This window comes from Vulpes vulpes, chromosome 2 (genome assembly GCF_048418805.1).
Source record: "Vulpes vulpes isolate BD-2025 chromosome 2, VulVul3, whole genome shotgun sequence".
NCBI lineage: Eukaryota > Metazoa > Chordata > Mammalia > Carnivora > Canidae > Vulpes > Vulpes vulpes.
In genome coordinates, this window is record NC_132781.1 from 7,606,992 (window position 1) to 8,109,300 (window position 502,309).

The window sequence follows — 502,309 nt, forward strand, 5'->3', positions numbered from 1 at the left end:
GCTTTTTCGAGTTTCCTCCCGGCCAGGAAAGCGGCGCCCTTCTCTCCAACACCCCCTTTCTCATCCTCTGAATCAGTATGGGACCCGGTCAGCTGTCCTGAGTATTCTTTACGTCCTAAGACAGCCCTGGCCATTTCAGTCTCTGAAATGCTACCAACAAGCACCCCCTGTTTCTCCCTGACCCCGACCAAGCAAACTCCTCTCCCCATATACAGGAGGCCTGGCTCAAACCAGGGGGTCCCCACCTCCAGCTCTGGCCCACTCATAGGCTTTTCCTGTAGAAATACACGGTTGGGCCAAAAGCCTTGCCTTCAGTCTGGGGGCCCCCAGTCCCCCCCTAGATCCAGGTTAAGCACCGCTGCTCTTGTGAATAAGTTTAGGGCCCGTTTTTCAGGTCCAAGTGGTTCTGCTCTTGGGAAGCCGGGAAGCCAGGAGGGGCCGGGCAGGGAGGGACTGCCCTGCACCTCGCACCTCATTTGTCTTGTCAGCCCTGGACGATGGGGTGAGAGGGAAGCCAGCTCATTGCTCACTCTTTGCACATCGCTCTGTGCAGCCAGGATGGAGCCCCCTCCTTGGGTCCTGCCCCCAAAGCGGTTTGGGCCGCAGTAACGCTCCTCTGGCTCTGGTGAGGGGGTCACACAGCAGAGCAAGTCACTGGCCCCGGCGAGGGAAGGGCTATTTACAAAGAACCCCATCCCGGCTTCCCTCCCTTTCTATCAGAGTCGGCCACGCAGGAGGCTGGTCCTGCTCAGAGCTTAGGAACCGGGGCGTCCTTCCTGCCGTTGGCAGTGCCCCAGTATAGGAAGATAACAGAGAGTTACAGACATTTCCACTTCTTTCTAAGTTGTTTCAAAGCTGGCTCTCGGGTCAGCACCTTAGGTCTTGGGACTCAGGAAATACAACCTCTGGGGGAGTTTTTAAGACCTGGTTTGAAGAGGCCCTTAGGGAGCACGATGTGCCAGGGACCGTGCTGGAGGGAGGGAGCTGGAAGCATGGCTCTGCTCCCTGGCGGGGGGCGGGAGGGGCACCCCGAACCTGGGGGCTGTCCTGACCCCCGGGGCGTCCTGGGGTTTGAGAGGGGCGAGGGCAGGCCAGACAGAGAGCAAGGCTGGGCAAAGTTGCGGTGGTGGGAACAGCCACCTGTCAGGACTACGGGGCGTCCTCCGTGTCACCCTCCATGCCACCTCTGCCTGCACCCCCCCGCTGTTCCAGCTTCCACGGGGGGAGGGGTGTCAGGGGATGGGACGGGGTTGTGGGGGTGCAGCTGGGGTCTGAGCCCCAGGCCTCTCCTGGGGAATTCCTCCCGGGGGTGCTCTGGGTCCGGGCTGTGGGCTGGGGGGGGGGCCTCCCAGCTGGGTGCTCTGGGTCCCCAGGGAAGCTCTGCCCATTCCGGCACAACCAGGGGGAGAAGATGGTGGTGTGTAAGCACTGGCTCGGGGGCCTGTGTAAGAAGGGCGACCAGCGCAGTTTCTTGCACCAGTACGATGTCACCAGGATGCCCGAGTGCTACTTCTACTCAAAGTTTGGTAAAGCCCCTTCCTGGCTCGGCCCTTCCCCTGGAGGTTGGTGGTGGCGGCTGGGAGGTGGGTGGAAGTTGTGACAGCGGCGCTCAGAGGAGGCCGTGTGTGCCTCGGCGACAGACCAGGCCGCTCGAGCCTCAGGCCTGCTTCTCCAGCCCCTGAGACACAGGAGAGCCAGTTTCACTGCCCTGCAGGCTGGGTGCACACCTGCGGCCCCCCCAACCCCACCCCTGCAGCCCCAAGGGAAGGGGAGGGTGTGGCTGGCATCAAAGGCTGAATTGTTTCCCTCTGCAGTCCTGGTTTAATCACATACCCCGACTGTCCAGAAACAGGCCTGGATTGGGCCATCTCTCTGCCCCAGGGGGGTCCAGGCCAAGGGTCCCCAAACAGCAGCACTTGGAAGCCACTTTCACGATGCTTGTGAAACACACAGAGCACCTGTGCCATTGACCAGTATCATTGTCTACTCTTTCTCTGGTCTTGCTATTATTAAGTCTTATTTTAAAAAATATATTTTATTTGGGACACCTGGGTGGCTCAGCGGTTGAGCTGAGCGTTTTGCCTTTGGCTCAGGATGTGATCCCCGGGTCTGGGATCGAGTCCTGCATCGGGCTCCCCGCGGGGAGCCTGCTTCTCCCTCTGCCTGTGTCTCTGCCTCTCTCTCTGTGTGTCTCACGAATAAATAAATGAAATCTTAAAAAAATAAAATAAGATATTTTATTTGAGAGACAGAGAGGGAGCAGGAGGAGGGAGAGGGAGAAGCAGACTCCCGCTGAGCAGGGAGCCTGACTTGGGGTTCAATCCGGGGACTCTGGGATCATGATCTGAACCGAAGGCTGATGCCCAACTGACTGAGCCCCTCAGGTGCCCCTATTAAGTTTTATTTATTTATTTATTTATTTATTTATTTATTTATTTATTTATTTATATTTATTTTTAAGTCTTATTTTAGAAGAAAACTTTACATTGCTTCCATAAGTGGAAAACTAGCCTCTCTTGTTGGCAACACAACATAACTGTAAACATGCAGTCCTGAGGTCCAGAAGCCATAGCCTCTAAAATTATCTTGTGTGGTCAGGTCTGGACCAGTGTCCTCCTTCCCTTGACCTCAAGACCTCCTTCTGTCGTCAACAGGGCTGCAGAGGGGGAAGCTGGGCCACTTGCCACCTCATTTAAAAATGGTCTGTGAATGTGTTTCAGATCTCATAAGGTATCTTCCCAATAAAATTCTTCAGCTCTGTTCCTTCCAGAGCTGGAAGGAGCCCTAAGGATTATCTAGTCCAGTGCTTTTTAAACTGTTCCAAAAGAGTGACCTGGAGGGAGAGAGCTGGCACAGTCTCCAGGGACCTCTTGAGACAGCTCCAGGGGTGGCTGTTCCTCATTAGAGCCCATGGCGGGGTGGGGGGGGGTGTGGGGGCAGTAGGGGCAGGCCTGGGTATGCGGGAAGAAAGCAAAGCATCCTCAAAAAGCTCCTCCCAGGCCAATGCTCTGTGTCCTGCCTGCTTGGAGTTGAAGGTCAGCTACCCGCATGTGTTCTTTGGAAGGAAGGACAAAGTTTACCCTGAGCCCTGCTCCCCCGGTCACCGCCTAAACCTCTTTCATTTAAAAATGCTACTTACTAATTCCTTCAGTGAAACTTGGTTGGGTTTTCTTTTGGGACTCAGACACTGTGCTGGGAATGTAGGACCAGGTTCCCTTCTGCCCTCAAATGCGTCTCACCACGAGGGGGGTACATGCAAATCCCTGATGGTAGCGGGTAACCTCTGTTGCTGCTCTTGGAGTAAATGAGGGAATAGCTCTAAGGTCCTATCAAAGTAATTGTCGCTCGCCTTCGAAGTAAATTGCTTTGTTTGGGACGTTCCAGTGCTTCTGAAAGGGACCTGGGTGGCTCTGCAGGGCTGAGTGCAGGGTGAGGTGCGGGGGCCACCTGCTGGCCGGCAGAGGAAGGCGGAGACGTGCACCCAGGCCAGGCCAGAAAGGGAGCCTTGCACAGGTGACTTCCCACCACCTGGCCTGGCCAATGCTCACCAGTCTTGGGGGTGGTGGGGGTATGGTGGTGGTGGTGGTGGCGGCGGCAGGGATGTCACTTCCATTCCTCTGAGGCCAGGCCAGCACTTAAGCCCCTCGTCAATGTGAGGAGGCTGGGTGAATGTGGACATGGGATTTCCCCTGTCTGAGCCCTGGGGTCCTCGTTCGAGAGGTGGGAGGGCCGGGAGGGAATGATGGCTTAAAACCCTTCGGCATCCAGGGCACTCTTGTCCCGGGGAAACCTGCTTTGCAGAAGCACAATGTATAGAATAGACTCCGGAGCAGTTTGAAAACCAATGGGGTGAACACCGTGAAGTTCCTTTTGGTTCTGAGAAGTACCGAGTTGCAGATTTTTAAGGAGGATGAGACGGGAAGCAGTCACTGGTTCTCTACTTCAAATGAGGTGAAAAATGAGCTGAATCTTCCCCGTGGGCTCCTTCAAAGCCCCTGGGCCCCTAAGAGAAATCCAGGAGGGTTCTTGTCACAATTCTCAAGTGGTTTGGCTCCTTCTAGGGGACCTGAGTCCTAGTCCGACCCACAGACAGACTACAGTGCTGGGATACTACAGGGGTCCCTCTGTGTCTCGCCTAGCATCACCCCGGTGCCAACTTTGGAGCCCTGGGCACTGCTCTTGGCATTTCCGCCAAAAGGACTGTGCCCCGATTCTGGGCGAATCGTCGGTCTCGTGGTGATGAAGCAGGGAGGGCTTTCATCATGATGCGTCCACGATGTGTCTTCTTGGATCTGTAGCTGCTCGCTCTCTGGGTCTTCCCTCCCCACGTCTCCTCTCATTCTTTCCTCTCTGGTGGCCTCCAAATGCCTCCCGTTCCCATCCCTCCTCGGGCCCAGCCTCAACTCTTCCAGATGTGCTTATTCCTGCCCACGCCCTGCTTAGCCAGTAGTCTTGGGGTCCATCCTCCTTAGATTGCAGGGCAGATTAGAAAAAACCTTGATGTCTTGGAGAAGCGGCCGATGACAGAAGGCAGGCCGGTGGCTTCTAAGGAAGGGCCAAGGTCAGTCCTGTTTGGGGCGGGCAGAAGTGACAATAAAGACTTCAAGAATGCTCTTTAAGAATGCCGGACTTTTCAGGTGATTGCAACAGCAAGGAATGTCCCTTCCTCCACGTGACTCCACCTTTCAAGACCCGGGACTGTCCTGGGACCCGGGACTGGTATGACCAAGGTTTCTGCAAGGATGGTGAGGCCCCAGTGGTAGGGAGCATTAGGTGATCAGGATGGGGCGGGGGGCAGGTCCCCAGCAGGGGAGGGAGGCATATTCCTGATGAGGCCCCGTGGGGCCTTCCCAACAAGCTCTTTCCCCTAGTTCCGCCCAGGGCCCGCTCTGCGACCTTCCAGCATTCAGCCTGGTGTGGCACGGGGCTGGCTTCCCGCAGCGGACTTCAGAATGTATCACCTGTGTGACTGGAACAAACTGCTGAACTCATTTCCTCACTTATGAAAAGGGGAAATGCCTCCCTCGGAGGGTTGTAGAGCCGCTCAGCTATAGGACCCCATGGGAATCTTGGCGCAGGGGCTGACCCACAGGAGACCTTCTAGTGCATTCTCTTACCTGCGTACCTGGGGCTATGCTGCCACTGAAGCTTGCTCCACCCACCCCAGGAAGAGGCAGGTTCCCCCCATCAGAGTCCCTGCTCTGAGTACCATGTGCTTGATCTTCCTTTGTCTTCAGGCACATTGTTCTGAGGTCTCAGTGGTGTTGGTTTTGGGGGATTTTAGGGGAAGATAAGTAAGCTGCAGGGTTAGCCTTTCTTCAGTCGTACCTTCTGGAGCTAAGACAGCAGATGACCGTCTACAGCCCTGTAGATCCTCCAAGACAGTGTATTAGGGACACTTCCAACCCCGCTGCCCAGGACTGGCCAGCTGACCCCCACCCCAACATATTCCGAGGTCACCTTTCCCCTCCCGGTCACATGGCTAGGAAGCAGCTGATTGGGGCAGTCTGGAAGGTTCAGGGAGACTTATACACCCCTGATGTGGAGAGCCTATGACTGCCATAGCCTCCCCGTGAGCTTTGTCATGTGTTTCTGGCTGTGCTTTGCCTGGCAGGGCCCCTGTGTAAGCAGCACCACGTCCCTAAGATCATGTGCGTTAACTACTAAGTGGGCTTCTGCCCCAAGGGACCTCACTGCCAATTTGCACAGTAAGTATGACCCCTGCACCAGCAACTCCTGCCTAGTATGGGGCCCGTTCCCTGGCTTCTGGATCTAGATCTTTCCATACCTTCACTGGCCCGAGGTGGGAATTGAAGTGTCTGGCGAGCATCTGCCCAGGGGTCTCCTTGCTGGCTTACCCTGTGCACACACAGCCCCGTCCCCCGCCTGGTGCTGCACTAACTCCACCCCAGGCTGCTGATGTGTGTTCGTGCTGGGCGCGGGCATAGAGCTCTTCACAGACTGTTCTAGAAATGACTAGAAACACTGAAGACCCACCCCAACCCTCTGCAGTTCTCCTGCATCCCCTGGCTGGGGTATGGGCTCCTTCCCCACAGGGCTCAGGAACAGGAAATCTGCAGCCGGCTGGTGCGGAGCATGCTAATGAGCAGGTGATGGGGGGCGGGGGGCTGGAGCCAGGCTGTAATCGGCTCTCTCTGTACTTCCCTCAGTCCCAAGATGAATCTTTTATTCAACTCGAGCTACACGAAGGTGAGTGCAGGCAGGGAGGGGCAGGTGTGTCTCGCTCCCTTTACTGCACATGCTCCCTGGGGAGCTCTCTCACTCTGGCACCGCACTATGCACAGCCCTCACTCTCACACGATCTGCTCCAAGTACCCCTCGTGGGAAAGGCACACGCCACCACCCAAACCCCCTCCAACCTCTGTAACCTCTGCTTCAGTCCTGTTGGCCCCTGAGGCTTTCCTTCTCCTTGGCTGGATAGCGTGCATGCCTGTGTGTGTGTTTGTGTGCGTGTGTGTGTGTGTGTGTGTGTAAGTAATCTGTATTCCCAACATGGGATTTGAACTCACGACCCCGAGATTAAGAGTGGCGTGTTCTACCAACTGAGCCAACCAGGTGCCCAATGTGTGTGGTTTTTAAATAAAGAACAAGGGGGGATCCCTGGGTGGCGCAGTGGTTTGGCGCTTGCCTTTGGCCCAGGGCGCGATCCTGGAGACCCGGGATCGAATCCCACATCAGGCTCCCGGTGCATGGAGCCTGCTTCTCCCTCTGCCTATGTCTCTGCCTCTCTCTCTCTCTGTGTGACTATCATAAATAAATAAAAATTAAAAAAAAAAAAAAAAAGAACAAGGGGCCCAGCCCTGGATTTGTGTTATCTTGAATCAGGGCCTTCCTGGTTGTGCCCAGTCCCTGTGGGAACATACCTGCTTCTCCCCGAGCGCCTCCCTACAAGGGGGGCCAGCCGACTACAGCCTGCAGGCCAAATCTGGCCACAGCCTGTTTTTGTACAGCCTGGCGCCTAAGAATGATTTTTAAAATAAGATCGTGGGGGAGTTAAAAAAAAAAAAAAAAGCAAACAAAAGAATATATTGTAACATAGGAAAATGAAACTGTCAGTTCTCGTAGCTTTACTGGATCAGGGCAAAACCCATCGTTTCCGTATCAGCCACAGCCCGCCTCACGCCTATGACAGCCCTGGCAGGGCCGAGGGGCTGCGACGGAGGCCCGCGGGCCTGCAGAGCCACAGATCTTTAGGATCTGGTCTTCTACCGAAAGGCTCCATGCCCCTTGATCTGGATGACTGAGTGTCGGGCTGCGGATGAGTCCGACCGAGGTCGACCGGGGCGTGGGAACAGGGCTCGGCTCAGGCCCTGTTGATCAGTGCGGTCCCACATCCGGTCCAGCGGCCGCAGGGAAGGCGGCGCGGGCTTGGGGAGGGTGCCCCCTACTGCTCCTGCCTGGGATCTCTGCCAGAGGGTGGGAAGCCTCTTCAGCGCCGGTGGGGCAGTTGGCAAACCTGACTCTACTTCTCATCAGGAGGCATGCCTTTGGCAGCTAAAACTGTAAATAAAGGCCTCTGGAAACCTGGTTTCCGCCTAAACCCCTGGCCAGGGCCTCCGCCCTCGGTATAAAGTCACCACATCTGCACAGAGGGAATGTCTGCAGCGTTTCCTCCTGACCTTAGCAGCAGCTTGTCCACTGGCCACGGGGCTCAGCACCTGCTGCTTCTGCCTGGGAGCCTCGCAAGCCCCCTTCCCTGACGGCCTGCCTGCTTCCCCACCCTCAGAGGAGGCCCCAGGAGCACCGGGTCTCCTACCACTTGGGGCTCAGGACACAGGAGCAGGGCCCGTGCTACAGGGTGGGTAGCTGCGGACAGACCTTGCTACTGCCACGTGTGTGGGCGTGGGGGGTGGGGAGGATGGGGTGAGCAGCTGCAGCGTGTGACTCCCTTTCGGTTGGGTAAGAACACACTGGGGTGTAGGACTGAATGAGGGGAGTTGGGGGGGCACCAGTAACCCAAAGTTCCTGCTAGGTCTCTACAACCTCATCTGACTCACATCCCTGGCCAGACTTTGTCTTTCTTTAAAAGCTCTAAGTTAAACAGCTTTTACCTTATTCTTTGTTTCCTACAAATTCTGAGTTCATATATACTATCCTCAAGATCTGAGGGGTGGGCAGGGTTTGGTGAGGAAAGGAATGCAGCACCTTGTTTTTCTGGTTTTGTTGTGGATGGTTTTTTTTTTTTTTTTTTTTTGCTATTTTCTGATTATCAGGAAGAAAAACATAACTTCATGAGATCATGTCTTCATTGTCCTGTGCTCCTGACTTCTCTATGCTGTAAGAGAAAGCTCCATCAGGAAAGGGAAGGGAGCAGAGCTCTTGCCTTTCTCATGCATTTGATGGTGGGGCCTTTGAACATCCAGAGCCCTGTTCCCTGGGAAAGTGATGCTGGTTTGACTCTCCAAGTCTTTCGGGCCTGAAATGGAAGTTCCTTTAAGAGAGAATCCTCCAAATTCCTTAGAATGACAGCTAATTAGCTTTTATGGTTCCCTAGACAGTTTTGGGTATTTCTCTGGGGATTTGATTTACAAAATGTCACTCTATTAATCTTTCTCTTTTAATGTCGAAAAATGGGCCATTATGCCAGCCAGTGCAGTAAGACTCCAACAGGTAGGAGTTACCAAAAAATAACCCCTGGTCTGTGCAGTAACTGAAGACCTCCCAGTGAAGATACCCAATGGTCATCCTGTGGGATCCTCTGTTCCCAATGTCCCAGTGAGCCCTATTGTCGTCCTGAACAGGGTGTGAGATGCGGAAGTAGTAGCCTGCTGCACACAGGCTTATTTCCTCTAATCTTACAATGAACGAGCTGCTAAAAATACGACAAGCCTGGAGGCAGATGGACTGTGGTAGGACGAGGTATCCATAAAATGGGGGAGAATGTATGTACACCCCAAACTCAGGTCTGTGGGAAATGCAAGCATTACACTTTGCACAGCTCCTGTACACTTTGCCACAGACAAGCCGGGGCTGCATGCAGCAATTCTTGTGCATATGGCCTCACCTGCTGCTATAAACTAGTGATTAAATCCAACGGTTTTCTTTAGCATGACAGCTGCTTCCCTGTATGGCTTACTTAAATTTAAGGCTATATTCTGTGCATGCCTTATGTGAGGAGTTTTGGGGAGAGAGCTGGTACAAACAAGGCTTTTCTTGGGGGAGGCGAGGGAGTGACATAGACCATTTAATGCCATACTATCTATGCTGATGCCTAAGTCAGATGGCAATGCGATTTAATCCACTGGGAGAGGAGTGGGGAGGCTAAGTCGAGCCTTTTGGGGAAGCAGAGAAAATAGTAGGTGTGTGGTAGGACTGGCACCGGCCCCCTCCACCTTTGGCAGATGGAGACAGCTGCCCGGCCCACCCAGAGATGGAGGGTAAGGGGACAGAGCAGTCTAAAAGAATGTTGGCCTACAGCAAGGCAGCTCCTGAGACAAATGTCACAAAACAATGGAGGCAGACCACTTAATCTCAATCCTCAGCTTCTTCCTGTGAAAAATGAGCATGGCACCTGCCTCACGGGATGGTCAGAAGGATAAAATGAGAGCATGCAGGTAAAGAACTTTGCACAGCGCTTAGCTTTGACAGAGGCGGGCACCCAAATGGCAGCCAGACTTTAGTGTGGGTTGTGGTGGGGTCTTCCTCGCTTGGCTCACGTTTAGAATCTGATGCCACAGAAGTTGCAGGAGAGCTGTTATAATTTAATTCCTGCTGTATGTCAGCCTTAGCTGGAATTCACTGACACAGGACTTCTCATCTCACCAAATCTCTGCCAGGTAGGTATGACCATCCTCACTGTACAGTTCAGACCATCCAAAGAGGCTTCAGTAAGCTACGTAACTTGCCCAAGGCCACACCCACCCATCTCAAAGGTGAGGGTCTGGAAGAGGCAAATAGTAAGAGGGGGATTAAAAATACATATTTAAATTTTTTTTTGTTGTTGTTATGAAGAGTGGTAGTAATCACATGTAGGAGGAACACAGGGAGCAGGGTAATTAGGATGATCTATAAATCAAGATAAAAAGGACTAAGAACAGTGGCAGCAAATAGGGTTTTCCATAAGGAGTAAAATACCCCACTGCTAACATAACCATTGATTCTAACAGCCAAATCTTTTAATGTGCATTAGAAAAAAGTACTTTCTCTAGTACACTCTATTTCAGATATTCTCATTCAGGCTTAAATTCGGTAGCTAACACTGGGGATAACCCACCCTACACAGACCATAAGAGTATAGCCAGGGCTTTCGGGCCTGCCTACAAGTATTTCCAACCTTCCAGAATGGGTCCCCCCGCCGCCCCCCCCCCCTTGCGAGTCTTCTCCAAGGTGGACAGGAAGGTGCATGTGGATTGTTCGTATGGGTTCTCTGCATGCTGCTGGAAGACTTGTCTGGGAACTCAAGCTGCTGCCGTGGAAGCAGAACCTAAGCACTGTTCTGACCTAAAGGGAGCCCCTGCTGGTGCCGTAGAAGACATGTAGCAGCATTTTGGGAGACAAAATTGAGGCTGTTTAACCTGGTACATCAAATCAAGAGCATTCCTGACTTTTCTTGGCTTTGTGAAGAGATGAGCAGTTACTCCTGCCTCTAGTCTGCGGGCACTGGCTTCTGCAGGTCAGGCTCACTCATCTATAATTCCAGTTTTGAAAAGGATATCTAGTTTTTCTGGATGAAGCCTTGCACCCGCAAGACCACATACGTGACTGGGACTGGCTGTACAAATGAACTTCTCTTGGAGGGATATTTGCATACATAAACCAGGTTTATGTTACGACTGCAAGCTGGTGCTATGGAGTATAATCCCTTGATCGTGTAGTTTGTCTGGATCTGAATCCAGGAAAAGAATCAACGGTTATCAGCTGACCTTAACAACTCAGATTATTTGGAACTTTATAAAGACATCCTTAAAAGATGGGATGAAAGGTCTTCAAGCATCCTCCCATCCCAGATGGCAGCAGCAAGTGGACAGGTACTCTCCCTCTCTGGCTGTGGGCGTTACCGAGGAATCCGAGACCCTGCCAATGGCTACCTCAGAGTCCCCTGGACCATTTAAGAATCCACGCTCGGTTATCAAGTTCAAAGGCCTCAGTTAAGACTTTTTCTTCGTTTTCTTCTTTCCTGCTACATGGGAGTTAGGATTCTTGGTATGGACCATGTCAGATTAAACATTCTGAGTGTGGGATCCCGCCTTTGTCTTAAATTTGGCAAAAAACAGCAGCTATCCTTTTAGGACCAGTGGGATCATGATTACGTAGTTCACTCTTCTCATTAAGGAACTTATCTTCAGGAATGAAAAATATTTTTCATAAATGAAACCGTTACATTGGTCTAGCATTTTTTTAAAAAGACTTTATTTATTTATTTACGAGAGAGAGAGAGAGAGAGAGAGCGGGGGGAGAGGCAGAGACACAGGCTCCCCACAGGGAGACTGATGTGGATCTTGATCAGGATCCCGGGATCACGCCCTGAGCCGAAGGCAGGCACTCAACTGCTGAGCCACTCAGGCATCCCACTGGCCTAGCATTTTTTAAAAGATCTTATTTATTTATTCATGAGAGACACAGAGAAAGAGAGAGAGAGAGAGAGAGAGAGAGGCAGAGACACAGGCAGAGGGAGAAGCAGGTTCCATGCAGGGAGCCTGATGTGGGACTCGATCTGGGTCTCCTGGATCAGGCTAAACCACTGAGCCACCCGGGCTGCCCTAGCATTCTGATTCTGACAAGAGTCTACAGTGGTGCTAAGTGTTCTTGATAGCAAGTCAGTCTTGGGGCATCTCCGAGCTGCCCCTCAGAGCCACCACCGCACTTCTGTTGTGGGCAGCACCAGGACACTCAAGGTTCTAACTCAAGAAAGGTTTTGATTTTATTTATTTGACAGAGTGAGCACAGCGGGGGGGTGGGGGGGGTGGGGGGGGGCGGGCAGCAGGAGAGGGAAAAGCAGGCTTCCTGAGCTGGGAGCCCGATGAGGGGCTCGATCCTTGGACCCCGAGATTATCACCTGAGCCAAAGGCAGACACTTAACCGACTGAGCCATCCAAGGTATCCCCTCAAGAAAAGGGTCTACTACTGGGCAGCCCGGGTGGCTCAGTGGTTTAGCACCGCCTTCGGCCCAGGGTGTGATCCTGGAGATCTGGGATTGAGTCACACGTTGGGCTCCCTGCATGGAGCCTGCTTCTCCCTCTGCCTGTCTCTAGTGGATAAATAAATAAAATCTAAAAAAAAGAAAGGTGTTTACTTAAATGTGTTTCCTAACCTGAAACATTTTAGAGCAGTGATTCCCAAGTTGCCGTCAACACTCCAAAGGAGGCTACTGGGAGGGTCCCACCCCTCTAGGGCAGGGGCCACACATGGTCATACCTGATTCAACTTTGCAAACCCCTTGGTCTCTGTCACAACTACTCAGCTCTGCCACTGTAGGCAACACCTAACCAAAGGAGCAGGGCTGAGCTTCAGGGAAACTTTATTTACAAAACAGGAGTGGCCTGGACCCTGCCACAGGCCATTGTAGCCTGCTGAGGCCTGCTTGAGGGGTCTGGGGAAGTGGGCGTAAGGCTATCTGGTGTTCTCCGCCACCTTGACAGCTGGAAGGGTTTCAGACCTAGACTGAGAACAAAGGGGGAAGTGGAGGGAGCATCCCTCCCCAGGTACCGCTCTTAAAGGGCATTTGCAAAGGATGGACACAAAGCCCTTTCAAAATGAAAGCTACAGTTTTGGGGAAGCCTGTATGGTTCAGGGCATGATGCCACAGTTCCTGGGTTGAGTCTCCTTGCAGGGAGCCTGTTTGTCTATCTGCCTGTGTCTCTCACAAATAAATAAAATCTTAAAAAAACAAACAAACTAGTTTTTGGAATTTCAATGAACTTCGTAATATTAGACTAAGATAACCAAAAGTAGCACTCTTTTCCTCAACCATGAATTTTTCCTTATGGAGAAGTCTAGTATACCTTTCCCCCAACCATGAGAAATTGATGCAGAATTAAATTACTCCCATTGGGGATAATTAGAGAGAGCCCAGGGACTGGGAATAGAAAAGTTAGATAAAGCAGAAGATAGAGCCAGAATTCAAGTTTTGAGGGGAGAGAGATGTGCAAATACATGCTGGCCTTACAGGAGCACACCCACTTACTTATAGTTTTGAAGGAGCTGGGACCAAACAGGGATGGGTGTCCTGTATTTGGCAAGAGGATATTACAAGCAAAGCTACTATGTTGTGTGTAAAACAGACGGATAGATGTAAACGTATCTATGATCGATAAAATCACCCCCGTGATGGAAAAGGGCCTGGAGCAACAGTTACCCACCCGTGCTATCTAGATCATGCTTCCTCAAAACCTTTTCTAGCTAGTAACTAGATCTATCCTTTTCTATCTATCTATCTTATCTTGATAGATCTATCTTTTTTGTCAAGTTACTGTCCAGGGGCCAAAGCAGAAGCCTTCAAATTAGAAAAAACACTGAACATTTTGATGGGGGAAAGAGACACAGAAAACTCACCAGCCAAAAACAACCCTAACAAAGTAAAAGGAATGTCGGGAGTATTTCACTGAAATTCTTAGGAAGTGATGGGGTGGGATTCTGAAAGTTTCCAGGAAGAGATGAGAAACAGAAACCATTTGCTCATTATTATACTCACTTAAGATGTATAAAAAGTGATTTAAAATTCTGTTCAGCGTGCCATTTCATTTTAATCAGCTTAAGGACATACTAAGGATTTTTTCATAGGCTCACCTGCAACTCTGAATCCACCCGTACTCTTTAGGTTTCTCATGCCTGCCAAGATCTAGTCAAGGACCCCAAAGACCCTGATGCAAGCCCATTTTCTGCCACTCCACATATTATTCTGTATCAGTACATATGTAGCCTGGTATCCCATGTGGATGAATAGGAAAATGCCAAAGCTTAGAGAATAATTATAGGGAAAAAGAGTTAAAAGATTCAATATTTCCTGAGAATTAAGAAATACTTAAAAAATTTTAGTGACCTCTATTTAATCTTCATGCCTCCCTGAACACCAGCAGCCTTTAAGAGCAAACAAAGTCTTTTCAGTAACTGTGCCACTCCTGAGAGCCAGCTGAAGAAATGTCCGCACAGAACGAGACCTGTCCATGTGGGAAGAACTGACTTCGTATAGAACTGTTTTAGATCCCAATAATTTTATTCTTTTCACTCCTTCCCCAACCCCCAAACCATTTTACATTGTTAAACATGCACCGCAGCTGCCTCTACCGCACGCTCCCTGCAGCCTCCGAGCTTCCTTACGTGGTGTCCACGTCGTCACTTGCGCCAGCGCTGCAGCTCTTTGGATAAACAGAGAAGTGTAAGGATCCAAGGGGCCACTCCTAAGGACTGTTTCTGCCTTTTGTCTGTATAGATCATTCTGGGTCCCTTCTGTTTTCTAGGTTTAGAAATAAAGTCTTTGGTGCAACCAGAAATGTCTGCTTCCCTTTCTTCAAAGATGTGAAAAACCACCTCTGGTATCAACCAAGTTGAGCCCTTTCAGACAGCTAAGCTTTTAAGGGGAAGCCTTTTCCCTGGGAAAGAAGTCAGTTGAGGTTTTAGGAGTCTCTGTTCATGCTGGACTGATTGGAAAGGAACCCCTCTTTGTCACAAACGGACAGGTGTGTCACATGATACCTAGCAGGTGCCCAGCAGTCCTATTTCTGCTGCTTGACCTGCTTTCCCACTTACTAGATATCCAATCAGTCCAAAAATCCAGTTAGTCATGTCTTATTTTTTCATTTAAAAAAATTAGTATTTTAGGTAGGCCTCATGCCCAACATGAGGCTTGAACTCATGGCCTTGGGATCGAGAGTCATGTGCTTCACCGACTGAGCCAGCCGGGAACCCCAAGTCCTGGCATTCCAGAAATCCTATTAACCATTTATAAATTTTATTGGTACTAATGGTTATCTTGTACTTTCACACTGCAAGTTTTCAGAAAGCATCTGGACTTTTTTTACCTGAAAAAAATACTAGGCTTTTTTGATATTCTGCTATATACAACAGCATATTTTTTATAAGGCAATACTTAAAAAAAAATGAGAAAAGTTTTCTTGAACTAAAAGAGAAATGAAGTCCAGATAGTTTTCCTCCTGGTAAGACCTGACTCAAGCTGAAGCTCCTAACTAGAAGGGTGTTATTGTGTTTTAGATGGTGAAAGTAATGTTAATGAAGACTTCTGTGACCCTTAGACACATGAGTGACAGCTGTATTGTTTCTCCCCCCTCTCTTGGGATATAAAGCTGTTTGGTTTCAATGTTAAAAAGTTCTAAGGCAGGAATTAAGAAGAGTGCTGATCTGGCAGGCAAACTACTTTAAGGAGAAAGCAGAAGACCACCAGATCTCCAGTGACAACCTCACGCAGAGCAGAGGAGCAATTATGTAAACCGTAGTCAAGTCTTATAAAAGTCATTATAGCCAAAACCTCTAATAAGAAACCCCAGAGCCTCAGGCAGTGCCTCATTCACTGGGCATGTCAGATAATGCCATGCTATAATATAAAAAGCAATTCAGAGAATCCCCCGGAAGTCCCTGTAATGGGATGTGACCTGCGATATAGATTAAAAATATCAAAAAGGCTTATTACTCAGATGCCGGAAACTCCAGCCGCACCACAGGACGAAGTACCCCGTGAAGAGCATGGTGACGCCCCCAACTCCACTCCTCACGGTGGTGCTGCACCTGATCCAGCCTGTTTAAAAAGAAACATATCTGGTTGCTATGGTGAACTGTAACCAGGAGCCGTGACCTGCCAGTTACTCAGGTTCTCCTAGTTAGCCTGGGTGGTGGGTTTGTAATGCACAGAACGTACCACCTACCACCACATAGGTAATTTTTAAACAGATGAACAAGCTCAAATCTGGAAGACCTCAATTTTAATAAATTTAGTTACTCTTGTTTTGAGAGTTTGGCTGAAATCCTAAGTGGGAAGGAGACTAATACAACTGTGTAGAGTCCTCCTGGCTTTGGGAGGATCGAGGTGGGCAAGGGAGAGGGGAGGGTAGGTGGCAGGGGGCATATTACAGAAATGAATTCTGTTCCGTAAGTGGCAGCTGCTGTTCTCCTAGCTTTAGTGTTCTCAACTACATCACATTCCAGGGTAAAAAAAGAGAAGAGAAGGAAGACTCTACACTCGTCTCTTTTCCTTAGCCTTGCTGTCACAGCCATGGCTAAAGTAAGAGAAACTTTTCCAAATGCTCGGAACCAGCAACACAACCCAACAGTCCGTGACTCCAGCTCACCTTTCTGGACAGCTCCCAAGAGCCTCATCAGAAACAAGTTGGAGGTTGTAAGTCTGGTCGGGGGTTCCAAACTCTTGAGAGCAGTCGAGCTTCTTTCCAACAAAGGAACTACGGTTCCAAACAGAAGGCACTGTGATGGTTCATCTAGAGTCAGTCTCTTTCCCGACACTTCGTGCCTGCAGTCCCCAGGGCCAGGCTGCAGGAAGTGTATCTAAACATCTGGGTTACTGGCTCTGCGGAGCTGCAGCTAGCAAGGCGCGGAGTCAAAGCAGTTGATTCCCAGTCAAAAAGAGGTTCCTCAAAAGGTTGAAGGAGCCCCTGGGGATCAGGACCTGGATACGTTTTTGATCTGATGAATATAGTGCACAGATGATCCAGGTGTACATGTTTAATGAAATGAACTGCCTGTGTTCTCTCCAATTGGCTAAACATACTACCAGAAGGTGTGATTTTCTATTATAGTACCTACTGCTACTTGTCACTACACGTACCAGAGTCAACATGTGTGCCCTGTTAGTCCACTGCTATTACTGACCAGCCAACATTTCTTATTTATGTTCGACATGTAACAAACTTAGAGCCAGGAAGGAGGGCTTATGCTATTTATTTATAGCCTTCCTATGCCTTTTTTTCTGTTTTAATGACAGGTAGAGAATCTCTACTGTTGCTGTTCTCTGGTCTTGTTTGGCTTCATCAAGATAAAGGATAAAATAAGGCAAGTATTTATGACAGGTTCAGCAGATGAAATAAAAGTTGCTATGGATATAAAAATGCTACCCAAATGATCATCACATTGAGTAACAATGAGAAAACCCATACTGGTTTCCAAGAAATTACACAGAAGATAATTATTTTGCAAAGTGAAGATTAAGCTCTCTAAAAAAAGCATGGCATAGTCCATTCTCGGAAAAAAATGGAAAAAGGTGGTAAGAGACACTTGTGGAAACTACAGTTGTAGAACCACTTCCCCTGCCATGCTAGAAACGGGGTGGTCCCTCCCTCAACTCTGTTCCTGCTTCTGCCAGCAGCCTCCTTCACTAAGGGTTCAGACTTGACTAAATGACATCAGTTCCGGCCCTGAGATGGGATTAAAAGCCCGAGGCCCAGGAGAGGCCAGCCCAGAATCCATAGAAATTCTTTGAGTGTCTCCAGTGTCATCCTTCCTGCTACTCAGGGACCCTGGGTTCTGACCTACAACCCTTTCTGCCTGGCTGTGGGCTCAGCTAACACCCACTGTCATCTCATTTAGACGTTATCCTTGACCTGCCAGTGTTGACGTCCTTGCATCCCTAATCTAGTGACAATGGCTTCACTGATAGGAACCCTGGAACTGTCCCTACCTTTATACCTCTAACATTGCCTGTCACCCTTCTGGCCTCACTGCAATTCCAGTCAGGGGATTTGACTCACCCCTCATGTCTCTGGCTGTTGTCACAGGCTCTTTTATTTAAAACATCCCCTTTCATGACCTCCTTAGCTACTAGCAGACCCCACCCTGGCTTGTCATACTTCAGTTTTGCTCCAATCCCAACTATTCTGAGCCTCTTCCCCATGTGTGCTGTCTCAAACATCTCACCAGGGTAGCTTATTGATGGAAATGCTGTTTGATGATGAGAGCAAGGCCTTTAAAAACCCACGATCGGGGCACCTGTGTAGCACGGTTAAGTGCCCAAGTCTTGGTTTCAGCTCAGGCTGTGAGCTCAGGGTTGTGGGATCAAGCTTTGTGTGGGGCTCTGTGCTTAGTGGGAAGTCTTTCTTCCTCACCCTTCCCCTCCCGCTTGAATTCTAAAATAAATAAATAAATAATCTTAAAAAAAACCCAAAACAAACCCAACCAAACCCATGACCCTATAAAGGTTTCTTCACTTTGTTCTCCTAGTCCCACCAGCCAACTTTTGCATTCTGTAGTTCTATGAACTGTGTTTTCCAAACCTTTCTACCCCCATTTGTTTGCCAACACCTTTATCCTGGGTCTGAGGCCCCCACCTCCAGTGGCCTCCCCAACACCAGCTGTACTCTAACTTGGCTCCTCTGCAGAAACACTTAAGAAACGTTTGAAGACAGGATTATTAGGGATGCTGGGTGGCTCAGTGGTTGAGCATTTGCCTTCGGCATGATCCCGGGGTCCTGGGATCGAGTCTCACATCCCTCTGCCTCTCTCATGAATAAATACCATCTTAAACCAAACCAAACCAAACCAAACCAAAAAACAACCACCTAGGATTAGACCTTTGCTTCAGGATCAGTCTTTGGAAATGAGGTCCAGGAATCTTTCATCTATGTGAAACTGTCAATTGTCCAGGTTTGGGATCCAAGGACCTAGATCTCTTCAACTGGAGTCCCAAAAGCCAAGGCACCTGAATTTGGCCAATACTCAGCCAAGTGCCCCCAGCTAGGTGCTCACAAGGCTTTTTCTGAAGAAAGGAAACCAATTTTTATTGCTGAGGACCCTTCTGACACTAGTACTTGCTGAGTCTCTAGTAATTTAAATCTTGAACTTCTAAAAATCTATTTTTGTTGATGCTGGGAAAACTACTTTTTTTGGGTAGTAAGGACATGAAAATCCTTCTCCCTAAACCTCACACGATGGCTCCTAATGCTGCCAAGTTCCATAAGCCTAATTCTCGTTCCTGACTTACTGAAACCCAACTCTGTGGTGTCCTCAAAACTATCAGTCTGCCAAATTACTCAGAGTACTGCAGACTGTAACCGATAAGAGGACAGAACAGCTTTGAACCTGGGGTGCCTGATTCGGACTTAGAGTGTGTGGAGCCTACTCAAGATTATCTGACCACTTACTGTGTGAATGTGGGCAAGTCGCTTAACACGTCTGAGGCTCAGATTCTTCGCCTGTAAAGAGGGCAAGACTGTGACTTCAGTGACAGTCACCTGAGTTGCCAGGAGGGTTGAATGAGGTAATAATGCAACACACCTAGCAGTGGCTGATATTGTCATCATCTGACCGTTAGTCTCCTCCCCTTTTCTTCTGAAATGAAAAGCTTGTGTGTCAGAGACACTCCCCAGCACTATTAAAGACAGTACAGGAAATAAGAAAGTTCCACTTGCCAGAAAGATTTGCCACGGGCCACTGCAAACCAAGAGGTACACAGATATAACCACCACCTGTGTTTCTAGTTATGGCACACTTTTTGCTATATGGTCTAATAGAAAGGATGAAATGTGGTCTGGAGAGACCGTGCTCTACCTACAGCCCTACCACCTACTGGCAACATGACCTTGAACCAACCACTTATCCTCTCTGTGCCTGTTTAATCAAACTTGCAAAGCAGAGATAAAAATCACTGCCTACCTCTCAGAGTGGCAAGGTCGAAATAAGAAAATGGAAGCATTCTCAAAACAGAAGAGCAACACAAATGTCAGTGTAATTCTATGTCAACACGGAGAAGGGGTTTGAAAGCCCAACTCTGACCTTGAAACAGATTATAACTTCATAAAGAGGGCCTAGATGTTAGGTCTGTTTGGAGCAAAACTGGCAATCACTGCAGCACGTGAGGAAAATGTAGCTTTAGATAGCAATATTCTTCACTTACATTTGTTTTGAAATCTTTTCTTTTTTCTTTTAAAGATTTTATTTATTCATGAGAGACTCGGAGAGGCAGACACAGGCAGAGGGAGAAGCAGGCTCCATGCAGGGAGCCCGACGTGGGACTTGATCCCAGAAATCTGGGATCACACCCGGAGCCAAAGGCAGATGCTCAACTGCAGAGCCACCCAGGCTTCTCTGTTTTGAAATCTTTTAAAAGAAAATGCTTTTCAGACCAGATGACTTGTGATTTAGTGAATATGTAATAATTCACAAGATCTACTGGAGAGGAAATATATATCCCTATAAGAAATATTAAGTAGTTCTTCAGGTGTGATGCTTTTCTGAGCTGCTACGGGTCTCCTGTTGAAGCTAAACTAAAAGCACTAGTGAATGCTACATACACAAGAGATGAGTGCTGCATTACCTGTGCTTTCAGAAAACCTCTTTTAATAAAAGGTTTTTAAGAAAAACCCTAAAGCTTCCTGGTGAGGAAAATGAAGAAACTTCATGTACTCTAGCTACAGAGGCAGTCCAATATCCAAAGGTAAGGTCCCGCAGGAAAAAGTGAAAGTCCCTGAAATGGAAGGAACTTCTGGTTCTGTGGGGCCACTTAACCCATTCCAGAACTGCCAAGGAGCCACCAGACACCTTCTGAGGCGACTCAGTCTGTCCCATCTCTTTCCTCGACTCCTTACCGAAATCTCTCAAGACAGCCTGAATACTTGCCCTATGGCCAAGCCTCCTCCTGATGCGGAAACTCAAGTGATCAATGTCACCGGCCGACCTGGCCTAGTCCAGCCTTCAATGGTGCGTGCAGGGGAAGGGAGCGTGATAAATCACTGATACTAATTCTGGAGCAAGAATTAATGTTTTCAGAACAATTTTAAGTCTGGTTTACTGGAATGCCTAGGTAAAATCAAGCTAAATAAACAAAAGCAGGAGTATTCTGAACCTTATTAATTCAAAAGGCACAGAGCTGTCTGGATGGGTGGGATGGCCCTTGTAAATGAGCATGTTTACCTTGTGACAGTCTCTCTCCCTGGGGATTGGTGAGGTGAGGCTTCTGGGCCATTGCATTCCAATACTGGGGCTTCCCTGGCAACACTCCTAGTCCAAGATAACCAGGATAGAGCTCTGGAAACCACTCCAGCCCCAGGGTGCTTGAAAGGGTCTTCCTATCAGCAACGCCCATCTGACTGAAGGGGCTGGAGGAGGCGTGAGGCAGGACTGAATGTAAGGTTTGCTGGCACCCATGGTGTGATACTTGGGGCCCACAGCCAGATCTGTGCTGCACAGAAGCTCGTTCACTGTTCTCTGTTAATGCCTTCACATTGAGGACTTGGTTAGGACTGCAGGCTTCTGCTTTTTCTTCTTGAAAAAATCTGACAGCTAGAGAGGCAAGGCTTTGATTATGGGACTGTGATGCAGAAAGCAGCTCACTGCAGGCTGTCTCCCTTGGAGTGAACAAATGCAAACCCGGACCTTCATCTTGACATTTCTTCTCTGTGGCTGAATCACCACTACTAAAGTTCTCTGCACCACCGTTCATAGAAGCCCATTCCTGCATTTCTAGCACAGATACGCTTTTCTCTCTCTTTCCTTTGTTCCCACGTGTGTCTATTCCAAGCTTCTGTCCTTTATCTTGGGTCTCCTTGACTTGGATGGCATCCACTGGGCTAACTTTAAAATTTATTTGTGATTCCATGTTTTCTTGAGTCTTGGAGTCTCTAACATCAGTAGAGACTTCTGAGAGGTGGCCCCTGGCCTTGGACACACTCTCATTGCTTGACAATGACGTTGTTCTTTCAACCCCGTAACTGAGATTCACGGGAGAACTGTGATAATCACCAATAGGCATATCTAATAAATCTACTAGAAGCTTCTGTCTTGGGGAATCAATTTTGTCCAACCTTAAATTAGTAGAAGTGGTCGGTACATCATTGGGTAAGGCTGAAGAATATTTTCTATCTTGATTTGACAAAGAAGGTTCAACTGGGCCAAGAAGTAAAGATGTTTCAGTTTCTGAAAGATTACTTCTACTTTCTCCTGATGCAGGCAAATCTTTGGCAAGTTCTGTTTTAGGAGTGGTGTTCTCTGATGCATAAAACTGAGCCTTTGTTTCTCCCTGGAAAGTAATCTTTGGCTTAGTATTTTTTAGCTTTTTGATGGAGCACTGAACTGTATTCTTAATGTCTTTAACTGCCTTTGTATTACTTTCCAAACCAACAGCCAGTAGTGGAAAAGAGTTCACTGCCTGTTCTGGTTTGTATTTTACCGAGTCAGTATTTCTCTTCTTACTCTCCGTCTCTAACTCTCTGTCTTTAGTGTTCTTGATGTCTGTTATTTTTTTCATTTTTTTAGTGTGTGGGCGTGTAGCTGGCTTGGACTGATCAGCAGGTACAGTTAGTCCTATCATCTTACAGTATGGCAAGTGGGATTTTAATCGTTTGAATGGCTTCTTACAGTAAGGACACACTTCCATCCTGGGTGAGTATCACTTTCCTATTCCTGAAAAAGGTAAATGCAAGATTATGAGGGGCACATAATTGGAAAATACTAACATTTCTTTTTTATGTGTATCTTTCATTTGGAAGAAACTTAAAGTTTTAAAAAATTTGTTGTGACTTACTTTTTCTTACAGGGATAGAAAACAGAAAACACAGTTGGTTTTAAGATAAATATTCTTGTCTCTACTTCCGTTTGGCATTTTACATTTCTTAAAGTCTTCCAAGAATCAATCAATAGTAAAAAACAACCAAAAGAGTTTTATCGATATCCCTAACTAGTAGATGAACAAAGCCAAAAGACCTAAGTCTAAGAAATTAATGGCTAGTGGAAGGAAAAGTTGTCCAAAATACGAGTTAGGGAGTGCCTAGGGGGTTGTTGGTTACGCATCTGTCTTCAGCATAGGTCATAATGCTCAGGTCCTAGGATCCAGCCCCTAGTAGGATTTCCTGTTCAATGGGGTCTACTTCTTCTCCCCCTGCTAGCTCACTCTCCTCAAATAAATAAGTAAATAAGTACACCATTAAATCTTCAAAATACCAGATTAAAATGTTTGCTCTTTAAGATTACAGCAAGTCAACTAGTTACTGCCTGAGGATAAAGAAACTGTTAAAAGTCCTAAACACATCAACTAAGAATGGTGAACAGTAAAAACTCAGGCCAGGACCTGAAGGCTGTTGCTCAGAGTCACGGTTTTCTTTTTTTTTTTATTTAAAAAAAATTTTTTTTTTATTTATTTATGAGAGAGAGAGAGAGAGAGAGAGGCAGAGACACAGGCAGATGGAGAAGCAGGCTCCATGCCCCGGGAGCCCGACGTGGGATTCGATCCCGGGTCTCCAGGATCACACCCTGGGCCAAAGGCAGGCGCTAAACCGCTGAGCCACCCAGGGATCCCAGAGTCACGGTTTTCAAAGCGGTACATGGGAGATCCACTACACTGTAGTACAAGAGACTATTAGACCTTCCATCATTTCTGCATGAGAAATGAAGCTCTAACACCGTACGAGTAACGTGTTATGGGTTTATGTGTTATGGGTTAACATGTAAAAGGGTTTATGATGGGGATCCCTGGGTGGCACAGCGGTTTGGTGCCTGCCTTTGGCCCAGGGTGCAATCCTGGAGACCGGGGATCGAGTCCCGCGTCGGGCTCCCGGTGCATGGAGCCTGCTTCTCCCTCTGCCTATGTCTCTGCCTCTCTCGTTCTCTCTCACTGCCTATCATAAATAAATAAAAATTATAAAAAAAAAAAAGGGTTTATGATGCACAAATGATAACATCCACGGAGGGGAACACAGTGCTCTACTTTTTTCTTTACAGTTTGCAGTGCAGTAGACCCCCGGGGCAAATTCGTTTGGTTTGAAACCTTTGTGATATTCATACCATGCAAAAACATGAAAAAATAATGAATACCCTGTACCACTTGTCCCTCTTCGAGCACTGAGCCTGGCACAGGACAGCGGTGGAATGATTCCTTCTCTAGATACAAACATGCAGACGCTATCACCACAGAGGACTATGCCTGTGAATACATTTTGATCACTAAATAGGGGAAGAAGTGAGATGGAAACCACTTAGAAACAAAATAGACAATCCTGGCCAATCCATTTAGGATCCTCTATGAACTTGGGCAAAACAAGGCTGTTCCCCGCCAAAACAAAAACAAAAACAACCTTGTAATTATTCTTCCTTTGGAAGTACCCCCCTCTACGATATAATCAACGGGCCCGCTGACTTAAAAAATGTGCACAACTGAAGCCTACTTGAAAGGTCCTGCACCCTCACGTGGTAGCGTCTTACCGTGGGGGACGGACCACTTTCCTACTGGAGCTTCTGCACAAGAATGCTAATTCTGTGGTCGTTTCTCTAGGATCTGCATGCCTCACGGTCGCAGCTCCCCAGTCGGGCAGGACTGGGTTTCAACGATCGGCCCTGCACAAGACACCATCAGAAAAGTGACTCGACTGCACAGCAGCGAAGGGATGCGGCGCGGCGCGGCATCGGTGCTCCGGGACGCAAACAGTTAAAGCCGCGCCCGCCTGCCTGGAGCAGGGCCCGGAGGACTCCCGCCAGCCGCCCCTCCCACGACCGCGCCTCGGGCTCCCCATCCCCGCCCCCAGCCGTGGTCCCCCGCCCCCTCCCCATCCCCGCCCCCCGCATCCCTGGTCCCCGCCCCCTCCCCCCCAGCCGCGGTACCTGGCTCGCCCCTCCCCATCCCCGCCCCCTCACCTAGCGGCGGGCTCCCCAACCCCGCCCCCCTCCACAACCCCGCCCCCCGCAGCCGTGGTCCCCGGCCCGCCCTGCGGCCCGCCCTGCTCCCCGCCCCACTCCCCATCCCAGCACTCGCGGTCCCAGCCCCGCCCTGCTCCCCCCTGCCCCCCGCCGCGGTCCCCGCCCCGCCCCGCTCCCCGGCTCCCCATCCCAGCCCCGCCCCGCTCCCCCGCTGCCCCGCCCCCCCACCCTCCCCATCCCCGCCCCCCCGCCGCGGTCCCCGCCCCGCCCCGCTCCCCGGCTCCACATCCCAGCCCCGCCCCGCTCCCCCTCCCGACCCCCCCGCCGCGGTCCCCGCCCCGCCCCGCCCCCCGCTCCCTCACCGTTTCCGGAAGCCGAGCCGCCGCTTCCCCCGAGGGGGCGGGGACCGCCGGAGCCGCACGGACGCCGGAGAGGAGGCTCGCCCGCCCCCCGACCGAGTCCCCGTCCCCCGGGAAGCACCCCGCCCCCGCCCCCACCCCGACACGGGCCGTGGGCCGCAGGACACAGCCCGACCGCCGCGCCCCGCCCCGCCCCGAGCGGCGTCCTCACCTGGCCAGGTGCGGCGTTCCGGAAGCCCCCGCGCCCCGCCGGCCCCCGGCCCCAGGCCCCAGCCGCTGCCCCAGCCGGGCAGGCCCCCGCCGCGGGCCGCCCGCGTCACTGCCTGACGCTTCCCAGCCGCGCTTTCAAAGGCCCCGTCCGCGCACACGGGCCTACCTCGGGCCCCCGCGCCGTCCTGTGAGGACACAATTTAGTCCGGTTTGCGCCTGGGCTGACTGCGCGGCGCGCCCGCTCGGCTGCGAACAGGCGAAAGCCGAGGCCGCCTCTGCCGAGGCCCGCCCCGCCCCCGCCCCGCAGGAGCTCCGGGTCGCCCCGCCCCGCTCGGGGCCCGCCTCTTCCTGGGGGCGGGGCTACCGGTCGGCGCGGCCGGGCTCGCGCCAGTGCGCAGGCGCGGGGGGGCGGTACCACGGCGGCCGCGACATGGGGGGGCGCGGAGCGGACGCCGGAAGTCGCGGCGGTACGGGTCCCACCGAGGGGTACTCGCCGCCGGCAGCGTCCACCCGCGCCGCGGCCAGAGCCAAGGCCCGAGGGGGTGGGCGTGGCGGCCGCCGCAGCACAGCCCCGTCGGTTCCCTCCGCTCGCGGCGCGGCCCCGCGTCGCTCCCCTCCACCGGCTGCCATGAGCGAGCGCCTCCGCCCCAGGTGAGACCGCGGGGGACCCCTTCCTCCCCGGGCCTGGGCGGGGGGCTGAGCCGAGGGGGCGCGCGGAGCGGGGGGCTCCGAGCAGGCCTGGGCGCTGCGACGGTGCCTCCGGGTGCCGTGCGGCCCGGGGAGGGGGCGGGGAGCGGGAGCCGGAGCAGGAGGCGGAGGAGGGATGCGCCGGGACCTGGGCCCCTGGGCCCCGGGGTGCGGAGGGGTCACTCGCCGGCCCCCCCCCCCGGGCCCTCCCTGCTCGGAGCGCGGCCTGAAGGGCCCCGGGGGAGAGGCAGCGGCCCTAAAGCTCCCCCGTCCTAAATATAGGAGGTGGGGGGATGGGAGGACGGAGCCCCCACAGGGCGTCCTGGCGGGGCCGGGGCGCGAGGCTGCCGCGTCCCCAAGGTCAGACGGGAGGGTTGGCTGTGACCCTGCAGCGGGGAGGGATGGGGAGGGCAGGTGCCCAGAGCGGCCCGCCTGGGCTCAGCAGGCGGGTTCTAAACTGTTGGGACGCGGAGCCGTTTGCCTCCGAGGGCGGGAGGGGAGGTAGGGCCGCGCCGCGCTGCTGCCCCGGTGTCCCCGTGCCCCCGTGCACCTGTGCCCCCGTGCACCTGTGCCCCCAGCCTGGCCTGGACCCCGGCCTCCCCCGGACCGACGGCGGCTGCCTCTGCTCGGCGCGCGCGGGTTTCTGGCTCATCCGCTGCCTTCTCCCTTGTAAGAAGGTAGGTGCGGGCGCCCCAGGTGAAGAGGAGCACCTCCACCTCCGCTTAGAGGAACCCCCTCGTCGTCGTGGGATCCCACGTCCCAACACCGCCCTTGTTCTGAGGAGGAACCCGAGTCCCCCTGGTCCGCGCCCGTCTTCCCAGGTTGCCCGCTCGTCTCCGTAAAGCCCGAGCGAGTCCAGGAGGGTCGCCTCCGCTAGGTTCTGCTGGTCTCCTCCTGGTGCTCCGTGTTGATTCATTGGCTCCGAATGTAGTTGGCAGAGTCTTCGCCCGGAGATCCTTCGCCGACCCCGGAGGATGGTTAATTCAGGGATGAGGATCCTGGGGAACATCCTGAGGTTTTATTTGGTCCAGTAGGGGAAAAACCTAGGGTCGCCCGTACTAATGCACTGGGTTATTGGATGATGGAGTCTCGGGTACGTAGTGAGTGGGGGCATGAAGGAGCCCGCTTGTTGGAGAAAAGAGCGGCCTAAATTTGAAATGAGAGGCCCAGTTAGGGACCTGGCGTTGGAATTAGGAACAGGAACCTTTGGCAGAGTGAGCCAGATGTACCTGCCGTTGTTTTCCTTCCCAAACCTGGTTGATCCTTCTGATAGTTTCCTGTGATGTCTCTGTATCTGAAAAAGCCTACAGATTTCCTGCAGAAAGATTTCTTTTACCCGCGGCTGGATAAGCAAATCTGAATGTGCTTTTTTATACCGGTAGCAGATGCCTTTTATCTAGCACACAAATAACCCCAGCGTGTTTATACTGGTAACATCATTGCTATAAAAGAAACCATGTGATTTGGACTGGGGCTTCTCACCTACTTTTTCACCCAGTGTTTCATGGAATATGACGGACCAGCTCTGCCAGCTGCGGCTGTCATCATATCTCCAAGTCAGTTCAGTTTTCTAGATCTGTTTTCTCGATTTTAAGATAAGGGGTTGATCTGAGATGGTGATTTTTCAGACTGTTCCAAAATATACTGGGATGGCCATAGAAGGGAAGATGTATGTCAAAGAAACCCCTACTTTAACCAAAAGAAGTTCTTTGTTTCTTTTATATATGAGTGTATATACATATATATGTGTGTGTGTGTATATATACATATATATATGTAATGTATATAAAAGAGTGTATACACGTCTATATATGTGTGTATATATGCATATACGTATATGTATACATATATACGTGTTGAGGGATTACCCCCCCCCCAGAAAAAGAAAGGGCTCTGTTGCTTTTTTTTTTTAAAGTTTGAAAAACACTAATGTGGATACTTTTAAAGATTTTTTCTATGCTTAGTTTCTAGGAGATGACAGGAAGATTGGAAAGAAATGAAATGATGGGTAGTGATGTAATCAGCCATCCTTAGAAGTAGCAGATGCTAAACAACAATCTGTAACTAGATGCCTGGGGAGAATATAATCAATTATATGGTGGCTGCTAAAATTATAACCTGGTCTGTTGCGTTAATATGGAAGGCTGTAATCTGACTTTGTGAGTAGGGTTGAACCTGCTATAATCTTGGCAGCTACTAACAATACTGTTGAAAGAATATTTCAAGGATGGAATCTGCAAAGAGCCTAGAAAAGGAGAGAGAACAGGAGGGCTCATTCTTAATCGAGTACTATCCAAAGGAGAGGGCCCCTGACAAGAGCTAATTTGGGTGCCCTGAGAAAGCAGCTGGGTATGAGGCAGGGGTATTTCATGGTACTTTCCCAGAAAGTTAGTTGGAATCTGAAAAACCAGCCCATCCTTTTTGTTCTTACACTTTGCCTGAGAACCTTCTTGACATTCCTTTTCTTGTCATTGGGAAGATATAGCCTGGATTATAAATGAGGACATTGGAAACTTTGGGTCAGGCTCATAAGCGGTTAGAGTAGCTCAGCAGCCCAGAGCACAGTCAGCTGCTGGCATATTGATAAGAGTTTGGAGGCCAGCATTCAGCGAGTTTCCCTGGGGTGTCAACTGGCCTCCTGTTGGACCTTGCTGTGTCACTGCTGCTCATCTCCAAAACAATTCTCTGGTCATATTATGATGAAAGTAGTAATTCCTTGGTTCAAATCTGTGGTAGTAGCACATCCATTTAAATGAGTATCAAACCTGCTTTTCACCTAGTTTTGAACCTCCAAATACTTCAAAGTAACGTGCAGTTAAGATCTAAAACCCTGGGAGAAAGGTTACAGAGCAGAAATGATGGTCCTAGAAACAGCCGAGTCTTAGAACGAGGCCAGTGGTATACCCTTTTGCAGCTTGGTTAATGCTTTATCAGAACCACACACTCCCAATTTATCACTCCAAGCCTCAACTGGATCTATACTCATTAATAAAGTTAGATGTATTCAGATTTCAGGAGTATTGCAGAATACAGGGAATTGAGCTCAGGGTGAGAACTTAAATTTTCTCTGGTATCAAGACTTTAACTCAGAACCTTAGGATCATGCACCTGCCGTAGTATGCCACACTGCTCCCAAAGAAAATGTACAGTTGTATAGATGATACTGTGCTCAAATTCAGCACTTTCCCCAAAGCTGTTTTTTCCTCTTGCTATAGAAATTTGAATCTTTTAAGGGTTTTCATTATAACAGGTTATGCTGCTTTGTATAAACTGGCCTCTTGCCAGTGCTATCCAGTGGCATTTTCTGCAGAGATGGGAATGCCCTGTATCTGTGCTGTCCAGTACAGTTGCCACTAGCTACCTGTGGCCTTTGAACACTGAAAATGTAGCTAGTGTGACTAAGGAACTGGATATTAAATTAAATGTAAATAAATAAGCTCACGTGGCTAGTGGCTACCATACTGGACAGCACAGTTGCAGGCAGCTTGCCTTCAAATGATGCCTTCTCTAGTTTATTTCTATTTTCTAGAGTCTTCTAGGGGCTTAGAAGTCCTTCAAGGAGCACTTTTTTTTTTTTTTTAAGATTTTATTTATTTATTCATGAGAGACAGAGAGAGAGAGAGAGGCAGAGACACAGGCAGAGGGAGAAGCGGGCTCCATGCAGGGAGCCTGACGTGAGACTCGATCCCAGGCCTCCAGGATCACACCCTGGGCTGAAGGCGGCGCTAAACCACTGAGCCACCGGGGCTGCCCCTTCAAGGAGCACTTCATTCTTGAATCAAGTATATACAGATTGTGTCTGTTGTCCATCTGTGGTAAATGTGTGGTTCTGTGGTAAATGTGTGGTTTTTCCTTAGACCTGAAGATTTTGAGCAGTGTGTGCTGTAAACTCAAAGTAACAATCTGGTGAAATGACATACAATACGTGCGTGCATGGTGACGGTGTAGAGTAACAAGAGTTAATGTGTCCCCAGAGCAGCCTTTCCAATGATGGAAGAGTGATCTAATACGTGAGAGGGCATTGAGCTTTTGTTGCATGTAGTAATTGGGGGAAAATCAGGGATGAAAGAAAACTGCAGATTAGAGACCCCTGGACCTCTGATGATACTGCTGGGGTACCTGGGCAGAGGCAGCCACTCCTGTCTTACATACTGTCATATGGAAGGCGGTCAGATGAAATAACCTGAAATTGTGATTTCAGGAAATGCAGAGGGAAGATAACCTTAATGAGGTGGAATTTGGAAGCTTAGTCATTAGCATCACCCTGTACTTATTTATTCCCAGTAGGCATTTAAAGTTGCCAAGCTTCTTTTTAGAAGTCAGTTGTACTAATTTAAGCTCGCCCCTACTGCTGCTATTTTATATTTTCAGTCTTTGTGGCCAGCGATGCTGTACTTCCAACTTTTTACCTATTGGGATAGCATATGATGAGTTGTGTTTTATCAGGCAAGAGGGCAAATTTGTTGTTATGATTTACAATTTCAGGTGTCCAGAGGATCAATTATTGGATTTTTTCTTCTTCTTGTGATTTAATTTCAGGAAAAGGAGAAGGAATGGCAATGAAGAAGACCACCATCTTCCCCCGCAGACCAAAAGGAGTAGTAGAAACCCTGTCTTTCATGATTCCTGGGATACAGAGGTAGGAAGTGTGGTCAGAGTCTCTGTTGTTTTCATTGACTTGAGCTAAATAACCCAGTTTCTTTGTGTACTTAAAATTATTCTTCGAATAAATGAAACTGATCTTACTTGATTGCAGTGGTTTTAACTTTTTTTTGAGTCATGGCCCCTTTGAGGAAGCTGTGTACCTTTTCCCCAGCGAAGCGGTATATCTCTGCACATATTAGTACATACACACAGCCCAGAATTTGTTAGAAGTTTGATGGACTTTGGGAAGTTCATCTTTGAGCTGTCTAGTTGAATTTCAGAAACCCAGCTATTTTCTAATAGTTTATGAGCCATTAATTATTCTTAAGACAAGTATATTTTGTTGCTTTCATTTATATGTCTTTTATGAGAAGCTACATAAATGTTCAGAATAGATTATGTATACACAAAATCCTATTTTTTTTAAGCGTTACTACTTTTTTATCATGTTGTTCTAACATGTTGCAGGGTGGAGGGGAGCTAGTAGGGAGAGGGGGAAACAGCTCCTGATATTTTGGCTTCCTGAAAAGAGAGCTTTGGCAGAGTTTCTGTGCCCGCTCTAGGGACTGCCCTACAGAGGAAGGAGGCTAACATTTAAATGACACCTCCGATCATTTACATACCGGAAAATTGTGACCCTTAACACCTTGTCACCCCGACTGAGAAGCTCCTCGCTGGCAGAGATCCCTGAGCCATATAATTTAAAGCAGAACTCTGTGTATCACAGAAACTCAGCATATCACAGTTTTTGCACAACCAAAATAATTTGTATTTTAATTAATTCTTGGTAATAGGATTTGACCTATATCCAGTCTTTACCGGAAATCCAAAGTTACCCTCCCCCCCCCACAAGGGGGAAGAAATCCGTTAACTCTCACATAGGTCATACTCATGAATCTGTTATGTGGGACGGTTAATGAACAAGCACAGATTCGATCCTTCTGTGTGGAGACTTGAGTTTCTGTAACTCCTATCCCCCTTTTAACAATCGCAGGGAAAAACAAGGCTTTTTCCCTTTTTCTTGTGTTGTAAAAATGATTAATAGAAAAGCAATTGAGCTTTTGTTTAATGTGACAATTGGAGGATGAAAGAAAAGCAGAGATTAGAGGCTTCCATGAGCATCCAGTGATGAAACTGTGACAGTAATTGAGTTTCCATTATTCTTTTAGATTATAAGTCTATTAGAAGAGCGTTCAGTGATTATTTTCTCTGTATCAGTATTTCTTTACTTGTGTCTGCAAATCCTGCTAAGTGATGTTTATATTAGTTCAGAGGTACAGCCGGTCTAACTTTTTGTATTGATCATTCACCCTCTGTTTATGTCGTGATGCCTGGGAACAGGATTATAAATTGTCATTTAAAAAAAATTAGACACTTCTGATATCTTATTTTCAGTAAGACTCTTAGTAGTTTTGTTTTAATTGCCGTTTATAGAAAATGATCTTTACTCCCTTTCTAAAACCTGTGCATTGGTATCACAGAAGCAAACAATGTATTGTTAACTTCTTGGTTCATGTGTCTTGTTCTTACTTGTTCAAAGAAATGGAGTGGCTAAACCACTCTGTAATCATTAGTCTGAAAGATGGACTAGCTTGCCTTTGTTATACTTAACAGGCAGTGCAGGCACTTTTTATTTGTCTTGGTAATCTGAATTTACTGGTAGACCCCGCCTGGATGGTTATGACCATCCCATTCAGCCCTGCTGACTGACTGGTTACCAGCGCTCTGAATGTGTGGCCTCTTGTGCTCTGCTTCTCCAGGGGTGGAGTTAACAAGTAATGAGGCCAGGTCAACCGAGGGCGGGCTAGGGAAGCAAAAAGCAGAGGAAAAACTTTTAAAATGGGAAGTTAAGCCCTTAGTAATTGAATCCTCACCACTGGAATAGGTTGTCATGTTTATAGCACAAAACTATTAAGTTTAGGGGGCAGTTGACTGCTTTTTGACAATTGGGTATGAAAAGGAAAATAATAAAATGACTCATGGCAGTCATGTAATTTATGTAATCGAATGTTAATTTATGTAATCGAATGTTAATGAAAATGTTATTTTTTAATTCTAAATTAGGGCCAATGAGGTGAGTTTCCTAAAGCCTAACTCAGTGAAGAGAAACTGTTTCTTGTGTCTTTCCTGAAATACTTAAGTCATTTTAGAATTCTTTTGCATGTGCCTTGAAGAACTTTTGTTCGGGAGAAGTTTGCTTTAAATCTGAGATAATTAAGGTTGCCTTTTTTTTTTTTTTTTTTTATAATTTCCAAAAGTTATATTTTTCTCCTAACTGTAATAATACTGCCACATACCAGGAAATTAAGTGTGTAAGGTGTTTGAATTATGTATGCCACAAGTAAATCACAATTATCTATAAAATGGAAATAGTAAATATCTCTTCCTAGATACCACGAAGGTGAAGAATATGAACTGACTTGGCAGATGAGTTATATAAAGAGAAACTTTTAATCTACTTGTGCATTTTCTTCCTGTTATTTTTGTAGGTGGTACTATCTCTCCTTTTCAGGTGGGAAAACTGGAGCATAGAAAAGTAAAGTGGTTTGCCTAAAGATGCACAACTAATTAGAGGCAGGGTTGGTGAGCCCAGAGCTTGGCTGGTGAGCTCTCTGCTCTTGACCATGGTATGTGCCGTCTCCCAGAATACAGGCCGGAAGTTCTGAGAGATTTTGCTAAATATATCCAGAGGCAGCCAGGTCCTAGACTTCTCTCAAATCATAGGAGCAGAGAAAAAGAATTTTCTTGCTCCTGTAGCTGGAAAATATTTTTTCCAAATAAATGCTATGATACAGTATTAGCTTGAAAGCAATTTTAGATCTCCAGCTAGAAAAAGGGAAGAAATTGGGGTCTAAGGTTATTTTCAAAACTTTAATTGGTGTTTGAAACAAAGGCCTTAAATTTTAACTCCAATGACTTAGATTTAATGATTTGTGAGCCTTAGGATACTATTTTAAAGTTGAGATATAATTTACTGGTATGGGAACAAACTTTTTTGTAACACCAGGCTAGATGAATCGTGGTAGTTAACAGGTAAGTCAGGCTCATTTTTCTCTTCATTGAGCAAAAAGTGAAATCATTTATCAATCTGTGTCTTCCTATTGGGTCTTGCACAAAGGCACATTCCTGATCTTGGACAGTTATTTGGACGGGTAAAAACTAGCTGGATTTAACTTTAATTTGTTCTCTAGGGGTGGCCTTATTGGTTTGAATTTTATCTCAATTTGTAGTAGAGGAATGCTCTTTGCTTTAAGCTTTAATATTTTTATTTTTAATTTTATTGGTTCATGAGACACAGAGAAGCAGAGACATAGGCAGAGGGAGAAGCAGGCTCCATGCAGGGAGCCCGATGTGGGACTTGATCTGGGTCTCTGGGATCACACCCTGAGCCAAAGGCAGAGCCACCCAGGCGTCCCTCAGCTTTAATATTTTAATCTACAAATTACCTTAGATGTTTCCACGGAAATGTGGCTTTGGTTACATAGGTGAATGCCTTAAAAAAGGTGCTGCTACCTGGGTAAATAAAAGCAGAACATTTTTTAAATGCAGAGGCCTCAGTTTGGAGGGTTGTTTTTGAAAGATACTTAACCTACCAAGACCATTAAAATTTTTCAGATCACTACAAAGTAACAAGGAAAGAGAAAACACAGAGAACAAACAAGTGGCTTGACCTTAGCAGCCTCTGCCCTTTATTCCCCCCCTCCTCTTTTGGGTCTCTACTGGAAGGGGAAAGTTTTCATGTTTAACCCCAAAATCTTAAGGGGGTATTCTTAGTGTGAGTGCAGAGACCTGACTGAAAAATAACAACCAGGGGGACCCATGTGTCATTACAATCAGGGTTCTCTAGACCCATTTGTCTTAACTGATAAGAATTAGCTGAATATTAGGTGGTTTTTTTTAATAGTGTGGATTTAGATGACAATGGGAATGGTTAATATAATTTTTCTAAAAGTATCTTAAGGCTCTTAGTTTTTGCCCTTTCTCATCTTCAGTCTGTTGGGAGGGTAGGAGGTACATCCCAAGGGACAGAAGTGTTTTTGGTGAAACTGTTAGGGTGTGTGTTGTGTTTAAAAACCTTGTAGCAAATGAACTCTGAAATTAACTTCTAAAACAGTCTGTTCAAAGTAGAGGAACGGGCCTTTCCAAAATTAGTCTGATTTTTAGCATACGTTTTAAGAAACTTTGCTCGGGCGTAAGTCCCTGAAGTGTGAGTAATACATTGCTTCAGCCCACAGCATAAAAAGCTGCACCAGGCAGTTTCTTACTGACACTGAATGTTAAGTTTGTTAAGTAACGAGTATATGTACACACGTGTTTTTCTACAGGTTAGGACTATTTTTGGCCTGTTGAAATTTAAATAAAATGAAGGGATAGTAGAGCAGTCTAGGTAGGAAGGAACTTAACATTGTGTGGTCCTACTTCATCTTGTAAGGGAAACTGAGACACCGAAAGGATAGGCTCTTTACTCAGGGATGCAGAAGAGCAACCACCTGCACTGTCTTTCCTTGCACAGTTAGAAAGTGGTTTTAATTAGCCCACGGAATTCATTTGGAATCTTACCGCCTCGCTGATAATAGCAGACTTGGAGCTTTCTTAAATCATTGGGCACTTTGGAAGCACAGAACTTTCCGTTAGATGCTCTGACAGACTTGGCAGGGATCATCTCTTGCACGTACTCCAAACTCTACAGTGGACTTAGAAGGCACTTCATCATGACCCCAGGAAGGGCGTGTGTGCGATGAGCCAGAGTTGTTTGGTCTCTTGAGGCTCATGTAAATGGAAAAGCACCAGTGAATGGGGGAGATGGAGGCGATGAGAAGCTGGGATTTTAAAGAAAATCAAATACGCTGCCAGTCTGCTTTTCCAATTAAGAAGAGAAAGTGTGCAGCCCTAGGTAATAAATAGACACATATTCTGGTTCTCCTTTTATGAAGCAGAGGGACTCCGTAATTAATATTCCTGCCTGGAGGGCCTTCTAAAGATCATTAGCATGAGTGGTCTTTAGAGTTGTTTTGTTTCTACCATGGGCATCACATCCCGGGCTGTCTCTTAAACTGACTTCGCCCCCTGGGAAGATGGAGCTGGGTGGAGGGGAGGCCGAGCTGAGGGGCCGAGAGTTCTTGACCTCTGCTCTAGAATTTCGGTCCTGTGGGGACGGAGAACCTGAGCTCCCTAGCATGCCTTGCCTCAGGGTCAGGATTTATATAACACACGCTCTTCCTTCTGCTGCGGGAGGTGCCCCTCTGCCTTCTGTGTCGGCTCTATTTCCTGGCGAGGCCCCTCAGCGCCCCCCCAGTATGCCTCCCTTCTCTCTCCACCCTGCCCGTGCTCCGGCTTTCTTCCTCTTCCCCAGTGGCTGGATGGCGCTGTTCCATCTGTCTTCCCTCCTCCGCTCCTTCCCTCTGGACCCCAGTTTCCTTCCCAACACCCCTGAACCGTTCCTCAAGGCTCACCGGTGCTCTTTGCATTCAGCAGACGCGTACTGAGCACCTAGTACTTTGCCAGCTCGGTTGTCTCCCCTTGGCCTGTGATGCACCCCTTTGATCGACATTGCCTGCCGCAGGCCTCCCGCGGGCCTGCTCTCCTGCTCGAGGCGCAGAACCCTCTTCCTGCGTGGAGATCTGAGCAGGTCTTCTGTGCAGACTTCAGGGCACTTGGTCATCGAGCCATACCCGCTCATGGATAGTTCATCTGACCGACTGCTGGAGTGGCCCGCCACGGCCCGCCCTTAGCTTTACCTCCCCAAACACTCCTTCCTCCTGGTTTTGCTCTCCTTGTGCTCCCAGTTTGTCACATCCCGCTTGCTGAAACTCTTCCTCAATCTTCTAGGCCCAGTTCAAGCACATTTCATCTTAAGGGAGGCTCTCCTAGTTCTTTGAGCTCCTGGTGCTAGCTTCCTGTCACCAGAGTAGCAGTGATGGCATGATCGTGATCCGTGGCTGTATCGCCACCATATTCTTGGCCAAGCCCCCAGCACATTCTCGTTGAATTCATCCTAGTCAAGATGCCATCTTGTACACAGCAGGCACATGAGCATTTGTGTGGACAGAATAATCTGCGTACTCGGGCCAGGTTTTCCAGAGCCATCTGGGGCACTGGCATGTGCACTTTTTAAAAAAAAAAGCCCACAGGTGATTCCTGAATAGACTGACCTGTGGTGGTTCTCGGTCCTGCCCTGACATCTGCGCTTGGAGACTTCATAAGCGCTTAAGCTAACCAGGTGTCCTCGTTTTGCACGCACTTCTCCCCTGGGTTGTGATTTGCCTTGCCTTGGCTTGTCTAGAGGGATCCTGTTGGTCGGAATCGGCATAAATGTAACTTTATTGTGCTTGTACACATGGATGTGCGAGGGGTTTTTATTTCATGGAGCGTGACCTTATCTCTTTTGGTTTGTAATATAAATCTGTCCTGCAAGTACCTGGTTCGGATGTCAGCACGAAGCCTAAACTGAAAATTCAGAGGAAAGAGGTAGAGCTCTGCAACTGCCCACTGGGACAGTGTGTGCTGAGTGGTCTCCTGAGGTGCAGGGGATGGGGTTTGAGGACTCTTTCTTAGTCCCAAAGTCTGATAAAGGAATTCTTAAGAACGATATTAGTAACAAGGTAAAACTTGTCTTAGTTTAGCAGTTGTAATTTTGAAACTGTACTGTAAAGGAGCGCCCTCTCCCAAGCAGTTTGGCTCCACGGAGTGGGGAAAATACGATTTCTTTTTTTATCTCAGGTTTTTTGGTTTTACTCATAAAACGATTGTCTTCTGTGCAGATCTTAAAACGTTGACAGAGACTTATTTCTTAGTCTTAGGGTTGGGAGGAAATAATGGTTTTCCTTTGTCCTATAAAGTAGACCTGGGTGACAGTGTTCATATCTAGTACAGTAACTTCCCCATTTTTTTTGACCCTGTCCCATAGAAATGTTTTGTGACCCAGCACATACCAAATGTATTCATGAGCAATAAAACAAGGTTCTCAGTACAGTTACCCTTTTCAGTGTTCTGCTGTTGTTTTTTTTTTTTTTTTTAATGCTGGCTGCTGATGGGTTTCCCCTTCAGTTTCAAAACCCCTGGTTCATCCCTAGAGGGTGAGATACTCCTGAAAGCCTCCCTGGTGGTGAGAAGACTTTGTTGCAGGTGGCAGAAGATAGAAACCAAAACATCTTTGAAAGGTGTTTTGCTTTTACCTTTGAGGACAGCAGTACGTAGGTAATAACATTTTGTAAATGTGAAAAGAAGAGATGAGGCGTGTTTACCCTGATTCCTGGATTCTAGATAGACTCTTTTTATTAGTTTATAGGTAGCATTGGTCTGCTCAATGCAAGTAAATGTAACTGTGAAGGAGTTTCAGAGGCTGTTACAGGAGGCAAATAGTTTTCTGCAGATCCCACTGACAGTATCAATATGGTTTTTAAGTCTCGGTCTTGAGGTCAGAAGTACCTGAAGATCTCTCACTGTTTGGTAGCAATGTTCTTTATTCTCTTAATTGTGAAGCAGTTTTCTTTCCACAGAAATCTTTTTTTTGTGGAAGCTAATGGAAGGTCCAAATTCTAAATATTCTGGCACATATATCCTTCTAGACTGTTTTTGGCGTACATATATGTCTGTCTACACTAAAGAAAAACATTTAAAAAAAGCAGCTGGCATACTGTACATGTAGTTTTGTAACCTGTAAAAAAATGTTGAAGACTTCTTTCTCGGTGTGTATATATGCATTATCATTATTGTTAGTAGCTGAGTAGAATTTCATTGTTAACAATTATAATTCACAGAGTCTAGTTTATATACACGTTACGATAGAACTCGTTTCCCTATTGTTAGATATGTAGGTGGCTCACACTTATTTTGCTGTTAAAAACAAAGCCACATTAAACATTCGTGGACCTGTCTTTATAAAGTTGGTATAAACCACGTCTTTACATGAGGTTTTTAAAATGAACTAGAAATCACAGATGTCTTTTCACGGTATTGTACAGAAATCTCTTCAAACCTGTTTATTTTGAAGAACTTTAACCTTTTCTCAGAATAGTGTCACCTTTGCTATTATAGTGTGAAATAAAATTTGAGATGGAAACTTGACTTCCTAGAAACTGATTCTAGTTCTTGCCTTAATTTTCAGACAGTACCTGTAACGAAAAACAGTACAGAAAACAGACTAAGAGGAAACAAAGTGTTCTGCGCGGTGGGTTTCTTACCTAGTGTAGTAGCTGACTCATTAACTATTCACATTACTGGGTGCAGGAGAGCTGCACATCTGGGCTGTTACCTTCTAGGTTACAAGAGGCTTTTGTGGAGAAGTTTTTGGTTTTGAGTTATATTTGACTTAAGTCTTTAAGTACTTTTTTTTTTTTTTTTTAAGATTATTTATTTACCTGAGAGAGAATGAGCCTGGGGGAGGGGAGTGGGAGAGGAAAAGGGAGAAGCAGACTCCCCATTGAGCAGGCTAGATCCCAGGACTCTGGGATCAGGACCTGAGCCAAAGGCAGCCGCTTAACTGACTGAGCCATCCAGGTGCCCCAGTCTTTGCTGCTGCAGCTAACTCTGCCATCTGACTCCATTCAGCCCGTTATAATGCTTTTCATGTTTGTGGGGGTTTTTTTTGCAGAAAGACAGATTGTCTCTTACCGTCTGTGGGCAATGGGATATGTGACCTGTTAAGTAGCTCCAGATGACATATGGACCATGATGATCCTTCCTTTAAGTCTTATTAAGAATGGATATCCTTCATGGACATTGCTTTCTTGGCTGTTTGTTATGTTTCTGTACATATCATTAGGTACAACTTTTGATCAAAAATGGATAAGCTAGTATTTTAAAAATCACTTTTAAATGATCTATCTGGAAACATTAATACATTTATTTTTATTTTTTAAAGATTTTATTTATTCATGAGAGACAGAGAGAGAGGGAGGGAGGGAGGGAAGGAGGGAGGCAGAGACACAGGCAGAGGGAGAAGCAGGCTCCACGCAGGGAACCTGATGTGGGACTCGATCCTGGGACTCCAGGATCACACCCTGAGCCAAAAGCAGACACTTAACCGCTGAGCTACCCAGGTGTCCCTATATATTTATTTTTATAGCAAAAATACAGAATAACCACATTGCAAGAATGTTCTAGTGTAGGGTAGGAAAAAAAAAAAAGAAGCAACTGTAATCCCTCCATTTTAACACGACTACTATGGCTAGTTCTTTTCCAGTCTTTTTTTCTTACATGTAATTTTACGTCGTTGTATGCAGACTTTCCAAAACCAATGTCTTTGTGTAAGGAAGGGTGTGTGAATTAGATAGATCCAAGGGCTAAGTTAAGAAAAGTGTACGCCAGATCATCAATTACTAGAACTTTAACTTTTCTCATGGATTGATTCTTTGTACGGTATTGGATTGAGTTGTGAATGGAGGAAGGGTACTGCTAATCATGTATTTGAAATACAATACTTAAATGGTAAAATACCAAAATTCTTAAATAAGATTCTTACCATTGCCTTCCCTTTTGGGAACCCTAGTTCTTAGGGATTTCTGCGTAGCTTCTTAAGACAACTAAGACACCAAATCATATTTGTTACATTAAAAAAATTAGGCACACACATTTATCAAACTGTAAAATTGCTAGTGTAACTTTATAAGAAGTATGTTGTAGTCTTTCAAGATAAGTGTTCTGCATTCAGAGAATACCATTTTGTGTCCATGAGATAACGAAATTGTCAGACTTTTTAAAACTTTTGCCCAAGAAGCTGTTTTATCTGTTTTTTTTTTTTAAAGATTTTATTTATGAGACACGCACAGAGAGAGAGAGAGAGGCAGAGACTCAGGGACACAGGCAGAGAAGCAGGCTCCATGCAGGAAGCCCGATGTGGGACTCGATCCCCGGTCTCCAGGATGAGGCCCTGGGTTGAAGGCAGCGCTAAACCACTGAGCCACCTGGGCTGCCCCTGTTTTATGTGTTAATGACACTTATGCCCTATACCAGGGATGAATACTTTCCCTTGGAGGCTGAGAACTTCCTCCTTGATTAGTTGGAGATTATTGGGATGAATGATGAAAGCAGGTAGAGAAGATGTGGAAAGGAATGAAGATGTAGTTGAGGGGCTTTGGGGTCAGGCCTGCACTTGATATGGACCCTGCCGCTTCCTGGGGATGTGATGGGGATCATAATCCCATGCAACCTCACTTGGCAGTCAGGACAGAACGAAATACCTTAGGTGAAAGCTCCACTGTATGTTTTGATGCTGGTACTCCTCAATCCAAATAGGAAGAATGCTCTTACATGGGGTATTATGAATGAGACCACAGCGACGTTCTTAAGAAACCCAGCAGCCTAACGGTGGTCCTGTTTTGTTTTTCCTTCCAGTCTTCAAGCAGTGATAGTGGTGGGAGCAGCAGCAGCAGCAGCAGCAGCATCAACAGCCCGGACAGGGCAGGCGGGCCGGAGAGCAGCTTGAACCACATGGCTGCTGGGTCCGGCCCTCACACCCCTCAGCCTGTTCCCGAGCAGTCCGCACTGTGCCAAGGCCCTTACTTCCACATCAACCAGACCCTGAAGGAGGCCCACTTTCATAGCCTACAGCACCGAGGACGGCCTCCAACATGATGTGCCGGCAGTTTCTTGCCTTCTGTGAAGGGACAGCGCTGTGCAGATTTGATATTTCAACTTATGATGTTTTAAAAAATTGCACAAAAATATGCCTGTTGGCTTTTCAGTCTATATTTGAAATAACAGGTTAACAGGCAGTTGTTTACTTGTGGTTTTGCTGCACTATTGCAATTTCAAAGGGGCTTTGAAGCAATTTTTTATAGGATTCTTTTGAGGGTGGGTATCGAATCCATGTCAAGGTAATGGTATGAGGAAATCTCATCTGCGTGTTGAATCCATAGTTTGTCCAGTTCAGATTGATTTCCAAATCTGTCAATTAGAAATTCTACTTTATGTATAAAAAGGCCTTTTAAAAATGCGGGATCTTCAATTTTTTAAATTCAATAAACTAGTGAAGAGTATCTAGTTTCCATGAAAAAAACCTAAGTTGTTTTCCAAAATATAGAAAGCTTGATTCAGTCTTGCACTGAACTTAATTGCCATACTACCTCTTAGTATGTAGATGTCCTGTTGAAAGTACTCTCTCCTCCGTAACAGGAGAACAATCAGATCCAAGTTAGACTGTGTCAGTGAAGCAGCCTTGCTAATAACCGTCTTCTCTCTTTGTTATATATTTGTATCTCCAGAGAGAATGTCTTTCAGACTTGTATACCCAGCTCACTTCCGCTACCGTTATTCCTCCAAAGCCTCCATCTCAGACTTAGGAAACACGGCACAGTTCTGACAGTCAAGTACGTAATGACCTTTTGTCTCACTCACAGACTTGTTTTACCAGCAGCTTCCGAAATCTCGCTGGGAACCCACCTTGGGGTTCAAGAATTAAGGCGCTGAGGAATGCTGACTGTGAGCTATCTGAACTGCTGTCTCACATCACAAGTATTGTGAAACTGTTGGACAAGGATTCACTGTATACTTAAAGTAGTCCCTGACAGTAATGGGTGGGGGGGGGTGGGGGGAGCCATGTTTCCACTGCTGCAACTGGAAAGACTGGTGTGGGTTAGAAACAAACAAGCAGAGACACCGGTAGAAGAAATGACGTAGTATTTATTTAGAGAGAGACGGATACGTTCCCATGTTATTTAGTCATACTAGAGAGCCAACCTAGCTTGAATAATGAAGGCGTAGATGCGTCTTCTTCCTCACTGACCAGCTGTCTGAACAAGGAGCCAGGATGCGTTGGGTCACCTGCTCGGGAGAGTGCCGGGGGGACAACCTGCCATGCATGTAGAGGAAAGTGCCTTAGAGTCTACCCAAATCCTCCTGCCTGCTCACACCCTCCACTCCACTTGGAGTCCACACAGCACACACAAGCAGATCTGAGAAGCACGGATAGCTCTAGTCAGGGGACTTTGCTCTGTGGAGACCAGCAAAGGATCTAGGGGACAAAATGAGATCTGATGTGATAGAACTAACATCTGAAGATAAGGACTATCGTAGGAAAAGGGTAAACACAGGGACCTCCTTTCCGTGGTCTGAGCCTTTACTATAGACAGAACTTACAGGTTGGTTACTTGTAGGAGATCGAGAGTTCTGGGGCAAGTGCCAGCTCAGGTCCCAGCTTTCAGAGGGGAGGGCTTGGGCTTTTCACTACCGCCTCCCAAGTGTTAACAGCCAGATGTTTAAGGAGAATTTTGGTCTTACTGGGTTTGATGGCACGGAAGGTGGAAAGGACACGTTGCTAATATTTTTGTCCAGCAAGAAAGCAACAGAACTAAATGCCAGAAGAAGACAAGCTGTTTGGGCTCAAACACACGTGTACACAACACAATTCAGAAATACCCAGGAGGACTCCTGCGGGCTTAATGGATGGCAGTCTACTGAAACAAAATGTGTATTAAGAAGAAAATGTCAAACTTGAGAAGCAAATTCCCTTTTATTTCCCACCCCAACTGCAAGAAATGGAAGATGAAACCACCACCAGAACAAAAGTTCTTTCCAAATAAGTACAGTCGTAGTACTACTGGGTTAGCGGTTAACTTCTTTCACCCTACAAACAAATCATCTCCATCCTGTCCTGCTTTGTTTTCTACAGCGTTGGCAGCCTGAGATGACGTTTCTATTATGAGGCTATTAATAACGTAAATGGGCATCTTTTAAAACTTCTCGCAGCTCAAGCTAGTGAAACCTTGTACTTCTATATTGCGCCGCCATTAAAAGCAGCATTAGTGCATTTTGTCATTCAGTTCTTTATCGATTATTTGAAGGGGAGTGAATCAGGTGGTTTGGCGGGAGACGGGGATAGGATCGATGGGGGTGAACCCCCGGCTCTCTGCACTAACCTGGGCTTTTGTTTCCATACTTCTGCTGGTTGATTTGGCCTTTCGGGTACTTGTCATGCTCAGTGGAAGAAGTCCAAACCTCCAAGACAAGATGCAGAATTTCAGGGGCATGAACAGGAAGTATCAGATAGGCCTCAGCAAAAGCATTTTGGTATCATTACCTGATCTGACTCGATGCCAGGGGCAGTATATTATGGGGTTCTTGGGAGTTGAATGTGCAGCTCCTGGGAGTGAAATGATTCTCTGTCCCAGTGACCAATCCAAATAGAACCTGACAGACAGGAAATGGGGGACAGTAACAGGCTAGGTTTGTCCCTGTCTAGCGAAAAGAGAAAATCACTTCTCTTGCTAGTAATCAAGCTCTACTTTATTTCTCACCATCCTTTTGGGGAATGTTGCTTGCAGTGTGTTCATGCTTCAAAATTTCCTTTGTCATTGCCCCCAGGTCAGAATCTGAGTCACATCACTTTTATTTTATTCCCGAGGCCTTGATAAAACCTTAGTAATCCTTATCTACAACTGTAGAGGGGTGAGATCACGGTTGCCTCTGCAGTGAGACTTTATCTAATCCTCTTTCAGCCCTTACTACTATGGTGAGCTATTTATGTCCCCCCTGCTCCTGACACTGCCCCCAGGATTACCAAGTGCTGGAGCCTATAGCTCTGCACACAAACTGAGCATGTTTCTCACGTGACTTACAGAAGTTCGTTGCACTAGGCGATTAAGGTTGCTGTTGAGGTGTGGTGTGAAAACATCCAGGTCAAACGGGTCAATGAGTGCTTCCAGATAGTCAGCCACTTTCTCAATTCTGAAAAGAGGATTATGATTAGTCTCCACGCTTTTTAGGTCAAAAACCAACCTTACGGCATTTCAGTGCTAAAGAAACTCCGTATTTGGATTTATTCTTAATTCCTGGCTTGGTACCACTTGTCACTGCCCATCGTGCTTAAGTAATCAAGAGCTTTAGCCTGCTAAGATGTCGGAGTGAAGTCCATTCCTTCCTCATGTTGTTAGGGACAGTGCCAGAGGCTCAAATTATACCCAGGAGTTGGTAGGCTGACTCACAAGAGAGAGGATTGAGATTCCACCTACCACACTCCACCACGGCATTTATCCAGCAGGTGGCCACTATTGATCGAGCTGGTAATATGAGCACTTCCTGGTTAAAGCTAACCGCTAACACACAAGGAGAGGCTGTTTTGTGGCTTTCTGGAAGAGGGGCTGTGTGTGCTTGGGGGAGGCAGCACGGGGCAGAGCCTAGGTGGGTTGAGCATACCTGGAGTCCTGTTTGCTGCGGCCACTTTTCACCTCCTCAGTCCTGGCTGTCAGAACAATGTTGAGATAACGCAGATCATAAAGCAGTTGCAGGGCCCGATTCTGGGTCATCGGGAAGGCACCTTCTTTCTGTAAATGAATTTCCCATCCACACCCTTGAAGGGAGGTGATTTGTAACAGGAACAAAATCAACAACTTTATGCTCTGAGTTACAGCTTGTTGCTTCAGAAGCAGCAGCTTTGTATACTCATGAAGGGCGGTTTGATGTCACAATGACAAAAAGATCGGGTTATACTCAAAACTTTGTCTTAAACCAAACTTAAAAACCTTACAATAGAGGCCTCGGGTGCTAGACTGCCCTTTTTAGAAGAAAAAAGCTCAAGTGAAGGAGAGGCATTCTGAGCAGCTCAGGAGAGGAGACTTCCTCTAATTCTTTCCCAAATCCAGAGTTGGTTCCCATCTTAAAGATGTCACTAATGAAACGGGAACATCCAAGGGCAGAACACTTTGGGAAAGGGGTGAGGGGAGTGGAGGGCTGGGAGGCAGGAGCTCCCTTAGGTAAGTGCCTGTGTGCCACACACTGCACTGGGCATGGTCCACCCCCCACCCCGCCCAAGCAGTTCTCCAAGTGACCACACTTGACCCTGGAGAAACTGAGACAGCTTCACGTTATGCCCAAAGCCACAGCATGCTCGTGGTAGTGCTGGGGTGGGACACCAGGCCTTCTCCCCTTCCCGTGCAACTGCCTTTTAGTGCAGACCTACTCGATCCTTGAGAAGGGGCAGGATGACCTCGCAGGGCGGGAAGCCTACCGATTAGCCTGCACTGAGTATAGACACTTGGAATCCTCTATGGGAACTGCCCAAACCCAAGGGAAAAAAACTCAGGTTTTTCTGTTTTTAGTGGGGAAAAAATTCAAACACCTACCTTCACATGTTTTTCTTCTGCAAGTTTCTCATAGGCAGCCACCACTTGGACCATACAGCTTTTCAGCATTTCTTGCAGTGTCACTTTTGGCAAAGCGTGACCTCCAACCCGATTAATTTCCTGGCAAAGGCTAAACAGGAAGGACTGGACGTACCAGGATGGCTAAAAGAACAAAGGAAGGTTGAGTCACCAACTTGTGCCAGTTGAATGAGACGTTGTAAAAGTGGGTCCACTTCTCCTTACTAGGCTCATGCACCAGGACCTGGACCTCCCCAGGCAGGCCCCCACAGCAGTCCAGTTAACAGAAGTGACCACTGCCATCACTGGTTCAGTGGCTGGGGGTGACCTGGCAGGTGACACTGTGCTCTATGCTTTTGTCACTTTGGGGTGAGCAACTCTCCAGTGAGCAGAGGCCGGGTTACACAAGGCAATAATCACTAGCTGACTTCTTGAACAGTCCACTACCTACTTGGCCCTGTGTCTACTCTACCCCCACGGTAGAAAATCATGAATTTGGCTTTTGGCTCTTCCTCAGAAGCTGTGTATTGGCTGATTTTCTCACCTCTTTCCTCTCTGCAGTGGGCTATCTGGTCTGGTCCAGCCCCTGGGCACTCTGATGGGTGCATCTGCTCACCTGTATAGGGAGTCGGATTGTGGATGTGACGCTGCTGCCAGACTCCGCTTCCTCTTGAATTTCTAGTTCATCCCAGCTGGTGGCTGTGGCCAGGACTGAGCCAGCATCATCTAAAAGTAACGACTGGGTGAATCCATGAGCCAAAACCTGGTAATAAAAGGCAAATATCCAGTAGGCCACTTAGCTTCTTTATAGAGGGTTTCAAACTGCCTGAGTAATCTTGAGCCAAGATTCTGCTGCGTGGGTCATGTGCGGGGTAGCAAGTGGAAATGTCATCTTCCTGGACCAATGACATACGTCAGCAATGGGACTTTTGTGGTCACTACCTTATAATGTCAGGGCCACCCCTAAAGGCACCGGGGGAGACCATAGGGAATATGCCATTCAGGTGGAAGAGCAGGAAAGCTAGACCCCTGTCCAGGGAGGTCTTTCATTCTTATCTGGTGGAAGGACAAAACCCCAGAGTTTCTGTCTGTAAGATCTAGGCTAAACCTTTGAATGGAAAAATTTTTACATTTGTGCTATCTCCTTATCACAGAAAAATGAAGGTAATTGCACGAAATAAGAACTGTTATTCCCTTACTATGAAAAGACCTCCCTGAGGTTGGCCAGCCTGGAACATGGCAGAAGGGAGACAGAACGGGGACTGCCCCGTGAGCTCGGGAAGACCACGTGTACTGTCCCTCACCTTCACAACTGCTGAGCTCCAGACGCGGTAGCCCATCACGCTCTGCTGGAGGAGGAGCTCCTTAACTTCCTGCCACTTGGCCTGCATAGGAATTACTTCCCGCGTTTTCCCCTTTCCCTGTTTTTTCAGAGCCCTAGGATCCCTTGCTGGTTTCTCAGAGCTCCCTGACCTTCCCAAGATGCACTGCTTCAGATGGGGACATAGTTCTCCCAGTGACTGGCAGAGTCTGGCCATGAAAAGGACCGCATGCAACTTGACACCGTTGAGGACATCCTGCTGCCCTTGCACAACCTGTTCGATGCTTTGCAGCTCTGCCTGGATGCAGTCTGTGATGTACTTGATGCACACCATGGAGTGAGTCTGCAGCATCTCCTGCACTGTCCCGGCATCTGCGTACCTGTCAAAGGCACAGCTCTTGGCCTGCCCGGGGAAGACATCTTTGGGCAGGGGTGAGTCATCAGAGGGAAGGTAAGCCAGGAGATCATCCAGTTTCACCTTCAGTTTAGAATCGAGGGCAGAGCAGAAGTTCTGGACACAAGGGCTAATGGCCTGTGCTTTCATGGAGAGCCCACTGCTGGCAAACTGCCCCCGGTGCGCTACGCTAACCCAGGCAGCATCAGGAGGCAGGTCGTGGGGGCTCTCGGACCAGAGGAAGAGAGACATGTTGTGCTCAAAGTGGATGTGCTTATTTGAAGTGGAGTTGCTGGTGGTGTTCTCAAGCTCCTGCAGGGCTGAAATGAGGAGTTCCTTGGAGCTAGTGGAGATGGAGTCAAAGCCTTCTTTTGTCAGAGTCTGAAAGAAAGCAAGAGAAGAATTCCAGTCACGACTCCTGTCAGGAAGTCTCAAGGCAACAGCACCCAGTGGCAGTCCACCCTAGCACTCTGCACGTTTTGCAGCATGCTCAAGAAGTTGACAGAGAACAGAGTCATCACTGATGGCCAGGGACACGTTCCTGACCACCTGACAGAGACCTGGTCTCTTTCTGCATCAGAGCCAGGATCTCTGTTCATGTCTATGGCTTGCTATCCCGAAAAGCCATCCCTGAGTCTGTGAGCTGAGAGAGTACACTCAGGAAGGAACAGAAGTCCATCCAGTCAAAAGATCATACCAGGATTGGCCAGAAAACAACTGGACTATGTGATCTCCTCACCTGTAATCGGTCAAGGAACAGCTGCTGCATCAAATCCTCCCAGAACAAGAGCGGCTTCTCTAGAAGCCGCTGACATATCACATCCCAGCTGTGATTGGTGGATTCATTGGTAAGTAATTCCCACATAGCATCTCGGATACCTGCAAGACCTTTCATGCTCTTCACATACAAAAGCAGGTTGGTGATCCCATTTTTAATGTCTTCATTACACCTGCAAAAAAATCATTTTTCTTAGGCCTTATTAAAATTCATGGTTTTCACATGTTTATTAGGAAAAACAGTAGGACTCCATATGAAAAACTCTTACCTGGGTCCCAATATAAACATTTATCTCTCTGAGTGTTTTTTTTTTTAAGATTTTATTTATTCATCAAAGATAGAGAGAGGCAGAGACATAGGCAGAGGGAAAAGCAGGCTCCCTGAGGGGGGCCTGATGCAGGACTTGATCCTAGGACCTTGAGATCATGACCTGAACCGAAGGCAGACGCTCAGCCACTGAGCCACCCAGGTGCCCCATCTCAGTATGTATAAATATATATAAACACAGCATTTCTGCCTAGATTTGGGGGCGGGGTCCCTACCCTTACCTCCCTGAAGGAACTATTTGGAAGGAAGTTTAGAGTCTCCTAAAACGGCTTCAAAACCCACCGGTTTAAATAAAAGTTTAGGAGTGACAAAACTCTTACATAGAATTTTAAATCCCATAGGTTATATTTAAAAGGCAATTCCCTCTTGGTTCTCCCACAATGGGGGCTACCCACCACGAAGGCAGTGACCAGTGGCTGAAGGAATGACTAGCATGACCCAGCAGGCAGCAGGCAGAGCATTATCCAGAAGATCAGGCCTCTCCCTCATTCCTCAGTGGCCTCATTGGCCCTTGTGTGGCTACACAGGTGGTCCCTGCCAGCCTCAGGAAAGTTCTGGCTACTTACATGTGGATCCATTTCTGCAGGGTGTCTTTCAGGTATTCCTGGCTGATGGGCTGCGCGAGTGTTCGGAGAGCTGGCTGGAACTGGACGATGGATGCTGGCAGGTATTTGAACCAGCTGCAGAGCTTCATCTCCTCTTGTAGAACGCCAGCGCCCTTTCCTAAGAGAAGGCCAAGTGACAAGTAATTGGGGCCATCCTTTGGATGTCATATTAAAAAGGACTGAGAGACAACTTCCAAAAATCATCTCGTATTCTCCTAGGCAGGTCAGACTGGACATCTGAAGTAGAGGGAAAAGGAAAGTAGAGGATGTACGCTCATCTGGGTGCTGGCAGCTTCCTGCCAACTCTGGGCACCATATTGGTTGAGAAGGTGAAAGACAGGGAGGGAGAGGATGGGGCGGGGCAGGGGGAGAAAGTATTACTAAGCACCGTGCTGCTCTTCAGGCTGTAAAAGCGGAACTTAAATTGTCACAAAGAGAAGATGATAGTTTCCCTTTCTTCACCATCCTCTGACCAACAGCTAAGGAACAGCTGTTCCAACCTGGAACAGCTAAGGAAACAATGGAAGACCACTCATCCTAATCGGTGAGTTGTAGCTCTTCAGAGGTGACTTCCCAAGGACACAGGCATCTGTGGGGTGACTCGGGGGAAGCCCCTGCATGGTATTCTGTGCGTGAACCCTCCAGAGCTTGAAACACAGGGGTCTTTCTAAGGTCCCTTGTACTTGTTGTTCAGAGTCACAACAAATGAGCCCGTACTCACCTTTCATAAAGGGGGTAAAGCATTAAGTGGAAGCACCTAGAGGGAAGCCAGGGCATAAGGAAGAGGCACCCTAGTTGGAAGATAAAGTAACACCAAGAAAGACTACGTAACACACACACACCTTCTCTGAAAATGACCACGTGGCTGTCCCCACATTCTTCTTGTTTCCCTTCTATCTTTGGCTGTGTCGCCTCCACCCGACCTAAGTCCTGGCGTCCTCTGTTATCCTCTCTCCTTCCTGATGACATCACCCATCCCCACAGCTTGACACAATAGCCCTATGCACAGATGTGAGTCCAGCCAGCCCTCTTACTCCTCTGTTCTGGAACCACAGTCACCTGCCCACTCCACATTCCCGTTCCAAGGGCTCAATCGTCTCCAAAGCAATATTTTCAAGAGTGAACTCACTGTCAGCCCTTTCAAACCAGTTCATTTTCTAGTAAACTTGGACACCCTCTTTCCACACTCTCCACAGCCAATCCACCAAATCCCCTGCTAAACAGATGTCCAAGTTGTCCAATTAGTCCCCATCGTCTGCCACCTAAGTCATGATGACAGCCTTCCCAGTGAGCTCTCAGCATCCATTCCAGACTCCGTGGAGATCCACTGCCACATAAAAGCAAACTGCATTTAATTCCAGTTAGAATAAATGCTATCAAATAAAAGTATGGGAACACATAACAGAAGGAGGAACAGGCCTGCAAGGTCCTAGAAGGCTATCCATTGTAGTCTGGATAAAGTCCAAACTCCCTAGCCTGGTCCACAGAGCTCTGCATCATATGGTCCCATCTAACAGACTGGCCACATCTCTTCTCATGCAGTTCTTCCCCCCACCCAATCCCCCTTGGCCTCACCTGCTTACTTTTAGTTCCTCAAATATATTAACATCTTCCTTGCCTCAGGACCCTTGTACGTCCCACCCCCTTTGCCTGGAACTCTTCCTTCCCTTCTTCACCTAACTCTTTTTTTTCTTTTTTTTTACTTTATTTATTTATTCATGAAAGTTGCAGAGGGAGAAGCAGGCTCCATGCAGGAAGCCGGACACGGGACTCAATCCCGAGACTCCAGGATCACGCCCAGGCCAAAGGCAGATGCTTAACCACTGAGCCACCCAGGCATCCCATTTCACCTAACTCTTAACCAAACTTTTGGGTTTTGAATTAAATATTCTCCAGGGAAAGCATCACTGGTGAGGTCCCTCCTTTGAATGCTCCTAAGTCAGTTTGTACTATGCCTTTATGGTAGTGGCCACTACTGTTACTCAATGGATAGGTGCATATTTCTGAGTTTAGTATTTGCCTCTACCACTAGACTGTGCCCTCTGCAAAGACAGGGGTCCTAATTTGTCCAGTGTACTGCTATACCCCCAGAGCCCAGCTCAGTAGCAGGCAGATAGTAGGTGCTCAGTAAATAAGTTGGAAAACCTGAAAATAAAAAAGCTTGGCTAAGCTCACCAGTAGGATGCTGGCCTGTGATGGTCTCCAGAGTTGAGAAGAGCAAGCCACATGGCAGGGATGGATCTGGCAGCTGGCCTTCTGGTAAAGTGTAGAAAAGAGCATGAGCTTGGTTCAGAGTGTTGGCCAACAGCTCCACTAATGAGCAAATCTGGGCCTTGATGCTGGCACCTATGAGAAGAAACCATCCTCCCGTAAACAACTTCCTTTAGTAAAGTCAGAACCAGAGTACACTCTAGGTGCCTCAGTTTCCCTCAGCTCCTCCTCCATTCCCTTGTTTAAGGATCACATTTTGGAAAGAAGCCAAACCCACCATGGTGTGGCTGGTTGAGAAGTTTCTGTATAGCTGCCTTTCTGGCCAATAGGAAGTCTGTTAGGGCTTGGCGTGGAGAACTCTCTTCTAAGAGCATTATAGCACACAGGGCCTCAGCTACAGCTTGGTCAGACACGGCCTGGCATTTGAGCAGCATCTTACTTTCATGCAGAATAGTTGACCTAGAAAGATGATGACAAAGGTCAACAGGGAATTTTTTACATCTTGGGAAGAAGAACCTTGGTACATCCAGATGGAAGACACATTCCATAAGCCAGTTGTGGTGAAGTGTGGCCATCCTCAGAGCAGATCTTTATGCTGGACCCACTTACCGGAAATGGCTGGCTGCTGCTACCTGACGGATGAGTATAGGGAATCGTGAGAGGACAGGGCTATATCGGGAAGTAGAAGAATCCAGCTGGAGCAGGTTGTGAAGGTGGCAGCAAAGCAAATAGAGCTGTGTGGCGTGAAGATATTGAGAGGCCTCCATCGAGCTCCAGATCTTCTCGGGAATTTCTAAGAGCAGCTTGATCTGGGCAGCCATGCTGTAGAACTTCTCCTGGGACGGCTGCTGTGGCTGCAGGGAAAGGCACAGAATGAAGGAAGAAGAGCAGACCAGTGCAAGACCAGTGTTTGGCAGGCTTGGGGAGAAATGTGCGGGTACTGTAAGGTACAAAGCTTTTCTTAAGCCCAATTCCATGCCACATGGCAAGCTCTCAAAGTTTAGTGTAGTAGAATTACTGGAGTCAGGAGTGCTGTAAAATCCCGCTGGATTTTGCTCCCAGTGGGTGCACCTGTGCTCAGTCTCATGGAGACACACAGTTCACCTGGTCATCTCAGTCTGGTTATCAGCGACCCTCCATATGTCTCCACAGCACGGAGCCCTATGGACCACTACTCAAGTGAGCTTTCTCCTTCCCTGTTCTGATGTGCAGCCTCCCTACATTTGCTCCTGCTTCTTTGAGTGCATGATGGACTTCTTTATTACTTGTCCATCAACTCTTCATCTGGTGCAGTCCACCCTCCTACTCCAGGACTATCATCCACCACTACCACGTCTCATTTTTAGTCCTCGCCTCTCCCAAGTCCCAGTGGAGGCTTTTCTGCTGCTGCCCTGCTAAGTTTCTCTGCCATTCCATCATCAGTATGTTCAAAACTAAATTCATCTCCCTACCAAAAATTTTAGTCATCTGACCTCCGTAAGTACCTTGGCATACCACCACTCTGCTCCCATGTTCCAAGGAGATTCATATCCTCCCGACGGTTCTGTTACCACTTCCAGGAGTCTAATGCAAGTCCTTAACATCTCACACTAAGATTAATCCAAAAACATTCTCTACCCCTTCCAATCTATCCTTTCCCCTTTGCCTTCAGATTAACCTTCCTCAAATGGCATTTAGATTAAAAAAAAAAAAGGGCATTTAGATCATATCTTTGCTCAGTTCTAAAAAGCTCCTCAGTTTGGTATCTTGGCCTGGTGGTCACAAATTTCCTGTCTGTCCAGTACTTTCTTCCAGGGGCCCTTCAATCCATTTGTTCTCATGTGTAGGAGAGGGGAAGAATTTCATCCCCTAGAGCAATATCTGGAGACATTTCTGATTATCGGCACGGGGAAAAGGGGTTGATACTACTGGTGTCTGGTGGGTCGAGGTCTAGAGGGATGCTTATAAACATCCTGCAACTCACAGGACAGTCTCTACGACAAAGAATGATCCAGCCCCAAATGTCAAAAGCACCAAGGTCGAAAACTCCTGCTTTAATCAAGTTGAATACCTGCTTTTCATACTCCAGACATGTATTCCAAATCTCATGTCATGAAGGCCCCTCCCTAGTGAGGAGGACTCAAACCTCAAGTGACTTCCTTTGGAAATCTTATGGTAAATGTCCATAATTATTTTGGAATTACACATTATCCTAAAATACTTTCTACTGTTACTCTGAATTGTTGCCACGGACTGAAATTCCTGGACTGGATTGTAAGCTCCTTCAGAGCAGGAACTAGGGGGCTTCTGTTTCTTGGTGCCTGAACGCAGAGGGCACTCAAACTTTTGTGGGTCTGCCTGAGAATAAATCAGATAAAACAACTATAGAAAAATAATTTTTAAAAGTCAGGCACAGCCCAAGTTAGCTTTTAACTAAACCGTGAAGCGTGACTCCGTTACAGGAAAGGCTGGCCACCTAAGAGGAGGCCTGTACAAATGCACAGCTTCCAGGGGAGCAGGATGGAGGAGGCCTCTCGTTGCAAAAACTGTGTTGTGTGAGCCCTGCCTACTGACCCAGATTCTCCCCTAAAACACATGTTGTATTAAAAAGTTTCAAACCGGGGCAGCCCTGGTGGCTCGGCCGTTTAGCACCACCTTCAGCCCAGGGCCTGATCCCGGAGTCCCGGGATGGAGTCCCGCATCCAGCTCCCTGCGTGGAGCCTGCTTCTCCCTCCGCCTATCTTTCTGCCTCTTATGAATAAATAAATAAAATCTTAAAAAAGAAAAATAAGATAAAAAGTCCCAAACCGGAGCTAAATTGTACTTTTGCAAGTTCTTCCCCCAGGTGGTGAAGAGCGGATTCCAAACCTTTCCAAACCTTTCTGCCTCCAGGGACCCTTCCACTCGGGTCATCCCTAAGTCAACAGTCTTCAGAAATAATGCAAAATGCTGCTCCAGTATTGGGATGTACTTAGGGCCGAATCCTTCCACACCAGGTCTAATTAATCATTAGGAGAAAAAAAAAAAAAAAAGGCAAGCTAAGTCAACAGTCTTTAGAAATGCAAAAATGCAAAGTGATGCTCCAGTACTGGGATGTACTTAGGGCTGTACTTAGGGCTGAATCCTTCCACACCAGGTGTAATTAATCATTAGGAAAAAAAAAAAAAAAGCAAGCAAGCACTCGGGATAACTCGGCTAGGACGCCCTTGGTTGCCCCCAAAGGAGCATGTTGGCGGCTTGATGACACCCAACAGCTGCCCCCAGAGGAGAGCAGGTCTTTGGGATCGTGGAGGTTGTTCCTGGGAATGGGTGGGACGAGCTGCACGAGGGGACGTCGTCGGCACCGGGGGAAGGTGTTGGGAGAAGTCGGGGACGTTAGGCGGGGGGAGGGGAGGGGAGGGGGCGGGGTGGGGGAGGGGAGGGGCGGGGGGGGAGGCGCCCCCAGGTCCCGCTGCAGGGAGCCCGCGGCCCGGAAGTCCGGCGGGAGCCGCGCGCTGCGGGTGAGCGGCCGGCGGGGCGGGGCGGGGCGGGGCGGGGCGGGGCGGGGGCTGACCTGCGGGTCCCGCGGCGGCCGGGGCGCGGCCGGGCCCGCCAGGCGCAGGCGGAGGCGGGCGCAGTACTGGTCCGTGGCCTTCACGGCGTCCACCAGCCCCTCGGCGCAGCGGCGCATCTGCCCGATGGTGTCGGCCGCCTCGATCAGGTCGCGGTACCGCTCGCCCACCATCTGCCGCAGCTCCTCCTTCTTGTGCTCGATCTCGGCCCGAACCTGGCGCTCCAGCCCGCGGATCTCCTCCGCTCCATGCGTCTCGAAAAGCGCCCCGGGGTCGCGCAGGTCCAGCCGCTTGAGCGCGGGGGAGGCGGCCGCGGCCGCCATGATGGCCCCGTCGGCGTCCTGACGGGTCACTTCCGCCCGGAGGCCCCGCCCGGCGGCCATGTTGGATGGGGGCGGAAGCGCTTCCGCCCCGCTGCCGGCCATGCTTGTTGGGGGCACGTCGGTCCGCGGGTGTGTCTCCCAGCCTCCCGACCGCGCCCAGGGGCTCGTGGAGCTCCAGCAGCCGAGCAGCAAGAGCGCCCTGGCCCGGGGCGTGCAGCCTCCCGGGGCGTCGTTGTGCCCGCGGCCCCGGGCTGCAGTCGGGGTGCCTTGGGGTCCGGGGGCGGGGTCCGGCGGGTCCTTGTGTGCAGCCCGTGCCTGGGCGCGAAGGATGCTCAGATGCTCGGCGCCCGCGGGGGCGCGGGGCGGGGACGCGGGGGCCTGGTTCTTACCAGGACTCCAAGACCCTTTTTTTTAAAACTTAATTTTATTTATTTATTCATGAAGCACCCAGAGAGAGAGGCAGAGACACAGGCAGAGGGAGAAGCAGGCTCCATGCAGGGAGCCCGACGTGGGACCCGATCGCAGGTCTCCAGGATCACGCCCAGGGCTGCAGGCGGCCCTAAACCGCTGAGCCACGCGGGCTGCACCTGCCTCTGTACTTTTAGGCAGATCCCAGACTGCAAAGATCCCCCCCTCCCCCCGCCCCTAAATGAAAACATTCATGCCATATCTCACACCAGCCCCACAACGTACTGGAATATCCTCATTTTACAGCTGGCTAACCTGGAACCCCCCCACCACCCCACCACCAGCAAAAGGATTTAGTCGGGACCACCGTTAACTTTCAAAGCCCGCCCACAAAGTCAACTGAACGTGGTAGGCACATCAGTCTTGCAAAGGAGGTAGAGATATATCCAGTCCGTGCACAGTCCCTGCAAAACGCCAGCTTATGTGCCCACCCGAGTTGCATATGGCTAATAAGGGATGGGGATCCCATCAAGATTTTTCAGTTCCCGGCTTGTGCCTTTTCTGCTTTGTGGCACAGCTTCCTGCAGATTCCCACCAAGCACTCCAGGTGCCAGGTCTGCAATTTACCGTCAGGTCAGCTGCATGCTGTAGGGGACGTTGTGTTGGCGTTAGGCTGCCCAGCCTCTGTGGAATGCCTTTTCTGCATTTGGGGACATCACCTCTGTGTGGCAAGACCTTTTCCAGGGGCCCCTTACAGCCCTGTCGGGAGCCTGTGGACCAGCGATTGACTCATTAGACAACCGCTTGGGACTTGAAACAGAGAGCCCGTGATGTCAAGAGGCAGCAGGGAAAGTGGGGATTTCTTCCTGGTGGTGGTAGAGGTGACCTCTTGCAACATTCACACCCCGGGGGCAGCAGGGGCATCAAACCCAACTGGAGCTCCCAGGTGCGCAGGCTGCTGGTGGCAGCTTTGGGGCGCCCACAGTGAGGCCCTGCCTCAGAATTGATGGCCCAGTGGCATGCTTTGGTTGGGTTCTGAATGCTTTCACTTTCCTTTGTTCCTGTTTGTCCCTTGAGCCTGGTTCTCCAGCTTTCCCAGAGATTGCATGAGCATCTTACTGATAAATTCATGTCTTTGAGAATCAAAATTGGTTTTGGTTGCTTGCCCTCCCGAGTCCCTAACTGACATTTCCTTCTGAGTTACAAGCTCCATAAGAGTTTGGCCGACGTCCGTCTAACAGCCAAGAAGGAGGCAGGTGGAGGCATCGGTGGTGGTGGTGGTGGGGGGTGCCTGGGGGTTTGTATGAGGTGGCTTGCGCTGTGCACACACCTGTCCTCTCAGGTAGAGAAAAGGCCTGCTGGCCGCAGACATCGCCACTTCGGAGTGTGTTCCTAAAGCAGAGCTTCTCCTCCTCTGCTTCCCCAGCCACGTTCTTCTGGCCGCCCTGAAGATGCCACTGTTGCTCTTCCGCCTGCAGAACTGAGTGCCCAACAGAGGCCGTTACCAAACCGTCTTGCGCTGGAAAGGCTCCAGGGGTGGAGGTAATGTGTCCTTGATGCTTTACTCTCTGTCTCCTTCTCCTTTCCCTTTGGCATCAAGGTCCCACGTGCCCCTCCTTCTCTGCATTGTTGTTGTTGTTTGTTTGTTTTGCTCTCTGGCCCTCTGGAGACCAGGGTGGGGGCCAAGAGCTGAGCTTCAGCAGCTGGACAAAGCAAGTGCTGGGGACTGAGGGCTGGGGATGAGAAACTAGTCCTTTCTGGAGAAACTAGTCCTCTTCTCAAGGAGGTGCAAGGAGGTCTCAAAGGGCATTTCGGAGTTTCATTGCCATCATTTTATTTTGGTTCAGGGAGGAGGGTGTGCTATGCGTGGGGTGGGAGGGTGCCGGGAGGGTTTCTTGGTGTCATTTTCTTCTTTTTACCTTAAATCTTTAGAAATAGAAGATATTTAGTGTTTACATTTGAAGAGCTTATGTTTAGATCATCCTGGTTACATTCATCCCTATCTTTCCTCCTCCCTCTGTTAATCTGCTGTTGGTGCCTCTCTTTTTTTCTCTCTCTCCTTTTCTGTCTCTTCTAGTGCAGCCACAGTGGAATTTATTTTGAGCCCCACCTAGGCACTTTGCATATGTTACCTTTAATCCTAACAATAATCCTACAACATAGGTGGTCTCACACTCATTTGTTAGACAAAGCCAGGTTCAGCAGAACCAAGGCACCTGCCTGGGATTACACAGTTAGTCAGCAGCCAAGCCTCCCTACCCATCCTGGTCAGCCTGACTCTAAAGTCCTTGATCTTTCTATTTTGTCACGTTATTAGCTTCAGAGAAAATTTCAGAACATCAAGAGATGGATGGGTCAAACAATTCTGAGCCACATTCAGATGGTGCCTACACTGCTTCCTACACTCTGCTATTGTTTAGGCAGTTTGGAACCCGAGCTGGAGCGTGATTTGGGGGCAGGTGGCACACAGGGTGGTCAGGCCTCGTGGCCAAGCATCTGTGTGCTAGAGGGCTCGCTTTCAAAACCTACATTTGTCCTGACGTGTTTGCTTTCTCTGGCCCCATTGGCATTCTGATTTCGCTCAGTCTGTTGAGGGGACAGGTTTGTCCTTACTTTTTAAATAGAAATACAGAAAGCAAGACAGCATAATGCCTAAAATAGAAGGGTTCTTAAATGGTCTTTGCAGATACCACACGGTCTCCTTCCCTTATGCACTGTGTGGTCTGGCATCTGGAAAGGGTCCGGGACACCATGGCTCACTCCCAGGCAGAATCAGTAAATATTTGCACGAGTGAATAATGTCAGGCATGTCAGTGTTCAGTGTGAAGAGCAAACCTGCAGGACACCCACCCCAGGGCCCCCGATGATGTCAGAGGAAGGGACATCCTCCCACAGAGTTAGGAGCTGGGCAAACCCAGAGAAGAGAGGACGAGTGGAAGAAGCAGGCTTAACCTGGGAATGTTAAAATAAGTTCAACTCCGGCTGCACTAGAAGAGACAGGAAAGGAGAGAGGAAAAAAAAAAGAAAGAAAGAAAGAAAAGGAGAGGCACCACCCACAGATGAATGGAGAGAGGGAGGAAAGATAGGGGAATCTGATCCAGCAAAGGACAGACCAGGTCCGTAAAAGGGACAGGAGGCCGGACTCCACATCGCCGCCTGGTGGGATTTGGACTTTGGCTGTCAGCTCGGGGCTGAGATGCCAGTGCCATAAAGGGCCCGATGCAGTCGTCTTGACGTCTTATCTTAAGAGCCACGTTCATCAGCTGTGTCTGCCGGGGCTGACATTTGTAGTGGAAGGGGTGGTTGTTTGACTTCACTGTTTGCAGATTCCTGAGACTCTGCCTTCGACAAATAGCCAGGCAGGCATCACCCCCGATGAAGGAGCCTGGACGTCTGGGCTACACACATTCTCAATACCTTGACCGAACAAAAAAAGAAAAGGTGGTGGAAAGGGGGTGGAAACTGCATGCGGCACGTGTGATGTGCTTAATTAGCGTGTCATTGGATGCTCCCTACGTTCACTGGCCCCGTGCTGGATGAATAGGGAGGGCCCAAAAGATACTTGATTAACAGTTGGTGACTCTGTAACAGGCTCAGACTTCTTTTCAAGTCCCGTATGTTGTCTTTTCCCTTCCCCACCTTCTACCCTAGCTGATGAGCCTCTCTGGGCTCTGTAATGGTGTGAATGTCCTCTTATTAGATCCGCTGAATCTACCAGCCTGAATGTATACTTAGACCTTCCACCTGTTGTCTTGTTACAAAGAAACAGTGTTCCTGCTCCCTTGACTTCTGGATCTCGCTTCTCACCTCTCAAAGGCTTCACTTCCTTCTCTCTGCTGTATCATTTCCCCCCAGTTCAGCTGGATCTTCCCATCACAGGCATCCCCTGCTTTTCAAAAGTTCACATCAGGCCCCTTTGCTTTTAGGAAAGGTAAGCACTGGGTGTTAGATTATATGTTGGCAAATTGAATTTAAATAAAATTAAAAATTAGAAAAAAAAAGCAGACTTCCATTAGTACCTATTTTCATTAACAGAAAGAAACCTGAAGAGGATTTTCACTTTTATGAAAAAAAAAAAAAAAAACAGGTGAAAAGCGCAAACAGGGGCGCCTGGGTAGCTCAGTCGTTTAAGCATCTACCTTCAGCTCAGGTCATGATCCCAGGGTCCCGGGATTGAGCCTCACGCTGGGCTCCCCACTCAGCGGGGGTCTGCTTCTCCTTCTCCCTCTGCCTCTCCCCATTCTCTGTCAAAAAAATAAATAAAATCTTTAAGGAAAAAAAAAAAAAAAGCACAAACAGAATCTAAAGCCGGGTCCCAATAGAGGCAGTGCACTGGAGCAGTGAGAGGGGTGCCCAGCCCCTTCCCCAGAGCACACCCCGCATCCCAGCATCCAGCCGCCGCAGCTTTGAACTGCGTCTGGGAGCATCCAGGCTGTACCTCCACCGGCTTTGTGTGTCTGTTACCAAGATGTGTCCTAAAGTATCAGAAAAGACTAAGGTGATTTTTGGGGTGTGAAAGTGCTCAAAATTTTTTCCATGTGAAGTAATGGTAATTGCTTCTTTTGCTAATGAGAGGTTCTGTGGAACACTAGACTTTCAGATGGTGGGGAAAACCCGGATCTTAAAAACATTCTCTGATGTCTCCCATCTTATAAACATGCTCTGTCGTCTGCACGCCTCTTTTCAGCCCCTGTCCATCTCTCCTCTCACATCAAGACTTCATGACTCTGGTCCCCTCCGGTTCTCTTCCTCAGCTCCACCTGTCGGGGCTTCTCACATCACCACCCCGTCCAGTAAAAGCGAGGAAGGCCACCTTGCCAGCTTTAGCAGCTTCCCAGTTTCTGGGCCTTTCAGCATGGCTGACCCACCCCTGTGGACACTGTTTCCCTCTTGGCTTCTGCGACATGCCCCCCAGGGCCTTCCCTCCTCCCTCACAAGGCACTTCTCGATCATTTTTGCTGGCTCTTCTTCCTGTCCTTGACTGCTGGTGCTGGATGGGCCCAGGCTTGAGCCTTAGCACCAGTCTCTTCTTGGTCCGCGTTCCTTGTCTGGGTGATCCCCTTCTGCCCCCAGGTCCTAAGAGTTAGAGGGTCATTAGGGCCGTGGAAATGGAGAGCAAGGAACAATGTCTGCAGGTGACTCCTGCATTTGTGACTCCGGCCTGAGCTCCTGCTACATCCCAGGCTGCCTCCTTTAGAATCACCACGTGGTCATCTAAGAGACATCTCAAACTTAATGTGTCCAAAATAATGACTCTCTGCCTGCCACCCATCCTACACCCTCCCCTAGTGCATCCCCAGTTCAGGAAATGGCATTCGTGGCTAAGGGACTCAGAACCATCCTAGACCCAACTCTCTCTCACCCTCCACACCCCAATCTAATTACAGGTCCTTCAGACTCTTCTTCCTCCCAAATAGGGGTTGATGAACTTTTGCTAGAAAGAACCAGAGTCAATGGGCTTTGCATGCTCCACAGTCTCTGTTACTATTCAACATGGCCACTGTAGTAAGGACTCAAGACTAGACAGGATGTAAATGAATGGTCATGGCCGCGTGCCAATGACACTTTATTTATAAAAGCAGGCAGAGTGGCCATCTTCAGTCCATGGACCATAGCTTGCTGATCCCTGATCTACAAGAGATCCTTGTCCTTCACCTCCACCGTCCATCCTAGTGCATCTCCTGCTTCAAACCTCTGATGGCTTCCTGCCCTTTGGGGACAGAAGCAGACTCCCATCAAAGACCACCCAAGTCCCTGCATGGCCTCTCCACTCCCAACCATCTACTCCTACCTCACCCATCTTCCTTCTGTTTCATAGACAAGGTGTTGCTAACTTCTCCCTAAGAGCTCCACTCCGGCTGTTTCTTTTCTTTTCTTCTTCTTCTTATCATTATTATTATTATTTTTAGAGAAAGAGAGAGCATGGGAAAGGGGGGAGGGGCAGAGGGAGAGTGAGAGAGAGAATCTCAAGGAGGATCCACTTGGAGCTCCATCTCACCACCCTGAGATCATGACCTGAGCCGAAATCAAGAGTTGGACATTCAACCCACTGAGCTGCCCAGGCACCTCCTCTGGCTCTTCCTTTTACCAGATCTTCACATGGGGGTCACCCCCTCTGAGAAGCCCACCTGGACCACCCCATCTAAAGTAGGAAGAGCTAACATTTTTCAGGGGCTCAGTGAATGTCAGCCACTGATACAGACTCTGAATATGAACTACCTACCTTATTTCATACTCACAGTTTGACAAATTCACAAATCCCTCCAAAATAGATCCTGTTCCTATTTTTACTTTTATCGAAGAGGGAATTGGGGCCGAGGGAGATTATATAATTTGCCCCAAGTCACCCAGGAAGTAGCAGAGCTGAGATGTAAATCAGACTGTCTGGCTCTGGGGCCTGTGTGCTGAACCACCTGTCCTTACTGTCCATGTATTTTCATCAGAGCATCTGTCACCATATTGAGACTTGGTGTTCTTTTATTTGTTGTATTTGTTTGTAGAGTGTCTGCCCTACAGCAAGGAGGGGGAGACTTGGTCTGTCTTTAAACTCACTGAATTCCCAGCTTCCAGAACAAGCATCTGGTAACACGATAGATGCTCACTATGTTTTTAGTGCACGGATGACAGTTTAACTTCGTAATAGGTTAATTTACTGATATGCTGACAAGCCAATAAGTATTCAAAGATCAGTAGCCCCCGGGCACGCACAGCTGCCACCTGAGACGATTCTGCTGCCCTGATATAGTTTGGTGGGACGTTTCCCTCTGGGATACGACACAACTGGAGGAATATTGGGAGGAAGCATTTCCAAGTCTGCCAGGATCATCGTGCCCTGTCTTGGGATTCACACAACCTGAAATTCTAAGTATCAGTGGACGTCAGCTTTAGGACATTGCAATTTCAGGGATTTGGGCCCGACTTCTACGGCTGCAGAGCCATAGAAGGAGCTGTGCTTGCAGGAAGCTGTGCTAGGCTCTGGCTCTCCTGGGTTGGGATGCTTGTTTGCTCGTGTGGTGTCTTGTTTAAGTTCTGCCAGGTAAAGAGACAGACTGAGACTGTCGGCTCAAGACTGGATGAGAGAAGACTCTGGGTCTTTAGACACAAGACAATGTGAAGTTGGGTAGTTACAAAGATAATTTGGGAGCACATGCAAATAATGGGTTAAAATGTATTGAATGGCTGGTTTTTTGATATGCTTTTGGCGTAGGTAGAGGTAGTAAAAGAGTAGCCTACGTGACCTTTACATTTGAGAAGTCGTGCACAAGAATTGGTGTATGTATATACATATATATATTTTTAAAGATTGTATTTGTTTATTTATTCGAGAGAAAGAGAGAGAGGACAAGCAGGGGGAGAGGCAGAGGGAGAAGCAGAACTGCGGGGCTTGATCCCAGGACCTCGGGATCACAACCTGAGCTGAAGGCAGACGCTTAACCGACTGAGCCACCCAGGCGCCCCAAATCAATATCTTACAAAGAGAGACCATAAAATTATATTCTGAAGTGTGAGTGCCCCAGGCAGTTAAATCTTTGGGAGTTAACCACCCAGAGTACTATGTGGTTGGAACTCGAACCCTGGACCACTTTTGTACCACCTAAGCCATCCGATGCACACAACCTGAAATTCTAAGTATCATTTTCAGATACTGAAACCTCCACTGAAAATGGAGGTTTCTGAAAATCCAGTTTATCCTCTTAGGAATTAGAGAGTGAAGGGCAACCCCCCAGGGCCCTTCAGCTCCCCCACCCCCCATACTTAATGTGGAAATTCTCCTGAGCTCCCTCCAGCTGTGCCAGCAGACTGTAGGCAGCTTTGAGGGTGCTGGGGTCCCGACATGGGGGCTGGTCTGTGCATTGACATGCTGGTAATTCTCCACGTGCCTCCTCCCCGCCACCCTGTCCACATTCTGTGCCTTAAGGCGGACCTTTATGGGCTGTCTCACTGGGCCCTCTGCCCCTCTGGCCCTGGCCGAGTTACCTTACAGCTATAGCTCCCAGGGAGTCCCACCTTCCCCATGGCTGCGGCTCTTGCTGGGCTCTAGAACATCATCTCCTCCCTCGGCCCTTGAGCTCCAGGGCTGCTAAAGGCTTGCACCTGCATGGAGCGTCCGGGCGCCTCATCCATCTCTGGCTGATGCCCTTACGCCCACCCACACCTCTGTGCACAGTTCCTTCATTACATTCATTTCAGTTAAACCCCTTTGAGTGTGCCATCTGTTTCTGGCTGGACCAAGAGTGATACAGATGGTTACACACCGAGGATTAGTGGCACGATCCCCTCCTTCTGGTTAGCACCAGGCCCCAGGCCACCCATGGTCTCACACTGGGGGCAAAATGAAGGACTAACTCAGCAATTTCTAACATGTCACAAACTGCTAAGCTTCTAGAATGTTTCGGCAGTATGAGGCTCTGTTTAGGGAGGCGGGAAGTGGTATCCCAGGTCCGTTCTGGAGGAGACCAAAGTTTAGTTAGGCTTGGCAGGGAAGGAAAGCCCCTTCTCCATAAAGGAACACTCCGTGTAGACAGAAGGCGTGTACACCTTATCGGCAGACACACATAATGCATTTACTTTTCTGCTCTGGACCGGCTTTCATCTTGCATCACGTGGCTGGTGGTGGTAGTGCCAGCTAAGCTCTCTACTAATGGCAGGATTAGAAGCTACAGTTTAATATTAGCTAATTAGAAAATGGTCAGTTGTTTAACAACCAAGAAGTTTCTGGTCTTTTTTTTTTTTTTTTTTTTTTTGCTGTGATTGAAGGTGAGGGAAACCTGCTATTTACTGGGTTACCTCTGTGTGCCTGATAACGTGATAAATTATTTAAGATATTTCCTTTGATCCAGACTCTTATGCAACCCTGTGAGGTTCGTGCTGCTATCCCTGGTTTGCAGACGAGGAAGCGTGGGCTCGAGACCGTCAGGTGGAAGTGTGCTGTGGCAGAGTGGTTCAGAGCGCAGGTTCTGGTCGAGTGATGCAAGTTTGCCACACTTCGGTTTCCTCGCCTGTGGAGTGGGTGTTAGCACCTGTGGGAACTGAATGAATGACACCTGTAAAGTGCCCAGCACAGAGATTGGTCCATTTTGAGCACTCCAAATATTAGCTCACTTTTCTTTTCTGGTTTCAGCGGTCTGATTTGTAACTAAGACCCTGTTTTAAGCAGCGAGACATTTTCATTAGGTTTTGATTTTGAATGTCTGGAACGAAGATGAGAGGGTGATAAAAAAAAAAAAGTTATTTATTTATTTTTTTTTACCTAATTCTAAAGCACTTGATATTTCCCTGTAATCACTTCTGCCATCAGCGGGACCTGGCACATCCGTATGGCACTCTGGGAGCTCCCCCTTCACCGTGTGCTTTGCCGTGACTCAGCCGTGCTCTTTAAACTCGGCCCCAGAATCTGGAGGCCATCATATTGGGTCATTAAGGATCAGTCTATGGACCAAATGGCACTCAGCAGTGGTTGTCTATTTTAAAATGTTGTTTTTCTCTTGCTACCAAATGATTGCTAAGATATCTAGAAAACGTTTTTGTCGGTTTTTCTTTGGGCTTAGCATTAAAAAAAAAATTCTAAAGCTTCTAGTTCAGAGTGTCAGGAAATCTGGAAAGTGTGGGTTATCTCGTGACCTAGGACCATCGCCCATCGTCCTGAATGTGTAGAGTCTCTTTCAGGGGTAGGTGGGAGCAGAGGGGCGCTCACATAGGTGGCCTAGTGAACAAACTTCAGTCTGGGTCCCTTCGATGGATAGTATGATTTCATGTGAAGGTAGTTTATAGTACGGTACACTTGCAAATAAAAAAGAAAGAAAGTCACTAAAAAGCAGTGTTTGCTTCTTGCTTTCTGGTATAGACAGGCAATTACAGCAGCAAAGATAGAGGCCAATTTATCTGACATACAGAGGAACGTACACATTCACAAAGACAGAGCTTATTTGAAGGCAAAGGCAGTTTTAGCAATTTCATCTCAATACTGGACATGCAGGAATTACACGTTAAGAAGAATAACCACATTCAAAATACCACAGGAATAATAAAAATAGCTTGCGTGCATACCTATTCCTGACATATTAAAAACATCAATCACATCACGTCACTGACAGTGTTTTTGCAGTCGGGGCTGCTGAAGGCTTTTCTGGATGTCCCCAGTTTCCTTGTCAGGATCATGGAAGGAGAAAGAAAACTCAGTAAAGCCTTCCTGGGAGGGTAGGAGGGGGCCCAAAGGTTCGGATTTCCTGGCGCCCCCCCCCCGCCCACCGTCCAGGAGGAGGATGCAAACCATGTCAGTGCTGCTCAGAAGAACAGAGAGGGGTGACGGGCGGTGTGAGTGCCCGTGTAGGACGGGCTTTCAATCTCCCACGATAGTGATTGATGTACTATTTGTAGAAACCCACTGTCGTTCCCTGGTGAGTGACAGCCAGGGAGTGATGGACAGATTACGGAGTAAGTATACTAGGAAAGACGCCACACGCGTTAAACTATCACCGAACATGTTGTCAGAGTCAACCCCGTACTGTTCTTTCTTGCTGACATGATTCTCAGGCTGTTGGAAGGTGGAATGGAGATATTTATTTATTTATTTATTCCTGGATAAATGGCTTCCAAATCATTCCGGAGAGTCGGATTGTCTGCTTTGGGTTTGCCATCGGATAGGGTGAGCGTGGAGGCCGCTCACAGCATGTGGTTGTGTTGGCCGGGCTGGTGGATTCTCTCCTCCTCCAAACCGATGGGAAAGCAACCTCCATTAGCTGGTTGCTCTTATTAGGAACCGTTTTCTTCCATTCAGCTGTGCCGTAGCCCGCTCCTGTCTGAGGCCACACCACTAGCAGAAGCTGGGGGGGAAGGAAGGGGGCAGGAATGAGGCCTGGCTCTGCATCATCCACCAGGGGGATGGATGCCTCTGCTGACTATTTCCTTCAGAATTGGTTCCTACTTTCTCATTTTGTGAAAACTAAGGTGTGCCTTTCTATTGTTTAAAGGTGGGCATTGTGGACTTCTCAAGAGAAGCCATTTAAAAAATTTCAATGTAGGTATATGTTTCCATAAACCTTAGAGAACACTGTTTTGAAAGACGGGTGGACGAGATGGCTAAAGGACATGAACTCATCTAGATGAGCTAGATTTTTAGAATGTGAGACTCCCTGCTCACAGGTGCCCTGTCTCCTCTCTTGACGTTACCCGAGGACCTCTGGAGCTCAGCGGACTTGGCATTCCTGAAGGCCGCCTCTGACATTAGGCTTCACGGCTGACACAGTCTGTCACTTCAATGCCTTGCTTTGGCGCTTCTCCAGCAATGAGGGTTGACTTCATTGATCCTGGAGGCAGTTAAGGAGGCCCTTGAAATCCCAAATCCTCTGAAAACCCATTTCCACGTTGACCCAACAGCCCAGAACCATGTTGCTGATGGCAAACCAGATTTTGTATCTGCTCCATTGGACCAGAAATACTCTGTTTGAGGTTGAGGAGGGATGGGTTTCCCCGGCTGCAAAGACCGCCCCCAGCAGCAGCCACATGCAGCATGGTTGAGGATGTTGTCACCTCTCAGCCCACAGGCCCTTTAGAGTGAGGAGAATGCAAAAGAAGGTCATGTGAAGGTGCAGAGGAAAGGAAAAATGAACCGTCTGTGGTTAGTTGCCTCCCAGAGCAAGCCTGTGGTAAATACTATAGTGCCTAGCCACCTGGGAGTTTGGAAGATTCAGGAGACTATTTTAAGCTGCTAAAAAGCATTTCAGCTGAAGCCAAACAAAGTGAGTCTTTATCCAATCTGAGTCTTTGCTCCAGAAGTATCTGGATTGCAGATGGGCAGCACAGCTCTCTTCCCCATCGCATACTGGCAGGTACTTAAAAAGCACACAAAAGGAGTTGATGTAGATATCCTGAACCATGGAAATGCATTGTAGCGGGATGATGGACAAGGGGAAGACTTCTTTTATGGTGGAGAGCCTCTTTGTGGAGGTGTGCTCATGCCTGAGGAAGAGAACTGCAGTTCATTTTCTTGGTGGCCAAGCATCTCCACTTCCCCCAAAGTGTTCAACCTCAGATTTATATTAAGAATCATGGAGGCACAAAGCTATACTAATCAAAATAGTATGGTATTGGCATAAAAACAGACCAATAGATCAGCGGAGCAGCATAGAGCGCCCACAGATAAACCCACATATACATGGTCAGCTATGACAAAAGAGCCAAGAACAGACAATGGGGAAAGGACAGTCTCTTCAATACATGGTGTTGAGAAAACTGGACAGCCACATGCGAAAAAAATTAGACCTCTTACACCACAGACAAAAATCAACTCAAAATGGATTAGAGACCTAAAAGTAAGACCAGAAACCATAAAACTCCTAGAAGAAAACATAGTAAGCTCCTTGACATTGGACTTGGCAATGATTTTTTTTTTAAAGATTTTTATTTATTTATTTGGAGAGGGAGAAAGAGAGAGAGTGAATACAAGGGGGAGGGAGAAGCAGGCTCCCCACTGAGCAAGGAGCCCAATGCAGGGCTCAATCCCGGGACTCTGGGATCATGACCTGAGCCGAAGGCAGACACTTAACTGACTGAGCCCCCAAGTGCCCCTTGGCAATGATTTTTTGTATTTGATACCCAAAGCAAAGGCAAAAAAAGCAAAAATAAATGAGTGGGACTACGTGAAGTTAAAAAGCTGCTACAAGGCAAAGAACAGAATGAAACAGCAGCCCACTGACTGGGAGAAAACATTTGCAAATCATATCTTTGATAAGGGGTTAGCATCCAAAATATATAATGAACTCATAAAACTTAATAACAACAAACATTTGATTAACAAGTGGGCAGAGGATCTGAGTAGATATTTTTCCAAAGAAGACATACAGATAGCTATCAGGTACATGAAAAGATGCTCAGCATCACTCATCATTAGGGAAATGCAAATCAGAGCCACAACGAGATACCATCTCACATTTGTCAGAAGAGCAATTATCCAGAAGACAAGAAAGAGATATTGGCGAGGATGTGAAGAGAGAACCCTTCTGCACTGTTGGTAGGAATGTCAGTTGGTGCAGTCCCTTGAAAAACATTATGGAGGTTCCTCAAAAAATTAAAAGTAGAACTACCCTATGGTCCAACCGTCTCACTTCTGGGTATTTATCCATCCAAAGGAAATGAAAACAGGCTCTCAAAGAGGTATCTGCACCCCCATATTCATTGCAGCACTATTTATGATAGCCAAGACCTAGAAACAATGGACGAATGGATAAAGAAAATGAGATATACATATATATCTCACGTATATCTCATATATAATATATATGTGATATATATATAAAATGTGATATATATGTGATATATAGACACACACGCTAGAATATTCAGCTATAAAAAAAAGAATGAAATCTTGCCATTTGCGACAACATGAATAGATCTTGAGGGCATTATGCTAAGTGAAATAAGTCAGAGAAAGATAAATATGATATGATTTCACTTATGTGTGGCATCTAAAACAAAAGAACCCACCAAACCAAGCTCATGGATACAGGTGACAGACTGGTGGCTTCCAGAGGCAGGAAGTGGGGTGGGGGTGAAATGCATGAAGACGCTCAAAAAAATAGATTTCCAGCTATAAAATACGTAAGTCAAGGGGATATAAGGTACAGCATGGCTGCTATAGTTAATAATACTGTATTGCCTATTTGGAAGTTCCTGACAGTAAATCTTAAAAGTTCTCATCACAAGAAACAAAGAATTCTGGAACTGGGTATGGTGATGGATGGTCATACCACTTGGACTTGCTGTGGTGCTCATTTGCATTTGTGTGCAAATATCAAGTCGTTATGTTGTATAGTATACCTGAAACAAATATAATGTCTGTCAATTATACCTCAATGGAAAAAAAAAAGCAGCACAGTGGGGAAGAAATGTCTGTTAGGATCTGTCTTCTGTGGGTATCCATTTGAAAATTATATTGAGTGATTTTTCTGCAAAGAAATTGTGTGTTTTTTCTTGTGCAGAACTATTGCCGTTAGCAGAACATGTGCTTCCAGTTGGTTGACTAGTGGGGATGATTTGTAATTTTGCCAACTTTACTTTTTTTTAAAAAATTGAAGTGGCCTGCTATTTGCAGGGACAGCAGGGTGGGGCAGGAATGCAGTCGATGACCTGGCACGGAGTCTTTGCGTGAAAAATTGGCTTATACACGACATCCCCTCCCATTAAAAAAAATAAAAAAAAAAGGAAAGAGTGTATATCCCTAGACTTTAAATGAGTTAGTCAAATTATAGTTCTGTCCCTCCATTGAAAGCCTTGGAGAATCCCTGCATTGGAAGTCTTGCCTACAAGATGTAGAAGGCGGATTGTGTGTGAGTACGTGTGCATCACGTGTGTGTGCCACACGTGGGCTCCACTGCGTCACCTGTGTGCACTGGTGCACTGCATCACCGGGGTACCTGTGCCTGAGAGCACAAAGTGTGGTGTGCACACTGTGAGCACAACCAGGCCTTGGTTATGTCGTCAGAGAACCACTTGGGTTTCTTGTTGAAAATAATACCCATGGGGGAAAATATCTGCCCTCTCAGTGATGGTCACCACAATCCCTCACTTGGGGACAGGAACCTCCATGGGAACTGGTACCCCAACCATCAGCGAGGAAGGGGGAGCACCCCAGGAGTGGCATTGCTGCTCCTTCGAGGTACCTGGTGCATGGACAGGGAGCCCTGGAGAGCAGACGTGGTGAGCTTGCAGGTCGTCCGGTAGAGCTGACCGTGGGTCATCCTCTTTTGAGACTAGCAATTTCCCTCAGGGACCCTGTTCTGGTCACTTTGCAATCTGATCTTTGTAAGATCCTGGGACAACTGTGTCTCCTGTGTTTAGGGTTATGACTGTCTGATTTGGTAAACCACAGCTCAGCTGCCTTTCTTCCTTCCATGACTGCCCTGCAAGGGACCTGCTCTGTTGCTTAAGCAATCGGAGGCCCCAGTCACCGAATAATGGGAGAGGGCCAGGCTGTGGCACGCCATTTCAGATTTCTCTTGGAGTAGATCTTGCGTTAGGCTCCTCAACAGGCTTTCCTAGCAAGGACAGGGCCATTTTATGTCTGACCAGTGCTGGTAGGCCCAGGGGCAGATGTGAGCCACCTCTCCTCACCAGACACCAGTATCCTGGCAAAGGGGTCTTCTCTCCCTCTTCCGTCCTCTCAGTAATACCAGGGAAGAGGAGGGATGAAAAGCTAAAGCATCTCTCCCTTCCTCTCCCAAACACCTGAAGTTGGGTCTGTGTGATCCATCTCCTGCTGAAAATCTCCGTCCGACAGGAGGCAGATGCCCACTGAACCCAGGGAGCAAGCGACAGCGTTTCACTTGTCATACTCACTTTTAATCCCAGGGGAATCAATAGTTTTATATTCAGCTTGCTCAAGTCTTGGCTAATGTTTAACTCTGTTTTGAAGCAACAGCCCAGATACATGCAACCTGACACATCCAAGGGAGAAAACGAGCTGATCAGCCTGTGCCCGGTCGCTGAGGAGTTAACGGAGGCACAGTGGCCAGTAGGGGTGGGGGACATGAACACTTGTCCCGCAGTTGCTATTCCCAACCCTAACCGGTCTGCTGACTCAGGTAATAGACCCACGAAAGCTTTTTGGCTGTGAAGTAAAATATAATCCCCGGTGCCTGCTTTCCAGATGAGCTGCTAGGAAAAAAAAATGAGACTCGGCCTGTGGGACTGTTCCAAGAAATCCACATATTAGAAGGAGAATAACCAGTGAGGTGAAGATTTGCTCTGATAGGATATTTGATAGAGAACTTGATGTTTTTGAACCTGGTAGAAATGGGGATCAGACAAGTGACCAAATATAAATTATTACTTACAAAGCTCAAATGCTTGGCTTGCCACCTGTGGTGATTTTTACGATGCCACATGGTCCAGAAACACTAATGGGACCTTCCCAACCATATATGGAGCCTTTCGATGATTCTCTTGCCACCTTCCTTCAACTAGGCAGGAGTTCATTTCTGCCTTCCCTCCTCACTTAGCTGTCTTGATTGAACAGTCACACTTGGAGCTGAAGAGGAACATGCATCCCCACAGACATTCCTTCCTACCTCTCTCAATGACCAGACTGTACACTTGCCCGGCACGGTGCTCCTATCTGGCAATCAACGCTTGCATGCTGCCGTGGGGAGGAGGTTAAATCTGTGTAAGCAAATAGACTCCAGTTCATTGCCAGCTCTGGAAGTCTCACTCACCAGCCCACATTTTCTTCTCTGCATAGCATTTGTGATAGATAAGTGAATCCATGCAAAAAATAATAAAAAAAGAGGTATAGTTTAAAAATGAGACTGCGGGAAAAGCTGCTACCCGCAGTGCGTGCAGTCAAATCCCACCATATAACTTAAGGAGAGGTCAGCTACAGGTTCTGCTCAGCACTTGCTAGCAGCCTCAGCTAATCGAGAGTAAGGATTCCTCTTCTTCCTCTTCCCCTGCTGCCTCCTGCCTCCTCCTCTTTCTTCTTCCAAAAACAAAGGAAGGAAATGCAGTGTCCTCTATCCCCCAGTGGCCTTCTCCTTGTCCACCCAGACTGTCCCAAGCTATGGCACGAACTCCACGTTCGATAGTCCTCCACCCTCTGTGTTACCGAAACACAAACCAGCACCATTCAACACAGGCCACAGTGTCACATTCTCTCTCCTGATAGCTCTCTCACCAGATCCACTGAGGTTTAACCAGCTCTTAATTACCCATGTTCATGGGTAGGTTAAATAGTAGCTCGCATGATCCAAATGATCAGCTGCCCTCACATCAATGGAGTGGCATTACTTTTTGTTCTCTCCCAGCATCCAGCAGATTTATGTTCATAATTAAATGTTGAGTTGAGGCTAAGCTTACATATTGGAATTAAAATCGTATTAACATTTAAATTGAAACGCTTATTTCCTCTTTCGGAAGAACGAAAACCACCAGAAAGCAAGTTATCCTTGAAAGAGGTATTTCAAGAAGTAGAGGATTCCTTTTCATAGAGAAGCAACCTGCCTGCTGATTTGGACAGAATTATAGCTTCAGCCTTAAAGGCCCATTAGAATGATCATCGTGCTGATGAGCACCGACTGTATACCTGGAAATGCATTTTGTTTGAAGACTTTAGATGGCTGCTGTGGGCCGTGGCCTCCTTGGAGGCAGTGTCTGATTGCAGGGGCCTGAATGCTACAGAGTGAGTCTGTCTTCCCTGAAATTATTTCCACCAGTTCTTGGTCCCTTGGAATCACTTCCCTAAGTAAAAACAAACAAACAAACAAAAAATCAGCATTTATTCAAAGGCCCTGGGACATCTCATATTATTAGTCATGGTAAAGTTGGGTTTAAAACATTTCCTTCCAAATCTCTGCTTGTTTTTATGGCAGAGGAGGGGGAGGAGGAGGAGTCACCCTCTATCAGTTGTGGCTGCTAGGAAGTCCTGAGCGGAACTTGTAGCCAACCTTTCCCTCGGTGATGGCCAGAGATTTTACTATGTGCACTTCTGGGTCACAGCTTTCCTTAGGGTTTCATCTTATAATTGTACCTCTTTTAACTTTTGCACGGATTTACTTATCTATCGTAAATATTACTGAACACACTTATCTAGGCTGCAGAAGTGCTCCAGGGAATGAGGCGGCATGAATAATATAGACAGAATGAAGGCAGCACATTACCAGCGAGAGCCACAGGTAGAGAGTTCTTACTCATCCTGTCAAACAGCCCTTGCTCAGGGAGCCAGGAGAGGAAAGCTCATTTTTACGATAAAATCTATATGTGAGACACTAAGAGGGAGGCTTTCATAGAAACCCAGAGATGATGGCATCGTTGCAAACACCTGAGTGTGTGTTTCTTCCTACCCTGGAAATGGTGATCAGTGAAAGGGGCACCATCTCTTTTCTTAGCGTTTGTACGTGAGCCCATCTACCATTTCAGGGACAGAAAAATGTCACTGACGGTGTGAAGTGCCTGTCTGTGATGACCGTGCTTGAGGAATAGCTCAGAGCATCTGTAGCATTAAAGGTGGATGTCTAATGCGTCTACCCTGGGCGAGGAAGGTGGCACAGGTGTACCTGAGAGGCACGGGACTCCCTCCGACACTCCTATCTGTGCACCTGCTCTGGGCTACATATTGTGGGGCTGGTGGACATGTTCATGTTTTAGGGACTGGGTCCTCCGGTCTTTAGGGCATTTTTTTTTTTTTTTTTTTTTTTTAGTGCCTAGCTTTGTTTCAACTCCTTAAAAAAGAAAAAAAAAAACCATAGAGGAGTCATTGAACTGTACGTAGTTCCATCTTCTTTCATTAGGAAGCCATGTCTGGCATTTTTTAAAAAAAGAATGTCACGGTTTCTCGTAAAGGTGTAATTTTGCTTTATTCTTATTCATTTATTTTCATGGTGGGAAAAATAAATTGCTTTCCCCTCGAGAATCGAGAATCGTGGTCCATTTTTTGCCTTTCGTATTGGTGATTTCCTCCACTCTCCCCTTCCATGGCTCCCTAAGAAAGACTAAAGCAAATTAAGAAAAAAATGCAATCTTATTACAAAGCAGGCTTTGTCTTGGTAAATACAACAATGGATGACCCCAACCATTTAAGTCCTTTTGGATAAATGTATAATTCTTTGATTATATCTTAAGAAGAGAAAACACATGAATTTATGTTCTGGGTCCTCAAATATCTTCTTGATCTAACTTGCCTGATATTAGTAAAGCTAATACCCAGGATGGGGTGGGGGGGGGCAGAGAGGGGTTTGAGATACTGGGAGCTTTAAGGAGACCTCCTTAAGAAAAAAAATACAAAAGTATCTTACTTTTACGATTTTTTACAAAAACATGTGATCATGTGAAAATACTGGCCAAGCATGAGAGATCCCTGAAGCTTAAACTTTATTGGCTTCATGGCAAGTCCATTTCTGCGGGTACCATATTGTAATAAACGTCCACCTATACTAGGCACACTTCAATCTGCTACTCGTGTACTTTTGAACACAGGAAACATAGGTAATGACTACACAGGGACTAGAGAAGAGTAGAATAGATAAGTATAAATATAAGACCACAAGATTACATATTAGGTTTTAAACACGCAGATAGACTTTTCTATTTTTGTTGAGCTTCACCATTTCTACAGATCAGACCCAAGCGTGATCTCTTCTTCTCCTGACCTGGAATTGTCTGCCTGCATTTAAATGTTCACTTTAAGTGGGGGGAGGGGTGTCATCAATTTAATACATTATCATTCACTCAGACACTGTTCTCTGATTGGACTCATGCTGAGCAATTTCCTATTCTAGAAGCCAGGTGTGATGGGTGGGAGGAAGGAAAGGGGGCAGGGGGGAGGGAGCACTTGCCACTTGGCAGAGCTTGGCGTTTTATTTATTTATTTTTCAGGCAGTTCAGATACTGGTCTGGAGGTCTCCATTGAGGAGGGTCCTCTGGGTCTCCGTGGTCTCATTCAGCCGGGATTTGTCCTGCTTACTGTCACTCCGTTCCCCGTCATCTGGGCCGCTCACCTTGACCAAGCAGAGGACATTCTGGAAGCTCTTCTTGAAGTTGTCAGACAAGAAGGCATACAGGATAGGGTTGGCACAGCTGTTGGCATAGGTGAGGACCACCACAAAGTCGAACATGCCTTTAAGGGCTGGTGTGGGACTGATGGCCACAGAGACAGAGGAGACATTGAATATATAGAAGGGAAGCCAGCAGAAAATGAACACAGCCACCACTATGGACACCATCCGGGTGACCTTCTTCTCAGACTTTTTCCTCTTGGAGGAACCCACGCGGATCCCAGAGGACTTCACCTTGATGATAATGAACAGGTAGCAAAGACAAATGATGGTGAGGGGCACCAGGAACCCCAAGATGAAGGTGTAGATGATGAACCCTGTGTACCACGCCCCAGATTCACCTGGCCAGTTGATGGTACAGCTGCTTCTCCCCCATTGGTTGCTCCGAAGCCCAGCGTATATCATGATAGGCAAGATGACCAGCAGGGAGACTCCCCACACGGCCACATTGACCATCTTGGCCGTTCGGGGTCTCCTCCACTTGGCCGACTTGATGGGGTGGACCACAGCCAGGTATCGATCGATGCTCATGACCGTCAAGCAGAAAATGCTGGTGAACTGATTGATGCCATCCACAGTCATGACCACCCGGCAAATGGCCTTGCCAAAGGGCCAGTGGACCAGAGCCACCTGCATGGCCAGGAAGGGCAGACCCAGCATGAAGAGCTCATCTGCGATGGCCAGGTTGAGGATGTAAATGTTGGTGATGGTCTTCATCTTGGCATAGCGGAGGATGACATAAATGACAAGTGTGTTGCCACACAATCCAATGATGCAGACCACAAAATATATGAATGTGAGGACTGCATTGCTGGTCAGGTCATAGTATGGCTCTGTCTGGTTTGAGCTGTTGGCCGCCACCACAGAGCCATCAAGGTCAAAAGGAGGGGAAACCCAAGTGTGGCTCTCATTGAGTAGCTCATACTCCATATCCATGGCTGCCTTACACTCTTAGGCTAGTTCCAGCCAGCCAGAGATCGTATTCTCACCTTAATGTGTCCTGAAGGCAAAGGATCCGGTGTGACATCTGCAAGGAAAACAGGAAGATGGGCCCATCAGTCAGAGGCTACGTAGGCTTTCACCAGCCTTCCATGTTTCTGATTTACTCTCTCAGACTCTTCAGTTGAGAAGTGTGTTATCTGTCTACCTCAACATTAGAGCGACCAGCCCATTCTCCTCAGGATGCTGACTTTCTGAGTTGTTTTTCCAATGGGGGGAGGGGGAAGGGTTTGGGTTAAGTCATCATAGTTCATCTTGTCATCTCTGGTGACGCACATGTGGGAGATGGCTGTGGCTGCAAAACACACACATACACACACAAAAAACAAACAAACAAAAAAAAACAAAACAACAACCCGTACTTTGATTCCTAAGAAGTTGACTGGTCCAGACAGTAAAAAGGCAGAGTGTGAAGTCCAGCCCCTGACTCAGAGGGATCTGACACCGGCATTCTTGGCCTGCTCTCGGTGAGGACATCTCCGCTGACTTGCTGACTGCTTTGGAGTCTTTCCATTCTGAAAGCCCCAGAATGGAAAAATCCCGGACTTTAGAGGTAAAACAAACCAGGGTTCCACCACGAAGCCTATGTGACCTCGTGTCCGGCGCGTAACCACTGAGTCTCGTTGGTTAATGCGCACGTCAGGAAGGTTAAGGGATGAAATGTGTGTGGAAATGCCTAGCGTTGTGCTAGGCTCATAGTCAGGACTCAAAAAACCTCATCTTTCCCCCTTTTGTCCTCTGCCGTCTCATTTATCTGTAATTTACCAAAAGCTGCCCACATAATGAACAAGTTTATGGTCTTAAATATTAAAAATAAAAATCTGGCTGGCTTTTCTATTTCAAACGCATGATTTAGTTTATTTTGTTTCTTCTGTTTTCGTTCCTCCAATACCCAGTGCTTGACCTCCACATGCTTCAGAGAGTCCCTCAGGGGGATACTGCTCCAGAATGCTCATCTTCTAACACTCAGGCGGATTTGCCTGGGATCCCACCAATTAAGGAGGAAAATAGGAGCCAGGCCTGAAGGAAGCAGGCTCATTCACAGAAGTGAATTCCAAACAGGACCGTTGCTCATTTACACTCATTAGCCCTTTGATCTTCCCACCCGTCCTATGAAGTAACCATCCCCATTTTACAGATGAGAAACCGAGGCTTAGGGAATTGAAGCAATTTGCTCCCAGTCCCTATATATAACTGGTGGAACTGAGATTTAAACACGGGACACCCGACCCTGCTGCACTTTTCACAGCATCCTATCTGCTGCTCAGTGGGCTGGAAAACGAGTGGCAGATAATTAGACTTCGGTTTAAAACAGCTGGCTCCTGTTTGACCATCATGCTGGGAAAGTAACTGTAACACTACCGGCTTGGCCTAAGATCTAAAACAGTCGCTCATCACATAAGTAAATTATCTACTGTCATGCAAAAATCAGCGCCGGTGGGGCGGGGAGGTGGGGGGCTTCTTTTTCTGCACTCCAGGGATACAGGAATGAACAGGACAGGGCTGGTGCTCTCCAAGAGGTGACAATTTAGGAGGGGAGACAGGCGAGGAAGCCAGCTCATCTAGGGTGTGAATTGTGTGGAGAAGTGAACGCAGGGTTCAAGAATGCCTTCCTTGGGGCTCCCTGGTGGCTCAGTCATTAAGCGTCTGCCTTGGGCACAGGTCATGATTCTGGAGTCCTGGGATCGAGCCCCCCCTCTACGGGTTCCTTGTTCAATGGGGAATCTGCTTCTCCCTCTCCCTCTGCCCCTCCCACACTCATGTTCTCTTTCTCTCTCAAATAAATAAATAAAACAGAATGCTTCCTCTTCTGGAGGATTCGGAGGAGGCTTCATAACAGTAATATTTGGGCCGAGTCTTGAATATATGAAGAGTGAAGCAGGAAGGGCAGGAAGGAGGTCATTCTGGGAAGAGAGAAGATGGTAAAGGCATAGTGTGCCCAGCATACAGTGATTCCCAATTCACTTGGCAGACACATTTCTCCGGGGCAGGGCACTTTCCCTGGTGCCTGAGTGAAGATTGGAGATTGCTCCTTTATGCTTGGAGAGATTGCTAATGAGCTAGGGGGGACTTCACCGGCAACAAGTACTCCACGATCCTTGGCCACCTTTGCCTCTGATTCATTCTGCACTGCCAGGCGCCTTGTTTATCCTCTCCATACTAATTTCCTTACCAGACTGGTCTGGGCTTTGTGGCTGACCTTTCTGCTAAGTACTTTGGGGACCCTGGTTTAATGTCTGCATTGGTTGAAAAGCATAAGCTGGCAGCCATTAAAAACAAACGTTAGGGCACCAGGGTGGCTCAGCAGCTGAGCGTCTGCCTTTGGCTCAGGTCATGATCCCGGGGTCCTGGAGTCCTGGGATCGAGTCAAGCATCAAGTCAGGCTCCCTGTGGGGCGCCTACTTCTCCCTTTGCCTGTGTCTCTGCCTCTCTCTCTGTGTCTCTCATGAGTAAATAAATAAAGTATTTTTTGAAAAGTTATAAAGAAACCATTTTGGGTATTCCTGGGTTAATTTGGGTTGTTTCCACTATTTTTCTAACTGTCTTATCGGTACTTTAATTCTACAGACCCAGAATCCTATTGAAGCCGCCTGCACTAGAGCATACATTAATCACTAGCATTTTTCAGGGGCCCATCTGTGTACTAGGCAAGGTCACACTCCAATGTCTGGGTGAGTCTGAGGACCGGTGAGGGGCAAAAGCTCTGCCTAGAGCTTTGGGGATAGGGATGATGATGGTGCAGGTGAGTGAGGGAAGGCCAACGCTGACCTCCAGCCCTAACTCTGCCTTTTTCGCTAGAGTCTCACTCAGTGGGATGGACTTGCACCTGGGGTCACTGTTTTTCTAAATAGGCTAAGAAGCAGTAATAGCGTGCAGAGCTTTGTGAAAGGGGCAGAGGGGGTAAGCTGGGCAGCCAGTCCAGAGTGGGGAGGCTCCTCCAAGGAAGAAATGAGTTTAAATCACAGTGACTCTGATTGCATTAACAATGAAGTCTGCTGCCCCAGGTCTCCGAGGGACTTCTGCTTCATTTGGGCCCCGGGGAAAGTGGAGCCCAATGCCAGGCAATCAATACTTGTTGGATTGCAGTTCGATTACACGCACAAGGAAGTTTGGTTTTCTGTTTGCTTTATTTTTCCAGCCTAAGACTTCCAGACACTGGAAATGGCTGGTTGTCGGTTTCCTCTGAGTCTGAGTCTGGGCTGTGTTGGAGAGGAGGGGGAGAGTGGTCTGGCGCATCCCTTCCTCGTCCCAGAGCCTAAGAATTAAGCGTGGGGATGGGGTCTGAGCATCAGGAGCGGTGCTAAATCTTGTTGGCCTCCAGCCTTTCCTTTCTCACCTGCAGTCCACCCCCGCGCTCCCCCCTCCCCATTCATTCCCCACAGCCACCTCTCCAGTGACCTGCTAAATGGGGAAGGTTTCCGGGGAGCCAGAGCTGAGCCCCAGTAGGGGAGGGAGAGACAATAGCCAGGTGCGGGCCACCGCGGCGCTAGAGCGCCTAAGAGAAGCCGAGGCGACGCTGGCCGAAGGGCCCGGGGAGAGGTGAAGGCTCAGGACAGTCCATCCACTTCCCGGCGCTGGCACAGATCAGCCTCACCACCCAACTCCAAGGCTCGCAGATCCAAGGGTTTCCTAAAGAATTCCCTGCTCTTTCCAGGTGACGATGGGGGGAGATTAAAGACTGCTGTGCCAGCACCTCAGTTTCTAAATGCAGACTGGGGGGTGGCGAGGCACCAGGGACGGCTGGGAGCCGGCCACAGCTGCTTGGGGACTTGGCCAGTGCCTCGCGGGCGCAGGCCACTGAGCGATTCGGTCTTTCCAAACATAGGCAAACTGCCCTCTGCTTCTGGGCTCCGGGGGAGCGGACCCTAGACCGTTCGGATTCTGTCCCCCAGCGGGGAAAGGAAGAATGGGGAAGCGCTCCCTTTGCCCCGCTGCCAGCTGCTGCCAGCTCGGATCTGGGGATGGACGCCTGCAGGGGCCCTCAGCAGGGCTCGCTGGACGCCCCCTCCCACCCCAGCGGCCTGGCTCTCCTCGCGTGGTGGCTCTTCTGCAGGTGGCTGGGAGAGAAGTTGTCCCCGTCGCAGCCACCACCTAGACGAGTGGGCTGGGGGACGAGGACTGGACGAGGGCGCATGCCACGCACACCGGCATGCGGTGGCGCGGCCGCATCTGTTCCCGCACACACGACCCGCAGCCCCCACTCACGCCGGGACACCTGCGGCCGTTCATTGCCACCAGAATCACCGTCCCCCAGGAGGGAGAACGGCGCACCGGGACCTACTCTCCAGCACACGGAGGTGCGCACCACCACGCAGCGCAGATGCACCCAGGTGCCCAAGTGCGTCTCTCTCTCTCTCCCTCCCTCTCTCTCTCTCTCTCTCTCTCTCGATCTGTGTCTCTCACACACACACACGCACGCACGCCTCACCTTTGCTTTTCCGCTGCAATCCGCTAGCTCGGCTCGCCGGCACCCAGCGACTGTCCCCAACCCAGCCGGGCGCCCAGGCGCGCAGCAGCTCGGCCGGCACCTGGCGCCTGGCGCTCGGCGTCCTGCGCTGCCGGCTGCTCCAGCCCCTCGCGCCGCCCAGAGCCAGGGCCCCGCGGACCCCCGGACCCCGCGGACCCCCCGGACCCCGGCGCCGAGCGCGCACTGGGGCTCGGGGCGCGCGTGGCGGGGCGAGCGCGTGCGCGCCCGGGTGGCTGCGTCGCCGGGACTGGCCCCGCGGAGCCCGGGCCCCTCTGCACATTTCCCCGCGCCCCCCCTCCCCCGGGTTACGTCACAGCAGCTTCGCTCCGCCCGCTGGTCCGTAGGAGGACCGGGCTGGGCCGCGCGGAGAATCCGCCGGGGGCTGCGGGTGGAGCTCACGGGCGGCGGGGGCGGCAGGGGGCGGCGATCCCGGGCCCCCGGGCGCTCCCACTCGTGGCAGGCTCACGCGCTGCAGTCCCTCGTACCGCGTTCACGGAATCGGGTGTGTCTCACCCAGCGCACGGCTGCTGGGGTGGCGGCCCAGGTGGCCCAGACTCGCCTGGGACCCTGTGCCATCACCTGGGTCGGGCAGGTTGGCAAAGCCGCGGGTCATCCCAGGGCGCAGGGCTGGGGGGAGAGCTCCTCGTGCGGGGGGCCGGCTCCCCTCCCTTCCAGCCCATCCAGCCGAACCAGAATTCGGTTCAGGGAGCCGCCAGGGCTCAGCAGAGCAGCACTCCTGCCCCCTCCCAGCTGTGCACGCCCAGAGGTACAGGCCATGCGGCAGGTCTCCGGGCTTTGTGGGCACCTGCTGGTGCGACTCAGCTCGCTCCCCGGCCACCTAACATGTTCCCGCTGTGTGCCAGCCGAGGGGGACACGTAGGAAGTGGGAGCTGAATCGCCCCAGTTGAAGCGATTTCGTTTCTGACTGCGATGATTCAGCCTCTGTTCCAATAGATTAATAAGTCACAATCCCGCAGCCTCTCCTTCCCCGTCCTCCTCCAGGTACAGACAGGCACTCACCATCCCGCGGCCAGTTTTAGCAGGTAGGGAAGGGAGACAGCAAACACCCGCGACAGCGTTCTCCATGGGCTGCGCTGCCCGCCTTGCACTGGCCGTTCTGTTGTCTGACTTCCAAATCCACCCGTTAAAAGTTCAAGTCCAGAGGCTGTTTGGCAGGTAGGGTGAGCCCTAGGGATAGGTGAGTGACCCAGGAAAGAAACCACCAGCGGAGGTAGCGGTCAGCTGCAGGTTTCCATCTGGGCTACACTGTGTCTTGGGGTACCTGCTGCCGGGGTGGGGATCAGGACTTTTCGTTGGATTCGTCTCTTTCTGAGATGTTGGTTATGATGGGGCTTGCATCCCTCATGCGGGAGCTTGGGAGCTAGACAGCATTTTAGCCAGCGGTCGCCTTATGTTCCAAGCCATCTGGGAGCCAGCTTCTCTTTAGACTCCTGTGTGTAGGGTGGAGGGGCTGGGGCAGGTAGCTCACTAGCAGGGGGACGCCCCTGCTGGTGGGTGGCTGGGAGAGGTGGAGTGGTGAGAGTCCCGGGAGGGCAGAGTGGTGATGAGCCAGTATGGGAGGTATGCTCAAGGCGCACAGTTACTGCAGCAATACCTGTTGTCATCTCCAGTTTAAAACCGGTGACCCGGCTGGTTTCTGGGAAAAGGAAGATTGACAGAGTGCCCACTCCACACTCTGATTTCTTCCCTTGTGATCATGTTATCTTTTCGAAGGTGTTGAACGTGTGCGTGTGTGTTTTAAAAGGCATCAGTTTTGTAACCTACACAAGAAATGGACTGCTGGCTTCGATGCCCTGATCCCCCCCCCCGCCCCCCGACAGTGACCCCAATGGCATGATGCTTGCTTTGGTTTTATTCCTATTTTAGTATGAGTACGATACCAGCAGAAGCAGACTGCTCCCGGAAGATGAGGATCATCGCTTCCTTCAAGGCAGCTTGGGTGGTTAGTTGGCACCCCTCTGTGTGGTTGCTGGTTTGCAACCTCGGGAGTGCCCGGGGTGACCTCTGAAACTGGCCCCTGTACACAGAGGGCAAAGAAGGATTGAAGAAATTGGGAGGCCACTGGTGGGCAGGTGGCGGTTTTAGGAAGCAAGAGAATTTACCTAGGAGGCCTGTCTTAGGCACTGCAAGACGAGGACGTCTCTGCACCCATGGCCAAAATCTTAAAAGTTTCTACAGAGGCTTTAAAGGCCAGATGGGCTCAGTAATACATTATTCTCTCAAGGCTGCATCCTTGAAGTGGCTCCTAGTATGGGAACAATGGGTGGAGCGTACATTCCAAGGACAGCGGAGGAAGGTCAGGGGCCTTCAGTCGCCAGAGGCCACCTTGCAGGTCAACCCGACGGTAGTAACCTCCTCTCGGTGACCCACCTCCTCCAACAATGTTCTTTATCTCAGAGATGGAATGCAGTGAAATGCCCCTTCCTGTCCTTTTCTTGTGACGTCTCCTCTCTCTTGCCTAAGTCAGGTTGGGTCCTGGAAAAAATACTGGCCCGATCCACTTCAGGCGCACCTGTCTCTTCTGCAGGGCCCAGTGAATGGGGACTGAATAGCATTGACCTTGACAGCAGAAAACGTGTAATCAAGAATGATTGTTGATTTTGTCTAGATAATGTACGCCTCCCCCTCCCTGCTTTGAATGCCTCGAAAGACCTGTTTGGCTTTGCTGCCACCTGTACTCAGCAGCCACCCTGGAGGCTCTGGTTCCCTGTTTGACTCCTCATGGCTATTCTTTTGACTCTCCACCCCCCCCCCCCCCCCCCCCCCGCCCCACACACACACTTGCTGGATGAAGTCTGCCCTGCCACACCTGGGGCTGCCTCTACTTCTCTGCCACGCTCGGTTAGTAACTAAGTAACCCAACCTTGAGCCAGAAAAATAGAGGCGGTAGGGAGGAGATAACCCTGGCACTGGCTTGTTTGATATCTTTAAAGCAATTAAATAATAGCCTTCCCTCTGTCAGCACTTATCAGAGAGACAATAGACAACAGGAAATAAGAACAGAAGCAGGACAAAGGGTCAGCCGGGTGCTCAGCCTGTAGTTGGGGAGATGCTACTCCGTTTGCTGTTCGGGTGAGAAGTTTATGGCATATGAATATGACCCAAGTAGGTCACTTATGCCTCTTAGTGGCTTTAGTAAGTTAAATGGTGGTGGTGGGGGCGGAGGATTGTCCCTCTGCAATCATTTTAGTGGACGGATTTGTCTCGCTATGAAGCCTGAAGGGGAGGTGGGATCCCTGAGACAAGACTTGGACCTCGCTGGGAGTGGTGGATGCCAATCCAAGCATACGGTATGGTTTTTATTATCTCCGTGGGAATGCCCGAGGATGCAGCTTGCCATTTCCACCGATGTAGAGGGATCAACGCTCCTGTTGTGTGGCACACACCGATGTGCAGAGGAGGAGGAGGAGGAGGTCCTGGGCGTGATGATCCTATTATCCCGACTCCCAGGAGAGACCCTCCTGTTTTCAGCTGTTTCTGTCCCTTGTCCCCCCTAAGCAACTGCATTTTTCCCCCAAAACTGAAATGACAGCTTCCGCATCCTGTCTCTGAGATGGCAACTTCTACCTGGCGGCACAGAAAGTCCCTTCCAACATCATGGTCCTGACATTTAGTTTGTGGAAGATACAGAAGGTGGTCACCAGGTTTCTTCAAAAAAAAAAAAAAATCTGGCCATTTGGTAGAGTGCGTTTAGGGGTACAGATACGGAAGGGGTTAGCTTGAGGACCAGTCTTCATTTCTCTCTCCCCCACCCCTTGATGGGTATGGCCTGGCTTGACACGTCACCCTTTTTCTTTATTAACATCCTCAATCCACACGGAATACAGCACCTGAGTGAGTGAGCAGGTGTTAGAACCTGGGTGGAAAACACTGCAAATAAGCGTAGAATCAGGGATCGTGGTTAGAAGCGACCACGACTTAGACATTCTTTTTCCCTCCATCTCTCCTGTTTTGACAGAAATGTACCCAAACAGAATCCTGGACCCAGAAGGGAGTTTAGAAATTCTCAAGTTTCTAGCCCACCTCCCATCAGTATACAGGGGAAGACACTGGGCCCCGAGAGGCTCAGTGACTTGTCCGGGCTCACCCTGCTAGACAGTGGCCAAGCCAAGATGCAAATTAGCTCTTCTGGGTCACAGACCCACACCCCTTCCACAGGCACGCCACCCTGCAGGGCGTGTGGGAGCTGGAGGAGACGGTTCCCCAGCCCTTCCCTTCCCATCAGGCCGTTATCCCTGCTGCTCTTGCCCTGCCCAGCCTCCTCTTTTCCAGTCCCTTGGCAACAGGGTTGGAAGACATGTGGCCACCCTGCTCTGTGATTTTTTTTTTTTTTCCAGAATGTTTCCTAGAGCACTGATTCTGTTCAATCCTCTGTAGGAAAAAGAGAGCACAAGTCTGGAAAATGCTTCTCCTTCTCTTAAAGACCCACCATGCTTATTAATAACACTCATAGGGAACATTTCTTAAGTACTCATTATGTGCATGGGGGGGCTGAGGGTCTCGTACATTCTTTATCTCATTTAATCCTCTCAGCTTTTGAGGTACCTAACATCATCATCATTATTAACACTGTTATTTTGGGAAGCTTTGCAGTGAAGGAGGCTATTTGTCTTAAACTCAGTGTTTCCTTGAGTAATGCAGCCGTGAGAACTTGCCGTGGGAATAGTTTTTAACACTAACTCAGTGTTCACTGTGTGCCAGGCACTGTACTTTGACACCTTGTACTTACTCATTTATCCTCACTGAAACCCTATGAAGCACATCGCCATTATTACTATCCCCGTTGGTGAACAGAGCATCCGAGGTCCGGAGAGGTTAAGCAACGTGCCCGAGGCCACACAGCTCCCGAGGGACAGAGCTTAACCATCTGCCCCCCGGCCCCCAGGTAGCAGTGCTGAGGCATGATTACGCAGAGCCACACATGTTGGAGAAGGGGCTCCTTCCCATCTGTAATCACCCTCAGAGGCTAAGGTGAGAGAGGGATTTCTTCTCCCCCCATGAATAGCCTTGTTTTAAGCTCTTTGTCCCTTCAGTGTGCCCCTGAACCTCACGATGGGTGTTGGTGAGTTCTGGACTGCATCCGAGTTCTCTGAGGCCCTGACAAGCATCCAGCCCTCCCAGAACCCCTTCTTCCTCCCCCTTCCAGACACAGCCAGCTGCCAACACGTATCCGGCCCTCTCCTGCTGCATGACGTGCCTCTCCATGCTGAACTGCCCCATCAGGCTGCTCCCTGGGCAGGTCTTTCCCTGCAAAGAGGAGCTGCCTTTAGGGTTGGATTTATTGACTCACAGAAGCCCGGTGGCCTCAGGGAACACCTAGTTCAGGGCTTCACAACCCGGCTGCACACCAGAGTCACCCGGGGAGTCTTAAAAACTAAAGACACCCTGGCTTCATCTGATTTAATGGAGCTGGGAAGGGGTCCAGATCATTTTTCAAGGTTCCCTAGGTGATTTTAATGTCAGCTAGAGCTGAGGACTATCTGTGGATAGTACAACCTTCTCATTTCACAGGTTAGAAGAACTTTGGATGATCAGGGGTGGGGCGTGGAAAGTCTGTCCTGGGTCAGACAACACCCCACTCAGTCTCTTTATTCCAGGGCCACTGTGGACTCACAGCCCACCCCACAAGCCCAGGATCCCTGTTATGTGTCTAGAGGGAGCGCTGGGCAGGGCCTGTGCAGGCTGGGGCCTGGGAGCCTCTGCCCTACTGGCAGATGGGACCGCAGCTGTCCCTCTCATAAGGAAAAGCCCTATTGGGTGGCAAATGCCCTCATCTCAGAGGAGATATTGGAGTGAGATGGGGGGGCAGCACCTCAGTTCCCTTTGGCAAACGTCCATTTGCAGACGCACCATCTCTTGTAGTGATGGGCATTTCGCAGCTATGAGAGGCGGGCAGCAATTTCATAAATGGGCCAGAACCAGCCACTGGGTCTCAGTGGTTTCGTTTTTCTTAAGAGCAGGGGAGATCGGAGCCAGATTTCATCCTGGCCACGGTGCTAGAATCACTGCACTGAATCACACTGTTCTTTCTGGCATGTTCTTTCCCGGGGTCTGTGCACCTGTGAGCCCCCAGGGACCTTGCTGGAGAATCCCGTTGGGTCCTTTCTCCACGGGTCACTCTCGCCAGCCCCAGCCCCGGACATTCTCTTTTGTCCTTTCCTCCTTGCTCTTGTGGCTAAAATGATAGTTCATCCTGCATGGGACATAGAGTATTTGCATTTGAAAAGGATTTTGGGGGGGTGGGGCTCCGGTCCACAGGAGAGGCTCTCCGAGTGGAGACACTGGCCTGATGTTGGCAGAGGAGTCTTCGCTGCTAGTGTCTCTGATGGCAGAGCCCTAGCTCCCTCTCCTAAGCTCAGGGATTTCTGCTGCCCAAGGACCCCTGTTCCCTAAGAAGCAAGAACCACTGCGGGAGTTAATCCAGTAAGTGCAGTTAATAGAGTTACATCGTTTCCAGAAAGGCTGCAGTTCCTCTGCTGGCCTCAGGGTGGGGTGAGCGCACAGAAGTCACCTCCCCATCTGGTCTTGGCAGCCCGCAGGCACCAGGCCTTGCAGGATGGGGCCCCAAAGCCCACCCCCCCACTTTTCTTTGCCCTCCCACCTGCCCCACTCCTCCCATCCCCCCCCACCGTCTCCAATCCGGGGATGGGATGCAGCCTGTGGGGTGGCCACAGCTTCTTGCAGCCTTGGGTGGGCTTTCGGGAGGAGGAGGCAGTGAGGGCCAAGGCAGGCTGTGCACGGGGAATTAAAGCCAAATGGGTTTGGGAAAGGATCTTGAAGAGCTGTCTCGGGAGCTCAGTGCCTGTTCTTGGGCTGCGTGCGGGAGCCCCAGATGAGGCTGTCACTGAGCGACACAAAAGTTTCTGCAAGGCAAAAAAGGCAGATTTTCCTTCCTTTCCGCAGGCAGTGTCTCCATAATGACCCATGGGCATTGACAGGGGTCTCAGCTGCAAGGGCGCGAGGGGTTGTGCTGAGCCAGGTGAGGCCCCAGTGATGAGACTTGGCCACTTTCCAGAAGTTGAGAGTTGACCGAGGGCTTCTCCCCTGTGTGGGGGAGCCGGCCTGTTGGTTGTGTTTGCTGATCCCACCGGCTGCCAGTCCCAAGCGTCGTGGTGCCTGTCTGCCCATCAGAGCAGAGCAGATGGCTGGACTGGAGAGGGGGACCGGGGGTTCCCATGTCCCCACACGACATCGTGTGTACCACCCCCCTTCGCTCCCACAGCCCCCAGAGGCTGCTTCTGCCCCCCTCTCTCTCCCTCCCCCCCCTTCCCTCTTCCACCCCACTCTCCTTCTGCAGCCAGATCTCTCCTCTGACAGATTGTCCCTGTGGCTGCCGCCAAAAACTAATTTCTCAGTGCCACTTCAGACACTCAATCTTTTTCCCTGGCAAGACCCTTTTATTAGAAGTTGTGAAGCGTGACAGTTCCTGGGTTTTGTTTCTAGCCTGCTGGAACATGGAACCCTTTTGAGTAACTGGAGTCAGAGTTCAGGAGGTGTCTTCGCCGCTGGTAGAGTTGGGCAAGCACATGGGGCGGGAGAGCCCGAGCCCAGCCAGACCCAGCTGATGACAGGGGACATAGGATTTGGGCTCACCTCAGGATGCTACAGAAGGACTCACTTTAGGGTTCTTTCCATAATGAATTCACTTAAACAGAACTTCAGGATTTTTTCCCCCCCATACAACTCTTCTATGTATACACGATGTACACAAATTTTAAGTTACTTATCAAAATAGGGCTGGTTGCAAATATCAGGTCATCCCTAAAAAAATAAATAAATAAATAAATGATGATTTGGCATCAGCGAGTCTATTCTAAACGTTGTGCTTTGAGCTCCAAAGTGAATTTCCAAAGAAGAGTTCCAAAAATGACTTGGCAGTGGTGATACTGAGTGCGTTATCTAGTTTTCCAAGAGGGGCACCTCTCAGGGCTGTCAGATTGTCAGACTGTTCAGGAATAGCCAATACTCACTTTGGTGTTCGGCTCTGATGTGGTTGGCAAAAGAAACAAACCCATAATATGAAAAGGCGCTGGTAATGTGATCGTGCTCCTGAAGATCGTATCTGTCCGAGAACGTCCTACACAGATACACACCTTCATTCACTTGTTCATCCGTCCGTCCATCCATCCAATAAACAAGAGAGCTGGTCAGAGGAAAGGGGAGAAAGAGGGTTTTCCCAGCTCTGTGATGGGACTTCTGACTGTGTCCTCTATGCTCAGGGACCTCAGAAGCCCCCACCTAAGGCCCTAACTCCTTAGCAAGCGCTCAGAAAGCATGCAGGGCAATAATTGCATGTGAGGCGCCTCTGTGGGCCTTTTGGAAATCAGATATTTTTTTCATGGTTTCTTATATCCCACACAGGAGAGGGGCTAAAAGGGTTGTCATCTCAAAAACCGTCTTTGTCTCCGTTCTTGGCGTGTTGCCACGAAGCTGGCAGTCCATCAAAAAGCAATTAGTGGTGCATGACTTAACGAGCATCTGATGCATTTCTTCAGTGGGGTAGGAGGGCAGCGCCGCAGCCCTGAGTAGCAGAGGCTGCCTAGTGGGCTGGAGTTACTCATCCTGGGTAATTTCTTCCAAAATGATATCATTGCCTATAATTTGAGGTCCAGAGAGGAAAAGAGACGCTGACAAAATATGCTGATCCTTAGTTCCAGCTGATAGAAGGGTTTGTTCGGCCAGTAAAATCTTTTTATTTTAAATTTAATTTTTATCGGGGATCCCTGGGTGGCTCAGCGGTTGAGCGTCTGCCTTTAGCTCGGGGCGTGACCCTGGAGTCCCGGGATCAAGTCCCACGTCGGGCTCCCTGCATGGAGCCTGCTTCTCCCTCTGCCTGTGTCTCTGCCTCTCTCTCTCTCTGTGTCTCTCATGAATAAATAAATAAAATCTTTAAAAAAAATAAATTTAATTTTTATCAAGTTCTATATGTACGTGGTCATCAAGTCAAATAGTGGGAGGAAGCTTCTAGAATGGAATAGCAGATCGCTGCTCCATCCTTTTCCATTTCTGATACACTGCCTAAGGGCGAACACTGTCAATCAATCTTTTTTTTTTTTTCTAGTTATTTACCTCCATGTTTATAAATGACACATTCACACTTCTATTTCTTGATTTCTCTGTTTTAGATTTTTTTGGCCTCCTACGAGGAAAGACCCCCAACCCAACCACTTATACAATGAATTTCCCTCCCCACGCTCCTCTTGGTATAGTTACCATCCTTTTGGTCAAATCAGTGGCCAGTGTTTGCATGGTTATAACTATGTAAATATTACTTAAAGCTGATCCAAGCACTATTCTCTGCTGGTCTCTTCTGTCTTGTAGAGCCTGTGTTTTCCTTGGAGTTAATGATTACCTCTTGAAAAAAAAAAAAAAGATGAAAAGAAAAAAAAACGCGCTTAATTTTCCATGTTACTGTCCGTAACTCATCCTCAGATTCTGGCAGAAGCGGAAGTCTTCTCTCAACGTATCCAGCCTGTTGGTTTCATTTTTGGCTTGGAGGCATCCTTCCTGGATCTCTTGGTCCTTCTGCTCTGTCTGGACCAATTGTCCTCCACATCGACCGCGTGGTTCACATGTGGGGACTTCTCTTCCCCATCATCCTGAGGCTCTTCCTTCTTGCTTTCCAGCGTTAGTTCTTTGTTCCCTCTTGCTCACTCTGTGTCTGGATTGCATCTTTGTTATACTGGAGCAGCTCCTCCAGGAGCTGCTGCTTCTTTTTTTTTTTTTTTTTCTTTTTTCAAAGATTTTATTTATTTATTTATTTATTTATTTATTTATTTATTTATTCATGAGAGACACAGAAAGAGAGAGGCAGGGACACAGGCAGAGGGAGAAGCAGGCTCCATGCAGGGAGCCTGACGTGGGACTCGATCCCAGAACTCCAGGATCATGCCCTGAGCCAAAGGCAGATGCCCAACCGCTGAGCCACCCAGGGGTCCCCATCCTCTAGGAGCTTCTTGAGAAAAAGCATGTGGTATCCACCCTCTAAGACAACCCCCAAGAATCCACATCTCCTGGTCCCCTCCCACGTTGTACTACGATTGGTCTCTGTGACCAACAGACTATGACAAAAGTGACGACATGCTACTCCAGAGGTTGGGGGGTGGGGTACAAGACACTGTGGCTTCTGTCTTGATGACTGGCTTGCCTTCCCCTCCTCTCCTTCATTCCTCTCCACTCCTCCTCCTTCCTCTTTTCTTCCTCTTCCTCTGCTCGTTCTTTCTGAGGAAACCCAGTTACCGTGTCACGAGCTGTCCTTTGTGATGAGTGAGCTTGGATGTGTACCTTCCAGCTCCAGTCAAGCCTCAGATGACCGTGGCTTCCCTGATACCTTCAATGCCCCCTCATGGGAACCCCCCCCCCCCGCCCCCAGTACCACCCATTCAGTACTAAGCCACTCTCAAATTCTTGACTTGCAGAAAGTATGTGACAATAAATGTGTGTCATTCTGAGCCACTAAAATTTGGGTGATTTGTTTTGTGGCAGTAGATAGGACAGTGGCAAATTTTTTGGATACGCTGATTATCTAAAAACGTCCTAATTTTGCCCTCACTTTCAATGGATGATCTGACTGTGTGTAGAATTCTGTTCTACGGTTGGAAGTCCCCTTCTCTTAGAATTTTGAAGGCAGTCACATACTGTGTCCTGGCTTCCAGGGTGGATGCTGATGTGCCCAGCTTTTCCCCAAATCTGGTTTGTATCGTCTCTTCATTACAGGTGTTCTGACATCTCATGAGGTTATGCTTTGGTGTAAACCACGTCTGTTCTTTCCATTTGTTGGGTCTGGCCTCAATTCAGCGGGCCTCTTTAATCTGAAAGCTCATGCTCCTTGTTTTTGAAAAATGCTGTTACATTCATTGTTTGGGAAAATATTCCACTTCTGTTGTCACTGGTCTCCCTTTCTGGAGCTTCTATTTTACAGATAGACTATTTCTCCAATTCCCTTGGTATTTCTCTATTTCCCATCCCTTGCTGTTTTCGTTTTCTGACTGATCTTTTATCTTCTAACCCTCCTGCTGAATCTTTTATTTCAACTATTATATTTTTAATTTCTAGGAACTGGTCCTGTTCTCTAAACATGCTCTCTTTCATAGGTTCATGGGTGCAATATTTTGCCCTCAAGTTTCTGAGGATTTTATTTATTTTTAGTTTTTTTTCTACTTCTAGCTTATTTGTTTCACTCACATGCTTTTCCTTACTTGTTATTATCTGTGTTTCAGGGCTTTCTGTTTTATATTTTGAGTGAAACATTAAAATGCCTGTTGAAGGCGCTTTGTGCACAGGGCTGTCAAGTGGTGGATTTCCTTAGAATTCTCGGGTGGAGGAGACAAGGTCACCTGGCTGAGGAACACACCTAATCTGTAGATTGTTTGTTAGCCTGTCAGCTTTCTGGAAAGATCTCAAGCTGGATCTTAAGGGCTTTATAAGCCTGGCTACCAAGGTCTTAGAGCCATGCAGGAGAAGATGGTTGAGGATTTCACTAAGCATTCAGACATTCGTTTAGTTTCCCTGTTGGCAGTATATTGTACCACAATCCTGACCTTTCCGTGGGGCCTGCATCCCCAAATCCAGAGCCTGGCTCTTTCAGCCACTTCCCAGAGTAAATGTCATCATTTTTTTTTTTTTTTAAACTGGGATAGAGGAAGCTGTAGAGTCATGGGGAAAGGACCAAAGGTTCCGAGCACTTTTTAAAAAAATTGAGCTGTAATTGACATAACATTGCATTAGTTTCAGGTGTACAATATGATGATTCACTGTCTGGAGATATTGCAAAATCACCACCACCATAAGTTGAGCTAACATCCATCACATACATAGCTACAACGAAATGTGTTTTTTTTTTTTTTTTTTGTGATGTCTAAACACTTCTTATAAAGTCATTCAACCATTCTCTTTCTAACTCTGCCTGGATCCTCCATTTCCTGGCCTTTCTGGATATCGACAGCTTGAATTGGCTTTCTTCCTGGTCAGCTTTACCCATTCAAGGTCACAGTTCATTTTCTCTATCCTAGAGAGTCAGTTACCTCCCTGGTCCCTTTCCAACTTCCTTTTTTTTTTTTTTTTTGTATTTTCTTGTGTATTGTCATTTCTGCTGTGTTTCTCTTTACAAACGTTTGCTTTTTAAAATTTCTTTACCGTCACTTTAGAGCAATCCAGAAAGGAAGGGGAAAACTGCATGTGTTTAATCTGCCATATTTGACCAGATGCCTTTACCGGTAGTTTGCACTAGAGTTTTGTTCATTTGCTTGTTTGGTTTTATTTTGTTTATCTATGTGAATGTTTTTCGTTTTTGCTTGTTTGATTTTTTTTTTTTTTAAACCAGCTAAGTATCAGTGACTTGGTTAGCTTCAGACTTGGTTATCTATGTGGTTCACTGAATGTTACTGATCATGGATCAACTCACTGCTTGGTCCTCAGGCATTGGGATGACTTGCTGCCCACTCCATTCTGCATTCATTCATCTGGTAGTAGTAGGGATGGTGGCCAATAAAGCCTCCAGCCTGGAGAGGAACTATTTTGGTGTCCATGGTGATTTTTCCCTCTGGACTGACTTAGCTTCTGATGGACATATCCTTTGCTGGCGTTGATTGGGACTATGACTAGCAAAGTGGGGCGGCTCCCTCAGATTTGAGAAAATATAACTTTTTTCTAGTTACATTCTTTTTCTAGTTACATTTTTTTCTGCCTCCACATGGCAGGCAGTTGTCAACTGGTCTTCAGGGCCAAAGGGTATAATTGACCACTGCCTACTTCTTGAATTCTTTTCCTTGAACTGTCCTTCAAGCTAGCTACCTTTTCCTGTTTCCTTTCTCCTGACTCTCTGATCCTCATCTGCCCATCTATTCATTCAACCAATACTTTTGAGCATGTGCTATGTGTCAGGTCCTGTCTAAATAAGACACAAACACTGGCATGATGTCGTTTTCACAGAGGCAATGGTGCCTATGCTATGCATGTCATGCTTAGGAGTTTGCATTTTATGCTGAAGGAAATGGGGGTTGTTGGGGATTCTATGAGGAGTGTAATGTCATCATTTTCTCCTTTCATGGAGACAATTGGGCTGGGTATGGAAGAGTGGATCAAAGGTTGATGACACTAGTTGGGGGAGAGGGTACCAGAAAAGTCTATTGGGGGGATTCAGGACAGAGCTGTTGAGGGCTTGAACTATAGGGAATGATGTGAAACCAGGGCTACAGAGGAGAGAGTTAAGAGGGAAGACTTTAGAGAGGTAGAGACTTATGGGGTTTAGGGAATGAGGGAGCAGAGGTGGGGGTGCAGTGGGGAGATGAGGATCCCAGGTTTCTGGTTTCAGATGGTGGTGGTATTAGCTACTCTAAGAGGAAGAGAGGAGGAGAGCACAGTGGGGATGATGAAAGTGAGTTCCACTTTGGTTGTATTCAGTTTGAGATGCCTGTGGGACACCTGGAGGAAGTGCACAGTGAATAGTTTGATCTGTGAGTCTAGATACCTTGGGAGAAAGAAACTGAGCTAGATATTTAATTTGAGAGTTAATCTCTAAGGTGATAGTCAGAAGTGGTGGAGTAAATGAGGTCAACCAGAGAGAATATAGGGATGAGAAGAGAAGAGAATGGGGAATGCCAATGTTTAAGAGACAAGTCCTTCAGGAGAAAGGGAGGGAAGGAGGAATGGAGGGAGGGAGAGAGAGAGGGCAGGAATGAAGAGAGAGAAAAGCAGGAAATGAGCCTGATCATTGTCTTGGATGGCAAGAAGAGAGAATCTCCCAGGTAGGGAGGGCTAAGGAAGTACAGTTACGAAGAGGAGAATTGAAAGATGAATGTTGGATTGAACCCCAGGAAGTCATTGGTGCCTTTGGAGGTGGTGTGGGCAGAAGGCAGATGACAGCTTGTTGAGGAGGGAGGAGACATGGATGGAAAGGTGGTAGAGATGGCAGGTGCATTCAGTTATTTCAGCACCTTAGTTGGGAAGAGGAAAGCATCTGGCTGAAACAAATGTTGTTGTTGTTTTTAAAAGGTGTTAAATGTTATTAGATGTAACAGGAGAGAGAGGGAGAGGGAGACTGAAGAGATGGGAGGAAGGATGGATCCAAATAGTAAATGGGACTTCTCTTGCATTGTGTTTGGAGAAGCTCATACATACAGAAGTGACTGCAGGCATTAGAGGTATGTGGGTGTGAGTGTGGATGCAGGGTGCATACGGAAGAAGCAGAAAGAATATGAGAGAGGTTTATTTTTCTTTTTGTCCAAGAATCATCCGTATAACGTTTTTTGGAGTATTTTCTGAGTCCCAGACACTGTATTTCTTACTGGAGATAAGGAAATGAAAAACACATTAGGGAGCCGTCTAGTGGGGCAGACTCATGTCAACAGACAAGTGTGCAAGATGCTGGGGGAATCTCACCTCTGGAGTGGGGTGGGAGTCGGGAAGCCTGTACCAGGTGACTGTGGTGCCTACCCTGGAGCGGGGTCTGAAAGCATGAGAATTTTCCAAGTGGACAAATGGGGGAAGCACATGCCCCTTGGCCATGCAGTTTAACCATAAATATTTATTAAGCACCTGTACATATTATGCACCACATGTGGCACACTGGACGTAAAGGCAGATGAGATGCTACTCCCACTGAGCAGTGTACCGCATCTGGTGGAGGAGATATACAGATGGTTTCCATGTAATGTGCTAAATGTTCGGGCAGTAGAGTGGGTGTCCTTTGGGGAGACAGAATGTCGTTTGGTGTAGAAGGGACATAGAGTATGGGAGAGGAAAGGCAGGCAGGGCTAAGGTCAGGTTTGGAAGGCTTAAAGGGTCTTAGGTACTATCATATAGTGGATTGGCTCCTTGGACTGACTGTAGATTGTGGGTCAGAGTCCTCTTTTTATATATGGTCTGGCCATTGTCTATTTGCCTATTCAGTCTCTCACATGTGAAGATGAGGTCCTCAGGGTGAGTCCTAAATTCAGTATGACCTGTGTCCTTATGAGAAGAGACACAGACATACAGGGAGAAGGGAGACGGTGGAGGCAGAGATTGGGGTGATGCATCTTACAAGCCAAGGAACGCCAAGATAGCGGGCCACACCAGGAGCTGGAAGAGACAAGGAAGGATCGTTCCCTAGGGCCTTTGGAGGGATCATGTTCCTGCCAGCACCTTAATTTCAGACTTACAGCCTCCAGAACCACGAGAAAATACATTTCTTTGGCTTTAAGCCACCAGTTTGTGGTACTTGTGAATGGCAGCCCTAGGAAGCTGATATGGGTATCCAAGGGCACGTTACCTGGGGAGAGTCAGAGTCTCTCGTGCGTGTGGTCTGTGGGCCACCTGCTTCAGACTTAACCAGGGGGCTTCCTGAGGATGTTGATTCCAGGCCCTTTGCACATACCTTTGGAACCGGAATCTCTGGAGAGAAGGCTGGAGAACCTGGATTGTAGCAAGATTCCCGGGTGCTTCTGATGCTCACTGAAGTTCTAGACCGTGTTCACGGGACATCAGGAAAGGGCTTGGGGGAAGGGAGAAACACCGTCAGACTGTGCCCAAGAAAGCTCATCTATCTTACAGGACAAACAATCTGTTTCAACAAATATCCTACAAGGAATACAAGAGCAAGATGGAGGGGGAATCTGTAGATTAAAAATGTCTGAGAAGATCTACCGACGAATTTAGTGGTTAGTAAGTGACAGAACCAGGCCGGGCTGTCCCTGAAGCACCCACACCAGTCCTCCGAGAAGCCTCTCTGACCTGTCAGGACAGAAATGCTCTCCTTCTGTGTGCGGAGCAAGGGTTGCTCCTGGGTCCTTCTCAACAGGCTGTTTCTTGGGTCTTTGTCCATCTGCTAGTCCTCAAACATCAGTGTGTGCGAGAACGGCCTAGGACGCTGGCCCAGACCTAACTGAGTGGATGGGGAGGGGCCCAAGAATCTGCATTTAAATCATCTCCCCAAGTGATTTCTCTGAGGTCGGCCAGTTCCTGGTCTCTAGTAAGCAGTGGGCACTGGGTGGGGGAGCCATGCTTGCATCGGTTCCCATCTGTGGGTGAGGTGCAAGCCGCCTTTCCACCCAGTCCTGCTTCCATAGCTTGCCACCTGTCTGAGTTGTAAGAAAGCACCACAGCGTGTGTGTGTGTGTGTGTGTGTGTGGCGGGGGGGGGGGGTCACTTAAACAACAGACATTTATTGTCTCACAGCTCTGGAGGCTGGAAAGTCAAAGATCAATGTGTTGGTAGGTTTGGTGTCTGGTGAGGACTCTTCAGGCTCCATACAGACAGCGGCCTTCTTGCCGTGTCGTCAGAAAGAGGGAATGAGAGAGAGAGAGAGAGAGAGCCCATCTTTCTTGTGTGTCTTCTTATTCTTTTAAAAAATATTTTATTTATTTATTCAGGAGAGACACACACACAGAGAGAGAGAGAGGCAGAGACACAGGCAGAGGGAGAAGCAAGCTCCACGCAGGGAGCCCGATGCAGGACTCAATCTCAGGACCTTGGGATCATGCCCTGGTTCAAAGGCAGGCACCAAACCACGGAGTCACCCAAGCGTCCCTTGTGTGTCTTCTTATAAGGGCACTGGTCCCATTCCCAATCACCTCCCAAACACCCTACCTCCTAATACCATCATGCTGGCGGTTAGGAGTTCAATGTAGATTTGAGGGACACACAACATTGAGTCCCTAGTACCATTCCAGGTGGGAATGAAGCTTTGGGCCATTTTTTGGGGGTGGAGTGGGTTGGGAGAGGTGGTGGGAAAAACCAGTCCTATATATATATGTTCGAAGGAGCCCTTACTTGCCCTCCTTCCTAGCCCCGCCTCCTGCTCATACTCACTTCCCTGTTTCCTCACAGGAGCACATATCTTCTTGGAAAAAAAAAAAAAAATCAAATTACTATTATTTTTTAAATATAAAAGAATTGTGTGTTCAATGAAAATGCAGAAAAGCAGAGTAAAAAAAACTCAAGCAGAAAAAAAAAAAAAACAAAAAAAAAAACCCCTAGCTATCCTCTTATCCAGACCCAGCCTCTGCAGAAATGCCGCGTGTGGCCTTCCAGTCTTTTCTGTACGTGGTGTGGCTTCACAGAAACACACCCTCTTCTTCCAAGCGCCTCCAGCAGCTCGGTTTCCCCAGCCTCCCCACTCTCCTCAGCACCCCACTCGCTTCTCCAGAATTCAGACCCATCTGTGCCACCCGCCGGCAGCCTGCTCCCCCGCTTGTTCGCTCCTTCCCCAGGAATCACTGTCTTTGGGGGACGCGTTGCAAGCTGATAATGCCAAGTGCTTTGCCGACAGCACCTAATACACCATCTTCCCTTCTCCTGTCCTCCTCCTCGGGGCCCATGGACTAAGGAGGAGGAGAGAGGACATCTCCTCCACTAATACTTAAAATTTTGTCATAGGTCTAAGACCCAAATATTCCCTCTGCTAATTGAGAATTAAGGATCTCTGCAAGGGGTTTCCCTCTCTCTCTCTCTCTCTCTTTTTAGGGCACAGATGTCCTCTTGAAGTCTGTAGACAGGCTGTGTCCAATCTCTTGTTGAAAGCACAGAGGCTGGCCCTCACCCCCTGCAGTCTTCGTGTCTCACGTTGCCAAGAGTCACCAGATCACAGTGACTGGAGAGAGTTATGGTTTTATTTGGGGGTAATAAACACGAGCTGCTTCGGAACCGAATCCTGTTTCCATGCAAATGTAGTTTGTAATAAAAACCTGCCAGGACAGAAGTATGAGGGCTGCTCTTCCCAGCAAATTGCTCCCTTTGACGGAACATTCTTCAAAGTTATCCCGGGAGTGATCACAGCGGCTGTCGAAAAGTTTCCCATCTCAAGGGTTTGGGTGTTAGGCCACTGCTGGTGAATTATGAAGTGTGGGGAGGCAGGAAGCTGGCCGGGGCCGGTAGGGATTACAGAATGAAAGGCAGACTCCTGGCCCTATTGCTTTCTCGCCATTGTCTGCAAAGCCATATTTTATTTTATTTATTTATTTTTAAAGATTTTATTTACTTATTCATGAGAGAGAGAGAGAGAGAGGCAGAAACGCAGGCAGAGGGAGGAACAGGCTCCATGCAGGGAGCCTGATGCGGGACTCGATCCCAGGTTTCCAGGATCAGGCCCTGGGCCCAAGGCAGGCACTAAACCTCTGAGCCACCCAGCCACCCAGGGATCCCAAAGCCATATTTTAAAGTTGGATTTATATTCCTACGTTTCAGAGTCCTTCCAGAACTTGCACAATGAGTGCTTTACAGACCCTCCAAAGTGAAGTGCACAGAGACTGGGGGCAGGAGGAGAGGATGCAAATTCTGCTTCGTCCCCTCCGCACCTCCTCCAGTGATGTTGCTTTAGGCGCAGAAGCCCAGCGGATCCTCAAAGCAACACGGGGACTCTCCCCGAGGGACAAGAAGGCCCCGTCCTGCTCCTGAGAGGTCAGTGCCTGCCTTCGGGTCTCCCGGCTGACTACGCTGCCATCAGAGCCAACAGCTCTCTTCCCATGCTTCTGCTCACTTCTGATCCTAATAGACGGAGCCCAGAGAGAGAGAGAGAGAGAGAGAGAGTCAAGGTTATCCCAGAGGTACAGAGAGGATGTTCTTCTCTCAAAGCAAGGGCCCCAGCTCGAGCTGGCACCAGATGAGCGTTTTCAGGAAGCAGAGTAGACAGCGGACAAGACCCCCTCAAGGGCTCTGAGAGGTCAGAGGTGCTCCTGGAGGAGGGCAGTGCCCAGGAAGAGGGGGACAGAGCCTGGTGGGGTGACGGCAAACAGATGGCCCAGACGTCACTTCAACATCATCTTCCTGACCAGCTGTCACTAGGAAAATGCGCCCCAGGCTGGAAAGAGACCAAATGAGGAGAGGAGAGAAATTCAACATCCAGAACTTATTTGTTTTTACTTCTTCCCCCACCCCCACTGCCGGGTGATGGTGGTCTTCATGGGGTGTAGACAGAGGCAAGAGAATTCCAAGTGGAGCAGGTGTTGGCTTGCTGGGCTCTGGGGGTTGGGTCTCCAGTTGGGGGTTCGCCTGCCCCCACCCCTCCCCGCCGCACTCACTGTGGGGTCATCGCCCCTGGTCCATGGTGCTAGGCTGCTGTTTGTATATGCAAGCGCTGGCCACGTGTCCAGCCAGCAGATGACTGCAGGACCCGAAGGGTCACAATAGCATTGCCAGGCAACACTTGAGGACTTTCCCACAGATCTGAATTCAGCTGTTAAGCTCCTTGCAAAGCCCCATCTCTGCCCAGCCTGCTGCACGCCAGTGTCTGTGCCAGGTCAGACACAGTGCCTCCCCCGCTCCCTGCACTGATCACAGGGGATGTAGTCAGAAGCACTTTGACTGACAGGGTGATTATTGTCGTCGAGTACCGTGTGTGATATATGTGGTACGTGTTCGAATCAATAATTTTGGTGGACCATGATCACAAGTTCAGAATATTTTTACAAACTTTTTTGAAAAAGATTTTGTCTTTGGACTTTTAAAAAATTTAATTAATCAAAAAAAATAAAAAATTTAATTAATCAATTAATTAATTTTCATAGATTTTATTGATTTATTCATGAAAGACACAGAGAGAGAGAGAGGGAGAGAGAGAGAGACAGAGACACAGGCAGAGGGAGAAGCAGACTCCCTGCGGGGAGCTTGATGTAGGACTTGATCCCAGGACCCTGGGATCACGACCTGAGCCAAAGGCAGATGCTCAACCATTGAGCCACCTAGGGGTCCCTTGACTTTAAAAAAAAAAAAATTTCCTTCCTATTTAAAAATTTCTGATTAAAAATAATTTTTTTTGGCAAATAATTTCTGCTCTGTGCTATTGGTATTTATATTTGGAGACCCTTAGGTGTTCAGTAATGGAGGCTTGATGAAATGTGCCATTTTTATAAAAATAACTACATCCAAAAAAAAAAAAAAAACTACATCCATGCATGAACAAAACTCTGAAATAACAGCCAGGGTCTTGGAAGCTTATTTTATGCCAGGTGCCTGCTCAGGATTTGGTGGGTCTTATTTCATTTAATACATACAAATCTTGTGAGGGAAGGGACATTAATATTCTCTTTTAATAATAAATGGGAAATGGAGGGCACGGAAGTTAAGGGACTTACCTAAGTTTGTGGGGGTTTTAGTTCAGACAGTTGAAACCTAGAGTGTGGGCTTGAAGCCACTGTCTTCGAGCTCATGCTACTTACTTGTCACTGGGCTGTGAGATTGGAGACATTTTTACATTTGTCTTGTTGTCTTCATTTTCTTAGTTTTAGCATGCACACATTTTTCCCTTCCACTATAGGGAAAAATACCCCCAAATACATATAAATATTTTAAAAAAGAGTCTGGGGGCACCTGGGTGGCTCAGTTGGTTAAGCATCGGACTCTTTTTTTAATTAATTTTTTAATTTTTTAAATTAATTAATTTATTTTTTAAATTTTTATTATGTTTTTAAGATCGGACTCTTGATCTCAGCTCAGATCTTCATCTCTGGCTTGTGAGTTCAAGTCCCACCTTGGACTCCACACTGGATGTGGAGCCTACACAAGAAAAAAGTCTGAAGTTTTCGGGCCTTGTGGAGTTTAAAAATTTCCAACCCACTTTCATCCAGTTATTCATACTTAATTGTTTTGGTAGTGCTTCATCAGTTTTAAAAATTTGCCAAGTTGTTGCAATAACCAAGTATGTTTTTATATCTTACCGTGGTATGCATCTCACTTTGTCATATACCCTGATTTATTTTAAGGAACTGATGGACATTAGTCTTTTTGTGACTTTTTGCTCTTCTGTGTACAGAGCTGGAAATAATGGACTGGAAATAGATTAGAAGCAAAAAACCACAAAGTGAGAAAAATGGAAGTATCGAAGAAAATGAAATGTCATAAAGTATCATAAAACTACTCCAAGGTGTTCTAGAATTGCTAATACTGGGGAAGACATTGGGCAGTAATTTGCGTAAGATCGTTATCCTGAAAAAAATTATATTCGTATATATCCAAATCACATTGAAATGGATACTTGTTTTTGTGGTTGCCCAACATGGGAACTGTCTTGTGTATGGGGACTTTCCCACTTTATAAGACAGAGCTCGCCTCTGGAATAACCAGATTTGGGACTTCGTTGGGACTGGGGCATGCGTGCCATGATATGGGAAATGCTAATCATATGCATCTACACGTGGCTTTGGATGAGAAGTCAGTAATTGAAACAAACAGGGACCATGCTGAATCCATTCTTGTTAGGGTGGTAGCAACAACAGCGATTATGTCCAGGTTCTAGAATGTTCTGGAAATGGTTCCAGGGGTCTTCTGGTGATATAGATGGCAGTGTCCAACCCCTGGGGGTTGCACTGTGGCTGTCCTCACTGGGTCAGTTCTATAATGTAATTATTTGATTGTATCTGTCTGTTTAATCTTTGTTCCTCCTGAGGATTTTGCCAACAACTCAAAAACCATTTAATAAAATTTATTTCTGTTTAAATAAATCAGAGTTAGTTTCTATTACATGCAAATAAAAACTCTGATGGATACACACATGCTACCATTTACTTCCATATATTTGCCACGTATACTTTAATCTAATTCTTTCTTTATACAATAAAATGATAGCAGGGCCAGGAAATACATTAAGGACCAAGGAGTTTTTCAGAATTTTGGAGCCTTAAAAATTAATACAAGATATTTGCATGATTTATAATTTTTGAGTGATTTAAGCTTAAGGTTTTATGGAAGTCACTGAAAACTATTCTAGAGGGATCTTGTTTCTTTTAGCTAATAAATTGGGTCATATATTGAAAGTTTCCAAGAGCCGTGAAGGTTGGAATGAAAACATTATTTATAATGAATCTCCTACTTCGTCATTTTCCCAAGTGGTGGTTCATTTACATAATAGTGGGAGTTTTGTGATGAAGTCTTTTGATTTTCTATGTTGTTGCAATGCCAGCTCATTTAGTCCAATACCATATTATTAATAACTCATCTTTGCACACCATTGAAATCTCAGTATCTGGGGGATATCCAAGAAAAAGAAAATATTCTTTTCCCAGCTATCCTTTCCTTCTCTGACAAAAGCATAAAATTACATTTAGATGTACTTAGGTCAAGGATTTTGTGAGGGGTTTTCTCTTTCTTTTCTTTTCTTTTTTTTCCTTTTCTTTCCCGTGATCTTATTGGGGTTTTACATGAGGTTACTCAGGGGAGGAAGTTCACGGGCTAGATCTGGAATGCAGAAAGTTGTTCATCTATGCAGCAAGCATCCTTTCAACAGACTTTCCCTGAGTCTTCCTCCGAGGCCTCAGCACCTCCCTGCTCTAGGTGCTCAGGTCAGGCATAACATGATTAAGTTCAACTCCAAGAAATAAAAACCCCAAAGGACAGTGGTTTCAATTAGGTAGAGAAAGGTCTCCAAGGAGTCCAGGGCTAATATTATGTCCCACAGTATTAGTGTCCCAGTCTTCTGTCTTATTGCTAAGCTCAGGGTGCTTTCATCCCCGAAGTCCCTTGCAATCCAAGAGAGTTGATACAGCGACGGCCATTGCATTGCATTTCCACCAGCAGGAAAGAGGAAACTTTCTCCTTTCAGGATTCTTCCAGGTTAGAGCATAGTCACATGAACTTGCATAGCTGCAAGGGATCCTGGGAAATGTAGTCTTTATCCCAGGTGGCCATGTTCCCAGCTAAGAATTGAGGGTTTTTTTGTTGTTGTTGGTTTTAAGATTTTATTTATTTATTTATTTATTTATTTATTTATTTATTTATTTATTTAAGAGGGTAGGGGCAGAGGGAGAGGGAGAGAGAGAATCCCAAGCAGGCTCCACGCTCAGCACAAAGCCCAGCAGGCTCAATCTCACGACCACAAGATCGTGACCTGAGCTGAAATCCAGAGTCCAACTCGTAACCGACTGAGCCATCCAGGTACCCCAGAATTGAGGTTTCTTTAACTGAGGATACAGAGGAGAAAGGATTCCTAGAATATAGCTAAACAATTCTAAAGAACAGGATAATTTTTTTTCCCCTGAGGAAGGAAATCAGCATGTCTACTTGTTGACTGCCATGCAATGTACTAAATGTGCTAATAGTGATGTAGTCAAAGGGCTATGGGAAGGCAGGAAGGGAGAGGAAGCATGGAATAGTGTAGAGGCCCATGGGACCTGATCTTCTGGGCCTAAATTTATTTTGACGTCTCCTAGCTGTGTGACCTCAGGCAAGTTCCTCACCCCCGACCCCTGCTTCCTAGCATTGCTACATAAAATACAAGACACCTGGTGTCCCAATACTTTGGATATGCTTATACTAAAAAAATTATTTGTCTGAAATTGAAAGTTTACTGGGAGTCCTGTATTTTTATTTGCTATATTTAGCCACCCCATTACCCCTTCCCTATCTGTAAAATAGAAGTTATTCAACTCTGTAAACAAATATATATTCCCTGGGAGTTTACTATATGCCGCATACTATTTTAGAAATGGTGATAAAACTGACATGATGGGGTCATTAGAGGATTAGACAAGAAAGCTCATGTAAAGATATGAGGTGACTTAGTTGGCAATTTCTCATCAACTGCTTTGGCACAGCTCTTTTATTTCTCTCTGTCTCTCTCTGCTCTGCATTGTTTGATGTTCTGTGCTCTCTCATCCTTATTTGCAAACCTCCCGAGTTCCAGGGCTGCAGAGCAGCCATGAGAAACAGCCCTTCCAAGTTCAATAGCAGCAGAGTGCCTTGGCATTTCCTAAGAGGTAGACCCTACCAATCTTTCAAGTCTTTGAATGAAGAGTAAGTTTTAAACCTCCCTTCTAAATCCTCACCACCATCACTCTCTCTCTCTCTCTCCCTCTCTCTGGCCATCCACTGAGAGATCCTGTAGAGCCTCCCCTGGTCTGACCATAGAACTGTCAGCCCACTGTATGGCTTTGCCAGGAATGACCTCAAAAGGTACCATGGTGGGCAGAGGGAGCAGAAGGAGGGAGAGAAGCCCTGCTTCAAGATACTTGGAATATTGGGTCTCTCCTTGACATTCCAATTGAAGAAAGGATTGCTTGACTGAATAAAAGGAAAACTTAAAGCCTCTGTTCTAGATGAAGGGTTAACGATCTGGTTGGTGTTTATGAATACATTTCAAGGCATCATGTATCTCCCAAATTTATATGCAAAATTGGGATGTTTATATATGTTTGCCCCGTTCTGGAGGGCGCATCCATAATTTCTGTCAGCTTTTCAAAGGAGTCTCTCTACCTAAAGAAGTTTAAGTGATCATTTTTAGGGAGACCTCCTACTTCTTATTTGCATTTCAAATTTTTCCGGGCCCTGTGGGTCGTGGCCCATTCCTTTGGAGCTCGGCTCCCTATAGATCATTTCTGAGTTCACCTCTGCCTCACTACTTTGCAGTCCATGGGGTGGTGGAGAGTGCTCTGGGAATGTGGATGCATCTTAACATCAGCCTGAGTCATGCTTGATTAGCAAGATAAATCTGCTTGGGGAATGCGGGGAGATGGGCGACTCCTATTGGCATCTGAAACCAATTATAAATCTTTTGCGTTAACTGCAGCTTGGGATTTTCTGGGCCATTGCGTGCACAGTTGGGAGTTGGCCGCCCTAGGAAGTGGAACAGCGGAGCAAACAAAAGGGAGCAGGGGACTTGTTGGTCTTGGAATAAGGAATGAAGCATATACCCTTTCCTACCATAGCACACTATTTTCTTTCCCTAGAGCAGAGGTCAGCCAGTTCTGTCAATGGTCAAAGAGTAAATGCGTTCAGCTTTGTGGGCCATGTTGTTGCAACTACTCCACTCTTATGCTGTTGCAGAAGTGGCCACAGAAAACATGTAGGTGACCATGGCTATGTTCCAGTAAGATTTTATTTAAAAGAACAGGTAGTGACCAGACTTGGCCTGTGACCTGTCATTTGCCCACCCTTGAACTAAAGTTTATGAGAGCCCCGTTTACCCTTGCTTCCTCCCTTCCTTTGGAAGTTTCAAATAGTGCGGGTTAGCATGCCACCATGGCTCCCACTCAGGTCCTCCTGGGTCCCTTTGCCCTCTAGGAGAGATCCATGTTGATTATCAATTGATCGTGACACTTTCTGGGTGGCGTTTTGTGCAGCCGAGTTCTTGGCAAAGAACGCTTTAGCTGACTTTTCTCATTAAAACTCTTGTTTCATAAGCCTGTTTGGATGGTCCCCTTGCAACTCTATCCAACTATTTAACGCTTTTCCAATCTGTGCGGATGGGTTCCTGGAGGCAGGAGATGGAGCTCGGGCCTCCTCAAGGGTGTTGCTGTCCAAAGCCTCACCAACCAGGGTGGTCTGCACTCAAAGCTAGGCAGCAGGGCTCTCGTAGGTGTAGCTGCTCCCTCCAAGGCCCACTTATGAAAAAAAGATTCATAAGTATACAGTCTTTCATGTGTGCATCTATAGCTTTTTAAAATTCTGGTAAAAAACATATAACATCAAATTTACCATCTGTGAAATAATAGAAAATATATATTTGGTATCTGTCCCCAGTTCCTGCTATAGAGCTCCAAAACCCCTTGTAGTCTCTTAAGTGATAAGAACACTAGGAGCATTTCTTATTCTCCTATTTATCTTTGGCCCTGTCTCTGACACAGGCTCCCTGAATCACTTGTGAATTCCTGAGTGCTAAGCCCTAGAAGCATCTTTTGTTCTAATGAAGTGACTCTGGGTGGGCTCTGCATGGCTTCTGGATGGGGCCTGGTCGCTAGAAAGACCAAGCCATGATCAAAAGCTTGGTATTTAAAAAAAAAAAAAAAAAAAAAAAAAGCTTGTTATTTCTAGCCCTGACTCTCACGACTCTAGAGAGGGGAGACAAGTTGGATGTGCAGTTAATGATCAGTCATGCCGATGTGAGGAAGTCCCCATAAAACCCCAATGGTACTGAGTTTGGAGAGCTTCCAGATGGGGGAACACATCCTCATACTGGGTCACACACACCCAACTCCACGGGAACAGAAGCTCCTGTGTTGGGGACCCTTCTAGGTCGTGCCCTAAGTGTCTCCTCACGTGGTTGTTCATCTGTATCCTTTCTTATATCCTTTAGTGAACTGGTAAATAAATGTTAAGCATTTCCCTGAGTTCTGTGAGCCACTCTAGTAAATTAAATGAACCCAAAGGTGATGGGAACCTCCAATTTGTAGACAAGTCAGACGGAGGTTGTGGGTAATCTGGGGACCCACTACTTGCAGTTGGCATCTGACATAGGATGGGGCGCGGTCTTGTGGGATGATGCTCTTAACCTGCGGGATCTCACCCTACCTCCAGGAAGACAGTGTCAGACTTGAGTTAAATTGGAGGATACCCAGCTGGTGTCGTGGAGAACCCCTTGGTGTGGGGAAAACCCACATGCCTTGAGTGACAGCAGTGTCAGAGGTAAAGTGTTCTGAGTGAGTCGTGAAGGAGACACTGAGTTTTTCCTTTACACCATTTTTAAGTGTGTAGCCCGGTAGTGTTACCTGTATGCTCGTTGTTGTAGGATAGAGTCTAGAACTTTTTTCTTCCTGCAAAACTGAAACTGTATCCCTGAAACAGCAGTCCTCCCCTCCCAGCCCATGGTAAGCATTCTACTTTCTGTTTCTAAGACTTTGACTTCTTTGGATCCCTCCTCTGAGTGCAATTGTAGAGTATTTGTCATTTTGTGACTGGCTTATTTCGCTTAGCATAATGTCCTCAAGGTTCGGCCATGCTGTAGCGTATGTCAGAATTTCCTTCGTGCAAAGGCCGAATAATAGTCCATTGTATGCATGTCCTGCATTTTCTTGACTCATTCATCCGTTGATGGACATTTAGGTTGCTTCCACCTCTTGGCTACTGTGAATAATGCTGCAATGAACATGGGTGTGCAAATATCTTTTTAAGACCCTGTTTTCAATTCCTTTGGACATATGCCCAGAAATGGGTATATGGGTTTGCTAGATCAAATGGTAATTCTATTTTTATGTTTTTGAGGGACTTCCATTCTGCTTTCCATAGCAGCTGCACCAGTTTACATTCCCAGCAACATATTTATAGCTTTTTTCTTTTCCAAAGGAAAAAAATGGAAGCAGAATAGTCTATATATTCATTTAAACGTACTTACTGAGTCTGCCCACAGCTAGGCCCTGGGGAACTCTATTAGACCAGGTAAATCCTTGCCTTCCTGGTGTTACAGTCTGGTTGTAGAGACAGTCAATAACCAGTAGACATATGCTGCCACTAGAGAAATAAAAGAAGAATTTAATTTAGCTATGTTTGTTAGTGGGGGAGTGGCACTGGGGCTTCCAGGATAGAAAGGGACTCACCACCCTTCCTTAGTCAAGTAAATGCATCTGCAGAAGCCTACAGTTGGAGCTTAACAATGGGGAACTTGCTTATCATAGATACTTTAAAAAATTGGAATGAAATTCATATAATAAAAAATTGACCATTTTAAGCAAAGAGTTCTGTGGCATTTAGTACATTCACGATGTTGTGCCACCCCCAGCTCTATGTGGTTCCAAAACATTTTCACCATTCCAGAGCAAGACTCTATACCCATTAAGTAGTTACTCTCCATTCCCCGACAACCACCAGTCTGCTCTCTGTATCTGTGGCTTTACCTGTTCTGCTGATTCCATATAAGTGGACTCGTACTGGGGTACCTGGGTGGCTCAGTTGTTTAAGTGACTGGCTCTTGATTTGGCTCAGGTTGTGATCTCAGGGTCATGGTTCCCAGCGCTCCATCGGGCTCCATGCTCAGCAGGGAGTCTGCTTGGGACTCTCTCTTTCTCTTTCCCTCTGCCCCTCCTGCTCGTGCTTTCTCTCTCTAAAATAAATAAATCTTTTTTACAAAAAGGACTCATACTACAAGTGGTCCTTAATGTCTGGCTTCTGTCACTAGCATCATATTTTGAATTTCATACACACTATAGGATGTATCAGTACTTCATTCCTTATAATGAGTGAATAACATTCCATTGTATAGATAGTCCCTTCTGGTTTATCCATTCATCCATTGATGGACACTTGGGTTCTTCCCATCTGTTTTTTTTTTTTTTAAGATTTTACTTATTTTTTTTTCATGAGATACAGAGAGAGAGAGAGAGAGAGAGGCAGAGACATAGGCAGAGGGAGAAGCAGGCTCACTGCAGGGAGCCTGATGTGGGACTCGATCCTGGACCTGGGATCACATCCTGAGCCAAAGGCAGACGCTCAACTGCTGATCCCACCCAGGGATCCCTCCTTCCCATCTTTGGGCTACTGTGGATAGTGCCACTGTGAACTTTTATGAACAAGGATTTGTCTGAGTGTCTGTTTTCATTTTGGGGAGAGGGATCGCAGATGTTTATGGCTTCATGATCACTCAGGTTCCATCCCATGATAGCAAGCAGAGCAATGTTGTGAGCCACCCCAGTGAGCTGGTGGGAAACCAGGAACCAGGCTGTATATGATGTTACTTCCATTCTTTTCTATCCTGTCTGGACCAGCGTTCAGTCTCTCCATCCTGTTTCAGATCTTGAAAAGTTCCTGTCCTCTTCACACAGTCCCCAACTTCCATAAGCCACCGTCACTCAAAGAGAAGACCAATCCACAGTCAGCCACTCTGGAGCTCCAGAAGCCTCTGCTCGCTCTGGCTCCCTGCCCCCCCCCCCCATCTGCAGCCTCTGCAGGGTCCTCTGGCAGGTGGATGTCTCCTGATACTCCAACTTCTCCCTATGGTTCCCGAGGGAGATGGAGGTAGGACCAGGCTGTTCTTGAAGATGGGAGTGGGCTCTGACTTCACATCTGCTCCGAGTAAGTCCTTCTGTGGGGCAGTGATAGATGTTATGGGCCAGGGGAGAAGATCAGGCATTGTTGTGGAAACCCCCTCCTTTCATGGGATGCTCCGGGTAGATTCCCCAGGACAGGAAAGAGATATTTGTCTTGAGATCGAAGTTCAGAAGATTCTAGGATTCTCTAATCAGGTGGCAGAGGAGGCCAAAGTCCTTGGTTCTGAGCTTCTCTTTTCAAATGCTTCTGTTTCAGGGGGAGTGATTTGTTAAATTCCAAGGATCACTGTTTGGTGATACCTGGGAGTGCCACCACTGGCAGGGTTAAGCATAAGCCAGAAAGAGGAAAATGGAGAGTAGAAGAGAGAAAAGAGCAGAGCATACACAGTAGGAGAAGACACACACCCAAGAGAAACATACCATGGTGAGCAGGGCCATTCCTCCATGGGGTCAGTGGCCCAGCTCTCTCCCTGTCTTTGGCCTTGAGGGGCTGACATTTCTCTCGTGTTTAAACCTCCCTAGCACTCAGCAAAAAGCCCAGTGTGTGGTAAATGCTCAGTAACAAGTCAATTACTCTAAATAAATGACGTCTTGTGCTGGAACGAGGCTAGGATGGGGCACGCAGAGCTCACCAACCTGCCACCTTGGTCCAGACCACTGGGATCTCCCCTCCCCAAGAGGGTAACTCACTCGTTGGGCAAGCAAGTAATGCAGTTACCTCTGCTCCAAACAGAATCAAAATGAAATGTCAACTAGCAGTCTGGGTTCAATTCTGGAAACAATAATGTTTCCTTCCCAGGTCAGCCTGCCTTCAGGTCCTCAACGGTCTGATTGACAAGAGTCGCGAGAACTCTGTATTCGCTTATTAGTCTAATGGACAGACTGGAAGGTGGCTTCCCAGGGCAGAGCTGCTTTTATGTTCCCCTGTTTTCCTTGGGCATCACTTACCACTGGGGAACATCTGCATTATCTAATTTATTGCTTTGAAGCATTTCATTTTTGTTGATTGCTGCTTAAAGGTCATTTCCAAGTAAACATGGAAGGAAAGGTCACTGCACCCAGTGGAAAAATCGGCTTTGGTCCTGTGCAATTCTAATGCAGACCTCCTCACTGGCAGAGCCTGTTCTTTTGGTTGTACGTGGCCTAATTGTATTGCCCTTTGCTTCTTGGCTCTGGGTTTGGGAGGGGGGGGTTAGGAGTTGGACAGCAACAGGTGCAAATCTCACTGCGAATCTTTTTTTATGGAAGTGTGGGCGACAGGGTGGGGGCAGGAAATGGGGATTAGATCATTTCCAGAAATCAGTAGGGAGTAATACAAGTTCTGGCTGGCATTCCTGACAACTGTGCTCCTGGCCCAGATGAATTGGATGCCCACAGACTTGTAGATGAAATCGTGGATTTGCTGAGCAGGATTTTGGGAGAAGACGAAGAGAGATGATGACAAAAGACCAGGGATGTTCACCTTTGTTCTGTTTTCCAAATGGTTAAAGAAGGAAAAGACTTCAAGGCTTGTTGATTCACTGCCAGTCCCAGGTGGTTTTTTTTTTTTTTTAATTTAAGATTTTACTTATTTTTTAGAGAGAGAGAGAGAGAGAGAGAACAAGCAGGGGGAGAGGGAGAGGGAGAAGCAAACTCTCTGGGAGCCCGATGCAAGGCTCAATTCCAGGACCCTGGGATCCTGACCTGAGCCTAAGGCAGCTGCTTCACCAGCAGAGCCACCCAGGCACCCCCTGGGGAGTGTTCTCAGAACAGATTAACTGCAGGTGGTTTGTGCATCCTGAGAGGAGAGACTTGAGCCACAAAGAGGAAGCGGCATTGATATTATCCATTTATTTTCTTGGTTGGCTTAGTTGGTAGATATGCTGTGGACCTGGGACCATGGTATATCACAGGGCTTTCATCACATGGGCATGAAGCCCGGGCAAGCTGGGTGGGCTCGAGAGCTGTCCACAGAGGCAACATCCCTTTGAAAACAAAGGGAAGGGCGTCAGCACGCAAAGCTGGGTTGGCAGGATAAGGAAAAGTATGTGTGGTCAGGGAGATCAAGAGGATTAAGGAGGAAGATAAAAAAGCAAAGAATGGTGGGACAATCAGTAGTGCAATTGGTGGCTGAGAGAGGTGAGAGAGAATAGTGGCTTACATGGAGCATGTCCAACCCCATACACCAGCTTCAATGTCAAGAGTGGGCCAAGGCTCTGTGCTGAGCGCTTTACCTGTGCAGTGTCCTGCACCACAGCAGCTCCAAATTCCCCCATTTTCTAGATGATGAACTAGAGGCACCAATGAGAGCTAGAGATGGGTGAGAATCCTGGTCAGGGCAAACCAGTGCTCATACCCTCCACCACTGGAGCCAGGCGGACGGCCTCACACGGTGGGTGCTGCAGTGATGTGCCATCATTGCCTATCGGATTTGGCAACCACAACAACAAAAGAATTCCCACTCGCTGGTGATGGAAGTGGAGTTTGGAGACCCCCTTCAGGAGTGTAGTTCAGCAGTATCTATCAAGATAAAGCACGCACATACCCTATGACCCGGCCCACTCCATATTGGATCTTACAGAAGTGTCCTCAGCAGCACTTAAGGATAAACACAGGAGAGGTATCGCCAGAGCATCGTCTATACCAGCAAAAGATTAGAAATATCCTGGAAGTTCTTCAGGAGGGACTGGCTAATTAAAATACAGTGCATCTCCTCAATGGAATTGCTGTACCAAAAAGAAGGAAGAGGTACAGTCATATGGGATGGGCTTGGGGAGAGGTCTTTGGTGAGAAAAACAAGTAGCAGGATGAGATATATATGATATCATACAGTAATATGATTCAATAATTCTGTAATTATTATATATTATATAAATGTATTTCTACTTATACATTTTTTGAGTAGGCTGCACGCCCACTGTTGAATCCAACGTGGGGCTTGAACCCACAACCCTGAGATCAAGACCTGAGCTGAGATCAAGAGTCAGTTGCTTAACTGACTGGGCCACCCATGTCTCTATACATTTTTTTATATAAGAAAATATACATAAATATACATAACATTATATAATTTGGAATTATATGTGTATATAGTTTGTATATATCTGTGTAAGTATATAGATATCTGAAAATACATATGTGGGTATATGTGTGTGTGTATACACACACACATATATGTGAACTTTTGGGAGATGATGTAGAGGATGCTTGTGCATTTTAACAACTCAATAGATGACCACTGATTTGGTTCAGCCACCGACTTATGTAAACTAAGGCGGTGGTTTTCACCATGTTTCTGTCCTGACACACTAATGGACTCCTGGCCCCTTTACCCCCAACAGTGTCCCCAGGGCAGTTATTCTCAATTACAGGATCTCACCATTTGAGATGTATCTCACACTCCGGTCATTAGTGTGGGGTCATGCCTTAGTCTCTGTAAAACGGGCATGGTACCAGTAAGTAGCTGCATGAGGCGGTCATGAAGATCAGGTGCATTGCAATAGGTAGAGTACTTAGAATGGCACTTTGTACATGGTCAAGTGTTGGCTATTGTATGTAATTTTTAAAAATTCCTGGGATGCCTGGGTGGCTCAGTGGTTGAGCATCTGCCTTCAGCTCAGGGCATGATCCCAAGTGCAGGGATTCAGTCCCACATCAGGCTCCCTGCAAGGAGCCTACTTCTCCCTCTGCCTATGTCTCTGCCTCTCTCTGTGTGTCTCTCATGAATAAATTAAATAAATAAATAAATAAATAAATAAATAAATAAATAATAAAAAAATAAAAAAATTCCTGAGATGGTCCTGCTATGTCTCCCTGCCCTCTCCAGCCCTATCTCAACCTGACCAGCTGAGAATCTCCAGTCTAAGCTAGAAGGAGGCCTTTGAACCAGTAGATTCATTGGTCAACTCAACAAGTTTATTTACTGAGCACCTGCTGTGCAAATTCATTGCCTTAGGTGCTGGTGGTACAAGGCTGAACAATATTGGTCTTGTTTGTGTGCTTGGAGCTTTTGTTCTCATAGGGAAGACACACACCAATCAGATACAACAACTGGCCCCCCTCACAATTGAAAACAGATCAAGTACGTGTTGCAAGTTATTTAAGTTTTCATATGCTGACCCCAAGACCCCCACCCTTATCCATGCTCCCTTCATTCAATGACTATGTCATGACCCCTTCTAAGTATTTAAAATCCACAGTGATGTGCAGTGCTATCTGCTGAGCCCCGACCCGTTGTGGATGACTCGGGTTCCTGAAGTCTGCCTTGTTGCTGAACATTCTAATTCCCTGATGCCCACCAAGAAGGAAGGGGGGGTTCCTCTCTCCGGGCCAGACTTGCTTCCAGAGGCCAGGCCAGCAGGCTTATCCCTCTGCTGCTCCTGGTGACAACATCAGCCACCAGGCTCATGCTCCAGTTCCCTCTAGGTTGTCTTGATCTGGCTGTAAAGCAATTATTTTAGCCTCTAGTCAATTCTTGTCACATCACCAAGGGACCTCAGAGCTCACACAGGCCCTATGAGGGAAATCTGGTGGAAAGGTTGGACAGCTGATAGCTGGCAGTGTAAATGTCATCTAGGACTGCTTATCATGCTGATGTGCTAAGTGCCCTCTCTGGTTTCATGACTCACTTGAGAACTCTGGGGCCCTGGGTCCTATAGAGAGGTTTGTTTCTGGTTCTCAGGCGTTCACAGATGCCCTAACTCAGCTCATCTTCAGGGGCGGAAGCCAGCCTCTGCCAGCAGCACCCAGCTGTGCTCCAGATGTCTAACTCACTCAACTTGGCAGCGCACTCCACTCTTTGTCATGGACCGTCTGTCATTGGAAGGGGCCTCGCTCTTTGGGGGGAATTCAGAGGAAAGCCACAGCAGTGCTGTGAGGATGGGGACAGAGGACTGATGCAGGGTTCAGAGGGAGAGCTCAGCAAGGTGAGATAAGGTAAAGGTAAAGGTGAGATAAGGCCCACTAATCATCTTTGAGAGTGGAACACGTCATCGCACAGAAGGTAGTAACTAACTGTGGTCCAGCCTTGCTGAAGGAAAGGATTAAGCTACATCACAAGAGATTTGGGTTGGACCGAGCAAAGTTAGACCACTTTTTGCTGAACCTGAGACTCTAGTTACCCCAGGATGTACTATTGTTTTGTGAACCAACAGGGGAGAAGAAGAAAAGCGTAAACAATATGACTTGCTTATACTGAGAAATTTTCAGCCTTACTTATTGAAAAATCTCTTTAGGGACACCTGGGTGGGTCAATAGTTGAACATCTGCCTTTGGCTCGGGTTGCGATCCTGGGGTCCTGGGGTCGAGTCCTGCATTGGGCTCCTGCAGGAAGCCTGCTTCTCCATCTGCCTATGTCTCTGCCTCTCTCTGTATCTCTCATGAATAAACCAAATCTTAAAAAACAAAAACAAAAACAAAAAGGACTCTTTGATGCTTAGGTTTATATTTATAAATACATGTAAAGGAAAATATACCTATATGCATTCATACACATAATATATATGCTATGGGTACATATAAAGGAATATAATTACAATTAATTTCCAGAATAATCACTTCTTGCAACTTCTTCATATTTAAGCCTGATGCTTCTCAGCCACTTTTCAAGTTATGTCTTTCCTCCCCCCTCATATAGAGTGTAGTCCCCATATAGAGCCCTGCCGATGTAGCATTTCTTAAATGAATCCATAAAGAAATAAAAGCCCCTGGGGCTGATCTCTTCATGTAAGCCAGCTTTGTGGAGTTAAGCCAGGTATGTGGAGGAGCGCTTGGGCATCAGCAGAATATCCTGAAGGGCTGGGAGAAACGCACATTTTTGGGCGCCACTCACAGAGATTCTGGCTCAGTAGGTTTGGCCTGGGGCCTGAGAATTTGTGTTTCTTGCAGGATCCCAGGTGATGCTCATACACTGGCCCAGGGACTGATGTAAGACTGGCCCACTCTGCTCCCTGGGGGAATGTTACTGAAGCCATCCAATTTCCCACCTCTGTGCCCCCTGACCGCCTATCTCCTAGGAGCCAGAGGGGTTCCCCTCGGCTTCTTCCCAACCTCAGAAGCCCTCCTGAGAGTTTTATGCTTCTGCTTCCAGTGTGGGAGCCTGATCAGGCTTTAACGGCTGCTTCCCACCTGCCACCTGGCTGCTGGCAAAATGAATCAGATATCCGAGATGCCAAATTGGGGGTGGTGCGGTGGTTCGCGCATCTTAGAATCAGCAGAAACACGGTATTTAACCTTGTCTACGTGCCTTGAGTGAGGGTGAGGCTCAAGCCAGCCTGGAGGTCGAGGTGGGAGTACCCCCCCCCCCCAGTCCCCAAGCCTTCCAGGACTACCCAAACAGAACATAGCACTGCCAGCAGTAGGGCACCCCTTATGTTACCAGGGCTGAGGATTAGGCCAGATGGTTTACCCTCGTGATTGTAACATAAACTACCCAGTCCTTTTTTTTTAACAGTGCTGTTAGAAACCATCCAATATCATTCAGCATGGCACTCCAATAAAAAGGCAAAAAGGCCTTCCTTGCACTCTGCCGGTTAAATAATAAAGAGCAGCTGTAAGCGGAGGGGCAGGCGGCATGAGCTTATGGCAGTGGGGCCGCTCGTCTTCATTAGTGTCATCTACAGAAAGCTTCGCCTTAGACACGAGTAGGCCCTTAGGCCACCCAGCTGGTTCTCCCCAGGAGCCTGCAGGGATCAGCTTGGCCTGGTTTTTGAGACTTTAACGAGCTCCCCAGCAGGCAGACCGTCTCTGTTCGCTTCTTGTTGCCCCAAGAATGCCTCTTCATTGTCTAAGACGGTGGTTCTCCACTGGGAGCTGGTTGATCCTTCAGGGGGACATTGAGCAATGACTGGTGACATTATTGGTTGTTACATTGGGAGGGGACACTACTGGTATCTAGTGGGTGGGTAGAGGCCAAGGATGCTGCTAAGCATCTGACCACGCACAGGACAGCTTCCCCCACCACCAAGAATGATGTGGCACAAAATGTCACCAGTGCCATGGTGGAAAAAAGTGCTTGCCTGATAAAGCAACCACTGAATCCGAGACGTTGTGCCAGACTGTTGCATTATGCTTCTTGAAATCTGGAGGGGAGAACGAAGAGAGGAAATAAAACAATTCTTTAGGCAGCATTGCTCTGCGGCTATCCTGCAGTGTGATGCTGTAATTGCTAATAAAAAGCTATAATTCACTTGGCACCACTTTTGGATGGTTTCCCCTGATACTCAAACAATAAAAGAAATGGCGCATGCACAGACTCACGGACCATTTAAGGAACACATTTTATGTAAAAATCTCATGCTCCTGACACTTGACTGTATATAGGAACATCCCAAATGTGGCAGGGTTGGGCGGGGGGGTTGCTGCTTAAACTGTTGGTTCTGGTTCATCAGGTCGAGATGGGGGCTGAGACTCCGTCTCCCTCCCAGGCTCACCACCTGCGAGCTGTTAGATGGGCCTATGCTGCAGGTGCAGGGTCACACGCAGAGTAGCAAGGCACCGACAGCCTTCAGCTGCCCTTCGCATGTGTGATGTAACGTGGAGGTACCCACTCATCCTGCTTTGCCCAGAATTGTTCTGAAGAAAACCCAAAATCCTATATCCGAGAAACACCCTCGGTTCTTTGAATCTAGGATGGTTGGTCATCCTAGGAGCCCCACCATATCCCCATGGGAAGGACAAGGTTAGACCATTCAAACTTCCTTTAATGAGGAAGATCTGAGTCCCATGCCGTGGGGACTCAAGGAAAGCTTTTTTATTTATTTCAGTTTCTCTCCCATCCTGGGATTAGAAGAGGGTATGACGTCAGGGAACCCAGCTGCTTGACATCGGGGCACATTTTTGGTGTCACCAGAACTGCGTTTCTCATCCTCGCCCCACGGATTGTGCTGCTCCTCGAAAGGTCCTTCAGCTTCCCATCTTTTCTTCTTTCCATCCCTGTTACCTTCTGCTTCCAGGTTCTTTCCCACCTCCTTTGAACAGGCCATTCCCCGTGCCAAACTTCCAGCATTTCCTGATGGGTAACGTTCTTGAGGATTTTGCCCTCAAGGAAGTAAGGTTTGTGTTGGGTAGAAAGTGTGAGATGTTTCCAAAGCCTTATGTAGTTTATATTCTCAATGGGTGACAGATACACATGGCTTATTTTTTATTTATTTATTTTTATTTTATTATTAATTTTAAAATAATTTTTTAAAGATTTATTTATTTATTCATGATAGACATAGAGAGAGAGAGAGAGAGAGAGAGAGGCAGTGACACAGGCAGAGGAAGAAGCAGGCTCCATGCCGGGAACCTGACGTGGGACTCGATCCTGGGTCTCCAGGATCATGCCCTGGGCCAAAGGCAGGTGCTAAACCTCTGAGTCACCCAGGGATCCCCATGACTTATTTTTTAAAAAGGTCCCAGATTGTATATAGTTGAGGGCTACCTTGTGGAATGGAGTGTAGGATCTGTGTTGATGTGGATTTGAAGATGAATTAGGGTAGACTCAGGAAGCACATCATCCAAACCCTCCCGCTATGGTTTGTCCAATTTCTGGGGAGTTGGCCAAACACTGGTTAATCTCTGCCTCTGGGCCTTTGCATAAACTGGTCTCCCCATCATGATTGTCCTTTCTTCTCCTCCTGTCTATTCACATCCCTCTCTGTCCTATGAGGATCTCGCCTTCACCATCCCCTCCACTCTCCCAACCCTTAAAGATCTCTGCTCTAGGACGTCCGGCATGTAATCATCAGTGTGGCACCCGTTTCCAACTGATAGTAACCACATTCCAGACCAATGAGGGTTCGAAGACGGGAAGACCTCCAAGAGAAGAGGATGGATTAGGTCTTACAGGGAGGGGATCATGGGAGAGTGAGCTCCCCCCCAAACCCCCTTTGTCTCCTCAAGCCCCATTGACCTCCTGGAGCAGCAGCCATACTTACTTCTTTGATTAATCTCGTGCTTGGGGGTTTTCATGAGGTCGTGTTCTGGGACTCTTGCCTGGGAGTGTGCACTGTAAAAATTAAGAGCCTTAAAAAATTGTAGGTCACCCCTCATTTATTTGACAAATATTTATTAAGTATCTTCTCTGTTCACCAGAGGGCTAGCACACATTCATTATAATTCCCTTTAGAATTGAAAGGCCTAATTAGTATATGTGTTAGAACAGCAGTGGACAAGGGTTGGGAGCTGCTCAAGTAGTGAACTGTTTTGCATCGAGATATTTACATTGTTCTCTTGGTTTCTGGAAGCCAGAAAACTGCGTGTTTCATTTATTCTTTACCCCCCGCAGCCGTGATTCCCAGCTTGGGGTTCCTGAGCTTGATGGAGCTGCCTAGTATCATGTTTATCAATTATTAATATTTCCAAAAGCCAAACGAGGCAAAGGCAAATTAAAATGTAATTTCTTTGCTTTGAGCTGGAATGACAGCCCCTCAGCTCTGTGGCTCTGGTATCTCATGTCGATCTGAAGCTCTGATTAGTAGTTACATCAGTGTGTCTTTAATGAATTAAAAAATAACTCTTGCTTAACATTATGTGTTTGATGCAATGCTATTAAACTGGTTTTGGGGGGATGGGGTTGGAGAAATAATCACAGGTGGCTTAGCATAGAGATGCTTACACACTAGACAATCGATGCTTATTAAAATGAACACAAAGTAGATTTTGGTATTAAAATGGACCAGAGAGTGCTTCCCCCCTATGGCTATAGAAGGTCCTGGAAGAACTCAGCACAGCCCTCTCAACCCCATATGGAGACATCCTGAAGTCCACCTGCCATGTGGCCCCCTGACAGCAGCTGGGTATGTGTCAGGGGCCCTGCAGGAAGCACCTCTTTTTGTACTTTTCGTGGAGCTGGAGGGAGGAGGACAGGAGTTTCAAGACTTGAACACTTTGCCCTGTGCTTGTGGGTACTTCCCTGGGAAGATCCAGGGAGCATTTGGGGTGGCCAGAGGAACAGGGTCTCTGGCGGGCAGTGGGAGCTCCCCCGTCTATGGGTGACTTGGGGGCTCAGATGTTGTCTGAGCCACAGCCCCGCCAACCATCTGTCTGTGAAACTGGAAGGCGAGAGTGTGACAGGCTCGCCTGGTGGTGACAGGTGGCCCCCAGGGGCTCCGGGAGGAGCAGTGTGCGTGTGGGAGGGAGGGAGGGACCTTCCTTGGGCCTTCGCTTCTCATCACTTAGAGACTATCTCATTCTGCAGCTGGCCCGTTGAAGAGCTAATGAGGGGAAGACGATTCTTGGGGATGATTGATTAAAATAAATCATGGAAAATTTCCAGGGAACCTGGCTTTCCAAAGAGCTGAGTGTTTTAAACATCCAGGTGGCTTTGGATACAAGCACAGAGTCTATTCTGTGGACTGACAGTCTTGTGCTGGACATGGTATCTCTACAGGCTTTACGTGTTAAGATTTACGCCCAGTGAGCCTTGTTTCCTGTATTCACCTTCTTTTAGGCCTTATTGAAATATTTTTAAATTATAAAAGGAACATCGCATTACGGAAAGGGGGAAAAGCTCTGCATTCCCGTCACCCAATGCCCCTGCTAATTTGTATGAATTCACTTAGTCTTACTAGCGTAGTTTTAAAAATAGCATCATCACAAAACGGCATATTTTTTTCTATTGCTTTTTTTCACAAAATATATTTCCTATGTTGGTGTGATATTTATCATTTTTACTAACCGCATAAAAGTCTACTGCATTTGTGTTCGGTAACTTAACTTTTTCTTGAGCATTAGGATGACCAATATCTTTTTCTCCCTATAATTTCAATAGCTTTATTAAGGGAGTTCCTAAGAAATCATACTGATGGGCCAACCCCATTAGCAGGAGCAGAGGGCACAGGGCAGTTTGCAGGGCTCCATCGTTCTGTTTAATTAGGCAAATGATTTATTCGAGTGCCTTTCGTGTGGAAGGGCTTTCTATCTCTATTATTCCTGCAGATCCCCGTTGAGGTTTCCTGAATGTGCAGCAAGATTGTAAAGCTTTGCCCATTATGATGACTGTAGACCAAAGGCCAGTGTGAATCTGTGTAAAGTTTCAATTATATCGTATTTTTAAAAATTTAATTAATTCTTTTAAAAAATATTTTATTTATTTATTTGAGAGGGAGAGAGAGAGCCTGCAGAGGGGAGGAGCAGAGGGAGAGGGAGAGAAATCCTCAAGCAGACTCCCCACTGAGCATGAACCTCTACTCGGGGCTCCATCTCAGGACCCTGAGATCTGACCTGAAATCAGGAGCCCGAGGCTTAACCAACTGTGCCACCCAGACGCTTCTCAATTACATAATATTTAAAAATAGTTTTAGAACTCTTACTAGGAAAATAACTACAGTATTCACACCTCTTGCTTTCGGGATGTGTTAAGACACGGAATGGGAATGTCAGTTGTTTGCAGTACGCCTGGCAAAAACCTGAAACATTTTTATTAGCTTTGATATCCTGACCCATGTCACTGTGGTTTTGCTTACAATAATCATTTTCATGGCTGAGCTGCGAGGCTGTGACTCGGACCCGACAGTCTAGGATGATTAAGGACTCACAAATGTGTGACACGTGGTGGGGGGGATGGGGCCAAGGGGAGATCTGGGGTCTAGCCCCAGCCCTGGCACAAACCTAGGGTTTGCACTGCCATCCGGGAAGGAAGGGGCTTGGACCAGAAGCTCTCGGAAGTGCTTCCCAGCGCGAAATATGGTGTAAACCACAGTGACCTTCCGCCCTGTGTTAGTTTGCTGGGACTGTCATAACAAAGCAGCACGGACGGAGTGGCTTCAACAACAGAAATGGGTCACCTCAGTTCGGGAGGCTGGAAGCCTGAAATCAAGGTGTGGGCAGGGTTGGCTCCTTCTGAGGGCCCCCAAGGGAAGGACCTGTCCAGGCCTCTCTCCTTGGCTTGCAGACGGCCGTCTTCTCCCTGTGGTTCTTCATGCCGTCTTTCCTTTATATGTGTCCCTGTGTTCAAATGTCCCCTTTTTATAAGGACACCAGACATATTGGATGGAGGCCCATCTTATAAGGATCTCACCTTGACTTGATCACCTCTATAAAGACCCCATCTCCAAATAAGGTCCTATTCTGAAGGCTTGGGGTTTGGGACTCCAACATGTGATTTCAGTGGCAGAGGCCAGGGGCACAGGACACAGTTCAACGGATAAGGAGCATGAGAGTGGAAGCTGAATTAGGAAGCCTGGTTACCTCCTGTTAGGTTGACAAAGTCCATTTTAGAACAAAGAGATGGCTTCCTTCCTCCCTCCTTTCTTCTTCCCCTTCTCTCTCTCTCTCTCTCTTACTTAAATTGGGACACAAAAGAGCCCCTCAGGTACACTTGGGTAAAGCCTTGGTCCCAGTCTGTGGTCTGGCACTGTCTTGCTTTGATGATTCGGAGAATCCACACTCAGCACAGGAGGCTTCCCCAGAGGTCGCCTGGTCCAGCTGTTACATTTTGCAGCTTCAGAGAGGGAAAGAAACCAGCCCAAGATTGCCCAGTGAGTTATTGGCATAAAGCCCTGCCCGCCCTCAAAAAAACCCAAAAAAACAAAATTGGAGCTTAAACAACAGCGTCCCGATGCCTTGGAAGGAGCCTCTGTGCTTCCTCCTTAATTGCTTCTGTCACTGCTGTGCCCTGGCAGGTCCTCAAGTCCAAGGGCACACCTGGCTTAAGTGATAAATACCTCCCTTCATGCCCACCTGGGCACTGTCATGCAAAAACCCACAGACCCAAAGGAGGGATTTCTGCACAAGAACCCAGGTGTCTGAGAAATGCTCTCTGGCTAGGAGGTATTTTACTCTTTTTATTCACCTTCCACAGACATTTTTTGGGAAGAATTTGACGTGATGTGTTTGAGGATGAATTAGGTTTCCCTACAGTGATTTGTCGTGGGTTCGGGGGGCATGGGTTGGGGGGCTGGAAGGGGAAGCCTCCCTTACTCCAATGCATGGAAGAGACAGGAATCTTGGCCCAGCTGGCAGAAAGGCTGGCAGGGAAATAGGACAAGAGTTCATTTAGGGATGGATCATTCAGGAAAATGGAGAGCCCAGTCAGATGTCTGGGGATCCGGCACCTGTCTGCTTACGCTGCCTGCTGATGGCAGAGGGATGGGGAGGGTGAGGTCACTGTGCATTTTGCTCAGGGCACTTCCTGGTGCTTGGGGGCTTCCCCACCTGCTTGTGGTAGCAATGATCGGAGTCACGGTGCATTTATTTCCCAGCAGCCATAACCAAATGCCATAGACTGGGGGGCCTGAAACAGCAGACAATGATTCCCTCATGGTTCTAGGCCAAAAAAATCAGAAAGTGAGATGTAGGCAGGGCTGCGCTCTCTGAAGGCTCTAGGGAAATGCTTCCTTGTCCCAGCCGGCTGGTGGTGGCTTCTGGCCCTCCTTGGCTATGGCCCTAGAGACTCTAGTCTCTGCCTCTCTTCACATGGCTTTCTCGTCCCCGTGTCCTGGCCTTCTCCCCTCTGTCTCTTGCAAGCACATGTGTCCCTGGTTTAGCACCACCTGGTTAATCCATGACGACATCCCCTCCAGATCTCTACATCTGCAAAGACTCTTTCTCCAAATAACATCACATTCAGGGGCACCAGGGTTAGGCTGTGAAGATATCGTTTTGGGGGGGGACCATTCAGTGCACTACATGGGGCTTCTCGGATGACCCCACACAGCACCCACACATCTCCAGTCCCAGCCTTGTTCCCACCCAGCCAGGTCTGATGGGGCCTTGGAGACACTTGGGGATCTCTTCCTCTCTTTGACAGTGGACGGCTGAGGGACCACCTCCCCACCTGCTTCCCTTCTGCACGTGAGGAGTGCTCCCTCCCCACCATCCCACCTTCTGTGGCTCTCACTTTGCTGGTGCTATTCCCTGGGGGGTTTGACAGAGGGAGATCACTGTCCTCCGTGGAAAGGTTCACCCACTCCTATCATCAGCCCCCCATGAACCTCAGCTGATGAGAGGACTTTTGTTTCTGCTCCCACTTGGAGAGAGGAATACAGTTTCTTGCAATCCTGCCTCCTTCCCCATTCCCTGGGGCCTCTTAGGATCTTTGCAGGCCCCTAAAGAACTCCTGTATTATTTTTTAAAAATATTTATTTTTTAGAGAGAGAGAGAGAGAGAGAGAGAGAGAGAGAGAGAGAGAGAGAATCTCAAAAACACTCTGTGCTCAGCAGTTGGATCCCACCACCCTGAGGATGCTTAACCGACAGCACCACCCAGGTGCCCCAAGGTCTCCTGCATTTTGAGATCTCACCAGGCACTTTAAAATGTTCCCACATTCCATATTAAGTTTCCCCATAAAATGATCAAGAAGATTTTTATAATTTTGCCTTTGAAATTATTTGGCTCTAAGCTTATTTAATTTACGATTGGCTGTGGTTCCTTGGCCATTATCGTGCATACTTAGGAATTCTCCTGAAGTGAGAAAGGCTGAGCGTCCGATTGTTTTTTTGAATGTCATTAAATTTTTATGAACACCTAAGTCAACAATGAACAGGTTTTATGGACATTTAGTTAAACACTTATTGATTTAAATTTCCAGGTGTTTTTTTTTTCTTATTGAGCCAATAATCCAGTATTGTTTTCAGGTCTTCACCAGGTCACAGGTCCCTGGAAAACATGGGGGCCCCACATAGTGGTTCACTAGCTTCCGATGGCCCAGACGAGCCTGCTTCTCCCCTCGCCTTGTCCTTCCTTCCCCCATGAATGGAAAGTCTCCTTCCCAGACCCCGGGTTCCCCCAGCAGGGTGTCCAGCCCCTCTTCCCAGTCTCCTGGGACTGCCTCTGTCTCCTCCCCAGGCTGGCTTGCTTACACCAGCACCTTTGGCTCTCACCTCCACTTTGCCTCCACCCTGAGCATCCTGGCTCCAAATCTCCCTGTGCACTTTTCATGCCGAATAACCAACCCTGGCCCGATTTCCTAGTTTTGACATTGTGGCCTCCTTCAGTCTGGCCCTGTCGTGCCAGTGCCTGTGACGGGGCCAGCTTCACAGACGCGATACCTGTGCAGGTGTGAGGGGTCCCTCGCGTGGAAAGGCTCTGTGCTTACTTTAATGCCCTGATGTCACCATCTTGAAGTTTCCTAATAATTTTATCTCTGAGCTTGGGGTTTTGTAAGCAACATCTAGTGGAACCCTGGAGTCCTCAGTGAGCAGAGAAAATTTGCAGAAGAAAAGAAGGGCTTTAGTAATTAGTATTTTAAAAAAAGATTTATTTATTTATTTTAGAGAAAGGGAGAGAGAGCATGGTGGAGATGGAGCTCAAAGTAGGACTCCATCTCACGACCATGAGAGCATGAGATGAGCTGAAATCAAGAGTCGGACGCCCAACCGACTGAGCCACCCAGGTGCCCTAGATAGTACTTTTGAGGGCATTTTTTTGCTGCCTTTTGAATGAGTCGCCTCCCATTTTCATTTTGTGCCAGGCCCCCACAAATTGTGTGGTCTGTCCTGCCTAGTCACGACCGTCGGTGGTCAGGGGCCGAGTGTGGGTCCTGGTGGTTCCTGGTGCCAAAGGTACCAGTGAAACTAGATGCTTCCAGGAAGACTTCTGGAAGTGTGTTCGTTTCCTTGGGCTGCTGAAACCTAGCTGCGTAAAGCACCACAAATGGGGCAGCCCGGGTAGCTCAGCGGTTTAGCACCACCTTCGGCCCAGGGCGTGATCCTGGAGACCTGGGATCAAGTCCCGCATCGGGCTCCCTGCATGGAGCCTGCTTCTCCCTCCTCCTGTGTCTCTGCCTCTCCCCCACCCCTGTGTCTCTCATGAATAGATAAATGAAATTTAAAAAATATGCTTTTTAAAAAAAACACCACGAGTATATCATCTTACAGTTCTGGATGTCAGAAGTGCTAAAATCAAGGTGTTGGCAGGGTTGTGCTCCTTCTGGAAGTTCTAAGGGAGAATCCATTTCCTTGCCTTTCCGGCTTCTAGATGCCACTGACATCCCTTGCTCTGACCTCTGCTCAGGTCCTCATGCTTCCTTCCCTCCTCTGACTTTGTTGCCTCCCTCTTTTCCCTGATGGGGACCCCTGTGATGACACTGGGCCCATGGATACACCCCAGGATTATCTCCCTATCTCCCCATCCTTCATTCCACCACAGCCACAAAGACCCTCTGTCTCTGTGGGGGGGTTTCTATTCCCAGGTGTCAAGGATGAGGACGTGGACATCTTCACGGGGTTCACTGTTCTGCCTACCAGACGAAGCTATTTGTTTTCCAGCTGAAATCTCTAAATATGCACCCAGGGCACATCAGGTTTTGTGGGTTCCAAAGTGTATGCACTTTTAAGAGGCCTCTTTAGGAAAAATATAGAAATTTTGGTATTAAAATGAATATTACTTTAGTATAAGGAAGAAATCACAAGACTTTAGATTGAGGTCCTTTTCTTCCGAGGCCTCTGGCAGTTATCAGCAATGACATGTGCCCGGGTCTCCTCCCCACCCAGAATACTCTCCACTCCCAGGGACCTAGGTGCTCAGTTGACCTTGGAGCACCAGGGTCCCACAGGGTGCCTGGCACAGAGGCTCATGAGCTAACCATCAAGTGAAGGCAGGCAGGCAGGAAGGAGAGAGGGCCATAGTCATTCAGGCTGCCTTGATGGGAGCCTGTTTGGGTGTTGGGGGCTCCGCTGGAGTCACTGTCTCAGGTTGGGGAGACTGAGGCTGGCAGGGGCTGGGGAATTTGTTCAAGGAAACTCTTATGCCAAGCTGAGATTCCTTCTAGGTTGTCAGGTTCCAAATCCTGTACTCAGCATCTGTAGGACCTCCGAAGAGATACCAAGATCTCAGACAAGGGTGGGAGAGAGGAGCGGGAGGGGGAGGGAGAGCGGAGAAAAGGGGAGAGAGGGAAAGATCCAGGTGCCAGTACCCCACCTCCACCCACCCCCAGGCTCCAAGGGGGAGGTGCTGCTAGCTTGCTTACCCAGATCAAGCCACAGTGACTCCCCTGGAAAGGGCCACCATTGCACTGCCCTGGGGTTCCTTTGCTGACTGTCACTATCAGTTAGTTTTATGGCCTTATGACACTTGGGAGGCAGCTGCCCTCCTTGCCTGCCTAACACCCTGCCACCGTTTCATTAGTGCCTGCTCTGGCCTGTTCTTGCACACCCTGTCCCTCCTCCCCTGCCCCATTTATGGAGGCTGCAGGGCACATTTGCTCTTTGGGGGAGAGACTAGGGAAGGGGGAGGTGGCTGGAGGTAACAGCCAGTGCACTTATCTTTAAGGAAACATTATTGAGCACTTCTTTTTTTTTTTTTTTTAAGATTTTATTTATTTATGCATGAGACTCAGAGACAGGCAGAGACAGGCAGAGACACAGGCAGAGAGAGAAACAGGCTCCATGCAGGGAGCCCCATGTGGGACTCGATCCCGGGTCTCCAGGATCACACCCCGGGCTGCAGGCGGCGCTAAACCGCCGCGCCACCGGGGCTGCCCTTGTTGAGCACTTCTTACCATGAGGGAATGGGAGAAAGACAGGCGGTTTGTACGTTTGGGTCAGTGGTGTGTGTATGTGTGTGCAGGGTGCATTGAGGGAAAGGAGGGAAATGGTGGGATTTGTCTCTTGGGGGTTGGCCACCAGCCTGAGGCCCACCCGAGGCTCTGCTGGCCAGGGTGTTCAGTCTCTCCTGTGAACGCTGTATGTCAATACAGAGCTTTCCTGTGACTCAGTCTCCTTATCTGTAACATGGAGTGTCTCAGCCCTTTGGGGCTGATGTAACAAAAGACCGCAGTCGGGGTGGCTCACACACAACAGATACGTATCAGTGGCAGTTCTGGAAGCTGGAAGTCCCAGATTAGGGTGTCAGCGTGGTAGGCTGAGGGGCCTCTTCTGAGTCGCAGACTTCTCATGTGTCCTCGCACGGTGGAAGGGGTGAGGGAGCTCTCAGGGGTCTCCTTGTAAGGACACCGGTCCCTCGAAGGAGAGCTCCACCCATGAAATTCATATGTTGAAGCCCTACTCACCACCCCTCCAGCCCCCATATGACTGCATTTGGAGATAGAGCTTTTTGGAGGTAATTAGGCTTAAATGAAGCCATGAGGGGTGGGGTCCTCATGCGGTAGGACTGGCGGCCCGATGAGAGAGAAGAGGGGAGAGAGATCTCTCTTTCTTCACATGGGGACAGCGAGAAGACAGCTGTCTGCAAGCCAGAAACCAAATGTGCACTTTCATCTTGGACCAATCCTGGACTTCCAGCTTCTAGAACTGTGCGGAAATAAATCTCTGCTGTGTAAGTCCCCTTGATCTGTGGTGCTTTCTTGAGTCAGACAGTTGGTCTGGGTGTCTTCTTGGTCTGCGAATCTCCTGAGGGCAGAGAGCACCCTCTAGTCATCGTGCCATCTTACTTCCCGGCACAGCGTGGGCGGCTGCCTTTTACTGGGCAGAAGAAGCCAGCTCCTGTTGGATCCTCTGCTCTTTGGCCACTGTGATGATGAACGGTTTTTCTGACCAGGCCACCCTCCGGTCGGTTCATGAGATCAAATATGAGACACCCAGTTCAATGAGGATTTCTGGTCGACAACAAATAGCAAATGTGTTTTTAGCCTAAGCGTGTCCCAAATATTGCACAGGACACACAAACACTATTTGTCGTTTATCTGGAATTCAAATTTGACTGGGCATCCTGTTTTCATTTGTGGCTAAATCTAGAAGTTCCACCCTCTGGTCTTTTTATAGAAAGCCCAGAGAGCAAAGCCCTTGACCTGCAGCAGTGGTTCTCAAAGAGCGGTCCAAGGACCCGAGAGAGAGCATCCGCAAATCCTAGGATTTTTAGCAAATCCTAGTTCGGAACAGAACATCTCGGTCTCCACCCAGGCTTCCAGAGCCAGAACCTGTGCGGGTGCCCACATTCCGCGTGTGGACCTGACTCCCGGTGGGTGATTCTCATGGGAGCTGTCATTTGAGGGCCACTGACCCTGACAGCGAGGGATGCTAATAGGAGTGAGGCTCCTGCACCCCGACCCCCACATGTCGGGCTCTGCGGCTCGCTCAGGGCCTGGGGCTCAGCTGCTAAGTGCAGCGACAGAAATGATGTCAGGGACGTTACCAGGCGATCCCACCAGGGTTTCTGTGGCTTCGCAGGAGTCCCGGCCTGCAGAAGGCGCTCCCGGTGGCCTCGGGGCTCCGCTCCACCCGCCCCACCCGTTCCCGAGCCCGCGGAGGGCTGTGAACCAGAGAATTTATTCTCGAGGCGGGCCCAGCCGCTGGCGGCCGGCCGGGGAGGGGCCTGGTGGCGGCAGGGACACGTGTGCGGGCGCCAAGCAGGAAGTGCCTTCGGGAGTGGAGCCGGCCGGGCGAGCCAGCGGCAGCGGGGCCCATGGAAGTGGAGAGGGGGCTTGAGAGGGCACCGTAGTGAGTCAGCCTTTTCTCCCTTCAGCGCCTCGGTTGGGCTGGAGGCCCGGGGTCTGGGGCCATCAGGAGAGCGTGGGACTTGGAAGGGCAACAGGGAGTTTGGAGGCGGGCACCCCGGGGGGAGCAGAGGGGCTCGGAGGGCGGCCGGGCAGGTGGCGAGGACGGGGAGGCTGCCCCGAGCCCCCTCCGGCCCTGCCCAGGGTCAGCAGGACGGTGTGGACCTGCCTTCCTTTGACACCGGCTCACCAAATCCTCTAGGTTCAGTGCATCCCCCCGGGGGGTGTGTGTGTAGGGGGGGCCCCCCTGGGGCCCCGGGGAGCAGAGGTGGCTGCAATTCCAGCCCATCCTCGTCCCCTCCCGCTCGTGCTGGGAGTGCACGGCCCCTTGGACTTGACTGGCGATCTGTCACCCTGCAGCAGGCCTGAGCCTGTGCATTGCTAACCCTCCCCCGGGGCAGTGGTCCGCGGACCGCACTTTGAGCAGCGAGGTGTTAGGGAACTTTCCCGCGGTCCCGTGGCTCAGACCCGAGTCCCAGTCCCGTTGCTGGATTCTCTGCATGGAGTCGGTGTGCGTGCGGGTGTGTGCAGGCTCCTTAGGTGCTCTTCCCCCCCCTGCAACATCACCAACATCTGGAGGCTGGCTCTCGGAAGCAGGGCAACAGGTTTGCGAGGGAGACAAGGGCAAGAAATCCTGTATCAGTGAGCGGCCCCTCCTGTGCTGCCGGAGCAGGATGTGCACACACGTGGGGTGGTGTTGGCATCTTTAAAGTTGGGGAGGGGCAGGGAATAATCCTGCCTCTTGCAAAATAATCAAGGTCTACGTGTGTTCACATCCGGCTCACAAGGAAGTCTGAGCCCCATCCCGGAAACTGATTTCGAGGTGCCACGACTGGCGCACCTGCCGTCAAGGTGCTCCTGGTCGACCTCTGGTAGAAAAGTTTCCCTCCTCTTGGGCCTCGGCGTCAGCCTGGCCAATCCCTCCCTCGCAGGGCAGGAGAACTCAGTCTCAAAGCTCTGGGTCTCGTACAGGTGTTCCAGTGCTTTCCGACCAATGTGCGTGAGAATCCCTCGTGGAAGGAACTTGAAAAAAGTGCAGATTCTAATTCAGTTAAGTCTGGGGTAGGACCTGAGATCCTGCATTTCTCACCGGCTCCCAAGGGGGACTGGGGCTCTGCGGGTTCGCAGACCACCCTTCCAGGAGTGAGGGTTTAAAATAGCAAGTGGAAGAAACTCCTCGCAGGGGCACCGGGCTGGCATTATCACTGATAAGTACTGTGATTCTCGGGATGGTCAGGATGTGTGTGGCCTTGCTGTTCCTTTTCCTTATGTCTCGGGTCCTCAGGTGTACGGAGACAGGCTAGAACAGGGCTTTCCCTCCCCCTGGCCCCCAGGAACACCCAGAGCTCTCTTGCTGGCTGGCCCACAAACCCCACGTTGACTTTGGCTTGTTGGCAAATGTAAATGGCTTCCTCTCTTCCGTAGCTGTCAAAAGGCACATTCCACACTGGGGGGGGGGGGGGGGGGGAAGTTGTCTTTTTTTGTTGTTGTTGTTATGACCTGTCTTGGATAAGTACTAAGAGGACGATCGCTATATGCCTTTCTTTGTAAGTTCTATTTCAGATTGCATCCACAAGCAGCTAGAAGTAGAAGGTTGGTGTAATGATCCAGATGTCTTGGTTTACAAATACACACAAACCACTCATTTTAGGGTGACTTAACAAGATGAAGTATGTAGATGGGTGGGTTTTAAATATATATATATATATATATAAAATTTCTTCTTTATTTGCTACAGTCACCGTCCTGAGTTTTATTTAGACACAGTCCAAATCCACAGATGCTGTTTCTCTTGGAGGCTTCCTGGCTTTCAGAGCTGAGCCTGGGCTCCTCTGGGCTCACCTGGGCTTGCTGAGACTCACAGCCTTACCAGGTTGGGATCCTAGCCATGCTGCCGAGCCCCTTGGCATAAGGGCCCCCTGTCCACCTTCTGCCACAGTTTCCTTATAGGATCAAACAGCATCAGCTTCTTTAGCTCTTGATCTGCAAGCCTGGCATTGCTGGCTGCTCACAGAGTGCTAGGACCTGGCAGGGCTGAGCCCACTGGGGTCGTGTCCAGCCCTGTGGGTGCTGGAAGACCTGTGGGCAGCTGAATGAGCCCTTTGAGATGAGGCTCTGAGGCCTGATGTTTGTATCCCAGAACACAGGGCTTTTCAACAAGTGGATTTCTCTGCCCTGTAACTTTCCACAGCAAGAGTCAGATTCCCTATCATTTCAGAGCTAGAGTTTAAAACGTGGTAAAGTCTAGAGGAGGTTCTCTGAGCACAACCAAGAGGGAATGGGACCTCCCTTTCTTCCCCTGGTGGGCAGTGGTATAAGTTCCATGTCAGCAATTGACGGGGAAATGCCACTTATGGCTCTGTCTCCTTGTCCTTGCTGAGTGTCCTATCCAGGTAAGTGGCCCCTTTTCAGTACAACAAGAATTCTTAATTTTTATTTATTTAATTTTTAAAAAGGATTTTATTTATTCATGAGAGGCCCACAGAGAGAGGCAGAGACACAGGCAGAGGGAGAAGCAGGCTCCCGGTGGAGGATGAGCCCGATGCGGGACTCGATCCCAGGACCCTGGGATCACACCCTGAGCCAAAGGCAGATGCTCAACCACTGAGCCACCCAGGCGCCCCACCAAGTATGCTTTAGATGCCAGGAAGCCCGATTTTATAGGGGTGCCAAGTGTGAAAGGGCGTCATCCCTGTTCTTCAACAAATGATCTATAAGACGAAGGAGGCAAGCCCCCCCCAAAGAAAGCACCGCAGATGTGCGCCGGGGCGGGAGAGGACGGGGGTGGTGTGGGGGAGGTCCGGCAAGCGTGGAGTCGAAGTTGGCATGAGGTGGGCAGCAGAATGTGCTCTGGCTCCTGCCTGGAGAGAGGTGGGGAGGAAGGCATTCTGGGGGGGGGGGGGGGGAACCAGGTGAAGGGTGACTTGGAGCCAGGGCCATTTGGGATTTGTTGATGGGGCCATAAATGACACACAGGGGGTAGCAGTTGAAGAGGCGATGGGGTAGTTGAATGGTGGCTGGTGGAGCATGCCCTTGGCAAGTCATGAGGGGGCTGCCCCACGCACCTCCATGGGGAGCCGTCAAAGGTCTGGTCAGCACTTAGGTGGGAGAGCTTAAGGGGCGGAGCACCCAGCCAGGTGATGATGGGCCAGCCCAGGTGGAGGGCGTTAGGGACACCTTCCTTAGCACGTGTGGGCGTCATTGGATGAGACTGGCTGTGGCTGACCCTCTCTCGCTCCTCTGCACGCAGCTGTATCCAGCATGCTCCAAGGCCACAGCGCTGTGCTCCAGGCGTTGCTGGGGACCTTCTTCACCTGGGGGCTGACGGCAGCCGGGGCGGCCCTCGTGTTCGTATTCTCTAGCGGACAGGTGAGTTGCTTTGCTCCGGTTCTGAGGTTTGGGGGTGGGGTGGGGGGGTTCTTAGCAAGCTCTGAAACCACAAGGCAGGGCTGCAGATTCCCTAATGCCACTCACTGGCCACACCTGCAGGTTGTAGGCGATGTTTGTTCTTCTCCGTTCTGTCTTTTCCTCCTCGTCTCCCCACCAGGCTGGGAGAGCCGGGGTCTGCAGCTGTTCCCCTCCCTGTGTGAAGGGAGTAGGAAGGGAGCCCAGTTAGTAAGGCTCCTGTAGCCCCTGCCTGGTTTCTAGCTTCTGGCTAGTGTCCGTGAGGCCTGGGGCAGGTGCCCAGTTTGGTTGTCTAACAGGCCTGCCCTGTGTCCTGGAGCTAGCCAGGGTGATAGCAAACCCCTGGGGGAAGGAAGGGCATCTGTTCCCCTTCTCATTTATCTCCTCTTTTCATTCCAATGCTCCCCGAATCCCTTTGGGATGAATACACACAGGCTCATCTTCCCATGCCCCTACAGATTACATATGCCCATCCCACCCCCCCACCCCTGCACTTCCTTTACCCATCCGCCCAGCACCCTCACTCGTCCTTGTGCCTGCATGCCCCACCCCCCACATGGCCCCTGTGCCCCTATATCTCATCCCCTCACATTCTCCCTCCCTCACGCCTTACACTCCCCCAAATACCCCCAAGTACTCCGATACTCCCCTCCCTCCATGTGCATACCCCATCCCTCCCAACCCCCAAACCCAACCCTCCATATGTCCCCCACCCTGTACATCCCATATACCCTCATGTACCCCATACACATACACCCCCCACCCGCATTCCCCACTCATCCCCCACAATACACGTCATGCCACCTACCCCACCCCACTGCTCCACAACCACCCACCCCCGCCTCCCTCCTCATCTGTCTGAGATTCCTTCCCTTTCTCCAGCCCTTGACCCCCTGGTCCATAGGTCTAGAGGGACCCATCCATATGTGTCTTGAGGAGCATAAAGTTCCTGCAATCGTGCAGCAGGCAGCCTTAGAGATTGCAGGAGTGGTAAGTGAGTGAGTGATTTAAGATCCATTTAAACATGCTGTGAGCCGGATCTAGAAACTAAAACATGGTCTAGGTAGTTGGCAAGCCAGACACTCTTGTGTTAGAGACCAGTAAGACAGGTATTTGATGACAGGTAAGATCTGACCTCCCCTCGCCCTCCCCCTCCTCTCCTGAGTGGGAGGTTTGGAGCCTCTCAGAGACACAGGACTCAGGGCACACAGCCTGATCCCAGCTTGCCGTTGACAGGTAATGAAAACCTTTCCAAACCTAGTCCCTGAGTGAGAAACACCCCGGGGGGAGAGGAGAGGGCACCAGGTCACCTAACTCTCTTTCTCCTTCACGACAGCCATGCCAGGTTTTCTGGGGTCCCATCCTTGTACCCTTCTGGGGAAGAGCGGCCCATGGTTTTATCTTCCCCAGTTGTTTTGCACTGAGATGAGGCCTGAGCTGCACTGGGGTGGGTTGCCCTGCGGAGGGGGTGCCCCCAAGCCCCATGTGGCCCTGGCCAACACTGTGGGGGCTCTTCGGGAGGGAAGAGGGGCCTTCCCTTCGCAGAGGCACCCTCATCCCCTTTGGAGCTTAGAGCCCCTCATTTGTCTCGTATTGGTGTAACCACTGAGATCAGCAGGAGAACTTGCTGAAAGCTTCTGTGGGGAGGCATAGTCCCCCAGCCCACCACCACTAGCACATTTGGTGATTCGCCAGAAGGATCCATGCCACTCAGCTTCTAGTTGCCCTCCTGGCTGAGGTTTCCCATTGAAAGGATCAGTGGGAGAAAGATACAGGCCGAGTCTGGGGAAATGTGTGCACAGGCTGCAGGTGCTCCCTCCCTCCTGTGAGGGACACACAGACAGTTCCCCTCCCCCCAGTCACAAAAATGCAGTAACGCAGGTGTGACCTGATGGCAGCCTGGGGCAACCTTCAGAGCCTCAAGGATTCTACTGGGGGCTGGTCCTGGAGGCCCTCTCTGCTGCTGAACAATTCGATACCTGGGAGAGGAAAGCAGGTGTCCTGTACCTTGTTTGGAAAACAGTGTAGACACACAGCCCCACCCCTGCCAGGGAATGGAGGGAGAGGTTCAAGTTCTGAGTCTCCATAAGCCGGCCAGGGACCAGCCAAGGTAGCTGACGTGGGCCTGCGTTGACCCTTTCTGCATAGGAAGTGTGCCTGAAGGGTGGGAAGAGGCTTGGCATTGGGAGACAGAGGTGGCCCAAGACAGGAGTCCACAGAGATGTGCTCTGGCGCCCTGAGCACACCTCACTTTTCATTCGGCTGAGGTGGGGGCTGCTGCGCCAATCACTTGGGATAGTAGACACGCGGACTCTGCCCTCCGCTGCTGCTCTCTAAAGTGGCTTCACTCAAAATTTGTGTTCTTGCTTTAAAATATATTTTAATTGTAGGAAGCTTGTAAAGGATGGAAAAGCTAAAGAAATAATAAAAAAAAGTGTCTTCTTCAATTTTTTAATTTTTTAATTTTTTTAAAGATTTTATTTTTTCATGAGAGAGAGAGAGAGAGAGAGAGAGAGAGAGGCAGAGACACAGGCAAAGGGAGAAGCTGTCTCCATGCAGGGAGCCTGACGTGGGACTCCATCCTGGGTCTCCAGGATCACGCCCTGGGCAGAAGGCAGCTGCTGAGCCACCCGGGCTGCCCTCTTCTTCAATTTTTAAAAAATTTATTGATTTTTAAAAATTAGTTTCAGAGGTAGAATTTAGTGATCCTTCAATGGCATATAAAACCCAGTGCTCATTACATCGTGTGCCCTCCTCAATGCCCATCACCCAGTTACCCCATCCTCCCCTCCAGCAACCCTCAGTTTGTTTTTCCTAGAGTTAAGAGTCTTTTAGCTGTGCCTCCCTTTCAATTTTCATCTTATTTTATTTTTTCTTCCCTCTCCTCTGTTGATGTTTTGTTTCTTAGATTCCACATATGAGTGAAATCCTACAATATTTGTCTTTCTCTGACTTATTTCACTTAGCATGATACCCTGTAGTTCCACCCACATTGTTGCAAATGGCAAGATTTTATTCTTTTTGGTGGCTGAGTAATATTTCATACTGTGTGTGTATGTATGTATATATATATATATATACTGATTTATATACCATATTTGTCTACCTGTATTCATCTTTCTCTCTATATATGTATATACATATATATGTACACACACACACACACACACACTCATCTTCTTTGTCCATTCATCTGTTGATAGACATATGGGCTTGTTCCATAGTTTGGCTATTGTGGACATTGCTGCTATAAACAATAAATAATAATAAAAAGTTTCTGATCCCACTTCTCAGAAAAAAAAAAAAAAAACCAAACCCTGAACCTATTTGTTCAGTTGTATTTGAGTATACACAAATGTATGCATATCTATTTCTTTACATGGTAGGGATCAAATTGTATGTAATGTTTTATAACTACTTTTCCTCACTTGATATAAGTGTTTTCCCTAAATCCCTAAATGGTTTTTTTGATTATTTTGATCACTTTGGTTACTTAACTGACTGTCATATTCTGCTGTAAGGATGCATTATACTTCAGCCATCCCTCAACTGTTAGACAACTAAGTTATGTCCTTTTTTCTTGATTTTTTTTTTTTAGGAATACCTTTATGATGAACATAAACCTTTGAGCATATATCTGATTAGTTCCTTGAAATAAATGTCTAAAAGTGGAATAAAGGCTTTAGTGACATTAAAAAAGTCTAATTTTTCTCCTTTCAGGATCCAGATGAATGCTAGTGGAAAAATTTTACCTGACTTCTTTATTAGATCTGTCTGGTTTAATTAAATTATTTGATTAGGCCAACTTTGCTTATGTCATGGCGTGCCTACAGAAGAATGTCATTTGTGTGGCTGCCTGGGGTCAAAACCTTCCATCCAGCCCGCAGCTCCTCAGAGGTGGGAGAGGGCTGAGCCACTGGTACTAGCTGCTCAGCTTTACTGGGAGTCTTGAGGGTCAGAGCAATCCACAGCTCAGCATGCCTGTAACATGTTCGTGTGGCTATAGATTATACCCCTATCTTAGACTGCAAAGTCAAACAAATATTTTTAAATTGAAATATAAAATGCATATAGAAAAGTGCATATTTTATGGCTTGATGGTTTTTCAAGGCCGTCTATGAAACTCAGATCAAGAAGTAGGACAGTACCACCACCCCCTCCAATCCCCACCCCCCCGCAGCCTTTCAGGCTCCTTTCTAGTCCCTGTCCCCCACCCCAAAACTCCACTGCAAGGCAGTCCCTCTCCCTGGTCTCTGACAGTAGAGGTTAGTTTTCTCTGTTTTTTTACATCATATAAATGGAGTAATCATATAGTAAGTGCTCTTCTGTGTCTGGCTGATTCCACTCTGTTTATTTTCCAGTTTATCCTTGCCCCTGCCTGATTATGGGCTTTCATTCCTACATATATTGTGTGTGCTCTCATTGCCATGTGGTATTCTGTGGTATGAATACCTCCTAATTGATGTATCCATTCTACTGTTGGTGGGCATTCGGGTAGTTTCTAGCTTTGGCTCGCTCAGGTACTGCTGCTGAGAGCTTTCTTATGCAAGTGTTTGGTGAATCCAAGTATGCATTCCTGGTGGGTGATGATTTCACTACTCAGGAGTGGCACAGGGTAGGCTTACGTTCACTTCCAGTGAATGCTGCCAGTTGGTTTTCCAGAGTGGTTTGTTCCATTTACCTGCAGTGTGGGAGTTTGGGTTGGTTCACATGGTTCTCACAAACACTTGTCAACTCCCATCTTTTAGGCCAGCTACTTACTAAGGGTTTATAGTTAGAAGTCACAGGAGAGCCAGGCAAAAGGCAACACATGGGCCAGTGGAAGCCAAGCGCCATTGAAAGAACACTCTGGTTGGCCATGGTATGGATATGGAAGGTTCGAACAAGTTATTTTTCCCCCTTGGTTCTTGGCCCGTTTTCATAAAGGCTCTGATCCAGGCCTACAGCCAGGTTGGCAAACTCGGGCATGGGCCAGTCTTTATTCATGCAGCTCTCTGAGGTCTTATGGTTTCCTCTCATCTCCAGAAACATCCCTTAGAATCTGAAACATCTTGTTTATATTTTCAGAGGCGGATCTTGGATGGAAGTCTTGGCTTTGCTGCAGGGGTAAGTAACATGTGGTAGGAGCGACGTAAATAGAGATGCGTGTATTCTGATATTTCTCTGCCAAGGGGGTTATTTCCAGGCTCTCCCCATGCAACCTAGGTGCATCTCTGTGGTCTCCAGGTGCTAATAGCCCCTTCTTATCTCTGTCCCTACATATTGCCCAGCTTATTGAATGCCCCTGCCTCTGAGACTGTAAGAGAGGCTTGCTGGTTGGGCAGCTGTCTCAGGGCTTGTGAAATAAGATGGTATTGAGGAAGGGCCTCACTCAGGTTCTCCTTGGTGCTAATTAAATATTCTCTTTCCCTTCTCCTGAGAAGCCCTTTTATTATTGACATGTAAAAAACATGTAAAACATGTAGAGAGAACATGTAAAAAAAGTAGAGAGAATCCCCAGTAGCCATCATTCAGCTTCAAGCATTACTGACTTGCTAATTTCATTTCTTCTGACTTGCTAATCTCATTTTTTTCTGACCTCCCCCAACCTTCCTGAGAGGTTGGAATATTTTGTAAAACCAAATCCAAGACATCATGTAATTTCACCTGCAAATTCAACCCTCCACATCCCTAACTGAATTTTTTTTTTTTTTTTTTTACAACATAATCATCTTATCACACTTACCCAAATTAGCAATTCCTCATTGTAACCTAACACCCGGTCCACATTCAGATTTCCTCCATTTTTTTTTTTTTCCAAAGTGGTCATTGAAGATTGTTTTGTTAGAATGGGCATCCGAACAAGATATTCATGTTGAATTTTTTGTTCTATCTCTTCATTGTCTTTTATTCTTGAACAATCCCATTTTTTTCCCTGCTTCAGTAATTTGTTGGAGAAATTGGGTTGTTTATACCCATAGAGTATTCCACATTGTGAATTTGGCTGATGGCTTCCTTGGGGGGGCTATAAACCTTTTTCCCCAGTCCCCCGATCTCCTGTGAGCTGGGCATTAGATCATGCAGTTTGGTGATCTCTGAGCCTGTCTCTGGGCGTGAATGTACCACGGTGGTGCTGTGTATTCCAATTGTGTCCGTCACACCAAAAGTCATGGTTTTCTGTCTCGGTTGATCAGGGTTTGACTCCTCTGTCCTGTGTTTACAGTCCTATGATTTGGGATCTCCCAGAGGTCACCTAAGTCAGTAGCCATCATACCGGGGTCCACATACCTTCCAGAGCATGCAGGGGCCTCGCAGGTGGTGCACAGGGGGCACGGATGCTTTTCACAAAATCAGTTTGTAGGTCCTCAGTGTTCACAGGCTCTCTTTCCTAAAACCACTCTGCCTGAGGATGCCCCTGGCTACCGGTTCTCCTTTCTCACACTCCCTTACACATTTGCCCTCTCCTGCTTTACAAAAGAAAGGCATACTCTTGCCTTATTACCTTGTCTCTGGGTGGCAAAAATGTCCATGTGTAAGGGAGACCCTTGGGATGTTGGTGCTGCTGCAGAAAAAGTGAAGCCTCTCATCACTGGGCATAAATGCTTTAGTGGTTCAGGCAGTCTTGTCCTTTGACTGTGGATCTAATCATATTGTTAGCAGAGGGATCCTTAAAAGTTGGGTTTTCCATGATGGACCACTCTGGGGTTTGGGGCCTGTAATTTAGATAAAAGTCAGAGGATAAAATGACAGTGTTGTAACAAAGTATCTATTTTTTCCCATCCTCTATGTGGACACATTTTTAGTTTGCTTACATTTAAAAAAGAAAAAAAAAAGAAAGAAAAGAAAAATAGAAATAAAATTAATTCCCAGATCTGTCTGATTCTAGCGATGACCACTTAATATTTGTCCATGGATATGTGAATGAATTGGAAAGAACAGGGAAAAGGCCTCATCCATGAAAATATGCATTTCCAAGAATATTTTACTTTTTAATGTGTAATAATCATAAAACAATGTATTATATTTTTGTTGTTAGAAATCTATTCTGTAATGGTAACTCAATCCAGGAAATTGTTACTTATGCAATTAGGGCCCTAAGCCCTAATGGATTTTCCTAAAAATTAAATTATATTGCAAAGAAATCAATAATAGACTTTCTAGTATAAAATATAAGTTGTTTTAGGATAAAATTCTGTGTGGAAATGGAATTGAAATACAAGTCTAGGAGAGAAAGGAATGATGTAAGTTTTTGGACTTTTGCACAAGTGGTTGCTTGTGCATTTTTGTGTGTTTTAGAATATAGCCTATAAGCAGAGAAGTACAGAGAGAACAACATGGCTTAGTTGCTTTTTTTTTTTTTTTAAGATTTTATTTATTTTTTTGAGAGAGAAAGAAAGAGCATGAGTGGGTGGGAGGGGCAGAGGCAGAGGGAGAAGCAGACTTCCTCCTGAGCAGGGAGCTGATGCAGGGCTTAGGCCCAGGACCCTGAGATCATGACCTGAGCTGAAGGCAGACACTTAACCGACTGAGCCATTTGGACGCCCCCATGAAGCTTGTTTATATATATTTTTAAATGGATAATAGAGGCAGGGAATAAAATCCCTATGCTATTTAGATACCAGTGGATACATTTAATTGACCAATGAAACAGTTTTATTTAAAGAAATCAATATTTATATGCCAGATATGACATCTTTTGCAACTCTTTAAACTCAAGATGAAAACATCTTTAAATGTCAATTTTAAAAGGAGTGAGGGGGGATCCCTGGGTGGTGCAGCGGTTTGGCGCCTGCCTTTGGACCAGGGCGCGATCCTGGAGACCCGGGATCGAATCCCACGTCGGGCTCTCGGTGCATGGAGCCTGCTTCTCCCTCCGCCTGTGTCTCTGCCTCTCTCTCTCTCTCTGTGACTATCATAAATAAAAAAAAAAAAAAAAAAAAAAAAAAAAACTTTTAAAAGGAGTGAGGGGGATCCCTGGGTGGCACAGCGGTTTGGCGCCTGCCTTTGGCCCAGGGCGCGGTCCTGGAGACCCAGGATCGAATCCCACGTCGGGCTCCTGGTGCATGGAGCCTGCTTGTGCCTCTGCCTCTCTCTCTCTCTCTCTCTCTCTCTCTGTGACTATCATAAACAAACAAACAAAAAAAAACCAAACAAACAAACAAAAAGGAGTGAGGGAGTACTTAATCTTTAAACATTCTAGTAGGGGTTCCATAGATGCAAAATTTGAAGAACTCTGTTCTGTGTTGTCTTTCTGCTTTTGGCTAGGCATCTGTGTCTCCTTTTCTAGTTCTTTTAGGGCCAAAAAACCTTTCATAAGGTTTGCATAGCAAAAACCAAAGTGAAATAAGGAAGGAAACAAGCAAAAGCAGAGGGTAATAGTCTTTGGGACATGTACGAATGAATTTTGGGAGCATGAAAGATGAACAATTAGAATGAAATCATCAGGCCAGTGTATTATGGTCGTTTAAGTATGGAGATCTAAAATAAAATAGTTTACTTCTGATTTTCAATGTAGTTGGTAAAAAAAAAAAAAGAGTTTCTAAAAATTATCTATATGTATTGTCGTCATCTCCTCCTTCTACTTTTTTAGAAAATAGCATTTACTTTTCTGAAATTGACCTTGAGCTAGTTCATTAGAGAAACCCCTGGAAGGTCACAAATACATGGAGAAAAGTAAAAGCATGATGTGGGAGACAGTGGAGGCTCAAACACCAAGTGGCCTTGGTGACTAGTAGTCATTTCTTACAAATCCTTTCCCAAACTAGGGAAAAAAGGCAGTAGAACCTCAGTGGCCTGAGCTGTAATAACTACTTATAGTAATTACAGGAGAATTTATATTGAATATAGCCACTCTGTTGGCTAGGACAGTAGTTCTCAACTGGGGGGTGATTTTTACCCCTCCAGGGGACATTTGGCATGTTTGGTTGTCAGAACTGATGTCTAGTGGCTAAGGGCTAGGGATGCATACCTAAACACCCTCCAATACCCAGGATGTCCCGCACCACAAAGAATTATCTGGACCAAAGTGTCAGTGGTGCCACACCAAGAAATCCCGGGCTAGAGTATTTTGATGTATCCTCTCTAGTCACAGAGTGCAATGTGTAAAATACAAGTGTATTTAAATTAAAAAAAAAAAAAGAAGAAGAAAATCATCCTATCTCTCCCCCAGGCTTCCCCAGGATCCCTACTATTAGCCCTGAGCAGATCCTTGGAGAACTTTTATTACACACATACGATGTATCTGGATAAACATGCCATAGTGCTTGGCATCCTTCAATACAGCTTTTGTGTTTATTCTTCAACACAGCTCTGAGATGCTTTGAAGAAGTATCTTGAAAAGGGAAACCTAGCAGGGACCCTGGGTGGCTTAGTCGGTTAAGGCTTTGCCTTTGGCTCAGGTCATGATCTTGGGGTCCTGGGATTGAGCCCTGTGTCAGGTTCTCTGCTCAGAGGGGGGTCTGCTTGTCCCTCTTCCTCTGCCTCTCTCCCCTCGCTTGTGCTCTATCTCTCAAATAAATAAATAAAATCTTAAAAAAAAAATAAAAAAAGAAAAAGGAAAGGGAAAAAGTAGCCATCAGTCAGTTGACCGGAGGAGTCCCATTGTACCTGGTACAGATGTAACATGTTTTCACGGGCAGCTGTGCATACATTTATGCATGTGTGTGTGCACTGAAATGTGTATCTGCTCTAATGCTGCCATGATGCATCTCTACAATATATAATTGTGCACTGAGAAAGGCGATTCCTGAGAGTAAGAACATGGTGTTTTAAATGTGCTTAGCAGGATATTTCACAGGTGTTTTTTTTCTCATTAGCAGGGCCTTGGAAGCATTAATCACTTCTCCTTAAATGACTCCTCTTAGAATCCGTTTGCCTTTTTTTCTTTTCCTCCTGACTCTTTAAATCACTCTTTAAGTCTTTAATAATCATTATCTTGTTATTCTCAGTACTCATGTCTGCCCTTGATTTTTGCCTGAGGTGTGAATTTCACGGGGAGAAATGTTACCATTGAAAAAAAGAAAAGGCAGAAAATGAAACCTAGAGTATTACAACGTTAAGGCTGGAAAAGATATTAGACAGTTATAATAGCTAATATTTATTACACCTTTATTTTTTACGAGGTGTTCTGCTGAGCACTTCCCGCAGACCATCTAATTTAATTTTTGTAATGGCTCTAGGAGGTATATGGCAGGTACTATTATATCCCCCCACTTTACAGATGAGGAATAGGCACAGGGAGTGTAAGTAAATCGTCCCGGATCCCGAGATGAACAGAGTCAGGATTTGAACCCACAGTCTGACTCTAGGGCTTCCCCTCTTAAATGACAGTGCCTCCCAGCTGAGGTCTGGTCCAGTTGCCTCCACTTGCAGGCAGGAAACAAATCCAGAGAGGGATTTATGAGCTATCCAGAGTCGAAAATTGCTAGGTAGGAGCAGAGCTAGGACCAAACTCAGACAAGAAGTCAGAGGTTGCTGGTGTGTAGCTGTGTGACCTTGGGCGAGCTCCTTAGTCTTCCTGGACCTCAGTTGACCGTGCTGAGAACTGATGCTGGGCTTGATGGTTCATTAAGGGCTTCTTCATTCTGCATGGTTCAAGGGGCGGGTTCCAGCACCTGTTAGCATGAGTCCTTTTCTTGGAAGGCATTATGAAGCATTGCTGTTAGGTTTGGTTCACCTACTCACCTCTTCAGTGGCAAATTTAAACCTGCAATTGAATATCTTTTTATCTGAGTGAGAAAGAAGTCATTGTCCCGAAAGATAAACGTTTAGATGAATCTGAAGAGGCGAAAACATCAAGGGTCACCATTTTAATTTTCTTTGCTCTGGTTCTGATGTCTCCTCTTGTTGAGGCTTGTATTAACTAGAAATCTCTGAGTCAGTGTCGATTCTCTCTCAAGGAAGGAACACTCATGTGGAATAAATAGGACCAGGAGGGCTACCTGGGTGGCTTAGTGGCTGAGAGTCTGCCTTTGGCTCAGGTCGTGACCCTGGGGTTCTGGGATTGAGTTCTGCATCGGACTCCCCACAGGGAGCCTGCTTCTCCCTCTGCCTATGTCTCTGCTTGTCTCTCGGTGTCTCTCATGAATAAATAAATAAAATTTAAATAAATAGGTAGATAGATAGATAGATAGATAGATAGAGCCAGGAACCTGCAGAAGGGAGAGGCAGCCTACCAATCAAAAATCAAAAAGCTCACTTGCAATCATGAAGAGGCAATTTCATATCTATTATTTAATCCCATAGGGAGCCAGGTTCTTACGAAAGACGTGATTCCCTTAAGGAGATTTTGGCTGAGTCTGTTTTTGCGCAGCACATGGTAAATAATATTTTTTCCAAATAACTGGCTCACTGTCAGAAGTTAATGACACTCTCCAGTGATGGCCTTGGAGTCTGGAGGGATAAGGGTGACCAGCTGTTGTCCATTCCCGTGGAGAAAACGGAGGTGCAGAATGGACTCACATTGTAGCATGAGAGATTCAGGGAGGAGATTTCAGGTAGATCGGCTGGAAAGGCTTATTCTAGAGAAAATAGTAGAGAGAGAAGAGCTGGATGTGGGGAGCAGCCATGGAATAGGGCTTTCAGAAATCTGAGCTTTTGTGCTACTGGCTTCATTGATCCCAGATTGGATGTCGTAATTGCTGATACCTTTCTCTGTCTTACTGCCTGAGAGGTAGGGAGCCCTGATATGTCCTAATGGAGATTTTCCAAAGTGAGGTCTTTTGGACAACCTTGAGACGGCCTGGGCCACAGCCAAAGTACCATAAGACAGCATGAGGGGAGCATGCGAACGGGCTCCGATGGGGCTCCTGCCAGGATCATTGTCCTGTGTCTCTCAGAACCATGATTTTCCTCTTTATGAGGCTGAGAAGAATGGTGGGCCCCAGGGTGACCCCCCGCTAAGGATGTTGAACACACTTGGACCTAGAGCAGACCCTGTCCCAGCATCACTTTGATTGGACAGACCACCTGGGAAGTATCAAGCAGCTGTCCAAAGTGGAGCTCCTCTCTCAAATGTGCTTTTTCAAGATTTTGGGGACTGAGGAGCCCTCAGGGCCTCCTACCTAGAGCCTGTTCTCTGCAAGTTGTTTGCACTGAGTTGCAATGACCGGGGAGGTGATATTTGTCTGTTTTAGGGCTAAGACCTCCCTTGACATTAGTCCTCAGCCAAATAGTGAGGAGGACTACTGGGTTGGCTTGAGGGGAATAGGAGCTGCCTGCCCTATTTGACCAGTTAAGTGTAGCATGGTGTGTGGAGAAAACATGGGGAAGGGCTCTTCTCTAGCCAGGACTATTCACAGCCTCCCTCCGGGGGCTTGTAACAGGCACCTGCCACTCCTGCCACCACTGCTTCTTGCCTAGCAAGGCTGCAAGACACCGATGCTGAAACTCATAGTCAAGGGGTTGGCACCCTTAAGGGTTATATGACAAGGCATTTTGTTATTTTATTATTTTTAGAGGGGGAATGGGGAACGGTGGAGGAAGAGGGCGAAATGATCTTAAGCAGGCTCCACACCCAGCACAGAGCCTGACGTGGGGCTTGATCTCACAACCCTGAGATCATGACCTGAGCCGAAATCAAGAGTCAGCTGCTTAACTGACTGAGCCACCCAGGTGTCCTGCGAAGCATTCTATTTTTAAAGGACTCAGATGGCCAGTTTACAGTGGGAAAACTTCTGAGTCCTCCATGCACCTTGCTGTGCACGGGCAGGAGACGCTGAACACACCACGGGGGACAGGCCTGACTTCTGACTCGGTGCTCCTGGACTCCAAATAGTGATGGTTCTTCTGGGCAACGAGGGCAGTGTGGTGGCAACTCTGTGCCCGGCCCTCCCCTCCTCTTGTGTAACACGTGTGGGCAGAATGAGGGCCTTCCTTCCTGCCACATCCTGACCCTAACTCCACTTGCCTCCACGTCTTGCTGCAGGCGGAGGGGTGGCCAGGGGAGGGAGGAAAAAGGAGAAAGGGAAGAAAAGCACTCAGGAAGGAGACAGACCATCATCACTGTTATTATTGTGATTTTTCTTTTCCATTTCATGCTTCAGATTTCCAGTGTCATTATAAACAGTGTGGAGGAGGAAATGATATACATTACCTTCTGTCTACGGTGATGGAAAGTAACTGCGTTTTTGTTGGTGGAGGAGGCCACGTGTGCTTTCCCGCCTGCTAAGCAGCTGGCCTGGGGGGCCCTGAGGCCTGCCCGGAGGCTCCTGGATGGTTGCATCGCTTCTTGCCTCTCCCATCCTCTCTCCCCACCTTCCCCAAGTGCATCCTGAGGCTGCCTCCACTCTCATGGCCGGGGAACCCCTGCTTCCCCCTTGTCCCTCTGCCTTTCCTTGCAGACTTGGGCCAACCCTCCATACAGGGCCAGGGCATCCTCCTTGGGGGAATACCCGTTCCTCCTTATTTGGGGCACCTTCTCTGTTCCCATGAAGGGGAAGGTGAGAGTGTATGGTAGTGACCAGCCAGTTAAAACGGGCTTTGGGATTCAGATGTGTGTGCTCCAAAGACAGTAACTCTTACACATCTCCCCTTAGAGCAGGCAAGTGTATAATAGATACTCCCTCAAGATGATTGACTCATTTTTCATTTATTTGTTCATTCATTCACTCATTCATTCATTCATTCATTCATTCATTCAGCATTTATGGAAGATTTATTATATTCCAAGGCACCGTGCCAAGTGCTCAGAATGTAAAGCGCTAGGAGACGGTCTCTGTCTTTAAGGAAGTTACGATCTGGTGGAGAGGTGGGCGCACTGCCTGTTTTTGTAAGTAGAGATTTATTGGAACCCAAACATGCCTGTTTGTTCACACATTGTCTGTGGTGGCTTGTGCATTATAATGGCAGAGTGAGAAAGCACAACGGGGCTAGATTGCCTGCAAAGCCTAAAGTATTTACAATCTGGCCCTTTACAGAAGTTTGCCCATCTCTGGGTTTTCTGAGGGCGGGTTGTAGGGCAAACAGTCTGAGCAGGTGTCCGCAGCTCTGTGCCATGCAGGGCCTGGGCTGGCAGTCTCAGAACATCAATGAGATGTCTGGTGTTCCTGAGCAGGTGATTTCCTGGGGGAGCCAGGTTTTGTGTGGGGAGGGGGACCTGACCTTGACTCATGAAATCGATGCCACTGCTGCCCCTTTGCTGGGGTGGGCTGTTCGAGGAATCTTCAGGAAGCAGCTTTGCAGGGAAGCAGGGTGAATTATGTGGACCATTTTGCTCTAATCTCCTTGTCACATAAAGCACACTGTATCAAGACAGATGGCCAGGGACAAAAGTGTGCAATTTGAGATTGTGAGCTAAAACTAGGTTTCCCAGCTCAAATCAACCTCAAGTTGGCAACTGTCCTCAGCATCCGTGGTCCAGCAGAATGAGCTAACTTGGCCTCACATGCTGGGCAGTTTGGTTCCAAGGAGCTCTTGCTCTGGCTTTGGAGTAACTCCCTTCATTCTGATGCAGTGGCTCTACTCGCACTGCATTATAGAACCATCTGGAAAGATTTTAAAAGCCCCGGGCCCCAGACATACGCTGGACTAAATACATCCTAGTCTCTGGGGGTAGAATGAGTCTTCAGTGGTTTCTCAAACTCCACTGGCGATTGCAGTGTGCAGCCAGCATCGAGGAGCCCTGTTCTAACAGGGACCACCGTGTAATGAAGGATGAACTGGTACTTGGAAGCTGTAGACTCCCTTCAGAGGCTCTAAGTAGCTATGGCACTAAGAGTCCAGGCAAGCCCATATATGGGGTTGGGGCAATGGTTAGAGGGGCACTGGGTATGGAGGAAGGGGCCTTGGACCCTGGAGGGGGAATCCCAGGGGGAAACTGTAGCCTCTGGTCCCCAGCTGCAGGCCTATGTGCCACAGGTTGCCGTGGTTGTCCACCCCGTGCTTGGCAGTTGTCTTGGCTCCTAAGGCGGGTTGGTTTTGATATCAGCCCGCGTTGGGAGGGGGCAGGTCTACTCTCAGGGGCATTTCCCAGTTGGTCAGGTGATACTGGGCAGCTGCCAACTGGGGACTCGGGCTCTTCCTCTGGGCTCCTTAGCATGTGCCAAAGAAAGACGAGAGGCGGGGTCTTTGCTGCTTGGAGAACTTGAGCGTGAGCTTAAATTCTCACTTGATGCACAGTCCTCATTAGATCTCACGCTGTGTCTGAAAAATCCCAGTACAGGCAGGGCCTTCTGGGAGTCATCTCAGGCATCGCTGTGCCACCAGACAGGGCAATGTTTCACCAAATCCAGACAGCTGGGGCGGGGGGAGGGGAGGGTGTAGCTTGTTCTCCAAGACTTTTATGAAGCAAGTCTCTACTTTTTTTTTTTTTGGTAACCCAATTGAGTGTTTAGCTAGCTTGTTAGAAACTCATCCAATCTAAATGTCTTCTGCTGCAATTTAAATAAGAGAGAGAAGCTGACATCATCTTTCATGGACATCTTCATACAAATCACATTACAGAGCATTTGCAGAGGGTCAGCTCTTTTGCAAGATACTCTGAGTGCAGCAGATCAAAGTTAATATTGGTTAAGTCTTGTCCTTTATAGCCTTTGCCTGCCAAGACCAAATCTCTACGCGTGTTATTAACACAAGTGTCTTGTGGAAAGCCGGCCGTGGGATTGCTCATGATTGCTTTTCAATGGTGGCTCACTCACAAGAGGGGAGAAGAGCCAGTCATCAAAGCTTTGTCAAGGGCCTGTGCAATTTGAGAGATGATCCAGACATGTGTTCTGTTTGCAGAATGAGCGTTAATTTTCTTCCTTGGGGAGTAGCTGCCCAGACTATGGGAGCAGGGAGTGGATTGTCTTAAGGCCAATCCATCCACCATTTACTGTGTGGAAGGCATTGTGAGGATATGTAAAGAGGCAAGACGTAGGGACGCCTGGGTGGCTCAGTGGTTGAGTGTCTGCCTTTGGCTCAGGTCGTGATCCCGGGGTCCTGGGATCGAGTCCCATATCAGGCTCCCCCTGCAGGGAGCCTGCTTCTCCCTCTGCCTATGTCTCTGCCTCTCTCTCTGTGTCTCATGAATAAATGAATGAAATCTTAAAAAAAAAAAAAAAAGTAGAAGCAGCAAGATGTAACCCCTCCCTTCAAGGGGCTAAGGTCAGCTGGGTTCCTGTCACCCTGAGACAGGTTGGCATGTAGTTGTGTGAAGGTAACATATACAAGGTGACAGGCAGCCTGGGGCAGAGAGGTTACTTCTAGTGAGGAATTAGGGAGGGACTTCTTCAGGGATGAAACTCAGACTAGAAGAGTAAGTAGAGCTTGGGGATGGGCCCGGAGCAGGGGAAGGAAATGAATTCTGGGCACAAAGAACAGGATATTGGAAGCATGGCCAGGGAAAACAGGAATGTTGAGGCATGGTGGTTGGTTTGGTTGGAAGGTGACAGCTGAAAGGCAGGTTGGGACCCAGCTCTAACCAACCTGGGGCCCCATGGATAGGACTCTGCACTCCATTCTCTAGATTGGTGGGGAGACCCTAGAGGTTTTTGAAGGGATGAGATGACCAGAGTTGTACTTTCAGAAAGTGCATTGTCTTGGTGGCAGACAGCCCAGCTGTTTGGGAGTGTGCAGGGAGAGGCCATGGTGGAGAGGCACATGGGAGGCTCTTGCATTACTTTATTTATTTATTTTTTAAAAATATTTTTTAATTTGTTCATTCATGAGAGGCACACAGAGAGAGAGAGAGATACAGGCAGAGGGAGAAGCAGGCTCCCCTCAGGGAGCCCGATGCGGGACTTGATCCCTGACCCTGGGATCACTCCCTGAGCCAAAGGCAGATAGATGCTCAACTGCTGAGCCCCAGGCATCCCAAAGAAATCATAGTCCTGTTTTTTTTTTTTTTTTTAAGATTTTATTTATTTGAGATAGAGAGAGTGAGAGAGAGAGCGAGCAAGCATGACCTTGGCTGGGGTGAGGCAGAAGCAGACTCCCCGCTGAGCAGGGAGCCTGACATGGGGCTTGATCCCAGGACTCTGGGATTGTGATCTGAACTGAAGGCAGATACTTAACCCACTGAGCCACCCAGGTGCCCCATCTGGCGTTACTTTAGATGATGCCTGGACTCCTGAGAGCCTTAAATTAGGCAGAGGCAGGGGAGTTGGGAAGGGCGAGAGCAAAGGATGGTCCTGCTAGAGAACCAAGAGGACCTGGGAACCCTCTGATTGGGAAAGTAACCAGAGGGGCTCAAGCCCTGGACAGCTACCGTGTTCCTGGGCTCCTGTCCTGGGGGCAGTTGGAGAATTCGCTTTTGCCTCCTGGCTTACAGGCTGCAGGAGGGGGACACCACCAGAAACAGGGACGTGGAGTTTACATCGGGCCTTTCTCTTTTGAGTGGGTTTGTACTTTGGAATCTGCGTGGTGGGGTGGTCTCCATGGCAACCAGACACCTACAGCTCGCCGCACCGATGGGGATGCTTCCTTCTGCTCACTCTGCTTTTGACTGAGAGTAACTGAGGCCCCCCTGACAAAGAGTGGCTTAAACAAGAAAGACTCCTCTTACTCAGAAGAAATCCAGAGACCATGGCTGGGAAAGTAGGTCCACAGCATCCCCAGGACCGTGCTTTGCCACAGAGGGAGGCTTTTGTCTTTCTGGCCCAAGGTAGCTGCTGGAGCTCAGGTCATCACGTCCACCTCCAGGCAGCAAGATGGGAAGCAGGAGCCTTGCCTCACAAGTCCACTTTCAGCTCATCAGCCAGAACTTATTAGAAGACCCCATCTAGCTGCAAGGAAGGCTGGGATACATGGGCTTTCAGCTGTGCTGCAGCGTGCCCAGATAAACAGTGGGATCCTGTTTCTGCACGAAGATGGGAGAGTGGAAACTGGAGTAGGCAATTAGCACTCTTGGCCACACAACCCATTGCGGAGAGAACTTTGAGCCCTAATGCTGTTATTGATTTACCTTCCCCGTGTACTTTTTGTGTATGTTGTTCTTCTAAATGAGCCGTGTCATTTCGTTCCTTAACTAGTTTCTTTCAGAGCAGAGGAGTAAAATATGAACTTGGCAGTAAAAGAATCCTTCCGTTTCTGTTATCAGCTAGGGCTTTAGAGGCCATGAATGATGGAAAATCTAGCTTGATTCTGCGTAGGACGAAAAGAAATGTATTGGCCCATGCATTTAAAATAACCAGGCGCAGACCCGGCCTCAGATACTCCTGCTAGACTCTGCAGATCCAAAGACGTCACTGCGGCCTGGGGTTTTCCCTGTGTGGCTCCCCTTCCGGGTACTCTGTTGACAACCCCTTAGTCTCACATCCACGGGAAGGAGTCTTCCTTCCCCAGCTTCAATGGCCTTGCAATTGACTTTCATGGGCTGGGAGTGACTTGGGTTGTGTGCTCATCCCTGCACACTAATCCCTGTTGCCATGGGGATGTGGCATGTTGATTGGCCAGACCTGGGCCACATGGCCACACCTACTGGCCTCCTCTTCTTCCTCCCTTAGATAAAAAGCAAAGACCAAAAAAAAAAAAAAAGATGAATAACGGTGGGATGGGGGTGGGGGGAGATGTTTCCTCTGAAGCAAAATTAAGGTGCCATTGCCAAAGTAGGTGTACTGGAGGTTGGGTAGTCAGCATACAGCCAACATGCCCACATTCTGCAAGATACCGCAGACCTCCCCCACACTCCCTGTGCCAGTCAGAAACCACTCCAAAACATAGTGGCTTACATCAACAACAATTTATTATTTCTCATGATTCTGATGGGCTGGGTTCAACTGGGTGGTTCTTCCGGTGTTGTGTGGGGTCACTCACAAGGTGTGGGCATCTGGTGGCTCAACTAGGCTGGAGGGTAGAGGAGGGTTTCACTTATAGTGGTGGGCACCTGGTGCTACCTGTCCTCTGGGTCTCTGACCCACCCCATGGCTCATGGGTCAGTAGGTGCAGGTGGAAACTAAGGCCTTGGAGGCCTAGACTCAGGAGCTTACACAAAATCTCTTGTTATGTTTTATTGGCCAAAGCAAGTTGTAAGGCCCACCCAGATTCAAGGGTTCTTGGTGGCAGGAGCCTGCAAACTATCCTGGCTCTGCTCTACCCTCTACCAGCCTCACTATGTAGAGGTGATGCCTATTGACAGTCTACCCTCCTAGGATCGAGATTCCTTTTCTGTTGCCATTTCTAGGAGTCCCTGGACCCCTATGCTGGGTCTCCCTTGGTCCTATTTTCTCCACCCTGCTTCTCAGCTTCCCTTTGGGTATCACTCCCACCCAGGGAAAGGAAATTCTCTTTCTAGGTTTTCATTCCATTTGCCAACAAACACCCAAGGAAGAAATCGGAAGACCCAGTGAAGCGGAATTCATGCTCTGTGGGTGGCAGAGAAGCAAAACCTTCACGGACCCAGATTGGTCACGAGTGTTCTGGTCTCCTGAGAGGAAAGTGGTTGGGCTTAAGTGCTCAGGACGAGGGCCACCCCATTCCGGAAGCAAGAATGAGCTACTGAGGTGACATCCTGTGGCTAGCAGCAATGTGATCTCCTTGGAATCTTCTCTTATGAGGGGACACGTGACCTTCTGAGAGCGGGTGTGTCCACATTGTGGAATTGGAGGGGCCTGGGAGAAATACCAGTTTTTACATTCCACGCTTCAGCATTGCTTGGTTTCCTTAACCTGTACGACTTTGATTTTTTGTTGTTGTTGTTGGTGGTGGTTTTTTTCTTTTTTAAATTAAGGCATCAGTCTTACTCCGTCTTTGCAGGGGAGTCTCTGCTTCATTTTGTGAACATAATTTCAGCACATTAAGAGCACGTTGCTGAGAGCAGGGCGGAGGTCCATCCTAGTGTTTCTCTGGCAGGTGTGTGAGCAGAGCAGCTGAACGGTGCTGAACTATGGATTTATGCCTCTCCTTGCCCTGCCGAGGGGGTGGTGGGTCCATGGACACCAGAGAAGCTATAATCAGAGGCTGAGGATCCTCACTGCTGCCTTCTCCCAGGGCCTGGACAGGTTTGTCAGTCTCAGGCCCTCCCTCCCCGATGCCTCCTACCCCAAGGAATGGGACCTCAGGAGTGCCTCTGACATCTCCGCTTTCCTGGATGAGAGAAGCCCTCTCGGGGCAGCCGAGGCCAGGAAGCAGAGCTCTGATCCTGCACAGTAATAAAGGGTGCTGGGCTCAGACAGGGAGTCAGGAACCCTGGGTTGCATTTCTCGCCGTGCTGTTTATAATCCCTGTGATTAGGAGCAAGTCCTGTAACCCCCGCAGATTCTCAGGGCTCCATTGAGACTGAAATCCTTCCCCTCCTACCATGTGCACGGAGTGGAAGAAAAAGTCAGGACATGACTGCTTTAATGCCTCTATGCCCTCCAGAGTGAAGTGAGAACAAACGACCAGGGAGGCAGGCGCCTTAATAGCTTGCTGGTGGATGCTGATCTTTGCTGTCAGGGTGCCCTGGCTTTTAATCCCACATTTGACTTTGGCTCCGGGCCATGATGAGCTGTTTCTCCAGACTTTGCCGAACGGCAATCAGAATAGAACCATCAGGCCTGATGGAGAATGAGCTCCCTGAGAATTGTGTATTTGACAAGTGTCTTCCTTCTTTCCTTTCTTTTTTTATTTTTTGGTAGTGTTTCTTTGGAAACCTCTCAGTTTCTGAAGCCCGGGTCTTCTTGTAAGAAATCAGCCGTGACAGCTCTGGGGCTAAGTGAGTTAGTTGTTCGGGTACGGGTAGAAAAAAAAAAAAAACATTTGTTAAAACCCATAAGCAAAGGGAAAATAGATTAGTATTGTATTTAAGGCAGGAGGAAGGGGCAAAGAATCATTGTGCATAAGCTCTAAGTAGATTACTCATCTGATTTGCGGAATACTCTGTAATTATGCATAAAGAGACTGTGGGGTGGGGTTTGTCCATGAGCTGACTGCAGGGAACACTTACCTATTATGGGCTCGTGAATCCCAAATATTACCCAAATATTATTATGTGACAATAGTTTATTACTTCATATTTTTCAAAGCATTTTCCCATCCATTACTTCGTCTGACCCTCATAATAATCCGGTAGCTGTAGGCCTTTTTTTTTTTTTTTTTTAAAGATTTATTTATTTATTTGACAGAGAGAAAGAGAGCGTACAAGCAGGGGAAGCAGCAGGCAGAGGGAGAGGGACAAATGGGCTCCCCACAGAGCAAGCAGCCCGACCAGGGGCTTGCTCCCAGGACCCTGGCAGGATCATGACTTGAGCCCAAGGCAGAGGTTCAACCATCTGAGCCACCCAGGCGCCCCTAGGCTTTCTTTTTTGCACATAATAGGTGAAAGTCCATCCCATGCTGGACTTCTTATGTGACCAGTCCTGGGACGTTTGAGGCAATTCAGAAAAGGGGAACTTCCAGTCCCCCTGAGCATCCCCAAGGTTGTGCCAAGCACTGGAGATAAACAATAAACAAAGCACCCCCAAAGTCCTGCTCTCATGGGACCGCTATTCTAGCAGAGAGAGTTGCATGATGCACTCTACACGAAAACATATGGTATGTCAGACAGAGATGAATGTGAATGAGGACAATAAAGAACGGAGGAGGATAGAGAGTACCCTGGCAGGGGTGGGAGTCATGACTGTTACAATCTTCAAAGGAATCAATCATTGAAGATGCTGGGGAAGTGGTCCTGACATATGGAAGGTTCTCTATAAAATTTTTTGATGTATTGAACAAATAAACAAATGCTCAAATAGATGGATGGATGGGTGGGTAGGCGGGCAGATGGATGGATGGGTAGATTGGTGGGTGGATGGATGAGTAGATGGATGGATGGATGGATGGATAGAAGAAGAAGGTGTCCTACCCACCCACCTTACTGTGCCTACATATTTTCATATTCCCTTGTTCCGTTTCTTTTTTTTTTTTTTCTTTAAAGATGTTATTTATTTATTTGACAGAGAGCACAAGCAGGTGGAGCAGCAGGCAGAGGGAGAAGCAGGCTCACCACCAAGCAGGGAGCCCCATGTGGGGCTCGATCCCAGGATCCTGAGATCATGACCTGGGCTAAAGACAGATGCTTAACCATTGAGCCACTGAGGTGCCCCTCCTTGCTCTGTTTCCTGAATCAGTCTCATCTCAGGTAGCCCCTGGAGATGGAGAGCCCCTCCCTGCTAGAAGGAGCCAAGATCCAGCTGGTTTGGAATAGGAATGCTCCTGGTTCTGTGCAGGTTGAATTGGGAGGTAAATTGTTGCTAACTGGTCAAGGAAGAATTTGCCTCTCATTTATTCCAACTCAGTCTTCTCATTATGGGCCTCATTTCGTAAATCCACATCTTGCCATTGAGATTTTGCTCCTTATTGGATTGGGCATCTCCTTTTCCCCTTCTTCATCTACTAGCCCCTGTCCAAGATGGGGTTTCCTTGTTAAGTATTTAAAACTCTCTGCTTATATAGTACTTCTCTCTAGATCCTAATTGCTTGTTCATTTCTCTTCCGTCCTTCCCAGACTGGAAGCACGTGGAAGGCAGGGGCTGTCTTTTTCACCGTTGCAACTTGGTCCCTAGTACAGGGACTCCCCCATAGTTGGCATTCAAAAATATTTTTAATATAAGCGTTGAGAGAGCGTGCTGAATGCATTAGAGGTTTTCCTTGGGGTTGGCTGCCCTTAGGCCCAGCCCATTTCTCCAGACCATCTGTGTGCACTGATGGACATTTCTGGAACATCAGGGTGAAATCTCAAAATAGGCAATGAGAAACCCTCTGAGTCTATAAGGAAATCCATCTTTCTGATTCTTCCAATGAAGGAAGGAATTAATTGAATGTAAACTCATTACATCTCTGAAGCACTTTGAAAATTTCCCCATGATTTAATTACGATGAACTTCTCAGGATGTAGTCATGCTAGGAAATGTCTCAAACTGTCAGGGGCATGGGGTGAGCCCAGGGCAGGGGGCATTGGGGACTCTGAAGTGGAGCCTTTTTTCTTGAGGGCATGGGCTTTGATATTATCATGAGCTCTAGAGTCACCTTGCTTGGTTTTGAGCCTGGTTTCCCTACTATTAGTTTTTTTTTTTTTTTCTAAAAAGCAAATATTTATTATTTTTATTTTTTTTAATAATAATTTTTTTATTGGTGTTCAATTTGCTGTCATAAAGAATAACACCCAGTGCTCATCCCGTCAAGTGCCCCCCTCAGTGCCCGTCACCCAGTCACCCCCACCCCCCGCCCTCTTCCCCTTCCACCACCCCTAGTTCGTTTCCCAGAGTTAGGAGTCTTCATGTTTTATCTCCCTTTCTGATATTTCCTGCCCCTTTCGTCTCCCTTCCCTACTATTAGTTGTATGAGCCCAGACTTTGTAAGCCTCAGTTTCCTTTTCTGTAAGACGGAGATAACAGTGCTGTCTCCTCTGTGGGGTTATCATGCACATGAAATGAGTCAAAATATCTGAAGCACTTAGCACAGTGATCGGCACGTAGGAAATGCCCAGTACGTCTCCATTACTATAACCTCCTGTCAAGGCAAATGGGTAGAGGACTCATGTGGAATTAGGAATTGTCCACCTGCAGCTGATTATCTTCCCTACACAGACTCCTTCCACCTTTCTTCTCAGCAGCACCATCTTGGATGCTTGGATAAATTTGGAACTTGAATACATTTCTTTGTTCATATATAACTTAAAAAGAAGGAAATCCTATCGTGTGCAACATTTAAAAACACGTTCTTTCACTTACCATTTCCCAAGTTTTTTCTTGTTGTCTTGGTGCTTGCATGGTACCCCGTCCCAAGAACCAACCATTTATAACTGAAATGCGCTCAACTGTGCGTGTAACCGGGGTACTTTAGGCTAATGACTTGTTGCTCATTTAAGTTGGACTTGAGTTTTTGAATCGTTGTTTACTTTTATCAAGATCATCAATGCACACGTCTAAAAAGAACAAATGTTAATAAAAGGCTTATAGAGAAAAAAATATTCCTCTCTCCTGCCTCCCATGGCCTTGTCTCTTCCTAAAAGTAACCGCTTTTGTCTGTTTCTTGAGAAATCCACCCCCCCCCCCCATATTTCTAAACAAATCTATTCTGCAATTTTTGACTTCAGTTCTGGTCAGTGTTATTTTTAGGTTTCTTTAATAGTTTCCCCCAGTAGCCCTCTGCTTGTCTCTCTATTAATCGTATTAGTTGGCTTTTGCGCTTCCTGGATGAGCCTCTCGTTTTCCTCCCTTCTCTCTTTATTTTATAATTTCTCTGCTGTTTTGTTCTGCATGGTGGCATGCAGAGTTCAACTCCCTAAAAAGAGCAAGTGTTTCTTTCTTTCTTTTTTTTTTTTTTTTTTTGATGTTTTCATAGTTTCAGTTTCTTGGAAACCTTATTCTCTCTGTGTTTTATTTTTCTCCTTAAGCACCCGTCCTTTTCCATGGATTTCTTTTCTTTTTTTCTTTTTTTTTTGTGGATTTATTTCATGCATTTGTACCTCTTTGATACCATGTTCTTCTCCTTATAAACGTTGTTTCCCTGAATTTTCCAAGTTCTAAGAGCCTTCTCTCTTCCTGTTTGTTTCCTGTGGTCCCTGTGGTAGGGTGTTGGGGACGTGCATTTAAAAACAGTTTCCAGGGGCATCTGGGCTAGCTCAGTCTGGAGAGGATGTGACTCTTGATCTTAGGGTCATGAGTTCGAGCCCCACGTTGGGCATAGAGCTTCCTTAAAAAAATAAATAAATAAAAAGGTAAAACCAGTTTCCAGCTGGGTAAAGAAATGGTGCTTTGCAGAGTGCCAGCCACCATTCTGAGTGCCTTGTATATGCCACGTATATGTGTTAGTCATTTAGTCCTCGCAACGAGTGAGGTAGGGGTTGCCAAACTGAACTGCTATTCAGTTTGCAGATGATTAAACTGAGGCTTATGGAGGGAACGGGATGTGCCCAGGCACTGTTGGGATTTGTCAGATCCCGAAGTCTGTGCCCTAAGCTCGGTGATGCACATTTCTCTGATTTTTCTTTGATTACAGGTGAGCTTAAACATCTTATTAGTTCCTTGGTACCCCTGGACATGTCTTTGGTGACGAGCTGGTGATTTACATCCTTTGCCCAGTTTATGTCTCTAAACCTTTATTTGTACCAGAGGCTTCCAAAATCAGCCTTGAGTTTCTCCCTGTCCCTCACCCTACGCCAGTCCCTTCTGCACCTGCCACCTGTATGCAGCTCTGGTCCCCAGCCCAAGCCAGCAGATGCCACTGTAGCCTCCTGACCATCTCCTTGACTGTTCCTTCTCCTGCAGCTCTCTAGCTGGCCGTCTGATGGACGCTGTCTTGCACTTGACAAGTTCAACCCAGGCCCCGAAACCGGGACGTCACCTTGATTCCCATCTGTGCTAGGTTGCATGGCGTTCCCTCCTCTGCCGGACTCCCAATTTCTGCTACTTAGAACCTGTTGATGTGATCTTATTAGAAAAATGGGTCTTTGCAGATGGAATCAAGTAAAGATGAGATTGTCCTGCTGAATGGCGAGCCCTAAATCCCATATGACTGGTGTCCTTATGGAAAGAGGGAAATTTGGACATGGACCTAGAGGCACACAGGGAGAATGGTCCCATGACAGACCTGATGTGTCTACGAGCCAAGGCACACCAAGGATGGCTTGCAGCCCTGGAGGCCAGAAGAGGCAAGGAAAGTTTCTTCTCTAGAGCCTCGAGAGGGACTGTGACCCTGCAGAGTCCTTGATTTTGGCCTTCCAGGCTCCACAATCATGAGATAATATATTTCCACTGTTTCAAAGCCCCCTGGCTTGTGGCGGGTGGCTAGGCTGCTGCAGGAGACTCCTCTACTCTCTCTTATGTGACTGCCTCATCCATTCCACCAACAAACTTGGTCTCTCCCTAAACATGACCCTCCTTCTTCACCCGTGCTGTCAGGTCTGGGCCACCGTGATCCCCCAGGTGTGCCAGAGATGGGCTCTCTGTGTCACTGCCCCCCTGCCCGCCCCCCGTCCGCACCCCTTCATCCACCGCAGCCAGAGTGAGCTTCTGTGAATGTGTGAATGCACATCAGCCCCATTGCCCCTGCCAGAGAATCGAGTTCCAACTCCCCCATGGTCCTTCTTTCTCTTCTCTGTACCCCTCCCCGCCATGGTCATCATCCTTCAACCATTGCCTTTTCTGTCTCGAGCTTGTTTTGACCTCAGGAATGTCTTTCCTTTACTTGGAACTGAGTATCACCCCTCTCATCATTCAGATCTCAGCTCAAATGTCACCTCCCCGGAGAAGCCTTCCCTGACTACTCATGCAAAGTAGCTCCTCACCATCAACTGTCCATCTCAGGACATTGTTTTTTATGTTTTTTTTAAATTTTTTTTTAATGATAGTCACAGAGAGAGGGAGAGAGGCAGAGACACAGACAGAGGGAGAAGCAGGCTCCATGCACCGGGAGCCCGACGTGGGATTCGATCCCGGGTCTCCAGGATCGCGCCCTGGGCCAAAGGCAGGCGCCAAACGGCTGCGCCACCCAGGGATCCCTCAGGACATTGTTTTATTTCCCTCCACTGCAGTCATTGTTCTTAGAATTTCTTAGTTGTTACCTTGTGTGTAGCCTGTCTGCTGTCACTACAGAGGAAGCTCCTCCTGGGCAGAGTCCGCCTGTCCTGTTAATTATTACAAGCCTCCATGCCTGACTCGTTAACCGTTTCCTGAATTAATTAGTGCTGCCCCCAGAATCATCTTCCTTAATCCTAGTTGAGACCCTTTCCCACGCTCCCTACCCCCCATGCCCCTTGAAGTTCTTCACGGCTCCCTGTTTCTGTACTGAGTAAAGTTTAAACATCTTGGCACAGTGTCCCCGACCTTCCTGGCTGGTTCCCATCTCCTTTCCGTGCTTCTCCTTATATGTGTGCTCTGTGTTGACCTTTGCTGTTCCTTGAACCTGTCCTGCCACTCCTGGAATGACGAGTTTCTGCAGCACAGCACTCTGCAAGTCTTTCCTGGATCCCTCCAGCCTGGACTTCTCCCTTGTGCAAAGCCTTCAGCCTCCTGGTGTGTCTCCTGCAGGCTTCTTGCCCTCTCTAAAATGGGCTGGGATCCCAGCTCCCTGCCAGCTGTCTCCACAATTGGGTGGCATGGTTCTTTGCACACATGGGCATGTGAGCACAAACCATCTATACATGTTATTGAAGTGGATTATAACTTAAGGGGTCCGTGACCTGGTGGTAGGGAGATTGAGAGTCCTTTGGCTGCTGGGACATCTCCCCCTTTGTCATGTGTTTTACATGTGGATCCACCCAGGTACAGCACATACTTCATGCTGACATGCATTTTATTATCCATTTGCAGACACGTGTATATACACAGGTGTCAGGATGGGTAAATGGGGCTTCCATGCCTAGGAACTCTCGTGTTTAGGTCATTAGGCTTTGATTTAAACTCTTCTCTCAAATCCTTTGCTCTAATAAGGGGAAAAAGAGACATATAATAAGCATTATAATATCTAGTATTTATCGAGTTGTGAGGCCTGTTTTTGTGCTAGGCATTTAACGTGCACTGTAGTATTAATCTGCACAGCTGTTGTAGGAGAGAAGCATCATTGTAGGGACAGTGTCATACTCGAGAGCCACACGGGCTGGATTTGAATCTTGGCTCTGCTGCTTACGAACCATAGGACCTTGTCAATTACTTAACCTCCCCATGCCTCAGTTTCCCCATATGTGGTGTAGAGACAATAATAGTATCTAACTTTTGACATTAGGAGGGTTCAGAAAGTTCCCAGCAGTTCCTTCCCTGGTCAGTCTATATATAAATGTTGTTATCATGATTAATTCCATTTTACTTATGAGCGCCACTATTCTACTATTGTTTCTGTTTTCCATGTGAAGAAATAGTAGCCCTGGAGAGATGACTTTCTTCCCCAAGGTCTCCCAGCTGGGAGCTAAGATTTGGATTAGGAAGTCCGACTCCAGAGTTGTGCCTTCTCTCCATTATGCTGCTCTGGGTTTCTTTCTTTTCTTTTCTTCTTTTTTTTCTTTTCTTTTCTTTTCTTTTTTGTCTTTTCTTTTTTTTCTTTTTTTTTCTTTCTTTCTTTCTTTCTTTCTTTCTTTCTTTCTTTCTTCCCTCTTTCTTTATTCTTTCTTTTTTCTTTTCTTTTCTTTCTTTCCTTTTTCTTTCTTTCTTTTTTTTTTTGCAGTGTTTCATAAAGAGGGAGAAAGAGGGGAAAAAATGGGCAGATGTGCCCCAGAATTGCAGGTGGGGTTAGCCAGGGTTGCCAGATAAAATACATGCTCCTGGTTAAATTTCAGATTAGCAAGAATTCTTTCATATAAGTGTGTCCCAAGTGAAAACAACTATTCACTGTTCATCTGCAACTCAGATCCAACTGGGCACCCTACATTATTCTTTGCTAAATCAGGCAACCCTAGGTGAGACAACGAGCCAGACCGCTTACTCCTCTGTCTTCTGAATGTTGGCAGGGGCTGCTTCCTTAGCAGCTAGATCTGGGGGTGTTGATGATGGGGTGGGAGAGGCTTGACTAACTGGTGGGATTGTCCACCAACAGGCCAAAGTGGAGAGGACGCTGGTGGCTTGGTGGCTGGGTGCCACAGAGATGCTTGCTTTGGGCAGCACCGTGTTCTTGCTGTCTGGCAATCAGCTGGTGGAGAAGTCCAATAAGGATGCCTTCCCCCTTTTTTAGTGTCCATGGCGTTAATGATTTTGGCACGCTGAAGGGTTCTGGGAGTCCTCCCTTACTTAGCTAGTCTGAATCTGCCTTGAAAGGACTGAAAGAATTAGTACACTCGTGCCTCTCCACTCACAGTAATGGGGCTGTAGAAGACAAATGGTGATCTCAAACCAAAAGTCTAACTATGATTTGACTTTGGAGCACCATGGTCTTTTTTACGGGCCGCCAGGATCATTGCCAGAAGATGTTCCAATGCAGGGGGCGGCACCTCACACCCATTGCTTGAGAAATGTTTGTTGAGTTGAGTTGCATTTGGAATGGGAACAGAAACTTAGGTTTGAAGCAGGACTGGGCTTGAGGGCCAACTTTGCCAGCTCTTTTCCCTCTGTTTTGGCAGAGCACTTTAGAATTGGGTTGTTCGTCAGTAAATTGGAAGCCCAGATGTGCCTTGGGTGATTTCTTTTTGCTTTGTCCTACAGTCTAGGGCCTCACCAGCAGAGACCTATGGTCACTGGGAATGCATGCTAAGAGGTCCTTTTGGGTATGATTAACATATTTGTCTAATACTGCTGGCACTTCGTGTTGAATGATGGCCTGTCAGCCCTCGGCGTAGGTGCAGACGCCCACCTGACTGAGCCACCCAAGCGTCCCTCTAAGAGTTTTCTAAAAAGGGATATAATTTGCATATGATAGCATGCCCAGATCTTACAGTGTCAGCCCCAGTGAGTTTTGACAATTGTATGTACTTGTATAACCGCCACCCAAAAGGAGGTTGAAAGTATTGTGTCACTCTAGGAAGAGCTTCTTTTACCTAAGTTACTTCTTCCTCTCTTCCCAGGTAACTACTTTACGATTTTTATCACCGTATGGTTTGCATATTCTTGTGCTTAAAAGATTGCATTTAAATTATTGTATTTCAATACAAGAATAAATAAATATATACATTTATTATATATGTATTTTTTATATATTTATTAAAATATATAAAATATATTTAGCGTTGTCGGGCTTCTTCACTCAACGTGATAATTTTGAGATTCATCCACGTGGCTGTGATATCAGCAGTTTTCCCCTTTTAATTGCTAAGGAATATTTCATTTTATAAATATAATACAGTGTGTTTGTCATTCTCATATTTATGGACATTTGGGTTCTTTCCAGGTTTGGGCTATGAATAAAGCTATTGTGAACATTCTTGTGTAAGTCTTTGTGTGGACATGTTTTCGTTTTTCTTGGGACAGCTAGCCAAGAGAGGAATTACTGGGTCATAAGGTTGATTTTTTTTTTTTAAACAGATATGTTCTTTTTTTTTTTTTAAGATTTATTTATTTGAGAGAACACACACACAGTTGTGGTGAGGGACAGAGGGAGAGGGAGAGAGAACATCTCAAGCAGACTCCCTATTGAGCACAGAGCCTGGATCCCACAACCCTGAGATCATGACCTGAGCCAAAATCAAGAGACATTTGCCTCACTGACTGCGCCGCCCAGGTGCCACTTAAACTCATGGCTCATATGTTCTTTCCTGGTTTGGAGCCTGCATGCAAACTTGTAGGCCAAGACCTTGCCCATCATTTTCACTGAGTGGGTGTAGCTAACCAGAGTTAGGTCATTCAAGCAGGTCTGCATCAATTAACGACTGTAATTGAAGCTAGATATAAATTATTATAATTTTGAGTTGTTATTTAGGTCTTTAAAATCATGTGAAGCAGGTCTATTATGAGAGCTTTTTGATAAAAGAAAATTAGGCACAGATATAGCCCCCATAGGAATTTGTTTCATGCTTGAGTCATGAGTAATAACTGGCAAGTTTGAAAGCTGGCTCACTGCAGATTACATGTGGCCACCCATCCTGGGTTTTGGTGGGTGGCTCAGTATTGAATGGACAGAGCCAACCTCATCCTGGAGGGTTGCATGCAGATTTCTCTCTTTTTCCCAGTCCCAGTGCCTCCATTCCAGTCAGGAATAACTCCACCTCCTAGTTTCCAATCTAGGCAAATCTGTTCCAGTAGATCATGAAGGGGCCTTGGGTTTTTTAGTTGAAAAATCCCGGGTGATTCTATTGTCCAACCAGAGTTGGAAACAACCTACCTGTGTCTTGAGTTCAAGCCATTCCACCTGGCTTCTCAATCATACCCAACTGTCTCTTGGGACCCCAACACATGCTGTCTCCTCCAGCTGGGCTGAGCACCTTGCAGTCCCCACAACATAAGCTGTAGCATGCTTGCCCCCCAGACTGCTAGAAGGTCCTAACCTTGTTTTCCTTCCCAAATCAGGTCCAACTTTCAAGAGCCCTTCACCACATTTCCTTTGATGTTTTACTTTTGTTTTTAAAATATTTCATTAATTTAGAGAGAGAGAGAGAGCATGTGCACACGTGCCTGGGAACAGGGCAGGGGGCAGAGGCAGAAAAGAGAGAGAGAGAGAGAGAGAGAGAGAGAGAGAGAGAAAGCGCAAATCTCAAGCAGATTCTGGACTGAGCACAGAGCCCAACATGGAGTTTGATCTCATGACCCTGAGATCATGACCTGAGCCGAAATCAAGAGTTGGACACTTAACCGATCGAGCTACCCAGGCATCCCTTGATGTTTTACTTTCTTTCTTTCTTTTTTTTTTTTTTAAGATTTTATTTATTTATTCCTAAGAGACAGAGACAGAGAGACAGAGAGAGGCAGAGACACAGGCAGAGGGAGAAGCAGGCTCCATGAAGGAAGCCTGATGTGGGACTCGATCCCCGGTCTCCAGGATCACACCCTGGGCTTAAGGCGGCGCTAAACCCCTGAGCCACCCGGGCTGCCTGATGTTTTACTTTCGAACAGTGTTGCCATCCTCCGTTCTTGGGATGAAGTCGAGGCATCCTTTGTTTATTGTTTCAGATGCCTTCTCTACTTATTTCAGATACCTTCCATAGCCTGTCTTATTTCCGTACACAGCCTGCTCCTCCAAGGCACGACTCAGATCAGCTTTTGTACCTTTCTTCCTCTCTCCTAGCCCCCTAGGGCCCAGCATAATGTTGGGCCTGTAATAGTCACTGATGAGGTACTTATTGATTGACTTTTAAAAATCAATTTCCTATCTGATTTGGGGACAGAAGTTAGAGACATTCCTTGTGTACTTTCAGAGTAATTATTGCCTTGACTTTTATGGATTGCAAGTTTTGTGCCCTACTTTTTTTTTTTTTAAGATTTTATTTATTTATTTGAGAATGAGAGAGAGAGAAAGAGAGAGAAAGAGCGCACGAACAGCGGGGAGGAGGAAGAGGGAGAGGGAGAAGCAGACTGCCTGCTGAGCAGGGAGTCCAATGTAGGGCTGGATCCCAAGACCCCAGGATCATGACCTGAGCCGAAGGCAGACACTTAACTGACTGAGCCATCCAGGCACCCCAAGTTTGTGCCTACTTCTTAATTCTACAGTGGCCTCAGAGGTTAGAATCCCCATCTGTTTGCCTCAACAAACATTTAAGTAGGACCTTCCCTGCAGCACAGCTTGAGGTGGGTGCTGTTATTTTGAACTCTGTTCTCCCAGTGCACTTTTTTTTTTTTTAAGATTTATTTATTTATGAGAGAGAGAGAGAGAGAGAGAGAGGCAGAGACGCAGGAGGAGGGAGAAGCAGGCTCCATGCCGGGAGCCCGGTGCGGGACTCGATCCCGGGACCCCAGGATTGCGCCCTGGGCTGAAGGCAGGCGCCAAACCGCTGAGCCACCCAGGGATCCCCCAGTGCACTTTCTATAGAGGTGTGCACGCTGAATAATTGATACTGATGATCAGTGCATTGTAAATGATCTAAGTAGAATGATTTCCTCCCCCCTTTTCATTAAGAGGGAAATTTTGTTCTATGACTTGGATTTTCTTCCAGTCTTTAAACTGTCTTTACTATCATAAAAGAAATGCTCAGCTGCACTCATCATACCAGTATGTTCTGATCCTTAGGGAACTCTTTGCAAATTCATTTATATTTCCAGAGCAGAAATTGTCTCAAAATGAGCACTGAAGCAGAAATGAAAAGATTTGCCTGCTGTGGGCAAGGCGTTTAGCTGATTGTTTTTGATTATTCTATGCTGGTACCTCTGACACCAGAGGGAAATTAATAGCATTATAAAGTATGGATCCCTGTGGCATTTTGCGTGATATTTTGCAGAAAGAAGCATGATGAGTTTTGGTAGGTTTTGGGAACTGCAGAAGGGAAATGGGGGATTTTAGTCTCTGGCAACATGAGAAAGAGCTTACAACTCTTTGCTGATTTTAAATGTCTCCTGTCCGGTCCCTTCAGCCTCTCAGTGTCAAGGCCATGATTTAGGGGAGGCTTTGGCAAAAACATGCCATCCAGGGAGCTGTCTCATTATCCTGCAGAAACATTTCTGGAAAGTCTTGCATGTAGGATCCTTTTCTCCCAATTGGCTTTTCATGGTGCAATCATGATTAATTATAATTAAAACATTCAAAAATTGTATTATATGCTTATTTGTAATAAATAAATATAAATATTATTTATAATATTTACTTATATATTTAAATTTTTTAAAAAGGTATTATCCATTTATTTTACGATTCTCCCCAAAGATATGTGCACACATAGTTTAAAAAGTCAAACTGTTCTTCTGGGTTGATAACAAAGCCAGTGGGCTGCTGACCTTCCCCGCCCCTGATTCCTATTCCTCAGGGTCGAGCACCAATAACTTTTGTCTATGTGCCTCCACATTTCTCAACTGCACGCCTCCTCTGCCATTGCCTGGGCTTTTTCAGGCTTAAACATAGCCAGTGACGTGCAGATGTGGAAGACGAGGACCTGGTTCTCTTCTCTCCACCTGCATCCTACACATTGAATAACGTTTTATTTTTTAGGCTAACTCAACAGTTACAGCCTAATAATGGAGTATTATTGAATGCAGTTGTGTCACCTGCTGCAAAGTGGATGTCCCTCAAAAGCATCATGCTCAATGAAATAATCCAGGCCCTAAGGGGCAAATAGTGTATGATCCCACTTACACGAAGCATCTAGAATGGGCAAAGTTGTAGGTACAGAAAGTAGAATGGAGGTTCTTGGAGGGCATAGGGGAGAGGGCAAGAGGATGGGGAGTTACTGCTCAATGGTGACAGAGTTTCTGTTTGGGGTGATGGGAAAGTTTTAGAAACAACGGTGATGGTTGCACAACACTGTAAATGTAATTCATGCCTCTGAATTGGATAGACTTTAACATGGCAACTTTTACATTATGTGTATTTTCTCATGATAATTAAGTATATTCCTTAATAAGTAAGAAATTAACTTACATGAAGATTGTAAATAATATTCAGGAATTTCCTTTCTTGTGCAATTGTGTTTTCTAGCATTAGTAAAGGTCTCATTTTCTGCCCTTTACTGGCCACCAGTCTCCGGCCTAGAGGTTTATAAATCTTTCCTCCAGACATTCACATCGACCAAGGGCCTTTACGATTTTGATCTTCCCAGGAGCCTCCCAGCCCCTCTTCTCCTCTGGGCTCTTGACCCAGCCTGCTGAACTTTAGTTTCCTGACAGCAGAAGGGTGCCAGGAGGTAGAGTCTTCAGCCTGCTTTCCCAGAAGCAGAGCCTGGCCTGGGGTCCCTGTACGGGGCATCTGGGGAGACAGTACCAGGGGGTTGGGGGGTGGCTGGGACTGGGGCAGCAGCTGGGCCCTCCTATTCAGCACACAGGCTTTTACTTTCTTCCCTTGTCAGTGTGGTGCCCAGTGAGGTGGGCCAGTTGCTTGGCCACATGAGGTAGGAGAAGAATCTGGGGCCTGATGGCTCCTTATCCACGTTATCCATCAGTCCTCTCTACCACCCCATCTGTACGCTCCTTTCCAAGGGCTCCCCTGCCTGCCCCCCACCCCTACCCCCACTGCCACCCGCTATCCCGGCTGATCTGGGTTCTGTGAGGTGAACTATCTCACTCTGAGTCAGGGGTCAACCTTCTCAGGGGACCTATCAGTCCTTACCTGCCCCTGCTCTCCTTCTCCTTTTGTTTTTGTGGTTGAGATCCTTCCCATCCCTATACTTTAAGTCCAGCAGGAGTTCTGCAGCCAGCAGCTTGTGGTCGATCGGCTGCATTTACCTATAAATTCCACAGCTTACAGTTCACAATATTCCAAAATGGGCTAGGACTCCCACATCAGTACAGTCAACATTGCTATTGCAAACATGGTTAACACTGACATTTAGGTTTAGGGAGAAATTGTTCTCTGGTTGGATGTGCTGAGTAGGTGACATTGTGACTGTTGTTGTTCCTGAGGAATTTTGGCTGTCTGAGAGATGGAATGGAGCTTTGGGATTATGAGCTTAGCTTGGGTTTTAGATCCCAGCTCTGTCACTTCCTGCTGGGTGTCCTTGGGTGACTTACTCAACCTCTCTGGGTCACAGGGAGGAGGCAGTGGCTTTCCTGGAGGTGAAGCTTGTGAGGCACTCAGTCCCCTCCACTCCCAACCCCCATGAGTAGTGACGCCCCAGCCAGTTACCCTGCTGACCCCACGAAGCAATCTGTGAGCACTCTTGACTTCAAGTCTTTGCTCGCAAAGTTCCATGTTCCTCAGCTGCAGGGATCTCCCTCAATCTTCTCCCAAGCCTATTCATTTTTAATAAACCCTGTTTGGAAATTTTTTAGGTTTTGAGCAAAGTTTCAAAAGCAGCACAGGGGATTTCTGCATACTCTTACCCAGTTTCCCCTACACATGTTACATAACCACAGCACATTTGTCAAAGCCAAGAAATTAACATTGGTACATTACTGTTCCCTAAACCCCAGATGCTAGTTGGATTTCACCGTTTTTTTCCCCCCCACTAATGTCCTTCTTCTGTTCTCAGGATCCAGTCCAGGACACATGTTGCATTTAGAGTGTTCTTGTTTTAAAGTGTAGTCTGCAGTAGAGGGAGGTGTGCCTTTCATTCAGAGCCCCACACTGAAAGCATAATATACGTAGATCTTGTTTGGAAACTGCCAGCTTGGGGGAAGAGAGAAGAATTGAGAAAGATGAGGGGTCCAGTCTGGGTCAGAGTTTGGGGAAGAAAGAGAAAAGAAAGCTTGAGACCCCTGCCTTGGATGAGATGTGGGAGAGATGGATGGGCAAAGAGGGTTTTTAGCAAGTGTGATGTGTATTTGGGATATAGCCCACTCTCTTTTGTTAGAACCTTCAGCCACATGAGGTAGGAGAAGAATCTGGGGCCTGATGGCTCCTTATCCACGTGATCCATCGGTCCTCTCTACCACCCCATCTCTATGCCCATTTCCAAGGGCTCCCCTGCCTGCCCCTACCCTGCCCCCACTGCCACCCCACTGTCCCTGGGCTGGCCTGGGTTCTGTGGGGTGAACCACATTTTTACATATTTTTAAAGAATTTGGAATTGGATTCATGTGTTTGGGGGGTGGGGCTAGTGAATTGAGATTGGTTCCAAAATAATCCGCTTATTTTTGCTTTGCATGTTCATTCAGTCAAATGTTTATTGAGCAACTGTTGAGTGCCCTATTCTGTGTGCACTTGGATGTATTGTTGAACAAGGCAGAATGAGGTGCTCTCCTGGAGCTTTATAATCTAGGTGTGTGTGTGTGTGTGTGTGTGTGTGCAGCTCAGGCACAGACTTGATAAAAAAAATGTATGACAATTTCAAGAATGATCGTGCTTTCAATAAAAAGGTAGAGAAAAGCAATACAGAGTGGCAGGATTCCGAGGCCTGCATTTTAGGGCTTCATAGAGCCCTGAAAGCCCATGGGTTTCAACACCCCAGATTCAGAATCCTTGGCCAAGATAATCTCTCAATGTCCCTTCTATCTAGAAACAAAACAAAACTGTAACTCATGGGACAGGTATGAGAGATGTAAAAGAGATAAAACCTCTAAATTCAATATAATGCGGAGATCTAGTTTATATTATTGATAAAGAGTTTGCAAAATAAAAATTAAAAAAAAAAAAAGGAAACTGCCAGCGTTAGCCATGCTGCCAAGGGGAAATTATCTTTTGAATTACAGAACTGCTTGTTTCTCTATCTCTAAGGCAGTCACGGGCTATGGGTTTTGGTTTCTAAGGCTTACTTAGGTTTGTAAGGTCTGATGAATCTCTCAGAGAAAAATGTTTAACAAGAGCATTTCTCCTGTTGATGAATTGCCAAATATTTCCTAGCGCTGGGTTTTCTAGGAGCAGCTTAGATCCCAATGGTGGGGAATGTCCATTGGATCGATTACATTTGATTATTGCTAAAGCGGACTCATCCCGGGGTTTGCCTGCTGATAAAGGAGGCATTAACTTCGACTTTGTCTTCACTCTGTAGCTCTTAGAATTTCTTAAAAGTATCAGGATTGGTGGAGCAGGGGGATGGACGGCAGGACCTTGATGTGAGGGTGGTGCAGGCAGCTTTGGACTGCATTAGCTTGCTCTGGGGCTCTGGGAAAGCCACCGGATCCGTTCGGGTCTCAGTTTTTCCACCTGCTAAATGAAGCATTTGGACTGGGCAGCCTCCTGAAACCCCGTTCAACTCCACCAGTAGATTCTCTTCCACAGATTATCCCTGACGCTCTGAAAATTCTGGACCACCTTCCTTCCACACCTAAGAAAAGCTCTGTTATGTTAAACAATGACTCATCCCGTATTTGTCAAAGGAGAGAAAGCATTTGAGTATGAGTCTTGGCTAGTACTTAATTTGGAAAGTAAAATCACTTTAAACTTTAGGTAGTAGACTAAAAAAAAAAAAAAAAAAGAATGTTGAATCACTTCCTGATTATGCCTTCTTTTGGTTGCTCCGCCCCCATTGCTCCCCTTCATTAGCAGAGATAACAGGGAATTCATTTAGGCAGCCAATAATGAAGAGCTGCTCTGTTCAGGACTACTCAGACCTGGGGTGCCAGGATACAGAGATGCTCATAGCATGGCCTTCATCCCAGTCCCTGGGGGAATATGGACACAAATAATGAATCCAGTGTGTTGGAAAGGGGCCACCTGGAGGAAGGGTAGGGAGCAAGATGGGGTGGAGGGTGGGAGCATGCTGAGTGCAGGCAGGCTCAGGGAAGAATCTAACACCAACCTGACACTTACGTCACTTAACTTCCTGCCAGGAACCAGTTTGGGGTGGTATGTGCATTGCCCCATACACGATTTTTAAGACAATCTTGTTATATAGTAGCATCGTCCCTAGGTTTAATTTGCTCAAAACTGAGCTGCAGATAGCTTAGGTTATTTCCCTGGGGCTACCTAACTAGTGAGTGGCAGAGCTAAGATGCACATTTGGACCTGATTCTAAATCCTGCATTTTCCCCTCCATTCTATATGTGTGTATATATGTGGTAAAGGGCTTTGGATGCTTCGAAGACAGGGCATGAGAGGCAGGTCTTGGTATTTTGGCATTTTTACAGGTAGAAAGAAGTGCTTGGGTTGAGGGATGGGGGCTGGAGGGTTCAGCGCGCAGTTGGGGGCAGGAGTGCAAGATCGGGTTCTAATGATTAGGGCAGGCTTAACTTTCATGTTTTTAAATTGAGGTAAAATTCACGTAACATTCACCATTTTATAGTGAACCGTTTAGTGCATTCACAGTGTTGTGCAGCAATCGCCTCTGTCTGGTTCCAGATATTTTCATCATCCCCAAGGAAGACCTTGCACCTGTTAGGCAGTTTCTCCCCCATTCCCTGCTCCCACCCATCCCTGTCAATCACTAATCTGTTTTGTGTCTAGGATTTACCTATTTGGATATTTTGTGTAAGTGGAATCATATTCTTTTATTTATGTTTAATTCTTTTTAGCTTTTATTGTTTTAATTTTATATTATTTAAATTCAATTAATTAGCATATAGTACGTTATTAGTTTCAGAGGTAGAATTCGGTGATTCATCATTTGCATGTAACACCCAAAGCTCCTTAATGCCCGGACCCAGTTGCCCCATCCCCCAACTCTCTTCCCCTCCCACAACCCTCAGTTTATTTCCTATAGTTGAGTCTCTTATGGTCTGTCTCCCTCTCTGATTTCATCTTGTTTTATTTTTCCTTCCCTTCCCCTATGCTCCTATGTTTTGTTTCTTAAATTCCACCTATGAGTGAAATCTTATGATAATTGTCTTTCTCTATTTGACTTATTTTGCTTAGTATTATACCCTCTGGTTCCATCTACGTCATCGCAAATAGTAAGATCTCACTTTTTTGATGCCTGAGTAATGTTCCATTACCTCTGTATATACCACATCTTCTTTAATTGGAATCATATTCTATATGACCTTTTGTGTCTGGCTTCTTCCACTTGGTGTAATTAATGTTTTTGAGGCTCACCTATATTATAGTATATAGCCAGTGCTCCATTCCTTTCGATGGCTGAAAAGTACTCCATCAAGTGGAATATTTTGTGTCTCCATTCACCTGTTAATGGACATTTGGTCTGTGCCCATCTTTTGTCAAATAAGATCAAAATGCATTTAAAAAAAAATTAACTCAGGTCATACATTCCTTCACTTGCCCCGCTGTAGGGATGGATGTTGAAGTTAGTATGGGGCCGAGACACCCTGGGCAGCACATCAAGAAGAGAGCTGGGGGTTGGAAGAGGATCAGCCTTGGTCATGGAAAGTGAAGAGTAGAAAGAGCTTCTCAAACATCAGCTTGCCTGGCAATCTGGGCCCTGCAGTAGACCTAATTAACCAGCCAGATGGAAGTGAGACATTCAGTCCTCCTTAAAAATATATATATATTTCCTCCATAGCTCTTTTTGCAGGAGTTGTCATTGTTATTGAAATGCTTACTCCCTTGAGCTTCTCCAATTATTTAGCAAAAAATTGGGCCGCTTTGGTCTTAGCAACATCTGGCTTGGAGGATGGCCTACACACAAGCTTTCCCATAGCGCATTTGATTGATTGGGCTTTATGTTTTATTTTTGGCAGTAAAGAGGCAAAAGAGGGTTTGGGGATGAGGCCCCTGCCATGTGCCTTAAATCCTAATTGTGCATTCTTCTTATACACAAAGATGGGAAGAGGAAGATGCCCATTATCTCCTCCTCATGCTTATATCTTATGTCTTCAGGGCTGGTGCTGCTAGACTAGTTTTTGCCTTTAGAAGCAGCGTTGTAGCAGTAGGAGGGCTTTTGATTCTGTCATCTGGGGTCATAAAGGGACTGGCTGGCAAGGACTTCCCTGTGGAGCCCATTACCTGAAGTCTTGGGCCGACTCCGCACCACCTTCTCCTTGGTAGCCTTCCCCCTCAAGGCCCTGCTTTTTTGGGGTAAATGAGGGTTAATCACATACACTCCTTTCTTCTGCTGTATCAGTTAGTTAATATCACCACATCCAGATTAAAAAATACCTACTATTTAAAGGAGCTTTGCCAGTATTGAGAGTTTCAGGCCCGCCACCTATGTGTGTGGGGGAATTATTAACTAAGGCTTACCATACAATCCAGCAATTGTACTCCTTGGTATTTACCTAAATGAACTGAAAAGTTATATCTACACAAAAACCTGCACACAGATGCTTATAGCAGCTTTATTCATTATTCATAATTGCCAAAACTTGGAGGCAATCAAGACGTCCTTCCGTAGGTGAATGGATAAACAAACCGAGGTTTATCCAGACAATGGAATATTATTGAGGGCTGAAAAGAAATGAGCTTTCAAGCCATGGAAAGATACAGAGGAATCTTAAAAGCTTATCACTAAGTGAAAGAAGCCAGTCTGAAAAGGCTACAGACCATGTGATTCCAACTGTATGACATTCTGGAAAAGGTAAAAGACTATGGAGACAGTAAAGAGATCAGTAGTTGTGAAGGGTCGGGAGGAGGGCAGCAGAGCACACAGGACTTTTAGGGCCGTGAAACTACCTTCTAGGATACTGTAATGGTGGATGCCTGTCTTTAAGTATTTATACAAACCCATAGGATGTGGGTTTGATCTCTAATGTAAACTATGAACTTCAGATGGTAATAGTCTATCAGTGTATTGTCACAAATATGCCACTGCGGTGTGGGATGCCCATCCTGGGAGTTTGTGCATGTGTGGGGCAGGGGACTTCTCTATTTTTTCTGCTCTATTTTGCTGTGAACCTATAACTGCTCTCAAAAAAAAAAAAAAATACATGTAGCAAGCACATGCCTTCAAATGCTATATTAGTTTCTTGTTGCCACTGCAAGAAAACACCACAAATGTAGCAGCTCAAAATGACACGCATATGCTACCCGAAAGTACTGGAGTTCAGAAATCCAAAATAGTTTTATCTGGATTATAGTCGAGATGTTGGCCGGGCTGCCTTCCTTCTGGAGGCTCTAGGGGACAATCTGTTTCCTTGCTCTTTCTGCTTTCTGGAGGTCACCTGCATTTCTTGGTTCATGGCCTTTTCTTCATCTTTAAGCCAGCCCGGCAGCATCTTTCATCTTCCAGCTCCTTACCTACTGTGACCTCTGCTCTTGTCATCACATCTTCTCTCTGACTCTGACTCTTCTTGTCTTCTCATACGAACCCTGGGGTCACATTGGTTCCGCCCAGATCACCCAGGATAACCTTCCCATCTCAAGATCCTTAACTTAATCACAGGTGCAGAGTCACTTTTGCCACATAAGGGGACATATTTTCAGGCTCTGGGGGTTAGGGCGTAGCCGTCTTTGGGGGAAAGTCATTATTTTGTCTACTACATAATGCCTTTTAAATAGCTTTTTTGTTGTTGTTGTTCCCCATTGTTGCTTTGGACAGGCGACCCAATTCTATTTCACGATTGTTCTTTGGTCATTTTTCCAATGTATGTGGGAGACGGGGAGTCTGGTGAGGAAAAGAAATGAAGAACATGAAAGACTCCTAACTCTGGGAAACGAACTAGGGGTGGTGGAAGGGGAGGTGGGTGGGGGGTGGGGGTGACTGGGTGACGGGCACTGAGGTGGGCACTTGACGGGATGAGCACTGGGTGTTATTCTATGCGTTGGCAAATTGAACACCAATAAAAAATAAATTTATATAAAAAAAAGAAAGAAATGAAGGAAATTCAGTTGGGTCCTGGATTTCCCTGGAAAGATAAAGAACGGTGATTCTTGAGGCGGGGTCCACCTGAATCATCCAGCATGCTTTTCTGTTTCAAGCATCACGGCATCCTGGGACCCCTCCCTTGAGAGGTGCATCTCTTCTCTACATCGTGTCACTTGTTCATGGGAATATTTTGCATTTCTCATCTGTAAGGGCAAGAAAGAAGTTGGCCTCCAGGGATGCAGAAGGATGGAAAGGGACTTGGGCAGAAGAGGTTCAACTTTGTGTGGAAGAGGTGAATGGGGAACCATGGCTGATGAATTGCGCGCCCCCCCTCCATGGCATCAACAAGGATGGGAGGCAGGGAGGGATTGGAGGATGCAATCAATGAGTGGCCTTCCTGGATGGTGTGGCCTTAGAGTTGCTGATGGTGGGGCTGTATGGAAGGTCCTGGAATGTGCAGAGAGGTAGCTGGACAGGTATGTGCAGGTCCGCCTCGCTGTGGAGTTTACCATGAACGGCAGCTACCCAAGGCTGTTGAACTCTAAAGCCAGTGAGACAACAGTCTGGGAAAGAGATAGGTTAGGCTGGGGCACAGGGAAGGAGCCCACAAGCTTCCTTGGGTGGTCTCATGGAGCTGAAATGATGAGACATTTTCTTCTCTCTGGGAGTTTCAGAGGCAGATACAATTTTTCTGTGGGTGGTACTAAGACTTTTTCTGGGAGAATTGGGCCCAGAGCAAGTGACTGTGTGTAGATGATGGTTGGCAGAAGGGAAATTACTTTCTGCATGGGTTTGTTCTTTATTGTTGCTTTTGTAATACCTGGTTCTGTCACTCCAAGTGTTATTTTGGAGATGGGTGATGCAGGTTTTTTTTTTTTTTTTTTTAAGGCAAGGCATAATGAAATCATTTTTAGAAACCCATTCAACATTTTCATGTCAGTGATGACTGTCATATGGTTACGATGGGTAGTGGGTGTATACTCTTACCAAGGAGATGTCACAGCAGCTATAAGAGTAAATGGCCATGGATGAGCGTTTAATGCAGTAAACACTGGAGAAGTTTTATCCAGTTGACCGCATTGAGATTTGTGTTCAGTGCTTCATGTTTCTCTTCCCTTTCATGGTTCTGCGCTTATTGAGGGGATTATGGTCCTGCTTGCTCAGGTCCCTGGATCTGCTGCTTATTGGTGATGTGCCCTCCTGCAAACTATCTTATTACGTCTAGGTTCAATTTCTTTATCTACCGATAGCAACAGAAAACAGCGTCTGACTCCTGGGGCTGTGGCAATGATAAAAGAAGGCATCAAAGATCTCTTTCCCTGAAAATAGCAAGTGATCAATAAATACTAGCTCCCTTCTTTCCTTTTGGAGATCACAAAGTTGCAAGACCAAGCTACTGACATTGATCAGCAGTTGTCTTCAAATATTTCAAAGGCTGCCACATATCCTAGAGGAAAGATACCTTCTTTGGTGCCCCAGAATGCAGACCTAGAGCTAACAGGTAAAAATTGAAGGGCCCTGGATATATGTGCGACACATATGCTGTGACAACCAAAAACATCTCCACACATTGCCAAATGTGCCCTGCGGGGTACAGTTGCCCACAGTGGAGAACCACTGAGTTGCAGGCTGGATGACAGGAAACTGGACTTCATCGTCCCAAGGTCACCTCCATCCCATGCCATATTGAGGTCCTATGGCATTAGTTCCAGGCATTCTGGTGGTAGATTTTTGGTTTGAAAGAGAACCTACCATTGAAGGTGAAGGGCCTATATATGTATAGGGTTTGCTTTGGGCTGTAGAGAGCACTGACGTCTGTACTTGGGAGGCCTTGTGTGGTTGTGGTTGGTTTAATGGCTCGTTCATTGTGTTTTTTGCAGGTCATGCTCGCAGCCTCCTATTGGTCTCTCCTGGCCCCGGCTGTGGAGATGGCCACGTCCTCTGGGGGCTTTGGTGCCTTTGCCTTCTTCCCTGTGGCCGTTGGCTTCACCCTTGGAGCTGCTTTTGTCTACCTGGCTGATCTCTTGATGCCTCACCTGGTGAGTACCATTCTTCAAACTTGACATACCTATGTCATGTCTCTGTTGAGTAGCCAGTGATATCGAAATAGATATTTCAAGCCATTTTGGACTTTCATCTAGAATTTTGCCTTGAATTGTGACTTTTTTTTTCCTAAAAGAAAATAAGCTCTTGGTAATATGACTAATCATCCCCTTAGTTACATTTTGGTAAGTTCAGATTTTAAATGTCAGGTTTCATTATAAATATAGAGTGCAGCTGACGTTGTACCGTGTGGCACTATGTCTATGAGCGGACCTAGCAACTGGGAGAAGTGAGTGATTACGATCATGGTCTTGACCCTTAAGGAGCATACACTGTCATTAGGGAGATGATGGCACACCCAACTATGGCATAAGACCATTGACAAAGCGTCACATTGACAAGGGCTTATGAACAGGAGGATGAGGTGGGGACACTGGGTAGCAAAGCTCTGAGTTTGAGTTCATTTCTGTTCCTGGCTGGTTGTATGCTCCTTAACTCCAGTTTTTCTTCCTATAGCCTGAGGATAACTCCCTTTAAGGGCTGCAAAGTGAAAATTTAAAAATCTAAAAGGCACCAGAATTGGGGGTGAGCCAGGGTTTTTAGGCTTTTCTGCTGAAATGAGGCCGGTGGGTTAGGTTTGGGGAGTGAGCACATACTCGCTCACATGGAAGCATGGTACAAACCACAGCCTGAAATCTGGCCGTGAGCACTGAACAGAAAGAGCCGAGGCCAAGCAATGAGATCCTAACTGAGTGCCATTGGTTAAAATCAGGTAGGCTGCATATGCTTCTGTCAGTAGAGAAGGGTCGATGTCCATGAGAATCCAGTATGGGGACACACAGCCTTACCAGATGTCCTGTCCCAACCAGCCCTAGAGGTAGGCAGAAGTCCTCTGTGAGATCTGAGCTGGTGCTTGAATTCTCTGCTCACCCAGAAAGGGAGGAGGCACGATAAGAACCCTATAGGGGAGAATGGGGTTGGAGGTCATTCCTTCTGTTGGACTGTGATGAGCTAGGATCAGGTCAGGCTCACTGGAGTCAGCAGGACATCTAGCCCAGGAGGTAGTCTGACATTATCTTCCCTGCCTTCTTTCCTGCTGTAAATTCCTGACCAGAGAAAGAGAAGGAAGGGTTCCTGGGAACTTGTCCTTGGGGCCGATGAGAAACTGATTCCTCATGTCACAGAAGGACCAGCCTCTGGACCAGACAGATGGACGTGATGGTTGGATGGAGAGTCAGGGCACTGTCTTGGGGGAAAGACCATGTGTCATCTTTTTCACCACAACCTTGAATGTCAGTGTCAGTTTCTGGCCCCCGGCCCCTTGGCTTCCTTGCTGTTGATTATATCTGCATGATAAGAACTTTAAGAGGTCCTCCGTGTGGGCTGTCATATTGTGCTCTTAGATCCACCCTGGTAATGTGTGAACTTGCTGTTGGGGTGTATTATGCTTGCCATGGCAGGAAGATCTTGCAGCCAATGGCCTTAACTCTCAGAACAGCAGACCAGGGCTGGCTCAGTGGCTCTGCACAGCCCCCACTGGGTCTCTTTCTGTCCTTCCTACCTGGGCCCAATTGGGTTTCCAAGACTGTGTCTTGTGAAGGCTTCTTTTTTTTTTTTAAGATTTTATTTATTCATTCATGAGAGACAGAGAGAGAGAGAGAGAGAGAGAGAGAGAGAGAGAGAGAGAGAGAGGCAGAGACACAGGCAGAGGAGGAAACAGGCTCCATGCAGGGAGCCTGATGTGGGACTTGATCCCGGGTCTCCAGGATCATACCCTGGGCTGAAGGCGGCACTAAACCACTTGCGCCACCAGGGCTGCCCAATGTGAAGGGTTCTTTGGACTCACGATGAGTCACTGCTCACTGGGGCAGGGACGGGGGCAGGTATATTGGATCAGCTGTCTGAATGTGAGGACTTTCTCTGGGCAGTGTAAATAGTCATTGGCCAATTTGTACTGTGCAGCATCATTGTTTTAACCTTTTGCTTGGCGTTTGTTCTAATATATGCTTTGAATATGGAGAAGATCCCAGGGGGAAAGTCGTGGCCAAACTGTACAGAAAATTTGGAATGGCTTGGGAGTGGCGGCTGAGCATCCAGGGAGAGAATTCAAAGGGGCTTGAGAAAGGACATAATAACCACTAATGCCCAGACACTTGCTAATTGGCAGAAAGATCAGCCTGACAGTAAACATCTGTTCTAGGACGTTTTAAAAGAAATTAATTCTTGCTGTTGAGGTGAGAAGGAGAATTTGTGCTGCAAGGTCTATAAACAGATAAGAATTATTTATAATTGCTACAGTCACTGAATACAGATGTTGCTGTTGTGAGTGGTGCTTGCAGACTCAGGCCACCATTGCTCTGAGACAGCATGAGGCTCCCCTAGGTTTCACTCTTTAACCTGCTTTCCAAACCCAGAAGGGGCAGCAGCTTGGATCCATGGAAGATGCTTCATAGAGCGTGAGTTAATAGGTTTTGATCTTGAGTCCATGTGGTCATCTGGCACTGATGGAGCACGCACAGGGAAGGTAGTCTTCTCAGGCAGCTAGAAGCTGGTTTGAGAACCCAGACTCTCGGGTTTGTGGCAAGGAGATGGTTAACAACCACCTCTGGTCTCCCAACTCTATTTCTGTTGGTTCAGCTTTTCAGATTTATTTGTCTCCCTTTGGGAGCCAAAGCAAAACACTGCTCATGAAAAGGGTTTTACTCATAACGGCCTGTCAGGTTGGACCCATTGTGGCTTTGTTAACTTCAGATACATCAAATCTCTCTCTGAACTGGGTATTTGTTTTCATTTTTTTTAATCTGGGAATAAAGTAGGGAAGGCTCAGCCAGTAACTGTTAATGGGAAATGAGCTTATGGGGATTTATGGAGATTTTGCAAAATGGCATCTTAATGGGAGAGGGAAAGAGGTGGAGGGGGTGTCGGCACAGACCTTGGGAAGAGTGCTGGCAAGAGGGGGTTGATGGGGAATGCGACTGGGGCCAGCCTGAGCCCAGGGTTCCCCATCAGAGACCCTAGGGAGAGACAGAGTGGATATTAAACAGCTTTTTTGGAAACACTGACATTTTTATGACCTTTGCAGTGTTGCTTCTATATGAAGTTAAGAATGGCAGGAGGTAGGTGGTCTTTACGTTGAGTTTAAAGCAGTGATTTTCTTCTGGTGGGTAGAAGGGTAGGGTTGGGAAGGACGCTAGGATGCATGTCCCCAAGGCCTCCTGTCTTTCTTTTTAAACATATTAGTGTCACAACAATACAACACAAAAATCGCATCATAAAAACTTAAAAAAAAAAATGTGAAAGTCCCTTCCTGCTATAGAGTATGTCCCCTTCAAATTTATATGGTGAAATCCTAACCCCCAGTGTGATGGTATTAGGAGGTAGGGCCTTCTGGAGGTGATCAGATCTCAAGCGTGGTGCCCGTATGATATTAGGGCCCTTATATAGAGGTCCCCAAGAGCTCCCTGTTCTTTCTGCCGTGTGAGGACACATGGTGACACACAAGTGCTGTCTATGAACAAGAAGCCAATTTTGCCAGCACTTCAATGTTGGACTTTTAGCTTCCAGAACTGTGAGGTAAACACATTTCTGTTGTATATAAGCCCCTCGGTCTATAATAATTTTTTAATAGATTTTATTTTTTGGGCAGCCCCAGTGGCTTAGCGGTTTAGCGCCGCCTTCAGCCCAGGGTGTGATCCTGGAGACCTGGGATCGAGTCCCACGTCGGGCTCCCTGCGTGGAGCCTGCTTCTCCGACTGCCTGTGTCTCTGCCTCTCTCTCTCCCTCTCATTCGCTGTGTCTCTAATAAATAAATAAAATTAAAAAAAAAAGATTTTATTTTTTTGAGTACTCTCTACACCCAACATGGGGCTCAAACCCACAACCCCGAGATCAAGAGTCACGCACTCCACCGACTGAGCCAGCCAGGAGCCTCTTACAGTAATTTTTTATAGCAACCCCAGGTGGACTAAGACACTTGGATCTTTCTGTCCTGTCCCCAGACCAACCACTGTTACCCATTCAAGGGGTAACCTTCCAGATTTTTTTCTCTTGCCTTTAAGAAAATGAACTATGCTGTGTCTTTAAATACTGAAACATAAACACTTTCCCATTTGCTTGTGTTGCTTGAGAGCGAGAGTGTGCTTTAAATCCTCTATGGAGCAATCCGGGCCACCTCATTTTGAGCTCCTTTCTCCTGTGTGCACACAGGCCATTCGTTTTTCACACCATTGGAACCCGTGTGTGTGATCTCTTGTGTGGTGTCTTTACATTTGAAGTGACTTTTTTGCTACGGTTGTTCTAGTACCTGTGCAGCGTCCCACCGCCCTACTGTACGTGGTCCGCCTCATGGTCTCCCTATCATCCAGGAGCTGGATTCCTCTATGCTTTTACATATATATCTGTGTACATCTGGAAATGTAATTTTGTTTTGTGTTTTCTGAAAAACACATGGTAACATACTGTCTGTGTTGTTGCTACTTGCTTTTTTCAGCTTGCTTTCCATCTTGGCAGTCTCGCTGGGAGATGTGTGTCTCCCTCCCCAAACCCCTCCCTCCCCTCTCTTGGGGATGTGACATCTTGAGGAGGATGCCCAAGGACTGGGGAAGGGGGAGGGAAGGTAGCGGGTCTCTGATTCCCTCTGAGATGTCTCATCCGGGAGAGCGTGGCTGGTGGTCCTGCCCAGGCTGGGTGGGCAGGGCAGATCCTCAGGCGGTGTGGGGGGGGAACTGCCTTCGTCCCTGCTCCCTCCTCAATCAGTCCGTGTCCCCAGTCCTGTTGAGTTTCTCTTTGTTGTCTCCGTAATGGCAAAGAAGATGCCTCTGCTGAAAACCTGAGCGAGCAGTGTGTGCACGTACTTCTAATATGCAGCCAACTTTGACTGACGTCAATACCCGTTGGCTGGAGTTGCGATGAGGGGCCACATATGATGAGTGTCTGCAAGTGACAGAGGTTGCAGGAAGCGCTTATTTTCCCTCCAGAAGGGGCCTTTGGATGTTTTTCTCTCCTTTGTAGATTCTCTCCATCCTCAGCATTTTTTGTTTTAAAGATTTTATTTATTTATTCATGAGAGACACAAAAGGAACGGGAGAAGCAGGCTCCCTATGGGGAACCGTATGTGGGACTCGATCCCAGGACCCTGGGATCACGACCTGAGCCAAAGGCAGGTGGATGCTCAGCCACTGAGCCACCCAGGCGTCCCTCCATCCTCAGCATTCTGATTCTACTTCACTGAAGAATACCTTGCAGAGAAAAGATGGGGTCTCAGGGAGTTGGGGGATGGCAAGAATATCTTACGGGACACCACAAGGAGAGACTGCAGTGGCAACCACCTGAGAGTCCGTAGCAGAAGCCTGACATTGCCTGATAAGCCCAACTGGCTGCCAGAGAGAAGATTGGCCCTCTGCCTCAGTTTTAGTGCTGCCTCTTCTTCTTCTTCTTCTTCTTTTTTTTTTTTTTAAGATTTGATTTATTTGAGAGAAGCGTGCAGGTCTGTGCATGGGCAGGGGGGAAGGGGAGGGGGTGGGGCAATGGAGGGGGGTAGGGCAAAAGGAGAGGGAGAAGCAGGCTTCCTGCTGAGCTGGGGGCTCCATGGTGGGCTCCATCCCAGGACCCTGAGATCGTGACCTGAGCTGAAGGCAGATATTTAACGACTGAGCCACCCAGGTGCCCCTTAGTGCTTCCTTCTTTCTCATACTTTGTTGGGCATTGGCAGTTCTGTTTGATACTGGAAGATAGACTGGGTTTGGGCAGTTGTTGGCATCGTGGCTAGGCTGGAGAGAGCCAGAGAGCTTCCAGGGCAGGGGCTGGGCTGGGCAGGAGGCTCCACTGGCTGTTAGAATCAGGTCAAAGAGGGATGAGGTTTTGCAAATGGGTGTGCTGCTTCACCGTCTACACAATCTGTATCCATCTCCCAGGGCCTCCAGAACAGAGTACTGTGGACCAGGGAGCTTCAACAGCAGAAATGTGTTTCCTCCAGTTCTGGAGGCTGGAATTCTGTGATCGGGGTGCCAGCGGGGCAGCTTTCTTCTGTGTCCTCGCTCGTTGGCTTGCAGATGCTCCCTTCTTGCTGGGCCCTCACGTGGTCTTTTTTTCTGAGCACGTGCATCCCTGGCATCTCCCTGTGTGTCCAAATGTCCTCTGGTCCAGGCACTGGTCTCATGGGAGCAGGGCACACCCTCACGGTCTCCTTTTTACCTAATCATCCCTTTCAAAGGCCCTCCTTCCAAGTATAGTCACATTTGGAGGTGCAGGGGTGATGGCTTCAACATAAGAATTGTAGAGGCCATAGTTCAGCCCATAACCACGTTCTCTTAGTTTCTTTTGGAATCAATGGTACTAAGGTTGAGAGGTGACTGGGTAGGGATGCCTCATCCTGTGGACATGACTGGAGGCCATTGGTTAAGGCATGGGGTGTTTTGAACAAGAACAAGCCAGGGTTTTCCTGGCAGCTGAGTGGACAGGCTGATTAAGGATGCTCCCAGAGCAGATACATGACACTCATTGATACTTTCGTTCCCACTGGAGCAAACCCATAAGCTTACCCAACAAAAGCAGTGGCTCTGGAGCCCCAGCTCGAGAGTGTTTGAAAAGGTTGGAGGGATTCACTGCCTATGGAACAGACAGGCTATGTCACTGCACTGGGGGGCTCGGAGGCACAAAGCTGCAGGCCCTTCAGAAACCGATACTTGGAAAGAGTGGGCATTTGAGCCCCCAGGGCCCCAGCACCCAGTCCCAAGGTGCAAGTGGGAGCCAGACTTGAGGTTTCTTTTGCTTGTGATGCATTCTGCAGTTTCCTGTGACTTTAAGGAAGATGCTTAGGTAGGTGTTGGTTTTGGCTTCACTCCCAGTATGGTATGGTTGCTGCTTCTCCAAGAAAACCATGGGTTTCAGCCATTCTGTGGCTGTCTTGCAGGGCACGTTTAGCTGTGGACATACATCCTGCTCCAGCCATTTGTGTGCCTGTCTGTGTTAGCTGTGCACACAGTCCTGGCTCCTTGGGGCTGTAGGGAAAATATTTGTAGCTTTGTAGCCAGTGGCACAGAGCCACAGAGCATTGGAGACCATCCACTCTGGCTCTTGGCCAGGGTTCAGAAGCCCATCTCTGTCAGTGTCGTGTCTTCCTGGAGGGAAGTGGGTTTGGCGTGAAAACTCATACATCCGTGTGCACACGTGCACACATACACACACACACCAAAGCGTCCACTTCAGTATAGGCTATAAAGCACTGTAAGACCAACCACTGAATGCTTCTTATTTTTAAAATAGTTTATAGGGGATCCCTGGGTGGCGCAGCGGTTTGGCGCCTGCCTTTGGCCCAGGGCGCGACCCTGGACTCCCGGGATCGAATCCCACGTTGGGCTCCCGGTGCTTGGAGCCTGCTTCTCCCTCCGCCTGTGTCTCTGCCTCTCTCTCTCTCTCTCTCTGTGACTATCATAAATAAAAAAAAATAAAATAAAATAGTTTATAATAGTAAATAGTTTTATTTATAATAAAGTACCATTTTAAAAAAAGATTTATTTCTTCATTTGAGAGAGGGGGAGAGAGAGCATAAAAACGTGAGCAGTGGGAGGGGCAGAGGGAGAGGGAAAGAGAATCTCAAGCAGACTCCCTGCTGAGCACAGAGCCTGATGTGGGGCTTGATCTCACGATCCTGAGAGCATGAGATCATGACCTGAGCCAAAATCAGGAGTCAAATGCTTAACCTACTAAGCCACCCCAGGCACCCCATACTGGCAGGGATTCTTAAATGCAGATAGTCACGGTGGGACCCTTCTAGATCTTGGGTTTTGTTCTCCATGCTTACAACACATTTTCATATTTTAGATCATAAAGTTGTGACTGAGCACTTGTCGGGTCTTGCTATTTGTTGAGTTGGGCAACATGCCCATGGCAAAGATGGTGGTGGCAGAGGAGATTTACGAGGCTGGAATCAGGTGTGCACCTCCTGTTAACTTCTTCTTCCCAAAGATGGCAGTGCCTCTGTCTGGCTCGCAGGGGAATCCCTAGCTAGGCGCCTGGTGCGTCCTTGCCAAGCAGAGCAGATCCAGGCCCTGCCCACGGCGTTGGCCTCCTCTGGGATCATGGTGGTGCTGCTGGTGGTGGTGGTGAATCCAAGCCAGAGGGTGGCCAGAGTTCTGGTATCCAACAAGAAAAGAGGAAGGGAGTGTGGGGCCAGAGATGTGGTTTGGCCAGTTCTTAGAAAGGATGGAGTTGGAGTAAAACCGCTCCCATGTGGAGCCATGGGGATAAACAACAAGGCATATCCATAGCCGTAGTATATAGTGCCCCTTCCAGAAATGCTCTATGCTGTTCTAGGTCTGCAGTTCCTTTCACTGTCCTGTATCTTAGGAATGGCTGGAGGGGAAGGGATTTTATCCTTGTGCCTTGGGAGCACACTGTGGCTTCAAAATCATAGCCAAGCCTCCTTTTTTCCAGTGACGTGGGCAAGCAATTGTAGGACTTTCCTCACCTCAACCCAAGCCAGATGGAGGTGTTCTGAGTTTAGTGCAAAAGCTAAAAGTGATCATCACAAACCCAGTGGCAGTGGTGAGTAGCTAAGAGTACTGTTCTCTCCTGCCTACACTACAGGATGTGGTTTGTGTGTTCCTCCTCCATAAACTGTGTCTTGGTTCCGCTGTGGCCCTTCTGTTCCCTATGCTGTCATCACCCATGGACCCGACCCCCTGTGGCCTGAAGGCAGGAGCTTGGACAGGGATGGACCTGCTCTGGTGTCCCGTAGGTCCCCCGCACCAATCAGCACAGAGCCTGGCACAGAGTAGGTCTCTAGGAGGTATTTGACGAATGTGTGAATGAAGATGTTGGGAAGATCTAATGGGACCATCTTTGTGAAAACCCCCTACAGCTTCTAAGTTTAAAGTGCTTTACGTCTGTGAGTTATTTTCTAGAAGCAGATCCATGCCCTTTGCAAGGGCCTCTTTTTTTGGCACAGCAAACATGAGGCATAGATAATTAACCATGCAGGTGAAAAATAGAAAAACTTAGTCTGAAATCTGAATCCGTTGTATGATTTTTCATGGCTTTACTTTCTTTAATTGTGTTTACTTACAAAGCTAAAGATGTACACTGCTATTTAAAATAGGCATTTTCTGAGCAGTGGGATCAGGAAGTGCGTTAGAAGGGAGGTGAGTGCAATGGGGTAGGGGTGGGAGGGAGCAGGGAAGTTGTCTTTGGTGCTTCAGGAAAATATTAACACCTGAACCTCCCCCTGGAGGTCTGATTCCATTGTGCCCACAGGGAGGCCTAGGTGTCTGAAACAGAACATCCCCACAGAGGCTCCGACGTGCCACCGAGGTCGGTGACCAATGAATGAAGCCTACTCATAACTTTTCGTTCAGATGTTATTTTTGGGATAATTCACTGCAATTCACATATCTTTCTCTTTCCCTTCTAAGCCAAGTTTTACTATTGCAGAAGCCTCAGAAAAGAGGGAAAGGAGGACATCCTGCAGGTGATGAAGGGACAGTCTCCAGATGAAAGGGGAGAGGATCTGGTTCTCTGGATGGCAAACGTCAGAGCTCACCAGAATCACCTGGGAGACCTCCTTTACCCAAAGGGCTCTAGCTTCCTTTTGGCCGCTGCCTTTCTCCTCCCCTGGTTCTCTGGGCAGCCTTTGTAGGAGTAATCACTTGCTTTGTCTGACACCCTGATCCTGACTCTACTCACCCCTGCCCATTTTGCCAGAAGCTACTCGAATAGCTTCCATATGGCAGAGCAAGTGGCAGTTGGTGGCGTCCCAGGAGACTGTCTCTCCCTGAAGATGCCCAGAAATGGCTTAAGGAGGGACCTATAGGTAATGAGCCTCGAGAAGTGCAAGCTAATGCCACGTTTTCTCGCTGCCAGAGTTCTAGTTGGACATCATGGTTGGGGGTAGAAGCAGGATTATTTGTATTAAATAATGATACTGTATTTTGTGATGGCATATTATATGATGATATCTAAGGGTATTACATAATGGCATTATATAAATAACATGTCATTATATACATTATGTCTTAATTGTTTCTTTTTTTAAAGATACATTTATTTATTTTAGAGAGAGAGAGTGAGAGTGAGCATGAGCTCAAGAGAGCACCCAAGCAGGGGGAAGGTCAGAGGGAGGGGCAGAGGGAGAGGGAGAGAGAGAACTCAAGCAGACTTCCTGAGGATGTGGAGCGTGACATGAGACTCAATCCCTGAGATCATGACCTGAGCTGAAATCAAGAGTTAGGTGCTCAATGGACTGAGCCACCCAGGCACCACATACCTTAAGTCTTTCTACCAATCCCATGCTCCCCACCCTAGTCTGCATTTCTAGGTTGGCATAAGGCTTCTTTAGAGGCAGCACATAAGAGGGGAGCAAGCATGGGCATTGGACAAAATTGCCCTGGATTCATTCCTAGGGCTGCACATCTAGGGGCAGATACTTAGTATCCTCAGTATCCTTATCTGTAGAATGGATATAATCCGACCTGAGAGGATGGCCATGAGGATTAACTGCAATAATGCTTATAGAGCACCTAACACACAGTTTGGCTGGCATACAGTAGGTGTTTAATAAATATCAGTTCTCATATCAGGAAATGTGGAAGCTGTTGTGCATTCAGGCTTAATAAAATGGGTGTGTGTTGGGGGAGATGTATCTATGTATTTGTGTATGCCTGTAGTCTTCAAACGAGGAGGGCTTCATCGTGATGTTCATTTGTCTTACCTCTGGGTTCTAGAAGGTGAGGTGTCCTTTCCTAGACGTTTGTATATCCTATAAGCAGATGGCCCCTTCCTTCCGCTGCCCCAAAAGGAATGGATTGAAAATTGTGCCTGTAAAACTAGACCCTTAGGACCATAGCCCATCTTTGCCACTCCTGTGGTATCTTTCTCTCAGATGCATTATTGTTCAATGGAAGAGTGACCAACTGGCCACTTGGAGACCAAAATGATTTGACTAGGTGAGGAGGAAACCTTCAGTTACCTGTGCCTTATCTGTAAATAAGTAGATTTACTTTACTCATAGAACAGGTTGCTAGTAGGTTGTCCACCTGGTTTGACATCTAGGTTGTTGCTACCGACTGAATTATTATGCCTCCCCCCACCCACCTCCCCATTCATATGTTGAAGCCCTAAACCCCAGTGGGACATTTGGAGTGAAGTCTTTGGGAGATGATTAGGTTTAGATGAGGTCCTGAGGGTGGGGCCCTCATTGTGGGATTGGTGGTCTTACAAGAAGAGACTCCAGAGAGCTTGCTCTCTTTCTCTCTCTGCCATGTGAGGACACAGTGAGAACATGACTGTCTTCCAGCCAGGAGGAAAGCTCTGTTGTGTGTGTTTTTTCTGTACCACCAAGCAATTCTCCAACAACCAGCTGGGGATCCTACAGTTCCAGTCAATCCTGATACTATCTACCTGGAGATATCTATCTACCTGCCAATATCAAGTCCCGGTTGTGTCAATCAGCTATAGATCAGAGGTTCCCACCCCCCACCTCCTTGGATTTGATTAATTTGCTAGAGCAGCTCGCAGAACTCAGGAAAACAGTTTATAGTTGACCCTCTCCCCCGCCCCCTGCCACATACACAGTCAAAAATCCCCAAATTTAACTGTTGACATGCTTCCAGTGTTGACCGACAGCCTGACTGATAACATAAACAGTTGTTCAACACATATTTGCTATGTTATATATGTATTATGTACTGTATTCTTAGAATAAAGTAAGCTGGAGAAAAAATATTAAGAATATGCCATGGAAGGGACACCTGGGTGGCTCAGTGATTGAGCATCTGCCTTTGGCCCAGAGCGTAATCCCGGGATCTGGGATCGAGTCCCACACTGGGCTCCTTGCAGGGAGCCTGCTTCTCCCTCAGCCTATGTCTCTGTCTCTGTCTCTTGCTGTGTCTTTCATGAATAAATAAATAAAAATCTTAAAAAAAAATCCTAGGGAAGAAAAGATACATTTACAGTACCGTACTATATTTCTGGAAAAAACTCTCATGTAATTGGACCCATGCAACCCGTATTGTTCAAGGGTCAGCTGTACTCATGAGATTACTGGTCTATTCTAAAAAGATAAAATTCGGGCAGCCCTGGATGGCTCGGCGGTTTAGCGCCGCCTTCAGCCCAGGACGTGATCCTGGAGACCCAGGATCGAGTCCCACGTTGAGCTCCCAGCGTGGAGCCTGCTTCTCCCTCTGCCTGTGTCTCTGCCTCTCTCTCTGTGTCTCTCATGAATAAATAAACAAAATCTTAAAAATAAAATAAAAAGATAAAACTCAGAAACAGCCAATGGGAGAGAAGCATAGGGCCTGGTACGGGGAGGGGGGGCTTCTACTCTCTCCCCACACGTCAGTCTACCTCATCTCTGTGTGTTCTCCAAACTGGAAGCTCTCTGAACCCTGTCCTTTTGGGTTTTTATGGAGGTTTCATTACCAGAGCGCAATTGATTAAATAATCGATTCAACCACCAGTCCCTATTGGGCTTCTTGGAAGTTAGGGGGTGGGGCTGAAAGTTACAGCCCTCTAGCACATGGCTGGTTCCCCTGGCAACCAACCCCCATCCTCAGGTGCTTTCTAAAGGTCACCTGGTTAACAGAAGCTCAGGTGTGGTGGAAAGAGGTTTGTTACGAAAATCCAGACATCTTAATCACTCTTATCACTTAGGACTTCGCAAGGGTTTTTTAAAGTGCTCCTGTGCCAGAAATAGGGGCAAAGACCAAACACATATTTCTTACTGAGATCACAGTGTCACCAGAACCCAATCCTCCTGGCACCCTGGTCCCCTGGTCTTGGACTCTCAGCCCCCAGAACTATGAGAAACCAATTTCTGTTGTTTAAGCTACCCAGTGTGTGGCAGCCTGAGCTAAGGGCAGTGGTGAAAGCTGTTGTCTTAGATCTTGGGTGACTCAGCCCTTCTTTGTCTTTGCATTCTCTGCAGCCACCTCAGCCCTGGCTCAGTGGTCCTGTCACCACCTATGCAGGACTCACCCCCAGGCCATTGCTGTGGAGTGTCCTTTTGCCCCTTTTTACTGTGGGGCCAGATTGTGTTCTCTGCCTGTTTGCACTGTCTGCCTTCTCTCTAAAATAGGCATCAGTCTCCTCCTTCTGGTTCTTTGTACGTGTTCTAGTTTTCCACCTGAAACGGGCTGGCTGGATCCAAGGACCTGCAGGGGGGTTTGCAGGACCAGCCAGGAGGCTCCTTGACTTTGTGCAGGATAGAAATCAAAATGAGGAAGCGAGAATAGAGTTTATTAAAGATATAGAGAGGGTAGACATGGACAGAGTGACCAGGAGACTCAGAAAGGAAAGAAGAGTGAATCTCCCCTTTGCGTGGGGTCTGGGGATTTTATTGAGGACAGTGGTCTGCTGTATGTGTCTTTTCAGTAATCCAAGAACAAAGACCTGTGTTCAGGTGTTTCCCATAAGTCACTTATGCCCTGGAGGCAGGAATTTTGATGAGTCAATGGTCATGTCAACCCCACCTAGTCCCTCCTTAGATGTGATCTGTTGTGCTGGAGGACTCCAAAGAAAGCATTAAATCCTTGACCTTTATAAGGAAGACATACCTTGTCTGTTCTATAAGGTGTGTGTAAGGCAGAGGTGCAGGTCCTAGAAAGAATAGAAACAGGAAAAGGAGTGGAGAAAGCAAGTTTCCAGGGTGCCTGGGTGGCTCAGTCATTTAAGCATCTGACTCTTGATTTTGGCTCAGGTCATGATCTTAGGTTTGTGAGATCCAGCCCTGCATCGGGTTCTGCGCTGGGTGTGGAATCTGCTTGAGATTCTTTCCCTTACCGTCTCCCTTTGCCCCTCCCCACCTAGAAAAAAGCAGGCTTTTGTGGGGTCCCATTAGTTTCCCTATTTCAAGTTCCCCATCCAGGACTTTGCTTCCCAAGTCCTATCAGACCTGTCCATCCCCATTGGTCAAGTCAGTCCTTCGTACCATTAGCAAACTAAACCCCGATTTCTTTTATAATTATTCCAAGCACATCTAGTTGGAGCAATTAATTACATTTCCAGATATTTGGATAAAGGTTCTCTTCCATCACAAGTTTGGAAAAATTAAGATATACATGAACATTTAAAAAAAAAACTTGTACCTATTTGCTTAGATATCTGGGCTTGGAAGGCCCCAGAAACACATTCTACCTTTGGTTGGGGTGGCCAGCTGACTAATGGCCCCCAAAGATATCCAGGTCCCAATCCCTGGAACCTGTGAATATTACTTTATATGGACAAAGGGTCTTTGTAGCTGTGATGAACTTGCGATGAAGAGGTCAACCTGGTATATCCAGGTGGACCCTACATGCAGTCATGCGTATCCTTATAAGAGGGAGGCAAAGAAAGATTTGCCCGAAGAGAAAAGGGCATTGTGACTCTAGAAGCAGAGGTTAGAGTGATGAAGCCCTGAATCAAGGAATGCCAGGAGCCCCTGGAAAGTAGAAGAAGCAGGGCATGGATTCTTCTGTAGAACCTCTGATGGGAGTTTGGTCCTATCACACCTTGATTTCAGTCCAGAGATACTGATTTTGGATTTCTAGCTTCCAGAAAGTGAGAGAATGAATTTCTGTTTGATTGACTGATTGATTTTTAAAAGATTTTATTTACTTATTTGTGAGAGACACACACACACACACACACACAGAGAGGCAGAAACGTAGGCAGAGAGAGAAGCAAGCTCCCTGTGGGGAGCCAGATGCGGGACTTGATTCCAGGACCCCAGGATCATGACCTGAGCTGAAGGCAGATGCTCAGCCACTGAGCCACCCAGATGCCCCAATTTCTGTTTTCTAAACCATCATTTTGTGAGAATTTGTTACAGCAGCGACAGGAAACGGATACAGTTTGCATGGTTAATTCTCTCCTTGGTGCTGCTACCCCTCCCACCACTCACTGCTCTGGGAGCTGCTGGTGTTCTGTGCCACTAAAGTAATTCAGCAGTGAGTCCTTTCTCTGACCAACTTACTGCTTGTGGGTACTACGTTTTGCACATTGAAAAGCTCAGAATAGATCAGTGACTTTTGCACACGTTCAGTGAGAGTTTGATCCCTGACTTCTAAATGGCTTAAGAGGCTGCAGAGCATAATTGGCAATCGCGTGGACTCTGGAATCCCACTGACTGAGATCAGATCCATGCTCTGCTACTTGCTGACCACGGGACCTTGGACTAGTCACTCAGCCTCTCTCCTACTAAGCCCTGCCCTGCCCACTTGACAGAGATGGTTATGAGGATTGAGCGAGCTGCCAGGTTTCATTGATTTTAGAAACATTTTTGTACATCTTAACCTCTCTAAAATTGGGATGCATTATACAGGCAATGGCGGGTCATTGTCTATGACTGTATTTTTCCTTCCTAGCGATACCTTGAGGAATGGTGTATCTCAGAGTAGAAGGCATTTTGGAATCGATGAACATGGTAATCCACGCAGATATGCTGAACTCAGTATCTGCACGTTTTAAGAGCTCAGTAACTATCAGTGATTATGTGGTTCTCTCAGTTGTAGCAAGGAGGCAGAGGGTTTTACGTATGATTTCATCATCTTCTTCTACACCTGATACTTGATGCTCTTCTCTCTCCTCCCTATGTTCACGAACGTCCCCTTTGCCACACCTGTCCTGTCTCTAATCATTTCCATTTCCCAGTTCAGCCTCTCTGCAGAACCTGGAGTAGGAGAGTGAGAATCCGTGGCCCTGAGTGATAGGTCTGGTCCTGTTCTCCTCTTGCCTCCCCACCTTGCAGAGCCACCCAGGTGTATACATGACCTTGCTTATGGGACTTGTATAACTTGAACTTGCTCCCGTGGCCTCTGAGACCTTAAAATCTTTTTCTTTCTTTCTTTCCTTTCCTTTCCTTTCCTTTTTCCTTTCCTTTTTCCTTTCCTTTCCTTTCCTTTCCTTTCCTTTCCTTTCCTTTCCTTTCCTTTCCTTTCCTTTCCTTTTCCTTCCTTCCTTCCTTCCTTCCTTCCTTCCTTCCTTCCTTCCTTCCTTCCCTCCTTCGTGTTTTAAGGGTCTTTTGAGACCTTACATCTTGACTTGTCTATAAATTTTTCTTCCTTCTAATTTTTGTTTCTATGCTCTCTGGTGGCAGATGAAGACTCATACTAGAAAACTTAAGGCAACGATTCTATACCTGTCAGGGTCCAGTGGTCTGGGAGACAAACCATAGCAGTCACTTGAACACAAAGAATTTAATATAAAGAACTGCTAACTAGGTATAAAGTCGTTAGCTAAGGTAAAAGGAGGACCCTAAGGTATCAGAGGTATCAGAGGCGGCAACTGCTGAAAGCAGCTACCACCCCTAGGATTGAGGAAATAGAAGAAGTTAGAATTCTAGAAACTTCAAGGAGGGGGTCCTTCAGAGCTGAAACTCCAGTGTCCGAGGAAGATGTGCCAGCAGGCTGGTACTGATGTCGTAGGCTGGGGCACAGTGAAGCTAGTTCTGCATATGTCAGGAAAAAGTCCAGACCGGCTTTGATTGATAGTATGGGAAGGAATCGCTGCAGCTGTGGTGAAGCTCTGCTGGAGGGATGCCCACGCAGCGGCCAGCACGTGGGAAGGAGCATGTCCCTCCTCAAGCCCTGTGGTTTCCTCTAGCGTGCCTGACTGCCAGAACCGGACAAAGACCAACTGGCAAAACAAAAATATAGTTTGCAAAGCCTCAGCCCAAGTATTACTGAGATACAGGAACCTGCCTTGGGGCCGGTTAGGATTCCGCTAACTGCAGTTGGCTCACGAGCCTTGTGATGCTGTATATAAAAATGAGTGTGCCCATCAGTCAGGGTTCTGGATTGGAAGCAACAGATACTGCCTCTGGCTGATTAAACAGAAGTGGAGCTTGTAAAAGGATTACCAAGTAGCTTCCAGAATGTTGGTGGGAGAGGAGGGAGCTGGAGAATGAGGCTCAAGGCTTTGATTTTAAGAACAAGATTGCGAACCAAGTCACTGGACTGCTCTGATGAGCAAAGCACCACTGGCCAAGGAGCGGCAGATGCCTGCAAGTTTCCCCAGCACCCACATCTTTGTCTTTGCCAGATACACGACTTGGATGCAACGCTGCTACTTTTGCATCAGCCCACACCAGAAGGACAGAGGGGGAGACGGGAGAGAGGGAGGGGAGATTTCCAGCTGATTTCACTACCTTCTCAGTCGGTCCAGCTTGGGTGCATTTGGTCGGGAGAGCTAAGTCATTTGGCTGTGCCCTGGCTGCAACTGTGTATGACCAAGTGTCTGGATTTCCAGCTCCTGTTGTGGGAAGAGCTCTTCATTCTCTATCAAGTGTCAGAGAGTGGGCAGGTCTCTAGATATGAAGGGGTTCAGATATAGCACAACCAAAAGGAAACCATCCCCTGTACTGGGCAGGGTTCATCACAGTAGGAAATGCATCCTTGACTTCCAGTAGATTCTCAGAGGAGTTTGCAATCACCAACATGCTAAAAATGGCTGAAGGTGACTCCTTAGGGAGGGCTCATTACACGTGTATAAACTTCCCTCTAAATAAAAGGGTGAGATAAAGCCGTGGTAATGAGACCCCTTTGATGGTTGAAGTTCAAGGTGTTCAGCACGTTTATTAATGATTAGCAGAGCTGAGAGGCTCTTACCCTGCAGAGTGCTAAACCCTACAAGATTCCTGGATGGAAAGGGTCTCTTTGACCCCAGACTGGCTTTAATTAATCTCCCAGCAGGCCTGCAGAGTGGGAAAATCAACTATTATTGCATTCTGGACAAAGGCAGGGCTGGGGGAAGAGTACATTTTTATGGGTGACATGAGGGAATGGGAGACAGTCAGGAGGTGGAGAATATAATTTGGATGCTTGATAGTTCCAGAAACAGACACTTGTGTTGTCACGAGGACCCGCGAGTTCTCTTTTCTTGGCAGGGTGCCTCCAGAGATGCTAGGGCTTGAGCAGTTGGCCACTACCTTCCCTGAGGGAGATGCGGCTGTGCTTGCAGACCTGTCCCCTTCTCTGCGTCATCATTGTCATCTTTGTCATCATGTCGTCTTTCTCTGTGAGACCCTAAGGCCCTTCTGGTATACACCCCACTCTTACCACACGAGGCAAAAAATGCTAACCACCAGCTATTTAAAACTACGGCTCTTCTCATTTAATCCCTTTACTGTGGTTATTGTCACAGAAAATGCCATCAGCTCTGTTCCATCTCAGAGTTGGCAAATCCTGAGCATGGTCTGGTTTTCCTTGCATCTTTGCTGAGATGCTTCAGCAGGGACCCCTGGACTTTAGCTTCCCTTCCCCACTCTGTTCCATGACTCAGTAGGATTGCATGAGTGTTTGTCCGGTGGGGTGGGGGGGATTCCCCAAAGCAGCCTCGTGTGTCAGGATCACTTTTTTTTTTTTTTTAAGATTTATTTTTATTTGTGATAGACATAGAAAGAAAGAGAGAGGCAGAGACACAGGAGGAGGGGGAAGCAGGCTCCATGCCGGGAGCCCGACATGGGACTCCATCCCGGGACTCCAGGATTGCGCTCTGGGCCAAAGGCAGGCACTAAACTGCTGAGCCACCCAGGGATCCCCAGGATCACATTTTTTTTTTTTAAAAAGATATTATTTATTTATTCATGAGAGACAGAGAGGCAGAGACACAGGTAGAAGGAGAAGCAGTTTCCTTGCAGGGAGCCTGATGTGGGACTTGATCCTGGGACCCCAGGATCACAACCTGAGCCAAAGGCAGACGCTCAGCCACTGAGCCACCCAAGTACCCCAGGATCACATTTTGATGGTGTCTGGACTTGCAGGTTTTTGCCAGGGGGTTGCATTCTTTCTTCCCGGGTTGTGATTCTTCTTCCTTTCCCTCCTTACCCCCTACCGTCCTGTTCCCACCAGGTCTTTTTTTTCTGTGGTTCATTTAGTGCCAAATTTTGGAACGAGGCATTTTGCTAGTGCCAGGGATCAAAAGCCTTGTAATTGTATAAATAAGCAATTACAGAGCAGTAATTGCTCTAATGAAAAAGAGTAGAAGATGGGAGTACTGGCAAATAGTGACTCAGTCTGCTTAGGGGATTCACAGGAGGCTTCCTGGGGTTGATGCTTAGGTTTAGACTTAAAGGTGAAGTTGGGCTTTGTCAGGCGCCTGGCCCTGATCGGAGCTGGGGTGGGTATGCATTTCAGACCAAGGGAACAGTATATCTAACAGTATATACACTGCAGCAGGCTGACTAGTTCCTTGTTGCTGTGTTATAAAGTACACGTTTAGGTAACTATTGCTGTGTAATACGCACAAACTCTCAGTGGCATGCAGCAGTTAATAAGGAGTGATTTCCTAGCTGTCAGCAAATTGGCAAAGTGGCAAGATTGCAGATAGGTGGGGTGGCTCTGCTCTGGAGGCCTGTCTGCCTTAGACCAGAGCATTTTCTTCCTACAGTGAGGGCAGGGACATTAAAACAAGAGCAGAAACAGAGTCCCCAAGGGCTTAGGCATGGAAGGGACACACAGGTGCTTCCATCTGTATATCACTGGCTCAGCAAGTCACCTGCAGAGTCCAGAGTTGAGGGGTGGTTGTCCAGGGTTGGGTGGGCTATCCCCTCAAATTCGTGTCTTTCCTGGAACCTTAGAGTGTGCCTTTACCTGGAAATAGGGTCTTTTGCAAATATAATTAGTTAAGTAGAAGTCATGTGGATGGAGTAGGGTCGGCCTTGAATCTAATATGACTGATGTCCTTCGAAGAAGGGAAGAGACACAGGAACAAAAGATGAATGGAAGGAAGCCTGTGCAGCTGGGGCAGAGACTGGAGCTTTGCTACCTTAAGCCAAGGAGCGCCAAAGATTGCCCGGAATCATCTAGAACTGAGGAAACAAGGAAGACTCCTTCCTTGTTCCCTCACACATGTCAGTAGGAGCCCAGTCTTGCCTCCACCTTGATTTCAGACTTCTAGTACCCAGAACTGTGGGAGAATAAATTTCTGTTATTTTAATACCCCTCCACACCCAGTTTTAGGCCTCAGTAGTTTAAAAACCTCTCTAGTGATCCTCTCTCTCTCTCTCTTTAAGGATTTTATTTATTTATTCATGACTGGTATTTCAGAATACCAGTCATGAATAAATCTCAGAGAGAGAGGCAGAGACATAGGCAGAGGGAGAAGCAGGCTCCCTGCAGGGAACCCGATGTAAGACTCGATCCCAGGACCCCCCGGATCATGGCCTGAGCCAAAGGCAGATGCTCTACCACTAAGCCACCCAGGTGGTTCTCTCCAGGTGATTCTAATGAGTAGCCAACTATTGATAAAAGGAAGCATTTAACACTTGGACATTAAAAGAAACAAATAAAAACCCTTTCTATGACAAAAGACGCCATCAAGTTAAATCCATGTCAAATCCAGTGAGTTGTTTGCATTACATATAACTGACAAAGTATTGGTGTCTAGAATATCTAAAAATCCACAGATCAATGAGAAAAGGACCAACCATAAAAAAAAAAAAGAAACCAGCTGTTTGATTTAGGAATTCAGAGAAGGAAACCCTTAGGGGCCAACAAATACATGAAAAGATGCTCAATATCCTTAGAAATTAGGGAGCTGCAACTTTACCCATTGTATTTGACAAAAAAAATGAAAAAAGTTTGACAGTATGAGGTGTTGACCAAGGAAGATCCGGCAGATGGGAACTTGCATGCACTGTCGGTGGGAATGCAAATCGATACACCCATCTTGGTGAGTAATTTGGAAATATCTAGTAAAACTGAAGATCCATGACCACATAATTCCCCTTTCAGGAATATGCTATCTAAACGTTCCTGCAAAGGTATACAGGGAGCCATGCGTAGGAATGCCTGTGGCGGCATGCCTTGTAATTGTGGAAAATTGGGAAAAAAAAAATACCAGTCATCAGAAGAACAGATCATGAAATTGCGTGAAGTTCACAAAATGGTATGCTAAACAGCAGTTAAAATGCATGAACTAGATATATATATAACAACATGGATAAACCTTCACTATTTAGTAGAAACCAGAGGTAAGTTACAGATGCTACATGCAGTAAAATAAACTTAATAAACTTAAGCTTGAAATTATATAAAATCACATTATTTTTATGTGTTTATATGACTTTATAAACATGTCTATTAAAAGTGTAAAAGCGTGGCTATGAAAGGTGCTGGTGAGCTTTTCCAGAAATTTAGTACCTCTAAGTGTGTGTGTCGGGGAGGGAGCTCCAATTCTTTGTGCGATATATATATATATTTTTTAAAGATTTTATTTATTTATTCATGAGAAACAGAGAGAGAGAGAGAGGTAGAGACGCAGGCAGAGGGAGAAGCAGGCTCCATGCAGGGAACCCGACGTGGGACTTGATCCCAGGTCTCCAGGATCACGCTCTGGGCTGAAGGTGGTGCTAAACCACTGAGCCACCCAGGCTGCCCGGTTTGTGCGATATTTTATTTTAAAAATCTGAATCAACTATAGTCAAAGGTTCAGCTTACCTTTATTAAATTAAGGTGGGAGGTACATGAATCTTGAGCTTGTACTACTCTGTGCTTTTTGACATCTCTGAAATAGTTCTTTTAGAAGCCTTAAAGAGGAGGCACCTGGGTGGCTTAGTCGGTTAAACATCAGACTCTTGATTTCAGCTCAGCTCTTGATCTCACGGTTGTGAGTTTAAGCCCTGGGTTGGGCTCCACACTGGGCATGTAGCCTACTTAAAAAACAAACAACCCCCTCCCCCCCAAAAAAAAACAATAGATAAAATTGTAAATAATAAAAATAAATGACGTTGAAGGGAAGGGGAAAACAGTGGATCAGTGGGGCTTCATGTTTTCATGTGATCATTACCAAGACATCTCTCATTTTGTAGTAATGGTCCTTGACCTTGGATGGTCATGTAATTCAGGTATGCTAAATTTTTGTATATAGTCTATAAAAAAAAATCTGTCAGATTTTGGTGTGAGACAGAGTGTGTGCATGTGCATGTTGGGAGAGGCAGAGGATTATTATAAAATCCTAATATTAAAAGGAGGAGCCTACTTTGAATGTATTTACACTATTATACTTGAGCTCCTCCTGTATTTTTCTTTCTGGTCATTTTCTTTAGTGACTATCGTCACATTTCTAATTTTGATAACTACCGAGAATCAGGTTGTCCATCTTTGGCAGTCTTTTGAGTTTGTGACCGGTTGCAATAATTTATCCGTAGTAGTCATCAAGGTACTGCATTAGTGTGAATTTCTGCATTCTAACTTCGAAATCAAGCAAGACGCAAGGATAGCGCATGCCATCAATTCTTATTTTGCTTAATTAAGTTTTCAGCCTCTGCTTGCTTCTGAGATGGAATATTTGTGATGTTATGCCTTTCATGTAATGAGACGGATAAGCCGTTTATAGTCTCATCTGCAAATAGTCCGATAATATGTGCGGCATTATCCATTTTTTTGCTGGGTGATTTAGGATGACTTCTCGTCGAAAGAGAAAATTGCTCTAGTGATGAAGACAAAAGAAATTACTGGAGCACCTCTTATAAGTACATTCATTTCCTCTTATGTGACAGTAATGTCCCCAAATAATTAAGTTTTATGATATCCATATGTGAAGCCCATTGCAGGAAGAGCATTATCCCAGGACTCAAACGTTGATGGATACTCTAGGCAATGGCGTGCGTTTAATTTTCAAGGTGGGAGCTTATTACTTTTCTTTTAATAAATGCAAAAGTCTACATCTTGAAACAGTAGAATAAGCAAAACTCTCTTCACTCAAAGCCTGGCTTGATCAAGTGCAGGAGATGCGGGTGCCTGACAGCTTGTCATTACAAGTTAACATACTTCCCAAATACAATGGTAATTTCTTGGAACAGTAGATGCCCTTTAAGAATCCTCTTAAAAGACAAAAACAAAGATACCAGACTGGGTTGTTTAAAGGTGATTTATATCCTTAAGACATATGTTGCAATGGGGCAAGCCGAATGATTTGACATAGATGGAATATTTATACCCTTGCTATTATCATGTTATGAGGCACGATAGTTGCTCCAAGCAATATTGGAGAAGCCTGCGCCGCATGCTACATGCTCCTCGTTCATTGTTATCACAGTAAAATCACTTCATTGCAAATAAAAGGATTAAACAATTAGAGAAAAGGAGATATGAGAGGAAGGAAAGCACTGTAACATGGAGCCAAGGTCTGGCTGTGCTGTGGAACTCTCACCTCTGGCATTTAGAGAGGATGGCAGCCTGTTCTCTTTGTTGTCCTTGTTTTGTTTTTGTTTATTATAGTAAAAAAAAACCACGCACACACACACAACATAAAAATGCCCATCGTAACTGTTTTTAATGTACAATTCAGTACGGTTAAGTATGTTTGCTGTCTTGTGAAACGGATCTCCAGAACCCGTTCATCTTCCAGGTCTGAAACTCTGTATGCATTCAGCATGGACCTCCCTCCCCCATTTCTCGCCCTCCCCCAGTCCAGCCCTGTCCCACCCCCCACCATAGCTACCCTCCTACTTTCTGTTTTTATGAATTTCACTACTTCAGATACCTCATATATGTGGAATCATATCGTATTTGTCTGGCTTATTTCATTTAGCATGAGGTCCTCAGGGTTCGTTGATGTTGTAGCAGGTGTCACACATAATTCTCTTCCTTTTTCAGGCCAATTAATATTCCACTGTGTGGATTTGCCACATTTAGTTTACCCATTCATCTGTTGCTGGATGTTTGGGTTGCTTCCACCTCTCAGCTATGGTGGGTAGTGCTGCTATGCACATGAACGTATAAATATCTCTTTGAGACCCTGATTTCAAGATTCTTTTCTTTTTTTTTTAAGATTTTATTTATTTATTCATGAGAGACATAGAGAAAGGCGAAGACATAGGCAGAGGGAGAAGCAGGCTCTCTGGGGGAAGCCCGATGTGGGATTGGATCCTGGGACCCCGGGATCACAACCTGAGCCGAAGGCAGACACTTGATCACTGAGCCACCCAGGTGCCCCTATAGACACCCTTTTTAAAGAAAAAAAACTGTAATCATTATAGTTAGAGATAGTAATTAGGCCATCCCTTGGCTTTCATCTGGGACTAGATTGTACTGACTGGGTGCTTAGTATGCACTAGGCCCTGGTCTAATTTTGCCTGTGTGTGAACTCATTCAGTCCTCAGTCCTGTGAAGCAGGTACTGCGTTATTCCCATTTTACAGATCAAAAAATTGAGCCCCAGATCGGTGATGAGAACAAGCCCAGCGTCAGTGCCCATGCTATCGACAGCTATGCAATGCTGCCTCTCAGATCCCTCTAATATGATTCCCCTTTCCTCATGATTATTTTTCTTGCATTCATTGAGCATCTGCAGGTGCTTTTCATACCAGAATGCGTACAGTATTCATCAGGAGGTTTGCTAAAATGCAGATTCCTACTGGCAGGTCTGAGTTAGGCCTGGGATTCATAATGTCTCATGAGCTCTGAGGTGAGGCTAGCGTTGCTGGTCTGCGGGGCCCACTTGGGAGCGGCCAGGGTGGGTGGAGGATACAGCAGTATAAGCAGCAGTGGAATCTCACAGTTGGAGGGGCCCTTGGAGGTTGTGAACCTGTGCCTGGCAGGTGACATCTGATACCTGACCCTTTGATATTCTGATTTAGGAAAATCAGATACCTATATTTCTAGAAAGCTCCACAGAGGGCTTCAGACATGTAGCCAGTTTTGGGAATCAGCCACATGCATCCGGCTCCCCAAATACGGTTTGGATCACTGCCTAAACATCTCGCCGTACAGATTGTACAGACACTGGACAGTCCTGCTTTCAGCAGTAGTCCTGAGAGCCATCCTGGCTTCAGGGGAACCTAGGGTCTCACTGGAGAGTGTATTAGTTTCCTAGGACTACAAAGTGAGTGGTTTAAACAACAAAAATTTATCAGGTCAGTTCTGGAGGCTGACAGTGATCGGGGCCATCCTCTTGGAGGTTCTAGGGAAGGGTCTGTTGCAGTTTCTTTCCTAGTTTCTGGCAGTTCTTTGGGATGTGACAGCATAATTCCATTCTTCCCATGGCATTGCCCCTGTGTGTGTGACTCTACCTCTGTATCTGCAACTCCTTTTTTTTTTCCTTTTTCCTTTTCTTTTTTTTTTTTGTATCCACAACTCCTAACAAGGACATGATCATATTGGATTAGGGCCCACACTAATGGTCTCATTTTAGCTTGATCATCTGCAAAGCCCGTATTTCCACATCAGGCCATATTCACAGGTACTGAGGGTTGGGACTGTGACATCTTTTTGGGGGACACTGTTCAACCTGTAACAGGAAGGTGGGGAATAGGTAGCTGGAGGCTATGCAATATTAAATGTCAGACATTGGCGTTGCGGCAGGGTAGGGGGTGAAAACTGGAGCCCTATGGAAATAAGGGTTTGGATGGAAATGGACATCTCAAATAAATACCACTGACAAGTCAGATAGAGCTGTCAGCTCTGTCAGCAGAGATGTAGACAGACTTCAAAGAGAGATGATGTGACTTGTCCCTCCCTCCGTAGGCACCTCTGGCTTTTTCTGCCGAGTCCTGGTGTGGCTCTCCCTCTCCGGCCCCTTCAGCTCCAACAGACCATGGCCTGGTGCCTGGTGCCTGGTGGAGGGGCATCAACCATGCTGAGTGGGTGCTCTCCCAGGAGGGTTGCAGCCCCAGATGCGTTGCTGTGCTTGTGCCCAGCCCCAGCCTGGGCCTCCCAGCACCCTGATGAACTAATCAATGCAGGCTGCGTTGTTAGAGGGAGAGATTTTGTTCCTAACCAGAGAAAATCAATTCTTTAAGAGGATTATTGCTGCTGCACACAATTCACTAGAGTTATTGGTCGGCGGAATCATTAGCTTGAGAAGTAAATGAAATAGGCTTGGGATATTGCTATGTTTCAGATAAATAATAGTCCTCCTACTTATCCATTTAGCATTTTCTTTTCAGGGCAGAAATGGTGGATGACTCAGGACCCCACAGAACACTTTGTGGCACAAAAACCAGGCCACTAGATGATATGTGACTGTGCTTTTCTTGGCTCCTGTAAAGGGCTGTGCCTCACTGTGTTGGTCTTCATACTTTAGCTTGTGAATCACCTGGATTTATGGATCCACCCACAGGGGGTCTGGAATGGGGCCCAAGAATCTGCATTTCTACCAAGTTCCTGGGTGTTTACTAGTGCTGGCCTGGGGACCCCACTTTGAGAATGGCTGCCTTCCTGATAAAATTCAGGCTTTCTTTGTTGACCTTGACTTAATGGGTTGTTTGAATAACAGAGTCTCTGTGTTTCTGTTCCCTGTGACACTTTGAAAGCTATTGTCAGCTCACCCAGCATCAGTTGTCTATTAGGGCAAGTATTTATGCCAGTTATAGTTGTTGCAATCATTTGATTTAACCGAATATTACACAAACTGATGAAATAGGGTGAGAAGGAAAAGCGGTTTGGATGATAGTGTGGTCACCTGCTTTGAATAGATTTGCTAATGTCGAATCACCAAATCTCCATCAAATAAAGTACAGAAGAGACAGCTGTCAAAGACTGGGCAACAAATCCAAAATATTGAGAACAGCTGTTTTCAGATTTCTTCCCACGTGCTAAGTCCCTACACTTGAAAGGAACCAAATGTGCAGACTGTAAGTGAAGTATCATGGGTAAGGTTTTTGCAAAATAGAGGAAGCCGAACTCGATCAGTTAACCTATATGCACCAGAATGGCCTCTGTGTTGCACCATAGGATGAGCAAGTTAGTGCACATTTATTTGCTTGAAATTAAAAAGTTATTTTTGGAAGGAGATTCTTCCCTTTGTCCACTTTAAAAATTAACTTACTAATGACCAGTTTGGACCACATCGGAAGAGAGAATATCTACTGAGTACTGAGTGCATTTAGGTCCATGCGAACAGGTCAGCGGTATAGATTCTAGAATCTACATAGCATCCTTTAGAATAGGATTACACAATGTCTTACGAATTTTCCATTTTTATAGGGATTCTTAAGTTGCCGTTGGTAGAGCTTGTACCGATTTATACTTTGACCAGCACTGTTTGAAAATGACTTTCCCCACACCCTCATCATTATGAGGTTTTAGCCTATTTTTTGTTAGTAGGGGTAGGTGAAAAGGATATTTCATGGAGTCTGAATGGGTGTTTTTTCTTTTGTAAGTCAGCTTGACCATCTTGCTGTCTGCTTCAAAGCCATTAGCATTCCTTTTCTGTGAAATGTATCTTTCTCTTATTTTTCTTGGCGCTGTTCATCTCACTTTGGAGTTGCTTATATATTGAGGAAATGCCCCGTCATCAACTCAGTTGCTTTCTCATTTCATCACTTATGACTTTGTTTATGGTGCTTTTAAGTCCGTAGATTTTCATTTAATTTGTACTTATTTGAACTTACTAGTTTTTCTTGAGGCATACTTAGTAAAGTTCTCCTCATTCCAGGTTTTACAAATATCATCTGTCTTTTCTAAGACTTTTTTCCCCTCCTTTTTTTCCATTTAAATATTTGACCCATCCAGAATCTGTTTTGGTGTAAGAAGTGAGGTGGGGATTAAGATGTGTGTATTTCCAGATGTCTGCTAAAACCTAATTTGTTGAATAATACACCTTTAGTACAAAAATCCAACTGGATTGTTTACTAAATTGGGGAATATACTTATTGATTCATTTCTGGATTTTGTTGTCATAAAGTGGACAACATACTAGCCATTAGCCATATGCAGCTATTTAGTGCTTGAAATTTGGCTGGTTCAAATTGAGATGTGTTACAAGTGTAAAAGATGCACCAGATCTTGCATATTTATTAAAGAATATATAAATCTCACTAATTTTTATGGGTGGATTTTATGGCTGTTTCCCCATAAAGTGAAAGTTACATTTTGGAGTGATAATCTTTTAGACACACTGGATAAAGTAAAATATACTATTAAGATTCATTTCACCTATTTCTACTGTGTTTACTTTGGCTTCTAGAAAGTTTGAAATTGTATTTGTAGGTCAGATTATATTTTTATTGTGTAGCGCCGCCTTCATCTTTTCTGCTCTATTTGTGTTCTCTACTGTTTCAATGATTGGAACTTTGTTTTATTGCCTGTTAGATCCCCTGTATTGCTTTTCCTTTTAAAACATTTCTTTGTTATTCTTACAGCCTGTTTTTCCATGTGAACTTCAGAGTCAGCTTTTTCGTTTCAAAAACATCCTCTAGGTATTTTTATGGAGTTTGTTTCATATTTATAGATTAATTTAAACAGAAATGGCAGCTTTATGATGATGAGAATTTCTGTCTAAGAGTAAGATATGCCACTTCATTTATTACAAATCATTGATTGTGTCCCTTGGTAGCATTTTACGTTTTCTTCATAAAGATGTTTGTATTTCTGGTTGAGTGTATTCCTGGGTATCACATTTCCTTTTGTTTCTATGGCAAATGAGATCTTTTCTTTCATGATATACTCTATTTGGCTACTGTTGTTGCATAGGAAAACTATTGATTTTTCCAAGCCTTTGTACTGAAACACCAAACTGAACACTGTTATTGTTAGTGGTTTGTTCTTTAGATTATTCTCTGAAATTTTGCATGTAGATACAGTAAGATCTTCATAAATAATGATGGTTTACTTTTTCCCCCAATTTATATCTTTTCTTGCCAGTTTTTATACTTTTTTATGTCTCGTTTTTTTGACTCTCTTCTCTTTGAATGACCCAGCTTTGAATGATCAACTCTACTGTACTGTTCCATGGGTATATTTCTATCTTTTTTGCCCAAATGTTACTCAGTGAAGGGTTTACATTGTATTTTTAGTGTTTATGCTGTTCTTTGTAACTCCTTTCTGAAGGATTAACTTGAGCAATGGGGTTGCCTGCCTGGGAACAGTAAAGAAAGCCTATGCATTCGGTGAAATTCTGGAAAATAGCCCAATAATTCAGACTATTTGATGCTGAAATTAGGGCAGATGTGAAGAATTTCATTAGCACACGGCTTCTTTTTTTTTTTTCTTTAAGAAATGAGATTGGTTTTATATTTCAGCAGCTCTCATGAGAGCCCTAATGTTTTTGTTGCTATGCTATTTTAAGAATGTGCGATCTGGAGGTTTTATGGTCGTTTCACCATAAAGTCAATCTTTGAGAAGTGGGGGACTGTCTCCTCTGTGGGTTTACATTACCTTTCATCCTAAGTTCAGGCCTTTAGGGTCCATGGTATGTTTCTTGCTTGATTTTAGCAATAACCGTGAACCCAGTGCTGCCCCAGGCATGGTAGAAAAATAGAGGAATGTCCTCCAGGAAGGTACAGACTCTCTATGGAGACAAGCCACACACCTGGAGGACAAGTGGACAGTTGGTGATCTTAAGGAAGCTAGAGGGAGAGGGGCTTGTGTGCATTGCACCTGAATGTTCTGTGTGTGGGCATCCTTGAGCAGAGCAAGGAGGTAATGATGAGCAGGGGCCTGGAAGAAGCACAGGTCTGCTCTGCCAAGAGGAGGAAAGGGCTGTCCAGGTCTGGTGAGCACTCCTTTGAAGGACAGTGCTCCCTGGGGGGGAGGTGCTGGTCAGTCAAGGGCAAGGTGTGTGTGTGTGTGTGTGTATGGGGTGGCTCATGATGGCCAAGGCAAGAAAGGCACATGATGAAGGCATGGAATGTGAGACAGGTCTCCTTTATCTCTCTCTGCAGCTTGAGGTCAATGTTAGTTATTAAGGGGGAGGGGTGGTGAGAGCCGAGACCATTAGATTGGGGAGGGACCCCCGGAGTCTCTGCCATTATTCTCAATCCACTCAGAACCCTTCTTCACAAGATCCTTGGCAGGGACCATCCAGCCTCTCTCTGAACAGTGATGGACAGCTCACCACCCCACGAGCTAACCATCTCAAGTGCAGCTCAGATTGTTAGAAAATTATGCTTTTACCCCAATGTTGAGCATATAGTTAAAATCAGGTAAAGTCAGACGGGACACCTGATTTTTGACCTCTCTGATTGTGGCAAGTCTGAGGATGGCGTCCAGCCGGGCAGCAGTCGGCGGGAGCTAGGTGGGACCTGCCCTCACCCTCACCCCTTCCTGGCTCTCAGTGTGAACACAGGCATGCTCAGTAGGCTTCTCACTTGGGCCCCACCAGGCATTGGCTCTGCGACCCCCAGGTTTGAATTTTGGGGGGTGGATTCTGTGCCACACTTGGAAGCAGATAGTCTCCAGAATCTAATTTACCTTATTTTTAAAGAGATCAGATAATCTCTTATTACTTCTGACCCCGACTGGCATTTGCATTCCAGCTCATTTTGTGCTTTTCCATTTTTATCCCATTGCTCATTTGATTTCTTCTGTCCTCAGACTCTTTCTATGGAAATCCTCTCTCTTTGCCACCCAGCTGAGGTGACACTTCTAGCAAACCTTCTCCAGCGACCTCAACCCTCTTCTGACTCTCCGATAGCATTTTTGTTTCCATCCCCACTGCGCGCGGCACTTTTCAGATACCAGTTTTGCTGTGTCTTCATTTGCATGCGTGGCTTACAGAGACCATTTGTAATGCTTCTTTGTCTCTCCTACAACTGCAATTTGGTGCTTTCAGAATACTGGCTGTTCAGCAGATACTTGATTATTGATTGGAAGTGAGAGGGGAAAAGAGAAGCTTGGGACCAGCTGCAGTGGGGAGGATGGTAGGAAGTTGAAGGCTGGAGAAAGAATTGCCAGGACATGTCTGGCGCTCGTTGTTGAGCTTACGGGACTCAGATCTCTCTGGGTGTGTTATCTTGTCCAGGAGCCACCTACAGACCAGGAGGAGGCACAGAGCAATAGTGTGTGGAGGGATGGAGTCAGGGGAAAAAAATGCATTTTTTATGGATGCCCTTTTGGGGCCCAGAGCTGTGAGCAACGCAATACCCAGGTGATTTTATTTAAACCTCAGAACCATAAGCAATATTCTCTCCTGTTTGAAAGTCACTGAAACCTCAATTTGAAGAGGTTAAAAACGTTCCTGAGGCTGAACAGCTAAAATGTGCTGGAACTGGGCATTGACCCCAGTGCTCTGTGACTCTGAAACCCCTAATCCTGCTTTTGCAGGAGAATGGGGACAATTTAGTGTCTACATCGGTGAGGCTGGCTTTGTAGAGGGTTGGGTGGCCGTGAGTCTAACCTACCGGCGGAGAGGGAGCATTGAAGGTACTGATGAAGTGTCCTCTGTGGGGAGGGAATCAGTGGGGATAACATGAGCCACAAGGATGAAGCCTAAAGGTAAAAGGACCTGGTAACCCCCAATTGAACATTCTACCCACTACAGAAATCTTGGCTTCACCTTGTTTAACAGGTGGTCCCCCTGCCCTCTGCTCTGGACAATTCTGTGAACCGGAAACCTGCTATTTTACAAGACAATATACTCTATTTTGGGGCAATTTTAAAATTAGGGGAAACTTCTTTTTTTAAAAAAATTTTAAATATTTATTTATTTATTTGGAGGGGGCATGAGCAAGTGGGAGGAGCAGAGGAGAGGGTAGGGGGGACCCTCGAGCAGACTTCCCGCTGAGCGCAGACTAGGGTCTGGATTACAGATGGTGACCAGAGCTGAGGCCAAAAGTAGGTTGCTTAACCGACCGAGCCCACCCAGGTGCCCCTAAAATGAAAGTAGTCTTCTAGTTTCTCTCAAGATGAGACCAAAGAGTGGGACAAAGAAGAAGGTGAGGAATGGATTCTAGAAAACTCTGACTTCAGGGCATGGATTTTTCTTATAAGGCAAGCCACATGAACACTCTGCAACTTTTCCTAGGTGCCACGCTTGCAGTGAGAGAGCTCTCTAGATCAGCTGAACGTCTGGATTCCCAAACAGGGATGCAGTCTTGAGTTTTATTACTGTTGAATAATCCCAGTCTTGGTGGTGGAGGAGTGCTTGGAGGTCAAAGGAAATCTGCTGTTGGTGGAAAGAATTTCTTTTCCTTTTCAATTCATGTGGGATCTTCTCTAAATGAAACACAATCAGGGGAGCACCCCCAGAGACCTCCCAGCATCCTGTTTCTGTCCATGCTGCTGGCTTTACACCCTGTGGCTAAAGGTGGGACTCCATGTACTTATTGGGAAATAGGTGTTTGTAAGGACTTTGTCTCTTCAATTTGTTTCCCAAACCCCAGAGGTTCTCCTGACTTCAGCAGTAACTTTTTTTTTTTTTTTAAACCACAGGCTTTCTGAGTCCCTTGAGGGACAGAAGGCCTTTTGCCAACCAGGAGACATAATTTAGGATGTGTGCATTGGACACCATCAACAGCTTTTAGCAGACTGCAAAACATTTGCAGAGAAAAAAAAAAAAAAAAAAACCCAGAATGGAAAAGCATCTCAAATGCCGACCAGACTAAAGCCTTCTTGAGCTGGAGTGAATGTGCTTGCTGCCAATAAATCAGCCATTCAATATGATTTTCTTTGACTCATCCTGGGCTTGAGTATCGAGGGGGCAGTGGCACAGCTACTCTGGTTTTGTTGTATTTTGTTTTGTTTTAATTCTTGGGTTCTTTTGGCAAGGACTCACCAGTTTGCAGCCGGAAAGGAAAGTAAACCAAAAAAGGGGTTGTCTGATGCCCAACGTAGGCGGAACAGTGTTCATTTAGTGATGGTTTATGTAGTGATGGCGGGCTCCTGCAGGGATGGGTCTCATCATCTCAGGAGGACACTCCAGAAGCCTGTATCTGGAACATTTTTGTACCTGTGCATCAAGAAGAGAGACCTATGCTTTATACCTGGATTGACCTGGAAATAAGCTCATTGAAAACTCTTTTGGGATGGCTGTTGTGGAGATTGCTAGGGATTCCTGGGGCAGACACTCCTTGGAGGGCTCCTGGCAAAATTGGTGGTCATCTCTTCTTCTGACACAGTGGTGGCCTCTCCCACCATTGCCTGTTACTTCAGAGTTAATATTGGAGCCATAGTCATGGTACTCACAGCATCTTTTGTGCCAGGAGGTGGTGTGGGAGCTAGTTATAAGACTAGAGGTCTGGAGTCAGATCACTGGCTTTTATTTCTCTGCTCCTCTAAGATTTGCCCAGGCTCCAGCCCTCCGAGTCTTAGTTTCCTCACTGGAAGAATGAGGACAGAAGTACAACTTGCCCCACAGGATTGTTCGAGAGGACTGAATGAAATGATCTGCTTAAAGAATATTCTCAGTGCCTGAGGTTCAGTTAGTTTTAGCTGTTGTTATCTCAGTGAGACTCTTCTAGCAAAAGCGACTGGCTTCTGATGTAAACAGAGCTCTGTGACCTGAGGTTTCAGATTGGAGGGGGACCCCGTTGCCAGCACCTGACAAAATCCAACCCTTTCTCCGACTTTCACTTTTGTTTCATATCACTTTCCCTTTAACGTAAAATTGGACCCAAATGCCTGGTTCTTTTATGCTGAGATAGACATTTGAAAAGACTTTAACTATTAAGGGAGGACAACAAGGAAATAAAAACCTAACGACAATGAGCTTGCAAAGTGAGACCGAGTCCCTGCAGCCACTCTGGAAAACAGTATGGAGGTTCCTCAACAAGTTAAAAATAGAGCTACCCTACGATCCAGCAATTGCACTATTAGGTATTTACCTAAAGGATATAAAAATACAGGTTCAGAGGAGCACACGCACCGTGATGTTTATAGCAGCAGTATCTATAATAGCCAAATTATGGAAAGAGCCCAAGTGTCCATCGACTGATGAATGGATAAGGAAGATGTGGTGTATCTATACAATGGAATATTACTCAGCCATCAAAAAGAATGAAATCTTGCTACTTACAGTGGTGTGGATGGAGCTAGCATGTCTTATGCTAAGCAAAATAAGTCAGAGAAAGACAAATACCATATGATTTCACTCCATATGTAGAATTTAAGAAATAAGACAGATGTGGGGTGCCTGGGTACTGCAGTCGGTTCAGCGTCTGACTCTTGCTTTTGGCATAGGTCATGACATCAGGGTTGTGAGATCCGTCCCACGTCGGGCTCCACCCTCTGCAGGGAGTCCATGTGAGACTCTCTCTCCCTGTGGCCCCTACCCCCTGCGCACTCTCTCTCTCTAAAAATAAGTAAATAAATCTTTTAAAAAAATATGAAGTTTAAAAAAAAAAAAGAAAAGAAACAAAGCAGATGAACATAGAGGAAAAAAGAAGAGAGAGAGCAGCAAACCAAGAAACAGACTTAATGATAGAGAACTAGCTGCTGGTTGCCAGAGGGGAGGTGGGTGGGATGATGGGGGAAATAGGTGAGGGGGATGAAGGAGGCCACTTGCTGTAATGAGCACTGGGGGATGTATGAAGTGCTGAACCACTATATTGTACACCTGAAACTAATGTTACACTGTATGTTAACTAACTGGAATTTAAATAAAAACTAAAAAAAAAAAAAATGAGGTCCAGTCACAGGACCCTGGGATCTCGCTCTTGCCCATGACCCGTGCGGTGTCTATCGTCCAACCCCAGAGCAGCAGCACAGCCTCACAGGCATCTTGCTTTTATTCTTTCCTCCCCCATTTCAGCTCCTCTCTTTGTGGGGGTCAATCAAAGTAAAGGATCCCAGAGGGTGAGGAACCCCCAGGGCACTTTCTCTGCTTGAAGATTCTCCTTCAGGCGCCAGGCCTCAGAAAGTCTGGACTTTGATGATAGAACATGAACCTTCCCTTACGCCTTTGTATTTCTTCCTCCTTAACCATCAGAAGACACTGGTGACCCTACAGTAGGAAGCTTTGATCAAACTGGCATATTTACATTTCTTCCTGATTTTTCTAGGTCCCCTGATTTGTTGATTTGTCTGCTCAAGGGCACAGCACCTGTTCCCTCCCAGGACACGGCCTGGTGTTTGCCCTTGTGCAGTGTTCTGGCTGGGAGTCCAGTTAGGTGACAGCAGGACAGAGAAGGGGCTTCAGTTTCTAAAGAGTCTTCTGGCCCTGCATCTACTTAGGGCCGGGAATATTTTGACAAGTGGATTGTTCCATCCCTCGGTTATCTTTGGACACAGGGAAGGCAGTTGAGTTGAATAAATATTGTTATTAGGGGTGTCCTCTGGCTCTCCCAGCAATCCTGGGGGTGTGTTTTGCTGTTTACTCACTTATGTTGCCTGGTGGGTTCTTCTGGTCAGCTCCGTAGGTGTTGGCTTGTGTTGCAATGACTTGAGCATTTCCCTTGGGTGAACCTCATTGCTGGGACCACTGTGCTGAGAGCCTGGGGCCTCCTTCCAAGATCCAGGTGCTGGGGGAGCAGGTCACTGAAAGTGGGCATGCAACTCTGGTTTGGGAATCTGCCAGCTGGTTGGTCTGAGTTCTTAATTTCCTGGCATATCACCTGTTTAAAATGTGGATTAGGGGACAGCTGGGTGGCTCAGTGGTTGAGCATCTGCTTTCGGCTCAGGGCATGATCCCGGGGTCCTGGGATTGAGTCTTGCACTGGGCTCCCCGCAGGGAGCCTGCATCTCCCTCTGCCCGTGTCTCTGCCTCTCTCTGCATCTCATGAATAAATAAATAAAATCTTAAAAAAAAAAAAAAAAGCGTAGGTTAGGTCCAATGTCAGAGGTGGGGATAGACAGTGAGCCCTGTCCAAGGGCCTCTCTGCAGTCAACTGAGTAGGGAAAAGGCAGATCATTCTAGAACAATGCATGGCATTGGTTGTGTCCATTGTTTCCCAATTCCCTTGCTTGGAATATTGTCCAGTCTCTTCTCTGCTTCTCAAGAGTCAGGTGAGGACGGATGAAGCTTCCGCATCTGACACACTCTCAGAGCTCACACCCCTCTCAGCACTGCCCCAGGATGAGTTCTCAGCGTCACCTATTTGGTCCCGAGCGAGTGCCTCTGTATTTTGCCTTTGTTGGTCATGTGTCTGGTGTGATGGCCCCCGTTTGAGGGCAAGAAGCAGGCCCAACACCCCCGGGTGACACCTCCTTGTCCAGCATCGGCACACAATGAGCGTGGATGAGAATAAAGATGAACCATCGTTTCGTCTCACCCTCACACGCAGGTGCTGCTGGTCCATTCCCACAAGGGCTCCTTTCCCCCTCCCCTGCCGATGTCCTAACCGTCATCAGCTCTTCCCTGGAAGTCCCTCCGTTAGCATCTCCCTACAGGTCTCCCTGCTTCCGTGGCCCACAGCCGTGTCCAGGCTGTTCCCTGCAGAGCAACCAGAAGGCTCTTCAACACAGGTAGCCTGGAGTGCCACCCCCTGCCTAGAACGTTCTGACGACCTCCCTTTGCACTTAAAACCAAGGATAGGTGTCACTCCACAGCCTCGGCTGCTGCATGGTCCCCTGCACCATCTCACGCATTGCCCCCCTCTCTCCTAACCCTCCTCTGGCTCACCCGGCACCCCTGTGCTCCTTGAGCTCACCAAGCCCCATCCCACCTCCAGACCTTTGTGCCTGCTGCTCCCTCCCTCTGGTTTAGGCCCCTGGTGGCTCTGCTCATGCCTCCGTGTCAGTGTCATCCCCTCCCTGCCCCACTGTGGCATGTCCGGCTCTTCTGGTTCCTTCCTTTCTGGAACCTACCATCATCTTTCATTATCCAGTCTTTTCCTTGTGTGTTTGCTTTTCTCCCTCTTTACTGCCTGCCCTCCCCAACAGAATGTAGGCTCCCTGAGGCCAGGCACCTGTCAGGATGGCTCTCGGCCAGACCGTCAGCACCCCTGCAGAGGGACTGACGTTGGTAAATGCTCAGTGAGTCCCGGATGATGGAAGGAAAGAAGGAAACCCTCGGAGGCCAGTGAGATGAGTGCTATTCCTTGGGTTTACAGCTGGGGGCCCAGGCCCCTGGAAGTGAGGGGCTACCGGGGTCTCTCTGTGGCTTCATCTGCACAGCGGGCTGGAGGAGGGCCTGAAGCCTCCCAGGAAGGGAGTCCAGCCAGGAAGCCAGTGATGACGGAGAACGCTTGAGGACCGACCCTCTGTTGACTTTCCTCTGGTGGCCCCATGACTCACTGCTGGTTTTCGTTCCCACAGTTTTGCGGGTGAGAGAGGCTCCTGGGAGCAAATGCTGATGGAGCCTAATTCCTGGGCACCTCCGCTCTCCGAGGCAGCTGGCTGGCTGATGGAGATTTCCAGGGCGTCTCAGTTTATTGCTTTATTGAATGAAGGCATTCATTCACTTGGGGAGCTGTTGCCCTTTGGATATTACCACTAATGTGACTCTCATTTTTCCAAACTCACTGTGACTATGCAGGCTTCTATGATGGCTGTTTATTTTGTGTATATTATATAAGGGGCCAGCACCCTGTGGTTATTCGCCACACATCTTCCTGGGTCCCTTTCTCTGGGCACTGTGGAGAGCTGCTCCTTGCCTCTTCCCGTTCCCTGAGGTTTTTGCTGGTGATGAATCTAAACCCCATTACTGGTTTATCTCACCAGGGCAAGGGGGAGCTCTCCTACTATCTCAGTGATGTGCAAGGCGGGTCTTTCCTGTGCGGATTGGGCCCCAGGGCCACCCCTTTTCCCCTGCCCTGGTCTGTTCATTTTCTCTTGCTGCATAACAAATGACCACAAACTTGGTGGCTTTAAACAGCACCCATTTGTTAGCTCAGAGTTCTGTAGGTCTGAAGTCCAGGCCAGCACGGCTGGGTTCTCCACTTTGGTCTCATGAGCTAACTTCAAGATGGTAGCCGGCAGTGTTCCCATCTGGAGGCTGGAATGCTCTTCCGAACTCATCCCTGCAGGCAGAAGAGTCAGGTCTCCATTCTCTCACTGGCTGTTGGCCAAGGGCTACTCTCAATTCCCTATGGTCACTCAAGTTCCTCCTCCTATGGCCTCCCATCTTCACACCAGCAGTGGCCCACCAGCTCCTTCTCACCTTTGAATCTCTCTGATGTCACCCTAGGAAGCTCTCTGCTTCCAAGGGCTCATGGACCAGAGGACGTCCTTCAGGTCATCTCCCTTCCTAAAGATAATGAGCCAGCCACAGTCATGGGACTGAGAGCTTATCTTAGTGCCAAGTTCTGGTGATTAGGGCAGGACATCTTTGGGGGCCATTGTGTAAATTCTTACACCACCTGGCCCAGGAGTCAAAACCTTTTATCCAGGGACCTAACGGAAAAATTTGCTTGCCTTCCTACAAATTAAGACCTTCTCTCGCCGTGTACTTGTCTGAACAGTGGTTGCCAGTGGGTGACCCTGACTTCCTCTACCAAGTCAGTTACTTTTCTATAAAAATTCTTTAAGTGGAGAATGGGGATGGGATGTGAATGCTAGACCTGAGGCCAAGTCAGGTTACCATCTGTGATGTCCAGACTCCTCTGTTCATTTATTAGGGAGCTGTGACCCTAATGTGATGGTTCTCAAAGTATGGGCTCTGCAGATCCTTTTAGGGGAAATGAGCAGTTAAAACAATAATAAATCAACTCATGAAAAAGCGAGTTAACTTTTCTAACCATACAAAGACTTTGCTAATTTTCACTCTCATCCCCTCAAAGCTCGAGTCTTTGCTAATAATACCTGCCCTCTTCTCCATACCTGCCCTAGATCGACTGCCAGGAGCTTTTCCTAAGGAATAGTCTACTGTCCTTCAACCATTGCTAGCTCTATTTTTGTTACAGCAACTGAATGGATTCCCTGCCAGACATCCACTTACCCCATCGTCCTTTCTAACACAACTCCCAATTTTGTTTGACCCCGTGATGTGCCCAGCTATAAAGCCTCAATCTGGCAGCCTCCCTTGTGGCTAGACCCAGGTGATGGGGTTGGCGGATGTCTTTAGCGGGGGGCTTTCCTTCTCATCTCCTCCTCACCTCAGCACACATGGTTACGGCAACAGGGCAGGAAGCCAGAAGAAGCCTGGTTCCTCCTGGCAGCATTGGGGCCATGGATCTGGATTGTGTTGACCCCAGGCCTCCTTGCTCCTTGAGACAAATAAGCCCTTTATGTGTTCAAGTCGCTGTGGTAGGATCTTCTGTTTCTTCTTCTTCTTTTTTTATTTGAGAGAGAAAGCAGGAGCTCAAGCTGGGGGAGGGGCAGAAGGAGAGAGAGAATCTCAAGCAGACTCCGCACTGACCCTGGAGCCTGACGTGGGAGCTCAATCCCACAACCCTGAGATCATGACCTGAGCCAAAATCACAAATGGGGCACTTAAGTCACTGAGCCATCCAGGTGCCCCAGATTTTCTGTTTCTTCTAATCAAACCTCATCTTAACTAGTTATTTGAAATGATTTTCATGCAAGGAAAAGAGGACTTCCATAATTTTTCTGTTTTACTGTTAGTTCACATTTCCTTAAAAAAGGACAAGCAGAACCAGGCTTATGGGTATCCATGGCGGGCACAGGGCTTAGCTGGAAGCCTGTGTGGTCGCTCTAGAGGAAGGAGCTAGGTTGAAGGAGCTGGTCGTGGTTTCTAGCAACCCACAGCATCCTCCTCCTTCCTGCCCAACCTCCCACAGAGTCTGCTATTTATTTTTTGAGTTCTGGACAGAGAAAAAGAATGTCCAACAGGAGGTCTGTCCAAAACCTGACCCTGGCAGAGGTGGTTCGGGTGGAGGTTCGGGGAGGCAGGAGGCCAGGCAACCGATGACTGGAGCTTTTTCCTTGGTAGAACAACATCCTGCTTCTGAAGTCAGCTCCATGAGGCCCTGTGCGGACTGACTTTGGCTGATGTGGTCTGCAAAGGGAGCCTCACAGGCCCCAGGAAATAATCCGTTGCTGGCAAATAGAGGACAACAAAACTTAGAAACAGCGACCTTTTCTTTTTAAGCTTCTCCGAGGGAGGTAACAATGGAAAATAATTATGAAGTCTCCTTTGGTCCAGGGCCCCTGAATGGAAGCAGGCGAGGGGTATTGATTAGCTCAATGGCTCTTTAAAGAGCTGGCTGTATTTGCCCTCATGCCTCATAAGCAGGCAGCCTCTTTTCTGTCTCCGTACTTATTGGATTTTAGATGGCAATGCACACAAACCCTGCTTTCACTGGGTAAATATTAGGCTTCTGGTTGGATGGGGAGGCCGCAGAGGGAATCTATCAAATGGAAGGGTTGGGGGGAGCTATCTATTTCGTAATGCCCAAACCAGGCCAGGCAGTACACCCTCCCTTGCCTCCTTCTGTCCACCTGTCCTCGCCCTCCCTATCCTAAAGGGATAGGCCACGCTGGCTGTCACCTGCCACATAGGGAGAGAGAGTGGCGCTCATCACCGGGAAATGTCTTTTTCTCTTCTACGGTGGGATACGCTCTTACACGCTCACTTAGATCCGAGTGGCTGAGATTTTGTTGCAGCCATAACGAGGGCATTTTTTCTTTCTCCTTCCCTGTGGTTTCCACTGCTAAGTCAGCCCCAGTCATGGTGCTCCATGTAGTGATGAGCATGATAATCATCACAGCTAATATTAATTGAGGGCTTATTACTTGCCAGGTGTCCTGCTAAACTCGTTACATAAATGTCTTCATTTTCATTCTAGAGAGGAGCTCAAGTCCCAGCAGGTTGGAAAGCTGGACTTGGATCTGCATACTTTGCCTGAAGTGCGGATTTCAGCCCCTTTTTTGCAAACCATAGGTGCTTTGTAGATAAAATCTTGACTCCCCGAAAGGGCTGCCTTGGAGGTCTACAGCTCCTCCACCACCTACAGCTTCTCATCTTTAATTAAACCACAAACCAGTTTCGGTCTTATGTGCCCAGTTACACTGGGTTGGAGCCATGGGCTCCTGACAGCAACCCTCCTGGAAGGGTCACCCTTCTGGGGAAGGAAGATTTTGGCCCCCAGGTGTGCTCCTCATGCTCTGCCCCAGCCCGGGCTGAGCAGGGGCTGCCCCGAACCACCTGTTCACATTTGTTCATGTCACTCTGCTCGAATGGGAGCCAAAGTACCTTCAAGAGCTACTGATCACAAGGGTGATGGTGGTCTCACTTGTGTGATTTTAATGCCCGTGCTCCACTTGGGTGGAAAATAGGAGAAAACATATTCTCCGTCGGGAGGGGTTTGGGAATAAGGGGTGAGGTTTTCATTAAAATCGGGGATGTCATGCCATCTTCTGTGGGAGATAGAGTTGAACCATCAACCCAGAGCTTATTTCCAGCCACCTGATAAATAAACGGATTTTCAGAGAGAGGGAGAAGAAGTGAGTGTGTGTGCATGCACCTGTTGGGTGAGGGATGGTGAATACAAATCTTGATTGTTCCTATAAGCAGATTCTAGAGGTGACTGGGAGCTGAAAGTCATTTTAACTCAGGTTCTCAACATTGCTCAAACCTGTCCTAAGAGACAGCCAGGGTGAGCGAGCGCTCATGATCACTGTGTCTTGCCTTCTCTCGCCTTGTGCTTTGGGAAGCAGGGATTGACAGAGAAGCATAGAATTCGAGAAATGAGAGGTCTGGCTGATTCAGAGGCAGGTGATCCTGTCCGGCAGCCCAGGGGAGGCTCTGCTGACCATCAGCCTGTGCCCTGACCCTTGGAGAGGCAGGCAGGGACACTGAGCCCCACAGAGGTGGCGTGGACAAGGGAACACAAGGGAGAGCTTGCTGGGCCCCGTGATGTGAGCTTGCAGGCGTCCTTTCAGGAGAAATGACTTTCCATTGGTTCTGGGCTTTGCTTTTGATGGGGAGCCTTCCTCTTACCCCCTGGAGAGGTTAGAAGCCCAACATGACCCCAGGACTCACAGTCCTTTGACTCAGGCTCCCCTGGGTTGCTGTTCTCTTAGCTAATCCTCCAATCGCCTTTTCAATAGGCATAAAATGAGAGTCTTCTGGGGCAAATCCTGGTGTGTTACAGTGGACTTAATTCTCTTCGATGAGTTTTGCCCTCAGCAAGATGTCAAAGCTTGATTTTTCATGTAGATATTAAGTTGATAGGACTGCTATATATTTTCAGTTATTAGCGGCCTCTCTTCCCTGCCTCTCTGGCAATCCCACACACATACTCAGGATGCTATTTGTTTCAGGCATAAAAGGGAAATCCTGTATTAGTGCGGTGGGCCTGGTTCCTGAAGCCCAGCTTCTGATGAAGGGCCTGTCACCTGTAATTAGCTCATGTTTCCCAGCCCAAATAAACAGTATTGCTAATGTAAAGGTGAGAACCTGCAGCCACGAGAAGTTGCAAGCTCAGGCAGCAGGTTCTTGCTTAAGAGGAAAAAATTTATTTATTTTTTTTCTGGGGAGGGGTTTGGGTGTGGTGAGGAAGAGAGAGTATAGTCTGTTGGTATCTTCTCTCTATCAAAGGACCCTGATTTATGTAGTGATTATTTTTCTTATTTTTAAAAAGCTGGTTTTTTAACTGTTGAAAGCATAAAGGTCAAATGGTCTAGGGCTTTTTAAAATTAGTTGAGCAAAAAGTAAGTGCTCTGTGGGTATTGGGAAGCCCTGGATTAAGTGTAGTAAGCTGGTGGTGCCGGGTACCCCTGGGGACCAACCCCCAGGCTCTGGCAGGATGAGTCCATTTGAGGAGGAGGGGGAGGAGGAGCCCCAGCAGCTGGAATGCCCAGCTTGGGGAAAATACGCTAGAGGCCGGGATATTCTGGGATGAACTGTATGTGTCACATATGCCTTCTGAGCTTCATGATCTCTACAACATATTAAAGACAAGACTGATGTCTGTTGTCCTTGACCACCATGGTCTTATGGTCTGCATTTCCCCAGAAACCCAGGAGATGAGTTTGGCGTGTCTCCTTCTGGACAGTTTCTTCTGTGTATTTACATGAGTCTTGAAAATACCCATAGAAAATATAGTGTGTGTGTGAGAGAGAGAGAGGAAGAGGAGAGAGAGGGACACACACTCCCAGGGAGGGGAGGAGAGGAGGAGGAGGGAGAGGAAAAGAGGGAGAGAGCCAGTGAGAACACAAATGGCATATTGTTCAGGCTCCTGGTTCCCTGGCTGGTGCTCTGCAGCTCTGGAGCTGGCCTGTTTTTGTCCCAGGGAATTGTTTTAGTGGACAGTTGCCATGGCTATAGCTTCTGTTCACTCCACCCGCTGTCTCCTTCTCCCACATGGGACCTTCTAGGAAAGTAGAGCCCTCCCTGGGTGGCTGGATCCTGGTGGCCACAACTGAAACCACGTTAGTTGTGTCCCAGGAACTGGACAGTTTGCCCATCCTTCCCTTAGGCCAGGGCTCCGTTAACACATCTAACCGTGAAACTTTCCTGTGGTCCTGCTTCCTGCCGACAGCGTGGCTCCCTAGCTGGGGGATTGTGTCCCAGGCCTGGGAAGAGCCACCAGGACTGTGGCCTCCTCTTCTGTGGCACTAGCTTCCCATACTGACCCATGAGCTGTGCATTTCAGGTAGGGGAGTCCAGGTCTCTGGATTTGATCCCCTGCTCCTGCAGGGGGCTGCCAGGGGCCAGAACAACCAAGGCTTGGGAAGTCAGCACATGGCCCCTTCCGCCTCCAAATCATAAATAGTACTTTTTTTCCCTTTTAGTTAACTCTTCGGGAGGCTGAGAGTAGAATAATCTGGGGCTGAGACTGGTTATATCTTGATTGAAAGTGAAGCTCTTGCGTTTTCCCACATAGCCTTGCCAACCCTGTGAGGAGGGCTCAGGCATCAGTGGGGCAGGTGTACGTGGCAGGTGGGGCCACTGTAGACATGACATGCCCCACCCACCTGGTCCATACACAGGTGGGCAGCAGTCAGGTGGCTGGGAGGGTCTGACTGCCCATTAGTCCTTTCTGTGTGACCTTAAGCATTGCCAGGAGCCCTCAGACCCTCACCTAGTCTCTCCACAAACTGTCCTAGTCTTAGAAATGGTCTGTGTGGGGGGGAGGAGACCATGTCAAGCAAGCAGTTTGCAGTGAATCCGTCCAACTGTTTCCTGCACTGAGCTTTGTCCATATTTACCTTCATGGGAAAGCCCCTCCTAATTCAATAATGGACACTGTCCTTTCCCGCTTGCCCCCTTAGCTCATGGGGTTTTGGAGGCAACAGCTAATTTTCCAGATTTGCTCCTACTACCAAATGCTAACTTTGCTTTCCAGGTCCCCAGAGGGAACACATTAATCTTGTCTCCTTGTGCCCACGCAGGCGTGCAGGGTGCTGTTTCAGGTCAGATGGGGCATGATGCTGGGTGGGGAGAAGGGTCTGGATGACGTTAGTTTGCTCCCATGGAGAAACAGCATCAACGGAGGGCAGAAGCGAACAAAGGCGGAGGAACCCCACATACTAACCCCCCTCCTTGATCCCACACATCCTGACAATGACGGTGTCTCCAGCCAGCGCTCTGGTCCATCCGGGGCCGATTTGCTGGCCTCCTCCATCTGCTCCGAAGGTGCGCAGTGGGGATGCTGCACGTAGCATTTTACCTGCGGATACGTGCTGGAGAAAAGCCATCAGCTATTTTTTGCCGCTGATGTGTTTGTGTTTTTTTGGCAAAAGGCTCTTTCCCCTGACCCTCGGAGCTTTTCCATGATGGATTGTTTTTCTGGTTTGGGAGGAGACGCTTGTGCTTTTTCTCCTCCCAGGATCTGCGGACACGTCAGCCCTTTGGTCTCCTTCCCGGGAGGGTGCTATGCTGTGGAGGCCAATTTCAGACTTCCACCGGGATAGATTTGTTGTCTGGGTCTTCCAAATAATGGGGACACACACACACAACACACGCTCCTGGATGCATATCCATCTCAGCGGGGTGCTGTGTCTATCAAGAAAAGGTACCGTTTCTCACGGTTGCGGGTCCGTGAACTTCTGAAAATACCATCATCTTCAAAATGCGCATATCTTCCACCTGTGGGTGTTTGCTCAGCTCCCCTGTGTGGTGGGGAGGGAGTTGTCTACAGGCAATCCTCGTGGGAGAAATGCCCATGCTGGGAAGCTAGTTGGGCTGGCTTGTGTGGGCATCACATGTTTCTCAGCCTTGAAACCCAGAGTCCATCCTCAGAAGAGCTGGGCATTCTCCTTCTCGTGAGCCCTCTGGGTGCAACGTTCCCATGAGGAGCCTCTGCCTGAGAAAACACAGCCCTGGGACTCTATGCTACTACAGATGGCAGCTCCTTGTCCTCCACCAACCCCCCCTCCCCCACCATTGTCCTTTTGGGTCTAGACTCCACTGTTGCTCTCTGCTGGTCTTGTCACCTGGCAGGCTTGTCACCCTGATCCAACGGTGATGAATTCCCACCTTGCAGCAGAGGGCTTTTTGCTCAAGATGCACCATCGAAGTGGCTTGGAAGGTTAGGGGAGGTGTGGCTGGTGGGATTCCCCCGTGGAGCGAGAGCAGATGCCTTTGTCCGGAATTATCGATTTGTCGATTTATCCAAGGTTGGGTGCAGAACAGGCCTTCCGCGTTATCCACATCGAAGCCCCTTGTTTTACAAGCAAGAGGTGGAAGTGTGGTGTCAGCAGAGCTTTCTTCCTATTCAGGCTTCACAGTGCTGGGGGTGGTGTCCGCCCTGCCTGTCCCTGCAGCCTTCCGAGGCCGTCCATCCTGGCTTCCTCCCCACCCAGTAGTCCTCTCCCTTATATTTTTATCCTAATTTGAACTTTCCCCTCTTGCTGGCATCCCCTTCATCCCGATGCCTAAGCATCTTGCGCTAAGACTTGACTCTGAACGTGGAGTGACACACAATTTCTTCTTCCTCTTTTTCTTTTTCATAGGATAATGGTCTTACTGACATTGTTAATAATGAATAGTTTTATGCCCAGTTTTTAGTGTTTGAGAAGGATTTTAATCGCTTTGATTATATCCTTACCTTCCCCGGGAGGCCCTCGGCTCCCAGCTGTGAGGTAGTTGATGGGAGAACTAGGAGTCTAGCATAACCATGGACTCTGACAAAGCCAAGTGGCTCATCCTGGCACCAAACAAGGCCTTATTATTATTAGCCCTTTGTTTATAACTCGAGGCTAATCTGTTCCCTTCAAACTCATTAGCACGCCAACACTGTCCTGCAGTGGCCTGGGGACTATCCTGGTCTGTCTCTTAGTCCAAAGGTCAAACTGTAGGACCACAGGCTTGATTGGCTACTCTTGCCCTGACAAGCTCTTTTGTCCTTTCTTTTTTTTATTTTATTTTTTTTATTATTATTTATTTATGATAGTCATACAGAGAGAGAGAGAGAGAGGCAGAGACACAGGCAGAGGGAGAAGCAGGCTCCATGCACCGGGAGCCCGACGTGGGATTCGATCCCGGGTCTCCAGGATCGCGCCCTGGGCCAAAGGCAGGCGCCAAACCGCTGCGCCACCCAGGGATCCCTGTCCTTTCTTTTTTAAGATTTTATTTATTTATTTGAGAGAGAGAGGCAGAGGGAGAAGCAGACTCCCCACTGAACAGGGAGCCTGATGTGGGGCTCGATTCCAGGAGATCATGACCTGAGCTGAAGGCAGATACTTAACCAGCGGAGCCACCTGGACACCCGTCTTTGCCCTTTTTAAATCGCCGCAGAGCTGTGCAAGCTACTCTTCTCCTCAGAGGGGCACCACTACCAGGCTTACCTTTGGACTTTCATGGGCCACTTCTTCCACTTGCCATGGTTTACTGAGTTAGAAGACTCTATATGCGGTGAGGTTAGGACTTTGATGGAAAGTTTGTGTTACAAAGAATTGGTGGAATGCTAGATCTTGTCCGTAGCATATGGCTCCCAGTTTAGGCATCAAAGGGGAAATTTGGACTAGAAATCTCAGGATGAAAGACATGTCTGAGCAAAGAGTTTTGTACTTTGAGCATGTGGTGGGTAGAAGACAATCCCTGAGAGTTGCAGGCCCTGGTGTGCACTCTGGAGAATCCCCTGTCCTCCTTGGGGTTTCATCCCAGTTGGGTTACTGCTCTGGGTATCCATCAGTTGACTTTGAGTTCATCAAAAGGGAGGTTACTCTGAGTGGGCCTGAGCTGATCAGGGGAGCCCTCAAAAGCAGGACTTCCTGAGGCCAGAGAGATTTGAGCTGGCCTTGAAGAAACACAGCCATGCTGTGAATAGCCTACAGTTGGGGGCCGCATGGCAAGGACCTGCCGGTGACGAGTATCCCCGGGAGCAGTCCCTAGACAACAGCCCGTAAGTAAAGGCAGACCTCGGTTCTTCATCAACACAAAACTGAATCCTGCCAATGACCAGTGTCTTTGGAAGACAGTCCCAAGCCTCTGATGAGAGCGTGGCTTTGATTTCAGCCCATGAGACCCTGAGCCAAGGACCCAGTTTTTCTTGACCTCTGGAAACCAAGATAGGAAATGACAGATGCTCACAGCCCCCAAATGGGTGGTGTTTTGCGCAGCAGTGGCAACCTCATACAAGCAGTCTGTGGGTCTCCCCTTGGGTGTTTGCTTTGGAATTTAGGCTTAGCAAAGAAAGAAGGGGGGAAGATGCGGGTCTTCACCTCCCCACAGCAGGAAGCGGAAAATCATTCCTTAGACGGAGGCAGCTTTGGTACATTTTCAGCTGCCAAGTGCTCATCAAGCCCAGATAACGTTGAATAATTAATTCTGCTCCAAACGGAGTGATGCCTGGGATAAAGCCCCATTAAAAAAAAAAAAAAAAATCAAGTCTGTTCTTCAAAGCCAGAGCTTCTCTTTTGAAGTGGTTTGCATACCATTTGCACACTGTTTCCTTAGCATAAAAATGCTCAAAATGGCCACCCTCACCCAAAATACCCCTCCCCTTTCTACCCTCCTTGGGCCGCCTGATTCCACCTTTCCCAACTGGCTTCCTCTGGGCCGTACACCCTGGCCACAGTCCTGTTTAGGAAGCTGTTGTGTCTCAGCCTCGGAGACACAATCACTGAGAGGCACACAGACTATTTTCAGAAATGATTGGAAGCTTCCAGACCTTGGTGGTCAAGATCCCCCCAGGACCTGATGCTGCTGAGTGGGGCTGGATGCCTCCCCACACCCAGGCGCCCCACCACCGCCCATCCCTGCCTCCTCTCTGTCCTTCCCCCACTGGGATGTGGGGGGAGCCCTGGACATGAACAAGAACACAAAAGCTGTGTCAGGGTCTCAACCCCACTCTTCCTCTCCTGGTCTGTCAGAGCTGGTGCCTGCATCTCTGATCCCCTGAATGGGTGTGCGATAGATCAGTACCCCCAGCACGGCGCCGAGGGCACCCCTGCCCCTTCTGATGACCCTCCTCTGTGTCTTACTTTCCATTTTAGGCCATCTTTCCCAGCAATAAGACTTCTAGGTTCTTGTTGCCTGGAGACCCAGTTATTATGAGGTTGGGCTGTCACCTCAGAAGCTCTCACTTTAGTTTCCTTTTCTCTGTACCTGTGACGTGAGGGTTCCCTGGCCGTCCTGTGTGAGCCAACAAGTGGAAGTCTGTGGTTCCGTATCTCTGGGACTGTGGCAGGCCTGGAGAAACCACATGGTCCCGATCACCCCCCTGTGAACACCACGCTCAGACAACTCTCATACGATGTTGTACCTAGCGTGTACACATTCCCACACCCCCACGTGGAGTGAGTGGTGGTGGGGTCGCTTCTGGAAGGGTATGTTGCCTCAGTACGTTGCCTTGACCACAGCCTGGTGGTAGGAGGAGGTAAGACTTGAAGTCAGAAGTCCTGGGTTCAAATCCCTCTTTTGCCTCTGACAAATGGTGCAGTGTTGGGTAAGTCATTAGCTTTTATGACTTGGTTTCCTCAAATGTAAAATGCGGGGACTGGGGAGTTCACTTGGACTCTGCCATAACAAAATAACCACAGAGGGGGCAGCTTAGACAATAGAAGATGAATAGCTTACAGAACTGGCTAGTTCTGGAAGCTGGAAGTTCTGGAAGCTGGAAGTCCCAGACAGTGAAGGTATTGGCAGGGTTGGCTCCTTCTGAGGGCCCCGCGGGAAGGATCCATCCCAGGCTTCTCCCCTCGGCGTGTCGCTCGGCATCTTCCCCATGTGTCTTCACATGGTCTTCTCTGTACATGTGTCTGTGCCCAGATTTCCTTCTCTTATAAGAACACCAGTCAAATTACATTACATCCCAACCCAACATACTTCATTTTCATTTAATTACCTCTTTAAAGATCTTACCTTTGATAGAGTCCCATCCTGGGGGCACTGGAGGGTTAGGACTTTGACATGTGAATTTTAGTGGTGGGGAAGTTTGGCCCATTGCGGGGGCGGGGGGGAGTATTGCTGCCTGTCAGTCTACATCCCAAGAAGATACGGAGGATCGCATATGATATATATATATGATAATATAAGAGGGCAGAAGCGGAGCATGGTACAACGACAAGACGTTTTGTGCAAACAGAGTTGCTTTATCTAACACTGGTTCAGGCACACGTGTCCAGCAAAAGCCACTGGATGGAGTCTGCTCTCCGGCTGCTGTCCTAGAACCACTTGGAAGCCTCTATCATCTGTACAGAATTCCATGAAGTCATTTGACCTAAGCTTGGCTCAAACACATAATTTGTCTATTGAATCTGTGCTCGGCAATTAGCCCTCAATGACAGGAGCGGTACTGCTTGGTACCAACTGGGCCGTAAACATAAATGCAAACAAAGGCACTGAAGTCAGGCAGTAGGATTTGGGTCTAGCGGGGTTGTTACCTTAGTGATTTAGATTGTTGGTATTATTATTTTTTTTGTAGATTATCATTGAAGCGAAAACACAAAATTAAAAATTTTTTATATAAAACTTTAAGACCTCTGAGAATGTGTCCTTGGGTCCCCATCACAGAAGCACTGTTTTCGGCAAATGAGACTGAATTTGTGGGTTTAATCTGGAGCAGTTGTGTATAGGCTAGATCCATGCAGGGCTGCAATGCGGTTTGTGGGCTCCCTGAGGGGTGCAACATTTTACGTGTCTGTGCATGTCCTGTGGTCAATTGCAAAAACAGCCACAGATTCCTCCCAGTTGTCATCCGTACTCTGACAACCTGACACTACATCCTTCCAACAAGAGGTACAGCAGATGTATCCACGCCTTCGGTAGTCACGGACTTACTGAGGCCCATAGGATGGTAGCAAATGTGATCCAGGCAGAGACTTGAACAGCACCTGACTTTGGATGTTGCCTTATCTCGCTGCCCTTGAAACCCCGAATTCACCATATGAATTAAGCCCGGTGTAGCGTGCTAGAGGATGACAAGCCACATGGAGAAGAATCTGTGTTTCCCAGCCAAGAGTCAGACAACTCCTGGCCAGCAGCCTGTGGGCTGCCAGATGCATGTGCCATCCTAGACCATCCAACCCCTGGGCGAGCCATGAGTCCAGGCAACCTTGACTGAGCCTAGACAGCAGAGCAGCAGCAGTGCCCCATTGATTGTAGACTCATGAGCAATGATGATTATTGCTTTAAGCTACTAAGTTCTCGGGTGTTTTGTTACCAAGCAATAAGTATCTGATACACATGCATTTCTCCTCCTCCTCCTCTTCCTCTTCTTCTTGTAAAGAAAAGTCTTATCTTTTAGCAGATTTCTGTAAGATCTGAAACCTTTCAAAAGGAGAACATAGGTAAGAAAGAGTTGCTTGAGAAAGCCCAGCTGGGGGGGTCCTCAGACTGTTGAGAAGCCAGAAAAGGCACAGTATGGATCACCACCATATGGGTAAAATACACCCATATGGGTCTATTTTAATGAATTCTAGGAGTAGGCCGAGAAGTAGGTTAAAAGTGATGGGTAGTCATTGAGGGTTACAAAGAAAATACCTCAGTATGCCTAGGTATCTGCATTTCTTTAGATTTATATTTTTGTTTTAAGGAAAAGTTGTATTGCGAGTTAGAAGAAAACACTTAACGGCTTGGAAAATCTGCCAACCCCCATCGCTTTGTCAGCCATGCTCACAGAAGACGTGGCTCCTGGGAACACAAGCACAGAGCCACTTACCTGGGCCAGCTATTGGAGGGCTGTCTTTGCAGGCTTTCAGAGAGCTGTGTCTTTTTGCAGAGCCTGTGCGGTACGTTAAAATCTGTTTTATATGATTAAATAGGCTTGATTATGGATAGTAATTTGGCATCAGAAATAGGAGAAGGCCTTGTCCCTAAAAAGATAGTCTGAGCAATAGCAGACTTCCATAGCTTAAATATAGCTAGAGGTCCGTAATTAACTTCTGCCATCGTGAAGCTCTGGGCTGAGGTCAGGGAGGACATGGGGAGGAAGGTGGAAGATGTGGCCTTGGAAGGGGTCATGGGCTTCAGAGCGGAGAGGTCTTAACTTCAAGGGGTGCGAGCTGGGCCGTCCTGCTCTGAGCCTTCCTGCCAGGAAGGGGAGTGGACATGGAGCCTTTGGGTGGCAAACCATAGGATTGGGGGCTACCCCCCCTTACGTGGTCTCAGGGCTGATGTTGAGGATCATACATCATCATCAGGAAGGCAGAAGCAGAGGCGGGAAGGTGAGTGGGAAGCCCCACTTCTTGCCATTAGCCAGACTGCCTTGAATATTTCCAGTCTTTTCTTTCTCATTCTACACGAATCCCCCCTTCCATCTCTCTCAAGACCTAAACGTTTTGTGGTCACCTGGGTCTTTGTGTTGTCTGTCACACAACATCCCCCCCGCCCCCTCACTTTGGAGATTTTTGTAGTATTGTTTCATTCTTGGGAGATTCACGGAGTTAGTGAACATTGGCCCTGTACTGAGCCCCGATGGGAGAGCCAGAAGACACGACTCCTGCTTTGAGAATCCCACGATCTTGAGGTCGCCAAGGATGCTCCAAGTTACTGTGCACAGTTTGGTAAATGTTGTGACAGGAGCATGTGTGGGATGTCCAGGGGGCACACAGAGAGGAAGGCTTTTTTTTTTTAAAGATTTTATTTATTTATTCATGAGAGACACACACACAGACATAGGCAGAGGGAGAAGCAGGCTCCTCGGGGGGAGCCCGATGTGGGACTCAATGAGGGACTTGATCTCGGGACTCTAGAACCACAACCTGAGCCAAAGGCACTCAACCATTGAGCTACCCTGGTGTCCTGAGAGGGAGGAATTTTTTTTTTTTTTGTATTGGAGTTCAATTTGCCAACATGTAGCATAACACCCAGTGCTCATCCCATCAAGTGCCCCCCTCAGTGCCCATCACCCAGTCACCCCCACCCCCTGCCTACCTCCCTTTCCACCACCCCTTGTTCATTTCCCAGAGTTAGGAGTCTTCATGTTCTGTCTCCCTCACTGATATTTCCCACTCATTTTCTCTCCTTTCCCCTTTATTCCCGTTCACTATTTTTTATATTCCCCAAATGAATGAGACCCTTTATTTAATGTTTGTCCTTCTCCGATTGACTTATTTCAAGGGAGGCATTTTTAACCCAAACTAGGCTGGGTCTGTTTAGAAAGGCTTCCTGGAGGAGGAAGCTCAGTCTTCTTCAGCCAAGATTTTAAAGGTATCTAGCATCCAGCTTGGAAACCTGCCCTGCTGGCCATCGATGGGATGCTGTGCTGTTGCCAGAGGGAGAGAGGACTGAAGCTGAGTTACCACCCTAGTGTGCTCGGGCAGGGCAAACCAGCAGGAGCCAAGTACTTTGAGCTGTGTCTTCTTGTCTTTAAGGCTCCTGGTTATGACTTATGATCCCTGAACACATAGGTAAACTGAGGTAGGAAAGACAGCAGCATCCTGCCTGAAGGAGCCGGAGGCAGGACTGTACCCTCTGCCTCAGTGTCTCTACCATTCTGTGTCCCTGTTTGCTTTGAGGCCAGCCACTTGTCACCCTAGGCCAGCCAGGTCCTGGGCAGCAGGCCGCTGCTGGGCTCCCTGGGAGAGAAGGTCATCTATTATGTAAGTGTCATCCCTATTCTGGCTGGCGATCAGGGGCGACATTTAATTTTTTTTCCATTGTGTGGAATAATTTAAGATTGTGTTACGAGTGTCATTACGACTGCAATTTCCCGGTAATAAAAACAGCATCAATTATTTAACGTCACCTTGTGTGTCTGGGTTAAGTGGGGATGATGGGAGGCAGAGGCTGGGCAGCGGGAGGAGGCAAAGCCCACAGGGGCTCCAGGCACCTGCCCTAGCATCAGCTCGCCCCGAGTCCCCAGGGAGGGGCTGCAGCCTCTCTCGGACCCTTGTTCCCTTCTCCGTTGGGTGGAACACTGCCTCGCTTTAGCTGTGTCTGGGTGGCTGGCAGGGGCACTAATTAATCCTCCGACCTTTCCTTTTTTTTTTTTTTTTTTTTTAATTTTTATTTATTTATGATAGTCACAGAGAGAGAGAGAGAGAGAGGCAGAGACACAGGCGGAGGGAGAAGCAGGCTCCATGCACCGGGAGCCTGATGTGGGATTCAATCCCGGGTCTCCAGGATCGCGCCCTGGGCCAAAGGCAGGCGCCAAACCACTGCGCCACCCAGGGATCCCCCTCCGACCTTTCCCTTCACTCGTCATTTGAGAGCCCTGACCGGCTTGCCAACCTCAGTTAACGAGACCGGACTCCATGGGGTTGGGGTAGCTCAGAGTCACCCCAGGACTCCCCCAGCCTGAATGAACATGGCAGGCAGTGTGCCCCATGAGTATCACGGGGCGGCCTACTTTGCTCTCCCCTGACAGTTATTCAGAGCGGTTGACATCCTGGTGGGAGATGAGCCAGAGACAGGGGACCACGCAGACGTTGGCCATTGGGAGTTGGAGCAAATGTGTCAAACTGCCTGCAATGAGTTTTGGGGGCTGCTGGGCTTTAGCTCCCAGTGGCATGTGTCCAGCTGTGGGTCAGCAGGGGGTTTCCGTTTGCCCAGATAGACTTCTTCTTCTGGGCACGACTGCAGCCTCTTGGCTGTGCCCTGGGCTTTGCCTTGTGGGGCTCATTTCTCTGGGGCTCCAGAAACTTCAGTGACCAGTGGTTGTCCTCCCTCATGCCTGGCATTGCACACCCTGATGAGTGGCACCCGGACTGTATTTCCTAGAGGAGATATATGTATTATCTTCTGAAGCCTTTACATTGTCATATCAGGCATATTGTGGGGCTGCTTTCCTCCGCCCTCCCCCGATTTTATTTCTTCCTTCTCTCCTTTCTTCTCCATTCCTTCTCTTTTGCTTCTGGAAAGTGCTAATTATTCTCCAGCTCCTGCCCCCTTGCACAGCCCTTCCAGAGTGGGTGGAAATTGCTGTGTTTGTTCTGAACCAGACACTTGCTTTGAGCCATTAATAATAATAATAATAATTAATAATAATTCTGTTGCAAGAAGACAGCAGTCTCAAGTTCCATGGGCCTGGGTGGTATTGCCTGGTGCCTCCCAGCAGCCCCCTCCCTGCTTTTGGGGCCACACTGGATTCGGAGGGGAGGGTGGGGATGGGGAGGGTCTGGGAAGAGCTGGAAGCGGACTTGGGGGAGGGGCTGGTGCAGAAGAAATCAATCTTGTACTTTGGGAAGGAGCCTGCATGTCTGGCACCTTGATGTTTGGTGACACAGCAACCCCAAACTGCACAAGCGAAACTGCCAGAGAGAGGGGAGGGGGACCCATCCCCCTCTGATGGTTGAGAGTCAAGAGCAGCTTGCATTAGTCAAATGTCTGCCCTGAAGGGATCATGCTCTCACCTTGCTGAGGTAAGAGGGCTGGCAAGGATGCAGTGGGGAACACGAATGGAAAAGCTTTGCAGAAGATTAAAAAAGAAAATAAAAGTCCCAGAAATGTAAGGTGGTGATAACACCAAGTAAAGAGGGCTGTGTTGCCATCAGCAAAGCAAGAGGAGGGTGCAGAGGAGGAATTTCTCCCTGGGGTCTTGGTCACCGGTGCACCAGCCCAGGTTGTGTTCAAAGCAGTGCCCCCTCCACCTGCAGTGTGTGCACTCGGGGAGCAGACGGGGCTCCAGGGAGTGAGGAGTAGGGTCATATCCTGCAGGATGGTCCCACAGGGGCTTCCTGACTTTCCCCCCACTTTCCCGGGTGTTATGATAAAGCCACCAAAGCAGCATTAGCATCTCCCCCAGGGGCCATTCCTTGAAATTCCGAGGGATGTATTTCTATTTTTGTTTTCCTCATCAGCCTTGAGAGCAGAGGGTGGGGGATGTTAGAATCCCAGAAGCGAGTCTGGAAGGAGCGCTGGAGGCCGGCCGCTGTCTGGGCCCAGAGACGCGTGGGGAGCGTTGCCAGGCATGGGCCGTGGAAGCTATCCTCGGCTTCACTCTGGACGCCCCCGGTGGCTCTCCTGCTGCACAGCTGGCCCCAGGCCTTCGAAGGCTGGGTGTGGGGTGGGGCTCATGGAGGGGCTGGGACAGGTGGGATATGCTGGGCCCTCGTTTAGCTATTATTTTTATTTATTTTTTTTTAATTTTTATTTATTTTGTATATTTTTTTATTGGAGTTTGATTTGCCAACATGTAGTATAACACCCAGTGCTCATCCCGTCAAGTGCCTTGTTTAGCTTTTCGAAGGATGACGACGACGACGACGACGACGACCACGACTACTACTACTACTACTACTGCTTCTTCTTCTTCTTCTTCTTCTTCTTCTTCTTCTTCTTCCTCTTCTTTTTTAAGATTTTATTTATTTATTTGAGAGAGAGAGAGAACAGAGGGAGAGGAAGAAGCAGACTCCCCGCTGAACAGGGAACCCAAAGAGGGGCTTCATCCTGGGACCCTGAGATCATGACCTGAGCTGAAGGCAGATACTTAACTGCCTGAGCCCCCAGGTGCCCCTAGAAGGACACCTTCTAAGTGAAGTTGCAGGTGGGATAAAATGGTGAAAGGAGGGACGCCTGGGTGGCTCAGCAGTTGAGCGTCTGCCTTCGGCCCAGGGGGTGATCCTGGAGACCTGGGATCGAGTCCCACATCGGGCTCCCCACATGGAGCCTGCTTCTCCCTCTGCCTGTGTCTCTGCCTCTCTCTCTCTCTCTCCCTCTCTGTGTCTCTCATGAATAAATAAATAAAATCTTAAAAAAAAAAATAAAGAATTTGCCAGAGACACAAAGGCAGGCAAGGCAGTCTTCCTAGAAAAAGTGGCAAAATTCTTATCTTCACAGTAAAAAAAAAAGAGGGTCTGTGAGTTTCCAGTGTTCCTGACAAGATGTGGAGCTCTGGGGGCCCTGAGCATCCTAAATCATTCTAAGTGTTCCTCAGCCTCAGCCTGGTGACATTTGTCCAGGTTGCTCTTTGTTGGGGGGGCTGTCCTGTGCAGTTAGGATGTTTAGCAGCCTCCAGCCCTCTTCTGCCCATTAGATTCCAGTACCATTCCCCTCCCCAACCCCTGCACAGATAAAGTGCCCATCTCCAGTGTCCCCCGCCCCTGCCCCTCCCCGGGCCACAGAATCACTGAGGCCGAAAAACCAAGGTTCTCAGTTACAACCAGGTCTCTCCGAGCTGCACCTTGCTAAATGGGCCAGATAAGCCACATCGAGCGTCTGCATGCTGTGGCATTTCTGCTGTAATGAAATGGTTCTCTTTCCATATCCTTTCCCCAGTTATGCATCAATCACATTATAAAAAAAAATCACATTATTAAGGAAGACAAAGGAAGGAAAATCAGCCGAATCACCATCACGTAGTGAAACACGTCTTTTCTTGCTGCAGTAATTCCTCAGATGTCAGCGTGAGGCATAGAATTAGAAATAATTAAAGCATATAAACAAACAAAGAGCTGTGACTAGCTGGCCCATGGCACAGCATAGGCACCAGCTGTCACTCGGGGGTGCCAAGAGGGAGTTTCTACAGGGGGAGAGACTGGCCCCCTCAAAGCCCCTTCTGTCCCCACGAGTCTGTCCATCTGTACCGCCAACCTTGACTGTGATATGGTGTGACAGGCTGCCTCTCTTTGTGCTCCTCCCAGGGACAGAGTAGGGGAGATCCTGCAGCCACTGGGACTCCATAAGGGGACCGAGGACCCAAAGGAGGGGGAAGTTCAAACAAGGCCATGAAGCTTTTTTCTCCCTCTTTACAACAAGGTTCAAGGAGGTGTTGGCACCCTTCTTTATTTTAATTTTATTTATTTTTAAAATATCTCATTCATTTATTCATGAGAGACACAGAGAGAGGCAGAAACACAGGCAGAGGGAGAAGCAGGCTCCCTGTGGGGAGCGTGATGTGGGACTCGATCCCAGGACCCTGGGATCACGACCTGAGCCAAAAGCAGATGCTCAACCACTGAGCCACCCAGGTGCCCCGGCCCCCTTCTTTAATGTGTGATGGAGGATGTTGCAAATAAAACGATTGGGACAGTATCGATGTATTGGACAAATGGGAAGACGTGAGAAGAAGGGCTTGTGTTTTCATTTTCAAACATGTAGTTGGAAAGAAATAATGAATTAAAATACCTGAATTATTAGATTCTCTTTCTACTCCTGATCCACAGTGACATTGGACAACAAATGTGTGTGCATGCACGTGCGTGCCTGTGTGCGTGTGTACATGTGTGTGTGTGTGTAAGACACAGCCAGGCATGACTTTGATGAAACTTCCTTCATGAAAGAGGCTTAACCAAGAATTTTAGTAGTTGCTTATAAACGGATACATTACAAGGACTGGATCACCAGTCTTCTCTGCCGTACTAGAGACATGTATTTTAAATGGAAACTTCTATTTGGAACTATTTTCGCCTGGATTTCAGAAAGTATCTGTTTTTTTTTTTTTTTCCCCATTTAAGTGATCTACTCACCTTCCTTCCCTTAGCAACTAGCATCAGCATGTTTGGATGAAAGTGGAGGATGAAAGCCATTTTGGGGGTGCTTACCCATCTTCCTCATTTCCTTTGGGATCCTGAGTAAGCAGTCAGTCAGCAGGGTCAGTGGGTTTCCATGGAAGAGAAGCTTGGCCCCATTATGGATTCATTTATCTGTTCCTCCCAGAACATAGGCTCCATGAGAGGCGGTGACTTTGTCTTGTCCACCAAGTAGCCACAAAGTTGGCAGTCTATAACCATTTGTTAACTAAACATGCGGATGTTTAAAAACAAAGTTTTGCCTACCTAATGCAAAGACAGTCTCCTTAACTAGCTACAGACAAAGCACAAGGGCCACATGGCTGTCTTAAGGTCCATCTGGACTTTACTCCAAATATGTTGGGTCCCTGAGACTGTCATTGTTTCCTTCTTTTGAGGTACCTTTGTTTGGATCTTTTCTCTTTTGGATCTCATGAGAAACGTGAAGGTGGTCAGTTCCTACAAATGTTGACCTTGTCCCGGTAGCACAGCTGTTGTCCGAGAGAACCTGCCATGTAGGCTTCTTCGGACAGTTCAAGGGCTGAGTCCCTTGGGTCCTTTGTCCGCAGGATGGGGCCCCATCTTTCCCTGTATGTGTTTTTCCCGTTTCTCAGATCAGCATCGATTGACCCTCAGATCTCAGAGTTTTTATCATCCCAAAAGCTCTACAACCTGAAAGCTTGTCGTCATCCTTGTGAGCCAGCCCGGCCTGACATCTGGGTCTGGCATTGGCCCAGCCCTGGCACGTCTGGTAGAGACTGGCAGGCTGCCTGGGCAGCTCTGAGCTGGAGGGGTCTGGGGAGTGAAGGTAGTGGGGGTGTTACAGTGACGCCACTGCTTCTTGTTTCAGGGTGCAGCAGAGGACCCCCCGACGGCCCTGGCACTGAACTTCGCCCCTGCGTTGACGAAGAAGTCTGACACTGAGGGTCCCAGTCTGCTCTTCCCTGAGAGTGAACTTTCCATCCGGATAGGTAGAGCTGGGCTTCTTTCAGGCAAGCTCCCTGCAGACCCTGGGCTGAGTTAGGCAGCATAGGCTTGGGTCTGGTGGCAGAGGAACGATGAGCGAAATGGCCAGTGTTCTGTCCTTCCAGATTACTTACCCCAGCATTGCACAGGGCTGAGCTGGTGTTCGGCCCCGTGCCTTCCTTTCCTGTTGTTCTCCAGACCACTGGCTTGCCACACGGGAGCTCACAGGGCCTTCTCTTTGTCTCCCAGGCATCGCCAAGTAGACAGGGACCCCTCAGATGGGCCTGGGCTGATGTGGGTTACAGCATCTGGCATTTGTGCCTCCGTCTCCCCATTTCCCAGTCTCAGGATAGGACTGCCCCTCCTTGCCTCATCATCATCACTCGTTCACTCAGGGCATTTGGCTAATTTAAAGCCCACGTAGCATGAGGAGAGGTGGATGCCATTCTATCCCTTTGAATTTATCAAATTCCCATGCTGTAAAATGTGTGCCTCCCCTGCCTTCCCCACTTCTTCTGTAGACCATAGACTTGGAGACTAAAACCACAAAAAAGATGCTGGGAACGGGGTGCCTCCCCTCTTGCACAGAATTTTTTCCTGAATGAGTCGGGGAGAAACAGGCGACAGGTCTTTGCCTTAGTGATTCAAGAGGGGAACAGTCCTTTCGTGTTTCCGGGAGGTATTTTAATTTGATCTTTTCTCTGAGTGTAGGCTCAGGCAATCTCTAGGCCTCATGGGGACTCAATGTACAGAAGTTATAGCGATGCCCGTTCTCGCCGATCTGTGTTCCGATGGGGTCCTGCACGAATTATTCGTGGAGTATCTTCCCCACTTGGGTTGATCCTCACTGCCTCTTACAACTTCCTGGGTGGGATGTTAACAGGAAGTGCCAACTCATCTAACATCAGCTCACGTAAAAGAGGGTTAGCACAAAAATTCTGCGCCCTGTCTCCAATCCCATACACCATTCATACTCAAATCAGAGCGACTTGGGTGTTTTCTTCTGTTCCCCTTCTTTGGAGAGTCGGGAACTATCTGGAGACCAGGACAGGGTGCTGTCCTCTAGAAAGCTTTTCATTTTTCATGTCCAACCCTGGGAACACAGAGACAGAAGCTTCTGGCAACTCTTACTATGCTGGCCCTCTTGCGTAGCCCTCTGAAGACTTTATAAAAGTCCTCATTCTGAATCTTCTCTGGGATGAAAAAGTTGGCCAGATTTTATTCTATCTCATTTTTTATCTTTAAGGCCATGGGATGGGGGTGAGGGTAAGGGTTCATAGCCCGTCAATCAAAAAGGGTAAACAGTGGCATTCTCCTTGATAGACCTTGTCCAGCGGGCCCATAAGAACCTAGGGCCAGGGGAGTTGGCTGTGCAGGAGAGCCTCCCGGGACTCTTGGATCTTCCTGGCAACCCAGGGTGAATCAGTGAAGGGAGGGAGGGCTATGTGGCAGGGAGATGCAGTCCCATCCTCTCTGCTCAGGAACACCGAGGCACAGCCCGTTACTGAGCTACCCTCGGTTGCTGTTGCTAAGTGGTCAGGTGCAAAGGCAAAGATGCAAAGATGCAAAACCATCACAAAAATGGTTTGCTGAACCTCAGGGAGCCCGGCCATCTCCATAAAGGTCGCTCTTCTGCACACCTGGACACAGCTGTGGGTGTCAGGCAATTGGAGACTCTCAAGCTGATAATGGCTATTTGCTGACCGGCCGCATGCAGATCAAGCCCAAATATGCATTATTTGTGCCATCTGGATCTGCCCTTAAGCTGGCTGTAAATGGAGCAAGGAGATCAGCTTAATGAGTATTTAGTGAATAACATCAGCCTTTAAAAAATAATATTGGTGCTGCTGTTATAATGTTCCATAATTGGTTCAGCAAGAGGAAAAGCCAGAAAAGCCACAGTGTGGGAGAGAAGGTTCAGCTCTTCTGAGCGGTGGCAGCAGCCCCGCCGAGCTGGGGAAAGCATTTATGAGATACTTTCCTATTTATGTCTTGGTGCCAAATGTTTTACGAGATCAACTATTCTCAAGGCTGGGGATATTTTGGGACTTAGCTGGACCAGAAGTTCTTTTAAAACCACCAATCTTTCTGTCTCTCTCTCTTTCTCTCGATTCAGCTATTTATTTATCTCTCTCCAACAAATTTTCTTTTAATTAAAAAAGTAATAACACGGATTAAAAATAGAAAAGTTAATTTTTCTTCCAACTTCAGACCCAGGCTTGAAGTTATGGTCCAGGCTTCCATCTCAGGCACACACACAGTTTCTAGTTTCCTGTGTATCTGTTCAGAAATATTATGTTTATACGGTCATGCTTAGCCCATTGTTTCTTACCTCATGTTTTTCAGCGAGCAACCTGTTTTGGCCTTTGTTTCCCGGGATGCTCAGAGATTCATCCCTCTCTTGTTACTGGCCATGATCTTCCTTAATTAGTCCCCTCTTGATGGTGTTGTAGGTTGTTTCCGGTCATTTGCTTTTATAAAGAATGTAGCAGAGAGCCTTTTTGTAGGTATGTCCCTGTGGGCAATTATATTGTTGAGTAATTTCTGGAAATTAGGCCAGAGGTTCCGTGCATCTGGGGTCCATGAATGGGCACCAAAGGGTTCATGTATCTCATGCCATTTTATGCCAAATAATACATGTTTTTACAAGCCAATGGTCTATAACATCCATCACACTTCAGATTGGCTTCATGACCCCTGATATTCATCTAGATCTTGGGGTGGTTTTTTTTTGTGTGTGTGTGTGTGTGAACCTTCCCCATTCAGTTCAATTTTTCTTTTTTCTTTCTTTCTTTCTTTCTTTCTTTCTTTCTTTCTTTCTTTCTTTCTTTCTTTCTTTCTTTCACTAGTAATCCCTCTAGGTTCAAGGACGGTAGTAAAAAAGTGAATCAGGCCATTTTTTTTTTTACTAATAGTTAACTACCCATTTCAGTCTGTTGTTTGTTCTGAGGGCAGATGTTGAAACTCTTTTTTTCAGGAGTGAGGTATTTTTTTCCATTGATCCATTAGCATTGGGCAGATGGAGAATTGTCTATAATTCTGTGTATCCGTGGAAGGAATGGGAGTAGGTATTATTTTCCGGTAAAGAGGTGGATTTAATTTGGGAAATTATTTAGTTAGGAAGTGGCACCTGTTTATTGTCCATAAACTTTTCCAAAGCTTGTCGGAGAGGACTTGAGTCAGGAAAGCATAAGGTATAAGAAACTCTAGTTAGAAACAGATTTTTTTCCTTAATGCCCTTTTCTTTTATAATAGGTGAACTTGCCTGGCAGGCATAAGTCTAACTAGATGGCCTGGCCAATTAGAAGGCATGTTTTGCAAAATGAAAGCGACACAGACCTAGCATTAAGTGGGTTATAGGTTTGCATGAGCTGCTATCACCAGCCCACCAGCAACATTTATTTGTATCTTAGTCTGAAATCTCGAATTCCTTCTTGGTTATGCTACTGACTTGTTGGAGACAAGATCTGCGGAGACAGATCTGATCTTGGGAGAATTTGCCTCTTCTGACTGCAGGTTCCCAAGCACGGGACCCCCAGATTAGCACTTACTGGGCTCATCCCTTCAGAAGCAGGATGGAGTTCAGGTGTTCTCCGATGCCCTTCTCTGTCCTCAGGATACCTTCATTTGTCCTCCAGGTATCATACTGTCCTCTTTTAACCTAGGACTCTCCCCTGTTTTCCCAGTTAAACATCCTGCCTTAGGCACCTCTGGGAACAGATAAAACTGCTGAGCCTGGAGGTACCCAGCAATCGACAGTGTTTTACTCCTGCTCAGGCGTTTGCATTTTAACTGGGGACAGTTTCCCTAGCGGGATGGTGAACCTCCTAGGTGGATTTTGACACTGGTTGGCCTTTGGCGGTTTTATATTTTTCGATAGGGGTGGGGTGATAGGGGAGGGCACTGCAGGGAGAAATCCCTTCTCAGGAGACCGCTGCCAGTTCTGTCTAGAAGTCCATCCGCGTGTGTTCAACTCCCAATGGTTAGACTACCTCGGCACCGAAATTCCTTGCAGTAGCCTAATCCTAGGGAAGCAGAAAGGACTTAAAAAAAAAATATATATATATATGTATATATATATATATATATATATATATATATATATATATATATAATTTGTTTACTTGAGAGAGAGATCTAGAGAGAGGGCACAAGTAGTGGGGAGGGGCAGAGGCAGAGGGAGCAGACTCCCCGCTGAGCAGGGAGCCCCATGCGGGACCCCATATGAGGACCCTGGATCATGACCTGAGCAGGAGGCAGATGCTCACCCACTGAGCCACCCAGGCGCCCAGAGAAGACTTATTTAAACAGCTTCCAAGCTCCTGTGACAATCACTTCTTTCTTCTTCCATATATTTAACATCTTCCTTGAAGGGAATGCTCTTTCTGTCACCCATACTGAGAGTCAAATTTAGTAAACTTACATCTATCGGGCATCAGAAGTAGCTCCTAGGAGAAATTCTGAATGTTTCTTTGTAATCAGGTCTCTAACATAGTGTGTTAGGTTTGTCATGAGATGTATATGAGTAACTTTGACACTTTATCAGTAAGACCTCTAAAGATTAAAGAATCACTTCACAATTTTTAATGTAAATTTAATGTGTTGGTATGTGGTTTTAGCAACTAGACTCCTTCCCCTACCCACCAGCCCGTAACTGATTTGTTAAAGGACACTTTATAGATCTATTTATTTATTTTTAAGATTTTATTAATTCATGAGAGACAAACAGAGAGAGGCAGAGACGGAGGCAGAGGGAGAAGCAGGCTCCCTGCAGGGAACCCAATGTGGAATTTGATCCCAGGATCCCGGGATCATGCCCTGAGCCAAAGGCAGACCCTCAACCACTGAGCCACCCAGGTGTCCCTAGGGAACGCTTTAAAGTCTTCTCCTGGGACAGCCTGGGTGGCTCAGCGGTTTAGTGTCTGCCTTCAGCCCAGGGCATTATCCTGGAGTCCTGGGATTGAGTCCCATGTCAGGCTCCCCGCATGGAGCCTGCTTCTCCCTCTGCCTGTGTCTCTGCCTCTCTCTCTCTCCTCTCTGTGTATTCTCATGAATAAATAAATAAAATCTTAAAAAAAAAAATAAAGTCTTCTCCTGACCTGAGATTGTCTGGAGCCTGGAACATAGGCAGGTCCTGGCATTGCTACCTCCTTTCTGGACTAGGGCCTGTAACCTGGGTTTCTTCATTAAAAGGCTGGGAATGAACCAAACCTGCCAGCACGTGGCAACAGCACTGGAGCTATTAAAATGTGGCACATCTTAATGCAGGGAAATAGGAAAATATTTTGCAGAAGGAGGAAGAGCAAAGTGTTCAATAAAAATAATCACCGGGAGTGCTTTAGCATCGTGGACATTGAATAAAAAAAGGAGGTAAAACATAAATACCCCCTTGGACAGGGCTCCGATGGGTGGTATGAGTGACAGCATGTCCCAGCTCCTGGAAACGTTATTAGGTGCATACCTTTTCCAGATTCTTGTGCTTTTGAAGAGCATTGTATTTCACCTGACGTTGAACACTACACTCGAGTAGCACTTTTCCTGCCCCTGTGCCTTTTCCTAAGCTAGGCAGTCATTTGGGGAGTGCATTTTCACAAGGCCTGGGCTTAGAGGCAGTTTGGCACTTGGTTAAATCTGCTCCGGCTGCCATAACAAAATTGCACAGATTGGGGGTGGCTTAAACAGCAGAAACCTACTTCCTCCCAGTTCTGGGGACTGGAAGTCTGAGGTCAAGATGTCGCCTGGGCTGGTTTCCTCTGAGGCCCCTCTCCTTGGTTTGTAGGTGATCATTTTCTCCCTGGGCCCTCACGTGGTCTCCCTGCTGTGTGTGCCCGTGGTGTCCTTATCTCTCCTTGCCAGTCGGATTGGATTAGGGACCCACCCTAGTGACCTCATTTTAACCTAATTACTTCTTGAAAGATCCTGTCTCCAAACACAATTACATTCTGGGATACAGGGATTAAGGCTTCAACACAGGAGTCTAAGGGGCACATGACTCAGCCCATAGCAGCACTTGGCAACTTTGAAAAAGTCATCTTCCCGTGGCCTGTAATCAGCCTAAAGGAATACCATGTGGCAAGAGAACAGGGTTCTCCTTTTTTTTTTTTTAAGATTTTATTTATTTATTCATGAGAGACACGCACACACACACAGAGAGGGAGAGAGAGGCAGAGACACAGGCAGAGGGAGAAGCAGGCTCCATGCAGGGAGCCCGATGGCGGGACTCAATCCCAGGACCCCAGGATCACCACCTGAGCTGAAGGGAGACACTCAACCACTGAGCCACCCAGGTTCCCCCTTATTTCTGTCTTTTAGGTCCTCTCACTATATTTCTGTCTCCTAGTCTGTTAGACTCGAAGCCGATGCGCTGGGGCCACAGAGAAAGTGGTACGGAAGAGGGCTGAATAAGGGTGAAAACAGCGCCAAGAAAGTAAGCCAGGTGATCTGAGGTCTGATGTAAGGCTGTGGGCAGGTGTGCCGTCGGTGCTAGTGAAATTAAAGGAGCGGGAAAAAGCTAGCCAGCCCTGGAGATGATGGGCTCACGTAACTTTGGGGGAGATCCATAGGAATGCACAAGTGAACGTGTAGACGCGCTGTCCTGATGGTATTCGCTTGCTAGGCCCACCGTTAATGCCGTACTGCAAACTGGTGGCTTCAAACCACAGAAATTCCTACTCTCCAGATCTGGAGGCTAGAAGTCTGAAATTAGTGTCAGTAGTGCCACACTCTCTCTAAAGGCTCTGATAGCTTCTGGAGACTCTGGCGTTCCTTGGCTTGTGGCTGCATCCCGCCTCCTCAACCTCCAGCCCCTGCCGCTATAGGTACATGGCCTTGTCTTGTGTGTCTGTGTCCGAATCCCCCTCTCCTCTCTCCTGTAAAGACCCCGGTTGTTGGATTGAGGACCCACCCTAATCTAGTATGACCACCTCTTAACTAATTACATCCACAACTCCGTCTCTAAGTGAGGTCACATTCTGAGGTCCTGGGTGGACGAGGAATTTTGGGAGGATGCTTTTTTAACCCAGGATGCTGACCAGTCCCCTCCTCTGATCATTCCATGACCAGGCTCCGGGAACTTGGTTAGTCTTGGAGGGGCTTGTTTGTCACACACGAGTGAGGGAGAGAAGAGAAAAGGAGAGGAGACAAGAAGAGCTAATCCTAGCAGTAATAAAAATCCATTTAATTCATCAGGGACCCGTACAGCAGCTGCCAGGGCTCTTTGTTTGAAATATTCATTAAGTGTCTACTGAGGAGTTAGGGATACTGTCTCCTTATGCAAAATTTAACATTTGCTGGGGTAGCAGGTTCTATCATATTTATAAGAGTTCTGACACATTCATTTCAGCGCATAAGTCCATTAAACTGGGAAATGTGTTTTTAATGTGCTTTTAGGAAACAGCAGACAAGTGGCTTGGGTAGTGCCAGCCCCGTTAGGATACTCCTACCCAGAGATGGAGGGGGCTGCTGCCAAAGCCACGCAACCTGGGCTCCCTTTATATCATCGTGTTTTGTTTTTCAGAGGAGACTTTTTGCAGAAGCCCCTTCAGCTGGAGAATCACAGTGTTGGCACTTTGGTTTCAAGTATGTAAGATCCTAAGGAGTCCCTTGGATGTATTCACTCCATTGTTGGTTTATTTATCTCCTCCCTTGGCCTGCTATGATAAGTGCCTAACAAAGAATGGGAGCTAGTGGTGAGCCCACAGAACTGGGACATGACACTCCCTGAGACAAGCACTCATAGAGGATATAGGGGCTGATGGAGAGCATGAGGAGTGGAGTTTGAATCCACGTAGTCAACACCAATGACTCTAGATCGGGGATGGGGTCAGTGCAATCTTGCCTTACAGAGAAGAAGTCAGTGATGAGCTCCATTTCACCCAGGTGTTAGCACACGCATGCATGGGGTCTCTTTGGCCTCCTATGTCTTCTTCAGGTTGTGCACATTATGGTATTTTGTTCTCCTTTCTTCTCTCTAGTGCATTTCCCCTCCTAGGGCTGGAGAAAGGAAATAGCTACAAGTGTCTTAAAACTAAATCAGTTGTCTCAATGAAACATGATTTTAAGCGTTGTAGCATTTTGGAACTGGAACTATTAAGGGATGTGCCAATGACTTCCAGCTGATCATCCCAGACAGAACTAACTCTCAGGACTCCTCGACTTTGTGATTATCCCAAACTAATCATCAGCTGGTAGGGGAGGCAGAGGTGTTCACTGGGAATGGCGGGAGAGGATGCAGAAGATGTCTCTTGCAACTCTTAGATACAGTGGGTCAGAAGTCTGTCGTCTTTGCCATCAGATCGAGCTCCCCTGGTGATTTCACAGCACCGATCCTCAGCAACCCTTGGTCAGGTTTGCTCAAGTCAACCATAGTAAATATTGATTATGTTCTTTCCCGTAAGGATACTCCCATTGTACATATAAAAACAGTCAGGAGACATGGAGCCCTCAGGGAGATTCAAATCTTGGAAAACAAATGGGCCATTTTATAGGGTTTAATGAAACATACGGAAGCTTCTGACAGTTCCATAAGTGGGTGTTGAGGATGTCCTGGGTGCTCCCACATGGAGCCCTTCATTTTGAATTATTTATTTACTTTTAGATGAGGAGTGGGGTACAGTATGAGGTTCAGCTTTTTCCATATGGACATTCAATTGTTGCAGCACTATGTATTGGAAAGACTGACCTTTCTCTATTGAATTGACTTTATGCTTTTGTAAAAAATTAATTGTATTTGTATGGGTCTATTGGGTCTATTTTTGGACTCTAGATTAGATTTCTGCTTCTTTAGTTTATGTGCCTATCCTTTTACCAATATCACACTCTCTTAATTATATTAGCTTCATCATACGTCTCAAAATCAGATGTTATATGTCCTCCCATTTTGTTCTTTTTCTAAGTTGTTTTGGTTATGCCAGTTCCTTTGCCTTTATATACCAATTTTAGAATCAGTTTATTAAAATTTACCAAAAGATCCTGATTAGCTTTTGGGTGGGATTGCATTGACTCTATAATTCAATTTGGATAAAATTGACATCTTTATATTAGTCTTCTATTTCATGAACATGGTATATTTTTCCATTTATTTAAGAGGTCTTGGGTTTCTTTTATCAGCATTTTGTGGTTTGCAGCATATATATCCTACACATATTTGGTTAGATTTATACCTGAGTATTTCCTTGCATGGTGCTATTGTAAATGCTATTGTATTTTAAATTTTGACTTCTGATTGTTTATCATTATTTTACAGAAATATAATTGCTTTTTGTGTGTTTGTGTGTTAGTCTTCTTCCTGCAACCTGGCTAAGCTCATTTTTTTAGCCCTAAGAGGTTTTTTTGTAGATTCCTTGGGATTTTCTGTGTCCTGTCTATGAATAGTGACCACTTTATTACTTCCAACCTGTATGACTTTTATTTCTTTTTCTTGTCTTATTTGCATTGGCTATGACTTCTAGTACATTGTTGAATAGGAGTGATAAGAGTAGACCTTCTTGCCTAATTTTAAGGAGAAAGCATTCAGTCTTTCACTATTAGGTATGGTGTTGTCTATAAGGTTTTTTTTTTAAATTTAATTAATTTATTCATGAGAGACACACACAGAGAGAGAGAGAGAGAGAGAGAGAGAGAGAGAGAGACAGGCAGATGGAGAAGCAGGCTCCATGCAGGGAGCCTGATGTGGGACTCGATCCCAGGTCTCCAGGACCATGACCTGGGCCGAAGGTGGCGATAAACAGCTGAGCCATCTGGGCTGCCCTATCTATAAGTTTATGGTAGATGAAAGGCATTACAGATCTGAAAAGGCACCAGGTTCCTAAGAGATGTCACAATACAGAAATGATATGGAGTTGGGATGGGCCAGAAAATAGGTTCTACAGTGGGAGTGGGTTTGAATTCTGGCTCTACCCTTTAGAAGTAGACATTGGGCAACCTTCATAACCTTTTTCTCCTTCAGTTTCTCTCTCCAGAATCGGGGTAACAGTAATTACCTCATGGAGCTGTTGTGAAGTGAGGTGAGAATGATATGTCTAAAATGCTTAGAATAGTGCTTAGTGGGGCACCTAGATGACTTAGTGGCTGGGCATCTGCCTTTGGCTCAAGTCATGATCCCGGGGTCCTGGGATCGAGTCCTGCATCAGGCTACCTGTGGGGAGTCTGCTTCTCCCTCTGCCTATGTCTCTGCCTCTCTCTCTGTGTCTCATGAATAAATAAAACTTTTTTTTTTTTTTTAAGAATAGTGCTTAGTGCTTTGTAAGCCCTCAGTGAATATTAGTCATCATTATTCTATAAGGATAGCTACACCAGTGGCCCAAGAGCTCAGGGTGGCTGCATGTGGGATTTTTTTTTCCCCCAGATTGTGGGGATTTTGCTGCCCATATTAAAAAGTATAGAAAGCTTTTGGGTTAGCAAATGGATTCTCCAATCATTGAGCACATTCGGGTCTATAATACTCACAGGGTGCTCAGACAGATGTACAGAATTTACATTTGGGCCAGCTCAGTGTTGGAGTGGCCATACTAGAAAAGAACAGATTATCCCTAAGCTGGAAGAGGAGGTTTCTCAGAGGAAAAGGAAATCCCTAAACACATTAAAGAAACGTAGATGTGTGGTTAAGAAAAAATATACCATAAGATAGATGTGAAAAAATTACAGAGAACCAGGAGGTAAGGAGGAGAGAATGTGTGTGTGTATATGTGTTTGTGTAAGAGCAAGGACGTAGAGGAGTCTGGGGCTGTGGTAGTCACCTGGGCTCATGGTTCATTAGCTTTGCTCATCTTCCCTTTTTCTCTGTTCAGGAGATAGAACAATGTGTTAGCTCAGAGAAGGAAAGTTGAAATGGTAAGCACAAGAATTGTGCAGGGGGCTGAGCTGCCTGTCACTGGAAGGATTCAAGTACAGGCTAGGTGACCAGTGGTCAGGGAAGTTCCAGAGGGGCTTCCTGTGCAGTGTGGTGGAAGTTTGGGTTTGAGTAACTTGCTGAGACCCCCCTTCCTGCTCCAAGATGCCTTGTCTCTGAGCCTACCAAGGGCATCTGGGGGAAGGGTCTCCTCTGCCTGTCAGGCTCCTTGGGCCTGAAAGCCTGGGGCAGCAGCTTCTGGCCTGAGATCCTGGAGTTTGGAGTTTGCGAGTGAGAGCCCTGGCACAGGCCACTAGGTAATCTCACAGGTTAGCAGGGGCAGCATTGGCGTGGTCTTCGGGGGCTGCAGGTGCCTTCTTGGGGCTCAGCTACGGGGCCTGAGCTTTCGGCTCGGTGTTGCCATGGTAACTTCTCTCCTCCTTTTCTGCAGGCCAGCGGTACCTCTGAGCCTGCTTAACAGATGGCTCCCCTTGGCTGGTTTCATCTCTGCTCCTCTCTTCTCTCCTGGTTTCTCTCACTCACCTCTTCAGATCTCATCCTTGGAACTTCTCTTTTTTGTGCCCACACCCCTCCTCATCTCCTCTGTCCCCTCTCTTTCTTCCTCTTTCTCTTAGGCCAGCCCCCCACCCCCTACTTGTTCTCAGTATGGGCAGCCCTTGGAGAGTCTTCTCGGGCTCTGCAGGCCCAGTGTGGCCATTCCCGGGAGGCGCAGCAGTTGGAAAAGCTCTTCGGAGGCTCTCTGTTCCCTCTGTGTCTGGAGATCCACGTGGGCAGATTCCACCCACCCCTCTTCCTGGAGAATGAGGTCTGGGTGAGGTTCTCCCCCAGGCCTTTGCTTTGGGTTGGCTTGGCGGAGAGGAAGCCCATTAGCTTGCAGTGCTAATTAAACTCATCCAAGCGATCTGTCATCAGGGTCCCTCCACATTTGGGGTGGAGCCCCATGGGAGTCTAGACACCCTGGAGGTTTATTATGGAACACAAGCCTCTCCTGGAAGTCATCCTTCTTAGTGGCTGTCTCCACGACAATGCTTTAACCCGCCCATCATCCAACTCTACTTGATTAGAGTTATTAACCACTTAGTGTCTAAATGGGCCTGCTTCTTGTATGTCTGCCACAGCCAGGGGATAAAGCTTTGCAATATTAATTTTCTTTTCCGGCAGGGTCTTATGATCCAATACTACTCAACCCAAGGAGTTTAATTGTACTACGCTTCTCCCCTCTGCATGGGCACGAGGGTAGACCCCATGTCGGCCCCTAACGGGATCCTATTAGCTGACCTAGAGTCTTGCTAGTGATTGGATCACAGGGTCCTTCCGCTCAGCCAGGACTGGGTGCAGGGAGTGAGGCCTTTGGGGGGGGGGGGGGCGTGGTGTTTAACAACAAAGGGAGACAACAGGGAAAGGCTGCGACCAGAACTGGATTGAAACGACTCTCCCAGAACTAATGAGCCGCTCCTGGCTTCCCCATGGGCCTGCTAATGGGAAGTCCTGGGGCTCCATAAGCTTGTTTAAAATTCTGAATGCCGAAGGCTGCACAGAGGCAGGCTTTGATCACGGGACTTGACCAGCAGGACAGGATGTTTTAACAACCGACCTGTACTCTGAAAGTCTGGCGAGGAGAGCTGTGGCCCAGGGCTGCGGGGACTGTGCTTTCCCTCCCGCCCTCATTCCCCTTTTAAGTTGGGTGTGCAAAAGTCAGAGACATTTCAATATCCTACCTCCCTGGGCATGTGGAAGCAAACAGGCACACCACCTCGCTGGGGCAGGGACTCCAGAGCACCGCACGTTATATGCAGAGATGCGTCTTATCTTCACAGCACAATGTCTTCCCTGAACCAATTGGTGATTATTTTCTTTGATCTGTAGGGAGCTTAACAGATACAAAATCCACAGTTTCCAAGGGTTTCAAGACCCCTGGGGACACCAGCAGAGGGCTCCGGAGAGGAGGCGAGTCATCTGCCGTGACCAGCAAAGGGGCCCGATACCAATTTCCCTCCTCTGAAGAAAGAGAGATGTACCGTTATTTATCTTTTTTTTTTTTTTAAGATTTTATTTATTTATTTGACAGAGAGGGAAAAAGAGAGCACAAACAGGGGGAGTGGCAGGCAGAAGGAGAGAGTGAAGCAGACACCCCATGGAGCAGAGAGAGCTGGACATGGGGCTTGATCCCAGGATCCTGGGATCATGACCTGAGAGATGCTTAAGCGATTGAGCCACCCAGGTGCCCCACAGACATCTGCCTTTAAACTTAAGATGTTACTAAAAAAAAAAAAAAAAAAAAAAAAAAAAAAAAAAAAACACCAAAAAACAAAAAAAGCCCAACAACCTTAAGATGTAAAATTTCAGTATTTGAAAAATTTTAAATGAAATAGAAATGTTGGCTCAAAATCAGGTAAGAGTTCTTGTAAGGTTTCCATGATGTCTTTGTCCTCTGAAATTGCTACTTACCTCTTACTTATTTGGTCCCTCACATGATGACCCCACCCCCCCCCCCCCCAACCCATCATCCTCAGGACATCTGTCTTGACTGTTTTGTAGGGAGGAAATAGGAAGCCCCCTGAGCACCTCATGAAAACCATACACTGTTGGGTTATTTGCACTTGGGGGCGGGATGGTTCTTTTTTTTGGGGGGGGGGATGATTTTTGAGGTACCACATTATATGTTGCTTCGTACCCCCTAAATCCCTGGAGTATGAACAAACTGTTCACTGGATGCATACTAACATGCTTGTGGAGGGGAACATGACTGCAGTATGGAGTTGGCATTCCCACTAGTCCTTGTCAATGATTGCTCACTTATGGAATATGTGTGCTACTTTCTATAAGCTTTAAAATCACCAGAGTTTTATTTGTTTTGTTTTGTTTTTTTCAAAACAGAAACCGTGTTTCTGAAACTCACAGGCTGCCTTCCATTCTACTTAACATCAGGAACATCCTCTTTAGAATATGTGTTGAGACGTGTATACATAAGAACATGGCGATAGACTTGGAAACGTTTCTGTGAACACTGGTTCACATCAAGGGTTGGAGCACCAGATATTGTCACCTGCAGGAAGCTTGGCACTCAGGGCTCTCTCGATGTTGGGTGCTGTTCAAATTAGGATAAATGGTCCCTTCCACCCAGCAACTCATATGCCAGTTCACATGGGGCATCTGTTTGCTGCCGTTAGACTTTGCGGCTGCTCTTCACCTCAGCCTGGTCCACAGGTGCCCCCTGGGGAGCTGAGTCAGGAGCAAAGAGAGCCACTAGGGCCCACTTGCCCCTGGGCTCCATTTTGAGGTGCTCTGTAACCCCCCTTTGAGTCAAAAGTAACAAGTGATTTAAAAATAATGAGACTGGTATATGAACAAACACTACAGAACTGCTCTGAACAAGTGAGTTTGGACCCCTTGGAAATGATCAATTTGGGATGATGGCATCATGACAAAGACTTCTGGAGGTTTCTTAGGGGCTTCTCTGGGTTGATTTACAATCCAGAGTTCAAAAAACAAAACAAAACACCAGTTTATTTTTGTTGTGACTGGGCACGATTTTAACAAAAGAGGCATTCTCCAAACATTTCTCTTCCCCCAAAACATTTAAAATAATTATCCCAAAGCCAGAAGGGCTTGTACTTATTCATCCCTGCTGCTCTACAGGGCTTCCCAAGGCACAGCTGTTCCCTGGTGTTGGGTTTTCAGGACATTTTCTCATGTCTTTTTGGCCTTTGTGGCTTTAGCTGGCCTTCTCCTGGTCTCTGGAGTTGTTGAGGTTGGTGAGAAGAGAGATGAAGACAAGCTCGAGATATATATATATTATTTTTTGATCCAAAAATGACTTGGTAAAAAAAAAAAAATCATGGTTTGAATTCTTGTTTTCAATGTTATTAAGTTTCACTGCTAGATGACTCACAAAGATGATGGCATTTGCTCAAAATTTGAAGAAGCATTTATATAGAGCCAATTGTGCTCTAGTCTCCTTCCCGGGAAAGATGAAGATTTAAAGGCCTGAAGGCCCACATGTGACTCCAGGCATATTCCTCGCAGTAGATTATGTACTGCCAAGACTTTTAGCATTGGCTTCATTTATCTGAGTGCCACAGGCTGTAGGAGTCAGCTTTGCCTTGTGCCAAGCAACTCTCAAATCTCAGAGGCTTACAACCACAAAGGTGTATTTTGCTTTCAGGTTATATGCAGGCTGCAGGTTGGCTGTGTCTCTGTTCCACCTGTCTTCCCCTCCTGGGTCTCAGCTGAGGAAGTATCCCCTATTGGGACATGGCAAGGGTCATGGTGGAGGGGAAGAATAAGAGACCTGGTGGAAACAAGGCATGCCTTGTAAGAATTCTGCACAGGTATGGTGTCATCTCCACTCACATTCTGTGGCCCAACAGATCATATGGCAACACCCATCCTTGTGCAGGGAGGTGAACTTGACATTTAGGGAGACACTGCAAGTCCAGGTGGGAATGTAAAAATTCTCCATAGGGGAGAGAGGATCAATAACTGTGTAGGTGATACAGTTTGCTACAGTCTTCCTTCTTGGTTGAAAACACTTCTGTTCCTTCCATACGCAAATTCAGTATCGACCCAATGAAAGATACCTCAAAATTCTTATCCAGTCTTGGAATCAGGTGTGAATTTCAGGATCTAATGGTAACTTTCATGCTCTTCCTCAGATCTGGATTTAGTTGTGGATCTGAGACCCACTGACGAAAAAAAGAGTTTCCTATCCACGTGGATAAAGGATAAAGCCTTCCACTTGGAAGAAGGAAGAATGGCAGCCATGTAGCTATCACTGCTACATATCAACTCTGAAATCCTATTGGAGGGTGTGGGGGTTCCCTACCTAGACCATGAGGAATGTTCTTTGAGTGGATCTATTTCTGGTGACCCCAGAGGAAGCTCTATTGTTCCCAATGGCTCTGGACTTTTCACTTTGGGAGATCCTTCCTTCTTGATGATTCCCTTTGGACACATCTGAAAAAATAGTAGAGCGTGTCCCTTCCTTGAGGACTCAGCAGCTTTCTCTGCCTGCTTCCTGCCTGTAGAAATTTGGGACCCCTAAAGTTATTTTTAGGTGTCCAGTGGTCACAGTTTCTTTTATGCCAAGGTGGTGTCTCTTTTGGTAGTATAACTCATCTAAGTCATTTTTCGGTTTTTATTTTCAGTTGATTTCAGTTATTCCACAGGCCAACAGCCACACCCCCATTCCTTTTCGAGATCGTTCTTTTCCAGACACACCTCTCTCTCTCTCTCTTGATTTAATTTTAGGCACTTTGATCTCATCAGGTTTTGGTAACCTTGTCACTAATCACTCTTCCTGTAGACATTTCCTCCAGGTATAAAAGGATTTGCCAGGGGGGAGGGAGGGTTTGGGGGGGGGGTTGTATTTTAATACTAAGACCCATTTAGAGATCTTAATATGCCCTTGGCTTTGTGTGTGACCTGAGGCTAGATCTTAGTCATCTTTCCTTCAGAGAGTGTTTTTCTTTCTTTTTTCTTTATTGACAGGAGATGAGAAACAGTTGCAGCTTCCAACCTTTGAAGTTCCAAATTTTCTAGATTTCCTCTTCTTCTCTCAACCATGCTGGAAATGAGCTAATACTTTCCTGAGCTCTTCTCTTTCTTGTAGCACTTTGTCAAGTGCAAAATGACTAAGTCACATTTGTAGTGCGCTGTTTTGTGACCTTTTCACCCAGAGCCACACAATCAGCCTTGCTGGAGCAACATACGTGTCAGTGGCTCCCAGATATGTGTAGGCTGCAGGCTGGGTGTGGTTCTGCTCTGCATGAATTCTTATTCAGAGACTCGGGAGTAGCCCCTGTTGGTCACACGTGGTGATCCCTCATACACCTGTTTGAATACTGTGACCTTCACATGCACCCAAGTTCCATTGGCCCAAGAAGCTCACATGCGCAGCCCTGACAGTGGGGGAGGAAGGGAAGTGGAGGCAGCCTGTTGCCCCACATGCCACCTGACACTGAGCGGGGATATATCTAATTCTCCCACAGCAAAGGGTGGGGGGATTGAATAACTGTGAATAAAAATTAGAATCTATGACCAGCCTATTCAGTGTTCTATATAAAATGAGAGGAAAGAGCTGAATGATGATACCAGAGCTTGAAAAAGTCATACCCATCTCACCAAATAAGCCAAATTTGGGAGAGTAGAGAGTTTGGTAGTTTCCTTGGAGAGATTTCTTTCAGGTTACCTCCTGGTGGTGGTTTTACTCATGGAGTTCCTAAAAACTGTTTGAGGGAGTGGCAGCATATTAACGTTCGTGAAGATACCCAGTGCAATGGGTGTTTTTTTTTCCTCAAGACCTCTCTCTTTGGGGTGCCAGGGTGGCTCAGTTGGTTGGGTGGCAGGCTCTTGGTTTCAGCTTAGGTTACAATCTCGAGATCCTGGAATTGAGCCCTGCGTAAGGCTTCTCTGCGGGGAGTCTGTTTAGAGATTCTCTCCCTCTCCCTCTGCCTCTCCCCTTGCTGTGCCTGTGCACTCTCTGAAATCAATCAATAATTTTTTTTTTTTTAGAAGACCTCTCTCCCCTTACTTTTTTTAGAGTGTACTGCCCCACCTGACTTTCCAAGACTTTCTTTTTTGTTAATCCTTTGATGATAAGGATGTGTTTTAAGATTGACAAGGAACCATGCACCTTTTGTTTCTAAATCCCACTTTCAGCACAGAGCACTATATGTTCTGGATCATTAAATCCACTTAAATGCTTATTTGGTGAAGTGAGAGGAGGCTATAAAGTTGATAGGAAAGAGATAGTCCTTAGAATAATAAATATGAAACTCCACTCTGGGCATTTGAAAGTTTGTTTGAAGCATTGCTCCTGATGCAAGCCCGATGCTTCTGCAGTCATTTGAGACCCGAATAATTACTTCTCTGCGTCACCCAGCACCATCGATTGTGGGAGGTTCTTGTCCTGCACATCGTTGTTAGATCTGCAGAAGTGGAGACATATCTCTGTTGGGAGGTAGCATGCCAGTGTGGGAGGCTTTCAGACCCAGATTTGAATTCTTGGAATTCTGGCTGTGTCTTCACTTCTAAGACAGGAATAATAGTATTTGTTGCATTGGGACTTAGGTAAAATATGTAAAGGACTAGCACCATGCTTGACAGACACCATAGCTTACCGATTCAAAGACTCACTCTTTTTTTTTTTTTTTTTTTTTTTTAGCATCTCTGAAATTAGTTCTTTGTCTTACATGATCAATGGCATGTCATAGTGGGATTGACCTACTGTACTGAGGTGCATCGAGGTGCAGAGGGGATGGGCAGCCTCCTAGGAGAGTGCGCGCTTGGTATGCACGGACCCAAGAAGACGGCCTCAGTGGCCAGGTGAAGATGGGCTCTTGGGATCTGTCCCTTGAACTTGGCTCCTGGTCCAGTTCGGACTGTTGCATTCCTGCCCGAGTACTAACGCGACAGAGAAGACATGAGGAGACATGTGAGATGGGCATGACATCCTGAGAAGTAGCTGTGGCTCCTGGCTGACCTGCTGCTGTGGGGACAGCTGGATGCAACCTACCTCTTGCACAGGAGGCCCACACAGGAGGACTGGGAAGGAAAAGGAGGGACAGGACCTCTGTGCACCTCCTGGGGCTGGCCTGGGGACTACCAGAGACACCTGCACGAGCCTGGAGGCGCGCCTTAGCCAGCGGCATGGCAAGAGTTAGTGATATCGTGTGGTTATGTTTATATTTAAGGTGATGAGATAGTGTTTTAAGTCCCGTTTTCTCTTTCTTGTACAAGGTTTCAGGTGTGTGCACGCGCACGCACCTGTTTCACAACTGCCGGTGTAACTTCCACATGTTCTGTTTTGGCGATGAATTGTAGTATTGAGATTAATGGAGCATTCAAATGCAGTTAACTTCAGTGCTTACTAATTGAGCAGAAATTCCTATTGTTCCAAAAGATGCAGTGGCTCCCACACGTGATCCCCTTTTGAAAAACAAAAAGCCAGATCTTCGGGTATGCGAATATTCCTGGGTAAGGCCAGACATGTGCCTGCTGCACTAGACTTCAGCATATGGTTGTGTGGGTGTAGGTGGCTGGTTTATGTTTGTACAAGGAGACCGTGGAGGTTTCTGAAAAATGTCTGCTTTGCAGACCAGAAAAAAAAAAAAAAAAAAAAAAGAATTCAGGGCATTTTAGTTAAAATAGTTACAAACGGGGGGGGGGGGGGGGGGGGGTGCCTGGGTGGCTCAGTTGGTTAAGCATCTGACTCTTGATCTCAGCTCAGTTCTTGATCTCAGGGTTGTGAGGTCAAGGCCCGAACTGGAGCGTAGAGCCTATTTAAAAAACAACAACCCCCCCCCCCCCCAAATAGTCACAAAGGTGTGAATAGGAGCTGCTAAGGTGTGAGCTGTTCCAGGCTGCTGGTGCTCAGGACCATCTGGGACCCTGGTATGTGGCTGCTTATCAGACTGGCTCAGCTCTTGTGGCCTGGTAGGATTAGCAAGGTGCTGGCAGGTGAGTTGTGAGGTGACACGGAATGGGGCTGAGGTGATGGTGGCTGGAAAAAGGCTAATGTGGGCTGCGGTGGGGAATGGGGTGCCTCATTTATACTGGTGGGCTTTTAATTTATGGAAGTGCCTGAGTGATGACACTCTATGCCTTCCTCCTTCCCAGAACCAAGCTTTTCTTCTCCGCATATGAGGCCCTGTGTGGTCTGGGGTCTAGCTACCTGTCTAGCCTCAGCTTACACCCTCTCCCCTCCACTCACTTTGCTCCAGTCGTATTGGCCTTTCTTTTCTGCACTATGCTTGTTCCTGCCACGGGACCTTTGCATGTGCTGTGCCCTCTGCTTAGAATGTCTCTCCCACTGCCGCTCTCACGGCTGGCTCCTCTTCCTTCTTCACACATTAGCTCATACATCACGTGCCATCTCTCTACATTAACCTGTTTCTTTCTCAGTACCTATTCTCTTGAAACAACACTGGTTATTTATTTACTGGCTTTCTGTCCACCTCCCCTATTAGAATGTTCCCTGAGGGTGAGGGGCCTGTCTGTGCACCTTTTATTTTTTTATGTCGCATCGTGGGGCCTGGAGTGCTGCTTGACACATAGTAGGTACTCAGGGAATTTTTGTTCAGTGACTGAGTGTAGGACCCAAAGACCACTCTCCTTTATTCTCTGTCTTTTCTGTACAATATCTAATACAATATCAGTTCTTCCCAGAATACAAGTCACAGGGGTGCGAGGTGGTGACGGAGAACACGGGATGTTTACGAGCAGAATGTTTCAGTGGTGAGGTTTTGAAAAACTGCTTAATTTCTGAATCTAGATGGTGGGGAGGCGATACTCTATTTTGCAGGTGTGGGGAAGACCTATTCCTAATGGTGTAATTATTCTGTTACCTATTTAATAAGTGGGTTTGAATGGGTGTTGAGCAAGAGAGAACAATCTGTATCAGGTCGCAACTAAAAGTCCTGCAGAGACGTAGTGGGAGGTGTGGTGCTGTGGCAGGTGGGATGCAGAAACCAGAGGACTCGGTTCCAATCCCACCTCCTGCAGCAACTGCCAGAGACACTTGGGTAACCTGGCTCTGTGGTCCTCAGTTTTCTGGTTTGCGATTAAGGAATTTGGCCTCCATCAGCGACTCTCCATCTCTGCCACTTTGGCCCTGTGGGGCACTCGCTGGATGCTGAGGACCCACTCTCCTAAGAAATACCCAGATATATAATTTTGTCCCCTTAGGACTTGGTACAGTTACTGGATCTCCGAAGCCCAGCTTGCAAACCCCTGGACGAGCTCTTCCTTTATCATTTTCCACGTTGGTCTCCCTCGAGGGTGTTCCACGGAGAGCCTTCCACTGGATGCTAGTTGATGAGACACCTCAGTTCGGCTCTGGGGTCCCACAAACGTGGATAAGATGGCCTGATGGGTCTCTTGTGGCTTGGAGAATGTGAAAACACCCCTAGTCAGGGGTTAACGTTTGGAAACTTCTCTGGTCAGCATCCATCCTTGAGTAGATCGGTCACAGGTTGGCAGGGGGAGCAGCAAGAGGTCTCTGCTTCCCGTCAGACTGCAATTTGCCACTGTCCTGGACTGCATGTCTGTGTCGGCCCAAAATGTATATATTGAAATCCCAGTCCCCGCTGTGGTAGTATTGGGAGGTGGGGCCTTTAGGAGGAGGCACCGAGGTCTTGGGGGTGAAGCCATCACAATGGGATTGGTGCTCTTGCAAGAAGAGACAGGGGAGGGCTTGCTTCTCTCTCTGCCCCCCATCACGTGAAGGAAGAGGGGCCCTCACCAAAAACCATAGCTTCTGGCACCCTGACCCTGGGCTTCCAGCCTCCAGAGCTGTGAGCGGTGAATCATTGTTCTTTCAGTCACCCTGTGGTCATTTGTTCGAGCAGCCTGAGCTGACCAAGATGGACACTTTGATGCCCCTGGGGTACAGATCCCATCCACATGCTAGAAAGCTGCCATCCTGGGGTCCCACCCGGTGTCATCCTGTGGCATCCCCTTCTCTCTTACTGGGCCGTGGTGGACATTTCCATCAGGTGTAGAAGCTTCTTCGGAGATCATTTACCTTGATGAACTGCGTGGGTCTGCTCTCATGGAGAACAGGCCTGGCAAGCCAGGTGTCTCTGGATAATTCTGTTCTCGGCAGAGACACTGTGGTAATGCCACACAGCTAATCGTGTACCGTCTTGGGCGGATATAACCATACTGTTTAGGTCCTGAGGTGTTGAGCCTGGCCCCATCCTCGTGCGAAGCAGGTCACAACAGTGATGTGAAGGGCGCTCTAAGATCTTACCTACCCCCGAAATCTCTCTCCCGTGATCCCTCCTGTCTTCTGCCTCCAGAAGAATACTATTAAAATGTTCCTATTTGAGAAAGGGTGGAGGCGCCTAGGTTTCTCCCACTCACACCCGTGGATTTGTTAGGTTGGATAGCTAATATCCCAGGAGGCGGAGAGCACCTGCCCCCGGGGCTGTGGCCGCAGAAGCCTCAGGTTTCAATGAGACGGCACGGCAGGGACAAGCTCGGATGCCAGAGGACAGTCAGGGGTCCCGCTGGTGGCCGATCCATGGCAAGAACATGTAGGGAGAAAGGGAAAAGACAGACGTTCCCGCACTGCTAGCCTGCCCTGAGGTCTCACCAGGGACGCCACAGAATGCTTTGAGAGCTTTGTGGACCAGGTGAGACCCAGGATACCTGCTGGCCAGCCGGTCTGCTCCTGCTCCCCCTTCTTCTGGGGCCTGGGACTCGCGTGCAGAGCCTTCTGCTGCGGAGGGTTGGGGGCTGCATGTGACATGGGGCCTCTGTCTTTTTTTTTTTTTTTTAAGATTTTATTTATTTATTCATGAAAGACATAGAGAGAAAGGCAGAGACACAGGCAGAGGGAGAAGCAGGCTCCAGGCAGGGAGCCCGATGTGGGACTCGATCCTGAGACCTCGGATCACGCCCTGAGCCAGGGGCAGGTGCTCAAGCGCTGAGCCACCCAGGCGTCCCGGGGCAGCTGTCTTTATCTGCGGAGGAGGACACACCTGGGCCCACTTAGCGGGAGGAGAACGGGAGCACCTGCGCGGACGTGGGATGGGAGCAGCTGGATCCGTTCGCTGTCCTACGGGAGGGGGGGCGGGGTGGGGAAAGGACAGCTATTCTAGAATGTGTGCGAGGCAGGAACATTGGCGCCGATTTCCACTCGGGTTCTGCGGGCTCCGCGTGGGAAGGAGGTCTAATGCCATCTGCCTGAGTCATCCCCTTCTGACGGTGTTTTCCTTCCACACCCCTAGCAGGACCGGGAGAAATGAGCAGGAGAGACCTGCTGAACGAAAACACGGGAAATGTCACTGCTTCTAAATGCCAGCTCCCCCCCACACCCCACCTCCTCCGCCCTGCACGCTTCTCTCCTCTTGTGAGTCTGGGGCTTCAGGCAACCCATCTTCCTTCTTCTGGAAGGTGCTTTCTTACCCTGCCCTGGAATTGGCCGTCAGAGCCTTTCAGGCAGGAGCAGGTGTCTGGATGGGGCAGCGCTGGCTTTCAGGTGAAGGAGCCGGCCCGTGGGCATTGCTGGTGGGATCTGTCACTCGAAGGGTGGTCTGGATTTACCCTGTCGCGAGTACAAGGGGGGTTTCCAATGAGGAGGGAGAGAAGCGAATGCTGTAGCGATCTATAAAGATTGCTAAACAGGGGAAGGGTTTTCTGGGACATCACTGGATTTTGGTTTTAGGCCTTTAATGAGGTTTATTTCAGGAAGCTCTGCCAGTGGATAGTCTTCTGAGTTGTCCATTAAAGCCGTGTTTCAATAAACAAGGTCTGTTTCAGATGAGTTGCCTTCTGTCCTCAGTTGGAGTCAGCAGGACGCAGAGGACATCTCTTGCAGCAGCACAGGCCAACTGAAACACGCTTGGCAGGGATGTCGTTCCAGGCCCTGGATCAGGAATCGCCTGGCACAGACCTCCCTCTGCTCTGGCGTTTATCCACGGTTTCCTCCCGTGGGCTCAGATGCAGAGGAGCCCTGAGTCCAGGTCCGGCTTTGGGTGGGAAGGAAGTCCAGGAGATGCTGCTGCCTCCAAAGGCAGGGGTGCCATGTTCGCCTGTGATGCCCAGGCGCTTATCCTGACTTGGTCAGGTGCCTTGGCCAGGCTTCCCGGCCATCTGTGGCTCCGACCTCTGGCTGACCCCCCTCCCCTCCTCTGGACTCCTAGGCAGGGCTCTGGACACAAACCTCCAGTTGGTTTCCCATCTGCTTGTTCTTTGTGTCACTCACCTCTTTGGGTCTGACCTCTTTCTTGTGTGACTTACAGGAGCCATTAGGTGTCCTGTGGTCCGATCGCCCCATTCTGGCCCTTTGCATCCGCTCTATCTCACTGTGGGCTTGATAGAAGCGTTCAGTATGGGGACGTTCTCACTCCTGATGCCAAGCGTGCTGGTCACAGGGGTGGGGCTGAGATGAGATGTTAGCAGCGCAGGTGACCGGAAGACAGGCACGGAAGCACCTGTCTTGGAAAGTGAAATCCAAGAGCAGAGCAGACCAGCATCTGCTGGGGTCAGGCGAGGAGAAGCCGAGCCAAGAAAAAGAACCAAGGAGACTTGGAACCGGCGGCCGGCTTGAGACTGTCCACGGGGGTGAGTCTTTATGTCCACGTCACCGACTCCAAGAAGCGTTTCCTGAGGATATGCTAGTCTGCGCTCTTGTTCCCGAGTTGCTCGCTGTAGAGACGACACCTGGAATGTTTACAAAGGGCTTTAATGGACCAGAACCTTGTGTTGAAATGATTTTTCTGCAGACTCGGGATCGAGTCAATGTGCCCCTGAATTGATCAAGCACGAATCATCTAGATGTACAGGCATGCGGGTGGCGTGCGACATGGAAAGACTGAGAGAGCTGGGGCTGGGACCCAGGGCGATGTCGTCCGTGGGACGGTTGAGGGCCAGTTGGGCACCATCTCTTTGCTTGGCCTCCCTCTCGGTTCCTTCTATGGATTTCAGGGGAATCTTATTCACAGCTGGGGGGGGGGGGCAGGCCAGGCGGTGGGGAAGGGAACGTCCAGTTGAGGTTTTGTCCCCTTGAGGGGCACAGTCCGTGCGGCGCATGTCCAGGGGCCTGTTGGTCCGATCTTTGGTGTTCTCGGGAGTGACAGATGGGAACGGGGAGCAGAACTCTGCGGAAACTACTCCCTCCTGACCCTGTGCCAGGTTCCCCGGCCATCTGCAGAATGTGCTGGTGGTGGCTCCCTGCACAGGAGTGCAGCACAGTGGTGGAAGCTCAGGAACCATGGGATGAGAAGCTGAGACTTGGTCAGCAGCAACCTCCGGCTTTCCCGCTCACCCACGAGCCATCATGACCCAGAGTGGCATCGGCCACTGTTGTGTTCCTCTCTTATGTCCCTCTGCTGTCAGTGGCTACTCCTCCCAGCCTGAGTCATCCCGAGTACGAAGACCCGAGGACCAAGAAAGACTCCCTTCCTTGACCAATCTTTAGTTAAGGGGCCACTGAATGCACTTGGCCTGCTGAGCCCGGTTTTGGCAAGGAATCCAGCTAAGTCAATTTTTAAAAAAATTTCATTTATTTATTCATGAGAGAGAGAGAGAGGCAGAGACACAGGCAGAGGGAGAAGCAGGCTCCACGCAGGGAGCCCGATGCGGGACTCGATCCCAGGACCCTGAGATCACACACTCTGGGCTGAAGGCAGACACTCAACTGCTGAGCCACCCCGGCGTCCCGTAGCTAAGTCAATTTATGGGGAGTCCCCTTTTGCTTTGTTATCGGATCAAGCTTCCGCAAGTGGGGACCGCCACCCTAGAAGGATATCTTTGGCTGAGTTTTCCCTATTCTGGACACCGGATGGGGAAAATCCAACAGACAGAGTCTGTATCAGGTTCCCTTGCCTGAAATGCCCTTCCCCCTCTGCCTTAGTTCAGGTGGATGGAACAAAACACTGTGGACTGAGGGGCTTATAAACACCAGACTTTTCCTTCGTGCATTTCTGGGGCTCCCTGAGGTCTCTTTCATAAGGTCACCACCTTCATTCTTGAGGGTGGTGCCAATCACCTCCCAAAGGCCCCACCTCCTATTACCATCACACTAGGAATCAGGTTTCCACACCTGAATTGGGGTGAGGGTGGGGGGCACAATTCAGTCCATAGCACCTGCATTCCTGGAAAATCCTTCCCCAGCTTTCTGTCCCCAGACTCCTCTCCTTACCTCTTTTGATGGAGCCTTGCTTGGCCATTGCTCCTTTCAACCTCGTCTTCCCTCTTCCCAGCAAGGCCCAAGCTGTGTCTTCTTCATTTCAGGGCCCCCTGCCCAAGAGTCACAGGTTCCCATTCTGTACAAGGCGTGAGTACAGAAGAAGGCAGGGCAGTGGTTTCGGGGTGGGGGCGGCTGAGTTTAGGGGCTGTGGCAGGAGGCTGGTTACTGAGATCTCAGGATGTCCCCTGTTTTTCCCTGATTTCTCCAGGCAGACAAATCTTCTTCTTTTTTTTTTTTTTTTCCAGACAGATAGAAGGGAAAAACCAATTAAGCCAAATTACTTTGAAGAATTCTCATTGTTTCCATTATCTGCTCCCTCTACGTCCCCCTTCAAATAAAATAGGAAAAAAGACCATGAAGATAGACGATCTGGTGCTCCTAGGCCCCGGGAGCTGCTGTGTCTGCTGAGACTGAGGCTCGCTGTGGCCACGGTCCAGCAAGCAGAGCCTCTCCAGGGACTCATGATTGCTGGGGTCATTACAAGCGGTTTTGCAGAGCACAAGCAAGCTTCAATTATTGTTCTCATGCCTGACAAGAGGCATCGTAGAAGCTGGGAAATACAGATTGGGACGTGCCTAAGAGACACCCACCAGCATCAGGCTCTGAAATGGGGTTTCTGCTGTGGAACGTCCAGCCGAAGAGCTAGACCTGCCCCGGCGCGTGTGTTCAATCTGGAGAGGGGCGGGGGGACCCCTTCCTGTGTATGTCGATGGAGCTTCTTAATGACCCTCCTTCTCAACTCATTCCTAACTACAGTATACCGTCCTTGGCCACGGGGGAAAACCACAAAATGATTCTCAGGTTCCTCTGCCTCTGTCCAGACCCCATTGACGATGGCCACGGGGAGGGAGAGTGAGCACCAGGGGTCTCAGTCTCCCTTGGGTCTTGCTGAGCATCCCTCCTGGGCAGAGGGGTGGCCACCTGAAGGGAGCAGTTTTCAAGCTAATACTACACCTTCTCGTTTGCTTTCACTAGCTGCGTGGTAAGTCTTTCTTTCACTGGCTTTCGGAGGAGGTGCAGTGATCTGATCTGCATGCATTTGTCCTTGGCTTGCTAGTAGAGACCAGCCTTCCCTTCCCCTTGCTCCTTTGTCCATTCTCTCCCTCTTCCCTGAGCCGCCGGGTTCCTTTCCCAGGGCTGCCATAACTAATTACTTGCAAACTCGATGAACTTCAAGCAGTAGATGTTTATTTATACTCTCATCGTTCTGGGGGCCAGAAGTCTAAAGTCCAGGAGTCAGCAGGGCCATCCCATCCTCGCTGTCTGGGTAGACTCTAAGGGAGGATCCCTCCTCGCCTCTTCCCAGCTTCTGGTGGCTTCCAGCAACCTTGGCATTCCTTGGCTTGCAGATGCATGACCCCGATCTCTTGCTCCTGTCTTCACATGGCCTTCTCCCCTGTGCATCTCATGTTCTTACAAGGACACGCTCTTTGGATTTAGGGCCCAATCTGTTCCAGCATGACCTCATCTTTATCACATCTGCAAAGACCCTGTTTTCAAATAAGGTGACATTTGAAGCTCCAGATGGACATGAATTGTGGGGAAGGGGGGACCCTCTACAGCCGTTATTCATTAAAAAGCTTAGCATGTGCCTGGCACCGCACCATCTGCCGGGAGTATGTTAGTGTGCAAATATGGACCGGGCCCTGCCCTCGCAGAACTTACAGGCTGGTGGGGAGGACAGTGACTGTGTCATCATGCTCACATCCAGCTGAGAGCTGGAGCCTCTCTTCTCCAGCCTGCGTTCCCACCTGTGCCAGCCAGGTGTCTTCATCTTCACCACTGCCAGGCCTCCACTTCTTGTACACACCAGCATGTGTCCCATCCTGTCGTCCTTGCCCCCAGCTCCTCCCTGTCCCACGGCAGTGCACACCTCTGATTTCCTTGGGACTGATCACTGAGCCATGCACGGATCACCTTCAGGATGCAATGGGCCTTCACCCCAGCAGAAGGAGATCACCCGTGGTTCTGGCCCACATTGGAATTCCCGCCGCTCAGGCCACCTCATTGGCCTTCAGCCTTCGTTCTCATAAATCTGCAAGGGGAAAGCTTTCTCTCCACTTTGCTTGAACTCTGCTTTTCCAATTTTCTCGGCATTGCTGATAACCTGATGGATTTTCTTTGGTGCTGTGACCTTTTGCAGCACAATCCTGCTGGGGGCCAACATGCTTGCTTTCTCTAACAGGCACAGGCACTCGGGTGATATTTTGAAGCTCGGATTCAGCTTAGGAAAACAAAGATGCTAAGAACGAGGACTGCCCCTCCTGCACTATGGCTGGTGGACGCCAGACCCTTTAATTGCTGCTGTTCTATAATTAGTGTCCACTGTCTTGGCAGTAACTTAGGAACGCCTGGAAGCATGGATTTTGTTGTTTATTGTTATTGCATTAATGACCGCAGATTCTGATAAGGCTCTGACTAAATAATCGCTCCCAGTTACTTACCACCATCTTCTCTGCCCTGGAGGGCTGTACCTGCCTCCTCCCTCACCCTCTGTCCCTAACCTTCCCTCCCGCAGCCAGTTCTCTGCCCAGCTGCCAGAGTGACCCCAGGAGAATGCAAACTAGATTGCACCTCGCCATACGCTTCCAGGTTCTTAGCGTCGGGCTCCTGGCTGCTCCTCTGGCCTCATCTGCAGTCACCCTGCCCTCTGTCCTTTCTCCTACCGCACCAGGCCATGTGGGTCCTCAAACATGCCCAGCACCTGCCTTCCGAGAGCCTTTAAGCTTGTGCTTCGCTCTGGCCATCCACAGGGCTTGTTCCTCTCTCACAGACTTCTCTGCCTCATGTGACCTGCTGGGGAGGTGAAACTGGTCTCAAAGACCATCTTGGACCACCCTCTCTCCATCTCCCTGCCCCGCTGTGCCTCCCCAACTGTGCTCGCACTGCAGAGGCCCGTTAGATGCACCGTCCTTGGTTGCCAGCTTCCCTCCTGGACTCAGTCCCACGAGAGCTTGGGATATCTCTGTTTTGCCTGCCACCACTGTCCCCATGCCAGACCCTGGCTTCACCGTGAGATTCCACCCTCCTCTTCTCAAATTAGAATTTGACATGAAGGACATGGGATTTAAGAAAAAAAAAAAAAAAAGCTAGGTGGTTGTGGTTGTGTGAGGATGAGAAAGGCAAGCAGAATTCAGGGTCTGGTCCGGTTCTGGAAGCCCATTCCACGGGGCTCCATGAAGCACAGCAGGCTCATGTCTGCCTCGTGGTCACCGTGTTTCCGTTTCTCATGTTGGGCTTTGTAAAAAGCCATTAGAGTACCTGGAGAAGCCAGAGAGAGTGCAGCCCACTTACTGGGGCTGGCGGGGCTCAGGAAAAGTGGCTTTCACTTGGACGGTTCTGGACACTCAGCACATCAGTTCAGCTTGGGCCCCCGCGTAACGAAATGTCACCTCCTGCCCTGGCAAGAAACCTGTCTGCTTTCTCTTGGCAGTCACTTGCCTAGGTGTTGAGCAGCTGCCATGGAGGAGAGTGCTAGGCCTAGAATCAGGTCTGGGTTCTTGACCTGGCTTGACAGAAAAGGGAACAAGGAGGGTGTAGTGTAGTGTAGTGTGTGTGTGTGTGTGTGTGTGTGCATGCACGTGTGTGCATTATGCATGTGTGTGCATGTATTTACACAAATAGCACACAGCCATATGTGGGTGTGTGTACACGTGTAGGCATTTATGCATGTGCATGCCTGAGTACAGAGGTGTGTATAATGTGTGCATGCATTGCACACATGTGCACCTGGTACACACCTGTATGCAGATGTGTGTTCATGAACATTACCTACATGTATGTGGGTACACATGTTCATGTGTGAATTTTTATGGGTATGTGTATGCATGTGCATGTATGTGTGCATTTGTGTGTGCACGGCAGTGTGTACCCATGCATATATGTGTGTATGAATGTGTGTAGATGTGTATATTGGTGTATATACTTGTGTGTGTGTGTGTGTGTGTGTGTGTGTGTGTGTGTTCCTTCTTGGCCAAGCTCAAGGGCTTTCCAGTGAAATCAAATCCCTGCCTCTAAGCCAGCGCAGATTTTTGCTGTTTTTTTCACTGGGATTCTTGGGTTTGGCTCGGGTAAAGGGAGGAGCCCACTAACTTATTCCTCCCCTCTTTTGGGGACCACTTTGGGGCTGTCCTAAAATGCTAACACGAACGGCAAAACATTTCTTCCCGAACAACAGTGGTATAACAAGGAGTGGCCTCCCCGGAGACCTGAACTGTCCTGATCAATTCTGGGCCTGCAAGATGGGGTGCTTCAGCCCTTCAGAAACTCCCCCCCCCCTCGCCATGTCCCCACATTTTTTGGAGGCTGCCAGTTGACAGCAGACATTTCCTTTGTGGCTACGAGCTTAGTTGTCTTTCCACCATCTGTCCACTGGAGCTGGTGTCACTAAGGTGACTTCTTAATTGCTAAATGCAACGGATGCTTTTCAGCACATTGTTAGACTTTCTGCTGCATTTGATTCACTTGGCTATTCTTTTCATTTCTCATAAAATCCTCGGTCCTTGGTTTTACGGGTACTATTTTTTCTTGCTCTCCACTACCCCCCTCCCCCGCCCCCTGCCCACCTCTGCTCTGTTTCTCCACAGTGTCCTGTACTTCTTTGGACCCTGTTCCTCCCATCTGTCCCTTAAATATTGCTTTCAACCCCCACCCCCACCCCTCGGGCTCCATCCTCTGCCCTCTTCTCTTGGGTAATCTTTCTCATGCCAGATGCTTCATCTGCTCTGAGCACACATTCACGTCCAGCTCTGTTGCCAGCCCACACTTCTCATTGAGTGCCGCATGCACGTTTCCACCTGCCTGTCAGGCATCCCCAGGACGCCAGCCTCTCCCATCAAACTCAGCTTGTTCAAAGCAGAGCTTACCAGCTGCCCCAAACCCATTGCTTCCCTGGTGTTTGCTCTACATTTATGCCACCAACATTCACCTGTTTGCCTCAGGCCTGAAACAGTTGGCTCTTCTAGACCAGTACCGTTCAGTAGAACTTTGCGTGTTGATAGATGAGCTCTCAGACTGCACTATCCACTATGGGAGCCACTAACCACGTGTGACTACCGAGCACTCAGTTGTGCCCGGTGTGACTCATCGAACTATAATGTCACTTAGTTTTAATGACTTTATATTTAAGTAGCTGCATGCAGCTGGTGATTCCCATACCAGACAGTTCAGTGCAGATGACTTCCTGTTCCTCACTCTCCTCACTGGGATTCCCTCAGTTCAAGCCTCTGGCTTCTCTCCCAGGAATGGTCCAGTAGCTTCCAAGATGGTGTCCATGGCCTGATCCTTTCCAAATATGTGTTCTTGGAGCAGGCTTTCAAGGCATCGTCTCCTCAGTGAACCCCTTCCTTCTCCGCTCCCACAAACAGACAGACCTGAGCCCTTTCCTTTCTGTGTCTTTTTTTTTCCTATTTCTGTTATTACAATTAATGATTGTGTTATAAATTTTATTTTATCTTTTTGAAGATTTATTTATTTATTTTAGAGAGAAAGGGTGTGCAAGTAGGGGGAGAGGTAGAGGGAGAGAGAGAATCTCAAGCAGACTCCCGGTTGAGTGCAGAGCCTGATGCAGGGCTCAATCTCACAACCCTGAGATCATGAGCCAGAATCAAGAGTCAGTTCCCCAATGAACTGAGGCATCCACAACACGATTGTGTTATTGATTTTAAAAATACAGCTGTGCCCCCTCTATAAACTCTTCATGAAGGAGCAGCTTGGTGTTGATACATCTTCTGGCGTCCTGTGTGGGGCATAGCACTAATAAACGTTCACTGTGCAAGCAAAGGAGTCTTATGGATTGTGCCCAAATGTGCTCCTTTGGCTTTGGGTTACACTTTATCCTTCTGATAATTTGTGGTAAAAATTCCATCTCCTGAAAAATCATGTAACTTGAAAACTTAGTTTTCGTAGTCCCAGAAAATAAGTTCAATTCACTGTTGATTTTAAGATACCGAATCATAAGGATGCCTGGGTGGCTCAGTGGTTGAGCATCTGCCTTTGGCTCTGGGCGTGATCCTGGAGTCCCAGGATTGAGTCCCACATCGGGCTCCCTGCAGGGAGCCTGCTTCTCCCTCTGCCGGTGTCTCTGCCTCTCTCTCTGAGTCTCTCATGAATAAATAAATAAAACCTTAAAAAAAAAAAGATACTGAATCATACATACACACTAAAAAACTTTTTTCTTTTAATCTTTAATAGAGCTTTGGGATTATGTGCACTTTATTAAGCACTAGTAGCACTAATTCTTTCCAAAAAAATAGCAATTTGTGTATGATCTATATTTGCAATTTTCACTTAACTACAGTGTTTGGTTAAGTAAAACAGCCCTTTCCAACCATTCTTCACAAAGAAAGAGGTTTTCTTTTGTTTTGTTTTTTTTTTAAGGATTTATTTATTCATGAGAGACACAGAGAGAGAGGTAGAGAAACAGGCAGAGGGAGAAGCAGGCTCCCTGCAGGGAGCCCGATGTGGGACTGGATCCTGGGACCCCAGGATCATGAGCCCAAGGCAGACGCCCAACCACTGAGCCACCCAGGTGCCCCCACAGAGAAAGAGTTTATTGAACATCCTTGACTGGGTTTTGCAGAAGATGATGTTTACGTGAAATTTTCTTTCCTCCAACTCAAAGCAGCCGTGGTGAGAGGGACACAGACTCGGAGGAAAAGAAAGTTGTGAAAGGAAGGAGGAAAACAGAAGGGGAGGATTTGCCATGGATCGGGGGGCCGCTGGCCACTGATGTGCTTCGCTGCTCTTCAGAGGACGGGTGGAAAGGGCTCTTCTGGGTGGAAACAGCATGCAAAGAGATGTCTTTGGTCCACGTGGGCAGTTTTCAGGCCAGGTTGGGGCGCTGTTCTTCTCTCTGTGCACTAAGGTCTCAGGATTGTGTTTCTGAGCTGGGTCCCCTCCATCCCATGGGGGACAGTCAGCTTTCCCTGCTGTCCGCTCAGTCCTTCACCTGCCCACCTCTTTCCCCACTGCTGTCAGCTGTGTTTACCTCGAAACAGCCAAGGAAACAGTCTTCTGTTTTTATATTTATTTTTTAAAGATTTTATTGATTTATTTGAGAGAGAGAGTGTGTGTGAGAAAGAGAACACGAGCATGGGGGAGTGGCAGAGGGAGAGGGAGAGGGAGAGGGAGAGGGAGAAGCAGACTCTCCGCTGAGCAGGGAGCCCGGCCCAGGGCTCGATCCCAGGACCCTGAGATCATGACCTGAGCTGAAGGCAGACCCTTCACCCCCCAGGTTCCCCAGTCTGTTTCTAGTCAGTTAAACAAAGATATAGATGTTTGTTCAAGCACAGTGCTAGGTTCCAGGGAGGCAGTGGCCCGTACGATAGACACGGTCTCCCGTTTACTGTACTCCCCAGATCTGTCCCTGTGGCCAATGGGATCAAGCCCAAATCCTAGCTTTGCTCAGGAGGCCTTCCCAAGCCACCTTCACCCTTCACCCCAGATGCCTGTCCAGCAGCCCCGCCCCACACACTACACGGGGACTGTCCTCTCTGCTGCATAGGTTTTAGTCATTCTTCGAGACTCAGTTTAACTCTCCTCTCTCTATGAGGCTTTTCTGACTCATTCTGGCTGAGGCATAGCTGCTGCTTCTAGATTTGATATCCCCCACTCCCCCGCCCCCCCCATCCTGTATTACTAGCATTGGTTATTTGTGTTGGACTTCATGAATTCTCGTATTGATCTCACTGCTTGGTTCTTCAAGTTCAAATGCTGTGTCGTATCTGTCTTCGTGTGCCTGGGAATGTGGCAGGTGTTCTGGACACATCTAAAAGGAGAACATTGTACTTATTGGGGTTGCACATGCCCTGTCACCTCAAAGAGCTCAATTTCCATCTCTCTACTGTGCCATGACTTAATCCAGCCTCATTTCTGTCTTTTGGCCCCTTCTCCTTCCTGGCAGCCCATTAGAGTAGTGGCATCAACCTAGAACTGCGGCTTTTTAAAGTTAATCTCTCTCTTTATCTCTTTTTAAACATCTTATTTATTTTACAGAGAGAGATACCAAGTGAGAGGGGCAGAGGGTGAGGGGGAGAGAGAGGACCCCAAGCAGACTCCCTAGAGCTCTATCCCAGCACCCCAAGATCATGACCTGAGCCAAAACCAAGAGTCAGACACTCAACCGACTGTGTCACTCAGGTGACCCTAAAGTTAATGTCTTTTAACCATGGTTTTTCTCACGTATGTGCGTCGTGGGTTTTGACATTCCCTTCCTCAGCCCCTTGTACCCATTATTCTTCCTACACAAGATTCTCAAGCAATCTAGCAGGGATGAGATTCAAAGAACCAACTGTATGGCCTAGCTAGCCAAGGAGCTTACTTCTTCTCCATTGAGCTGCTGTAGTCCTCACACTTTCATTCAATAGTATTGGTTTCTTTTTCCTTTTTATCCTCTAATTTTTTTGGGGGGGAGGTGGTGGGGAAGATGGGTAGAGGGTATTGTTGTCTTAGAACTTGGTATAAATGATCATTTTGACAAAGGCACAAAAGCCCTCATTCTGATTGGCACCATATTTGAAATCAAAGTCACAGCTATCATTATGAAGACCTCATTTCCTGGTGATTGATTGAACATAATTGCTTCTTGGAGAACTTACCCCTGAAAAACCCATCGATGCTGGCAAGGAGCGACAAGCTACACTCATTCCTCTCCCTCCCGCCAGCTCATCTCATGGATCCAACGAGGCCATTAGTTGGAGGAGGCAGTTTGGTGAGCAGTGGCCAAGAAATCTCCCAGAACGGTGTCACGCTGAGCTCTTTCTAACTCCAAAAATCGTGTGTGAACCAGCCGACGTGCATGGTTTGTGGACGAATTTCTTCTGCACTGTGTGTCATCTCACCTAGAATCTGCGGAAATTTATAGCATCTTTTATCCCTGGAAATAAGAGATTCAATTTAGTCTGATGCTCACTTAGACAAGATAGGAAAAAAATCACCCCAAATCAATGGGGAAATCAGCGCCTCAATCTGGAAGGAGCAGTGCCATATTATTAAACTATTTCTCTTCTTCCTTTTACCACGGGAAGATGAATATCTCATTTTTTTTTTCCTCCACCTAAGACTCTGAAGAGAAAGAGATTCTATATTTTTCTCTGTCACCTATGCTGGTCTCCCAATAACATTCATAATTTAAAAAGAAAATTATGAATGTCTTCCCTTGTCTTGCCATGGAAGCTCATTTCATCCTGTGCAGTCCTTGCTAAGAATCAAGACTCTTGTCTCTACGTTGGTCTTTCAAAACATTCGTTCAACAAATCCTTAATGAGCACCTACTGTATGCCTTCCTGTCTAAGGTGAGCCTCCTTCTCTCAGACCTTCTTGCCACAGAGCCAAAAGGCAGAGTTCATACCCCTCTTCTTTTCACTCTTAATTAAAAGCCCTTCCAGGGCATCTGGGTGGCTCAGTCGGCTCAGGTCATGATCTTGGGGTCCTGGAATTGAGCCCCATGTAGGGCTCGCTGCTCAATGAGGAGTCTGTTTCTCCCTCTCCTTCTGCCCCTCCCACCCCATCCCCAGTTGTGTTCTGTCTCACTCTCTCTCAAAGTGATAACTAAAATACATATTTTTTTAAAAAAGCCCTTCCTCTTTGAGGCTCATGTTGTCTGCCTTTAGCATTCTTGTTTTGGTGACACGCAAGCTAACAGCTGTAACAATCAGTCCCTAAAGACCCAGGAGAGGGGCACCTGGGTGGCTTAGTGGTTGAGCATCTACCTTTGGCTTGGATCATGATCCTGGGGTCCTGGGATACAGTCCTACATCGGGGTCCCCACAGGGAGCCTGCTTCTCCCTCTGCCTATGTCTCTGCCTCTCTCTGTGTCTCTCATGAATAAATGAATAAAATCTTTAAAAAAAAATAGCCCCAGGAGAGATATCTCTTGCTTGGGCAACAGTCCCATTTAGGTGAGTTGGGGAGGGGAGTTCTGCTCCGTCCCTGCCCCCATGCTCCTTGCTGTGTTCTGATCCCCAGACTTTGGTCACCTGGCAGCTGCCACGATCTTGAAGGTCTCCACTAGATCCTCTGCATCTGGCCTGCAGACACAGAAGGAGCATAGCGAGGAGGATTTTGTGAGAGGTTTTTTTAGGTGCCAAGTATAGAAATGTCACATCTCTCTTCTGCCCACATTCTGTGGGCCAAATCGAGTCACAGGGCCCACCTAAGTGCCAGCAATGCTGGGAAGTACGTCCACCTGTTTGTCCAGGTGGGAGAAGAGAGGGAATTTGATGAACAAAGAGCAGCACCCACCTCCCCTACTGCTGTCAGCTTCCACGTGGACAGTTCTAGGTGCTCCCCTCATGGTGCTCCCTCATGGTCACTCCCTGATCCTTTCTCAGCTCAGACTTACGCTTTAGTATCCTGTCATTTGCCCTGAGCATCCACCTTCCTCCAGAGATCTCTGTGGGGGGCATGTTCTCATGGTCCTCACTCCTTCCCTTCCTTCTCTGCTCCCCGACTTGAGCTCCTGGGGCTGCTGAGAGTGATCACACACAAGCACGGGCATAAGTGCCATTCGAGATTCTAGCTCGCCCACCCAGACTGGCCCTCCAGGCTTGGCCAGCTCTTTCTGTCATGCATTTGGTGATCATCTAAAGATCCACCAGACCCCACAAAGTCCTTTCTCAACCTTCATCCCCCTGATTCTTCAGCCAACAGCTTTGTAATAGGCAGTCAGGCAAAGGTACCCTCCTCTTCCTGCTGCACTCACTCCAAACTTACCTGGTTGCTACCTGCCCCCTTTATATCACTCCCAGAAGATGGAGTGTTCTGCTCCCCCAACTCAGGGTCAATTCTTTGTTCTTTTGGCCCTGTCTTCTTCCCCTCCCTCCTCCTCTCATCAACTACCTCCTGTCCTCTGTTTCCCCTCCTCTCCTGGCTCTTTCCATCAGCCCACACACACTCTTGTGTCATTTTATCTTGACCAGAAAGGTCTTCCCTCCACCCTGCTCCCTGCATCTAGCTATCACCCACTTTCTTGTCTCCTCTTTCCAGCGAAACTTCTGAAAGGAGTCATTCACATGCACTGTTTTCTTTTCTTTGCCTCCAGTCACCTCCTGACAAGCGAATCCTAAATATCAAATCCACTGGGAAATTGTGTCACTGGACTGACATCCCAGTACCTCTGCAATGGTGAGCCTCTGCTTCTCAAAACGTTCTTCTCCTTGCTTGTGGAATACTTCCTGGTTCTTGGCCCTCCCTGTAGGTGTCTGTCAACAAGATTAGGGTTGCCCCTTCTTGTCTTTCCTCAACAGCTTCTTTTCCTTTTGCTCACATTCACTCGGGGGGCCCTCATCCAGGCTCGAGGTTCTGTGTAGAACTGGATCACCAAGTCAGGCTTGGTTTCACAGATGCAAGAATCAAATGTCCCCTCCCAGTGATTATCTTACTTGCTTGTCCAACAGCCACTTAAATAGATCGGGCCTAAAACAGAATACCCGACCTCCCTTAGCCTTCTCTGCCTCCTTCATTCCTCACATTGGGAAGAACGTGATGGAGCCAGACCTACTCAGCCTCTCAGGCAAGAAACCTCAACATCATTGATCTCTCCTCCTTTTTTCTAATCCCGCAAAGCCACTTAATCACCATGCCCTGCTGATTGTGCTTCATAAAGATTTCTCGAATCCCTACTCCAACTGGTCTAGGTTGAATCCCTCATTATAGCTTGTGTGGACCACTCCAACAGCCTCTTTATGCACCTCCCTGCTTCCGGTCTCACCTCACTTCTCACCCACTTGAGTCTGTGAATTTACCTGATTTCAGCCCTTCATTGGGTCAGAGTCTGTTGCTCTCTACTGTCACCCAAGGATACAACCTGCAGTTACCTGGTGCAGATGAAATGCACTCCTCTAGGTTGAATCAGACCATAGTAGAACTGTCCTGGTGCTGTGCTGTGCAGTGCGTCCTTGTAGCTCGGGATAAAATTAGTAGTGACAGCATCATATGTGGATTATGAAAGATCCGAACTTTTAAATCACTTAGATGAAAGTAAAAAAAGTACTTTTTCAACTGTTGTTGAAATTGATGACTCAAGAAGCCTGTCTTGGGAATGCAGCAACACTGGTGTCAAAAGACCCACAGATGAAATGTGAGAATGAGCAAAGGCAGCATCTTTAAGTTAATATATTATTGTATATGATTAAAAAAAAAACACAGACACATGAAGACTAAGTTAATGGATTCAATAGTACCAATAGACATGTGACTATCCCATCCACACCTGCAACTTCAAAAGCTGTTATGTTCAGTTGGCCGGTTGCTTCCTTTTTGTTGGGAAAATGGAAACTGGCCCTATATTCAGAGTTAGTGCAGATCTGGGAGATATTCATTTATTTAAATATTTTGTTTATTTGGAATTTTGTTTGTTGGGCCTCCTCTTGACTGTATTTGAGGTCAATGGTGCCCATGCCTCAGTGACTGTACCTGGTTACTCCCCAACGCTTACCTTGGGTAAAACAAGCTTAGAGCTGATTAGGTGGGCAAAGTGATAATGTAGCATGGGACTCTGAAAAGATCATGCCTGGTGGGATGTTTAGAAGCTTCACTGTTTGGGCCAGCGGAGGTTTGAGAAGACCTTTTGAAAGACCTCTTGTTCCTAAATCCAAGTCAACAAGCAAGCACTGACCCTATCTGTTGGCAATGTAGGACTGATGTGTTTGGGTTGTATTAGGTGGCTTTGTTCACATCTGTGAAAGTGCCTGGGTTGAAAGTTAGCAAGTCAGAGGTCTTTATTGCCCTTCTCCTAGCAGTGCGGTAAGATACCAAAGGAAAGGAAAGCATATTTTAGACCTTCGAGTCCCTTGTAATTTAATGGAGCCCAAAATGTAGAATAAAAAAGAGTTTTAGTCTCAGAATCTGGAGAGGAGTGTAAAAGTCCCCCATCCCACGCACATCCTCATGTTGATGTCCATAGAATAATGATTCAGTCCTGACTTGTATGATTCTAGCAAGAATTTTCCAGTCCTTCACAAAAGCAAAAAAAAAAAAAAAAAAAAAAAAAAAAACCAAAACCACATATTTTTAGAAGCCATGATTTGAATGCAAGAGAAATACGGTTTCCAAGACAGGACGAGAACCATTAGGGGAAGTTTCATTTCTGAGTTCCCACCGGCAACAGGCAAGAGGTGGGGGAAATCATTCTTTTCACAAGTGTATTCCTATTTAGGGTTTAGGTTTGTACCGAGTGAGGACTGAAAGAACAAATGGGAGCAGAGATCTGCTGAGGAGAGTTGGTATTTTTAATGAGGTTTTTTTTCCCTCCCCCTTTCTATATTTGCTGCCGTCCAGGCAAGCATGTACACAAATAGCCACAATTTGTAAATTGTTCCTGACATATTTTCTGCTCTTTGAATTCCCTGAGTGCCTGCAACATAATTAGAAAGAAGCAATCTTTTACATCAGTAATAGGAAAAAGGACATAGTTTCGGCATGCAAATAAGATGTTACCTAAACAGAAAATTATAGATGCAACAGCGACCGTTCTCGTCATGGAGACGGGATGGGAGCTGTTGACGGCAGTGGGAACTGCTCCTGGCTCTGCACGCTGACATTTCCCTCTGCTGCTCTGAGCCACCTACTGCTTACACAAGCACAGGGAAGATGGTGCAGAAGAAAGAGCAGGAAGACAGAGCCCTCCAGAGAGACGCACATAGCCTCCATGGAGGTTTCCTTTTGCGGGTTGGAGGCTCTGGATTTGAAAATGAGAGTTTTTGATGTGCTTCCTCTGCTCTTTTGCAGAGTCCCCCTTCTGATGCAGACACAAGAGCTAGCACACTTCATAAGGGATACAACCCCTAACTTTAGTGGATGGATGGATGGGTGGATGGATGGATGGATGGATGGATGGATTGATTGATTCATCTACTCAGTGAGCATCTGTTTGATGCTGTCCTAAGCTTTGGGGCTACATCAGTATACTGAAAAAAGAGAAAGGACTTATATCTAGTGGGGGATGATGGGGTAGGTGATTTTCTCTAGTTCTATGGTGGGGGTGGAGGAATAAAGCAGAATAGTAGGATGGAAGTGTGACTCAGTTGTTTTTTAGGTAAGGCAGTTAGGGAAGGCCTCTATAGCTTTTGGGAAGAAGGTACTATTAGAATGTCTTTGGAGAGGATATTCTGGTGAGTGGGAGCATCCTCCTTAAAGAAAGCATCAGTGAGAGGTCCTGGAGCTGGGAAGTGCATGATGTCTTTGAGGGGCAGCCAGGACACCAGTGTGATTGAGGGGAACACAGAGAAGAGGCAGCCAGCATGGTGGACAGGCCTCGGACCACTGGGGCCCTCAGATTTCATTCAGACGTGATAGGAAGGCATCAGGAGGTTTCAATCAGAGGCGTCACATGAGCTTACTCAAGTTATACAGTACTGATGTCGTGGCCATGTGGGAACTAGAGGGCAAAGGTGGAAAACAGGTTACCAGTTGGGAGAGTATGTTTGTAGTGGAGAGAGAGAGTCACTCAGACCCAAGAAATAGTAATGGAGTTGAATGTTGAACTGATGGGATTTGCTGACGGGTGAGGCCGTGAGGGAAGGAGAAGGACCAGGGAAGACTCCTAGGCTTTTTGGATTGAGTGACTGGGTGAATGGCTGGAGAAGAACAAGTTTGGGGTGAGAGGAATTGGGAGTTTTGTATCTGAGATGACTCTTAACACACCCACATAGCACTATTGAACAGCAGAGGGAGCCATGACTTGTTAGTTCATAGAGATGTCTGGGCCGGAGATGTAAATTTGGGAATGATTAAAGCTGTGGGGTTGGCTGAGATCACCTCAGGAGTGGGGGTAGGTGGGAGGGAGGAAAGGCTGGAGACTGAGAACCAGAGACCTCTATTCAGAAGTCACCAAGTTGAGAAGAGTCTAGCAGAGGAGACTGATGAAGAGCAGCCAGGGAGGGCATAGTAATGCCAGGAGGGGTCCTGTCCTGGAAGCCCAGTGAAGAGTGTTCAGAAAGGAGGGACTGTGAACCATGTGAAATGCTGAGAGGATAAGCAAGATGTAGTCTGGGCCACCACCATTGGGTTGGGCCAAAAAGAGACCAGTGGTGACCCTGACAAGAGCAGTCTCAATGGAATGGTGGAGATGAAGGGCTGGTTGGAGAAGGTCAAAGAAAGAAGGAGAGATTGGCAAGTGAAGACAGAATATAGAAGGTTCTGCTAAGGAGTTTTTGTTATATAAAAGGGGAGTGGACAGAGGGATAGAGCGGTGTGTGAGTGGCTGTGACATCTTTGGCAGGATTTATTTTTAAGAGGGACATTATGGAAGGTGTATGCTCATAGAAATAATCCAGTAGAGAGGGAGAAATTGATGACATGGGGGAATGAATGGAGCAATGTGGCTGGCTAGGTGAGAGGGGATGGGATAGGAGTGAGGATGGGCCGGCCGTTTCCCAGGACAGAAGGCAGAGCAGATGGTGTGGACACCTGAACACGGGTGCACTTGGTAGTGACAAGCTGAGGAATATTTCTTCCCATTTCTCAGGGAAGTCAGAGATAAAAAGAATGTCAACTGGGAGGAAGGAAGATTGGAGGACCGAAGAGAAAGAAGGTATGCAGTCTGTCCACTTTGGAAGTGGTAGCATGTCTTCTCAAGGGGGCTGTGGGAGAAATTCCAGGCAGCCCAAAGAGATTTCAAGCCAGACCAGGCAGCATGCTGTTATGTTTTTCTCCAGCCACCTTCAGCTCTTGGGGAACAGGTGCAGAGAAGGTGGAAGGTTGACGTCACTGAGGCATGTGTGTAGGTGTGTGCCAGAGGGTGGTTGTGATACAGGACTACTGCTGGATGAGGAGGGAGGTGAAGACACAAGGTGAGCGTTGGAAGCAAAAAGGTGGTTGGACCAATAGAGGAGAGATGCCAGTGGGAACCAAAGAATTCTTGGATGGAGGGTTCAAAAGAATAGAGCTGGAAATACAGAACGCAAGTGGTTGGCCACCTGGGATGCCTCAACTTGACATTTTGGAGGTAGTTCCTTTTTCAGTACTACCCTTGGGGTTAGTTGGCTAAAACAGTGTGTAGGACAAGTTCATTGGAGGTGAGGACGGAAGTACCAAATAGGAGACTGAAGCCAAGGTGTTGGATGGTTTATCTACATGAACCAGGAATGCTGGCATCGTTAATTATGGGTTGAATATGGTTCTTCTATCTTTAGAGAATGGAGGAAGGGTCTAGGCGGGAACTAAGTGATTGCAAGAGGTGACTTCTTAGTCAACAGCAGGAGAGGAGCATAAAAGGTACTAGCACAGTTGATGCTGGCTTTGAAAGAGGTTCATAGCTGCACGGACGGACCCAGGGCTCAAGCTGAATAAATGGGAAATTTGAGTATGCAGGAAGCGTGGGTATGTCAGGGTCCACGGCAAGCTGTTTGAGCTGAAGGTGGTGAGGGAGGAGGAGCTAAAGAATTGGGGGTCTCAAAGTATAGGTAAAACCTAGAAGTTGATTTTGCAATCTGGAGCTAGCCCCCAGGAAATCTATTTCAATAACTTACAAGTATCATCAGGCGTCCTTGAGACAACTGGATAAGAATTGCTGTGTTTCGAAGGCACTCTTGAAACACACACAGAAAATCATTTACGTGCTATAGTACTTCTGTCCTAGGCTTTTTAAGGTGATGACAAACCTGGAAAAAGCCTCCTTCTATAGCAAGAAAGATGTTTTAATGATTACTTTTTAAAAAAAAAAAAATCATGTCTTTAGTGACGAGTCCTACTAGTGACAATTTTCTCTTTGCAGCTGTGCTCTAGAATCTCTCTCCAGTTAAAAACATTTTATTGTTATTTTGACTGGAATTATATTAAAGCTATTAATTTGAAAAGAATTAGTAGCTTAACGGCTTACAACCTTTCTGCTCAAGAATACAGAATGCCTCTTCTTCATCGACTTTGTATTTTGTATATTTCTGTTTGCCCTGGGTTTTCCTTTTTTGTTGTTGTTGCTTTTAGGGATTTTATTTATTTATTCATGACTGACGCACAGATGGAGGCAGAGACATTGGCAGAGGGAGAAGCAGGCTCCCTGCATGGAGCCTGATGCAGGACTTGATCCCAGGACTCCAGGATCATAACCTGAGCTGAAGGCAGATACTCAACCACTGAGCCACCCAGGTGCCCCTCCAGTTTCCCTTTTTATGAAAACTCACTGTTTCAGAGGGACCCCAGAACTTTCCTGCTTACATATCTGCCCCGTAATGGGTGGGGTGGTGTGGGGGGGTGGTGATCATTAAGATACTGAATGTGATCTTTTAGCCCAGAAGGCTACTTGACAAATCTTTTTTTTTTTTTTTTGAACTGGACTTTATTTTTATTTATTATTATTATTTTTAATGATAGTCACAGAGAGAGAGAGAGAGAGGCAGAGACACAGGCAGAGGGAGAAGCAGGCTCCATGCACCGGGAGCCCGATGTGGGATTCGATCCCGGGTCTCCAGGATCGTGCCCTGGGCCAAAGGCAGGCGCCAAACCGCTGCGCCACCCAGGGATCCCGCTACTTGACAAATCTAAAGCAAAAGGTTGCACAGGCAAATTAATGGAGTGTCTGTCTCTTCACATTTAACACTGAACAGAACTGAGAGTGGATTATCCGCTTCCAGGTAGCGGGGCTTGCTGCAGCTTTGTGCATGAGGCTAGCTTTAAAACAAAAGGCTTCTGAGCACAGCCTCGTCCTTCAGTAGATGCAGAACAGGGTGGCTGGAAATAATGCTCCGAGGATTTACTGTCTGAGACACAATTGAAAGTAATTCTCTGTTCCTGCAAGTGTCTCAGTAACCGTCCAACAGGACAGGGACTGGTGCCTCACTGGGCCACCGGCAGTGACGTGCTGCTTTGTACAGCCAGACCGTGGGGGCCGCCAGCCGGCTCAGGGCACTGGGGTCCGGTTATAACAGGTTCTCCATAACCTGGACAGAGTCAGCTCAAAGACCAGTCCCTGCCTGGGCCCAGACTGGAGGTCACAGTTCAGTCTTTGAGCTGTGATAGAATTTCCTTCCCTCCCAAATAAGGAGGGATGGGGGCATGTACAATAGCCATCTTCATGGCTCTCCGCTGGGCAAGGTCCTTTAGGCGAGGTCAGGGCACATTTCTGTTGTCCATTTCTCCCTTTACAACTTGCGGATGGTGATCATTTCCCAGCCAAACCTCAGGAACAATGGTCCTCCCTCACCCTGGATCAGTCCCATGGTCCAGGAAAACAGAGACTTGAACCTGAAATGCCTACCTTGTAACTAACTGGCTCCCACATTCATGAAATTTTGAAAAGCTCCCATTTTAACAATGCCCAATCATCAGCTTTGCACCATTCAAACATCACCTGGGAAGCACATGCCTCAACTGGCTCAGTCGTCAAGAAGCTGCCATTCTGGGTTATCTCTGATTTTCATCCAGATTCATGGCAACAGCTCTCTGTGGCTTTATAGAAGATTCGAAGAGGATGCAGTATCGAGCGAACAGAGCTGGCACAGACAGCTGTGATACCATCCAGGCCTGCGAGCCCATGCAGACTCAAGTATGCACCCGTTAATAGCGGACGCAGGAGTCCGTAGTTACTAGAGGAGCGCTCCACGTAGAACACAGCCCTTGCCCGCGTTTTGTGCGGTGTTTACTCACATACACCCCTGCTTCCGTGGATCCAGTCTGCCCAAGTGACGCGTGGCACAGAGACGGATCCTCCGTGATGAGCCCTTTATCCTTAAGCGAGTAATTCCGCTTCAAACCTTCTGCCTCAAGCAGCCTGTGAAGGTCTTTCATTAGGAAAAGCGGTCGACCCAATCCTGCTGAAGTCAGACATTATTTCCTGCCAGTGGTGACAGCTCCAGATCAAACTCAGACAACTAGATTAAATGATTGCGGTAAGTGACTTGAATAAATGAAACAGCAGAGCAGGCCAGCTTAAAAACACATCCACATAGAGCTGCGACTCCCGAGTCAGGCCCGGAGCAGTCAAAGAAAATATGAGCAGAGCAGTAAAATGAGCGACGTGTTATGTCATCCTCAGAGTTCAGAAATGTCTTTCTGATCACAGCCCTTGGGTTTTCTGGGCTTCTCCTTTCTTCCTGTCTCTTGACTTGTGGGTATAGGTAGTGTGTCTCTTAAAGGAGTTGAAACAGCAGCTGTTTTGATCACTTCCTTAGACTGTATACCCTGAGGTGCTCAGAAAATTTATTATTGTTGTTGTTATTGACCGTAGCGACCCCCTTGACCCGATGTCTGGGGGGTGGAGAAATAAAACAGACTACTACATCCTAGCCAACAGCTTCTTATTTAGTAGGAACTAGGGGGGAAAAAGGTAAGCATGATCCGAGGTTGCAGGAGAGAAGCCAGTTCTGCAGCCTGGGTGGCAAAGTGCACACACGTTTATTTGGGCACCTGGGCTGTTTTCACATGTACCAGAGCAGGTGTTAGGAGATTAGGGGCCTCTCTCGTTGTGAAGACAATACCGAAGGCATCTTCTTGCCATTCCCCACTTACAAATTTTCTGAATCCACAACAGATTTTTGTCATATCTCCCCAAAGTGGTCCGTGGAATGCCAGCTCCGTGAGATACTCATTAAAAGAATACAAGGAGAGGGCAGCCCGGGTGGCTGAGCGGTTTAGCGCTGCCTTCGGCCCAGGGCATGATCCTGGAGTCCCGGGATCGAGTCCCACGTCAGGTTCCCTGCGTGGAGCCTGCTTCTCCCTCTGCCTGTGTCTCTGCCTCTCTCTCTCTCTCTCTCTCTCTCTCTCTCTGTGTGTCTTTCATTAATAAATAAAATCTTTTTAAATTTTTTTAATAAATAAAATCTTTAAAAAAAATAAATAAATGAAAGAATACAAGGAGAAAAAAAGATTCTGTGATTCTGTGGCAGAATTAGTTTGGGAAATGACATAGATTATATTCTCTTTTGGTAGAATAATCATGCCCACTTAGGGCCTCTGGAAATCCTACAGCGAAGAAACCCACTCGACATGATTTAACCCAGAGGTTTCTAGATGCCTTCAACAGCTTTACTGACGTCCACTGGACACACGATGGAACAGTACACACCTCAAGGGCACGATGTGATGGATTTGACATATGTGCACACCTGTGAAGCCACCACCACAATCCAGATAGTTCCTTCTTGTTTCTTTTCTTTCTCTCTCTCTCTCTTTTTAAAATGATCTTATTTATTTGAGAGAGAGAAAGAGAGAACAAGTAGGGGGAGAAGTGGGGAGAAGGAGAGGAGGACTCAGGCACCCACTGAGCAGAGAGCCCAACATGGGGCTCGATCCCAGGACTCTGGGATCACGGCCTCAGCTGAAGGCAGAAGCGTAACTGATTGAGCCACCCAAGCGTCGCCCCTTCTTTTTTTTTTTTTTTTTAAGATTTTATTTATTTATTCATAGACACACAGAGAGAGAGGCAGAGACACAGACAGAGGGAGAAGCAGGCTCCATGCAGGGAGCCCGATGTGGGACTCGATCCCCGGTCTCCAGGATCACACCCCAGGCTGCAGGCGGCACCAAACTGCTGCACCACCGGGGCTGCCCAATTGCCCCTTCTTGTTTCTGATTTGAATGTCATTGTGTGGCTACATTAGACAGGTTGGTCCATTCACTTACTGACAGGCGTGTGGGTCGTTTCCAGTTTGGGGCTCTTCCAAACAAAGGTGCAGTGAACGTTCGTGAGCAAGCTGTTACCCGGACATATGCTTTCATTTCTTTTGGATGCAGACCTGGGAGTGGAAGGGCTGGGCCTCATAGATGGGGTACGTCTAACTTTTTACCAAACTGCCAGGCTGCCTTCCCGAAGCGGTCCTGCCATCTTATACCACAGTCCGCAGCGAGCGAGCATTCTAGTTTCTCCACATCCTCCCCAGCACTTAGGATGTTCGGTCTTTATAACTTTGGCTCACTAGGTGTGTCATGGTTTTAATTTCCGTTTCCCTGGTGACTAACGATGTTGAGCATCTTCCCTTGGGCTTCTGTGGTGTCAGTGTTCTCCTCAACTCAGGGAATCTTCCAGGCACCACCCGAGGCCCCTCTCCTCGCCCTGCATCCCGGGAACTGTCAAGGTGTTCAGCTGGGGAGGTCACAGGGCTCACTTCGTTTCCCTCCCTCGGAAGTCACCGTCTTTTATTATTTGTCACCCACTTGAAAATGCTGGTTGCATTTATTTTTGTCTGTTTTGTTTTATTTTGGTGGTTTCAGGTGAGAGACTCCACCCCGTGCCTATTATTCTCTTTGCCATAAACAGGACCTTCGAAACATATTGCTTATGTTGATTTGACTATGAAAATCAGTTTTTCTCATCTGTTTTTGTAAATCCCGCAGGACTTTGGTTCAATGGAACGCATATTGGCAAAGATGAGATTATATTAATATCCTTGGTCAGGGAGCCCTATGATTTTAATTAATGTGCCAGAATTACTTTAATTATAGTCACAAGAATACTTCCTGGCATTCTCATTATGTGAAATGTATGTGAATGTACGTTTCGTGTTCAAATACCAGGTTTGAAAATTTTTTTTATTTTTTATTTATGAGAGAGAGAGAGAGAGAGAGAGAGAGAGAGAGAGGCAGAGACATAGGCAGAGGGAGAAGCAGGCTCCATGCACCGGGAGCCTGACGTGGGATTCGATCTCGGGTCTCCAGGATCGCGCCCTGAGCCAAAGGCAGGCGCTAAACCGCTGCGCCACCCAGGGATCCCCCAGGTTTGAAATTGAGACAGATGTCATCTTTTCCATTTTAAAAGCAGGGAAAGGATGTCACATACGTTCTTAATGAACATCTCTCAGGCATACTGATCCTTAGTGAATATAGGTATGGAAATAGCCTCTTGCCTTTATTCTGCTCATGTTTGAAACCTCCACGGGATGGACCACTCGATTTCAGGACCAACGCGTATTTGATCCCTAATCCATCATCATACTGCTAGGATGTGAACTTTGTAAAAAGGCCGAATCGATGCAATGACTTTTCTATTTAGAAGCTTACCATTTCCAACAGGATCAGGATAAAGTCCCCAGATCCTGAACTTGACATAAAAGCTTTTATTATCTGTGTTTGTAGAATCATCTCTCATTTCCCCCCTTATGGAGCCTACAGTCCAGCCACACGGGGCTACTTCTCTTCTAAAAAGAGTACTTCATTTTTCTTTTTTTTATAATAAATTTATTTTTTATTGGTGTTCAATTTACCAACATACAGAATAACACCCAGTGCTCATCCCGTCAAGTGCCCCCCTCAGTGCCCGTCACCCATTCACCCCCACCCCCCGCCCTCCTCCCCTTCCACCACCCCTAGTTCATTTCCCAGAGTTAGGAGTCTTCATGTTCTGTCTCCCAAAAAAGAGTACTTCATTTTTCTATATTTCTTTGCCTAAAGAAATGTTCCCTCTGTCTAGAGAACCCTCTCTGCCTCAAGATGGTTCAGGAATCTTTTCCGATCTTAAGACTTCTTTGACTTTCCAGGCAGGATCAAGCGTGACTTCCCTTTGCTACACTAGTGCCTTGGCAAACCTAGCACCAGTGTTACCATTTCGTATGAAAACTGTACGCTGCTCTTCCCTTCCATCACATGTGCTAGACGCTGGGTCTTTTAAAGGTAGCAGCTTGGTTTCTGTTCATCCCTCCACCTCCAACATGCCTTTTTGACAGAGGCTGGAATGCAGGAGCTTCAGGGATGAGGTACACCAAGACCATATTTTCTTCCTAGTGGAGACCTAGCCTGTCAGAGAATCAGCGAATGTAGGCAAAGCCTCCTAAGTGTGCATGACACTCTTAGATGACCTGATAAATCATAAAACACCACCAGGATAAGTCAATAAGTCTACTGAGGAGATAGCTTAGGAGTTTGTGGCTGACAGTGATTTTCTGCAGTTCGGGAGAGCATCTATCTAGATTCTCACTCGGGCGGCGTTGCATCGGTTCCATGCGTCCGTGGCCTGTTTGAGACGGGCTGGTCAGCCCGACCACGGCTTCTCAGAGTTGTTCAGAGCAGCTGATTCCCACAGGTGGTGTGTCTCTCCTTGGACAGTCTGTCCCAGAGGGGATTCAGTGTGTTGGATTCTATGTCCTGTCTCTCAAGGCCCTTCTTCAACTCTACAGAATGAGGTGATGTTTTGGTTGTGGTTAAGATTTGTTTATTGTTTTGAAAGAGGTTGTGCATTTTGGTGTTGAATTTGGCCACTATGCTGGTTCAGCGCAGAATATTTTGCTCCATGTTTAAACAAGGGTTTAAAGAAACACTTCCAAGACATTTTCCTGAGTGGAAGCAGGCAGTCTCACAGGTGTCCAGGGGCACCAAGTTGCAATGAAATGGGATGTTTTCAAAAAATGATAGAACATGGGGATTTTTTTTTTTTATTTTTACTGGCAGAGATTCAGACTATCCACAGATTGATGCCACCATGTCTCGAAAATATTTTTAAGTTCTCTTTCTACAAATGTACCCTTTCAAATGTTCTGTTTTGCCCTTCCGCATCATTTATTCTACTTACTTGCATTCCTGCTTTAGACCTACATAATAGCACATGTTGAAAATCTTAAGCATCCATACTAAAAACTGTAAACTTTTTGTGTGTGGGTTAACTTATCTTTGCATTTCAATTTCAAGTCTAAGGAGAAACTGTAAGTACGGTGTGAAGGCAACTTACCTTTGCTCAAAATTTGGTATTGATTTTCTAGTCCGTTGATTTTCAGATTCAGCTGAGCACTAGCTCTAGGATGTGGGATAAGGATGGTGTCTTGCTGGCCCAGGACCCCCTTCACACAGCATTATAGTGCTTCCCTGCCATCTTTGACCCCTTGAACAAGAGATGATAATCTAGGATTAAATAATAGCCATTTGGATTTGCAAGAAATGTTTGTGTATATGTACATTTTTTCTAAGAGGATGGCCAGCTTTTTAGGGACAAGATGTGGGGGCCATCTGGGAAAGATGAAAGCTAACATCTCTCTGGGACCCAGTTGATGTGAGCTGACATGCACTGATACTTGCTCTTTGAGACAATGACATCCAGGGGCCTTAGGGTCGAGGCAATGCCCTGGGGGTAGAGCCAAACGTCTAAACACAGAACTAATGACACTACCTCTGGAGGGTTTTTTTTTCTTTTTTTTTTTTTTTTTTTAGAGTTCCCATTTGTCAGGCAGGCACTGGCCTCCCCTCTCAAATTTCTTAGGTTGTTGTCAGGAAAAGCTAATCCTGATCTTTTCAAGACTCCACTTGGGAGATAGGAACATACTGAAATGTGAATCAGCTCCAGGGCTCCAAAGATTGAGATAGCAAATACTTCTGACAGACCCCAAAACCAAAGCAGAATACTCTTGATAAATGGAATGGGGATTTTTTTTTTTTTTAAATCCCAGGACCATCGTGCTCTCTATGATAGATGAAAGAGCCACTTAGATGTTGGCATTTAGCATCTTCAATTTATCTTCCTAATTGAAATTTAAGGAGCAACAGTACAGACCACTTAAGACGCTCAGAACATTTAGAACAAATTCATTATTAAAGAGGAATAGGAATTACTTGAAGCCTGTTTCCAGAGGAGAAATGCAGAACTAAGGGTTGCAGAAAGGTTTAGAAGCAAGAAAGGAATGGGAATCGCTAAAACAGGGAGAACAAGAGAGACCCCTTACCCTTGTGTTACCTTGAAGCACTACTGCTGCTCTGTCTGGGTCTACAGCTCTCAGATGGGCCATATTTCCATGGACTTTGAAGGAGGATTTCTGTGGTCAAACAATAGAACCAGCATGGTGGCCACCCCTGCCACCTCCTACCTCCCCAGCACACACACACTATTTACGAACTGCTTTTAGGAAAAAATCAAGAACTACGAGTCATTCTCTCATTTATCTACATGAAGCTGTTGGAACAAGCAGCTCGTGGAGTTAAAAATCTGTCCCATTCCCTCAGGAATATGAAAGCATTAGTAGGTGACAGCTTTGCTACCTACAAGTTCTCCTGGAGAAAAAAAACCACAAATGAAGCCCCGTGGGTTTCTAAAAGTTCAGTCTCTGAACTCAGAGAAATTCTGTCATTTTATATTTCTAAAAAAACATAATAAGACGAGATCAATCTTGATGACTTCTTTAACTCTAGGAAATATATAAGCAGAGAAGCTAATTAGCTTGGTCCTCTATGGATTGTGTGTATGCCCACTACAGGCCAGTTGCCATTCCTGGCCCTGCCCTCAGGTCCTGCAAACCAGTGGTGGAAACAGATATTAAATAAATGCATGGAAATAGCTATCACTTTTGAGGGCCAGCGTGATGGAAATAAACATGGAACTAAGATCAGGACCAGAAGGAGATCTACTTTATTATTTTTTTCATTACGACTTAATTATTTTTGCAAATATGATGCATAGCTCTTTGTAGACATTTAAGCAATATAAAGAGTCCAGAGAAAAAGTCAAGAAATCTCCCCAAGTCTCACCTCCCAGGAATAAGCAATATAAACATTTTGTAAACATAATTCTAGACATCTGTCTCTGCATATTTATAGATAAAAGGTTGGATGGATGGAAGGAATTTAATTAACATAGAAAGGGGAACACATGCCATTTTACAGTAACTATTGAATTTGATTATATTTGAATTTAGCTGAAGTGAAAGAAAGTACAGCTAAAAGAGTTGCTAAGCCTCAGATAAATATTTTTTTGACTAAAAGATGCTCCTCATTCATTAAAAAACCTATAAAGGTAAGAATAGTGTGAGAGCTATTTGCATATATTTTTTTACTTCTATTTTCACTTGTTTTTGGAAAGTAGGAGTGGGAATTGCTGGATCATAGGATACATGTATGTTACTCATACTGTATAAGAAACTGCCAAATGGTTTTTGAAAATAGTTGTACCATTTGACACACCTACCCGAGGTATATGAGAGATCCAGTTGTCTCACGTCCTTGCCAACATTTGGTGTTGTTGGTCTTGTTAGTTTTAGCCATTCTGTATTCTAGTGTGTATGAAATGGTATCTGGGAGTTCTGTTTTTATTTCTCTGATAACTGAAATGTTGAGCACATTGCTGTGTTCTTATTGGCTATTTGTATATCTATTCTGGTGATGTGTCTGTTCAAGTCTTGTCCCATTTTATTTTATTGGGCTCTTTGTCTTTTTCTTACTGGGTTGTGAACATTCTTGATATATTCTAGATACAAGTCCTTTGTTAGATATATGGATTGTGAATATTTTTTTAACCCATCTATGACTTGCTTTTTCAGTTTTTTTAATGGCACCTCTTGAGGAGAAAACATTTTTAATTTTGATAAGGTTTTATTTATCAAATTGTTCCTTTAGTCTCTGTGCCTTTTGCGTCCTCTCTTGGCCAACCTTCAGGTTATGGAGAGATTGTCCTATATTCTTTTCTAGTTGCTTTATAGTTTTAGCCTTATACATTCATGTCCATAAGACATTTTTAATTTTTGTTTGTGGTGTGAGGTAGAGGTCAAGATTTCAGGTTTGCTTGCTTGTTTGCTTCCTTCTTTCTATCTTTTTAAATATTGAAATCCAGTTTTGCCTTTCCTCATTGAATTGCTTAAACACCTTTGTCAAAGATCTACTAACCCACCTAAACGTGGGGTGAGTAACAGGTTGAATCTGTGGCTTTTTAGCAAGACCATGCTAAGGGGTCCAGATGTCTTTGGCAAACTGCAGACAGCGTGTGCCTCCTCCAGGTCAGCAGGGCCATTGCTTACTTAGGAGGGCTTGAAACTACTGCTAGCTTCCTCTCAGCCCACATTCCACCCATGCTTGGAGATTACAGGGAATGGAGCATATGCAGGCTGACAGAAATCTCAGGGTGGCTCTGAGAGCTCATCAGGTTCTATACTTAGGAATGGGTGTTCTTGGCATGCACCAGTGCATTCAGAATGCCTCCAGCCTAAACTAGGACACCCCTGGTCTAAGAGCGGAACGGGAGTCCCCAACCCCTCCTCTTCCCTCCTCTTTGCTCATTTCCTCCCTGCGACACCATGTTCCTTCCTCATTTGTAAACTCCATGAAGAAGAGGATACTGCCTTGGTATCTCCAGCTCTATACCACCCTCCAGTGGGTCAGGGTGTGGGGCGGGGGCTGATAGACAGGGATGAGGAGATAAGAGAAACTCATCCTCTGCCTGAGCCATTGCTATGATTGAGACCTGCCACTTGGTCTTGGGCAGTTTCTGATGCTCTGTGATTCCAGCTGGATTCTCCCGTAGAGGACTCCTGGAAACAGCGTCCCACCCAGAATCCAGCTCCTCTGCCTCTGTTCATTGGCTAGAGCCCCAATTTCCTTCTCCCCAGGGCTCTCTGTGGTGAACGTCATCAACTTCTGGCTGTGCCCCCGGTGCAGGCCTTCAGCAGAAAGTCACCGTCCTACCATCTCAATTGTTTGGAAAATGTGGTTGGGTTCATCGGTATGGAGGGCAAGCACCTGCCTCCTGTCCATGCTTGCCAGCTGTTCGTGGCCATTAAGTTCCTGTTCTCTTCCCCTTTTCTACTGAATACTCTGGGAGAAGAACCTCAGATAAATGGCCAGGCAGTTGTTTGTCATACTTGCTTTACTCCTGGCTTATGAGCAGCGAGTCACATTTGACAACCTACGTATCAGATGCGTATGAAATGTTTCATAGACAACTCTCTACTGAGTCCTGAAGAATACCTACAGACCCAGGCTGGAGGGCCAGACTGTCTTCTGTCCACTAGTTGCAAAGCATGACGTTGCACTTTGGAGCTTACTTCTCCTGACAATTACCCGAAGAAAGTTGAATTTATTTCCATTATTATTATTTTGAAGATTTCTCCCTTTGTTTTAATATCCATTCATTCTTTGATTTATTCAGTAATTATTCACTGAGCGTCTCTGTGTCAAATATTGGGGATATAGCACTAAACAAATTGACAACCCCCCACACCCTCCTAGAGCTTGTCTTTGCAATGGGGCTGGGTGGGGGGCACGTATGTGATGAAGTAAAAAGGTACATCATGTAGGAACTCCATAGCATGAGTGCCGTTTAGAGAAAAAGAAAGTAAGAAAGAGGATGCTGGGAGTGCTGATGTTTTAAATGGATATTGAGATTGTTCACCACAAAGGTGGTCTGTGGATAAGGGCCAGTGGGAGGTAAGGAGACAAGCCATAGAGATGTCTGGAGGAAGAGAATACCAGATCGAGAGGGCAAAGCAGAAGCAAAGGCCCTGAGGTAGGAGCAATTTTGGCATGTTCAAATAGCAAGAAAACCCCTGGGGCTGGGGAGTGTGTGTATATTTCTGAAATATGCAAAGAAAATATACTAACTGGCTGTCATTTTCCTAAAATTTCTGAGAGAAGTGAGTGTCAAGAACACTTTCCACAGTAGGGGCAGAAGCTGGCAGCAGAGGCGTGATGGAGTGAATGTGTCTCTAAGACTACCATTTGTTGCCACAGAGGGGCCCTGGTTCTGGAGGGGAGGGATCCCCTTGTGCCACTTTCAAAATGAAGATGGTTCAGTCACTGGTCCTTGGCATGAATACACGAGCCTGCCACGAAGCCAGAATAAAGCACACTTGTCTCAGGGCTCGGTCCCGATCCATCATGACTCCATCAAGTGCGTCTGACAGGCTCCCAATAGGGGCATCTGAGTCCAGGGGCTAGAACAAGCCCTGTCACGGAAAATTACCTGCAATTTTTCCCCTCTTGCCTAGCTGCAGATATTTTTCCATTCCAATTATCTCTCGTGAATAAGTGGGGGGAAATAATTGATGCATTTCAATTGGGCATCATGAGCATATCACAAAGGAAAGGTTTTTGGACCTCTTTTTCCCCATTTCAATGTGACATGAGCAAGAGTGAAAATAATTGCATCAGAGGGTCTAATTGCCTACCCATCAAAAGAATCGGAGAAACGGGCCCGAGTGTAAAGCCACCCATAATTTTGGCTCATGGGCTTCCATTCAAAGACCCAGTGGGAAAGGTGGTCACGAAGCGGTGCTGGACGTGGTAAGGGGGGGATGGAAGCAGGCCCAGATGAGAGGACCAGAGCGAGGTGCTTCGATTTGAAAAGTGCAGCTGATGGTCTTGAAGCCTTTTCTAGCATTTTCCTTCAAAAGCACTCCTCTCACCTGGCACCAGCTTTTTTTCTCAATAGAATTCAAGACTGGCATGACTTTCTCAGATGAATACAGTTGTCTTTGAAAGACCTGTTACTGCTCTTCTTTACTGAGTTGGGGTTGCTTTTCAATCCATCTTTCGATGCTTTTCAGTCTTTCAATTTTATGATTGAGAGGCTTCCTTACTGGGATGGGGATGCTTCCTTACTGGGATGGGGAGGCTTCCTTACTGTGGTGGGGAGGCTTCCTTACTGGGATGGGGATGCTCCTTACTGGGATGGGGAGGCTTCCTTACTGTGGTGGGGATGCTTCCTTATTGTGGTGGGGAGGCTTCCTTCTTATGGTGGGGAGGCTTCCTTACTGTGGTGGGGATGCTTCCTTACTGAGATGGGGAGGCTTCCTTAGTGGGATGGGGATGTTCCCTTACTGAGATGGGGAGGCTTCCTTACTAGGATGGGTAGGCTTCCTTACTGGGATGGGGAAGCTCCTTACTGGGATGGGGAGGCTTCCTTAATGTGGTGGGGAGGCTTCCTTACTGGGATGGGGATGCTTCCTTATTGGGATGGGGAGGCTTCCTTATTATGGTGGGGAGGCTTCCTTATTGAGATGGGGATGCTTCAATCTTAAGATGGTGCTTAATTAGTTTTTTTTTTTTTCCTAAACCAGATGGAGCATTAACTCACATGCCTTGTTTTGTCTTAGCTCACCGCATTACTGAAGACCTGGAATGTACTGGGGGCCCAGTGGGGGCATCCAGGGGCTTATTTCCTGTCTGTGGGTGCAGGGAAATTAAAAAGATCCCTGTAGGCTCTAAGTTTCTGTGATTACAGCCCCACTGGCACTATATTCTAACAAATGCAGTCAAACGTTTGGAACTTAATAAGCTCTCTTGGCTCTTCTCTGCTTGACTTTGGTTTTGGGGTCGGGGGTCGTCAGCCCCCTGAGAGGAAGCACAAGGCTGCTGCCCCCACCCCTCCGTGAATGTTCCACAGCTGCTCTTCATTTATTCCTTTCTCGACCGTCTTAATCCAACCTTTATTTCCACCCAGAGATCTGGATGTTTGAGGCCATGACAGCATGAGATGATGTATAAAGAGAAAAAAAAAGCAACAATTCCAAGTTTAACTTTGACCCGCACAGGAGGAGGCACTAATATAAAGGAAGCCTTGAAAGTGCTCCAAGGAAAAGGAAGGACAGGAGTTAGGGCGGGAGCCTTGACTGCAGGATGATCATGAATTAATGGACATGCACAAACTGGGTAATCATTAAGAACTGTGTGAATGCAGGACAATAGATACATGCCTGGCGGTGAGGGTGCGTGTGTGCATGTGTGCGTGTGTGTGTGTGTGTGTGCACGTGTGCATGCACACTCTGGTGGAAAATGAGCAAAAGAAGGAAGAATGGATCGGAGAGTATTTGCCATCACTGGATTTGAATAGCTTTCCCATCAGTCTCCAGCTCGCTTTGCAAGTTCACTGGCATATGGTGGAAAGCCTCGGGGTGGTGGCGGTGGGGGTGGTTTCCAGGATCCCTCTGCCCCCCTGTGGAGTCCTGGGGGTGGTGGCAGCTATGTCCAGAAAGGTGGGCCGTTAATAAAACTACATCTTTCTCGTCTGGCAGCTCTCAGGGACATGAAAAATGCTCTACTCTGCCTGGGTGTAATTAAACTCTGGGCTGGAGTTTTGCCCTACAGCTTTGCTGGCAAATTCAATAATGATGAATTCAGTAGAATATTTACAGCATTAATGTGAACAGGATTTAAAAGAATATATACAGTTCACTTAATTACATTCCCTGCGACTTACCCCCCACCCTCGAAATGTTAGCTCGGCATCCACTCTCCTTGGAGCAGCTTTTCCATCTCAAAGTAGCCTCTGTCTCTTCCTTTCCTCTCTCCATGGTCATTTGCTCTCTGTGTTTATCTCCAATCCTGCTTGAGATATATTTGCCCGCCTGGGGTTTTTTTTTTTTTTTTTTTTTTGGTCATGAGGTTCCCTTTCTTCCCCTCCCCGCTGTGTACTCAATGTGTAGCCACTATAACATTCCTCAGCTTTATTGGAGGTATAAAATGATTAGGCCATGTTTTCAGGGAAAAGAACTAGAAGTGACAGAGCCTCAAACTCTGCAATCTGTGTCCTCCTTGCTTTGTCTATATTTGGCAGGAGACCCTGGTTGGGCTCTTTCTCCTGGGGAAGGGGTGGGGTGGAGCTGTCCAGAATACAGAAGTTTTGCAGGTGAAAGTAAACTTTCTCTCTGGACTGGTAACTTTTGGCTCCTCTATCAACCCCTGCACCTGCAAAATTTATAGGACCTTGAATTACCATGAGCGGGGTATCCCCCCTTTCTCCGGGTGCCTGAGCTTTGCTCAGCATCCCTGGGACAGCCTTGCAAATGGGTGCTGAGCTGTCATCTGCTGAGTATCCAGCCTTGCTGGGGGCAGGGAGGGGGGCAGTAGCTTTCCCACCATTGTAAGAGGGAACTGCTTGGGTCTGGGATGGGAGACAGTGAGGAGAGGTTGCATGAGGCCTTGCATGCAGCAGAGAATGCAGAGTGAACTCTGGACTCGTCTCTTTGCTTTGGAGCAAAATTCGTCCGTGCTCTCTGATCCCAGAGGCTTGCTTTCCCTGGGCAAACATTTCAGTGGTTATTTCCAACCTACTGTTCTCTTGTTCGGCCGACAGCTGTCAAGACTTTATCATAACTGCGGTTTTGTCTTGATCCAGGAAGGAGCTTGTGGCGAAGGGGAGGGAAGCCCACTTCAGACGAGCTAGAGGAAGAGGAGAGAGTGCATTTTAAGGACACAGAATCCAGGGTGAGGGGATCAGCCGGCCTCTGGGGACACTGGAATTAGGAAGTGGGAAGCCGATGGCACATGTCTATTCATTCCTCCCTGCTTCCCTGCCAAGGTCTGTCCTTTCTGCTTTCCATCTGCGTTCTTCACCCTGCAAGCCTGCTTTCTCAGCTGTGCCCTAGCCAGTTAAGGGCTCCCCCACGGCTCCTGGGTCATTGTGTCCACCGTTCAATAGAACAGTTGAGGCTGAGACTCTGGCAGAGCGGGTGAGTTGTCCCTGCCTGGTGCCCTTGACCATCTCTGGCGGGGAGAGTAGAGCACGCCTACCTCAGGCTCTCCTGCGTGGGGTGAAGGCACCCCCAGAGGATGCAGGTGGGATGGGGATCTCGGCTGCCAGCTCCCTTCCCCCTCAGGATTCTGTCTCCTGGGTGGGACCACCTGCCTTCCCAGGCACTGGGACAGGAGCAAAAGCACCATCCTCGGGCATCACTGGTCCTGTCCCCCTGCAGATCTCCCAGGGACAGGCGCCATGGCTGCAGCCAGGGAAGGGGGGTCGCTGAGGATTTTCAGAGATAATTAGGTGATGGACAGCATAGGCTCATTAGCAGGCAAAACTTTTCTAATTAAAAGACAAGGGAGAAAAAAAAAAAAAGACAAGGGAGGCTGTAGGACGATGCTTCAGGCCTCTCGGCGGCATTATCTTTGGAGCCACTTAACGGTCAGCCAAAAATCTGCAGGAGAGTGCAGCCAAAGGAGTAGGGGGAGAGGGGTCCCTGTGCATCTGGAGAGCATCTGAAGCCACGTGGGACCAATCTCTCACCCGCTCCCTTTGCTTTGGCCTGGAGCCAAGGTTGAAACCGGGTGAGTGTTGAGTTGGAGATCTACCCATGGGGCTTTGCAGATGAGTGAATCACTCACCCCGCCCCACCCCCACCCCACCGGGCACACCATTTTCAGAGGTAAAGCCAAGAATAATTTCCTGCCGGGTGCTGCCTGGCCCCCAGGCAATTATCCTGAGACCCTTGCAGGTGGATAAACCAAGTCTGGTTGGGAGTATTTACCCAGTTGCCCTGTGACAGGATGCACACGGGCATCGTGTAAATGCAGGGTGTTCAGAGGTATTCCGAGGTCCTGCTTGCCGAGGCGGGGTGGAGGGCATCTCCAAGGCCTCTGCAGGGACGGACACCACAACCGGAGAGTTTCACACGAACACACCTGTCTTCCCGGGCCCGATTTCTCAGTGTGGACTGCTGACCGACCGCCTCCCCCCACCTACCCCCACTGCCCCATCAGAATCATCATAAACCCTGATTCAAAAATGTGATCACTTCTCTGCTTTAAACCAATTTACAGGGCAGCCCGGGTGGCTCAGCGCCTTCAGCCTGGGGTGTGACCCCGGGGTCCCAGGATCAAGTCCCACGTCAGGCTCCCTGCATGGAGCCTGCGTCTCCCTCTGCCTGTGTCTCTGCCTCTCTCTCTCTCTCTCTGTGTCTCTCATGAATAAATAAATAAAATCTTTAAAAAAATAGATTATTAACCAATTTACATGAACAGGGTAGGTTTTTAAAATGCAGATATAGAAAAATCTATAGGGTATCATAAACAAAGAAAAGCAAACTACAAAACTGGAAACAATATTATTCCTTTTGAGTGAAAAAAAAAAAAAAAGGGAACTGTCGGAAAGGGCATATTATGTCCCGGTATTAATGTGGTATTTTTTTCTGGAAGAATACATTAGAATCTGTGATGGCTGCTTACCTTGGAAAGAGACATTTGGGGCGGGGGAGGGAGGCTCCTGGTTTTCATCTCAACCCTTCCTGTTTGCATTTCTAACCACGCATCTGTGTTACTTTCATGCTTTTAAATGTCATCAGGGATTATCTGGGCAGTGGGATTACACACCATTTTCTTTTCTTGTCTCCACTCTTTTTGTGTTAAAATCAGTTTTTAAAAATGCGCTTCAAAAAAATGAACCTGTCACTGGCTGACAGTACTAGATTCTCTGAGGAGGGAATCCCAGGCTTGCATTTTTTTTTTTTTAAGCTTTTATTTATTTAAGAGAGAGAGAGAAAGAAAGGAGCAGTGGGGAGGGGCAGAGAGAGAGAGAGAGAGAAGCAGACTCCCCGCTGGCCAAGAAGCCTGACAAGCCCGACTCAGGGCTTAATCCCGGGACCTGAGATCAATGACCCAAGTCAGAGGCAGACGCTTAACCAACTGAGCCACCCAGGCGCCCCCCACCATCTGTCTGTCACCCTTAAATGCAAATTGCGCTTTCCTTTGTCTTGTCACTTTTCTACAGATCTGTTCCTCTTTGTTACGATGCTCCATAAGCCCCAAGTTCTAATCACCTCTTTGAGTTACTCATCACCGAGCTTCACTTACATATGTATGTGCTGCACATGTTAATAAAGTCTGTTTTTCTCTTGTCAATATGCCTTTTGTCTGTTTTTAAGCTCTAGGCCCCAGCTACAGAACCTAGGAGCGTGGAGGAAAAGTTATTATTTCTCTCCTATAAAAACCTGATGCTTCCCAGATCCTTTCAAACAGGCATCTTGACAAACGCCAGAGCAAACGCTGGGTGGTGCTTCCTTGTTCCTTTCTCTGCTGCCACTTGGGGAGGGCAACGCCGGGACTCATTTACTTGGGGATGCCCACTTCACGTGCACATTTCTGAGCCTGTCCCCAGAGAAATCGCCGGCCTCCTCTTTTGGAACGAGCTGGAGGAAACTCTCTCTTTTAAAGAGCTCATGTGATGAGCAGGCTACCTAGCTGATCTTCCTTATTTTAAGGTCCATTTTTTGTAATCACAGGACTGAGATCCATTGTGTTCACAGTCCCAGGGATTATGCAAAAGGTGCGCACCAGGGGGAGGGCTGCTATATTTCGAATTCTGCCTAGAATGCTAAAGAGAACTTTTCTACTTTTTTAAAGATTTTATTTACTTATTTAAGAGAGAGAGCTTGAGCAAGGGGAAGGGGGAGAGGGAGAGGGAGAAGCAGACTCCCTGCTGAGCAGGGAGCCGGATGCAGGACGGACTGGATCCCAGGGCCCTGGGATCATGACCTGAGGTGAAGGTTCAAGCTTCACTGACTGAGCTAACCAGGTGCCCCACTTTTCTTTTCTTCCCCACCTTTAATATATTCATTATAGATTTTTGGTAGATACCTTTTGATAGATCCTAAAGGTAACCTCTTTTTTGTTTGTGTGGTTTAAGATCATTTTATTGAGGGGTGAGAGGCAGGGAGAGGTAGGGGGCAGCTACAGCCCCCTGAGCCCCACCAGGGGGAACAGGCCCCCTCCCCCCCTGCAGATAGTCTCTTTTTATCCACAGTAGTTTGCATCTATGTTCTTAAATGGGCATGGCTTAAAATTTATATTTATGTTTTATTTCTCTGGGTTTGAATATTAAGGTTATACCAGTATCATCCAGCGTTGCATTGTTGTCCTTCTTTTTGTCCCCCCATTAGTTCTCTGGAATAGTTAGCCTGGAACTGGGATTATTTATTCTTTGATAATTTAATAGTATAGAGGAGGGGGGGAGAAAAAACAACTTTACCTCTATACACTTATGTTGAGTGCCTGGGGCCTGTGAATTAAACGTACAAAAGACAGACAAACAGGAGAAAAGCATACAAATTTTAATTTTACATGCACAAGGGCTCCACAGGAAAATGTGAAAACCCCAAGCAGTGCTTAGGATTGAGACTTTATATACGATTTTGATGAAGGGTAACTCATTGCAGAAAAATGGCTAGATAAAGGAAAACAAAGATACAAGCTTCTAGGGGCCATGCATTGTAGGAAGAAAATATATAAGGAAACTAACAGTAGAGGAGGATTATCTAGGTAGACTCTAGTCCTCTCTGGAGTTCTCTTTCTGGTACTGGGATGGGAGACACCGTCACAAAGGGCGATTTATGCCTTGCCTTTACGCAAAGGGAAGAAGCAGAGAGTTGTTCCTGCATCTGCTGTTTCTCAGTTCCCTTTAGTGCAAAATAATCCTTATGCCAAAATTGTATATTTTGGGGTGGCTTATTCTGATCCCCTTCAATAGTCTCTATCAGTAATATCATCTTGCTGCTAAGGTGTGTATATGTGTACGCGTGTGCATATACACTTCAGCCAGCACCCCCAAGGCTGTGCACTTTGGAGATGTGCTGTGGATGTTGTGCTCGCCTTATCCAAGGCCGATAATACTTCTCCATATTTTATATTGTTCTTTCTATTGATCAACTATCTTCTCCCCTCTTTTGTGCTTTATTTGGCTTATTGACTTTTCTACATGATTTCCTCTTTTTTTTTTTTTTTTTCTCCTCACCCTTTATTTGTTTGGGAGTTTTAAATTGTTTCTTTTTTGTGACTACCTTTAATGTTTTAACATGCATAGTGGACTTAACGATATTCAAAATTGACCGATAGCAGTCTTTTAGGACCCTGGAATGCTTTAAGTTGGTTTACCCCATGTGGCATCCTGCATATTGTCATTTTTATAATATTTTTTAGTTCTTTTTTTTTTTGATACCTCCAAATTAGCTACTATTTATTATTGTTATTGTTGTGGTTTTCTTTAAGAATCTATTTATTTATTTCAGAGAGAGAGCACATGGGGAGAGGGGGAGAGGGAGAAAATCTCAAGGAGACTCCCTGCTGAGTGAGGAGCCTGATTTGGGGCTTGATCTCATGACCCATGAGATCATGACCTGAGCCAAAACCAAGAGTCAGACACTCAACCAACCGAGCCATCCAGGTGCCCCTTATTGTTGTATATTAAAAAAAAAAAAAAACCCAAACTTTAGACTTTATTTTTTAGAGCAGTTTTAGGCTCATTGCAAAACCCAACGGAGGGTTCAGAGATTCCCCATGTACTCCCTGACCTATTCATGCACAGCCTCCCCCATGATCAACACCCCCGACCAGAGAGCTGTGTTTGTTCCATTTGAAGAATCTCCGTGGACGCATCACTACCACCCAGAGTCCACAGTTTACACTAGGGTTCTCTGTTGGTGTTCTTTGGTTTTAGACAAATGTATAATGACATATATCTACCATTATAGCATCACGTAGAGTATTTCTACCACCTTAAAAATGCTTTGTGCTCCACCTATCCACTCCTCCCTCGTCCCTGTCCTCCTCCTACCCTGACAACCACTCATCTCTTGATTATCTCTGTAGTTTTGCCTTTTCTGGAATGTCATATGGATGAACATATACAGTCTGTGTTCACATATAGTCCTTTCATTATTGACTTCTTTCACTTAAGTGATACGCATTTAAGGTTTATTCGTGTCTTTTCATGGCTTGATAGCTCATTTCTTTGCAGTGTTAAATAATATTCCAGTGTCTGGATGTACTAACATCTGGCTATTTATTCATTTACCTGTTCAAGGTCATCTCAGACTCCCAAGTTTTGGCAATAATGAATAAGGCTGCTATAAATATCCTTGTGCAGGTTTTTGTGCAGACATAAGGCATATTTAATATTATATTTTCCACGGTACGTCTGTTGTATAAAGCTGTGTTTCTGCTTCTTTGCATGTCCACGGACTCCATTTATGGTGTATCATTTTCTCCTGTCACTTTTTAGATCAGTACTTCTCTAGTGGAGTATGCTTTTCCTCAAAGGATTCCCAGGGCCCAAGATCACGGGAGAGCCTGTCAGTGGGGTTTTGCATCTGTTTCTGTAAGACCCCTTTATAGAGATTTTAGCCTGGAACTGATATTTACAGTCACACCCAGGTTGGGATTTTCCAGCCCATGCAGAAGCTAGAAATTCTGAACTGTTTGAGGTGAAAGCCCATGTTTTTTGTTCTTCAAGCATTTTGTTTTCCTCCAGAAACCAAGCAGAAGCATATAATCATCCTTTTTTGTCTCTCTGTGCTGCTAGATGGATTTTTCTTTTCTAGTCCCTCCTCTTCTACCTAGGGACAGAATTTCGTGACTCTTGCATTCACAGAATTTCACCTCCTTCTCATGGGGCAGAAAGCCTCATCTTTGTTTGCCCCATGTGTACAGTCACACCTAGAACCTGTCCGTGGGACCTTGTTAATAATCCCTAGGCAGCATCTGAACCAGTTTTGGTGTTTCGGCTCTGGTTTATAGGTTCCTTATCATGAATGATCCCCTTTCTTTGTTGCAAGCTCAAGTGTGCATTTAAACCCTTTTGCCTATTTCATCTGTCATTTCTAGGCGTTGTGGAGGGAGACTTTGGTTTTATCTTAATCTTTAATCTTGCTGGAAGCAGACATAGCTCTAGGAGAAATGTAAATTTGCACAATTGTGCTTGTGTTCTGTCTCCAGGGCTTCAGCAGATCCCAGGCGGTTCAGCCTCTGCCCAGCAACAGGCAGTGCCTCTCCAGGGTCCCTTCCCGGAGCTTCACGAACTCCTATCTCTTTCAAAACTTGTGATTGACGTTTCCACAACTTTGACAATGAGACGTAGCTGAGCTCAGCCTGCCTTATAAAAGACAGATCTATAGGAGAAGCCCAAATCAATGGTCCACATTTCTCACATCTCTCAAGGGTGGATTGTGATGTGTTGCCATCAGGATTCCCTGGGGCACCAGAGGAAAAAAAAAATGCAGATGCTTGTGTTTTGCTCCTGATTTGCCTGAATCAACTCTCTCAGGAAGGGCTGGTGAAGTTCCCTGGGGGACTCTTAGTCATATTGTAGTGTGAGAATATTTGTCCTGGGTGCCTCAGTGAGGTGGGAATGGTGAAGCCAAGTGCAAGCCTAAGAATCTTTTGGGTAAACGATTTCCTTTGAGATAGATAGGCTACTAAGGAAGAGAACCAGGCTCTTAGGTTCTGCTTGAGTACAAGGTAGGGGAGGGGGATTCGGCTCATGGTTTATCAGAAGTCTTGCCTATGCATCTGATTTTCTTTTTTGGGGGAAGGGGATAGTTTAAAGCCACTTGGTGACATGAAAAGATGGAAGGGAATGAGGACAAGAGAAAAATCTAGCTGAGCATTATTAACTTCCTTGGGGCTTATGCTAAAATGTTGCCTGAGTTTCAATTAGCAGAGCACCTTCTTCCCCATCCCTGGTTGATCATGAGTTGCCATGGCAGCAGGCACACTGGTCTCTGGACAGCCCTCCCCTGCTACCTGCTTCTGGCACAGGCAGTTCTACAGTTTGGCTGAGCCCAGACCTGACTTCTCTGTAGGCTTGGGGCTGCAGTGGCATAAAGTGGGACGGATTTTGGCGGGGAGATGAGAACCTGCCCCTTCAGGTGGTTTATGGTTTCGGGAAGATGTGCCAGGCAGCTCTGTGTGGGTCAGATGTTCTGTTCCAGCTCAGATGCTTTGGCCTGGATTCAGGAACCTTATAAGCAAAGGTACAGCAGGTGATCCCCTGGGCAAGCACAGCTCCTTGTCGCTTCCTTTAGGCACTCACGCAGTGCCTGTCTGTGGATTTCCTTTGCTTGAGTCCTCCTGGAACAGGGTTTTTCAGAGTGGATTGATTCCATGGGCTTTCTGCACTGACACTTGCTCCCACGTTCCTGGTTTGGCAAATGAGGAAGATTATGGAATCGGTCATTCTAATAGAAAGTACAAGAGGGGCAGCCCGGGTGGTTCAGTGGTTTAGTGCCGCCTTCAGCCCAGGGCATGATCCTGGAGACCAAGGATCGAGTCTTCTCCCTCTGCCATTCTCTCTGTGTGTCTCTCACGAATAAATAGTCTTTAAAAAAAAAAAAAAGAAAAGAAAAAAAGAAAGTACGAGAGGAGGAACACGCTTTGGGCATAAGGTGATGTGTTCGCTTTGGTGCAAGGTGAGCAACATGTAAAAGCCCAAGTAAAGATTGCCAGTAAACACTTGCCTAGAGATCTGGGCTAGACATGACAAATTGGGAGTTCATTCTCAATGGGTTTCCATTGTATTTTTCTGGATCCTTCTTTCTCCTCTAAATTATATTCCCTAGAGTGCCTGTCATACCTGCAGACTCCTGAGCCCTGCTTGGGTTCTCCCAGAAGTTCCAAGAAACTACACTTTAAAAAAAATTTTTTTTTAATGTGATTTTTGTAAAAGTCATTTAGGTCATACATATTTTTTAAATTTTATTTTATTATAACCCAAGATCTACCTTCTTAAACAAATTTCGAAGCATGTAATCCATTATCGTTGACTTTGGTATGATGTCGTACAGCAGATCTCTACAACTGATTCATCTTGCTTAACTGAAAGGTTATGCCCATTGATCAGTAAACGCTTCTCTGAAAAATATGGAATGCTTCACCATTTTGGGTGTCATCTTTGGACAGGGACCATCATCTTGGTATCCTTCCAGTTTTACTATACACACTATCGAAATGAGCCGATTTATTTATTTATTCGTTTGCTTGGGTATATATATATATATATGCACATAGTTTTGCATCTCAAGTTTGAGAACCACTGTGGAAGACTATACACTTGGCCAGGGCTCAGTTAGGGTCGTCTACCATCTAGCTGCTCCCAGACAGCTCCCAACACACAAACACGCGCACACACACTTGCACGCACACACACACACATGCATGCATGTGCATTGCTTCAGTCCCGCACCTCCCTGCGTAGTAAGAGCTCCCATGTGGGTTGAGATAACTGGCACTCCACCTTCCAACCCTCTTTGACGTCAATCCTTTTTTACGTTCATGGTCCATCATAATCTGGACGTCGCTTGGAGAGTCTGTCTTTCTGAAGCCTTCATTTTCAGCAAGGCGTTTCTGCTTTTCGCAGAAGCTGAAGGAATACAGAGCACTCGCCAGCCACATGTCTCCCTTTTTCTGAACCTGGATGGCATTTGTTTTCCCACTAGAGACCGAGCCATTCTTCACGTGTCCCTTGTGGTTGCTGTCTGAGTAGGAACAGCATGAAAAGGTCCGTTCCCAGCCTGGCAGACATTTCTGCTCTGCTGCATTTAATCTTATCATTTCACCAAGTGAGGTCACCCTTGAACATGAGGGTGGCACTGATGCTACAGGTAAGCCCCACTCCATGTGACATCCCAGGGTTTTTATTCCTGGTATCTCAGAACCAGGTGTTTTTTTGTTTGGTTTGCTTTTTTGCTTTGCTTTTTGGCTCCGAGCGACCTCACATCAGTACAGATAGCTTTGCCCATCAGTCTTCTGTCCTATCTGACCCAGCTCTTCTGCCTCAGAAGGCAGAGGGCTCAGGAACTAAGCTTCCCACACTGGGGTCCACCTGGGGCATCCCCCAAGGCAGCTGGGCATCTGGACGTAGTGCCCCCCCTGGGGTCCTTACACAAGGACAGCCACCCTTTGAAGATGTGGTAGCCCTCAAATCCTAACCAAAATGGTAGAGGGGCACCTGTGTGGCACAGTTGGTTAAGCATCCAACTCTTGGTTTTGGCTAGGGTGGTGATCTCGGGGTCCTGGGATCAAACCCTGAGTCAGGCTCTGCATTCATCATCAAGTCCACTTGGGATTCTCTCTCCCTCTCCATCTGCCTCTCCTGCTTGTGCTCTCTCACTCTCTAAGATTAACAACAAATCTTTTTTTTTTAATTTATTTGGCAGAGAGAGCGTGTGCGCACAAGCAGGGGGAGAGGCAGACAGAGGGAGAGGGAGAAGAGAAGCAGGCCTCCCACTGAGCAGGGATCCTGACATGGGACTCGATCCCAGGACCCTGGAATCATGACCTGAGCCAAAGGTGAACACTTCACCAATGGAACCACCCAGTCACCCCCAATAAATAAGTCTTTTTAAAAATTGGTAGAGAAAGAGATGTGTCTTCCTCTAGGGAGCTGCATTGGTTTCCAGAAACCAAATTTCCCATCTGAAACTAATGATGTACTATATGTTGGGAAATGGAATTTAAATTAAAAAAAAAATTATTGTAAAAAAAGACAAAATAAATTTCCTCCTGGTCATTCCCCTTCTTACTTTTGTTGATGGCAAGTCTAGGGAGTAAAGAATGGTGCTCATTATTCTCAGCAATTAGCTGTCAGATGCTATTTCATCAAAATCATTATGTTTCAGTTTCCAAGGTGAATTTCTAAAAATTACATGTCTATGATTTTTAAAGATGTTAAATTTAGAAATGGAAATATAATGGCTTAATGAAATAGCATTGAATACATAATATTTATAGTGTACAGATCATGTATGTATTTATGTACGTGCATGCACAGTTCATCTCTCGGTCTATCTCTCTATGGATAGATTATAAGTAATCATCCAGCACACTTTAGGGATGCTAGCAACCTACCTTATTCCCATCTCTTTGGTTGTAACATTTTTTTAGGAAGTGCAAACTGGTGTTAATGTTAATCTAAGTAAACTGCATTAGATGACTAAATTTGCTATTCAAAAAAAAGAAAGAACGAAGAAAGGAAGGAAAAGGAGAGGAAAAAAAAAAAAAAGAGGAAATTACTTTGTATTCCAAAGCAGAATGGACCACCCTAAAGGGCACCAGCCCTCTCCTTATATTGATGGAACATCTCTATTATCTTTAGCAGCTGGTGACCCTTTGTGAAAGTTGAAAATGTCAACATGACTGAATCTTAAAAAGCACTCCCAGTACAGCCAGAGCACGGCTCTACTCCGCAAACACAGAGTATGGGGATCTGAAGGTATTTGAAAAATCTGCACCAAATCCTATCATGATCTAATTTTCCCCCCCTCCTCATGGCCTCCTGCCCTTTTGGATTTTAGTTAAGAACGGATTAAGTGTACCAAGCACGCCATTAGCCTTTCTTTTTATATTTGTGTAAATTCAATACAGGCTCACTGCAGGAACCACGAAAGTATGCTTTGTGTCGTGCTCGAAGCATGCCAGCCAAGGAGGCCTGTGCCCACTCTCATCTACGCCCCACGACAGTCCCTTAGGGCAGGTAATTTAGCTCCCCAAGTGGCAAACATGGAAACTGAGTTACAGGGGGTAGGTACCAAGTGACAGCTCCAGAGACACATAAGCAGGAAATGGTTGGGCTGGGAATGCGGGTTCTCGATTCCCTAAAACCATCCTTCCTTTTCCTTCTCATGCGGTGACACCAAGAGTCCTCTGTGTCATTGCTCTGGGAGAGAATGGAAAGAGGAAAGCCTGGAGAGGTAAGAAAACAGCAATGTGCCAGAGAGTGTCACCGCATGGAAAGGATGCCCCCAGCCAGCCTGCCAGCCACTTAGACTGTGTCGACCTTGCCCCTCCCTGCCCACACCACCCCGGCATCTCTGATCGTCCATCCCCAGGGGAGGATTGGGAAAAACTACCGGACCACCTCCAATCAAATAAATTGGTGATAATTTGCAAGTGGGCACACATGTGCATATTCCCTTTGTCTCTCTCATACACACACACATGCACACACACACACACCCGTGCACACCCATGCACATGCCAAAAAGGCGAATAAAAGGAAAACATCAGGGACTCATACCGCTTACAGCTTTCTTCCCCATTATTCCCGGCGAGGTGGCTTCCGTGTCCGAATCACTTTTACTGATCTGGTGAACAGGGAGTTGGTGGCAGAGGTAGCAGACCAGTACCAGGGCTGCCGGGCATGTTTGCTATGTGCCCCTCTGATGGCACCAGCGGGTTTTTCTCTTCCCAGCCCATCCCTCCCCACCTGCGAGTCAGACCTTGGCCGAAGTTTACCTAAATACGGTGTGACCTGTGTTCTTTTTTTTGTGTGTGTGTGAAGGGCACCCATGAGTCTGGGAGAGTGGCTTTTCTGTATCGGTTTGGTCCCCGTTCTTGTAGAGCTTCTTTTTTCTTAACAGAGTCGGTGGCTGTGCTGGTTTACCTTTGCACTCTATCTGAAATGTTTCTTGAGCAGATTAATAGCATGAGAATATTGCTTAGAAAATAATTAACTAATTAAGAAAACAAACTTTCAGAGACACGTTTACATAATGTGTAAATTATTCGCATCTCAGTGATGTGCGAATCTTAGCTCTCATAAGCCCAGGCTGATGGGAAATCAGCCCACCCAGCCCATGAATGTCCTTGACGTGGCTTCGCCTTTCCAGATTTGAAGGGCTACTCTAACAACAGAGATTCTTCTCCACCTGTAAGAATACAGGTGCTTCTGCCCTGTGCAGGTTCTGTGGCCGAAGATACTTTGCCACCACCCATCCTCTCCCCCCAGACAAGAGACTCTCTCTGCTGATCCCTGTGGGGTGCTGTGTCATTTGCTCTCGCCCTCCCACCCTCTGTCTGCTGGAACGTCTTCCTGGATAGTAAACTCATCTGCTAAGAAGCAACTCATCCACTTGTCCCACCTCCAAATAATGCCTTTGTTATTCTTCACGTGGCTCTTCTCGAATCTGACCAGTGCCTAGGAGGCTTTGGTCTTGGCCAGGGTGGGCTTTCTCAAGGCAAAGGAGAGGACAGCATAGGACGACACGGTGCCTACTTGGACACGCTGGCCTTCTCCTAGACTCCTCCTGAACCTGCTCATCTCTGGATGGGCTTCTGGACTGAGTTGAAATGTGAGTGGCCAAGGACCAGGACTGGCTGGGTTGAGAAGATGGGCTGCTTTCTTGGGCTGAGTGGTTAACGTGGCCAACACTCATGACCAGAGGACCGTGTAGGGAAGTGGGGATTTGCACTAGGTGAGAGGGTGGCCCCGAGTCTGAGCCTGTAGGTCAAGTTCAAGTGAGTCCTCTTGACCCTTGAATGTCTGTTCCATGTTGCAGCCTGGGGTGAAGTATAAAGAGGATGGCACTAACAGTCACCTGAAGCTGGCCAATTAATTTGGAATCGCAGGGTTCTTGCAGAGACCAGGGGGAAGCAGGGCTAGGAAAATACAAGGTGCTGAAGAGCAGAGACTGTCAGGAGCGGTCTGCCCAGGGGGGTCTTGGAAGGGTGCCTGACAGCATGGGGGCTGACGAAATGGGGCATTCTCACAGCCTGTTGCCGGGAAGGATACTGTTGCTATGTGACCCAGTGGTTCTCTCGGGCCAGCCAGTGGGGGGTACCAGCTGCATCAGTCCCCACCCCAGAGCTTCAGGGACACTCACTGGCAGCCTCCTCCCTGGGAAGTGCATACCTGCTAGGTCTGCTGCCAAGGCTGGGAATCTGGCTTTTTAAAATTTTTCAGGTGTTTCCAACCTGAGGCCTGTTTCCAGAAGCTCCAATCCAGTCCTTTTAGGAGACTTCCCCGGCAACAAGTCTCCTCCAGCAGGTGCATCCTCCCAAAACCTCTTCCTGTCTCTGCTTGCCAGAAAGCACAGGGAGCTCTGAAGCTGCAGCAGGCACAGGGGTTGGGTGCATCCTGAGACACCTGCATGGTCGAAGGAGACTTTCTGCCCCAAATGCTCTGGGGGATTAGTAGGTCGAGGGGCTTTGGGTTTTTAGTGGAGGTGGAGGCTCTGCCAGAGGATAGATCGTGGTGATAGGAAAGGCTGGAACCAGGCCTAAACACACGATCAGGAGCTCAGGTTGGGACTCTGTCCTGCTGCTTTACAGCTGGATCATCCCCAGGATCATTCAGTAGTCAAGGGCTCCCTATTTCAGTCAGACTTCTGTTGATTGCTGGTGGCAGGAAGCAACTCAACTAGCCGAAGCCAAATCTGCTTTGAGTTGCTCACTAGTGGGGAGAGGTACTGAGAGTTCATGGAATCGGGGTGTGTGGGAGCTATAGGAATAGGCCTCAGGCCTACATAGGGAGGGCCAGGGTCCATGGGGTAGTATCTGCAGACCAAGGGCTCCGACTGGCTGGCTCGAATCATACAGTTCAGCCTCTGAACTGACCACTGTGCTCTGCAGCCTCAGTCAGGCTTGGGGTCAGCAGTTGGGTTTACAGAGACCTCAGGCCAAACACCCAACCTTCACTGTCTGAGCTCTGAATCCACTTTAAGATGCAGTGGAGGCAGAGAGGAATAAAAACCCCACCCTTGTTACCAGTGAAGATTGGCTTAGAAGCCACAGCTTTGATGTATATCAGAGTAGGATTTATGAAGGTGGACTGCAAAATTAGGCCAATTTACCCACCAACTCACAGATACACAAGGGGACTCCTGAACCTCATAGCATAGAGGCCTAGGCGAGAAGTGGGGCACCATGGTCCTCACATTCATCTCTCAAGAAACTCACTGTCTCCATGGGGAGGTCTGGAGTGTGGAACAAAAGGCCAGACGTATTTAGGGGCAAGTCCCTCCTCATGGAAACAGGAATGGGGAAGAAGTATTTCATACACCACCCAACAAGGAGTAGACCAGTCAGTTCCTTGAAGGAGGCAGAGCTGGGAAGAATGGCCCAGGCGGCTAGTTGAAAGGGAGAATGTTGAGGTAGGTCGCTGAGCTAACCAGTTCCTTACTCGTAACATAGGATTTGAAAGAACCCACCTCATAGGGTTGTTTCTAGAATTAAAGAAGATAAAAAGTTGGGGCACCTGGGTGGCTCAGTGGTCGAGCATCTGCTTTTGGCTCAGGGCATGATCCTGGGGTCCTGGGATCGTGTCCTGCACTGGGGTCCCCGCAGGGAGCCTGCTTCTCCCTCTGCCTGTGTCTCTGCCTCTCTGTGTCTCTCATGAATAAATCAACCAATCAATCAGTCTTAAAAAAAAAAAGATAAAATTTCTCCAGGTGGTTATTACATATGGGGTCTTGTGTGGTGCAGAATAGGAACTTAGTGATAGTTGAACCTGAATCAGGGAGGGAAAGGAGGTCATGAGGCAATGTCCTGAGGTCCTCCTCTTGGGCCGCCCTGTGTCACAGCAGGGTTGGTGATCACATGAGCCTCTGAGAGTTAGATTGTCCTTTCTTTGGGTTGTCATCTACAGCCCATGGAACTGCTCTTCCCTCCTCTTTTTTCTTTGTCCCCTGGTGAGGATGAGGTCAAAGTAGAGTCTTCTGTTAGGAGGTACCTCTAACAGTCTGCAGAAATAGTCTATAGTGAGATTTGTCTGGTTCCACCCACTGCACAGTGTTTCCTGGAAATCCAGGTGCACTGAACTCAGGTTGGTCCATTGGTTTTTCCAGCCCAGGCTGGTCCGGATGGGTCATGCAAAGCTCGGAGTTTTGGGGGAGAGAACAGATAATGCTTGCAAAGGTCAAGGCAAACCATTGTATGGGCACCACGAGGTGGCCTTCCCCATAGGATATGCCATTCTGTCTTGGTGGTCACTCTCTGGACCCTTCTTTTGAGTTAGCCAAGCTGACCAGTGACTTCTGTGGTGATTCACATGTAGCTGGATTATCCACACCAGCTGCTGGGTAGATCCAGATAATTAACTCCCTTGGGGAACAGAAGGGCTTTGGAACAACTCTCATGAGGGCCACTGATGACCAAGAGATATGAATCTTAAAGAAATCTTAAAAATCCTGCTTTTAATAGTCTGTATCAGCGGCCAGCAGAGGACAGCCTGCAGGCTAAATCTGGCCTGCTACGTGTTTTTGTGAAAAGAGTTTTACTGGAACACAGACATACCAACTCCTTTATGTATTGTCTTGGCCTCCGTGGTGCTCCAACGGCAGAGCTGAGTAGTTTGCCAGAAAGATGGAATGACCTACAAAGTCTAAAGTATTTATTATCTGGACCTTTACCAAAAAAGTTCGCTGACCCTCGAGATGTGTGTCCATATGATAGGCATTTGGATAAATAAATGCTGGTCTGTCAATGGATAGGATGTTTCAGAACGAGGGTCTTAACCCCAAATACAACCATAAACTCTGAAAATATGCACAAAATGCTCTGTGTAGACGTGTGGGCATCTTTTTGGGAAAGAGCACCTTTGGCTTCCATTATCCATTTCACAAATATTTAAATTTAAATTCCACAAATATTAAGTACCTCCTCTGTGCTAGGCACTGTGCTTGGCACTGTAGACACAATTGCGAGCAAGATGGACTCAGGCCCTCACGGTGCTCACAGACCCAGCAGGTGGTAGACATGCGCACAGACAGTTAAACAAGTGGATCCATGAGAAAATGGCTAAATATCATGGAGGCCAGGCTGCAGAGGAAACTCTGCCCCCCTCACCCCTGCACACCACCATGTACATGTTCTTTCTTTTTTCTTTTCTTTTTTTTAAATTTTATTTACTTATTCATGAGACACACACAGAGAGAGGCAGAGACACAGGCAGAGGGAGAAGCAGGCTCCCTGCAGGGAGCCCCATGCATGACTGGATTCCAGGACCCCGGGATCACGCCCTGAGCTGAAGGCAGACGCTCAACCACTGAGCCACCCAGGTGCTTTCTAACATAGCATTTAAATTGAGCCTGAAGAAGGAAAGGCTCAGAAACCACCCCGAAGATAACATTTATATCACGGAAGTCTCAGAACAATAAATATTGACCCTCACAAGTTCAACAACCAACATTTAGCCAATTGTAAAGTGCCCGTTTATAATTCCTGCCCGGCTAGCTTTTATTACTCTCTGCCCCAAAGCTCACTGGAGACCTGGAAGGTAACTGGTTGTGTTGGACTTTGAAATGATTAGGACAATCAACCTATCTCTTCTTCTTTTTTTTTTTCTTTTTAAAAAATTTTATTTATTCATGAGAGACACAGAGAGAGAGGCAGAGACACAGGCAGAGGGAGAAGCAGGCTCCATGCAGGAAGCCTGATGTGGGACTCGATCCCGGGTCTCCAGGATCATGCCCTGGGCTGAAGGCAGGCGCCAAACTGCTGAGCCACCCAGACGTCCCAACCCATCTCTTCTAATAAACAAATCTTGAGTGTATATTCTTGGTTCTCTGCTGGGCTACTGGAAATCCTACACTATTCCCCACCTTACCTCTAGCAGGTCGTGGAAATTTGGTTGAGAGCCATTATGTGGGAGAACGTATTATGATCTGGAGTATATTCGCACTTGACTGCTACGTGAAGTCACATTTCAGAACTGCAGGATCCACCTAAATATGTGTGTCTCATCTCTACGGAGACAGTATAAATATAAAGAGGATTGTCAGGATTTTTATGAAGGTGGTCCTCTCTGGGCAGTGAAGGATTTTTTTATTTAGTTTCCTTCTGCCCTCATCGGTATTTTCTGCATTTCCTATAACGTATGGGGAGTTCCTGTATTGCCAGAGAATATTTTATACATTTAAAGGGGGAAAATACTGCTTTTCATTTTAGGGTACAAAGAGCAGTCGATTCTGGGCAAATGAGTTTGCTCCTCACGTACTGAATGTTCTCATTTTATGAACAGTTCAAACGTGCCGTCCCCTGAAGCTCATCTTGGGGAGTTTCTTGCACTAGAAATAGCCTCTCTCACTCCTACTCACCCTGGATGAGTGATCATGGAGGTCAGCTGTGGCAGAGCTTAGACTCGGCGCTGGAAGGAGCCCTGAAGTTTACCGAGTGAGCTCATTTACCATTGTAAGAAGCTAAGACCTTTAGAGGTTGGGACTTGTGTAAGGTTATATACAGAAAACTGGGGATAGAGTTGACCTGAGAATGCTATGCCATGGTTTAATTCATTTAATTGTGGCTTTCTAAAGAGAGTAGGAAGCTTGGTGCCGATTTCATATAGACCAGTGTATCGAAGACATGGGTGTCCAAGGATGTGGGTAAGGCTCCCCTGTGGTAGTCTCCCCTACTCCTTCCTTCCCTCTCTCCCTCCTTCTCCCCCTCCAGCGGCTTAGCTTCTGAACTCCTTGACTATGTTTGAGAATCTCCCTTCCTCCAATTTTGGGAGTCTTGGTGGAAGACAGAGCCTATCTCTCAGGATAGAAGTTGGGTTTCCAGCCTCTCTTGCAGCTAGAGCTGACCTTGGCTTGGCCAGTTGGTTGGGTCTGATAGCAAAGACATTCTGGCAGGACTGACTAGCATTCAGTGCCAGGGACCTAAGCTGGGGCATTTGATGGCCAGCACTAAGGACAGAAGTGCTGCCACTGGGGTATGTGGTGGCATTTTGGTGGAGCAGGAGTCCTGGTCTCCCTTAGCTCTGTCGGGGTGCCAGGGTGGATACTGTGGCCTTCTGGGGTTAGTTCCATGAGTCTCCCTCCTCCTATACTTCTGGTTAATTGACATGACTTCTGTTGCCCTTCACTGAGGCCTGTGCCTGATAGACTCTCCCTGTTGAACATGGACGTGGACTTAAATTCTCCCTAGCATTCAGGTAAAGTCTCGGCTCTCTGACCTTCTTGTAATAAAGACAACAAACCATAAATCCTCAGACTTATGCTTATCTTTTCCTTTCCGTGTTGTTATCTCCCATGATTACCCTGCATGCCAGGGTCAACTGTTTGTATCCTGAAAAGAAAGAAAATCCCTCAAGCCAGAAATGTTTGCGCAATGTGAGTCTCAAGGGAACTTTGATTCGCACTGTGTTTTCCATTCAGTTGCATGGCCTGTGGCAAGAGGAAGATTTTGTTTCCTCTAGTAGTTTGTGGACTGTAGTGCTCTTAGCCCTGGCACATGTGTGCTGTCTTGGCTGTAGCAGCTGACAGCATTCCTTGTTAGGGTCAGGTTCTGTTCTTGGTTACTAAATCCTAGGACAAGAGAGGAAATGGGAGATATAAGTAGACGGAGGATTTATGTAGACATAGATTCTGTGTAGACCCTGCATAGACCCTATGGGACCCTATAGAGGTGCTGCATAGACCATGCATAGACCCCACAGAGACTCTTCTAGACCCTGCATGGACCCTACAGAGACCCTGCATAGACCCTACAGAGACCCTATAGAGACCCTGCATAGACCCCACAGAGACCCTGCATAGACCCTACATAGGCTCTGTATAGACTCAACATAGTCCCCACAGAGACATTGCATTGACCCTGCATAGACCCTACAGGGACCTACAGAGACCCTGCATAGACCCTAATAGACTTTACATAGACCCTGCATAGACCCGACAGAGACCCTGCAATGACCCTACAGGGACCCCACAGAGACCCAGGGAAGATGAGAAGGTACCTTGATTTTAGGGAATTAATTTTTCTCTCAATTCTTTGGCTGGTGGTTGTCTTTCCTTATGACAATGGACCATATCTTCTCAAAAATAGGATTGTCATTTGTTAAGGAGACGAAGCTTTCTATCAAGACAATATGACTTTTCACCTTCTAGTCTTAAATTCCTTTGCCTTCCCCACTGTTTGGCAGAGTCATATGTATTCTTAGGTCCCCAGATAGAACTAAGGATCCAGTCTATCCCTGTGCATTACCTCGAGATATCTAACTGGGCAGTAATAGTTGGAGTGACGTAAATGTAGAGAGTGAGGAAGTATACCTGGATTAAGTAGTACTTATGCGATCTAAACCATTAATTTTCAAAATTCAATCTATATCAGAGTCACCTTGGGGGTGAGGGTGAGAGAGGGCACATGGCAGATTCCTGGGGCCCCCTCCCACAGGTTCTGATCAAGGAGCTCCAGGATGGGCTCCAGGAGTTGGTGTTTTATAATCTCCCACCATGACCCAGTGATGGATGGTCTTTCCTCCCACTTGGAGATACAGTGGTCTAGGGTAGTAATCTTCATCCTCAGAATTAGAGAGGATGATACAACAGCATTACCTCAAAGGGGGAAAGTAAGCCCAACAACTATTAGGTTAATATTGGCTGTTGGACATGAGCCCTGAAATGGGTGCTATTCTCCTGGATGCCTCCTCCCTGATTTGATAAGTGACAACCATTCAGTGAAGTGTGTGGCTCCCATCTTTCTGCGGTCGGCTGAGAGTCCTTTGCAAAGCTCTGATGAGCCCTGGTGTTCTCCAGAATGCCCTGATGACCATGCTGGGACTTTTTTTTTTTTTTTTTTTTTTTTTTTTGCAGCAAATGTCTTTCGCTGGTGGACTCCCCCAAAGCTCTCATGATCTCTTTCCCACGGGGGCATTTGTGCTAAGCACACACATGATGCAGGGTGGGCTGAGAGCCAGAGAGAGGGCTCTGGAGCCCACTTGGGATTTATTTTTAGACCACAGTCAATTTACCAGGAATGAGTTCATGTTGATTAATGGGTTGGTTGTGCCTTCAAAGCAGAAGCGCTGACCTGGTAGGTGGACGTTTTAATCTTATTAGAGATTTTGGCTCCCTTGACCAAGAGTAGAAATTATTCCCTTTTAGATATTTGGAACAAGCCATGTTTTAGTGAGTGGTTTGCTTAATAGATGAGAAATCTTTTCGCTAAGAGTGAACCCATCTCTTCTTCTGATGTATATTTAATTTTTACCAATTACGCAGATCTGTTTGTGTCTGTGTTGTCGCCAAGCAGTTGCTTGCTTAATCGTAAGCATCGTAGGTGAGGCGTGGATTACTTTCAGTGCCCGGGAACGATGGACTGAAAAGACAAGATAATCAAACCAGCCACCTGACCCAGGCAGCATTTATCCCTCTGATAACTGTGTGGCTCGGGATCTTTAGAATGATAAATGGAGACAGCTATTCTAGTTACAGAGATTGTAAATAAGTTTTGCATCATATTTCTTAAACTCCAGATGCTTCTCTGCTCAGAGATTAGTAACTGAGCCTAATAAACGCTTCAGTTATCTTTCCATGAGCTTTCCTTCATCTCCATTAGAATCTTTTCCTGCCCTGGATTACACCCGACCCGTGCAATGCCTCCTTGGACAGTTTTGCACTGAGCGTGTGGCTGCTTCCAGAGTAGAGTGCGGTCAGTCTGCACAGCCTCATATAGAATGTTTGCAGAACTGCAGTGTTGCTCACAAGAATCCCGGGGTTGTTAGATAGAAAGAAGATGAGGGAAGTAAGAGAAGCTCTCACATACCCTGCTTTAGAAAAAAGTGGTGTTTCATTTTGAGAGAGAAAAGTAGCTTTCAGGACCATACCAGCTAAGAGCAGAAATGAAGGAAATGACCTCCCCGCACCTTTTTTTTTTTTTTTTTTTTTTAAATAGGCACTATGCTGTCTTGAGAAATGATAGAGGAACTTTTAAAAATGCAGACTAGAGGGGTGCCTGGGTGGCTCAGTGGGTTAAGCAGCCAGTTCTTGGTTTCAGCTCAGGTCATGATCTCAGGGTTATGGGATCAAGCCCTGCATCAGGCTTAGGGAGTCTGCGTAGAGGATTCTCTCTCTCCCTTTCCTTCTGCACTTTCCCCTGTTCATGCTTGCATTCTCTCTCTCTCTCTCTCTCTCTCTCTCTCACTCACTATCAAATAAATAAACAAATCTTAAGAAAAAAAAATGGAGGCTAGAGCCCCAAGTTGGCCAGGTGGATACATCAGTCTGGCGTGCGAAAACACCCGCTGCTCTCATTGGCCGTCGACAAGCAGAAGTGGATCACAGGAAAATAACCCATGTCTGTAAGGAATTAGCTAATCATGTATCATTAAAAAGGCCTTGTTTGGACTTAAGACCTTTCACAAAAGAGGAAAGAAATATACCTAAAATCTTTAAAAATGTTCAACCTCACCTGTAGCCAAAGAAATACAAACTAAGGGAAATATCATTTCCTTTGTAAGAGAGTATATTTATTTTTAAATGAGAAATACCCATGCTGACCAAGAAATGCTGTGATGATAACTTGTAAACTCTACTCACTGGAGCGTAAATGGCATGGCCTTTCTGGAAATTAATTAGCCAAATGTATCACAGCCCTCTGATCAACACTTCCACTTCTGGGAATTTTGTTCAAATTCCTGATTGTTTATACAGGTGAAAGGTTTTGCAGTGATATTTATAGAAATAAAATTAGAAATAGCCTAAATGCCCAACAGTATGGGAATGCAAATAATAATTTGTATTGCTTGAAATGCCTGTAAGAGTTTTCAATCACAGGGGAGAAATGCTTATGTTATATTTAGTGAGCACAAAAAGCAGTCTCCAGTTGTATCATATGATATCTCCGTTACGTAAAACCATGTGAAAAAGCATGGAAGGGGGCGCCTGGGTGGCTCAGCCGGTAAAGCATCTATCTGCCTTCCCCTCAGGTCATGATCCTGGGGTCCTGGGATCAAGTCCCTACTCCGAGGGGCGCCTGCTTCTCCCTCTCCCTCTCCTTCTGCCTGCCACTCCCCCTGCTTGTGCTCTCTCTCTGTCAAATACATAAATAAATCTTTTAGAAAAACATGGAAAACAATGCACCAAACTCCAAAATATATATATATATATATATATATATATATATATATATATATAGTGATGTGATCACGTGTGATTTAAATTTTCTTCTGTTTATTTTTAGGGTTTCCAAGGTTGCCTTGACATGCAATCATATTTGTAGTCAGAATGAGGTTACTGGCAAGAGTATGGTATTTGGAGCATCTGCCCATGGTGAGGTGGGTCTAATGGCTGGCCAGCCCTGCCTTGACTACTGAAGCCCATCAAACTTCTTAAATGGGCAACAGGGGGAGGGGCGGAGGCAGAAGGAGAAGCAAACTCACCGCTGAGGAGGGACCCCGACTTGGGGCTTGATCCCAGGACCCTGGGATCATGATTTGACCTGAAGGCAGTTGCTTAAAAGACTAAGCCACCCATTTAAATGAATGGCATACTGCTGGCTTTATGCAGGGACTTCACATTCGCAGCATATATGCTGGCATTTCCAAGGGCTTCTGGAGAATCTAAGGACACTCATGGATGAGTAGCCTTATGGGGGCTCAGGAAAGCTAGGGAACTTCTCCCAGGGGCATCATCTTAGCTACCCTATTTCCATCAAAAGAGAGACCATGTTCCATCGCAAGCCTCCAGCACCCAAACCTTCCCAGTTCCTAACAGCTGAGTCATGTCTCAAGTGCCCAATGGGTTCTAAAGATGGCATTTGAGGCAAAAAAAAAAAAAAATGTTGAAGAGTCAAGATTATCCCCTTGAACATCCTTTTTCTCCCTTAAACCACCAAGACTTGCCCCTCCCCCAGATCATCAAAAGCCAAGCATTAAATTTGCTTTACCATTGCAACAAACACCGCTCTCTTTCTGGGAACTCGAAGCCTAAATCACTTTGAAAAGATAGTGGAGAGGAGAAAGAGGGCGATGGATACATGAAGAGGATTTTCATGGTTATCTTCAAAGGCACATCCCTGCATTTGCCATTTGTAAACTGCACCTGCCGTACAGCTCCACCTCAGCTCAATGTTAGCTAACCAGTTGGCCACGTGCAAGATTTAAGGATCATTGCACAAAGATTCCCTGTCTGCGATAGGAACCCTTCCTCACGTGCTGGGGTGTTTCCTGGGATAGGTCAGCCCTATGCTTCCCTGGTATATATAAATCATGAAGCCATAAAACAGTGAGCGCCTGAGGTCAAGAAGTTACTTTCCCTGGGCCGGTGCCCTTTCTGGGCGGGAGGGAGCAGAAGGAGTTTGCCCCCGTGTGGCAAGACGGGGCACTGCCTCTTTTAGCGTCTGGGTAAGAGCGGCCATTCAAACTTGCATAGAGAGAGATGGTTTTGCAAACGATGGGCTCAGAACTAAGCAAAATTCCCTCAAGGCTTTAAACACTAGAGTCACAGAGGCTGAGATATGGTAGGAAATATTTCTAGTTTTAAGTGAAAGAAATAGAATATGAAACTGTACGTTAAGATGTGTAATCAATAGGAACCGCTGACATGAATCGTGCCTTTTACGTGCCAGGCACTGTGCCAAGCACTTTACCCACATTTTAGTTCTCATAGAAACCTTACTAAGGAGTTATGAGTATTAAACCCATTTTAGCACAAAAGCACTGAGGCACAGAGACAGCATCCCCCTAAAGCCTTATGGCTAATGATTGACAGCCACAATCCTATGGTTGGCAGATCCCTGATCCCATGGTTGACAGAGCCACATCCTGTGGTTGGCAGAGCCCTGATCCCATGGTTGATAGAGCCATATCCTGTGGTTGACAGAGCCACTTCCTGTGGTTGGCAGAGCCCTGATCTCACGGTTAACAGAGCCACATCCTGTGGTTGGCAGAGCCCTGATCCCATGGTTAACAGAGCCACATCCTATGGTTGGCAGGGCCCTGATCTCATGGTTAACAGAGCCACATCCTGTGGTTGGCAGAGCCCTGATCCCATGGTTGACAGAGCCACATCCTATGGTTGGCAGAGCCCTGATCCCGTGGTTGACAGAGCCACATCCTATGGTTGGCAGAGCCCTGATCTCATGGTTAACAGAGCCACATCCTGTGGTTGGCAGAGCCCTGATCCCATGGCTGACAGAGCCACATCCTATGGTTGGCAGAGCCCTGATCCCATGGTTGACAGAGCCACATCCTGTGGTTGGCAGAGCCCTGATCTCATGGTTAACAGAGCCACATCCCATGGCAGGCAGTGCAATCCTCCATCTAGTCTCTTCACCATTTGCACTGACTGCAAATATGCAAAACATGAATGTGCATGAACTGGACAAGGGGTAGGAACAAATGACAGCCAGTGTGGTGAGGATATTGGGGACGTTTTCTTTAATCCAGTTATGTCTACCACTTTATAAAAGCATGGATGAGTGTGGATAGGTTTAGAAACAGTCATAGCCTTTAGTTCTGGATGTCTTTGAGCTGAAAAGTCATCTGTCAAGACTGGGAGAACCACCTGGCTCCTTAAATTTTCAGACTGTCAGGAAGGGCTTCCATGGTCCTTGACTTCTCTATGTGCCACGGTTGATGCTAACCCATGTCGAGTCATTATTTCATGTTCACATTCGGCATTAATTACGTAAAGGAAGTCATGCTAATCCCAGAAATGATTAAAGAAACAGAACCAGATTCTTCACAAGCACTGTCACACTCGTGACAATAATTGAATTTCTTCCCGCAAATCAGTGATTCTCTGGGAAACCAGAAGAAAGAAAAAATATAGATAAATTCTCCCCTCTCCCTGCTTTTGATCTTGTTTGTGCATGTATAGTACATCGTAAATAGTACCACTGACTACTCTTCATTTTGTGTTTTGTAAATGGAGTTTAGAAAGAAGACACTTCTCCAGAGGTTTGAAGTTTTCTGTGCTCAGCAGAGGAGGATTTGCCCATTTGTGCTAATCCAACCAAATCATTTCCATTGATGTCTTGGGGATGTTTTTAAAGCTCTCATGGCTGGTGATCTGTTAATTAGTGTTGCCGCATTCACTGGGGGCTGAGGTTCCTTCATTGGGCCCTATTAGATTTGGCCGGTTACATCATCAGACGAACAGCAAACATCCTGTGTCCCTGCAGGGACCAGGCCCATGGGTTATGAAAACAAGGGTTAATGTAGCGTTTGTCTCGCATGATGTTCTTGGTCTGAGGTCCTTGAAGCCAGAAGGATTCAAAAATTTTTTCAAAGTCGTAATTTTTTTTTAAAGATTTTATTTATTTATTCATGAGAGATACAGAAAGAGAGGCAGAGACACAGGCAGAGGGAGAAGCAGGTTCCATTCAGGGAGCCCGATGTGGGACTCAATCCTAAGACTCCAGGATCACACCCTGAGCCAAAGGCAGATGCTCAACCACTGAGACACCCAGGCACCCCATATTGTTTTCTTTGCTTTTTCTTTTTCTTTTTCTTTCTTTCTTTCTTTTTTTTTTTCTGGAGAGAGGATCATAGCTTCCACCTTACTTTCAAAAGCAGTTGCTGACTCAAAATGGTTTAGAGTCACTGATCTAGAGATGTCAGCACTTTTTGCTTCACCAGAGAGAAGGTCAAACCCTGAGGGGGACAAGGCCTCCCCAAGGCAACAGGGTTCACGATGGTAGCCTAGATTGTGCCCGCCAGACCAGGGGTGGCTTTGCTCTATGATATGATGTGTTGGGATGAGAATCACACGCATGATTGTGTGAATGTGACACATAAGTTCACCCTGTGATTCACCGGGAAGAGTGAGCCTCCGATGGGTCTGTTTGTTCCCCTTCCGTCCTTCTCAAATGCAGCAATGCTGTGCCTCCCCAGGGAAGATGAAACTGGGGGACAACCAGCTGGCCCCAGCAGTGGGTCCCTTCTTTGTGTAGATTCTTAGATGCTGGAGCCTAAATTAAAAAAAAAAAAAAAAAAACTCCTTTGATAATGGGGAGCTTTGAAGTCTTTTCTTCTACTTTCCTGAAAGAATTGTAAACCCCATGTTCCTTGCTTGATGTTAATAACTATTTTCTACTTACAGCTGCTTTACACTTGGAAATAGTTAGAGCTATTATTACGAAACACTGTTTCCGTGCATCCTTTTCAGGTTGTCTATGAGTGGGAATGACTGTGGACAGGAGATTTCCACTGGGCCTTTCCCACCTCTGGGGTCATGGGATGCAAGCTCACCAGACCCTTTCTGCACCTTGAACATTTCCAAGCTAAACATCTTGGATTTCAAGCTCCCAAATATCATGGCAGTGACTACTCTCACCACCCTTCTTGGGGGGGCAAAGAGGCAGATCACCGCTCGACCCCTCTGCCCCCTAGTCAACACCAGGACCTTGGTTAAGAGGTCGCTTCTAGAGCCAAAGACCTGGCTTGGCTCCTGAATCCATCTAGGACAGGTGATGTGGGCCTGGGACCAGTTAACTCCACCTCTCAGCTCTTCAAGCTCCTCATTAGCTAGAGGGACTACCCTCTGCTTTGCGGGGCCTCCGGAAGGATTGAGGAAAAGTTCTTAGTACCAGGGCTTAGTTGGATGTCACTGATGCCATTTTGCGTTTCTGAACCGACATGGGCTGTTCCATCTCTAAATGTCCTTCCTCTTTGCCAACTCCTGCTTCAAGTGTCCAGACCTTTCCCCTCTCAACACATCTCACAGGTTCTTGTCACTCTGGCACACCCCATCGCCCCCTCCCAGGCTTGACAGTTGCCTTCACGAGGTGGTCATCCTTTGCCCATGGCGCTGGTGTTCTACTCTTGGTGTGCAGTGGTTGGACCCGCCTTGCCAGGAGAGGTGAGAAGATTCATTGCTCAGGAGGCATCCGTAGTCTCTGTAGTAATTTATTTGGACTAATTTTCCTCGTTGCAGGCTCATTAGAGGCTGTTACCAAATGGTGGCTTATTTGCTTTCAACAAGCATGTCAGGTGTTCACCGCCCCCCTCCCGTGCCCATGTCCCACTAGGGGAGGCACCAACAGCAGCTTTCACACGCTGGGGCCCCAAGGCGGAATGTGCAGCTCTACTTCCATTAACAGCTCTTTCTGCTTCTTGATCGTTCCTATTAAACACTAGTATGCTGCTGGAATTCCCTAATGGTGCCCCCATCTCCGTTGCTCACAGTGCATTATTTGCAGGAGATTCAGAGTCCAATCCTTCTGTGACCCTGACAAAATTCAGAGATTGTCGGAGAGTCTACATTTCTGCCCTTAGATTGAAAGGAGTCATTCATATCATCCCTGTCTCTTCTCTTTTAAATTGTAAAATCCCAAAAGGAAGAGTGGCCTCCATGCCCCCGACCCCATCAACTCCCACTGGAGAGCTAGGTCAGGTCTGTGCGCTCAAAGGAAGCCCAAGGAATTGGTGGTGTTTTCCGACTGGCCCGGGAGGAAGGCGAGCACCCTCCGCCACCCCGTGCCTTAGTTCCTGGGTGGCGCTCGGGCCTCCTTTGCTTGCACTTTTATGGATTCGAGGTCCCAGACGTGTACTTCAGTTTTCTGACCGGCCTCTGCAGCCTGAGTCATCGAGTATTGTCAGCTTAAAAGGTGTAAACAAATTCCTCCCGTGGGTGTCGAGAAACACGTGTGCAAACGTGCACGACGGCTGTGTGAGATGTGGGGTGCCAGGTGAACAATCCCGTGCTTGTGTGTGTCCACACACACGAACACACATGGTGTGGAGACTGCACAAGGAGTATTTAGCTTCATCCTATGCAAATAGTGTCTGGGAGGAATCGTCTTGCAGCTGAGACATCAGTGTCCCCAGAGGCCAGTTATGGGAGCTGTGGCCTCTGACACTTGGGGGCAGCTGGCATTCCTGCATTTGGGGGGATCCATAGGAGGCGCCTCCTCCCTCTGGGGACTGAGATTCAACTGTCATGAGAGAGAACAGGTTGGGATCTGGGGCAGCCTGAGTCAACCTGCCCTTTGGCACTTGCTTCCTCTTCACGCTTACCTGTTGGATTTGAGTGAACAAAGACAAAATGATTTTCAAAAGAAGTGGGTTTTTTTGGTTTGTTTGTTTTTGTTGTTGCCTTTTTTTTTTCCCCCTGTCTTGGAAATATAAAGCAGTGTCCACTTCGGCGGGTTCATCTTAAAAGGGCAACAAAGACCCGATCAAGTTTGCATAGGGAGAGACTGGTCTTACTTTTTTTAAAAAAGGTTTTATTTATTTATTCATGAGAGACACACAGAGAGAAGCAGAGACACAGGCAGAGGGAGAAGCAGGCTCCCTGCGTGGAGCCCAATGTGGGACTCGATCTCAGGACCCCGGGATCATGCCCTGAGCTGAAGGCAGGCGCTCAACCACTGAGCCACCCAGATGTCCCGAGAGACTGGTCTTTAACTGAAGCATCTGAGAGGGTGAGCATCCCTACCTTGCCTTTTGCCAAAGGAGTAAGGAGAGGCACCTCCAGAGGCCCCTGGTCAGGGCCAGCAGGGTCCTTACAGTTGCCTGTTGTTTCTTAATTTGACTTTGGGAAAAAATTTTCTGCAACTTCCAGCTTAGACATGAGAATTCTTCTGCTAGTGGAAAATGTATGGGGAAGGGAAGTAGAACCGCCACAGTTCAACAACTGTGTCTCCCGACACAGCAGAGCATCTGTCAAGCTTCTGCCGTTTCCCACAACCGGGGGAGCCACATTGTTTATTTTCCAAACCAGGGCACTTTGAGAGCGAAAAGGGACACGCGTAATCCCCCCAGGATGGCGGGCCCGAACTGGGATGAATGGGTGCCTTACTCAGGATGGGGATCCTAAAAACACATTCATGTGTCCTGTCTGTGACCTCTGAGTTATGACTTGCGGGTTCTTATACTCACTCATGGTGGAGACTTTCCTTTCCATTCGTGCCACCTCATTTCTGCAATTTGCTCAAGACTCTGCTCTTCCGGGAAGCCACCGTCGCATCCCATGCTGAGCATCACCGCAGTCTGGGCGCTTGGCCTCAGACCCAGGCGATTTGCCTCCGTTAGGAATGAGCAAATGACCCAGGAGAAGGCCGTGGGTAGTTAGCATAACCTGGGCTTACGAAACGACACCCTTCAAATATATCCCCCAAGGGGAAGGTTTGCAAGGAGGGTTGCCTGGTTAGCTAGTTAGCTCATGAAATCCTGGCTGGGTACCTTAGTCAGCCTGTGAGGGTCAGAATGTCCTGTGACACCCAGGCTGCCATTTGTCCATCTGTCTGTGTGTCTATCTGGGTGGTACACCTGCTTCTGTCTATCACCCGTCAATGCTTCCTTGTGCCCTTCCTGCGTGGAACGTCAGGCTGCTGGTATATGACCTTTGGACCTTTTGGACCTTTTGGATGCTCATCCACACTTGGATCACCAGGCCTGTCCCCACTCCAGTACCCACCCCCATCTCCCCGGGGAAGGACTCTGATTGGCTGGGCCTGGCATATGGATGGGTCCCCATGAGACGGCTTGACCAGGAGAGCAGGGTCACCCATGATGTGTGACAGCCACCACTGTCCACACCTGCGCACTTAGTAGCAGCTAAGTGCTTGCCTGCGGCCTCTCGTTTAATCCTTACACTCCCCTATGGGATAGGTACCGTCATTATCCCATTTTATGATTCAGGAAACTAGGGCACAGAGAGGGTAAACAGCTTGTTGGGCACCACACAGCTGATAAGTGGACGAGTCAGGAGTGAGCCCAGCTGCCGGGCTCCGGAACCTGAGCTCCTAATCACTCCTCAGTGTCGCTTCTCCTTAGTAAGCATTGCTAGGGTGCCCCCAGTTTCATCTTTTTTTTTTTTTTTAATCCTTTCTGGTCCCTGTACATTGGGCACTGAACACTGTTCAGGGAGTGTTTGCCGAACGAATGAGTAAGCAAAGGAAGGGAGGGAGGAGGAGAGGAACAGAAGGTCCATTAGGAAGTTAGGAAGCAGACCAGTTCCCGGGGTGGGGGGAGCTTCTTCCACTGCTACCTGCCCAAGGACCAGGGTGCACAGTTTCAAAGTACTTTCTCTCCCTGTCCCTCTCTCTCTTTGCTCAGACAAGAGCGAGAACGGCGAGGCCTATCAGAGGAAGAAGACGGTGGCCGCCAGCCTTCCTGAGGGCCCTGCGGTCCCCGAGCCTCCGCGGGGGACCCCGATGCAACCCAACAGCGGCAGCTGGAGGAGGATCGCACTGCTCATCCTGGCCATCACCATCCACAACATTCCAGGTGAGGTCCGGCCACCTGCCTGAGGGGGGAGTCACTCTGTCAGCCTCGCTGCCTGGCTAGAAGAGGGGCACCGACAACCGTGACATGGGTCCTTTTTGCAGGGGAGAGGCTCAGGGACAGAATGCAAATCTTTCTTGACATCATTTTAACTCACGTCATTGCTGTGGGGCGCACCTCGTATAATAAGTGTGGGATGTCTCTGGTTCTGCTTCAATGCTCTTTTAAAATAGTGAGCTCCGTAGAGTTTGGCACAGGTGGTTGGTTGCCTTACCTGCCTTCTTCCTGCGGAGCACCTGTCTGGAACACCCTTGCCCAGTGGAATCCTTTTTTAGCATGCTGCGGTAGTTTGCTTTGCATCTTTGGATTTATTTTAATTGAACAAAATGTGTTGGCATTCTAACTGAAAAATAGTGTTTCATTTAGAGTAACTAGAAAACACAGATAAGCATAAAAAAGAATAAAGATATTATTTAGAACAACAAATTGAGGGAACCTCTGGAACTCCTTGAGTCACATCTTGGAATTCCAGCTCTGCCACTTACTTGCTAGCATATCTGGACAAGCTACTCAAGCTCTTTGAGCCTTGTTTTTCCCATCTGTGAAACGGGCATAAAGCTACTACTACTGAGATAACCGGGACTTTATTGGCAAAATGAATTACATTTATTTTGATACTTAAATAAGACGCTATAGCACATGCGCGCACACACAGAGACACAGATTTTGGTGCAGTACTTAGGCCACATGAGCATTTGGAAAATGGTAGCGGTTATTAGCATTAATAATACTCTTGTCCTTCCTTTCTGCTGTGACTTCCTAGTCTTGAGTTCTCCAGCTATCTGATCCATCATTGGTTGTGCTAGAACTCGAGTTTTAGGAATAACCTCCCTTAAGGGAGTGTCCCTGGGTGATATATTATCCGAGCCCTTTGCCTATCATAGTGCCAACTTGTCACCCTGTTTCAGGGCAGTGACTCAACCAGAGAAAGCTTGCTAGAGGCACGTTCTTCTCTTCGAAGCTCGTGTAGATGTTGCTCCACTACCCTCCGGTTTCAATATTGTGGGAATGAAGGCCATGGCCAAACCCAATTTATTCCTCCTTGGGTAGCTGGATATTCTTCTGCTTATGCAATGAAGACTGTTTTTTGGGGGGCGGGGGGGGGGGTGGGGGTCATTATTAAGGTCATTATTTCATTTCATATTAATGAAAATTTCGATATGTTATATATTCCAATGTATACTCAATCTGTCTAGAACACTATGTTTCCAATCAGTTTTTTTTTAAATTAATTTTTATTGGTGTTCAATTTACCAACATACAGAAAAACACCCAGTGCTCATCCCGTCAAGTGTCCACCTCAGTGCCCGTCACCCATTCCCCTCCAACACCCGCCCTCCTCCCCCCTTCCACCACCCCTAGTTCGTTTCCCCGAGTTTGGAGTCTTTATGTTCTGTCTCCCTGATATTTCCCAACATTTCTTCTCCCTTCCTTTATATTCCCTTTCACTATTATTTATATTCCCCAAATGAATGAGAACATACACTGCTTGTCCTTCTCCGATTGACTTATTTCACTCAGCATAATACCCTCCAGTTCCATCCACGTTGAAGCAAATGGTGGGTATTTGTCGTTTCTAATCGCTGAGTAATATTCCATTGTATACATAAACCACATCTTCTTTATCCATTCATCTTTCGATGGACACCGAGGCTCCTTCCACAGTTTGGCTATTGTGGCCATTGCTGATAGAAACATCGGGGTGCAGGTGTCCCGACGTTTCGTTGCATCTGAATCTTTGGGGTAAATCCCCAACAGTGCCATTGCTGGGTCATAGGGCAGGTCTATTTTTAACTCTTTGAGGAACCTCCACACAGTTTTCCAGAGTGGCTGCACCAGTTCACATTCCCACCAACAGTGTAAGAGGGTTCCCTTTTCTCCGCATCCTCTCCAACATTTGTTGTTTCCTGCCTTGTTAATTTTCCCCATTCTCACTGGTGTGAGGTGGTATCTCATTGTGGTTTTGATTTGTATTTCCCTGATGGCAAGTGATGCAGAGCATTTTCTCATGTGCATGTTGGCCATGTCCATGTCTTCCTCTGTGAGATTTCTCTTCATGTCTTTTGCCCATTTCATGATTGGATTGTTTGTTTCTTTGGTGTTGAGTTTAATAAGTTCTTTATAGATTTTGGAAACTAGCCCTTTATCTGATATGTCGTTTGCAAATATCTTCTCCCATTCTGTAGGTTGTCTTTTAGTTTTTTTGACTGTATCCTTTGCTGTGCAAAAGCTTCTTATCTTGATGAAGTCCCAATAGTTCATTTTTGCTTTTGTTTCTTTTGCCTTTGTGGATGTATCTTGCAAGAAGTTACTGTGGCCGAGTTCAAAAAGGGTGTTGCCTGTGTTCTCCTCTAGGATTTTGATGGACTCTTGTCTCACATTTAGATCTCTCATCCATTTTGAGTTTATCTTTGTGTCTGGTGAAAGAGAGTGGTCCAGTTTCATTCTTCTGCATGTGGATGTCCAATTTTCCCAACACCATTTATTGAAGAGACTGTCTTTCTTCCAATGGATAGTCTTTCCTCCTTTATCGAATATTAGATGACCATACATTTCAGGGTCCGCTTCTGGGTTCTCTATTCTGTTCCATTGATCTATGTGTCTATTTTTGTGCCAGTACCACACTGTCTTGATGACCACAGCTTTGTAGTACAACCTGAAATCTGGCATTGTGATGCCCCCAGCTATGGTTTTCTTTTTTAAAATTCCCCTGGCTATTCGGGGTCTTTTCTGATTCCACACAAATCTTAAAATGATTTGTTCTAACTCTCTGAAGAAAGTCCATGGTATTTTGATAGGGATTGCATTAAACGTGTAAATTGCCCTGGGTAACATTGACATTTTCACAATATTAATTCTGCCAATCCATGAGCATGGAATATTTTTCCATCTCTTTGTGTCTTCCTCAATTTCTTTCAGAAGTGTTCTATAGTTTTTAGGGTATAGATCCTTCACCTCCTTGGTAAGGTTTATTCCTAGGTATCTTATGCTTTTGGGTGCAATTGTAAATGGGATTGACTCCTTAATTTCTCTTTCTTCAGTCTCATTGTTAGTGTATAGAAATGCCATTGATTTCTGGGCATTGATTTTGTATCCTGCCACGCTACCAAATTGCTGTATGAGTTCTAGCAATCTTGGGGTGGAGGCTTTTGGGTTTTCTATGTAGAGTATCATGTCATCGGCGAAGAGGGAGAGTTTGACTTCTTCTTTGCCAATTTGAATGCCTTTAATGTCTTTTTGTTGTCTGATTGCTGAGGCGAGGACTTCCAGAACTATGTTGAACAGCAGTGGTGAGAGTGGACATCCCTGTCTTGTTCCTGATCTTAGGGGAAAGGCTCCCAGTGCTTCCCCATTGAGAATGATATTTGCTGTGGGCTTTTCGTAAATGGCTTTTAAGATGTCGAGGAAAGTTCCCTCTATCCCAACACTCTGAAGTGTTTTGATCAGGAATGGATGCTGTATTTTGTCAAATGCTTTCTCTGCATCCAATGAGAGGATCATATGGTCCTTGGTTTTTCTCTTGCTGATATGATGAATCACATTGATGGTTTTACGAGTGTTGAACCAGCCTTGTGTCCCAGGGATAAATCCTACTTGGTCATGGTGAATAATTTTCTTAATGTGCTGTTGGATCCTATTGGCTAGTATCTTGTTGAGAATTTTTGCATCCATGTTCATCAGGGATATTGGTCTGTAATTCTCCTTTTTGGTGGGGTCTTTGTCTGGTTTCGGAATTAAGGTGATGCTGGCCTCATAGAACGAATTTGGCAGTACTCCATCTCTTTCTATCTTTCCAAACAGCTTTAGTAGAATAGGTATGATTTCTTCTTTAAACGTTTGATAGAATTCCCCTGGGAAGCCATCTGGCCCTGGAGTCTTGTGTCTCGGGAGGTTTTTGATGACTGCTTCAATTTCCTCCCTGGTTATTGGCCTGTTCAGGTTTTCTATTTCTTCCTGCTCCAGTTTTGGTAGTTTGTGGCTTTCCAGGAATGCATCCATTTCTTCTAGATTTCCTAATTTATTGGCATACAGCTGTTCATAATATGTTTTTAGAATCGTTTGTATTTCCTTGGTGTTGGTAGTGATCTCTCCTTTCTCATTCATGATTTTATTAATTTGAGTCTTCTCTCTCTTCTTTTTAATAAGGTTCGCTAATGGTTTATCTATCTTATTAATTCTTTCAAAGAACCAACTCCTGGTTCTGTTGATCTGTTCCACAGTTCTTTTGGTCTCGATATCATTTAGTTCTGCTCGAATTTTAATTAACTGTCTTCTTCTGCTGGGGGTGGGGTCCATTTGTTGCTTTTTCTCTAGTTCCTTTATGTGTAAGGTGAGCTTTTGAATTTGAGTTCTTTCCAGTTTTTGAATGGATGCTTGTATTGCGATGTATTTCCCCCTCAGGACTGCTTTTGCTGCGTCCCAAAGATTTTGAATGGTTGTATCTTCATTCTCATTAGTTTCCATGAATCTTCTCAATTCTTCCTTAATTTCCTGGTTGACCTTTTCATCTTTTAGCAGGATGGTCCTTAACCTCCATGTGTTTGTGGTCCTTCCAAACTTCTTGTTGTGATTAAGTTCTAATTTCAAGGCATTATGGTCTGAGAATATACAGGGGACTATCCCGATCTTTTGGTATCGGTTCAGACCCGATTTGTGACCCAGTATGTGGTCTATTCTGGAGAAAGTTCCATGTGCACTTGAGAAGAATGTGTATTCAGTTGAGTTTGGATGTAAAGTTCTGTAGATATCTGTGAAATCCATCTGGTCCAGTGTATCATTTAAAGCTCTCGTTTCTTTGGATATGTTGTGCTTAGAAGACCTATCTAGTATAGAAAGAGCTAGATTGAAATCACCAAGTATAAGTGTATTATTATCAAAGTATTTCTTCAGTTTGGTTATTAATTGGTTTAAATATTTGGCAGCTCCCACATTTGGGGCATATATATTGAGAATTGTTAAGTCTTCTTGTTGGATAGATCCTTTGAGTATGAGATAGTGTCCCTCTTCATCTCTCACTATAGTCTTCAGGGTAAATTTTAATTTATCTGATATAAGGATGGCTACCCCTGCTTTCTTTTGAGGACCATTTGAATGGTAAATGGTTCTCCAACCTTTTATTTTCAGGTTGTAGGTGTCCTTTTGTCTAAAATGAGTCTCTTGTAGACAGCAAATAGATGGGTCCTGCTTTTTAATCCAGTCTGAAACCCTGCGCCTTTTGATGGGGTCATTAAGCCCATTCACGTTCAGAGTTACTATTGATAGATATGAGTTTAGTGTCGTCATATCTATTCAGTCCTTGTTTTTGTGGATTGTTCCACTGAACTTCTTCTTAAAGGGGAGTTTTAAGAGTCCCCCTTAAAATTTCTTGCAGAGCTGGTTTGGAGGTTACATATTCTTTCAGTTCCTGCCTGTCTTGGAAGCTCTTTATCTCTCCTTCCATTTTGAATGAAAGCCTTGCTGGATAGAGTATTCTTGGTTGCATGTTCTTCTCATTTAGGACCCTGAATATATCCTGCCAGCCCTTTCTGGCCTGCCAGGTCTCTGTGGAGAGGTCTGCTGTTACCCTAATATTCCTCCCCATAAAAGTCAGGGACTTTTTTTCTCTTGCTGCTTTAAGGATCTTCTCCTTATCTTTGGAATTTGCAAGCTTCACTATTAAATGTCGAGGTGTTGATCGGGTTTTGTTGATTTTAGGGGGGGATCTCTCTATTTCCTGGATCTGAATGCCTCTTTCCCTTCCCAGATTCGGAAAGTTTTCAGCTAGGATTTGTTCAAATACATATTCTGGCCCTCTGTCCCTTTCGGCGCCCTCGGGAACCCCAATTAAACGTAGGTTTTTCTTCCTCAGGCTGTCATTTATTTCCCTTAATCTATCCTCATGGTCTTTTAATTGCCTGTCTCTTTTTTCCTCAGTTTCCCTCTTTGCCATCAGCTTGTCTTCTATGTCACTCACTCGTTCTTCCACCTCGTCAAGCCTCGTCGTTAGGACTTCTAGCTTGGATTGTATCTCATTTAATTGATTTTTAATTTCTGCCTGATTGGATCTCAATTCTGCAGTCATGAAGTCTCTTGAGTCCTTTATGGTTTTTTCTAGAGCCACCAGTAGCTGTATAATAGTGCTTCTGAATTGGCTTTCTGACATTGAACTGTAATCCATATTTTGTAACTCTGTGGGAGAGAGGGCTGTTTCTGATTCTTTTTTTTGAGGTGAGGTTTTCCTTCTAGTCATTTTGCTCAGTGCAGAGTGGCCAAAAACAAGTTGTATTGGGAAAAGGAGAAAAAGAGAGAGAAGGAAAGAAAAGAGAAAAAGAAAAAAGAGAAAGAAGAAAAAAAAGGGGGGGGGGAAAGGGGAAAGAGAAGAAAAAGAAAGAAAGGAGAAAAAAGAAAAAAAAGGGGGGGGTGGGGGACGCAATCAGAAATCAAGAAGAAAGAGAGAAAAGAAAAAAAAAAAGCACAAAACAAAACAAAACAACAAAAAAAACAAAACAAAAAAAAACACGGGGGAGTATCTTCCGATTCTGTGTACTTTAAGTCCCTTGACTTCCCTTGGAACTGGTCCGTGTCGCTGGTCTTCTGGGGGAGGGGCCTGCTGTGCTGATTCTCAGGTGTTAGCACTTGGGGGAGCTGCTCTGCCCTTGCCTGGTGCAGGGCTCAGTGGGGGTTGTTCACCCCGAGAGGCCCCGGGAGGAAGCCACAGTGGCGGGGGCAGCTCTGGGACCCTGGAGTCAGCCCCCGCAGTAGCTCCGGGGCTCTCCGTCTGCAGGGCCTGGGGGCTCCCGGGTGGGGCCGCTGATCTGCTCAGCTCCAGGCAGGAGCGTCCTCGCTGTCCTGGGCCCTCCCGGCCTCTGCCTGTCCCGGGGGAGGCCGGATCCTGGGCTGTGTCCCGGCGCCCTGAGCTCCGGGGCCTGCGCTGTTGGATTCACGCTCCCGGCGGTGCAGCCTCCTCCGCGGAGCCGCCGCCCGAGCCCCTCCGAGCTGCTCCCGGAGCCGCGCCGCCCCCTCCGCGGAGCCGCCGCCCGGGCCCCTCCGAGCTGTTCCCGGAGTCGCGCCGCCCCCTCCGGGCTGAGCTTCTTCCTCCGCCCGAGCCGCCGCTGCCGAGCTGTTCCCGGAGCCGCGCAGCCCCCTCCGCGGAGCCGCTGCCCGAGCCCCTCCGAGCTGTTCCCGGAGCCGCGCAGCCCCCTCCGCGGAGCCGCTGCCCGAGCCCCTCCGAGCTGCTCCGGGTCCCGCCGAGCGCTGCAGCCCTTAGGGAGCTCGGCGCATCTCCCGGGGCGCAGTTCCTCTGTTACTGTCCCCGGGAGCCCGAGGGCATCCCCGCCTTTCTGGGGATCCTGCTCCAATTCCCCGGGAGGCCTTTCCCCCGGGAAGGTCGGTGCAGCTCCTGCTCCTCCGGGACGGGGCTCTCCTGTCCTGGGGACACTCGCCCCGGCCTCAGCCCGGCTCCTCGCGGGCCCCTCCCCCTTGGAGGCCTTTTGTTCCTTTATTTCTTTTTCCCCGTCTTCCTACCTTGATAGAAGCGCGAACTCTTCTCACTGTAGCGTTCCAGCTGGTCTCTCTTTAAATCTCAGGCCGAATTCGTAGATTTTCAGGATGATTTGAATGTTTTCTAGGTAATTTGTTGAGGACAGGTGACTTGGAGACCCTACTCTGCTGCCATCTTGCCCCTCCCCCCCAATCAGTTTTTTTTTTAAGATTGTGTTCATTTATTTATTTGAGAGCAAGAGAGCAAGCATGTGCATGAACAGGAGGAGGAGCAGAGAGAGAGGGACAAGCAGACTCCACACTGGGTGTGGAGCCCGACATGGGGCTTGATTCTAGGACCCCGGGATCATGACCTGAGCCGAAATCAAGAGCCAGCTGCCCAACCAGCTGAGCCACCCCGGCCCTCTGTTTCCAGTCAATTTTAAAGCTCAGGTCTTCCCCTCGATGGGAAGCTCTGTCCTTATTATTTCTATCCTGGTCTTAGGAATTTCTATCATCTGATTGCGTAGGCTGGTTTGCTCCCCAATTTTTCTTCAGCATATTTCTCTCATTTCCCTTTTGGCTCTTTGCTTTTGGGTCATGGGAAAACTCCTTGGTGTTTCTATAGCTTGCTGTTCAGTATTCCCTGAAGTCTTATGTGGGACCCCAATGCACAAAGGTGACCAAAGCGGCTTTGCCCTGGCAGGTGGTTCTGGCCACAGTCAGCCTCAGAATCTTAGCAAGCTCGGAAGACCAAGGGCTTGGCAGAGGGCAGTTTGAAAAACCTCCATAGTCACCTTCAACCTGTGGAAATGCTCATCAGTAGAGAAGAGAAGGTTCTTATCTTTTCAGTTGTAATAGTAGCTTTCTTTCTGCCACTCAAGCCTCCTTCTCTGAGCAGTTGAGAATGAATAAAGATGTGGCCAGAGGGTCGACAGTCAAATAAGACAACTATACTGGCTCAAGGTGTCCCGTGGGGATTCCCTGTCTCCCTGAAGAATGCAAAAGTGCTCTTAAACCCAGATTTCATTGCACTGGGCTTTGAAAAGCTGGGAATATGCTTTCCTCTGGTGGAGGTCTTCCTATCTCTCACCTGCCACTGCCCTTCTGTGTTCCCGTGTGCTCAGCTGGGACTCTTTCCTGGCTCATTCTGACAGAAGGTTGGGGAGGGTCAGAGTTCACATCTTTCAATGTTTATTGACCTCAGGGAGAGCTCAGGTTAGGACCGGAAACAAAAATGTTAGCAGGAAGGTATAGGGGATGATTTGATGATACCCAATCAGCACAGATTCAAAGGTTACTTTTGCCTTGACAATAGACTTTCTTCTGGATCATTGGCTTTCCCAAGTTCATGGTCACCCCATGTCCCTATTATGGTGAATGTGGAAGCGTCTTTTGAAATGAGGATTGAGTGGCCCATAGGAACCCCAACTGAGCTTCATCAGAAGCCCAGTGTAACGGCCCGTGACCTGGCTTGTCTGTATTCGAGAAGTTCAAAGGGAAATTTCTTCCCTACAATTGCCTTTTTAAAAAATTAATTGCATTTTAATAATGAGTTGTAGGTACTTGAGTTATATCAGTCATAAAACAGACCAAGATCCCTGGCCTCCTATCCTTAACATTATAGCAGGGCAGAAAGACAACATAATAGTAATAATTGACTTGTATGTTATGTTCAAGGGGGCTGGTGCTATAAAAAAAGGACACGTCCAGCAGGGCTGATGAGATCCAAGTTGTTACAGAAAGGAATTGTAATTTTAAAGAGTGGCCAGGGGGGTCTCACTGAGACCTAGCATTGGAGTCAGACAACCAGTTATCTGGGGCAGTGAATGTTCCAGGCAGAGGGAGCAGCCAATGCAAGGGCCCTGAGGCAGGAGCATGTCTGGACCCATGAGGAGGAGCCACGAGTCCAGTGTGGCTGGAGCAGGGTGAGTGGGAGGGAAAGGCACAAAGTGAGGACAGAGGGGTCAGCCCTGCTCCAGGTGGAACTCAGACGCATTGTAAGGACTTTCCTTCTTACTCTGAGAGATGGGCCCACCCCAGGGATTTGAACACAGAAGCATATGATTCTCTCTAGGTGCTGAATTCAGACTGGACCCAGGAGGGGTGTGGGCGGCCACCAGGAAATTGGGCAGAGGCCACTCTAGGAATGCGGTCTGTGAACAGGGGCAGCTCAGACCGGCGTGGGGGATTGTGAGACAAATATGGGAACCAGGGAGGACCCCAGGGTTTCAGGGCTGACTGGCTATGAGCATGGAGTTGCCACCCACTGGGATGGGAAGGACCCCGAGGGGGCAGGTTTTAGAAAGGCATCTCAAGAACCCAGTTTTGCACTGGGAGGCTTGGATTGTTGGCAGACATCTAAGTGGAGGTGCCGATTAGGCAGCTGGGTGTATAGATTCGGAGTGGGGAGCAGAGTCTGGGCTGCAGAGAGAAGCCTGGACCAGATGTGAATCACTGATTGGCACAGTTGTCGTCGAAAGCCCCAGCACAGGATGACATCACCAGGGTCTCGCTGCAAGTAGCCGAGTCTCCCGAGGCCCCGGTGGGGCCCATCCCCGGAGCCCCGGGCTGCTAACTCCAGTCAAGAGCATTTCGCTCACCGATAGTTACGGGCAGCAGCTTCCTGCCCTTTGATGGGAACCGTATCAAGAGCTGGTCTGTCACCAGTTTGCCTTTGAAGGGATCTTTTTTTTTTTTTTTAACATTATCCTTTATGGTTTATTAAAAATTTAACTAGAGCTTTGACGTTCACCGAGACTCTGGGTTTTAAGATAGACTGTTCACAATGACTAAAAGGATAATTGATTTTTTTTTTTTTTGAAGTTTCTTATCTTTGCTGGTTCAGTTTTACATGTCCTGGGGATATTTTGTTATTTATTTATTTATTTTTAATGTGGAAGTGAAAAGGAGAGCTTGTTAGCAAGTGTCCCATCCTCCAGAGGTTTCCGGCACGCGAGGACATACAGGTCCGCATGCACACACACCCAGAGCACTGGGTTAACATTTAATAGGCGTGTGCAAGGACGGATGTGCTCTTAAACTTCTGTGGCTCACAGTTGTCCTTATGAATGTGGGAAGAGCTGGGGGGCCCCTAACACACATCCTCCGGGCAGCTCTGGGTATGCACGGGCCCCACGAAGACTATCCGCAGCCCCAGAGCAGAGAAGAAATCCCGTGTTCAAGAAACAAACACACAGTCGTGTAAGCAGTTTAAATGTTTTAGGAAGCAACCATCATGACTGATGGAGACCATCAGACGTGAGCCCCTCCGGCTGGTGGGGTAGACACAGCATCTCCACAGACGGAGATGCCGCTCCTCTGTATGCCACATCCCTTCTCCGGCTTGGCCTGTGTGCATTGGCGGCAGGTTGGGGTGCAACCCCGAAGGACTCGTCCTTCGGAAAACGATCTCCTGAGGAAGTGACACGTTTTCTGGGAAAGCAACTCTGGAGCCTTTTGATCATTGTCTCTTAGAGCGATTTTCATGCAACATCGTGCAGGCTCAAGGGCTCTGAGCCTTCCAGAGGTTCCCGGGCCTTCAGAAGACAAGCTCCCTCTCTGCGTCAGAGTGGAATTAAAAATCAACTAGCAATCGAGTCCCTACTAATCTCTTTTCATGAGTGGCTTATGGTCTTGACAGCGCTCTATCGCATGGCTTTGTATGCCAGAAGGTTAAATTTAGAGCTTAAAAGGGATATTCCAGAGGTTATCGCCTTCAAACACTACTCCATTGGGTGATTCAGGGTGTGTGTGTGTACGCGTGCACGCATGTGTTAAATTATCACTGTGATTCCTTTCAGCCCTGGCATTGGATGATTCTGTGAAAAATAATACAGATAGTACAATATTCTTTTCATGTGTCTAACAGTGTTAATCGTCCCTTCCTTTGTGACTCCATGCTACATCCTGTGTCTGCTTCTGTTGTGATCCTATCACTCTGAATGGGGATTATTCAAATAGGTTCTCCCCTGCCCTCTCCCCCCCCATCCATAGGTGGGGCTTCTTGCCAGAAGCTCCATGCCATCTTCCTCTTAGGATCTCACATTACATATTGAAGCTGAAAATCTATTCGAGCATGTGGAATAACCGGTGCACTTGGTATCTAGCCTCCATCCTAGGAGGAGGGGGTATCATTCGAGAGCCAGGGGTCCCAGTTCCCCTTCTCCCTTGGCCAACCAGGCGGGCGAAGGGATGGTATTCAACTCTTGAGGGCCTCCTGGACAGGGGAAGCTTTCCTTTGTATTTGAACTGATTTATAAATCCATAGAAGAGATGAGCTGAGTCACAGGCTTTTTATTTTCCTCTCATTAAGAGTCAAGAGTCAAGTTCACTTCGCTGGCTGTTGCTGTGACATAGAGCGAGCTAGGGTCGCTGCCTGTGTCTGCAGAACAGCACAGTAGTTGATTTTAATTATTTGGCTTGTCTTCCTTGACGGTTCCTATTAGGCTACATTTCATGGCTTTACATGAGATGCTTGGAGTTTTATTTTATTTTATTTTTTTTTATTTTTTATTTTTTTTTGATGCTTGGAGTTTTAATCAGAAGGGCTTTTTTTTCTCCCTCAAGGAACAACACCTCACAAATTTACACACTGAGATATTAACAGTGGTTGGGTATTCCCGGGGTTGTGGATGACTTTTATTTTCTTCATGTTCTTGTGAGGTTTACCAGCTTACCTATAATGAATGACTCATAGGGTAAAAATGGGTCTTGGAAGGAGAGCCTCCAATCACCTAACCACCGCAACATCCCTAATCCCCAAAACACACAAAAAAGGGTAAGAGTAACAGTTATTCCTTTATGCCTGAGATGATCTTGGTAGGGTTGTTTAATGACAGGTTGGAAACAAAACGAAGGATTGTATTTGCTTCCCGTGGCTGCTGTAACAAACGATCACAAACGTAGTGGCTTAAAACAACCCAAACCTATTCTTTTACTGGTCTGGAGGCCAGAAGTCTCACATCAGTTTTATTTAACTAACATCACAGCGCTGGCAGGGCCGTGCTCCCTCTCCCAGGGAGGAGTCTGCTCTTGCCTCTTCCAGCTTCTGGAGGCAGATAGCCCTCTGGCCTCGTGGCCACACCTAAGTCCAGTCTTTGCCTCCATGGTCACATTGCTTTTTCTTCTGTGTCTAATCTCTTTATCTCTCCCCATCCCCTCCTTTTTTTAAAGTTTTATTTATTTATTTATTTATTTGAAAGAGAGAGAGCCAGAGCACGAACAGTGGGTGGGGCAGAGGAAGAGAGAGAGAGAAGCCAACCGTCCAGGACAGTCCTCCCTGCAGAGTCTCCTTGGTCATGAAAGGTGGCATTCACAGGTCCCAGGGCTTCTGGGTGGCACATGCCTGGGCATTCACTTTACCCTTGTGTGGGCTCCACGTGCTGCAAGGGCAGCTTCGGAGGGGCAGCACTGAGGCCTTGCAGGTAGGTGCCAAGAGCTAGAAAGAACAGCTTTCTGACTCTTCATGTTTCTGGGACAAAGAGCGGACAGAAAATTCTGTCATGAGGGTCCTTTCCAGGGAAATCACCAAAGCAACAGCCTCTCCTTCACATTGTTCTGCTCCCAGAAACTAGAGGAGTGTTTTGCGCAGCCAGAGACCCAGGCTCAGGTAATGAGTAAGCTGAGCACCACTCAAGGCCAACAACTCGTTGGCGGTAACAAAGGCCACTGCTCACGCTAGAGGCTGCCACTTACTGGGGCCTTTGTAAGCACCCTCCATCTGGGAGGGAGATATTTGTACCCCCTGTTTTACATTTTAGAAACCGAGATCCAGGGAGGCCAAAGAGGATGCTCCAGGTTGAGAGCAGGCCCAGGAAGAGCCGGACTCATGCTCCGTCCCTCCTGTGCTTCTAGCTTGCCTTTGGCTTTGGTGAGCCAGGCTTCCTTCCTCCAGGCGGATCACAACATTTGTTTCAGAGCCAGTCACAGAGAAGTTCAGAAAATGCTTCTCATTTTTTGAAGCTTGCCACATTAAATGTTAATGTGTGCAGCACCACCACACTGGCGTGTTGGTGTGATGCGCACTTCAGACGCCGCGGCTCAGTTCAGCAAGGAGGTTTTGGCGGGGGCAACGTGAATCACCTCTGTGGGTGCTTGGCAGACGCGTGTAGCACGGGCACCCACGCGGCTCCCATGCACCTGGCGCCGCCACCACCACCTACACCGAGTGAGGACCGCCTGGGACCCAAGCAGATCATCAGCTCTTCAATATATCAAGGAGGGTGATGAGGGGAAAGGGGACAAGCCCAGGACTGAAAATCAGAAAGGCCAGGGTGCAGATCCTCGAGCCACCAGATGCTTTACTAGGTGGGTGACCTTACATAAGCCTCTGGGAGTTTCAGTTTTCCTGGCTGTAGAGTGGAGATAATATCCATCTTGTGGTGCGGTGTTAAGTGAGATGACAGTGCCAGCCACCAACAGAGCCACTCACCATGTCCTCTGCTGTGACGTGTGCATCACGGGGGCTAGAACATGATAGGACCTGAAAGATATTAACTCTCTCATACTACATTCACTCACCTTGCCCTTTCTCCCTCCTGCTTTGCCTTCCCTTTGCTCTGATCCTGAAAATGGCTTGGTAATGGCCTTGGTGGTCTCCCAATGGAACATCTCCAACCACTTTAATTTCTAGCTCCAGCAGGTTACATTTGAAGAGACTTCTCATTTACCCCAGGAGTCAGAAAACACTGTAATATTCTCCTCTAATTATCTGTGTCTCAGTGGGAAGCCTGACATTATAATTAGCTCAGGCTCCTGTCTGGGATGACATTTTGCTCAGCATATTGCGTTCCTGGGTGTGTACTGTAGCAGAAGCTGGTAGCATGCTCCCCACTTATGTGATAGGGTTTGAGCATGAGAACTGGCACAAACACCCCGAAGGTGAAATCGTTAGCTCTGGGATTCCTGCAGGATTTCCACCCGCCTCCCACCTCCAAAAAAGCAATGGGGTGACACTCAGATTCACTGCCAACCCCTGCCACAGGCTATATAGACCCATGCCGTTTCCCTACCGACTGGCCTTCAGATCATGTGAGTTATGTGCTAAAGCTGCACGAAGACTGGGGTTAAAATCAAGACTCATTTCCACATTGACTAGATTATGTCATCCTCCCACCTATTATGTAAATTAAAGGAAAGAGTTAAGGCAAGAGAAATTGAACATATTTTTGTATTAAGACTCAAAGTTTCCGGTAAATTCTAGTCATCTTTCTACTCTGGCCAGGTGGATATCAGCTAGAAAACATGGTTTTCCTTCCTTTTAGACCTTATACTGCCCAATACAGCAGCTAGTAGCCACCAGGACAGACAAACCAGAGGCTGTGGAGTCAGAAAGGCTTAGGACCCAGAGCCACCAAATGCTCTGTTATTTATTTATCAGATTTGAACAAAAGGCGAAATTGAGGTCTTCCTTCATAACCGAGCCCCACGTCAAGTGCTGAGTAGCCATTAGCTAGTGGCTACACGATTGGACAGCACAGATACAAAACAATTCCATCACCACAGAAAATTCCATAGGATGGCACTGCTCTAAACCCTGGACAAAAAAAAAAAAAAAAAAAAAAAATGCAACTCCACAAATTATTTAGAGCCTACCCAAGCTTGCCTTGGGCTGAGTTCTATTTAGGGGAGGCAACCTGCTTCCTGAGACAGCTGTTCTTGTTAGCTATGAGGTGTGTCAAACATATATTACAAATAAAATGCCTTAAATTTCAAAATTTGAAAATAGTTAATTTTAAAAAAAAGATTTTACTTATTTATTCATGAGAGACACGGGGAGAGAGAGAGAGAGAGGCAGAGACACAAGCAGAGGGAGAAGCAGGCTCCCTGCAGGGAGCCCAATGCAGGACTCGAGCCCAGGAGCCTGGGATCACGCCCTGAGCTAAAGGCAGACGCTCAACCACTGAGCCACCAGGCATCCCAAAAGTAGTTAATTTTTTATATGAATTAAGGGTAGTACAGAGTCACCCCATGATGGCGTCATCTTGTTCCCATTGGTCCTGACCTGACTTCTTATTTCTGGAATGCGAGACAGCACAGGGGTCGGGGGCGGCTTGTGTGGGGAATCCACAGCGGGCTCATCAGATGTCGGGAGTGGAAAGAGCTGCTCCAAGGATGAGCTTGTCATCCTCTCCCCTGGGTGACACACACCCGTCCCCTGAGCAAGGCAGCACATTGGTTCCTGCCAATTTATCCCTCTTACAGAACAATTTCTCTTGCCTCAAATCGGGTTTCAAAGGAAGGATATTAACTGTCACATGCAAATCACTACAGAATTTATTACCACCTTTCTTTCTTCCCTTTCTTTCTTTCTTTGGCTGAGGACATTGCCCAGTTCACTCCCCAGCGCTCCCAAATAAGATATTTATTGTGGAACGCGCTCCCTGAGAAAGCTTTGCCTCCTTTGTGGAAACAATATTCATAATTTATTGTGTTTAACTTTTCTTTTCTCCCTTGGCTGCTAAGAAGCTGCTGAGATAAGAACGAAGTGCATTCTGATGGTCTCATTATCTGAATTCTTCCCTCCTTTTACAACCTATTGTGCTGTACTTTAATCCATTTCAAAAGGAGGGACGTTATTCGTTAATTGGCACGTGCGATTTGATTCTTTTGTCTCCAGTTTTCTTTGTGTCCTGGGCAAATCCCCATACCTGGCCTGAAAAATGCTGTCCTCTGGTTACAGTGAACACTGGGGACCAGGTGAGAGTGATGGAGTCATCTGTTTATAATGTATCTATTGTCTGCTTTCCAGTAGCCATTAAAAAAAAAAAAAAAAAAAAAAAAAAAGAAGTAAAGAGCAAGTGAAACTAATTTTTTATTTTTATTTTTTTTAAAGATTTTATTTATTTATTCATGATAGACACAGAGAGAGAGGCAGAGACACAGGCAGAGGGAGAAGCAGGCTCCATGCAGGGAGCCTGATGTGGGATTTGATCCCGGGACTCCAGGATCACACCCTGGGCCAAAGGCAGCCACTAAACCACTGAACCACCCAGGGATCCCGAAACTAATTTTTAAAAATATATCTTCTTAAATCCAAAATAGTCAAGATATTATTATTTCAACATAGGATCAATCTTAAAAAATTCTTCCCCCCCCCCCCCCCCCCACTAAGTCTTTGAAATCCAACGTCTGTTTTACTCTCTGGCATACCTCGATTTGGATGCTAAAGTTTTAATGGTTCAAGTGAAATGTAGTCCCACTGAATAAAGCTGCATTCAGTGTTGAACAGGCATTTTCCATTTCGTCAGTTCTCAAATTCAAACTTAAATTGAGGGGATCCCTAGGTGGCTCGGTGATTGAGCATCTGCCTTGGGCCCAGGGCGTGATCCTGGAAACCCAGGATCGAGTCCCACGTCAGGCTCCCTGCATGGAACCTGCTTCTCCCTCTACCTGTGTCTCTTCCTCTTCCTCTCTCTCTGTGTCTCTTGTGAATAAATATATAATTTAAAAAAACTTAAATTGATTAAAACAAAATAGACTATTCATTTTCTCAGTCCTGCTAGCCAAATTCCAAGTGCTTCGTGGCCACACGTAGTGAGTAGCTGCCGAGTCCATGGGCACAGCTCTAAATGCTCCGAGAGATACCAAAAAAAAAAAAAAAAAAAAAGGAAAGAAAAAAGGATAAAAAGCAGTCCTTGCCTTGAAAGAGCTTCCAATCTGACAGACAAGATAAAGTTTATGCGTACACATATTATAACGTGGTGCAGAATGAATCCATCATCACGGGAAGTCAAAACAAGTACAGGAAGGAAGGGTGTAATGTCTTTTGGCTCCGTGTGGTTTAAACAGTAAGATTTACTGCCCTCAGACTTGGGATTGGACCCAGGCCTTGGAGGACCCAGCAGGTTGCCAGTGATCCACATCCCCACTCCCCCCCAACACACACACATGGTAGAGGGGATGAAGGTGGCAGCAGGAATGCCATGCACAGCAGCACGCGGGAAGTGTCAAGACCACCGGCTTGGTGTGAGGCTGTTCTCTTTCTTCCCGCTAGTCAATGAGATAAGTAGGAGGGATCTGGAGCCGTAGCACTGACCCTGCTGTGTGTGCCAGGCAGATGGGTCTGTATCAGGAGTCATCTTTGCCACCAGAAGCCTGCATCCCTGCAGCTCTGTTCAGCCGGGCGGCTCCACCCTAGGCCAAGGCTGCAGTGAGAAATACCTTCAGACCCTTCCCACCTCCTGGAGAAGCCACACCACACTGAGGACAGTTGCTACTGCAAACTGGCCCCTCGCTCAGACATTATCATGTGCAGATCCATGTTGGCTTTACGATGATCTGTGCCCAGAGCTTGTCTTGTCTTTGCTTCGCTGTAAAGAGAATCGTAGCTTCTCTAAAACTTTGTGTCCTATAAAAAACAACCTGAGCCTTTGCTCGCAGGATAATCCTCCAGGGAACGGCTCACCTGCTGCTGAGTCCTTGTCCCCTGATGAGAGGGCCTCATTTGTTCAGAGGCTGTAGCACAGAACGGGTTTAATCAGGTGATAATATTTGAGATGCGTACTTTGTAAGAGTCCCAGCTCATTCGTATTTATATATGCTAATTTTAGTGCACATTAATTATGTATTTAATAAGTCCCTGTTTATTCTATTTTGTCTTCATTCCCTTGATAGCTGTTATGGTGCGGAGTTGAAAATAATTAAAATGTTACTTGTGTTCTGCAAATAACAATTAACCAAGGATGAATTCTGAAATCAAAATTCCGTTCTCTTTGCCTTCCTGTGATTAAATACAGTGAGCAAAATGACACCTAAATGCACTTGTAGGTCCATTCCTCGTTCGTCGCTCAGTTGGAGGGTAATTACTTCCTTTAGCAGGGGGTAATTGCTAGAAACGTGGGGATGATCTGACTGAAATGTCTTCCATGGCCTTGGGCAGCTCTCTTCTTGTTGACCTGGAAGACACACATTCAGAAGGTGAGCTCGGCCAGGGGCTGCGGGAGAGGACAGGAGGAGGGAGGCTGTTCTCCACAGAACACACGAGAAGTTGGCCATTGATAGGTTCTGTCTGTGGGAAGCCCTTGGGAGAGGGATTGCATTGTATCCAAGCTTCCTCCAACACCTGGATTTCCAAGCCGTGTCAAACCACCGTCCTACAGGCAGCCGTTCAATGCCTTGGAGAAGAGGCAACCCCATTGCCTATGTTTTTTGCATGTCACCTGCCCAAAGGGTGGCACCACCTCCTCATGCAGGGTCTCATCCTGGTCGGTCTCGATTCTGCATGCACACGCAGTGGTTGGTAGCTACTGGGAGTAGACATTGGGTCCCATTTCCTTTTTTTCTTGGGGTTTGTGCCACCTCTTGTCCCCAACGTCCTGCCACTTACCAGCACATTAGTAACTCTTCCTGCCCCTAATCTCCTTCTTCCCTAACCCCAAGAGTGGCCCTAAGCTGTCGATCTTTGCAGCCCATGCCCAGGGCTTAAGCCCCACTGTCAGCTTTGTAGGGCGCAGATCCCTCTGCTTCAGCCATGTAGCTATTGGAAGTGGAACTCACATGAGTGCTCAAAAAGGAATTCATCACCCCATTTATTTTATTCTTAAAGATTTTATTTATTTATTCTTGAGAAACAGAGAGAGAGAGAGGTAGAGACACAGGCAGAGGGAGAAGCAGGCTCCATGCAGGGTGCCCGATCGGTGGGACTCGACCCTGGGTCTCCAGGATCACACCCTGGGCTGAAGGCGGCGCTAAACAGCTGAGCCACCCAGGCTGCCCTCATCACCCCCTTTAATCAGTAGTTCTACTCCAGGGAAAATACACAAGGAGAAGAGTCTCAAACAGATCCATCCTGTTGATGAGCTACTAGGAAAATTTAATTAGAAGATAACTCAAAGCTCATGGAATTTGAAATTTGGAAACTGCCTTTGAATGATAGCAATTGAGACTAGCCAAAACTGTCCCTTGCCACAGATAAGCAAGAGCTAGGACTCAGAATCTGTAGTTTTTACCTTATTTTGAAAATAACCGTGTGGTTGTACTTTAGCAAGTTGTGATTTCCAAATCCACGAAGGAGGGTGAATCTTTCCAGCCCCACCTCCCTGCCTCACAGGTGATATGAGGATAAACTCTGATCCTGGACCTGAGCCGCCCGAGGAGTAAAGGGACCAGCAAGCCAGTGGTTTCCCTGATGATCAGACACAGCAGTTAAAAGCACTGCTGGTCCGCACCTTCCCCTTACAAATCCCCATGTCCTCCCAGCCGCAGAGCCGCACGCTCATGCTCATCATCTTCTCTGGCTCTGATTGAAGTTCAGAGCTGTCATTTCCAGATATTTCGTTCATTTGCTCCTCTTCTGTATATTCCCAGAAATCCTTCGCGGTGCAGAGATGTTAGGGAAGAGGCCGGGGCGTGCTGGTGGGAAAAAAAAAAAAAAAAGAAATTATCTGGCTCGTGTTTGCAGGTGCAAATGAAGTCTTCTCAAATGTTAGTCCAGAACAGAAGCATATTCTCTCATCTGCTTTTAATCGAACGCTTTTCTCCAGCAAAACTATCCGTTTACAAGATCAGCAAGTCACAGAGGCATCTTCTTTTTCCTTCCTATGCCTTGTTCTCAAGGGACGGCGTTCCCTTCGCTCAAGGTGCCACGCAGGGCTTTCCTATCGGGAGTGGGATACGTGATGAACTGAGCCACTGACCCTTCCAGAGGACAGAGGAAAAAGCCATGGGGCGGAGAGTAGAGAGGTGGGATTTTAGGCACTAAAGACGTGGGGGGAAGCCGGGTTGTGTTTGGGGCTTGGTGAGAGTATTTGAGGCCGTGCACCTTTCCATGCTATTTGGGGTGTGCCCTGGAAGGGACATGCTCTGCCCTGGTTTGCGTGGTCCCTGGGGGCTCAGGGATAAGCTCTGGGTTTTACCTCCCTGTCATTCTAAAGAGTGCCCTGTTGCTTAGAGACAGGGGATGGTGCCTGGAGTGAAGATAAGGTTGCCAAGGAAACCAAGCCACAAATTCCCTTGTTTTTCTCCAGGTTGCTGGACAGAAGAGTAAAGGATTTTTTGCTCTGACAACTGGAAGAAAAGTATCTTCTTTTCTGCGTGTGTTTTAGACAAACATCCATTGTCCCAGACACAGCCGAGTTAGTCCCTGAGTTGACAAACGCGCTTGAGTTTTGCGTTGCTTTTTTGTTTTCCGTCGGTGAGTGCGTTTTAATTTTTAAGTAGGTTCCATGCCCAGCGTGGAGTCCACCTCGGGACTTGAACTCACGACCCTGAGATCAAGGTCTGAGCTGAGATCAAGAGTCAGACGCTCAACCGACTCCCCCAGGGAGTGCTTTCTGATAGAGACAGAATTCAGCCATTTTAATGGATTTTTTTCAGATGTGTGGACCCCAGGACCCAGACCCTCTCTGTGATACAACTGAGCTTTGTTGAACTCTTGAGTTTTCATTTTCTGCCCCAGCTTTTCTCTTTCTGGGGTCATTGCGATGACCTTTCTGGAAATTCACAGCAGCAGCGACCCTCTCTGTCCCCCATCTCTTAATTTGTTTGCATGTTTCACATGACAGGAATCCATAAACCCATTGCCCTCTCAACTCTGGTGTTCATAATTCGGAAAAAAAAAATCCTTTTTGGGGTCATCCTCAAGGGATCTCTTGGTGAAACCACAGAAGTTCACGTCCACTCGATGCCCTTGTGTCGGTGGACTGCTGAGTCGAGGGGGTCCACACAGTGGTGCCCCAAATGCTCCCTCCCCCTTGGGGAGTGTGAGGCTTAGGTAAAGGGTTCTTCATTTACCTGTGGTAGCAATCCTAGCTCCTGCCAGGAGCTTGAAGAATCACCTGTGTGTGTGTGTGTGTGTGTGTGTGTACATCCCCCTAACTTTCTGTACACTTACACCTTTTCCTACTTGTTCAGAAACGCATCCTTGGCTTCTCTCCCTTTCTCCTCACCTCTGGCCTAGGTATTCCTCTTGAGCAGTAATATGGGCTTCCTGAGTTCCTCTGATCTGTTCTTTGCGCCATCACCTGGCGTCACACACGACTTCTGTGCCGCTTGGTGACATTCCTGAGCACCCCCAGGACTGCCCCTTTCCTGAAGTCCTAGTGCTGATCTCCGGAGACACTTGGAGGGCCACTCAGCCAAGTGAGGGGGTTCAAAACACAGCCACGGAGCGGGAGGATCTCCCTCCCTGGTGACCCAGAGAAAGGGCATCAGGGGCTGAGAGGTGGCCCCAGTGTCGGGGATGTGAGTCCCGTGGGGAGATGGGGAGGAAGGGCAGTCTGGAGGAGTTAGTCAAAGATGCACAGGATTTTGATGAATGGAAAGAGGATGGAGAGGAGGGGACTGGGTCTCTCTGGAACCCAGACATGGGTTGTTCTGGGCTACAGTGTCCCTCCAGTGACAAAACACACTGTTTTGTCCTCACCTCCAATGTAGGGCTGAGGCCGAGTCTTCTCAGGTTCCTGCCCTTGATCCTTCCCCCTATCCAGTGTCCCTGGGCTCCCGTATTCACACAACAGCCCCCACAAACGTGCTGCTTGGGGCACCCCATGCTCCGATCTGTCTGGAGGCTACTACACCCACACACTCCTCTGCCTCTGCCCCGTCCCTCTGTCCCCTCATTTCTGGCCCACCTTCTCACCTGGCCAACTCCTACTCAACCTTCAGTGCCCAGCTCAAGGGTCATCTTGTGGAATGTTTACCAGATCCCACCTTGACCAGTGCACATCAAGGGCCCCTTCTGGTGACTTCAGTGCTCCGGACAACCCCATCCCCACCCCAAGCTGCATTTCCCCTCCTTGCTCTATAGGGGTTTTAGATTTCTAGACTCTCCAAATCCAGGTGGACATTTGCAGACAATGGCTCCCCTTCCTTGTTACTAGGGTTGGCTTTGTTCCCACCTGAAATGGGGAAGGGCCCTGGAGAGCAGGGAAGTAGGATGGGGGAGGAAGACATGCGGAGCTGAGAGGGACCCAGGGCTGCTGAGCAAAATACTACAAACCGGAGTGGTTTAAAGAACAGAAAAGTAATGCCTCACAGTTTTGGAGGCTGGACCTCCAAAATCAAGGTGTGGGCAGGGTTGGCTCCTTCTGAGGACCCCAAGGGAGGGATCCGTCCAGGCCTTTCTCCCTGTGGCTCTCCACATCTTCCCTCTGTGCATGTCTGTTACGGAAGGACACCGGGCATGCTGGATGAGGCGCCCACCCCGCACAGTATGACCTCACCTTAAGTAATCACATCTTCAACAACTTCGTATTTCCAAACGAGGTCACATTCTGAAGTAGTGGGAGGTTAGGACGTCAACATATGAACTGGGGCGAGGTGGGGGTGAGGGGGGGCCATGATTCCACCCATAACATCCTCCTTCCAGAAAGACCAGACAAAAATGTTTCACCTGCCTCGCCAAAAATTATAATATGAACAGAAGCCGAATCTAATCTAATTAATCGCTCACCTCATCCTATTGGTAGCGTGACAATTAATCTGTAGCTGACATGAAGCTGGGAGGGACAGGTAATTTGCAGGTTGATTAAATCATTAGACCAAAACATCTCTACATGCTGGAATTCTGATGCGCCCCAACGAGTTGAAAATGGACAGAAACAAGGACCGAAGTGCGGTCCCCGAAAGTAGATCTCTCCCCCAAACAGGTGATAAAAGTGTATTCAGGAGGAGGAAAATGAATTTAGGCTCTGGTTTAATAAGAAGTTGAATCATTCATTCAATCACGTATTGATCAAGATGTTCGCTGCTCACCTCTTTTCTGTGAGGCATGAGGTAGCCTTGGGAGCTTAGGTCAACCTGGGGAAGTGGTTCCTCCCGGGATTCATGCTGCGTCTATCATCATGAGGACAAGGAGAAGCACAAGGAGGAGCACCCTCCTCTGAGATCCCAAGAATAGAAGAGAGCCCCACATCCTTGGACTTGCCGACGAGGATCCCCCCCAGCATGCTGGGCTGGAAGCTAAGATGGGAGCAGTAACTAAGGTCACTGGACCTTTTGGGCCAGAGCAAAGAAGACGAGGGGTGGTGCTGCTCCCTGATGTGTTGGGAGGACCACCATGGGGAGAACAGGTTTGTCCTGTGCTCCCTCCCAAGCCAGAAGTAGAACAAAGGAGTGAGAGCTACAGGGGAATAGACGTTAGCACATCATAAGGAATAACTTCTTCACACTTAGAACTAAGAATGAAATATTCTGATTAATCTTGGGAGGTGGTGATGTTCTCCTTGGCAGCATCATTGGGTGCTTACTATGCACCAGCCTGCTCTTAACACTTTCTGGGGGAAAGAGACCCCAGGATCTGCCCTAGTCAGCCATTCCTCCATCTGATGTAATACAGACCGCCTCTCAAGAACCCCTAAAGTCAGCAAATGCTCACAATCAAGCTAATTGCTTTCTTTCCCAGACTACAGAATTTGGAAGGAACTAGTTACTTGTTTATTAGTGGATTCGAAATAAATTTTTCTTTTGGAAAAAGAATTCTCTCTTTCCTATCTCTCCACATACGCTTGGGCTGGGCTGTGGTGTATGAAATCTAATCTCCTACCAGGAAACGATCATTTATTTGAACGCTTCCCCCAAATCCATTAGGCACTCTGGAGTGTTAGCTTAGGATGACAGCTCTCATAGCTGTGCTGCTGACACTTTGGGTTTCTTCTAATTCACGCGAGCCTTTCTTCCACTCATGGCCAGCAATGAGTGAGAGGATTAGGAGGGCCCCCAGCCGTGATTGACAGGCGCCTCTACGGATCTGGATCACCTTTCCCACTAGCTTGGAACATGTTCTCCGACCCCCATTGCTTTCCTTAATATGCTAAGCTTTGCGCTCCTGGATAATTTGCAAATGCTCTTCAAGGGACTGCCACTGGCTTTTCAAATGTTTTGCTCCTTGCAATTAAGAAAGGGAATTGGATGTGCTCTTGCCTGGCTAATTTTTTTTCTCTCCCTGGCATGGGATGGGGGTGGGAAGGAAGAGCAAAAGAAATAGCTAAGAGGGGGCACCTGGGTGGCTCAGTCGGTTAAACGTCTGCCTTCAGCTCAGGTCATGATCCTGGGTCCTGGGATGGAGCCCCACCTTGGGCTCCTTGCTTGGTGGGGAGCCTGCCTCTCCCTTTCCCTCTGCCCTGCTCATACTCTCATGTACTCTCTCTCACAAAAAAGTAAAATCTTAATAATAATAGTAATAATAATAATAATAATATTTTAAAAAAAGGAAATAGCTAAAAGATGTTTAAAAAGAGACGTCTGATGCGACCCGTGACAAAGCTGTATCTGGGAGTTCATTCCTATGAGAGAGGTGTAGGGATCACCAGGTTCAAGTCCAGTCCAAGGAGCACATTCATGGAGATAGGAATAGACCCTGCAGCTGGGCACCTGCCTTCAGGCACTTCTCTCAGCCACAGAAATGTGGGCAGATGATTTTGAATGGAGCGTGCAGGATTCGAAGACCAACGTGGAGAATTTCACTACTGGCTCTCTGCCTTCCCAGTTGGGGTCAGCTGCATGTAGAGAAAACCTGAAGCAACAGCATCAGGTCTCATTTAGAAGTCCAGAGACAGGCAGTTCAGCACAGGTATGACGACTCCAAAATACATTTAGGGACACAGGCCCCCTTTTGTTCTCTGCCATGCCTATGGCTTCAGTCTTGAATCGCTCATGGTCAAGATCACCATTTGAACTCCAACCATTCCCCGCCTCCTTCAGGTAGTACGGAGGGCAGCTCCAAACTCTTGTTTCGCCTTCTGGAAAGTTCTAGTTCACAGTTGCTCCCCTGCTAAGGAAAGGAGGAGGATGGATATTGGAAGGCAGGAGCAGTCTGTGCGCCCCTGCAGACAGTGGTCGCTCAGAGTCTCGGGACCAATGGCATGCCCGAGTGACGTGGTGGGAAGGGTTCCCCATTCAAGACCACTCCTTGCAGAAGCAGCAAAATGGTGGTTAAGAGCCAACCTGAGTCTGAATCCTGATTCACCTGCTCACTGCAGTCTTTGGGCAAGTTATGGAGCTTTTTTGAGCCTCCTTTCCCTCTGCATAAAAAGGAACAATTACCCATGCCTCCTGGTGTTCCTGTGGCCAGTCGCCTGCATTCCAAAGCTGACAGGTCACCCATGTCATTGTTAATTGAGTGCTCTTACCATTGCCTCCTTGTGGGCCAATGGCATCCCCGAAGTCCACTTTTCTTATCTATTCCTTCTAGAACCTTCTGAATTTGTATGGCAAAATCATAGAAGGGCTTTATATTCTCTCACTGTCCATCTCACTGCTCGATGGTTCTTCCTTCCTGCCCCTGGATGATTGCATGGGCAGGCGTCTAAATTTTCCAGCACACTTGAGGTTCATGAACACTTTTTGTTATCCTGTTTGGTGCTGATGAGCCCTCTGGTAACTTCAACTTCAGTCCCTCAGTCAGTATAACAAACATCCTTCTCTCCGCTTAATAGCTCCTCATCTGATTAGCCTTGGAAGCCTGCCTGAGTCACAGGTGGGTAGTCTGACTTTTCCTTTCCTTTTTTTTTTTTTTTTTTTTTTTTAACCCATTTACCCTGTTCATCTTGCTGGGAATGGCTCAGTCATGCCAAGGAATTGGAGGAAGAGGGAAAGAAGAGGGGACGATGGGATATAGCTGGTGGCGGTGCCAAAAGGTCTTTCTTAAAGATTACAGTTGTATTTTAGTGTTTTGTCCTTAAAGTGGCAGATTCTTAAGCGTGGACCCTTTGTCTCGTGGGGCCCTAATTTTGAGGGCTCTTCCAAGACTCCAGTGGGCATATCTACTGGTACAGATAGGATACCCTGTGGTTGACCACTAGAAGTTTCCTCTCCTCCCTCGGTGGTCCTCTCTGCACAAATTCCATTAGAATTCCATTTGCCTTTGAAAGTGGACCTCTGAGAAGAGAACTTCTATACATTATCACCTTCCCAAATGTCAGGTTGGCTTCTTGCCCTTTGGAAATGGAGGATACTTTCAGAAGAGCCTCCTGTCCTTGTTCAGCCATTGGAACTCTCCCAGCCACCTTTTCGTCTTGAGACTCTTCCAGGAGATGTTCAGAGAGCAGTTCTACAGGGAAGCATGCCACACTTGGCAAGCTTATTTCTTGGAGTGGCCTTTTACTTGGCTTGAGTGCAGAGAAGTTCCCTCATCCTCAGGGCATACTCTGAAAGCTCTCCTTGAGGGGGTCCTGGCTATTGTTTGTCCTCTTTACCCAACTTTCCAGGGACCATTGGGAGCAATACCATTTTGGACAGACAACTCCGCTTTAAGACCTGCATGGAGTATCAGGCATCTCTGTGTAGATCAGTACTGTCCAATAGAACTTTCTATGATGATGGAAATATTCAGTATATGCGCTGCCCCATATGGTAACCACTAGCTACCATATTGGATATGTGGATATGTAATCTTGTTAAGTTTTAATTAATTTAAATTTAAATAGTCACCTGTGGCTACTATATCGACAACACAGTTTTATAATGAGAAGGTAGTGCCAGCTATTTTTTCTTAGCAATGGTTCTGAGGCCAGGTACATCCCATTAGATATCTTGCTCTTTTCTTTCAAGAAAGTAATCCTCAAAGTATGTCCCAACCATAAATAAGTAGCAGTGTCAGTGACAACTTTTAAATGTTGGTTCCCAAAGCCACATTGTTAGGGAGACTGACTTTAGTCTTTGTTAATGGGGAGTAGGTGTCTTTCTTTGAACCTCCCTCTGCCCCACTGTGCCCTCGCTGGAGGCATTTTAACTCTTTTGAGAGTAATGACTGAAGACTTAGCTCTGGCATATCTTTTGACCACATGTTAAAAAGAATCTCATTATTTTCCTGGAAGATATACTATACTCCCAGTGGTGCCATAATGGGTTTTGGCTGAGATCATTTTCTGCTTTTCTCTCCAGGAAATGCTTGGTAGACTGGATGCTGCCAAGGGTTGCACAGGATTCTGGTGGCATCCATGATCATAGGAAAGGACAGAACTAATTCGAGACTTTGATACTTAAATGCAGTTGACCTTAGTTTGAAGGTCCAGCATGATAAAGAGCCATGCTGTTTGACCAAGTTAATCTAGTACAATCTATAGGAGCAAAAATTAAGATTATGACTCTCAGTGTCCTGTAACTCTGCTTATTCTAGTTAGAGAAAATGTCCTATTAGACAAAAAAAAAAAAAAAAAAAAAAAAGTCTAGTTTTCTAGAGTACTTTAAAACGAGTTGGGGCAGCCCGGGTGGCTCAGCGGTTTAGCACCGCCTTCAGCCCAGGCCTGATCCTAGAGTCCTGGAATCGAGTCCCACATCAGGCTCCCTGCATGGAGCCTGCTTATCCCTCTGCCTGTGTCTCAGCCTCTCTCTCTCTCTGTATTTCTCATGAATAAATAAAATCTTTAAAAAAAAATGAGTTGGGTTTTATTAACCTAAGGATAACCTTAGGTCCCATATAGGATCAGGAAAGAGTTCTAGGTCAGTTAGCGTTCCTTAGTTGCAAGCAGGAGAGGTCAGCTCTGGCCAGTTTCATCAAATCAAGGAGATTATCAAAAGTATAAGGAGTAACTCAGACAATCAGAGGGCAAGTGGAATAGCCGAGCCTTGGAAGATCATAGTGAGGCATCCCCAGGCTTGCAATGATAGACACGAGCTAATGGGCAGCTCTTGAAAAGGCTGACACCAGGATGGCTCAAGAACAAGCATTTTCTGACTCTGTGTCATTCAGCTCAAGAATCAGTTCTGGAAGAGAAAATCTGATTGACCTAGTCTGGGTGTGGGGGGAACAACATCCTCAAAGCAAAGCAGAGTGCTATCTCCAAAGAGAGGGGGCTGTAGGGGTTCTGAGCATGTGAGATCTGAGCCCTTCCCAAACACATTGCCTCCTTCAATAGCATCGCAATAGTTACAGACACAGTTACAGTTAAAAGGAGAGACTTTGTGTTTATCTCTACAATTTTTATCCACGTCTCAGACAACAGTAGAGTTCATCACAGAAAAGAGATTTTTGGATGTTATTTCATTTACCCTAATATGCCCACTTTATAGATCAAGGTTCCATGTCCAAGGTTCCACAGTTAGGTAATGGCAGAGATGGGACCAGAAGCAGTTCTCTTGATGCAATAATGATGTCCCTGCCACTATACCAACCACTCTGCCTCTCCCGTCAGCAAATGCTTTCCAGTTGCTCTAAAGCACATCATCTTCATATGTAGCTGACCATTGTTTTTTTTTTCCTTTTTCTTCTTTTTAAAGGTATTAATTAATTAATTAATTAGGGAACATAAGCAGGGGATGGGGCAGAAGGAGAGGGAGAAGCAGGCTCCCCTCTGAGCAGGGAGCCACACATGATCCCAGGACCCCGGGATCATGACCTGCACCGAAGGCAGACACTTAACCGACTGAGCCACCCAGGCGCCCCTAACCATTCCTTTTTCAATCTTCCACTAAGTTCAATTGCTTAGGCATCTTTGTAGCTGAAGTATCCAACCCTAGACTCTAGATTCTGAAGCATTCGAGTTCATAATACTTTTCATTATTGCTCTGATTTCAAATAGCGACTAAGATGTCTAGGATATGATGGTGATAATTCTTAAGCTTGACTCTGGGGGAAGATCTGCAGAGAGAAAAAGACTGCTAGGCCCTCAGACTGATGGCCCAGATACCTTCCCCCCTCGCAAATGATCTCTGATTAGAATAGGATGACCCTGGGGAGTACCTTTCTCTCCAAACATCATATGTGTTGTTTTTCTTGTATCTGGCCAAAGGAAATATAATATATATCTATCAAGGCCAAGTTTGGGGTGGAGAGTGGAGAGAAACAGGCAATTTCTTCAGTGGCCCATTAAGTTGGCTAATAGGAATAGTAACTCTCTCCAAAGTCTTCTATTGTTAGATAACTTTGCTGATGGGATTTTTACTGTGGATGCAATTTCATACCTTTATAGATATAAGGCTTTGTTCTAGATCCAATATATTTTATGGCAAAATAAGGTTCTTTCACCTAACAGCATCTGCTGTATTCATCTCACTGAGATAGTTCAGTAGAAAAAACATGAGTGATGTTGTCTCCGACCCCTGAGTGTTGTGCTGGTCAGTGGTAAGAGGCTCAAAGCAAAGGGATTGTGTGTCTGATTGAAAAGGAGGAAAGAGATAATGTATCTTTTGCAAAAGAAAAAAAAAATCCCAACTTTCCTGTGGTCATAGAATTTTAGAATTGGAATAGGACTTCAAAGATAATGTACATCACCCCCTCTGGTTTAAGAGAAACTCAGAGAACCAGGAGAGGGAAGAGGATTGGGCTCTGTGTGTCAATCACAGCATCTCAATGACTACACCTCTGGTTTGCAAAGATGCCAGGCCTTCCCCTTACTTCTGAGATCCAGATAGGTTTCTGAACACATCTCTCTTTTATTTTTTCTCCCAAAAAATCTTTTCCCACAAAGCTTTACAATTACAACCAGTGATATTTTATTTTTTTAAAAGAATTTATTTATTTATTTGAGAGAGAGAGAGAAAGAGGACATGTGCAGGGGGAGGGGCAGAGGGAGAAGCAGATGCCCCACTGAGCAGGAAGCAGGATGCCTGTGGGGATGGATCTCAAATCCCAGGACCCTGGGATCATGACCTGAGCCAAAGGCATATGCTTAACCGACTGAGCCACCCAAGTGCCCCAATTTTTTCTCTTTTTAAAGTCAAATTATAACCTATGTGCATTAAACAAATCTTAAATATACAGCTCTATGAATTTTTATGTATTTATGCATCCCTGTAACCACTATTGAGATCAGGATGCAAAATATTTCTAGCAACACAGAAGGCGTCCTCCTATTCCTTTGCAGGTGGTAACTTCCTCTAAGAGATAACTATTGTAACTGAGTTTACCCACAGATGGGTTCTCCTAGTTCTTGAATATCATTTAATGGAATCATCCTGCCTGTTCTCTTCTATATCTGGTTTCTTTGGCTTGGAGATTCATTTATGCCTCTGTTGCATTAGTTGATTAATTTAAAAATTTATTTTGCTATGTAGTATGCCATTGTATTTATGTCCTACACCGTATCCATTCTGCTGTGGATGGATACTTGGGTGTTTCCAGTTTGGGGGTATTAGGAGAAAAGAGGCAGTGAAAGTTTTATTCATGTGTTTTGGTCGACATGTGCCTTCATTTTTCAGGTCTATCTATCTATCTATCTATCTATCTATCTATCTATCTATATCTAGGGGTAGAATTGCTGGGTCACAGGGTAGAGACATATTTGGCTTGCATAGATTCACCAGTACTATCTTAGAATCGGGAAAGACATTCCCTTACTGTAGTATTCAGTGATGATTATAATCGGTGGCTCTTCTTTTTTTCATTTAAATACAAAAACAACAAAGCAGAGGCTTCGAATTAAGCTGACTTCCTTTAAATGTGGTAGATTTAGCACATGCATTTCTGCGCCGTCCCCAAATCCCACTAAAAATGACAGTAAGGAATTAAAAATCACTACCTAGAAGGACAGAGACTCCGAGTGGTGAACAGATGTTTGGTAATGGAAAACAGATGAAAAAGTGCTAATTGATTGTCTTCCAGTGGAGAAAGACTTAAGTGCCTGCAGAAAGAAAGCCACCAAGAAGCCAGCTGAAATGTGCTGTGTTAGTCCCAGGAAGCCTCGACGATCCTGGGAGTAGAGCTGGGGACAAGATGGGAGAGTCACCAGGGTGGCTGGTCGTCATCTGTATCAGGAATGGTTAGATCCCTATTCCACATCTAGTAATTGGATGGTCACCCCTCGTGCAGCACAGCAGGAGAAACATTTATTATCTGCATAAATGAGTCCAGAGAGGCATCTGGCTCCATAGACCAGGAGAAAATAAAGACAATAATCCAAGCTGATATAGTGAATAATAGTGGAACCAAAAGCATAGCATCCAAGCAGGAAAGGGAGGGACTCTTTGCTAAGGAAACAGAAGATGATCTCGAGGAGTCTGCCTACCAAAAAGATGCTGCTGCCATGCAGTCCCTCAGGCTTTCACCCAGTCCCTGACAAGCCCCATCTGTCCTAGGACTCCTGTAAGCTTTCTAATGTCTTGCAATGAAATATGACTGGACAGCTAGAGTTACTCAGTCTTCTCAGGAATGCCTTCCTGATGAAAGATAAAATCCGAAAGCTAATTTGGAGATCACAGAAACAATGCTGCGATCACAAGAAAACATGAAAACAAACAAACGAAAAGGTTAATATCCTCGGAGGGAGAAGAAGAGGATGCTGTCACTAATAAAAAGGGACGATCTGACAAAGAAGGAGCTCTTGGAAATTAAAAATAAGATAGCAAAATTTAAAAAGGAGAAAGGCTAAAAGAGTAAGTCTGGGGAAATTTCTAAGAAAATAGCATAAAAGACAGAATGCCACAAAGCGTGAGACAGGAAGATAAGAAAATGAGCAGGTGAAAGGAAATCCTGGGTGCCAACCCCGTAAGTAGAAAAGGGACCCTTGCCAGGAAGCACCATCATGAATTTTTCGGGTACCATCAACAGAGTTTGCAGAATGGGGGACACGGTTGCAAATTAGAAGGACATCAAACATCCCAACAGTAGCATTCCAAGCCAGAGGGCCATTGAAGGAGGTTTTCAAGATCCCAAGCTTCAAGCTCTCAAAGGTCCAAGGATTCTGAAACTGGTACAGGTCTCTCCTCGTTTCCGTGCTTTGAAGACCATAGGCCAGAGCGGTTTGGTGCAAGTTAGCGCTGTGTCACTTCTCCTGGTCCCCACTATTGGGGTGTCACTTTGACTTGGGTGGCTTCTTCGCACCTCCTGAAGGTGTCACTTTTCTCAACCTGAGAGGTCATGCGCAAGCAGGTGGTGCATATTCTGGGTAGGTCCTGAGCTGCTTCTGCAGAGACTTGTGGGGCCTCTTGCCAAGCCCGAGGCCAGCAGGAGCGTGGGGCCCTATCACAACACCGTGAGCCCGGGAGTCAGGAGGCATTGCTGGTGCTACACCCTGAGGGATGGGCCGCACTGGGGGTTCTCAACAAGAGGCAGCAGGGGAGGGAGACCCAATTGCTCCAGAGATACTGGGGGGAGCTTAAAGTGGCAAACTCCTTCACCCAGCCCTTGGGGACTCCCCCTCTGGCCTCCTCTGCCCATGCTCCCTAGCATGAAGCTCCCCACAGAGTCAGCATGAAGAATGATTGTGAGCATATACCTGGAAGCAAATTGGGTTTGGGTGCTGACTCTGCCACCTACTAGCTTGGGCTGGACACTGGATACCTCCGAGCTACGGTTTCCCCGTGTGTAGACCTGGACAGCAGTAGTAGCATCATCTCGAGTTAGCGGGGAGGACTAGGTGAGGTGGTGCGTGCCAAGCACTGGGCACTTACAAAGAGCTCGGTGAATGGAACTGCCAGCGTGAGTAGGTATACGACAATTAGCCTTTGGCCATTTCTTCCACTAGTTCCTGGAATAAACAGAACCCCACCCTTTAAAGCCCTTCTTCTTGCCTCACCGCCTGCATGGAATGGAAGGAGGAGGAAGGAAAGCATTCAGGTGCCCTCCGCCTGCCAGCGATTGCGCCATTCCCTATCTTATTCGCTACTCACACAATGCACATCTACCGATGTGGAAGCTGAACCCCGTAGGGGCTCCCTATTGCCTCCAGCACTAGAGAGTAGACTGCTTGGCGTTCCCAAGGCACATTGTTGTCATCATTATTTGTTATTATTCACAGTAACGTGGTCTTGTGCACTGCTTTGGATCCCAGGTGTTTGTGCACCTGTGAGTCTTATGTCCTCCCTAAGCTCCTAAACTCCTGGCGGGCGGATCCTTGTTTTGTATCAGGCTGTCCCACTGTGCTGCACATGGAAAGCAGAGCAGCGTGTGAATGCACACACTCGTCATACACAGGCATTTACCAGCCGAAGCACCGTTGTCTGGGAGTAATCTTCCCCCAAAGCTCTGCAGGGAGTCAGCAAGTTTCAGCCCCAGCTCCCTCAGGAACTCTCAGGGACTGTCTTAGCCTGCGGACAGCTCCCTCCCGACAACTCTTGTGTGAATCACTTATTCGGCCTGTGGCATCTGCCATCCTGTATATATTGTTATTTGTCCTTTCTGCATGTGTGTTGTTTTCCCAAGTGACTCTGAAGATCAGGAACTGGGGGTAGTGTCCTTTTTTTCTTTTTTTATACTGAGCACTTCCATTATCTTGCACAGCGTCAGTGCTAAGCCAGTATTGCTTATGATGGGGTGATGCCATTGGATTTTAACGTGTGCGGTTTGCCCTGAACGCACCTGGACACTCTCCAGGGTCCGGTTTTTCCAGCCTCGCATTGGAATAGGCTCTCCATCCTCTCCATCCTGCCCTCTCCCTCCCTTTCTGCCACCGTCCACCTCTGCCTCCTGCCCTTTCTCTCATCTGGCATTTCCCCAGGAGAAGGTAGAAGGTTTTGCCTGCAGAGGCCACATCTCAGGCTGCTGCTTAATTATTGATGACAGCCTGGCTCCATGGAGAGGGCATACTTCCAAGGGTCTGGAGCAAGGATGCTGGAAACAGCAGAGATATGAGCCTGCATTCGTATGGGGTGACCCAAAGTGAAGGAGGCAGGGCACACCCGCCGGCTGGCTTCACTGGGTACTGTGGGTGGGAGCAAGTGGATTTGAAGCCCGTCACTACCAGGAGGATGATGAGGGAAGCCTCATTTAATACCAAGACGTGACTTCCAAGCTCCTCTGTCTCATGTATTAGAAAATGGGTTTTCTGTTGTGCCTGGAGCCCTGCTGGGCCAATTTGAGGAGTTTCCTGCTGCCCAAGGCTGAGCCCAGGGCTCCATCCTCATAACTCAGAGCATCTGAGCTGCCGGTCACAAGACACAAGACATGGAGGCTGACTGCCATGCTGTTTGGGATGGAATGGCATTTTGTGACATTGCCCTTGCACTCTATGAAAGTCGACCCCGTTTTTACTTTTTTTTTAGTCACTTTCTGTTTCCTACTTGTTTCTCCTCCATCCTTATTCCTCTTGCACTTGTCATTTGTCTCATTCATTCTTTCGTTTTCTCATTCATCCAAAAAATATGTGTTGACCCCCTATTATGTACCAAATGCTGTGTGTTATTCACCAGGGGCATAACCTGCAGCTGTCCTTGCCTTCATGGAATCTTGTACTTAGAGACACAGTACCCTGCAAATCACACACGCACGTAGGTACATGCCATTGTGACAAGTAGTGAGAAGCAGAAGCATGGTAAGGTGGGACTGCTGAGCTGTTGAGCCGGGAATCCTGACCTCACATGCTAGAAGGATGTGGCTGTTTTAGAACTATGTCAATAAATTCTTTGATACTCTTCCTTTTAAGAAGTGGAGCCTAATTCTCTTTCCTTTGGAAGGAGAGTGCCAGATTTAGTGATCTGCTTCTGACCAAGAGGGAAAAGCAGAAGTGATGGTGTGCCACTCTGGAGACTAGGTCATCAAGTCCATATGGGTTCCATCTTGACTGCTCTGTTGATCTCTTTCCTTTTTGGATCACTTGCTCTGTAGTAAGAAACTGAGGCCTCAGCCAGCATCCATATGAGGGTGTCATCTTGGAAGCAGATCCTCCAGCCCAGTCTGGCCTTCAGATGACCACCGCCCTGGCCAACATGTTGACCTTGGCCTCCTGAGAGGCCCTGAGCCAGAACCGCCCAGCTAAACCACTCCTGAACTCTCGACCCACAGAGCTATGAGATAAGACATGCAGTATGTCTTAGGCTAATTTATTACATGGTAATAGATAATTAATACATAGTATGATGGAGATTAATTCTTTGATACCCTACTTATCTGAAAAATCTTTATTATACCCTCACTCTGGACTGATGCCTTGACTGTATATAGGATTCTATTCTATGTTGGAAATCCTCTTCTCCCAGAATTTTGAAAGCATGCATCCATTGTGTCCAGTGTGGGTGTTAACATGTCCACAGCCTTTCCTTCCCCACCCCTGACCCACAGAAACTGTGTGAGGTCATAGATGTTTGTTGTTTTAAGCCGCTAGATTTTGGGGTGACTTGTCACACAGCAATAGATAATTAATACAGAGAGGCAGAGAGAAGATGGGGTTGATGGTGGGGACTTGCTCAAGGAAGTGAAAGTTACCCAGAGCCCTGCAGGCACAGAAGGAATCGACCAGGGGAGGAGGAGGTTGGTTGGGGGGCAGGCCAAGGGCACAGGGGCGCAGGAGCCCCGCTCCAGGACGGAGTGTGGTGACATGCAGGTAGAGAAAGGCAGCTCATTTGCTGGAGTAGAGAAGGAGGGGCAGAGAGTGGCCAGCCATGAAACCCGGGATCTAGGGGGAGGACAGGGCACCAGGGCCTCTGGGACACAAAGCTCCCACTCTTCTGAGCGATGAGGAGCAGAGGTTGTATAGTCAGGAGAGCAGCGTTACCAGACTTTACAAAACTAGCAGAGTGACTGCCTGGGACCCAAGAGAAGAGGATCCCGTTGTGTGCTTGCTGCAGCCTGTCCATAACCAGTGCTACGGCCAGACCAGCCTTTGCAGCTCTTAAGATTACAAGATGCCTTTCAGCAGTAACCATCGGGAACCTTTTGAGAAAAAGGCGTCATTACTTACAAGACCTGGGAATTAGGTAGCACACTAGTGGCCACAAGTGGGGTCGTGGGGAGAGGGCGCAAACAGAGAATTAGCAAGAGTACGAGAGCCAGCACATTGGGCCTTGGGTTCTGCTTTTATTCTGCTTTGATCTGCCTTGGGTCTTGGGTCGAAGGCAGGGCCTAGGGCTTTGTGAATTCACTCCTTATTACCGGATTTAAATCCTGAGAGTGGGAATCTACAGTGTGGGGAGAGAAAGGCAAGTGGCCCAAATGGCCAGTCATCAACAGCAACCAAGATCTCTAAAACTGGAGGGCATTATGCTGAGTGAAGTAAGTCAATCGGAGAAGGACAAACATTATATGGTCTCATTCATTTGGGGAATATAAATAATAGTGAAAGGGAATAGAGGGGAAGGGAGAAGAAATGGGTAGGAAATATCAGAAAGGGAGACAGAACATGAAGACTCCTAACTCTGGAAATGAACTAGGGGTGGTGGAAGGGGAGGAGGGCAGGAGGTGGGGGTGAATGGGTGATGGGCACTGAGGGGGCACTTGATGGGATGAGCACTGGGTGTTATTCTGTATGTTGGCAAATTGAACACCAATAAAAAATAAATTTATTATTAAAAAAAAAAAAAGATCTCTAAAACAAAGGGGCCTCCGTGTGGGGAGGTGGCTTGGCTCTTCATCTCTTTGTGTGGCTGGCAGTGTGTTTATTCCAGAGAGACATCTTTGAAGTGGATGCCTCCTTTGAAGTGTGTGTTTAGGCAATCAAAGCTTAAGTCATGCATTTGCATGACAAAAAGAGAAAAAAAATAACTGTCAGGCCTTACACTACAGATGGGTGCTGTGCTGGTCCTCATGGCCCGGGCTGTCTTTATGGGAGCTGGTCCACTCTACTCTGTTCTCCGAGGCGGGGTTGCCTCCCCTCAAGGAGGCCTTTGCCTTATTATGGGGGAATCTGTACTCCTGGATTGCACAGCTCTGCTGAGCATGAGCTTTCTGAATTTCCTCTTTCTAGGCGAGAGGAGGTGCCAGGACCCACTGAGAACAGCACACAGTGACTGTTCCCCGGTGTTACTGCCAGCGCTAAGGTGTAGTCTCATTTCCCCCAGGGTGGCTGAGGGTGCTCTGGGGACAGCGCTGCGAATCCCAGGCACAGCCGGCTGCTAACAGCAACCCTGATCTTGCAAGCTGCTCATACCAGCTTGGAGGCAAGACTGTGGTCGCTCAGGCTTCCTTCCAGCCTCCAGACTCTGTCTTTTCCTGCACACCGGTCTGGGCTGCTCCCATGGGGAGGGGGCTTGCAGCGTGGGAAGCCGTGGAGGCCGGTTCGTGCCTGCAGAGCAGGACTGGGCAGCTCTGCTGGCCCCATGTGAAACTGCTGAGGTCCACCCTAAAGCTCCATCCCACAGAAGCAGAACTTGGTCTCTGCTGTTGTTCTTTCCCTTTCTGAGTGCCTTATCCTTTCATCCAGACAAAGCAATGTGCACAGCAAGGGACATTGTGTGTCCTACACCTGAAAGCCCTGAAAATCGTGTGTCAACTCTACTTCAGTTTTTTTTTTTTAAAGATTTAAATATTTTATGTATTTATTCATAAGAGACACACAGAGAGGGGCAGAGAGAGGCAGAGGGAGAAGCAGGCTCCCCGCAAGGGGCTCGATGCAGGACTCTATCCCAGGTCCCCAGGATCATGCCCTGAGCCAAAGGCAGAGGCTCAATCACTGAGCCACCCCGGCATCCATTCAATTTTTTTTTTTAAAAAGGTATTTTCCCCTTTCAAAGGAGAAATCTATTCCACTTAATCCTTTTCCTCCCTTACTCACCCATTCCTCTGTTCCACACAATGCATTCTGCATCACCTCCTATGTATTAAAGAAAAATCTGTGCAGTCCAAACGTCATAAATATAGAGCCTCAGTAGGCCAGACAGCTCCTGCAAACAGTGCGAGCTGGCTGGTGAAAAGCAATAGTGGGGTGTGAGTGGGGTGTGGGCCCTGCGGCTAACAGGAAGGATGCTTGCCCAGCTATGGGGCTTTATAAAATGTGCCTTCTGTGTGGCCTGTTCGGCTGGCACCCTGGGAATCTGTGACCTTGCCCCTGGTCCTTAACCACCTCCTCTCCCCACAGCCTTTTGTCTGGAGGTCTTACCAGAAGCCCACACTTTGTCCCCAGAACCACCAGAACTCAGCCATGCCCCACAGGAACCTCCACTGACTCACCAGAGCCACAGGGTGTGAGGCGGGGCTGGACACCTCGGGGATGAATTTAAGCCCCCCAGCAATTTTCTCCCAGAGCTCCGTGTGTATTCTGGTTCCCCCTACATCCCCCAGCCAGGAGTTCTCAGGGCCCTGTTGTTTTAATGTTGCCTTGGCATGTCTGGTGCCGAGCACAGTGCCCTTTGCAGAGGGATGGCGTGTTTGGGACATGTGGCACACCCTGGATGGTGTTTCTGCCCTTACTGATTTGCAGCAGGGCGTGAGGAGGGGATAAGGAGGGTCTGCAGCCACCACGGGCTGGAGCAGGTGACTCAGTGGAGGGAGATCTTTGACCGAGATGCCCATAGTGTCCCCAACACCACCTGCTGCCTTACCAGGTGTGTCTGGGCCCAAGAGGGAATCACGGCAAGTCCACCAGCGGTGCATTGTGTGGTTTGGTGATAGGTGATGGGGGACTCTGGGACCCATGGGCTTGGGTTCGAACCCTGAGCCTGTCACCTCCGACCATGTGACTTTGTACATGTTAAGGCCTGAAATTCTAGATGCTACCCTGAACTCTCGGAGCCTCAGAGGGCTCCGGAGTTCTAGCCATGAGCTCCCTGCTCCTGTTAGGCTCCTCACCCGGCGGGGTGGGCTGCCCTCCCAGGCTGTCCAGCTGCACGTTCACATAGGCCACTCACATCCAGCATCAGCCTCAAGAGCCACTTCACCCTCTCATCATTATGTACCTGCCTCCTGCCACCCCTTCTGGTTCACTCTGTACCTGAATATAACCCCCAAGTGGCTCTTTGTGGCATGTGGTGTCCCCCTCCACTGGCTGTGCGTATATGTGATTGATGAACTGCTGCAAATCTCACCTGAATAGTGGCCGGTGTCCCGTGTTTGGCCATCTCGTACTATGCAGGGTGGGGAACCCCGCCTCACTGCCAGGTGAAGAGGAGGGTGGTCAGAGCCCCTTGTGAGAGCAATCTGACCTCTCTGTGCCTCAGTTTTCTTCTCTGTAAAAGGACAGGTTATCGTAGTTCCTCCATCCTAGGGTTGCCATGAGCACTGAATGGAATTAATGACCTGTCAAGCACCTGAAATAGTGCCTAGAACACAGGAAACACTGCGTTTGCTATGGGATTTGATATTATTGACCTCAAATGTGGTGGTTCTCAAACTTGGGACTGCATCAGGATCACCCAGAGGGCTTTGTGGCACCCCACTCCTGGAATATCTCGCTCAGTAGGTCTGGGTTGGGGCCCCAAAATGGGTACTTCTAACAAGCTACTATAATGTTGATGCTGCTGATCTGGGGGCCTCACTTTGAGAACCACTAGGTTCATGGAAAGATCCACCAATCGAGGGAGCCAGACTTGTCCTTGACTTGGCTACGTGACTATGTGGACTTGATCTAGCTGGTTTGCGTTTAAGCTTCCCTTCCACCTTCTATTCAGTGTCCCGCTAACTATAAGTGAAAATGTGATACAAATCCCAGAAATCCGCCACTTCCTGTGAAAGAGGGCTTTTCTTCTTGTGATCTCACTCCTTAGAAATGCAGTTTCAGGTCTCTCCACGGAGTAAAGAACATGCTGGCCAGGGAACACGTGCCACCACCTGCTGTCTCCGTTCCTGCACATTGTGGTTCTATTCTGGAGGGAGTGCCGCCTACTTCCGTGCCAAGTTCTGTTTGTTCAGATCACTTGGAGTGTGTATTCTGCATGTTTGTTTGTTGGAGCTTGACCACGGGCCACCAGGATGGAATCTTTTTCATAGTCAGAAAACCTCTGGGTTGGGGGGCACCAGGATGGCTCAGTCTGTTAAGCATCTGCCTTCAGCTCAGGTCATGATCTCAGGGTCCTGGGATTTGAGCCCTGCGTCAGCTCCCTGTTCAGCAGGGAGCCTGCTTTTCCTTCTGCCCTCTGCACCCCACCGCCACCACCACTTGTGCATGCTTACTCGTTTGCTCTCTCAAATAAATAAAATCTTAAAAAAAAGAAAAAAGAAAAAGAAAAAGAAAACCTCTGGGAGTAGCCCAGCCTAGAGTCCTGGATGTACCAGTCCGCTCTCCTGGGGGTGCAGGAAATGTTGACGCTACCTGGTGCTTAGTGCCCTAGTCTACAGAAAGAGGAAAATAAACAGATACTCGTCCCCAGTTCGTAATTGCCAACTCCCCATTGTGTAGCCATAGGTAAGTCGGCTTCCTTGCATATAGTACAACCACTTTACGTTGTTAAATCCTAGGCAGGGAATAGATTTGTTTTATCATAGCAGCCTGATTTCCCCCAGCTTAATCTTTTGTCCTCTGGGGGATGTCTGAAACCAAACTAAAGTCAGATTCTCCTGCACAAGCACCTCTATTTGTCAGACCAGACATGGAAAGTGAAGCTTGGGCATGTTCATCAGTGATTTATTGAATATGATGGGAGGCCCATACCTGTCAACAGATTTCTCCTCCTTCTCCAATAATGCTTGACTACTGGGCCTGGGCTTCTGGATGTCCATGCCTTCACACTGCCCCAGGGAATGAGGTTCCATAGATTCCCACATAAGAGAAAATGTTCTTTTTATACCTAACTCAGATACTTTCTTGAGAGAAAGGGTGATTTTTACTTGGGTTGCTGTTGTAGACCATGCCTCTAGGCTACCTGGTGTCTGCCACATGTGGGTAACCGTAGGCGTTTGCTCAAGTGAGCGAAAGGGTGGAATCGGAGTGCTAGCCATTGTCTTCTTGGTAATAGGCCTGCTTCTGGGGAGGTTCTCACCTTGGTGACCCTGGACCTGCTTCCACATCCAATCACAAAACCATTCTTCATCTCACACACCCTTTGCCCCGACAAATTCTTCTTCTTTTTTTAAAAAATTTTAAATTTATTTATGATAGTCACACACAGAGAGAGAGAGAGAGAGAGAGAGAGAGAGAGGCAGAGACATAGGCAGAGGGAGAAGCAGGGTCCATGCAACAGGAGTCCGATGTGGGATTCGATCCCAGGTCTCCAGGATCGCGCCCTGGGCCAAAGGCAGGCGCTAAACTGCTGCGCCACCCAGGGATCCCCCGACAAATTCTTCTTTGACGTGAGTTTCAGGGTGGCCAATCCTGTATCCCGTATTGTTCTCTACGGTCCTGTGGCCTGTGTGCAAAGTTAATGACAAATATAGAGAGATTGTGTGGTGTGGGTGGGGTGTAATGTTGCTCTGCCTGCAAAGTCTTGGTCTCTGTCGGTGACCAGGAGAAAAATGGAGCACTGACCTCAGAACTTGACACTTGGTCATGCAAAGATAATGCCATCAGGATACACATGAGAAAACAGGCCAGGGTGAGACAGCTGGCTTTGTCACTGACCTTGTCACCTGGGGTCCCATTTCAGTTGCATGGTCTATGGTGGCTGCCTCATTTCACTCCAGGCATGACCCACCTGCCCTCTGCACCTAGCCTTCCCACAGCATCCTGTCCCAGTGCTTGGGATTGGGGTCTCTGCCCTTGGTGTCATCAGCGGCTTCTGCTCAGGTGGGGGCAGATTACCTCTTCAATACACACCCCTGACAGATGTCCTCTCCATCAGCTTTTAGATGGGGCCATTGTTTGGCTATTTTGTAATGATAATCCCTCCTGTGTCTCAAAGTTATGTGTGTCTCATTCTTATACTCCCTTTTCTGGGGCCAGGTTATTGAACATGCTACTGAAAAAAAAAAGTGGGACTTCAGAAAGCAATACAGCAAAAAGAGTTGTAAAATTGAAGGATAGAAAGCATAAACTGGAGCTGCTAACCGGTTGTGTGAGGTAGTCAACTTCCTTGACTTTGTTCTTTTCTTTTCTATATAAAAGAAAATGGATAGGGGCACCTGGCGGGCTTAGTTGTTGGAACATGTGACTCTTGATCTCGGGGTTGTCAGTTCGAGCCCCATGCTGGGTGTAGAGATTACTTAAAAATAAAATCTTAAAAAAAAAAAAAAGAAATGAAAGAATAAAGAAAATGGATGAATACTAGCTATCCTCAGAAACTCTCCAAATGCTAATATGGTATCATTCTCAGACCAGAAAGTTACTAGAGAAAACTATTAACCACAGAAACAGGGAAAGGATGGATTCAGCCAAAAGTAATGGCAGAGAGCTATCAGGAGAGCCTGCTGCAGAATGGATGCTAAGAAGGGGCTAGGTCAAGACAATTCTGATCAAAGGATCCAGAAGGTATGGAGGAAACAACTAGGGGTGCTAGTTGTGGTCTAACCACTGGGGGAAGCACCTCAGTTTCCCAGGCTCAGAGGATGCAGTTAGAGGTGACCTGATTTGCAAAATGCTAGGGAAACAATGATTCGTAAATTAAAGGCCATTCGAACTCTGCGAAGTGTGCTAAGTTAGTAAAACATGCTGTCCCTGCCCTAATGGAGATTTATAGTCCAGTGGCGGGATGGTGGTGGGCGGTGGATCCTAATTAAAGAATCATACAAATAAATGTGAATCTTCAACCCTGATAGAAGTACAACAGAGAGGTGCATGGTGCCATGAGAACACATAATGGCAGAACTGGCCCAGAGAAGGAATCCAGGGAAGAAGAAGAATCAACTGGCATAGGCAGTGCACCCCAGGAGGGGAACAATGTGTGAGGGATGAGGGGCATGGTGACTTTGGTTTGGGCAGAAATATGGCCATGGAGTTGTGGAGTTGTGTTTAGCTGTATAGAGTTGGATTCTCTCCATACTTAATTTTTCCCACTTTAAAATTACCTTTTGGGCAACCCGGGTGGCTCAGCGGTTTTGCGCTGCCTTCGGCCCAGGGCATGATCCTGGAGACCTGGGATCGAGTCCCATGTTGAGCTCCCTGCATGGAGCCTGCTTCTCCCTCTGCCTGTGTCTCTGCCTTTCTCTCCCTCTGTGTCTCTCATGAATAAATAAATAAATACAATCTAAATAAATAAATAAATAAATAAATAAATAAATAAATAAATAAAATTACCTTTTGCCCCAAGAGTCAACAGATATTATTAGCTGAGTGTATGATAGTCTGATTAGTTAGAAGAAAGCCACTGTAGAACCCCAATATTTCAACATAAAAGAGGAGAATTTCCTTGAAACTTTGGATGGATACAGCAAAAGCGACAAATCGTAAATGCTAAAGCTGTGCTATTCCAGTTTCTTGAGGCGTATTTGTCTCAATAAGCTAGTACCAGGTCCTCTGGCACTCTGTCTTAAACAGAGAGAGGCTGTCTCTAGGACCCTGGTCTATAGCATCCCTCACTGCTCCCAGCGTCTCCATCCCTTAATCTCGTCCATTCAGGAGGGACATCCCACCCCCTACCCATACGGAAGGTCTAAGGCAGATCAAGACATGGCTATGCTTGCTCATTGAGGAATATCCTGGGTGTGTTTTAATCTGGAAAACAACACCCCAGCGTTCATCCTGGAATCTTCTGTTCTTGTCACCAATTGAACATTTTGAGGCATAGGGAAGGGGGCTTATTTTGGTATCTAGGACTACTTTCCTATCTTGTTGAAAAGGCAAGATGTGATGTATAAAATAAGACGCATACGTGGGAGGATGTATGGAGCATTTGCCTTTGAAATTGGGTTATTTACAGTAAGACAGGAAGACAAATGTAAAAATTCCCCTGGCACAGGCTGTAGGTTAATTGTCTGGAGGAGCCAGGATCAAAGGCATCTGTAGTTACAGTATTAACTAAGAATAGAACTTTCCATTGGCTGTCCTGGCACTCTCAGAGTCTTTCCTGAAGCTCCCATATGTTTGTAGATGGGGTAGGGTGATGTTTCCATCAGATCCCAGCGGGGTGCCCTGACTCCTGGTTTCCCACCCAGCAAATTGCTAGGATCAAGTTTAAGCCCTCAGCATGTATTGAGGGTGTTTTCAACCTCCCTATACATTTATTTTTTTATTTTTTTATTATTTTATTTTATTATTATTATTATTTTACATTTCTTTATTTTTTTCTTTTTATTTTTTTTTATTTTTATTTTTTAAATTTATTTATGATAGTCACAGAGAGAGAGAGAGGCAGAGACACAAGCAGAGGGAGAAGCAGGCTCCATGCACCGGGAGCCCGACGTGGGATTCGATCCCGGGTCTCCAGGATCGCGCCCTGGGCCAAAGGCAGGCGCCAAACCGCTGCGCCACCCAGGGATCCCACATTTCTTTTTTTAAAAAAATTATTTATTTATTTGCTTGAGAGGGAAACAGAGGGAGAGGACAGGGGCAGAAGCAGACTCCCTGCTGAACGGGGAGCCCAACGCAGGGCTCTATCCCAGGGCCCTGAAATCATGACTTGAGCTGAAGGCAGATGCTTAGCCGACTGAGCCACCCAGGCACCCCATCCTCTCTATGTTGCTGGTAATTATGACCCATGGATGAAGGCAAAAATGTCATCCCAAGAGGTAAAGAAAATGAATATTCGGTAGTCTGAAGAATAGACTTTGGTCAATCCAAATGTTCTTTGGAGCATAAAAGATCATTTCCAGCCAAGCTAATATATTTTCCTGGTTCAAGATGTTTTTCATCCCTAGATGTGAAATGCATTTAGCATCTCTGAGTGACAAGACCAGACCTAGAAGATTCAGATACATACATGACTTACTCTGGAAGCTCTTCCAATTCAATGGGGAGCGGAAGGAAAACACGTGGGAGAAAGAAAGCCATTTGCCCAGCACTCCTGTATGTGGCCTCTCAGCTCTTGTCCTCCCTCCCAGCAGAGCCCTGAATCCTCCACTGAAGTCCTTCCACCTCCAGCCTGGTCTCCTCTTCAGAGCTGGAGGAGCCCAAATACCACCGGCTTGGTGCCTCAACACACCTGTGAGCTTTCCCGCCGTCTTTCCTCAGTTCTTTCTCAAGTGTTGTCAGTTCCTCTCTTGCCACATCCATTCCCCTTGTAGGGCTTCTTCCCGTCAGCCCACAAACATCTCTTCTAGCCTTAGAGGACAGAGGGAGGGAGGGAGAGAAGACAGAAGGAAGGTGGAGGGAAGAAAGAAAGAAGGGGAAGAAAGGAGGGGGCGGTTATCTTTGGAAATAATTGCTCCTCAAGCTCTACTCCTCTTTCCTTGCTTCTTCTCACCTCCAGACTTTGCCAAAGGAGCTCAACACCCTAGAAAATGCTCGTTCCAACTCTACGCCCTGTGTTGACATTCTGGTGACAAGCCCTCTCTCTTGGGCTTTTTTGCTTTGCCTTGTTTGTCTTCTGAGCACCTCTGAAATGCTTCATTCATACCTCCTTGGCTTTTACTCGCTCGCTACCCAGAGTTGCCCCCGCAACCCCTGCCCCCCGCAGCCTCCTATTCCCACCCCATCTGTTCTCACATTGGACTCACCCGGCAATCATGAGGCAGCCCTGCCCTGGCTCCTGAAAGACCCAGAGTTCTGTAGGGCCTTTCTCCACTGGCCGAGGTGGGGCCAGGGAGGCACTGCGCCTGCCTAGGGTTTTTTTTTTTTTTTTGGAAAGTTACAGTCATGACTGTTTTTTCTGCTCCTTGTTCTTCAATCCATCACATTCTGATTCAGCCATTTATTGTCTCTGACAGCTCCCTCTCCCCTTCCCTTTTCAGATTGTCTTCTGCCTGCCTTTTAGAAGTTCATGTTCCATTGGATCACATCTATAATTCTCTGGATTTATTGTCTTGTCCTGGGCATTTTTATCTGCCACCACGGTTTCAGACCATCTGTAGGTTGATAACCCCCAAATCAATATCTATCGTTCAAACTTGTGTCTCCTGCTCCAGGTCATGTTGCTCATTGCCTTCCAGCCACGTGGCTGGGGCAGATTCATCCGAATGTTCTATTGGCATCCAAATCAACGTGTTAAAACCTTGAGCCTACATCACTTGCCATAAGCTCAATTTCTATTAATATCCAAACACTTCATTTCCCCAAGAAAGAAGCATGTTGTCCTTGATCTGTTTTCTCTCATGCTTAATATCTAGTTGATATTCAGATCCTCTCAATGACACCTTATCAGTGCCTATGAAGTGCATCTCCTACCTTCCATCCGTTCAGCCTCAGCCTGCCTTCAGTTAAAATCAGTGGAGCAGATGTTTAGTGGATCCCACTCTGTGCTTTGCTACCAAAGGCTTGTTATCCCTGTAGTTCAAGGAGAGGAAGGATTCCCTCAGGTGGATTATTTCAAACCAGTGTTACCTGTGGAGGCGAGTGTGCTTATGGGAGGAGGGCACAGAAGAGGGGTGTGGTGGTAGGCCAGAGCGGGTTCCCTGGAAGTGGGGACATCTGTGCTGAGTCTAGAGGGGGATGAAAAGTGGATCCGAAAGAGAGCATCCTGTGGCGGGTGATGAACAGCAAGTGCCATCGGCCGGATGTAAGGCAGCTCTGGCTCCCACTGTGGCCAAAGGCAGTTAGGACTCGCTGAGGAATGACGTCGGAGGGAAGGTAAGGCCAGAGGGGCAGGCTATGCCCAGCTCCAGAGGGTGTCCTATGCCATGCATGGGAGTGGGGGCTTTTGCGTGGACGCAGCAGGAGCCGCTGCTCCAGTGTGCAGGCACTTAGAAAGCATCGTGGGGACAAACTGGCTGTCTGAAAGGAGGCTGGGAAGCTATGGCAACAATTCAGACAGAAGTTAAATAGCTCCAGTGTTACTTAGGATGCTGGCTGTGGAGCTGCCACGGGCCCTGAAACGCAGTGACTAATGTCAGAGAGGAGTGTGTTTGTGTCTTGGTAGTTTATATACTTGATTGCAGTTACCAGGGAGGCTAGAAATAAAGTCTCTGGCTTGATAGCCCCATGCTCAGCTAACCTCTGCTCCCGGGGAAGGTGAGGAGGTTGGGTGGAGGGGCGATGGACTGGCTCCCCTAGTCATGCCATTAGGGGCATCTGCTGGGGAGACTCAGCATGCACAGGGCTTGGCAGTCAATGGCCACAGGAAGCAGGAGGGAGGGTATCCCTGAAAATGATGCCTGTCCTGCTTGAGCAATCAGGTGTTGCCCTCAGGAGAGCAGGAAATACAGGACAAGAGGGAGCACAGAGGAAAGACCAAGCATTCTCAAGCCAACCAGGCGGGAGCCCAGTACCCTGCCGAGAGCATGGGCCAAGATGACAAGTGTGGGATAGAGAGAAAGAAATTGAGGCAATGTGTTCGAGAAACGACGAATGCTGATCTAATACAGGAGGAGAGAAAGAAAGAGCAGTCGCCGTCTACGCGAAGGGATGAACCCGCGGAGTCCAGGGGTTGTTCGAACAGGCTCCTGTGCCCTTGGGGCCTCAGTGCAAGGCAGTGGGGAGATGTGCAATGAACACCCACCCAGCGAATATTGCCCCTCTCATCCTGGCTGTCAGTTCTTAGATCAAAATTGAGGAGTTCTTGCTGGGCCTCTCAGAAAAGCTGTATGTCCCCTTGACGGTTATGCCCAGCTCAGGGATGTGAAAGGCAGCCCCCGACCAGGGAGGGCAGCCCAGGCACTGACAGCAGGCTTGCCTGGAAGATATTTTCTGGAGAAGGCCCAGTTGGTGGAGCATTCACTCTGTAGCAAAATCAGTTTCTCCTCATTTCTTTCTCTGAACAGGGCTGGCCCACTCAGAGCTCTTCCTCTCTTTTGCTTTTTTTTTTTTTTTTTTTCCTAGAGTCCACAAACTGGATTGAAACAAAGAAATTAGGGTTTAGGGGCTCCTGGGTGGCTCAGTCTGTTAAGCATCTGCCTTCTGCTCAGATCATGATCCCAGGGTCTTGGGATCAAGCCCCACGCTAGGCTCTCTGCTAAGGGGAAAGCCTGCTTCTCCCTCTCCCTCTCCCTCTCCCACTCCCCCTGCTTGTGCTTGCTCTCTCTGTCACATAAATAAATAAAATCTTAAAAAAAAAAAAAAAAAAGGAAAAGGAAAGACAGAAATTGGGCAGCCTGGGTGGCTCAGTGGTTTAGCACCACCTTCAGCCCAGGGCCTGATCCTGGAGACCTGGGATGGAGTCCAACGTCAGGCTCCCTGCATGGAGCCTGCTTCTCCCTCTGTCTGTGTCTCTGCCTCTCTCTCTCTCTCTCTCTCTCTCTCTCTGTGTGTGTGTCTCTCATGAATAAATAAATAAAATCTAAAAAAAAAAAATAAAGAAAAAACAGAAATTAGGATTTAGCCCTCCTTCACCTTGACACTTGGTAGGCCTGGGGTGCACAGACCAGCAGGCTAGTCACTGCTCAACCGCCATGAGAAAGAGGTCCATGCTGACCTTGCACTTGGGCCCAGGGCCTTTGGGAACAGAATCCCCTGATGCCACACACTCCGAGAAGAGGTGTGGGCCATAAGTAGTTGTACCTCCTGGGCTCCCTGGACTCTTTGTCTTCTTGGGAGGGGAGCAGCTGTAGGACACCCTAGGAGGGGTGGTCTTATGTGCAGGCCTGAGAGCCGGCTTGATGGCCCTGGTCTACAGGCAATTCCAGGTTTGGATGCTCCTCACCGTGGATCATGTGTGCTGCTGGGACATGCTCGGGGGACCACACATTTCAGCAGCAATGAGGCAACTGAAAGTACAGACCAGACGTGTGAATCTGCCCTTGAACCCAAGATGTTGCCATGACAGTGTCAAGTTGGGGAGGGCAGGGGGGTGTTCTTTCCCAGCAGCTGCAGTGCATGCAATGAAGGGGTGTTACGGTCAGATGAACCATCTCCTTAGTGCTTGTGATGGAGACGTAGAAGGGAGCCCAGAACTCCTTAAACTCTTCTTAACTCCTTTTTTTTTTAAGATTTTATTTATTTATTTATCTGACAGAGAGATAGAGTGAGCACAAGCAGGGGGAGTGGCAGGCAGAGGGAGAGGGAGAAGCAGACTCCTGGATGAGCAGGGAGCTCCATGCGGGGCTCAATCCAAGGGTCCCAAGATCATGACCTGAGCCGAAGGCAGACCTTAAAGACTGAGCCGCCCAGGCGCCCCTCTTAAATACCTCTATGTCCCAGGATTTGGTGGGGGTCTCATTAAGCCAATCACCACCCCCCTCAAGTGCCTTCTGAAGGCCAGCCTGCCAACTGGAGAAATGAAATAGTTGGACACTAAGCGAACACCTGTCTTTCATTCCGAAAGCCCAGTATCATTCATTCCCTGCCCCAGAAAATGGGTGTTTATGCAGCTCAGCAAGGTTGTGATAATGCGTCTTTCATTGTGAGTGCTGCTGGATAATAGGAAATTAAGGGTAAAAGCCCTCCACGTTCCAAGAGCGAGATTAGAAAAATCCAGAAGCATGTGGATTTGACCTATAAGAACACTAGTCTCTGCTCAATTCTAAGAGATTTGGTTATCCGCTTCCTAAACCTTTATCAGATGAGGAAAAAAAAAAAAAAAACGAAAAACAACAACAACAAAAAAAACCAAAGGAAACATGAAAGGGGAAGGTCCTGCTCAATGTGAATCTCCTGGCATCTGTGAGATTAGGAAAGCAGATGCCCTAATGACGACGAACAGGACATAAAATCAATGACATGTGTCATTCATGCGGATGCCACCTCAATAAACAGGCCAGCTGGAGGTGGCTCTAATGAGGGACCTGACGTCCCCTCCTACCTCCAGATGTCTGAGGCCATCATGTTTCATGTCCTCACACAGTAAGGGACGTCCCCGGGATGATTCTGAGTCATCAAGGCAGAAATTAAATTTAATTAAGGATGCGGGGAAATGAGGATCGCCTTTGAGAAAAGCCTCTGTCAACATAAAGGACAATACCAGTGCTTAAGGGTGGATGCTGGGCTAGAGGAAAAACCACGTTCATTAGGCTGTCTGGCTCCCCCGTGGTTCGGAGTCACAGAGTTTCTTTCCATCAGGGCATGGGCACTGAGCGCTGGCCGGGCCGGCCGGGGTGGGAGGTGCAGAGGTGGCCCCCCATAGCGGGGTGTCCCTGGAGGTTGAGACTGAGGCCGGCAAATCAGACCCCGTGTCCCACCGTGTCTGCAGAGCCAGGTGTACTTAGCCAGGTTCCAAGGCCTGTCTAAGCCTCACCGTCTTCTCCGAGCAAAGTGCTTCTGACACCATCTCCCTCGTCAGATGAATGAGAAAATGCATCTAAAGCACAGAGCCTGTCCCAGAAATTTCCATTACTATTTGTCCTCTTTTCCTAGGGCTGCCGAACCAGGTGGCTTAAAAGAACCGAACTTTCCTCTTCCCACAGTTCTGTAGCCAGGACCTGAAATCAAGGTGTGGGTGGGCCCACACTCCTCCCAGAGGCTCTGGGGGTGATCCGTCCGTGGTTCTCCCGGCCTTGGTGGCTGCTGGCAATCTTTGCCCCGTAAGACGCAACACTGCTGTCTCTGCCTGGGTTCACGTGGCTTCTCTGTGTCTGGGGGTCTCCTCTTCTTAAAAAGACATCAGCTGTTGTCCTACCCTACCCCACAGCAGCCTCACCTTGACTAATTACCTCTGCAAAGACTCTGTTCCCAAAGCCACATTCTGAGGCTCGGGGGTAGATGTGAATTTTGGGGCAGGTAGGACCACTGTTCACCCCAATATAGTATTCCCTGGTGTGGTTTACTATTTTCTGAGAGGGTCCTGTCAAATATCAAACTCGTTTCCCCGCTCCACCCCAATTCCCATCATCCCACAGGCCACGGAGGACCTGAAGCCTGTTGCTAGAAAGTCCTTCATTTGGCTTAGAGCTTCGTCTCTTATTAAAGTGCACATGGGGGCACCTGGGTGGCTCAGTGGTTGAGGGTCTGTCTTTGGCTCAGGGTGTGATCCCAGGGTCCTGGGATCGAGTCCCACATCAGGCTCCCTGCAGGGAACCTGCTTCTCTCTCTGCCTGTGTTTCTGCCTCTCTCTGTGTCTCTCATGAATAAATAAATAAAATCTTAAAAAAAATAAAGTGCACACGGATCAATGAGGATGTTGTTCCTGTTGTTTTAAGTCTTTTCAAATACCAAAGCCCAGGTGTGGGTGTGCTCATTCAGGCCTCATCCCAAGTATTACCAATAATGCAGTTCACAAAGCAGATCCCTATCACCTTAGCCCATCCTCCCAGCTTCCTAGAGACGGAGGCAGATCCCATATAATAGATGAGAAAGATCACGTACCGTGAACCGTGATAGTCGACTGCAGAGCGAGGGCCGGAGACTGCTGGAATTCCAGCAGGTGGTGACCAGGTGAGAGGTGGGATCCTTGCTTTACCAGACAAGCCGTTACCATGGGCTGGTGACTTTGCTTCTCTGAACCACTGTTATTTCCCCTGTAGAATGGGATGGATCGCATCTTCTTGGAAATGCTGCTGTGAGAATTAGATTTGACACGTGTGTGTAGTATTGCAAATTGCCCAGTGAGCGCTAGCTTCTCTCTCCATCTAACGGTTATATTATCAGCACCTGGTCTTCCAGTTTTGCTTACTGCCTGCCTTGCATGGTCCCAGGAGGGTTTGCATTTGGGAAGTAGAAAGTGTGCTGGCTAGGGTGTGTGGGAAGGGGAAGGATGGACGCAACGGTCATGGGTGCCCCCCCACGACCCTGGCAGCTTTCTGGGGGAGGTGCCAAGTGGACTTCCTGGAGGGGGTGACTCCACTGCCATCTGGCATTTGCAAACGCATGTCCTGGTCCTGCTGTTTGTAATCACATCTCCCCCAAGCAGGGGAGCTTGCCCATCTGTATTTCCTAATTCTTCCCAGACCAGCCTGATCCAAGGAGATGTAACATGTGGCTGCTCTGTGGGATCTGCCTGGAAAAGAGGGTTTCATAAATAACTTAGAGCCACAGGGTACCTCAGGAAGGGGCTGGCAGAGGAGTTCTGTGTGAATATCTATGGTCGTTCAGAAATAAGCGTGGATCCAACATAGGCGAGCACCAAGCTCTCTGCAGCAGAAGAGCGAGAGCGAAAAATCTCATCCCTAATTTTTAGCTCAGCTCTGCAATGGGTTTTCCCATCACTGGACTCCAGAGAAGCATGTCAGGTTGGTCCTTCAAGTAAGACCAGAAGTGCCTTGAGGCAGAGTCCGGCCTTGAGCTCAGGGTCGGGTGGTTCCTGTGTGTTGAGGCTTGAGGGTCACTCATTGAAATGAGCTGGTACCTTATAGCCCAACTCCCTGCAGCTTTCCCCAGGCAACGCTCCATCTGATTGGTACAGTGCCCCTGCGATCATCTTGCAGGATGTAAATCTTCACATAAAATCGATTCCCAGAGGTTTCCATTTGGGTGTAGATCTTCCTGCTGCATTGGGTGGATATAAGCTCAGAGAGCTCATCTTTTACCTTGTCTGGCTGTGCCCTGGACCTGGTTCCTCAGTGCCTCTGATAGGTAGTACTAGAATCAAACTGACATACTTGTGACAAATGCAGCTTCCCTGTCCCTTCCATGTTCCTTCACTGAGCCCAGATGTGTATTTTTGAGGAGAGTCACGGATGAGTCAGATTCAGCCCATCCAGGGACCAGCCAGTGGACCACTCCTTAGAATGGTGGCCACTGGGTCACTCCCCCACCCCCCCGCCCAAAACTGGACTGCAAGGGGCCAGGATCTTGAGAGGACCTCCAGGCGTAGAGCCGTAGAAGCTCTTATACAGACAAAGCCACTGCTTGGTGTGAGCTCCACAGTGGAGGGTCTCGGGGCTGGAAGTGGGTCTGTTTAAAGTGAATGGAGGAAAGAAAAGAGTATGACAGCAGGAGAAATGAGTACACGCAGCATCAGCCGGAGCTGGGTTTTGTTTTGTTCCTTTTTCTGTGATGTGTAGCCAGGCACCATTACTCCTTTGACAATGAGTGCCTGAAAGTTAGACAGGCATGAATGGAAAGATGAATGAAACAAAACAGAGGGGAGATATCTCATGCCTGAACCTTGTGGAGAGAGAAAGAAGGGAGAAGAGAGTAAGAAGGAAGTAGTCCGAGCTCCAAGTCACCCTGGGCTCATGGGATGAACCCCCTGACCTTGGCTTAGAAGGAAGAATAAAGCGATCTAGCAAATGCCAACAGCTAGATCCAGACAGCTGGGGGATGTTCGAGCCAGGAACCACTATTTCCTTTTCAAAGAAGCTTTTTAATTGTTTTAAATAACGAATGGGACACCTGAAATGGCTCCTCATTTGTCAGGAGAGTCAATGGGGTCACTGCCTGGCTGATTGGATTCTTGAGGCCAGCTGACATACCCAATTAATACAAGGTTGGGAGATCCCCACTTCCCCGGGCATGAGTTCAGATTAGTTTACCTTTATTTAGCAAAAAGCAGTCTTTGCAAGGTCTTAGGTTCTCCCAGAGAGATGTAGCCTTGGCCAATTTAATTACATGCTGTTCTGGAGATACTGTTTTGCAAACCGAAGAGCTCTAACGGAAGACCTTTTATCTGGTTGCTTGGAAACTTGTGCTTTTACTACCTAAAGTATCACCAGGCCCTTCTGGGGAGGCAAGGCAAGCTGCCACAAGCCCTCCTAAGTCATAAATTTCTCAGGAGCCAGGCATAAACGATGCAGCAAGACGATGGAGATTTGGGTGGTAATTGTCCCATTCCAGACAACTTCAGACCATACAAGGAACGTGGGCCTGTCCAGTCCCCACTTCTGGCTCCAGCCATCTGTTACACAAGCGCACCCTTGTTTGTTTGCATTCCATGGACCAAGTCACCATTCCGTGTGTGAGGATGGCTGCTGCAAAGCAGAAAACCAGAAATCAGGAGCGACTCTGTGACCTTCTGCAAACAAAGGGACACAGAGGCCCAGAGTGCTTAGTCGGGACCCCGCACATCTTTGGCTACAAAGTTAGTCCTCACTGCTGGCCTTATTAATACTATCCCTTGCTCTTTGGCTTATCAATCACACATCCAGGCTGATAAGAAATACAGATGATTCCCAAGCCAGGCTCCACTGTGTGCCAGTCTGCTCCTACTGGATCAGAAGCTGGGCGGAAGGTCAGTGCTTTGGCCTGCAGCCCCCAGCCCTCCTTGAAGTGTCTATTTAGTTGATGGTGAGGCCTGAAAATGTGTTTCTGGGTCTACCAGTCAGCGATGGTAAAATCGTACAGGTCCTATTCTAGTGGCCTTGGAGGTGCTCACAAGCTATAGTCAGCCTGGCACAAGGTCATGGTCTGTGCTTTTGGCCACACTGCAGAGGACGCCACACCATGATATCCCGTGAATGTGTGTCTCAGCTCGTCTAGAGAAGATGACATTTCAAAGCAGAAAACTGAGCTAGGGCTAAAGCATGCCTCTCCTCACGTGAATTCCAGAATAATCTGATTGTGCCAAGGCATAGCTTCTGCTGACTTTTTCAGATCCGAGAATATCTGTGCATGTCTCCTCCATATTCCCCTTTTTCTAGGCTCTTTTCATCATTCCTTCTGTTCGTTTTGCTCCTTTGCTTCATTCATTCATTCATTCACCTGCCATGAGCCAAGCCCTATGCTGTGGGCAGCAGGTCTGTAGCATGGGTAGCAAAACAGAAGTCACCTTCTCTTTCTGTCTCTCCCCCTAGCTGAGCCCTGCCAAGTGGGGACTGGGTTGCTTTATGCAGTGTCTCACTCCGCCAGCACCACAGATAGCATTTTGTCAAGCAGGATCAGCCATTCTGCCCCTGAGTTTTGAACACTCACTGTGCAGTTTCCAGAGCTGCAGAGATGTAGAAGATGCCCCAAGCATGGTGCCCAAACCCAAGTCGCCTAGAGTAGGTGTTAAAAATTAGGGAAAAATAAAGGGAGAAGGTATATGTCATTCTGCTAAGCCTGGGCATATTGGTGGGTGGGATGGTCCCAGAAGGTCTTTAAAAGAAAAAAAAAAGATTTTATTTATTGATTTACTTATTTGAGAGAGAGAGAAGTTGAGCAAGGGGAGGTGCAGGGGGAGAGGGAGAGAAAAAAGTCTCAAGCAGACTCCTACCTGAGTGTAGAGCCTGATGAGGGCCTCAAACCCATGACCCTGAGATCATGACCCATGCTGGAACCAAGAGTTGGATGCTGAACCAACTGAGCCACCAAGGCACCCCCAGGAGACCTTGAACTTGGATGTGCAGATAAGGGAACAGAGTGCTCAGGTGTCATGAGGAAGGAACAGGTACTGCATGAAGGATGGGAACCCCAAGGACTGCACTTACTGTGGTGGAGGGATGACTGCAGATTTGGGTGGGGGTATCCAGCAGTGAAGTACAACCCTTTCCAAATGACTCAGTCCTTCTTGCTCAGCCCTGAAGCCCAGTCTTACTGTGAAGGTTTGTTGAGTGAATATTTACCATGGTGCAGTGTTGTTGGAAAGGGCTCAGGGGGAGGAGGGAGAGCCCAGGAAATAGCTTTCCCCCCCCAGCCAGGTGAGTGAATGACAGAAGAATCAAGGGCAGGGATGTGTCTAGACACTCCTATTTCAATGAGGGTGGGGGGTGGGGGGCGAGGAGGAACAAACAGTGTGGCAGGTTGATTCAGACGAAAGCTCCGGTTAAGAAAAGGACCATTGGCTGGTGAAGAGGTGCCCACCCTCTCGAGAGACAAGGCTGGGGAGCAGGACACACTCTCTGCACCATCACTTTCTTCTCTTCTTCTCCGCGCCTTTGGCTCCATTTCTTTCTCTGGTGACTAGTTTATTGCCCTTTAAAAGTTAACATGATGTGAGACGTCACATTTTCCTTGATTGTTTGACATCTAAAAGCTGAAAATTGTTCTCTCTGTAAATCACACATGGATTTTTCTCGCTTCTGTATTGCAGTTGGCCTCAGCCGTGGCCGATGGGCACATTACCACTCAGTCTCATTTTATTAGGAATCTGAGCCGTGTGCTTTGTTACCCATTGTCGTCTTCTCATTGAAGGCGTCTGGTGTGAAAGCAGAGGCAGCTGCATGAAACTTTAAAGATATCCTATCAGACCGCAGAGACTCTCAACTCAGAGGCTCTGTCATCTAGGGCAAGGCTGATTCACAGGGAGTGTAGGCAGCCTCCTGCCAGGTGAGCCTGCAGATGCAGGAGGGCTGTGATTCCCTATTCCCTCCTCTAGGCCAACTCCTAATAAAGCATGACAAGCCCAGCAATTCCCAGTGCGCATCTGTGCTTCCCGTTCCTCATGGTTCCCTGAATCATAGTCCCATTTTTTGTTTTTGTTTTGTTGTTTTTTTTTTTTAATGAGCAACACATAAAAAGTGTAGAGCAATACTTGGCATAAAGTAAAAGCTAAATGACGTCGACTACTATTTTTATCATCATTAATCATCACCAGATTATACCTTGATCGTAATCCTTTACAGTTTACTCGTGTGAAAAATATGGATGAGAATGCCAGCCTGCCTTGTAAGTGTAGGAAGTGCATGTGCTTGCTATCAGCGGGGGCTTACTACACATTTATTGAATGGATAATGTAGACTTTAAGCTGTTAAGTTCTGAAAAAAAAATTAAGGCAATTTTTGCTGTTCCTCCAAATGCCTAGTGCTAATTCTGAGTGCGTATATTACTCTGCATGGCATTTAGTGGGCATCTCCCTCCTTTGGCCAGCGTGATGGTGTATCAGCTCAGAACCTGTGAGGAGCAGGTGCCAAGAAGAGATAGATGTGCAAGAGGTCTGTTGGGTGAAATCCCTGTAAGGATAAAGGGATGGAAGTAGGAGGTGGTAGGGGGAGCCTTCAGCCCGGGATGCAGGTCTGGCATCTATAAAAGGAGACAGAGAAGGAGAAGTCTCCACCTGTGGCACAATCCCAAGGATGTCTCAGCCCAGACAATGTAGGAGCAGGTCTGACAGTCCTCTAAGAAGGGCCCCACATCCTGTACTGATCACCCCACGTTCAATCGCTGGCTGGGAGCAGCTGGGGGGTGGGTGGGGATGTTGTGGTGGGTTCTGAAGAGCAGCCACTGGGGCCACCAGTTACTGTGCTCCCCATAGCAGGAGATCTGAAGGACACGTTTTCATGGCTACCACAGATGGTCGGTGAGATAGGCTGAAGACATGGAATCGACTGTCTCTGGTTTTCTTTTTCCCCCTCTTTGGTTTCTGCTGCTCAGTTTAATTGGTAGACAGAGCTCTGGGTACATTTGCTGAGGCTCCCTCAGGAAGAAGCAGGAGACTGAACATGTCCCAGGGGAGGGCAGGGGGTAGTTAGAGGCAAGACAAGGTGTTATCAGGGATTGGTTGCGAGCACTGTCCAGTAGAACTAGTGCTGAATTCTGGTAGAAGGACCACTAGTGGGGTGCCTGGGTGGCACAGTTGGTTAAGTGTCTGACTCTTTGTTTCTCCTTGGGTCATGGTCTCAGGGTCACTGGATTGAACCCTGCGTTGGGCTCCACACTCGGGGCAGAGTCTGCTTGACATTCTCTCTCCATCTCCCTCTGCCCCTCCTCATCATGTTCTCCCTCCCTTTCTCTCTCAAATAAATAAATCCATCTAAAAAAAAAAAAAAAAAAAGACAGCTAGAACTAACTTCTTCCTAGGAGTGTTGGTTTCCCAGGAAAACACTGAACGCATTTGGCCACAATATAAGGAAACTGAGGCTAGGAGCTGGAATGATACATCTAATATGCCACCACCACTGCTGCCAGTTGGTCCCTGGCCACGTCTGAGAATTCACCCTTGGTTTTGTGGTTCCTGGTCCACTATCTCAAGCATCTTGATGGTCACTGTAGTTTAATGGAAGGATGATTCACCTAGAAATCTGACTATCTAGACTGGTATCCTGACTTCCTAATGAACTTGCTGAGTGATTTATTCAATGACATACTAGTGTGGGAACTGTACTCCACGCTATTGGGGATTACCAAGGCATTAGGAGCAGATCCCTGTCCCCGGTGTGTCTGTGATTTTCACCACCAGCATAGCCTATCTATAAAGTGATGTTCCACAAAGATCAAGGGTTAGGGGCAATATATGGAAATAAAGGAGATCTCTTTCCTGTTTCCTTGGTGGTTTATCAAGGAATTGATTTATTTCAACATTTGTTACATATGGTGCAAGTTTGACATCTAAGAGGTCATGCTTGGATTTTTTTTTCCCTGCACCTTGTATTTTTTTATTGTGATAAAATATATATACTATAAAACTTGCCATTTTAACCATTTTAAGTCTATAGTTCTGTGGCATTAATTACACTTATGTTACTGTGCAACCATTACCACCACCATCCATTTCCAGAATTTTTCCATTTTCCCAAACTGAAATTGCACCCATTAGACAATAACTCCCCACCCCCTCCTCCTGCTCTGTCCCTAGCAACCACTGTTCTATTTTTTCATCTCTATGAATTTGACTACTCCAGGTGCCTTGTATACTTGGAATCTTACAATGTCTGTCTTTTTTTGTGACTGGCTTATTTCACTTAGTGTAATCTCTTTTAAGGTTCATCCGTGTTGTAGCAGGTATCTCCGTATTATTCCAGTGTAGTAACTAATGGGTATTTAAAGGTTGTGAACCTTTGCTCTGTTGTTGCCGTAGATGAGATATGCTGGAAAGATGAGCACTAGGCAGGCCAGAGGCCTGTTGACATCATGGGCTCTGGGATCTCACCACTTGGTATTAAGGTGTTTTTCTGAGTCAGAGCCAGTGGCTAATATTGTGAACTCCAGGCCACTTAGGGAGGGTGGTGAGTGGTGAAGGATGGAGGGGCTGGGGACATTGGAGAAGTTCAATCTAGAAGCCAAGCAGCAGCCCTGCTAGCTCACACCTGGTCATCTCTCAGCATCTGGCTGGGATCCAGCTGCACTAATGACTCTACCATATGCCAGTGTTAGAGAGGCAAGAAGAAGCACAGAGGATGGAGGGTAGATCTTGTGGTGGGAGCAGGAAAACTGCTTGGCTCAGGGCTGGGAGACTGCTCTCTGACTCTGGGGTTCCTCCAAGTTACCCTGTGGCCATGGAGACAGAGAATTCGAGGGCTCCTTGTGGGCAGAGTCATTTCATTTATCCACTTATCCTATTACGTACAAGACATTCACCTTGGTGCTGGAGATTCTCATGATGATGCATGAAACAGACACAGGTACCCCTCATCCAGAGCTCATGGGCTAGTGGGGGTGACGGATGTTTATCTAAGCCACCTGATGAGACTCCAGTGTGATCCCACTGAAAACAGCTCCCCATGGAATACTCTTCCCAGCCCTGGATTGTTTACCACATTCCTCATTACCTGACTTTATATTCTCTCTGTTTACCTGGTCTTCTCTTCCTCCTCTACAAAAAAAGTAGACCCTTAATGAGTGAGGACTTGTTTGATTTATTGACATTTCACAAGCACCTAGATCAAACCCCAGCCCCCTGTAGATGCTGAATAAATACTTCCTGAGCCAATCAACAGAAAAACTTGCAATAAACATGCAATTCACATTGTGGTGAGGGACAAGTAGAAGTGCCATGGGGGCCATCCTGGGTGTGCCTGACCTAGTGGAGGGACCAGGGAAGGCTTTTCTGAGGAAGCTACATGAAATCAGAAATCTGAAAGACAAGTAGGTGTTAATAACGTAGACAAAGTGCAGAGAGGGAGAGACACAGCCAGAGGAAGCAACAGCCCAAAGGCCCCACAGTTGGATGACTCCTTGCAAAGTCCAGGGAGCTAGAAAACAGAGAGAACACAGGGCTAAGATAAACAAAACCAGGTGTGTGGATTACCATTTCACTTCCCCCTAAGCTCAGCTGGAGAGTTTAAAGCAGAGGAGAGTGACATTGATCTGTGCTTTCAAACAATGCCATTGACCTAGCAATTCCACTCCTAAGAATATGCCCCCAAAGGATTGACAGCAGGTGTTAAAAAAAAATAGTTGCACTTGAATGTTCACAGCAGTGCTATTCCCAATAACGAAAAGGTGGGAAACAAGCCAAATGCTCACCAGTGGATGAATGGATAAGGAAAATGTGCTTTGCCATCTAGAGGAATATGGCTTAGCCGTGAAAAAAAGTGAAGCACGGCTGGATGCTGCAAGATGGAGCCGCCTCAAAAATATATCAGGCTAAGTGAAAGAAGCCAGACACAGAAGGTCACATCTTGTGTGATCCCGTTTATATGAAATATTCAGAAGAGGCAAATCCATAGGTAGAGAAGGCAGACTGGTAGTTGTCAGGGGCTGGGGTAAAAGGGAAGGAGTGGGGATTGACTGTTTAGCTCTCTTTGCGTTTGGGAACAATGAAAATGTTTTGGAACCAGGTGGTCATAAAATATTATGAATGTACTAAATACTACTGAAGTGTATGCTTTAAAATAGTGACTTTATTTATTTATTTGAGGGACACCTGGGTGGTTCAGTGGTTGAGCATCTGCCTTTGGCTCAGGTCATGACCCCAGGGTCCTGGGATCAAGTCCTACATCTGGCTCCCCAGAGGGAGCCTGCTTCTCTGTCTGCCTATGTCTCTGCCTCTGTTTCTGTATCTTTCATGAATAAATAAGAGAGGAGGAGGGACATAGAGAATCTCAAATGGACTCTGTGCTGAGCATGGAGCCTGATGCAGGGCTCAGTCTCACAACGCTGAGATCACCACTTGAGCTGAAACCGAGAGTCAGCCGCTTAACCAACTGCAGCACCCAGGCACCCCTAAAATGGTGACTTTTGTGTTCTATGAATTTCACCTCAATAATAAGAGAAAAAGTTCCATTGGCTTAGTTGTTCAGCATCAAAAGTGGTGCCCTGAGCTAGCAGACTGTCAGGGAAGCATTTGGTGATCAGGATAACTATGGAGGGAGCAGCCGAGGTATCCCCGTGTGCCAGTTACTTGCATGACACAAACACTACCCTACTTGAGTCAGTCCGTGGGAGCTTGGAGGCAAAACACTGAGCACCCCATGGCCTTGAGTTCCTGACACATGGACGTAGCTGCCATACCCATCACCCTATCTTTGCCGTCAGACAATAAGGGTGACAAAAGAGCACCTTTGCTCTATCCACAGGTGGCAAAACCAAATGCCCATCTGGGGTGGATGCAGGCTGTGGTGGCTTCTTTGGCCCCTCGTCTCCAAGAAGATGAAACAATGAGTGGTTTCTTTACCCCTCTTTCTAGAAGAAAAGTGAATCCATGGAGACCAAAAGCTTTATGGACTAGAAAACAAGACCTTTGCCCAGAAGACGTATTTAAAATGACTGAATCACTAGGTTTTCTTCCATCCAGTGATGGGTAGGGCTATGATTAGGCGCTCCCTTGGGCCAGGGTTCCTTTGGGAATAACCGTCTTTCCATCTGTAGTGCTGCTGAACAAGGGATGGAGATAACGGCCCAAATCACATAGTGTTTATAGCTGGAAAACTTTCATCCACCTTGTATCTCCCTGCCTCCTCACCCCGACTTTGGGGGGTAAGCACCACCACTCCCACCCCTCAGTCTACTACTAGGCCACTGGAGCCCTTTGATAAAAGGTGATTCACTGAAGGATACTCAGCTGGTGAGCGATCTGAGGCCACTTGGCATTATCCTCATTCTTAAATGTACATCCCGCTTTCTGCCATCAGGCCTTGTGGTTTCTCTTGCCCAGAGGAGCTCCGAGCAGCGTGGTGATCCCCATCCATGCTCCCGCCGCCAGCGTGGAGGATCCTGGATGGGCTGATAGCTGGAGTGCTGTCTGGGCTCTTGAGGTTGATGAAAAATTTTCCATTATCTTGCAATCAGCACTGGGTCAAGTTCTGAGTCAGACTGTCCTTTGCAGGATGGGGGGCGTGGGAGGGGGGAAATCGTTCCTTGGGGAGAACCTTAGAACACAGAGACAAAGATAAAACTGACAAAATATGTCATTACCAGATTAAAAAATAGCCCGTTTGTGGTTGACCTGCTTTTAAAAGTTTGTGGCTGCGGGGGAATATTGCTTTTTATTGTGATTTTATTTGAAAGGAAGGCTCCCCAGCCCTGGCTGGCCCAGCTCCTCAGAGCCCCTGGGCACAGTTCCCTGTGTGTCTGGCGGTGGGTACCCCAGCCAGGCTGACCTGATTCCCCACACCAGACAGGTGATCCTGTGTGGCAAAGCTGCAGAACTTCGTACCTGAAGCCCTGCTCCCACCCTCCGCGGTTACTCATTTTTCTCTTCTGTTTCTGGGCTACAAATTGCACATGTATAATCCAACTTCCACAGGATGCAGGATCAGATCCCAAACTCGTGGGCTGGGAACACCAGAGTCTGGTAGCGTGCCCCCCTGAAGCCCCTGAGCTTATGTCTGCCCCGTCCCCTGCTCACCCTGTCTAGCCCCAGCCGTCCATGGGCCGCCTCACTGGTGGGGCCACTTGGGTCTTCTTATTGTGAGAGGCAGACCCTGGGGCTTCCTCAGGAGCAGGAGGGGTGGGCATTGAAAGGGCACACGTGGGCTGGCAAGCTCTCACGCTCCCTAATGACGCCGTGCCTGTAGCCACCCCTGTGGTTTACCCACCGGGGGCGTCCACTTCAGTTATGGTTACGGATGAACCAAGGGAGAGGATGAGCTGTAGAAATCTCCCTTTGCCCTGGGCAAGCACAGAAGAGCTTTGCCTCTGTTCCCAGCACGGCTTCAGGGCTCTGGAGGTCCAGGGTTTGAAAACCCAAGGGGGCAGAGCAGGGCACCCCAACCCTGAACTGATTTCTATGAGTCCCAGTTTCCGAGACCCGACTTGGTCTCCCACCTCCCCGTCCTGACAGCCACCAGAGGAACTCCCTGAGCCAGAATATACCTGCATGGACTCAGAGAAAGACCAGAAGACAGAAGGCAAAGGGTAGCTAGTGACTCTGGGGTCCCCCACTGGACTCTAACTTGAGGGTATACAGCACAATAGCACCACACCCGAAGGAGATCAGGTGCTGAATCCACATGGAATTGGATAAACCTTTAGCAGGGGAGCCGGGGGAGGGCAGTCAGACAGAAGCAATGGGAGCAAGCCATGTGTTGTCACATTGCCTGGCGACCTCGAAGCTCTGGCAGATAGGCCCTGGAAATGTGCCAAGCCATGAGCGGGTGAACTGGGCCTGCCTCACTGTACTGGGCACTGGCCTTCAGCCTCCTGTTCTGGAAAAATCCACTAAAACCCAGCTCAAAAGTCACAACCCCATGCAGCCCTCACTGACTCCCCTGAGCCACACTGGCCGTTCCCTTGAGCAGAACACTCCTGTTCCTGCACATCCCCAGTTCTGAGAGGACACTCTGGTGCAGAGTGAGCGAGGAAGACACGGGTGAGTGAATTTCCTTTTATTCAAATAAAAAAATGATGTGGTAGTGATGAGGGCAGGTTTGCAGAAGGCTCAGAAACCTCTTAATCATTTCTGATTCTCCCAGGCGGTATTTCCCCAAACGAGTGCCACAAAGCACAGGTTCTGCGAGATGTAACAGGTGTCACCTAATAAAAGGGTCCTGTTGTCAAATAATGTTCAGAAAACGGAGCCCGTGCAGGTTTCTCTACCGTGGGGAATTATTCCAGCCTTTAAAATGTTAATGAGGATTCTGAATCTTCTAGAGAAGAATATTCAAGGTTTCCAAAACTCGTTAGGTTGGGCCAGATGAAATTGCTATTTTATAGTTAAAAAAAAAAAAAAAAGACAGTGGTTAAGTAGGAGTAAGTTCATAGAATTCGCCCCAATATTTGGCCATTGGATCTTTTAAAGTTGTTAACTGGTGTTCCACGAACACAATTCAGGAGGAAATGAGGATCCAGGATGTTGGCTTTCCTTTAAGGTGAGGGAGGAGATGAAGGTGCAGGGTTCCTGGAGGAGAGTCAAAAACCCGGAGAAAGCCTTTTCACAGTGCCCGTCCCTAGACTCCTGTCCCAGGAGAGTCTGCTGTGCCTTTGAGGTTGTGGGTGGAGTGTGTCTTAGAAAGAAAAAAAAAGGAAGAATTCATCAGATAGGACCTGGAATGGTTCAGCAAATTCAATCTGTGTGCATGGAGCGCCAGGGCTATGGGGAACAGATCAGTCCTAAAGACAGATGTAAAAGCTGCAACGGAAGGAAGATAGTTCGAGAGAAGAAGATTCCAGAAGTGCATATTGACAAAGGCATGAAAGATGGCCAGAAGATATCATTCCATGGTGAGGGAAACCAAGAACCAGGACTGGAATCAGGATATATTATCATTGTTTTAGATCAGAAGGACCGTGCTGTTTTTACTCCACGAGGAGACGATCTCTTCATGTGTATGGATGTACACCTGGTTGAAGCCCGGTGTGGCTTTCAAAAGCCAATATCTACTCTTGACAACCGAACCATCGTCATCACCTCTCACCCAGGTCAGATTGTCAATCATGGGGATATCAAGTGTGTGCTAAATGAAGGCATGCCAATTTATCGTAGACCATATGAGAAGGGTCGCCTAATCATCGAATTTAAGGTAAACTCCCCGAGAGTGGCTTTCTCTCTCCTGATAAACTTTCTTTGCTGGAAAAACTCCTACCTGAGAGGAAGGAAGTAGAAGAGACTGATGAAATGGACCAGGTAGAACTGGTGGACTTTGATCCCAATCAGGAAAGACGGTGCCATTACAATGGGGAAGCCTATGAGGATGTTGAACATCATCCTAGGGGTGGTGTTCAGTGTCAGACCTCTTAGTGGGGCCAGTGAATGACACTGCTGCTGGCATTTTATATGCAGTAGTGGATGAGTGAAGGACAATAATCAAAGCTCTCTACTTGCTATTGTTTTTGTTTTAATATTCAACTATAGTAGTGTTTTAAAAGTTAAATGAAGAATAAACTCAAACATAAAAGCTCTGGAGTGAGTCTTAGAGAATTCTCTCCGTGGAGACTCAGGTAGGAGATTCAGGTATGAATCCATAGCAGCCACCGGAAAGCCACAGCCTATGGAGGGAACCCCTAGAAAGGCCGAAAACATCTCTGCTGGAGTCAGGGCTTGTTTCCACATCCCAGACAAGTCACAGTCTAGCTGGGCCCTAAAAATGAGAAGAGCCACAGTGAACAACAGTGAGCACAAATGATCACCAGTGGGACGCGTGTGAGGCTGGCACTTCCTGGGCATTCTGGTTTTCTGTCTGTCGTTGAAGAAGGGGTTATGTTTGATGAAGATAGTGGGAAGGACTGTGGCAGATCTGAGGGAGCAAGGTCGCAGCAGGGCACACCACTCTTCCGGGGAAACCCCAACAACAGCACATCCGCAGACCCCGGGGTCCTTATTGAAAGGCCAGGCTTTGCCAACTCGTATCTCTGGAATATCCCAGACTCTCTTAAGGCTGGATCTATTCTGCTGTCCACTCCCACTCACAGTTTGCCCCAGAGTGGAGCTCTGGTCCTAGATTCTCCACAGATTCCCTGTACTCTTCCCTTCTCATTGTGGAAATAGCATGGCCCAGCCTTCTCGCTTTGTCCTCACCCTTCATTGCCTGTTGATCTGAGCACCGCACTGCACCTTGCAATGAGCCAACAAACATAATCCTCTTCCCTGGGGATGGATGGCGACGGCTGTGAATTCTGGACCAAACCCACACTCGGATGTTAGACAAATGGAGAAGGGCCGATGGCTGGGGCTTCACGGACATGGGTGGAGAGTCTTGTCTACCCTGGAGCAAGTTCCTACCCTCTCTGCTTTCTTGTCCTTAAAATGCAGACACTGACAGTGTGTTTCTCTACCCTATGGTCGTTGGAAGGATTGTGTCTGAAAATGTGATATAAAGTAGCTTAAAGATAATGCTCAAGAGACATCACCATGCCCTTCCATTACTGCTGAGGTCTGGTGTGGTGTTTCACCTCCATTCCTGAGAGGCTTTAGCAGAAAAGTTGGGAGGCCTGGGCTAGAGCTTGGTTAACATGTTTTTATTTTCCTTCATTTAGTTGACTGTGCCTGGGGCATACACTCTACAGTTTGCATTGTGTCATAGATTATGTCAGTAGTGAGTACGGGGAAACAGGTGACACATAATGGCTATCGATGGGACAGCTGTGTGACAAAGGGGCGTTGAAGGGGATCCAAGCAGAAGGAATAGTCAAATAAGTTGAACGGGTGCCTTTGCCAGAACATCATTCTCTGGGGGTTTCGCCAGTGGAGAGGTTAGAAGGCAGATCGCGGAGCGACCCCGTGGCCCAGGAGGTGGCGTGAGTTGACAGCCCCCGAGGGAGATCATTGATTTGAGTTGCCTGTAGAGGTGGTTCTGACACAGCTGTGGGGTTTGGGGGTGGGGTGGGCGTGTCGCTGGCTTCTGCCATCATGAACATCCGATCTCAGTCAAAATGAAAGGATGCATCTTGCGGCGATCCTGTCAACCCCAGTGACATCTCAAGGCATTTAAAAAAATTGTTTCCAACAGAGGGTAAAGTTTATGCCAAATCAGTCACATCCTCACGCTCAGCACAACTGAGAGTACAGTGCATGGGCTGTAGGCGGCCGGGGTTAGAGACGGAGCCACACAGTGGCCGCAGGGGAGCTCAGGGGCCCACGGGGAAGCCACAGCTGCGTTTCTGTCTTACGGCCCAGGGCTTGACTTCACAAGCGGGAGGAAGCAACAGGCTCAGACGTCTTCGACACACTCTTTGCAGGATGGAGACTGTTTTTCTAAGCAGCATATGCTAAAATACGCTCCACAAAAATCCATGTATCCTGGGATCTGCGAAAAGAAAAGTGAAAAAGGATTCCGTGGCCAAATTTGGGCAAATGCATCCTCTGTACTTCTGGCAGATTCATAAAATACGCACACCGATTAGGTGTCTGCTTCCATAGCCACAGGTTTATATGCACATACACGTGCACACGTAAACACACATACGTGCATATACGGAGATGTGTGTGTGTGTGTATATATACTTACGCACATACTTATAGATATATATGGGGGTGTAGGTATTTAGGGTCAAGCGTATTTGACGGGCACTTCTGTGAAATGCTTGTAAACGTGCACCAGACCTTGCACTGCCCAGAATTCACCTTGGGAAATGCTATCCTAGCTCATTCTCTGTGGGTTGTAGGTGAGCCAGACTACGGACTAGAATCATAGGCAGAGTCGAGCTTATTTGAAAATATGGCCCCTGCTGGACATAACCTTAAAGCCCCCACTTCCCCGCCCCCCCCCCCCCCCCCGCAAGTGGCGTTCCAGAAGGAAAAGCCCATCGAAGTCAAGCAGGTAAATAAATGTGAGACTGGGCCAGATATAAGCGTTCGGGGAGTGGCGGCTGGTTCAAGGACTAGAGGGGACACGCGTTACCTAAAGGTGTTCAGCGTCTTAAGCCCGTAAATCGCCTTGTCGACCAAGCTGAACTCTGCTGTGAACCCAGATTCACGGAGAGGGGGACTGTGGCCTTCCCCCTGCCCCCCACTCCAGCTGCCACGGGAAGTTTCAGGATCATACAGGTTTAGAGCTGGGGGGAGACATCAAATATCCAAACTTTCTGTATCGGTATCGACGCCCCTGAGGTTCTGTTTTCTGCCTCTGCCAAAACATTGCTGGTATGGAAAGCCCTGAATCCCAGGGCCACGTGGGTCTGTACGGATCACTCTAATCACGAGGGGGTGTCTCCTTGCACAAAGCCGAGGGCCGGCCACCTCCGTCTTCTCCTTTTCGTAGATGCCGTGTCCGAGCTAAGTGTTTTCCCTCATCGTCCACCCTTTGTGATTCCTGTATCGTGCGTCCGCTGAGCAGACCGTGTTTTCTCCCAGTTTTTCCTTCTGGGTCCCCACTGCAGCTGCTGATGCTCCCCCTGAATGGATAGCAGCAAAGGCCAGGCCCTGCGGCTTAGCTCCCCACCGCAGGGCTGCGTGAATTCGCTGGTTAGCTGATGCCTACTGGATGGAGTCACTTGGCCAGTCGTGAACGCAGTTACCCGCACCGTGATGCATTATTTTATCTTGCTCCTATGGTACCGTGAGAACCACAAGAGGTGATGAAATCCAGACACACTATGGATTTCTATCCTTTGCGTTCCCCCACTCTCCCAGTTACAATTCCGTCAAAAAAGCGTTTTGTGCTTTGTTTGAGACGGATTGTTCATGAGTCCATGCTCTTGATTTCTCTTGATTACCATTCCCGTTTGGTTGGTTGGTTGGTTTAGAGATTCGTAAACCTCGTAATAATCCATTTTTTTGGATTTTTTGTTCTTGGAGGGACACTAACAATTTCTTTGGTCGCTGTCTGCCACATCCCCCCCTCCCCCCAACCTCCCGCCCCTTCTCCATCAGCTAATTCTTAGCTCCCTGCTGCTCAGGGAGTGCTCACGTCTGTCTCGAATCTCCCTCGTAAGAAAACCAGGAGGTCAGGTGCCAGGCACAAGAGCAGATCCTCCGTGGCGCGACTCAGGAGGGCAGCCTGCGTGTGGGGCCTCATGCTGAGGCTGGTGGGGAGGACTCTCCCAGCGCCTGCTGATCTATCTCGGGAGTGTCTTGGATCAAATCTGACGTTAATTAAAAGAAGGCCCCGGGCTTTGAGCACCTTGCTGGCTGAGTTACATATTTTATTAGTTTTTGACATTTATGCTGGACTTTAAATTGGCCAAATGTTTCACAGTGATTTATGAGGTCATCCCCACCGCCGCTTTGCTGGGTGGCACCTCGGAGAGCTGGCTGGCCGTCACTGACCTGGTGCTGGTGCGGAAGGAGACCCAGGGCTGTCCCCCCAGCTCCTCTGCTCACTGCTTTTGTGTGCTAATTTTATTTCTTTTTAATTTTTTTAATTCGTTTTTATTGAAGTTCTGTTTGCCAGCACATAACACCCAGTGCTCATCCCATCAAGTGCCCACCTCAGTCCCCATCACCCAGTCACCCCAACCCCTTGCCCCCCTCCCCTTCCGCAACCCTTTGTTCATTTCCCAGAGTTAGAAGGCTCTCGTGGTTTGTCTCCCTCTTTAATTTTTCCCACTCAGTTCCCCTCCTTTCCCCTATGATCCCTTTCACTGTTTCTTATATTCCCTGTATGAGTGAAACCATACGATGATTGTCTTTCTCCTATCGACTGACTCGTGTGCTGATTTTAAAGACACCTTTGCTTCATCCCGATTGGCTCAAGATAACCTTCCTTCTTGCTTCTCCAGAAGAATCCAGAGCCCACGTCCCTCACCCCTTTGCCATCTGACTTTCATCCGACTCTATTAACACGTTACTTGCAAAGATTTCCTTGAACTTGTTTTCAGATTCCCCGACCTTTCTCATTTCTTATCCGTGACCTCAGCAGCCACTTGAAACCTGTACTCGCCCCACGGCCCACCCCGGTTCTTCTCCCCGCTCAGGGCTGCTGTTTGTGTGCGGCCCGAGCCTGACTTTCCTGATCAGAGACACGAGCACTGAGTCTCCGTGTGGCCGACTGGCCTTGGGTTGTGCGGATGCAGGGTGGGCTTTGCGAAACGGGGGGTCCAGTGTCTGAGCATTCAGACAACTGATTCACACTTTTGTTTCCCCGCATTGAGGCCACCTCTCCGGTGCGCTCCCATTCACGCATGTGTGGGAATTTGTGTGTGTGTGTGTGTGCACTCACATCTACACAGGCTGCCGTTTACTCCTACCATTGCTGCACGCCTGTGGGTTTGAGCTCACATCTGCGCACACCACTGTTGGACCTCTGTGGGTGTTAGCTCATACTGGCTCACACCATCCCTACATCCCTGTGTGTGTGTGAGCTCACACCTGCTTGCACTATTGCTGAATCTCTTTGGGTGTGGGTCGTATCTGCTCATACCATCGTCGCATCTCTGCGTGGGTGTGAGCTCACACCTGCTCACACCATCGCTGAATCCTCGTGGGCATGACCTCACACCTTCTCACACCATTGTAGGACCCCTGTGGGTGTTAGCTCACACCTGCTCACACCATCTCTACATCCCTATGTGGGTGTGAGCTCACACCAGCTTGCACTCTTGCTGAATCTCTTTGGATGTGGGTCATATCTGCTCACACCATCACTGTGTCCCTGTGGGCATGAGCTCACACCTGCTTGCACTGTTGCTGATTCCCTGTGGGCGTGAGCTCACACCTGCTCACACCATCACTGATTCCCTGTGGGTGTGAGCTCACATATGCTCGCACTGTCACTGAATCCCTGTGTGGGCATGAGCTCACACCTGCTCGCACTGTCGCTGATCCCTGTGGGTGTGCATCATACCTCTTCACACCATCATGGCATCCCTATGTGGGCATGAGCTCATACCTGCTCAGACCATCACTGAGTCCCTGTGGGCGTGAGCTCACACCTGCTCGGACCATCACTGATTCCCTGTGTGTGTGAGCTCACCCCTGCTCGCACCATCACTACATCCCTGTGTGGGCGTGAGCTCACACCTGCTCGCACCATCACTGAATCCCTGTGGGTGTGCGTCATACCTCTTCACACCATCACTGCATCCTGTGTGGGCGTGAGTCACACCTGTTCGCACTGTCGCTGCACCCCTATGTGTGTGAGTTGGCGTGTTCCCTGGAGAGAAACCTCTCTGAGGTTTCTACGTTGTGCTCCTGGCAGATGTCACTCAGGCTACTGCCCATCACGCCTTGTGCTTCCGCTTAGGAAGCGGCTGAAGAGGAACACGTTTTCGGCACCGGAGTAGTGTTGTAGTCCGGAAGTCGATGGCGCCTACCTTCATGATTCCTACACTCTTCTCTTTGCCTCCCCGACCGTCCCTCATCCTCCGTGTCCTCCTGCCAAGTCAAAGCGATAACCTTGTTAGATTTGCTGGGCAGGCTGTTGGGGAAACACTTGCACAACCACAGAGGTGCTCTCTCTAGGATGTTGATGCATCTCACACCCCCCGCCCCCACAGGAAGGACAGAGGTGCAGCCAGGCTCCAGGCTTCAGGGATAAGTGAAAAATAGACACAGACACCTCCAGGGGCCAGTCTGCTTTATCTGTCCCTGCTTCTCTTCACATGCCGGTGACACCGTCTCCTGCAGGCCGGCTTCTTCTCTGAGACACAGAGGAAGCATAGTGACAGCTCCTGACCTCCCCGTCCTGCGGCTGCCAGTTCCCCTTCTTCTCTTGCGCTGCAGGAAAAAGCCCAGCTCTGATCGGGCCCACTTGACCCGGTGCCCAGTCGGCCACGGCCCGGAGGACGGGTTCGCACGCGGTGGCCGTGACCACCGGGGGCCCACCCCGAGGAGCCCGCAAGCCACGGCTGGGCACACGGCGATCGTAGAGCTGGGGTGGGGAAGGCAGGCCCGTTCTTTTCCCCCTCTGTGAACATTCCCGTGACATGCCCCTGCTCCCTCTAAGAAAAATACCACCCGCCCCCGCCGCCGCCACCTTCATAGCAGCATCGTATTATAGACGAGCTGCCATCGGAGGAACAAAACACAGCAGTGTGGTCTGAGACGTCAACATCTGCTTCTTGCCTGGCTCTTAGAAATACTTCGGTGGGAGTCAGGTACGGAGTGTGATAAATGGACCTGTGCCTGAGGTTATTCATCATCCCGAAAGAACTGCCAGAGTCTAATTTCACCCGCAAGTCCTTCAAGGGTGTTTAGAAAGTTCTTTTCCTCCCAATTTCTTGAGGCCCTCCAGTCCACATGAGTCGCAAAACCATGAATCAGTGCCTCTCACGCCTCCAAGTGTCCCGCATCCAAGAGCTCGCTGTACCCCCTGCGTGGCCTGCAGGACAGTTGTGCCTCCAAGGCAGCTGGCCCCGGGCTGCCTGTCCCTTTAGCAAGACAGCTCCTCGGCCCTACGGGGACCGAGGCTGCAGGGGCTCTTCACGTGGAACCCCGGGGAGGACGGGGAGGGCAGCCACCACCTGTGTCCTCAGGGCTGCGAGATGCTCTGGGTGAGGTAATTCCCAGGGAGCACAGGGTGGGTGATAGCCAACCCCCTGCTCCCCTGGCTTTGCCTGACCCCGAGAATTCCCAGTGTTTTGGTGGAGAAGAGCCTCCTTTTCACAAAGCCTGTGAGATGCTGGGCTGACAGCTGCAGGCACTTCCAGGGAGGCAGGCATCCGGCTGAGTTCCTGCTACCACTTCCTTCCAGTGGTTTGTGGCACCCAGAGACCGGGATGGTGCCCCGGGGTGGCTTCAGCCATGCTCTCCCCTCTCCTGGAACTCCATCCCACACGAAAGCAGTTTTCCCAGAACTGGGAGATCGGGGTGGGAGCCTTCAGAGTGCAGCGTGGCCTCCTCCGTGACTGGGGTCAGGGCAGCACCTAGCAGAGTTTCCTTCGGCAGCCCCGGCTTCGGGTAGGCCCACTCACCACAGGACTTGCTGGTGTTGGAAAATAGCCCTGCGCTGGTCACACTGCTGACCACCTGGTGTGCATCGTCCTGCCTCTTCATGGCTGTAGGGCTTCTTAGGTTTTCAGAGCTCCCGAAACCCCCAGAAGGATTTGTTTGTAAATTACAGAACAGGACCTTATGCACTTAAATAGTGTGAATTTGTCAGATCTGAGCAGATGCTTCCCTGCACACCACAACCTTTGGAAGTGGGGAGAGGAAGCTCAGGGACCACAGTGCTTCTCTGGCCCCTCTCCCACCCCTGGTCTGACCCCACTGCTGCACCTGGTCTGGCCCCACTACCCCACCTGGTCTTACCCCTCTGCCACCCCTGGTCTGACCCCACTACCGCACCTAGTCTGGCCCCTCTAGCACCCCTGCTATGACTCCACTACCAAACCTGGTCTAGCTCCACTATAGCACCTGGTCTGACCCTACTACCACACCTGGTTCATCACTGGGCCTGCAAGTTAATCCTTTAGCTGGAGGGCAACCCCCGCTGTACTTGTAGCAGTTGCATGACGCGGGGAGCTGGCTAGGGGCCTGAGTCCGGCATAAAGGAGGGTTCGCCGGCTGGAATAGCTCAGCAGTTTCTGTACCAGCGAAGGCATTCCCTCCCTTTTTCTCCATGGGAACACAGGGATCTGCTCTTTGTCTGGTTGCTGAAAACTGAAGCAAATTGGAATTGACTCTTGGATGTGGGTATTAAACAAGATGCCTTCACTTGCTGTTTAAAGATGTGGCTGTGTCATCTGTCCTCATCCCTGCCAACCAGGAGACACCACCTTCCCTGCTGTCTGCTGGGGTGGGTGGTGGCAGGGGCCGCAGGACAACAGTTTCTCTGGGTCCTTCACCAGAGACAATAGAATATGCAAAAAAAAAAAAAAAAAAGCAAACTTGCAAACATTAATTATGGGGTGCTTCTTTTAATTAGAGGGTGATCCCGGTTGGAGTATCTTCAATTATCAAAATCTCTTAATAAACTCTTGAGACATGACCACAGACACTGATAGGAATGTGAGTTAAATTCAACTCTTCTGGAACACCTGTGTTTCTCGTCTTTCCCAACACTTTACCCACTACCAATAGTAAGGCTAGTAATCCATATTAGAAAGTGTATCGAACTACTTGAAAAAAAAAATGACACTAAGTAGGTCATTATTATCCTTCATAGGGTGTAGCAGGGATTCCGGGGCAATACCTGGCTAGTTGTGTCAACATCTTGTTTACTAAACGTGTAATATGATCAGAGATCCCACCTTCCTGGTTTCCCTTCCTGCTGGTAATCTGTTTGAGGCCAAAGACAGGCCAAGTGGGGGAATCAGCATGTCGTGGGCCAGTCTCCCCCCCCAGAAGGCTCAGCCAAGCTGTGGGTTCAGCATCGAAATAAAGACAGCAAGTGTGTTTGTGCCAGAAGGGCCAACCCTCTCCACAGGGGCCTGAGTCCAAAACCAAGCCTTTATGGCCCGGCAGCCCCTACTATGATGCAGCACTGCTGCCTCACCTAGCATGTTGCCCATCTCCCAGCCCAGCGACAGTGCCCAGATGCGCAAGAGTGAGGAGGAATCAAAACTGAGCTCACCCAGCAGCCCTTGAGGCTCCCAATGTCGCTAGGGGTGGGCATGCCCCCTGCCTCATGGCCCCCCATTACCAACATGGTCCCCTCCAGCCACAGATGCTCCAGGTGGTTATATTTCTATTTTTATAAAGATTTATTTATTTATTTTTGAGAGAGAAAGAGAGAGAGGGGGAGAGGGAGACAGAGAGAATCTCCAAGCAGACTCCCTGCTGAGCATGGAGCCAGACGCAGGCCTCGATCCCACAACCCTGAGATCATGACCTGAGCTGACATCAAGAGTCAGACACTTTAGTGACCCCGGTGCCCCTCTCTATGTTTCAGTAAGTAACCCGGAAGGGCCTGGGAACATGTTCAGTGGTTGCTCGACCTCGCTCCTAGGACTGAGCCCATATTTAATGATGAAGCATCGTTGGCCAGAAGGGTCATCACAAGGCGAACCTCCCCATTCCTTTCAACCCGGCCCACACTCAGCACCCACAGTCATCCCAGCCTGGGGAGCAGCTCAGTAGCTGCAAACACCTGTCTTCTCCCAGAGAGGGAGATTCTTAAGGTCCTTTCAATGAGAGAGTCAGACATTTCAAAACCCTCTTCCTTCGAGGTAATTTCTCCCACTTGCCTAAGTCCCTCTGGCTGCGATTTGAGAGTCATCCTCCTCTTGTTTTGTCCTTGGTGGAGTTGAAAACGAAGTAAACCATCCTCTTTCACATCACTTTTCCACCTTTGGAATTGGTGATGGTAGTGGTGGCGGTGGCGGTGGCAGCGGCAGCTATGTTTTTGGGTTTTTTCTTTTAAGATTTTATTTTTAAGTAATCTCTACACCCAGCATGGGGCTCGAACTTGCGACCCTGAGATCAAGAGTCACATGCTCCACTGACTGAACCAGTCGCCCCCGCAGCCAGTTTTCATATTAAGCCCCGACAGGCTGTGAGCTGCTGCCTTCATTTTCATACTTCGTAAGTCAAGGAGAAAAAGTCATAACCTCACCCTTCATTTCCTGCGTGGCCATTGTGCTGACCTTCTCTAGACAGCTTCTGGCTGTGATGCCCGGAACGCATAGCTTGAGTACTTCAACTGGAGATCTAGTGGGAGCGTTGAGTGGCGAGTAACCAGGAGACCCCTGTGGTCCCCCTCAGAACAGCCCTGAGATGCAAGAAGTAACAGCACAGACATTGGATACAGAGCTGTGGCTTCCCAGCATCACAGAAGCGCAAAGACTGAGGTTTTAGGTCCCTGTGAGGCTGGTGGCAGCCCCCAGCTTGAGAGCCATCCAAGGGGCATGTAATCATGTGCTGTTTTGGAGGCTGGCAGGGTCTCCTGCAGATGACCTGTGAACTAGCCTAGCCCACCCCTTGCCCTTAAAAATGAAGAAATGGTTAGCCCTTGATGGAAAAAGAAAACATTGGTTTCTATGGTCTGAATGTTTGTATCCCCCCAAATTTCATACGTTGAAATCCTAACCTGCAACATGATGGTATCAGGAGGTGCTGGGGATCCCTGGGTGGCGCAGCAGTTTGGCGCCTGCCTTTGGCCCAGGGCGCGATCCTGGAGACCCGGGATCGAATCCCACGTCGGGCTCCCGGTGCATGGAGCCTGCTTCTCCCTCTGCCTGTGTCTCTGGCTCTGTCTCTGCCTGTGTCTCTGGATCTGTCTCTCCTTCTATCTCTCAAGAATAAATAAATAAAAAAAAAAATCTTTAAAAAAAAAAAAAAAAAGGAGGTGCTTAGGTCACGAGGGTGGAACTCAGGGATTAGTGTCTTATTCCAGAGGCTCAAGAAAGGTCCCTGTCCCTCTGACCACGTGAGGACAGGTCTGTGAACGGGGAAGCAGGCTCTCCCCAGACACCCAGTCTGCCAGCATCCTGGTCTCGGGCTTCCCAGCCTCCAGAACCGCGAGAAAGAGATCCATGTGACTTACTGGCCGTCCCGTTGATGGTATTTTGTGATGGCAGCCCAGATGGACCAAGACACTCATTTTTAACTGTTCACTTTCCTACCACCTACTTAAACTCTTACAGTGTTCCAGAATAGTTTAAAACTGACGAAAAGTACCTCTTGATGGGAGGCCAGTGGTTCTCAAGAGGACACGATTTTTCCCCAGAGGACATGAGGCAATGTCCAGAGGCATTTTTGATTAGCACACCTCGAGGGGAGGGGGTGTGAGCAGCACCTAGTGGGCAGAGGCCAGGGGTGTCGCTCAGCATCTCCCTAGGTACAGCCTCTTACCACACAAGGTCAGTAATGAGAAAATCCGCTCTATGCGCATCATCCCAAATGCAAAGCCTCATTATCCTTCTTTCATTTTTACAAGAACCTTGAACAATAGACCAGGACTTGAGCCATAGCCTCTTTGTTCGTCCCTTTCTCTGCGGGTGACAAGGAGGGATGGAGATTCAGGAGGGTGGGGGAGCTGGAGAAGCAGACACCCCCGCCCCCCACCACTCACCCCCCCCCCCCAAGAGTGGAGGGGGCAGGCTGGTCCTGGGACTCTGGCTCGCCCTGCTTCCACCAGACTCACAACTGCAGGGCTGGCATTCATCTTCTCTCTCTTTGCACCCGAGTTAATAGCAGTAGCTGTGAAAAGAGGCAATGGCTTACTGATAATATTCCAGTCACTTTGGTTTCTTGTCTTAATTACCTTCCTAATTTGCACTTTTGGTGGAACACCTGGGGTGTGAGCTCCCGTCGGCAATTTTTTTCCTCTGCTCCTTTTCCACCCAGCGGGTTCTTTCTACCATCTGTTGATCTTAAGTATCTGCCTTAATTCTCTTATTTATGTTCTTTCTGTGTGTGTAATTTGTCTTGGTCTCTCATTAGTTTCTCTCCCGGGTATTAGTCTACCTTCAGACAAGGTAGCAACTGCATTCCCTTTCTCCATCACCTCTCCTTCCCCTTGCTGGGGGAACACTGCTTTGGCCACTTCCCAGGGCAGCTTGTGCTTTTGGGGCCAGGGGCTGTGTTTCCCTCCCCTAGGGCAGAGCAGAGAGGAGGGACCCCCTCGTTTTGCAAATCATCGCAGAAGGTTCCCTCACTGTTAGCCCAGGTCAGGGTGGGGGAAGAGGGACTATGCATTCACTTTGCTCCAAACCTCTTTGGGTACAGATTCAGATGCCAGCTCTTGCCTCCCCACACACCTGGGAAAAAGCCATAAGCGCAGGTGGGCAAGTGGGTGGGGGTGGGGGGGAGCAGGGCACTGAGGTTCAAGGCCTGGCTCTGCTTCTCAGGGCTTGTGTCCCTTTGGGCAGATGCTTTTTCTCCTGCCGTAACTGGGTACTCACCTGCCCACCCTCCCAGAGCTACTATGAGCATTTATGCAAGTCAGCATGCTGGGACTTATACTAAATAACCAGAAGGGGTTAGTTTGCTAATTAATATAGGTCATGTGGCTCAGAGCTGTACTATCATTTACATTAAAATGACTAATTAGAGCAAAATCTTTAACAAAAGAACAGACCAACTGTTGTTTATAGTTTAGAAAAGCACATTTTTCTCAAAGGAAGGGATATGCCCCTCTGGTGTCATAAAACAAGGCTTGGTCCTTCCCTAGCTTTTGACACCTCTCCCTGGTGGGCCAGGGGTCTCTGGTGAAGTTCTTTACCTTGGAGACCCACAGTTACCCCTGAGAGTGGGTTGAGGTCTTGGCTTTGTTGGCACAAAACAAAATTGAGAACAGCAGGTTTGTAAACACTGGACTGTGATGGTAGGAGACTGGCCAGATGGAGGCATCTCAGATGTCCTCCAGCTTTCTGAGATTCAGAAGATGCATAAAAAAGGCTTCCTCCATCCTCCTAGAAAGGATGCCTGGAGCCCCCAGACATCTTCATCACAGCCTGCTCTCACCTAGGACACTCCCCCTTTCGAAAGATTGTCAGATGCATCAGGCAAAACTGGAAATGGGGAACATGCCTCCAAAGGTCTCCCTGGAGTTGTGGCTTCCTCTCCACCCTCAGAGGACATTTCTGGGAGAGGTGGAAAAGAACACACAGCCATGGAGGATGAAGAGCCTGGACCTCAGAACCAGAGCCCACCTGGGCCCTCAGACCAGCTCCGCCTCACCTTTGCTCTCTGATATGGGAGCAGAGGTGATGATTGCTACCTTTGCTTTCATGTATAAGGGCTTCCAGAGCAATATCTGGCCCACAGAGGGCCACCAGCCCCCCATTTCTCAGAAGACAAAGCACAAAGATGCTAAGATCTTAGCATCAGAGTCATCTCAGAAGAAAGACTTGCTGAGTGAAGCCTCAGACTTTGCTAAGAATTTACATCAGAAGCCTTAACAATTAAGTAAAAATAAATCAGTTTTTAAAACCTTGATTTTTGAAACATCTGGTTGCTCTGGCAGTGTTGACTTGGCTGGCTACTTGGGTCCCAGACCTCTAGAGGCACTGTCTCAGGGGCTTCTCTGTAGTCTGCTACAGTGTATATCTTGTATGCTGGGAAGATGCTGTCGGGTTTTGGAAAGATGCCCCCCCAGATCTCTAAATTCTGAATCTGACAGTGATCCAAGAGTCATGCCACATGATCTCTGGGGTTTCCTCCACCTCTAAAGTCCTAGGATTCTTTATCCCATCATTCGTCATTATGAGAAATATGGGAAGATATTTGATGGAGCATTAGAATCCCAAATTCTCCAGCAGCAGTCTTCAGTGGCTATTGCTACCTAATAAGGTCCCCACAAGGGACTGATGCACAAAGGGTAAGGTGAGGCAAAAAAAAAAAAAAAAAAAAAAAAAAAAGCCCTTTATGCCTTCGCAGGGTCTTTGGGCTCCAAACCCCATTGTGGCCTCTCAGTGAACCAGACTGGTTTATACGTGATCTCTTACCCCTTGACATGGGACAAGTCTGAGCAGCCCTTTTGTCTCTTGGTGCCTCCCAGAGTCATCATTACACTCCCAGCATCCGGGGCTGGCCCACCCCAACTAAACAGGACACATAGGACAAAAAGAAACATTTCAAAGAGACAGTGAATCCCAAAAGAAGACAAGCCCTTCTCACTCAGTAGATTTTTTTCCCCCTTCCCTCTTTACAACACAAAAATTCCTTCTAGCCCCAAAAGTCCTTGGTCTTGCTTCTGACCAATCTTGGTAGTCCTCTTTCCTGTTTTGATTCAGAGGGGTCTTTAAACTCTCCCATAGCTATCAGAAAGTGTTTTAACATTATGGGTCTACCCCTCTGGTCCCAGGCCACTGGGACAGTTCCATTTTTTCCCATAACTCTTCCCTCTTCATCTTCCAACACTGTCAAAGGACCAGCATTGACCTTTGACATTTGATCAAAGTCAGGGGCTTATTAAACTTGGCAGGCTCACTAGGCCCTCTGGAAAGGACTTGGGGAATCATCTTGCTCATCCCCAAGCTTAAGCTAGACTATAGCCACACCATCTCAGAGTAGACTGGAACAGTCTCCCACTTCAAGATGGCTCCTCACATGTCTGGGTAGATGTCATTGGGCCACCGCATCGGCCTTTGGACATCTTGTTAATTGAGCTAATAAAACCTTCTGTGTTTAGCTCAGGAGTCAGTCATCAAACTCTTTCTATAAAGGGCCAGACAGTAAGTATTTTAGGTCTTTGGGCCATATGGTCTCTGTCACAACCGCTCTTCTCTGCTGATGTAGTGCAAAACCAGCCACAGACAACTTGTCAACCAATAAGCATGGCGGGGAGCCAATGAAGCTTCATTTGTGAACACTAGAATTATATAATTTTCATGTGTCATGGAATACTATTCTTTCTTTGATTTTTTTCCCAATTATTTAAAAACGTAACAATTGTTCTTAGCTTTCAGGCCATACCAAAATAGAAAGCGGACTAGATTGGGCCCCCAGACCATCATCGGCCAACCCCTGGTTTAAACTCCTGTTAAGTGGGTTTTCTGTTGCTGGAAGCCTGACACTGTCTCACCTGACACAGTGATAGTGATGAACCTTATTGAAAAACTGCTTCTAACCCCTCCTGCTTCTTTATGTCTGTTCCAGAGGGTCTTGCTGTCGGCGTTGGATTTGGGGCTGTAGAGAAGACGGCATCTGCAACCTTCGAGAGTGCCAGGTAAGCCAGCACCTGCTGCCTTAGAGCAGTGTGGCGCCGTACCCAGTGGTGCTCTGGAAATGCTAGTTACCTGGTTGGTCACCCCCAGCCCCACAAGGCCAAGACTGGTGGAAGTGTGGGTGAGATCAGGTGAAGCTTCCCTGAGAGAGGTTGCCCATCAAAGGAGCAGGTTTACCCCATTTGTCAGATAAGCTATCTAATGGGTAACCACTTTGAAAACATAACACGGACATAATCACCTGCGTTCCCTCAAATCCTTTCAATGTATAAAGACCAAAGACCAAAATAAATAAATAAATAAATAAATAAATAAATAAATAAATAAATAAATAACAAAGTTATCACTGATGCTCTCAACTGCCCCCTCCTTTTGAAGCTCCCCCTTTTCCTCTCAGGACACTGAAGTCCCCTGGTTCCCCCACTTTGTGTCCGTTACTTTGCTCTTCTGTGGGCTTCTCATCCTCTGGCCCTTTCCGAAATGTTGATGTTGCCCAGGATCCATCTCTGGGGAACCTTCTACATTCCCAAGACTTTATTTTCCATCTACCTGTGGGGGATGCCAACGCTGGTCTTCAGCTTAGATTGTTCTCCAGAACTTATCCCTGTGGGTCTAGCTACCTTGCACACATCTCTGCTTAGATGATTCTAAGGATCTCCACCCTCAGCTGATTGCCTCCACCCCCCATCATGCAAAACCTGTCCCCTCCAAAGACTTCCCCAACACTGCCTTGCCATTGGTTGACCAAACCAAACTCACTGCTTTCCTTGACCCCTCATTTCTATAGACAGTCTTCCATGGATGATCACCGCACCTTATAAATTCTTCTTCCCTTCTACCTCCCTGGCATTACACAGGGTCTACATAAGGTGACAGCCCTGGGAACACAGAGAGGCTTACCCTTTAGCCATCATGGAGGTGGGCTCTACATGGCCCCTGGAGCCCACAAAACCATGAATACTACAGCCTCCAGGCTGGAGGGTTTTGTGGGGGAGCCCACAAAACCATGAATCCTACAGCCTCCAGGCTTGTATAGAAGGCTGGAGGAGCCTTCTATCCAAGGGTGGCAGTGCCAGGTGCCTTTCGGAGACAAAAGAGCAAGAAAACGAGTGGACACGGTCATCGGGTAGAGACAGCTGGGAATGGTGAGGATGGACGTGAACCTCAGCTAGGCAGCACAGGCACCATCTAAAGGCACAATCATTTTGAAACTGTAACTCACGTTAAAGAGATTGCCTGGAGGCCACTGGTGTCTGACCCTCGTGTCTAGCTCACTTCACTGCTTTCTGACCAGTGCAATCTGAAAATAGACTTTGATTCCTCACAAGACACCACGTCCTTCAGCAATCAACCCTGTGTCTGTCTCCCCCAGCAACTCATTTCTCTAAGACCCCTTTTCCTGCCCTTCCCCAGCGGCTGAACCTGTGTGAGGCCTCCTTATGGCCCATCACTCCGTCCAGCTACTCCCTTAGCTGATGCGGGGCACCCACGTGTCAAGCATAGTCTCTGCCAGTCTTTAAATCCCACCGCCACGCATTAGGGGACATGTGTGCTCCTTGAAGCCCCAGACGTGCGTGTGGGCTGGCATGTTCTTAGTCAAAATTTTCCCCGTTCTCAGCTTCTCATTCCCTCCTGTCAGGCTCGCAAGTCACTCTAGCGTCATCTGTTCACATGATGTCTATTGTGAAAACCAAATGAGAGGTAGACAGCGGGGGCGGGGGGGGGGGGGAATGTATAATGTAAGAAATGTCACCAAAATCAAGGGCTAATTGTGACTCATAGCACCCTGCAGACTGCTCTTTCTCCCACTGGGAGAGGGTCGGGGAGTGTGGCTCTGTGTCCTCGGCACAGGTGTTTTGATCTTGGCCTCACTTAGACCACAAGAAACTTCAGAGTTTGCAGGAGCTGGGGGGACAGAGCAGCCCTGAGGGGCTGGCCCCGTAAGCATCCACGGGCCAGGTCCTTCCAGGGCACAAGCATTGGGCACGTTGCAGTAGGTCTGTGGCCAGGAGGTGACAGCCGTGCCCCGGGCCCTGCGCTCGCAGCCCGGGCTCTCAGTCTGGTGTCACCATGTCTCCTGGGACACTGAGATGTCAACTTAGATGTCTCTCTATTCTATCACCTGTATTTTCTGCTAATCTTCATAAATAATTCTGAAGGAAGTAGAGCAAAAGCCTTTCCAACCCAGCTCCTCTCTTCCCTTTGACCAAACAGGCTCTCTTGGAGTTACATAAACGCTTAACAGGACCCTCCAACTGGAAATGAGCTGGGGCTGCAGGCCTTGGGATTTTCAGCCTCCCCAAACCCCCTGCTGAATGAGCTACTGGAGGGGGGTGGTTCTCACACCCCCACACTCTAGCCACCCCAGCCACAGCCTGCAGTGGGTCTGGGGAGGGCGGGCTCTCCCTCCAGCAGACCCTACCCTTCAGCCCACTTGCCCACCCATCAATCCATATCTAGCTCGTGATTTGGGTTCTTCCTTTCCAAATGCCTGTGATCCTACTCTGGAGCAGGGACAACACCCAGCAGCTTCCCCCCCACCCCCCTGGGACCAGGTTTGTTAGCTTCCTCTGCCCTCAGCTCATGGTACAGATGAGTTTCCATAGGAGGCTGGGGACCAACGGGTGGTCGAAAGGGGGCTAGGGAGAAGGCGAAAGGAAGCGACAGGCTAATAATGCTGCTACGTGGGCCACAAAAGCAAAGTCATTGGATGATTAAACGCATCTCCGCATGAAAGGAGACAGGTTGTGCTTTGTGAAATTCCAGCGCCATGTGCTGAACAAGCGGCACGCTTAAAACATGACATGGGGAGCTTGAAAATAAAGGAATGAGAAAAGATACGAGGTGTGCGTGGACCAAAAGAAAGCAGGGGATGGCAATTTTAGAATCAGACAAAACAGGCTTTGAGGCAGAAAGCCACAGAAAGAATAAAGGTCAGGACTTCACAAGGAGAGAGACAGTGCACCAGGAGGATATAATGGGCTTGCATTTGTATGCGCCTGGCAACACTAAGTCTCAAAGGGGTTAAGAAAAATGGTCGGAATTGCAAGGGAAAAAAAGACAAACCCGCAGTCCCGGTGAGGGTTTATGATCCCCCTCTCTGGCGCTGAGCAAACAGATAAGAAGTTAACAATGCATGTCAGGGACAGATGTAGAACCTCAACCCAGCGATGAAAAAAACCTACGTTCTTTTTTAAGCACGAATGCATGCGTGTTTCCCAAAATCTGTGACCTCAGTGTGACATAAGTGAAAATCACTAACAGGAAAGATAGCCAAACTGTGGGTTAGTGGGCAGTGAAACCCGCAGGCACCATAAGACAGGCAGAGCGGAAGCTCCAAGGGAGGGATGCCAACCAAATCTGTATCCTTCCCTCACGTCAGGGGCGCTTCGCAGAACAGGTGGTATCTCATCAGGAGCAGGGAGGTGGTCAGCCTGGGTAGGTGGAGATGACGGAGGCAGGGAGTGCTGTCAACAAGTGCCCAGGTAGGGCTCAAGGCGGAGAGATGAAGTCACCGAGGATGGAGTTCACTGGTGGTTTCTAGAAGGCACGCCTGATGGCTGGAGAAACACATCACTGAGCAAGGGGCTGGCAGTTTGGGTGGGTTCTGGCACCGGGAAATGACCAAGCCCAAGAGGTGATTTGAACAGTGATCTGGCTCTGATGGGATCACTTGAGGGGAAGAGATAGACCAGTGGAAAGAATCCAGCCCTTGACCGAATGCGTGTTGACGGCCCTCAGCTGTGTGCCTTCACAGCTACCAGGAGGACAAGGGAGGTGGCGACAATGTGGGAATGACGGGGCGGGGGCCAGTGGGAGGAAGAGGTTTTAAATGCAGAATGTCCAGACGGCATCTGTCAGCAGATTTGTAGGGGTGTAGAAGGGAGAAAGGAGAATTCAGGTTCGGGCAACAGGGAGACACAGGTGATCACGGGGCACCACGGAAGGGCCCAGAGGGAGAAAGCACACATTTGCATGGACTTGGGAGCAAGAGTTACCTTGCATGCGCCTGACGTACAGGCGGATGAGGCTCGCTGCTGTTCATTTAGTGCAGGGGGTCAGCAAACTCTGGCCCGACACCCGGTTCTGGAAATGGCATTTTGTTAGAACACAGCCAACCCCCCTTTGCTTTACAGATCATCTGTAGCTCCTTCTGTGCTGCGATAGCCGAGTTGGGTAATTGCCACAGAGTCGCGAGGCCGAAGGCGGAGAGTATTTACTGTCTGGCCCTTTGCAGGCCGTCTCTAGACCCTTTGATTTAGAGGAAGACCATAATTTTAGTCCAGGCCTGTCATCAAACGCTCCGACGCCCACTTTTGACTTCTTCCTCGCGCCCTGTGTACGATGCCTCTGGAAGCGGGAGGTTCTCTCTTCACCCACATGGCATCGCAGCCACCATGGGAGAAGAGAAAGGCGCAAAGTGAATGCTCCCGGGAAGGCAGGTGGATTCTGACCTGGGCTCGTGGGCGCGTGATTTGTGTATGGCTGCTGCCACCTAGTGTTGTGACGCTGTCATTTCACCTTTACGCCCCCCCACCCCCCACCTCAAGGCCCTCCTATGCTCCATCCACCCTCCCTGGATAGCTTGCCTTGCACTCTTCATCCCGAATTCAGCATCCCCACCCCCGCCCCAAATTGCAAAGAATCTCAGCAGCAAAGGGCAGCCTTTAAAGGAGAACACGACTTTGCTTCTTTCTGATCTGGTCCCGTGGCAATTTCTTCTGGTCTCACCACAGAGAAATTCTTCAGACCACACGTCCTTGGGGAGTTTGCTGTGAGAGTAGTTTTCCTTTCCGAAGCGGCATCACCTCCAAAGGACGTGTTTCCCAGAGAGGAAGCAAGCCCTCGCCTCTCCCCTGACTCCGTGGCACGCATAATCCAAACCTGCAGGGAGAACAAGCTTACTTAGGTGGAAGCGTTTCGCTTCACGTACCGCTTCCGACTTAGGCTTTGACCAAGCACACACGTTGGGAGACGTCTTGGATCCTCGAACACACCCCAAATGGCAGGTGCAATGGGCTGTGTGCGGCCGAGGAGGCTGGCTGGCTGCAGACTCATGGTGTGCCATGCATGATCCACAAGACACGTTCCCAAGTTGGGCCTGGATGGGTCTCTCGTGTCTTGCCAAGTGCCCCCAACCGGCTAATGCTAACTCACCGACACCCAGATGCTCGGGAAAGGATGTCTGGTCCTTTAGCTTGCATTCCCATCTAAGATAAGGTCACTAAGTGGCCAGGGTGGGGGGAGAGGGAGACATCACAATAAAGTGTAAAGAACTATATTTGCCTCCCAGATCAAGGAATGAGTCATAAGTCAGATATATGCTTTCTGCGGCTTAAAAACCAATACATGTGTTGGTGTATTAACCATCACTCAAGACAGCAGTCATCGGTCAACCAACACAAGCAGCCATTTGTTTAGAAACAAAAATGGCAAGAGACACATTTTCCTGGTCATCGGTCCACAGCAACCAGTCGATGAGTTTGTCTATATGTGGTGTCACCTATTACTTGTGTGCTTCTGTATGTCCAAGCAGTCTCCCTACTTCGGTTCCAGTAAATTCTTGAAAACAGGGTTGCAGATTAAATGTAGAGAAGGTCAAGAACAGGCTGTGATGGGGAGGGGTCTCGGAGAACTAACGCGTAAACTTCTTTATCGTAGTTCACTCACACATCTGCCATAACCGCCCCCTCAGTTCAGGCCCGCTCTTACGGGGTCCCCTAGGCCTCCCAGTGGCAAGACCAGCTCCAGACTTCCAGAGAGTTCTGAGGAGACTCTCCCTCCCTGAGGCTGCCCACCTTGACCTCTCCACCCACCCACAGACTTGGGTCACACCATTCACCACCACCCCCAAGCGAGAAGGGGGGCCAGAGCCCAGCCCGGTCTCTCTGAACACTGGCCTTCAGTCTGAGAAGCAGAAAACCCAGCATGGGGACAGGAAGGTGCCTGGGATAGGAGACACCTTGACCCAACCACTGCCACCCTGCTTCACCGCAGAGTGGCCTGCACCCTGTCCACCTTCCCTGCACCACAAGCCGTCCCACCCTTCAATCACTCCAGCAGACCTGGGAGCGAATTCTTTTTTTCAAGAATTTACTTATTTATTCATGAGAGACACACAGAGAGAGGCAGAGACACAGGCAGAGGGAGAAGCCAGCTCCCTGCAGGGAGCTTGATGCAGGACTCGATCCCAGGACCCCGGGATCACGCCCTGAGCTGAAAGCAGATGCTCAACCACTGAGCCACCCAGGTGCCCCGCTGGGAGTGAATTCTTGTGTTGTTCTGCATTTGCAACAGCAGACTGGGCTCTCGATTTTATTTTCTGCCAACAAGCCCTCCTCCTGACCCCCCATCAAGCTACCTTGGCTGGAATTCTAGGGTTATCTATCAGCAGCTCTTTCTCTGAAATTCTTCTTTCCAGCCCTCCCACTCATCCCTTTACCTTGAATTATGAAGAGCCCGTGGAATTTGCAGGCAGGCGGGCAGGCGGCAGGTGTCACACAGTGCCACCAGGCGGTGGTTTGACATCATCGTTGCCAGGTGATGGGCGAACAATGAGAAGGGAAGGGAAAGGAGGGATCCAAAGGCAGCTGAGACGTGTTGATGTCTGAAGCGGTGGGCGTCTTAACAGAAGTCGTATCTACAGAAGTGGAAGACCGTGTACTATATATGAGCTTATTTTAAAAACCTGTGTGCATTTTTATAGCCTCTCTATATTCTAAGCTGTTTTGATCCTGATGGTTCATTGAGTTCAGCCCTGACGGCTGTGGCCCCACTCTCTTATTTTCCCCCGAGTCAGCCTAACAGCAAAGCTTTTGTGTGCCTCCCACCCCACCTTCCGGGAGGAGGGAAAATGTGGGACGACAGGGAAAGAACAGCCTCTCTGCACCCTGACCCTCGGCACCTTCAGGAAAGCAGTGGCGCGACGGGCCTGACTGCAGAGCACCCAAAGATCCGCTAGCTTTTTCTTTATGTTTTGGGGGTAACACATTTATTTTTTAATGACTTTTTTTAAAAAAAAACATTTATTTATTTATGATAGACATAGAGAGAGAGAGAGAGGCAGAGACACAGGAGGAGGAAGAAGCAGGCTCCATGCCGGGAGCCCGACGTGAGAGCTGGATGTGGGACTCGATCCCAGGACTGCAGGATCGCGTCCTGGGCCAAAGGCAGGTGCTAAACTGCTGAGCCACCCAGGGATCCCCTCTAACGACTTTTTAAAAAAAATAATACTGTTATAAAAATTATTCTATTAGTCCTGAACATTAAGGATGGGCCTAAAAGCCTGCCAAGCACTTGGGCGGAGACAGACTTAGACTGAGCTGTTCTTCGTGGACCATTGTGGAGCCGTTCTCTCCGCAGAGCTATTCCACAGTGCTCCCCACAAGGTTTTTTTTTTTAATATTATTTAATTTATTTATTTGAGAGAGAGCAAGTGAGAGAGAGAGAGAGCATGAGCCAGGGGGAGGGGCAAAGGGAGAAGCAGACTTCCTGCTGAGCGGGGAGCCCAACATGGGACTCGATCCCAGGACCCTGGGTTCATGACCTGAGCCAAGGACAGATGCTTCACCAACTGAGCCACCAGGCACCCTTTAAAAAAAAAAAGATTTTATTTATTTATTCATGAGAGAGAGAGGGAGAGATACAGGCAGAGGGAGAAGCAGGCTCCATGCAGGGAGCCCCATGCGAGACTCGATCCCAGAACCCAGGGATCATATCCTGAGCTGAAGGCAGGCACTAAACTGCTGAGCCACTCAGGGATCTCCAAGAGAGGGAATTCTTAACGAGGGATCTTGACACTTGAATTTCCTTGGTATTACCCAGGAAAAGAGCAACTTCTTTTGGAGAAGGACCCGATATTGGAAGGCACTAAATTCCTTTTAATTGAAAAATTCTATTTCTTCTGCTGTGTGGACGTGGGGGCTCCAGAACAGGATAATATTTTAAGGAAAAGGATTATTGTTTTTAAAGATTTTATTTATTTATTTGTGAGAGACAGAGGGAGAGAGCGAGAGAGGCAGAGGCACAGGCAGAAGGAGAAGCAGCCTCCATGCAGGAAGCCCCATGTGGGACTCGATCCCGGGACCCTGGGGTCACAACCTGAGCTGAAGGCAGATGCTCAACCACTGAGCGCCCCCGGCATCCCCCCAGGGTTAATTGTTAATACACATCTGAATCACAGGGTGTAAATCTTGATACAGACGCACACGGAGTGCAGTGCTTGCTTACCCAATGTGGGGTTTGGGGTGTATCTGAGAGAAGGCAAGTAACAGGGACTCAGTCAATCCCAGACACTTGTGAACCTGCTTCTGACCGGGGGAAGATAGCAGGTGTCACTCACTCACGGGAGGGAGTTTGAGCGCCCGCTGCCTACAGCTGCTCGCATGCGCAGGGCACCCTGAGACACCTGTGAGAAGACATTTTGGGGAGGTGGCCCTGGTGCAGCACCCTCCCCTCCCCAACTCAGTGCACCCGAGAACACGTGGAATATTTAGCAGCATGGACCGTGGAGCTAGGCCACCCCGGTTTGACTCCTGGCTCTGCCACTTGCTGGCTGTACAACCAGAACGGGTTCATTTTTGTTCTGTGCCTCAGTTTCCTAATCTGCAAATTCCCACAGTAATAATAATAATCAGGGGTCATAGTAGTAGTGGGAGTTAACGATAATAGTGTCTACTTCATACGTCGTTCTCAGAAGTAACTGAGCGTATATACACGAGCACCTAGATCAGTGCCTGGTGTACAGGAAGGTAGTGTACAAGGTGGGTTGTTGCTTCTTTTTCTTTTACAACGTAGGTATTGGTTTTGCTTATTAATAGGCCTGCCCACTGCAGACGCTATAGATAGATGTCCGGCCCATTTCTGCCCCAGCCCAGGTTCCAGGACAAGGGCTCCCAGCCCCCTGTCTACCCAGAAGGACAATTGGTTTGGAAGTGGCTTCCACAGTCTACATGGGACCACACGGGGCCAGGAACGTGGGGGTCTCTAGGTGTGTGGGGGGCTGGTCCTGATGCTGCTGCTGACCTGTGTTGTGGGCCCCATGTCTAGCCTCCTCTCCCTGATTTTCCCCTGGCCCTCCCAGGCACATTCTGCTGCCATGTCTCAGCAGGGAGTCTTCAGGCCCACTGTCCCTTGCTCTGAGGCTGCTCCACCAGCGTCCTCGGCCTCTATCACGTGGCATATGCTTTTCTCCATCCTGCACCCTTGTCTGAACAGAGCCTGGAACACGTTTTCTGTTCTCTGCACAGGACCCAGGTCCAGGCTGTGCATGGTCGGCGCTGCACCCGGGACATTGTGGAGCGGGTGGCAGGGGCGGGGGGTGGGGGGACGGTTGACAGCCTGCCTGGAATTCTGTAGGTGGTTTCGTAATGCACAGCCCCTGCCAAGGGCACGAGCTGCTTCCCCCTTTTTTTTACCCCACAATTCCCTGGACTCACTCACAGACCTCGAGTTGCTTGTACCAAGCTGTGCAGGAGGACGGACAGGGCGGTGATGGGAATGGAGGAGAGAAAAGTCTGTGTCGTCTCCAGTGCCTGGGAAAGCCACAAAGCAGCCACACTGCTGTTCTCAAAGAGCTTTGTAGGGTCCCTGCCTCCCCCCCGCCCCCAAAGCCCGCCGCGGGCTAAACAGAGTGCACGTTGTGTGGAGATCGGTCCCCCGTGCCAAGATGTCCAGCCCTGTCGCCAGGGACGTGGGTGGGGGTGGCTGGAGGCAGTGGGGGAGGAGGAGGGGGCCCAGCATAAATGGCCCCTTGTGTGGCAGACAGGGAGAAGCTGCTGCTCCGCAGACAGGAGGCAGTGCGGCCGCCTCCCTCCTTGTTCAGAGAGCGTAATGTGCCTGGGTACGTCGGAGGGACCCATCACTGCCCCGTCCGGCCTCCCACACAGCTTGTTACAAGCAAGGAGAAGCCGAGAGCAACGGTGTTTTCCAGAACAGACTCTAAGGGAGCTCTCGGCGCGGCTTGGTTGGGGTGGTGGTCTTCCCTTCACTTGGTTTGCCCTTGTGACACTGGTGGGGTTGGCTGTCGCTCTGGGCTTGATCACGTGGACCCCTCAGTGCTCACTGCCGTCCCGGCGTGGGGATGAGGGTGCAGAGCCTGGGAACTTCCCGGGAGGGCATGCTACGGCAAGTGGAAGACCTGCAGGGTGTAGCTGAGGTCCGGCCAGTGCAGAAGCCCACCTCCCCACCCCCTGCCTCCAGCATCCGTGGAAGGGTCGTGAGAGCTGACGTTTACCGAGTGCTCCCACGTGCAGACCCTGCGCTCATCGACGTGCGTATCAGCCAATCCTTGCAGCTGCCCGTGACGTTGCCATGCCCATTGTACAGATGCGGGATGCCCTTCACAAGTAAAGGGCAGAGGTGGGATTTGAACCCCGGCAGCCTGGCTCTGGAGCGTGTGCCCTGAACCATTGCCCCCTCCTGCCACCCAAGTCACGTACCTGCCACGACCAGAGAGGCTTCAAAACTCACCCCCCTCCCCCGAAGTGGTGCCAAAAACAGCTTCAGCTTGGCTGTAGGACAGTCTCATGCCCTCTGTGGCTGCTCTCGCGTTGGCTGTGGGAGGTCTGATTCCATTGTCCTCGTCCCCTCTGACATCCTGTCTCATGGCCGTGTTGGGAGTTGGAGCCGTGTATCAACGTCCACAGTGGGGGACAGACTATCTGGCCGGTCTCACTGAGTGCTTATGTCAAAGGTCATGCTGAGCATCGCTCCAGACATCTGTCGCTGCTGTAAGAACCCTGCCCCTTGCCTGGTGTCTCCACGCAGCCAGATGCCGAGACAAGGAACTGGGGAGAGGAGAAAGCTCCAAAGAGAAGGGACAGAGATAATCTGGGTGGCAATTATGTCATATCTGGGTGGCCACTTCCCCACCCCACCTCCTGGGAACCAGCATGGACCGCCGGGCTGCGTCACTGGGTGGATAGAGCAAGTTACCTGTCCCGTGGGTTCCCAAACAAGAGGAGGTGGTTGGCTGCTTGGACGGAAGCCCCAGGTATTTTGGACGGTGGCGTTGTAGTAGAATTATGTCCCCCCACCCCCACCCCCACCCCCACCCCCAGGAAGGTGTGTTAAATGTCCCGACCTCCCGCACCTGTGAATGGCCATCGTCCTGGGCAGGAGGGTCTTTACAGGTGTAACTAGTTAAGCTCAGGTCATGCTGGCTTAGGATGGGTCCTAAATCCAGTACGTCCAGTGTCTCTATAAGATGAGGAGAAAAGGCACAGACATGCACACACACAGAGGAGGACACACAGACATGCACAACACAGACACACGGAGGGGAGACTCCGGCCGGGTAAAGACAGTGACGCGTGACGTAGCTCCAAGCCAAGAACGGCTAAGGGAGGAGTGGCAGCTGCCGCCAGGAGCGGGGAGAGCCAAGGGGCATCCTTTCCTGGCGGTGCGGGAGGCAGCCTGGCCCTGCTGACCCCTTGACTCTGGACTTGGAGCCCCCCGAACCGTGAGAATAAGTCTCTGTGGTCTGCAGCCACCGTGTTAGTGGCACTCGGCTCCCGTTGCCACAGGCCACCGACACGTCGGGTCTCCACCTGCCCCATCCGCATCCTCTCCACCCTCTGACCCGCTCGTTTCTGTTCGCTTCTGCCCGCGGAGGCCGTGGAGGCCGCGGAGGCCACGGGGCCGCGGAGCCCTGCGCGTCCCTCGTCACCCACGTTCTTCTCTTTCCGGACACGCGTTGTTTCCCTCGCCCCTTCAGGAGCTTTCCTTGCTTGTCTCAGGACGGAGTGATGGTTTGCTGTGCTGTATTCCTTAGGTCTCTCTCGTGTTCAGCTGGGACCAAACCGGGGGAGACCAGTGCCTTTCTCCTCCACGCGGCTGCCGCCTTCAGACACGGGCCCATGGGAGAGTCAGGGCTGTCCCCCGTATTGGAGCTATTAAAGTGTCGTAAGAAAGAGGCCTTTGTCACGGGGAGCACGGCCCTCGGCTCAGAAACAGAGACAGATTGTGCCAGAAAACAAACAACAACAACAAAAAAAGGTTCGACCACAGAATTCTTTGGGACTTCAGTCATCAGCCTGTCGCTTGTTCTTAAAAGACACGTTTCCTTTCCTCGCTGTAATTCCATCAGATAGGCCGTCAGGCTTTAATTCTGCCCAGACCCGGGCCTGGGGGCCCCACCCGGACCGCCTGTGCCGGGCCTGCACCCCATTCCCTGCTGGGGTGACCTCATGCCTGCCTGCCTGCAGGGTGGGGAGCCAGAGGGGCCCCTCCACCCCACTCCACCCCACCCCGGGGCCTGGCCGCTCAGGGGGCTGGGTGAGAGAGCGAGGACCCAAGTCAGGTGAGGGAGAAGCACTTGGAGAAGCCGGGGAGGCCCACGTATAGATGCCTTAACCTGTGAGGGCAAAGATTTGTATAACTTTGCATTTGACCCAGGAGAGCCTCATTTTATGCAGGAGAAAAATAGAAATAAAGTGACTTGTCCAAAGCCACCCTCTTCACTGATGTCAGGCCGTACCTGCCTGCTGGGGACCAGTGGCCACAATGCCCTGGGTCCCAACTCAGGGCCGGCCGGGGGCCCTGAGGCCCGAAATAGCTGCTTTTCAGCCTGTGGGCCACAGAGCCTCAGCCTCTCTGAGCCAGCTTCCCCCTTGACCGTCTCTGATCACATCTGGGTTAATGTTCCCCAACTCTGGTTTGGGACCAGGCACGACAGTCACATCCCAGACCCAGTCAAGAACTCGGTTCCACAGCTCTGCTTCAAACATACCAGCTCGGGGTCGGGACCCCAATTCAGCAAGCTCCCCCGTGCTGTGGCTGCACCAGCCACGACTCTGGGAGGAAAGCAGGGAAGAGGGACTTGGGGTTCCCCCACCCCCATTCCCGCTGTCCCTCATGAACGGGGATATGCTTCCCCAGCCCGCCTCATTCCCAAGTCAGGGGGACAGAGAGGCAGCACGTGGGAGCACACAGCCGCTGGCCTAAGGTGACTGTTCCATTACAGACGAGTGACATGGACGGAAATGACAGCTTTGTTTTACACGTGGGCAGATTATTACATAACCTTCAGGACTTCACTCAAAATGAAAAATGCAAAAAAAAAAAAAAATGCAGCGTGTCCGTTGTTCAAAAAAGCAGGAAAAAAGGGACACCCGTGTAGCTCTGTCAGTGAAGCATCTGCCTTCAGCTCAGGTCATGTTCTCAGGGTCCTGGGATCGAGTCCCGCTTCGGGATCCCTGCTCAGCAGAGAGTCTGCTGCTCCCTCTGTCTCTCCATCCCCTTCTCCCTTTGTCCCTCACCTCTCTGCCGCCCCCCTCCTGCTCTTATGCTCACTCTCTCTCTCCAATAAATAAATAAAATTTTAAAAAGAATCAGGAAAAAAAAAGCTTTTTCCTTCTTCCATGAGATCTCTCTCCGCCTGTCATGGTGTTTTGTTTCGGTTAGATTTTTTTTTAATTGCAGTAAAATATACGCAGCGTCAAATCTACCGTCATTTCCGTTTCGTGGGTGCAGCCCGGTGGCAGTTAGTACATGCGCATTGTTGCACAACTGTCACCACCGTCCGTCTCCAGAACTCTTTCATCTTACAAAATGGAAACTTTGTCCCTGTTAAACAGGAGCCCCCCAAGCCCCCTGCCCTCAGCCCCAGGTGCTCATCAATCTTCCGTCCATCTCTGTGAATTGATTACTCCAGGAACCTCATGTGAGTGGAGTCACACGGCCTGTTGTGTCTTTGCGACTGGCGTATTGCACATAGACTAAGGTCCCCAGGGTCCATCCACGCTGCAGCAGGTGTCAGAACTTCCTTTTTAAGGCTGAATAATATTCCACCGTACGTACATACCACATTTGGTTTATCCATTCGCCCGCCGACGGCCTGCTCCCACCTCTTGGCTATCATGATAAGGCTGCTATGAACATGAGTGCACAAATATCTCTTCAAAACCCTGATTTCAATTCTTTTGCATACATTCCCAGAAGTAGAATAGCTGGATCACAGGGAAATTCTATTTGCCACGGCGTTTCTTGTTTGCTTCTCAATGTTGGGCTCCCTCGGGCACAGGGGCTCTGTGCCTGGAGGAGCGCAGACCCTCACAGGCTCCCGGGGCCCAAGCCCTTGACCCTGACCGGGTGCTTGGGGTGTGTGCTTCTGACCTGACCTTCCCGGGACCCCCTGAGTGGCTGCACTGGTTGCTTGGCCCTTCATGCAGGAGAGTAGAAAGAAATTAGGGAGAGAAAGGGAGGGTGAGGGGTACAGTGAGGCCAGGTGAGGTGATTTTGAGTATGTGCATATGAAGATTTGTGATTCCAGACTTTTCTGTCCGTTGGTTCAGTCAAAAGAACCTTTCGTTGTTGGCCTCATGCATCCAGCCAGGTTCCCTCTTCAGGCAGGTGGGAAGCTCCACGTCTGGAGCTGGTCTGGACCAGAACCCAGGTCTGGACCTGGAAGTGCGTACCGTGGGCTCCAGGGGCAGTCCTGTCTTGCTGGCAGTTTGGGGGTGACGGCCCCATAAACACAACGGGGTCTTGTTCTCTGGGATGTTCACACCCAGGCTTCCTTTTCTAAGCCTCAGTTTCTGCATCTGTAAAAACAGGGTTTCCTTGAGGAGTAAATGGAAGCGAAGGTCAAGGTGTTAGGTGGTGCTCTGCTGTGTAGCTGTGAACACTCTCCGCAGCGGGGGTGTGGTGTTCATGGCTGTGGCCGCGTTCCTTCATCTGTGGCCAGAGCGTGCAAAGGCAGGATGGGTTAGAAGCTTCTCCACGGACTGGCTAGCTGCTGGAAGAGCATGTCTCTCCGCTCTGACTTTGCATTCTTCACGGCGTCTGCTTGTTGGTAACACGCAAGCAATTTGTGTCATTAAACATGACCATGATGTCGTCGCTATGACTTGTGTGCCGTGTAATGTGCGGACGTCTCAGGAACCCCACATGACCAGTTGGGACCCGCTCCCCAGCTGAAAACTAAAATAAAAAAGGTTCCTGACATAACATGCCCCTCGATGTGCCCGACAATGGCTTAGACATTAACATCTATTATAACCACTATAAATGTACCTAATAACATTTTTTTGTAACAGCTTTATTGTGATATAATTCACATGGTATATATTTCACCCATTTATAGTGTAAAATTTTTAGTATCTTTACAGAGCTGTGCAGCCATCACCACAATCCATTCCAGAACATTTCATCACCTTAAAAAGGAAGTCTGGGCACTTTAGCCATCACTCCTCCCACCCCATTTCTTCTCAACCCTTCAATCCCTGGCGACCATTAAGCTACTTTCTATCTCTATAGATTTTCTTATTTGGGACATCATATATATATATATATATTATATATATATATATATAAAATATATATATATAGTCATATAATAATGATCCTCTGCAACTGGCGTCTATAACTTAGTATAATTTTCCCAAGTTAATTCATGCTGTAGCACGTACCAGTACTTTGCTGTTTCTTATGGCCCCAATAATATTCCAGGGTATGGATGCACCACATCTTGTTCATCCATTCATCAGTTGATGGACACTTGGGTTGTTTCTACTTCAGGACAGTTGTGAATAGAGCTGCGAGGAACATCTGTGTGCAAGTTTTTATGTGGACATTATTTTCAGTTCTCTTGGAACTGTTCTCACCTAGGAGTGGAATTTCTCGGTCCTATGGTAAATCTACATGTAGCATTTGAGGAGCTTGCCCCACTGTTTTGAAAGCAGCTGCACGTTTCCCGTTCCCACCAGCAGTAAAGGAGGGTTCTGATTTCTCGCAGCCTCACCAACACTTGTTGTTGTGTGACTCGATGACAGCCATCCCAGAGGGGAGTGGGATGCCATTGTGATTTCCATTTGAAATTCCTCTATGGTTAATGATGTTGAGCATCTTTCCATGTATTTGCTGGCCGTGGGTTTGTGTTCTTAGGAGAAATGTCTATTAATGTCCTTTGTCCAGTGTTTAAATTGGATCATGTGGCTTTATTACTGAATGGCAAGAGTTCTTAATGCATTTGATCCAAGTCATTTACCAGATATATGATTTGCATATGTTCTCCTATATTTGGGTTGCTTTTTCACTTTCTTGATGGTGTTCTCTGAAGTACAAATTTTAAATTTTTTGATGTCAAATTTATCTCTTGGTTTTTTTTTTCTTTTATTGTTTGTGCTTTTGATAACATATCTAAGAAACCATTGCTTGATGTCAGGTTATAAAGACTAACTCATTTGATTCTAAACATTTTATAGTTTGGGCTGTTAAAGTCTTTAATTTGTTTTGAGTTAGTATTTGTATATGGTGTGAGATAGGGGTTCAATTTCATTCTTTTGCATGTCAATGTCCAATCGTTCAGTACTATTTATTGAAAAGTCTTCTTTTTCCTTTGAATTGACCTGACATCCATGTTGATAATCAATTTACTATAAATGGGAGGGTTTTTTTCCCCTCAGCTCTCATCCTGCATCCTGCATCCTGCATCCTGCATCCTGTTGATCTCTAGGTCTATCCTTATGCCAGTATATCATAGCCTTTGAGTACTGTAGCTTCGTAGTAAATTTTAATTCAGGACATGTTAGTCCTCCAACTTAGTTCTTCCCTGTCAAGATTGTGTTATCAATTCTGTGCCCCTGGTGTTTTCATATAAATTTTAGCATCAGCCTATCAATTACTGCAAAAAAAAAAAATCAGCTGAGATTTTGAGAGACTCTGCATTAAATATGAAGATCGATTCAGGGAGTGTTGTCATCTTACCAATATTAGGTCTTCCAATCCATAAACATGGGATGTCTTTCCACTTGTTTTGGTCTTCACTTTCTTTCAGTAATGTTTTGTAATTTTCAGGGTACACATCTTTCACCTCCTTGGTTAAATTTACTCTTAGAAATTTTTTATTCTTTTTGATGATATTATAAATAGAATTGTTTTCTTAATTTCATTTTCAGATGGCTAATTGTTAGTGTGTATAGAAATACTCTTTTTTTTTTTTTTGGTATGTTTATCTTGTATCCTTAAGCCTTACCAAGCTAATTTATTATCTTTCATAATTCTTTTTGGTAGGTTGCCTAGGATTTTCTATATATTTGCTTATGTCATCTTTAAACAGAGATCATTTTACTGCTTCCTTTCCATCTAGATGTCTCATTTATTTTTCTTATCTTTTTTTAAATTAAAAAAAAATTTCTTATCTTATTGCTGGTGAGGAACTTCAGTATAATGTTGAATAGAAGTGATAAGAGTGGTAATCTTTATCTTGTTCATGATCTTAGGGGGAGACTATTCAGTCTTCCACCATTAAGTACAATGTATGATGTCAGCTATGGGATTTTGAGAGATGCCCTATGTCAGGTCAAGAAAGTTCCCATGTATCCCCAGTTTGTTGAAGGTTTTTATCATGAAAGAGTGTTGGGATTTTGTCAAATGCTTTTTCTGCATCTATTGAAATGATTGTGGGTTTACTTCCCTTTTATCCTATTGATATGGAATATAGCAGTGATTTTCAGATGTTTAAAACCAACCTTGCATTCCAAGGATAAATCCCACTTGGTTCTGATGTCTAATCTTTTTTCATATGTTGCTAGATTTGGTTTGTTAGAACTTGATGGAGGAATTTTCTATCCATATCCATAGGAGATATTGGTCTTTAGTTTTATTTTCTTGTGATATTTTTGTTTTGTTTTGGTGTCAAGGTAATACTTGTAGTCTAACTAAATATAGGAGATAAGAACAACTAGAAAATCCCCCCAAATTTTTGGATTTGTACTGCTAGGTAGATGTTAGCACCTCTTACAGAGATTGGGATTCAGGGGAAGAAGAAGAAAATGAATTTGATGATTAGGATCAGGGTATGAGAACCATTTGGGTTTTACCCCTGTTGACAGAGCAATTGCTAATCTGTTTTAAGAAAAGTGTGGTCCAGGGGATCCCTGGGTGGCTCAGCGATTTAGCACCACCTTTGGCCCGGGGTGTGATCCTGGAGACCCGAGATCAAGTCCCACATCAGGCTCCCTGCATGGAGCCTGCTTCTCCCTCTGCCTGTGTCTCTGCCTCTCTCTCTCTATTTCTATAATAAATAAATAAATCTTTTAAAAAGAAAAAGAAAAGAAAAGTGTGGTCTACAATCTCCACTTTCTCCAGAACAATTGGCACCTACCCTCAGAAACTCTCCCATCTACCTCTGTTCCAAGAACACAGGAGTAGTTCCTGCTTTATAAGATACATGTTCAGTATTGAGATGAGACCTGCTGTCAAATCCTTCACCTGTGCTTGGCACCTTATGACTCCTTTTGTGACCTGGGCTTCAGGTCTCTGGCTCTAAATTCTTTCAGCCTGTATTTTGATCCCATTACTTACCTGGTCTGTGGTACAGAAGTCCTCACCTTGCATTTCATGGGTGCTGAGCCTCATCACCCCAGGCTCTGATGGCATATTCTGGCTACTTGAACCTGCTTCTTCTCCTCTACCTTTCTTTTTACCTGGATTCTTCAGACTGTCTTGTCTGCTTGAATTTTGAGCTGCTTATCTGTCCTTCTTCATTGGTGCTAACTGTTCCCACTGCCTCCTTATCTCCAGAATCCTGACCTTTGTTTCCCCACCTGGACTTAACTCTTCTTACATCCCATCCTGATACCAACTGGCCTCACCTCTCCCCAATCCTCCCATCTGTCCCTATCGTTGGTCATGGTTTTCTCTGGCCTGCCTCATCCTGCTGTTGATCATATGTCAACTGTGACCCCATGGTATTGACTTTCAAGGTGAAAAATTCAATTTGTTTCCCTTTGTGATTAAGTTAAATATGTGAAAGCATATCCTTTGACTGAGGATCCTTGTAGATGGAGAAACAAGGAAGTGCTGCAGCTTTCCCGGGGAGGATTACCTCTAAGCTCTGTGGAAGGTTCCTCATATCACCCAGCAAAGTATTGGAGACCTTTCAAAGCAGACTGAAAACTCAAACCTTAGAATCACAAACACCGCTTTCTGGTAGAGCCCCAGCCAAGGTTTTAACTGGATCCAAGCCATCCTGCAAATGTTCTCTCCATGTTGCCTTTCTATATAAAAAAGCGAGAAGAGGGAAACACTAGATTAACATGATATACAGGGTAAATAATCAGTGTGGTTGGCAGAACAGATCACCCTGAGATTTGTACATATCCTGAAAGAAGCGACTGGATTAATTTGAACAGGAACAATGATCGAAGTTATAATTAATATTACAACTCCTGGGAAATGGGAGGGGGAGGGCAGTGATATCTAAGGGATGAAATGCAGGAGGACTTACCACATTTCAGGTGAATTTAATGAAAAGAAGCTCACAGACATACCCTGGAAAATTTACTGTATTAGAAAAATAAATAAAATGTTACAAGACCATCCAGATAGAAAAAAAGGCAGGTTACTCATAAAGGAATTAAATTCAGATTGATCAGAAACTAGCTCAAGTGAAAAGGGACATTCATTGAACGGATACAGGAAATTAGGAGCAGGAAAACCCGCAGCCTCATAAACAAGTGAAATTGGGCCTAGGAAGTCTCCTTCTTCTGTTCCTCCTCCCTCCTATCCTCCCCTCCTCCTTCCTTCCTCCCTCCTCCTCCTTTTTTTCCTCCTTTCTCCCTCCCTCCCTCCCCTCTCTCTCTCTAATGCACACACATACTCACATACTTCATTTTTTTGTGCACAGCTCAATAAAGCTGTTGGCCTGTAATTTCTTTACCCAACAACCACTGTTCCCTGGATACGCTCTCTTTGTCAAATTGTAATTAACTGTAAGAGAAAAGATATTTGGCTCAGCTCATCTGCGTTCAGGAGGGACCTTAAACAGATTGAGGACCAGCCTATATATCAGTTCACCTTGGACCCAGGATCCACTCCTGATCCAATCCTTTTGGACACTCCAACAAAAAAGAGCTCAGCTCTTTTTGGTCAAGCAAATGGCTTTAAAAAGAAAAAGGCTGGGGTACCTGAGTGGCTCAGTTGGGTGAGTGTCTGACTCTTGGTTTTGGCTCAGGTCGTGATCACAGGGTCATGAGATTGAGCCCCTCATCAGGCTCCACATTCAGTGGGGAGTCTGCTTAAGATTTTCTCTCCCTCTATGCCACAGCTCCATCTATCTCAAATCAATAAATAAATCCAACAAAAAGAAAGAAAGAAAGAAAGAAAGAAAGAAAGAAAGAAAGAAAGAAAGAAAGAAAAAGAAAAGAAAGAAAAGAGAAATGTATGATGTCAGCTATGGGATTTTGAGAGATGCCCTATGTCAGGTCAAGACATAAGAGACAGAAGACAGAAGAGAAGAGAAGAGAAGAGAAGAGAAGAGAAGAGAAGAGAAGAGAAGAGAAAAGAGAAAGAAAAAGGCTAATGGTCTTAGCCTGGATTTTTTAGAAACCGGAGCTGAAGGCAAAGTTTGCATGCTGAAATGTGTACTGGGAGGTGTACTCCAGAAGAAGAAAGAGTGAGGGAGATAGGAGGTGAATGGTACTAGGAAGGCAAGAAAGTAAATCTGAGGCATATCACTGAGCTGGCCATAGATTCTAAATCTGGAAGCTCCGTCACGGTTATGAAGAACATCTTTAGAGACAGAACAGGACAGCTGAGCCTCAGAACTGCCCGTCGGAAGGTGCAGAGGGGAGGAGAGAAGAAACACACATGTGATTTACCTCATAATGCCTTCTCATCTCTGCTTCTTTGGTCCAAGCTCACCTCTTCCATGCCTCTGAGTTGCATTACCCTTCCCTCCAGGCCCAGCTGCTGGGGTCTAGCTGGGGGCATGTGGGCACTGCACCTGCTGTGGGTCCAGCCACCATGGAGAGAAGCTGAGTCTCCACTTTTGCGTGGTCTGAGACCATGCTTGATGTTAGGATCTAACCAGCTGCAGGTGAGACTTTAGGAATGGCACGTTATATTAGTCATGGTTTTCCAGAGAAACAGAGCCAATAGAATGTGTACATATAAGGAAAGAGATGTATTATGAGGAATTGGCTCATGTACTTACGGAGACTGGTGAGTCCAAACTTGCAGTATGGCTGGCAGATGTGAGAACCAATAGTTCCATTCTGGTCCAAAGGCAATCTGCTGGAGAATTTTCTCTTACTCTACGGAGGATCCATTTTTTTTTTTCTAGTCAGTCCCTTCAACTGATTAGATGCGGCACCCCCAAAGACTAATTGCTTTAGTCTACCAGTTGAGATGTTAATCTCATCCAGAAGCACCCCTGCAAAAACAACCAGCACAATATTTGGCCAGATAACTGAGTACTCCATGGGCTAGTCAAGGTGACACATAAAATAAACCATCACACGTGAGAATTTCTGGGCTTGCTTAAGAAATTCTCTGCCAACGTCCAGGATTCAGGCAGGAACATAGGGAACTGGGATGAAGCAGACTGGTCCCAGACACTGGACTCAGCACACCAATTGCCCGCCATGTCTGATACAAGATTGTATGACCGCATCATTCATTATTGTTGTGCAGAGATTATCATCATTCACATTTATCTTTAAATTGTATTGACTCGCCTCTTCCCGATGACAACTGTGTTTTTGAAACTATTTGTATTTTGAGTATATATATATATATATATATATATATATATATATTTTTTTTTTTTTTTTTTTTTTTTTTTGCCATACTTGAGAAGAATGGATAAAAAGAATCTCCAAAGCTCAACTTTGTTTTTTGCTGGGAAACCATCATTCCACTTTGTAGACTTTGCCTTCCTAATCATGTTTTCTTTGGTGGAGAGAAAATGAACTGTGGCCTAACGCTGATATACCAGAATAAGCATACCGAGGGAGTGTGCCAAGGGAGATGATTGGGAATGTGTGCTCCATATGAATGGAAAAGATGCTGTCTTGAAGGCATGTGAGTTTGTCTTCTGTCTTTCCCTTCCTTGAGTGATTCCTTAGAGATTTTTGACCTACCCTACAGCACCATCCACCATCCGCGTTCCTGCCCCTTCACACGTACACATTCTCACAAGGGCCCACTTGTTTCACTGGCTAGCAATGTCACAACATGGTTGATGATGTAGTTCAATGTAACAAGATTGTTAATGATGACGTGACTCGCATTCTCTTTGTCATGGTAACTTGGAAATCTGGTGCACATTTCCCATTTGTAGCGCATCTCAATTTGGATTTACCACGTTTTGGATGTTCCATAGCCACCCATGGCTCATGGCTACCATATTGGGTAGCGTAGCTCTCGAGCACTGGTTCTAAACCTTGGTTGCATGTTGGGATCGTCTGGGGCTTTGAAATACTGAATCAGAGGTGCTCCCCTGGGGCGATTCTGATTTAATGGGGCTGGGTTGAGGCCTGGGCTCCTCAAGTGACTTTTCTACTCAGGCTTGAGAACCACTGGTCTACAGGGCATTCTTCTTGGGCAGGTGAGCCCTTCCCTCCACCCCACCCCCCAACTCTGGCCAGACCTCTCTTTCCCTCTATCCCCATGAGACCCGCATTGTAAACAGAAATTAAGCAAGCTCTAACTTGGGTCATGGGTAGACGAAAAACAGAAACAGGATGGTATTACATTCTGTCTCACAGACAAGAGTGAACAAGCTGAATACATTCTCTGGGTCTGTTTACCAACAGGCTCGGTAATTATTTGCTTGCCACTGCCCTTTCTGCTTGCAGTATGCTTCTTGATCCGTCTTTGCCAGAGCGTTCTCGGAGACTTGAGAATCATTTATGAACACCGGAGATTTGGCCATGTTTCCCCCACTGCATTCCACTGGGAGCTTCCAAAGGGAACAGAGGCGTTCTGTGAGGAATCTGGGTTCCTGGAGACAACTGCAGGAAACCAAGGGTCTCGTGACTTCTGCTGAACCCATTTTTCTCTGCGCGCCCTAGACAAGCAAGCTCTCCTTCTTCCACAAATAGAAACCAGTCCAGACAAACCACAGAGACTCGGGTTTCCAAATGCATCCAAAAAAGATTGTTTCAGGGAAGTGGACAAATGAGGCATGAGTAATTCAATCAGCAGGGAAACAAACACAGTGACGCCCCACCTCTGAAACCCAGGGTGTCGGCAGGCAGCTGTTTGGCAGTCCCAGCAGCTCCCGAACACCTGGGGCCCCATCGGCCCAGTCGGTCCCTCACATTCAAATTAGACTCCCCAGGGATGGTCCAGAGCTGGAGGCCTTGCATCTTGAGGAACAGAAAATTGCTGTGGGCTTTCTGGGGGCTGAACAATTTATGGAGAATAGAATCACTGGAAAGGTGTCACGAGTTGCTTGATTTTTTACTCTTTTTTGGATGTTTGCAACCCAGAATTCATAAAGTAAATAACCGGCCCAAGCAGGAGCTTTTTGCTTTAGTGAAACATGCCAGGGAAGGTACACACAGCCCAGCCGTTGACACCGAGCTAGACCGCCCTCCATCTGCTGGGATGCCAAACCCTTTATGTTGACCTTCAGGTAGAGGAAATGGGCCAAGCCATCCACTCTTATCCATCCAACCTGTCACCCAGAGCCTGTAGTTGCAAATGCTAGTTGGTATCAAGGGTACAATGTGGCTGTGTGTAGGAGTCCGTACAGCGCAATGAATAATCCCCACAGGAACAAATCCTGTGAATTTCCTAACAACATCCACAGATAATCACTTTGCCTACCAACATAGTGCACAGAAAGTCAACCATATTTCCTATGCTTTCCTAGAGTTTATGTTGTCCTTTCTTTGTTTTTTTTTTTTCTTTTTAGGATTTCATTTATCTACTTGAGAGAGAGAGAGAGAGAGAGAGCATAAGCAGGGGGAGGGGCAAAGGGAGAAGCAGATTCCCCTCTGAGCAGGGAGTCTGACATGGGGCTCCATCCCAGGACCCCAGGATCATGACCTAAGCCAAAGGCAGACACTCATCCAACTGAGCCCCATCGTTCTCCTTTCATATAAAGGTGAGGGGAGAGGGAGCAAGGTCTCCATGACCAACCTTTTCCACACTCTGTTCCCAATCAGTATAGTGTAATTGTGCAACTTTTTAAACAGGTATTTTCAGGGTTCATTTGTAAGGAAGAGAACCATAGTCCTATCGTCCTAAGCTAAGGAGAGAATTAACCGGTTCACAGAGCTGGAAAGTCCAGGGAGTCTGGCTTCAAGCACAGTTTTGTCCAGGGGCACCTATGATATCATCAGACCTCTGCTTGTTCTTCTGTCCTTCAGCTCTGCTGTCTTCAGTGTTATCTTGATTTTTGGGTTCTCTATGGTGGCAAGATAGCCTCCTATTGACAGCTCCAGCCCTGTGTCCTCCCAGGTTCAAGTCTGACAGAAATGGGCCATCTCCTGTCATTGGCTCCCTTGAGGTCCAATTAAACCAACTTCTATCATAAGTTGAACCAGTCAAACCAACAACTAGCCGATTGGAATTATACCCATCATCTGGAGTAGGATCAGTCTGCTTCCTGGAGCCCAGCACAGTCTTGACTGAACCCCTAGGGACTGAGAGGGCATAAGGTGGGTTCCCCGGGGGGAGTTGCCTGGTCTCTTCAAGACGGGGCCTTCATACTCTTGGTCCTTCCTGCTTGATTCCATTGGTCCTTCTTGGATGGAACACACCACAGAGGATATGCTCTGGCTGTTTCTGGTGGCGGTGTCCTTGCCTGCTCAGAGGCCACCATCAGATTGAGGACCTTGTCGGACCTACGAGAGATCATAAGCAATGTGCTTCATAAACTGCCCAGGGCTTCACAAACTCAAGTCCTCTTTTTGCTGTTATTTCTCAGGACCTGTGAACTTAGCTCCTTCTTTTACTTTCTTAGTCTGAATGACTGAAGAATTGGGGCATTGTTCTCCAGAGAGGCAGCCTAGCCTAGCACAGTGTCACGAGCACGGACTCTGAAGCCACCGTCCCCGGGTCCAAGTCTGGACTCTGCCGCTGACCTGTGGGGTGGCTTTGATTAAGACTCCAGATCTCTGTACCTTAGTTTTCTCACCTGTAAATTGGGGACAATAGGATGATCTCCCTTGTATTTTTTTTTAAGATTTTATTTATTTATTCATGAGAGACACGCAGAAAAAGGCAGAGACACCGGCAGAGGGAGAAGCAGGCTCCCTGCGGGGAGCTCAATGAGGGACTGGATCCCAGGACCATGGGATCACAACCTGAGCCGAAGGCAGATGCTCAACCACTGAGCCACTCGGGTGCCCCTTTCCACAGTTATATTAATCAGTTAATATATTGTATTAATTAGTTAATACACATCAAATGCCCAAAACAGGGTCTGGCATGTTGCAGGTACTCAGTAGTAAAAGTAATAGCTTTTACTCTTAGGGAGTGGGCTCCTCCGTCCAGGGGTCATCAAACAGAAATTAATTTCTGAGCCTGTCCCAGAAAGATACTCGGGTGGGAGGCATTCATTCAGGGTCTTGGTGTCTAAAAGCCCTATCTTGTTTGGAGTGGGATGTCACCATTTTTTGAGAAGGATTTAAAAACTGGATCTGTCTGGGGACTCGGTCTGGCCTTAGAAAAGCTACGTTAGCTCATCAGAAAAGTAGTTGAGAGCTCAGACCTCTGAGTCCGTGTGCTTCACGAGCCCGGTGTCAAGCCCAAGACAGGACTGGGCCCCCCGTGGGGCAAAGATGCCCTGGGTGCTTGACCCGCGGGTGTCACCCAGGCTGGCACTACCTCCCCCCGGGCAGGGAAATGCTCCTTCAAAGGCATTCATTGCTTGCTGTGTATTTTTATCATAACACCTCTTCCACCTCTTGCCCCCACGGAACTGCTCTAATTAAAAGGCTATCAGTTCTGACTTGGCCGGGAAAGTTCCTGCAGGTTGCAGCTTGAGTCTAGAGGGATTTGGTTTTGATACACGGGCTTTATGTTGTTGTCTCTACTCTGTCTTGAAGCACAGACACAACAGGAACATCAGTCCCACGGGAGGGACTTTTCACTGCTTTATGGTTTGGACAGGATCCACTCCTGACGGAAACCCCCTAACATTTCGGGGAAAATCTGTACAGTAAATCCGAGCAGGAGGAAAAGGCAAAAGAATGAAAACCGGACAGTCCACAGCCTGGTGACGGGCTGATGATGGAGCCCAAGAGACTAGGCCACCCGTTGAAGTCTCCTTCGTCCCCTCCAGCCTCCTCAAGCCACAAGGACAGCTGGAATCCATTCTTAACATTCCTTGGAAAGGAGGAATCCACTCCCTCTCCTAGGCTCATGTGCAAAAGCGATTGCCAGAGCTGGGCTCCGTCAGTCTTTGGGACAGATCATTCTTCGTCGTGGGGACTACCCCATGCACTGGGGGCTCTTTCGCAGCATCGCCAGGCTCCAGCCACCAGGTACCAGAAGCACCCTGCCCAGTGTCCCCTGGGGGGCCAGATCTCTGTGGCTGAGAACCACCACTGCAGGTGGTGCATCCTTCAAACACTTGAAGGCCTACTAGGTGCCAGGCTTGTGCCAGGGGCTGGTTAAATCCAAAATAGTAGGCTCCTATCCTCGGACTCAGAAGAACAGAGTTGAAACCCATTGCAAATTAGTGCAAATGCATAGAGCATGGATTGGTGCATCCCGGGGTAAATTAGTCATGTGTTTGAGCCAAGGGATGCCTGTGTTCTGTTAAAGGCTTTACTTACTGTCTTCCGAAAGAGCTCTCACAGGCCCCAAGGCCTTCCTACTTAGCCACCCCTCAAAACCATTCTGTACGCCCTCCCCAGTGGAAAGGGAGCAGCTGCTCCCAGTCTCCTGAAGAACCACACTTCAGAGGCTTGGCCTGCGTCCTCTGCGCCTCCTTCTCTCCAGCCAGAATTCCAGGTCTCTAACCTCCTGGGAGGCATTGTGGGTAATGCCGAAATTGTGCCAAACATCTGGATGAGAACGGCAGGACGTGGCCAGGTCTCCCAAGGTTTCCACGCTGCGCCGCTGGGATAGGATGTTAAAGTGTCCCTCCCCGCTGTGCTGTGACATCCGTGCTCGACTGGCAACCCCAGGCTTCCAGCTCCGCAGCGGGGGCCCCACTCATCGGCCCCGTCCCCTGCCCCCCCCCCCTTGTTTGGCCTGGTCAGCTCATGTTGGAGCCTGGGGACAGGGACGGTGCCATCGTGACTTCCCCTTCCCTGGCCACCCCAGCCTCACCTCTGTGGGACTGTCTCTAGGAGATGCTCAGAAACCAGTAAATACTTCTAGGCGTTCGATGGTGTGTATAGAAACAGTCAGAGGTCCCCCTGACATCTTAGCTTCCCCCAGTTAGATAGAAATGACTCTACGCTTCTGAGACTTAGCATCACTCCTCCACCCCAGTTGTTGATGGGAAACTACCAATGAGCACTGGGTGTTATGCTATATGTTGGCAAATTGAACTCCAATAAAAAATAATAATAATATAATAATAAAAAAAGAAACTACCAAGAAAACTTGAACCAAGTTTCCTGTCCCAACTGAACGCATGAGAACAATCACAAGTGCAAAATATGAACCTTAAGTTAAAAAAAAAAAAAAAAGCAGCTGGCCCAAACCATGCCCATTTCCCCGACACCGTGGTGCCCTGGCCATGGAAGGGCCCCCCAGACCTTTGACCTGAAACTGAGGTTTCTACATCCTTGAACTTCTATTCTCGAAGAAACCTTGTAGCTTATTTTCTGTGTGACTTTTGGGTAAGATACCAGAGGAAGGGTTCCAGAGCGGGCTCACTGCCCCTCTGGGTTTTCCATGGTCTGACTTCTCGGTGTGGGACTCCACCAAAACCCAGATTCAGGAAATGGTTTCTTGAAAGTTCTACATACATGGCAAACCAGAAATCTGGACATTCCAGGATTTCAGCTGCCTGTGCCCAGCCAGTGAGGATGAATCATGGGTGGTGCAGTTGACAGAGCACAGGGCTGCACAGAAGGCTTTTGCCACCTGCTCGGAAGCTGAGAATGTTCGCAACCCCAGCCTCTCTTGCCAGCCTCAATCCTGGGGTTGCTTCGTCCCCAGAGACATTTAAAAACAGAAAAGAGGGCAGCCTGGGTGGCTCAGCAGTTAATTATCTGCCTTTGGGTCATGTCATGATCCCGGGGTCCTGGGATCAAGTCCCCCATCGGGCTCCTGGTGAGGAGCCTGCTTCTCCCTCTGCCTGTGTCTCTGCCTCTCTCTGTGTGTCTCTCATGAATAAATACATAAAATCTTTAAAAGAAAAAATACAGAAAAGATAGCTGTGTGTCCTGAGCCTTGATAGTGTGGCCCCAAGTTGAGAGGTGGATGGGACCCTCCCTGAAAATGCCTTTCAGCCTCAGGGGGTGGCTGTTACCGGTGACATGAACAAACAGGTCCTGTCACACGTTGTGGGGGCTCCCTGGAGCCTCTCCCCTCTGTCCTGCTCCAGAATTCTCAGTCATAACAGACTAGATCGATTTCTGAGGGGCCAGGCCAGAGCTGCTCCCTCCTCCCCAACCCCCAGCTGGGTCTGGAGGGCTCTCCTTCCCCCCTTCACAGATCCTCCCCCAAAAGTATCCTTCATCGCGGAGGAAGCCCAACCAGATGTTCACCCTGGAGGAATATTTGTAGTCTGGGGACTGTCCCGTCCGACACCGTCTCCCAGTACTTAGGACAGTATGTGGCACAAAGAAATACTCGTTAAATAAGAGGAATGGGGTTTTAAGGCATTGCCTTTCAGCCAAAGCTCCCCTCTTTTTTTTTTTTTTTTTTTTTTGCTTTATACACTGGAGTGTTTTAAACAAACATATGGGAAGGAAAATGCTATAATAAATCTCCATATGCCCATCACCAGCTTCAGTAATTTTTCAGCCAAATTTGCCTTGTTTTATTTTTTTGCTTTTATTATGGAAACGTGTAAACATACATTAAAAAACAAGAGACGGCTATAATAAACCCCCTGTGCATGTCACCCAGCTTCAAGTATGATGGGTGGTAGCCACCCAGCCTCACCACACTGAACACACCAGAGGCAGTTTTAGAAACACCCCCCCACACACACACACTCCCTTTTGGGAGTAACCAAATCAGTTTATTTCTAAGCTGTTTAGAGAGAAACAAACCTAAACATCTTATAATTACATCCAACCTCCTTTCTGGAAAGAGATCCAGAAAAATGGCTTTTTTTTTTTTTTCCTTTTTCTTCTTCTGCTCCCTTTGATCTGAAAAGCAGCCCCCAAATGTCAGGCCATATGTGTGTAAATGCAGACATGGAGGGCACATATAAAAGCGTCCCCCCCCCCCCCAAGCAGGTCATTATCTGTGTTTATCTTATCAGGATACTCCTAAACCAGGCCCACTTAGAACAAGGCGTCCTCAGTTCAGTTTATAAATCCACCGTCCCAGGCGGAAAACAATTTGAAAGGCAGCATTGTTTCTGGACAAGGCTGTAACTGTGATAGCCGAGCTTGTATGGCTCCTGTCTGCTAATAAATTGCCGGCCCCGGGGTTGTGGCCAGGGACCTTGGCAGAGCATTGTGCCCTGTGTCTTCTCCTTCCCAGGCCCGTCATCCCAATGGCTACGTAGAGGGCCAGGCAGACAGAAGAGCGTTTGCGGAGTTCCTGGGTCACGGGGTGGTGGAGGCTGCTCTCAGGGGGTGTGGTCCCCACCGTAGGACCTGCTCCATGTGCCTCCTCGGGCGGGTGGGCTCTAGTCGGGAGATGGAGTCCTGGGGTCTCCCCAGTGGCGCAGTGAGCTCCTTGCTCCAGATATTTGGCTTTTTGGTTTCTGTGAGATGGTTTGGTGGCAGTGGGATTGATCGTGACTGTGGGAGGGAAGGGTTCCAAGTCTTTCCTGCCTGCTTCCCGCCACCCAGCCTTACCTTGGGCCCTTATTGGGAGCAAATTGAGAGATACCTTCATCTAGGGGCGGTCAGGGAAGATTTTGCAGTAAAAGTACATACGCAGAAGTACTAAAACCATCAAAGGTCATGTGAACATTGCTGTCGTTGTTAGGGGGAAGAAACTGGAATTCTGTGGGCAGGGTGTAGTGGAACACATGGGGGGGGCAGAGAAGGTCACCCCCAGCCTCAGGCCAGGGTCCTAGGGTCCATGTACCAAATGCAGATGCTGAGGCATGTGGCACAAGGCTGCGGCAGGAAGAAGCCAATGCTGTGTGTGAAGCATCTAGAACATCATGGACGTGCAGCGGGGCTCAGAAAAGATGAGGAATGATAAAGTAACAATATTATCATAGTATTTACGTGGTATATCATTGGCAACATGATTATCCAAAGCAAGTTCACGGAGGTGCTAAATAGAGGCGAGCAGGCCTGTGTGGGTAAACTGGAGAATTCTTGATGTGGAATGGCAGTAGATTAGATGACATTTTACATGGAAATCGCAGAGTTAGGGGCAATGACGTTGCACAAGAGAGTGTGGATTTTTTTAATGTCAGGCTGTGGGCAACCCCTGAAGGCTCTTGAGCGAGACAAGCATGGCGAGGACTGTCCGTGAAGCCCAGCGGGAAGAGGAACAGACTTTGGAGCGTGATCTTGGTTTAACCATGCAAGTGTCCACCAAGCCCCTGGCCTTGGGTCTTTGATCTGTAGCGTGGGGATTAATATCAGCCCCTCACATCCTGCAGCTCTCCTGGCAGACACCTTTGAAGTAGTGGCCATCGTTATTTGTGCTTTGAAAGATCATGTGTCGGTGTGGTGGACGATGGGGGTGAAGGAAGGAGTAATGGGAGGCAAAGGCTAAGGTCAGGCAGGATCCAGGTGAGGACCCAGGTGAGGACCCAGTGAGGACCCAGGAGAGGACCCAGTGAGGACCCAGGTGAGGACCCAAAAGAGGACCCAGGTGAGGACCTAGTGAGGACCCAGGAGAGGACCTAGTAAGGACCCAGGTGAGGACCCAGGAGAGGACCCAGTGAGGACCCAGGTGAGGACCCAGAAAAGGACCCAGGTGAGGACCCAGTGAGGACCCAGGAGAGGACCTAGTGAGGACCCAGTGAGGACCCAGGAGAGGACCTAGTAAGGACCCAGGTGAGGATCCAGTGAGGACCCAGGAGAGGACCCAGTGAGGACCCAGGTGAGGACCCAGAAGAGGACCCAGTGAGGACCCAGGAGAGGACCTAGTGAGGACCCAGGAGAGGACCCAGTGAGGACCCAGAAGAGGACCCAGGAGAGGACCTAGTGAGGACCCAGGAGAAGACCCAGTCACAAGCCTAAGCTCTGCTGCTCCTCCCCATCCCCGAGACCCCCACTGAAATGCCATCTCCTCTGAAAGTCCCTGCCCTCCCCTCCACCTCACCCCCATTTACTCTTGATCCCACCAGCCCACCTGTTTCCTTCTGAGCCCTTCGCAAGCTGTAATTATATATGCTTTCCTCTCTACTTAATTATTATCTGTCTCTCCTCACAGACTCTTTGCCCCGCACCAGAGTCTGTTTCGCCACACCTGGCGTCCAGGTGTTACAGATGCGCCCTCCCACACACCCTGGCTGCCCCATACTAGTGTCCTCTGGCTGCCGGAACAAATTACCACAAACCGGAGGGCTTAACATGACAGAAATAAGTTTCCTCCCAATACTGGAGGCCAGAAGTCTGCAACCAGGGTGTTGGCAGGGCCGCCCTCCCTCCGAGGGCTCCAGATGGAAATCGTCTCTTGCCTCTTGTGGACACTGGTGGCTCTGGGCAATTCTTGGCTTTGGGCAGAGTAAGTCTGGCCTCCGTCTGACCTCACGTGGCCCTCTCCTCTTCTGTGTGTCCCTCCTCTGTGTCTTCTACAGACACTTGTCATTGGATGTAGGGCCCTACCAGATAATCCCAGTCGATATCAGCTCCAGATCCTTAACTTAAATATATCCACAAAGACCCTTTTTCCAAATAAGGTCACGTTCACAGGTTCTGGGATGTGGGTGTTCCTTTTGGGGGGCCACCATGCAGCCCACCATGCCCTCCTTTGTGCGACGTTCCCCTGGAATAAAGATGTCTTGAGCAAAAATGACTTGCCAAGTGCCCACTGGGTTCCAGGCACAGGACCAGCCACACGTCAGGGTCCAGGAAGTGTCCGGCTCTGGTGAAGCTTTGCCTTCCGTTTAGGGAGAAGGGACCAACCACGAACACATGAGCAGGAATGTGCCAGATGGTAGACAGACATGCGGAGGAGAAAGATCAAGCCAGGAGTGAGGCCGAGCCCGTGGGATGAGTGGTGGAGGTGGGCTCTGTTTAGGCTGGCGCTCAGGGGAGGCCTGCAGGGGTGGGGAGGGGGGAGGCGTTGAGGCAGAGACCTGAATCGAGGTTGGGGCCGAGGGGAGTGGTGTGCGGTAACCAGAAGTGGATTTCCCATTTCTACCCTTCTTGGCGTTCCTGGCCTCTGACCCCTGTGTGGACCGTTCCCGTGATTTCCAAAGAGAACCGAAGAATTCAGTACCAGGCCAAGGAAAGGGGCAGGCAGGAGAGAAGGAAGGAAGGGCCAAGGGAAGTTCCGCTCCCAGCCTCAGGGAGTGCAGCCCTGCACATGCCCGGAAGGAGGGAGCGAGAGAGAAGGACTGGCCCCGGGAAGGGGGTCTCCGAGTGGGGACCCGTGGCGTCCCCACCACCTCTGGGCCACAGAGCCAGGACGGCAGACTCTGCAGGGCAGCCCAGGGACCACCAGCCCCAACCCCAGGTCTTGCTGCAGAGAAACACTATCCCAGACTGTAGTGGATAGACCCCGACAGGACCCCACAAGCCCCCCCTTCCTGTGCCTTGTTGGTCATCATCCTGCCTCCCAGTTCCCGGCCAGCCATAGATCCACTGGAGAGGACAGAATGGAAAAGACACAGCACGTGGCAGGGGAGGGGACAGCAGACACCCCTCCGTCCCTCCCAGCGCCCCAGCCTCAGCCCCGCAGCACACAGGTGGGTGTGGGGAAAGCCTCACAGGATGGGGGGAGCCGAGTGGCAGCTGGCTCGGGGTCTGTAGCCCAGCAGAACTGGCTCTTCCTTGAGGAAATTCAAAGCCAGGTCAACTACGAAGCCAAGGGGCTCCACGGGGTTAGGGCCGCGCCCTGGAGGCGCCCCACGGGGGGCAGAGCGGCCAGCAAGCTGAGGCCACGGGGGACCGTGGTATCTGGGAGACATCGAGGAGACAGGCCCTTTGAAGCCCATGAAAGAGGAGCCAGAGCAGGAAGCTGCAAAGGACACCAGGGCTCAGGGAGGTGCCCCGAAGGAGCCAATTCCAACTTCGCCGACTACGGCTTAAATAAGCAAGGAACCTGTTGGCGATCTCAGGGGGGCACAGCCGACCACCCATTTCTCTAAAGCGCCAGAGAGCAAACATTTTAAGCTTTGTGGCAACTATGCATTTCTGCCCTTTTAACCCCAAAGCAGCCATAAATGGTACAAATGGATGGGCGTGGCTGGGTGCCAGGAAAACTCTATTTACTAAACCAGGGCAGGTTAGATGTGGCCCGTGGCCATAGTTTGCCAACCCCTGATGTCGACAGTGGGGAGCTAGGGAGGGGTTTGAGCAGAGGAGTAATAGTCCGGCCAATTCTGTGCTCAGGGAGGACAGCTGCGGCGGCCGTGGGTGGCGGGGACAGACCCGGGGCAGGGAAGACCGGGGTCCCCTTGGCTCGGGGTCTCCCACTGGGCTCTGTGCTCCTGAGGACACAGCAGTTTTCTTAGATGATGTAGCATCCATCAGGCTTCTGGGAAGCGAGATGCTCGCTGCTCTGGGACCACCCAAGGAACCGGACGGTTTACTGATCTCATTGTTAAATAAAATATTTTAGTAACGTGTCCAAGTTCTTTCCAGGCCAGGCCCCTCCTGACATCTGGGCAGCGTCTGGCCAAAGAATGCTTGGCAGGCAGCCCTGCTGATCTGCACCCTTGGGTTTGGATTAAGGATGGGAGGGATGTCCCCCGGGCCGCAGGCGTGCTGGACAAGGGTCTGAGCCCACACAGATTTGGAGAAAAGCGGGGCCTGTGTGAGGCCAAGTGCTCACGCACCCTCTTGGGGCTGAGGGCAACCAGACAGCCGGGTGGGCCCAGACGAGGGGTGGTCGAGGTACCCACCAAATTGGGAGGCTCGCCTTTTGACCTGGATTGAGGGCGGGGAAGTCGTGGGGGGTGGGGGTGGGAGGGGAGGTTTGCTTTGGATTCTGGTCATTCTTGTTTTGTTCCATTGTCGTCTGGGGTCGCTCCCTAATTTAAAAGCGATCCAGATGTTTGGTTGTTATGAAGATATTTGGCATCCGATAAAGCCCACGGAATGCTGACAAAATTCAATATTCTTGTAGTGCAGGGTGGACCCAAATCACACCGACCGCTACTACCCCTTCCTGGCAAACAGGTGTTGCCCGAGGAAGCAGACCCTGCAGCGGCCAGAGAGCGGGCGAGGCTGCAAAGCCGCCCATAGGAAGCACAGTGCTGTCCTCTCAGCTTCCCTTCTCTCCACAGCAGCTCCTGGACTCTGGGTACATGTGTAAATCCTTGCTCTCCTCTCCCTCCTCACCCCACCCCAACTCACGGCCCCGAGTTGTTGAGCAATTTAACGAAAAGGTGCTCGGCATGGATGGATAGACAGGCAGTGAGGCCGGCAGGCAGACAGTCTGCAGGGGGCCTGGTCCGGCCAGGGCTCCTGGGTTGGGTGGGACAGGCCTGTTCCCTGCCCCCTGACCCCTCAAGACCAGGCATTATACCTACTGGGTAGCCCAACTGACCCCATTTTAACAGAGTGTCATAGCTGTGGCGGGGTCAGGGGGGAAGTATCTGGTCCAGAAACGCACAGGCACTTGGGGCCCCGTGAACACTGCGGAGACTTCCGTGAACAAAAGCCATCTCTGCACATGAACGTGAGTCAAAGGTGAGTCCAGGACCAACACTGGCTCTATTCATATTTAGTTTCCACGTGTGAGTAATTCTCAAGAATGCCCCTGGTTTACTCTGGTGACGTTAGTGGCATTAATACTCAACGGCTGAAATGATTTCAGGCACAGTTTCAGCTGCAAACAGCTGTTGATCCAGCTCCCAGAAGGTAAGCATTCTGAGGGCAAAAAAAAAAAAAAAAAAAAAATTAGTTAATTAATTCAGCTTTTGCATTTCTGGCTAAGAAGTCCTTCTGGGGTTAACCATATCTAGGTCTGCTGATGGGAGGCCCCGTCATCAGTTTCAGTTTCCAAATGGTTGGACTAGCTAACCACTTTATTATTTATTTATTTTTTTTTTTAGCTAACCACTTTAAAAAAAATAATAAATCTCAGAAAGACTAGACCCAGGGTCGAGTACAGATGGATACGGTACAGAGAGGACGCTCAGGACACTGTGCAGTACATTTTTACACAGAGAGAAGCAGATACAGGGAAGGGAGTGACTTGCCCAAGGTCACTGCAAGGAGATGGGTGAGCCAGGACCTGAGCTGAAGGCTTTTCTCCGTCTCTTCCCCCACCCTCGGGGTCCTCAGTGAGGACAGCACTTCTACATCACCTGGGGAACTTGATCAATAGGCTTCATCCGGGGGCACCTGGGTTGCTCAGTGGTTGAGTGTCTGCCTGGGGCTCAGAACATGATCCCGGAGTCTTGGGATGGAGTCCCACAGGGAGCCTGCTTCTCCCTCTGCCTATGTCTCTGCCTCTCTCAGGAATAAATAAATAAAATCTTTTTTTTTCAATTTTATTTATTTATTTTTTATTTATTTATGATGGACATAGAGAGAGAAAAAGAGAGAGAGAGAGAGAGGCAGAGACACGGGCAGAGGGAGAAGCAGTCTTCATGCTGGGAGCCCGACGCGGGACTCGATCCTGGGACTCCAGGATCGCGCCCTGAACTAAAGGCAGGCGTGAAGCCACTGAACCACCCAGGGATCCCCAATAAATAAAATCTAAAAAAAAAAAACAGTTTCATCCGCAAGGAGTTGGCATCCACGTTTTGAAAAATCTCCCAGACGTTCCCCCATCCCCAAGGCTGCCCTTCTGCTTAAAATCTTTATTTATAGGATCACTCCTTTGAGACGAGGCTTCAAGAGGTCTTGAGATGTGCTGAGAAGAGATCTCACATCAGTGGAGTGACCCTTTCCCTACTTGCCCCTTCCCACAAAGGGCACTCACTCTCCCTTGCATATTTGGAATGTCTGGTCTGGTTTATCTGCTCCAGAGGTTTCCATGTGACTGCTCCTCCCGAGGGCTGTACTTTTGTCAGCCGGTCTTCCTGCCACCTTCAGCGGGCCTGAAATCCTTCCCTTCCCTACCCTGTGGAAAATAATTTGGCTCTTAGAGGCCACTGTGGAATCTATCTATGAACTGCTCCTGCCCTAATGATCTCCTCTCATTGCTAGCAGACACCCTGTTAAATTCGGGGAGCCACTAGGGGATACCCGGGGTGGGGGGGTGGTAGCTAAGATATCCCTCCACCCCCACCCGTGTACACACACACTGTCTGGAAAGCAGAGGGGTATTGGTCTCGGGTGGAGGGCAGCCCAGCTGTGGATGCACTCATGATGACCTGGCCTGGGTTGAGAGGCTTGTCCAGCATGAGGTCATGGCTGCAGGGTTTCCAGTTAGAAAAGTTGCATTGTTTGCCCAGAAAAATATTAACATCGTCCCTCTCCTGCAGTAATGCTTGGCCGCTGGGCGCTCTCCTAGCCTGGCACGGCTTCCCTCGCCAACAATGGCAATACTTTGTATTTCCCCTGGGCCCTTCATTCAGGCATCTTAGGGCCTATTCTTGTTCTGCGGGCGCCTGCAAAGCACAGCTTCCTCATTCAGAGGGCGGAAACAGGCCCCAACAGGCCTGGGAGAGATCTGCGGCGTCAATGCACACTTGTCTTCTCTCAGGCTCACAGTTAATCAGCAGAGAGCATTTGACAACCACTTGAGTGGCCTCTGAAGCCGCTGGGCTCTTCCTGATGTGTGGCCAGCTTGGACCATTGTTCAGTGGAGCCACGCAGTCCTCATACACCAAGGGGCCCTCTGATGCCACCGGTTGCAAGCGGAGCCCTCCTGCTCCCCCCCCACCCCCCTACCCCAGCAGGTGTGTGGCCTTGGGGAATGTCGCTTAGCCTCTCAGTGCCTCAATTTCTGCCTGTGTCCAATTGGAATTACAGGCTGGAAGGGCTTGGATGTTCAACAACAGAACACGGAGAGCATGTAGCTCCGTCTGGGCAAACACTTGCTCAGGGGAAGGTGGCTTCTGTTACTGTTTTGTCATCCCCGTCGTTGTTAGTTAGCATTGCAGAACTTTCCATGCCTCAACCTCACAGGGGCTAGGGCTCCCCACTTAGCATCTCTGCATTTTCAGCCGCGGTTTTCAAACTGTGTCCCACAGAGGTCTCAAGTCTCCATGGTGGAAGTGGGAGCCGGGCTTTGCTCTCACCTGTGTTAAACATTGTGCCCCTACCCAAGAACTCGTCTGAAGAAAAGGATTCCCCAGCCTGATGAATTTGAAAAGTAGCTATTCTAGAAGCTTCTAGAGAATTTGTTTATTTCCTTGGCAAGGCTTCCTTGCCTGGCCTTAAGGCAACGGGATAACGGGATGGATGCTTGGCTGGGCAGCTCAGTAATGCCTTTAATGGCAAGCAGCAGAGGGATGGACCAGCCCACCTGTGCCCAGTCCCATTATGCCCCTGCTTCAAGGACACTCTCATTTAGACCCCCTTTACTGCAACTCAAGCCCATTCAATAGGTGAAATCTGCTGGCCATCAGTCTGCTTTCAAAATCCCCTTATAAACTTGAAGGCTAGTATCACAGGTGGGCCCCTGGGGATGTTATATCTTGGGCCACCATGGGCACTCACAGTGGCAGCTGGAGAAGAGGTGGTCGTAAACCTGGCCCCAGGGGTCACCCACCTCCCTGTCCAGAAGCCCCCAGGTGCCTGTGCTGAGAGGGAGCTCCACCTGCCAGGCAGATCCAGGGCACCGTTTGGAGGAAAGTACCCTCCAAGGGCAGAAGGGAGGGCCACAGGCTGCAGCCAGCCAAGAGGAGCACGTGACATGGGGTCCCGGAGCCAGGTGGAGCGTGATGATAGTGGGATCCGGGATCAAGTGCTGCTTGAAAATGCGGGCAGACCACAGTCAGCTTTGTGAAGTTTTGTTGCCACGTAGCGGGATTCTAGACACTGGACAATGTCTAGCAGGGCTGCAGCTCTCAGAGGAGGGGCAGTAAGGTGAGGCCCTGATCCAGAATAACCCTGCATCAGTGAGCACGCCGGCAGCGGAGCTTAGAATACAGGCAGGTACCCTTTTTGCAGGACCGCGAAGGAGGGATGTTGCATCTCACATTATATTGGACTGGAAACTCCCAAGTGTGTCTTGTGGTGAACTACTAATGGCCCTGGGGACGAGACTCGACCCTGCAGGTGGGGAGCAAGTGGTCCCGCCGCGGATAGATTTGAGGCAGAAAACAGAAATCTGGCTGTTTCAACATCAGAAAGTTGCCTGCTGCTCCTTGGCCCAAGCTGACCAATTTCCACCTACAGGTGTGTTACGAGGGCAGCCGGCCCAACAGTCTGGGAGGCCTGGTCCAACCCCATTGTGAAAACTAACCTTTGCCATGTTCCTGACCTTAATCCTCTTGGGGCTCATTGCATTTGGAATAAAGTTCAAGTTCACTCGCACCTCTCTGCCGCCCATCCCTCAGTGGACTCCGGCTAACTCAGGACCTCTGTGGGTTTCTCCAACACACCAAGCTCTTGTGCACCGACCGACAGGCCTTTGCCCTTGCTTTGTCCCCTGTGTGTGTGGGGGGGGGCACTCGTTTTCCCAAATGCTCACCCTCTAAACCGCTTCACCCTCCTGTTCGTTCTTCAGATCTCAGTTTCAATTTCACCCCTTCACAGAGTCCAGCTCTGGCCACCCCATCTCAGTGAGGTCCTCCCCGAAATTCCCTATCAGATCCCACGGCCTGTGTCCTTCCCAGCCCTGACCACTGTTCCTCTGTGTGGAAGTGTTCGCTTGCTGGCTTTTTTCCCTGTCTGTTCCCTGTCCTCGTGAGAACGTGGAATGAGGCACCTAGGAAGTGCTCAGTAAGTTTTTGTCGGCCTAATGAGTGAATATCTGTTCAGCAGAGTTTAGTAGAAGCATTTTCCTGCTTGGCACCACTTCTATCCATTCCTAGGTCCATCTTGCATCAGTTTAGTTGGATTCAAAGACCACAAGGCAGTTCATAAGCTTAATGAGTCATCATACCCCCACCCCCACCCCCACCCCAGGTGGCCTGGGACAAGCCTGTGTACCACAGATGTGCTGGCAAGTTCCAGCTACTGGGGACCCGGGTGGCAAAAGGCCAGGTTGACAGTAGCTTTGTAGGGTCTGCAGGAAAGTCGTCTGAGTTATCCTTGGCCATTGTTGTCAGGCCTGGCCACGCAGGCCTGCCCCAACCCAGGGTGGTGGCTGTGTTAGCACCCCTGGTCAGAAAGAAAGGCCTTCTGTCCTGGCTTGTTGGCTCCTTAGCATTTGCTGCTTACTTTTATGATGTGTTACTTCGCTCGTAAATTGTCTGCCCATCCCACGAGCCTGGGCAGAGCCTTCAGACCACAAGCCGGACACTTGCACCATTGACTTTACCAGGATGTGATGCCTTAGAGGTCCTGCTGACCCCTGATCTGGTGAGTCCAGATGCTTCCCAGGCCGGAGAGGGGGTCAAGGAACCCGGTCTCTTGACCCATGAACTGTCCAGGGAGCCTGAACAATCAATCCACTTTGGGACATAGCCTGCAGATAATCTGGAGCTATTAGTAGCGGGCCCTGGGGAAATAACCCTTGGGAGCCAGAACTAGAGCAGTAAATCTCTCTTGTGAGTCACTGCAAATATTTACCCTCGAAAGTTTGATTGTGAAATCTCCTAAGCTCTTGGATGGCTCTACTCCTCTTCCCAGGGTGAGCCTCAAGCTGCCAGATGTCCAGGGAGGGGGGATCCTCTAGGAAAACGCAAGGGATGGAGTTGCAGGTACTCTGGGAACTTATCCCCTGGTGGCAAATCTATCGGCTGCACTTTGCTTTCCTGGCTATGTGTTTACCTAAATGGGTAATTCTCCACTAGATCAACCCTTTGCCCCTGAGTGGGAGATTTTTATAGGCTATTATAGGTGCAAAAAATCCCCTCCTGACCCGATTCTGGCCTCTCCACTATCCACATCAGCCTTGAGGAAATGGCGTGGCAAAAGCAAAGCCATCATGACACTGGGTATCTTTAATCTTCCTTCCATGGGTTGGTCTATTTTATGCATTCGGTGGAGCATCCTTCCTTCCCACCAACCGGGACCAGTGGAGAACTAACCACATGGGAAGGTCACAGGGGGTCCTTTGCCAACAGTCGCTTGTGGAGGACTGGAATACAAAGGGCATCCAGGAGATTTTGCAGGAGGTCAAGCCACGTGGCCAACTTTCCGTCTGAGGATCTGGTGCCCGCCCTTTCCTGCCCCGCTCCCAGGACGGAACAGGAATGGAAATAGCTCGTTGTAAAGACCGTGGGCGAGAGTCCCTCTCACAGATGCTAGTTCCCTGCAGAGGGGCCGGGAGTTCTGTCTGGGGTGGGGCATGCAGTTTTCATTTTGTGCTGTTTTGCTGACACCTCTGTTTTTGTTTTAAAGAAACGGGTGCCTCAAGGTAATGCTATAGGTCTTAGGTTATTTAGATTTGGACTTTAACCCTGTGCTTGAGATTGGCTCGTAAGTCAGGCAGTTAAATAAATCATGGGACTGATAACAAGACAGCTGAGCCTCGGGTTGAATAAATAGTTTCCTTTAGGGTGGAAATCATGCCCCCCCCCCCAACAAGTTGGAGACGAAGTACCCAACTACACGGCCTCTGCAAGTCTGGAAGTGGAGGTTCCTCAGACATAATTGGGGCTCCACTCTTGGCTAAAAGAGATCATGAAAAGCTCTATGAGGCCAGTGAGTTTCTCCTAATCCAGCTGGGGAGAAGTCCAAAATCAGCTTGACGCACCTGTTTGGCCTGCGATGGGCTCTGCGCTTGGCTCCCCGGTGATTTCAGGGGAAAATGTTAGCAGGGAGAGTGGCTCTCTCCCGCGTGTGACGAGATGTCCACAGCTCCACCAGAAGAACAGCAGGGGCAGAAGGGACGAGGAGGATGGGACCTGCCGCTTCTCTCCTTGCTCCTGCCAGCCTATCTGGTCTCTCGTCCACCCTGGCCACTCCTCCCTCCCCGTGACCCTCCGCCCAAGCCAGCCACAGCGAACACTTAAAAACATGATTCTAACAATGTAGCTCCTACCCGACTGGCCTCCAGGTGCTCTGAGACAAGCACTGAATCTTTGCCACATGGCTCAACCACGCCACTCCTGTCACATGCCCCTAATAACTGAAACAGGTGTTTGGACAAAAACTCACGTACCCTCACGTCCGTAGCAACTCTGTTCACGGTCGCCTAAAGGTAGAAACCATCCAAACGTCCATCCATGGTTGAATGGATAAACAGAATGGGGTCTGTCCATACCCGGGAATATTCTTCAGCCGTGAAAAAACAACAAAGTACCGAGGGGCACCTGGGTGACGTAGTCGGTTAAATGTCCGACTCTTGGTCATGATCTCAGGGTCGTGAGATCGAGCCCCACGTCAGGCTCCACGCTCTGCACGGAGTCTGCCTGGGTTCCTCTTGCCTTCTCTTTCTGCCCCTCCCCGCAGTGCTCACATGCTCTCTCTCTCTAAAATAAATCCATCTTTAAAAAAAAAAAAGGTGCTGATATGCGATACAATGTGGATGAACCTTGAAAACATGCTAAGTGAAGGAAGCCGGTCACAGCACGTCGCCTGTTGTGTGATCCCATTTATACGCTCCTGAGACAGCAGAGCTGTCAGAGCTGGGGAGAGAGTGGGGTGGGTAATGCCGGCCGATAAGTATGGGGTCTCCCTTCGGGGTGATGAAAATGTTCTAGAGCTAAGAAGTGGAGGTGGTTGTGCAATATCGTGAAAGTGCTAAACGCCGGTGATCTATACACCTAAAAATGGTTAGGATGGTAAATTTCATGCCATGTGAATTTTACCGCAATTTAAAAAAAAAAAAGTCCTTACCTTGCCCTCTGAGCCAGCCTCACCGCAGGCCACTGTCCCCTAGCTCGCCCCACTAGAGTCCTGACGATCACCTCCTGCGCTTTCCTGCCACGGGGCTTTGTCTCTGCCCCTGGCCAGCCTCCCTCGGGAGACTAGAGCCCCAGCATCTGGCCTCAGTGTCACACTTCGGTTCCAATAGTCTCTGCCCTTCCTTGCAGCATGGGTTCCCTGGGGGTTTGCACCCTTGGGAGTCATAAGGCTGTTTTGTCCGAGAGAGAGAGGACAGGAAGTTGGCCGTGATTGAGGATGGATGAATCTTCAAATTGCTTCATGACCGTGACCCCAGCGGCTAAGGAATGTCCTTCTCGGAGTTTCAAATTCCTCCCGTCTCCTCATCTGTCTCATTCACATTTCTTTAGTGCTTTCTTGTCCCCTCCCCACTGTTCAGAGGGAAGGCCTTTTCCCATAAAGGGGGAAAAAAAAAACATGTTCTAAATGGTGATTCAGTTCCTGACCTCCCCACAAGCTTTACGTAAGCCCTAAGGTACTTAGATACTTATAAGCCACTGATGGATGCGTTAAATGGGCTTTTGTGAGCTAAGCAGGCACTCAACCTGCCAGTCATAGCAGAGCTTTGTAGGGAAACCTGCTGGGAGCTCGAAAAAGATATAAATGTTTTGTATTCCAGAAGTGCCATGTACAAGCCGACTCACTTAGTCTGCTTATGGGATGTTCGTTGATGGATATGGTTGTGCATGGAGGGAGAAGGAGCTGGAGTGAGCTTGGAGATCAGGCTAAGAGAGGAAGGCAGTGGGCTTTGCTGGGCTTGTAGGTGATGACGCTGTCACCAAGTGGGCCTTGGTGGTGGGGAAAGGCCCTCCGTGGGTCTCCTCTGCTGCCTTCTACCCTACACACTGCATGTCTGCTCCTAGGCTAGCCGTGTCTTAGCCACCTGCCAAGGAGCACGCCCAAAGAGTCTTCAGAAATGGAGTGGAGACCTTCTAGCTTCACCTTCCCATGATCACAAGTCCCCACGGATGCTGTGCCTGCTGTATTCAGAGCCTGCCGTGCACAGGCGTTGAGTGGGCTTTCTCATCCCTCATCTCATCCCTGACGCCTTAAAGCAGAGACTTGTGTCACGGGGGCCAGCTTGTGTGTTGTGGGATGGTTAGCAGCATCCCTGGCTTCTTCACACCAGATGTTAGGAGCCTGGCCCCAGAGTCTCCAGACATTACCAATGTCCCTTGGGAGACTGAGTCAGCCCTACTTGGAAAACCCTTGGTCTGAGGAAATAGGAGGGACTGTCCCTTTTCTGGATGTCTGCAGGCTTTCCTGGAGCCCAGCACTCATGGGACAATCTCCTCAGCAGGGCCAAGACCCAAGAGGTGTGGGACAGTCCCCTCCCCCACCCCAAGAAGGGCCAAGACCCAGCAGGTGTGGGACAGTCCCCTGCAGCAGGGCTGAGACCCGGCAGGTGTGGGACAGTCCCCCCAGCAGGGCCGAGACCCAGCAGGTGTGGGACAGTCCCCCCAGCAGGGCCGAGACCCGGCAGGTGTGGGACAGTCCCCCCAGCAGGGCCGAGACCCGGCAGGTGTGGGACAGTCCCCCCCGCAGGGCCAAGACTCGACAGGTGTGAAGGGTCCTGTCTGGACTCTGGCTTGGCCTGGGATATCCTGCTACTGCCTGCAAGGTAAAGGTGCCTGAGACAGGGTGGGCACGTGCATCTTCTTGGAAGGCTCTGGAACATTTCCATTTCCCCAAAGCTCTGCCAAAGCAGCCGCACTGGGGCTTTTGAGCCCACCTCTCCCTGCTGAGCCTTCCCCGAGCCCTGCGTCTCCACACAGCTGCTGCCGTTGGAGGGATGGATTCATGAAATTCTCATTGCCCAGGGTTGCTCATGCAGTTTGGGGCAGATCGTTCTTCCTCCAACGCTGCAGAGACCGGATCATTCTGATCATGATGTGTAAGTGTAGGTCTCTGTGTTAGTGGTTCTCAATGTGTGGCTTCTGGCAGCATCAGTGTCACCTGTTCAAAGTGTGTGTTCTCAGGCCCCGCTCCGATCTACCGGGTCCTCTGGGCAGGCCCAGTGGTCTGTGCTTTAACAAATCCTCTAGGTGACTCTCAGGTACCCTTGAGAACCACTGTTGTCCATGAATTTAACCTTCATTTGCCTGGAAGGTAAACACGTGCCATTTAAAGCTCGTCCTGTCACCTCTAATCGTAAGTGTGCTCAGCTTGGGTTATAGACATAGGCAATTTGAGATTCCCCCTCCTGCTTCTCCTCTTCTCTAGAGATCTGAATTCTCAGCATTAGCTCTCTCCTGACCAAGGGGAGCATCTGCTGTCCTTTCTCCTTATAGCTTCACTGTAATGTGACAGGCCCACCTGGGCATTGTCTCGAATGTGCCCCTGTCGCTGGTCCCTGTGGTCCCATGGTGGCCCCGGCCTTGGGTTTTATGTACTGAGCCTCCATTTCCAGTCCATTAAGGTCGGGATCCCTGGCTGCCTCCCACCCGCAACCCTCGGATGTGATGGCTTCCCTTAGGTCCAGCCACCTGACACCAGCCGCAGTCACTGCTGCTCCTTCTTACTGTGGAGGTCTCCCAAGCCCACACCAATTGGGTGATTCATTGTAAGGACCCACAGGACTCCGCATTCAGTCACATTCATAGATAAGATGATTATAGGGAAAAGATACAAAGCAAAAGCAGCAAAGGAAAGACACACATGGGGCAAAGTCTGGAGGAAGCCAGGCCCCAGCTTCCAAAAGTCCTTTTCTTTGCTAGCTCATAGGCTGTGCTTAATTCCCGCAGTGATGAATTTGTGGCAACACGTGCAAATTCCTGTCTACCCAGGGCACTCATGGGGACTCCGTGCCCAAAGATTTTATTGGGGGCTGGCCACACAGACACCCTCTGACTACCACATACTAAAACTTCAGACTCCCGGAAGTGAGGCAGGTGTTCAGCGTCAACAATATGATTTGCACAAACAGTTTGGGCCCAGAGAGACACCCTGATCAGGTTCCCAGAAGCCAGCAAAGGGCCAGCCCTGCAAACAGCCTCGAGCCTGCCCTGTTAACTCTTTTTTTGCACGTGGCTACTCATCATCCTGGTGATGAAAGAAGCAGCTCGCCTTTACTGAGTGCTTACTCTGTGCCAGGCGCTAATCGCAGCGCTTTCAATGTGCTGATTTCATCTCCCTCCCAGATGCCATCCGAGTACCGTGACCATCCAGGCTACAGACCTTCTTTGCACTGGGAACCCCTCCCCCCTCAAAAAAAAAGATTATCTGGAATTTCCATCTGGGATTTTGACTTCGGCAAGTGGCAGGAGACTGGGGTCCCTCACTGGGCCACCCAGCTAGACGCCAAACCTGAGTGTCTAGATTTACGTCACTTCCACACCAACTCACCATTTCTGATCTTTCTTTTTTCTTTTTTTTTAAGATTTTATTTATTTATTCATGACAGACACAGAGAAAGAGAGAGAGAGAGGCAGAGACACAGGCAAAGGGAGAAGCAGGCTCCATGCAGGGAGCTTGACGTGGGTCTCGATCCCAGGACTCCAGGATCACATCCTGGGCTGAAGGCAGGCACTTAATCACTGAGCCACCCAGGGATCCCCTCTGATCTGCTTTCAATATATTTACTTCTTCACTTCCTTTCTGTGTCCGGCAAATAATGCAGGTGTTTATTTCCCGTAGGAAAGTATCACAATTTTATTTAAAAAGGCACTTGAAGAGGAAAAGGTGGGTTGATTTAATGTAAGTAATTGTGGCATACGTTGTGAAGGTTGATGGGGAGTGACCAGGCCTGGGAGGGCCCCCTTTAAAATGTTGGCCCGACGGGATATCAGGAGACAGAGCACATCTGGCTGGGGGCGTGGCTCACCTGAGTGCTCTGCTAGTTTTCCAGGCTTCCTAGGGATGTGCCCAGCCTGTCGGCATTAGAGTCCTTCCCAGAGTGACTTGTCATGTGGAAGCCATGAAGGCAAAAGGGGAGGTTGGGTGATTGAGCATGTTTGCTGTAGCTACAGGAGGGAACAGTGGCATGTTGACGACTGACTCATTTTGTGTGTATATGGAGAGGGAGGAGCTGTGTGTGTGTGTGTGTGTGTGTATAATAAGACTATTGTTCTCTCCATAGATAGGTAAACACACATGTTCACATGCATACACACACACACACGTACTTTCCTTGCCCATTGAACCATTTGACATTTCAGGACCCCTCACCTCTGTGTATTTCAGCTGCATCTTTTAAGAATAAGGACATTCTGATTAAAAAAAAAAATAGAGAATAAAACACGAATAGTATTCACAGAAGGCATATAAAATTGGCCTTCCAGCATGTAGGAAAAATGCTGAAACTCACTTCTTATTAGAAAAATGCTAATTAAAATAGCAAGGGAAAAAAAATAGCACCAAGATATCATTTCTAACCTATCAGATGGACACAATTTTAAAATACGGCACCATATTCTGTGATGAGGCTGCAGAGAAACCAGCCCCCTCGTATACTGCTGGTGGGAATGCAAATTGATGCAGCCCTTCTGGAGAGAAACTTGTCAAGATCTAGCCAAATTACATTTGCCTTTCCCTTCTGGCCCAGGCCGCCCTTAGCAATCTAGCCTGCAGATACACTTCTACGAATGTGAAAATGAGGATGTGCGCACGATGATTTGTTCATTGCGACATTGTTTGTCATTGCAAGGGATTGGAAGTGACCTAAATGGGGTTGAATAAACCGATAGGGCCACACAGTGGAGTAGTATGCAGTTGTAACAAAGAATGGAGAAGAGCTCTGTGAACTGATTTGGGGTGATTACCAGGACATACTATTAAGTGAAAAAAAATTGAAAAAAAAAAGCATCTGTTAGTATGCTAACATTTGTGTAAAAAAAAAAAAAAAAAGGAGGGTGAAGGGAGAGGTAATAAAATAGAGATGTATGTGCTCATTTGTACAGAGATAAACCAGAAACTAAGAAAACTGATTACTCACAGTGGGTAGTGAGAAGGGAGGGAGTAGGGGGTAAGGTCCTTCCTTCTTTTTTTCTTTTTCTTCCTTCTTTTTACGCTGATGTACAATGTTATCCTCCTGGTTTTGATCGTTGTACTGGTGGTTATGTCCATTGTTAACATTAGGGGATCTGGATGATGCAGACACAGGAAATCTATACTATTTCTGCAACTTTTCTGTAAGTATCAAATTATTTCAGCATAAAAAGAAAAAGAAATACAGAGTACCTGGTGCATAGTAAGGGCTCTTTAAATATTTGATGAATGTAGGGACACCCCACCCGGCTGGCTCAGTTGGAAGAATAAGCGACTCTTAATCTTGGGGTCATGATTTCCAGCCCTTGGGATCATGATTTCAGGATTACTTAAAAAAAAAAAAACTTTAAATATGTGATGAATGATTAAATTTGTATACTGAATTATTTGAGAAGTCTCAGAGCAAAACAACCTCCTTAACTTTGAGGCAGGGAAAGAAAGATCAAAGACATTCTCGCACAAAACCACGATACGATTATCCCAAGAAATTCAACATTGATCTAATGAAATTATCTAGTGCACCGACCCTATCCAATCTTTGTAATCACTCCCGAGTGCCCTTTATAGACGTGTCTGCTGATGTTTTATTTGTTGGTCTTGGCACTGCATTTGGTTGTCACGTCTCCTTAATCTCCTTGAATGGAAAGCAGTTTTCCTGCTTCTCTGTCTTGGATGACACTGGCACTCTGGAAGAGTCCAGAGGACTGGCTGTGTTTGACAGGATGCAAAGGAAGGCAGCCTTCTCCATAATCTCATATGCACATGGGATGATCCTTAAGTCTCAGCTCTGACTGGATGGGCTCTAAATGCCCCCAGCCCATGTCCCCAAGTGGCTCCTTGGGTGGGGACCAAGCAGCTGTCGGTAGGATTGTGCTTTCTTGGCCATCTGATGGACACTGTTGGTCCTTTCTCCTCCTCTTGTGCCCAATCAGAGCCCATGATTATGCCCTCCCCTCACTCTGGACTTGCTATTCCTTTTGCACTGCTTAGTTACCCCTCAGAGGGAGCGCAGGGGTCAGCGATGACAGGGTTTAATTGGCTTCCTCCTACCAGGAAGGCTAGGGATTCCTGATACCTTGGGAATAGGGCTATCCATCAGGGCCACTGAGATCTACGTAAAACAGCCAAAGAATTCTTTATAGTTACTGACAGAGAAAAGGATCCCGGATATGTGTCAGAACCCAGCCACTCATTTGAAAATACTGGGAAGCTCTTATGATTTTACAGATAATTACAGAACATGAATATTTTAAACCAAAAGGATCTTTTACGATGTTTGTGCTAGGCCCCTATCCCCAACCCCCGCAGCGGAAAGTTGGTACTAGATGGCTTCACGGTGTGAAATATTGCCCATAATCACAGGTTACCCCTCACAAAGTGGGATTACAGAAAGATCCACCCTTGCTCTGTAAGGTTTCTGCTGGTCTGGGTTGGTGGGATGGTGCAGCCCATGTAGGTGAAGCCCACGAGCTCTGGAATCAGCAGACCTGAGCTGGAATCCCAGCACTTGGGGCCTCATGAACTTGGGAGAGATACTTCACCCTCTCAAAGCCTCAGTTTCTACGTCTCTAAAATGGGTTAGTAGGGTTTCTTGTGTAGGGTAATCGCCAGAGTAACATGAGATGACTCATCAACAGCTCTTATCTCTAGATCCGGTGCAAGGCCAGAGCTTATTAAATGAGCTGTCTGGTGCTCTTGCTACGGTTGCTGTTAGCCAGGCACTTCTGTGAGCAGCACCAGCTGTTTCTAGAAGCAGCGGCTCTGATCAGGGTGGCTGCTTCACCCACCATCTTGGCGTGAACCTCCCAGCTGATGATTATCCGCAGCCCACCTCCCTGGCATTGGCTTTACCGACATGCATCTTGCACTCACCTTCATCCACACTGAGAAGCCAGGAAAACACGGCCGTTTCCCAGCAGCAAAGCTCAGCGTCCCCAGCTAGTCAAGACGAGGAAGGAAAAGATTTATTTTTTTGGTTCGATTTCTTTCCAGTGCCCCGCCTGGTTTTCGTCATGTCAGTCTGCACTCAGAGACAGCAGGCTGTGAGCTAGGAGCCCTGTGCTTCCAGTGCTGTCAGGCTTGACAGCAAAAGGCAGTGGTCCCACAGATATAGAGTGTTCTGAGTCTTGGGGAGGTGCTGTGGTTTGAGGGTAAGGGTCCAGGGCTGGGCCTCAGGACCATAACTCCCTCGGTTTTGCTCCTGCTCTTCACCTGCACCCTCAAGAGACCTCTAAAGAATGACAACGAGGGACGACCCAACACCCAAACCCTCAGGTCATCAGCTACCCTCATGTGCTCCTTGCAAGCATCCCCTGTTGTTCGCACATCGACTCAGTACACATGCTTTGAGTTGCAGCTCGAGCCTTCCCATGCTCCAAGTCACCTTGGCCATCAAGCCTTTGACATCTCAGGCTGTGAACTTGGAAATGGGTAAAACCCCACGTTTCCCTGCCTGCCTCTCCCCCACTCCCTGCACTGTCTTTGCTAGTGAAGAGATACTGCCGGAAGTTCAGAGCCCCTGACACTCGTTTCGTTTGCAAAGGAATATCATTCCTCTTTGTTCTGGGGGCCCAGAACTCACTGCATATTGACAGGCGGCTTTCTCTGCCCAGCTGCAGTTACAACTGCATGCAAATCGCCTGCGATTTCTCACCAGAGCTCAAAGCTCCCTGTTCGGTTTGCATTAGGCGTGCGGTTCAATTGCTCTCCCTGAAGGAGGAGGAGGAGGAGGAGGAGCAGGTGGTGTTCAGCTTTGAACTCAGTCCATATGCCCCAAGGATAAGTGAAGGTATCGTTTGGTCTTAACAAGGGAGCGGGGGAAAAAATCCCTGTTCTCGGAGTTTTGCATTGGCCAGGAGCCAGGCCAAGAGAGCAACGTGACAGAGACTGCAGTCGAAGGCTATTGAGAGCGTATGTTATTCAGCAGCAAAGCATTCAGCTTCCAGCTTCGTGCCCAGAAGATTGTTTTGCGGGTGGAAAAGAAAGGAGCCTTTCAGCCCCTCTCATTTGGCCTGCGCCGCGGGTTTTCGCTGAGCAGCCGTTTCGGAGTTTCCTCTTGGAGCGATTGGTTTATGCTGTCCAGATGTGCACAATGCGATGGTTTTGTTTCTCGGCTTTCCAGATGTGCAACGGCCAGGAAAACGAGCTTTGGCAAACGCCGAGGCCTGTCTCTGCAGCCCCTGGAATCTGGAGAACCCACAATGCCGCCCTTGTGTAGGAATCCCAGAGCTTAGGATCTGGAAAAGAGCTTACGGGTCGCCCGATTCAGCCTCCTTGTTTTAGAGCAGAGGACACCGTGGCCCAGGGAGTTGTGACATGCTCGCTGCTGATTGATGACCTGCAGCTGGGAGCAGATGAGACATGGGCCTTGCTGGAACTCACCGGGCCACATCTGTGTGCATGCCTGTTCCATGGCTGTGTGCACCTGGCACTCCTGTAGGTGCTCGGGACGCATCGGTGAACAGAGATTCCCAGCTTGTCCTGAGGCCGGGTCAGACGTGGGGGAGAGGGCAAACCATACACGTAAAAAATGAGTACGTTGTACAGGAGGTTAGACGGTAGGAACTGCTATCAAAAAATATGGAAGAGGAGAAGAAAAATAGGCTAGGCTTAAAGGGGAATGGGAGTGCTGGATGGTTTGTGATTTTAGATAAAGGGACGAGGGCAGATTTCGTCGGGGAGGTGACTATCTTACAACTGCCGAGTAACACAATAGCTCCAAGTTTGGTGGCTCAAGCCAGTAACATTATCTCATGTTTTTGGTGGGTTAGGAATTGGAGGGTGGCTCTGCTGAGGGCCCCCTGCTCTGTGTCCCTCTCGAGGTTGCAGTCAAGAAGTCAGCTGGAGCTGTACTCATCTAAAGGCTGGACGGGGCCAGAGGACCAGCCTCCAAGGTGACAGGCCACATGGCTACTGGCTAGAGGCCCTCTTGTCCCATGGGTGCCTCTCTGTGGCTGCTTGAGAGTCCTACAACATGGTAGCTGGCTTCCCCCAGAACTAGTGCTCAAGAGAGATCGACAAAAGCCACAATGTCCTTTATGACCTAGCCTTGGAGAAATCAGATGGCCTAGTCTTGAAAGAGGTGAAGAGGTGAGTCACAGATACCCAAGGAGGAATATTCCAGTAGAAATGCCCAAAGCAGGAGCAACCAAGCATGCAGAGAGAAGTTCAGAGAGAGAGAGAGAGAGAGAGAGGCTGGACCTCTGGAGTGGAAGGAGCCAGGGAAGAGGAATAGAGGAGGTCAGAGAGAGGACAGAGGGCGGGGACATGTAGGTCACCGCAACCCAGAGGAAGGACCTGGACTCTGCCCTTGGGTGAAATGGGTAGCCACAGCAGTGTCAAGCCAAGGAGCAACATACGTAGACATAGCAGCGGTGGAGAGGACAGAGTGGAGGGGCAGGGGGAGAAGCAAGGAGACCAGTTAGGACACTGCCACTGTGCACCAGGCAGGAGACAGTGGCGGTCCCCACCTGGGCAGAGCCATGGAGTGGGGAGGAAGTGCCTGGATGTGTACAGGCTTGGAGGATAGATCCCTAGGATTCCCTGTCGGGTTGTGTGTGAGGAGGGAGCGAGCGAGACTAGCCAAGAATGACATCAAGGTTTGTGGTCTTCCTTCCCCGAAGCCGTCTCTGGCCCCTCTTCCTCCCTGCCTTCTGTGGTTTTACATGAAGAGATGGCATATGGGGAAGGCTTGGGATCCAGCACTGTTGGCTTTACTGCAGTGACCCGTGCCGTGTTATTCAGTTTATCGCTTGCCCTTTGTGGGACCTGGGTTACCCTGTCTACAAAATGGAAAATGAACGTACACCTCCTAAGTGAAAGAAAAAAAATAAATGTTTATAAAGGCCCTTAGAGCTCTTTCTAGAAGAAAGTATCAAAATGCTGGAAAATTTTTCAGTGGCTTGTAAATGGTATTTTTCCTGCTGGAGAACAAAATGGTTTTATTGCCGCCCTCCGTCCGCCCCCCCTCCGTCCCCCCAAATGCCGATCCTACAAATGGAACTATTAGAACATTCAGTGAATGAGAAACTGGAGTGAAGGATGAGCAAGGGGACAGATGCAGGTACCCTAGGAAGGACAGTACCCCGAAGGGCCTCCAAACCTACAGCCGGGGGGAAGCCACCTGCGGGCCATGTTTGGAAAGGGGTCATCACCCACAACCCTCACAGGATCCTCCACCCAGGTCTTGTAGGGCCGCCTACACTATTCACAGAACATCCGCAAGCAAGCGTGACCAAGCCAAGCGGTTGGAAGTGAAGATAGCGGCTCCCCTTGGAGACCAGGGACCCCGGAGTTGGAGGCTCCTGGGGTGCTTGGTATGTTCCGTTTCTCAAGCTGGGTGTGGGTGTTATGATGATCATCACGTTTCTGAAAAATTCATCAAACGGAACAGATGGAGCATGTGCTCTTCTCTGCGTGTCCATTCAGCTGCAATGAAACATATTTATGAAAAGGCAATGGGAAGTTATCCTTGTCCTCAGAGTGTGACCCCCACCCCCACTCAGGACCCCAAGTCCTACCATGAGAGCATCCCCATTCTCTGCTAGAATGCATGGTTTTAAAAAATCGATTACTTTTTTAAAAAAAGATTTATTATTATTTTTTTATTTGGGAGAGAGAGAGAGAGCTGGGCAAGGGGCAGAGGGAGAGGGAGAGAGAGAATCCACAAGCAGACTCCCCACCCAGCACGGAGCCCGACACGGGGCTCAGTCCCAGTACCCGGAGATCATGACCAGAGCCGAAACCAAGAATCAGATGCTCAACCCACCGAGCCACCCAGGCGCCCCTAAAAATCAATTATTTTAAAGGAGAACTCACCAATAACCGGTTGCCGTTGGCCGCCTACCCATCAGTTCGCAGTCAGAAGGCATAGCTCGGTTTTGTCTGGGGAATTCATGTGACCAGAGGGTCACAGCATTCACGATTCGTGTCTAGTTTTTCTCGCCCACAATTTCGCCTCTGAGATGCCTCATCCTGTTGCACGTAGCTGTAGATGGTTCACTCTTGCTGCTGTAAAAGCTCTTGCACGGGGTGAGCAGATCACTGGTTTTTTTCTTCATTCGGTCCTTGACGGGCATTTGCTTAATTTTCAGTCTGGGGCTAACCGATCGAGCTCCTAGGAGCCTGGTAGCCTCTTTATGACTGTGTAAGCACGTTGCTCTCGGGTCCGTACCCCCAGGTGCTTTTAAATCACGTGGAGGCAGCCTCTGACCTGGCCTGTACCCTGTACATAGGACGGATTTATTTGCTGGGAGACTTGGCAGGTGACGATCCCCAGGGCGTCCCTCGGTGGGGGTGAGCGACCCCCCTCGATATCCAGGAGACTTCTCTGCTGTTCTGCAAGGAGGGGTGTGCAGTGGTGGCCTGAATCACCCTCAGACGCCACCCTGCCTTGTGGCTTGACTTCCCGGGGCTCTTCCCCGCCCTCTTTGAGAAGGGCGGCCGACTTTAAGGGAAAGGATGGGTCATCCTGGCTTTCCAGCCTGTGGCAATCAGCCTCCCAAAACTGAGAAGCAGGGGGGTGGGGAAGATCCCTTCCGTGCTAAACCAGCTCCACGAAGCAGGTAGGGCCCGGCAGCCCCGCGGGGAGCATCCAGCCCCTTCCCACCTGCAAGCTCATCAAACAGCAAGCGGCAGCCCGAGTGGGAAGCCGGTGATGTCACCCCTGAGCCTGAACACTCAGGCCTTTCAGGGCAGGACGATAACAATCAAAACAGTATGTAAGGGCCTGCCACACAAGAACACACACGCTCACGGCCCAGGGGAGGATCTGAGAGCCCGGGTGAAGCGGGGCTTGTCAGGAATATGCTGTGCTTCTCTCATTATCGGCAGGCCGGAGAACATAGCCTGGAGAGCAGGCTGCGGGTTGCAAGGACGCTCACCTGCCAACTCTCAGAGAAATCCGTGACCCTCCCTACCGCCTCCCTGGGGACGCCTCGCCTCCAGCCCCAGAACTGAACCCGAGGCTGAGCAATAACCTGCGGTTGGGGTTCAAGCAGGAATGTCCCATTGCACAACTCCGGAGGGGGTGCCATTCCCAGAACACACGATGTGCACGGTTCCCCCGGAATTGTGCAACTCCAGGTCCCAGAGCTACTGCCTTAGGAATGAGGGAGCAGGGAGCAGGGGCCCAGTCCTTCTCCAGGGTCCTTTTTTTTTTTTTTTTTTTTTTTAACCTTGAATCCCACAGCTAAGTTCCCTTGAAGACTCAACACCACCGAATCTAGAAATTCTCAAATCAGACAGATGAGATCAGAGATTGTCCTTGGTTGGTCCGAGGCATTTTTTTCCTGCTGCTCAGGTACTTGGTGAGGAAGCCAGCTCCCCTACGCTGTTGCTCAGTGGCTCTCAGGCAGGGGCGATTTGCCCCCATGCTCGCCCCGCCTGCCACCTGAAAATGTCCTGGAGCATCTGGAGACGTCTTCGGTTGTCGTGATTGGGAGGACCTACTGGGATCTGGTGGGTAGAGGCCAGAGATGCTGCTAAACATCCCACTATGCCCGGGACAGCCCCTACCTACAGCAAAGAACGATCTGACCCAAAATATCCACGGTGGCAGCTGTAGAGGAGATGTTCCAGCTCCCTTAACTCTGGAGGACTCTGGTTAACATCTCCTCCATCTGGTCCGCTCCTCTTGCCTCCAGAGTGGGCATTAGGCAGCACCTGATCCCCTGCTGGAGACTTGAGCCCAGGTAACCATCTCTCTCCAAGATGGTTTGTGGGTCTGCGTGAGGCCCAGAAGCCCCAACGTATGTGACCACTGTCGCTTCGTGGCCGGGTGACCTTGGGCACAGCGGCTTGTGCGGCAGCTTCCCCATCTGTAAAATGGGGATATTAAGGGGGAGGAAACACTTAGAAGGTGGACGAGAGGACTGTGTGTTGCTACCGTGCCTGACACTTCATCAACTTAAGTAAATGGCAAGGGTGATTGTCATCATTTCTATTCCAGCAGAGGGACCTTAGGTGCCCTCTGACGGGCGGAGTATCGGGAGATGAGAGATGAGCTGACTTCGGCCACAGGTCATTGCCACGGGGACTGTGCGCTCTGTGCTTTGTGCACAGGACATAGGCTGAAAGCCTTCCCCAAGTTCAAGGCCCAAGACATGAAGTGAGGGGTCTGGGTGGACATGGCCAAGAAGTGGGTCTCATTCAGCACCGAGTCTGCCTCTAAAGGAGGGCTGGAGACCCAAGGGGTGCAACCCTGCACTTGGCCTTGGGGAGGCCCCTGGGGTGGGGCTCAGGCCGGGGCACTGAGCACTCAGGTTTTCCCTCGGAAGCCAGCAAACTGAGCAGATAATGAGCTTTCCTGTGCACAAGACTGATGTCTGGGACAGCTGGGCTGTGACTTCTGCACATGTCCTGTGTGTGTGTGTGTGTGTGTGTGTGTGTGTGTGTGTTGGCTTTGAACTGATGAAGGGGCAGGAAAGAAGGCCTGGATGGCCCCCGGCCTACCGTCTTACATGTTGGCGTGCTCTCTTCCTTCTTCCGATACGACGTGCATCTCCTCATCTCTCAATGTCCGTGAAAAGAATCCTCATCCTTCAAAGTCCATCTCAAATGTCACTTTCTATCTCAGATCATGTTCCTCTACTAGAATGTTCTCTGCATCCACTTCGTGCCTCCCTATGGCAAGTTGGGTGCCATCCTGTGGTTCTTTATAGACAGGTGTTTTGCCCTCTATTCAACTGTAAACTCCTTAAAAATAAGGGCGGGGGGGCTTCCTAACATCTCTCTTCATGTCCGACATAACCTCTCACACATGGGTGGCTCAGTGGTGGATTCTGAGTCACCCTTGAGAGGGGAGGTCCCAGCTGGCCGTCAGTTGCTATTTCTGGCTTTGGTTCTGACCTGGAGGTCACAGGATCCAGAAGGCTGAGGAGCAGGAGTTGGAGAAGTTGGTGTGGGCCTGGGAAGGTCGCCAGGCGGTGGGGAGCAGCAGGGCCTGAGTGGCGCCTCCTTCGGGAACCTCGGGCAATTTTCACAGGAGGACTGCTTTAGGAGCACCGGCTCTGGGCTGTGAGCTGTGGGTGACACAGCGATCATGCACAGAAGGACCCCCAAAATGGCAGGCGTTTACACCTGTGTCATGGACAAAGTCAAGGCCCAGTTGCTTATAGCGTGTATTGGGTCACAGTGGTGCAGCTGGGGGTCCCACCCAGGTCTTTCTGGTGCACCCACTACCTGTCACCCCATCTCTCCAAAGACGTGCAGCTTCTCTGTGTCTTTGTTTCTCCCTTAACCAAGAAGGTGTCGAACAGCCGGCCTCCAGCGGCCCTGACAACCCGGGTGTTCTCGAACATTTACTCCGGGGACCGAGGAGGAGGACGAGAATGCAGACAAGGAGCCAGGCCTGGTCAGGGTTGGCAGGGTCAGGCCTCTAGCTGCTTCCAGGGCTCTAAGCAAAAGCAGAAATCAACTGTCCGCCGAGATGGCCTTTCCTCCAGTTGCTCGTCTCTTGGGATCAGTGGTGTCTGACGATAAGGCAGGGAAGCCTCTCCTAGCTGGCAGCCTGGAGGGCCAGCGTTGCACTTGCCAGGCCCGGCCCCCCATCCCTCCACTCCCCCTCTCTCCTCCCTGCCCCTGCTCTCCCCATGGATGGCCTTTCCTGGCCCTTCTCTCCCTGTCCCTGTTCATCCTGGTCCGGCTCAGGTGACAGATCACTGTGGGGCTTGGCTTGACACCGAAGGAAAGGGGTGCCGTCAGGGGAGAGCCTGTGGTTTCTTTTCTTAATGAGCCCTTCATCCCCACCTCCCTCTCCCTGCTGCTAATTTGCCACAGTCTAGACTGGCGATGGTGTCTTCATGCTCCCTCTGGGGAGAACAAAACACAGAACACAGCAGCCTCACTGTGTGTGGGAAGGACAAGGTTTGGGTTTTTCCCCTTGCCTTTGAATCCTGTTTGGAATCTTCGTAGCCCGTCCTGGAGAGGAAACCTCTCATCTAGGCTTTCCCTCCCCTAAAAGGTGAACAATGGAGGGGATGGCCCAGCACGCCTCACTCTTGGGGGATGCTACAGGGAGTGTCCAGCTGGTCATGTAAACCCCAGGAAAAGCACAGTAGGGCTGCAAGAGGGAGTGAGCATCTGGAGCTTCCTTCTTGGCAGGCTGCGCTTTTGCACCCCATTCACTGGGCCCTAGTCTGCTGATTGAGCCCCCACGCACACCCTCAATAAGTCAGCCCAGAGTTTGTGCTTCCCAGGGACCAGCCCTGCCACACCGAGCCCTGCTTCTCTTCTGCTCCTGTGGCCTGGGGCACCCAGGAACCCCTCTCTTCTGTTGCTGGTTCTATCTCCCCAGCAGCCCCCCACTTTTCTGCTTCTGGTCTTTGTTGTGCAGATCCCCTCCAGGGCCCCCCAGTTCAGGTTTTGTACACAGGAAGCACCCAGTCTGCAGCCCAGCTGGTGCATTCACAAGGAGCCGCTGGTGTCCTCAGCTCCCACCTGGGGTCTCCGCCATGGCGCTTCTCAGTGGGGTGGCAGGGTGGCAGGGACGGGGCTCCTGGGTGGGAGGTGGGCGTGACCACGAACCCTGTCCTCGCCCATTTTGATGATGTCTTAGGTCACTGGCTCTCAGTGCTGTCAGCGCGTTCTTCGAGTCTGCAGATCTGAAGCCCAACACCATAGCGATGAACTGGAGTCTTGGGGTAGGCCTGGGCATCGGGGCCAGGGCCAAGAGCTCTGGGTTTAACTCAGTCCTGAGCTGATGCAAGTGATGAAGTGGGACAGGGAGAGTGAGTAGAGGGGACTCCCGTTGGGTGACACCTGTCTGGTTGATGTCTAACAGAAGCGGAGCATACAGCAGAGCAGGGGAACATGGTGGGAGAGCACGTGTGTGTGCAGACGAAGAGCCTGGTGAAGATGGGAAAGGCAGAGAATCCGTGGTCCAGCCCTTGTTGGGGGGTGAACACTTAAGAGAGATTTGGTGATCACCCAGCGAGGTGGCGCCCTGCTGAGGACGGCCTGGCAGGATCCAGAGGGTGCGGCACCTGGTTGGGCTGGAAGCACCATGCCAGAGCCAGGGCAGGGCAGGGGTAATGTGCCTTGCCAGGGATAGAAGAATGGGGCTTCTGTGCTGCTTATCGGGATGGTGGCTCCTGGACAGGATGTGGAGGAGGCTTCCATGGTCCGCCTGGCGGATGGCTGCAGTCCACGCTGCGTCATGGTGAGGACTTTGGACAGGGAGCCCCACCTCTGACTTGCTGGTGACAATCCCGGGACGGGCCGGCAGCTCTGGGGTCAGGCTGGGGGTAAGCTGTTCACCTCCCTGTGAACATGGCAGGGCAGGTGATGGCATGGGCCGGAGCTCGCCACAAAATGCCGCGTCTGCGGTCAAAAAAGGGAGTACAAGAACTGGTCGGACCCTCTGATCTTCCCCATTGAAAGATACCTTGGATTCAGGGCTTTGCAAAAGGTCAAGAAAAGCTGGTTGTATTCACTTATCCATTTTGGGGGTGGGGAGAGGAGACTAGAAAAGTGTGGGGAAGAAAGGATCGCCACTTCGAGGGCCTGTTTGAGAAGGCAGGTCACAGGGGCCAGTGACATATTGGCAAGATGATTTTGGCAAGTGGACCCTTAAAGCTCATTTCTTAAAAAGAAATATATTTCAGATGCCCCTTGCTCCTAAAATAGGAGCTCAGGGTCAGTGTGGGCTATGACAATGATAGCAGAAGACTAGAGACCTGGGGTATTTCTGCCCAGGGCTGGTGGGAGAAGATAGGGTCCTGTAACTCAAGCAGGGCTCCACTGTATGATCCAAAGCTGGGTTGAGATTCCTAGACTTGGGACCCAAGAGGTGAGAAATGAAACTCTTGACCCTGATCCCAAACCCAGTCCCCAAAGCCGGCCCTTGTCACCCTCTGCAGACACCAGTCTGTCCTTGAGCCCGACCAGTTCCCAGAGCACAGCCCCTCTGTGTCCCGCGGGAGCAGAGGAGAGAAGATCACGGTGGACACCACTGGGGGCCCAAAGAAGCATGGTGCCAGTGCCAGGCCCGCAGAGTCGGCGGGGATGCCAAGCCCAGGAGACCTGTGCCCCTGTTGGATTCTGCTCCCTATGTCCCTGTCCCATTGCTGAGGTTGCTTCTCAATAAAATACCATGAGTCCATCTCCGTGCCATAAGGGAATAAAAACCACAGTGTACTGAGCACCTCACAGGTGCTGGGAACTTCAGAGGCATGAGGTCATTGGGCCACACGGCCGTCGGCGTGTGGCGTCGGTCCTCCGCGGGAGCTGTAATCATCCCCATGCAAGCCCGTCTATGTTACTCTAAGGATCTGAGATGTACAAAGTTAAGTGGTTTGCACAAAGCTATGCAGCTAAGTAGTAGAACACGGGTCATCCTCATGCCCAACCAGCACGTCCTCTGCTTACTGTGGCACCGTAAAGATCGAGTGTCCCTGGGGACCAAGGACAGCATGAAGGGGTGGACAGTCTGTGCCAGCTGCTTCTCCTTGTGTCCCGCACCCACCTACACACCTGCACTAACCTTTGTCCTTCCTCCACATGACACAGGTCTCACCTGGATCTCCAACGCCACGGGACGGCGTTGGGTCTAGGCCACGGGGTCCTATGTGTGCGGGTGCTGCCTTCATGTGCCTTCTTGCTCTTTCAGGAATTTAGCCATTGGAATTGGGATCCAGAATTTCCCGGAGGGCCTGGCTGTCAGCCTCCCCTTGCGAGGGGCTGGCTTCTCCCCCTGGAGAGCCTTTTGGTAAGTGCTCCAGTGTGTCAGCTGTCAGAGGCCGGGGTCGTGTGTGATGTGAAGCTCAGAGCAGTCCTTAGTTTGGGCTTCTTTCTTCGAGAACCTCCTCTTCTGACCTGGAAGTGACCCTGGAAGTTCTGGTAAAATGCTGACAGTCTGAATCCCATGGCCCCAAAGGAGGAAGGAAGCCCAAGATACTCATCTCTTGACCTTCAACGTTTACACAAACCAGCCCACATGGTCATGTTCCCTATTTCAGAACGCCTCCAGGTGCTACCCCACAATGCCCAGTCAGTGTGAGGTTCTCTCCCCATCAAGTAGGAGGTAGACCAGTGTCTACTCTAAACGTCACATGCCTTTACTTAGGCCCATCGGACCACAGTGAGTCATTACATTGGCCCCTGTCATGGATTCTATCAATAAGGTCTAGGGGAGGATGCTTGTTGCACTCAGACTTCGTGTTTTCATGGTCCCCAAAGACCTTTCTCTTCTGGTCTATTCCTTTATGTTACTTTTCTGGTGACATGTAAGGGGAGTCCTCAGCTTTGAGAGGGGAGAACCGTGGCCCAGAGGGTCAGACAACTTCTCGGTGGTGACTCCGAGACTGGAAGTCTAATCTGCCCCTCAACTCAGGACTCTGAACCCCAGAATACCTCTTTGTGAAGACAATCCCTGCTCTAGAATGCACGGTGAGGGCATTTTAAAAGACTGCTAATAATAACAATTTAAAAATACCTTCCATTTTATGGGGCCTTATGACTTACAAGTTCTTACACATACTTAAATTATTTTATTTTACCCTCTCTTGTCTCTTTCTCCATTGTTGCAGTCTACAGAACAGAGGACAGGGTGAGGGCAGGGCAGGGTGGCCTTAGAAATTTGGTTCAAATGTGGGTGCTGGAAGCCCAAAAGTTGTGACTGTTGTTTCATACAGGAGGGGCACCACGGGACGGGAGGCGGGGAAATGAGGGGCCTCGTCATCACCGTCTGGACCCCAAGATTAAACTTCTTCTCTCTCAGTCCATCTGGGCTTGACATCGAACTCACTTTTTTTCCAAAGTGACAAAGCCAAGGCCAGGAATTGTACACACACTGCAGAGCTGCAAGAACTGCCAACCCACGCTCACGGTATATAAATCCAGAAGCTGTGTCCCCTTAGAGGGTCCTGCGGTATAGACAGTGTCTCCCCCATGCCAACTGTCTGCTCCTGGCCACGGAGAAGCAGGGGGCCGTGGGAGGTCATAGCCCTGTCCTGACACTGGGGAGACCAGCTGGGCAGGGAAGTGCCCCAGTACACTTCTGGGTTTCTCAACCCCCAATTTACAGATGGAGAGATTGAGGCTCCCAGGTAGTATATCTTGCCAAATGCCCACGCAAAGGATAGTGGGAAAGATGTCCCAACTCCCTTGTCTGTTGGTTTTCAACCCAAAACCTGCCTGGGCTCAACCATGGGGAGAAGGTCCCAGCTTATCTCCTACTCTCTGGATTCTCAGGGCTCACGGGGGCTGCTGTTTCAATCAGGGCCCAAGTGATTACAAGCAACAGAGACCCATCTCACTAGCTCAAATGAAGGGATTCTTTTTTCAAAGAAGAAATCTCATCTTAATCCAAGATGGCAGGTAGCGGGGACCAGCCCTCAGTATACACCTGGCCAGGTAGGTCCACCTCTTCGGCAGAGGCATGTGGGTGCAGCTCCTGCAGAAGGGGCGCAGAGGTGGCGCCAACCCCCAAACCTACCACAGGCAACCATCCTTGGGAAATGTCCATATGACTCCTAATCAGCGTCGTGTCGGTCAAGAGACGATGTCAACATCAGCTGGCGAGTGGATAGAGAGCATGTGGTGTATCTGTACGGCGGGATATACTCACAAAAGGACCAGGGAACACTGATATGTGTTAAAACACAGACGCATGTTGAGAACATTACATGAGATGAAATAAGCCAGTGTTGCACGAGTCCCTTTATGTGAAATATCCAGAATAAACAAGTCCATAGAGACGCAAAGCATTATCAGTGGTTGCTGGGAGCTGGGGGAGGGAGGGATGGGGAGTGGCTGCTAATGGGTATGGGGTTTCCTTTTGTGGTGATGAGAATGTTCTGGAACTAGGTAGTGGCGACGGTTGCACAACCCCGTGACTATACTAAAACCACTGAACTGTACACATTAAACGGGTGTGCCCTATGGTATGTGAATTGTATCTCAATAATGCTGTTACGGAAAACAGACAATGCAGAAAACTTAAAACTCTACAGGAAACCCAGGAGGGGGCACCTACGGTGTCTGAGGAGGTCGGGGGGACGGAGGAGGTGGCTGAAAACACGGTGAGGAGCTCTTGCACTGCCACGTGCACCCAGGCTGTGGCACGAAAGGCATCTGTTTTCTGGGGCTGAGTCAGCAGTCTGGGCACGCTGGCTACTGAGCGTCTGCTTGGCCCTCCCCATGGTGACACCTGTCTCTGGTCTCTCCTTAGGTACGGGCAGCTGAGCGGCATGGTGGAGCCGCTGGCCGGGGTCTTTGGCGCCTTCGCCGTGGTGCTGGCCGAGCCCCTCCTGCCCTATGCTCTGGCCTTTGCTGCGGGCGCCATGGTCTATGTGGTCACGGATGACATCATCCCCGAGGCTCAGATCAGGTTGGAGAGCGAACCCTCCCTCATCCGCCCCGGGTCCCCAGCCTCCAGATCCTCCCACCCATCCATATTCTCACTGTGTAGCTATGGGCCGAGCGTCGGGGTGGTAAGGGCTTCCTTTCTTCCTTCCATTTGGTTTTGACAGCAGAATGATGTTGAGGCTACTTTAAAGGTCAGACTCAGTAATATGAGCGAGAATTTAATCGCCACACTGGATTCAAGTATACATTTCAGAGCCATGAGAGCTACCTTTGGGCAAGTTACATCTGTATGCCTCAGTTTCCCCACCAGTAACAAGGGAACACTGACAGTACCGGTCTCATGTGATTATCCTTTGGGATTACGTGAGCTAGTTCTCCTGGCATATAGTAATCCCTGATAGATGCTGCTTATCAATATTATTGTCCTTATTAATTTTCTGTTGGAATTGGACATCGCAGAGGATTCTTTCAGCTTGGATGATGTCCCAGAGCGCGTTAAGGTCTCATTTCCCTTCCTTCCTAGTGGTAATGGGAAACTGGCCTCCTGGGCCTCCATCCTGGGATTCGTGGTGATGATGTCCCTCGACGTTGGCCTGGGCTAGTGCTGAGATGCTTCGGACCCCAGGACAAGCGGCACCAGGAAACGGCAACGGTTGGCTTCTACGGGACCACAGGCCTCTTCCTTTACATTAAAACCCTCTTCCTTTCTCTCCTTTTCATCTCATTATCCTGATTGACTCTGATTATAGTAGGACAATTTTTACCTTTCTTTGGAGGGAGATATTGGTTTCATTTAGAATGTTGAGGTGTCACGGAACTACAGATTTTTGTTTGGCCACAGAATAGAATCTGTCTTCAGCAGGATTACCAAGGACACACCAATCAGGGAAATCTCTGCTTTCACAGTCTCAAGTCTCCCTTGGTGGGCTCAGTGGCAGCTTCTCAAGGTCACCTACAGGAGCAAGCTACCAAGAGAGAAGCCTCCTAAGCATTTTTGCCTCGTGACTCAGAGCAGAATGGCCAGGACACCTCTCATCTGTACCTCTTGATCTTTCACCATTGATCGTCTACCCATGAGACCGGAACTGGAACATCGTGGACATAGCAACCCACTCTCCAAGGTCCAGCCAGCCAAAGGAGGAATATGCCTTCCTCTGTGTCCCCCAAGGGAGATGCTGTATGGGAGGGGAACACAAAGGGAAGGGAGGCGGGTAGTCTTTCTCTTTCTTTCTTATTTTTTCTTAAGGCAAAAATCGACACTATTGATGTTAAGGGAATTAGGGAATTCAGACGACTATGAACACAGAGCGAGAGTGCAGCTTTGATTAGAGACCTCTGCTCTCTATGGATTCCAAGAGCAAAGTGGTTTGTCATGGTTTCCAAATCCCCTAGACATTTATCTCCATAATTCTATAGCCTTCAGTTTTCTAAGAGACTTGGGGACACCAGCAGACAGCTGGAACTCAAGCCCTCATGTAGTTACGAAGGGAGCCACTTAAGCTAACTTAAGTCAGAGAAAGACATTTGGAATCTGCAATAGGTCCTTCCCTATTGACTATGTGACCTGTAACCTGACCTTGAATGTTTAAGCTGCTGCAGGCTTTCCTGGAGTTTGGCCTGACAGTTTAGGATGAAGAAGGGAGAAGGGGTAGGAAGAAAAAGAGAGGTTTTGTTTGTTTGTTTGTTTTGGCTTTTTTTTTTTTTTTCAGCATTCCCCTTGTAGGGTAAATCTTAGCCAAGTCATCATCCTGAAGTGACTCTAAAGGATGACTTAAGTAGTCTACAAGCCAATCTGCTCCTTCCTACACGTAGTTTCTCCAACAGGGGTGATATAATCTGTCTGCTTCAAACATAGGTAAGGCCTGCCCTCCTCATTGGTCAAAGGAGCATATGGGACCTTGAGTGGGCTCCGCCAGCAAGGCAGGCAGCCCAAGAGCCAGCTTTCAGGTGTTGGGTTATCAATGCCTGCCCTCTGAGTTTACATGTTGAATTGCTTCCAAGGGTGAATAAATACCCTGCTCTGTGAATGCTCTAAGACCCCCACAGCCAACCTTAGGCTGGGTCTGTGTATGTTCTTCTGAAGCACTGATGAACAAAATTGAAGATACATTCAGAGGTTTTGATTGGTTGAAATTAACTGGTTTGGTGGTTGGTATACGTTTATTTTTATGTCTTTGTATGTAGTTCTACATAATGCAAACTTTCTGATGGACAAGACCTCATAACTGTGATTAATATCAATAAAGGGGATATTGTTGTGGATGAGCCGTGTTCAGTCCTTCTCCGAGCTGTTTCTTTCCAGGGTTGATAATATAAGAGCTAATTAAAGTTCATCGTAACATCTCCCCTACCTACTGTGAGTAGAAGCAAAGGAAAGCGCCCAGATGAGATAGGCTACTTAGATTCATGATTCCAAACAACCAACCCAACTCTAGCTAAGTTGGACAGGAGTTTAACAGAAGCCTATTGGGACCTCACAAGATCTGTAGGAGAAACAATCTTGAAAACGGATTGGATACAAGAAAGCTAGAGGCCTAGGACCATGGCCAATCACATCTCAAATACAGCTTGGTTTGGGTGCCACAGTCCCCCGATGCATAACCACTACTTGATGCTCCTTGGTTCTACCACCACCGCCATGGGGATGGACTGTAAACTGACCCTGATTCTTTTGTCCTGGTCCCACATGCAAAGTTCTGGGCAGTAACATCTAAGCTGGCAGAGCTTATGTCCTGTGTCTATGAACTCGCTGCTCATGCCTCCCCATAAGACTCATAAAATAATGGATTTTCAAATTTTGGAATGAATTCAGATAGTGGAGACCCAAAAGAAGGGAAAAAATATTGTTTATTATAGTCTCGCTCTTTTGCTGTTCCACATCCACATCCACTCTGATTTCTCTGTTCACTCTTAAACAAAACGTTCTGCTTAGGTAATGGAGCTCTCCCTCATGCAATTGAAATTTCATACTTCCCCTTTCCAAAGGGAGCTACCCCAATGGCTGGCTGCCCCAATAGTGGAGCAGTCCTTTCTTGGATTCAACACCTCTAAACCGGTGGGGTCTACAGGTGAGGAGAGTGAGTCGTTTGATTAAATGGAGCAGGCATCATCCCCACTCCCCCGTCTTCCAGACCTGCTTAGTCTTGCTATGGGAGAAGCTGCCCCACATATTATTGATGGTTGGTTCTGAACACTTGTCTAAAAGGACAATGTCCTTTAAGCTTCATTAGATACTGTCTCAGAGCCAGTCTTGAAACCCATCTTCAATAATCCAAGTCACAGTTCAAACAAATTACTGCACCTGAGTGATAGGCTCAAATCACAAAGGTATCCACCCATTGCCGTCCCTCTTCTACTGTGAAGCAAATTCCTTGGTCAGAAGCAGTGTCACATAGAATGCCACAATGATAGGCTACACAGGGAATTCCAAATCCAGATATGTGAGCTTGTTCCGGCGGGGCAAAATCTCTGCCTTTTCCACAATGGAAGAGGTCCAAAGTAATCTTCAACTAAGTAATCTGGGGATGTCCCTGGAGTATCCCCAGGACCCAGGGGGCAGGGCCCAGTCCCATATAAACCATTTCTAATTGGTAATGGCATTTTATGAGCGTGTTAGATAACCTACATATAATGGACAGCTTGCGTCACACATGACACTCAGTACTTTAGGGATAATCACCTGGAGTCCTATGTTTCTCATGGTGGCATAGTAAACCCAGAATCTCTGTAACAATTATATGTCAATAAATTCAGGCTAATTCAGAATTATATTCTTCCCTCCGTTGTTGAGCACCCTAAAAATCTATTCCCACACATATTCCCCCCCCCCCACCAGTTTGTCACTAAAATTAGAAAAAAATCCTAAAATTATGTTGGTTTCAAATCCTTATTCTCCTCGGCTTGAGTTTGCCTTTGCCCTTCCTTTGGGGACATACTGGGCTATAACTCTGATCATTTCTGGAGACCATACAGACTAGTGCATGAGGAGAATTGGGTTTCTCTTGGAGGGTGACTCTTTCATGCACAGCAATGACAGTGTCTTCAAGAAGTGTTTCAGAAGACTGGAGGAAGGGGGTTGTTTCAGCTGACAAAGGAGGCTCTTTGAGGATTTAGAATTCAGAAAATCCCAAGGTTTTCAAATCCTCCCATATATCTCTGTTTTGCTTTTCTGAGTCCTACTGCTTCTTGACCATTCCTTTCTACAGAACACCTCTAATTTTACTAGCACAGACATTCAGCCAATCATCGGGGTCAAATTTTGCATTTGTTTTTCTACTTTTCTCAGCCTTATGGACCCAAGAAGTAAGAGGGTAAGATATCTCTAGGTTTCAGTCTTTTCCTTGAGCTAATATTTCAGGACTGGTTACAGGTGTGTTTTCTCTAAGCTGCTAGCACTGCTTGACCAGACTGCCCCTCAGTCCTATATCCTTGACTGATGGCTGTTTCCCTGAAGGCTTTGCTTTTGATGGGCCCTTCTTTCCAGGTGACTGTAATTGAGAGATGGGGTTAGGTCTTACCTTCTGGGTCTCTCTGGCGACCTATCAAAGACATTCTCAGCCTGCTGTTCTGAGGGAAGGACCAAAATCCCTTTAGGTGAAGACTGTGGGCCAGACAGGGTGCTATGCATCCTCATTACCTCCTTTTAAAAAAAGATTTTATTTATTTATTCATGAGAGGGACAGAGACAGAGACAAAGGGAAAGCAGGTTCCCTGCAGGGAGCCCGTGGTGAGACTCGATCCCAGGACCCCAGGATCACAACCTGAGCCAAAGGCATATGCTCAACCACTGAGCCACCCAGGGATCCCCCTCATCACCTCCTTTAAAGCTCAACTTCCATACGATTACCCCTCTTTGCTGACAAGAAAGGTGAGGTCCAGGAGGCCTTACTCTTTCTCCCTAAGGTGGTGATAAGTAGTGGCAGGATTGGTTCTCCTTTGCCCTGAGGAGGCAGAAAGTGACTTACCAGACCCTGCTCCCTAAAGCTTTCCAGGTGCAACATTCTGCACCCCTCCACGCTCTAATAAGTAGTCGAATCTGCGAAAGTGAGAAGCACATGGGAGCCCAGGGGTTCTTCTCCCCACCCCCCTTCCTTCTAAATGGAGGTATGATTACATATAACAAAGGCACAGACCTTCAGTGTATACAGTTCCACCAGGTTTTACCTGCAAGCCCAAGTCGAGCCCTGTGGCATGGTTTCCCCAGCTCTCAGGTGCTCTCCCCCTGGCCACGTGCCCTGGTCAGCCGCCTGGCCCGCAGGTGCCAGCGACCCGCCCGGCCAGGTGAGGCTGGGCTGCCTGCGTGGGCGCACGTTCCCCGGGCTGGTGCAGCGCTGGGTCACCGGGAGCCTGCTGGGCCCGCCCCGGGGTGCCTGGCAGGTGCTTACCTGCAACGGAGGACGGGGCGGGCCTCCCCATGCGCTGGGCCCCGCCCCTCCCCACCTGCCAGGAACCATCACAGCGAGGCCATCCTCACTCCAGCAAAGGGACTGAAGGGACCGCTGGCTTCCCAGGACCCCTTGCTGTGTCTGCAGGCTTGTCCCTTGCAGGGGAGGCCTCGGATTTGGGGGATCCGCAGTTTATAAGATATGAGGAGCGCTCTTTGGGGAAAATAAAAGGACAAACACACAATTAGGCACAGGGCTTTGGAAGGGGCACCCGAGACCAGCGGCCCTGCACTCCAGGCTTCGCTGACTTTAAGGTAGGTCCACCGTGTACATACACCCCGAGCTGGGGATTTCACACCCAGGGCTACAGGATTTTAGAGGTTCCAGAACATCTGGAATTTTATCTAGTGAGTTCACCCTGTGCATCTTCCTAACACAGCCCAGCCCTGCAGCTGGGACGAGGAGCAGCGGCTGTGTTCACAGGCAGGAGGACCACTACTCAAAATTGTGCTTCTCTGCCCTGGAGCAGAAAGAACTACACCTGGAGGGAGCATTTCCTTCTTCCCGCCGGAAGAAGCCAGAGGAAGGCTGGCCCTGGGCAACCAGCGAGCGCTGGCTGCAACAGCAACCCTAAGCCTTCTTTTGGATCCTACTCAACCCTCTTCCTTTGTAGTTCTCCTCTGCTTGACACTGCCTGGGCTTTGCCAGCGACTTGATAGCAAAAGGGTCCTGCGTGGTCACCATCTGTCCCCAAGAGCTGTCACTAAGATCTGTGCAGCGTCTGTTGGGGCCACCCAGCCTCAGGATCCCCACGCATCCTTAGGGCACCTCTGTGGTGCTATGCACCTGCTATGCTCTCTGTTCCAACACATGAAAGACAACACATGAAAGGTGGATGGATGAGTAAACAGAACAGCTGGATTATGCCAGGGAAAGGCATAAGATTCCTTTGGCACAGGGTAAACCTTGGGACCTGTATCCCAACACCCCTTGATTCTTCCCCAGATTAAAAGTTTAGACCGGAAGTTGTGTAGGATCTCCTCTGATGTGGTCACCACTCTTTGGCAAACTATGAGCCACAAGGTTAACCAGTCTTTCGGTGGCCTCCTTGTCTAGCAGGCAGGGGTATGAGTCTAGGGTGTTTGGAGTTGGTGAGGACCCAGCCCCGGGGTTTAAGGCCAGGCTTAACTCCCTTCAACTGAGGGCAAGCCATGACCTCCAAGAAATCCAGGATGTGGCAGGAAAGAAGGAAAAAGTAGGATAAGCCTGGGGAGGGATCATGCCAAGAGAGGGGAGACTCTTAGCCAAAGTCGAGTCCTGCTTTCCAGGTGTGCAGTAATGGTGTTGGAGGTGTACCCCCTTCTCCGACCTTGCCTTTTAGCTTTAGGGTTGGATATGCACTTGGATCTGCGGTCAACACTGGTCACTACCACACCCTGGAGGATGTCCCATCAAAAAAGCTATCAGCTGTTTTAAGATTAGTACTTAGGTTTATATTTCCTCAAACTTTCTCTTGAACAGGAACCTACTCCCTTTCTGCTTTTTCTTTCGTTTTTTTAAAAAAAGATTTATTTTATTTATTTATTTATTTATTTATTTATTTATTTATTTATTCATGAAAGACAGAGAGAGAGGCAGAGACACAGGCAGAGGGAGAAGAAAGCTCGTCGCAGGGAGCCCGATGCGGGACTCCATCCCGGATCCCGGGATCACACCTGGGACCGAAGGCAGATGCTCAACCGTTGAGCCACCCAGGCGTCCCTCCCTTTCTACTTTTTCGATGAAAATGCTGATCGAACTTACTATGTGAAATTATGGGGAATATAAAATTAGTCATTTACTAACAAGCCTGTAATATAGGTTAAAAGAAAAAAGATGTTTCATGAATTTATAGATTTCTTCCATGTGGGCACTGGTCATATTTACTAACTTGGTGGGAGACGGTCACTGTGTTAGTTCTCTGGTGCTGTATAACTACCACCAACATGTGGCTTAAAGCAACACACCCTTTTGTTCCAATTTCTCTGGAGCAGGAGTCTGGACGTGGTTTAACTGACCCTCTGCTCAGGGTCTCACAAGGCTGTAGTCAAGGTGTTGGCTAGGTTGTATTCTCTGGAGGCTTGATTAGGGAAGGGTCCACTTCCAAGCACATGGGAGTGGTTGAATTGTGGGACTGGGGCCCAGCTCCTTGCTGACTTTCCCTAGCTCCTAGGGGCCCCCTGTGGCTTCTAGAGGCCGCTCACAATTTCTTGGCACATGGACTTTCCCAACATGACTGCTTACTTCATCAAACCAGCCTCTGGATGAGTTTGCTAGCAAGAGGAGTCCTATATAAACGCAGCAGAATCACAGGAGCGACATCCTATCACCTTCGTCTTGTTCTCGGAGCTCATAAACCCAGGTCACACAAGTTGATTTCATAGGTTCACAGTCTTTTTTTTTTTTTTCTTTTTTCTTTTCACCAATCAGGGTAAGCATGACACAGCAAACCTTGTGTGAGTGGGATATGACTTTATTCTCGCTCTTGCACGTACACTTCAGAGTGTTTCAGTGAAAACCTGTAAGGGTTGGATGAGTAGTGGAGAGACTGGAGTCAAGGGTCCCCTCTTGGAGAAAAGGACTGTACCACACGATCTCTGGGGATCCGGATTCTTCTGCCCTCACGGAAGAACATCCATGAGCTAATCCTCTAGAACTGTGGGCCAGAGCTGTGGCCAGCTCTTGGCTTCTTTACATGACCCATGGACAGGAACTGAGGATGCTGAGTGCTTGGGAAGGAGCATCTGCAAGTCTATTCCCTCCTACCCCATCTTCTCTCCTTAGCAGAGAAGTACACATGCTTCAGAGTCAAGGTGATAGTTTTCAGGCAGACCTGGGAAGAGGCAGGGACACCTGAATTTTAGTCACTGTCTTCAGTTTGGTCAAGAAACTTTTACAGATCAGCTCCTGTTACATATTTCGTGGTGGTGGTCACCTGTGTCTCCAGCCATTGGCTGTGCTTTGCAGGCAAGAGGGAAGGAAGAGAGAGACACAGGGATGATAACCAAAAACCAGTCTACTCCCAGACCTATAAGAGCCTATAGACCTAGCAGTGTCCCAAGGATTGTTTAATGAATATATCTGTACATTCATAACTTGTGTGGATAGATTTGTATAATAAAAACAACAACACCAACAAAAACCTCGTAGCTCAGAACCAAACCCTAACTTTCTTGCTCTGGAACCCCTTAATGTAAGGAAGATGTGAGGTGCATAGACTTCTGGGTCATCTGGCAGAGATTAAAATGGACCCTGCTCCAGAAGCTAGAAGGGTTCGTGAGCCTGTACTAGTCCTCCTTCCTGGGGCTGTTTCTTTACCCAATAGGTTATGCGTCCTTAGGAGGAGGGGTGATGTAGGCGTGTGTGTTTGTTTAATGTAGAATTCTTGGCAAATGGAAAACTCTTGGCAAACCTATCAGGTTGGCAGGTGCTGAAAAGGTCTTTTTCCAAAGCAGAAAAATCCTGTTGCCAGTTTCCCCCATCATCTTCCCTGCTCCACCAGGCAGAGGGCCAAGTCTCTCGGCTCTCGGTAGACCCAAGCACCAGCCGCAGCGACAGGCTTGGATGGATGGCGCAGCCATCAGGGTTAGAGCATTTCTCCAATGGGCTCTGTCCTTCTGAACACTCGTTTCCCAGCTGTGAAACACAAGGGTGAAGATGGTGGGTGATTTAACCTCATGGTAGGGCTTGGGTCGTGGTGCGGCTGGAGGAGAAGGGGCAGGGTGAACGGGGCTGGAGACTGGGCTGATCGGCACCGTTGGGGACAAGTGCTACCCTAGCCCTGGATGGCCAGATGTGATGGCTGTGCGGGACTCGTGCTGGCAGCTCCTTGAGAATTCACAGCACCGACTGCATGTCCATGGAAGATGACAGTGCTGATAGCCTGGCAGATTGCGATCAGCCTTGGCAGGGGAGCTCCAAGCAGGGCTTTGTGGTTTGGAAAAGCGCAGCGAACAAGTAGGGCACCGGGCTGCCTCGGGAATACCGCCTTCTGTGCCCAGGGCTGCCACTGCCACCCACACGCAGGCTCCTCCCACCGAGGGACCCGCTTCGCTCACGTTTGCTCCCCCACTTTCATTGATGGGGGAGGCTGGTCCCACCTGTTTGGCCCCTGGGGCTCTGACCCATAAGCACCCAATGCCTTGCTTTTTTTGCGGGGTCATTGCCTTTCTGTGTCGCCGGGTCCCCGTGAATTGGTTAGCACCACTCCTCCTAGAGATTTTGCTGGCAGGTGTGAAGAGGAATCGAGCCAGCCCGGGGTATGATACGTCTGGAGGCTTGATTAGGGAAGAGTCCACTCCCAAGCACATGGGAGTGGTAGAGAGTAGGATCTTGCCAGTCGGAGGGAGAGAGAGCACCTGTGCGTTTGGATGGGACTGTGACGACCCAGGGAGTGGACTGGTGATTTTTGTTATTCCCTCGATCTTAATCTGCACCAGCACAACCCACTAAGAACACAAATAACAAGAGAAAGAGAGTCACTGGATAGCATCGGGTTGAGTAGAGCACCAGTTAAGGGTGGAACTCACGGACGCCTGCAGAGAGGGCACCAGTGTCCTTCAGACTAGGTGGGATACTTGACCTGGGGGTGGGGGGGCTAGATGACTACGTGGGGTGCTGCCGCCGTTATACCTGGCCAATCTGCCCTTCCTCCTGCTCCTAAGTCTTTGTGACGGTCTCCTTCTGAGCCACGTCTGCAGCTTGGACCAGAGGCGTCCTGTGTTTAGGAAGTGCCTCAGTCCTTCTGATCTCCGCTGTGACATAATCTGGTGCTACAGCAGAAGTCTTTGGGGGAGCAAATGTCACTAGACGTTGCTCTGGAGTCCCGCCATAAATGATGAGTGGTTTACTGTCCAACACCGCAGGAGCTTACTCACCTTTCTACTGTCTGCTTAAAAACAAAACAAACAACAACAACAAACACAAGAAAACCAAGTCTACTTTAGCCCCTGTAATTTCAAAGCAAGGCCAGATCTGATCATCCGCTTGACGACGCATATGGAAGTCTTACGTTGGCAGATTTACTCTTTCTTCTGTGTTTTTGATCTTTACAAGTTGTTTTTGTTCAAATTTTATTACGGAGAATTTTGGGCCTACCCTTAACGTACACAGAATAGTGTTTCTGTTCCGGCAACGACCAACCAGTCTGGCCCCCTTCGCCTCCCTCCTCCTCCTCATTTTGAGGAAAAGAAAATCCCATATGTTTGTGTCATTTTATTTATACATAGGTCAGTGTGTATCTCAAAAAGGAAAGCATTTATTTTTTATACATGACCCCGATACCATTATCATATCCCCCCAAGAGTGACATTATATAATTTGCTTTAAAATACTGCACATACTGTCTTCCCTCCTTTTTTTTTTTTTTAATTCTATTTATTCATGAGAACACACAGAGAGGATTGAGAGAGAGAGGCAGAGACACAGGCAGAGGGAGAAGCAGGTTCTATGCAGGGAGCCCGATGTGGGACTCGATCCCGGGTCTCCAGGATCACGACCTGAGCTGAAGGCAACGCTAAACCGCTGAGCCACCCAGGCTGCCCTCTCCCCTCCCTTTAAATTGAGTGGTAGCCTTTGGCCAAAAGCAATAAAATCTTACCTGATGTTATTTAGCTCGAACACCTTATATTTCTAAAGGAATTTGTGCTTTTCTCAAAACTCATTCATCAGCTCCTTTCCTTTCCCTACATAAGCCTGTGGGGTAAGCACAGGGAATGAGAGAGATCCAGGGAGCAGGGCTCAATCCTCACTCATCGTAACTCTGAACTTGCCTTGCCCCCATGGCCTGGGCAGCTTGTGCCAATGACCCCACCCCAGAGGGACAGCAGGTTTGGACACACCCTCCTTGCCTGTCCCCTCCCTCTGTGCTGAGTGCCAGAGCCCAGCTAGGAGTCTGCAGTGCAACAGTTGTTTGCTGGAGGAAAATGCTTGCATGTTCCTGGCCAAGTGGCGAGCTGTCCTGTGGCCCGAGTGGGAAGGGGGGTGTGGTGACCGAACAGAACAAGACAGCCAAGAATGGTTGGCAGGACTTGTCGAGAAACACACATCTTAGTGCGGAGAGCATCCATGCAGGCTCCTTGCAGATTCTCTAGACCACAAAGTCCCCCCCGCCCCCCACCCCGACTTCTGTAGAGCCTGCCCCCTCTCCGGCTACAAAGGACAGCGGCACACCTTCCTGGTTGGTGTTGCATTTGTAGGGACTCTCCTCTGGAAATTTGTACTTCTTATTTTCCCTCTTTCCAGACAGAGTTTTGTCGTTGTTGTTGTTTTTTAACTGCCAGGCACATAGGCTGGGGACATACACGACACAGTGGCTCATCGTGTTTGTTAAAGTACCTAGAAGAACCCTCTGCTCACCTGGAAGAGTAACTTTTCTTTCTTTCTTTCTTTCTTTCTTTCTTTCTTTCTTTCTTTCTTTCTTTCTTTCTTTCTTTCTTCTTTCTTTCTTTCTTTCTTTCTTTCTTTCTTTCTGTCTTTCTTCTTTCTTTCTTTCTTTTTCTCTCTTTCTTTCTTTCTTTCTTTCTTTCTTTTCTTTCTTTCTTCTTTCTTTCTTTCTTCTTCTTATTTATTTATTATTTATTTATTTATTTATTTATTTATTTGAAAAGTAACTTTTCATACTGCGGCTCTCGCTGGGCTGCTTTAGAGAAAGGATGTGTCAGAGTTTCAGGGGCACCTTCTCTGGCCCCAGTTGGCTTCTGGGGATGGGAGCCATAGCCCTGCCCCTCCCCGGGTCCCTCACCCCCACCCTCCCGGGGGGCTTTTGGGTTGACTGACACTTTGCGTGTCAGTGAGAGCTGCCTGCTGGCAGCCTGGGGCTTTGCTGGAGAATGTGGATCATAACTCGCATTGTGTTCGTCAAGGGCCCTGACAAGTGCTGATGGATTTGGCTTCCTCGCGAAGCCTGAGCTCTGGGCGGGGACAAAGGAGAGCATTGTTTGGCAGGGCAGGCCTCTGCCTGTGAGCCCACTCATTTGCCTGACGGTGGAGACAGGTGTATCACACACTCAGCGTGCCAGAGCGACGCTGGGTGATTAAGATTTTGGCTGTGTTCCCCAGGGCCAGGCGGAGAGAAGCAGATGTGCGTAGGGGAATGGCTGTGGTCACTGTCCCTTCCCTGGAAACCAGCCCCGGGCTTTTCCTCTCTTAGCTTGCTCTCCTGAGCTCTGCACCTAAAGGTGGCATCTTGTAGGGACGGGAAACGCTGGGTCCTGTCCTGACTCCCTGCCCTTTCTAGCTCGAGGGGCAGTGGTAAGGCACTGGGCATCGTCGAGGGGGAGGCTCGTCCATCTAGACGCTGCTGACCAGGCATCTCCCGGCCGAGCTCTCAGTGGCAACCAGAGGGACCATCCATTCTCCCAGGAAACCCTTCCAGCCAGACCCACCCCAGCTGGGGCAGCACCCGGGCAGGTATCTTCCTGGAGCCTTTTTTGTTTTTTTTAAAGATTTTATTTATTTTTTCATGAGAGACATAGAGAGAGAGAGAGAGAGGCAGAGATGCAGGCAGAGGCAGAAGCAGGCTCCATGCAGGGAGCCCAATATGGGACCAGATCCCGGGCCTTGATCCTGGGACTCTAGGATCACACCCTGGGCCGAAGGCAGGCGCTAGACCTCTGAGCCACCCAGGGATCCCCTTCCTGGAACCTTCTGCGTGGTTGCCAGAAATGGGTAAACCATTTTCGCTGTCTTTTAAAAAAATTAAAATGTTAGTGTATTGAGTATAAGGTAAATAACGCTTAATAAATCAAACAGCACGCTAACGCACGCGGTGAGCCCGTCCTCACGCTCTGCGCTTTGCTTCCTCAACTCTGAATCTGCTCCCCTTGAACACCTTCTTCAATTCCAATTATATGTTTCTTTTGATATTTACCTCCGATTTCCCAATACCATGCTTGTCCTGGCACTTCTCCCTGTTTTGGTTTCAGATACTATCTACTGACTTCTTACCTTGCGAAGTGAAAGTTGCCTTCACCTCACGCTGGGTTCAAGCTACAGGCCTCCCTGAGGGGTCTTAACCTAATAAGGGTCCGCTTCTCAACGTAACTTGAAGTGTGCTGGAGACCCAGCCTGGCCCCTGGGGACCCTAGTCCCCCTGCCGCTCCAGCCCCTAACCCCCAGCACAGGCCTGCCTTCCTCTTCTCTCTGAGGGGCCTCGGCTCTGTCCAGAACACACCATGCCTAGTGTCGTAGGCAGAGATGTCTGAGTTCTGGTCCCCAGAACCTGCGAGCATCTCCTAATTCAGGCCCGAGGGGAACCGAGGGTGCCCCTGGAAAGAGGGCGACTTGTCTGCTGACCTTGGGATGGGGAGATCACCCTGGATTATCGGGATGGGGCCCAGCATCAATACAAGGGTCTGCATGAGCGGAAGATGGAGGGAGGAGGCAGGAGTGGGGTGTTGAGAAAGACTCGTTGCAGGCTTTCCGGATGGAAGGGGCTGTGAGCCGAGGAATTCAGGCAGCTGCCAGCAGCAAGGGGCAGGCAGGTGGATTGTCCCCCGAAGCCTCCAGAAGCAAGTCAGCCCTGCTGGTGCTCCCTTACCTGCTTTACAGTAGTTCAGCACTATTGAGATTTCTGGTCTTTCACGTGTGATCTCTCTGCCTCCCTTCTTCCCCTCCTGCCTCCCTCCTTGGAAGGTCTCCTTTTCATTCCCAGTGGGTTGCAATTGTGTGACACCGGATATTGGTGTGGATCCGGTCTCATCCATCACGTGGGGTCCCTGACACAAAACTTCCAACCCAGGAAACATGTGTCCATTGTCTCAAATGATCTGTCTCACCGTTTTGTCCCCTCAATTTTTTTTTCTGTTTCTCTCTTGGAAATCTTATGTGGTGGATCTTGAAACTCCTGGCGTGATCCTCTTTCTCATCACCCCTCCTGTATTTACCCACGCCCTTCTCTGTCTCTGTCTCTCAACATTATCTTCCAGTTCCACCGCTTTCTTCAACGATCCCATTATTCATTTCTGAGAGCTCAGATTGCCATGATAATTCTTCTGGTGGCCTCCTCTTCTCAGCTTCTTGGATGCAATACTTTCTTCTGTCACTCCAGTGCTTTCTTCTATCATCCAGGGTGATAATGAAAGGATTAGTAGGTCTTATTATGTTTTTGTTTTCTTCCGCTCCCTGCCTCAGTTTACCCCGGCTTTCCTTCTCCTCTCCCTCCCCCATTTTGGTGTTTTGATCTCTGTCTGCCCTCCTTGGGAGTTTCCCCCAACGTCTGGTGGTGTCTCACCAAAAGCTCTATATGTGGGGATGGAGGTGGGTAGGACCATGTGGATGGGACCGGACGGCTGGTCAACCCCTCTGAAGGGCATTTGGGCAGAGACTAGACTTTTCACTATGAAACTTCCACTGCCACTATGTGTAGGTCTTTTCTCTCAGGATGATTGAGGCACCGTAGAGGAATCTGGACGCTTCTTGTCAAGGGCGTTGTCAGTCGGTCGCGAATGTTCGGAAGGGCCCGGTAGAGGGATCGCTCTGATAGTCCTGACTCTGCTCCCCTCTTTGCCCTTGTCTGCAGTGCCCATGTCTGGACTCTCTGGGTCAGTTTTTCTGGAAACTAAATTGTCAGTGTCCCGTGGGGAAGGGGCTACACTTGCTATTGTTTCCGTGGTTTCAGGAAGGAGTAGAAGGAATCACGCGTGCTCAGTCTACCATGTTTTACTGGAAGTCTTTCTGATTTCTTTTTTCTGTATCCCCATACCGTACCCCAGTAACCTGGCAGTGAGTCTCTACACGTCACCGGTAGGAACTGAAACCCCAAAATATTAAAGAGCAGCCTCTGACACAGCCAATGTTTGGTTGGTCAGTTTGGGCTCACAGCTCTTAGTTCATTGCATAGGATATGCCACCCACTGGAGATGTAAACCTGAGGCAAAGTTGCTGTTCTTGGGGGAAAATAGGAAGTGAGAGAACTATTGAGTGCTTGCAGGGTTTGTGCATTGTCTTGTGTATTCCTCAAATCAGGCTTTCAGAGAGCTTCGGTAAAGTTTAGAGAGGTCAGATAAGCTGCCTGGGTTTCCCTCCTGAAAGTGACTGTGGCCTGGAATCTAATCCCAGGTCTGTGTGACTCCACAGGCAACGTGCACCGCTCTGACCCACTCTGCCCTTATCCTGTCGGCTTTTCCTAGACCTGACTCTGCTCTCAGAATCATATCTTAACATTTAGGGTGTTATTTTTCTGCCCTGCCATCCTCAGCTTGTTTGTGCTTTTTGGTTTTATCCTCACGTTTGCACTTCAGTGCCACGAAGTGGCTGCTGCAGCCCCGCAAATCACGTCCCTGTCTGTAGTGGGTTGAATAGCATTTCTCCAAAATTCACGTCTACTCACAACCATAGAACTTGACCTTTCTGGGTCTTTGCAAATATAACTCTGAGGTTATGATCAATATGAGATGATACTTGCTGAGAGCAGGCCCTAAATCCAATGACAAAGGAGGACACAGAGATAGAGTGAGGCCACGTGAAGACAGAGGCGGAAGTTGGGAGTGATGCTGCCACAAGCCAGGGGATGTCGGGAGCCACCAGGAGCTGGAATTGGCAAGGAAGGATTCTCCCCTAGAGCTTTCGGGAGGAATGTGTCCCTGCTGACACCTTGAGTTTGAACTTCCGGCTTCTGAACCATGAGAGACTTAAGTTTCTGTTGGCTTAAGCTGCTGAGTTTCTGGTAATTTTTTCTGGCAGCCTTTGGAAATGAATACACTATCCGAGGCTGGAAGAAGAGAGGGGAGGTCCACGCCACCAGCATCCCTCCTTTTTGGTAGGAAAGCCCAGGATTTCCTAGAAGCAGTCTTCCTGTAACATCTCCTCTGTCAGAAATACATGAAATGGCCAATTCTGGCCACAAGGAAGTCTAGAAAAACAAGAGTGGAATTTTGCTTTTCCAAGCATGGCAGTTCTGAGTCTTGATGACTGTCCGTGCTCTGGTTGTACAAAAATGACCAGGACACGCCAAGGAGTCAGCTCACTGCTTGCCCGGAGTCAGGCGCCTGGGGATGTCTGCTCTCCTCTCCGTGGTGCCCTTTTCCTAGGGCCTCCTTCCTCCTGGTTCTCTCCTGGTTCTCTCCTGGTTCTCTCCTGGTTCTCTCCATCCCAAGAGAGCTCAGAGGAGTTCCCTGAATGTGAAGGCAGGTGGTGTGCGCTGAGCTCGCACTGCACATAGTTCGCGCTCCATAAATGTACAGGGGAAGGAGGCTTACGAAGGTAAGAGTAGGTGTAAAAAATGAAAGTTGGGAAGGACTTTGTGAATGTTGAGAAATGAGCAGCCTTCGACGTGTCTAAGAATCAAATGAAGCTCCCTATGCCTTCGATTAGTAAGTGCTGCGTTATTGGAGGCTGGGCCATGATGGGACCAATGGTTTTGCACTTGAATAGGCATTTAAAAGTCACCCATATACATACATAAACCACATCTTCTTTATCCATTCATCTATACAATGGAATATTCCTCAGCCATTAGAAACGACAAATACCCACCATTTGCTTCAACGGGGATGGAACTGGAGGGTATTATGCTGAGTGAAGTAGGTCAATCGGAGAAGGACAAACAGTGTATGTTCTCATTCATTTGGGGAATATAAATAATAGTGAAAGGGAATATAAGGGAAGGGAGAAGAAATGTGTGGGAAATATCAGAAAGGAAGACAGAACATGAGAGACTCCTAACTCTGGGAAACGAACTAGGGGTGGTGGAAGGGGAGGAGGGCGGGGGGTGGGGGTGAGTGGGTGACGGGCACTGAGGGGGGCACTTGACAGGATGAGCACTGGGTGTTATTCTGTATGTTGGCAAATTGAACACCAATAAAAAATAAATTTATTATTTTTTAAAAAAAGTCACCCATAGGGATGACTGGGTGACTCAGCGGTTGAGCGGCTGCCTTTGGATCAGAACGTGATGCTGGGGTCCCGGGATCCAGTCTTGCATCGGGCTCCCCGCAGGGAGCCTGCTTCTCCCTCTGGCTGTGTCTCTCATGAATAAATCAATAAATTTGAAAAAAAGAGAAAGAGAGAGAGAGAAACTGAGGTCCAGAGTAGTTAAAGGGGGCACCTGGTGCTGAGGAACAAGGACTTCGCAGGCCAGTGTGGAGCAGAGAGTAACACAGGAAAGACGGGGGCTAATGTATGGAAGCAGAGGGGGTAGCCTATAACTAGGTGGGGTCCCCAGGAGTCAAGAAAGAGGATGCCCAGCGAGTGTGGCATGGTCTGCTCATTATTGGAGCACGGTCAGGCTTGGCTGGGAATAGTTGAACCCCGCCAATGGACTTCCCACCCTTCCATAACTTCACACCTCCAGAAAAGGGCCCTGTGCTGGCCCACTGGAGCCAGATCGCAGTCCAGCCCTCCCTCCGACTTGCCTGCTGTGTGACCTGCAGCAAGCTGTCCAACCTCTCTGGGCCTCAATCTGTGTGTTTACAAATCTGCTTCCTGACTTCCCCAGAATCAGGGGGAAGGTGGACAGGAGAGCTGCCTAGAGCCAGGAGGCACCATTACTTATTATCCGGTCACCACCTCGCAGGTGAACCTCCAAAAGAGACGATATGTTATTTCTTTTTCAAGAAATAATTTAAAAAAGGAGGCATATTGTCACGGAAAAGCACTGAATTCGTAATCAGAACACCAGGTTATGTGCTGTCATTTAAAAGTCACCTGTTTTCTTGAAGCTATGGTCGCGCTTGAGAGTGAGTCATAATTCTTGCCTTATGCCTTAGTCACTTCAGGCTGTTGTAACAAAATACCATAGACTGCGGGGAACGGTGCTTAAACAACAGACATTTACCTTCCACAGTTCTGGAGGCTGGAAGCCTGAGGTCAGGGTGCCAGTGTGGTGCACCTTTTCTCTGGTGCTTATATGGCAGAGGGGGCGGGGGGAGTGCAAGAGCACAAAATCTCCATCTCTCCATCTTCTTATAAGGCCACCAATCCTATTGGATGAAGACATTGCCCCATGACCTCACTAACCTTAATCACCTCCCTGAAAGCCCTATTTCCAAATATAGTCACACTGGGGGTTAAGGCTTCAACACGTGAATTTTAGGGGCACAGTTCAGCCCACAGCAGCGTATGCTTCTCATGGTTGTTGGCTCAAATAAGGCAGGCAGGTGGCCCAGCTCAGTCGACAGAAGGGCACACCCACAGCAGAGAGAAGCGGGTGGGCACAAAGGTGAAGTGGCAAGTGGGCTGATTGGGACCCAACTGATAGGGTCGGGGAAAATGATACTAAAAAGCACTCATGATTTTCTCCAGTTCTCTCAGCGAGTCCCAGCTCCCGAGGCCCGGGATTGCCACTCTCGAACTCCTGTCCTGGACCCTTCAGGGGGCACCTAGAGGACAAACACCTTCCAAATACTCAACATCTGGAAGGATCTGCAACAAAGGCCCCCTTTGTGTAGCCGGGAAATGGGCTGGCAATAAAACAGTGCCAGACCCCACAGAGCTGGGAACGGCAGGGGTGCAGAGTGGGTGAGGAAGGTGGGCGGGGGCGCCGCGTGGAAGGCCCAGGTGAGCCTGAGGTCAGCAGGAGGTGTGCCCGGGGTGATCAGAGGCTGAACGGACGCCGGTGCTCACCTGGTGCTTCCCGCGCGCTGGGTGCTGTTCTCAGAGCGTTGCCTCTGGCACCTTCTGCGTATGCAAGACTGGAGAAGTGGTCAGACAGGGAGGCAGAGGCGGCCGAGCAGCGGCGTGCTGCGGCCCAGGGAGAGTGAATAGAGCAGCAGCAGGGCAGTGGAGAGGCGCAGGAAGCCACTCCACGGCCCGGGAACACTTTTCAGGTCTGGGCAGAGAAATGGCCACTGCTGGAATGTTAAAAGGTGACAGTGTCCAACTGCACTTCTAACCACCTCCTCGGGACAGTGTGCTCCGAATGCAGGTACGGGCAACTTCGCAGAAACCTCCTATCCCTTAGTTCCAGCAGGTGGTGGCCATGCAGACGTGTCTGAGTGTCCCCTGGGGGTTTACAGGCTCCTGTAATAACAGACCTTGCCGAGCGCACGCTGCTTCTAGTGCCCGTGTGCCTGCAGCAATAAGGTGGTCCAAGTGCAAGACGGGAGGCCCCCCTGTGGAACGTTCCTTGGAGACTGAAGGCCTGTTAGGCCCAAATCCCCATCAAAAAGCCAGGAATAGAGAGCTGCGTCCAGCTTCTTTCAAAAAGCACCGGGGAGTCAATTTAGGCAGTGCATCTGGAGGCTCCCGGTCGTGGGACTGGAATGAATCTCAGGGATCTGGCCGCAGATGGGAAGTGGCTGGACCACCTGGGGGGGGGGTGGAGCTTATTAAAAATATAGATGCCCAGGGCCTGTTCCAGACCCATCCAATGAGCAAGGGGGTGGGGGTTGGGGTATGCAGGAACCTGGGAATCTGCATCTGGTCACGACCTGAGCCAAAGGCAGATGCTCAACCGACTAAGCCGGGTGCACCAGGACTCTTCTGGTTTTAGCATTGAAAGTCCCATTATCCCAGGACTTCCCGCAGTCCTATAGGACGGTTTTGGGACTAACAACCTTAATGACCCCCTCAAGCCTCCCCAAAACCCCCAACTAGGTATTAAGAGGATAATGATTATCCACACTTCCTGGGAACGAAAAGCAACTTTTCAGCAGCTACACGCACAGCTGGTGGGACAATCTCTCTCCATTAATAATCTCCAACTGCCCTACTTCTCCCGTACTCCATACCTCCTAAACCCTTCCCTCCTGAGGTCCTTGCTCCCTGGCCTTCATAAACGGCCCTCGAGAGGAGAAGAGGTGCTTCGTAAAGAGAGAAAGTGAGGGGCACCTGGGTGGCTCAGGTCGTGATCCTGGGGTCCTGGGATTGAGCCCTGCATCAGGCTCCCTGCTCAGCGGAGTGTCTGTTTCTCTCTCTCCCTCTGCCCCTCCCGCCCCGGCTCCTGCAAGTGCATACTCTCTCTCTCTCTCAATAAATAAATAAAATCTTTAAAAAAAAGAGTAAAACCAGGAGAGTCCCAGGCAAACCAAATGAATTAGTCTCTTTGCCTGAAAAAACTCTCTAGAGGAGGAATTACCCTGTATTTTTAAGGCAAGAACTAAATACTGTACGTTGCCAAAGGCCTATCATAGCATGTATTATTGTTTAGTTTATGTATACTCCCCCACCCCTTCCCACTATTCCTGCACCGTGGATGTTGGCCTTGGCCATATCGCTTGCCTTAGCCGGTGGAATGTTAGCAACCATGCCAGGAGCAGGAGGCTTGGTTTGGCTTGGTTTGGTTTCCTGTGGTCTACCTCAAGAAGAGCACATCCCAGGTCTCTACTGGCCCTTCAGTCACAGCTCCAGAGAAGAACACAAGTGGAGTGGATCTGAACCCCACCGTGGTAGATCCTGCTGATACTTAACTCTCTGCCTTGTCCCATCAAAGGAATCATGCCACCCTGAATCCATGCTCCTCTGTAATGTGAAGTTGCCATTTTGTGTCATCAAGAGGGGGAGCCTGTTTCTGCTGCCCTGCCTGCCTGGAACCTGAACCGGGGCACCAGTGACTCGCTTTGACCAGGAGAATATGGCCAAAGTGACAGATGTGTGGATTCCAGAGCCCTTGAGAGACTTTACTCACTGGGACTCTCACTCTTTTGGAACTGTAAGCCCACAATGTAGTGAAGACCTCAGTCTAGCTTACTGAAGAATTAAGCCACATGAAAGAGAACCAGTGATCCCCAGAGGATCACAAGCATCCATTGCTGGACGTGTGAATGAGACCACTTTGGGCCCTAGACACAAGAGTGAGCCCAGGGAAGATCTGAGTGTCTGGGTGGCTCAGTGGTTGAGCATCTGCCTTCGGTTCAGGTCATGATCCTGGGGTCCTGGGACCGAGTCCTGCATCAGGCTCCCTGCTCAGTGGGGAGCCTGCTTCTCCCTCTGCCTGTCTCTGCCTCTCTCTCTTTCTCTCTGTCGCTCATGAATAAATAAATAAAAATCTTTAAAAAAAAAAAAAAAGATCAGTAGATCTGCCCAGCCAGCCCGAAGAATCGTCATCAAAAAGAAATGTTGTTTTAAGCCATTGAGTTGTGGGGCAGTGTTTTAGGCAACAGTAGATAACTATTAACTCACAGCCTAGGCTTCAAGTTCAGCCAAAAGGCAACCTGAGGTCAAGTTGCCCAGTTGAGTCCATCCCAGATTGGCAGAACCAGTCAACCTGCAGGACAACAAATGTGCAAATAAACGCCTCTTATTGTAAGACAATAGCATTCCATTGTTCGTAACTCTATTATGTCAATAACATATTAATACAGGGAGATTCAGCCCAAGCGAGGCTGGCTTCAAAGGCCTGTCTTAACCACATTGTAATCCTGTGCTGTCTGTCATCTCACAGGCCACGAAACATCCAAGCAATATTTACCTGGGTGCCCAGTGATATTCCCAACCTACCCAAAGTGCCCAGAAACCCTGTGTCAGCCTGGGTCCCCTTTCACTGTGGGGTCCTCATTGTAGGGAGCCTTGTACATTGCTAGAAAAAGGAGGAGGAAAAAAAAAAAAAAGGAGGAGGTAAGGGTTACATGCCCAAAAGAAAAGATGGATGAGGAGCTATTTTTATGAACCATAAAGCTTTGCAAACAATATATCCTTAAATATAAATCGAGACAGCATAGATTAAACCCAGGAGTGCTAGAGCAAAGAAAAGCATAAAAAGTAGAGGAGCAGAGAAGAAAAATCTCAGAAACTATGTTCATGACTTTAGGGTAGCGAAGCAGCAGACTCCAAGGAACATAATACCATTTTAATAAGGTTCAACAATAAAACTGAGCATCATGTTGTTTAGGGATCTGCACATATGTGTTAAAACTGTGATGAAAATAAAGGGAATAATAGAATTTGGTGTATTTGTCCATCTGGGGAGGAGGAAGGAGGACAGCTGGGAAGATTGCACAAAGACTGGCAGTGGTTTTGGTCAAGCTCTTTAGAGCTTAGTTAAGCTGGGGGGTGGACTCTGGGGTGCTGGTGTTACTATTACAGGAAGAGTTAACAATATCCACACAGGAAGCAGGAGGAGATGACATGTAGGTGTGTGAACTCTGGGTTTGAATGCTGGTTTGCTACTCACCAGGCTCTTGGGCAAGTGACTTAACCTCTTTATTAAAAAAAGTCCCTAGTTTCCTCATCGGGAAATAGAAATTAATGGCCACAATACCCACCTCAGGGTTAGGAGGACAAAGTGCTAGAAACAATGCCTACCAGGTATATGCAGTGAGTTATGTAGGTTATTTTGAATATATCAACCATCATTCAATACACGAGGAGCTGGAGAGGATGGTCATCCGTGTTCACTCATCAGTTCAACACAGATTAAGCACCTGCTCTGAACCAGACTCAGAAGCTTATGCAGATCCCCAGAAGTAAACTGGTGAGTTCTGTGGCAATATCAGCGATTGATCTGCAAAGCAAGAGTTTAACTCAGCCTGTGTTGTTACAGAGTCGCTCCTGCATGGAGGTATCTGGAACAGAAGGGTTGGAACAGAGAGGCTTCATGGGGGAAGAGTTTCCCGAGCCCCCTCGGGGCTGGGCCTTGAACGAGCTCCCCCTAGCTAGTCTATGATGACCATGGACTCCACTTCGGCCTTGAATGGGAGTTATTGTCGTGTGCGTGGGGAGGAGCAGACTGTGGAGTTCAATAATTAATTTGCCACAATTAAACCAGAGACTTCTGTCTCCAGCAGCAGATAAGCAAGCGGAGAGCTAACAATGAGGAAGGGCGGGGTGGCTTTGACAAACCGGTGGTGAAGGGCAGGCGGGGCTGATTGAATGGTGATAGTGGCCCGTCATTGCTTTATGGTAGCAATAAGTCGTCATCAGGCATCTGGGGGAGCTAGGAAGCAGGCGTCAGCTGTAGGCCTATGGGAGGAAGCTCCAGCCAGGCTCTTTGTAATCTGATGGGCCATCCAGGAAGGCTTTGGGGCCCCGGAGGTGGCAGGTTGGTCATCAGCTTACCCTAGTTCCTTTGAGCAGGGGCCAGGTAGACCAGATGCCCCAGCTGCCGTGTGGAGGTCTGACACCTCCCCTGAGAGACAACTGGAGTCAGAGAGGACTGTGTCAGGCAGAGATGGGGACCAACCCAGGGGGAATGCAGAGAAGGGAGTAGCCAGCAGTAGGTTAGACTCTAGGAAGAGCTTCTCTCCTGAAACACTGATAATCAGAGCATTTGCCCTCTACGGAGTGCTTGCTACGAGCCCAGCCCCAGGGACTTCACCCACATTCACTAATTCCTATAACCCAAAGGGTAGGAGATATTATTGTCCCTTTATAGAGGTGAGGAAATGGAATCCGACAGGAGTTAACACCTTGCCTAAGTTCACATGGCTCCAAAGTAGCAGAGAGAGGAACTGAACTCAGGCCAGACTTTTCAAGTTTCCAAATATCCCAGATCCCCAAAGCTACCCATCAGAGATGTTTCAGGACGGTCTTATCTGTGGAGTCTTCCTTGGTCCTCTATGTCCTGACATTTATCATCCGTGGCACATACACACACATCACACGCACATATGCAACACAGATACGCACACGCATATCACACGCACGCGCGCACATTACCCAGATGGCACACAATGAACGCACATGTCGCGCACGCACACCTCTGAGGAAGTGATGTGGGGGCACCGGAGGCATTGGCCCGGCAGCAGCAGGTGGTCTACCCCGGGGCAGGGGGTAGGATGGTCTTCCTGGAATATGCCGAGGGTTGTGCTGGACCACCAACGCTTGGTTGCCACAGCCACACTGGAAAACAAATCTCATACTGGCCCTTGAAGTTGTCCACGCTTACTGCACACTTGGCCACAGTAATTGGGTCAGGCTTCATCTTTGTAGGAGGTCTGCTGGGAGCACTTTAAACTCCAGAAAGAGCTCATTAAACTTTGCAGTGGTCTCGAGACGGTGACTGGGGACCATCCTTGCCCACGCTGACTTTATTAAATTGAGGCCCAGGGAGGGTGAGAGTCATGTGCAAGATTGTTTGGCTAGGGAGCAACAAATTCAGTAGGAAAAAAAAATAACCCCAAACGCAGCCTCACGAGCCCCCAGAGTTGGCAGAGACTCTGAGACAAAGTGATAGGCGGCCACACCGGTCCTGAAATGACTCAGTGAGTCTGTTAAATGATCAGGTGGTGACAGACGAATGCCACTATGATGGATGTACCTCCTCTCCTCCTTGGTGGAGGTTGTGTTGGCTCCGTGGTCCTGTTCCCAGAATCACTGCAAAGGAGACCAGTGCATTACCGTCAGGTGCAGTTCTAGGATCTTCCTCCCTCATCCACCCTGGAAGAACGAGGGTGGGGCGGAGTGGGGGGAGGACTTATGGAACTGTTATGGGCCGGTGGGCTGACTGATGGCCATGGCTGGGGACCGGGCTCTGAGATGTTTAGATTTACAGTAGGATTTCTCAGCTTCAGCATCGTGACGTGGGGCTGGATCATCCTGTCTCGGGGAAGGCTGTTCTGTGTTGTAGGGTGTTTAGCAGCATCCTGGCCTCTACCCTCTGGATGCCAGGACCACTTCCCCCCCACCCCTCGCCAGGGGTGACAACAAAAAAATATCTCCAGTCATGGCCCAACATGCCCTGGGCAAGGCGGGGAGAGAGACCACCCCTCTTGAGAACCAGTGGTATCAATGTATTTAAATTGGGGGGGTGGGGTGCGACTGTCTTCATGCCCACAGTTGTCTTGCCTCTTAGCCCTTCACCCTCCCCATCCATTCCTGCCCTCCCCGTCTGTGCACCGGGCACCGTGGTGGCGGAGGACGAAGTCTTCGCTTGGAGGGCCGGGGGTACAGCAAAACCCGTGCCCCCTCCTCCCCGAGCCTCTACCACTAGCAAATGTGGGGGCAGTCGGTGATTTCAAGAAGCAAGCGCGCTTCGGAAGGCTGGGCATGGCAGCTGGCGAAACGGGGCTTTCTTTTCTCTTCGCTCAAAGTCCTCATTCTCTGCAAGGCCCGCGAGTGGCCAGCTGAGACCCGAGGCAGCCCTGCAGGCGAGGGCAGGCAGCAGCACAAGTGCCCCTCTGTCCTTTCTCCAAAGGGCGTCTGCCTTCCTCCTCCTCCCCCTCCTCCTCCCCCTCCTCCCCCTCCTCCTCCCCCTTTGGAAACTCTTGTTTGTTTTTTCCCCTCCATCCCGGCCGCGGCCTCCCTCCCCGACCCGTGCCCAAGTCCTGGTACACCTGACTTATTTATTTATTTACGGCTGGAGTATTTGAGCGGGGGGGGGGGGGGGGGGGGTTGGTTCGGGTCTATTAAGTTCGCTCCCCTTCCTGCCTGGGAACCCGGGTAATGAGTAACCATAGCGTGCTGCAGGCAGCTGTCTCGGACAAACCCGGAGACGCCGCGGGAGCCGCATAAGGGAGCGTTTGTTCTGTCCCTTCTCAATAGCTCCTTGTGCAGGAGGCAGGGTGATGGGAGGGAGGCAGGGAAGGAGGAAGAAAGAGACAGACACTAAATCACGGCACTTTTGACAATTCCCCTCTTCTCTCCTCCCCCCCCCATGCCGGTCCTCCTCCCACCTCCACCCCCCATGGTGGGCGTGGGGCTCTCAGACTCTTCCCGCTGCCTCATCTGAACCTTGCGGGGCGCCTTCTGGTGAGTCGTAGATGACATGAAGCCCGAGGGCTGATTTTTTTCACCGTGGGGATGGTTCAGGTGCCCTGGGTCTCCCTCTGGCTGGGTTGCTGAACACAATGCCCATTGTCCTCCGGTTCATTTAATGATCCAATAAACCTCTAGATATCTCTTCCCAACCTTGGGTGCCTGGCTCTGCTATAAAGCTGTTTGAGAAGCGCTTTCATAAAGCAGTTCAAGTATATTATGGGATTAGTCATATGTGCCACAATCGACGTGGGGCTCATTAGGGCTCTACTTGATTCGTGGTATTGTGGAGACCAGAGAGACAGACCAAGAAATACATTGCCCCGTTGGCCTTTGGAAAACCTCCCAAGTGATAGTCCTGTCCGTTCATTCAATGTGCTGGTATTAAATATCTACAGCAAGCCAGCCGCTTGGCTAGGTACTAAGGACAACTATTGAAATGAATAGGTCATGATTCTTGCCCTCAAGTTAACAAAGTGGTAAGGAAAAGAGGAAAGAACTCATGTCCATGGATTAGGGTGATATGGAGTTGAATGAGTTATATGCCCTAAGAGGGGTACAAATAAAATATCCCAGGAGAGCAGAGGAGGGAAAAGATCAAAATATTTGGGAGGCTAGGCTCCAGGAAGTAAAGACGAAGGGTAGTCCTTCCTCCAGGCAAAGGAAAAGTTTTAGCAGAGAAATTGAGGCAGGCAGGCGTGGAGCATATTTGGAGAACAAGTTGGGGCTGGGTTGGTTGAGTCGTGGGCAGATGAATCAAGGTCCATGTTGCGTTTTAATTAATGAGGCCACGGTGTGTAAGATGCATTTAAAGGGGAGGACATTAGCCATGTGGAAACCAGTTAGAAGGGGATCCTCCGGGACCCCTGGGTGGCTCAGCGATTGAGCATCTGCCTTCGGCTCAGGGTGTGATCCTGGAGTCTCGGGATCGAGTCCCACACTTTGTTCCTTGCGTGGAGCCTGCTTCTCCCTCTGCCTGTGTCTCTGCCTCCCTCTCTCGCTGTGACTCTCATGAATAAATAAATAAATAAAATCTTAAAAAAAAAAAAAAGAAGAGGATCCTTCAAGATGGAAATGAAAGGGTGGGCAAGATGGTGAGTGGTAAGATGGCGGGAGGTTAGGAACCATGGAGACCATGGCATGGAGGGGCGCTGAGCTCTTAGCTTGGGTGACCAGGGGGACGGAGCTGGAGAAATGTAACAAATTGGGAGGTCCAGCGAAGGATCAGAACCGAGGAGCAACCAAGGAGCTGTGTGGTTTGGATGCGTTGGGTGTGAGAGGCCAGCAGGACACCAAAGAGCACATGCCCAATAGCCAGTTGGAAATGGAGCTCCAGAGCTTGGGCGGGAAGTCAGGGCTGTGATCTCTCGCTAGCTATCCACTCTAACGCTTCCCCAATGGCGGGGTGGGGGAGACAAATACAGGGCTAGATCTCTTCCCTTGGCCTGTCACCATCTTGTCCCCACCCTTCCCCATCCTGCTCCCTGCCCCAGGAGCTGCCCTATCTGGATGGCACCAATGGATTCTCATGGCCTCTGGATTCCAGCTGCATTCAGCCAGTGGAACAACAGGCAAGAGACGGACGGTAAGAGGGGAGTAGCCGCAGTTCTCAGCAGGTGGGTCTCCCTCTGTAGCTGCCCTCTTTAGATTCTGGAAACAATTGCTCCCCCAGCCCTTGTCCCCTCTGGCTTAGTGGGAGGTCAGGCGTCATCACTGGCTGGTGCTGAGGCCCTGTACTCTCCCTCGTTGGTTTCCCTGAACCTTACCTATTCTCCTGTGCCCAGTCCCTGCCTTAAACTCTCTTCAACCCTACAGTTGGGATGGGCCATTTGTATCCTATCAGGACCCCGAGTAATACAAAAACTAGAGTCAGGGCCACGTCGAACCCATCTCGTCTCTTCCTCACAGATGATATTCCTAATCAAGAAAGACCTTCTAAGGGATCCCTGGGTGGCGCAGCGGTTTGGCGCCTGCCTTTGACCCAGGGCGCGATCCTGGAGACCCGGGATCGAATCCCACGTCGGGCTCCCGGTGCATGAAGCCTGCTTCTCCCTCTGCCTGTGTCTCTGCCTCTCTCTCTCTCTCTGTGACTATAATAAATAAATAAAAATTAAAAAAAAATAAAAGAAAGCTTATTAAAAAAAAAAAAAAAAGAAAGACCTTCTAAGAAATGGACAAATAATCATTACAGTTGAGAAAAGCTCTATGAGCTGAAATGATTCACAGATTTTCTAGGACTCGTCCATCATTCTGAACATGAAGGATCGGCTCTTGATCTTTTGCTTTTCAACATTTCTAGATTCTTCTCTCTCATACTGTGTCTGTTCCCAACTTCCCCAGGAAACTTCAAAGCTGCTTCTTAACACAGAGATGAGTTACCGTTTTAAGTCAAAGCTATGACTTCTGAGCAGCCTCTACCTTCTTTCCCACCGCGCTGAGGGAGATGCTCTTTGCTATGCTAGAGCCCACCTAGAGTGGAACCAGCATTACCTAAGCAGAAAGGAATTCTGCGCAAGAGCATTTGCTTTTTTGTTCAAGTTTATTAAAACTACTAAAACTGAGCAAATTTCTAGCTGGAAGATAGCCTCTGGGTATCAGTCTGTTTTAAAATGCGTGCGTGCACATCATGCGATGTGTGCTCTCCTGCCTTGGGGGTTGCCGTGGCTGCCTTGTCACGACCTCTTTGCACGTGGTCGGGAGTTCATGGCCTTTTCCATTGAAAGTGGTAGACACCCAAATGGAACTAGCATGGGCCCAAGGGAGAATGTACTAGAAGGATTTGTGGCAAAAAACAAAAAAACAAACAAAAGAAGGAAATATCAAAGGGCAGGTTGGAAAGGAAATAGTCTATGTGCAGGACATGGTGCAACTGCTTTTCTCTGCATGTGAGCTTTTTTCTCATTGCCGATCTGCTTTGTCCATGTGGTAGGAAGAGGAGTCTTCTCGAAGAAGGGAGGTACTAGGCAAATACATGTTCATCACAGGCATTGTCGAATAGTAATTGTTTTTAGAAGTAAAGTAACCAACATTATGGGACTTTACTAGGTTCCACAAACACCATTGGGCATATTCACCATTTAATTGACAGAAGCTATCAGTTAAGCAAATAAATAAATCAGGTAATTGGCAGTGTCGTTATTTTCTGATTGCTGACGGATGGACCTTAGTTATTTGATAGGGTAGTGATTGAGGGTGTATGATAATGGTCCATAAATGAGATCACACAGGTTCAAGCCTCAGCTTATGTGACCTTGGGCAAGTCACTCAACACGCCTGACCTTGTCTCCTTATCTACAAAAATGGAAATAACGGTACTGTCACCTCAAAGTGTTGACGTGAGCTTGAATGATGTAACGTTTGCAAAATGGTGTTGCAAAGCCTCTTAGGGTTTAAGATCGAAGAGGGAAGACACTGTGATCTGTTAATCCCAGCACCACTTAGGTTTCTGTAGACCCTTTGCATCTCATCGGTTTTCAGAGTCGTCTTACAAAATAAGGATGGATGGGAAAAATCATCCCCACGTTTGAGATGGAGTTAACAGGTCCAGAAAGGTTGAGTGACTTCTTGAAGATCACGCAGCAGAGTCAATACCAGAGTAGGCCACGTGTCCAGACTTCAGCTTGCTCTAGTCAACATGACCAGTCATTAGTCAAGGATCGCTTCTGTGCAAGTGACACAAATCCTGCCATAACCTGTAAGGATAAACAGTGAGGACTCGTATGACGTCACATAGCAAGAAGTCCAGAGGTAGGATGGGTTCCAGGACTAGTTGATTTGGTGGATCAATGATGTCGTCAGGGACCTGGGTCCTCCCAGCCCCAGCATCACCTTTGTCCTGAGGCTGGCCGCTGGCATGGTTCCAAGATCGCTGTGCCTGGCGATTGACGCGACACATTTCAGATCAGGAAAGAATGTTGTCCCACCCTTTCATTTTATTGGTGAGCTCTGAATGCCTAGCCAGAAGTCACGTGGTGGCCCAGAAATGTAACGCGTGATTAACGTGAAATCAAGTGCACCTCAATGGAGAGGACTCAGGTGGCCAGGAGTGGAGGGCAGGCTGACTTCTCAGCTCCTGGCTTGTATTAGAAATTTCCGGGTCTCACGGTTTGCCATTAAATATGGCTTCCAACTATTTTAACTATTTTCAGTGATACTGGTTTTACGGCATTGCCGCTTTAGGTGACCAGTGAAATTGCAGCGTCTCCCAAATGTGCCTTCATCTGCTAGGTTCAGAGGGAATGCCAGAAGGCAACCAGGCCATCACTCAGATGTAGTGTTCTCATTCTCCAGGGAGGACTTGTGCTTCCCTTCTCCCCTTGGTTCTCTGTCTCCCCTGAGCCCCTGGCCATCACCAACCTACTTTTTGTCTCTATGGATTTGCTTGCTGGGGACATTTCATACAAATGGGATCACGCAACGAGTGGCCTTTGTGTGTGACTTCTTTGCTTAGTGTATTTCAGCGTTCCTCTATGTTGTACCATGTATCAAAACTGCATTGCTTTTCATTGCTGACTAATATTCCATTGTACAAATATATCATATTTTGTCGATCCGTTCATCTGTTGATGGATATTTGGGTTGTTTCTGCTTCTTGCTGTTATGACTGCAATGAGTATTTGTGTGGACATACGTTTTCACTTCTCTCGGGCAGATACCTAGTAGTGGAATGGCAGGGTCATATGGGCACAATACGTGTAATCATGGGAAGATTGCCAGGTTGTTTCCAAAGTGATTGCAACATTTTACGGTTCCACCGGTGGTGTCTGAGTGTTCTAGTTTCTCCATATCCTTGCCAACACGTGTTTTTATCATGTCAACTTTAATACAGGTAGTTTAACTACTTCCTTTCCAATCTGGATGCCTTTGTTCTCTTGCCTAGTTGTTGTGACTACAGCCCCCAGCATGATGTTGAGAACAGGGCGTGAGAGGAGACATCCTTGTCTTGTTCCGGACCAGACCACATCTAGTCTTTTACCATGAAGGATGCTCTCAGCTGTGGTTTTTTCATAGATGGCATTGATCAGGCTGGAGAAGTCCCTTGCATTCTTAGTTGGCTGCGTGTTTTTATGAGGAAAAACTTTTAGATTTTGTTAAATGCTTTTTCTGTGTCAACTGAGATGATCAGATAGTTTTGTCTTGCTGTTTTTTCAAGTCATATATAGCGAATTGTGTGGATTAATTTCCTTATGTTAAATCAACTTTTCCTTCCTGGGGTAAAATCCCACGTGGCCATGGTATACGATCATTTTACATGTTGCTGAATTTGGTTTGCAAGCATTTTCCCATGTATATTCCCGAGGGATATTGGTCTCTAATTTTTTTTGTCTTCGTAACCAGGCAGTCCTGGGTGTAACTGGGCATTAGGGTAATACTGGCTTCAAAGAATGAGTTGGGAGGTGATCCCTCTTATTCTATTTTTTGGGAGAGTTTGTGAAGGATTAATTGTTTGTGAAGATTTAAATGTTTGTCAGCTTTCACCTGTGAAGCCAGCTTTACTTTGTGTGAGATATTGTTTTTTTATTCCTAATTCAATCTCTTGTTATAGGTCTACTTCAATATCCTATTTCTCAGATGTTTTTTGAAAATAGGTAGGTTAAAGGTCAATTTGCCAGATAAAATAATTATTAAAGAGTCACACATTCCATTTGAAAATACTGCTGTTGACATGTTGAACTTCCAAAGTGGCTTCAAGTAAGTGGTGAAAAGCGTCGGATGAGACCGCTCCCTACTCCTCAGGACCTGGCTTTCCCACTCATCATCTGTGTGACCGGGGACAGGTCACTATGTCTCTGAATGCCCCGTTTCCTCACCTGCAGCTGCTTTGCTGTGTGTCCTAGAGGAGTTGCTTGTCTTCTCTGGGCCTCACTGGCCAAATATGTAAAATGAAGCAATGGACCAATTCCTCAGGAATGTCTACATTGATGTGGAAGCTCTCAATAGCCATTTAGTTGAATAAAGGAATTAAAATGTGATGGTTTGTTATTCTATCACGTGGGCCTTTCCTCTGGAGCCTGTGAAAAATCCTGGTGGCTTCTGGCCTCATCAGCAACCTGTACACAAGGCTGGCGCCCATTTTCCTGTAGGAAACGCAGACTCTGTTCATTAAGGGTAGGCCCAGAACTATTTCTTCACTGGACAGCCATTCCTTCGGGTGGTCTGACTTCCGGCAAGCAGAGAGGCAGGGGTTGTCAAGGGAAAATCAACAGATTGTACAGAATGAGCCAATTTTCTCATCTGTAGGTGGGGGGCACTGACGGGTGGGAAGGGCAGGCTTAGATATGCATGTTGGCCATTATTAGCTACTCCTTCTTTCTGCCCCTCTCTTCCCACCCGCTCCCCAGTGAAGGAGAAGGAAGGGACAGAGCTTTCAGTGTTGGATGAGGTAAGTGAGGAGGCTGATTTCAGAACCTCAGTGCAAACAAAGCCTCAGTGTTGCAAGGGGCACGCCTCCCCCTTACTGGGGGGTAGGAGGGGTGGGGTGGGGCTGAGCATTTTCCCAGCACTGCTCGATCACATCTCCCACCCATCTGACCCGCTCCCTGGGATGGAAGAAATGACCCGGGAGAGAAAGAGAGGGCATCTCAGGTGAATGCCTGGACGGTGTCTTGGAGAGTATTTGCATTACAAAGCTTCTTGCAAAATCTGGGTAGGGCTTCCTGCTGCTCACCCTGGGGAGGAGCCCTGGGCACGCCCCAGGCTCTGTGTCCCCTGCACACAACCGTACACCCCTGCACAGATGCCTGTTTGGTTTTGCTAGTTCTGTGAAAGGGAAAAGGTGTAGTCTAACTGTCCCATCCTGGGCCTTCCGTCACCGTAGGCTGGCATGCCTGGGCGTCTGGGGCTTTCTGAAGCCACCGCAATCTCAGGGGGACAATGTGGGTTCTTGGTTGAGCAGCTTTCTGCCATCCGTGGGTGACATCGGGGACAGCTGGCTGCCACATTTCACCCGGACTTGAGATGGTATCGGACCGGTTCTGACAGAGTGCTCTAGGGAGCATAGCCAAGCTTCCCTTCCTCCTCCCCCAGCAAGCACCTCCTTGCCTTTGTCTCCAGGTCATCCTTTCAACAAGCTTCTCTGTCTGCTTTTATTTTTTTAATTTTTAAATTTTTTTTTAGATTTAAAAAATTTATTTTAGAGAAAGAGCCATTCGAGTGAGCTGGTGGGGTGGGAGGAGAAGGACAAGCAGACTCCATGCAGAGCCCGATGCGTGGCTTGATCTCACGACCCTGAGATCATGACCTGAGCCAAAATCAAGAGTCAGACGTTTAACTGACTGAGCTGCCCAGGTGCCCCTCTGTCTACTTTTAAAGCCCAAGCCCAGGCCGCCTCCCCCAGGAAGCCTTCTCCGACTACCCCCTTTGCTCACTCCACTGCCTCAGACGTAGGTGTCTGCCGTGTGTCAGTCGTGGTCTAGTTTTGATCAGTTTTGTGACTTGTCCTTAGAGAAGCCTCTCCATGTCAGACCTTTTTCTGCTGTGACAGCCTCTTTTCCTATACTTTTTCTTTCTTCCTTTGTTTATTTCACATTGTGATCTGCAGTTATTTCATTTGGTTGTTCAGTTTCTTTATTATCTGTCTCCCCCATGAGGATAAGGGTCTTGAGTGCCAGCTTTGTAACTCCTCCCCCAGTGGCTAGCATAGGGCCACTGCTTGCTTGGTGCCAGATAGATGTTTGTTGAATGAAGCAAAGAAGAAATGAATGGTCACCATTGTTCAGTCCAGAGGCAGAAGGCTATCGACTCCCACTCTTCCTAGCACTTCTAGGGCAGACACTATCCTTTTCCTATGTGGTAACATCACCAACTTTAACCCCCTCATGATGCCATCGACCCGCAGAAATATTGATGGATAGGATAATGCCAGCATGCAGATGCAGGGGGATTAATTCTATCCATTTGGGCAGCTTGCTGTAATATCAAGCTTTTGGGTAGAGCTTTGTGGACAGGACTTCTGGGAATTCAGGATAGTGTGTGAGATGAGTTAAGTTTGTTCACCATTTACCTGCATTTACTTTGTTATAGCAACGTAAGCTGGGCAATAAAACCAGCCAATGTTGGCTGAGGCCCTATTAAGGAGTTGTTGTTTTTTTAAGCCTATGTCCATAGTCCTTGACACTAAGGTCCTTAAAATTTATCAGAGGAGCAAAAAATATACATGTGTAAGTAACCAGTGCTGAAAGAGAACATACTGCCAATGTCAAATGAATGGATGTAAAGAGAGCGCAGAGAAGAGAACCATTGTTGGAATGGGGTGGCAGGGAAGACCATCCCAGAGGAGCCTTGAAGGACAGAACCTGGCACCAAGCATGGCATAAAGGAGCCCTTAAGGATAAATCTGGCAAAATCTGAGGAGCATTCCTGGCAGATGGGATGGGTTGAGCAATGGGGATTCGTCAAGGAGGGAGGCTAAAAGGGCCTGAACTATGGTGGGAATAATGGAAAAATGGAAATAAAGATACGTCAAAGGGTGAATCAGAAAGACTCAGAGAGGTGGAAGGAATAGAGCAAAAGAATAAAGGATTCGGGGATTTCAACCCTATTGTCTGGGAGACGTAGAAAATCATAGGTGTAAATCAAGAGCCCCAAAATGCAAACCAATTTGTGGGTGGGGTCTTATTTTGGATTTTTCTCAAAGTAGATACATAGTTGGGTGTAAGTCATTGATCCATAGTTGGGTGTTAGTCATTGAGAGTTTATCTTTGGAAGCACAAGTGAAGGATTGGGGGGAGTGAATAGAAGGGAGAACAGGCAATAAATGGTGGGTTAATGAGAAGTTACGCTGTGGGAATACAGGGCTGAATCTTTCTGGAGAAGCCCTGAGCAACTGGGTAAACTTCAGAATCGCCACATCAAAGGATTATCCAATGACTTCCTTCTTTCCCTCATTGCTTGAGGGGTGTCCTTGGAGGACACATTTGAGATGTTCCTACAAGGAGCTGAGCAAGCCCCAAGAGCATCAGCAAAGAGGAAACACGACCGCAGCTGGCTGAGGCAGGAAGCAGTCACTTGCTAGAATTGTCCACTGGCGATGAGGTTCTGTTGGGTGAGGCATGGACGGTATGTGGGTAAAGGTGCTTGTTCTCAGGCAGCCTGAGATGGAGACATCCAGCGGGCAGGTGGGAGGCAGCCAGAGTCGAGCCAAAACTCCCAGTGGGTGAGACTGGGTGTGAGAGAGAAGGCCCCCAAGGAGAGAGACGAGTGGGCAGCTTGGCACCAGAGCCTGGCACCCGCCCCATGTTTAGGGGGTCAGGGTGGCAGTGTAGTTAGTGAACAGCACCAACATGGTGCCTGGCACATTACTGCAGAAGCCAAGGGAGGGAGGGATTTCAAGAAACTTCTAGGAAGGCCTCTATGAGCTCCCCAGAGGCAGAAGAGGGGCTGAGTCTGCCTGAGAAAGCCCAGAGGATGGAGGTAGGAAGGTGGTGGGTCAGGCCCAAGTAGGTTAGGTTACCTTGTGTGTCATCTGTAAGACAGCCCTGATCAGAGCATTCAATGTGGAAATGCTTGGCATGGAGCCCGACAATGAAATTTTTAAGAATCATTTATTATTGAGAACTGAGCCTGTTCCAAAGCCAAGGAGGAGAAGATGACAGTCCTGGGACATGGAGAGAGCGGTGTGGGCTCTGATGACACCTCACATGGTTGCACATGTGACCACACACACACACTTGGAGTTGTCCAGAGATGGAATGGCCTGGTTGGCTGATCCTTTCTGAAACATCCTGGTGGTTTGGGCGCACTCGCTTCCATTCAGCGCTAGCATTCTTCCCTCCAGAAATCCATTTGAGTTTGCCTGTCTCTTAGCTATTTAAGTGTCTCTACGAAGGATAGAAACCCCAGGAAGCCGGGTTTCATAATTAGAGCTCACAGATATGCGCTGTCACTTCTCAAACATGCCCCGGTGCCTTTGGCTCTTTCCTTGTGCAATCCCTGCTTTGAAATTTTTGGACATGGGCACCAGGTGCATCTGTGTCTTTTAGCTTGTCGAGATGCATAGTCCGTGATCTGGGTGCATGCGGTGTGGGCCATCAGGTCAGTCTTGGAGGTTGTTGAATTTCCTTCATGGCAAACTAGTTCCGAATGCTACGTCTCCCTTGAACTGCTAAACGTAGGAAGGCTCTCCAAAACGTATTGCTAAGAAGAAAAAAGAATATTGCAGAACAAGATGTACGGTATTGTCCCATTCATTTAAGATCAGCAGCCCGGCCAAGCCTTTTAATTCTTTAAAGTAGGATTGTGTATGCATGGAGGATTATTGCAAAACCAAAAAGAATCTTTAAATGGACATCAGACGATGCAGGTGCTGATGCTTGGGGTGCAGCCGGAGATTCTGAATTTTGAGGCAAGCGCCTGCGTGGTCCTGATGCTGCAGCTCTGTCCAGTAGAACTTTCGGCCCTGATGCAAATGTTCTGTATCTGTGGCGCCCAGGATATGAGCCACTAGCCACCTGTTGCTGCTGAGCACCTGTGGCTACTGGCTGGTGCAACTGAGGAACTGAATTTTAAGGTTGATTTACTTTTCATTCCTTTGAATTTAAGTAGGCACAGGCGGGCTCGTGGCTACTGTTGGAGACAGTGCGGTTCTCAACCGTAAACTTTCCGAGGGCTGGGATTAGGTCTCATTTATCTGTGTGCCCTCTTCGGGATTTGCACATGGTGGGAATAATTACGATGCCAATAATACCTCCTTCTATTGCCCTAAGGTTGTGTTTGACGGACTCCTTTCACGTACAGGATCTTCTTGAAGCTTCCCGATGGTCCTGTTATTGCCTATGTAGAGTCAGTATTTATTTACTGAGCACTGGCTTTGTGGCGGCCACTGTCACGTGTGTCTTCTAGGCTCTAACTCATCTGTGCCTTGAAACATCCCCACTGAATTAGCCCTTCTCTGCAGGTGATGACACTGAGGCACAGACCCATGGGTAGGTACCCAGCTCCAGTCCCTCAGCCAGATGGTGACAAAGCTGGGCTTTGAGCCTAGGATCTCATCTGGCTCAGATCCCCCACATTTAACCTGATGTTTTTGCCTCAGAACTCACCTCCTCCTCCACAGGTGTTCCCTTTTTAACAGATAGAACAGTGGAACTTGGACTTTCCCAAAGGCAGGACCTGAAGACCAGTGCCCGGTTACCACATTTTATGTACGTTCATTGCTGGAGACAAGGTGACCAGCTCTGAGCGCTCCTGTCCCAAGCCAGGTCCCACCATCACCACGCTGGTCCTCTGTCCTGCACTGACATTAGACAGCATCTCCTTTCAACAAGGAAGAGTAGAATGGGTGATGGAAGAGCGTGGGCGGGATGGGGGTGGGGAGGACAGAAGGAAGGACAGGAGGACAAATAGACTCACCAAAGGCTAACACTCATGGAGTGCCTGTGATGGTCAAGGCCGTGCTGGGTGCTTTGTACCCATTCAGCCACATTCCTTTTTTTTTTTTTTAAGTTTTTTTGTTTTTTAATTTTTACTTATGATAGTCACACACACAGAGAGAGAGAGAGAGAGGCAGAGACACAGGAAGAGGGAGAAGCAGGCTCCACGCAGGGAGCACAATGTGGGACTCGATCCTGGGACTTGGGGATCACACCCTGAGCCCAAGGCAGATGCTCAACCCCTGAGCCACCCAGGCATCCCTCAGCCACATTCTTATACCAGCTTGTGCAGAGCACCCGCTCTTCCTGAAATGAACCCTAGTGCAGCTGGCACAAGAGTGAGAGGATTCAGTCCTGCTGCAGGGGGATTTATAGACAGACCGTCTGGCACTGTGGAAAAAGTGGAGATGTCTCTGAGAGAACTCTGGGTTCGAGTCCAGACTCTGTTGTTTGCTCTGTGACATTAAGCAAGTTGTCTAACTGTTCCCAGCTTTGCTTTTGTCTCTAACATGAGGTTAATACTGCTTGTGCTCTCTCTGTCAAATAAATAAAATCTATTACAAAAATAAAATATTTTTTTAACTTTTTGAATAATGTCTGTTTTAAGATTTATTTTATTATTTATTTATGAGAGAGAGAGAGAGAGAGAGAGAGAGGCAAAGACACAGGAGGAGGGAGAAGCAGGCTCCATGCAGGGAGCCTGATGTGGGACTTGATCCCGGGACTCCAGGATCGCACCCTGGGCCAAAGGCAGGCGCCAAACCGCTGAGTCACCCAGGGATCCCCATGTCTCAGTTTTAGAATAGACTTCCAGAACAAAAATAATACCAGGAGTTCCATATACCTCACACCCAGTCCCCCTATTAACATCTTTAATTAATGTGGAGTACTTGTAACGATTAGTGACTCAATATTGATACATTATTGAATGAACTCTACACTTTATTCAGATTTTCTTAGTTTTGATATAATATCCTTTTTTCTGGGCCAGGATGTCTCCTTAGGCTCCTCTGGGCTGTGACACTTCCTCAGACTTTCCCTGTTTTTGATGATCTTTACATTTTTTTTTTTTGATGGCCTTGACATTTTTGAGGCGTCCCGATCAGGTATTTTGTAGATTGTCCCTCGTTAGAATTCTACTCTTGATTAGATGATGAGGAGTTGACAACCACTCCCCCCATCCATACTTTACTCTTGAAAGGGTGGGGGTGACAAAAAAAAAAAAAGAAAGAAAGAAAGAAAGAAAGGAAGTCACTATGGGAGCCTACACTAGGGTGGAAAGTTATGCTCTACTTCCTTGAGGGCAAAAATACCTGCATAAATTTTTGGAATTCTTCAGCACAGATTTGTTTATTTTCCCCTCATAAATTTAGTTATTCAATTATCTATATCAAGATAGATTCATGAACATTTATTTTTTTTTTACTTTGGGTTAAAATCCACTGCTACTGTACTTATTTTGTTACTCAGATTGTTTCCCAACTTTGGATATTATAGGAATACCTTCGGGTGGATTCTGTATCCCTTTGATGCACCCTTATCCTTGTATGTGAGGGTGTGTGTGTATACATGTGCACGTGTGTGTGTGTGTGTGTGCTCATGCTCTCTTACTTTCTGGCACTCCAGATGCTCCAGGCTCACCTTGTATATTTCCCACCCCAATCCTAAAACCAGCCATTTCTCTGAGGAGCCCTGGTTCCTCTTATTGGACAGCGGTATGAGAAACAAACCACGGATCTAATGCTCATTACTGCTGGGGGGTCATTGTCTCTACATCCTCTTAGCCGAGGGAGCAAGGAGGTATGTGTGTGGATAGGAACCCACGTATGCAAAACTGTAACAATCCTCCAGGACTCTGAGATGATAAACATCTGTCACTCTAAGCCACCCAGTTTGTACAGCAGCCCTAGGAAATTAATACAAGACCCTTCCCCTCCTCTGCAGTGAGTCTCCCTCCCCGTTTCCTTCTTTTATACCCTCACAGTTTCTCCGCACAGCCAGCTGTCTGCCTGCCTTTGTTGTTTCGTGTTTTGCGTGTCTCTTTGGCTACTTCCTACCCATTCCTTCCAGACTCCACTCAGACACCAGCCCTCTGGCTGCCTTGGCGGATGCCCCCCCCCCACCCCCCCTTGCACAGTAAGGTGCCCTGGTCCATACAGCCCCTTGCGTGTCCACATAGTTACTGCGAT

General features: G+C 48.2%; 6 protein-coding genes, 2 long non-coding RNA genes and 2 pseudogenes across 23 annotated transcripts in view; 6 read left to right on the top strand and 4 right to left on the bottom strand.

Moving 5' to 3' along the window:
* CPSF4L (cleavage and polyadenylation specific factor 4 like) overlaps positions 1–5,667 on the top strand; it is a 6,693-nt gene extending 1,026 nt beyond the window's left edge. The window contains exons 3-5 of the mRNA XM_072742515.1: positions 1,374–1,526; positions 4,638–4,745; positions 5,615–5,667. Of these exons, the coding sequence (XP_072598616.1) occupies positions 1,374–1,526; positions 4,638–4,745; positions 5,615–5,667 (314 nt within the window). The remainder of the gene's footprint in view (positions 1–1,373; positions 1,527–4,637; positions 4,746–5,614) is intronic.
* Positions 5,668–14,154: 8,487 nt separating this feature from the next.
* MTNAP1 (mitochondrial nucleoid associated protein 1) lies at positions 14,155–22,300 on the bottom strand (the record flags this gene model as incomplete). Its single annotated transcript, XM_025999671.2, has 4 exons — positions 14,155–14,315; positions 15,605–15,709; positions 16,260–16,367; positions 20,827–22,300. Coding segments are annotated over 4 exons (1,710 nt in total), but the record flags the coding sequence as incomplete, so codon positions are not given.
* A 3,089-nt stretch (positions 22,301–25,389) lies between these two features.
* On the top strand, positions 25,390–43,188 carry VCF1 (VCP nuclear cofactor family member 1). Its single transcript, XM_072746728.1, has 3 exons — positions 25,390–25,760; positions 30,336–30,435; positions 40,776–43,188. The coding sequence occupies exons 1-3, from the start codon at positions 25,540–25,542 to the stop codon at positions 41,013–41,015; spliced, it is 561 nt and encodes a 186-aa protein (XP_072602829.1). The 5' UTR covers positions 25,390–25,539; the 3' UTR covers positions 41,016–43,188.
* On the bottom strand, positions 42,043–55,074 carry COG1 (component of oligomeric golgi complex 1). Of its 3 annotated transcripts, XM_072746720.1 has the most exons (15): positions 54,686–55,039; positions 51,763–52,007; positions 51,431–51,612; positions 51,118–51,288; positions 48,904–49,060; positions 47,972–48,182; positions 46,822–47,613; positions 46,134–46,280; positions 45,500–45,661; positions 44,574–44,701; positions 43,997–44,105; positions 43,459–43,568; positions 43,298–43,376; positions 42,798–42,832; positions 42,043–42,231 (listed from the first exon to the last, which is right to left on the bottom strand). In XM_072746720.1, the coding sequence occupies exons 1-14, from the start codon at positions 55,004–55,006 to the stop codon at positions 42,818–42,820; spliced, it is 2,829 nt and encodes a 942-aa protein (XP_072602821.1). In that variant the 5' UTR covers positions 55,007–55,039; the 3' UTR covers positions 42,043–42,231; positions 42,798–42,817. The 3 variants fall into 3 exon arrangements, with proteins under 3 accessions (XP_072602821.1, XP_072602819.1, XP_072602820.1); XM_072746718.1 differs by lacking the exon at positions 42,798–42,832 and having other exon boundaries at positions 54,686–55,074; XM_072746719.1 differs by having other exon boundaries at positions 42,043–42,832.
* On the top strand, positions 49,060–53,368 carry LOC140597690 (uncharacterized). The gene is made up of 2 exons (XR_011999537.1): positions 49,060–49,486; positions 50,668–53,368. It is a non-coding gene; the product is annotated as an uncharacterized lncRNA (long non-coding RNA).
* Positions 54,581–465,019, top strand: SLC39A11 (solute carrier family 39 member 11). 8 transcript variants are annotated; one of them, XM_072746722.1, is made up of 11 exons: positions 54,581–54,632; positions 56,841–56,956; positions 131,709–131,827; positions 136,931–136,969; positions 175,175–175,333; positions 233,435–233,576; positions 320,749–320,919; positions 400,543–400,612; positions 460,059–460,157; positions 462,621–462,779; positions 463,281–465,019. In XM_072746722.1, exons 3-11 carry the CDS (start codon positions 131,720–131,722, stop codon positions 463,357–463,359), a joined length of 1,026 nt encoding a protein of 341 aa, XP_072602823.1. In that variant the 5' UTR covers positions 54,581–54,632; positions 56,841–56,956; positions 131,709–131,719; the 3' UTR covers positions 463,360–465,019. The 8 variants fall into 8 exon arrangements, with proteins under 8 accessions (XP_072602823.1, XP_072602827.1, XP_072602824.1 ...); XM_072746726.1 differs by having other exon boundaries at positions 233,435–233,555; XM_072746723.1 differs by lacking the exons at positions 54,581–54,632; positions 56,841–56,956 and adding an exon at positions 79,444–80,293.
* SSTR2 (somatostatin receptor 2) lies at positions 65,219–81,881 on the bottom strand. Of its 7 annotated transcripts, none has more exons than XR_003235130.2 (4): positions 80,384–80,531; positions 74,899–75,982; positions 71,245–72,643; positions 65,219–67,372 (listed from the first exon to the last, which is right to left on the bottom strand). XR_003235130.2 is itself a non-coding variant. In XM_025999669.2 (3 exons), exons 2-3 carry the CDS (start codon positions 75,889–75,891, stop codon positions 67,367–67,369), a joined length of 999 nt encoding a protein of 332 aa, XP_025855454.1. In that variant the 5' UTR covers positions 75,892–75,982; positions 80,384–80,531; the 3' UTR covers positions 65,219–67,366. The 7 variants fall into 7 exon arrangements, 4 of the variants coding, with proteins under 4 accessions (XP_025855454.1, XP_025855453.1, XP_072602828.1 ...); XR_003235133.2 differs by having other exon boundaries at positions 67,287–67,372; positions 72,489–72,643; XR_003235132.2 differs by lacking the exon at positions 65,219–67,372 and having other exon boundaries at positions 71,466–71,569; positions 72,489–72,643.
* LOC112920940 (U6 spliceosomal RNA) lies at positions 299,109–299,207 on the bottom strand (annotated as a pseudogene).
* Positions 378,237–385,435, top strand: LOC112920627 (dnaJ homolog subfamily A member 1 pseudogene; annotated as a pseudogene).
* A 23,599-nt stretch (positions 465,020–488,618) lies between the features above and the next one.
* On the top strand, positions 488,619–490,832 carry LOC140597691 (uncharacterized). The gene is made up of 3 exons (XR_011999538.1): positions 488,619–488,745; positions 490,245–490,336; positions 490,660–490,832. It is a non-coding gene; the product is annotated as an uncharacterized lncRNA (long non-coding RNA).
* The last annotated feature ends 11,477 nt before the right edge of the window (positions 490,833–502,309 follow it).

Coding starts and splice junctions, on each gene's coding strand:
- VCF1 (XM_072746728.1), top strand. CDS start 25,540: ATGGGGGGGCGCGGAGCGGACGCCGGAAGTCGCGGCGGTACGGGTCCC. Junction 25,761..30,335: donor AGCGAGCGCCTCCGCCCCAG/GTGAGACCGCGG, acceptor ATTTAATTTCAG/GAAAAGGAGAAGGAATGGCA. Junction 30,436..40,775: donor ATGATTCCTGGGATACAGAG/GTAGGAAGTGTG, acceptor TTTTCCTTCCAG/TCTTCAAGCAGTGATAGTGG.
- COG1 (XM_072746718.1), bottom strand. CDS start 55,066: ATGGCCGCCGGGCGGGGCCTCCGGGCGGAAGTGACCCGTCAGGACGCC. Junction 49,061..51,117: donor CACAGGCCAGCATCCTACTG/GTGAGCTTAGCC, acceptor GCCTTCTCTTAG/GAAAGGGCGCTGGCGTTCTA. Junction 43,569..43,996: donor GCCTAGTGCAACGAACTTCT/GTAAGTCACGTG, acceptor CCTGTCTGTCAG/GTTCTATTTGGATTGGTCAC.
- SSTR2 (XM_072746727.1), bottom strand. CDS start 75,891: ATGGATATGGAGTATGAGCTACTCAATGAGAGCCACACTTGGGTTTCC.
- SLC39A11 (XM_072746721.1), top strand. CDS start 80,105: ATGCGGTGGCGCGGCCGCATCTGTTCCCGCACACACGACCCGCAGCCC. Junction 131,828..136,930: donor TCGTATTCTCTAGCGGACAG/GTGAGTTGCTTT, acceptor TTATATTTTCAG/AGGCGGATCTTGGATGGAAG. Junction 233,577..320,748: donor TAGAGCTGGGCTTCTTTCAG/GCAAGCTCCCTG, acceptor CTCTTTGCTCAG/ACAAGAGCGAGAACGGCGAG.